Source organism: Phyllostomus hastatus, unplaced genomic scaffold (assembly GCF_019186645.2).
Source record: "Phyllostomus hastatus isolate PE091 unplaced genomic scaffold, TTU_PhHast_1.1 phas_contig_86, whole genome shotgun sequence".
NCBI classification, from domain to species: Eukaryota; Metazoa; Chordata; class Mammalia; order Chiroptera; family Phyllostomidae; genus Phyllostomus; species Phyllostomus hastatus.
The window spans coordinates 33426215-33849049 of record NW_025333977.1 but is presented as its reverse complement, the minus strand read 5'-3'; the positions used below and the strand labels follow the sequence as shown (position 1 = coordinate 33849049).

Below are 422835 nucleotides of genomic sequence, written 5' to 3'. Positions count from 1 at the left end.
CATCCCATCCGTACTCCCAATTTTCATCTCATTTTCAATTTCTGTGCTGCTGCTTTTACTTCCAAGTTCGCTGGCGTGTCAATGCCAGCTGTTTGCCTCCCTGCTGTGGTTGGCATGAGTGCGGGCAGGGACATCCTGTCCCTTCATGCGACCATTAGAAAGCCAGGTACCTATGGCTCCATCTCCTCTGCTAGAGGGCTCAGGCCCACGGCCCTCAGGAGAAACGCACCACAGGCTGACCACCCGAGAGAAGCCACAGGGTTCCTGACCACCAGGGTCATTACTGAAAACTGTTCCCTGGGTTGAGGTGCGCATATCAGGTGAACAGCAGAAAAACAGCACATCTTTCAAGAAGGCTTTAAATACAGGCCGAAGGGCTTGGTCATGAATTTGTCGAGATGAGGAATCTAGGTGAGAAAGGAGACAAACCCCCAAAAATGCACCCTCTTGGCTCTGCTGCTATTCCGGTTTCCTTCCTTGGCTTTTATTCCAGGTGGCAAAATTTGAGGTTTAAACTCTAGCACTTAAACTGCTCGTTTCCAAAATCCTTGTCTCTGAACATATGAGAGAAAGGTGAGGAGGTGCTAACATGACCCCTGACCTGCTGTGATACGATGCATCCAGTGGTCCTGAGGCCGCAGCAGGGAAGGGGAAGCCGCACAGAGAGGCAGAAGACAGGAGTAAGACCAGCTGGCCTTGTTCCTAAACAAAGAAAAGCACCCATTCCCTTTCTTTAAAAAAAGATTTATTTTTAGAGAGGGGAAGGGAGTGAGAAAGAGAGGGAGAGAATCATCAGTTGGGACTGGGGACCAAACCTGCCACCCAGGCCTGTGCCCTGACCGGGAATTGACCCAGAGCCCCTCACCAGTTAGGGCTCACGGCCCATTCTCTGAGACCCCACAGGCTGGATTATTCAGCATCTGGATGCGAGCACTCTTGAGCTTCCAGAGGACAGTGTGAGTGCTGAGCATGATTTTACACAAAATGCAAGGACAGTTGTTAAATGGAGACTTAGGTCAGTGACAAAGCTTTTGAAATCCATTAACCTACATGACTCAAAAAGCCCCCACCCCACTCCCTTGGATTGAACCCCTTAAACACCTGTGGCCCATAATGGTTTTCAGTGTGCTAACAGCTCACTAGTTATGCTCAGGAGGCCTGAACATCCCTCTGTCCTGGTTTGTTTCCCCCTCAAGGCATCTCTGCCTCAAGGCGTCTCCGTGGAACTCTGGGAAGAAGGATGAGCGAGGCTGGCTGCGGACTAGAGGAAGGTTTCAGCATAGAGGGAGAACTTACAGACACGATAAAAAGGAGCATTGATGGAAGTCTGGAGGGGGTTCAACAAAGAACCAGAGGGAGTGAGAAGACTAGGCCTAGATGGGAAGAAGGCGTCTTGACAGGCCAGGGGCAAGGGCGGGAGAACCCACTGCACTTCCACGGGAAGCAGGGAAACGGATGACCTGGCTTCAACGTGGGATCGGAATGAAGCAGTGACCGAGCAGACCAAGATGGGATAAGGACTTGAGCCTAGTCATTCCTGCATCCCGGGGGGAGGAAGTAGGCAACAGTGGTATCCCCGTGTTAACAACCATGAAAGATGTCCACTAACGTAGGTATTAGAAACCAGCGTGAATTGTACTTGCATCCACGTCTCCCACTGTCTTAGAGCCTAATGCAGATTTCTTAGGCCTGCTGCCTCTAGTGTCTGATAACACAGCTAGCAAATTCCCCAAGTTAACTGTCAAGTGTTGCTGCCGCCTTTTCTTTCCTCTCAACATTCCTCTTAAGGTGCTCGTGAGTTAAACGTTAGAGCTTACCCACACACAGGTTAGTTTTCTATTGTAGCTCACATCAGCCACGTGCAGTCACTGCCTTTCCAGAAGCCGTGAGTGTTCTTCATAGCTCTCCCAGAAACAGCTGGTATGAGGAGAAAAACTCAGAGAGCAAAATTATATTCTGGCTTAACCTCTATGCTCCCTATATTCTCTTGTAAAAGCAGTGACTTGGTCACTTGAAGCACTTAGTTTGCTCCCAGTAGTGAATTTTAGGGCACTGCCTCGTGTCTCTCAGAAGTGGCCAAGAGATTCCCATTTGCCTCCAACAACCTCTAGCGGTCAGGACAACCAAAGGAAATTTGTATATTTAACTTGGGTCTTGTATTAGTTTCCTGAGATTGCTGTAATTTACCACAAATCTGATTAATTAAATCAACAGAAACTTTTGCTGTTCTGGAGCCAGAAGTCAAAAATCAAGGTGTCAGCAGGGACATCATGTTCCCTCTGAAAGCTCTTCCAGCTTTGGTGGCTCCGGGTTTTCTAGGCTTCAAGTGGTAGCATCACTCCAGTCTCTACTACCATAGTCTCATTGCCTCTTCTTTTTGTTTACTTAAAAAACAAAACCACCCCTGCAAGAATAATCAAACAAAAACCCCTCCGCAAACACAAGTTTATAAAGTAACAGAGCCTGTCCTAAAAACCATTAAAATTGGGGGACTTTTTCCAGATTTTTTTTTTTTTAAGATTTTATTTATTTATTTTTAGGGAGGAAAGCGGGGAGAGAGAGAGAGAGAGAGAGACATCAATGTGCGGTTGCTGGGGGTCATGGCCTGCAACCCAGGAATGTACCCTGGCTGGGAATCGAACCTGGGACACTTTGGTTCCCAGCCCGCGCTCAATCCACTGAGCTACGCCAGCCAGGCGTCAGATTTTGTTTTAAATATGTGTAAATATTATTTTCCAACAATAGGGTACAAAATATAAACAAAGCTTAAGCCCATTTCATTACCTCCTCCTCTTCAGTCTCAAAACTCCCTCTGCCTTTCTCTTACAAAGCATGTGATTGCATTCATGGCCCACCCAAACAATCCAAGATAAATTCATCAAGATCTTTAACTTAGCCCTGGCTGGTGTGGCTTAGTGGATTGAGTGCAGGCCTATGAACCAAAGGGTCGTCAGTTTGAGTCCCAGTCAGGCCACAGCCCGGGTTGCAGGCCAGGTCCCCAGTTGGGGGCAAACAAGAAGCAACCACACACTGATGCTTCTGTCCCTCTCTCCCTCCCTTACCCTCTCAGTAAAAATAAGTAAAAAATCTTAAAGAAAACACCTTTAATTTAATCACTGCTTGCCATAGAAATTAGCATTCATTCTTTGCCCTAGAAAATCATATGACAAGTTCCAGCAATTGATGTGGACTTACTTCTTGAAGGCCACCATTCAGCCCACTGTATATCCAGATTAGAAGACTATAAACAAATTTACTTTTGAAACAATCAGGGAAATTTGAATATGAACTGATTATTAGATGATATTACCAAATTCTTACTAATTTTGTTAGATGGTGAAAATGACAGAGGCTTTTTTAAAAAAAAAGATTTTATTTATTTTTAGAGAGAGGGGAAGGGAGGAAGAAAGAGAACAGAAACATCAATGTGTGGTTGACTCTTGTGTGTCCTCTACTGGAGACCTAGCCCACAACCCAGGCATGTGCCTTGACTGGGAATCAAACTGGTGACCCTTTAGTTCTCAGGCTGGCACTCAATCCACTGAGCCACACCAGCCAAGGCTGACAGAGGTTTTTTTAAAAGCTATTATTAGGGAAACATTCGTAAGTATTCAGATACAATGACATGTTAGGGTTTTGTTTTGTATACTCCAGACCTGTACTTCTGGTCAAGATGGCGGCATAAGTAAACTCACCTCGCCTCCTCACACAACCACATCAAAATTACAATTAAAGATAGAACCATCACTCAGAACTGTCAGAAATCGAGTTGAGTGGAAGTCCAACAACTACGAAATTAAAGAAACCCCATCCATCCAGACTGGTAGGGGACAGAGACATGGGACAGACTGGTCCCAGACCCACGTGTGGTGGATAAAAATTTGGGAGGGATATCTTGGGGGCAAAGAGTCTCAGCTCCACACCAGGACCCCCAGCCCAGGGTTCCAGTGCCAGGAATGTCAGTCCCCTTAACTTATGGCTGCAAAAGCCAGCAAGGATTGAGTCAGTGGGAGAAACTTCTGGAGCCCCAAGGGGTTTTCCTTAAAGAACCCACACATGGACTTACTCAGACTCACTCCCTCTGGTATCCAGCATCAGAGTAGCTGCTTCAAAGGCACCAGTGTCATACAAGAAGAAACAAATGTTTGGCATCAAGGTGAGAGCTGGGGGAGAGCTTTCTCCCAGACAAAAGGCAGGCAGAGGTCAATGTCCCTTTCCTTAACTCTGCCCTCACAGAGCCAGCAGGCAGGTGCCTTATCTGAGACTCCATCAACCTGCCTAACACTGTTTGCCCCACCCTGGAGATCCCCAGAGACTCCCCCAATCCCCACCCAACAGGAGCTCACCCAAGCTGCTTTTCCATATGAATAGCTGGTCATGGCTTCTGATTCACAACCTCTTAAATACTCTAAAACAAGCAACAGCTGGCCTAAGTGAGCCCCCATACCCCTGTGACTCTTGCTAATTGATCCGGGCCTGGCATTAGCAGCAGCCAGCCTAGAGTCACAGTTGGCTTCACCTGGGAATCTCCAAGCCCAGCACAAGTAGCAGCCATCTCAGATTGCTTTATAGTTCAGGCAGGGTGGCCCCAGGCAAAACACAGGTGAGGGCTGACCTTGTCCTGCACCACCCAGAAAATCCCAGGGCCTGAACTTAGTGGACAGCTACATACACGTTGGAGCACCTTCATCCTGCCCCTGCACAGCTGATCCTCCGCAGAGGGCAGAGACTGGTGGTCATTGGTCACAGCCAGTCTTTCCAGCTGATTGGCCTGGATAAATCCCTCCCATTGACCTGCTAACAGCAATGAAGACTCAACTACAAGAGGAGGGTCTACTCAGCCCACACAAAGACTATAGCTTGAATACCCAGCTTGGGTGATAGGGTATTCTGTGCCACTGGACCCTACAGGACACCCACTACATTAGACCACACTATCAAGACATGGAGTCAAAGCAACTCTACCTAATACATAGAAACAAGCACAGGGAGGCTGCCAAAACAACATGGCCTCCCTGAGGAGGCCGAAGAAACATGGCTCAGCCCTGGCTGGTGTGGCTCAGTGAACTGAGCACAGGCCTGTGAATCAAAGGGTCACAGGTTTGATTCTGAGTCAGGGCGCATGTCTGGGTTGCAGGCCAGGTCCCCAGCTGGAGGCACATGAGAGGTGGCTACACATTGATGATTCTCTCCCTATCTCTATCCCTTCTCTCTCTCTCAAAATAAATAAATAAAATCTTAAAAAATTATATACATATTAAAAGAAAGAAACATGGCCCAAATGAAAGTACAGATCAAACTCCAGAAAAGAAGTAAATGAAATGGAGATAAGCAATCTATCAGATGCAGAGTTCAAAACACTGGTTATAAGGATACTCAAGGAACTTAGTGAGGACCTCAGCAGCATAAAAAAGATTCAGTCAGAAAGGAAGGATACACTAATTGAAATAAAGAACAATTTACAAGGAAACAACAGTAGAGTGGATGAAGCCAAGAATCAAATCAATGATTTGGAACATAAGGAAGCAAAAAACAACTAATCAGAACAAGAGAAGAAAAAAGAAACCAAAAAACAAGGATAGTATAAGCAACCAGTGTGACTTCAAGCATTTCAACATTTGCATCATAGGGATGCCAGAAAAGAGTGAGCAAGAAATTGGAAATCCCTGAAAAAATAATGAAAGAAAACTTCCCTAATTTGTTGAAGGAAATAAACATACAAGTCCAGGAAGCACAGTGAGTCCCAAACCAGATGGATGCAAAGAGGCCCACGCCAAGACTCATCATAATAAAGTGCCAAAGATTAAAGATAAAGAGAAAACCTTAAAAGCAGTGAAAGAAAAGCATTAGTTACCTACAGGGGAGTTTCCATAAGACTGTCAGCTGATTTCTCAAAAGAAACTTTGCGGGCTAGAAGGACTGGCAATAAACAAAGTCATGAAAAGCAGGCACCTACAGCCAAGATGGCTCTACCCAGCAAAGCTATCATTTAGCATCAAAGTGCAGGTAGATCTTCCCAGACAAGAAAAAGCTAAGGGAGTTCATCCTCACCAAACCATTATTAAATGAAATGTTAAAAGGGCTTATTTAAGAAAATATGAAAACTATGAACAATAAAATGGCAATAAATACATTCTGTCAACATTTGAACCTAAAAAACAAACTAAGCAAACAAGAACAGAGACAGAATCATGGATACTGAGAGTGCTTTGATGGTTGCCAGATGGGAGGCAGGTATGGGGAAATGGTTGAAGAGGTGAGGGGATTAAGAAGTACAAAGAGGTACTTACTGAATAGCCATGGGGATGTAAAGATTAGTAGAGGAAATGGAATAGCCAAAGAACCTACATGCATTGTGGGGGAGCTTTGTCCAGCAGAGCACCTCTGTCTGCCACAGATGAGAATCAGTCTACCAAGACATGATCTGCTTGGGGAGCAGATCTCTCAAAGGAGAAGGGCCAGGAGCCTGTTCCTCAATGGGCTTTTTTGGGGGTTCAATTTGCACAGGAATACAGGTAAAGCTCACCCATCATTGTCAGGCAGTAAAGATCAAACAATAGGTAACATTCAAAGAACTATGAGGGCTTATTCTGAGTCAAAGTCAGCTGAAGGGCCATAAAACTTTGGGAAACAAACTCATTTCATGCTTGGACTCTTATCAGAAAATTGAGGACATTCTTAGCAAAGCAGGTTTCACAGGATTTTATGCATTCTTTCTTAGATCTGATCACCCTGGGAAACCTCGTATTCCTGCTCAGGGCTGCACCCCCCTCCGGCATTGTTTCAGGCTTTTGTCAGGCAGGGGAAGCCAGGCAACCACTTCTGACAGACAGAATGAGGACTCAGGCTATGTCAAAGCTGAGGGGCAAGGGTCCATCACCCCCTTTTGCTAGCCCCTCAAGTCCTTCCCTGAGGGCCCCCTCATGACCATGCCTGTTTTAGATCATCCCTCCCTTGAGGAACCTTACCCATCATTGGCTAACTAGTCATCTGCCTGGGACCAAGCAGGGTGAAGTAAAAGGTGCTCCACCAGGAAGATAAGCTTTTTCTCTTTAGTGGCTTATGGTCCCAAGGTCTATTTACTCAGCCTTAGACATGGCCAGTTACAGCTTCCGAACCAGGAAGGGTGGTTCCCAACAATGCATGACTCATGGACATGAACACTGGTGTGGGATTGCCTGTGGGAGTGGGGGGCTCTGGGTGGAGAGGGACAAAGGGAATGAAAATCAGGACAACTGTAATAGCATAATAAGTAACATATAATTAAAAAATAAAATAAAATACCCCAGACCTTCTCCTCTCCTCTGAAAAACTGGTGCGTCAAGGTAACCCACATTTAGCCCTGACTAGTGTGGCCCCGTTGGTTGGGCATCATCTTCAAAGTGAAAGGTCACCCACCAGTCAGGGCACATGCCTGGGTTGCAGGTTAGGTCAGCAGTCCAGGCGTGAACAAGAAGCAACTGGCTGATGTTTCTCTCCCTTCTTCCCTCCCTTCAAAAAAAAAAAGCCACATTTAGATCTTGCCACATAGCCTAGTTGGTTGGGCATTGACCCTGATATGCCAAGGTTATGAGCTCAATCCCCAGTCAGGGCACATACAGGAATTAACCAATGAATGCATAAATAAGTGGAACAACAAAATTGATGTTTCTCTCTTTTTTTCTTTCTCTCTTCCTTTTTTCTACAATCAATAAATACAAAAAAATTTTTAAAAAGATGAGCGATGCCCTGGCTGGTGTAGCTTAGTGAGTTGAACACAGGCAAAAATTTAAAAGCAAACAAACCAACACCCCCCCCAAAAAAAACCCTTAAAAGAAAAAAAGATGAGCCACATTTAATAACTGTTGAAAGAGGGTGACAACTGTATAAAACTTAAATCAATGGAGATTACAAATAACCATCTTCTACCAGAAAAAAATAAGTCAAAATATCAGATTATTGTCCCTAATTTTTTTTACTAAAGATTTTATTTATTTTTAGAGGGGAGGGAGAAAGAGAGAGAGAGAAACATCAATGTGCGGTTGCTGGGGGTCATGGTCTGCAACCCAGGCATGTACCCGACTGGGAATTGAACCTGCGACACTTTGGTTCGCAGCCTGCACTCAATCCACTGAGCTACGCCAGCCAGAGCTTGATTTTTTTGTTATACATAACCCTAACTCAGAAATAATTCTAAGAATTTCTCCTAAGTGAATAACCCAAACATTGTGCAGGATGGTGTTTCCAACAACACTGTACTAAGTTAATCATGTTTTTAGTCATTGACTGGAACACTGTGCTGCAATTAAAATGTCAGTATTTAGACTTCTGGTAAATCGCTTCTCAGCCTTTTGGCTAAGATTGTGTAGAATTCTGGTCAAGATGGAGGTGTAGGTAGACATGCTTCACCCCCTTGTGCAACCAATTAAGGATCACAACCTCAAAACAAAAAATACCCAGAACTGCCACAAAATCAATCTGTATGGAAGTCTCACAACCAAGGATTTAAAGAAGCCACATTCATCCAGATGGGTAGGAGGGGCAAATATGGGAAGCTGGGGCTGAGAGGACAGGATGTGGTGGTGGTGAGGTGGTGGTCAGCAGAACGGCGGGCAGCCCCACATTCATGTGTGGTGGATAAAAATTGGGAAGGGATACCTTGGGGGTGAGCAATCCCAGCCCCAGTCCAGACCGTGCAGCCCAGTGTTCCAGGGCCTGGAAAACAAAGCCTCCTAACTTCTGGCTGTAATAGCCAGTGTGGGTGGGGTGGAAGAAGACACTGCTGATCTCTCAGGAGAGTCCATTTAAAGGGCCCTCATGGTTCTAAAATGTACTTAAACCCACCCACTCCAGGAACCACCACCAGGGCAACACCTAGAAGGTGGAATGGATGGGAAGTGGATGGAGTGAGTGGAAATGGGGCAAGTGCTGATCAAGCCTCCAGCAACCAGGCATCGGCACTGTCACCTCACTGACTCCTCCCCCACATACAGAGCCACAAGGAAGCAGGTTGCCCCACCCTGGTGCATACTTAAGACTCCTCCCCATACAACTTAACAGGTCCACTGAGACAGGCAGTCAAAGCAGCTCTGCTTAATACACAGAAACAAACACAGGGAAGCTGCCAAATTGAGGAGAAAAAGACATATGGCCCAAATGAAATAGAACAAAACCCCAGAAAAAAATACTAAACAAAACAGAGATAGCCAACCTACCAGATGCAGAGTTCAAAACACTGGTGATAAGGATACTCAGAGAACTCATTGAGTACGGCAAAAGCATAAAGGAAGAAATGAAGGCTACAGTAAGTGAAATAAAGAAAAATCCACAGGGAATGAACAGTGAAGGGAAGGAAGCCAGAGTTCAAATTAACAATCTGTAGACTCTGGGACATCTACAAAAGTGTCAACATCTAAATCATTGGGGTGCCAGAAGGTGAAGAGGAAGAGCAAGAAACTGAAAACTTATTTGAAAAAATAATGAAAAAACACTTCCCTAACTTGGCAAGGGAAATAACCATACAAGTCCAGGGGGCACAGAGAATCCCATACAAATTGTACTCAAAGAGGACCACACCAAGATACATCATAATTAAAATGGTAAAGGTTAAAGAATCTTAAAAGCAGGAAGAGAAAAAGGCAGAGTTACCTATAAAGGAGTTCCCATGAGACTAGCAGCTGATTTCTCAAAAGAAACTTTGCAGGCAAGAAGAGGCTAGCAAGAAGTACTCATAATGATGAAAAGCCAGGACCTATAACCAAGATTACTCTATCCAGCAAACTATCGTTTAGAATGAGAGGGCAGATAAAGTGCTTCACAGACAAGGTGAAACTAAACGAGTTCATCACCACGAAGCCATTACTATATGAAATGTTAAAGGGACTTAAGAAAAAGATAAAAACTAGGAGCATTAAAATGACAACAAACTCACAACTATCAGCAGCTGAATCTAAAAAAAAAACAAACACTAAGCAAACAACTAGAACAGGAACAAAATCATAGATATGGAGATCATTTGGAGGGTTACCAGCTGGGAAGGGGAGAATGGGGAAAAGGTACAGGGAATAAGAAGCATAAATGGTAGGTACAAAATAGACAGGGCGAGGTTAAGAATAGTATAGGAAATGGAGAAGCCAAAGAACTTATATGTACGACCCATGGACATGAACTAAGTGAGGGGTATGCTGAAAGGAATGAGGGTACCAGGTGGAGGGTGGCAAATGGGGAAAAACTGGGAGAACTGTAACAGCATAATCAATAATATATACCTAAAAATGTCAATATTTGACATGAAATTATAGTCAAGATAAATTAAGTGGAAAGGGTTATATAGCTTTTATACCTATCAGTCCATATTAACAAATACATGCACAAGCATACACAACACACACTCACACAATATGAAGGAGTACGTATTGAAGACCAGGATTCATACCAAATTATCAGTAAGTCATTAACTCTGGGTGGTGAGTTTGCAAAATTCTTTTTACCTTTTAGCAGTATTTTATTTTTTTACTATAAACACCTATTATAGGTAGAATTAAAGAAAATGCGGGTGAGTGGAGCAAGGGAGAGCCACAGGGAAAATTGGGAGAACTCTAATAACACAATTTTTAAAAATTTACAAAGAAAATGTAAGTGGGAACCACAGACTTGAGTATTACCACATGATCCTAAGGAGGCGGTGTGTGTGCTTGGAGGTGGGTAGGGGAGGGTGCCCCGCCCCCCCGTATGTATCTGATGTGCATGCTTCCAAGAATTCTGCGTTGCTTCTCCACATTTTCCAAAGTGTTTCCATACGATGGCGCCACAGGTGTCACAGGGAAGGGCTTAATATCCAAGTTTCAGAATTGCTAGATTGACATATTAATACAGTGTGTTTACTACGCATCACTTGGTACACATATTCATTGGGTCACAGAACCCTTTGTTTTATGTCTTATAGAGAAAGAATAGGACTTTTATTTAACATACTTCAGGAAATGCCAATGTAAAACCCTGAAAAATAAGGATTTGATTCCACATATTTCCGCTGAGCTTCTGGCTTGTTTTCCTAGACTGATTCATCTCAAAACAGCCCCATTTATCATATCTTTGTAGTCTCAAGCTTTAGTTTTGAACATAATTCGCACCTTGCTGTCAGTTCATTTAGAGCAGTGTTTTTCAAACTAGATTTCCATCCACTAGTGGGTTTAGAAATCAACGTGGTCACAATGTACTTTATTTTAAATACCAAAATAAAATTCAGAGGGGAGCAAGTAATGCTTTGGCAAAACTTTTGTGTACATTATTTGCATGTCTGTATTGTTCACAATATGAAATGCAATTATTAATGAGTCGCAATAATAAAAAAAGAAAGCCACTGAATTAAAGAGATGGATTTATTGATAGGTAAAATCGACACCTATTTCCAACACCCAAACCCTTTCCTTGTATATATTAGGGAAATTTGAAGAAAAAAAATCAAAGCAATACAACCAACTAGATCCCCAACTTACAAACAAGTACCAAACGTTTGTTTAATGGATCCTTAGAGGTTTTCTCAAAGAAACTATCATAAAGAAATTAGGCTGCCAATTAGTTCACAAAAGCCAATTTAAACAATGTGGCTGAACTACAGTACTAAGGTTATTAAATTTCTCTACTTCATTTATTTGTATCACAGCTTCGGTGTATCTCATGCACACACTCTCCCCACACCCGCACCATGGTCCCGGCACCACGCAACTCCTCGCAGGGCAGGCAGACACCCGCCAGCGGACAGGGCCACCCGCCTTGTGCTTCAGGTTTCGGAGGAGGAACGACCAGAAGCTCTAACAGCCTTAGGCAGCTGAGGTAGAATGCAGGGCTCTCCAGAACGCCTTCCACGAGGCCTGAGTCTGTTTCCCTCCCACCGGCATCCCGACTCTGGTGCAAGGTCAAACATGAGAAAGACATTTGCTCACCAACGGTCTTTTTTCCATTTTAATCCATCTTTAGGAGAGGTTGCCTACTAAAAAAGATCAATGGCTCACTCCACCTTTTTTTCAGAACCCCCAAACTACTATAAAATATAGGGCTATGGCAGAAGTGAGCCCTGCTTGAATGTGGTTGGTAGGGTAATAATATGGATGTAATAATTTAGTTTTAATTTGAACATTTCACCTAAAATGTCATATGGTATGTTTGAGTGTGATATTGTTATGTTAAAGAATCACATGCTTAGGATTTTGTCATTGAAAAGGGGCGTTATTTGTGCCAGACCCTGTACTACGTCTCACTGGCTTTAATGTTGATAAAATCAATACCTGTTTCATATCATGTGACTGCTTTTCTCATAAACTGTTTAGACACAAAAATTCTATTACCAACAAGTTTCTCTGCACCATGAGACACATGCCAGTGCCTACAGAAGAAGCCTACACAACCTCAGGCATTCAGGGTTAAGTAGAACGCCATTCCTAACTCAACGGCCTGTGCTCATCGATGTCATGTCCTGGGAGACTGCGAGGAGCTGCGCTGAGGAGCACACATCAGGGGAACGCCCAGTGAGAGCTGCTCTAGGAAGCCCCTCAAATGCAGCACAAACACACCAACCTCCAGCCTCCCTCACACGGGCAGAACGCAAACTGCGATTCCTGGCAGGATTTCCCCCACATGGAACAAATGTTAACCAAGGTGCTGCGTACTCAGGTGAGACCTGCCTCTGCCCGGTGGGAACCAGGTTTCTAGTGTAACTGCTGACCCAGTAAACCTCTTTTGGCTGCTTGGTCCCAGTATTCACTGGTCCCACTCCGGCAGGCCCCGGAAAGGAACGGAAGCTGCAGGAAGGGTCCCCTGTGCAGCCTAAGCCTGAGGGAGAGGTAGTACCAGTGGCTCATTCTTCAATCATCCCCTGAGCACACGTCCTCCGGTTTGGCCATTGAATAGGGACAGCAGTTCCCATCCGCATCGCAGGCCCCAGGGCCCACACAAGACTCACATGTCTCAGGGAAAACTGGCCGCAACAGCACGCCTCTGTGGCCAGCAGCCTGGGGCCCTCCAGATGGCAGACATGCTGATTCATAGCTAACACGTGCCCAGTTTTTTCTGGTTCTACCTCTTGCTTTTGTGTACCAGGCAGGACAAGTTCAGGAGTTTATTTTGGGAAAGGGTTAGAAATCATTTCAGCGTATACTTTTCAGGTTCTGCCAGGCAACCTTTTATTACATCGGAAAAGCAACACTAGGCACTAGATCTTGCAAAATAAGTTCTGACGAACTCTAAACTTTCTGAAATTAAAAATGCATAACCACTGTAAAGTTTTTAATGAACAAAAATGTTAAATACAAACTTTCATATGCAAAATAGATTATCGTATAACCGGTAACCTCAGAGCCAAATACTAAATTTTCTTCCACAAATTTCAGTAGGGGTGGAGTGGGGGGTTTAAATCCTAATGAGTACAAAACTTAATTTTAGCTTTCTATATAGAAAAAAAAATTCTGAGGAAAAATAGCTTTAAATTGAATAGCATCTTTTGAAATAAACAGCTCAGGCCAGCCCTTACAATTCTGAGGTTTACACTCTACCAGATCTGGGATGAAAATGAAAATTTAGGGTTTACGGTTACTTCAAATCCAGTTTCGAGAGCAATCACCTCATTTCCAGAAAGGAAAGTCTCTGTAGGATGACCACGACACTCTTCTGAAGATGCCTGGGTAGCCAGAGTTTCTTGGCCACAGTTCCGCTTTTCCATGACACAGTGCCAATGCCGCGCCTCAGGCTTCCTCTGAAGAGCGATCAGAGCCCTGCACCGCAGCGCTTCTCCCCGCATTTTCAAGCCTCAAAGAAAGACCTCAAGCTTCAAGTTGGCAGTTACTGCTCCAGCACTAAAGAAGTTAATTAACACTTCCTTCCTTCCTTCCTCCCCCCACTGAGTTCCCACCCCATCTTCAGCAGGCAGTGGAAGCTTGATTAACATTCTTTTCAGAAATAAATAGTTCAAACAATTCCAAGTTAACTGTAAGAGAGCAGCAGAAACGGCCACTGCCCATTACGTTTGCAAATGAGTCAGAGAATGAATACACATGAACAAACACAGAAAAAAACAACTCATAGAATAAATCCTGCATTTTACACATTCACAGGGGGGAAAAATATTTAAAATAAAGTATTAATTAGCGTTTGTTCCTATGTGGGTTGAAGAGTCCAGAGCTCTGAGCAAGCATATCCTTTCAAACACGGTTGCAGGCAGCCCTCCGCATACCAAGTCGGGGCACTAGGGTGCAGGGCCTTCATGCTCGTCAGTACCTGTGACGGAACAGGTGATGCAGGGACTTTTTAACCCACAATGCATGAGGTATATGAAAATGTCCCTCCAAGAAAGAACCACCAGCAGCTAAGGGACTGGGTAGGGCGTTCTCACAGCAACTGCTGATGAAGGATTTCCCACACCATCTTCTTCCGGAAGAGAGGCATCTGGTGCTGCAGAGAATCCACCAACAACACAGACGTTACATTTCCTTGCACAGCCTCAACAGCCTCTAGGTGCAGTCATGTAAATCCAGCAGGGTGCTCACAGCCTCTAGGAAAGCCCTGACTGTTCACAGCCTGGCACTGACTTATGAAGCCGTAAGAAAGGTTTATAGTGTTTATTAGAGTGTACACTAGTGTTTTTATATGTTCAGGAAAATCAAAGCAGGGTACAGATTTATATAATAGAGTCCAACAGCCTGATAACAAAAATGCATACCAAAAATGGGAATATCCAAGTGGTAGCACAATAGATCTTTTCTGCTTAAATTAACATATTCTGCTTTTTAATAAAAGCATGAATTCTATTTAAGAAAAAAAAATCCACAGATTTCTTTCTGCTCTATGAAATGTGGGTGCATCGCTTGTAGTATTGTTCAAGTGGCAACTTCTCCCCTTCAAATCTCATGTCATCAGGTTCAGAAAAAATAACTGGCTGTTATTTAGAAGCACCAAAGAATGAAATGCTTTGCTTAATGTTTTTCTGCTTTAACTGATAATCACTATAGGGGCAATTTTAAAGCAGCAAACATACATGATAAATACAAATTCACCTGTAATTCAACTAGTCCTCTTTTTGATGAAACCAGAAGTTTGTGCCTTTGAGGTTGTCCTGGTGTCTCATTATAAACAGCTGGACACACCTACCTACAGTGATTTCCTACCTGGAGGGACCTAGAAAGTCTTTATACATGGCTTTGTACATTTTAAATAGCTCAAAACATGTAGTAAAAAACTGTTCGTTTACTCTGAAACTAACCAATAACAAGTGCCCTTATTTTAGACTGGAATTGTATTCATTCAGCGTGGAGCCCTAGTTACTTCACATAGCCCTGAGGTTGGAAGGGGGTTACCAGGCCGACTATTCAGGAAGTAGAGTTTGGTAGACATCTATATCAAAATGAGGTCTTTTTAAGAAAAATATTTTTAAAGGGGATTGTCCTTGGTTGTAAAACCATTGAGAATCCCATTATTACAAACATAAATTCTCAAGAGTTCCCAACATATTTTAATGTTCACTCAAATACAGAGCAATGGAAAACCAATAATAACTGGAACACAAGAGAAAAGCAGTATTCATAGTTACATCTTACACTTGTGGCTTAAGTTCTCACAAAGCCTAATATCCCCCTGCTGTTATGCCTCCTTCAGAAAAAATGCCGGTAACACTCAGACAAACCAACGCACCCTGGAGCTGAAAGACAGTGACTTGACCCAACAGCCACGAATGATTAGGGAGGATAAGCCTCAGAGCAGATGCAGTGACCAGCCCTCATACCCGTGAGAGTGGGGCTACAGCCAAGGCTTACGGCAGCGGCAGTAGCACAGCTACTATTATTAGCGTCTTCACATGTGCCAGGCCCTGTAACGTGCTCTAAGTTTATCTTGTTTAGTAACAAGTGGATGAGGGTCTTCACTCACCTGAGTAAATGTGATAGGTTTGTCCCTAGACATATAATCTGCATATTTACAAGTAAACATTCCACAATCACTCCCGTTCAGCTGTTGAGGAATCTCCTGAAATTACAAAAAAAGATGAGAAAAAGAGGTAAAATTTCAACAAGTGCAAACTACTTTGACTTTTTCTAAATATTACTGTGGATCAACAATATAAAGTAAATGTTAAGCGTGGCATTAAAAACCCTACTATGACATAGAGTGTGTGGCCCCACAGAAAATGTTTTTCAGAAGGAAAGGCAAGAGTTTAACCTCTCTTCCCTAGCCAGAACAAGACTACCGCTTTGGACCCCCAGAGTGGCAAGCAGGAGAAAGGTTGAAAAGCTTCTCGATAGATTTTAACCAATTAGGATATCTTGCCTTGATTGCTTAGTTCTGTCCTGAGGCAAAAGTGTACCAAAAGCCAAAGTCAGTGGATTCCACATGCACGCGCCCCCAGCCCAAGGCACTAATCTGCGCCCGCCCCTCACACACCTTGGCTCTCAGTTCCCATGAGCACAAGGTAATGAGAGTATAAGATAGTTTGATTCCATGGTTGGAAAACATACTCGATTCTTATGTAAAAACAAAACAGAACAAAACATGATTTTTGTGAAAAAAGATTATTTAAACATGCACACTACCCATACATATGGTAGGTACTTCTTTGTCTAAGCCCAGCATCTTACATGTGGGAGAGAAATCTAGACGCCAATACACAAATAAAGAGAATTTGGGTTTTTTTCTTTAAGAAATTGTTTTTATTTATTTACTTTTAGAGAGGGGGAAGGGAGAAACAGAGAAAGAGAAACATCAAGGTGTGAGAGAAACATCAATCGAGAGCCTCTTGCCACACCTCTGACCAGGACCTGGCCTGCAACCCGGCGGCCTGTGCCCTACCGGGAATGGTACGGGGGACCTTCGGGTCCACAGGCTGGAGCTCAATCCACTGAGCCATGCCAGCCAGGGCTATTCTCCTTTTTACATCTCCTAGAACAGTGTTCATCCTAACAGACTCTTCTTTATTTTTAAAATATTTTTATTTACTTATAATTAGAAGAAAAGAGAGTACGAGTGAGGGGAGAGAGACACCAATGGGCTGCCTCTTGCGCTCCACAATCCAGGCATATGCCCTGGCTGGAAATCAACCAGAAACCCTTTGTGTTGCGGGGTGATGCCAAACCAACTGAGCCACACCACTCAGGGCCTAACACACGCTTCTTATACCTGTGCTCTCCTCAGAAAATTCCAAAGCTCACATGTCTAATTATTCCACTTAGAAACAAAAATGCTTTTGGCGAGATGGACACAGGTTAGGGCGAAAACTGATTCATGTAGTTTACTTTAAAAAGAAGCTATTAGGACTCAAAGATGCACACATTTTTCAACTCTGAATGAGATTCAAATGTGGCAAGATCCAAAGCACAGTCACAAATAGCATACTTGGCTCTTGAGGACGCATGGCATGGGACCCTTAAGGGATAAATATGGACCTCCAGTCAAGATGGAGGCGTAAACATGCTTTGCCTCCTTGCGCAACTGTAGAAAGAATTACAACCAGACCCAAAAATCAAATAACACCCAGAACCATCAGAAAATCAAACTGTATGGAAGTCTGACAAAAAAGGATTTAAAGAAGCCACATTCATCCGAATGGGTAGGAGGGGCAGAAAGGTGGTGTGGCATGTAGAGGCAGCGGCAGGGGCAGCACAGGCAGCATGGACGGTCTCATATTCATATACAGTGGATAGAAGTCAGGAGGAGTACCTTGGGAGTGAGCAATCCCCACCACAGGCCAGACCACACAGCCCAGGGTTCTAGCACTGGGAAGATAAACCCCCATTACCCTGGCTATAAAAACCGGTGCGGCTTGGGGAGGCAAAAGAAACTGCTGATTTTCACCACCTAAAGGGCCCACATGGACTTAGAATGTACCTTACTCAAACAACACAGGAGCAGCTGGAAAGGCACCGATTGCATACGGGAGGTGGGTAAGGTGACTGGAAGCCAGGTGAGTGCTAGGTAGGCCTCCAGAAGCCAGGCAGCAGCAATGTCTCCTCTCTGGGCCATCCCTCCCCCACACTGAGCTACTAAGCAGTAAAGTGGGTTGCCCCACCCTGGCAAATACTTAAGGCTCTACCCCACACAATTTACAGGTGCCTTCTCTACATAGGCCATGCTACTAAGATAAGGAATAAAAGTATCTCTACCTAATACACTGAAACAAACACAGGGAGGCTGCCAAATTGAGAAGGATAAGAAATATGGCCATAGGAGCAGAACAAAACCCCAGAGAAAGAACTAAATGAAATGGAGATAAGCAATCTATCAGAGTTCAAAACACTGGTGATAAGAATGAACTTATCTAGCCCTGGCTGGCGTAGCTCAGTGGATTGAGCTCGGGCTGCGAACCAAAGTGTTGCATGTTTGATTCCCAGTCAGGGTACATTCCTGGGTTGCAGGCCATGATCCCCAGCAACCACACACTGATGTTTCTCTCTCTCTCTTTCTCCCTCCCTTCCCTCTCTAAAAATAAATAAAATCTTAAAAAAAAAGAAAAAGAAAAAAGAATGAACTTATCGAATATGGGAACAAAATAAAGGAAGAAATGAAGGTTATAATAAGTGAAATAAAGGAAACTATACAGGGAACCAACGGTGAAGGGAAGAAATCTAGGATTGAAATCAATGATTCGGAACAAAAGGAAGAAATAAACATTCAACCAGAACACAATGAAGAAGCAAGAATTAAGCCCTGGCTGGCGTAGCTCAGTGGATTGAGTGCGGGCTGGGAACCAAAGTGTCCCAGGTTCTATTCCCAGCCAGGGTACATGCCTGGGTTGCAGGCCATAACCCCCAGCAACCGCACATTGATGTTCCTCTCTCTCTCTCTCTCTCTCTCTCTCTCTCTCTCCCTCCCTCTCCCTCCCTCTCTAAAAAATAAATAAATAAAATCTTAAAAAAAAAAAAAAAAAAAAACAAGAATTAAAAAAAAAAAAGGAGAGGCTTAGGAATCTCAGGGACAACTTTAAATGTTCTAACATCTGAATCATAGGGATGACAAAAGGAGAAGAGGAAGAGCAAGAAATTGAAAACTTATTTGAACAAATAATGGAGAACTTCCCCAGTCTGGCAAAGGAAATAGGCTTTCAGGAAGTCCAGGAAGCTCATAGGCTCTCAAAGAGGTTAGACCCAAGGAAGCACACACCAAGGTTACATTACATTACCCAAGATTAAAGGAGAGAATCTTTTTTTAAAAGATTTTATGTATTTATTTTCAGAGAGGGGAAGGGAGGGAGAAAGAGAGGGAAACATCAATGTGTGGTTGCCTCTCACACACCCACTACTGGGGACCTGGCCCACAACCCAGGCATGTGCCCTGATGGGAACCAAACTGGCAACCCCTCAGTTCACAGGCCGGCACTCAATCCACCGAGCCACACCAGCCAGGGCAAAGGAGAGAATCTTAAAAGCAACAAGAGAATAGAAGACAGTTACCTACAAAGGAGTTCCCATAAGACTAGCAGCTGATTTCTGAAAAGAAACTTTACAGGCAAGAAGGGGCTAGCAAAAAGTACTCAAAATGATGAAAAGCAAGATCCTACAACCAAAATTACTCTATCTAGCAGAGCTATCATTTAGAATGAGAGGGCAGATAAAGTGCTTCAGACAACAAAAAACTAAAGGAGTTCCTCATCCCAAAGTCATTATTACATGAAATGTTAAAGGGACTTAAGAAAATCAAAACTAGACTATTAAAATGACAACAAACTCTCAACTAGCAACTGAATATAAAAAACAAGACCAAACTAAGCAAACTAAACAACTAGAACAGGAACAGAATCATAGACATGGAGATCATTTGGAGTATTATCAGTTGGGAGGGGGAAGGGGAAGAATGAGAAAAGTGTGCAGGGATTAAGTACATATTGGTAGGCACAAAATAGACAGGGGCATGTTAAGATTAGTATAAGAAATGGAGGAGCCAAAGAACTTATATCCATGACCCACAGATGTGGACTATGGCAGAGGGTTGCTGGAGGAAGGGGGTACCAGGAAGAGCGGAGCAAAGGGACAATTGAAATAGCATAATCAATAAATTATACTTTATAAAAAAGAGCTAAATATACAAAATTTCCAGGTAAGTTTTTTTCTCCTACCCTCTGTCCTCTCTAGATAAATTCTGAACAAGAATTTCAAATTTTCATTAGGGCCAACCAAGAAAAGTAGCTGACATAAACTTACTGAGTTTTTTAACATTTACAATTTAATCAATAAAATAAAGGCTAAGAAACAAACATCTTGGTTAAAAGATTGAGAAGTGGCTCATTCTTAAGATGTACATAAAATACACTTCAGGAGAATGTGTTCCTGAGGATGAGTGTATGAGGGAGGGAGGAAGGAAAGTCTAAGTGGTATCCCTCTAACAGTAAACGCAACAGAGTATTTGAAACACAGATGATTGTCACATACGTGTGGCTTCATGCTGTAGTCCGTCCACTCTGAAAGATTCAGATCAATATTTCTTTTGGTCTTACTTTCATCCTGTAAATACTGACTGAAAAAAACAACAAAGAAAGAGTAAAATGATGAACCCCCATGAAGACAACATTATAATTACAAAGAACTTTGTGATGTTTAACATATGCCATTCTTAAATTCACCTCCACAAGTTTTGGTTTTAAATTTTAATTTTCAGTTATTGGTTTTTTTTGCTTATAGAAATTACACATGCTTTTTTAAAAATTAAAACATATAAATATAAAATGCAAAAGACCTCATAATAATCACCCCAGAATAGTAATATTTTGCTGTGTATTCCTATTTGTCTACTCCACTCCTGTATAATTTTAAAACATACATATTTTTCTATAAAAAAAAAGGACTTCATTTACAACTTTTTTCTCAATTAAAAACAAATACAAAAGAAGTGGCTTAGATTCTTAGATAAAAGCTGTTACCATGAAAACACAGAAAAGCAGGAAGATTATTTTAAATGAAAGGAGACTGAAGACATAAAATACATGCATGAACCCTGACTACCTTTCCTGGATAAGAAAAAAAATCAGAACATGAACCTTACGAGACACACATTACTTATCACTGATTACTGATTTTCTTAAGCGTGATAGTGACGTTGCGGTTATTTAAGATAATTCCAAAACTTGAATTATTCTCAGAAGACATACACTTAGGTATCGGGTGATTAACTTTATACCAATCTGCAGGCGGGTTTCAGATTTAACCCCGACACCTCAGCACGCACCCTAACCTGCACGGAAGGCAAACCTGCTTTATAGGAGGGTGTACACTTTCAATGGGAGTGGCAACATCACCCCCAGGGGTGAAAACCACATTTCAGAAGGGAAAAATCAGGTATTTCCATGGCTTGTAGCTTTCTAAAGCTCAAGTCAACAAACAAAAGGTCTTATTCCTTAATATTATTTTCTTCTGTAATGGAGAAACTAAATTTTTCTTGGGGTGGGGATGAGGATGGGGTAGGGAGGTAATAATAAAGTACAAAGTTGAGGAAAGCTGGAATGGGGTTATCAGAAAAGGGAGTGGGCTTCAGATATATCCATAGCAGTCAAACTCTTCATACTTTGTAAAATATTCAAGCCCTGCCTGGTATGACTCAGTGTGTTGGGCATCGTCCAGCAGACTGAAAGGCCACCAGTTCAATTCCCAGGCAGGGTTCATGCCTGGGTTGTGAGCCAGGTCCCTGGTTGGGGGTGTGTGAGAGGTGACAGGTAGGTGTTTGTCTTGCACATCGATATTTCTCTCCTCCTCTTTCTCCCTCCCTTCCCCTCTCTAAAAATAAATAACTAAGACCTATTTTAAAAATTCAAAAGTACGAATGTCATAAAACTATGAGTTTTTTAATCCTATCATAAGCATTATACCAATCTTGCTGTATTATCCCCATGAGAATGTTTCTGTGCATGTGATAACATATGTATATGTGCATAGATAGGTATGTACATCACTGCTTTATAAACAATTTGGTGCATTTTAAAAAATTTCTCTATAATTCTTATTCAAGATAAACACCTATAAATGAAAATAATAATGAAAACATTACTGAAAAAAGAAAGAATTGAACTGATCAGTAACTTTTCTTATCATTCATTTAACAAGTTCCTTACTGAAGTATCCTTATTAAAATCATCTTAGTATCCTTACTAAAATTAAATACAGTAACCTGCATTGGCTTCCAGTGAACAGCAGAGGTTCAAAACAGACTTGTCCTATGGATTTGCTTCCTCACTGTGAAATTCACGTCACCACTTTACGTAGCTATGCTTTGAAGCCAGGTTTCTAGCAATACTATTTGAAATAGTTGCCTAGAAACCACATACTCTAACTTAAAAATTACCTCTGGGTTCTAAGAGATGAACTCAACCATCATGGAAAGCACAGAGACATGAGTCGGTTTAAGAATTCAGAGAAATTGCCCTGGTTGGTGTAGTTCAGTGGACTAAGCACAGGCTGTAAGCCACAGGGTCACCGGTTCAATTCTCAGTCAGGGCACATGCCTGGATTGTAAACCAGGTTCCCAGTGGTGGGTACGTGAAAGATAACCACACATTGCTATTTTTCTCCCTCTGCTTGTCCCTCCCTTCCCATCTCTCAAGAATTCAGAGAAATAATACTCCCCCGCTAACAGTTCTACAACATTCAGAATAACGTGTCAATCCCCAAGAAATCTACACAAGACATATTTTACAGGATTCTAATAAGACATTTTACCTTGTAACATATGACAAACTTGCTTTCAATGATGCTACTAAACAAGACTTCTCAGTGAAGACCAGTTATTAGGTTATTTTTAAACAAAAAGATGAATTCAAGTCAAGTCCTGAACAACTGGGAAGACAGTCCTCACTACATATTAGACCGCCATGATCAGATAGAAGACCAATCGCCTAACAAGGGTACAATGAGGTAACAGTGAAGTCTTTTAATAACCTTTACTTACAGGAGAATCTCACAGATTCTGTTGCCCTTTTGTCCCATAGAATCCAGATATTTAAGACACTTTTTTCTTAGGTCTATCACCTATAATGGAAAAATGCAACATCCAGAAACAATCACAACAGGAGTGAGATTTTATATCTAAAAAGGAAAAGCATCTTTAAAAAAAATCGATACATGCATCCACATGAATGGATTTCTAAGACAGTTTTTATAAAATATCACAGATGATATGACCTTCATTTCTGTAAAATGTATACCTGTATACTCTCATTCTGACAGAAAGGTTTAGAAACTCAATCCCCAAAACATCAGGGGTCCTCTCAGAGTCATGAAACTTCTTTTTGCTTTTTTCTTTATACTTTTACTTCTCTACAAGTAACCTGTACTATCTTATAAACAAAACTTATAAATAACCCATGTGTACTAAAACTCTTTCCTGTTAAAAATGAAAGGTACTCAGCTACAGCAACTCTCTTCTATCTTTCTAAGCTGTTTGACTCAAGAACTAAGGGACTCAGTGGAGTATGCTTTTAACATTTAGTATGGACTTGCAACGGACAGAATAGGGTAGCCTTTCTAAGAAAATGGTCATTATCCAAGCCCAGCTGATATAATTCGGTGGATTGAGTGCCGGCCTGCAAACCAAAGGGTCGCTGGTTTAATTCCCAGTCAGGGCACATGCTTGGGTTGCAGGTGAGGTCCCCAGTAGGGGGCATGCGAGAGGCAACCACACATTGATGTTTCTCTTCTCCCTGTCTCTCTCTCTTCCCCACTCTCTAAAAATAATGAAATAAAATATTTAAAAAAAAAAAGAAAGAAAATGGTCATTATCCAAACTCCAAAAATTAACCCTCTCAACTCACCACCAGGCTCCAATGTACCTTCCGATGAATAGGCACCAGAATTAGTTCCTGTTCAAAGAGATTGACGCCTTTGGTCCATCTTTTCACTGCTTGGTAACCTCCAGACTTTAATTTGGGATAGAAGAAAGTACTGAATGCATGAAGTACTGGATAGCCTTGTTTTCTATTTCTTTCTACCAGAAGATTCATGTAAAAATTAATGACCTGTAATACCAAGAGAGTAAACAGTGGAACATGGCAAGTACATTATCAAAACTGAATTTTTAATCTAACTGAATTAGGATTCATTAGATGATAAGAAGCCTAAAGAAGGGAAGGTACTAGAGCAGGGGATAAAACTCTATGGTAGAAGATGGAAATAAAAATGATCAGTACAAAATGGGAGGGATTAAGAAGGAATGAAATTGCCCTTCTGAAGCATAGTAGGAAGAGTCAAGAGAAGGAACTGAAGGAGGAAGTGTGCAATAATGAAAAGGTGTATACAACCATCCCCCCCCCACAAAAAAATGCAGAAACAGTAATTGGAAGTAAATTTTACTATATATAAATTATACCTCAATTAAAAAATATTAACTGGAAGGAAATATACCAAAACATTAATACTTTATTAATTTAGTGGTAGCACTTGTGAAAAATTCTTTAACTTATCCTGTACTCTCTAAATTTTGTGTAATAGATATATTACACTTACTAGTTTTAGAAGAATGTGTCTACATGCTGCTAGTCATGGGGGGGCAGGAAGGAAGGCAAAGGAAGGCAAAGGAAGATAATGCAGCAACTGAGCAGCTGGGTAAAGGACCAACTGGAAAACTGGCAAGAACTAAAAGCTAGCTTTAGCTAAATATGTAAGGATATAAGATGACAATTAAGCAAATTTTTGCAATTATCACTCAAATGAAATAAACAAAAATATATATCATGTATATATATGTGTATAGTGATCAATATATCCCTTTATTTTAAATAATAAAATGGCTTCTGTAACAATTCATCTAAAATAAATTGCTGCTTTCTTCCATCCATCACCTGCATCCAGGGTTTATAAAAATGTCACTGAAGATTAGTAAAGGAAGTGGTGGATGAAATGAAGCACAGATGCAAAGGAAGGAAACAATGCTAATTAAAGGCAGCAAATAATCAGACAGTCCTTCTAAGGTTCAAGATGTTTTTGTTTTTAGATATAACAAAACCTGCTTTACCAACCCTTATGCTTAAATATTGCTTTGGTTACAGATAGTAGATGGTTAAGCACAATGACATGAAAGGGGAGAGAGACGACTTACTTCATCATTGAGCCAGTGATAGTTCCTCAAGGTCTGGATATCTCCTCGAGTGATTCGCAATTTGAAAGCACTACTGAGGATCTCATCCTGTGGGCCATGACCTAATGCATTACTGATTTCCTTTTCCATGTCCTGAATTAGAAAGTCCAGAGATTGCTACTTTAGTATAAAACCACTATCAGGCACTAAAAGTCTGAAACTGTAAAAAACCAATTTCACCTCTGTAATACCTGACCCTTGAGAGAAATACATTATCAAAGACCCACTGAATTAAAGATCTTTGAAAAGATTTAAATTTAAACTACAGATTTAAGATTAAAGATAAATGAAAAGATTTAAATTTAGACTACAAAGCAGTCTTACTAAGGGTTATAAAAAACACTAAATTATTAGTTTATGAAAATAACTTGGTAATAATATTTATATTTAAGGTATAGTCTCAATTATCCCGCTACCACTGACTGAGCACGATGAGCCAACATGGTGCCAGATGCCTGAAGCACATCACTGATCCTTGCTTGTGGGGAAAATGCCACCATTTCATAGAAGAGGCAACACTCAGAGAATTTAGGTTACCTGCTCAAAGTCATAAGTTGTTACAAGGCAAGACTTGAGCCTAGGAGTGGCTTTGCTCCTCTTAAAATACTTTATACCAAAAGTATCTTCATACTTTCCTTATTTTCCTCCCAAACTTTTCATTAAACACATCAAAGTAATAAACGACACTGAAGAGATCACAATGTCCATTTTGAACATGAGGAGAGTAAGCAAACAGGCAGTTAACTGGGAAACTAGGCAGCAGCCTAACAACTGAGTCTTTACTGAAAAGACAGCTTCATCTAAAGGATTATGCAGATAAATGCATATTAAGCTACCAGAATGAATCTATAACCCCCCCAAAATTATTTCAGCCAAATTTTAATATTGCTTCCTCCCAACTGCACAGCATTTTATAATTTTATGGCTTTCTCTCTCCACCTGCATGCCCAATGTATAACAAGTGCTCAAGAGATATTCACTGGCCCTGGCCAGGTAGCTCAGTTGGGTAGAGCATCCTTCCAATATGTCAGGGTTGTGGGTTTGATCTCCAGTCAGGGCACCTATACAAATCAACCAACGAATGAATAAATAAGTAGAACAACAAACTGATGTTCCTCCGCACCCCTCTCTCAAATCAATAAACGAACAAAACAAAACAAAAAGATAGCCCTGACTGGTGTGGCTCAGTTGATTGAGCATCATCCCATAAAGTGAAAGGTTTGATTTCTGGTCAGGGCACATGCCTGGGTTGCAGCCAGGTCCCTGGATGGAGCATGTGCAAGAGGCTGCTGCTTTCTCTCTCTCCCTTCCCCTGTCTCTAAAAATAAATAAATAAAAACTTAAAAAAGAAAAAAGAGAGATTCACTCAACAGGGCTGACTACTACCTACTAAGACAACAATGAAGAAGGAGCCAAGATGTGGGCTCACCTTTAAAATGAGTTTTCAACTACCTTCATTTTCTTATTTTCTATAAGTTTTTACTATTTTCAAATGCAATAATCAACAAAAGGGGAATTTCAGTAAACCATAATCACTTAAAACTGCAATGAATTCATTCCTCATGCCAAACCCATCCATCCTATGTAACAAAAATATTTTAAGGTTAAGAAAAGACTCTACGAAGAATTCATTATACTCCAAGGTATATGACAATTATGTCTAGCCACATTTGTTAAATGTAGTAGTCTGATCCCTCAGACCACCTTCACAGATCATAATATCAATGTAGCCAGTGACTGAACAGCCCTTAGGCCTGATTTCCTTCCTACATTTATCCTTAGCCGGAGAAACTCTTCAAAACTGCCACTCAGGTCTTGAATAACTAAGATTATTTAAAAACATGTCTCTTATTCTGATCAACATAAGAAATAATACCTCTGTAAGTTCAAGAAGATCATCCATTTTTTTATCCCTCTCTTTGCTTGAGCAATTTTTTTCTTTTGTGTCAAGTACTGACATTCTCCTCCTGAATAAGCCATTGCTTCCACTGCCCAGGCGGAGTCGGGCTGACACTTCTTCAGACAGGTCAGGTTCCAGCTGGTGTCCCCTCCTCTGATCAAAAAAGTTTCCACATTCTATTGGCTTGCTTAATGACTGTACATATAAACATACATAACACATGAAATATAAAAGTGACATCATCTTGAAAGAATAGAGAACTAGCAAATCCTCAAATGAGTAGATGTAGCATATTTGTTCCTATAAGAGGGACCAAAAAGTGTTCAAGACATTAAGACTCAGAATACCTTGATTACTACGCCATGAAACACAACACACATCATTTTCCCTGAAGGTATAAAACAAGCAAATTCAGTTCTCTTAATCCAAATTTTAAAACATTTAGTTAAAAAAAAAGTTAAAGTTTTAAAACAGCAAAAAAATGTAACCCAAGTCCCATCACTCAGAATAAACCACCGCTATCCTTATACTATGTAAACTTGTTCTATTTCATCTTTTTTTAAAAAATGTAATTATAAATTATAGAAAATGCACAAAATATAAATTACAAAATTAACACCAATGGAATCACTATTCAGGTCAACAAGTAGAATTCTGCCAGCATCCCAGAAACTTTGATAAGATCCTTCCTTATCATGACTTTGTGTAACCCTTAATACTAAATTAATATTGCAGGCAAACTATTTTAAAATTAGGAAATTTATTTAGAAATAGAGCTTTGGACTAGAACCACACTCTCCACACACTTAGCCAATACTCTTCACTCTAGCTAACTGCCAAATATACCAGTCCTAAGAAACCAGTAGCTGCTGGCCCTTCCTATGGTCGCAGACAGTAAAGCTTTCAGGTGCGGCAGAGATAGAAGCAGGATGAAGTCTTCATCTAGGTAGCACATTACAGCCATTACCATTATCACCACCACCACCACCCCATTGATCCTCTCTCAATACTTAGTCCCCCCCACTTCTTTCAGTCTTTGTTATACAACTAATAAATGATAATTTAACACAGAAGGCTTCACTCTGAATCACTGGAAATGGGGAAATTAGAGAAGGTAATGTTCTAACATTTATGACTTAAGATCATGGCTTAAGACTATGACTTACCCTTAAGACTAATTGTTATGAAGAAATCTAATGGGAGAAGAGAAATTTGATCAAACTGATATAGTACACTTAACACAAAGTCCCCTACACTTTGGTATTTGTATGTAGCTAAGACGTGAAATAATCTAAATCTTCAAGTTTACATTTAATTTAGCAATGTATTTCTTTTGGATATGACATTATTGTTAAAGATGTTGGTATTGCTATGGAAATCATTGGAACACTTTATTTTAAAGATTTTATTTATTTTTCTTTAGAAAGAGGGGAAGGGAGGGAGAAAGAGAGGGAGAGAAACATTGATCAGTTGCTCCTCACATGCCACCATTCGGGGACCTGGCCCAAAACCCAGGCACGTGCCCTAACAGGCGACCTTTCGGTATGTGGGACAAAGCCCAACCCACTAAGCTACACCAGCCACGGCTGGGACACTTCTTATTCTAATACTTAATCGAAAAAAGCCTAATTAAGCAAAAGATTGATACTATTTTCAAGTAAATCTAAAATCCTGACTTTGAAAAAAGGAAGTCTTGAGCATATATCTCTCCTAGAGATGTATGGTCTTAAAATATTCTCTACAAGAAGCCAGGTAGCAAACATAAGGCCAGAGATGGAGGCAAATTCATCTCTCTTACAAACAAAGGTGGCTATAATGCACGCAGAGATAAAAATTCAGCAACTCAGAAGGAAGCTAAAGTTGTTTCTCTTTAATGCCTGCTTTTTCAAAGAAAACAGAATTAGGAATCAAATTAACATATCATCTTATTTTTCCCAGGCACCAAAATATTATTAGTAAGTCAGGTGAAAGAGTAAAAAGATGTAAAATTTAGCTAGGGGTTCTACTTACACCTTCATTTTCAAGTTTGATTCCAACTGTCTTCTCTGCATCAAAAATTTTCCCCTTTGAATACCTGAGGGGGGAAAAATACAGATTACTGACGGGATGATTTTAACCTGGTACATGTTAGACTAGTTGTAGAAATAACATATAATAATTTACAAATAGAAACTGTCTTGAATTTAATATAGTCCTCTAAACCAAGGGTCAGCAAAATTTTTCCAAAAAGAATCAGATAGTATGCATGTCCTGTGGTCTGTTAAATATTTTCAATTTCCATTCGAGTTGAAGAGCAGCCATGAACAGTAAGCATATGAATGGGCACAACTGTGTTCCGATAAAACTTTAGTTAAAAAACAAACAAACAAACAAACAAAAAACAGGCAGGTGGACCAGACTTGGCCCGTGGGCCGTACTTTACCAACCAACCTATGCTATAAATGAGTTATCACCCTAAAGCACGCAGAACTGCCTTCACTGTTCACATACCAGAGATGTCCACCACACCCACACTTTTCTAAATGGCACCTGCATCTCCCAACCCCCAATGCCTAGGAGACAAGGCACCTCCCAAGTTACAGTAGGCATCTGACACAAAAGCTATCTATGTACCCATATATGCTGACCAGCTACCAGAGCTGAGGACAGTTCACAATTCCTTATACATGGTTAGTCATAAATACAGCTTATAAAGTAAGGAAATAATGTCAAAAGAAAACTTAGAATAAACTGAACCAAGTACCTCTTTTCACTCCTTACTGGACATAGAGGCCCCCTTGTTTCAACAACTCTATCTGTGAGGACAGTAAAGAAAAAATAAGGTCTCTTTTTTATTAATCAATATATAGCTAGAATTTCAACTTAATTTTCAAAGTATCAAGACACTGACTTACATTGAAATGTTAGAATAATTTCCAAACAGTAGCCTCCTTACAAATCAAGCTGCTTAAAAATGTGTAAATCGCTTTCTTCTTTAAATATAATCTTTAGTGTAAACTAGCTGATATCTGCTCATTTGGTAAACTACCACTTAGTGGACAGCAAGTAGATAAATGCAAGAAAATTAATATAAGGAATATAAAGAAATTAATTTTAGGCTTACAAAATATGTACTAGTACTACTACACATAGAAGCTAGGAATAATAACCAAGAGGTATTCTATTAATCTGCTTCATCTTAAAATAACTTTTTTACTAACCTACTGGTACTGGGTAAACTAGTCAATGCCCTGGGGTCTGATAAAGTGTTAAGGTTTGGTATACCATCTTTCACAAGTATGTCATTTTTCAATTTCATACGCACATGAACTAAGTTCAGTATATTAAGACAGGGATAAATCGGGAAACTCACATTGTTTTGGAACAAACTGAGTTGTTCTGACTCCATGACTCTGATCTTCTCCCCAGCCTTTGGTCTTTAGTGTATCCATGTGACATCTTTGAGAACTTGGAAACAAAAAGTGAAGACATTCAGATACAAAAGAAAAATCTACCGTAAATACTCATTACCTCTGACAAGTTTCTCCAAACAGAAGTTACCAATTATCCTGAATCATCAAATTACAAGAGGATGCACCCTGATCAGTGTGGCTCAGTTGGTTGGGTGCCAATGTTTCTCACACATTGATGCTTCTCACCCTCTTTCTCCCTCCCTTCCCCTCTCTTTAAAAATAAATAAATAAATAAAATCTTTAAACAAAATTATGAGAGGATGCAACACAGCACCAACTGAGACTAGGATAAAAAGAGTCTAATACTGATTCTAATATTTCAGACAAGTTACTAACCTCCAGTTCTATTTGTAAAACTGCATGTTCTCAATCCCCAGCAACACCTTGACTGAAAAATCTTGTGTGATAAAACTCAAGTTAAAAGATGCAAAATTTTGCATAATACACTGAAATGGATCTTTAAACAACAGGTTAAAAGCAGGAATGTTAAAAGCAAAATAGGTTGTCATGACAAAACCAATAGTTCATGAAGTACTCTGCTACTTTCAACAGTGGCTATTCAAAACAGAGAAAATATTAGCATTCTGACTGACTTCACTAAGGTAATTAAAATTTTAAAAGTTGACCCCTGGCTGGCGTAGCTCAGTGGATTGAGTGCGGGCTGCGAACCAAAGTGTCGCAGGTTCGATTCCCAGTCAGGGTACATGCCTGGGTTGCAGGCCATGACCCCCAGCAACCCCACATTGATGTTTCTCTCTCTCTCTCTCTCTCTCTTTCTCCCTCCCTTCCCTCTCTAAAAAATAAAATAAAATCTTAAAAAAAAATTTAAAAGTTCACAACCAAAATTAAAATTCCCCAACATATATTCCTTTGTTATTTCTGCACTCAACAAACTAGACAGTCTTGTGACTTTTTCACCTTCAATTTGCTGTTACATAATTTCTGGGACACCACTCTGTGTATGCTCACTTGTTGAAATAATCAAGTATACCTCAATACTGACCTCACATATCTTTTGTCCCCTTTTTACAAGTGAATATAAAGCCAGACATCAACTCCTTCTTTTTTTTTAAGATTTTATTTATTTATTTTTAGGCAGAGGGGAAGGGAGGGAAGGAGAGAAACATTAATGTGTGGTTGCCTCTCACATGCCCCCCACGGGGGACCTGCCCTGGCCAGCAACCCAGGCATGTGCCCTGACTGGGAATCGAACCAGCAACGCTTTGGTTCGCAGGCCCATGCTCAATCCACTGAGCCACACCAGCCAGGGCAGTCAATTCCTTCTGTCATTCTCATCTATTTGCTCAAATCATTAGAGTATTTAATTAACAAGGAGTCTTCTAAGAAAAACTTCTTATGACCTGGGCAACTTTGATCTTATCTCTAAAGTGGAAGGTTTCCAATTGTGCTTAAGATGCATCCATTAAGATGCCTCAGGAACTTTGTGTATCTAGAAGAGGAGGGAAGAAGGGGAGGGAAGGAGGGAGGAACAAACAGGAGAGGAGAACAGGGAGAAAGAGAGGCAGAGAGACAGAGATTATGGGAAATGTGTATATTGGGGAGGTTAGAAAAACTCTCTGCTTCCTGATTTCAACCAGTGATTTCACTTTTCTATATCAGAGTTTCAAGTAAGAGTACACTTGAACAAAGAATTCGAAAGCTAACAGAAAACTGTATTTTGCATAAACACTATTCTATATAATCTACTAGTAGATATAATTTGTTCAGACAAATTACAGGGCTGGTTCTCTCAATGTTAATCTCTTTTCTCCCACAAAACCCTTCCTACCAATTTCCTCTCCAAAAACAAGAGAAAAGATGTCTGGCAAAGCATTGCTCTTGTCAGCTCCTCTTTACCTGTGATGAGGTGATATTACAGGAGGAACAGGGTTTCCATGAACACCTTCTTTAAGTCGTTCCAATAACCTTCGGTACTTCTCTCTTTCCTCTTTTTGAACACCCTAAATAAAAGAACGGCATGTTGGATAACTTCTAGCACATTAAACATACGATTAAATCACAAGCAAAGACTTAATAGGTCATAGGTGTGTTTCATTCCTCAGCACAGTGCTTTTTAAGTTTCTTTAAATTAATTACTTTATAAACTGAAAAGAAAATTCCAAAAACCTGGCCTTTTGAAAAACTGAATCAACAATCTAAAGCTAGGTAGGGCTATTCCTTTAGATGGGCCACTCACTCCAGCCCACATCACTCATTTACATCATCTCCTAGACTTTGGATGCATCTGAGTTTTTGGCAGCAGAACTAGGTTAACCATAAAACAACTCAGTGGAGATAATCCACTTGCATTTCCAGAACATTAAGCTTCCAAAATGTAACTGGTTTCACCCAAGTCACCGAGGATGTTGTGTGGCCAGATGCAACAAATACCCTTTCAGCCTTGGTATTACCTGACCTCTTTCTTCAGCATCTTACCCTAGTGACTGCTCCTTGCCTTCCTGGACAATACACTCTCCTGATTTCTTCTTACCTTCTCAGTCTCCACTACAGATTATTTCTTCTTCTGCCTGCCCAAAATGTCAGTGGTCCTCCCCATTATCTCTTCTTATACTACACACTCTCCCTGAATATCTCAGCTCCCTTGATTTATATAATACCAATAAGATGAAGATTCAGGAATGTTTCTCTAACCCTGCCTTCCTCTCAAAACTCTATGGGCCAGGTCACTTTGCATGTTCCACAGGCACTTTAAACAATGTCCAAAACTGAAGTCACTATAACTTCCCCCTAAACATCCAGGGTATCTTGGTCAGTGGTACATATTTATCCAAGATTGTAATCTGGGTCTCAGGCTCTTCCTGCTAATTTTATATTACGCTTAAACAATGAATATGCCCTTGCTAATATTGCCTTTTAATATTTCAAGAATATATCCTGTGTATACCCTTTATGTGCTCAGTCTCATTTCTTATTTCTCATCTAAGAGGCACTGAAGCCTACTTTATGACACCTCTCCTTAAATCCTCTCCATTCCTCTCTCTGCCTACCTCTGTTTGTTCAGTACCACTATTTATGTGTAAGATCCTAGAGGACAGAACCATATTTTATTCAATTCAAACTGCTGACCACGGGCACCCAAACAAGCATATCTAAGATGAGCAAAACCAAGTGGCTGAGAAAACCACAGGTGATGGTCCTGGGGAATGCCAGATACAGGAATAATTCTAAATGCCCCTGGACTAAGTGAAGACTTCAAAAGGAAAGTGAAGAGAAAGCTCGTTGATGAAGATATGCTAAGTGCCCAGGAAAGGGAAGGAAGGAGCAGACAAATACACCACCTGACTTCTCTTACTTACTCAGTTATTACAGCGTACAAAAGAAACAAGTTAGAACAATTCAGGCACCCAAATAGAATCTATAATCTTATCTCTTCCTAATATGACTTCTTTTTATTTCTTATAGTAAAAATATTCTGGAAATTGACTAAATCACACATATATAGAACATCTCTAGAAGGCTACATACAAGTTTCAGAGTCAAACAGGGTGGCAGGGCCAGGTATGGAAGTGAGACTGTGAAATTTATAGTCACTGTACATCCTTTTATACCTTTTAGATTTTGTACCATAGTACATACATTACTTATCCCCCCAGAAATTGATGAAATGGTTTTCAAAAGAGATCAGGCTAGAAAGGCTTACCTCCTCCACAGTACAATGGGGACGCCTTAGACCCTTGCCACCCTCTTCAGTAATCATGTCTCTTGTGACCTGTTCTTGAGGTTTCCACGTTAAGGAACTCTCTGGATTGCTTCTACTATGGCGGCGGCCACCTGGTCTTCTGTTATAGCCTTCTGAGTTTAAAGTAAAACTGAGAGACAGAAAAGAATTTTTTAATTTATCACCAAATTGCTTAAATTGCTGGAATCTAAGCCTCAGACCATTCTGTGTTAGGCTTCCCAGACTAAGCTTGTTGTCAAGTCAGACAGCTAACATTCACAAAAGTTAGATGCATCTCTAGAGTAGAGGGCACCCCAGAACTGCACTAAGGAATGTCTATTCCCAGTCACCAGGGCTGCCACATAAAAGCCTCTGCCTTCTTCCTCAAGTTCAGTTTTCTACCCCCAGCTCTGAAATTAGCTCCCCTACTTCACCTACCCTCCCCTAGTACTGCACTTATCCTTCACTCACTTGGAATTATTGATGTCTGTAGCCCACACCAAACTTTAAATTCCATGAAAACAGGAGCTATATCCTTTTATCACTGTATCCTAGAACATGATCTAAGTGAAAAGACACTCAATACTGCCTTGGCTGGTGTGGCTCAGTGGACTGCGCACCGGCCTGCAGACCGAAAGGTTACCGGTTTGATTCCCAGTCAGGGCATATGCCTGGGTTGCAGGCCAGGTCCCGGGTAGGGGGTGTGGAAGAGGCCACCACACATTGTTCTTTCCTCTCTCCCTCCCTTCCCCTCTCTCTGGGAAAAACAAAAACAAAAACAAAAAACAAAAAACAAACCCAAACAACAACAACAACAACAACAAAAAAACACCCAACACTCAATACCGGCTGAATGCTAAGTTAATTAATGTAAATTAACGTGTGCTGAGCCCCAATCTAGCCATCATTACTGGTGAAAGAGCCTGTCTCTCCTGCCATTACCAATAATGGGATGCACTGACATTATACCTTCTGGACTGATGTTTTAAAAAGGATACACCATGTATATATTTTTTATAAAAGAAGCTGCATAATCTAGCCCTGGCTGCTGTGGCTCAGTGGACTAAGCACGGCCTATGAATTGAAAGGTTGCTGGTTCAATTCCCAGTCAGGGCACTTGCCTGGGTTTCAGGCCAGGTCCCAAGTAGGGGGCGTGCGGAGGTAACCAATTGAACAATGATTCTCTCACACACTGATGATTCTCTCCCCCGCCAAAAAATAAATAAAAATAAAATCTTTAAAAAAGAAAAAGTCGCATGATCTAAAACAAATAATGAATCAAGATCAGACAAAATTGAAGAACATTCTACAAATATTTTATGCAGGGTGGGGCAAAAGTAGATTTATAGTCTGAGTATGTGCAATAGTTTATTCTTGTATAATTATTTATTAGTTTTATTATTGTATTATTTTCTATAGGAACAACTGTACATCTACTTTTGCCCCATCCTATACCCTTTAAAAATATCCATGCTATTATGGAACTAGAAAGCATTATGCTAAGTGAAATAAGCCAGGCAGTGAAAGACAAATACCATATGATCTCACCTTTAACAGGAACCTAAACAACAACACAAACAAACAAGCAAAATATAACCAAAGGTACTGAAAGAGAGAACAGGCTGACAGTGACCAGAGGGGAGAGGGAAGGGAATTTCAGGGGAAAAAGGGAAGGGTTTACAGGAACAAATATAAAGGACACATGGACGAAAACTTGGGGGGGGGGGGGTGCGGGGAATGGGAGGGAGGTGGGGAGGAATGGGAGGGTGGGCTGGGATGGGAGTAAAAGACAGAAAACTGTACTTGAACGATTAAAATAAAATTTAAAAAAATATACCCATGCTATTAAAGACAAAGTCTGAGGAGTTGTTCCAGATTAAAGGAGACTAACAAGACATGAAAATTAAATGTAATACATGGTCCTACACTGAATTGTGGACCAGAAAAAAAAAGTAATTACTATTATGGATAAATTTGAATAAGATTATAAAATAGCATTATATTACATTTTCTGATTTTTATAAATATATGATTATGTAAGTAAATTTCCTATCTTTTTAAAAATTTTTATTTATTATTTTTAGAGAGAAGGGAAAGAGAAGGAGAGAAACACCAATGTGTGGTTGCCCCTCACATGCCCCCAACAGGGGACCCGGCTGACAGCCCAGGCATGTGTCCCAACTGGGAATAGAACTAGTGATCCCTTAGTTCGCAGGTCAGCACCCAATCCACCAATCCACATCACCCAGGGCTAAATATCCTTATTCTCAAGAAATAAACACAAACACACTCAAGTACTTATAATTAAAATGTCTTAAGTCTAAGACTCTCAAATGGTTCAGAAAAAAATATTATGTATGCATGACAGAAAATGATAAAGAAATCAGCAAAATGATAACTGGTGGATCTGGGTCAAGTAAAGACAAAATACATGAAGCAAAAACTGATACAATTGGGCAAAAAAATAAACAAGTCCACAATTACAGTAGGAAATATCAATACCCCTTGTTCATTAATCAATAAAAAAGTAGACAGAAAACCAGTAAGACCTGTAAAATACCACAAACTTGAGCTGACATTTATTACACTCCACTCAGCAAAAGCAAAACACACATTCTTTTCAAATGCACGCTGGATATGACCCTATGAAACATGTTATAATTTAAAAGACCCGAAACCATACCAAGTATACTCTCTGACCATAATGGAATTAAACTAAATAACAGAAAGACTGCTAGTTTAATTATTTAGTTTAATTCTCTGGAAAGTCCCAAATATTTGGATATTAAACAACAGACTTCTATACTTCAAGATCACTGGTTCAAGAGGAAGTAAAACAGAAATTAGAAAATATTTTTAAATTGAATAAAAATTAAAACCAATTATTTCAAAATGTGTAGGATACAGCTAAGCGATGCTTATAGAAAACAATTATAGCATTAAATGCTTAGAGAAGTTCACCTCCAAATATTTAAATATGTATCTCCCAAAAACCAGGGCATCTTTTACATAACCATGATATAATCATCAAATCCAGGCACTTTAGCAGTAATGCAATATGTAACATGTAGGTCATATTTAAATTTCTCTGAAGATATTAAAAATGCCCTCCACAGCAATTTCCCCCTATCCTGAATCCAGTGCAGGAGCCATATTGCATTTGGTTGTCATGTATCTTCAATCTCCTCTGAACTGAAACTGGTTTTCAGCCTTTCCTCATCTTTATGATGAAGAATACGGCCCTTAGCCCTGGCTGGCATAGCTCAGTGGATTAAGCGTGGGCTGTGAACCAAAGTATCGCAGGTTCAATTCCCAGCCAGGGCACATGCCTGGGTTGCAGGCCACGGCCCCCAGCACATTGATGTTTCTCTCTCTCTCTCTTTCTCCTTCCCTTCCCTCTCTAAAAATAAATAAATAAATCTTTAAAAAAAAAGGAAGAAGAAAAAAAAGAATACAGGCCTTAATCAGTTTTCTCATTCTTAGATTCACATTATTGACTTTGCAGGAGTACGAATTAACTGATGATGTCCTTCTCAGTGCAATAAATCTGGAGGCCATGTCTGTTTGTCTTCACTGTGGGTTGCCTTTAACTTTGTTCCTTTGGTTAAGGTGGTGTCAAGCAGATTTCTTAAAAGTTACTATCTTTCTCTTTGTAATTAACAAGTAATTTGTGGGGAAACATTTTGGTTTTATATAAATATCGAATATCTCATCAAACTTTTACTTGCTAACTAACTTGAGCTCAATTAATTCCTATATGTATCAATTACTACGACAGTTACAAAATGGTGATCTTCTAATTGTACCATCCCCGCTACACTTACTAGTGGCATCCTGCTATAAAAATCTTTCCCTCCCACAGTACATACTTATCAGCACCTGTATTCCTTCCTGTCTTTATTCATTTTAAAATTGCCCCCAATTTGGCCAGTGGAAGCCCCTTCAAGTTTCCTTCTGTGCTGTGGGAACATGTCCCCAGTTTCTGAGCACTCCTTTAATTTCTGGCACAGGATGTTCCGAACACATTTTGCATTTTCTTTTCTATTTGTACGATCAACCATTTATCCAACTCCAGAGAGCCCTAGTTTTTAGTGAGTGTCCCATCCTCAAATATGAGTGGACAGCCAAGGATTACCAGGTATTTGAATAAAGACTCTAAGATGAAAGTAAACCAAAAATAAACCAAAGCAGAGAGTGAATTCAGAGGAAGCAGACAAAGTAGAGAAGAAATTTACAAATAATTAACAGTTTTAGAGAGATAATAAAAGACAGTGCATCCTTACAATAAGAACAAGATGCCTGGAGAAAGAAAAACCATGGGGAGTAGGGAGTAGGAGGATGCTTACAACTTAAAAGCTATGAAGCACCCCTGGCTGGCGTAGCTCAGTGGATTGAGCACAGGCTGCGAATCAAACCATCACAAGTTCGATTCCCAGTCAGGGCACATGCCTGGGTTGCAGGCCACAGCCCCCAGCAACCGCACATTGATGTTTCTCTCTCTCTCTCTCTTTCTCCCTCCCTTCTCTCTCTAAAAGTAAATAAACAAAATCTCAAAAGAGCTATGGAGCATCTCCCTGCCAAAAAATCAGTAAAAGATTTTTTTTAAGGGCAAGGATAACAACAAAAAGAGAATATGCTTAAAATTAGATCAATCCAAAAGGTCTAACATCCAAGCAGTAGAAATTCTAGAAAGCGCAAACACAAAAAGAAGAAAATTACTAATAAAATGAGAGCAGTTCAGTGTATGAAAATTCATCAAGCTAGACACATGATTTCTGCAGGCACACTATACTTTAAAAAGTTTAGAAGTGAATGACAATTGTTTTTCAAAAGGTTTTCAAAATCAGATGCTATGAGCATATAAAATGGCAGAAAAAACAACAAGTTCAAGTTTCTCACTAGCTGTACAATATTCAGTAAGCCACTAAAAAAGAGTATTTATATAATGAGATTACATAATAGAGTAAGAGTAAGAATGCTTCGCTAGCAGGAGTGAGCCCCTAGTAAGTGCCAAGTTCCCATTTAAAGAAGGCAGAGTTTAACACTTACCCAAAGGAAGGCAGGACTCTTCGAGGCTGATCGCGAGTTACTGTCACTCTGATCTTTGGATAGTCACTTATTCCATTAGGAGATTTATTACCTATTTTAAAAATGCATTTGTAATGGTAAAAAAGTAAATAAATAAAAACAAAACAATTACGAACAGCCTGCATTAGAAAAAAACCAAACTAACTGTGTGATCAGTCTACATTGCAGAACTACATGTCGTATTTTTTTCAAGTTATATTACTTACACAGCCCAGAGGTCTAGGACAAACTTCGTCAAGTTAAAGGAAAAGTAATAGCGCTTAGTTTGTCTTTGATCTCAGATAAACAATACACATGCAAACTTTTCTAGTTTTGCTTGCTGGGACCAATAAGAGGCATGAAGAATGCAATGATTACAAACCCCCCCCCATAATCTAATCAAACTGAGTAATAAATTTGTCAAATTATTTCTTCTTCCCAAGAAAACAAAAGTATTTTCAAGTGAAAACCTGCCATGTGTTACTACATTTCATCAGAAGCTTCTAATACCTGTTAGATGGCTACAATACTTCAAAAAATTGTAACCAAATTTCCATCAGCTACATTTTCTGCTGGAGCCATTTATAGGGGCTTGGACTCCCTGAGGACTCCAAAATACAACAGAAAAAACCTGAAAATCTTTTCATAAGTACATAACAGCAAAACCTAAACTAATCTGAATTCATTTGTCTGCAAAACCTGAGTAGAGCCAATGTTTAATCCCAATGGATATTTTTAAATAATAGTCAATAAACACAATATATCTAAAATAGGATAAATTCAAAATCCCCAAACACATTTCTAAGGGTTTCATATTAGAGACTGCAGACTTCTTTCTGTAAGAAACCTGCCCCTGGAAATAACTGTGCTTGCTTCTCTGACTAGGCTATACGAACTTACAGAAATAGAGTGCCAGTACCTCAGGCACAAGATAAATCTACCATCCCTTCCATATATCAATTTTAATGGTAAATAATTTTAAACATTTATATATTCAAACAATATAAATAGATTATAAAATTTAATTTGTATTAACTTTTAAAATAAGATTCAAGACTTCAAAAAAGTATCATCTCTGTCCCAGGTCCCTTAGAACGAGATTCTCAGACTCAAGGGTACACATTTCCTTTCCTTTCCCTTCCTCTGCCACCAGAGGCACTTTACTTTAAAAGCCTGTTTGAGAAGCACTGCTCGAAGGTTTTTATCATGTCCTTAGCTTCTTCCACTTTCGAATTCTGAACCCACAACTTCTCTAAAAGCTCTTTTCCCCTTCCTTTCAAACTCTACAAACCCACCTGCCTGGCAGGGATCACACCATTTTCAGGACTCTGACTTCTTCCTATTCTCCCACCAGAGCATAATGTACAGAACACTCAGTAATTACATTTAAATTCCAGGGTATGGGTGACATAGAGGTTCCCAATCCATAAAAGCTATGAGAACCTCAGACTTCTCCTCAATCAGATGATGTCCCTCAAAGGCAGAGTTTTACTATTTTTATTATTGCTATTTGTTTTGTTATTAAAGGTTTTATTATTTTATTATTTCTGATAACTTAGCACAGTGCCTGCCACAGAGTGAACTCTCAGGAAATGTTTGTGTTTTTTGTTTATTTTGTTTTGTAATGAATGAAACTTGGTCTAAGTCACATTAAGGACACTGATAATATAAATAGAAAACACAGTAAATTCAAAGACAATTCTAAAGGAAAGCTATGTTTTTTAGAATGATAGAATGTCTGTGTTTTCATCCCAACCCAAATAAGTGTTTTCCTTTCATTTTCTCAAAACTCAGAAAAAAAGAAAGCAGGAGGAGATGGGGGAAACAGAAGTATTTTTGACCAACTTACCCAGTTTCAGCATGTTGTTCCAGGATCCGGAACCTGTCAGTTCACAAGATGAAGAGTTCGCAAATACCTTAAAATCAAATAGAATGATCTCTATAGTACATAATTTTATAATTTAAGTTTCTAATAGAAAACAAACCATTCTATTGATAATTTAGCTAGCTCACAGAAAAGAAATACCATCAATAAAACCCGAGGTTTGATTTGCAAAGACTCACAAATGGTGTAAAAAAATAGCAATTCCAGGGTCTTCAAACATACTTATTATTTAGTAATTAGGCTCTTTATATATATTTTTAAGTATGTAATTTCTTAACTTCTAATATTTTGCCCTTTATACCAAGACTAACAAAGACATGAACATTTCTGGAAAGAAAACATTGTATACATTAATTCCTAAAATGAGAGCATTTCCCCAATTTAATTTTAATGATTAAGTACAAAAGTCAGTAACCCCAACAAAGCCCCAGCCCCACTGACCTCTCCTGAAGGGGCTGCATTCCGTGTTCCGTTACAAGCAGAAGCTACCATGGGCTTTGTGGTCAGCTGGAGTGGGATTCCAAGTAAGCTGGCAGCATTATAGAGACTGTTTTTCACTTGGTGAATAAAGCAATCTAGAACATGTAATATAGATCACATACAAATTACATATACATATAAGTACAAAGTATTAAACTTCAGGCAAAACATAAGATTGTATCTGTAAAAAGGTTTTTCAATTTTTATTAGGAGTCCCATTTTTAATCATTGAAATAAAAAGGTATCTGTAAAAAAGTTTTTCTCCTACTTGAATAACTGGAATTCCAGCACTGTGATTTTTAAAAAGATTTTATTTATTTTAACAGAGGGGAAGGAGGGAGAGAGAGAGGAAGAGAAACATCAATGTGTGGTCGCCTCTCACACACCCCTCACTGGGGACCTGGCCTGCAGCCCAGGCATGTGCCCTGACTGGGAATCGAATCAGTGACCCTTTGGATCACAGGCCAGCAATCAATCCACTGAGCCATGCCAGCCAGGGCCCAGCACTGTGATTTTTGGGGTTGTTTTTTTTTTTTTGGTAAAATATCTGTGAAACTACAAAAATATGAAACCATCAGTTTAACAAATCACTCACTGATTCACACACAGAAAAGTCCTGAAACAAAAACTTCCAAGCAATGAGTTCTCCTGAATATACAAAAAGAAATCTATACCCAAGAGACAGAAGCATAACTTAACAACATGGAGCTTATAGTCACTATGTATGGCAGACTCCTACAGGAAATACACTTACTCCCTGGTCTGTCCTTACTTCCAGGGCAGGTAACAATACAGTTGTCCTAAACAACTAATTATTAAGTGCCTATTGTATTTTGGCTACACCCAGGTTAGAAATTAGTAAAGTATTAAGATATACAATTCTGGGCCCTGGCTGGCATAGCTCAGTGGATTGAGCACAGGCTGCAAACCAAAGCATCGCAGGTTTGATTCCCAGTCAGGGCACATGCTTGGGTTGCTGGCCAGGTCCCCAGTGGGGGTCACATGAGAAGCAACCACACATTGATGTTTCTCTCTCTCTCTTTCTCCCTCCCTTCCCCTCCCTAAAAATAAATCAATAAAATCTTTTTTTTAAATATTGTGCTATTTTGTAATTTTTATTTTTTTTTAGATTTTATTTATTTATTTTTAGAGAGGGAAGGGGGGAGAGGGGGGGAGAGAGAGAGAGAGAGAGAGAGAGAGAGAGAGAGAAACATCAATGTGCAGTTGCTGGGGGCCATGGCCTGCAACCCAGGCATGTGCCCTGACTGAGAATCGAATCTGCGACACTTCGGTTCGCAGCCTGCGCTCAATCCACTGAGCTACACCAGCCAGGGCAAATAAATAAAATCTTTAAAATAAAAAGTAAAATAAAATGAAGATATATAATTCTTAAACATCTATGATAAAACAAAGCTATCCCTCTACCAGAGATGTGTTGGAAGATCTCAGACTCACCCCTCCCTGCCAATCAAACATGAAGTTTACAAAATAAGTAAATAGCCCTGGATGGTGTGGCTCAGTGGATTCAGCACTGGCCCATGAACCCAAAGGCTGTCAATTCAATTTCCAGTCAGGGCACAAGTCTGAGTTGTGGACCAGGTTCCCATTTGGGGGTGTGTTGAGAGGCAACCGATGGATGTATCTCTCACACATTGATGTTTCTCTCTTTCTCCCTCCCTTACCCTCTCTCTAAAGTAAATAAAATCTTTTTAAAAAAATAAGGAAATAAACATGGGGGAGGGGCCCAACTTCCTCCTTTTCTCACTGTCCCTTTCTTACTTCCTACATTGATCACTTATTTTCTACAATTTCTTTTCTATGTCCTAATTAAGGGTATTCTAAAGCACCAGTTGAAAAGATCATCATTTCAGCCACATTCTGCCCTAGAGAAAATAGTCTGAAGTTGAAATGATGGCTTTTAGAACACATAAGACAAAATATTTTACAGAAAGGGAATAATTTAAACAGCAGGGAAAATGTGATGGCTGGGTAAAACAGAATCCAATCTGAAGTAATCTGTAACTAGAAAGCAGTTAACAGAATGAAAGTTTGCAAATAACCTGTTTCTTATTTTAGGAATTAGAAAGAATTCCAGGTTATCCCTCTAACAATGTTGAGCTTTACATGGGAGAAAAAGAGCTTTAAGGTTGATGCTTAACCCACAGATAGTCATCCAAACCCAGAAGAAAAGAGGTACTCCTCTTAACAACACAGTTAAATAGTGGACACTAAAAAGTAATGCATTATTTATTTTCCCATAAATTTTGTCAAAATCTGAGCATGCCCAAGATTATGTCAAAAGTTTTCACTGACTGGGGAAAAAAGGCAAGGGGGGGGGGGTTTATCTCATCTATAAAATGGGGATAAGACCACTTATTTTCCTGAGACTAAACAAAGTAGATCTCATAAAATCCCCTTCTTCTATAAATCATGAGCCTGAAATTCTAAGGCCCTCCCCTTCCTTTCTTTTACCCTTCCTAAAAAGCAACCAAGAGTTGTAGTGCTTGTTATAGTAGCCAGCAGCCACATGTAAGCTACCTAAGCTTCAAGTTAACTAAAGTTCAATTCAGTTCCTAGGTCTCACTAACCCCACTTTAAGTGCTCAGAAGCCATCCTGGCACACAGTTCTATTGAAGAGCACTGCTATAAATCTCTACAAATTCTGCCAGTAAGTATTACCTCTGCTACTCACTGCTTCCCCTGTGCCTTAGGTTCCCTTCCAGTTTTCTACTCATGGAAATCACATAGGAAGAGACCCTTAACACAGAAGTCTATAAAATGGATGATTGAAAAAATTATTTCAGGAAACTTCTGTAATTTCACTGTCAATGGTTTTTGTTCTGTTTTTTATCACATACCATTATTTATTTATATTTTTCTGTAAAATTGACTCACTTTTTTCTGCTAAACAAATGTATTTGGAAGGAAACTTTTTAAAAATTTCAATTACAGTTTACATTCAATATCATTCTGTATTAGTTTCACATGTACAGCACAGTGGCTTTAAAAATGTGTAGTTTACAGAGTTAGTCCCTGATATTTCAAGTAACCACCTGGCCCCACACACAGTTATTAAGATACATATTCCTTATGCTATTAATTTAATTTATATCTCTGTGACTATTCTGTAACTACCAATTTGTATGTGCTTAGAGAGGGGAAGGGAAGGACACAGGTAGAGAGAGAAACATCACTCAGTTGCCTCTGGCATGCACCAGCCTGGGGACCAAACCTACAACCCAGTCTTGTGCCCTTGGCCTACAGGACGCTGATTCAACCAACTGAGCCACACTGGCTCAATCCCTTTGCCTTTTTTACCCAGTCCCCTCCCTCCCTCCCCTCTGGCAACAATCTGTCTCTTCTCTGTATCTGTGTGTCTGTTTCTATTTTGTTTGTTCTTTAGAGTCCACATAAGTGAAACCATACTGTATTTGTCTTTCTCTGTCTGACTTATTTCACTTAGCATAACACCCTCGAGGTCCATCCATGATGTCACAAATGTTAAGACTTCATTCTTTTTTTGTGGCCAAGTAGTATTCCATCATATAAATGCACCAAAGTTTTTTTTATCCACTTGTCTATTGATGGACACTTGGGCTACTTCCATATCTTGGCTACTATAAATAATGCTTCAATCAACATGGGTGTGTCTATATTCCATTGAGTTAGTGCTTTGGGTTTCTTTGGATAATTTTATATTACTACCGTGAATGTAAAACAACATTGTTTGCCTTTGAAACACTGCCCTAGCCTGTGTGGCTCAGTTGGTTGGATCATCATCCCATAAACCAAAAAGCTGTGGGTTTGATTCCAGGTTAGGGGCACATACCTAGGTTGCAGTTCAGTCCCCTGGTCAGGGCACATGCAAAAGGCAACCGATCAATGTTTCTCTCTCACATCAATGTTCCTCTCTCTCTGTCCCTCCTTCACCCTCTCTCTCTAATAGCAATGAAAAAATGTGCCCTGGCTGGTGTGGCTCAGTGGGCTGAATGGCAGCCTGTTTGTTAATCAGGGGGTCACTGGTTCAATTCCTGGTAGGGGCACATGCCTGGGTTGCAGGCCAGGTCCCGGGGGGTTGGGGGGAGAGACACAAGAGGCAACCACACATTGATGTTTCTCTCCCCCTCTTTCTCCCTTCCCCTCTCTGAAAATATTTTTAAAAAATAAAAATAAAAACAATAAAAAAATGTTCTCAGGTGAAGAATAAAAAAAGGAAAGAAATGAAAACACAACAGATTATGTTCTAGTTGACCCTTGAATAACAAAGGTTCAAACTGTGCAGTTCCACTTACACTCAGATTTTTTCAATACTGTAAATGTGTTTTCCTCATGATGTTCTTTTCTTTAGCTTACCTTATTGTAAGAATACAGCACATAATATATATGATACACGTTAATCAACTATTTATCAGTAAGACTTCCAATCAACGTAAGTGGTTAAATTAGTTTGGGGAAGTCCAGAGTTATATATGGATTTTCACCTTCCTGGGGCAGTCAATTCCTCTAACCCCCATGTTGTTCAAAGGTTGTGTTAGACAAGTATCAAAGACCAACTACACATTCAACCACGATTTGCTCCTTAAAATAATCAGAAATTTAGAACAACTGAAAAGATTACAACTTTTTTAGCATACAACATAATTCAAATGTTATTTAATATTATGAACATAGTACCTCCTAAATCATTTCCTGACTGGTATTTACCCTGTGCTTTGGGAAATATCATCCTAATGAATTTGGATATTCCTGGCATTCAAAGTGTTGCACAATTTGACCTCTTTCGCTAACTTTTTTCCCTAAGTTCTCTTCACTAGTGCCTCAATAGCACAACTTCCCAATCCTTTCCCTCTCCCTAGAAAGCTTTTCCTTCCCTTGTTCTCTGCTGACATCCTATCCATCCTTCAAGATCCATCTCACATACTAGCTCCTTCATCGAATATTCAGAGACTATTAACTAGCTGAAAACTGGACAGTATTTTGTTACTACCTTTCTTATCTCATTACCATAGTCTCATTGACATTGGTATTATTTATGTGCTTTTCTTATATTCCCCACTATATAATCATATACCTTTATAACTGTAAGGTTTTTAAAATAGAGATCCTGTCTTCTTATTTTTGTATTTCCTGTAGAACCTAAGTCAGCACTTAGTAAGAGTGCTAAGTACTCATTAGATTTAAATGAAATCTTAACACAGACATGCCCACTCTTCACTACCACGTCTGCAGGTACATCCAAATTCACATGCATTTTTGAAAAGAGGAAAGTAGTATTATAGTATTCCATTATGCCTTTTCCCTTTGCTATAGTTTTATTCTCTTCTATCAAATGATCTCTAGCCCTTCAGATTGTAAGGAAGAAGGAAATAAACAATTTGGGGCAACACATTAGACTGGTTCACTCACCTATCTGAACCAGGTGACAGTTTGAAGTAGTTTTTACAATGTTTTCTCCTAAAATTTAAAGGGCAACTTTTCTTTATAGGAAGAATTTTAGAATTTTAGAATGTATATTTTTAGAATGTATATTTTTCAAAAAGCTTTAAGAAAATGTATATTAAACCTATAAGGCTTATCTATCTGGAAGGACACATAATCCCCTGGTAAAAGCAGTTACATCCAGAAAAGATAACTGAGTAGATAAAGAACAGGAAAGAGACTTACTTTTCACTTTGTATGCTTTTTACCTTTTGAATTCTGTTACATGCATATAGTTTTCCTATTAAAATACTAATTTTTACATGGGGGCGAGGTGGCAAGTGGTGAAGGCGATGGACTGCTGCTAAAACACTAATTTTTAAAGTTAATATTCAATACCTAATCTTGGTCTTTTGGCTGGTATTTCATCAGTGTCCACTGTGGATAGCGAAGTGCTAAAAAAAGAGAAGAAATTAAAAATGTATATACAGATATGCACGCGCACACACACACCCATTTCTGTAAGTAAGCTTAGTGTTTATGAGACACACTTTTCTCTATCCACTCTGCCATAAAATGAGATCAAACCGAGGTTTTAAAAAAGAATGCTACTCCATAGTAGGACTTAACCATATCATTTCAACTAGTTGAGAAAGCCCAAAACTCCCTACTATATAGTAATCTGTAGTCTAGCTAAAGTACAAACTTGAAACCGGCCAGAAGCCATTTGGCTTAGTAAATTAACAGAGGTAAGGGCCCAGGTTCTTCTCTCAGGCAATGACTTAAAAATAACGAATAATTTCCTTTTGAAAGATGATACCCCCAACCCTGGAGGAGTAGCCCAGTTGGTTAGAGTGTCATCCTGATGTACCAAGGTTGTGGGTTCAATTCCCAATCAGGTCACATACAAGAATCAACCAATGAATGTATAAGTGAAACAATACATTGATACCTCTCTCTCTCTAAAAATCAGTAAATTAAAAAAAACAAAACAGTTTTAAAAAAAGATGACATTTTGAAAGATAGTTCTTAGCCAGAAAAGCTGTTATATATTTAACTGCACTTTTTGGAAACAGTGGTAATGAAGAAATTGAAAACTCAGAAGTTATTGGACCTATATCTCAACAATGTTAAAGGTTCATGGTACACTAATAATCACCTTTTTTATTTTTATTTTTTTACTGACACTATTACAGATGTCCTCATTTGCCCTTCTCCACCCATAATCACCTTTCTGAAGATGATTGTGATTGGTCTTATTTACAAAAAATGAACGGAATAAATCCCAGGAATATACCATTCAGGTCATTATTTTAAACATCCCAACAAGACCTCCTGGCTTCATTTTGACTGAAAAATGGCTTACCTTGAGAAGAGCTGTTTTTGATTAAGGATGTGTGGTGAGAACAGGGTTTTCATCTCCAAACTAAAGTTTCCCTGACTAGCGGGGGATTCAAAGCAAAAAGAGAGGACAGGGGAGAGCAAACTCACATTCCTTTATTTAACAAATATGTATCAAGTATGTATCATGCACCAACCTCTGCACAAGGCCCTCTAAATACTATGTATATATAGTAAGCTTTATTCTATTACAAAATATTCTCAAATGATGCTTATATCAACCTTACAGAAAGGTAGAAAGGAAGACAGAGTTGAAACCTTGCTCTCTCTGGAACACATCAACAATCTATTTCTTTTTTCTTTTTTTAATTTTCAATGGAGGATATATTGATTTTAGAGGGAGAAGGAGAGAGAGAAAGACGGGGAGAGAGAGACCCCACTGGGAATGGAACCCACCACCTTTTGGTGTACAGGAGGATGCTTCAATCAACGAGCCAGCCAGCCAGGGTTCAACACTCTATTTCAACAATAATCTGCATTCTCAGATTCATATATTAATCATCTTATTCTCTCAAATTCCAAGAAACTACCCTTCAATGATCTTGAAGCTTAATAAAAGAAAAAGAAAGAAAATTTGATCTAAAAGCTTGGGGGGGAGGTGTATAGAATTGGTATGGTATTTTATACTCTCAATTAATTCTTAAGGAAGGGGGCTCACACTATAAATAATGGGACAGACCAAGGAATAAATGTTATGTAAGAACAAATTTTGGTTTCCCCAAAATTTTAGCTTCAAATATAGAATACTGATCTTTTTAAAGGAATGAAGTACCTTTTTTCCCTCATACGCTAATTCTAAAGGAAAGAACCACTCTCCCTACCTTTCTCCCCAAATACACACACACACACACACACACATAGTTGGACAGCTGTTTCAGAACAAGACAGCTACTGTCTTGGTGCTAAGAGGACAGTATTTGCAGCCAAAACGGCCTTGAGCAAGCTAGCTATCTAATTTCCCTTAACGGCAGTTATTGCCCAGATCACATATGGAAGTGTGCTTTGTAAGCAGTGAGCCAAAACAATTTTTTAGTTCTCAACCTAAGAGCGGCAAAGTATGATAAAGCCCCATTTATTAACAGGAAGCAGCATGGACTCCGACAAGAACATCAAAAATCCTAATCATTACCTGCCACTCCAAAGACAACTAGCTCCTTCCATCATCAGGAGCAGCATCCGTGCAGGATGAAGGAAGCTACTACGTCACCGGGACACCCGCGACCAGCACCTCTACCACCGCGGCCCAGCTACGCATTTGGGCTGAGTTTAGGCTGAGCCGGGCCTGCCTGGCTGGATCAGCGCTCTCGGCTGAGCCTGGGGTGGGGGAGGGGGACGGCGACAAACAGGCCCGCACTCAGCCCTCTCCCGGCTCACCTGTTCGAGCGTCGCCTCTTCAGGAGGGCCCGGGCAGGGGGCACCGGCCGGTCACAGAAGCGAAAAATGGTGCCGAGAATCCTAACCAGCCATTTGTACATACCAAGCCCAAGCAGCAGCGGCGGCCGACACACCCCGAGACACAAACCCCAGAGTTGTCGCCGCCGCTGCCGCTTTCGCCGTCTCAGCCACCACAGCCAAGGTTCAGTCGCCGACTTGTGACGCGATCTGAAGGCCCACAGATACAACGTCCCCAGGGCTACGGGAGGACCCCGCCTGCCACCGCTCTTGACGTCACCCCCTCCCGCCCCACCGGAAGACATCTTTGTCCCCCATCTACGCACGCGCAACCTAGCACCCACCTCCTCCGGGATGTCCCCAGCCCAATCATTGAAGAGACGAAAAGCGATGTGGGCGGGGTTTTCCCTTTAGTGGACCCAATCCTGAGACGGCTCGCGGGACAAGGCCCACCGGCTACCTGTGAGGCTTCTACATCAGGGAGGGAGCGCTCCGAGGGCCTGAAATATAGTTGGTACTGAGTAAATGTTTGAATACACAAAATATAGGTAGGTCAGGTTAATTGACAAATGTTTCTTATACTAGGAGTTCTCTATTTTGATTATACCTTGTACTTGACATGAACTGTAACCTTCATTTCTCTCAGCAACCACAGGCAATGGAGTCTTGTGCCCGTTTTTAATTAATAAAGAAATCGAGGTGTAGAGCTGTTAAGTAATCTGCCTAAAGTCACAAAGCTAGCTAGTGACTTGGCTGGAATTTGAACTGGGGTCTGAGAATCAGCGCCACACCCGCTCTAGAGGTCTACTGGTAGAGACGAGATTACAAATTACAAGACAATTGGCTGCTGTGATAAAGGTATATACAAAGTGCAGTAGGCACCAGAGAAAGGAAAACCACATGCAGGGGAAAAGGAAAGGGCCGAACTCCAGGAAGGCTTCACAGAAGCTTAAGAATTATAAGGCACCTGTGGCCTACTAGTAGCTACTAGTCCCCTCCCCTGGGCGGGCAGGGTGTGCTGTTAGTTACTCTCTGGTATCTAGAAGTCACATTTCTGGTTAATTATCAACAACAGTAAAAGTACCACCCTACTCAGCGATTTTAAAAAATCCAATCCCCACCCCCAGTGCTGGGAATCTTCACAGGTTTTCATACCCAAGTTCCTCCCAGACTGCACTTGATCCTTACCTGTAACTCAGTTAAGGCCAGACTTCCAGACTTGCTTTAACTTGAACACAGGCACTCCCCATTATAGCCTCATCCTTTGTTCAATAATCAGTGTTCTGGAATTCTGCTGCAAGCCACCCCCTGGAGTTCCAGAACCACTAGCTACCCACCTGTGGCTACTACCACTCTGGCTTGGGGGCAGGAGGCAGTTCTTACAGTATGGAAGCAAATCCTAAGTTGGACATAGGCCCCCTCCTTAATTTTCCAAAACACAGCTAACACCAAGATGTTACTGAAAGTTTGAGAATATTGTAATAGGAGGATTACAAAGCCTAGAAGATTTACAAGTGGCTATCACAAGTACAGCGTCTATAGTCCACTGGCTCCCAAGAGGACTCTCCTTCCCAAAGTCATCTCTCCACTCTTCTCAGCATCTTTTACAAACCACCAATAGAAAAGAATTTCCCCTCCACCTCGACCCCAACTTATTTCAGGCAGGACCACCAGTTAACTTATGACTAACGTTGGTAGTATTATGCAGAGCAGTTTAGCTAGTTTAGCTGTGTGCTAAATGTCCATTCCACTTTAAGAGTTGGTCTTTGCTTTTGCCAAACTAAGAACACCACTCAAGTATTGGGAAGAGATTCCCCAAAACAAAAGGGCAGTTTTCATTCAAAAAGTAAATCCCAAAACTACAAGCGGCTTTAGAACAGCAGATTCTCCCACGTTCTGGCCACCAAGATTTTAAAAATATGAGTATCAAGTCTCAGCACTCTAGTACAACACAACACATTTTTTCCTTCTTTTTCTGCCTCATCAGTAGCACCTGCACATACCCAATACTAAAATGTGGGTCACCCACTATGAAAGATGGAAACCTCAGTCTGAATCCCTGGGCCTAATCAGCAAATAGTATCTAAGTGTGTCAGTCCCTACCTCGGAAAATGTATACCCACTCTGTGTCCTCTTAATATCTCTAGTTGACCTTAGAAACAGAGGAAAGAAGGGGACTCAGCCTTACCATTGCTGCCGCCTGGGACTTCTCTGCCAGTTGATGCCTTTGCTGTCCTGTCGTCCATAATAGGGACATAAGCCACTGTCCATCCATTGGTCAAAGAATAAGATTATTCTTAACCCCAACCCCACCATTGCCACCGCCATTCCTGGACCCAGAAACTCGTTAGCTGGGGGCCAGAGAAGAATCCCAACGCCATGGGAAATAACAAGAACAATGAGATTTCTGCCCTTGGTTTGGATAATCTGCACTCTTGTACTGCCAGAAGGGCATAAGCTCATTACTTAAGTTCCCGTTGGGTATCCGAAAAGGTTACCCCAGTTTTCCAAAAAGATGTTTGTCTTGCTCTGGCCGAGATCCTCACCTTCAAGCCTTTCCAAGCCCCAGCCCCCATCTTCCTCAAACCCTACCTCTCTGCAGAACAATGTAGACCCAGCCCTCCAATCCAGTTTTTAGTCTTGCAAATTTTCCCTTTGTCATCATTCTCAGAGTGTTAAAAGATTTCCTCTCAACTTTGTTTTTGCTGACCCCTGTCAGAATGGAGTTGTGGGCCATTGGTGGAAGGGGGAAGGAGGCCACAGATGAGATGTTGGTTTCATCCTAATGTACTTAAAATCTAACATAGTTCACCAACCTGAAGATTCATTTCCTTCTGGAAACCAACTTGTCTGACGCTCAAGAAAAACATGTCTTTATAACATGACTTTGATCTTATTCAATCTGTCGCAATAATAACCTTGGCCTTATCCAAAAGCAAGTGTAGTTCTTTCTTGTCCTACATTTTATTATAACATTTGCTCACGTTGACTTGGCCTGCCTCGTGTGGAGAAACAATAGCTAGCATCAGGCCCTACCTAAGCTTATTTAAACCTGCTTTTCAAATCTATGGGCTAATTAAATGTATTTATATATGTGAAGGCCCAGCACAGTTAAGTGCTCAATGTTTTTCTTACCCCACCTTCCTTCTAATAAATCATTTAACTTGCCAATTCTGCATCCTACACTTTCCTAAGACCAGTCCTTCCCCCTCTCCAAACCCAAAGAACTGCATTCATTCAGGACCTGATCATTTCTCACACCATTGCAGTAGCCACCTCCTTTTCTACCCTTCCCTCTCCTATGCTATTTTCAAGGTGACTGTTCTTTGTTTTCTGTTTGTTTGTTGTTGTTTTTTTTTTGCTGTTTTGTTGCCCTTTGTTAAGGAAGGTAAATTTATATTGCTGTTGTTCTTATTGAGTAAGGACAGTAAATTATTTCTGTTATTATTGAATAATTAAAGTTGGTTGGGTTGATTTACACCAAATTCCAGAGATTTGTCTGGAGTGGTGAAACTTAGGGTCCTTATAACTTCAATTAAGTTTAACTTTAAATTTTAGCTCTAGAAATCATATGCTGTCTCTCTCTATACCCTTCAAAGACTTAGCCTTTCCCCTGGGTAATCAGAAACCCCCAAGGCAGCAGAACACAGTGGTTGAGATCTCACTATTGGTTATAAGGTCTGGGCATCTGAGAGGCTAAAGAAAACATCTTGACCTACTGTTTCAGTTCCCTCTGGCTACTTTCTCATGAGACCAGACCAAAGGATGCCTGAAAAGACCTCAGAGCTGTCTTCAAGACCTGAAGAAATGATTTATTACCCTTATCTCACCTCTGACCAATCGGCTCCCAGCACTACCCCAAACCCCAATAATCCACAGTATTTTCTAATTTTGCCTTGTATAATCTGTAACCTACACACTACTGGGGAGTTGGGTCTTTAGCACATTAGGTTCTCATCTCCGAATTGGCCAATTTGAATATAAGATGATTTTTTTCTATATTGCAAACTCTTTGTGCATTCTTTTGGGCCAATGCGTGCAGACAGGCAGGCCCAAGGCAAAACATTGGGTTTCTGGTAATAGTGGTTTGACTTAAATATGGGCAACCCTAAATTTTTCTTGGATAGTTCTAGTGAGAACTTCAAAAAGAGAGACAAGTAGCTCCAGGAGCAGCTGAAACTGATGTGCAGCCAGAAGAGGAAAGACTCTGGTGAGTTAGCAGGAACCCCTTTTGGATATATATATATGCCTTTCCCCTTCTAAATTCTTCAGACTAGGCTAATAATCAAATTACCAGAGACAGATAATGGGACAAAATCCATTTTTGTAAAGATTTTTAAAATTTATTTATTTTTAGAGAGGGAAGGGAGGGAGAAAGAGAAAGAGAAACATCAATGTGCGGTTGCTGGGGGTCATAGCCTGCAACCCAGGCATGTACCCTGACTGGGAATCAAACCTGCAACACTTTGCTTCTCAGCCCGCTGAGCTACACCAGCCAGGAAAATCCAATTTTTAATACATGCACATGGGAAATTCACAGAAGCATTAACATTTGAAAGACAGGTAAAATTGTGTATATGTAATTTTGGACAAAGGATAAAAGTGGGGGGTAGGGGTCTGAGATTTCAAAAGTGGGAATGGGAGATTCACAAGTAGCTGAGGAAAAACTGAACATGTGTTCATGGCAGGTAAATTTTTGCAAGGCAACAGAGAAACAATGAGATGGGGTAATCTAGTAAACAGACCCCTGTTTGACACCCTCCCATCCACCATACTAATTCAAGTTAGGCTGCTAAAATGAACACCTTAAGATTTTCTTCCTGAGGTAGGTGAGTCTCTCAGGCAGGAAAGAGGGGAGTGTCAAAGATTCTTTCTGAGTCTTATCTTTTTATTTTTAAAAAAATAATTGCAGCAAACCTGGCTGATGTGGTTCAGTGGATTGAGCACGGGCCTGTGAACCAAAGGGTCACTGATTCGATTTCCAGTCAGGGCACATGCCTGGGTTGCAGGCCAGGTCCCCAGTAGGGTGCATGCAAGAGGCAACCACATGATGATGTTTCTCTCCCTCTCTTTCTCCCTCCCTTCCCCTTTATCTAAAAATAAATAAATAAAATCTTTAAAAAAAAAAGACCTGTGGGTAAACTGAACTTCCTGTTTGATAATCCCAGAATTACAAAAGATAAAATAATAATAATAATAACTGCAGCAATGTTTTTAATTTTTTTTAATATGAAGTTCTTTTTTTTTTAAGATTTTATTTATTTATTTTCAGAGTAGGAAGAGAGGGAGATAGAGAAGGAGAAACATTAATGTGCGGTTGCTGGGGGTTATAGCCTGCAACCCAGGCATGTACCCTGGCTGGGAATCAAACCTGCGACACTTGTTTTTAATTTTTTTAATTGATTGACTTTAGAGATAGAGAAGGGATATATATATATATATATATATATATATATATATATATATATATATATATATATATATATATATATATGGAGAGAGAGAGAGAGGGAGGAGAGAAATACTGATTTGTGTTGTTCCCCTTATTTACATATTCCTTGGTGGCTATTTTTATGTGCCCTGATTGGGGATCTAATCCATAACCTTGGCTTTTGGGATGATGCTCTAACCAACTGAGCTAACTGGCCAGGGCTGCTCTGAATCTTTTCTTAATAACCACCTTAAAAATCAATATCCTCACTTCCAGCACAGTGTAAGTAGATACACTCTGTCACCTCCCACAACCAAAGGAAGGGCAACAACAAATATAAAAACAAAAAATAACCAGAACTGCCAGAAAATTGAACTGTATGGAAGTCCAAAAACCAAGGAGTTAAAGAAGAAACATTCATCCAGACCAGTAAGAGGGGTGGAGATGGGCAGACAGGTGGAGAGGACTCATGGCAAGGTGGTGGCAGGCGCCTTGTGGACCTGGCAAGGTGGCAGCTGCTGGAGCGGGTGGTCCCATATTTGCGTGTGGATAAACTGCGGGGAACAACTGGGGAGCGAAACAGACCACACAGCCCAGGGTTGCAGGCTGGGGAAATAAAGCCTTAAAAGTTCTGACTGAAAAAACCTGTGGGTGTTGCAGCAGCAGGAGAAACTCTCAGCCTCATAGGAGAGTTTGTTAGACCTGCAGGGTCTTAGAAAGTACACAAACCCACCCACCCTGGAATCAGCACCAGAAGGTTCCAGGGAGCTAGTGGGTAGTGGAGGAAGTGACTGAAAACCAACAAAGAGCCAAGCAAGTGGCATTGTTCCCTTTCTGACCCCTCCCACACACATAGCAACACAGTCACAACATAATAGTTGAGTATGATTGCAAAATAGAAGAAAAAGTGAAGGCTATGAAAAGTGAAATAAAAGAAAATGCACAGGGAACCAACAGTGATGGGAAGGAAACCAGGACTCAAATCAACAGTTTGGAGCAGAAGGAAGAAATAAACATTCAATCAGAACAGAATGAAGAAACAAGAATTCAGACAAATGAGGAGAGGCTTAGGAACCTCTGGGACAACTTTGAACATTCCAACATCCGAATCATAGGGGTGCCAGAAGAAGAGGAAGAGCAAGAAACTGAAAACTTATTTGAAAGCATAATGAAGAAGAACTTCCCCAATGTAACAAAGGAAATAGACTTTCAGGAAGTCCAGGAAGCTCAGAGAGTCCCAAAGAAGTTGGACCCAAGGAAGCACACACCAAAGCCCAACATAATTACATTACCCAAGATTAAAGATAAGGAAAGAATCTTAAAAGCAGCAAAAGAGAAGGAGACAGTTACCTACAGAGGAGCTCCCATCAGACTGTCAGCTGATTTCTCAAAAGAGACCTTACAGGCAAGAAGCGGCTGGCAAGAAGTATTCAAAATCATGAAAGGCCTATATCCAAGATTACTCTATCCAACAAAGCTATCTTATAGAATGGAAGGCTAGATAAAGTGCTTCCCAGATAAGGTCAAGTTAAAGGAGTTCATCATCACCAAACCCTTATATGGAATGTTAAAGGGACTTATCTAAGAAAAAGAAGATAAAAAATATGAACAGTAAAATGACAACAAATTTACAACTATGAACACTCAAACCTAAAACAACAAAAACTAAGCAAACAACTAGAACATGAACGGAATCACAGAAATGGAGATCGTGTGGAGGGTTATCAGTGGGGAGAGGCAGAGGGGAGAATGGGGAAAAGGTACAGGGAATAAGAAGCATAAATGGTAGGTACAAAATAGAGGGGATAATGTTAAGAATAGTATAGGAAATGGAGAAGCCAAAGAACTTATATGTATGACCCATGGACATGAACTAAAAGGAGGGAATGCTGGTGGGAGGGGCAGTTCAGTGCAGAGGCGAATAAAAGGGAGGGAAATGGGACAACTGTAATAGCATAATCAATAAAATATTGAAATAAAAAAATGAATATTCCAAAAGGCAAAACTTTCATGATGATTGGCTCCAAATGGGGGTCTAAGGCAGAAGTCATAAGGATAGACCTTCCAAATTACAGGGGTAAATTTTTCCACATTGTTGCTTCTCACAGATAGCTCTGTGTGTGCTCCAGGGAAACACTGTCTAGTGCAGGTACAGAATTCTCATGAAAAGCCTTGAGAAACCAGCTAAGTTAAAGTAAAAGCAGAAGTCTTGTTCTAATAACTGTTTTAAAATAAGAGCTTAAGACCCAAATAAATCTAAAATACACTGTAGTGATTGACATTAAATATTGCTGATTGCCCCCAAATTTTTGTTGATTTTTTTAAAGCTCAAGAGCAGAGCAAACTTTCTGGACACCTTTGATAATTGAATATGGAGTCACTGCCAGCCATGACAGTTATGTCAAGTGCTATGTCAAGACTGAGGTAATTGGGTAATCGGGTGTAGCTGGAAAGTACTTGTGGGAGGTCAAAACACCCAAAACCACAAGTCTAGACATTTGGTTAAATACTCCATCTGGCTCTGGCTGGCGTAGCTCAGTGGATTGAGCGCGGGCTGCAAACCAAAGCATCGCAGTTTCGATTCCCAGTCAGGACACATGCCTGGGTTGCAGGCCAGGTCCCCAGTGGGGGCTATGTGAGAGGCAACCACACATTGATTCTCTCTCCTTTTCTCCCTCTCTTGCCCTCTCTAAAAATAAATAAGATTTATTTATTAAATAAATAAAACTAAATAAATAAAGATTTTATTTGTTTATTTTTTAGAGAGAGGGGAAGGGAAGGAGAAAGAGAGAGAAGCATCAGTGTGTGGTTGCCTCTCGTGTGCCCTCTACTAGGGACCTGGCTGGCAACTCAGGCATGTGCCCTGGCTGGGAATCGGACTGGTGACCCTTTGATTCACAGGCTGGCACTCAATCCACTGAGCCACACTATCCAGGGCAAATAAATAAAATCTTAAAAAAAAAAAGACTCCATCTGGACACCAATATGAGTGAGACCTTTACCTCTTGTGGACTGTAAAAACTCACAGCTCCCACCACCCATTGTGCAAGCTTGGCTCTACCACGGGTCACACTCAGAGCCCTGCTGGACTTCTACTCCACCAGACATGTGCTACCACTATAACCTGGCTTGGGACCCAGGCCCACCTTGCCACTTGTGGACACTGCCAGTGCCCAGGACTTCTCCCCAGAGGCTCTGTCTGCTCCCTTCTATCATGTGAGCTCCCCCTCTCTACGTGTAACCTGCCTGTGACTCCATGGGCTTATTAAGGAGGAGTCTCCCCTGATAAACCCAGCATTGTGGAAAGATACAATGTGTGTGAGTGACTCCTTTCAGGGATGCTCTCTTGCTCTCAACAATTTTTTTTTAGAACTTGTAGTAAGTAAAAGAATTTTGCTTTTGTTTTGCCAGTGTGCATACTGGCCTTGAGAAGACAGTCTCTCTTTGAAATGTTCTGTGCAGCACTCTGAATATAAACAGTTACTGAAAGCACTAGACCTACACTGATTTTGTGTAATACAGTGCTTATAAGGAAGCCATGGTTTCGAGAACAAGGTAGTTCTATTTCTTGAAAAATATTTCTTGCTCTGGCTGGGTAGCTCAGTTGGTTAGAGCATCATCCTGATACGCCAAGGTTGCCATTCTATCCCCAGTCAGAGCACATAGAAAAATCAACTAATGGATGCATAAATTAGTGGAAAAATAATTGATTTTTTCTCTCTTCCTCTCTCTCTAAAAATCGATACATAAAACCCTTTTTTTGAGGCCCTGGCTGGCGTAGCTCAGTGGATTGAGCGCGGACTGTGAACCAAAGTGTCACAGGTTCAATTCCCAGTCAGGGCACATGCCTGGGTTGCAGGCCACGGCCCCCAGCAACCGCACATTGATGTTTCTCTCTCTCTCTCTCTCTCTCCCTCCCTTCCCTCACTAAAAATAAATAAATAAAATCTTAAAAAAAAACCCTTTTTAAAAACATACTAAACATTAAAAAAATACTTCTTAGGCCCAAAAAGTAGTATGTAGACATTTTCCATCTTGTTTTATAATAAACTACCCTCATAAGTTATTCACATAGTAATGTTAACATAAGTATATTATCTTATATATTTGTGTTATTTATTATATTCATTTTTATTGTTACATAATAGTAATATAATAACATATAACTAAGTAAATAAGAAAAAAGTTAGGTTCCCACTCCCTTGAAGGTAAAATCCAATATCCTAAGAGGAACATACCAAGTCCTTTACAGCCTGTCTTCAAATTACTTTATCATTTCCCTATTCCTACATGCCAAACTCTCAGTCCAAACTTCTTTTATTCTTCCAGGTCTGTTCCTTCTGCCTGGAATGCTTTTCCTCTACCTTCTTCACTGCACAAGCTCCTACCTACTCTTTGGACCCCAGATCAAAAGGCACCTCCTATATGGAGCTTTTTCAATGGCATCTCTCTTCATTAACGTGTCTGTGTCCTTGAGGGGAGGAGCCATCTCCTATTTTCCCATTATTATTATTATTTAGATTTTATTTATTTATTTTTAGAAAGAGGGGAAGGGAGGGAGAAAGAAAGGGAGAGAAACATTGATGTGTGGTTGCCTCTCATATGCCAGCCAGGGCTCCCTTATTATTTTTTAAAATGGAAACACAAAAATTGTTCAATAAATGATAGAATGAAAAATAAAATAAATATGTGAATTTGGGGAAAGTTACCCTGATGTCCTTGTAGAATATTAATCAGGGAAACAGGCTTATCTTTCTAAACTTGGATCACAAGTAAGAGGTGGCAGGCTCACTCAGGCAAATGGGAAATTGAAAGGATGTTATAGTGAATCATATACCATCTTGGAACCCTAGGCCAGGGCAGGAGGGGACATAGGTCACCTTTCTTGACTGTTGAAGCCAATAAGAATTATAAAACCATCTCCCTTCAGTTCCATACCTGTTTTTCCTGCTCTCGGAAACTGGCCTACTTCCTCTACTCTCCTCTCTGTAGCAAGAGATTTTTAGGTTTTTAAAGAAATCTAGTGCTAGCTGGTGTTGCTCAGTGGATTGAGTGCTGGCCTGCTAACCAAAGTGTCACTAGTTTGGTTCCCAGTCAGGGCACATGCCTGGGTTGCAGGCTAGGTTCCCAGTAGGGTGTGCTAGAGGCAACCACACATTGATGTTTCTCTCTCTCCTTCTCCCTCCTTTCCTGTCTCTCTAAGAATAAATAAATAAAAATCTTTTTTTAAAAAAGACATCTAGTACATAACACTAGATTGGAAATGAGGAAAATTGTGGTCATTTATCAGGGTCAGAATATTGAGAAAATTGACCATTATTCACTCCTGACTCTCTGATGAAAAATGAGGAAACTGTTTTCCTCAGGATACCTTTGACAAAATGTTAACATTCAAATGATTATGAGTTGGCCATCATCCGGAAAACTTTTCTTTTTAAAGATTTTATTTATTTGTCTTTAGAGAGAAGGGAAGGGAGGGAGAAAGAGAGGGAGAGAAACAGCAATGTGCGGTTGCTTCTCACACAATCCTCACTGGGGACCCGGCCTGCAACCCAGGCATGTGCCCTGACTGGGAATGAAACTGGTGACTCCTTGGTTTGCAGGCCAGAGCTGAATCCACTGAATCACACCAGCCAGGGGGGAAAACTTTTATTTGGAAATAAATATCGATTCACAGGAAGCTGCAAAAATTGTACAGGGATTTCCCATGTAGCCTTACCAAGTTTCCCCCAATTTCAACATGTATCTAGGATACACTATCAAAACCAGAAAATTGACTTTGGTACAAGCCACATACCTTATTTAGATTTTACCAGTTTTACATGCACTCATTTGTGTGTGTGTGTCTATGTGATCTTAATCAGAGGTGTAGGTTCTCGTAACCACCACCACAATTAAGAGATGGAATTACTCCACTTCAAAGATTCCTTGCACTACCTCTTCGTAATCACACCCATTTTCAGGTCTTCCCTTCCTCTTGCATCCTTTTAAATGTTTTATTTATTTATTTTTTAATATTTGATATTGCTCACTAACCCCCCGAAAAGGAGATGGGCTTTCCTATTGATTCTTGTGCTGTTTTAAATGCTGGGGATAGAAAGGAGCATGGGTCTAGGAAGTTAAGGGAAACTTCTGTGCCCACCAGTGGGAAAATCATTAATAGTAACCCAAAGATGTTAAAAGCGACACAAAGCCTACTCACGGAAATGATTTTTATTCCTGTAATTGGTTAATTTCCAGGAAAATGTACATTGGCTCTGTGTAGATAAAACACATGGCATGGTACTAAAACTGATAAGTGTTCAGCAAATATTTATCAGGCAAGTACACTGGTCCAACAGGGAGCAATGCATTCCACAGCCAGTTCCTAAGAGAATTCGAGGCAACTCTCCATTTGTTCCAGAGGGCAGTTGTTTTCAAATTAGTAGAGCTTTTTTTGCATCTGGAACAGTAAAAAAGCTAGCAGATCACCTATTTGCTTTTCCTATTTACATATCCCTAATTACTTCTCCAAGCTGCAGATAAAACACAAAAATAGACCTCAAATGCAGACTAAAGCCATTAACCTGAAACAGCACTCCATAAGCCGCTTTCCATTCCTAAAATTTCAGAGATTCTCCACCAGATCCCTCTGCTCAGTATTGTGTAGCCCACCTTTTAAGGGACAGGAAAGGTGCAGACCAGCTGGGTGATAACAAGTTACCAAGGTGGGTGCACTTACTTTGGTAGCCAGCACAATGCTGAAAACTTCCATTTAATCCACAAAATAACCCTGTGAGATGCCCTATTATCTCCATTTTACAGTTGAGAACACTAAGACTTAGAGAACTTAAATATTTTCCTTAGAGCTGCACAACTAATGACTGGAAGTGGCGGAATTGGAAACCAGGTCAGTTGACCAGTGCTAGAAAGTCTTGGCATTCATTAGGTCTGAGGTGTGACACAGAAATATACACAGAATGCTGTTCACAGCCACCCCCTCTTCCTGCACCCCCGCCCCAGTAATTCCAATACACTGATTTCATGGGATGCATTGCTAGAATCTATATCCTATAAAGAATTCCCTGCAAATTGGGGTGCTGAAAACTTAGAAACTTAGACCAGAGATGCTTTTACTTCATAAACGTGTGCTTCATTCAGATAGATGATGCTAAGTGACTAGTGGCTTTTGCCTGCTGCTTTGGATGAAAATCTATTTTTAAATTGTTTGTGTCTTATTATTTTCAAGCTCATCAAGTCTAAGTGTTGCAAGCACTCTACCAGAAAGGGAATTACTGGTACATTCATTACCTTGTAGCTATGGAGCACATGTTTAGTACTTCCTGCAGTGAGGTGAGTGGATTCTGACATAGTTCTTGGAAGTCTTTGCATTCACTTTTCCTATAAAAGAAGAAAGAGGAGGAGGAGGAGAACAAGTAGCCAGATGGTAACTCTGGATAAGAAGAAATAAAAATAAAGATATATAATGCCACAAAAAGGTTTCCTTTCATCTGAAGCATATTTTGGCAAATTATTAGACATAATGAAATGTTCTTAATAAAATCTAAAGATTGCTCTATGAGGAATAAGAGTGTGAATTAACATAAAAAGTAGCTTTGTATACACAGGTCAACAGAACACAAACTGAATTTGTTTCATTCACAAGAACATTTGAGGAAAGTATCTCAAATCATACTTGATTTCAACACACAAGCCAAAGGACTAATATAATAAACCGCCCACAAAGAATGAACCTATTTTGAACTCGTCATTCTGCAAATATGTACTAGTATATTAAGACATGCTTAAAATTGCGCAAGGTAGAGACATATCTGACCTTTTATTGAAGAGAGGAGGAGTCAAGTATCCTGAAAGGGCTGGGACCTGCCTCCAGTCCCTCCGGAACTTCCTGTTGTCACCACACCTCTGCACTAGTTACCTGATCTGTCTCAGAGCAAAGCTCTCAGTTGAAACTCGAAGGCTCTGTGAAAGAAATCACTCTTGTGAGTGTGACACACACTCTCTCCAGTTTCCACATGCTGGGATTGTACTTCTTCATCAGTTTGTTGTGCCTGGCCAGATCAGGTAAGTCATTTATTGATCAGTTTCCTTAATTTTTCAAAAAACATTACTAGTATTAATGTCATTTTGCATGTTATCATCCCAGTTTCTTAATGTAGTTTTAATTTTCATCCAGTCATTTTTAAGAAAGAAAATAGGGATTAAATAAATTTTCTAATTCTGAAAAAAAAATATTTTTTCTCAGTAATAAAAGAAAGTCTTATTCCTTTGAATTAATTTGTTCTTCTGAGGTGCAAAAATTAAATATGTTGAAAAATCTAGAATAATGTTCTTCATAGTTAACATTTCTTTGCCTTTCCACTTCTATGAAATAAGATTATTTATTTTTTGGAAATTTAAAATTTTATTTTATTAGAAGATCTAATTAATATATAGAGGGCAGGTTTTTATAGCATTTGTGCATTGAGGGTTTATTTAAATTGTTCTTACAGAAAAACATAATTTTTATATATGTAAACCCCTTAGAATGGTGCTTGGTATATAGATAGTTTAAAAAGTATTAATCATAATTAAGAAATAAAAAGTAAAACAATAACAAAAATAAAGTGAAAAGATTTTTTAAAGATTTTATTTATTTATTTTTAGAGACAGGGAAAGGGAGGGAGAAAGAGAGGGAGAGAAATATCAATGTATGGTTGCCCCACTAGGGACCTGGCCTGCAACCCAGGCATGTGCCCTGATTGAGAATCAAACTAGTGACCTTTTGGTTCCTAGCCTGCGCTCAATCCACTGAGCTACGCCAGTCAGAGCAAAAAGCTTTTTTAAAATCTCGACATCTCTCAGTATTTTTAGGAATCCAGTTCTTTTTCACATAGGTTGTGATAATGTGGTACAATTTTTTTGAAGGAAAATATATATTAGGATCCATAAAAATGTTCATGCCCTTTGAAGTAGTAAAACAACTTTTAAAAGAGAAAGAACTTACATACAAACATGATTCTGTTATTTATAATACCTTGAAACTACATACACCAGAAGTATACCTACATACAGGAATGGGTTAAGTAAAACTAAAATTTTAACAATGTTAAAATCATGTAAGTATACCTGTAAATAAAGTTTAGATGGGAAGTGGAAAAGTTAAAATAGTTGTATTAGAATTTCAAGCCCTGGCTGGCGTAGCTCAGTGGATTGAGCGCGGGCTGGGAACCAAAGTGTCCCAGGTTCGATTCCCAGCCAGGGTACATGCCTGGGTTGCAGGCCATAACCCTCAGCAACTGCACATTGATGTTTCTTTCTTTCTTTCTCTATCTCCCTCCCTTCCCTCTCTAAAAATAAATAAATAAAATCTTTAAAAAAAAAAAGAATTTCAGGCTTAGACATAAATGTGTTTTTTGCTCAATCCCTCCACCCCTCCAAACCCAGCCTCCCAACCTACCCCCCCCATCTGTCAGCCTGCTCTCTCTAAGTCTCTCTCTATTTTGCTTGTTAGTTCATTTTGTTAATCAGATTTCACATATGAGTGAAATTATATGGTACTTGTCTTTCTCTCACTGGCCTATTTCACTTAGCATAATGCTCCCTGTCACAAATCCCGGTAAGATTTCCTTATTTTTTACAGATGAGTAGTATTCCACTGTGTAAATGTACCACAGGTTTTGTATCCACTCATCTATTGATGGGCACTTGGGCTGCTGCCAAATCTTGGCTATTGTAAAAAATGCTGTAAAGAACACATGGGTGCACATATTCTTTCAAAATAGCATTTCAGGTTTCTTTGGATATATTGTGGAATCACTGAGTCAAGAAATAAATATTTCTTACTTTGTGCTTTTGAAGTTGATTTAACAGTAAGTTAAAATTTTACTAGTGATGATATTTTTAACTGAAAATAAACATTTTAAAATGTGTGTATCATTTTTTTATTTTAAAAATGAACATAAATGTAAGGGTAGCTTTAGGGGAGAAGGAAATAACCATAACACAAAAACCTGATGATGATTTGTGGTTACTTCTTCCAGTCTCCCATCATATATCTCTGTTTACAAAGTAGGAATTTGGTTTTTTGTGACCTGCCTTTTTACTTAATTACCTCATTAGTAAAGTCTTGTTTTAAATAGATCCTAAAAGACTCACCGCTGCATGATAGAATCTACACCGACAGTGATACACAATACACTTCTGTGGCTAGAAGGAAAAGGTATAGTTATAGCTGTAAGCTAAATCTGGACTTCTCAGTATCTGCAAAACAGTGAACTTGGAAATTCCATGTGGGAGGGAACTGAATAATATGTATCCGATAGCAGAAATTATTAATCACGTTTTGCTTTTGCCCTGTTTGCCTTGTAGACCAAAAATTAGCAGGTGTTAGATTGTGATTCAGAAGTCCCAAGGACACAAGTCTTCACTTTGGGAGGTTTGTGCTTTGTTGTTCTAGCCTCTATAAAACCGTCATGGGAATGGTGGCCATAATCTCACCAGTGTACACAGCAAACTCTAGAGCGCACCAGAAATTTCTGGGAAATTTGTTAGAAAAGCAGAGACTCTCCCTCTAGACATCCAGGCTCAGGGGGTCTGGTGTGAGATCCTAAAATATGCATCTTTAATAAACCCTCATGGTTTTTCAGCTACAGGTGGTCCAAAGAACACAGCTGATAAACACTGTTTTAAATTAAGGCTATTGTCCTAAATATTTTTTTAAAGTTACTATGTTATCAATCTTTGGCCTATGGTAACTTGTGTAAAACTAAGTAGATATTTTCCTAGAGAAAACAGATTAGTGCTAAACATGAAGAATATTTCCTAGGATACTGGAAATCCTTTCCAAGTGGTTTATAATTCCGTGTGTGATTCATCCTTCTCAAACACAAAAGCATAGGTGAGTGAGGGGGTGGGGTGTGAATGCGCATAGTTTGCATATGATTAAGAAATGAGAGTGAAGAAACCTGGCATCTGATTTGTTTTCTAAATTGTATCCTAAAGAAAGATAAGCCAGGGGTTAAAAGTAGAGGTATCATTCCAGGCAAGAGGGCATTTTGCCCATAAGAGTCTTTCCTGCCTGTCGGGGCTTGCTTTGCCCTGTCGGGATGGGGGCTGGGGTGCAGGGGAGGAAGAGAAACAACTGATATTTCCTGGCCAGCAGCGAATGCTTCACATTCTACCTCAGGACAGGTTTTTAACATCAGATTCAGGTGGTCCTCTGCACAAAAATATAGTTACTTTTTTTTTAACTTTATTTTTAGAGAGAGGGAAAGGGAGGGAGAAAGAGAGAGAGAAATATTGATGTGTGAGAGACGCATGGATCAGTTCCCTTTCTCATGCCCCCAACTGGAGACCCAGCCCACAACCCAGGCATGTGCCCTGACTGGGAATCAAACGAGCAACCCGTAGGTTTGCAGGCTCACACTCAATCTACTGAGCCACACTAGCCAGGGCTTCTTTTCATATTTAAAAACTCAAGTAGAATTTCATGGCAGTGACATGTCACCTCCCCCTTGTAATTTCTCCTAAGAAAAGGAGTCCAGCTTACTTTCTAATTTCTCCAAGGCAAACTTTCTGGCCTAAAGAGATTTTTATTTCTGAGACTTTTAGAAATTCCTTCAGAAAAGTGTTTTCAGACAAGCATAAGAGTGTGCTCAGTGTGGGTTACTGGAAACATCTCGCCTCCATCAATTAACATTGGTGAGCTGTGTCCTAAACACTGACTAGCATTCATTGCCCAGCATGTAGAATACAGGACAAAGCATCTCTTAATCTTGGTCTGAATCTCAGTAAATATTTTCAGGCAGCATTGAGCTAGTATACCTGACCTTGGACTTCTGTTCTAAAGAAGGTATTAACACACATCTGCATCATATTTGGGGGAGGTGGGAAATGATAGCTAGCTTGAGCACACCTTGGAACCCAAAACTTGAACTAAGATAGTGTGAGCCAGAGCCATGCTTGCTTTACTTCCTGTCTGGATACTGTGTATCAAAGTTAAATTAGGTGCAATTTCACAGCTGTCACTTGGGTTTGAAAGTTAGTGGGCTAAAGGTTACCAGCTGGAGGTCTGAGAGAAACTGATATTTTCAGTTTTAATAACTGGACTCAGCCACTTGGGTGGTATAAAATGAACCTACCTTTGCTTATTGACTCTGATAGAATGTCAGAACTTTCTCTCTTCTTGCACATACTCAACACTTGCTTCATCAGTGGATTATTTCTGTCCACAACTCCATCACCTTCCTGGATGTGAATGAGGTGTTTCCTCTTTCTGTAGAAGTTTCCCCCCAATCAGAAATGTGGGGAATGTTATCAGTTCCTCCAAACGCAGGTAGAAACTAAAAGGCCAGGACCGAATGTGATACCAAGATAGCACGTGTAGCTTTATTTAGTTTCAGGGCAGGCAGTGTGTCTCGTGGAGACAGAGCAAAGGCTCCTCTGGAAGTTCCATCCAGAGTTGTCAGTGCTTAGTCTTATCTCAAGCACTGTCTGTCCAACTGAGACTCATGAAATAAATCAGCCTCGGGAAACAGTGGTCTCTTTTCTGGGCTGTCTTCTAGAGAAATGTAGCTGGCGGTTAAAAGCGGAGATGTCCTTCCAATCAAGAGAGCATTTTGTCCACCCAACCCAATTTTCTCTGGCAAAGAGAGAACAAAATAACAATTTTATTTAGTCCCTAAGCCTGAGAATAATAGTAGTAGTTTATTTTTGCATGAATAGGTACAAACCCTCACCTGCCCCCCAAACAGAGTGACCATGGTGTGGGGCTTTATTTAACCTTCCAGGGACAGAAATGGAAGTCCATCAACCTCAGTCTCCAAGGGGAAAGAAAACAAATTAGAAAACTGGGAGCCTGTTTTGATTTGGACAGAAAAAGTAAAATTTCTGCCCAGTTACTTTCAAAAGACTTTTCATTTTTTCACCCTGATTTTTCCATGAAAGTATGAAAATTATAGGAACCTTTTTTGTTTGTTTTTATTGAGCTATAATTCACATAACTTGCAATTCACCCATTTAAAATGTACGATTCAATGGGGTTTTTGTTGTATATTCACATCACCAATTTTAGAATATTTTATGACTTCAAAAAGGAACCCAGTACCTTTAACTATTGCACCCTAATCTTCCTGTCTTTTCCCATACCCTGGCCCTATGCAGCCACTGGTTTGCCTGTCTCTATAGACTTAACTATTCTAAACATGTCATATGAATAGAGTCACATAATATGTGTTTTGTGTGTTTGTGTGTGTATGAGACTGGCTTTCACTTATCAAATTGTTTTCAAAATGTATCCTACTTGGTCCTGGCTTGTGTGGCTCAGTGTATTGAGTGCTAGAATGTGAACCAAAGGGTCGCCAGTTCGATTCCTGGTCAGAGCACATGCCTGGGTTGCGGGCCAAGTCCCTGGTAGGGAGCATGCAAGAGGCAACAACACACTGATGATATCTCCCTCTCTTTCTCCCTCCCTTAGCCTCTCTCTAAAAATAAATAAATAAAATCTTAAAAAAAAGATTTATCCTTCTTGTAGCATATGGAACCATATTTGTTAACTATAGGGTCTTTAAATAACAACAACAAAAAAATCCTCTTGAAATAACAGTGACGGAACACCTGTCTGGTCAACATTCTGATTAGAAGACAAAGAATGGTTCTTTTCAGGTCATTTAATTGAAATTGAAAAAAATTTTAATTTCTTCCTATATTTATTTTTTCAGATTTGGGATGTCTTTTCTTATAAGACAACCAAATTGGAAATTTGTTTACCTGAATAGATGCCTCTTATCTTTTCCAATCAGGTGGCTTGCAGATCTTAGAATTTTGTGTCCAAAAGGAATGCTTGAGCTTAACTAAGTCTCTAAGGAATGAGAAACCAGCCTCTCGCTTTAATATGTGAAAACTGATGGCTCAAACAGGCTATTTGTTTCACCTTGTTCATGACAGAGCCAGAACCAAGTCCAGTTCAATGGCCTGGTTGAAGTGAAGCACTGCCATCCGTATACTGGCCAATACGATCCCCCTTTTCCCAAAATCCTTCCACAATGATGGAAGAAAAGGAATTAATACTTACTGAGCACTTGCTTTGTATCAAATCCCATGCTAATCGATTTTGCTTATATTATTTCATTTAGTCTTCATAACCCTATGAAGATCAATACTATCGATAACACAACTTATCATTAACATCATCTACAATTACTAATTTTTTAGCATTTATTGTGTTCCAGGTAATGGTTTAGATAATTCACAGGCATTACCTCTCACTCTCACAACAGCCCTGGCAGGAGGCCTGGGGTCAGTGTGAGGCAAGTGAGGTGCTCACAGGGTATGCAATTTAAGAGGGAAGGGACAGCAAGATAAATTATGTATATTTCTCATTTTAATGCAATAAAAATGATGTTTTATTTCTCATGATATTTTAAAGCAATATTTCAATGATACTTTTAAAATTATTCATTGATTTTTAGTGAGAGAGAAAAACATCAATTTGTTGTTCCACTTATTTATTCATTCATTGATTGGTTATTTTTAAATATATTTTTCAGCCCTGGCTGGTGTAGCTCAGTGGATTGAGTGCAGGCTGGGAACCCAAGTGTCCTAGGTTCGATTCCCAGCCAGGGTACATGACTAGGTTGCAGGCCATAACCACCAGCAACCGCACATTGATGTTTCTCTCTCTCTCTCTCTCTCTCTCTCTCCCTCCCTCCTTTCCCTCCCTAAAAATAAATAAATAAAATCTTTAAAAAAAAAATAAATATATTTTTCAATCCTCACCTGAGGGTATGCTTATTGATTTTAGAGAGAGAGAGGAAGGGAGGGAGGGAGGCATACCTGTGTATGTGGCCTGACCAGGAATCGAAATTTCAACCTTTCAGTTTATGGGACAGTGCTTCAACCAACTGAGCCACACCAGCCAGAGCCATTGACTGACTCTTGTATGTGCCCTGATAGGGGATGGGACCCACAAACTTAGTGTATCGAAAGGCTCTAACCAACTGAGCTATTCAGCCAGGACCTAAATGATACCTTAATATAATTTAATACTTTAATGTAAATGATAATATGCATATTAATAATAAGATAATATTAAAATGCATTGTTCTAATAATGCATAATAAATTATATGCATAAATAATATTCTAACAATATTTTTATCTATTTATTTCCCAGCTGAGACTTTATTGGCATAAATGTAACCATATAAAAATACAAGTTATGAAAAACACAGTCAACATGTGGCCTCCCCTCAACCTCCCCACCCCAGGCCCATGCCCCTAAGACCCTCTTCTAAGGCAGGGAGAGCAAGGGGGAGCCCCGAAACCTCCTTAAAAGACCACAGCCCCTGGGTCTGTGTAGGGCTTGCCCACCTGGGATGGGAGAAACCAGGCGCCGTCTCAGCACATCTGGTAGTTGGTGGAACAGGACAACTCACACAGCTGGCCCCTGAAATCCAGGTCAGTGGTGAAGTCCAGGTCCTGGTTATTGGCAATGGGCCACATGCCAGTGGTACCAAAGATCTCCTCGATGATCTTCACTGTCAGGTAGTCCTCCATGTAGAACACCGTCTGCTTCCAGTGCATATATGGGGACTTGGGACTGGTGGAGAAGCTGGGCCTCTTGTGGCAGTGGGTGAACTCCATGTTGAAGTAGGCTACCAGGGCACACACGTAGTCATTCTGCTTCATGTGCAGGAAGAAGGGAGAGGTGAAGGTCAGGTCTTCCACCTTCACAGTGTAGATGTCCACCTCCTTTATGAGGCAGGCCTTGATGACCAGGTGCTCGGGATCCACCACATCTACCAGGGGCTCCTTGATGGCCACATCTTTGATGCAAAACATGTCAAAGCTGTACACGTTCTCCTACCAGTGGATCTTGAAGTCTCTGTATTGCTGGTCCTCGATGGCTGTGATATACACTGTTCTACAGTGTGGCTCCATCTGGGAAGATGAGGCCATTGAGCGCCAGCCATTTGTCTTGGGCATAGAGCACCGTGTTGAGCATTGACGCCTAGAGGAGACAGTGGCCCATCCACTCACTGATAATGATGTCAGCCTTCTTCACCAGAGGCTCCACTTCCTCTACCTTCCCCTTGATGATGGTCACCACATGGTCTTACTTGTCGGCTTTGACGATCTTCACCGCATAATCAGAGGTACTGGAACGTTCGATCTGGATGACCTTGCGGACCCCTGTGCGGCAGCAAGCATGCAGAGAACCCCTGTGTCTGAGCCCACGTCCTTGTCCTTGAAGAGGTGTCGGCTGTGAAACAGAGCTGCGGTTAGTGCGGGGGTGCAGCTTGTCTTTCAGCATCTCCTCATGGGCATAGGAGTTGACGTAGTAATCTTTGGATGTCACGTCTTCAGTGTTGGGCTTCTCACTGCTTTCTGCTTGGCTACAAGAAACTTTCATGATGCAGGTGGTGGCCTCTACTGCCATCATCTTCACCCGCACCTATTCCTGGAGCCACCAAGACCACCCCCACCCCAGTGCAACATTTTTAAAAGATTAAAATCAATGCAAATAAGTCCATGATGGACAAAATATAAAAATTCTAAATGGAGATAGACTGTTTGTTTTACAACTTTGTGTTATCATGCATTAGGAAAAGCCCTTTCTAATCAGCAGCCATTCCTGAGCCCATGTGACCTTCATTTCCCTGCTGGATGGTTTATGAGAGTTGACAGTGGTGTATAAACAGATTGAATGGTGGGAATAAGTATATCTGTAGTCTTTATTTATGTACTTATTTTAGAGCTTTTATAAACTTTTCACACTTGGTTGAAAACATAGGAGGATATATATATATATACTGTCCTTTTGCTTCAGGCTCGGTTTGCCTCTGGAAATGCTGTTTAACAGATTGTCATGATTATGATGGTTTTACACATGGGAAACTGAAGGCCAGACAGGTTAGGTAATGTAATTACTAGAGGTCACATAGAGCTAGTGGGCAATGGAGTTGGACCTCAGACCTAGGTCTGACTCCAAAACCCGTGCTCTTTCTAAAATCATGTTGCAATTTTGTTTAAGACATTAGACCATTTTTCTATAAGTAGGCAGATGGTCACTATTTTCAGCCATTAGTCCCTCAGCTCTGCCCACTAGTAAGGAAGCAGCCGAAGGCAGCACACAAACGGGTGTGGCTGGGATTTGGCCCATGCGTTTGATTGTAACACAATATCTCAGGCACTAATATGTTATCTTTGAAGATGTTATGGCCAAGTTTCCCTGATATCCTAACTTGGGTATGTTTCATTTAATGTAACAGAGGGAAGACAATAAATGCTAATCAGGCCTGATCTACATAGGAGTCTGAATTCCTCATTGGATTGGGAGACATCACCCATCCCATTGTAATTTTCCACTTGTCAACAGGAAATGGCATTTCAGAGTAATTGAATTTCAAAGTAGTCTGAAAAGGAAAGGCAAAGTTTCTCCTGTTTCACATAAACTCTGATAGAGAGGTGAAGCTTTTGAAACCAGTTTAACACGTTCTGTGTTTACTCGGTTTGGCTCTGTTGATGCTAACCTTTAGCAAACTGACTGTAACAAAACAAAAAAATAACCAAAAAGAGGTTTGCTTTCTCAAGGCATACAATTAGTTAATCATTTTAGTAATACCAACATAAAGTAGAACTTAAAAACTGTATTTATGAGGGTGAAGCAATTTAACACATTTGCTATTCCCAAATATTTAGTTCTTGTACGCTCTCCAAATTACCTGGGAATGTAGGATTCAACAAGACAAGTTCCTATGTGAGGTGCTGGGAACACTGGACAAAAAAAATAATCCAGTGCCTGCTGTCAAGGAGCTTAAACTAATTTGTAACAGGGCCCAAAATAAGGTAAATTTCTTTAAAATGTTATTCTGAGATGAAAAGGGTTAATAATCCTAGGCAATTTTAAACTAAAAGCAGTAGAAGTAGGATGCACAACCCATTTTTGTTTGCATGTTATTTTCCAAGCCTTGTCATCTGCAGATACATAATTGTTTTGCAGATATATTTTCATGTGCTTTGTCATAATGCACGTGTCATTTCATACTCCATTTATTTTATTTGATTTATTTTTGGTAAAGATTTTATTTATTTGTTTTTAAAGGAGGGGAAGAGAGGGAGAAAGAGAAGGAGAGAAACATCAATGTGTGGTTGCATCTCATGCACCCCCCCAACTGGGGGCCTGGCCCACAACCCAGACTTGTGTCCTGACTGGGAATCAAACTGGTGACCCCTCTGTTTGCAGGCCAGCACTCAATCCACTGAGCCACACCAGCTAGGGCCATTTATTTTATAAATATCACATCATACACTGTTTTTAGTATTCATATACATCATTCTGAATGGCTAAGTATGTTAACAAGTTGATACTTATTCAGGAAACATTTATTAATGCTAACTCTGGGCCACACCCCATTCTTGGCAATACAACAATGGAATATGACAATGGATAAACAGACAAATAGATCATTTATCTTGGAGCTTCTGTGCTAGAGGGGGAAATTATTTTAGAATAAGGAAAGAATGCTTCAGGTATGTGGTATGAGAAAAGCAAGTAACATTTAAGGTGAAATTCTCAAGTGTAATTCAATACAAGAAGAAAGTAGAATAATGTCTATAAATCCTGGGGGAAAGAATATTGTTCAAAGTCAGGTCATCATTTAGGCCAAGGAATTCATTTACAGATATGACTGAACTTAGGAAATATATTATTCATTATTAGCTCTTCTTGAAAAGAGAGCAAGAGCTTTTTACCCAGGGGCAAATGGAGAAGTCTAGAAAAGGGACTCACTGTAAGCAACGATTGTGCACATTATAGTAAAACTGCATAGCCGGGGAACTATGTATGATTCCCAAAGATAATTTTTATACACAGTTCATTCTCATTATTCATGGTAGTCATGTTCTATAAATTCTCTGCAAACACCGGGTTAGCGAATGCTGGACTTTGGTGCCTGGGGGAAATGCAGGGCTATCTTCCGAGGAGCCTCTGGTTATGTTTTTGTTGACTGATCAATGCATAATCTTATTTTATGTGCATTTCTGTTTCAAGACACCTAATTTAATATATATTTTGATTCATAAACATTGATCTCACATTTTGACAGCACTATAACTCATGATTGAACAAAGCGTATCTAACTTGTATTTTCTCTATAGGGCACACCACAGCCTTCTTGAGTTTAAGAACACCACACCAAAAAAATAAAAAATAAATAAACAAACAAACAAAAACCCAACAACCATTAGACAGCATGTAAGGATTAGGCTTGGAGGCCATTTTAAACAGAAAAGTCAGCCCTGGCTGCCATGGCTCAGTGGATTGAGTGCTGGCCTGCAAACCGAGATGTCACCAGTTTGATTCTCAGGGCACATGCCTAGGTTGTGGGCCAGGTCCCTGGTTGGGGGTGTGGTTGGGGGTGTGCAAGACACAACTGGTCTGTGTATCTCTCACACATTGATGTTTCTATCCCTCTCTCCCTCCCTTCCCCTCTTTCTAAAAGTAAATAAATAAAATCTTGAAAAAGAAAAATCAGTTAGAAAAAGTACAAGAAGCAAAAAAGTGTAGTAGTAGATAGACAGTGAAAAGGGTGTTTTTTTTTTTTATGAGTTGAAATAAGAAGGCGGAGTGTTGTCGTGTTTGACCTCAGCTGAGAGTGGGTGTGTGGGGCAACTCAAAGTTTTTGCCACTCTGCAAATGTTTGTGAATAACCACAAAAGCACCTCCAGTGCTGATTTTGGGGAGTACAAGTAAATTTTAGCGAGTAGGTAAATTCACAAATATGAAATCCACAAAGAGGATTGACTGTATTTTGCCAATGGGAACAAAAAGTGTATGCTTGTGTGAGTGTGTGTATGGCTGGAAGGTGTCAAGGCAATTGATTATGAGACAGTTTAAGTGCCTTAATTTTCTCATCTTTCTTGGTAGGGATAAGGAGATACCACAGATTCAGTGAATAGAACAGGAAATCTCCATGATTGATACATCATTATAGAAGCTTAAATATGTATTGTTAAACTAAAAAAGGAATTGCCAGATGAGCTAAAAATAATTTTACAACTAACGAAATTCAGGAGGTAGAAGTCAGGTCAGCGGGACAAGTATTGAGTGTGCTAATACCCTCATCATGTATAACAGAGAATCACTAGATATTGTTTCAAGTTACTAAAGCAAGGGCTGGAGCAGAGTTGAGGAAATAAAGGGTTTTGACAAAGGTTAGCAGCAGGACGCATGGCAGAAGTCTGCAATGTGCTCCACAGCAGTCTGGGACAGGGTTTCCTGATGCCCCACAAATCGTTGCTAGGTGTTCACACTGGTGGATAAGAGAATCAGAATAAATATAAGCTCGGAGCAGTTCTGCATAGTCTACTTGTGGCCTGCAGTCCACACATGTACATCCAATGAAACTGAAATATAAAAATTGAATATAAAGTTATAAAGATTAATACCAAAAGAATTAAAGCAGGCCATACACTTCCCAGTATGAGAAAGAATACATAAATGACACTGGCAATCCCTATAGCAGAAGATAGCTATAGAAACCAAGAAAGGACTAACATGAGAAAATACAGCATCACAGTGTTAAATCCAGCTGGGTCCGTTTGGGTCCTCCAGGAAGCAAACACCAAGATCGGATAGGACAAGCAAAGGATTTGCTGTAGGAAATGCGCATGAAGGATAAAAGGTGGGGGTGGGGCTGGAAGGAGGAGGCAGAGAGAGCCTTCCCTTGAGGATACAAGTCTGACGTCCGAGAAAGGAGTCGGGGGGAAGGGGGGTTGGGTAGGACGAGCTTCAGCACAGTTCTGAGACTGTTTCAACCAGGCCGATGGGGAGTCCCTGAGCCAAAGTCGCCTGTTACGGGAATCCTACATGAGGCAGGAATGGCCTGGCTGGCCTGGTTCCAATACTCCACGGTGGCCAGTCAGGGGCTGGGAGCAGCCCTGGGGAGTGATGGCTTCTGTGTGAATGTGGACCATCCTGGAGGCACGGTCAACTTCACTGCGCTCCCTGAAGGAGGTCTCTTGAAGGCAGAACTGAGTAAGGAGACCCTTCTGTGGCCTTCACACCAGCTTTGTCTGTTATGCCAATAAATGTGAACTCACCTGTTTTTTTTTAAAGGCTCTCTGATTGGCTCATAAAATAAAACCTAGCCAGATGCTATATGTAAGATCTCCTAAAGGGATTCAAAGGTTTTAAAAGGGTAAAAACATGATGGGCAAATGCTAACAAAAAGGATAAGCCAAGTTATGGCTTTACTATCATTGGGTGGAATTCAAGGCAAATAAAACACATAATGAAAAAGGATATAATTCCAGAAACATTATGTGTAGGTAATAAAAGTAAAAACCTATGAAACTGAAATGTAATAATTTGGCTAACTTGAATTTGCCCCTCAGTGTGACGTTATTCTTTGCAGAAGAAATGCCCCATTGTTGGTATTTAGATGCGTTAATTCCGGGTGATAAGAGAACAGCATTCCCGATTCCTAGACCAGGCCATACTCCCTATTTAAATTCTCATTTTACACCATATCTCTCTTACATGGCTTATGTCACAGGTTGCAGTTTTATACTTATTTGTGTGTTTTATTTCATTAATGCCTGAGTGTTCCTTGGGAATGCCACCTGACACAGAACTTAGCATGGAGCTGACTCTGGTTGAATGAACTGCACACGTCCTCTGAGAATGGGAGATAATACATATCAAGCTGTTGTAACATTTAGCACTGTAGAGAGGAACTAGGAAAATCTTTTTTTTACCCAGTACTTGCAATAGACTTTTCCAGAGCACAATGCCATTATAAAAATAACTAGGACACTTAAAAATATATGAAATCCGAGTGGTTCTTTCAAGTGAAAAATAAAAATTGATTTGTACTGCTCTCTACCTTTCACTAACTTTGTCTTTTTAAGAACTTCTAATAAAGACTCAGCAAGTCAAGGAGCTTGGTTGAGCCGTTCCATAGACGTGAAAGTTGGCAGTGGCTGCTGGTGACTAGCTCAGGCCCAAACTTCACGAGTCTTCTCTGAGTCTTCCAAGGACTCAGATATGTGCCTTTAGACACACTGGCTCAATATTACTCATTTGCCTCAAAATAAACAGACATAATAAACAGCTCTCTTCTCTGAAACGGAATTCCCGCCCCTCCCCCCCCAAGAACCCATTCATAATTATCTCCACGGCATCTCTCTCCGCAGGTAGGCAGTAAGTGAAAGATAACATAATTCTCCCAGGCTCTGGTGAGTCAGCCCCACAACCTGGAACAAAACCCAGGTCTGCTGATGGCAAAGACTGAGAGGCTTAGCCCTACCTTCCCTGCAACACCTCCTGTTCAATAAAGTGACTAAACAGTCAATTATTTACTGTAGGTCTTGCTCTACAAGCACCACAAGTTTCAGTCCAGCTCTCCAGGAGCATGCAATCTGTAGGAAGAGAACAAAAGGGCCAGCAGGTGGAGAACATATTCACATGGATGGATAAGTTCTGACATCTAATGCCCAGAACAGTGTCTGTAGTTAACAATACTGTATTGTATACTTGAACTTTGCTGAGAGAGTAGATCTTAACTCTTATCACCACACATACACACACACACACAAAGCTAAATATGTGAGGTGAAGGATGTGTTAACAAAAAGCCTTAATGTGATACTTATTTCACTGTTATGTATATATATATGATATATATATAAATATATATATCAAATCATCACACTATACCTTAAACTTACACAACGTTATTTGTCAATTACATATTAATAAAGCTTGAGGGGGATAAAGATAATATATTGTGAGCATGTCTCACTGCACATGCTACTTGACAGTGTAGAGTAAAAGGAGGAATGTGTGAGTTTGGGGCTCACTGTTTTCCAGGGTCAGGAATTTCCAAGCTTCCTTAATTTTTTAATCTTCTGTTTGAGTTTTAGCTCATTCTATTTTAGAACTTCACTGACCCCTGAGCACCGGAGCCTTTGCAAGAAGTTTCAAATAAAAGCATGCATGAGTGGATCCAGGCAGTTAAGAAAAGGTATAGACCCCAGGAGAAGGGCCACTCTGAGGCTCAAAATCAGGCAGCAGCAATTTCTGTGCAAGTGTAGCTCCACTGAGAATAGGGGCCCAAGGCAAATGGTTTCTAAATTTCTGTTGGTGGAAGTCAGAACAGATGTTTCCCAAGGCACTCTTGTCTTCTGTTCTTCTGTTGGCCAGTTGCAAGTGAACAGTCTTCCCCTCCTGTCCCCTGCCCCCGAGAACGGCCATCACAGGCCTTTGTCCACGTTCCCGAATGTCCTGAAGCACCATCTCCAGCTTGCAGCCAGGGATTGTTTGTTGCTCCACTTCACCTCCTACTTGGCTGTTTTCTCTCAGCCAAGCAGCGTGTGGGAAAGTAGGTCACAACACAGTTTAAAATAATTCTTACAATTAAAAATACAATACAGCCTTCCCAATCATTATATTGCTGTGTTATTACCAATGTTGAGCAGAGGTTTATTTTTAACTGTTATTTGATTGTGGTTCTTGACCAGTGCCTTATATAACGTTGCAAAAGTAACACTCTGTCTCATTACCTATGCACTCCTCAGCCCTTCCTTCCACGAAAAGCCCTTCTTTTGTCTTGCAATGTGATCCTTAGTTTACTTCTAACTCCTTATTCCTTTTCAACCAGATGTCTTTAGCAGTCCTATCTACTTTGGTTTTCTGATATCAGAAGTCAGAGTCTCCCTCTCGATTTATGTGAATACATGTGTCGCTGATATGGTGCTGTCCCCTTTAATTTAAGCTTTTTATTTGGAAATAATTTTAAACTTGCAGAAAAGCTACAAGAGTAAATACACAGAACACCAATAATGCTTTGTGCAGATTCACCTATTGTTAATATTTTACTACATATGCTTTATCATTTATCTCTCCATCCTAATGTATTTTTCTGAACTATTTGAGACTAAGTTGGACATTTACTTATAAATACTTCAGTTGTATTTCCTAAGAATTAGAATTTTTCTCTTACCTAAGCGTATATGATTTTCAACCTCAGTTTATTTAACATTATACCAAACTTCTATCTAATTTAGTGTCCATATCCCAATTTTGTCAATGACCCAATAATTTCTTTTATAGTATTTCTTCTTCCATTACAGGATGCAGACTAAGGCCAGATATTGCATTTATTTATTCTGTCTCTTTAGTCTCCTTTAATCTAGAACATTACCCCAGCCTTTGTTCGTCATCCATGACATTGACCTTTTTAAGAAATAGATTATTCCTTATTTTGTGTTTGTCTGGCTTTCCCCTCGTGGTTAGATTCAGGTCATGCACCCCCTGCTGAAACACTGCACAGGTGAGGCTGTGTCCTTCTCGGTGCGCTATGGCTAGAGGCGCATGCTGACCATCTGCCCCTCACTGGTGGTGCTCGTTTGGATAACCTAGTCAAGCTGTTGTTCAGTTTCTCTACCGTATATTACTGCTTTTCCCTGATCACTGATAAGCAATCTGTGGGAGACTGTTGAAGCCCGTACACATATGCTCCTCCTTAGAACTCACCCCATTTTGGTTCAGTATCCATTGAAGATTCTTGCCTAACCAATCTTTTTTTTTTAAGATTTTATTTTTAGAGAGAGGAGAAGGGAGGGAGAGAGGGAGAGAAATGTTGATGTGCAAGAGACACATCGATCAGTTTCCTCTTGCATGCCCCCAACTGGGAGCCTGGCCCTCAACCCAGACATGTGCCCCTACTGGGAATTGAACCAGTGACCTTTTGGTTCCCAGGCTGGTGCTCAGTCCACTGAGCCACACCAACCAGGACCAATTACTAATTTTTTAGCATTTATTGTGTTCTAGGTAACGGTTTAGATAATTCACAGGCATTACCTCTCATTCTCACAACAGCCCTGGCAGGAGGCCTGGGGTCAGTGTGAGGCAAGTGAGGCACTCACAGGGTATGCAATTTAAGAGGGAAGGGACAGCAAGATAAATTATGTATATTTATGATTTTAATGCAATAAAATGATGTTTTATTTCTCATGATATTTTAAAGCAATATTTCAATGATACTTTTAAAACTTTTATTTATTGATTTTTAGAGAAGGAAAGAGTAATGATTAGTAGCAACTCCAGCTTTCACTCCACATTTACCACTTGGCAGTCAGCACTGTCCCGGAAATCCTCTTGTCTATGTATTTATTTATTTATTTGGGATCACGGAGTCCTCATTTTTTCCAGAGGCCTATACTTCATTAATGTCCTTAGTTATTAAATTATCCCAGATCCGGAGAGTGGAAAACCCTTCAAGCTGACTCCTGTATCCTTGGGACATGTTTTTAAATATTCCCTACTTTCTGTGGTGACAAGATGCTCCAGGCTCATCGGTGCTGTCCCCTCCTCATCCCTAACTTCTAAGACCATCCTTAGTGCCTATTTAGCAGGGGAATGTTTGAAGGTGGTGCTTTGAGTAGCAAAGAAGGAGAGGGCCCCAAAACGCCATTGTGGTCAACAGTTTCAGATGCAACTAGACAGCTCATGGCAGGCGCATCACATTCTCCATTCTCATCTTAGGCAGGTGCTCTGGACAAGGAGAGAGGCGTTTGGACCACAAAGTTTCAGTTACTGGGTCCTCTACTGTGTGCTGGGATCAGCGAGGGGTACAGAAGATTATAAGACACCATTCCAAGGAGACTGGTCGAGCAGGATAGACATACATGTACTTAAATACCCATAGTACACCCCTGAAAGTATTTTCATTGTGCTGTCAATGAGGCCCATAAAGAGGTTTGGGGAGTTTTGGGATGAGGGACAGTTCTTAAAGCTGGGAGAAGGCTACACTGAGGTGACTTTTGGGGTTAGACCTTGAAAAAGGTAGAATTTGGAAATATGGTTTTCCTGGTGAAAAAGTCACTGTGTATGAACTCTGAATCAGGTATGACTTTGTAACTTCATGCAACTAGGTCTTGCCCCTCACTAGATGCTGTAAGTAAGGCACACAGAACTCCAGGGAGTATAGGACTTGATGCCCAGCTCAGGAAAGAACTGTCACGATGCCATATAATTTCTGTTTTCAGATACAGGAGAAACATGTCCTTCATTTACCAAACTGAGCTTCCACAGTGCAGTGGTCGGTACGGGACTAAATGTGAAATTGATGCTCTACACAAGGAGAAACTCGACCTGCGCACAAATTATCAACTCCACATTTTTGGGGAACTTGAACGTAACCAGGAAAACCACCTTCATTGTCCATGGATTCAGGCCCACAGGCTCCCCTCCAGTTTGGATAGGGGACTTAGTAGAGGGTTTGCTCTCTGTAGAAGACATGAACGTGGTCGTTGTTGATTGGAATCGAGGAGCTACAACTGTAATATACAACTATGCTTCTAGTAGGACCAAGAAAGTAGCAGCAGCCTTGAAGGAATTTATCGACCAAATGTTGGTAAGGGAGAATTCTCTTAGATGATTCAGGGCTAAATTGAAACTGGTCCACTATCTGAAGAGTTAAGCCAAGACATACCTGCAGTGAACTGGGGGACTATTTTGCAGATCCAAGTAAGCCCCAGGGAAGGTGGAGGGAAATGCTGGAGGAACCACCCATGCGCGTGGTCATGCAGGTTGTTTCCTGCACCAGGCACCCATCTAAGGGGGCATCACTGTCGTAGACATTGTAGATTTACATGTTTACTAAGACAATTTTCCAGCAAATGGTGGTGAGGTGTCCTGAGGAAGGGGCATATTTTTCTAACTCACAGAACTTCTCCCTATGAGTAGGAGAAGTTCTGTCTATGGGTTTCCTGGCTTCAGTAACTGGAGCTTCCTTAACTTCTATAGCTGTTCCTTTTCCTCGAAATGGCAAGTTTAGTGACCATGTTGTCCAAAACCAAAACTGATACACATGGTCTGATGAGCGATTTTTGTGTATATATGATTTATGTCTTTAGAAGACTTACAAAAATTAAATACATCTTAAATTTTCCTTAGTGATCTCATGAATTGCCACTTGTATTTTTTTAAAAAGAGTGACTTGGTACCACGACCATTTCACAGAGAGTCACTGTGGCAGCAGTGGCCTAAGTTTTACAAGAGCTTCCCACCTAAGCCATGGCTCTGGAAAAGTAAAATTTTTAAAAGACTCTATGTATTTATTTTTAGGGAGAGGGGAAGGGAGGGAGAAAGAGAGGAGGAGAAACAACAAAGTCCCAAAGGGATCAACAAAGAGATGATCCCTTGCCACTCACACTCCCCCAACTGGGGAACTGGTCCACAACCCAGGCATGTGCCCTGACTGGGAATAGAACCAGCGACGCTTTTGGTCTGCAGGCCAGCACTCAATCCACCGAACCACACCAGCTAGGGCTGGAAAAGTAAATATTAAAATGACTCATGACAGGCTATTTCAGCAGGTTGTGGTCAATGTGATCCATTCCTACCCTACTTACTTTCCTCCTTTCCTTCACTCTCCCTCGTGAATTTATATAATTGAGCTAGCATGAAGATTAAAAAAAAGTTCATCAAAATGTATTGTTGCCCTTCTTTCCAATTGAGAAGGTTTTAAAGATGTCTTGGCTTGATTTCTAGAAGAGGCATGAAATGGAGACACTGTGGCCTAGAGGTTAAAGCATAAGTTCGGAGGTGGGCAGACTAGTATGAACCCTACTCTGACCTCTCCCCATGGCCTAACCTTGGGCAGATCACCTCAACTCTGGGCCTCAGTTTCCTCATCTGTATAATCAAAAGAATGGCATTAACTTTGCCAGGGGTATTGTGACATTTACGTGAAATAATGGATATGAGGTGGTTAGAAACAGTTCCCCCAAATCAACAGATAGGACATTTCTCCAAATGTTGTCAGCTCCTTGACCCCCACAATTTATAATGATGGACTTCTTGAAATTCCAGGCAGAAGGAGCTTCTCTTGACGACATTTACATGATTGGAGTAAGTCTAGGAGCCCATATATCCGGGTTTGTTGGAAAGGAGTACAGTGGGCAGCTGGGGAGAATTACAGGTAAGACTTCCTGGGAATGGGCAGGGGATGGTCGGCCTGGGCAGGCTGTTCCCCGGGGGAGCACGATGTGGGCAATGCAAGTCCTTGGGTTGGAAGCCAGCTCTTCTGGTTATGTAACGTCTCTGAGCGTGTATCCTCTTGTGCAAAAGGAACACCATACTAATGTTGACCTCAGGTTATTATTTCATAAGATACATGCAAAGCACTTTGTAAATTGTGTATGCCATAGAAAACATTGCTGGTGACTATTTCTCTTATGGTCCATGGGGATTTGATCTCTGTGCCTCAAGCAGATATCTTTCTTCCTTTTATTTTATTCAGAATAGCTTGAACTACATACCTAATAAATTTCTGTCCCCAGGCACAGCTGGAGTTTCATCATAGGAAATTGAGATGAGAATTTTGATGGCTGGGGCTTACTCTCTGAATATCGGCTTTCAAGCTAAAACCGAATAAAAACACTCAGCAACACAGCAGGTCAAATCCCAAACAAACTGGTGATGGGTTCTCTTGCCTAAAGCTCCAGTAACTTTCCTTTGCTGCAAATGAAGGACTCAGAGAGGCTTTCTCTTTCAGAGACTTAAGTCTTCTTCCATTCATGTCTTTCCCAGAATCCATCCTCACGTGGAAACAACTATTTTAATTCTAGGGAATCTGGAAGGTAGAAGAAGGAAGGAGGGAAGAGGTAAACAATGCAAACTAGCTACATTTGGGTGACAAGCTTTTAGAGCTACTGGTCTGAATATCCTGCTTCACTGGACAGAGAGCCCGGGGCCAGTCATTCTCATTTTCTCCCTCTGTCTGTCTGTCTGTCTGTCTGTCTCTCTCTCTCACACACACACCATTTGTTGGTACTTGAGGTCACATTCTTCTTCCTGGCTGTTTTGGTTCTCGATTTCATCCCAAAGGCCAAGCCTGTTCTCATATTCTTATTTACCTGCTTTCCTAGTGAAAGTTCTTTACAGTTTTTAAAATTAGTGTTATGTTTTAGAAAGCGTCATGTTCTTACTTTAAAAAAAATTTCCTTTTCCCTTATGTGTACAAAGGACAGATAGCTTCGATTTGCTTGTGTCCCTTAAAAAGAAGGAAGGAAGCAAAAGCCCTGATTTGCAGTGTTTGCTGATTTCCATGGTGTATACATACCCCTACCATGGCTGAAGCTGTCAAGCTAGCAACCTGATATCACTGACCACAAAGTTTGGGGAGAGATGAGCAAATCTGCTCTCCAGTGCTAGTTCCAGACCACCTCCTTGTTCTACTTAACACTCCCCCCACCCCACCTGTTTCATTCTTCAGCCTCCCAACAAACCGGTTCCACAACTACTTTGAATGTGAATCCAATGTAACCTGGCCTCTGACTATGGAAATTTCCCCAGCCAGCCTTCCTCCTACTCCTGGGCTCACGTGGCCTCCATCTGTGAGCTGGATTCAGCCATTGGTCCACAGCTCAACTTTCTTTCTCCACTGACTCCCCCAAGTTCTCCTGATTCCTCATCATCTCTGAGCCCCAAGTTCAATCTCAGTTTGTAACCTAACGCAGGTCCGGCTGCCTGCTGCTATGAAAACCAATACTCGAGAGGCCCGTGCTGAAAAGAAAGTGATTTATTTGCAGATGCTGCCCATTTGGAGGACGGTGGACTCCTGTCTCAAAGCCCGTCTCTCCATCTCAGCGGAGGCAGAGGTTTTTGTAAGAAGGGGGAGAGGGACAGGACAAAGAGATTAAGGAAGGGGGTTGAAAGTTCTCTCAGTACGGATGAACATAGTCCACTCCGATGAGGCAAGGGCCGGTCTGGTGTGCAGAATTCCTGGTTTGATCAACCTGACCTATGTCATTCCGGCTTCATGTCATCCTGGCTCCATGGATGAAGGTCAGCAAATCTCCCAGAGCTGAGACGCCTGAAGGTCAGAGTCTGTATCTTTTGAAACTGATTCCTAGGATTCTTATATAAACATGCTGCTCATCTACAAGCTTCATCTTAGTCAGAGCCAGCACTTACAGAAACAATGTCAAAAGAATAGTGGGTGGGTCACAATTTCCCACCATTACAATTCCCCACTGTTTAAGCTGTCCCTGAGAGCAGTTTCAGGGGTCAAGCATTTATTTTTTTCTACTCTCCTCCCACTGCCTTGCCAGAGTGGGCTCACTGGATTATGAGGTGGGAATTTGGCCTGTTCCCCAAAGGACACAATTCACTCCCGCCTCCCAAGTATTGGATGGTTCTGCTTGTTAATTATCTAGGCTTGAATGGCTGCTTCATCTCTCCCAGGTCTCTTTCTTTCTTCTGCTCTTCTTTCTCCTTTTCCTGTCCAGGCACAGCTCCTGGATTTACTTCTCATTAACTTCTTGAACAGATGGCAGAACATGAACAGATTTTAAACTATCTCAAGTCCCTACACCACTTGATAATACATTAAATTTAATTCTCAACTTTGATGTGTGTGAAAATTACCTTGGGGTGCTGTTACAACGCCAGCTTGCTGAATCAGAATCTCTGGGGTTGGGGTCCAGAAGTGTATACTTTTTTGTTTTCATTTTTTCAAACGTTGATTTATTGTTCCACTTATTTATGCATTCATTGGTTGCTTCTTGTATGTGCCCTGACCGGGGATCAAACCCAAAACTTCGGTTTATTGGGATGAAACTCCAGCCAACTGAACTCCCTGGCTGGGATAGGAGTGTATTCTTTTAATCAAAAGATGCAGGTGGCCTGAACATTATATCTTGAAAAGCGACCATAGAGCTGGGCTGCCCCATATAGCAGTTGCCAGCCACACGTGGCCGTTGATGTCTTGAAATGTTGCTAAGGGAAATTGGGAGGTGCTGTAAGTGCAAAATACACACTGGATATTGAAGACTAAATACAAAAAATGTTTAAAATCTCAAGTTTTTAATATTGATTATGTAGTATTTTAGATATATTGGGTTAAATAGAATGCATTATTAAAATTAATTTTCCTTGTTTGATTTTTCCTTTTTTTTAAATGGCTGCTTGAAATCTTTAAATTATATATGTGGTTCCCATTATATTTTCCTTGGACAGCATTGCCTTAGAGAGTTCCTTGTGACCCTGGGGATGAGAGGAAGAGGCTCCAGAAACTGCATGTAACATGTATGATGTCATCAAATTCTCAAACCAGTTAATGCTGCAGCAGAAGACAGGGATCACTAGACACCTTTCTGGTGATCTTAGAGCAACAAGAAAAGCTCCACTTTTTTTTGAGATTATCTATAATAATCTCAAAATGTTCTGGATTCAGATCTAGGAGTCCTTTATTAAGTCCTCTGAAGTAGCTATTAATTCTACCTCCATTTTGCAGATAAGGAAACTGAGGTTCAGAGAAATATAGTAACCTGCCTAAGGTCACACAGCTGGCTGGTGTTAGGTTTGGGGCTCCATATCACACCCATTTGATACAACTTTTTAGGGCAGCTTAACTGTGATTTCTGACTGATATTATAAGCTAATCATTTGCTATGGCTTATCCCTAAGGAGATCATTATGTCCAAGAGTACTTAATAGTTCTCATTTGCGCCTTGGTCCTGGCATAATTATTAATAGCACCTTTATTACTCTGAAAATTGCCCTGGTTTGGACTTTATACAGCAAGCCAGTTTGCTGCCATGGATCTAGGGGCTGCTATGAACTGGGCTCTCGCTGTTTCTCTGTCCATTTTCTTACACCAGAAGTGTTGCTGTCTCATGTACAGAGGAGGCTTCTCCAGCAAAAACTCTTTCCAAAGTTATGAGTTGCTCTTTGTTGTCATTGCTGTTGTTGAAAATATCTTGTGAATTCTGTTGCCTGGGTGTTTATCCACCTCCTCCAGCATCAGTTTCAGTCAGGAGCAGACAGGGGAATGAGAAAGGCTTCCCGTGTGGGAGGAGGAAGGAGATAAGGAAATGAAGCAGATATAGACAAGCAGATATAGATATATGGGGGAAGCAACAGTGTTGGGAGAAGAGAAATGAGAGATTGAGGCTAGAACCAGGAAAGCTGAGGCAAAGATGCTTTCTTGGGTTTTGTACATAACACCAGGAAGTGGGGAGGTGTTATTGAAAATGAAATTCATAGATAAAATCTTCAATGTGTCCCTTGAAATCTTCCCTTAGGTTTCTAGTGAGCAGGGCCTATTTGAACCTCCCCTGTTTTGTTTTTGGTTTTTAGTTAAAGTTTTTATTTTGTGGTTACAGCATCATGGGAGCTGCCGTCTTGTTTTTACAGCTGTTTCACAACGTTGGTGAGGAATGCCCAGCTAGCATTGACCAAGAGCAAGAAATAAGTCCAGGCATTTATGGGCTGGGTCAACTCCATAGGAATTGACACCCACTTTATTTTCCTTTTCAGTACCTGGTCTGACCGGAGAGTTTCACTCTTCACTGCTGAGCTTACCACACTCAGTGGTGATTGCAGTGTGAGTCTGTGGCTCGGGTTAAGACACATGATCTCTCTGCACCTCAGTTCATTCATCTGTAAAATGGGAATGAGAATAGCTACCCTGCTTCCCTCAGGCTTGTGATATGGAGCTTATGAGCTAGTATATATGAATAAAAATGGAAACTGTTAAAATAGGATAAAGATAAGTATAGCATCTGTTTTTTACATGCACCCTTAGATGCTTTTTCCTGAGGAACCAGTTTATCCCCACACCCCTGCTCCCCACATGTCTGTGTACTCTCTGCTGTTGAGCTGAGCACAGATATGCCTCCTGACGGAGTTGGGACGCTGTTCTCAGGGGACACTGCCAGGGAACCATCTCTATTGTGGGAAAAGGCTACAGGGCTGTGCAAAGCAGCCTGACGGAGCAGGATGGGAATGTGAGTGCCTGCCTACCTGAGGGTGCCCTGCAGCCTGTGAGCCATCCTCAAGGGGGTGGGGATCAAAAGCTCAGCCACAGGTGACTCATGGCGAGGGGCTGCCAGACCCACTCTGTTTTCCTTCCAGGTCTGGACCCCGCTGGCCCTTTATTCAACGGGAGACCGCCTGAGGACAGATTAGATCCCAGTGACGCACAGTTCGTTGACGTCATCCATTCCGACATTGACGGTAACATTCCTGTCCTTGTGTGTCAGTGACCTCCCAGACTCCCACGGAATCCTCTCCTGCACCGGGGCGGGGGACTGTCATGCAGGGGAAGATCAGGTTCCTCCAGATTCCTCCTTTTGGGGCAGGGTTCCAAATCCACGGAGATTTTGATGGGAAGCTGGTTGACAGGCACGCAGGATCTCTTGCTGGAGTGGCGGTGCTTGTCCCATGGTCTCTTCTTGTTTTCATAGTGACCATCCTGACCAGTTGAGCACAGGCTGGTTTGCACACCTTGTGGACAGGGGTTTCCATATGTACAACTGGATCCTGAAGCACGATTTTCTGTTTTTATTGGTTCTTTCTCATTCTTTCCTAAAGCAGAAATACATGGCCAAGTGGTGTATGTCTCTACACAGAGTGATTGATTCTGAACTGCCACCTCTTTGTGGATCTTCCTGGCCCTTTCTGTCTCTGTTGGTGCTGATTTCCTACCTGGAGTTGGGTACCTGTCATGGGGTTTGGGGTGGTGTTAAGGATAGGTCTTTATATCCAGATGTCTGGGAGAAGAGCTGGCGTGGGAACCTGGGGAGGGCTGAGGGGACGGAGCAGCGTGATCATTTAATCGTATACCCTTTTTGTGATACAACCACCTAAAAAGAAAAAAACAAACCCTTGACCACTTGTCCTGGGTACTCTTGTGTGGTATTCAGCGATTGTTTGCCTTAGAGAAATGTCCCTGAGAAACAGCTGAATTCTTAATGTGTTGTTGCAAAGTCTTATCTTATTTAAGTGCAGTACCTCACTGACATTCTAATGCTTGATGGAATAGAGCAGTTTATTTTTTATTCTTGGAAAGAAGTAAACTTTGAAGGAAAGTTTATAAACTTTTTTTTAAGGTCTTATTTATCTTTTTAGAGTGGGGGGAAGGGAGGGAGAAAGAAAGGAAGTGAAACATTGATCAGTTGCCTCTCTCACGCCCCCAGCTGGGCCAAACCAGCAACCTTTCCATTCACAGGCTGGTGCTCAACCCACAGAGCCATACCAGCCAGGATACAAAGTACTGATATATAAACTTTGTAGTACGCAGAGATGGACTCAAGTCCCTGATTTTGTTCTTTCTAGTGGGTTGTGTTTGTTCCTAAAGTCCCCTGAGCCTCAGTATTTTCTCAGTTACTTCATCTCAATTTACCAATGGCTGCTTTGCAGACGTTGTGAAGTTAGAAGGTGTGTAAAACACCTAGCATCATGCTCACAAACATGTATAGGTTCTCAATATATAATAACTATTATTATTCCAATAATGTATAAACTGTGTGTACAAGGGGGGACCCCCAAAATTTATAAAAAATTGTGTATTTACTCTTACATATTTAAACTTCAGTCACCTTTTTTTATGTTTTTAAAATATATTTTATTGATTATGCTATTATAATTGTCCCCTTTTTTCTCCTCTTTATCCCCCTCCACCTTGTACCCCTTCCTCTAGCATTTCCCTGACCTTAGTTCATGTCCATGAGTCATACATATAAGTTCTTGGCTTCTCCATTTCCTATTTAACCTCCCTCTGATTTTAACCTCCCTCTGTCTATCCTGTACCTACCATATATGCTTCTTATTCCCTGTACCTTTTCCCACATTCTTCTCCTTCCCCCTCCCCACTAACCTTCCTCTATGTGACCTCCATTTCTGTGATTCCATTCATGTTCTAGTTATTTGCTTAGTTTGTTTTTGTTTCTTATGTTTAGTTATTGATAGTTGTGAGTTTATTGTCATTTTACTGTTCATAGTTTTGATCTTCTTTTTTTAGATAAGTCCCTCTAACATTTCATGTAATAAGGGCTTAGTGATGATGAACTCCTTTAACTTGACCTTATCTGAGAAGCACTTTATCTGGCTTTCCATTCTACAAGATAGCTTTGCTGGATAGAGTAATTTTGGATATAGATCCTTGCCTTTCATGATTTTGAATACTTCTTTCCAGTCCTGGAGATACTTCTTTCTTGTCTGTAAGGTGTTTTTTGAGAAATCAGCTGGTAGTCTCATGGGAACGCCTTTGTAGGTAACTGTCTCCTTTTCTCTTGCTGCTTTTAAGATTCTGTCTTTATCTTTAATCTTGGGTAACTTAATTATGATGTGTCTTGTGTACTTCCCAGGGTCCAACTTCTGTGAGACTCTCTGTGCTTCCTAGACTTCCTGGAAGTCTATTTCCTTCACCAGATTGGGGAAATTTTCCTTCATTATTTGTTCAAATAAGTTTTCAATCTTGCTGTTTCTCTTCTCTTTCTGGTAACCCTATGATTCATATGTTGAAATGTTTTAAGTTGTCTCAGAGATTCCTAAGTCTTTCCTTATTTTTTTTTAAAGATTTTATTTTTATTTATTTATTTATTTTCAGAGAGGGAAGGGAGGGGGAGAAAGAGAGAGAGAGAGAGAGAAACATCCATGTGCAGTTGCAGGGGGGTCATGGCCTGCAACCCAGGCATGTGCCCTGACTGGGAATCGAACCTGCGATGCTTTGGTTTGCAGCCCGCGCTCAATCCACTGAGCTACGCCAGCCAGGGTTTCCTTATTTTTTTTGATTTCTTGTTTCTTCATTGTGTTCTGGTCAAATGTTTATTTCATCCTTCTGCTCCAAATTATTGATTTGAGTCCCCGTTTCCTTCCCTTCACTGTTGGTTCCCCATATATATATTTTTTTATTTCACTTTGTTCTTTTACTTCTTCCTGTTATTTCATTTCTTCCTTTATTTTGCAGACATACTCAATCATTTCTGTGAGCATCCTGATTACCAGTGTTTTGAACTCTGCATTTGATAGGTTGTCTATCTCCTTGTCACTTAGTTCTTTTTCTGGAGTTTTGATCTATTCTTTTATTTGGGCTATATTCTTTGTCTTGGTACACCTATTATGTAGTAAGCAGTGGAGCCTTAGGTATTCTCCAAGTGGGGCAACCCACGTCTCTACATTGTGGTGATGTATGTGGGGGAGGGGTCAGAAAAGGAGCAATGCCACTTGCTTGGCTCTCACCCTGCTTTCAGTTGCTTCCCCCACTACCCACAAGCGAATTGGGCCCTTCTGGTGCTGATTCCTGGGTGTATGTTCTAGGACCCTGTGGGTCTCTCCAGTGAACTTTCTTGTGAGGCTGGGAGTTTCTCCTGCTTTCACAACACCCACAGGTTTTTTCAGTCAGTGGTTTGAGGCTTTATTTCCCCACACTGGGACCCTGGGTTGTGTGGTCTGTCTCGCTCCTCAGTTGTTTTTTCCTGTTTATCTGAACGCAATTGTGGGACCGCCCGCTCTACCAGCTGCTGCCTCACTCACCCAGTCTGCCAGCCGTAGCCGCGCCACACATCTTCTGTGCCCCAGCTGCCCATCTCCACCCCTCCTACCGGTCTGGATTAATGTTTCTTCTTTAACTCCTTGGTTGTTGGACTTCCATACAGTTCAATTTTCTGGCAGTTCTGGTTGGTTTTGGTTTTTAAACTGGTCGTTGCCCTTCTTTTGTTTGTGTGAGGAAGCAAAGCCTCCATCTTGGCCAGAAGTTTCTAAACTTCAGTCACCTTCAAAGTACTCTCAACTTGATGCAATACACCTAAGAAGACATTTTTTTCCAAAAGCTTTTGAACTTGTCGATTTTGATGCCTTTTAGTGCTTCTGCCTTTTTGTTTGTTTGTTTGTTTTACTTCCTCCATGTCAACAAACATTTCTCTTTGAGAACTTTTTTCATGTGAGGAAACAAAACATAGGCACTCAGGTGAGATCAGGTGAATAGGGAGGGTGGGACATGGGGGATCATGCCATTTTTTGGTCAAATACTGCTGAATACTCATCGAGGTATGGGCAGGTAGGTGTGCTTGTAAATCACCCATCATGACATGGGCAAACAATTTGAAAGGGTCTTTAGAAAAGTTCACCAAAGCCGAATGCAGCCTCTCCCAACAATGCCAGCTGGCACACTGTTACAGATGGGTTCCTAGAACACCCGCCTAGCCGGGGAAGCCTGTACTACAAGGTGTCTGCCTTCCAGAAGCTAATTCTGTTTTTTTTGGGGGGTCCCCAATTGTACATATATAAATAATCCTTTTAATCAAGCATTTTACTGATTATTTGGGGGCTGCAAGGGTAAAGAGAATAGGCAATTATTAAATCTATCTATAGTTTTTTAGGTCGCTGTTTTCTAGAAGATTTTCCAATCTCTTTACCATACTAGATCCCAAAATTTAAAATTTTTTTCTACTAAGTAAAAATTTATTCTTCCCTGTTTCTTATTCATTAAATATTTACACAAATTCAAGTAGAGGCTTAAGAAGCACCCAGAAAATAGAGGGCTCCAGAGAAATGTTATGAAGAAAACTATCCTTTTATCAGCCTTGCAGTGAATGAGTGACCAAACTCTCTTAGGTCTTCAGAAACATCAGAAATAAGCTCTATCACTGTCTTCATAGTCTCCCAGTTATTGTGTGCGTATGTGTGTACAGCAATGATACTCTCTAACTAGCTGGGTAACTTTGGGAAAAATATTTAAACTGAAATAAATAGAATAATAATAATTAATAATAATACAACCCCTGTCCAACTCCTGCAGGCAAATGAGTGATGAGATGTGAACAGTTCAAAGCAGTCTAAAACACAGTGTGCTCTCTTTTAGCCCTGGGCTACAGGGAACCATTAGGAAACATAGACTTCTACCCAAATGGAGGAGTGGATCAACCTGGTTGTCCCAAAACAATCTTGGGAGGTAAGTGCAAATACTTTATATATTTTTGTCTTTAAAAAGGTATATTTAAAAAATTTGATATTCTATGTGGGATAGTTTTTAATAAAAAGTATTCCTGAGCTCTGGCTGGTGTGGCTTAGTTGAGTGCCAACCTGCGAACCAAAGGGTTGCTGGTTCAATTCCCAGTCAGGACACAGACCTGCGTTGCAGGCCAGGTCCCCAGTGGGGGGCGCTTGAGAGACAACCACACATTGATATTTCTCTTCTTCTCTTTGTCTCTCCATTCCTCTATCTAAAAATAAATAAAATCTTTAAAAAAACATTCCTTCTGATTCCCAGTCAGGGTACATGCCTGGGTTGCAGACCCAGACATGATGTTTCTCTCTTTCTCTATCTCCCTCCCTTCCCTCTCTAAAAAAAATAAATAAATAAAATCTTAAAAAAAAAAGAAAGACAAAATGGCAGCAAATTTAGCCAGAAGAAATTAAAAAAAATATTCCTGAGAAGGTAGAGGTGGTATAAATATGTTATAAATTTAAAACTGTTGTTTATATATTTTTAAATAAAGATTTTATTTATTTTTAGAGAGAGGGGAAGGGAGGGAGAAAGAGAAGGAGAGAAACATCAATCAGGACCAAGGACTGAACCTACAACCCAGGCGTGTACCCTGACTGAGAATGGAACCAGTGGTCTTTTGCTTTGCAGAACAATGCCCATCCTGGTCAGGGCTCAAATATACTACTTTTAATATCCATAACTAAATAATTAAAAGCTATTATGAATTATTTGTCTCTCTTGGAAAGGTGTGTCTTTGACCTAGAAATTTCATATCTGGAAATTTCTTCTAGAGAAATAATAGGAAATATGGACAAAAATTAGAGGGCAAAGGTATTTAACATAGTGTCATTTACAGTACAGGGTCCTGCAAAAGTAATGCCTGCTTGAATGTGGTTGGTAGGGTACACGCATGTCTTGCATGAGATGGACTGCAAATTGAACATTTCATCTAAAGTGTTGTATGGTGTGCTTGAGTGTGATAGTGTTATGTTACAGAATTACGTGCTTATGATTTTGTAATAAAAGATTTTGTAATAAAAATGGGGTGTTATTTGTGCCAGACCCTGTAGTTAGATTTTTAGAAGTAATCTAAATGTCCAACATAAGAAAATTATTAAATGAATATGGTACACCCACATAAAGGAATATAGTTTTTAAAAGTCTTATTTTCAGAAATTAATGAAAATTCTTACAGTGTGATATGAAAGGAAAAAGACACAAACTGTACAGCATGATCCCCACTTATTTTTAACTGCATATTTATATGCGTGTAAGTACAGAAGAGAAGACTAAACATAAATGCTCCAAACAATTACAAGGTGATCAATGGATATTAGACCTCTATGTGATTTTTGCATCATTATTTTCTATTATTTTGTATTTTCTTCTTTTTTTAGGTTATTTCCTCCTATTCTTTTTTAAAATATATTTTATTGATTATGCTATTACAGTTGTCCCATTTCCTCCCCTTCATTCCCCTCCACCCTGCACACCCTCTCCCACCCACATTCCCCCCTTTAGTTCATGTCCATGTGTCATAAGTTCTTTAGCTTCTGCATTTCCCATACTATTCTTGCCCTCCCCCTTTCTATTTTCTACCTACCATCTATGCTACTTATTCTCTGTACCTTTTCCCCTTCTCTCCTCCTCCCACTCCCCTGTTGCTAACCCTCCATGTGATCTCCATTTCTGTGGTTCTGTTCTTGTTCTAGTTGTTTGCTTAGTTTGTTTTTGTTTTTGTTTTAGGTGTGGTTGTTAATAGTTGTGAGCTTGCTGTCATTTTACTATGCATGTTTTTTATCTTCTTTTTCTTAGATAAGTCCCTTTAACATTTCATAAAATAAGGACTTGGTGATGATGAATTCCTTTAACTTGACCTTATCTGAGAAGCACTTTATCTGCCCTTCCATTCTAAATGAAAGCTTTGCTGGATAGAGCAATCTTTATTTTGTATTTTCTTTTTTTTTAAATATCATTTTGTTGATGCTTTACTTTAAATAAAGATCATTTTTTTAAAGATTTTATTCATTTATTTTCAGAGACAGAAGGGAGGGAGATAGAGAGAGAGGGAGAGAAACATCAATATGCGGTTGCTGGGAGTTATGGCCTGCAACCCAGGCATGTGCCCTGGAGGGGAATCAAACCTGCGACACTTTGGTTCGCAGCCCACACTCTATCCACTGAGCTATGCCAGCCAGGGCTTTATTTTGTATTTTCTTAATGAGCATACGAGGTCTGTCCAGAAGGTGTCCAGCCATGTAATATAAAAGATAGGAAAATTTATTAAAGAAAATACAAGATACAAGAAATATTGTACGTAGGACAATGATGCCTCAGTTGCCTTCAAAGTAGGCACCTTGGGATCTCACACAGCTCTCCCAGTCACCATCAGCTGCCCTGATGTATTTTCCTGAATCTCACCGACAGTCTGAAATTTCTTCCCTTTCATAGTTGATTTTAGTTTTGGGAAAAGCCAGAAGTTGTGGGGTGCCAAATCTGGGCTGTAGGGGGCTGAGTCATCTGGGTGATTTGATGTTTCTCCAAAAAACTTTGCAAGAGATGTGATGCATGAGCAGACGCCTTGTTGTGACGAAGCTGCTAATCATCCATTGTCCATAGTGGTGGCCTTCAGAATCATCCAAATAGTTTCCGTGGAGAAATGTTCAAGCTTAATGCAAAATTTGATGCAGAATCATTGTTCTACTGCTCAGTAATCTTGAATGCAATGCCCACACAGTACACATGCTCACTCAATGGTGTCTACTGCCCCCACTGACTAGTACAGTGAAGTCATCATTGTTCACACATGCACATGAACACTCTCCTTGGCTTCCAGGTTACCTTGATGGTGTGCAAACTGTTCTCATTATATTAACAATGGCTGGACAGACCTCACATATTACTTTATAATGAGAAAAAGAACTCACAAAACAAAAGTGCATGGTTGGCCCTGGGCATTGTGGCTCAGTTGGTTGGAGCATCATCCTATAAACTGAATGGTTGCTGGTTTGATTCCTAGTCAGGGCACATGCTTGTGTTGCAGGTTTGATCCCCGGTCAGGGCATATGTGGGAGGAACTGATTGGTGTTTCGCTCTCACATCGGTGTTTTTCTCTCACACTGGTGTTTCTCCTTCTCTCCCTTCCTCTCTAAAACCAATGGAGAAATGTCCTCAGGTGAGGATAAAGAAAATGGGTAATTGGAAGACAACATAAAAGGGGGGTGAGGGACCAAATTAAAAACCCATTCCTAAGTGCTCTAAATTTATATTTCACCATTGCTAGAGAAAGTTAAATGGTCTAGAAAAAGATGATCTTGTTACAAAATGGTAGCTTATATGGCCTCACAGGAAGGATGTGCTGTTTGAAAATGACTTGAATGAAATGGCATAATAGGGCCAACTGTATGGTACCATAAATGGTAAGCAATCCTGTCCCACATCCATGAGTAGACAAAGATAATATGCTCTGCTTATAAAGGACATCCTCTGTATTGTTATTCATTGTTTTTGCAAGTGGAAGACCCAGAAACAGTAAATAAATATTAGCTTCCTAAGTGGGCCTAAGTGGAAACTTTGAAGAAAGAGGAACATTGATCTGATTCCAGCGTCCAGAGCTGTCCAGACCACTCGCTCACAGACATGACTCCTCCGTTCACTGGGCTCACTGTTTCCTATTCAGATCCTTACCTCCACTGATTACTCATCTTTGGAACCTTGTCTGAGTAACCTCATCCGGACCCAGGATGGCGTCTCCCACCATCCTTTCTCAAAGCTATCTCCTCTGCTTGCCCTCCTTGGGGATCTTCCTCAACCAACGTCCCCTCCCCCACCATGGCTTCTTTTTTTGATGTCTTCATTTAAATGTTCTGGACTTCTGCTGAAAACCTCTGGGGAATCTCTGACTACCATTGAATTTTTCTCCTCTGTTTCACTTGACAAAGGAAGGGTTCTACCACATAATAGCTGTGTAACCTTGGCAAGTCATTTAATCTCTCTGAGTCTCAATATCCTGCTAGGTCAAACGGGGACAGTCATGCCTACCTTCTTTTTCCCTCCTGTCACTCTCCACTCTGATTCCTGATCTATGGGTTTTTATAAGGATTAAATGGAATAGAATATGTCGAAGCTATTAGTACAGTGCCTGGTATATAGGAGACATGATAAATTGTGTGTGTGTGTGTGTGCATATCATATGTGATGTACTATTATTAAATGTTACAGCTGCTCTATTCATTTATTTTGTTTTTATTTTTTGATTTGAGAGAGAGAGATAGAAGAGGGGAGAGAAAGAGAGAGAGAGAGGGAGACATTGATTTGTTTTTTCACTTTATTTATGCATTCATTGGTTGATTCTCATATGTGCCCTGACCAGGGATCAAACCTGCAACCTTGGCATATCAGGATGACACTTTAACCAGCTGAGCTGCCCAGCCAGGGCTTCTGCTCCATTCTTTAACCATTCCTTTTACAACCCAGGACTTCAGTACTTTAAGTGTGACCACCAGAGGTCCGTGTACCTGTACCTCTCCTCCCTGAGAGAGAACTGTGCCGTTACTGCATATCCCTGCGACTCCTACCGGGACTATAGGAACGGCAAGTGTGTCAGCTGTGGCGCCCCGCAGCAGGAGCCCTGTCCAGTTCCGGGTGAGTCCAATGAGCAGTCTCCCCTCTGGCTAGCCGGGAGCGAATCTTTGGAAGGAACCCTAGCACCATTTTAGTCTCTAGAACTGAGCCTCAAAATTGTGTGCTTTTCGAAAATTTACCTGGTCAGCCTTTCCTAGCCAGTTTGCTGCATGAAGTCCTTTGGGGTCTCCTAACCAGTGTCAGAAAAGCCGTCTGAGTAGGATTTCATCCAGAAGGTAGTGCAACCTCTCTGGACACTCTATTCTAGGATGAAAAAGAAGGTTCCAGAAGAGTTTCTAAGCCCATCCAGGGCACAGTCACCTTGTATAGCCTGCTCCCATACAGACAGGAACACCCTCTCCTTGCACACTACCTCTCTGCTGGGGGGAAAGTCACCGTGACCCCTTCTGTCAAACGAGCCTTGCAGAATTATCCCTTCCAACAAGTTGTGTCTTCTATAAGTGCCGTTGTGCCACGCTTTGGCTCCTGTGTGCATTGTATGGGGGTGGGGCAGCGTGATAGATACCATGGAGGCTGATTGGATGTTTGCTCAGGGGTAATAGAAACAGTTCAGGTGGTGAGGACTTTGGAACCAGATGGTGATGAGAATTTTCTAATTGCTCCCAAAGGAAAAACCTAAGTTAACATTAGGGCATGTTATAGACAAGGGTTTCTCAATCTCAGTTATGCAGTGCAATCACCAAGAGAGCTTTTTCAAATTGCTGATACCTAGGTCCCACCCCAGATCATTTAAGTCAGAAGGCAGAGGCCATTTGCTAGGAGTGGGGACAGAGGAGAGAGAGGGGGGCTCCACCCTTTTCTGCATGCCCAAACATGAAGGAGGACATTTATCTGCTTAGTGACACAGTCACATGGCAAACCCAGGTTCTGTGCAATTTAGAGGCCCGTTTATAGTTCCACAAAGCAGGGGCCCGAATGTAGTTCAAGAAAGCACATTGGTTTGCATGAGTGATGCTATTCTAGGTATAAACCTGAATCTGTTTTAACTGTAAAATGAATGTATTCCTGAAAAATATCAGTGCTATTTTTAGTCTGCCCCAGTTCCCCAGCTCTGCTACTGAGAACCAGGGCTGGGTGATGTAATGTCAATAGAAAGAGGGGTCCTTTCTTCACGCCCCAGCTCTTAGGAACAGGACATGGGGCAGGGTATGGCGGGTGCTGGGCAGGCACTGCCTGGGGGCTCTCTGGTCCTCAGCGTGAGGCTGGTGTGAGGGGGACTAACTCAGTGGTGACGGCGGGGTGACTCATTGTTCTCTGTACCTCCCCAGCCACTCTTACATTTCCATGATAACATGTGAGCGTTACACTTCTCCTGCTTGTTTTATAGGGTATTATGCTGATACTTGGAAAGATTATCTAAGGGAGAAGGATCCTCCTATGACTAAAGCATTCTTTGACACAGCTGAGGAGAAACCATTTTGCAGTGAGTGGTGAACGTGGTTGTTTGCTTTTTCCCAATCCTTTTATTTTCAGAATGGCTGAGTCTCAGCTCCTGGCTACTTCTTAGCAAATGAAGGCCCTTGGTGAGGCCTGGGTTTTGGCACTGGCAAGGTCTAGGTCTAATCCTGACTCTACCACATACTAGCTGTGTGGCCTTGGTTAAGACACTTGACCTCTCTGAGTCTCAATGTCCTGATAAGTGAAATGGGGATAAAAATGCCTATCTCCTGGGGTAGAAGGGTTAAAATCTCAACAAATCATAGTGGTTGACTTCATCTTCCAGAAAATTCCTTGATCCCCAAGAGACATGAGATTGGGGCTAGGGAAAATTAGGTGTCAGCCACATTGATGCATCAGTTCCAGCTCCAGAGCAGCCATGCTGAGCTGCTAGAGACACTGAGAGGTTGGGTATTCCAGATGGGAGCTAAATGGGGTAGCAGATACGATGCCTGGGGAAGCCAGCGGGGGTTTTCCTGGGCAGATGTATGTCTTATAATCTTGTCTCCCATTTCACTTTTCTTGGAGGCAACCCTTGTAAAAGAGGCCGCAGGTGCCTGGGTTTCCCTCCTTCTTTAGGGCCACGTGTGGCAGCCCAGGGTTTTGTGTCTGCCAGGTCCGGATGGGGCAAGCCCTTGAGCAATAATAACAGGCCATGACATGGCAACTCCAGAGCTTCCCTCCCTCCCTCCCTCCCTTGTGGGACAGCCATCTCCCTGAGCCTCTTTCCCTTTCTCTGCAACTCTGACCGAGAGTTGCAGATCCGAATATTGTGGCGGGATCCCCATTTTCCCAAAGCATTCTTGACCTTAGGGAGCAAAGAGCAGAGAGGAAGAGGAGTTCTCTGAACACATCATGTACTCTCTTTACCCGAACAGGAATTTATCGGGTGCCTATAAGGTGTTACCGCTGAAATTACAAAGAGGAGTAATCGTCCCTTTATTCTTTCTCAGTTATTGCTGTAGTATATTTACCTTTTTTCGTAACCCCATAAGATATTATTCAAGCAATATTTATATGGATATATCCATTCATTTACCATTTTTTTGATTATCATTTTTTTCTGACTTTTTGCAAATAAAGTGTGCTAATGATAGGAGAATCTCAGAGCATAATAGGAACTCCAAGAGGTAGATCCGATTTAGTTTGAGGGTCGATGAAGGCCTCCTGGAGGAAATGACATTAAACTGAAACTTGATAGATGAGTTGACAAAGGCAGCAAAGTAAGAATGTTCAGGTCCAAGGGGTCTCTGGTTCGATTCCCAGGCGGGGCACATGCTTGGGTTGCAGGCCAGGTTCCCAGTGGGGGTCATGTGAGAGGCAACCACACATTAATGTTTCTCTCCCTCTCTTTCTCACTCCCTTCCCCTCTGTCTAAACATAGATAAATAAAGTCTTTTTAAAAATTAAAAAAAAAGAACATTCAGGTGAGGGGAAGGCCCAGGAGCAAGAGGGAGCTTGGCAGTGCAGCTGGTGTGGCATGACTGAGGACGTGATGAGGGAGGCTGGGGAGGCTGGCGGACATGGCCCAGGCTGTGGAAGACCTTGTCGGCTGTGGAGGGTCTCTAATGGCACCTTGCTGGTGTATTCTGAAATGGGCAGGGTTTGAAGTGAACTGGTCACAGTCAGCAGCAGGCCACGAGACCTTGGCCAGTAAGGTGGGAACACTGATATTCAACGGTGCTGCCTAAACATGGCGACTGGATACCGTTGAATTCTGCTGTCACTCAAGCCATCTTTACCAAGGAGAATAGAAGGGAGTATTAGAAAATTCTACCCTGGATATTTGCAGAGAAACTAGAAATGAACTAAAAAAGAGACTCAGTTATTAGGGAGGTTGGGTTCTTAGGAACTGACCCTTTAGGGGAGCAGTTGGGAATACCTCTCTCTCTTACCATGTTTCTCCTGGTTTTGCAGTATATCATTACTTTGTGGATATTATAACGTGGAACAAGAGCATAAGAAGAGGGTCCATTACAATCAAATTGAGAGACAAAGCTGGAAACACCACAGAATCCAAAATCAATCAGTAAGTTGGGTTGGGTTAGTTTGCAGTCTGCTATTTTCCTTTTTGCTCAGAGAAATTAAATCCCAAATATACCTATTCTTATTTTCATGTCTGTACTTTTCTTTGTTCTACAAAAGATATAAGAGGACATATTGTGTAATTGCTTCCCGTGGCTGTTGACCTCCCAGGCTCTTTACAAATGGATTGGTGCAAGGATTACCTCTGCCGTCCTTCCTTCTTCCTTCCCTACCCTCTGCCCCTCCCCCCTTCCTCCTCTCACCCTCTCTCTCTCCCTTCCTTCCTTTTCTCCCTCACCTCCTCCCTTCCTTTGTTTAAACATTTAATTACAGAAGTTATCTTCACCTGCTGTGAAAGACTTAAACAGTAAAGGAGAACGTAAAACAAAAGTGCAACTTCTTGGTCCATCCCAACAATCCCACCCTGACAGACACCCACCCCCATACATGTATGTTTCTATTCTTTTATGAGCTCACCACACACACACACACACACACACATATGTGTGTACACACACACATACACGTGTGTATGTTTGTAAAACTCAGAGAATGTAACTTATAGTAGAAAATTGGAAACACCTTAAAAATCCCATAATGAGGAAATGGTTAATTTAAATATTCCCATATAATAGAATATTATTCATACATTGAGGTTTTCAGGAAAATTAAATAAAATGCTTATAATATGTGAAGTGAAAAGCATCAGGATATAAAATTATATTAAGTATAAAACTTAACAATGTATTCTCTATATATATGAGGTTTTCGCTTGGCAATATTAGAAAAGTGAAATAGAAACATGACAAAGCATTAGATTTCCCTTTGGGTGGTGGAAATATGAGTGCTTGTTTTCAGCTTCTCTTTACTTTTTCAATTTTGTATATATTGTGTGTATGTATTATATACTTATATATGTTTTAAAATAATTAATAATTTTTTCATCTATTACTTCTACATTTGAGAAAAAGAAAAAAAATACCCTAAACTCTGTACTTTAAGCAAAGGAACTCTAGGCTCATTTTGCTCATGTACTCAGGAAGTGTTTCCTGGGTCCTGCTGACTGCAAGGCATTCGGGTCATTTCTCAGCCTTACCCGTAGAAGACCGAGTAGAATGTCATCTGAAACTGGCAAGTGCCTAATGGGTTCACTGTGCAGATTTAGAAACTGTGGGTGGGTGGTTTAGAGGTGACTTTTTAAAATGCATCCTTGAATAATAATAATAATAATAATAATAATAATAATAGCCTTTGTTTATTGAAGTAAGCTCATTGCACACATTGGCTAATGAAATTCTCACTAGAACCCTGAGAGGTAGTATTACCATCTCTATTTTATGAATGAGGAAACTGAGGCTCAGAGAGGTCAAGTAATGTGGTCAGTATCACACAGCTAGCTGATCAGGGTGAATTAGGTAAAATCAGAGGCATGTCTGTCCAACCCCAAAGCCCATAGCTTTAATTACTATATTACATTCCTCCCACTGAGCTGTATTGCTCCCTTCACCCACCACACTTAAGGTTGTGAGTAGTGTGGGGTTTTTTTAGGGTTATTCATGGCTCTGTTTCATAGAACTCACCACAGTGTCAATATTCTCAAACCCACAGCAGGGCAGCATTTTCTGGGAGAGCACCATTAGGTAGGTATAGCACACCTTGAGGAATCAGCCTCAGGTGGTTTCTGCGCCGTGACCTTCAGTGAGGAAGCTAGGCAGAGACCTCATCTGGAGGTTCTAGGGAATAGCAGGGGAGATTGTGCAGTTACATAATGGGAAGTGTTCACCTAGCAAAATTTGAGTATTCGTGCCAATAATTCCTTTACATGTCTTAGAAGTTTTAATTTACACAGTAAATTTCTTCCAAGGATGAACTCCTAAATTTATTTGGAGGTTTTTGTCTTGAATACATATGATGGAGACCTTAACATCTTTATTTTAGTCATGGTTAATCATTCTCATCCTAGTCATGTTTGTGAAAAAGTCATCACCAATCAGAGAGTATATGGGGCAGGGGAGGAAATACATGTTCTATTACATGGGAGATAATGGCTACTTCTTTTTGCAAGACAGACTTTAACATTTTAATATTATTTTCACAATTCAAGGTAAAGGAAATGATAGTATGTACTTTGAGTTTATCCAGTCTTACCAGACTATGGTACAAATGGGGTCACATTCAAGGTCTGCCTGATGACTCTCCCTATATCCACATGTTAGATGTATTTCTTTTTTAACCTTGAAGAATATTGAGATATAATTCACATCCTGTAAAATCATCCTTTATTTTTTTTAAAGATTTTACCTATTGCCCTGGCTGGTGTGGCTCAGTGAATTGAGTGCCAGCCTGCAAACCAAAGGGTACCTGGTTTGATTCCCAGTCAGGGCATGTGCCTGTGTTGTGGGTGGGTCCCCAGCTGTGTGTGCATGAGAGGCAACTATACGTTGATGTTTCTCTCCCTCTCTTTCTCCCTTCCTTTTTCTAAAAATAAATAAATAAAATCCTTAAAAACTTTTTACCTATTTATTTTTAGGAAGAGGCGAAGGGATGTAGAAAGAGAGGGAGAGAAACATCTGTGCATGAGAGATCGATCAGCCGCCTCTCACTACGCCCCCAAACGGAGACCTGGCCCACAACCCAGGCATGGGCCCTGACTGGGAATCGAATTGACAGCCTTCTGGTTCACAGGCCAGCATTCAAGCCACTGAGCCACACCAGCTAGGGCAAAAATTTATCCTTTAAAAGCATCTGTTTCCTTGTCTGTAAAATGAAGATAATACCTAGCAGAATTTTTCAGGGGATTGGAGATATATGTCAAGAGTTGCCTGGCATATAGCAGGCAGCACACACCTTTCTGAGGTCATAGCATTTCATCAGTCCTGGGGGCAGCAGCTTCACTTACACAGTCCTTTGGAATCCAGTGGGCTTTGCCCACAATCATCGGCCACTGCAGGCTATGGACTCAAGTGGCTCCCACTCACTTGTGATTTGTAAGCTTCAAAAGTGTTTTCTTTCACTGGCAATCTATATCCATTTAAAAAATATTATCTCTTCCTTCTAGTGAACCAGCAAAATTTCAGAAATACCACCAAGTGAGTTTGCTTGCAAGATTTAATCAAGATCTGGAGAAAGTGGCAGCCATTTCCTTGGTCTTCTCCACAGGATCTGTAATAGGCCCGACATACAAGCTCAGGATTCTCCGAATGAAGTTAAGGTCGCTTGCCCATCCAGAGAGGTGAGCCATACATAGATAGGCTGGGGTTGACAAGCTCCTGCTTTCCAAAGATGCTGTTGGTATTGGTCCAGTCTGCTTGGTCTAATGCTATAATTCGACTTCATCAATCACAATGAAGGAGATGAGGGGTTTTCTAAGAATATACCTTTTTTAAAAAATATATTTTATTGATTATGCTATTACAGTTGTCCCCTTTTTTCTCTCCCTTTATCCTCCTCCCCCAGTGCCTCCATTCCATCCAGCGCCCCCCACTTTAGTTCATGTCCATGGGTCATACATGTAAGTTCTTTGGCCTCTCCATTTCCTATACTATTCTTAACCTCCCCCTGTCTATTTTTTACCTACCAATTATGCTACCTATTCCCAATTTCCCCCCTCCCACTCCCCACTGATCATCCCCCATGTGATTTCCATTTCTGTGATTCTGTTCCTGTTCCAGTTGTTTGTTTAGTTTATTGTTGGTTTGTTTAGTTTATTGTTTAGTTTATTTAGTTTAGTTTTAGGTTCAGTTGTTGATAGTTGTGAGATTGTTGCCATTTTACTGTTCATAGTTTTGATCTTTGTTTCTTAGATAAGTCCTTTTAGCATTTCATATGATAAGGGTTTGATGATGAACTCCTTTAACTTTACTGTATCTGGGAAGCATTTTTATCTCCCCTTCCATTCTAAATGAGAGCTTTGCTGGATAGGGCAATCTTGGATGTAGGTCCTTGCCTTTCATGACTTGGAATACTTCTATCCAGCCCCTTCTTGCCTGTAAGGTCTCTTGTGAGAAATCAGCTGACAGTCTGATGGGAACTCCTTTGTAGGTAATACTCTGTTTTTCTCTTGCTGCTTTTATGATTCTCTTCTTACCTTTAATTTGGGTAATATAATTATGATGTGCCTTGGTGTGTGCTTCCTTGGGTCCAACTTCTTCGGGACTCTGTGTGCTTCCTGGACTTGCATGTCTATTTCCTTCACCAGACTGGGGAAGTTTTCTTTCATTATCTGTTCAAATAAGTTTTCAATTTCTTGCTTTTCCTCTTCTCTTTCTGGCACCCCTATGATTCAGATGTTGGAACGTCTAAAGCTGCCCCAGAGGTTCCTAAGCATCTCCTCATTTCTTTGAATTCTTGTTTCTTCATTCTGTTCTGGTTGAATGTTTATTTCTAATTTTTGTTCCAAATCATTGATTTGAGTCCCAGTTTCTTTCCTTTTACTGTTGGTTCCCTGTATAGTTTTCTTTATGTCACTTTGTATAGCCTTCACTCCTTCCTTTATTTTGCATCTGTACTCAGCCATTTCTGTGAGCATCCTGATTACCAGTGTTTTGAACTCTGCATCTGATAGGTTGACTATCTCTTCATTGTTTAGTTCTTTTTCTGGGGTTTTGATTTGTTCTTTCATCTGGGCCATATTTCTTTGTCTTGGTACACCTGTTACATTGTAAGAGGTGGAACCTTAAGTATTTGCCAGGGTGGGGCAACTGACTTCTCTGAGTTGTGGTGCTGTATGTGGGGGAGGGGTCTGAGAGGGAACAATGCCACTTGCTTAGCTCTTGCCCCACTTTCAGTCACTTCCTCCACTTCCCACAAGTGAATTTTGCCCTTTCAGGTGCTGCCTGGGCTGATTCCCAGGTGGGTGGGCTTGTGTACTTTCTAGGACCCCATGGGACCCTCCCATAGAATCTCCTGTGAGACTGGCAGTTTGTCTCACCGCTGTAACCCCCACAGGTTTTTACAGCCAGAGATGCTGAGGTTTTATTTTCCCACACTGGAACCCTGGGTTGCATGGTCTGTCTTGCTCCCCAGTTGTTTCTCCTGGCTTATCGGCATGCAAATATGGGACTCCCCAGTCCGCCAGCCGCCACCTTGCTGCGTATCCTCTCTGCCCTGGCTGCCCATCTCCACCCCTCCTACCAGTCTGGATGAATGTTTCTTTTTTAATTCTTTGGTTGTCAGACTTCCATACAGTTTGACTTTCTGGCAGCTCTGCTTATTTTTGTTTTTTAAATTGGTTGTTATGCTTCTTTGGTTGTGCAAGGAAGCAAGAAAGCAAAGTGTATCTATCTACCTACGCCTCCATCTTGGCTGGAAGCCCTTGAGTTATTCCAAGAATAGACTTGATAGAAACAATTAGCCCAGTAATCCAAGAGAATTTTACTGTTATGTACTTAAGGATAAATGACCTAATAATCTAAGGAAATAATGTTATATGTTTAGAATTATACAGTTCCTCCCTAACCACTCTAACCACACTGTTTTACAAGCTGATAATTTGTTGTGAAAAAGAAAACCTCATATAATTTGGCAAACTGATAGAACAGGGACTTGTACCATAAAAAATGGTCCAGAAAAATCAGAACATTGTATTTCATTGATACAATATGAAAGTATCATATCAGTGTGAACTTTGATAATTGCACTGAGAATATTGTTGTTCTTAGGAATACACACTAACGAATTAAGTGGTCAATAAAAAATGTTAAAAAAAGAATTAAGTGGCAAACGACCTATTCTCAGTTGGTTCAAAAACAGTAAACAACAATGTTGTGTGTGTGTGTGTGTAGAGAGAGAGAGAGAGAGAGAGAGAGAGAGAGAGACAGCAACAAGGGAGAGAAGACAGGCTGTGATGGTGTGTATGTTCTGTTACTAATGCCACACATGGTCCTAGAGTCCAGTCCCTGGATGGAGCTAGTCAGGAAGTGATGTGGACAGTTAGTACTTTATAAATACCTTTTTCCTGAAGGTTTAGGCTACCCTAAAACATTTAATAATACAAGTTTCTCCTAAAAGAAGAGTTATTACATCTAAAAACAATAGGACTTTTTTTTTAAGATTTTTATTTATTTATTTTTTAGAGAGGGAAGGGAGGGAGAGAGAGAGAGAGAGAGAGAAACATCAATGTGCAGTTGCTGGGGGTCATGGCCTGCAACCCAGGCATGTACCCTGACTGGGAATCAAACCTGCAACACTTTGGTTCGCAGCCTGCGCTCAATCCACTGAGCTACACCAGCCAGGCATGATAGGACTTCTTAACACTTTTTTCCATGATTACCAGAGGAATACATGTTCATTTAAAAAATTTGGAAAGTTCAAAAAGTGTTGGGAAGCAGAGAAACATCCCACATAATGTCCTTATTCAGAGGTAACCACTGTTAATACTTTTGGTTATTTCTTTCTAATCTGCTTTCTGTTACTGTTTTTAAATATAGTTGAGATCATGTATCAAATAAAATTCTACATCTTGCTTTCTTCTTTTTGTTGATATTACTTTGCTCATTTACCAGAAGCACTTTTGTATAACATTAGAAATCATTGCTAACTCATTTGATATGGTAAGGCTGTAATACAATTTATTTTGCTAGACGAGGGTGTTTGTATTATTTTATTGACAAGAATATGTTACCCTCTTCTCACAGGCCCCAGCTGTGTCGGTACGATCTTGTCCTGATGGAAAACACCGAAACGGTCTTCCGGCCTATTCTTTGCCCAAAGTTGCAGATGTAAATGTTGTCAGGATGCATGAACACCAATAACATCAAGAAAGATACGACAGGCTTTTTAAAAGCCTCATCACACCTTTTCCTCAAGGCACAGAAAGTATGGAGAAACCAGGGATTTTTCCAGTAGTGTCCTATGGATGTCACATTGCAAATTGTCACATGGCTTTGCATTATAGAGCTGTCCTGGGAAGGGAGCCCTTAAGTAGGGCAAGTCAGAAATAGCCAGGCTATTGCAGCCCAGCGCCTTGTCTGGCTGCGTCCTGGGGCCTCGTTTGTTCCACCCTGTGATTCTGCTACCTCTCACTTGGGCAGTTCAGCCAGATGAGCATCTCAAAGGGAAGGACTGGCTGGAGACCTCACTTTGGACTCGACTCCACTTTCCCTGTGCCAATTGCTCCAGGCCCCCACGTACGGAAGGGAACGGAGACTGACCTACCTCACAGGCTGTTGCATGGGCCTGGGAGGCAAATGTAGGAAGGATTCTTTGAAACTCCGTGGGTGCCACATCTGTCAGTGGTTTGATAAATGTGAATGTACTTTTATTTATTTTGATATGGCTTATCTAATACGCAATAAGAGAGCTACTCTTTATCAACTCCGGCTTCTCTCTTGGGCTGTGTGCTCTGGGAAGGCAAGAACACCACGCCCCTGGCTTCCGATGACCTCTAAAGTGGGAAAAATTTATTTTTCCTCATTACTAATGTGACCCATGATTATTAAAGGAAATTTAGAAAATGCATAGATGCAAAGTGAATATATGTTATACGCAATCCCACCTGTTAGGGGTAATTAATATTAACCTTTTGGAATAATGCTAAATAGCTTGTGTTGCTAACATGTGAATTCAAAGCATAAACTGGTCTTTTCTTGGAACACTGGAAGCCTCCAGTTTGAGGAATTCTTAGGCTTCCCCGAACTGTGCGCGATCCATAGATCTGGAGTGACCACAGCAGCCAAGCCAAGAGGCCCAGAGGGCTGAGGACTGAGAGGCCAGAACCAGGGAAGGGCCATCCTTGGGGCCAGATGCCCAGCACAGGGACAGAGACAAAGGGGTGGGCCTCACGTGTCCCATAGCTGTGGCCACTGTAGGGAGTTCTGAGATTCCCGAGTGTCACAGTCCTGGTGACTTCTTCATCCAAGTGATTGTCCTACTGCTTTCTGTGAGAACAGCTCTTATTTTAAAGAAATGGACTCTCTATTCCATAAATTATAGAATTTTGTAGCTACATTTCCATGTGGCACATTTTTATATATGTAATACAGAGTTTTTCACTTAAGTGAGGGATGCCTGCAGGGAATGACTAAAGTCTGAAAGAAATGTCTCAGCGCCGGTCCTGCCCACCTGGACATTTTGTCACCCCTCCCCCTCCTCACTTTTCCTCAGCCACTATGGATGGAGAGATAAATACACTATTGGCCCGGATTTGTTTTAGTTTCATTTGTTCTGCATTTTGTGGCTTAGCACAGTCACTTCGTCATCCTTCTTCCCTTGCCTGGTAGGCAGCGGGTCAAAACAACAGCAAGAAATTGTCAGGAATAGCATTTCTATTATGTACAAACTCCTTGGGCCAGCGAGTCTCCCTCAGCTTCGCCTGGTGTCTCCTAGCCTGGTGCTCTGCCCACTGAGGATCGGCTGCATGGATGAGTGGGTGCGTAACTGAGTAAAGGAAGGAGGGGAGTTTGTTCACTGGAATGGAGATGAATTTCAGTGAGTTTCATGCAACAGTCTCAGGTGTGACCACTCTTGTCAGAATCTCTCTCCCAAGGCCCCTGGAACTTTGGACTCTGTCTCTTGTTATCCTTGCCCCTCTCCTCCTTTCTCTTTGTCAGTGTATCTGTCAGAATCCCAAATCCAAGCTACCCTCTTCCCGACTATATTCACCAATTACCTTCTACTTCGTGTGGATCTTAGCTCAGTTGTCACGTCTTCCGGGGAAGTCTGCTTGGACCTCATTTCCCAGACAACACGATGGACTTCTCCTGTATAGCACTTTTTAAAGTTGTATTTTTGTACATTATTTGTTTAATAATTGTGTGATTCTTTGTTTAATATATACTTTTCTTCACTAGATCACTCTGTGAGGCAGGACCTGTGTGCCAGAGTAGTGCCTGCACTTGGGACACAGTGATTAAATGAACACTTTCCATTATCTCGTGAGCCTGTGGAACCAAGTTCAGTTGTAAGTCAAGGCCTCCTCTCCCACAGCCAGAGGGCACATTCCTGGAGGCACCCACCCTTCTCTTCCTTTGACTTCTCCCCCAGGCACTTTTGTTATTATTGTCTTCATTATCCCTGGAGGCCCTTAGCTTACTTCCCAGGCTCCCTGAGAAAAAGAGATTGGCTTGTTTCCCCACTCCTCTTTGAACTTGCCAAAGGTTCCCAACACCATTCTTGAGCACGCTTACAAGCCTGAAGCCTGGGAGATTTTGCTGTCCCCCATTTTAGTGCCTTGGCTAAAACCCTCCAGGGCCTTCAGCATTTCTGGATGAGTCGGAGCTATGGTTCAAAGATGGCCTTGCTTGTTTTCCCATGATGCCCTTCCACCACCTTCTTTTCCACCAGTTTTGAATGTGCGTCCGTAACCATCTTTATCATGCAGTAATGTATATGTTTCTGTGTCTGCACCCCCTCCGGGACTCTGAGCGCCTCAAGAGCAGCAGCTATTCATTTGTCTTGGCTGCCCCAGCACCTAGCACCACGTCAGGTGCAAGGAAGGTGCTCATTAAATGTTTGTGGAAGAGAATGGAGTGGACTCAGCCTTAGGACTTGAAGGAGGTCCCATCCACTGTGATTTAGACATCAACACACAACCATTATGCCCAAAACCCTAAACTTAGAAGCGCCCACCTTCGGACTCCTGCCCTGTGCTCTCAGTCCTGAAAAAGCCTATCTTGGCCAAGGCGATCTGGGATGCTAGAGACAGACATCCACCCATACTAACCCAAATTTTATTGAAGAGATTACTTGTAGAAACCAGGAAGAGCTGAATCATCAGATCTGAGCAAGGACAGGGATTGGGGCAGCCCCTAGCCTTCAGCAGCAAGAGTTCATGGGCCTTTATTAACCCTAGTGCTCTGCCACGAGTCTCTCGGACTCAGCTTGGCTCTCACCACAGGGCAGCTGGACAGTTGGGTCCTTGGGACCATAGGGTCCTCAGCCACTCATTAGGTGGTCTAATCCCAAAGTTCAGGGAGAGGAACCAGCCACTGGATCCTCTTGGGGAAGGTGGCCTTCCTGTTCCCAGCCGCTACTGGTTGGAGTGGTGTGGGGAAGCAAAATCATGTGGTCCTCAGAACTGCTCCTTTCAATTGCTCTCTGTGGAGCTGAATACACCAGAAAAGGAGGTTGAGTGCTGTTGACAAAGAGCCATGGTAAGTGCCTGGCTGTTTCACTGGAACCTCTTGCCTTTTCTTGCCTTCTACTTCCCTGAGCCATCCTGCTTCCCAGTCCAGCATGTGTCCCTTGTGGCGGGGTGAAGCTGTCCTTTGCCAGGCTGCCTGGGCATGTACTGTAAACAAGTGGCCTTGATGGAGGCTGGTGCAGCCTGCAGGCGGTGCACTGGCGGGTTAGAGTTGGCTCTGCAGGTGTTGGGTTGGGGGCCAGGAGAAATGGGGAGACTGAGGTCAAAGTGGAGGCAGGTTGGGAGTGGGGAGCACAGTCCAGGGCTTCCTTCCCAAGCAGAGAAGTTGAGTAAGAAGAATCAGAACAGGAGTTGGGGTGGGGGGGTGTGGGAAGTCAGGGACAGCAAACAGAGGCTTGGGTAGTGAGCCTGTAGAAAATTTTGCATTTCCCAAAATAGCTCTGTCAAAGGTTCTTTACCACCTCCCGTTGGCCAAATCCCACAACCTTCATTCAGATCTCCTTGCTGGATTTTTCCACGGGCTCTGACACTGAGCACTGGTCCTTTTCCTAACAGTCTTGCTTGGTCTCTCAGGGCACCTCTCCTGCCCACCTCCATTTCTCATCCAACATCCTTGAATGAACCGCCTGGTTCTCTTTCACTGGTTCCACGATTTCCTGACCTGGCTTCTGACCTCAGTCTTCTCTCACAAAGGTACAGGAGGGCAAGAGACTAGATGCTGTGTTTGCTGGTGTTTGGCCTCTGCTGACTTCACTCTTCCTAAGCTCCCATGTCCTGAACTGTAAAGTGAGGGCTGTTAAGAGTCCCTGCTTCATATTATATGGAATAAACACATTATTGCATGTAAAACGATTACTGTGAGGTCTTAAGTGTGTTAAGTACTCAGTGAATGTCACCTGACATTACTTCTCCCCTCCCCTCATTTCAACTCTCTCTAGAGGCAGCTGATGTCCAAATCTGATGTTCAGTCTGAGCTCTGCATTTTCACCCGCTTGTTGAGAGGCAGTCCAGGGCAGAGGGAAGTGCATGGGCTCAGGAGGGGCAGACAAGGGCTGAGCCCTGTTCAGCACTCCCAGCTCTGGGCTCTCAGAGTGACTTCATCTGAACACCTGCTCACCTACTCATCTGTAAGTGGGTAGATGAGTAGGTGATGAGATGAGTGGGCAGATGAGTTGCTTCTCTGGAGTGGAATAAGCTTTGGTATGTCTGTTTCCTCCATGGCACTTACCATGTTCTGTAATTATATCTTTCTCCATGCTCTCCCCCAACCAAAGGAAAGTAAATTCCTTAAGAGCAGGAGCCTTGCCTTCCTGTTCACTATTCTGTTCCTTGCCCCAGCACACTGCTGACACAAGCTCAATAACACTGGTTTCTCATTCACTTTCTGTATTCTGTTGACTTCTCAAAATCAACATGTACCAAACAACTAGTCATTTCCTTGCCAACTCATCGCTCCGGACGGAGCCCCTGCTTCTACACTGGCTGCATTTGGTTGGTGTTACAGCTGGTTGTGGACAAGGCTGTCTTGACCACTACACTGCAAGCACACTGTGGGCAGGGCTCGTGATTTGCCTTCGAATCTCCCAGTGCCTGGCAGAGAGCCTACAAATAACTAGAGAAAATGACGGAAATAAATGTTAAAAAAAAAAAAGCTAAAGAAGACCAGACACGCAAGGAGAAGGGCCAGAAGAAAGGTTTCCTCTAGAATCTAAGCCCGGGGCAGGGGGGCGGAGTTTGTCTGGGCCGGGGTGGGGCTTCGATCTGGGGCGGGGCTTGGCGCGAGTCCGCCCCGGTCCGTCTGCGAACGTGTTCCCCTGGCTGCGGCCGCGCGGAGTGGTCCTAGGGGCTGGCTTCAGGCTCCTCCGCAGCCTGGCGGGTCCCGGGCGGGCGCCGAGATGCGCGCCCTCCTCTGCCTGTTCCTGGTCTTCGCTGGCTGCACCTTTGCCTTGTACTTGCTGTCGACTCGACTGCCCCGCGTACCGACACGGGGCTCCTCAGAGGACACTGAAGGCAGGTGAGTGGCGGGGACTCGGGTTTGGGTCACAGGAAAGGAGCCAGTTTCGAGGATGGAGTCTGGGAATCGGAGATACGGATTCCCGGATCGGGGGTGAGAGGGTTGAGAATTGGGGTTCAGTTTTAGGACAGGCGATAGGGGTCTGGAGCCTGCGGCCGGTTCCTTTCGGGTGGTGATTTTCGTAGAGAAACGCTGCGCTTTACGCCAGGCGGAGGCTGCTCGCACGCCTTTGGTCTCGTGGTGGCTTCACCTGCCTTTTGCGTTCCCATCGCTTTCCCAGGCTCCGCCTTAACTCCTATTTGCAGCCGACCCTCGCCCCTGTTCAGACCTGCAGCCCTTTCTTCACGACTGCTGTCAGTTTCCCCCCATCGTCCTTGCTACCCCACCTCACTTAGGTTTGCCCTTGGGACTTTAAGGCAGTTGGTCTTCAGGTGAAACGTTTGGTGGACAACTTTAAATTATTCAGGAATTAATTTTAGAGTCTGCCCGTCTTCCTGACTGTCACCAACTGGGTGAGGCAGGAGGCCGTGTAATACCTACCAGGCTGGTTTGTCGTGAGTGCTCTGCTGTTTGTAAAGTTCATGGGAGTATGCCTGGCACAGCATCGCGTCAAGGATGTTACTGATATCTGAATATTAGGACAATTGTTTCAGTTACTGTATATTTTTGCTCTAGCTGGGAAAGCTTTGCTGTGGGTGTCAGATATGCTAAGAGAAACATTTTGATGAGAACTAAGCGGGTTTGCCCATAATTGACCATAAATGGATTCAAGGGTTGTTCAGATAGCAGAGACAGAGCAGCCTTTGCACTGCAACCCTTGTACAGGACTCAGAGTGCATTGAGGACCAGATAAAGAGCAGGGTGAAAAAGCAGGCAATCGGAAAGGGTTAGTTTCAAGATTCACATATTATCAGGAGGTATGTTTATGGTGCTGGACAAATATATTTTCCCAGAGAACCTTTAATTTGCTTGTTACTGTCTGATAAAACAGCCATTTTACCTAGAAACTCAAGAGCAGGGTGAAGTTTGAACTGTCCTTGGCCTAAAGTCTGTGGGGGAGGGGGTGCTCCTTGAAAGGAAGGCAAATTAGGACGTTTAGTACTTGCCTGGTAATTAATCCATTTGCTTCTTAAGACTAGATCATAAAACCTGAGAGCTGAACGGGACCTTAGTGATTACCCAACACCAACACTTATTTTCCAGATAAGGAGACTGAGGCCCAGGGACTAGGCCAAGATCACACAGCTGGATAGCAGCAGAGTTCAGATGGTAACCCAGGTCTCTCGCTTCCAAACCAGGGCCCTTCCGTCTGCTTTGCTGTGTTGTATCTGGTTGCCCATCATCTGGAGCACCTATTGTGTGTGTGTTTCCAGAAGACCAGACGATGAGTGCATGTATACACTTACTTTGGAAAGACAACACCATAAGTGATTTTCATAGGTGCTAGGTTGATCTGGACTCACGTTTCTATCTGCTTTTCCAAATCCCCAGGTCACTGTGGTTCCCCTCTGACCTGGCCGAGTTGCGGGAGCTCTCCGAGGTCCTGCGAGACTACCGGAAGGAGCACCAGGCCTACGTGTTCCTGCTCTTCTGCAGTGCCTACCTCTACAAGCAGTGCTTTGCCATCCCTGGCTCCAGCTTCTTGGTCAGTGCCCCGTCCTCCATCTGTGCCTGTCAGGAAGCCACCTTCTGTCTTTGTAGAAAGTCCCTTAGACTTCAAGTCACACAGTTCAGAGGACAGACTACTGTGACTACCATTGTTTGACAGCTTCCCTAGTGGTAGGCATTGCCCTAGTTGTTTCAGCTGCATGACCTTATTTAATGCTCCCAACAGCCTTATAATGGGGAGAGGTTGAGTAACTGTCCATGGGGACAAGGCGAAGAGAGGGTGGGGCTGGGGTCAGAGCCCACTTCCACCCAGCCCCAGAGTCTGCCTTTCCCCTCAGATATTCTGCTTTTGCTTCTAAGGCACTGAGAGCTGTGGAGCACTGTTCCTCAGAGAAACACACGTGTGCCCTGTACTGCATCATCTCTTCCCCTCAGAGCTCCTGTGATGCTGTGCGTTTTGGCACTGTTTTAGATGAAGAAGCAAACACATTAAAGGAACAGACAGGAAAAAATCTGTTTTTAGGGAGCCCAGGTTCTTCTGATCAAGGCCCCCACCCCCCCAAAATCTGTTTTCTTTATTAGTTTGTGGGTTCCTGAGTTCCTTGAAGGTAGGGCCTGTTTCTTATTCTCAGCCCTGGTATTCCTTGCCTGGCACAGAAAAGTGCCTTCATAAGTGTTTGATGAACAAATGCAAGTTGTTCATGGTAGTGTTAGGCTGTAGAGGATCGAGAAGTTTCCCTGGTGTGGAGAGGACAAGTCATTCTGATTTTCCAGGTGGCCCCTCTGGACCCAAGTGTCAGACTTGCTTATTCTCTGGTCGTTGGATGCTACTCATCAGTTGCCACTGCAGGTTACACAGAATAATCTGTGCTTTCCTCCCAGCAGCATTGTGAACTGGTTCACGTAAATGTACGAGGATGTGTATGCTAGGGCATGGGGTGGGTTTGAATCCCAGCTGTGTAACCATGGGCAAGCCTTTTAGCTTCTCCAACCCTGTTTCCTCTAGGGTTGTGTGGGACGATTAAATGAAACTGGGAGTCGAGTGGCTGGCACGGTGACAGTGCCTGGCACACAGTGGTCCCCAAGCACTTGTTGAATGATTGAATAAGGAACAGGAAGTGACGGAACAGGAAATCCTGCTTCTGTCTCCTGCCCCAGCATCTTTTTCTCCTGCAGGCTTAGGCTGGATCTGCTTAAGCAGTTCCTTTGTTGGAAACAAAGAGAAGCAAACGTGGCCATGCCAAGAGAGACAGGGGAGGGGTGTGGTGTTTGAGGTCAGGGGCTGGCTCCTCGGGTGCCTGCCTTCCCACCTGAGCTGATCCCTGTTTGGAGCAAACAGCCAGCTGCCACCTAGAGATGAACCTCGTCTCTGCCTTGTGTGATCTTGGGCACAATACTTAATTGCTCACATGTCTCTCACTTGTAGAATGGGGTAAGGATAGTTATGACACAGGGTCATGGAGAGGATTGACGAAGGGTCCCACCTTTGGCAGAATGATGTTAACCAGCCAAATTGCATTTAGGAAGCATTGGCTCACTTTGTCATTTTTGTTAATCTAAGGCTTTTGAATGTCACCTAGATCTTTGGTCAACATGAAACCCTCATCATTAGCATACCACATAGATGTAATTCCAGCACAAAGCAAAGAGAGATGTTTTATTTATTTATTTTTAAAGATTGTATCTGTTTATTTTTAGAGAGGGGAAGAAAGGGAGAAAGAGAGGAAGAGAAATACTGATGTGAGAGAGACATTAAAGGGTTGCCTCTCGTATGCACCCTGGGCTCCGACTGGGGACTGAACCCACAACCCATGCGTGTGCCCTGACCACGGATCGAACTGGCAACCTTTAGCTTTATGGAACAGTGCCCAAGCAAGTGTGCCACACCGGTCAGGGCAGAAACAAGACATTTTTTATAGTTTGTGTGGTCTTACTGAGGGAAAATTCATGGTTTGTGTTCATTTAAAATGGTAAAAATAACTTGTGAGCTTCAGTTCTGCCTTCTCGAACACCTGTGTTTGCAGGACATACCACAGCCCATGCGGCAAGCTGGGTGCTGTATATTCCTATTTTCTCATTTAATTCTCTCCTGCCCTCTGCGGTTTTAGTCCTCATCCCTGTTTTATAGGTGAAGAGAGCAAAGCCAGGGTTGTGCTTCTCGGCCCTTGGAGCACTTTTCATTCTTTAAAATGGGAGTTGGATTTTGGCCAGGAGAGTGGAGGGAACCCATGGCTCTATTTTTTTTTAAATGCTCACTGGAAGAAGTGTTGATTGATTTTAGAGGGACAGAGAAGGAAAGAGCGAGGGAGAGAAAGAAAAAGTGAGAAACATTGATTGGCTGCCTCCCCCTTGGGGATCAAACCTGCAACCTAGGTATGTGCTCCAGCCAACTGAGCAGCCTGGCCAAGGCAACTCTTCTGTTTTTTTAAGATTTTATTTATTTATTTTTAGAGAGGGAAGGGAGGGAGAAAGAGAGAGAGAGGAAGAAACAAACATCAATGAGCGGTTGTTGGGGGCCGTGGCCTGCAACCCAAGTATGTGGCCTGACTGGGAATCGAACCTGCGACACTGACTCTTCTGTTTTGTTTTTTTTAATTGAATTTATTGGAGTGATATTGGTTAATAAAATTAAACAAGTTTCAAGTATACAGTTCTACAGTACATCACCTGTGTGTTGCATTGTGTGTTTATCTCTCCAAGTCAAGTCTCCTTCTGTCACCATTTATCCCCCTGGAACTTGTGACTCTCGACTTCTGGGATGAGGTGTCTGGCAGCTGCCTGGTGTTCTCTCGGCTGAGGGTTTGTTTTCTTTGCAGAACGTTTTAGCTGGTGCTCTGTTTGGGCCATGGCTAGGGCTTCTGCTGTGCTGTGTGTTGACATCGGTGGGTGCCACGTGCTGCTACCTGCTTTCCAGTATGTTTGGCAAACAACTGGTGGTCTCCTACTTCCCTGATAAAGTGGCCCCACTGCAGAGGAAGGTAAGAGGAAGCAGTATCTCTGAGTACTGGACTCCCATAGAGTCACCTGATGGCCCTGAAGGGGGTGAGGGGCAGGGATTTCCCAGGGTTCCTCCGCTCTGCTTCTGGAGGCCCTAGGGGTTCTTTTAATGGCTCTAAGACACACAGATGTGAGATCAAATCCCAGCTCCGTCATTATCAGTTCTGTGACTTTAGGCAAGTTCCTGATGTCTCTGAGCCTGAGGTATCTCTGTTTTAAAAACAAGGAAAACAGCCTCTACCCTGGAGGGTTGTTGGGAGGTTCGGGACAGGGTATGTAAAGTGTCGAGAACAAGGCCCGGCACCAGCAGGCTTCAGTACCTGGACACTCTTTCTGCTTCCTAATGGCCTTGTCTTCTTTGGCTACAGGTGGAGGAGAACAGAAACAGCTTGTTTTTTTTCCTACTGTTTTTGAGACTTTTCCCCATGACACCAAACTGGTTCTTGAACCTCTCGGCCCCGATTCTGAACATCCCCATTGAGCAGTTCTTCTTCTCTGTTCTTATCGGTAAGAAGCTGACAGAGTGAACAGGAGTCTTCAAGCAGCCGTGCGGGGGGGCCTGCCCTGGGTTCCCCAGCCGCGCGGCGTGGGCCCGCCCCTGAGAGCAGCAGCTTGGGAGGAGCGTCTTCAAACCTCACTGGCTAAAATCCTGATTTCTACTCAGGCTTCAACAAGAAACCTTATCAAAATACTTTCAGAAAAAATAGGACTGTTGATTCCACCACTTTGTTAGTGCCTGCTGTGTGCCAGGCACCGTGCTAGGCCCTGGATTAGGGCAGCCATCTACAGCACGGGACTTGGCCCGTGGTGGGTGCTCAGTAAACATAGCAGGGAATTCAGGGTTGGAGTAAGGGTATGTGGACAGGAGAAATGGCGGAGACGAAGGAGAGGAACAGAGCAGAGGACTTCCTGTCTGGCTTTGGCCCCTCTTTTAATGAGATCTGCCTTAGGAAGAGCTGGGAACACTGAAGTTCCTCTTACCTTCTGACAGTTGTGTGACCTTCAGCAAGCCATTCACCCTCAGCGGGCCGCTTGGCCAGATGAGGGGCTGGCATGGAGGGGAAGAATAATCAGGGCTTTTATGTCAAACATAACAAATCTGTGGTTGAGCAGCTGCTATTAATAGGGGATTTTTGAGAGAAATTGAGATCTTAAAAAGAAGCAAAACCTACCACAGTTGATTCTGGTCATATCAGGTTTCATACAGAGTGCCTCAGTTAGCAGCCTGCAATAACTTAGGTGCCACAAAGCTTGGCCAGCCCCTGGACACCAGAGTCCTGGGCCCCCTCTTACACGCTGTGCAGTGTTGAGTGGTCTGTGGTCCTGAGGCATCATCTGCAGAAGAGGGGTGGAGTGTCTGGGGGTCCCAACCCAATCTGAGTGTGCCGGGGAAAGGCTTTTAAAATGCAGGCTCCTGTGAGAGGGTCTTCTTTAAGAAGATGAAGAAAGAGAATAAAAAAATATGAACAATAAAATGGCAATAGACACACATTTGTTGACAATTGAATTGAAAAAAAAAAATGGACAAGCAGAACAGAACCAGACTCATAGGTACAAGAACAATTTGATGGTTGCCAGATTTGGAGGGGGGGGGTTGGGGGGACTAAGAAGGACAAATGGGCTGCCACAGAACAGCCCTGGGGATGTAAGTACAGCTCAGGGGCTGGTGAGCAACATTCCAATGACTGTATGGTGCCCACTGGGTGCGAGATTTATCGGGATGAGCACTTAGTAAGTTATGTAATATCTAGTCACTGGTGTGTGTACCTGAGACTAATATAGTGATGTATGTTAACTGAAATTGAAAATAAAAAAAAGATAAATTTGGGGGAAAAAAATGCAGGGCCCTGATGCTCTACTGGATCGGGGTGGAGCCCGAGGGCGTGTTCTCATCAGCTCACCAGAGGGCAGTCACGCCCCCAGCCCGTCTGGCCCCCACTCAGCCTTCTGAGATCCAGGGGATCTGATGGCCTCTCAGAAGCAGCACAGAGCAGGAAAAGTGGCACTTCTGTGGGAGTGTTTGTTTCCACGGTAAGTGTGCCGTAAATCTCATAATGCTGGAGCCCCTCCTGACTTGGCTCTTGGGTGCTCAGAAGCAGGTTTGGGACCCGCCTCTAGCAAATGTGTGGGCCTTATGCGTTTTTGTCCTAACTGTACTCCCTTGTTTTATTCTTTACTCCTTTTGTTTTCCCAGCTAAGATCTTTTTAATCTTACTGTAGTGTATATATTTTTGTAAGCCATCTCAAAGCAGGTGTATGTGGAAAGTGAAGAAAGGAGGGGGAAAGTGGAGGAGAAGGAGTGAAAGAGGTAACAGGTTCATGGGTCAGGAGCTGGGGAGAAAGCCAGACCTGGGGTCCCTGCTGTGAATTCCTGGTGACCTTTCTGAAGGGTCCCTGTTCGTCTTCTTCCTGCCCCTCCAGTAACGGGCTGTTTCCTTTCCCCCCTTCCAGGTTTGATCCCCTACAACTTCATCTGCGTGCAGACAGGCTCCATCCTGTCCACCCTCACCTCTCTGGATGCACTTTTCTCCTGGGGGACTGTCTTCAAGCTGTTGGCCATCGCTCTGGTGGCTCTAGTTCCTGGAACTCTCATTAAAAAGTTTAGTCAGAAAGACCTGCATTTGAGCGAAACAAGCAACACCAATCATCTAAGTAACAGAAAGGGCATGTGATCCGGGGCTTGGGCGCTGGGTCCCTGTTGCCCGTGTGTGTAGCGGGTGCGGTCCTCGACAGCCTGTCACTGTTTTTTTGTCATCCTCAACAGGTGGTTTGGACAGTGTTCATCTGTGTGCAGTGTCTTGTCATAAAGGACACTGCTCTAGAGGGCGAATTATACCAGGTTTAGTAGGACACTCTGTCAAATGGATAGCCTCTTAGAAAATCGTTTATGTTTTATCGACAAGGAGCTCGGGGAAGTCTGCTGTGTTCGTCTCTTGCCAAGCCCTGAGCCGCGTCGGGGGAGCATGCTGACCCTCCCTGTCCAGAGCGCCTCTTTGCAACGTGACAGGCTGTTGTGACAGGTGTTCTGTTAAGTCCCTGGTGTGTGTTACTAGTGTAAACGATGGCCTGTGAACCCGTGTCACTGACCTCACTCTTCATCTTGTTAGTCCCGTGAACAGTGTTTCTTCTGCACTTTTTTTGCTGATGACCTACCTCTTCCGTAAACCAAGGGGAAGACGCCACCAAACTGCTTAGCACTTCCACGTGCCCCTCAGATGCAGTGACTTCCGTGACGCCCTTTGTGTCCAGGCACTGGTGTCCTCGTGTGTGTCACGTTTCCTCTTGGTGGCACATCCTGACAATCACGGTGATTGCAATCCCCGAGACAGACGATTAAATATGAGTGGAGCAAACTCTGTATTTTATGGATATGGTCGGGAGAAATCCCTGTCCACCTGGACAGTGCAGGGCCCTTGACTCACCCGGACCAAGTGGCCATCAGTACATTTTCTGATCTGTCCTTTCTGGGTGGCAAGCCCTTCTCTGCCCTGCCGGGGGATGGATTCAGTGCAGTCAGACATGAGCTGGTGTATCCTCCGAGTGCTTTTCAGTTTGTCATTTGCCAAGAATAACTTGAGGAATAGTGATATTTTATCTTCTCATTCTGAGAGGAAAACTTGGGTTGAGGTCACTTTGTTCTGTAGTGTTTCAATTACCTGTAGCCGCCGTTGCTCCCTGAGTCAGCATTATTGAATTGGCACAGACCTGGGTTAGTACTTCCCAGGGCAGAAGGACCTCCGCACCTACACTGACCAGCTGTGGGATCCTGTCCCCTGCAGGAATAGCTCCGTTCTCACCAGAACTGTTGCCCCTGGGCATGGTCTGCTGGGTTTTTGATTTGGCTTGGCCAAGAATCTTGCCGAGGTTTTAATCTAGGCCACATGTTCAACATGAATTCTTGAGAATGAATTCCCAAGCATTGTGTTTTGTACTCATATGACCCAAAACAACGAAAACCACAACAAAGAAGTGTTGCTTTAAAAGAAGCTTGATAACAAGGGTGGGATTGAAGAGGAGGCCGACCAGACTTTGGAATCCGTGGCTGTATTCCCGGAGGAGGGGAAGGGAGGGGGAGACAAGGAGGCTTTCCACACTTTTCCCTTCACTGGGATCCTGAGATTGGTCTCCCCCCTGCACCCTTCATAATCATGCAACAATGTGCCTTAGCAGTTGTGAGTTTACAGGCAAAGCAATTTCCCAAATAAATGGATGTAAATGTTTTGTGTAGTGTGTGTGTGTACACGTTGCTAACTTTGAGTTCCCCTTGCCAGTGGGGATCAGGATTGGCTGAAAATCAGACTCTCCAAAATGGTGTTTTAGCTCTCCCAGGATAAATATTTTTCGGAAGCCAGATTTTCACGTTGACCTTTTCCCTCTCTACGTTCACTTTATGGTGGGGTTGCTAACAATGCTTAAGAGCTATGAGATGGGCAGCAGGAAAGCCATAGGCGAGGAGCAGCGCGCCTACCTAGGCCATGCCCGAATAATCGGAAAGAGACAAAACAAAACAGTGGTGGTCTCTTCCTTTTGTGGGTGTGTCTAATGAAAGAGCCACAGGAATGGCTTTCCAGCACCTATTTTTTTTCTGGCTGCATGAAACCCAGTCATGTAAAGTCTTCCTATCCCTAAAGTCCTGATAAATGCTGAGATTTGTGAAGGCAGCTCCCAGGACACAACCAGTGCCTTTAAGAAAAGATGAACAGCTCTGGCTGGTGTGGCTCTGTGGATTGAGTGCTGGCCTGTGAACTAAAGGGTCGCAGGTTCGATTCCCAGTCAGGGCACATGCCTGGGTTGCAGGCCAGGTCCCCAGTAGGGGGTGTGTGAGAGGCAACCCCACATTGATGTTTCTCTCCCTCTCTTCTCCCTCTGTCCCTCTCTGTCTAAAAATAAGCAAATAAAATCTTAAAAAAATAGATGAACAAAAAACAGTGAAAGACACCTGTCGAATTCCACATGTTTGCTTTGGTAGTCACTCTGCTCCTATTGCTGTATAGTAAGTCGTTTGACAACGGAGTCGGCATCAGAGACCAACACAGTGCAGGCAGGGGACCTGTTAGTACTGGAAGCCACAGGGAACCCAGATGAGGGGGGTGGTTTTGAGACTTTACCACAAAAATGAAGTTAATGTGCTCCAAATTGACAGGGAACTCAAATTATTGCAGTAAAGAAGTGAGTCTTCCCTTTTCCGGAGCCTGAGAAATGGTCACTGGAGGTAAAGAGCTGCCCAGGCGATACGTCAGTGAGGCACATCTTCCTCGTAGCTTGCACGTTGCGACGCGACCACCGGAGGACCCTGTCTGCCTGGTCTCGGGGCAGCGGCCAGGCGCCAGCATTCCCCTGCACTCCATGATGTAGCTCTCGGGAGTAGGTCTGAGTCTGCCAGAAGTTTCTGTACAGATGCCTTGCCATTTGCTTGGGGGTTGGCTCTGCTTGAAATCCTGCCATCACACTCTGGTCACACGACAGATCATCAAAGCCCAAACTCCTTTGGGGTAACCCTTGTCCTCAGAGCTCCCCTCTTCTGCCACCTGTCCCTCAGAAGCGTTCCAGGTTCCATGGGGTGCTCTACTCGGGGGCCTGGAGTACTGGCTGAAACATGCCAACAAGCAGACTGTGGATGCCTGTGTACTAGTGTGCTAGAGGTTCTGAGGCTGTGCCCAGGCTCAGCAGGAAAGAATGTGGTGACCAGTAAGTAACGCTGGTCTCCAGTGTTTAGAATAAGCATAGGTTGCCGATGGTTGTATGTGGTGGCGTTTTGGTTTCTGGCTTAGTGGCAAAATATAAAAATATAAAAAAAATAATATATGTATACACACACACACACACACACACACACACAGAATCTCTAAGAGCAGAGGCAGAATCATTAGGTTTCTAAGTATTATGTTCAATTTTGGAGAATTCAGTTCCAGGAACTTCAAGTAGGAACGTTTTAAGGGGAAAACGGGAGACGTGGGGGATGGGGAAAGAAGAGTAAATCATTTGCCCAATAAGGACGCATGTGCACCGAAAGGATGTCCGTGCTGCACGCTGGGGGAGGGCATTTAAAATTGGGTTTTTAATTTTACCAGGAAACCCCAAAGCCATCAAATCTATTACTTTGGGTACAAGGGAAATTTAGCACAAAGAGGCCCTGAAATGGATGTCCAGTGCTTATTGAATTCTATTAAAAACATCCTTCATTCTTGAGGGATGGATTTGTTGATGCTAAAGTTTTAGACTATCTTCACCTCACGCGGGCCAGACCAGGTCATCTTACAGCAGAGCCAGCATCTCCACCTTCCTGCGGAGGTGCTCTCGCCGTCCTGCAAACCGGTCCAAACTTTAAGCTCCATTATAATTTCAAGCAGATGCAGGCTTCTCAGTGTGTCTGCTAAGCAATTTTTAAGAGGAATTGTTACTCAGCATACATGATCTAGAAATAGATGGGAATCAGAAGCAGAGGTCTATCTGCAACACAAATGAAAACTCATTATCTTGCAGTCGGTCACAAACATGCAAAATGAATTTGGACATTCATCCCAAGGGGGTTAAACTTTCAGCCAATTCTGAACCTTAAAACCACAGTCCCCTGGGGTTCCTTAAAGCACTGTTGCACAGTCATCAGGACTGAAGAAGTAGCTCTTGTATTCCCTGAGCTCCTGATTCCATGCTCTTCGGGTGACTGTGGAGTCCTCAAAGAAACACCAACTCTCTACTGTCCTGGTGACCCCAGGCAGGCAGGAAAGGGCAGGGCTGGGATGGAGAGGGCATTTCTCTTTTTAACCTAAAGACACTGTTCTCCCCTGAAGCCTCTAGTCACTTCTACTAAAAAGTAAATAAAAATGTTTAGTGAGGAACTTCAACTCTTGCTGATACGGCGAATGACTGAAGATTCAATGCGGTACACTCCCCTAGCATGCTCACACCAGTATGTCCAGATAGGTATACGGCGTCACCATGACAATAGTGAAGAAGGGAAATCAAAAACTTATCAGAAGCAGGAGGTGTCAGGTGGGGTTTTCTGGGAAGATCGTGACTGAAAGGTGTCACGTTTCTCTTTTGCCAACATAGGTGGGCAAGAACCGGACTGGCTGAAGTGTCAGTGTGTCACGCTGGACGGAAAGAGGGCACGGAGGGGTGGCCCCTCTGTTCCCAGAAGCACCGACCCAGAGAGGCTCACGGCACCATGTGGTCGGAAAACAGGGCTCTTCAGGGTGGCACTTTTCCAGCCCTATGAGCTCCTAAGTGGCCAAGCTGCACTGAAATCTCTCTAGTCTTGTTATAGGATGACATAAAATATGTATATATTTTATTTTTAGTTTCCCTGCTACCCCCAACTAGGAGAAAACAGGTGGGTGTGGAGGAATCTGGCAGGGACAAGAGGGCAACTCTGCCAGCGGGTGTTGGAACTGCCTAACGCACGGGCCCCATGCAGAAATCCTCCAGGTCCGTTCCTCGCAGGGCATTAAATAACTCTCTTTTGGCTTCTAGTGTAGTCTCATGATTTTATTTCTTAAGAAACTTGAGAAAGGTTACAGCTTTTGAACTCTTTGTCCATCCACTCGGCCATCTGCCCGCCCAGGCGCTGTTGGGGTAAATGGCATCACCACGCACCCACCGGGCTCCGGGGCAGAACGTGCGTCCTCGGGTGATTGTTGCGGAACACAGAGGACGAGGGGTGTGCGTACGGGGAACATGGGAGAGCTCCCGAGGGGCAGTTCCATTTTCATAAAAATCATAAAAATTCGTGATAACTCATGGTTAGCAATAAACACAATCATTGTGCTACATTGTAAACCACACCTTCTGATCGACAGAAAATGAGAATAATTATTATAAAATAAAATAACAATGATAATAATGTCATAACTTAAGATCTTTCATGTAGTCCAGCTACAGAATTTATACAAAATGGAATAATTTAATGCAAACAATACTGCTCTCTGTATAAGTTAAACATTTTTCCTTCATTTTCCTAAGATCTATAAATTATAGACACTAAATTTTAAATTACTATCTCAACATAAATTGTAAACAAAAGGAGGGGTCAAATAAGCAAAAGGAACTGCTCTGAATTCCCTCCTGCCTTTCCTGTTCGGCCGATGCAGCCAGTGGCGCTGGGGCGGGCAGTGCTCCGTCCTCGAGGGGAATGGTCTGTCCCTGTACACACAAGTCTGCCCTAAGGGTGGGCGTGCTGCTGTGCCCGAGTGCGGCCACCTTCTGTAGATCTGAGCCTGGAGACATTGTTTGACAGAGACAGGAACTAGGCCAACACCTGTTTTTGTGTAAAATTCTACAGAAAAATTAGCTTAAAGCTGAGGTACCATGGAGTACTTTGGGATGCTTTTCAGAGCCCGTGACCCTGGATGGGAAGGACCTCATGCCTTGGGCCAGGCGACATCTTCCTAACTGCTGCTCAGCATCAGCTGTTCTTCCCATGAACTGCCCAATCCAATTATTTAAAACTGCACTGACCCAAAGAGAAGGAAAATGTATTTTACAAATAGCATTTAACGAAAAATGCTATTGTGGTGGTGGCCGGGGCAGGTGTTGCCTTTTGCAAGTTGCTTATTTTGCCTTTATTCTGATAGCGGTAGCCAGGCACTAAAGCTTACAGGATAGAAGGAGTTAATGAGTAACACCAGGGGATGGTTTGGGATTGGACACCAGGGAGACTCACATATGTCCTAGCTGCCTTCGAAGTCTGTTCTCCTGTTTGAATCAATACGATTCTAGTAGACAAGCAACCCGGTTCCAGAGAGGGGCGCCCGACAACGCACCGGCACAGACTTCGCACGTGCTTCTCTGACACCGCTGTCAGTTTCCATTTTCTCTCGTCCCTCTCTCCTCCGCAGCCCTCCCCTCTTTCCTGATCGAAGTGGTCAACGGGTGGAAAGGAAATGGCTACAAGAAAATGGCACATTGGTCAAGGTAATGACAATGACAGCATGTAAAAGGTGAGTATTTGTTGGGGAAGGTTTGACTCTATCTGTAAGTCCTTGCAACCAAATGCTGCTTAAAAGTTTAAAAAAATGAAACCAGTTTTCACACACACAGTTTTCTTTCCCACCTAGAGGCAGCCCATGGCCTCAGAGACCTTGGGTGCAAGTATATGGTCACCAGGCTTTTCTAGGTCATTTCTATCGCTCATCGGATGAGCTGGTCGAATCTACTGTGGTCTGATCACAGGTTACCTGGGGTGGCTTCTCCCTTGTTGTTCTTGTTTCCTAAAATGCTCAACACGTCTTGCTCTGGCTCTTCTTCAGTCACTCTGGTCAAAAGAACTGGTCCCCTGTTCGAGTAGCAATAATACATCTTGGCCCCACAAATTCCCAAGAATGTAGCTCCTAAATTCCACTTGTCTTTTTTTTTCTCCTTTCTTTCTGTCTCTTTTTTTGCAAGAAATTATTGTGTCTCTTTCTATATATCATATATAGTTCAATCTTTACAGTACAAAGTGTTAAAATGTCAAACAAAAATAAATATCAATGTTACAGTAGCTAGAATATTCAATAAAATAGATCCCTGCCATTCTTGATTGAAATGTTCAGTGAGACTTAATCTCATTTGGATATTTTTTTTCCAGAGATTTGCGAAGTCTCATGTTCCTGTTATTGCAGCTCATTTCTAGGGATAAGAAAGATGGGGCAGCTCTCTTCCCAGACCGAAAAAGCAGGGAGAGAGCGGAAGAATCGGGGGTGGGGCGGATTTGCAATGCCAGTGCTGTCGTGACATCCTCGGGGTGGGCGCTCCCTTGCTACCACGTGGCAGAGCTGTAGTGCTTGCTGGTCCTCACTGTGGCGTCGGAACACTCCCCATCTGAAGAGTCGCAGTCCGATTCTTCAAACTGCATAGGATTCTGCAAAGTTAAGACAGAATAAAACCATAATTCATTTCTGCAGCTGCTCAGCAAACGTGTATATGGAACACTTCCCACCTGACAGGCACTGGGCTGGCGTGGTGGGGAAGGGGACTACAAAGACAGAAGAGACCAAGTCCTGTCCTTGTGGGGCTTACGGAGGAAAAAGAGACCTAAGATGGTGACTGTGACGACGACAATGATGATGACAATTTTAGCAGTGCCGCCACGGCCCCATTATATAGAGTTGACTCTGTTCCGGGCAGTGCTATAAGTGCTTGAGCTCTATTAATCCATTTAACCCTGACGACATCCCTATGACACAGGGGCTGTCATCATGCCCAGTTTACAGATGAGAAAACTGACCTGCCGAAGTTAAGTGGCTTGCCCGACATCACACAGCAGTAAGTAGTGGAAAGGCTGGGGTTTGCATCTAGGCAGACAGATTCCAGGGCACACAATTTCAACCACAGTGTTTCCTGCCTCTTGAAAGGCAGTACTGGATGCAAACTAAAGTGTTACATGTGCTCTGATAGCGTCAGCTGGGGACAGTAGGGACATGGAAGAGGGAGGCTCACACCCTTAACCTGACTGGGAGGTGGGGACAGGAGGAGGTGATGTTTGAGTTAAATCTTGGAAAGAAGGGTTCCTGAGTAGTTCAATGTTGGTGCCTCCTTTGGGAGAACTGCTCTCATTCTGGGGAGCTGTGTTGGTCTGCGTGCTTTCACTCACGTCATGGGGGCAGCTGCTGTGTCATGTACTCAGTGATGTTTGTAAAGGAGCACGGGACTGGAGCATGTTGTGACTCAAAAGAGCACTGGGAAAGGAACCGTGATGAGAGGAGAAGGGAGGAGAGGCCCCCACCTCATAGCCACGTTCCTCCACACACAGCTTGCCCAGAGACATCTGCGTCTTCACGCGGCGCACGGCACACTCCTTGTCGGAGAGCCCGTCTGAATGCGAGGATATCTCAATGGGAATCTCTGGCGTCTGGGACAGCAGGTCATCTAGCTTCTCTGCCAGGCGGTCTTCAAGTTTATCAGCTAACTCATCAGGACTGTTTGAGTGATCACTGGTATTTCCCTCCTCTCCATCAGACACTGAGAAATTCTCAGAGCTAAAGGTTGAATATGACTGGCAGCTTCTGATACAGCGATGGGGCCTGGAACACAAAGAGCCAGAGGAACTCAGTCACCGGAACAACTGCCTGCCTTGCCTCGTCTGTCAATCTTAGCACTGGTGGGAGGTCACCTAATTTTTTTCCTGCCCTTCAGGGAGATTCAAATTCAGGTAGGTTGAAACTATTTAATTTTAAAGCAACCGAGAGGGAAATTAGTATGTTTATGTGGCTAAATGCCGAAGCTGATAGCTACCACTGGCCTTGAAGAAAGCCCGCCTTTCTAATCATACTGTGTATACCTGTGCATGTTATGGAAATGTTCAAATTGAAATTATGCTTCTTGTTCACAGAGTCCCAGATTCCCACAGGTGAAAGAGACTTTGCAGATTTTCCAGTCTAACTCTTCCCCAGATCAGAAAACTAGAGCCAGAGGAGGGAAGTGACTTGTTCGAGGCCACACCATCAGCACAGGCAGAGCTGCGGCTTGGGTGGGTCCATTCACGCCCACTCAGTGTCTTTCTCTGCCTCAGTCCGCCCCAGCTGCACTGCCCACTGGACATGGCAGCCCTGGAAAGATGGCCTTCACCGCCCTGTCGACCCCGCCCCAAGAGAAATGAGCTCAGAAGGGACATTCACTCTGTGGCTGTGGGCAATGCCCGGCCCTTCAGTGGCTTGTTGCGTCAGCATCTGGGCTTTGCTCTGATAAGGCAAAGTTTAGGGGTGGGAGAGAGAATTTGTGAAATCCTCAGGCTTATACTAGTTTAAAAACAAAACAGAACAAATAATAAAAGAAGACTGCCTTTTCTCTCTGGCATTGTCTGATCTCTCTGTATTTCTTAGTGCAAAGTGATTTCAATGGCGCATGATCTGAGCTGGGTCGATGATGGGCCAGGTGGTGGGCTGGGGGTGGGGGGTCAAGGTCACATGAGAAGAGTCAATGTGGGAATGGAAAGTGGAGATAAGACTCACACAGTTCCTCAAGGCTGGTGATCCAGAAGGGAGACAGAGGGAAGAACATTACAATATAAAAAGCAAAACTATGTGGTAAAAACATACATATAATTTGCATACTAGCCAATAAAGAAAGGTGGGAAGCCAGTAGGTGGGCTGAGTTCATCGTGTGTCGTAGGAACAAAAGCTGGAAGTAACATCATTGTGATGCCAGTAGAACGAGTTCATTTTACTCAGGCTCAATCCGGATGCACAGGAGAACAGTGTCCAAGGAGACAATACGACAGCAAGAGCTTCATGGCAGGAGTGGCTCAGGAGATGAGAACAGATTGTGATTTTGCACATTGTGTGGGGACCCAGAGTAGTTTACCAGAGAACTAGGAGTCCCTTGGTTTGTAGGGATTTCCTGTTTCCAGGCAGGCATACAAACCTTCCTGGAGCTCTACTCGTAAAGAACGAAATGCTTATTAGCAGAAAAGGCCTCTTGGGAGGAAAACTACCTTCCCTGCTCCTACATAGGATTAGCTCTTTAATCCTACAAGAAAATTATTATTGCTGATTAACTAGGAAGCTCCTTCTAAGGCTAGCTGAAGGGGGACTCGACTCATCTAATTAATTTGAGGTATAAAGTCCAAGGTGTGGAGAGTGCCAGGGACTGACCTGTGTACCCCTCCCCAGTTCTTATGTTGAAGCCCTAGGCTCCAATGTGACTAAATCTGGAGATAGGGTCTTTAGGAGGTAATTAAGGTTGAGATTACATAGGTGGGGCCCTAATCCTATAGGATCTGGTCTTATAAAAAAGAAGAGGGATAAGAAAAGAAGATGGAGGCATAGACAGACATGTCTCGCCTCTTCGCATAACCACGTTAAAATTACAACGAAAATATAGAATGACCATGACTCAGGACCATCACAAATCAAGCTTAATGGAAGTCTGACAACTACAGAATGAAAGAAACCACATCCACCCAGACTGATAGGAGGGGCACAGACACAGAACGGGCTGGTCCCACACCCACATGGATAAAAATTCAGGAGGGGTATCTCAGGAGCAAGGAGTCCCAGCCCCATACCAGGGCCCCCAGCCCAGGGTTCCAGTGGCAGGAAGATAAGTCCCCATAACTTCTGGCTGCAAAAACCAGCGGGGATTGAGTCGGTGGAAGAAACTGCTAAAGCTCCAAGTAGTTCCTCTTAAAGAGCCAGCACATGGACTGACCTACTCAGACTCACTCCCTCTGAGCTCCAGCACTGGAGTAGCAGCTTAAAAGGCACCAGTAGTCTACAGGGAGAAACCAAAATGTCTGGCATCAAGGTGAGCAAAAGCCACTGTCCCTTTGCTAAACCCTCCCAACACAGAGCTGGTAAGATGGTGCCATATCTGAGACGCCATTAACCTGGCTAACACGGTGTGACCTACCTTGGAGATCCCCAGAGGTTCTGCTCCACCCAACTTATGGTCCCACACAAGCTGCTTTTCCATAAGAATGGCTGGTTTTGGCTCCTAAATCCTATCAAACAAGCAACACCTGGCTTTGGTGAGTCCTAGCAGCAGCCAGATAGATTCACAGCTTGGCTTCGCATGGGAATCTCCAAGCCCAGCACAAGTAGCAGCCATCTCAAATTGCTTTAAGCTCAGGCATGGTGCCCCAGGCAAAACAAACGTGGGGGTTGAATTTGACCTCCAACAACCAGGAAATTTCAGGGCCAGCACACTCAATGGGCTGCTACAGACCACGTCAGAGCACCACCACCCTGCCCCCACACAGCTGATCCTCCACAGAGGGCAGAGGTTAGAGGTAAGTGGTCACAGCCAGTCTTTGCAGCTGACTGGCTTGGGTAAATCCCTCCTACTGCCTGCCAACAGCAACTAAGGCTCAACTACAAGAGGAAGGTGTACTCAGCCCACACAAAGGGCACAACTTGAGAGTAACCAGCTTGGGTGATAGTGGAGGCTGTGCCACTGGACCCTAGAGGACACCTACTACATTAGGCCACACTACCAAGACATGGAGTCAAAGCAGCTCTACCTAATACATAGAAAAAAACACAGGGAGGCTGCCAAAATGAGGAGACAGAGAAATATGGCCCAAATGAAAGAACAGATCAAAACTCCAGAAAAAGAGCTAAAGGAAATGGAGATAAGCAATCTATCAGCTGCAGAGTTTAAAACACTGGTTATAAGGATGCTCAAGGAATTTAGTGAGAACCTCAACAACATAAAAAAGACCCAGTCAGAACGGAAGGATACACTAATTGAAATAAAGAACAATTTACAGGGAAACAATAGTAGAGTGGATGAAGCTGGAATCAAATTAATGATTAGAAACATAAGGAAGCAAAAAACAGCCAATCAGAACAAGAAGAAAAAAGAAACGCCGAAAATGAGGATAGTATAAACAGCCCCGGGACAACTTCAAGAGATCCAACAGTCATGTCATAGGGGTGCCAGAAGGAGAAGAGGAAGAGCAAGAAATTGAAAATCTATCTGAAAAAAATAGTGAAAGAAAACTTCTGTAATTTGGCAAAAGAAACAGACATGTAAGTCCGGGAAACACAGAGTCCTAACTATGACAGTTGCAAAGAAGGCCACTCCAAGACACACCATAATTAAAAGGCCAGAGGTTAAAGATAAAGAGAGACTCTTAAAAGCAGCAAGAAAAGACGTTAGTGACCAGATGGCTGACAGATGGTGGGGGCATGTGGGAAGAATGGGTGAAGAGGTGAGGGGATTAAGAAGCACAAATCAGTAGATACAGAATAGCCATGGGGATGTAAAGTTCAGTATAGGAAATGGAGTAGCCAAAGAACTCATACTGGTGACCAATGGACATGAACAAGGTGTGGGGATTGCCTGAGGGAGTAGGGGGCTCTGGGAAGAGGGGACAAAGGGGGAAAAATCAGGACAATTGTAATGCGTGATCAATAAAATATAATTTAAAAAAAGAAGAAGATATCTCTTTGTTTCCTCCTTATCTGCTCCCCTCACCCCCCAAACATGTGAGGACACATTAAGAAGACTGTTGTCTGCAAGCCAGGAGGAGAGTTCTCACCAAGAACCTTGATCTTGGACTTCCCAGCCTCCAGAACTGTGAGAAATAAACTTGCATTGTTTAGGCCACCTAGTCTATGGTGTTTTGTTATGGCAGCCTGAGCAAATTAATTCAGAGAGGCATACTAGAAACCAATAAAATTATCCATAAAACACATGGCCATCTGTCATAAACTGTCCACTGTAGTCTCAGTTGTAACATGAATCTGTATTTATGCTCCTCTTGAAATTCCCATGGAGTGAATTCTGATAAAATGGGCCTGGCTGTGCATAGCCAGTTGTCAAATGTGGCAATGGGAGACCATAAACATGGTGAGTTCAAGTTTCCTTACAAGATGGCTGTTAGAAAGTGACGTGCAAGTTAACAGGAAGTGCAGCAAACTGGGTTTCCCCAATTACACTGAAAGCAATCACGTGTGTTTGATGGTTGTACCTCTGTCTTCGTGGAAATTCAACTTCACTGTCCACTTCTCCTTCTTCCTCTTCTGAGGACTCATCTCCACTCTAAGGAAAACAGGAGAAAAGGGTTTCATTTCTCTCTCTCTCTCTCTCTCACACACACACATACACACACAGTCCTTGCAAAGATGTAATCATCAAAAGGCATTGAGCAGTGGCTTGCTGAGTGCCATCTTTAAACATATGTATCTTCACTCGTTCTTTCAGCAACTTTCCCTGGGTGTCCTTGATGACAGGCCCGGCACTTGATGATGGAAGACATGCAGAACTGAAACAAACATCATCTCTGCCCTCAGGGAGGTGAGTGACCGGGAGGGGACGCAGGAGAAGAGGTCCTGGACACTGGGGCAGTCTCAGGTAACCATTGTTACTAGGGGTTCCAGGCTTCGTCATAGAAACTCCACCAAGAACTGATCTTTCAATTGTTCAAAGCCCTTTTATGTACCAATCACTTTTTCACCGATAGAGTTATTATACTCGTACCATCTCCACTATTAAGACATACATCGTTTGAGAGTCAGCCTGTATCTTGCTTTATTGAATGCTTCACCCCACCACTAATACGCTGCTGCATACAAAGTGGGCGTTTAGTGCATTACTGAGTCAGCTTGTCGGCGGGGTAAGGGATGTCCGAGGCGTCGTGATTGCTGGGGCTCTGGTTGATCTGGAAGGCTGGGTAAGTGTCCTGGCTGAGCAGATGACCTTCCTTCACAGGGAAGATTCCATTTCTCTTCAGGTGCCCGGGAACAGCCATATTAGGACCCACTGTCCTTAACTACAGCGTCACGACGCACTGGATTGTTACAATCCCTTGTGAGGTGGGTGATTGGGTCCAAGTAACTGTAGCAAAGACTGAGGACAATTTCCTTTGAAAGTCAGTTCTAAAATACCTTCACTCTTACCCACTTCGTATTCTGACATGCTTTCAAGTAGGAAAGACAGGGATGGAGTTAGCCTGACTGCTGAGACTAGCCCCTTGCCCCAGGAGCACACGCGGGAGCACAGGTCAGTGGACAGAAGGGGGCCTGCTTTCCGGGAGGACGGTTCCAAGGAGACCAAATGCAGAAGGTGTGTGCTCTGAGGCCTGCAGGCCCACAGGTGGCATCAGAATGGAATCAGAATGGTTAAAAGATACACGTTACTTGGGAGGGGACCAGGGAATGGGCAATTGCTAAAGGGTGCAGGGTTTCTTTCTGGGGTGACAAAAATCCTCTGAAATTGGTTATGGTAAAGGTTGTACAAGTCTGAATAAAAAGAACTGAGTTGTATAATTTAATGGAAGAACTATTTGGTGTGTGAATTACATCTCAGTGACGTTGTTACCAAAAAAACCCCACACATGGGTGTGGGGAGCAGAGACTGGATTAGCCCAAATCCACTGCGCTGCCCGGAACGCAGCCTGATTTCCGGGACTGCCCAGCCATCAGCGGCACTGCGTGTGGCGGACGAAATGCAGTCCCCAGACAGCAGCCCTCAGCTTCAGCGTCTTTTCTGTTCAACATCTAGTTGGCCGAAACATCCTCAATTACATTTTAAACCCTTTCATTCTTTCAAATAAATGCCTGCTGAATAATGGTGATGGTACGAAGCAACACTTACTTAGAACTGAGTGGATATCTACCGTGTGCTAAATTCTTTTCATACACAATCTTATTTTTAACTCATTAGCAAGATGAGCTCACGTTTTTTAGAAGTTTGCTATGTGCCAGGCCCAGTTCTAAGTACTTTGTGTGTATTAACTCATTTAATCCTCACATCTACCAGAGAGGTGGGACCCACTGTTATTAGCCCCGTTTTAGAGACGAGGACACCAACGTTTATAGAAGTACTGAGTGGAAAAGCCTTTGAACTAAGCTTCGAACTCAGGTCTGCCTGACTCCCGAGCAGGTGCTCGTAACCACGGTGGAAGACCGCCCTGCAGCTCAGAGGCCCCAGGCAGCCGGTGCGCAAGCAGGCGAGAAATAGGTTTCAGTGACTGAGAACTTACTAACTCCTGATGGTTATTAATTACGACACTGTTTTCCAAAATACATTGTGAAAAAAGTTAATTCCGTGGAAGGTTGATAGATAGCTTTAAAAGGCAGTACGGTCAAATAGGTGAGGGAACTGCTGGATTAAACAAGGTTACTACATGATTCCTCAAAGTGGAGCATTTGTTAATGTGCACGAGGACCTCCCAGAAGGGACAGAGAATACTGTGTCAACCAAACCTGTTTTATGATGGGATCCTTTCTTCTTGTAACATCCCCCAGGACTAGGTCAGAGTAGTGGTTTTCAAACTATTTGGATTACATATTCCTAATATGTGGTTATTTATCGACTTATAAATTATGTACATGTCAATCAGTCCATTGGTTCAGTAGTTCTCAAAGTGTATTCAGAAGTCCATCACTTAAGCAGTGTGAAAAGAAAGTATTTGAAATAAAAGAAGCTTCTGTTTAAGTTTCTGTGAGCTCATCCTTTTACAAACTGTGCACTCCCTATGTGTGTTTGATAGAGCGCATCACACGACAGGCTCTGACACCCCGCGCAGGCGGTGATGCACACAGCTGCCATTCCCGCCTACCTTTTGAAGGGGCCTTGCTTTTCGAGGTAGCACTGGCGGGGTGACATGGTGAGGGACGCCAAGGGATGAAGCAGACCTACAGCCATTGAATTCGTTTTCTTCCATTTTCTCAGAACCTTGGGCATGTTCTGAGAGCAGATTGTGTGCTGGTGACTTGAAAAGGTCGGGGCTCCTCCCCGCTGGCTCAGCAAAGGGAACAACATCCGAGGACCCACACTGCTCCGGTCTGCACTGTGCACAGGGGTCGTAAGGATCAGCCTGACAACAGCCCCAGGGACCAGCCTGGCCCTTGTCCGGCTCAGAGCTTCTCCAGCAATCTGTGGCCATGGCGGTAGAGATGAGGTCAGGGCTAGAGCCGGGCATCTGTCTTTGAGCATGGTTGCTGAGGGGGCTCCGCAGGGCTGCCGCGGGGCCAAAATACCTCAGGTTGTTGGCGCAGGTCGCGATGTCCTGTCCATGCGTATTGAGCCTGGGATGGTGGCTCTGAGACGTGGCAGGAGGGGGTTGCTGGTATTGCTGCTGCAGAGAAGGGGGTTGGGATTCAGCTTGGTGCAGATGAATGGGGTGGGGGGAGTTTTCCTGGGCTGGCTGGTTTTTCAAGATTGCTGCAAAGTCATTATGGCTGCCTCTGCTATTCCCTCGGCGGTGGCGTGGTTTGCTCCGGTATCGGCTCTTGCTGCTTGAGGTGGACGTTTTGGGGCTTCCAGAGAGAGGGGATGCAGTGGGAGCCACCTCCATGCTGGGGATACCTTCAGATCGCAACAGATCTGGCCTGGGAGAACATATAGGTTTAGGTATAGGTATATATAGGTATAGGTTAATATGTTTTAAACATACAAAAACATATTAACATTTGGGAAACTATATCACAAGCCTTAAAATACACACACCATTTCAATCTGTGGTCACATACAGGGATTTATCCAATAGAGATAATGGATGCCCACACAAATCTATGTTTGAAGACACTGTTGCTTAAAATAGCAGAAATGTAAACAACCTAGAAGTCCACTGATAGAGATTCCCTTTATGCCTTCTGGGTTTTATTCTGTGCCTCACTGGCCACGGCACTGAGTCCCCTTGAAATTCTAATTCTGCCCTACAGGTTTCTTGATCTGTTCCTCATAGTATCAGCCCTCAGCTTGGTGCCAGTAAGCCAGTGTGGCCAGAAGTCTGTCTGATGATGGAACTGGATTCAAGGCATCACAAAGGAAAGAGTTCAGGGTAGACGTAGTCTTCCTGAGGGCTGGGACCATCTTCGTACGTGAAGGACACTAACAAGGAGTCTTGATCATAATGGGGACTCAGTGTTTCAGGAATGGGGAGACATGGGGTGGGGCTGGAGAGCAGGAAAATAGTAGAGAGCCCAGGCGGGGAGCAGAGCCAGCAAGAGAAGGTCTCAGGAGGAGCTACCCCACATTGTTCTGTGCTCCTAAATCACAGGTGGCAAACACAAGGCCCACAGGCTGAATCTGGCCCTCCACCTTGTTTTATCCAGCCCGGCACCTTGTTTCTACTCAGTGGCAGCACCGAGCTCTCACTTAGCTGTTAGGAAGTAGTCACGTTTATACAGTCCTAAAATTACATTCGGCCCTTTGAAGGCAACCACGAGGCTGATGTGGTCCCCGGTGAAAATGAGTTTGACACCCCTATACTATGCAGTATACAAACCACTTCTGTCCTACTACACAATATCCATTTTACAGAGAAAGGCGTCAAAGGATCAGAGAGGTTGGTTGTCTTGTGTTCACCACAAAGCAAGTAAAGGGCAGAACTCATAAACTGACCCTGAGTCTTAAGACACCAAGGAATAGTTCTTTCCCTGTTCCAAGCTTCTCCTTCTTATGGGGTATTTAGACCATCTTGCTGGCCTCTATTCAGTTGTGACAGGTTTGGTGGGCCCAAATTGAACTCTGACTCTTTTCTTCCTAGTACTTAACCAAACACACACCGCAGTATAGGCTAGGGGATGGAGGATGGTTTCTCTTCTCTTCTCTGATCTCCCCAGAGGTCACTGGACTTCTGATGTAAGGGCACTTCTTTCCTTTACATTAATTTAACTAAGAGAGAGTCAACTGTCCATTATTGGAGAGGAATGAGGCTCTAGTAGAACTTGGCAATGATGGGAAGAGCATTTAAGGTTAAACTACTACAGTGTTTTAGATCTGTGGCGGAGAATCTGAGTTCGCAGTGGGCTGAATTAGCTTACACATGGATTTCCCACTGAGCAGGTGGTCGGCACCCTTAATCTCCATGTTGTTCAAGGGGCAACTGTGTAAGGAAAATGTGTTATAATTAAAAAAAAACATTCAAAACCCCCACTTCTTGAGCATTTATTATGTGATTTCACATACTGTCTTATTTAAACCTCACAAGCGTCCCATGCAAGAGTGGAATGAGGGGAACCACATATATAGGTCATTGTCAAGGTCCTGGCTTTGGTGCTCACTTCGGCAGCACATACGCTAAAGTTGGAATAGCACAGAGATGAGCACGGCTCCTGCACAAGGATGACATGCAACTTTGCGAAGCAGAAAGAAAACAGAAAACCAAAAAAAAACAACTCCATAGTCTCTGCTTTCATTTTTGGTGGTAGATTTATAGGCACATTATTACGAAGAGCTAAATGAATAAATAAAAGTAGGTCACGCGTGGACCAATGTTGCATAGATCAAGAATTATAATTAACCCAGTTCTGTGCATTAGGGGTTAAAAAAAGAAAATAGAAAGCTCATGTGCTATATTTATGCCATTTACTCATGGGGTGGAGAGAGGGCAAGTGACAGAATCCAAATCACACAGCTTGTCACCAGCAGAGCCAGGACTCAAACCCAGGTCTGCTGGCTCCTAGTTCACTTCTCTTCTCTCCAGTCCATGCTAAGGTAATAAATGTCTATGCCTCAGACAGCAAAACAGGGATTCCCGGGGTCCATGACACACTTTCTCCCACCTTCCCACTCTGTTTCACCCAGAGGCAAGTGTGCTCGTGATACGGTAGAGTAGCCACACCCACCGTCATCTGATGACGCATTTTTAGGGGGGTGTTTCTCCCATTTATCGGAGTATCAGGTCGGCACAAGTGTCTCACCGTTTGGTCTGCACCCCGGGTTTGTGAGGCGCTCCTTTCCTTTTCATGAGCTTCTCCATGGCATTGGGGTGGATTATTGGACGGACAGGGTGCCGTTTGTAGGTCCCAGGATACTTCTTTTCCACTGCTTGCTCGCGCCTGCGGAGTGAGAGGAAAGGGCCATCTCAGTCACCGCATTCAGAGAAGATGGGCAGACTGTTTCACAGGCTGATTCCACCCACAGACTCTGGCCACACTTACCAGATGCAGGCTATTTGAATAACAAAGCTGCCTGCCATCCAGGTTAAAAAGGGGAAAAAAGATACTGAATTCAAACTAACCTCACTGCATTTCCCCCTGAAGCTCACAGATGCACTCAGAGATGGACTCCCCTTCCCCAACACACCACACGAGTGGCATGATGCAGCGGTGGGAGTCCTACTTATTTCAGTAGCTGCTGTTTTGGTCAAGTCCCTGCAATTTTCTTGCCATTCTCAGGAATACCTTAAACCACTTGCAGAAGCCACCTCACTTCCCCAGGGGGAATTAGCCCCCATGCATCTACATCAAGCTGTTCATGAAATGAGGACCCCTCCTCTGAGCCATTCAGCAGGGTGAAGCTGCAAATATCTTTCAAGTGATATTCCCCTAGAACCAGCTCCGTGCCAACTCCCCTCAACCGTGAACCTCCCCAGGGGCAGGGATGTGTGCTGAGCACATCCCCGGAGGAAATTGTTGGGTGAGTGAATAAAACATTGGCCAGTTCTGAGCAGCAGCAACATGGAAGAGCAGCACGTTTCTGCTGACGGAGAGACTAAATCAACACGGGCAGACGCTGGTCTGGACACGTACTTGATGAGCTCCTTCTCCCGCATTTCCAGCTGCAGCATGATGGCGCTCAGCTCCATGTATAAATTATTAGCCCGCTCAAGTTTTCTCTCATAGTGTTCGCGAATATCCAAAGCATGCCTAGCAAAGAAAACACAGGATCAGCAAAATCGACTAAAGTCAGCTCTCACAAAATGAGAACTGGGATGGCTTATCTCAAAAGCATTTGCCCAAGGGCCCTCTAGGTTAAAGGCTCCCTCGTCTGATGAAATGACTCAGCTAAGCTGGAGTGGGAGATGGAAAATGTAAGCTTTCCATCTGGTTTATCCTTCAAGGCCATATCCAGCCATACAGAATAGCCAGGAGGGCCACGAATAAAATGTGACTATGATTTGAGTGTAATTTGTAGCCTTTGTGTGGTGTTGGCAATGCCTTAAGAAGAGCACAGGATAACTCGCTGTTAACGTAAATATGTGGTTAGAGCTGACGTCACGATCACTCCTTTATCCTGATGCACAGCACAGGTCCTGCGTGATCACAGTGCTTATCTATGGACACATCTGTGTCCCTCAAGGGATTAAAAGCATCTTGAGACTGGGGACTACATCTTACCAACTTCTGGCCATCTGTGTCACCTCGGACAGGGGCCGAATGAACAAATAGCATTGCTCCGGGAATCTCCATTGCAGAGATATAATAAAGGAGAATAATAGAGTTGGGGGGAGAGGGTAAGACAGTAATATAAAAGAGGGCTAAATTTCAGGGAAAATTTTAAAGAGAAGAATAATGAACGGCACAGTGAAAGGGGTGTGGGAAGTGAGATGGTGATTCACAAAGACAGCTCCTGCTAATACCTGAGGACCTGGGCATGCGGGGAGGTGGGGAGAGATCAGCTGACCTGAGCTCTTCTCTGCGCCTTCTGATCAGTTCTTCATCTAATCGGTGTATGCAAGTTCCTTCACTTTTGATCTTCTCAAAGTGTTTCTTTACTTCTTCTCTCCATTCAGCCTGGGTGAGCATAAATTAGACTTTGTTAATATTCTAGGAGTGTCGATCTGTGGTACAGCCACAGGATCATGTACGAGATTTTCTTTTCTTTTTTTGCATGCTTCTCCTGAAGAAATTTCTAGAATAGATGTTCAATTAATATTAGTCTGTTGGGAACTGTCCTGCCTGGTATCAGAAGCTGTAACCCCCACCTAGGCTAAGGCTGAGGGAGTGGCCTTGGACCATAAGCCAGCAAGGAGACAAAAGCTTATCTCCCTGGCAGGAGCGCTGCTTTTGCTGCCTCATTCATAACTGAACCCCAATGCTTGGTCAGTTAGCCAATGACAGGTAAGATTCTCCAAGGGGGGAACGACCTAAGACAGGCACGATCACGTGAGAGGCCCCCAAGAAAGGATTTTGGGGGCTACAGCAAAAGGGGGTGATGGACCCTCGCTCCTCAGCTGTGATATAGCCTGAGTCCTCATCGTCTGGGAGAAAATCTCCTTATCCCTTGGTTGCCTTAGTTCCCTTGCTCCACCTAAGCCTGAAACAATGACAGGGTGGTGCAGCTCTGTGCTGAAAAGGGCGGGTTCCCCGGGTGATCAGGCCTAAGGAAGAATATGTAAGATCCTGTGAAACCTGCTTTGTTTAGAATGCTCTCAGTTGAATGAGAGGGGTCCAGGGAAGAAGTAAGTTTGTTCTTTAAAGTTTTACAGCTCTTTGACCCTGAGTCAAAATAGGCCCTCAGACTTCCTTGTTATCTATTGTTTGATCTTTACTTCCTAGCAATGAGTAATGAGCTTTCACCTGAATTCTTATGCAAACAAAACCAATAAAAAGCCTCTCTGGAGGGGGAACAAGGCGCGCTCCCCACGTGAGGAATGGCCAAGCGGCGCCCTCTAGGAGAGAGGGTGGCCAAGGCACTCCCCACGTGAGGAGTAGCCCTGCTGTTCCTATCCCCCCACAGGACCTGGTTGTCTCTGTGTATGTTTTTCTCGCATGTTGATGAACATTCACAGCCAAGATGGACACTGCTGGCTGGTATCCTCCGCATTAGTTGATATCAAAATATCCTATGAAGATGTATCTGCACACCCCACCCCACCCCATTTTCTGCATTTGGTCCAACACAGGATGCTGCCTCTTCTCCAGTTTCCTTGCAGTACAGGCTACCAGGAACATCACAGCCAGCACACCAGCTACCACCTCTGGAAGTCAGGCTGGTGTCTGAGACTGCCTGGCCAGAAAGAACAGCTCTGATCCCCATGTGGTACAAGTATGTGCCAGTGAGAATATGGTATCTTTACAACTGATTCCTCTTAGGTTTTGTGTACAAAAATATCTGGAAGAAATATTTGGAGTAGAAGACCCCAAGGGGCATGTACAGCAGGTGATAGAAATAAAAATACAGGGAATTATACAGGGATTTGGGAATGAGGGAATGAACACAAAAAGAGAAGAAGGAAGAGGAAGAGAAACAGTACGGCTGAATAATTTAGTGGCTGACAAAATTCTTGGGACAGAAAAGATGTCTAATATGTGATTTAAGTTGTTCAAAGTGTAAGGCTCTTCTGAGTTCCTAAAGCTTTAGTTGAGTCTCTTGACATTCACTCTGGCTTTGGATGAGTGTTCTTGCTGTGTCAGAAATCGAGGAAAGGTGCCGAACTGTATGTTTGGGTCAATGACAGGACATCAGTAAGGGGACAGCCACAGTGCGGCAGGGACAGGGGCCAAGAATTTCAGGAAGGCAGAGCCAGAGTGGCCTTGAAATTTGAAATCTGCAGGAATTTACAGGAGTGTTAGGAAATTGGACTTTCCACAGGGCAAGAAATTTCAAGGAAAATTTTATCTAAACTTTAGGAAAACCTCTGCTAGAAGGCAGTCTATATAGGCAGTTTCTAAAAGAAAGCTAAAGGATATGTTTCCTCAAATTATGTACAGACTACCATCATAGGAAGCTAATGAGATTAATATAATTTCCAGCAAAGGCTAGATCCATCATTAAATGTTTTTAGTTGTATAATCTTTCTCTGAGCTATTCTATTACATTTAGATTCTTGTTGAAAATTATCTCTCTAAATCATGGAAGAAGTTACTCTTAGGTAATTGTGAAATTACAGAAGGTTTCTCTCCAAAATTGCCATTTCTTATTTATTTATTTATACAAGTTTTATTTATTTGCTTTTAGAGAGAGGAGAAGGAAGGGAGAAAGAGAGGGAGAGAAACATCAGTGTGCCTCTCTCATGCCCCCTACTGGGGACCTGGCCTGCAAGCCAGGCATGTGCTTTGACTGGAAATCAAACTGGTGACCTTTTGGTTTGTGGGCGGGCACTCAATCCACTGAGCCACACCAGCCAGGGCCATTTCTCATTTATTTCTGTAGGAGAAATTATAATTATTTAGAAAGTGACTATCCTGCTTATCCATTTTCACATATACATCTGTTGATTGACCATGGGAGAAACATTTCTGCCATCAGCTGACTTTCGGGCACCACCCCTGCCACACAATGCCTCAGGAAGCAGAGATCTGGAGTGTGCTGCCCACTCTTTGGTCTGTGACAGCGTCTGGGCCTTTGAGACCCAGGTAATGCGGTTCTTTCCATTGTTAGATCAAAGTCATGAAGGAGGAAAAGTATTGAGCTTTAAGAGGTCAAAGACTGACAATCAATAGTTGTTAGACCAAAAAAGAGTAAGGGGGAAGGTCAAATTTGGGTCTGAAAGTGTCCTCTTTTGCGCACGCACACACACACACACACACACACACACACACACACACACAACCCCGTCAGTGGATTCCAGGGCAATATTTAAAGGAATCAGGAAAAGGAATACCTCCCTCTAGTGGTGAGAAATCAAATATCACAATTTTTTTTTTTTTTTTTTTTTTAAATTCTGGAGGAAATAAACCTCCTAATATTTAGCTTACAGGTTTGGGAAACTCAGAGAGAGCCTTCTGATGGTTGAAACCTATTAAGAAAATGAATTTCCAAAAAGAAGTTCCCTCCTGTGAAGAGGGAACAGGATGTGTGGGAACACAGCAGGTACTGATTAATAATGTTTTCCCCAAAGGTATCATGTTACTGGTAGATGTTAATTTTGGAGTTCCATCACATACACTTAGAATTTTTATGTGATAGGAGTCCCAGTTGGCACTTAATCTGCAATTCAGACATGTGTGGGCATATCTGAAGCCAATTTGCTGAGAGATTGAAGAGCCTCTGGGAGGACACAGTCATGCAGGACGGAGGAGTCCTGCATGAACTTGAGCACCGTTGGGGACGAGGGGCATTTTCCATTGTTTGACTAAAATACCTGTAACACAGGGGTGTCTACTCATTTTCACGGAGGCCACATCAGCCTCACAGTTGCTGTCACAGTTGATGAATGTAATTTTAGGACTGTGTAACGGTAACTACTCCTTAACAGTTAAGGGGGAGCTGGGTGATGCCGCTGGTGGAAACAAGGCGCTGGGCAGATAAAACAAGGTGGAGGGTGGGATTTGGGTCCCTCCTACCCTCCATAGGCAGCGCTGCTCTGTCACTTTAACAAAGGGTAACTCAACGGGGAAAGGACGAGTTCATCGTGCCAAAAGAACAATGTGCAGCTTTGGAATCATGTGAAGTCCAGAGCTTCAGTTACAGCAGGAAATGAGGGCTCCCAGTGGGTGCCTTCAGGACAGGCAGCACACAGTGGACGACAGCTGGGGACTGCAGGCTTTTAGAAGGAGACGGTGCTATTCAATAAAGTAACACCCAGAAGATGCCAGGCGGCAGACTGCTGTGTCTAGCCAGTCAGTGGAAAGCAGAGCAGATGTTGTTAATTTGAGGCTATTTGAGACCCTACTCTTTATGGGGATTTCCCCCAAAATGCATGTGGGGAGGGGAAGGAGGAGGTTGGGGTACTTTCATAAGGTATTTACGTCCTGTGTACGCAGGTAAGGGAAAAATCCAGTGACACTTGAGTTACCACCATTAATAAGATCTTCTTTAAGTCCCAGGTAAGGACTTAACATTTAGTTAGGCGAAGGCCATACATTTAGGTTTTTGTCTTCTCCAGCCTTCCAGTTATTCAGTTAGTACAACTGAAGCTCTTGTACCCAAACCTTTCTTCTTTTTTCTCCTATAATATAGGTGTCAAAATGAGCCCTGGCTGGCGTAGCTCAGTGGATTGAGCACGGCCGCAAATCAAAGGGTCACCTGTTCGATTTCCAGTCAAGGCACATATCTGGGTTGCGGGCCAGGTCCCCAGTGGGGCCAGGTGAGAGGCAACCACACATTGATGTTTCTCTCCCTCTCTTTCTCCCTTCCCCTCTCTCTAAAAATAAATAAATAAAATAAAAAAATATATAGATGTCAAAATGAAGTTGAATTAACAGAAGAATGGATAAACAAAGTGTGGGTATATCCATTCAACAGAATAGTGTTCAGTCATAAACAGTGTTCAGTCATATGAAGTTCTGACATAGAGGCAGAAAGTAGAACAGATTGCCAGGAACTGTGGGGAGGAGGGGATGAGAAGTTATTGCCTAATGAAGGGAATGAGAAGTTATTGCTTAATGGGGTGATGAAAAGTTTTTTAAATATAGTGTAGTTTCATAGCATTGTGAATGTAATTAATGCTACCGAATTATACACTTAAGATGGTTAAATGGCAAATTTTATATTATATATATTTTACTTTTTAAAAAGCTAAAAAAAAAGTGAGTTCCAGCCTTGCTTGAGGAAAAAGCTCAGTTTGGGCAGGGCTAAGTAGCAGGAAATCATAGATTCTGAGCCAGAAAAGATCAGTGTTGCCGGCCCGACTCTGGATTGGCACAGAGTCCTGTTTCCTGTCTCCCAGGCGAGTGCCCAGCCTCTGCCTGAGCGCCTACCTGCTCATGACCAGGCTCCTGAGGCAGCCCAGTCCATCCCTACAATGAGCTCAGTGTCTGCAACTGCCCCGGATTTCTGGGTGGTCAGAGGCACTCAGAAGGGAACTAGAATGCTGTACAGGCATATGACCCACCTAGCAGCTGGGGTCTGTGACCAAGCTAAATGGTTTCTATTTCTTTTTTTTCTTTTTTGCTTGGTCCCTCCACCCCTAAAGGAAAAAGGACTCATGGACATGGACAACAGTGTGGTGATTGCTGAGGGGAGGAGGGCAGCAAGATGGGTAGAAGGGGACTAAATGGTAATGGAAAAAAACGTAAAAATAAAAAAATAAAATGGTTTCTAAAGACTTGTATCAAATGTAATTGAATATCAGGAGTGATAATTGCCTACTTGGAGAAATGGGTTATTGTCTAAGAATGAAGCAATAGCTTTGGCAGAATCTAACATTGTACTGAAATTGGTTGCTTTGTTCATCTGTGCTATATATGCTGCATCTTTACACATGTGCTGTTGATGAGAGACAGATGAATGAAGCTTTTCTCTTAGGCTGGGCTTGGGCAGCCCTCTTGACTGACAGTTTTGGTGGGAGGTGGAGACCAGTGACCAGCAAACATTGACTGATAACTGATGCTGACAAGATTTTGTCAGCAGGCAGGAGGAGGCGAGAGAGGCCTCAGGTATAAGACTGCTAGAGCAAAGCAAAGCCATTTGCTAAATAACCAGTTCTTTCCCTCCTGGGTGGCATAAAGTCTAAACACAATGATTAGGAGTTATTCCCTAGCTGTCATCTTATCCATCTCAGGAGTTCACCAGAAAAATCACCTAGAATGTAACAATCCAAAGGAGGCTTTAAACATTTTTTATTTTTTATTTACTTTTAGAGAGAGGGGAAGGGAGGGAGAGAAACATCAGTGTGTGGTTGCCTCTCATGCACCCATACTGAGGACCTCGCCTGTAACCCAGTCATGTGTCCTGACTGGGAATTGAACCAGTGAGCCTTTGGTTCACAGGCTGGTGCTCAATCGACTGAGCCATACCAGCCAGGGCCAAAGGCAGCTTAATTTTTGTAGCTCTGTGGGAAGTTCTCTACAGTTTACAATACACTTGCATTTTTTAAATTGATTATGCTGTTACAGTTGTCCCAATTTCTCCCCCTTTGCTCTCCTCCACCCAGCACCCTTGACTCCCTCCAGGGATCCCCCCTCCTATGTTCACATCCATGGGTCATGCATATAAGTTCTTTGGTTGCTCCATTTCCTATAGTTGCTCTTAACATCACCCTGCCTATTCTGTAACCACCAATTTGCACTTCTTAAACCCTTTACCTTTTCCCCCATTTCCCCAGACCCTCCCTATACTGGCCATCATCCCAAAGTTCTCCATATCTATGATTCTGTTTCTGCTCTGCTTATTTGCTTATTTTGTTTTTTAGATTCAGTTGTTGATAGTTATATGTTTACTGTATTTTAATGTTCATAGTTTTGATCTTCTTTTTCTTATATAATTTCCTTTAACATTTCATATACTAATAGTTTGGTGATGATGAACTCCTTTAGCTTTACTTTGTCTGGGAAGCACTTTATCTGCCCTTTGATTCTAAATGATAACTTTCTGGATAGAGTAAGCCAGGTGGTAGGTCCTTGCTTTTCATCACTTTGAATACTTCTTACCAGTCTCTTACTGCCTGCAAGGTTTCTTTTGTGAAATCAGCTGACAGTCTTATGGGAACTCCTTTGTAGATAATTATCTGTTTTTCTCTTGTTGCTTTTAAGATTCTGTCTTTATCTTTAACCTTTGGCATTTTAATTATGATGTGTCTTGGTGTGATCCTCTTTGGGTCCAACTTGTTTGGGACTCTCTATGGTTCTTGGACTTGCATGTTTATTTCTTTCACCAAATTAGGAAAGTTTTCTTTTATTGTTTTTTCAAATAGATTTCCAGTTTCTTGCTCTTTCTCTTCTCCTTCTGGCACCCCTATGATGCGAGTATTGGAATGTTTTAAGTTGTCCTAAAGGCTCCTTACATTATCCTCAATTTTTTGGATTCTTTTTTCTTCCTGTTGTACTGATTGGATGTCTTTTTCTTCCTTATGTTCCAAATCATTGATTTGATTTGGCTTAATCCACTCCACCATTGATTCCCTAATTGTCCTTCTTTCTTTCCTTTTTTTATTTTTAAGATTTTATTGATTGGTTTTTAGAGAGAGGGGAAGGAGAAAGACAGGGAGAGAAACATCAATGTGTGGTTGCCTCTTGTGCACCCCTACCTGGGGAGCTGGCCTGCAACCCAGGCATATGTCCTGACTGGGAATCGAACTGTGACCCTTTGCTCGCAGGCCTGCACTCAATCCACTGAGTCACACCACCCAGGGCTGTTCTTTATTTCAATTAGTATATTCTTCATTTCTGCCCGGGCCTTTTTTTTATGCTATTGAAGTATCCACTGAGTTCCTTGAGTATCCTTATAACCAGTGTTTTGAACTCTGCATCTGATAGATTGCTTATCTCCATTTTGTTTAGTTCTTTTTATGGAGCTTTGTTCTGTTCTTCCATTTGAGCCATGTTACTCTGTCTTCTCATTTTGGCAGTCTCTCCGTGTTTCTATGTATTAGGTAGAGCTGCTTTGACTCTGTGTCTTGGTAGTGTGGCCTAACGTAATATGTGTCCTATATATAGGGTCCAGTGGCACAGCTTCCCCTATGTCCCAAGCCATGTACTCTAGGTGCACCTTCCATGTGGCCTGAGTACTCCCTCCTCTTGTAGCTGAGTCTTGATTGCTGTCAGTGGGTCGATGGGAGGGATTTACCCAGTACAGATAGCTTTAGGACTAACTCTGATCCCTGGCCAGCAACCACCTCCCTCCATGGCTTGTGGAGATGATTGAGTGATGCTCCAATGTGGTCTGTAACTGTCTACTGCGGGGGCAGGCTCTGGAGTTTCCTGGGTGGTGCAGGCCAAGGTCAGCCTCCACCTGTGTTCTGTCTGGGGCCTTTTGACATAAGTTATAAAGCGATCTGCAGAGAGCTTCTAGTCCTGGGGCTGGGGCTACTCAACAAGAGGTATGGGGGCTTGGCTCTGCAATTGCTTGTTTGACTGGATTTAGGAATGTCTGAAGCCTATTTCTACCTCAGCCCTTCATATGGAAAAGGACTGTTACCAGCTTGGGTAGGCCCATGAGTTGGATGGGGTGGACCCTTAGGTAATAGGGTGGGGCTTATCATGGGAGCCAGGCTGATGGAGATTCAGATATGGTGCTGTAAATACTGTGGCTCTATGTGGGGGAGGACTCAGAAAAGGAACAATGGCTACTGTCTGCAGTTCTGTCTGGGAGGAAGCTGTCCCCCAGCCCTTGCCCCAATGCCAGACACTTTAGTTCATCCCTGTATGCCACTAGTGTCCTTCAAGGTGCTGCCCTGGTGCTGGAGCCCAGAGGGAGTGAGTCTGAGTATGTCTGTGCAGTGAAAGGCTCTTTAAGAGGGGAGGCCTGGCAATCCCGCAGTTTATTCCGCCGACTCAACCCCTACTGGTTTTTATAGCCAGAAGTTTTGGGGACTTATCTTCCTGGCACTGAAACCCTGGGCTGGTTGGTCTCGTGTGGGGCTGGGGTCTCTTGCTCCTAAGATATCCTTCTGTTTTGTATCTGCCACGGGAGGGTTTGGGATCAGCTGGTTCCACATCTCCGCCTCTCCACCCTCTCTGTCCCTTTGTCCCTACTACCTGTCTGGATGGAGGTGGTTTCTTTAATTCCTTTGTTGTCGGGCTTCCATACATCTTGATTTTCTTAGAGTTCTGAGTGATATTTACTCTGTAATTTAGCTTTGGTTGTGCAAGGAGGCAGTTGCATTTACCTTCATCTTGACTGGAAGTTGCATTCACACTTGAATTTTTATTGTCTTACTTGATCCACAAGGAAGGAAAGATATGATTATCTTCATTGTTTAGATGAGTAAGCTGAGGTTTAGAGAATTTTGTGTTACCCAAGATCACAGGACAGGGGTTTCCACTCAAGGTCTAATTCTAGGAACTATCAAGGACAACAGATTTGGGGCTACTCAAGGAGGGGTAAAATTTTATGTTGGAAGAAAAATGTGGAAAACTTAATGATTATTAAAAGATGTCCAGTGTACTAAGTGTTTCATCCCTCTTCCTGCTCTTCCCTTCCCTTTCCTCTCCCTTTCATATTCTTCCTCTGAAAGAACCTTTTCTGAGTTCAATTTCAGCACTGCATGTGTTGATAAAAGTGAGTGTGTAGCCCTGGCTGGTGTAGCTCAGTGGACTGAGCGTGGGCTGTGAACCAAAGGGTCACTGGTTTGATTCCCAGTCAGGGCACATGCCTGGGATGTGGGCCAGGTCCCCAGTGGGGGCCACGTGAGATGCAACCACACACTGATGTTTCTCTCCCTCTCTTTCTCCTTCCCTTCCCCTCTCTCTAAAAATAAATAAATAAAATATTTTTAAAAAAGTGAGTGTGTACAAGGGAGGATACTGACTGTGTGCTTAGTTGTACTATACAGTGCTTTGTACAGTGCTTTGAGTGTGGTGGGGGCTCAGGGCATGTTGGACCGGCTAAGAAGTGGTATTCTGGGAGCACTCAAGTAAAATCTACTTAGAACTTCAGTTTTCTAAGTATATATAGTTATACTATCTCAATAGCTGTGACTTAGCATGCTCACAAAAACTGCTCTTCAAAATTGTGATACGTATATTTTATTGTAAAGGAAACAAAGCTGTTATTGTAGCCATATCCTACAGTTTGAGAGATTTCCTAGAGAGTACTCACTGTTATTCTCTCTCATTTCACAAAAGAACCTAGGTTTTTTCTGAATACTAACAGAAGTTATTTGAGGTTTCTTCTCCCGTACCACACCTACATGTATTTGAATAGATAGGCAATAGTTTTAATAGTTCAAAGGGAGTTTATCTGAATGCATATCAAAGAACATAGGAAATGGCATGAAGTTAGTCCTCTACATCTTCTTATTTCCTCTTAGATCAAACACTTTACTTACACAGTAATTCCTCAGAAACACTAAAAAACTGTAGGGGCAAGTCTGACGGCATATTTAAAGACACAGCTGCGGGGAGAGGTAAGGCTGTGGCTCACAGAAAGCATGATTCAACTGTGGGCGGCAGGGCAACAGTCTCTGACACCTCACTCTCCAGACACTGCCAGAACCCGTGGGGCTTTATTCAGATATTCCCAATGTCTGTCGGGCAGAGCGTCTCAATGTTTATCAGATACCTGTGAAGCCCGTACTCTGAGCCTTGGGTTGAGACAGGCACTGAAGCATATTGGAGGACTTGTTTAACTCCCAGGACAATCCCCTTCCCAGGAAAGTCTTCCCAACACAGACTTTCCCAGTAGGTAAACTCATCACCCACTGCAGATGGGGGGCTGTGGGGGCAGACTGAAACACCAATTGGTAATAAAATGTCTTCTCTGAGGATTAATCTTTAAAGTGATGTGGGAAAATAATAGGGAGATGGAATTCATCTTATAAAAATTCATTTAGAAGCACAGTGACATGAGTGAGACAAAGCTATGTGATGAGCAGTTACGTAATACTGTTGTGAAATCCTGCAGGCATAAAGCTATAATTTAGGATCATCACATTTGCTTCAAAAGCCATAGTTTCATCCTATTTACTTCCTTTTGCTGTTGCCTGGGTCTGGCAGGGACAAGGGCCTCATGGACACCTACCTCCCATAACTCCCTGTCCACATTGATGTTGGTTGGACCACCAATCTTTTACAAATAATATTGAAAAAGGTTTTTTATTTTATTCTCATTTGGAGAAGAGGGGAAGGAACAGAGAGATAGAGAGAGAGAAATATCAGTGATGGATGTGTGAGAGAAACATTGATTGGATGCCTCCCCACACACACCCTAACTGGGGATCAAACCCTCAACCTAGGCATGCACCCTGACCTGGAATCGAATCGGCACCCTTCCAGTTTACAGAATGACATTCCAACCAACTGAGCCACACCAGCCAGGGCTGGACCACCAATCCTTATGACAATTCATAGTATTTTAATTTAATAGTCACCTCTTCTTTCCTTCTCTGCACCCAAACTTACAATCTGCTATGGTAGATTCTCTCATCAAGAGGTGATGTCCGTTTCTCCATTTGGGTTGGCCGGGCCACGTGGGGCAGGACTGAGGTGCTCTAGCTACCAGCCAGCCAGACTTGTGAATGAGGCCATCTGGAACCTGACAGCCCCCCAGATGACCTGGCGACTGACTGCAAACATGTGAGTGAGCCCAGAGCCAGCAGAAAGAACCACTTCACCTGAATTCCCAACCCACTAAACGGTGAGCTCAACAAAAGCTTATTGCTTTAAGCCATAAGTTTTAGATTGGTTTGTAATGCAGTAAAAGCTAACAGATACATTAAATAACATTTTAATTAATACTACTAAATGACATATAAAATTAGAGAAAAGTTCTCTCTAGACCTAATTCCATCATGGGCTCCTTCTGGTATTTAACTTCCCTACTCTGTACTTTAGTTTTTCTACTTCAAAGACAGTAATACTTTCATGAAGTTCAATAATAATTCTAATTCGAATGTGTGTACATTACAGTTTTTTCATATCTTCTTCTTCTCTTTGACAGTTTCACCAGAACCCACATAAAGATCAGTTCTGATACACGTCTTTTTCAAATGAGATAATAGTGTATGTGCTTAAAAACTCCAAAATGTCATCTGTATGAGGTATCACAGTTTCACAATGAATGGAGTTGTATAATTATTATCAGAATCAGAATAGCCGTCTTCTAAGAATGACTTTTTCTCAATGAGAGTTCCCTGTCTGTCTGTTCAGTAGCACCTGGTAGAGGTTTCCAGACTCACCTGAGACTTGAAGTAAGTTTCTTGCGGCGTGGCAAGAACATCCATGAGACGCGATGTCTAAATGCATGAGCGTCTGCCGAAAGGAAGGTCGGTTGCGAGGTTTACTTTGCCTAAAAGTAAAAGCAGGCAGCTTGTGAATTTCAGAAGTTATATCCAGGAGGATAAAGACCTTATTCTACTTTATTTATTTTTTACTGATTTTAAAGAAAGAAACATTACTTTGTTGTTCTGCTTATTTATGCATTCATTGCTTTCTTGTACGTGCCCTGACCTGGGATTAAACCTGCAACCTTGGTATATAGGAATGATGCTCTGACCAACTGAGCTACCCAGCCAAGGTTTTATTCTACTTTATGAAAAACATTTTTGACTCCACGTGTGGCTATATCTCAGGCAGTGTTGATGAAATGAAAATCTTAGGACCAGTGGCCTGTTTGATAATGATCCCTTAAGACTGGTAAAATAATAATAGCTATCATTTACTAAGGTCTACTATTTCAAAGCATACTAAATTCTTTATTTATAAATAATGCCAAGGCTCCTTGTGTTATGCTACCAGGTGATTCACTCCCAATACACATTAGAGACTTCTCTGCAGTTTTAGAGAAGTTTCAAATACAGTTTTGAGGAAGAAAGTAAAAGAGATTATAGGGAGAAATATATTTCTTACCATGTCTGTTTCATAAGGATTTTGAACCCATCAGGGCAAGTGGAAGGAACTGGAAGGTGTAGACTATTGCTTCCAACACCCCAAATAATGGCGGAAGAGTCTACGTCTTTGTACGGGATCTCCCCTGTCAGCAGCTCCCACAGCACCACGCCGAAAGACCTGCAGTGGTGCCAGGAACATGCACAGAAGACATTTCAGAAAGACTGATTTGTATTTTAGTTCTTTATTAATTTTTAATCAAATGTACCCAGTTTTAAAATTCTAATGCTGCTACAAGAAAAATGAAACAGCCAGGAAAACTCTAAAAAAGAAAGTCAATGAGGGGTAACCAACATCACCTACCAGACATTAAGACATGTTATGTTATAAGGCTTCCGTAGTTAACGCTGGTGCATGGAGAGACAGCCAGACTAATGGAATGGAACAGAAATCCAGGAATAGACCGAATACACATAGGAATTGTGTATTGATAAAACTGACATCCCAAACCAGTGGGGAAAAATTGATTATTCAATTAATGTTGTTGGGACAACTGAGGAGAAAATTAAATGTATATGCCATCTTACATAAAGATGAATTCCTAATGAATCAAAGATTTAGATATAAAAAATGAAACCATACAAATCCTGGAAAAATACATGGGAAATTAAAAAAAACCCTTAGAGTGTTGAAGGCTTTTCTAATTATGAAGTCCAGAAGGCTTTAAAGATGAAAATGATAAGCTAAACTGCATTAAAAAAAAATCTGGCATGGAAAAAATCTCCACCATAAGCAAAATAACAAAATGTAAAAGGTATCTGTAATTCAAATACACAAAAGGCTAATCTTCTCATATATAATATACTTTTATAATGGATAAGAGTAGAAATCAGGAAGCTTAACAAAGAATAAGAACAGTTCACAAATAAGAAATTACAGATGGTTTGTAAACATGAAAAATATACGACCTTACTTATAAGAAAAGGAACGAAAATTAAATTTCACCAAAGATACCTTTTTTTACCTACATGGTTGGCAAAAATCTAAAAGTTTAACTTGGTTGGTGAAACTGAGAAAACACTCTTATATATTTCTGTTGGGAACATAAATTGGCATAATCCCTAAAGAGGGCACATTTGTAATAATTACCCAAATTACAAGTGATCCCACATTTCTTCTTTATCTTATTTATTTTGGTGTCACGTGAAATTTTAATATATGCTATTATTTTGATTTTAAGCTTAAAGTTATTGGTAGTCAATTTTAAGAAGGTAAGAAAAGCAAGCTACAGGGAAATACACTGTTCATAGCAAATATTTGGAGGAAAAATAGATACAGATTACAAAAGGCCAATAACAACAGTGACAACAACAACAAAACATAGCCCACAGGGGCTGTGTAATGGAAGGGCAAACCGCACTGCACGACTCGAGCAGGCCTGAAGCGCATGACTGCATCACATCAGCGGGTCACTGATGTACCAGCGATGGTCTGAGTCACCAAGAACGGGTGAACTTTGAAGTATTTTATTTAAGGAGGCGAGAATTATGTAATGTATTTCAGGAAGACTTTTACACTAAATGGTTACTTAAAGTAACCTTTCTATTTTCCAGAAAGTTCAACATGGTCTCTGAGGGTCCCCAAAACTGATGACTTGCTGAATGGATAGTCACTCTAATTCCTACCTCAACCCTTTTCACCAGGTCATTGTTGTACTGGGTAGCACCTCAGCTAACGTGAGACTGCAATCAACGGGAAGCGAGTAACACAAAAGAATACTTGGGGCAGTAGAAGTGTTGATGGAGGAAAATGCTGACAGGGTGAAAATGGGAAAAGACTTTCTACTTCGCATAGACGGTGCCACTCACCATATATCGACTTTCTCAGAGACGGGTTCATTTCGTATCACCTCTGGTGCCATCCATGCGACTGTGCCAGCGAAGGACATCTTGGTACTTTTATCGCTGAGTTCCTTTGAGGTACCAAAATCTGAAATTTTTACTGCATCTGTGTGAGTCACTAAAACACTTTAAAAAGAAATAAGAGAATATCCAGATCATTAGTATTAATGAAAACACATGACTCAAACTGGCAACCAAAGACTTTGCTGCCTCCTACCTTGTAGAATTCAGCTTATCAGTTCCAATATTACTAGGACATTAGCAGTACACTAGAAACACCACCATCCATACTCATGAGGTAGCACAGAATAGCGGGCTTTTACACCTGGTTTTATCCTGCCTCCACCACTGCGTGAGCTTTGCCAACTTAATTCTTCTAAGCTACTATTCTCATCTATAAGATGGAGACAATTCAGTTCATACTATCTTATCCACAATTCAAAAATGCAAAATGCTCTGAAAACAGTGCATATAATTTTTGCTACAGACATGAATGCAGCTGATTATAGGGTGTGCCCCAGTCTTTGCTGGGCGCGGGTAAGGTAATACACTGTTACCTTCTTGAAATCACCTGATTCCAAGAGTTTTGGATAAGGAATATGGACCTGTAATAATGGCCTCATAGAATTTTTGTTTGAATTAAATGAGATAAGTAAAACGCCCATGCTCAATAAATATTGGTTTCTACCCTGCCAGCCTCAGACAACCCACTAGGAAAACACTTTTTTAAAAACACTGTTTAGCCCTGGCTGGTACAGCTCAGTGGATTGAGCACTGGCCTGCAAACCGAAGGGTCGTGGGTTCAGTTCCCAGTCAGGGCACATGCCTGGGTTGAGGGCCAATGTTTCTCTCCCTCTCTTTCTCCCTCACTTCCCTTCTTTCTAAAAGTAAATAAATAAAATCTTAAAAAAAGAATAAAAACACTGTTTAAATGACAGCCAGCCAAAATCATGCATGGGGTCATGATACTTGAGAGTCGTTCCATTAAAAGGCTGATAAGTATCCTGGGATTCCACTAATGTTGATGAGGACAAGCAGGAATAAATTTAACCTTAAGTAGATTCCACAAAACTCATGTGTTAATTTTCATGGAAGTTATCTGAAATGTGACCTGGAGCAAGCTGCTTTTGCTAGCTTCAAAGACGAACATACCCTGGAACCAGTCAAATCCCACAAATTAACATCCTCCCACACTAGACCGACTTCGCTTGAAACAGGCTATTTAGAACTTCAGAATGTCAGTGAGTTAGGGGTTCAGAGGCTTAATGATCTAGGGACCTACTTTTAACAATAAGAAAGCTTAATATTCCAATAGTATCAGAATCAAGGCAGTGAGAAAATAGGAAACTTCTCAGTCTGTCTCCTCCCTTCTCGTTTGAACCAGGGACTTCCCTCCCTGTCAATGTCAAGTAGTTCTCTGTTTACCAAACAGCTCAGTGTTTACAATTGTGTTAGAACACTTTCACCCACATCCAAGTCCTGGTTTTGCACCTGTTATTAAAATTCACACAATTTTGATTTAATGGTGTTAGTCTTGGTGAAAATGCATGAGGATTAAAATACTACGAGCAGTTTGAGATAATTGGAGAACTGATGGTATCATAAACCATTCAGAGAAGGTGATTAGCCACCAGAAAAACAAACAAACAAACAGTGGAACCTCCCCTCCTGTGTCCCCCGTGCTGCTCACCGTGGGACCCATGGGCGTGACACGCGGGAACGAATGTGGGAGCAGACTAGAGGAGATACGATGTCAGAACTTTTCTGAAATCTTCTCTGAGACAAAGATCACATGGCTTAAATATTTCACGTAGGTAACAAAATCTCTCTTCACAGCAAGCCAGACTGATCTTTGTTTTTTCAAAGTTAGCTGGGAACCCAAGGAGAGCCGACCTGCCTGGGGTTCAGGCGGGTACTGATAACAGAGGGAGAAGCTTACTGGGTAACCAACTTCTTCTATTCTCTCCATGACAGGAGTTAAAGAGAGAAGCACGTGGCTTCTACATATTCTGAAACCTCCCGATGTCTTCCTCTAAAATTAGTTCTCAAGGAGAATAAGATGATTCAAAAGAAAACCATTCAAAGAGGACTCTGGCAAGAATTTTATGTGTACGTGGTGGATGATAAAAGCAACAGGTTCGGTTAACACCGTAGAAAGAAGGAATGAACACTATATAATAAGATTATTTGCAAGTAAAGCAAGAGGGAGGCTGTTCGGTGAGCTGTTGATTATAATAAACATTGTTGAGATCTATGGTGATAAATAAGAACTCACTGAAGTTCATAATCAAAAACTGATTTGTGTCTTTCATGGAGAAGAGGCAGGACTCCTTGTGAATCCCTCACCTTCACACGATGATGTAGGAAGCAGTGGTCTTTAGTCCAAAAGTTCTGAGTTCAGGTCCTAGCTCCATGACTTTGGGCTCTGAGTCCTAGTTTCTCTTATATAAAATATGAATAATAATGCTTGCTATATCTATTCCATACAGTTTTCACCAAGATCAAAGCAGGTGTGATAATGGATATAAAAATATGCTGTAAATCATAAAAGCACATGTAAATATGTTTTTGAGAAAAGATTAATCTTTTTCTGGTTCTCCAAACCAAATGTGATGAGAAAGAATAAAAATAATGTTTAAAAATAGGAGCTACAGTGAAATAAACAATTTTTAAAAAGAGTTTATTTACTTATTTTTAAAGGGTAAGGGAGGGAGAAGGAGAGAGAAACACTCCCAACCAGGAACCCAGCCTGTAACCCAGGCATGTGCCCTGACTGGGAATCGAACTGGTGACCTTTGAGTTCATAGGCTAGTACTCAGTCCACTGAGCCACACCAGTCAGGGATGAAATATACCATTTTATCAACTCCTTTCTTTCCTTTATGCAATTTGAAGACCTGAATAAACACTCCTCTTAAGTGGTTATTAGTAGCCAAGTAATCATTTTGATAACAGAGATTACTAGAAACAGCTTGCTTCTCTTAAATAATCAGTTTGTATTTTTCTTATGAACACTATGAACCTTATGAGCCTTGTCTTTCTTTTCCTTCCTTCCTTCCTTCCTTCCTTCCTTCCTTCCTTCCTTCCTTCCTTCCTTCCTTCCTTCCTTCCTTCCCCCCTCTTTGCTTAGACTCTAAAAAATCTGAAGCCAACTATATAGTCTACCTCTAACAACTCCACAGAACCTTATACATTTTGTGAACAAGTTTTAGTTCTAATGTTTTTATTTTCTCTTTGCTTTTGTTTCTTATTCATTCACTGTTATCTGATTGTATTAAATACATTTCTGAAATTCAATTTTTAAAAAATGGCTTTTTTGGGAAACACGTAGGAAAACAACAAATCAAGCCTTGAAGTGAGGAAGTTTGGCATTAATCATTCAAAATGATAGAAGGCAAGCACTCCAGATAATGAATTATTTCATAATTGCACAATTAAAAAGCAACAAAATGGGAAAACTAGTGTCAGGTGCCTGAACATATCTGCCATACAGATAAGTAAGTAGGTCACAATAATCCAAAAGGTATGTGAATTGCACCACCCAGTGTGCTGATTTAAACTGAACCAAAAGTACAATGTCTGAAAACCTCAGCTGTGGCTGGTGGAATTCCTCATCTCAAAGCAATAAAACAAAGTGGCTGAAAAATTAACTCCATTACTCACTTGGGTGACTTGAGATCACGATGAATAATTTTGTGAAGGTGCAAATAATTCATTCCACTTGCAATTCCCGTGGACCAGTCTACTAGCAATCGAGGTGTGATCTTCCTGCCAGCCCGTAACACCTCATAGAGCTGCCCGTGGGCGCAGTATTCCATGATGATGCAATAGCACGGGGCCTGAGTACACACACCCCTGCCAGGGAAACACAAACGTGTTTGTAAATACAGTACACACATAGAAACAAACATACGTGTATTCATATTTTAGGAGTATTTCATAAATTTAATCAGGACCAATTCTCTATTGAAATTATTTAAAAATATATATAGATAATCTTTCCTGATTCTTTTTGATGACATAATTTTTTAAATTGAATTTATTGGGATGGCATTGGTTAATAAAATTACATAAATTTAAGGTGTTTAATTCTATGGCACATCATCTGTATATTGTACTGTGTGTTCACTTCTGATTCTTAAATTAGCATTTAAAAACCCTCTAGTCTACAGGTTTTTCTATTATACATATAGACAACTTTGGTTTGTTTTGCTCACTTTAGGTATCTATATCCTGTGCTGTACCTGGTGCTTTTTCTGTGGGCCATTCCATCCTGGGACAGAGAGCGCGCCCTTTCACGGGGCTTTGTATGGGCTGCACATTATGTGGTTTTAGATTGTTAAGAGTGATATAAATATCTTCCTTTGAGAATTAAATAGAGGGTTTTAACACAGTGTGCCGAAAGAGAGAATTTAAATAAACTCTTACTCTTTTTTGTTACTCTTTATTTATTACTCTTTATTTGTTAACTTTTAAACTGCTCAAATTTAAGACAACTAACTAGACTGAGGATCAAAGAAAGAAATTTCTATATTAGATAGTCTTTAAAAAACACTTCTGTTCAGAATAAAAATAACACGACACAATGTGTTCTATACCCATGCAGCCTGTGTTTCCATCGGTTCCTACATCTTGCACGAAGCCCTTCCTGATCATTCCAGGCCAAAAATGTCTCTCTCTTCTCTAAATGTCAGTGCTACATAGCAGCCATCAGTTTTTTATATGTGATTTTTCTCTCTTGATACAGATTACAGGCTCCTTGAAGGGAGAGGTCTTTACGTTCTTTTCTGTCTACCACAAGGCCTGGATGTGCCCAGCAAGTCCAAATGGTGACAAATGGTTCTTAACTTCATCTTAACTTTCTTTTGCTGATAAAGCCTTCCCACGAACATGTGCAGAAGCCAGGGGTCGGAGGGGCAGTAACGTGAAAGAACATCTTCTATTTGTCAGGAATATTGACATGTTTATTTGTTTTATTTAGTCTGCTCTAAGATAGATATTGCCTTTTTCATTTTCACAGGTAGTGTTCAGAGAGGGGCAGTGACTTGTTCTGGTTCAGACCACTCATAAGCGACAGAGCTGGTATTCAAACCCAGTATGTTTAACTTCAAAGCCACACTCTTCTACTCCGTACACCACACCACCTCTCTTTCAGCTCTTTAACATCAGTATCGACAAGCATGTTGGGAATTCCTACATTCATATTGTCACCTTATAAAGTGGGAATAATCATATTAACTCTAATTCGTAGTTTGTTTCTGAGGATGAGAAAAGAGAAGAAAAATGGCCATGTGCAATTCTCTGTGTCCCATCCTCAATGGCATATATGCCTTCCTATAAAACTATCTAGAGTTGTCTATCTACAAGACGCCCAGCTAAAGTCCTCAGCCAGCCCTCACTGCCCGTCCTTCATCTCTTGGGCTGCTGTAAGTGAGGAGCACTTTAGAGGCCACGATGGCTTGTGATCCTGTGCAAGTCTTATAACACTAGCAGGTTATACAGAAATCAAATCATTAGTCTTCATTTTTCCTGCTTTGATGTGCCTGTCAAATGCCATGAAGCTCTTTCTATTACTCTCCATCATTTTCTAAGCTACCCAGAATCCTCATCTTGGTTTTTACTGAAAACCTTTTTTCAGGTTTTCTGTTACTTGACTTTTAGGAAACCTCAGTGGAGCAGGAGTGTATGGCAACAGCGGAGACAAGTTAATTTTCATTACAGAGAAACAGTGAGTAAGGCAGGAATAATGTAATATGCTTAAGAATATCAAAATAAATATTTGTTTGAAGCTATTCAGTATCCTGTTCTGGTATGTCTTAACTTGTCACATGAATATGGGCAGAAAGGGTCTGGCAGTGACATGTTAGGCACTTTTCATCTTCCCTGACTGACGAACGAGGAACAATCATTCCGTCAGCCCTGTACTATGACAAGGCTTCTTACCAGCTATAAATAACAGCTCCATAATCACTTCTAATTGCTACCTTTTCTTCCCCTTGGCACTCAATTCCATTAGGAAGAGTCAGGCTGAGTTTTCTTAAAAGATTGCTTAAAAAATTGGAAGAAAAAAGAATATAGTATTCTTTCCTTGCTCTTTCCCTTTGTAGATGGTTCTTACTTCAAAAGGAGCTGTAAGCATGAAAAAGCAGTATCCAGAGAGATGTACTATAATCTAATCTTGCCTTTATGTCTTCCAGACGGTCCTGAATGATTCATTGGCCAAGCAACACATGGCACAGATGGCTGCAAACATAACACTGCACAATGCCCAAGAGTGTGGTGTGATGGGCCAGGGACACAGTCTCACTATTGTTTTCCATGTAGAGGTAAAGACTATTCAAGCATCTTCAGCCTAAGAGTTGGGCACCAACATGGCAATGTTTGTCCAATATGCTGAAAAGTACATATGCAGGCAGGCGGGTCAGAGGGTGAGGTGGGGGAAAGGACTGTGGAGAAGAAGGAAGAAACAAAAGAAAGGAAGGAAAAAAATAAAGCATCTCATACCCATCCTCTGAGGACACAATTCTACCTGGGAAGCCCTCTGACCTGAGAGACAGCCTGTTTCATTTCAGGAGGCCAAAAGGCCATGCTAATCTATGGAATGTTCTGTGTCTCCAACCCCGCAGCCTAGTGGCTGAGGCTTCAAAATGGAAGTGGTAATTAAATGGAAGTCAAATGGAAGGCCCTTCCTTCCATTTAGGACAGTGTGGCATACAGGGAGTGAAGATCCTCTCAGTGAGGTAGAATGAAAGAAAGCAGTGAGTTTCTGGCAGTCTGCTTAAAAATAATCCTCCTATTGTCTTCTGGAATTATCATCTTTGGAAAGATCAGAATTGGTCTCTAGAGCATTTTGTTTTAGTCTCACATCCTCTTGGCCCAACTAGGGCAACCAGTGACAGAATCCCTCCAGCAGCTGAAGCTCCATCCCACGCACTCTGCAAGGATGTTCCTCCCACAAGGAAATAAATCCAAGCACTTTGCTTAGCCTCCCAGTTAAATGCTTCTCTTCTTCCTCTTTCCATCAGGGGCCTTGTTTAGGAATCAAAACCCGGCCTTAATACTCATTTAAACTCACTCTATAAAACCTGTACCTAAGATTTCTATTCCTTACTTTGGGGATGTGGTTCCAATAAAAAATTATCACGTTGCCTGTTTAGCTTTATAATGAGAATTGTATTATGAAAGGATCCTCTCTTGGGGGCTGGGAGAAATTCCTTCCCATTTAGAGAAGGTAGATTTGTAAGTTATTCCACTTCTAACTGTAGCCTTATGGGTCATGCTATATATATATATGTTTCTACACTCTCATCCCACCTAAAGACTATTTTCCCTGTTCTTCCTTTCTCTAACACCACTCCCCATTCATTTGTTCAAGCCCAGGGCAAATGTGAAGGCTGGTAAGAGAGGGAACTCACAACAGAAAATATTGTACATATTTAGAGCTCAGCACTGCCAAACTTGGTGATTCCAAAATTTACCTTTGAGCTTTCCCCCTTTTGCTAGGGATCCCCACCAATATTGTGAAAATAATACTATGAACTATAAAGATCTTGAAAAGGACTACTTCGTGAAATAAAAATACCACACAACTTACTATCATCAATAACTCTGTACCATTACATTGAGAAAGCTGAGTGTTTGCAATCACTTGAAAGGTGACTTGGCAAACAATGACGCAGGGAGAACTACTCTGAAGGTACCTGTTATTCAAGCTTGTATTTAAGAAGGGGCGCTAACAGAACTAATACAAAGCATGTCTATGACACAGGGACTAATTGTTCTCTGATCACTTAGATGTTAGCTTTGTTAACTGAATTTTAGGATGTTCAGGTCACCTGGAGGTGACCTTTGTCATCTTACTGGTAAATAAGGTTGATGCAGCAGATCTGACTGCTTGGCAGGAATCCACTTCCCCATCTCTGTCCCATCTGCATCCCTTCCAAGCAGGGCATCCCCTGGTTAAGAAGAACTTCTAGATTATAAATTCTTAAGACATGATTCTAATTTAATAGTTCTTTGGTATCCTACCAAAGCACCTAGCACAGTGCTTAGTGTATAGTATGTTCTTAACATGTCTTTCAAAGCAGGAATTTATCTGTATCTATTAAGGGAAAGAAAATCTGTTTCTTGAAAGAAAAAAAAGCCTTGACCTACTTGAAAGCGATGATGTTAGGGTGCTTCAGCTTCCTCAAATGCTTGATATCCGTCTCATTCTGCTCTCTCACTTTCTTGATGGCCACCTCCTCCGCTCGGAACTTGCCCAGGAAGACAGCTCCTTGGGCTCCACTACCCAGCCACTGCAGCTCTGAGATCTCCTCAAATGGCACTTCCCAAGTATCTAGGCACACAAGTGAGAAACAAGCTTAAAGGGGTCTCAGAATTTGCTTAGGGATCATTCTACAAGGCCACTCTGAAGGTACCAACTTTATATCACCCAAAATGACCTCTACCCTTTGTTTTCCCACTGTAACTCACCCAAGACCCTTTCTATGGGCCTTGGCACTATAGATTGGATATCCCCATGTATTTGTTTGTATCAATCTTTAGCCAGTGAAATCAAGCAGATGAGAGATCTCCAGTATACTCTCCTCCAAACAAAACATACACTGATACGCCCACCTCCTCCCTTCAAGCTTGCACGTCCAGTCTACTCCCCATTTGTCTCTACACTGCCATCCCTACCCCGTCACCGGTGGTGAGCGTTGTTTCATTTTTCTTTGAATTTGTCATCAGATGGTCAGTTAATTATTGCCGAATGAATGTGCAATGATACTCTCCTAAAGACCTAATTATGCATAATACCTGTATCAGTATTTACTTTTTATTTAGTAGTTATTACCTGCCAGACACTAGCATAGTGCTTCACATGTCTCATGTGCTTAATCCTTACAACGACCCTACAAGTTCAGCCTTACTCTGCTTATTTAACGATGAGAAAACTAAGACGCAGGGTGGTAAGTAAGTTCATACAGATGGTAAATGGCAGAACTCTGGAACTGGCTGATTCCAGGGACAGCGCTTTCTCCACTATACCACAGTGCCTCTCCTGATTAATGGACAGTGTTATTAGTCATGATAATTTACTTATCCAGATCCAATATTTTCCAGTTTCTCTTTTTCTTAGAGTTTGATTTTTTTTTTTGCACCAAAAATGTAATGGGTTATTTCTAAGTGGTGGTGTTATTAGTGATTCATATTGCTCTTTATCCTTTTCTGTTTTTTAAAATTTTAACTATAAGTATATATTACTTTTCTCATGAATTACATGCTATTTAAAAGAAAACACTCAAAAATTCAGTTGATATGTGCTTTGATCTTGTGAAACTTAAAAAGAAGAATATAATCCATTGATCCTTTTCCTTGTCCCCCTTTCCACCAGTGCATTATCACTGCACTGGTAAGAAATGAGCATCAAAGAGCTGGGAGCCTGTGGAATGAGGAGCAGAGGATAACAATGTTAAAGGTTATGAGAAATTCTTGCTGAAGCTGATCACTAAAAGGCTGCTATTTGCAGAACACTGCACAAGGTAGCGTTGAGGTAGCTTTGAAGATATTCTGGTCTTGAAAGCAAATCAACTCACCATTTACCACATGAAGTTAGGGCAGAAAGAGTTCACCAGTATTTAGAAGGGAACGATATTTCCCTCTTCTCTAATTTTCTCTAGTTTAAAAGAAATTCTGTAGACTCTTAATAAAATGTGGCTTCTCATCACAATGGTTAAAACATGACCTTCAAAATATAACCATGTAGAGCAGAAAGAAATGATAGTGAGGGTCATTTATATCATGGACATTCATCCCATTCAGCAGTATTAAAGGTTTCTGCTCTACCGAAAGGGATTATATGCTCTATCAAAGAAAATCTTTCTAAAATATGAGTAACTCATGAAAAAGAAATCACCAGAGGAACAAACACTATCCAGTGAGATTTGGGACGAAGCAGTATGTTGTAGACTTGACTGTTTTCAGTCTCTTTATGGCTTCTAATGGCGACAAGCATTAAGTGTCTCAGGCAGCCTCACTTTCATCCCCCTGGGCTTATCCGTGCCGCACACACAGAGCGCAGACAGTGGCGGCATGCACCAAGAGAGTTCACTATTAGGGGTCCAGTGAAGAACTCAACACAGTGTCATTTTGCCCATTCCGAGGGTGAAATAAGGTGCTATTACAAGATATGGGGCAAGAACATAACTGCGTAGCCCTGGTTGGCACAGCTCAGTTGGTTGGATGGTGTCCCACAAACCAAGAAGTCGCAGGTTGATTCCTGGTCAGGGTACGTGCCTGGGGCGCCCCAACTGGGGAAGGCAGAAGGCAACCAATCAATGTTTCTCTCCCTCTCTTTTTTCCTCCCTTCCCCCTCTAAAACAAAATAAAAATTTAAGAACATAAGTGGGTAATATTTCTCTGAATAACTTCATGGAAGTCCAAGTTACCCCAATTTTTATTATAATAACTATTAAAATTACACAATCTTTGGGTGTCTTTTTTCCCTATCTAGTCAATCTTTACTTACTATTAAATACTAGAAACATTAGAAAATATCAGAAAAACACTCATTTTTATCTGATATCCCATCCCAAACTCAGTTTTATCTTCTCTTTTAGTCTTTGTTCATATGTCTACAGTTATGTAAAATTTGTATGTGATGTATAATTTTTTTCATATATTATGTATTCCCCTTGTATTTATATAGTTTTTGTTATAAGCTTTACTAATTGTTTACTGTATCATTTTTTGGTACTTATGTGTTTCTATCTTTTTGTTTGGTAATTTAAATTCGAAATTTAAATACTTTTTCTTTCTTTATATTATTTTCTCAAACTCAATCCTTAGGTTTAATAGTACAGCTTCCTGGCCCTCGGTACACACGCCGCATCACTCTCCAAAATGTTTCCTCTAGTTTTTGCTGACAGCAGCAGTGTGTGTGTGTGTGTGTGTGTGTGTGTGTCTTTTACAGCAACTTTACCAGCCATGAATATTGCCAATTATTTTTTGGGGCTAATTTATCCAGGTAGAAAATAATGTTTTATAAGTTTGTACTACTTTAATTGCCAGTGATGAAGAATGTTTTCTTTACATTTGTTTAATGCTCACATCTGCTTTGTATGAATTGTCAAATTTATCCTTTGTGCACTTACCCAGTAGAGTCTTGTAGTTCTCATAAATTTGAAGGACATTCCTTTCTATTTCAAAATATGAAGAGAATTTCTTTTTTAAAATATTTTTTCTTTTAATGTTATTATTTTTGAAAAAATATTTTTGTGGTTGCCTGAAATTTCCTTTATAATTTCTTCTAGTGGCTACTCTGTCTTCTAAGAGTTGATCTATAGTTGATTTTTTAAAAAGTTTAACCTTTACAACCATCTTGAGTTTATTTTGGTGTATGGTGTGAGGACTGATTTAAATTAATTTTTTTCCATATTGTTATTTAGTGACTACAAAACCATTTGTTAAATAACCCTTTCTTTTCCTGTCATTTTATAATGCTTACATTGCAGTTTACCATATTTTAAATAAACAATGCCATTTATTAAGTATTTTTATAAAATGAGAAGTAAATGAATTATTAAAACACAAATTTGGCCCTTGAATACCAAAGGCTGAGGATATAAGGAATGAAGAGGTCCTCTGCCAACAGCAGTTCCTGCCTGTGTGATTCGACCAAGTAGTAATGATCTATGAAAAAACAAAGGGGATAGCACTAGTAACACAAAAACACAGAGGATAAAATAAAGGAATACTTCCACCACCTGTGGAACTGATTACCAGAAGTAAAGCTGACGGATGTGATTTAGGTTTCTCATCCTGTCCCAATGTCCCTGTCAATATGTAGTAAGGAGGCAAGGATCAGAAAAATGACGGCAAATAAACAGCAGTAAGATGTTATGAGAGCCCTGGCTGGTGTGGCTCAGTAGGTTGAGCGCCGCCGGCTTGAGAACCAAAGAATTAGGAGAAATTGATGAATGAGATCATTAACCTCATAATAGTGACAACTGGCTGTGCTCCCTCCAGGGTTAGTCCCAGACTTTCTGCTGCTCTTACACCTGTCCCATTGGTACTCTTCCCCAGCTTTTATCTTCTCTCTGATTCATCACTATGACTACTATCTTAATTCCAATATCCACCAGGATTCTTAAGATGGTGAAAGAGCCACATGCCCACCCGCTGTAATGCGTAAGTTCTCCTTTGTTTATTCAAACATGCCAATGACAACGCTTGCTTTGAGACTGGGAACTATTTGGAGAGAAAAGATTCCAATTACACATAGTACTACCTTACTTGGACTTCATTACCAACAAACTAAATGGGAGATGAAGACCTTAAAACTTTTAAAAATCTAGTGAAATTTCTTCATAAGTACCAAATGCAGGGGCACATCTGTTACATGTGCTATCCTTTGGTTGACTGTAATCCAGGATTAAAGATTATCTCCCTGATCCCAGAGCTGACAAGGAAAAATCTACACCTAGTTTCTGGCTGCTAGCAAATCTCCTTTACGGCCCACACAGCACCAGCCCACAATAGGATGTCTTGTCGCCTGCTGAAGAATTAGGCAGCTGCTGTGTCCTTGTAAGCTTACACTGACCAGGCCTGTTGCTTTTTTATTCTTGCAATAAGCCTTTCTGCAAGTCACATAATCCAATGCAAGACAAATTAAATAGAAGTTTACAGAACAATATAAAAATTTCAAGGCTCCTCTTCACAAACACAGAACATGTCTTTTATTCCTTTTATGCATCTGGACCTCAATACTGTGTTTGGATCCTGAGACCTTCGAATTACCACCAAAATAATTGACAGGCTGGACAAGTTAAGATCCTAAAAACCAAATGCAGTTTATCACATAAGCAGATATTTGTAGGTTTTGTGTCTAAGCAAAGAAGAGGAAACTTTAAAAAAATAATAAATGAAGGGTGGTTATCTCTAGATTGTGGGACGACAAGTCATTTTTATTTTCCTCTTTATGCTTATCTTTATCCCCAACTCAAAAAATAATAAGACTGCTTCACATAGGAGTCTCCAATCTTTGTGTGACATGGAATAATTTTTAATTTTGTTGAAGCCTTAAAATCATGGAGGCGGGGAAAAGGTGGGATGTGCAGAGTATGGAAGGATGTGTATGAAAAAGAGAGACCCAGACAGAGAGGCGGACAGGCAAAGTCCAGGCACCGACAAAGAACTTGTGCATGGAGCTGGAACGGAGACTGTGGCTGACAAATCCTGAAAACTACACCTGGAACTGGCAGATGGACCAGTAAGTCCCAACGCGCCTTTGGAGAAGGGGTATACAAGGAGGGGGCGGTATTGGTTTGGGGTAAGTATTTCACAAACGGAAAAACAGAATGTATGAGAAAGTGGTTAATGGTAACCAGTGTCGACTGGCTGTGGTGGAAAAGCGTGAACAGTCCTGATGAAAACAGATGAATATATTTTTAAGGGAAGGCCACAGAGTCCAATGTTCAGTTATAAAATAAATAAAACAGAATCTTACTTCTGGCCCATATTTTTCCTTTCCAAAATTTTAAAGTGAGAGATCTCATAACAACTGAGTCACTTACACAAGGCTACAAAGATGTGTACCAAAGGCCTTAAAGGCAAGAAACCCTTTGAACCCAAGTGTCCCTCTCCTAGGAATTTATTAGAAGGGAAAAGCAAAGATTGGAGCAGAAATTAAATAACAGACAGGTGTTTGCTGAAGTGAAGCTTATAATCACTAAACATGGCCCACAAATTGTCGAGCAACAGAAGATTCCTTAAATAGATATTGGCCTGTTCACAGAATTTAATATTGTGCAGCCATTACAAAGGATGCTGATGAAGTATATTTGAGGATATGGGAACTATTCACATTATGAAGTGAGAAACAGTGTGACTTTTTTAAGGGCACACATGCACATACAAAGAGACTAATGTGATCTATACCAAAAACACGAATGGTGGTTTTCTCAGGACACTGGGGGTCACAGATTATTTTAACTTTCTTCGGAGGGACTTACTTGTATGTCCCAAATTTTCTACATATATTACTTTTGTTTTCAGAATAAAAGTTCTTTTAAAGAATATAAATGAAGTCAGAAAGAACACCAGGGCCTGTGATGTTTTTGTTACTTCAAAATCACAGTGCTTGAATTGGAATACAGAAACACACAGTTACACAATGATGGGAGTTAAAGATTTACTTTTTAAAAAGCAGTGGGGCCTAAAAATAATGATGCTCCTCAAGAATGGTTAGATACTTTGTCTTTCCTCAAGACGTGAGCTTTCTGTGCCTTGACTGCAAGAAAAAACTCCTCTTCCTGCACCCCGAGGCCGGCCTGCAGTCTCAGGCAGTACCATGTGGCTTCTGTCCTGTTGTGGGTTAGCCTGGCAGCCATCAGGGGTTTTGATTATATAAACATTCACTTAGAAAAATTTAAGTTTGCAAATATTATATGATTTATTTATAAATTAGATAATATGTACACAACTTTATTAAAATATCAGTTATATATAAAATATGCATGAAAATAGAAATTTAAAATGATGGTATAAAAGAAACAGAAGCTCTAACATTTTCTTCCTTATAACACCATGGATTGTCCTATCTGTATTCTACTTCGGACACCACTGGACTGACAACTTTAAAACATGGGCTTTGACCCCACCCCCCCCCCCCCCAAAAAAAACCCCAACAGAATGTGAATCTGTTCCACTCAGAAGGTCTATGGGAAATGGATACAGGCATTCATTTAATTTCCCCAGGGGTCAAAGGTCATCCAGTTAATGACGCCAGTGTGCTTACCCAAGAAGTATCTTCGGGTTCATGCTATTGCTTACCTTGCTGCTGTAATTTGTAATCAGTGGAATACGCCTTCCCAATGATATTCCACACAGGCTTTAAGCATCCAAACAGTCCTTCCAGAAACCCACCACCGCTGCTGCCTGAGCTGCTGAACTGAATCTTGACATCATCAGTTCCGCTCACGCTCTCTCCGTCTGCAGTGTTGCTGTTCCCCTGCGACACGGCCACGTCTGACTCATCTTGTTCCCTCAGCTGAAGGACGCTGTTCTCAAACTGGTCCCTGGAGTCCTCGCTTACACTCGTCAACACTGTTGTGGCCGCGGGGCTGTGCACACCCTCGGTTAGCTCCGTTTGCACCGCCCCCTTCTCCAGCTGGTCCTTAGGGAGCTTGGGTGACGGGTGGCTCCCCACTGGGGCCAGCTCATCTCGTAGTCCACTGAAGGTTTTGCTTTCACTCACGGGTCCGCGCGGGGAGGAGGAGCAGCTCAGGTGCTCCTGAGGGCCGGCCATCGTGCCATGAGTGTGCCCGAGGTCCTGAGACAGCACTCAGAGCACTATTCGAATGGAGGTCTGCTGTGAGAGAGGGCTCCGAAACCTGGGGAAACAGGAGGAGGCCGTGAGATCATCCTTTCCTTAGTCATCGCACTAGTGTACTCCTGTTTGTAATAATGAAAGCATTGCAGCAATGGCATTAATTAAACAGTGGTGTGCATGCACGTGGCGTGCTGCTGTGCAGCAATGACAAGTCAGGCTGTAGGAGAGTGTGTCTACTCCCAGGAGAAAATGTCCGTGACATATGAGTATAAAAACAGGTTAGAAAAACATATACAATATAAACTGTTTTTAAATTTGTTTAGAAAGGATACACAGACACATATATAAGAAAAAAGACTGGAAGGATCCATCTCAAGAATTAATAGTTAATTCTAGGTGGTTTGGTTGGGTGGGGCATTATATCATCATATTTTTCAAGATACTCCTGGCATTCTGCATTAATATGTTGCTCTAAATTGAATGTTTATGTCTCCATGAATTCATATGTTGAAACCCAGTCCCCAGTGTGCTGCTGATATTGGTGGTGGGGCCTTTGGTAGGTGGTTAGGTCATAAGGATGAAGTCCTCATGAATGGGATTAGTGCCCTTACTAGAAGAGACCCGGGAGAGCTCCCTTGCCTTTTCTGCTCTGGGAAGGCGGCTGTCCACGAGCCAGGAAGCAGGCAGTGAAGATGAGGGGAGCGAGGTGAGAGGCAGAATTGGTAAGATCTAGTGACTGATTGGACTCAGAGTGGGGAAGGGGAAGGAAAAGGGGAGGAATACCCTTCAGATAACCTACTTGGGGTAATGGATAGGGGGCCAATGGCATTAACTGAGATATGAAATATCAGAAGAAAAGCAGATTTGGAAAGAGGTCATGAGCTCAGTTACAGACACAGAGGTTTTAAGGCCCACTGTGTGCGCTGTGCACTCAACCAGGCTTTTGTTTTTATCTGACTTAAAAAAGACACTTTGTAGAAAGGGGTTTGAAGAGAAGTAAAGATGGTATTCCTTTAGCTCTGGGGAAGAAGTATCAAAGTGATACAAGGATGAACACAAGTTAAATTAAAGGTGTATTTATTCAATAGGTGCTAAGAGCTGTGCCCCACAATAGGCTGGGTTCTGCGGACACAGAACATTGCTTGTCGCCATTACTACTTTTATGATAATGAAGACCAGGAGCTGCACAGGTTATAGAGCCCTATCTGCCCAATTCAGTGACATGCTGATCAGCCAGCTCCCCAGAGAAAAACCCTGACTGTCCACTTTGTGGTGTTTGTGATTTCCCTGGGATAAGTACTCGCACCATGGCAGATTCCTAGCTAATAACAGTTTAACAACCAGCTTGCAAAGTGGCTAATATTTGACAACATGCTCTTATACATTGGTGTATAAGCCAGCTCTAGCACTAATAATCCTTGTAAGAGTGTCTTGTCATTTTACAGGGCAGTAAGAAAATTTTCTAAGATCAGATATGGAGTAAGCAGTAGAGCAAGAATTAAAATCTAACTCAAAATTCAGATTCATAAATTCCATTGCCTTTTTTATAACACGATGGCGCCTCTTATAACATGATAACCTGTTCCTTTCCTAGAGTGCTTCACAGGTTGAAAGGACTGTTGCCTCTGATCTTGATCTAGATGTTTGCTCCCCTGTGTGTGGAAGCCGGAGCATGGAACCATTATCCGTTTTTCAGAGGACTCTAAGGCCTACAGACAGGTACCTGCTGAACACCACCCAGCCAGGGTTGAATGCCAGGCTATTTTTGCTTATTCCCAAATTCTCTCCTGTACCACACAGAGTGTGTAAGACACAGCTTGTTCCTCTCAGTGCTTCCAAACTAGTGAAGGAGTTAAGAATTACATCTGGGGCATCACCTCCTGACTGCCGCCGCCGCCCCCCACCCCCTGCCATGAGAAATGTGCCGTGTTCTGTTACATAGAGCCATGAGAAGAGAATCAATGATGGAGGTGGGAGTAGTCAACTTGTGCTGAAGGAAAGAGGCAGGACTAGAGATGAACCTTTGAAAGAAAGGTATGTTTCAGACGGACAGAAGAAGGAAGTCAGGGAGGAATAAGAGCATTCCTTAGCAGAGGCAGAGAAGCAGAAAGGCAGAAACAACCAGGGCACGTAAGGGGTCAGTAACTTAAATTCTGCATCAAGGAGAAATTTAGGGACGGCGCAGCTGTCTGGGAATATCAGGTTGGTAAAAAAGGGAAAGAAAGAACAAGAAAAACTGGATTCATCTGGTACAGCAATACCTGTTTGCTGAATGGGCCCCCATTCCCCTGGCCCCACCCTCCCCGCTCCCATCATTTCTGCTTATCTCCAAGCTTTGACGTTACTGACTCCCTCATTTTGCTTTCTTGCTGATCTCCTGCCACAACCTTGAGCTGTGTCTTGCCTTTGGCCTCTCCAACCTTGCTCTGCCTTTGATCTCTTTGAAGACTGCTGACATCAGACTGTCTGGCCTGGCCACTGCCTCAGCAGTTCCTTCCAGTCTGCCTTGGCCGTGGGGACTCGTGGTTACCCTATACAGCACAGGGCATCCATTATGCTCTTGGCTCACGTTAGACCCGAGGATAATGCAAATACCCAGATGTATATGTGAATTTCAGCCAAACACCTATTTGTGCAATTTGTTTCTTTGAATCAAACTGCAGGACTTTATATGAATTCTTGGTAAATTTCCGTTCTGTCCATTTTTATGCTGACGTTCTCCCTGACGACATCATATTGGAATGAGCTCATACACAAAAAGCTAGAAAAATATGTGTTTGTTTTGTGATCTCTTCCCATTTCTAAGAGGTGCCCATGAAGTGGACCTGTTCCCACCGGGCCTGGGAATGAGTCCGAAGAAGAGAGCTTCAGCATGGTCATCACATTCAGTTTGACATTGAAGAGATCAAGGAATAACAGGGCCTTCAAGGACTACAACCCAACCTACTTGTTTCACACATAAGAAGCAAATCTCAGGGGCAGTACAGACTTGCTCAATACAACAACTAATTAGTGGCAGGCCTGGGATGAGTTTTCTTCCTCATCCTAGGTCCTTGCCCTAGTCTGATCATTTACTCAGACAAGAGAAACAAACAGCCATGATATCCTGACCACTGACGACAAAAGCAATAATAATTCACAGTGTTATTCCAGAACTAAAGCTCTTCCCGAGGAAGCAGAAGCACTCACCTCCCCAGGGCGGTGACCCTGCCCTTGTCAACAGAGCAGTGGAAGGCCACACAGCCACTGGTGACTGAGCCCTCCTCTGGAAGTGGGCAGAGGCAGGGACCCCTCATGGTGTGTATACAGAGGCTTGCCTCTGCTCACCAGGAGCACCAAGTCACTCTCGACCAACAAAGGCAGGGAAATGGAGAGACATAAGAACAAAAGGAAAGAAATCATCGCCATGATTGTATTCAAATATGATCAAAGCTGATGCCACATTTAAGAAGAGTGTGGGAGGATAAAAATATCTCGATTTTACCTGTGTTGGGCGCACACCCACTCTGCCACTGCACGGTGAAGGAGCTGGCAGGTGGAAGCCGAGGGAAGGCAAGCAGCCCCACCACCGCTGCCTCTGTCTCTGCCCTCACAGGTCCTCTCTCCCCACCCGCATTTGGCTCAGGTACCCTCAGGGGGGTTGACTGGGTCTTTTAATTCATGAGGAGTCAAAGCTAGTATTTATTAGGAGGGGACAAAAAGGAAACGAGGCAAGCTTTTTAAATGCTGAGAGTCAAATGGAAAAAGATGAGGAAAAGCAGAGGGGTAAAGTGGCAAGGTGGGCAAGGCTGCAGGTGAGGTGATGCTGCTGCACTCCCCCTCAAGGGGCTCCGAACCTGCCCAGAGCATGGGACTTCTGCCCTCTAGGGACATCCCCCCCACCCCCCCGCCCGTGACTTTCTCAGCACCAAGAGGAGGAAGTGGTGTGTGCAAAATTAGTAGGCAAGAGTTGGAGACAGCAGCAGCTGCGCACTTGCCAGGGCACTGCCAAATTCTGGAAATTACCTGGGCTTCATGCCAAGATGGATCGGCACAGAGAGAAAGAGGAACGGAAGAGGTAGTGTGGCCATATGGCCTTCAAATTCTTGTATTTATCGTATAACACAAATTTCCCATATTGCTAATAGAGAATAATTTTAGAATAGACTATATCAGAGACATGAGTAAACCAAAGATTTTGGAAATTTTTCCCCATAAAGTTTTCAGTATGATTAAAATTGAATAAAATGTTAACTTAAGCATTATTGCTGTGATTTCTTGATTGATGATGAGTGCTTCCCAAGCTGTCTTCTTTTTTAATCCTCACTGGAGGACACATTTTTATTGCTTTTTTTTTAGAAAGAGAGAAGGAGGGGGAGAGGGGGAGAGAGAGAGAGAGAGAGAGAGAGAGAGAGAGAGAGAGAGAGTGAGAGTGTCATTGATTGGTTGCCTTCTCATACATGTCCTAGTGGAGAATTGAACGCACAACCTGGATATGCATCCTGATCGGGAATTGAACCTCTGACCCTTATTAGGTCTACGGGACGATGCTCCAACCAACTGAGCCACGCCAGCTAGGGCCAAGGTGTCTTCTCTTCATTTGGGATTTTCTTGCCTTAAAATAAACACAGCCCTGCCACACTAATCTGTTGGTCATTTCTCTAAAATTCTTACAGTAGTATTTAGAGCATAGGAAAGATTTCTGCCATTAGGGCATCACTCCCATTTTAAAACTGGCATGAAGTTACTCATTCATAGTAATAACACAAAATGATCTTTCCAGGATTGAGTCTGTCATGAGATCTTGATTTGAATTTTGAAAAAATTAGATATCTTTTTAATGAAATTAAATTATAAGTACTGCATATGATTTAAAATCAGATCAAGAGAATGGCCCACAGTCACGCTTCTACCCCTAACCTGCTCTCACAACTATGAAGCATCTGCTGAAACTTCTGTTTGAAAGGATAACACCCTGGCTGGTGGGGCTCAGTGCACTGAGCACTGGCCAGCAAACCGAAAGGTCGCTGGTGGATCCCCGGCCGGGGCACGTGCCTGGGTTATGGGCAAAGAGCACAGTTGGGCGTGTGTGAGAAGTACATGCATGTTTCTCTTCCTCTCTTTCTCCCTTCCCTTCTCTCTAAAATATATATAAACAAAATCTTTTTTTAAAAAAAGGATAATAATAACCTTACTTCAACCAAATCCATTTACCTACCTCATCTCATATTTTTTAATAACATTTCATGCAACAATCATTCATTCAAAAATGTTGATTCAGTGATTACCATATAACTATATTTTTGTTTAAGACTATGAATGTTTGATAATACTGAAGTAAACTGGAGCCAGCAAAAAATAAAAATTACAAAAAGGCAAATTATCCTTGTTGATGGATCACCTTTTGAGTACTGATACTTACAAATACAACCATGATTAAAGTTAAAATAAGTTTAAAATGTAGGTTTTAAAATAAGTAAAGATGCTTTATTTTAAGAGTTGTAACTATAAGCTTAACAAGAAATAGAAACTTGTGAGGTTTCAAATATAACTTAACTCAAAGGCTAAACATATTTCTTGACCAAGGAAATGATTTCTCTATAATCTCTATAAATCTACAATAAATAATATACCTAGTGGGACAAAAGTAGGCTTACAGTTGCAAGTACATGAAACACAGAATTTATTCTTGTATTATTATTTGTTAATTATTGTGTTATTTTCCATAGGAGCAAGTGTAGACCTATTTCTGCCCCACACTGGGTACTACTTTTAGTGTTAATATTCCAGAACAGAATCAACATTTCCTGACCATATGAAGAAGGTTGGTAACTAAATAAATTCATTTAAAATGTCTTAAAAAATAAAATACATACTGCACTTAAATGTACAAATATTAATAAGTATAAAAATAATTATATAAGCACAATAAGAAAATAGAAAAACTTGTTTAAATGGTCAATGGTTATTACTGTTCTTTTAAATTTTGTCTATTTTCCTAAATTTCTATTATTAGCATATATTACTTATTTAATCAGAAATTTTTGATCCAAATCTTCGTTGCTTTAAACATGTATACTAATGAGCCAAATTACCTGCATTTGCATATGTGACAAATGATATGAGATGTTAAGGGTATTGTCGGAAAACCTAATTGTCAGTGTGTGCTGAGGTTTGCAAGCATGTTTAAGAACGATTATAAATTCAAAACGAAAAGAAAAGTGAATAAAAACCAGATGATAATGAGGAAACGAACGTCGACTCCTCCTATTTTGCTTTTATCTTTTCTACTAGTAAGACCCATATTCTTGCAGGAAAGGTAGTGGACCAGTCATGACCCGGAGAATGAAACTCTTGACAGAGGAAGAGCCAGAAAGTGCACCTGGCCCTAAGCCCTCTGCCAGTGGAGATCTTGCTGCTGAAGGCAGAGACATAGTGGCTGAACCTGGGTATGCAACTGCAGAGCTGAGCCTCAGCTGCTAAGAGGTCTATTTCTGGCTTTTGGATCTCTGGGTTTAGTGAGAAAACTTGAAGTTTGGTGTCTGTCACAGGCTCTCTAGCAGTTTGGTACCCATTGGACAATCTGTTCTTTTTGTCTAGGCTGAAATATGGGGGAACATTTTCCCCTCTGAATATTTAAAATACTATTTATTACATTTAGGTCATCCATGAGTATCAATATCAGTAATATGTTGCAAAAAAGCAGCTCAGCAATGAAAAGTAAATGATATCCATATTATGGTTGCAAACACACTTGTAGTGGAGGCAGCTTGCCACACACGGGTTCTGAAAAATGGGCATCCTCATGAGATTTGTGTGAGTATTCAATGAGCTAATGGTCGTGAAAGTGCTTTTCAAGCTATGATGTAGTATCCTGATGCTAACTATCACTATTAAAATACATGCCTGCCATGAGGTGATGGTGTAAGCGTACCGATTAAGAAGAATTGGGTGGCTCTGACTGTTCATGACTCTAAGTAAATGAGAGAGCAGTGAAAATAGTTTTGAATGAAGTTATATTATGGAAGTTCTTTTTTCCCATTAAGTTAATTGTCAGTATTTGGACTGTAGAGTTGGACGGTAAAATATTACTGAAGTAGAGATATGAATATAATCTATTCTGCACTTGTGCTATACTACATACATTAAAACCAAATAATGCATTGCCAGCTTAGTAGAATAGAGCCACTGAAGAGCATCAGTAACAGACTTCTAGTCATACACCTGGAATTTCCCACAAAGCTGCATATCCTAGACGGTTCCTGGGCAAGTCCTACATGTACTTTGCAAGCAAGTAGGTATCAAGGGTCCATTGGCCATCTTGCATGTTTTTTTCAGGTGTTGCTTAGGAATGAAGGAATCATAGATTGTTAGAATTGGTGGGAGCAATGAGTGAGTCCTGCCTTCTATATTTCAAGAGAAATAACTCATTCTCATCAGTTTATATATTTATTAGGAGTAGAATCCAAGTATTACTTATCTCTGAACCTTGTCCCTCTTCTTTTCCTTCCTATCCGGCCTCAGCACCTAGTAGAGGACCTGATATAATATGAAGCAATCTACTTTTTGGATGGGAGAATTTCACATGTGCTCACCACACACAGCAATGTGATAAGTAACATGTAAGTAACATAAGTAACATTTACTGAGATTATTGCCACTCACTGCTCTAATGTAACACTTTTCTTATGTAACTTCTCTAATCCTCGTATCAATCCTTTGAGAAAGGCACTATTATTGCCTCTGATAACTGAAGAAATTGGGGCACAGGGTTTAAATAACTGGTCTACAACTCTTCAGTGGTAAAGACAGGAGTTGAACCCAGTTCCACTTCTGTTCCAGAGGCTGAGGCTGAGGACAAGTCCCAAGCAAGGCCCTTGGTCACAACACTCCATGGTCAGTATTATAATGGGCCTCCATTTAAATAAGAAAGGTCTAAGAAAAATATGGACTAGACTCACATCTTACCTTGAACTTCAGTTCTATACTTAGGATGAAAGGTAAAAAAAAATTCCTAGGAACAAATGAAAATAAGTGGGAAATTCTAAAATATGCCCACTTTTTTTAGGTTTTACTTCATTCTGTTTTAACATTAAACCCTATACCTGCACCGTCCAATATGGTAACTTCTAGTCGTAGGTGACTATGTAACTTAAAATTAATTAACATTAAACAAAATAAAAAATTCAGTTTCTCAGATGTACTAGTGAGCTTCAAGTGCGCAGTAGCCGTGTGTGGCTAGTGGCAAGCACACTGGGCAGTGCACAGTACAGCCTTTCCATCACTAGAGAAAGTTTTATGGACAGCAGAGCTGAGCTTGCTTTATTCATATCAACACATTTGTTTTTGTTGTGAGGATTAATAAAAACTGTGGCTTCCCTTTGCACACGGGGATGAGCTAAATGCATAGAGCTCCTTAGCCTCCTTTAAAATAACAAGTTTGCTACCAAATTTCAGTAATGCCTGTAGATGAAATGCAGCTCATTCTAATGATGGTCTGTCAGGACCAAATTAAAGCAGAGATTTTATTTATTTATTTATTTGTTTATTTACTTGTTTATTTATTTATTTTTAGAGAGGGGAAGGGAAGGAGAAAGAGAGGGAGAGAAACATCAATGTGTGGTTGCTTCTTGTGCATCCCCTTCTGGGGACCTGGCCCACAACCCAGGCATGCGCCCTGACTGGGAATTGAACAGGTGACCCTTTGGTTCACAGGCTCGTGCTCAATCCACTGAGTCACACCAGCCAGGTAAAGCAGAGATTTTTAAAGAAGTATTTTCCAAGGGACTATTGCCAGATATCTAAAACCATCAGAAAGAGCCAAAGGAATGATTTTCAAATACTGAAGTAGTTTCAACAGTTGTTTATGGAGAATTTTTAAACTGCAATTGGATTTTTGCTATTCTCGTAATTACACTTCCTTGAAGCTCCTAATCACAGTACTGGTGTAGGTGAAAAGCAAAAAAACTAGGGGAAGACTAATGGAGGAAAGAAGAAACAGGACCAGAATTTTCTGCCAAATTACCAATAGTTCTTGTTATTTCCCAGAGAAGACTGTATTACAGATAACCGGGAAAGAAACTCCAGGAGGACCAAGGAACTCAAGACTCTGGATACAATGTCCAATTTTTATTTTTATTTATTTATTTATTTTACTGTTGTTCAAGTACAGTTGTCTGCATTTCCCCCCATCACTCCCCTCCACCCCAGTCATCCCCACCTCCCTCCCCTGATCCTACCCCCCTCCCTTGGTTTTGTCCATGTGTCCTTCATAGTTGTTCCTGAAAAACCTTCCACTTTCCCCCCCATCAACCCCCCGCTCCCCACTTCCCCTCTAGTTACTGTCAGTTTGTTCTTAATTTCAATGTCTCTGGTTATATTTTGCTTGAATACAATGTCCAATTTTTATAGTGAAATAATTAAAACCACGTTAGTGAAATACTCTATTGCTTTAGACTTTTACAGTTCTCCTTAGCGTTGTTTTTGCTCCCAGAAGCAGTCCTAAGTTTTAATTTAAAAATAATTTTTAATTGATTTGACTGAGAAAGAGAGAGAGACATCAATTTGTTGTTCCACTTATCTATGCACTCATGGTTCTTGTATGTGCCCTGACAGGAGATCAAACCCACAACTTTGGCCTCTCAGGACAATGCCCTAACCAACTGAGTTACCCGGTCAGGGCCCTAAGTTTTAATTTTTTAAAAAGGATTTTATTGAATTTTCCTTTTTATGTATCTTTAGCAGGGGGGAGGGAAGGAGAAACAGAAGGAGAGAAACATCAACGTGTGGTTGTCTCTTGTGCACTCTGCACTGGGGACCTGGCCTGCAACCCAGACATGTGCCCTGACTGGGAATCAAACTGGTGACCCTTTTGTTTGCAGGCCGGAACTCAATCCACTCAGCCACATCAGCCAGGGCCATAAGTTTTAATTCTTTAAGGTAATGATTTAATCAAGATGATATTCTAGAAAATGTATGATGAACATTTTGAGTTTTACCCAGAATAGAAATTTGAAATTGAAAAAGATCAATCATTTTTTCACCTCTTGTCGCTGTTTTGGAATGTGAATTTGACTTTGTGCTAGAGAGTAATCCAAACCCATTATTTAATAATTCATTGGTATAGTTTCCATTTCTACTCTCAATATATAGCTGAAATTTGCAGACTACTAAAGGATCCTTGATAAGCCCTTTCTGTCCAAGATGAGGATGACAAGGAGAACATCAATTAATATTAAATATTTATTATAAGTGTTAAAAAATTATAAATGTATAAGACATTTCTAATAAAAAGAAAAATAAATGCAGAATAACAAACTATTTGTGATAGAAAACAGTATGAGTACCTCAATACAAAAAGATTACAATTACGGAGGATGGAATTGAAAGACAGATTTAGCTGCTTCCCTTCAGAAATTATAATTGTAACTCATTACAAGCACACGTTTTCAGTACATGTGTTCCCAAAGAGTTGCATATAAATAGTATATTTTAAAAAGCTAACATTTAAAATTTCCCAGTAAAAGTGACTACTTGTAGTAACACTGATAAATCTGGTTGCAAATCCTTTTGAAATGCTAATGATTTTTTATTATTGTACTTGTTTCATTAATTTGAATTTTCTTCCATCTCAATGTCTGGTATACAGCCTCTAGTCGACTCATTAGCCATCACTTCTCATATCTGTTAGTAAATCAGCTTGAATAATGAATATGTCCTTATAATTTGTCCTGGACTCAGAAACCAGATGAGCTTGTTCAAAGGTCTTGTACAAAGGCTTGAAGAATCTTCTTATGAGTGAACTCTGAGGGTGGGTGCATGGACTTTATGATGTCTATTCTAGCGGTGTGAGAATATTTTTTCTCCTAATTTTCTGGTTCTGAATAACTGTTTGCAAGTTTATGCATATTATGGCTGGTTGTCCTTAAAAGCATAGTACGAACTGTAGTCACAGTGCCCTGAAAGTGGGGACAAGAAGAGACAACTGCACCTGAAGAACCTATGAAGTGACAGAGGCCCTTTCAGTGGTACCCTGCCTCAGACAACAGCTTTGGGGGGTGTAATTGTTTTCTGTAACTTCTACTTCCAAAAGGAATGGATATAACATAAACATAACTTGCTTCCCTTCACAATGCATTAAAGGATTATTCTTGCTTTGAACTTACATTTATATTAAACCTTAATGCCTTTATTGTATCACCAACATTTGATATCGTAAATGATCTGTACAGCACATATGTGTCACTAGAAGAAAAACTTTCTGAAGGTAGAAACTATCTTAGTATTGTTTTTTCCCAACATCTAGCATGGAATCTGACATTAATAGAGGTCCTATCAATGAATGAACTGAGGTAAAAAAAATGCTTTTTCAAAATTTAAAAATAACATTTAAAAAAGTCTATTCCAGAACACTTTCAAGTTTCATCTGATGTTCTTAAAGTCTAGAACTCCAGAGTTTGTACACAACGATGTTATATATATCAGCTTTTTTCCTTTAACACTGATGGGTCTTAAAAGTTCCAGGCTGCACCCCTGAGCGGACACACATCCCTCGAACCATTTCAGTTGTTCTTGCTGATCCATCTCCAACTTCACCTCCTCTTTCCCGGAACTTTGCTGTGAATGTCATGGCTCCCTGGTTGTGGGTTAGAGAGAGGAGAGCCCTTCTAGCCATGCCCAGCACATTAGTGAGCTGGCCGTGCACAGCACACTGAGCAAATCTCATCGGGAATAACCAACCATTATGTCAAATTTCCTCCCAGAACTGTAATGAACCTGACGGTAATGAAGCTTAGCACAGTATAAATAGCTGTTTCCCCGTGTTGATTGCATTATGTTCATGATGTGTTGTTACAGGAGAGAGTCTGGGATCTCAAGTCAGAAGGGCCTCTTTGACTTGAGCCCTAATGCTGCCGTGTCCCAGCTGTGAAGTCTTCAACAAGTCACATAAATACCTCATTTGTACTCTAACATAACACTCCCTTTTGGGGTTGTTGTAGATTCAAATCAAACTACCAGGCATTTTACTGAGTGTTTACTATAAACAAGACCCCCCAATCTTCTAATGGTTTCTCTCTGTCTTCTTGGCACCTCAGATAAATTTAGTTTCAGCTGCAGAATTGGAAGACTGCACTCTGTACTGACATTTTCTGATTTATTTTCTAAAATTGTTAAATAAGATTTCTAGTTAAACGTGGTAGATTGAACATAAACATTTTATCTCGGGTTCATCTGTTCCCCCACCAAATTCCACTAAACATGAAAGCAAGGCAAATGAGACTAAAAGGTTAGAGCCTCAACAATCAGACGACTCTCATAAGTGCAATGCTGAGAGAAAAACGCCAAACACAAAAGGCTACGCACTGTATGATTCCATTTATATGAAATCAGTTTATAGAAAAGACAAAACCACAAGGACAGAAACCAGTACAAGGGTTACCACGGGCAGGGTGGGGGGACTTGAGCTTTTCGTCGCCCGTCTCCCATCCTGAGATCCGCCAATGGCGTTTGAAGGCAAAGTCCCCAGGCTGTCCTGAGCAATGGTGGAATGGCCCAGACAGGCTCTTTCAATACTCTCCGTGTGCCAAGGACACGGACACTCTTCCTGACACTTGTACTAGGATGCCCTTGATAAAGACAAAGCCCACTTAGTTGTCTAAGTTGTGGTAAGCTTTGTTAAAATGTAACCACATTGCTTTACAGATAAAATTTTTCATTTAGGTATACATTGGAATTCACTTCCTATTTAAAACCTTAACACCTTTTGAGTCAGAGGTACCTCTGGGTGTGTCTAAATGAAAGTTAACAAACATGAATCTAGAGAATACTGGGTTGGCCAAAAAGTCCATTTAGCTTTTTCCATAAAATAAGAGACACATTTTTCATTTTCACCAGTAACTTTTTGATTTGGATATTTGAGTATGTTGGCTATCTCCTGCTATTGGCCTCTAGAGGGTAGAGGCCAGGGTGCTGCTAAACATTTTCCAATGCACAAGACAGCCCCACAGCAAAGATTTATTTGGCCAAAATGTCAATAGCACCAAGAAACTTCAGAAACCACTCTCGACATGTTTGATCAGTCACAGCACCTTCCCCATACACTGCACAAATCTTTTTGTGTGTTTCAGTTGTGTTTTTACCATTCTTAAAATAATAAAGCAAAATATGCCAAAAATGTTGCTTATTTCCTTCCATCTTCAATGTTAAAATGGCTATAAAAATTCACCAATTTTGATGTTTTTAAATGCATGCTGATATGACATCTGTCACAATACAATCTAACGAAATTGTTTCAAATTAAGTTAATGAGACCTAAGCACTACTAGCACCATTGTACAGAAAACAACAAACTTTTTTAAGGTTTAACCTACTATTTTTTTAAAGATTTTTATTTTGTTTTATTTTATTTTTAGAGTGAGGGGAAGGGAGGGAGAAAAAGAAGGAGAGAAACATCAATGTGTGGTTGCCTCTCATGTGTCCTGTACTAGGGACCTGGCCTGTCACCCAGACAGGTGCCCTGACTGCGAACTGAACTGGCAACCCTTTGTTTCACAGTCCAGCACTCAATCTACTGAGCCACACCGGCCAGGGCCAAACAAACTTTTTGGCCAACGCATAAAATGAGGTAAGAGGTTAGGACAGTCAAGGTTACATGTCCTTAGAACCTAAAAGCTATCTCTAGAGGTTCACACGCCAGAACCTGTGCTGAGTTAAAGGTGAGGTAAAGATCCAGGGTCTGCTGGCAGAAAATGGGTAAGGAAAGAGACATCACTTGTATCCTGAGGGCTCAGCTCATGAATCCTTCCTCTCCTCTACTGAGGAACATCAAAGCGTCCTTCTCATAAAATCTCTAGTGTTTCTCTTATCTTTTAACATTGTCTTTCCTTTCCAGGCATGCTGTCAGTATTAATTATCAACCTTCATTTTACTGTACACAAACCTGTGGGAACATACCCCACGTCTCTTCTGGGATGACCCCACCCCACTCTATAATTTCCAACTTTTATTTGACAGATTTTTCCACAGAGCACTTTTTAACTTGCCACCATAAAAACAAGTGGATTCATTAGTGAGAGTGGGTTTTGAAATGGGGCATCCATCCATTCAACATCACTAGACTGACACAGATGGAGCACCAAAATTTAAAATATGAAAGTAAACCATTAAGTAGCTTTGAGGAATCCCACAGTCCTTGTACACAGTGCACCACATGGTCTTCCCACTCTCACTGAAACGGCGATGGGACTAGGGTGCTCCATCAGTTGTACCAGTGACTCGTTGGAATTAGTGACTTTTTTCCTTCAGCTTATGTATACTGATCCCATGGGACAAAATTAAAGGCATGATTGGCTGTGGTCACAGAGAAGCTCAAACAAAAGCCTATTTCTTAACCCCAGCAGATTCAGATTCTGATTCTGGTTTATTCCCTGTTTTGCCCTTTCCTTACTCACACAGCCTAGGCAGGATCAAAAGACAAGACTAAAATTCCTCAATAGCTAGCATTTAGTTTCAAAGTCAAAGTGGAAGAATATAAAATGTATCTGGCATACTCTGAAATAGGCCTACCATGCTACTGGCTTTATTTCAAACCTTTTCTTGACCTGGCATTATAATCTAATTAAGGGAAGGTGCTACAAAAACAAACGTTGAGAGTTAAATTGCTGGCTCAGGATGGCTAAATTGAGAGTCAAGTGGTACCCTAGGCTTCCTGTTCTTCTGACTTCAAACTGCTTCAGGTCATTTTCCCTGACTAGACAAGGGCCCTCCAGTCGTTTTTAACTTTGCCACTACTGGACTCTCACTACTCCTTCACCCAGGATCACAACTTTATACAGTCCTAGGGGGCCTCATTCCCAGTAACAGCTTTGCTTTTATTATTTCTCTCTTCCACAAACAATTCTCAAAGTCAGAACTATTTCCAATAAGATCAACTGATGTTAACTGGTTGTAACCTTTTAGGGAATCACAACCGAGTTCTTTAAACATACAAGACACAACCGAGTTCTTTAAACATACAAGACACTCCTCCCAATCTACTCACTGCCATCATCTAAATGTTTGTGTCTCCCCCGCAATGCATACGTTGAAATCCTAACCCCCATAGGTGATGATATTAGTTGGTGAGGTCTTGAGAGGTGCTTCGGTCACAAGAAGGGAGTCCCTATAAATGGGATTAGTGCTCTTATAAAAAGAAGCTCCAGAGAGATCCCTTGTAGGTCCTTGCTTTTCATCACTTTGAATACTTCAGGGGTGTCAAACTCATTTTCACTGGGGGCCACATCAGCCTTGTGGTTGCCTTCAAAGGGCTGAATGTAATTTCAACTCCTTAACAGTTATGGAGTAGTTACATTTATAGTCCTAAAATTATTTCGGCCCTTTGAAGGCAACTGTGAGGCTGATGTAGCCCCCGGTGAAAATGAGTTTGACACCCCTAGAATACTTCTTGCCAGTCCCTTCTTGCCTACAAAGTTTCTTTGGAGAAATCAGCTGCTAGTCTTATGGGAACTCCTTTGTAGGTAACTCCTTTTCTCTTGCTGTTTTTAAGATCCTCACTTTATCTAACCTTTGGAATTTTAATCATGATGTCTTGGTGTGGTCCTCTTTGGGTCCAACTTGTTTGGGACTCTCTGTGCCTCCTAGACTTGTATGTCTATTTCCTTTGCCAAATTAGGGAAGTTTTCTTTCATTATTTTTTTCAAATAAGTTTTCAATTTCTTGCTCTTCCTCTTCTCCTTCTGGCAGTCCTATGATTTGGATGTTGGTACATTTGGAGACATCCCAGAGGGTCCTTATACAACCCTCATTTTTTTGAATTCTCATTTCGTTTTTCTGTTCTGGATGAATGCTTATTTCTTCCTTATGTTCCAAATTGTTGATTTGAATCCTGGCACCCTCCCCTCCACTGATGGTTCCCTGTCAATTTTTCTTTATTTCACTCAGTGTAAACTTCATTTCTTCCCTTTGTTGTTGCCGTACTCAATGAGTTCTTAGAACATCCTGATCATCAGTGTTTTTAACTTTGTATCTGATAGGTTTGTTATCTCCATTTATTTAGCTCTTTTGCTGGGGTTTTGTTCTGTTCTTCCATTTGGTTCCTATTTCTTTATCTCCTCAGTTTGGCAACCTCCCTGTGTTTGTATCTGTGAATTAGGTAAAGCTGCTCTGACTCCCTCTCTTAGTAGAGTGGCCTATTGAAGAAAAGACACCTGTAAATTGTGTGGGGTGAAGCCTTATGTAATTGCTAGGGAAATTCTGCTTCAACATGCTTCACTGCTTTGTGGCTCTGTATAGGGGAGGGCTCGGAAAGGGGACTGTGCTGCTGCCTGGCTTCTGGAGGTTTACCCAGCACTCACCCTGTTTCCAGTCACTTCATCCATTTCCTGTATGAGATTGGCACTCTTCCAGCTGTTGACCTGGTGGCGAATCCCAGAGTGGGTGGATTTGTATATGTTCTAAGTCCATGCAGGCCCTTTTAACGGAGTCTCCCGAAAACCCAGCAGTTTCTTCCACCACTCCAACTCCCGCTGGTTTTTAGAGCTAGAAGTTATGGGGATTTATATTCCTGGCACTGGAACCCTCCTGGGCTATGTGGTCTGGCCTGGGGCTGGGATCACTTGCTTCCATGGTATCCCTCCCAATTTTAATCCACCACATGTGAATGTGGGACCTTCCATTCTTTTGCAGCCACCAGCTCTCTGTGCTGCACTGTGTTTCCACACCTGTCTGCCAATTTCCACGACTCTGCCCCTCCTACCCCTCTGGATGAATGTGGCTTCTTCAAATCCTTGGTTGTCAGACTTCCATACAGCTCACTTTCCTGATGGTTCTAGGTGTTATTTGTTTTGAGATCTAGTTGTAATTCTTTCTGTGGTTGCACGAGGAGGTGAAGCGTGTTCACCTATGTCTCCATATTGACTGCAAGTGTCTCTTTTTAAACTTTTGTATTTAAAATCTCTCCTCTTGGTGGGGATGGCTGGGGGGGGTGCAGTGGTAGGGGGTAAATGCAAACAATTGTACTTGAACAACAATAAAATAATTTAAAAAATAAAATAAAATCTCCCATCTTCCTAAAGTCTTCATGCTAGGAGATAAGTAATAAATTCTCAATCACACTCGTTATTTAATCTTAAATTGATAGATTATTTGGGCTGCTATTTGTGCAGAGTGTAAGCATAGCTGCTATGGCTGCTGCCAATACTGATGGTGACGGAGTGACCGGGTGCTGTGTAGGTTCACAGTCCCGAAGATGGAACAGGGAATGGACCCACTGCTATCTGGTTTCCTGTTCTATAGGAAATAGCCCCATTTTTCATCCTATTAAAATGTTCTCCAAAGGAAAAGCAAAGGAAGAAGGAAGGAAAACTTCACTTAGGTCAGACAATTTCGTTGCTTGTTAATAGGTTTAGTAAGAAAAATAAACTGTTAATGGCTTTAAAAAACATTTAAAATAATCACTTGATTACAATTCCTATATTATCTATGCAGCTAATTTATTCTCCCTGAACTTCAATGGATACACTGACCATTTGGCTTATCTATGTCAATAAGTTGGCTATCTCAGGCAATAAAATCACAGAAAAAAGACACCACACCTTTCTGAATTGGATTTTAGTACAACACACACATAGCTGTGTCAACAGAAAAACTGGAACAGATCATTTACTGTACCTGGGAATGCTACGCAACCAATTGATATGTATAGTATGCTAAGCCCTGTGCTTCATGCAATATTAAAAAGCTGCATGTTTTCATATTAGTGTACTGTTATTCCTGAAGAACTTCAGACAAGACCCTCTTTTGGCCCTGAACCTGGATTTGGTTCAGAGTGCCAGGTGGGGTTAATTTGCTTAGACTTCACCAATTTCAGAACAGCAGCAGACCTGAAGTCAGATACTCTCAACTGATCCAAATTAAACTCTGGATTAAAAGGAGGATTAGGTTACTCCTATTTGCCTTAGCGGAGCAGAAATTAATTTAGTCTACTAACAATTTTCAAAGTACTGTATGTACAGCTAAAGTCTAGCACGCAGTTTGCATTTTTTTCCATTTTGCCTTTTTATTTTTGACTTGGGAAGACTACGTACCACTATCCTGAGAATATGAGAAGGAGAAAGGTTTTTCTTTTTATATGAGTAAGATATATCTATAAGATACATCAGGACATTTTGCCTCTTGAGCCACAGCTTAACAGCATTAGCACAAGCAGTTCAGCCAGAGCGGAATTGAACAGCAGCTGAGTCTCTCATAATTTACACTGGGGAAGCCCTTGGAATTCAGAGTCACATTGCCCAGCTGGAGAGACAAATCTAATCTCTGCTAATGATGTGCCTCCCTCTCTTTCCTATCAGGGTTGGGCTTTTTACACATGTGCACATAATTACATATGCACACTCAGTGTCCAGCGAAGCCAAACAGCACAGCACCCAGGATTAAATTACACAGTAAGACTTCTAGGCGTCATCTGGCGCCTACATCCTGTCTAATCAATGCGTCCAGGGTTCACATTGTGGAGCGCTTAAAGATCCTAAGGGTTCAAAAACACAGCGACATACTAGAATTCAAAAGTCATAATAGAATGATTTTATTTGAGACTGACTATAATAAGCTCAATTTCTTAGACTGATTTCATTAAACAAATACATATCAGGAGACAGACACATGGACTTTGTCCTAAAAAGCACTCGAGGCTGTTCACAAAAATACACACAGTATAATAGGTAAATAGGTAAAGGGAAAATAGGAATAAAATGCCAAAAACAAAACAGAAAAACTCAAGGTAAAAACCAGTGGACAAAAATAATTTGCATGCTAACAACTGTTAAAGATGGTCTACAAGTTTGGACCAGAATTTATGTGGATCAAAAGACACGATTCATTTTCAAGTAAGATAAAAACACACCCACTGCCCCGCAGAAACAGTTTTACTCACACTAAAGCCTGAGAGGCCAGCGTCTTCCACTGAACCACACAAAATGGTAAAATAGGCTCAACAATACCCTCCCAGCAAGTATAGTAGCATCTTTCCCAGGAGACTGTTTGGAGTACCTCTCCATACAGGGTTAGATTCCCAAATATTCCAGAAAAGAAATACTTACAGTAAGAGAGCCTAAATAAAATAATAGCTCTTTGAAAGTCTGACTTAATCCAGAAGGGCAGGGACTATATCTCCTTCAGGAAATCTTCCTTGACCACTATTTACCATATTCAAGCTTTCAAAAAAATGTGAATAGCTAAGAATTGTTAAGTTCTATTGGCAGGAGCCTAGCATGCATGTAAGACGTACATCCATAAGCTTTAACAATCAACCAAGAAGAAGAGCATGCTGACACCCTCCTGTGAAGATTCTCCTATGAAAAGTCAGCAATCTGAACAGATTTTGTGCCTTAAAACCTCATCTCCACACAGAGGTAGACCAAGAAAAATAAGCATGACCGTATGTTGTTTTCTTTAAAATAATGCATAATGTTTTTCACAATCTGATGAAGCTTATTTTTTTCTATGTTTTTAAAAGTATTTTTATATAGAGCCCTTGGAAAATAGCATCAGTTATTTTAAAAAGAGGGAAGCAATTTAATAGTTAATACCTCTGCCACTTTACTAAAGTAAACAGGGAGTGGTGGGGTAGTCAGTCACCATCTGGGCTGTAAATTATAATCCTGCTCCTTGGTAATGGACGGAGGGCTGATCTGTGAAGCTCCCCTAGGAGAATCCATCTATCAGTGCAGCTGTCCATAGAAGGGGCTGAGGAGCAGGGCAGCTCCAGTCCAGGTGAGGGGCTCTGCTGTGAGATTTTCAAAAGGAACTCTCAGGAGCAACCCCGCCCCTCAACCCTGCATCCAAAGCCCCACACCCAATTTCTGAACTCAGGAACTTGTAGGGGAAATTCTCACACTTTAAATATTGGCAACTAGAAGGGACGTTGCCAGTTCAAGAAGCTCTGGGCAAAAAGAAGAAAGAACAAACAATAGGTTTAGAGCTGCTTCATCTATTAATGTTTTGAACAGTAAAAGGTGACATTATTTACCATAGAATGAAAACTGAGATGTTAACCTAGCAAGAAGCTGTGTGACTTGGCACGCATGTGCTCGTATGAAATTGCATAGCCCAGACACTGCCCTAGGGGCTGCTTACTCTCCTCTGCCTCTTATTGAAAGCTTGGCTGCTTTGGGCTGCTTCCTCCAAATGTGAGCATTATAAGGATGGCACAACCAGGTGAAAAGGAGACAGAAGACAGGAATGATCCCATTAAGAAGGAAAACCAAATGCAGAAAGTCAAGTTTATAAAAATAATCAGAAAATTACAAGCTGAAAGGAAAATTCAGTTAGGATACTTTTTGAGGTCTTACATTAAGCCTGAGTGGGCACCTGGAATTATTCTTAGAAAGAGAATACAAAACAGAAAAGCTAAAATAATTGTTTGGGTTTTTTTGGTATGCCGCTGAAAGATCTAGAACTTAGGCCTGACACATCTTAGATATTCAAAGACTTTTATAGACATTCTCACACCAGTTCCCACCACAGCCATGTGAGAAAGGCAGTCATCAGATGTGCTACTGAAATCACAAGACTAAAATTCCCATATCTGTGAGGACAGTGGCTGCTTCTCAGATATTTTCTATTCAGTTCATGAACTGATTCAATAAATGCTTCACTAATCTCCGAGGGTTCTGGCTCTGTGTTAAGTAATAAGGATGATGCAAAGATGCACAAAACAGTGGACCCCTGCTCTGGAGGAGTTCACAGTCTACTAGAGGAGAGAAACATACAAATAAATGACTACCGTCATTTGAATCAGAAGCTCTCTAGGGGAAATGGGTACACATTTCTGAAGTCCATGGAAGGGGAAATTGCTGTCCAGGATGATAGGAAAGGGGTCTAAGGAAGAGGAAGACCCTGCACAAGTGCATAGGGGTGTGAAAGAAATCACGTGGTTCTTTGGGAAGAGGGAGAAACATCCACAAAACTGGTAGGAGGTGATGAGGGATGTAAATAATTGGGCTAGAAAGGTAGATTAGAGGACTTTCTTTTCTCCTGTGGGCAGAGAAGTATGGAGAGGTGAAGGGAAGTGACATGTTAGATTTGAAAGATAATTCTGTCTAAGAATAGACTACAGATGGATGGAGGACAGAGAAAAGCTATGATACAGAGAATGGAAAGAATCTGAGAGATATTTAGCAGACAGAATTGATCAGATACAATTGCTGACTGGATGTGATGGTGAGGGAGAGTTTTCCAGTGGAGATGACAAGATGCTACCACTAATCAAAGCAGAGTAGGGCCCGCTAGGGAACCGCAGTGCGGAGGGAGCTGGCTATGGTTTCTAGTTTCACACACACACACACACACACACACACACACACACACACACACTCTATCAGGCAAGGTGGTTTGGAATGGAATAAGGAAGTAGTTCAACCAAAACCGGGACAAAGGACCATGTTGTTGGGGAGACAAACATGAGGGAAAAGTTTCGCTTAATTATTATACTCACATCAGGAGAGTTACACATTTTACCGACTTACTTTATTCTTAGGTTGGTGGTCAGTATTATTCTTAAGGGTTATGTTTGTCATTTTCCTTTGTCTCTTTCACAACTCTTCTGAATCCACCACCAGGCCCCTCCCAACACACACACACACACACACACAACCTCCTCCTGTCCTTTCCCTGTCCCAGTAGTGCTCCTCCCTTCCAACCCCTCCGTCTTCCATGAGCCAGTTTTTGCTTCTCAAAAAATCAGTCACGGCTAAAGGGTATAACAGTTGACACAGTTAACAAACTAATTCTACCATTTAAAGCCGCATCCACATTCCCATTAGCTCTTTATACCTTTATTTTGTCTCCTCCCTTTATTTCAAATTAAATCTTCTGAATAGAACACTTCACCACTTCTGAGTTCTAACACCATGAACAAGTAGAAGTCTAACGCGGGCACCACTGCTCCAAAGGCCTTGCAGAACAGCTACCATTTCCATGAACATTGGAGTATATGGGCTGCGACCTCCGAGAATTTAGGGTCCCAGAGAAAATGATTCTGATTCCACATAGGCTGCTAGGGATAAGAAGAAAGGGTGACTGCACGAGTACAGGAAGGAAGGAAGTTAGTGCTGCAGTTGAACAACCTTTCCTGAGTGCCTGCTGTATGCCAGGTGCTGTGCAGTGCTTCTCAGAAGCCACATGGGAATATAAAAGTATAAAGATGGCATCCTCTTTATCTTTTGGTATGCTTTACATATGCCATGATTTTTTTAAAAGTTCCTTTTCCACCCTGGCTGGCGTAGCTCAGTGGATTGAGCGCGGGCTGTGAACCAGTGTCTCAGGTTTGATTCCCAGTCAGGATACATGCCTGGGTTGCAGGCCATGACCCCCAGCAACTGCACATCGATATGTTCCTCTCTTTCTCTATCTCCCTCCCTTCCCTCTCTAAAAATAAATAAATAAAATCTTTAAAAAACAAAGTTCCTGTTCCTTAGAACACAATCTAACAGGGGAGATAGGCACAAACAGAAATGCAGACAAGCAATTATACCTGCTTATAATACAGGGACACAGGTTAATAGATGGTAACAACTGATGAGGCTTCATGCTTTTGGGAAAGGAGCCTGGTCATCTGTCTTTACAAGGGTAAGAGGCGGAAGGTCTGAAATTTAGAGAGAGAGAAGATGTCTTTCTTGCTGGTGCCTCTGACAAGCCTGAAATAAATGTTGAACTAAAACTGAAAGACATTAAGCCTAGCCCATAGGACCACAGGGTCAAAGCTGTAAAGTCCTCTTTCTAGAGCTCTTGCTTACTTCTCAGAAGAGACAGCATGGCTCATCAGCTCTCTCGATCTCACCAATTCTGACTCCCGCTGCCCCCGTCTGTCCAACACCTCAACCCATCTCAGAGTTGCTCAGTGTCTCCCACCATAGCCAACCAGTGCGGTATCCTCCTCTTCACTACCCCCCAACACACACACACACACACACACACACACACACACTCACACACGGCAAGGGGTGACCCTACTGCTTCCAGCGAGTGATTTCACAGGACAAAAGGCTGCAGATTCCCCATAAGGGCAGCCCTTCCAGAAGGCAGGCAGAGGCCAGGCGACCTTTCCAAGTCCCCTGGCATATGGGCAGGCTCTACCCCCATCTCATCCTGCTGCCACTGACAGGCCTGGGACCAAAGCCTGACAGGAATATTAAAGAGCCTCTGGCTCCAGTCTGCTCCGTACCCCTCATGTCAGGCAGAAAACGTGTTTTTGTGTCTTTTTTGGCCATATGACTCAGATATATTATAAGAATCGCACTGATGACTTCTTCCCCAAAGAAGAAAAGCAAAGGAAAAACAGTCTTTCTAAAGCAGGGTATTTCTCATGAAGTTTTAAGGAGCTAATTGTACATAATTTTAAAAAAAGATTTAAAATTTCCCCATCAAAATAAAAATAAGTTCATAACACAACGTAAGTATTTGCTAGGCTAAAGTATGCTGCACACTAAAGCATTTCTATACTGCATAATAGCATCTAATACCATTCAACACATTTGACTTCAGTAATTCTGCAGTGTAATGATTTGGAAATATGCTACCAGGAGTCAGGGGTCCCAGCTGTGTCACAAGTCAGTCATTTGGCCTCGGACAAGTCACCTTACCTCTCTGGGCCTCAATTTCCTCATCTGCAAACTGAAGGAATTGGACTAATGGTTTCTAAGGCCCTTGTTTTTTTAAAAAAGATTTTCTCTATCTATCTATCTATCTATCTATCTATCTATCTAGAGAGGGGGGAAGGGAGGGAGAAAGAGGGAAGGAAACATCGATGTGTTTCTTTTGATGCAAGAGACACGCCCCCAACTGGAGACCTAAGGTCCTTTTTAATGATTAAAAAGACATTCTGTGACTATCAGGAATCAGAAGAATCTAACGATAAAAGGATCTCTCAAAACTGATTAGCTCTCCCATTACTGAAAATGCTCTCTCCATCACAAAGATTATAGGACTCCTGCTGTAGTAAGGATGATTGAACCAAATGCCCTCTCCTACATAAAATTCTCTCATTTTACAGATTACTTCCACAGACCATAAAACAAGCAAAGACATTAATATGACAGCGAAAGAGGGGGAGGGCAACACCATCTTCTAGATACAGCAAATGTTTGCTGTTACATTAACAGGGCAATGACAGGTATAGCAGGTCAATGTGCGGCTGGTAGGGACTGTTTGTCTTGGGCCAGGTTGCTAGGTGGTGTAAATAACTCTGCAAACACAACACCCAGCAATGAAAAGGTCTGAATGCCTTTAGTCACTGCAAAGTGAACATATAGGGTTTCATCACAGAAAGCCTTCTGATTGCCGGTCAGAAAAACGAACAGAAGGAGGGAAGAAATCACAATCCGCTGTCATTCGTTTGGGGGCATACAGACAGCTCCTATGTGGTGTGCTCCACTGGCCTGCATTCTTAGGGCCGTATAAGGAGAGTGTAAACAACAATAATCATTGTGTTACCTTACATTTATACACTGGGTTTCCACAGTAATTCCACATACTTTAATCTCATTTGAGTCTCATAATAGCCATGTGAGGTTGGCAGAGCAGGTATTGACCCTTCTCTGAGGAAAATTCAGGTTTAACACAATTTAGTAACGTTCCCTTTCCTCAACAATGGGAAACTGATTAAGTCCTTATTATATCACTTTAAATTCCCTTAAATACTGTTACCACAAGAGGTCTGACAGGATGTGTCTCTCCATTTATGATTTCAGTATATTTGCATATATTCCAGAAATGTCAGAGGAATGTAATATTGTGTGGACTTTCAGTAAATTCCTTTTAAAAAGGAAAATCACAATGATCTTGAATTATAATGGTAGTTTGAAGGCTGAATTAGAAATAGATGTTGAATTAGAAATGCCTGTTGTACCTGAGAAATAATAAACAGGACCTAAAAAACTATAACAAACCAAACCCAATTTGAGTTGTAATTCAGCAATGTGATTCTGAAAATAGGTAATGGCAAAGCTTAGTATCCTGAGAGGAAAGAGTAAAGCCAGTATACTTGGAAGAAAGAGAGAAAAGCAAAGTACTTGCAATAGGTGACAAACATATCAAGAAATAAAGATCTTTCCACAGAAATTATATTGAAAAAGCTAAATTTAGATTGATCACAAATTGAGCAAAAGAGCTCAGTGCTAAATATAGCCATGTTCAAATAAAGGCGGATCTGGGATAGAGTGAGTGTGCACAAGCTTTAAGCCTTAGAAGAAAAAAAATGCCAGTATCTGTTAAAGCATCTATTATGCTTATACTTTTTATATGCCTTATGTCAATTAATCTTCATACCTTCACAGGGGTGAATATTATCACCACTTTATAGATGAGAAAGCTGAGGGTCACAGAGGTTAGATAACTTGTCCAAGTTGATACAGTCAGTAGACGGCTTGTCAGGGCCATCTGATTTCAAACTAGGTCCTTTTTGAAAGTTATCTCTCCTTAGAAAAAGCATATCTAAATTTTGCAGTTGTATTTAGTTACTAGAAACTTGACAAATTAAAAAATTAAAAAATATATTTTCATCTTTCCTAATAATTGCTAGTCTGAAAATTCCACAAGATGTTCTAATGTAACTCAGTCATCCTTAGGACGTGAGCTTTAACGTTGGAAGAATTGAGTATGAGTCCTAGAATCCTTACTTAAGCAGCTACGTGATCTGGGGTAAGCCTGTGAACTCTTTGAGGTCATAATCCAATATATTAGTCTTTCATTATGAAATATAATTACTGGGTGTTATGCTAGGTATCCAAGGCATAGAGAGATACACAAGACATGGTTCTCCATCCTCAGAGTATATTTTCTTTAAAACTATTTAGTTACATCAAAATCACCTTCTGCATTCTTAATCAACATCATTCTTTAGACTTTTACTCCCATCGAGCAGGCGTTAGGGACAAGTGTGCAGAGGGACACAGGATAAATGAAGAGTTCTAACACTGGCACTAGGGATCAGAGGACTACCGGGAATAATTCTTCAGACCTTGTCGCCAGCTAATCCCACCTTGCATCACCTTCCTGTCCTCCTTTGCTACTGCCCACGACATAAGCATCTCTGGTTTAGAGCCTCAAGTCTGTATTTTTCTGTGCCTCCCTTCCCTGGCCCCATCTCCTATTACACCTTCCCTTCAAAACTTTCCCATTGTACCCTCCTGTTTCATCTTCAAAATCGTGGCCGACTGTTCCCCCAGTCTCCTTGAACAAATGGTCACAGTTGACTTTTCTCTGTCTTTTCCTCCATGCTCACCACCACCATGTCCAACCAATCACCAAAGTCCTGTGGATAATTTCTTGTTGGGGAATATTGCCCAAGACTGAAATAGGCAAAAGAGATTGCTGAGTATCCTTGCCTACCACACCATTCCCACTGTATATGAGGCTTTCCTTGTTTTCGAGATATTTGCAATTCTGAAAATTGTAGCACACTAGCAATGCAACTGATTCTTGTCCATAGAAATGCAAATCAATTGTATCTGGTGAAATGCAATGAATTATTAATGCTCTCTGGATACTGACTGGTTTTGCACATTAATTTCAGCATTCTCTGTTGCCTACATATATGTGTGTTCTCTGAACTTTTCTTACATTTTACTGGTTCCCTCATTAATTAATGAGTTAAATAAAATCTTTGACACCTAATCATTTTGTATATATGAATTATTATTTTACCCTTTAAAAAGTATCCTGCAGTATTATGAGTATCTCTTTAATTTGTGCATTTCTCCCCATCACAATAACCCTTCCTAGTACAGTTCATCATCTTTGTCTCCATTACTTTAGCAATCCCCTATCATCAATCTCTCCATCCTATTCCATTCTCTCCATAGCCAGAGTGCTTTTCCTAGCATGTACTTCTGAACACACTGCTCAACTTCATAAAATCTGGTCCTAGAATAAAGTCCAGCCCTTATGCATGCTTTGCTTCTCCAGCCTCATGTTTGATACAGCCCTGCAATTCAGCAATCAGAATTTTTCACTTCTCTGGATTCACTGCACGCTTGGTCGCTCTCTCTCTCTCTTTCTCTCGCTTTTGCCTCTGGAATTCAGCACGTGCAGTCCTCTTGGCATGCCACACACTCTTCTGTACAGCTCTTTCCACCCAACTCTTCCTTATTTGCTAGGGTTCATGTCTGTAATCACTTTCTGTGGGAAGCCTTCCCGGATCCCTCAAGTCTGAATTAGAAGCTCAGCTTTATGTCCCCATTAGCTGCCTGTGTTCCTTCATCCTCCCTAAGCAGCCTTCCCCTAAGAGCACATATCACTGTATTACAACTGTCTTTAACTGTCTCCTCTCTAGTCTGTACATTCTGCGAGGGCAGTACCGTGACTAGGTTCTTCATCACTACACCCAGTGCTCACTCCAGCACATGCTAATTGTTCAAGAACATTCTGAAACCTGAGTTCTCTGTATGGTCCCAGAATAACAATTAAAATTTTCCTCTACAAACCCTTCTCAAGGACCATGACCCACAGCAGCTCTCCCACCCCCTCCATCACGAAAGAGGCACCAGTTAGGCTCAAACAGAATGCACGTCAGTTTCTTTAGGCTTTTATGTGATAGAGTTAGAGTAAATACTCAACTCATCTGCTCTTGAAATTGTGGACAGTTCCATAAAGTGGCCATTCCTAGAAAGAGCATTTTGTTCACTGTCTCTGCGATGGGGCAGAGGGAATGGGAGCAGGGAACGCAGGAGAGAGGGAAGGAAGGCTAGAATCATGAGACCTGGCTACGGGATGCACGGCGGTTCCAGCTCCTGCCCAGAGCCACTCTTTCTCTTTCTTATCTCCTCCCGAATTCTCCCTGCCCAAAGGACGGTACGACTTTTAGGACAATTGTTGAAAATAGCTTTGCAATAAGGCATCAAAGCAGTATATTATAGGTTTATGTTACTTTCTTTAAATTCTATAGTACTTTACATTCTTTTTCTCTTTTAATTAACTATTTCTTTAGGCCACGTGTTTATGATTTATTCTTAACAAACAAAACCTTGACTTCACTATTCAGTCTTAAAAAGGAAGGAGATTCTGACATATTACATGGATGAACTTTGAAGACACTGTGCTAAATGAGATACATCAGTCATGAAAGGACAAACATCGAATGATTTCACTAATATGAGGCACCTGGAGTCAAATTCACAGGGACGGAAAGTAGAGTGTTCATTGACAGTGATGGGGGAGGGAGTGTGGAATGGGGATGTGTTTCTCAATGGGGACGGCCGCTCAGTTTGGGAAAATGTCCAAGTTCTGGAGGTGGATGATGGTGCTGGCTGCACGACCACACAGTGCCACGGAAGTGTGCACTGCAAGATGGTTAAAATGGTAAATTTTATGTTATTTATGTTTTATCACAATAAAAATGGAGGGAAATCCTGTTTGCTAGCCTTGAAGCTGCACTAACTGGCAGCTACTATTGGAACCCTGGGCAGCCCGAGGCGCATAGCATGGTGTCATTGGTGTAGTTGGGAGAAAGGAAAAAAAATCTGAATGCAAAGCGATTTCGAAGAAACTAGTTAGTTAAAGCTGCAGGCTGTAAACTGTCCAGAGAATAAAATCCCGCTCTATGTTTAGCAACAGGAAGTGTTCTCCCAAGATTGTCTAAAAGAACCCCTATTGCCTATCCCTTAAGGAAAACACTGTGTTCTCTGTGAAATCGAACTCAGTTCTCAGGCAGGGAAGCAGCACAGTGGCACAGAGCAGAGTTCAGACCCCGCAGCCAGACCGTCTGAAACAACGTGCTGGCTCCGCTTTGAGGAATTTACTCTCTTCGTGCTTTGGTGTCATCTGCAAATTAGGGAAAATAATAGCACCTTCCTCATAGAGTTGTTGTGAAATCACTACATAGGTTTGTGCACAGAAATCACTATGAACAGTGTCTGGCACAATGACGAATGTTATCTGTGAGCACAATACAGAGGTTAGCTATTCTTTGTGCTGCTTCTTCACAATCACATCGAATGCAGTGGTGCTCAGTGTGTGCTCTGGGCACTACTGGGGGTCCCTGGGGCCTTCGAGGGGGTCTGTGAGGTCAGAGCTGTTTTTGTAATAAGAGCTTGTGGAGAAAAAGGGACACTCATTCACCACTGGTGGGAATGTAAACTGGTACAGCCACTATGGAAAACAGTATGGAGGTTCCTCAAAACACTAGGATGAGAGTTACCACATGCCTCAGTGACCCCAGAGAGAGAACAGTGTGGTGGTTACCAGGGGGTGGTTGGAGTAGTAGAGGGTAATGGGGGCCAAATGCATGGTGACAGAGGATGATCTGACTTTGGGGGGTGAGCACACAATGCAACACACTGATCATGTACCATGGAAGCATACACTTAAAACCTATATGACCTTATTAACCAATGTTGCCCCAATAAATTTAATGAAAAAGTCCTCTTAAAAAAATACAAAGGCACCATGTCTGGCCACAAAGGTGCCAAGAAGAAGTCCCTGAGGCAGCCCAAGGAATGGACGAGGAAGATTAGGCATCTGAGCAGCAGCAAACAGAGGAGCAGAAGAAACTTGAGGAGCTAAAAGGGAAGGCCGCAGGGAAGGGCCCCCGGCTATGGTGGAACTAAGAAGTCTGGCAAACAGGGAGCTGTTCCTTGTGCCGGGGGCAGTGGCGATCCTTCATTCCACTCCTGTCTGAACACCTGCATTCCCTGATACCCCATCTCTCGCCACCTACAGCTAGAATGAAGTGTTGTCTTAAAGTCTGTTGTACATTTAAGAACAAACTTTTGTAAAAATATAAATAATAATCATGTAGTGGTTCATCTCTTTAGTTCTTCTCATTCTGCTGTTTCAACCTTCTCTGTGAGGTCAGAGAAACCCAGTCCAGAATCCTGTCTTTGTTCTGTCCTGAATTCTGTATCGTTTGGAATTAAACAAACTCATTTGAAAAAGAAAACAAGACAAAGAAATGTTTTAAATCAAAAGATATTATTTCCCTTTTTATGTACACTCTCTCACAAGTACACAATGAAATTTCCCAGCGGTTACTGTATGCCACTCGGCACCACGATAGGTGGAAGGCAGAAGCAGAGGTGAGAATCCAGCTATCATCTAATTTATCGTGTCAGACACTGAAGGAACTTGCAAAGATCTTTCTTCCTAATGCTTGTTCCCTCACAAAAACTCTGAGCTTTGGGAACTACAGTTACTTTTCATTAAAAAGTTCTTTATGTAAATGTGCAATGGTTTTATTAAAAAATAAATCATATTTAATATTTTCCTCAGTTTTGATTTTGACTACGGTAAATACAGAAGATAAAACTCATATAAACAAAAGCCCTTGGGTGAGCCTTCAATAACTTTTTTGGTCCTAACACCAAAAAGTTTGAGAACCACTGTTCTGTGATAACATTGTGTGTATATGCATCAGTCTCTCCAAGTTGACTGGGAGTGTTTGTGGACAGGAATTCTATTTTTCTTTTCTTTTTTAAAAGATTTTATTTATTTATTTTTGGAGAGGGCATTTTTTTCATTGTTTTTTAGAGAGGCAGTAAAGGAGAGAGAGAAACACATTGATGGGAGAGAAAAACATGGATTGATCTCATGCCAGGGGCAGTATATATATATATGCTCTGATTGGGAATCAAACCTACAACCTTTTGGTTAGGGGGTGATGCTCCTGAGCCACACCAGCCGGGCTGGGATAGTTGTAATTTTGATAGAGGTTACTTAATGCAGTAGTTCTTGGAGTGACTTCCGCCAGTCCTTCAGATTCTTGCTACTTGCTACTACTCAAAGTGTGGTCCAAGGACCAGCAGCATCTTCACTACCTGGGAGTGAATCAGATGCTGACAAAATTATCCCATCCCTGAGTGAATCAGAATCTGGTTTTTAACAAAATCCTCGAGTGTTTCCTATGCACATTACAAGTCTGGGAAGCTCTGCTGTAAATCAAACACACTCAAACTTTTGTGTGCATCAGTATCAGCTAGTTGTCTTGTTAAAGCAGATGCCTGGGCCCTACCCCAAGAATTTCTGGGGTAGGACCTGAGAATTTGCATTTCTAACAAGTCTCCAGGTGAGGCTGGCGCTCCTGGTCCTGGGACCACACTTTGAGAACCACTGCGCAAAAGCTGGTCCATGGGTCTTTTGCAGAACTTATGTTTTTAAACTGCTAATGTATTTTTTTTTTGTAGATGGAAGGGAAAAAGTAATTGAGTTATACAGCTTATCAAAAGAAGTCCTCACTGAATAGGACCAGGTTTTGTGGAGGTGGGTTAGTTAGCTAGTCAGAATTGTTAGACGGAGTTGTGGCTGGTGGAGGGAGGAGGCCTGTAGGGATGGGTCAACTGAGAAACAAAAATGTTTTCTCTTTTGCTATTTAGGAATATTCTATAAAACATTCTATCATTAAGGTACCTGAAAGAATTCTTATTGAGTAGGTTTTCATAAACATGTTATATTTTTATGAATTATATACAAAAATAAGAGAATCTAAAGAATTAGCTTTGGTAGAAAGTGCCAAAGAAACATTTATTGATTTATTTTTTTACTTTTTCAGTTTCCTGTGATAATATATAGGAATGAAAGACTAGGTCTCAAAATAAGACCTCAAAGCTTAGTTTCCTGGTTTTTGGCAAATCCCTGGCTGTGACCACCCAGGAATGAACCGGAGGTGATTTCTCTTAGAAGAGGAAGCCTCGAGACTAAGTTTCCTCACCCCGAACCTTCTAGTCCTGCACACAGTCAATTCCAGTGCATAACTATTTTCCAAATGATTTTCATAATAAGAAGACATTTTCTTTTGTAGTGACCTCCTTTTCCTTACCTTAGGGGCCCTTTTGCTCTGCATTAATAATGAGGCTCTCTTGGTCATTTCTCTTTATTTTCTAGACTTGGTCCAAAGCTTTTAGAATCTGGTTGGCTAGCTGGTTTTTGTTTTTACAACTAGTCCATGGCCTTTCAAATAGCAGGAAAAAGAACAAGCCTATTTATAAAACAAGCTGAGGCAAAGGCAGTTGGACGCTAACAAAAGCCATTATCAAAGGTATAAAATTCAGTTAAGGAATTCCTTATCAATGTAGATAACCGTTTGATCAAAGGAGAGCAGGTAATGGGGAGTGAGTGCTGTTTCAATGTGTTGTGCCAGAAGCCCTGATAGGAAAAAAAGACCAATAGAGAAAACACAAAGGATTATGAGGTTGTTTTCTTTAAAAAAAAAAAATCTCTGGTCTCCAAGTCTCTGAGAATATTTAAGGATGAGATTAGGGCCCTGCTTTGATAATTAACACAAGCAGTACAAAGCAAATGTTCAGTTATTTTTGATTAGACAAACAGATGGAAGGAATTCTGTTAAAAAATGGCCAGAAATAGGCGGGGAGGCTGAGAGGAGAGGAGGGAGAACCTGGCAAAACAGTACAATTGCTTTTCAAATTGGCTCTTGACCCCAGCAGCTGCAATATCAGGTGAGTATTTCCCAGGAGCTTCTATGCTTAGCAAAGGTTTTTAATGAGTCTGTGATTCAGATCTAGAAAGTAGTGACTAGAGATATCCAAAGGTATGTTGCATCTGTTTCTTTTCAGTGTACATATGCATTTGAATTTATTATATGAGAGGAAACAATTGGACAGTAATTAGTGAAATGCTTAATCTCACTTTCATCAAAAGATTATTTTTCCTGGAAAAGCAATCACGGCTTTGTATTCTGGTGGGCTTGATCTCAATTATCCACGCCTGCAGATAGCCTGACGTGTCCCATCAAAGGCAGGAGGGCCAGCTACTAGAAATGCAGGCACAGTGCCTCGGGGGTAATAAAAAGCCTCAGTGGGCTTATTTTGCATATTGAGCCCTCTTTTGCAATAGCAACTGTGACAGCCCTCCTTAGGACTGACTGTAAAGGAGTCTTTTTCAGTCTGGGTCCCAGATCCACTTTCTTTGGTTGAAGGTGCAAACTGCTGTCCTCGCTGCCACCTGCCTGAACCCAGGAGCCATCAGCACAGCCAGTCTCCCTGGGCTCTGCCTCCCTTTCTTTCTAGCACCTTTCTCCAGTGCTTTGTCTTTGACTACTTCCTAAGCTCTTCGCCCTGGGAATCTAGAATTTCACTCACATATCTTCCCAGTACTGTTCAGTTCTACTATTATCACCAGCCCAGGAATTCACAGTACAAATACACACTCTGGAAATCACCGCCTGTCAGTGGGAAGTCCTGAATTGTTCTTCCTTAAAATTTTTAAACAGTTAAAATTGCACAGTTACTACACATTCTCTTAGGATTGCCCTGCAATGCATGATTGCTTTTTGCAAAATGCCTTTTACCACAGTGCTACATATGTAAGTATTAATACTAAATGGAACCACTGTATGAAATTATTGTAGATGTTAGCACTAGCATTAGCCCTCTCTGCTTGCCTGTTTACACAAATAAAAAAAGATATAAGGAAAATTCTAGACTGATGGACACAAAAATGAAAAAGAAGTTTTCTGTTTTGTGATATTTTTAATTTATATTTTTTCTTTTACAAAATCTGCAAACTCAGAACAACAATTCATCAACCAACTTGTTATCTGGAGAATTCTGAAAGGAATAATTTTCAAAAGCTAGCAACTCTCATGCGAAATAACACAATCTTATTTTTTCAAACACCGGTTATATACATTTATGGATTTAATGGGTTTTCATTTTCTCATTTACTGCAGTCTTTCATCCTTTGCCATGATTCAGCCTGAGCTAGAGAATGTTAGGAGTAGTGCAAGATGAACAGAAAGAGCCAATATGATGAATTTTGTTTCTTTTTTTTTTGTAGCACCAAGAAAAGCCATTTTTATTGGTGCTATTAAGGAAGAGGCCACAACGCACAACCAAAGGCTACCACACCCAACCAAACTGATGTTATCAGATAGATTATCTGTCCCCACATCACATATTAGCCCAGACTCCCAAATCACTCATCTAATTGAAAGCTCTCTCTTGACTGCAAAGAACAATGGCCATGACAGATGACATTTACAATGGGCGAGCCTAAAGATGGCAAGGTCAGACCTCATCAGGACTCTATTTCCTGCTTAGGAGGAAGTCCCCGGGCAAATCTGAAAGTGATTTAACTTTTTTTATGTCTCACCCAGAAAGCTCCTGACACTTCTGACATTTTCTCTGCCTCCTTAACTGTGGCAGCATCTCATGGGGTCTGAACTTCTACAAAGGTACTATGAAAGACTCTGGAGTAAAGATAGATTTTAACCAAATTGTCTTAGAGATTGTCACTTGTCTATTGATTTTGGTAATAACCAGATTCCAGGAGCCCTACCATGTTGGAGATAGAAAAGACATTTTAGATCACTAAAAACAATGTTTTCAGCCCTGGCTGGTATGGTTCGGTGGACTGAGTGCCAGCTTACAAACCAAAGGGTCACTAGTTCGATTACCTGTCAGGACCCACGCCTGGGTTGTGGGCCGGGTCCCCAGCTGGGGGCGTGCAAGAGGCAGCCCACTAATGTTTCCCTCCCTCTCTTTCTCTCTCCCTTCCCCTCTCTCTAAAAAAAATCTTTAAAAAAACATTTTTTTCATCTCGTATGTTAAAACCAAAGCTGAGAAAAATTTTTTAAGAAGTTGAGAAAATCGTGTTGCAACTTGAGACTTCTCCATAGTCCCTTCTAGTCTTAGGCCAATTCTTTTCTCATTGCATCATTATGCCTTACAGAAGGTAAACAGATGACATGTAGATAAAGAAAAAAGGCAGGTAAATGTTTGCATAATAGAACTTCATTATTAAAAACTTTATTATAATTTTACCCTTTATTAAAGGTGGTATATGTGAATCTCCTGCTAAAATGTAAAAAGCAAAAGAAATTTAAGTGTCTTCTATATAGCTTATACTGGTGGTTCTCTGCTGATTCATCTGGGAACTAGACAAATGTTCCTCATTTAACTGTCACTCACTATGCAGTGACCCTCTCAGTGGTGACATGATGACGGACACCCCCACAGGCACACACACATACTTAGAAAAATCTGTCTGAATAGGGCAGCAAGCAGAGTTTGAAAAAGTCTCCCAAGCTCTACCCCTGTCCTGGCCTCCACCCAGCGGAAAACTCACTAATCCAAAAAAAAATGGCACCATACAATACACAAATGTTTATGAGTGTCCACTCTGCCAGGCGTGGGGCATAAAGTGGTAAATAAAAAGTTAATACTGAATATTAACTTGGCGTTTTAGTAATTAGAAGATACTCTATGTACCCAAAGTACCCGACTTGGTCAACCAACCAGCCCCTCACTTAGAGGGTTCCTTATCTATTTGAGGAATCTATATCTGTACAAAGACCACACGATGAAAAAGCCCCTTTCTGACTTGACCCCACCCCAGCACTCTCTATTCCCCTTCCACTTTTATTTTTCTCCTTAACTTTTATCACTGTCTAAACATAATTTACTTATTCATTGTTTGTCTTCCCCAATAAAACAAACCCAAGAGGGCAAGAATTTTTGTCTGTTTTTTTCCACTGCTGTGTACCCAGTACCTAAAACACATAGTAAATGGTCAATAAATACTTGTTGATGAAATAAACATTAAAACTTTTACACCTGCAAATTCTATTTGATATATCCTCTTTTCCATCACAGTTTTCAAACCATTCCCTTCAATCATTCTTGCATGCCTACTGTATTGGCCCTCCACCTCTTAGAGGTGCTAGGCAGAGTATAGTCAGACTTGGTTGGATCCATGATGAGGAGTTACACAATAATCTTCTTTTATCCCCATGCTCTTCCACTGTCCCTGCTGTGCCAACACTTATCCTTGTATTGCCCCCACCATCACACTTATCTCACTGTTTGTCCAGTCCCGTGTGTTGCTAGAGAAGATCTGAGATTCAGGCTGGACTGGACCAATAACAATTCCTGGTAGAACTCAATGCTTAAAATCCACAGTAAACAGAAGAAAAAAAATGGGATGAGGAATTAGAGCTGTGTTTGAAAACCAGGCATCATGTGCACTCCCTGGTATCTTTGGCTGAGTCAGACCCTTTATGAACCTGTTTTCTCATCTGTGAAATGGGGGTAATAATTCCTACTTCAAATTCATGAGGATTATGTTTTAAATGAAATAATGTAGGTGAAAGCTCTTAGCAGATTTATAGGCATATAGAATGTGCTTAATAAATGTTAGCTCCTTCTCTTCCTTTAATTTAACACATTTCACTAACTTCCAGTGATGCCCTTACTCTTTGAAAATGACTAGCAGCTACTTAGTATGAAAATTCATGCTTTCTGGTGTGAATCTTACCTCTCTTCTCATTTCCATATCAAAATTCTATGTCCTCACTCATCCTCTCTCTTCTTTTTTAAGACTAACCCTTTGTCCATACCAATAGCTTTTTTAAAAGATTTTACTTACTTATTTTTAGAGAGGGGGGTATGGAGAGAGAAAGAGAGGGAGAGAAATATCAATGTGTGGTTGCCTCTTGCACACTCCCCACCAGGGATCTGGTCTGCAACCCAGGCATGTGCCCTGACTGGGAATCGAGCTGGTGACCTTTTGGTTCACAGGCCAGTTGGCTCAATCCACTCAGCCCATGGCAATATATTTTTTTTAACACTGGCTGCACATTAGAATCATCTGGGGAGCTTTAAAAATGTAGATGTCTGAGCCCATCAAAGGCCAATTACATACGAATCTCTGGAGCTGGGAACACAGCATCAGTATTTTTCTAAGTTCTGTGATAGGATGACAAGACAATTCAATTGATGGGGAAGGGAAAGAACAGTTTTTTCAACAAATATTGTTGAAACTGGGTGAATATACTCCATCAATGACATTGAACCCATGAACAAAAATGAACTCAAAATGGATCATAGACTCAAATGTAAGAACTAAAACCATAAAGCCCTTAGGAAAAAAGGCAAACCCAGGACTGAATCTTCATAACCTTGGCTTAGGTAAAGCCTTCTTAGATGCGACACAAAAAGCACAAGTATGAAAGCACAAGATAAATTGAACTTCATCAAAATTAAACATTTTGTGCTGCAGACAATATTAAGAAAGTGAAAAGACAACCCATAGACTAAAATAAAATATTTGCAAGCCATATATTTGGTAGAGAACTTGTACCCAGATTATATAAAGTACACTTAATCTCAATAATCAAAAGATAAATAACCTAATTTTTTACATGGGCAAAAGATGTGAATGGACATTTCTTCAAAGAAGAAATACAGATGGCCAATAAATACATGAGAAGATGCTCAATGTCATCAGCCATTAGGGAAATGTAAACCAAAACCACAGGAGTTACCACTTCAAGCTCACTAAGATGGCTCTAATCAAAATAATAATAATGTGTTGATGAGGATGTGGAGAGATGGAAACGCTCATTGCTGGTGGGAGTGTGAAACGGTACAGCTGGTTTTGGAAAACAATTTGCATTTCCTGAAAATGTTAAACATAAAGTTATCACAGGACCCAGCAATTCCACTTCTAGGAACATAACCAAGAGAAATAAAAACATATCTTCGCACAAAAACTTGTTCACAAATTTGCATAGCAGCATTATTCATAACAGCCAAAAAGTGAAAACAATTCAAATGTCCACCATCCATCAATTGAATGGATAAATAAAATGTGGTATGTGTGTACAACTGAGTATGAGTTAGTCAGTGACAGAGAGGAATGAAGCCCCGATGTATTGCACAGCATGGATGGACTTTGAAAACCTCATACTAAGTGAAGAGAGCTAGTCACAAAAAACCCATATCTTGCATGATTTCATTGATATGAAATGATCTGAATACGCAAATCTGTGTATAGAGAAGGAAGATTACTGGTTGCCTAGGGCTGGGGGTGGTGAGGGGAAATGAGGGACCGCTAATGGGTATGGTTTTCCTTCTGCAGTGATGAAAACATTCTAAAATTGATTGTGGTGAGGGTTGAACAACTCTAAACATACTAAAAACCACTGAAGAGGAGAGAGAGAGAGAAGGAGAGAGAAATAGAGATAGAGAGAACTAACATCTGTCCCCCAGGTAATCTAAAGTCTATTTACAGGCACCAGCTTCTGAACCACAACACCATTATCTTGTGTGGTGACTTACCTTCTAGAGTCCTCAGGGGTAAAGATGGCATCTTATCTCAGTGTTTCTCTCCCCCATCTCCTTAAGGAACAATACCCAACACAGAGCAGAATGGTGTTACCTTTAATTTTTTGTTTTAAGTAAAAGAGTGTTGTGGGGGGGGAACATTGTTTATTTTAATTAAAATTTTAAAAGTCAGGCTGCTACCTGGCAGAATTGATCATCTTGTCTATCTCAATACATTTGAACTCTTCAAGTAATTAATTCAGCTGTAGCACTAGAGGGAGGGTAGGTAGCTGTGCAAACCAAACTGACCGGTTCTACCGCCCAAAGCACGGCTGTTTCATCAGACACCAGTGGATGTGGCCTCCGGCCCTTAGGAACCATTCTTTTGACAGTTCCCCAGGACATGGCTCTGGTTTGACTGACTTTGTTTACTAAATAAATTAATTCCTACTTCTGGAGCAGCTTCAATTTTTAAACAGAAAGCCATCTATTGACAGTCACTGATACACAGGATTTTATTGTTTGATATTAAACAATTAAGAGTTATTGTTTTTTCCCTACAAGTACACTATACATGAAAATAAATATAATCTAGAATACAGCCACTAGGAGTGGAGAGAGAAGGAGATTCTATAGCCACTCTCGGTCTTAAAGGGATAGTTTTACTTTACTAAATCCATAGTGCAAACTGTATTTCTTGCATGGAAATAAAGCTCCCTCTTGGGAAAGTGTACATAAAAAAACAGAGTCTGAACAACAGTGATCTAGGAGATTTCAGTAATTTAAAATAACTTTGAAATTGCTACTTGCAACAAAGTCTCTGAAGATCTACACACAAAAAAATTTAAATAAGTCTAGGTGTTTACAAATATAGGGGACTATGTCATTTGTTCAACCCAGCACATAAAAAATAGCAAAATGTGAAACCATAGTTGTCTGAAATAGGACAAAAATCTGGTTCAGAATTAGGCAGCAGTTTTCCTTTCTATAACACTAGTAAGTTTAAAAGCACTCAGAAAAAAAAATGAGTGAAGGAAATGCCAAGATTAGAAACAAAAGAGAAGTCTAAATCCTCAGGTAATTTTGACACGAAATGAGTGTACAGTTGGAAAATTCATTAATAAGAACATTCAAAAGATATCAGTAGAGCCATAATTTAGAAGCCTGGTTTCATGAGAAAAGATTAGAAATATGAAATTCTCTAAACTAAGTACTGATTATACAAGGTAAACATGACGAGGCTAGATGATAAGAAATAACAGACATTCTGCTTCCTCCTCACTGGAAAGGACAACCAGATACATGCTACAGACCAGAACACAAACGGCTCTAAGTGAGGCAGGTAGAAAATGCTATCAGACTATTTGGGTTGAGGAGCTGCCCAGAGGCAGAACATGTCACAATGTCACATCTCTCTTCTTTACTATCACAATTTTCACCAGAATAAACCAGAGCCTTGGAAAACAAATTCAATCACAAACACTAACTTTTTGTTAAAACTCCAAGCAAACTATCAAACCAACTTAATACACTGAACATGTCAGAACTTTTCCATGTTTCCCAAACACTGCAGAATAAACTATTTTCATTATCTTAGAAAAATAGTCATGTGTTTTTCTATATAATTATGGAATGTATTAGGAAACCACATCTTAGTTTTCATTTAGGGGACATTAAAAACTCAAAATTTAAGGATAATTCCCTTTTTGCCTCTGCTGTAGGCTTTCAGGTTTTTGAAAATACAAATAAAATGTACAGTGACATAAAGAGCTGCAACTATATATAACTACACCACTACAGCTCCCATAGTAAAAGCTTGTGGGGAGAATGGATGGGCAAGCGTTCATCTACCCCAAACTGCAACCCCAAGATACTGGCCGTCACACAATTATGAAACAAAAGCACGGTGAAGGGTGAGAAACACCAGAAAGGACAGCAGGAAGACAAGTGCTCGGCAGGGTAGATCCTGCTCCTTCTAGCTAGCTGGGCTTTCCCCGGCACCTTTCTGGTATCAATTCCGGGGTTTTCCTCCAATGCAATCCACATCATCATCTCTCAGAGAAATGAAACTCCTTCCCGGAAAGCCAAACCAGCATCCAGGGGTAACGTGCAGAACCGTAAAAGAAAAATGTCCACGTCTAGCAGGCAGACAAGCAAAGGAAAACCAGCTGTCAGTTCCAGAGGCTCCTAGCCGTAATGGGGTTTCAGGTTTCTGTCTGTCTGTCTCTCTCACCTGGTCTCCCTCAGTAATATCAGCTTTCTAATCACCTCAAATCACAAATACATTCTCCATCTGTCCTTGTGAAATACATGCTGAGGGAAAAGAAAAAAAAGAGTGCGATACTCACAACAATGAAGAATTCCTACACATGCCGTTCCATTTCCTTGCTTTAAAAAGATGAAAGGTTAATTTAAAAAGCCTTGCAGGATTAGAAAAATAAGGGGGAGGGGGATTCCACCCACACAATCCAACAGCCCACCGCAAAGGAGCCCGGAGGCTTGCTGACGTCACAGATTCATGAATGGATGTAAATTGGGCTGGTTTAGGATTCCGCACAGACTTCGCTGTGGTGTGTGTCATGAAAAAGAAAGGGCGGGTCCGGAGCAATTCCGGCCAATAGGCTTCAGGCAGGCGAGGCCTGCCTCCTTTTAGAAGGAATCTGGTCACAGAATAAACAGAGCCCGCCAATCAGGTGTCTGCCCTGGCTTCGAGACTGACTGGCTGGCAGCTTGAGAAGAGGGGGTGTGTGTGTGTGTGCGCGCGCCAGCGGGCGCGTACTGTGATAGTCGGGTGTGTGTTTCAAGCTGTGATAGTCACGAAAACATTATTACTGCTATTGAGTGAGGGGATCAAAATAGAATTTCAGTGGAATCAGTGCTACCAAAAACGCACATAGAGAAATGACAAGCTTTTATCCATTAGAGGTGTTTTCCTGAATGCTTTTCCTGCTGTTCAGCCCTGTGCGTGGTCTGATGTGATTTTTTTAAAAAACCAAAGGGAAATAGTTTCCAAAACTGGTGACCAAGGAACATGTTTGCCCTGCACACCAAGACTTGTCAAAGCAAAATAGTAGGGAAATAACCTAGTGTTAAGGAAATAAAAAAAATGAGACAATATTACATAAATGTAATTGTTTTGTAGAACAATATCATCTTGCTGATCTTGTGATGCTTCAAAAGTGGGTGTGGAAGAGTAATGTACTGCTACCTTTAAATAAGGTAGGGCATTTCCTCATTCGTTTATGAAACTTCTGACAGTAAACTAAGACACAGCTTCCAAAAAGCTCTTAATTAATCTTAGAGAAAATTTTGATTTTAGTAAGATGCCTTATTATCAACAGCAAAAACTGTATTAAATTCACTCAGAGAGCTCATGCCATTTTAAAAAATTAAAATAAACTCTAACAGCTTTATTAAAGCGTAATCGACATACAAAGAACTGTACCTGTTTAATGTGTACAACTTGATGAGTTTGGAGACATGCAAACATCTGTGATACTGTCACCAGAGTCAAGGTAGGGGACACATCCAGCATCTCCAAGAGTTTCCTTCTGTTCCTTTGTGGGGGTTTTTGTTGGTTTTGGTTTTGGTTTTAGTTTTGGTGGTAAGAACACTTAACATGAGATCTTTTAGCAAATTTTGAAGTACTGTACACAGTACGATATTGTATTGTTAACTATGGGCACTGTGTGTACAGCATGTCTTTAGAACTTACTCATCTCGTATAAATGAAATTTTACACCCATTGAAAAACAAACAACTCCCCATTTCCTCTTCCCCCAGCCCTCGGCAGCCACTATTATATTCTGTTTCTATGAGTTTGGCTGTACAGTTTCTCATATAAGTGGAATCATGTCGTATTTGTCTTTTTGTGACAGGCTTATTTCACTTAATATCTTCCAGGTTCATCCATGTTTTCACAAATGGAAGTGCTTCCTTCTTTTTTAAGGCTGAGTAGTATTGCTTGGTATGTATATACCGCAGTTTCTTTATCCATTCTTCTGTCATGGACACTTGGGTTATTTTCATAGTTATTGTGAATAATGCTGCAATGAATGTGGGAGTGTAGATATCCCTTTAAGATCCCAAATTCAACTATTTTGAATATATACCCAGAAGTGAGATAGCTGGATCACATGGCAGTTCTATTTTTAATTTTATGAGGAACCTCCATCCTGTTTCCATAGCTGCTACACCATTTACATTCCCAACAACCTTGCCAACAAGGGTGTAGAAGGGTTCCAGTTTCTCCACAACCTTGCCAACACTTATCTTTTATTTTTAAATAACAGTTAACCTAAAAAGTATGCGGTGATATCTCATTGTAGTTTTGATTTACATTTTTAAAAATATTTCATTTTAGAGAGAGGGGAAGGGAGGTAGAAAGAGGGGGAGAGAAACATCGAAGTGAGAGAGAAACACTGATCTTTGCCTCTTGTATGCCTCCTGACTGGGGACTGAACCCACCATGTGGGCATGTGCCCTGACTGGGAATCAAACCAGTGACCTTTCACTTTTCGGATGAGCCACACTGGCCAGGGCTGATTTGCATTTTCTTGATAACTAATGGCATTGGGCATCTTTTCATATACATGTTGGCCATTTGTATGTCTTCTTTGAAGAAATGTCTATTCAACTTCTTTGCCCATCTTTCACATTGGTCTTGGCAATGATTTTTTGGATATAACGCCAAAAGCACAGGCAACAAAAACAAAGATATACACGTGGGGCTACATCAAAGTAAAAAGCTTCTGCACAGCAAAGGAAACAATCAGAATGTAAAGAGCACTACAAAGGGAGGAAATATTTGCAAACCATGTATCTGATAAGGGGTGAATTTCCAAAATATATAAGGAACACATACAACTCAATAGCACAAACACAATTAACTTAGGACGTTTCTTTACTATTTAAAGAAGTTCAAAGTTACACAAAAGTAGAGATTAACATAATTTACAGCCCTTATATCCCATCACTTTGTTTTGCAATTAAAAATAGTTTACTAATACTGATCACAGCATTTTTGAACGTGAGAAATGGTATGAAGTCCTTCAAAATGGAACAACAGTGGTTAATACAAGGCCTCAGATATGAAGTGCTCAGTGACCAGGAACATTCTGAATGGTGATCTGTTCACTCAGTCAGATTGTTTGTACAGCTGAGGGAAGAAAAGCACTTGCTTCTTCTTATGGTGAGTTCAAACCCTACACTAGCAAGTATTTCTCACTGCTTAGCTCGTTTGGAAAAAGAAAACTTTCCAGGATTATTGCACACACAGCAAATATGTTCAGTGTGCTGTTCTATATACTAAAACAGTAGAATATCATTGGCAAATGACATATTGAATAAATTTCTACAGAACCTTATTGTGAAATATTACAATGGAAAAAAATAGACCCAAGAATTTTACCCATGTAAGATGGGAGAGCTCAAGACCGATGCACTACTGGTATATATATTCTTCACAGGCCTGAGTGCACCACGATGGCCTATATGAGTATGCCCATGTATCCAGATTATTTTAGAACCCACAAATGAAAAGACAATGAAAAAAATACATCTTTGTTTCTTTTAATAGCAATCAAAACCACCAGGATACACTAAAAGAATCAGATTTACAAAAAACACTTTTTCTTCTAAAATAATTCAGACTAACTCATAGAAGGCAGCAACCTCTTTGTGGAACATGTGAATAACATGGCCAATCTGTTCTAGAAGCTTACATTTGCCATAAGGTTTGATGGCAACATCATTAGGAAGAATAAGTTCACTAGGGATCAGGGTAGTCTCTGAAGCAATTCAACGAAACAGTCTATAAATGCTTCAAATATCTGCCACCTAACATTGACTCAATATGTAATCTGGCAAATAAAACCTAGTTGGTTCTATGGACTTGCCAATTTAATAAGCTGAACTCAGTCTCGGTTAGCATGCTTCCCTGTACCGCAGAAATATCACCTGGGCCAACAAAACTTTCTCCATGTCAAATATCATTGAGAAGATAAGTTGTCTCTTAAATTACAAAAGCTGTAGAAGTAATTCTTGGAGGAAGCTGTTGTTGTTTTAGGGATGGAGGAAGGCAGGGAGAAGGGGCCATGAAAATATATATTCCATAGCAGCACTGCTGGAAAACTTCCCGTGATGATGGAAATTCTCTATCATTTGCACTGTCTAATAGAGTAGCCACATGTGGCTACTTAGAATTTGAATGTGTCTAGGAACTGAATTTTAAATTTTATTTAATTTTAATTAACTTAAATTTAAAAATAAATAGGAGACAAAAATACATGGCCCAAATGAAAGAAGAGATCAAAGCTCCAGAAAAAATACAAGTGATGAAGAGATAGCCAACCTATCAGATGTAGAGTTAAAAATAAATAGTCACCTGTGGCTGGTGGGTACCGTATGGGACACAGCAACTTGAGATATATTAAGCCAAGTCTCATCACCACAAATCATTTTTTATTTCAGCATGTGGGCAGGCTAAGTGTGGAAGACTACAAAGTCACTATCAAGGTGACTAAGCTCTTTAAAGAACCAAACAAAACTGTTTAATTTTTAATAATGACAGGACAATGACTGAGGTCTCTCTCCAAATGAGATACTAGAGCCCTGACCAGTGTGGCTCAGTTGTTTGGATGTTGTTGAGACCAACCTGCAAAGCAAGGGGTTGCCAGTTAGATTCCCAGTGGGGGCACGTGCATGGGTTGCAGGTTGGTCTCGATCACAAGAGGCAACCCATTGATGTTTCTCTTTCACAATGATGTTCTCTTCTTGTTCTCTTTCTTCCTGCCTTTCACTCTCTCTAAAAATAAATAAATGAAATCTTAAAGAAAAACTCATTATTAGAAAAAGAAAATCCCTGAGAATAGAAGTTAGGGGACTTCTGGTCAAGATGGTGGCATAGGTAAACACAGCTCACTTCCTCACACAATAACATCAAAATTACAACTAAACTATACAACAACCATCACTCAGAACCATCAGAATTGAGTTGAATGGAAGTCTGATGACAATAGAATTAAATAAACCACACCCATCCAGACTGGTATGAGGGATGGAGACACAGAACGGGCTGGTTCCACATCCATGTGCAGTGGGTGAAAATTCAGGAGGGATATCTCGGGAGTGAGGAGCCTCAGTCCCACACCAGGACCCCCAACCCAGGGTGTCAGTGCCATGAAGATATGTTTCCATAACTTCTAGCTGCAAAAACCAGCAGAAACTGAGTCAGTGGAAGAAACTTCTGAAGTCCCAAGTAGTTCCCCTTAACAAACCTACACACAGTCTCACTCAGGCTCACTCCCTCTGAGTTCTACTACTATGGTAGCAATTTGAAAGGCACCAATAGCATACAAGGAGAAACTGAAGTGTCTGGCATCAAGGCAAGAGCTGGGGACAGCTATCTCCCAGACAGAAAGACAGGCAGAGGCCATTGTCCCTTGTCTGAACTGCCCGTTCCCCCACCCACAGAGCCACAAAGCCAGCAGATGGGTGCCTTATCTGACACTCCATCAACTGGGCCAACACCATTTGTCCTGCCCTGGAGATTCCCTGAGACTCTGTCTCACTCAACTTATGTGCCCACCCAAGTGGTCAACAGAGAATTTTCCATATAAATGGCTGGTTTTGGCTTATGCTTCACAACTTCCTAAATCCTATCAAACAAGCAACAGCTGGCCTCAGTGAGCCCCAAGACCCGTACTTCTTGTTAAGTGGCCCCAGGCCCAGCACTAGCAGAAACCAGACCACATTCACAGCTTGGCTTCGCCTAGGAATCTCTAAGCCCAGCAATAGTGGCAGCCTTCTCGGATTACTTTACGGCCCAGACAGGGAGCCCAGGAAAAAACACAGGTGGGGGCTGACCTTGGCCTGCATCGCCCAGGAAATTCCAAAGCCTGCATACCCACTGGACAGCTACAAACCACATCAGAGCAGCACCACCCTGCCCCTGCACTGCTGATCCTCCACAGAGGGTGAAGGTTAGTGGTCCATGGTCACAGTCAGTCTCTGCAGCTGGCTGGCCTAGGTAAAGTCCTCCATTGATCTGCCAACAGCAAACAAGGCTCAACTACAAGAGGAGGGTGCACTCAGCCCACACGAAGGGCATACCTTGAGTACCCACCTTGGGTGATAGAGGAGGCTGCGCCACTGGACCATACAGGTCACCTACTACATTTGGCCACACTACAAAGACACAGAGTCATAGCAGATCTGTGTAATACATAGAAACAAAGAGAAGCTGCCAAAATGAGAAGATAAAGAAACATGGCCCAATGAAAGAACAAAAACTCCAGAAAAAGAGCTAAATGAAATGGAAATAAGCAACCTATCAGATGAATACTTCAAAACATTGGTTATAAGGATGCTCCAGGAACTTAGTGGGGGCCTCAACAGCATAGAAAAGAACAATTGAAATGAAGAACAATTTACAGAGAAACAACAGGACGGTGGATGAAGCCAAGAATCAAATCAATGATTTGGAACATAAAGAAGCAAAAAACAACCAATCAGAACAATGAGAAGAAATAAGAATTCAAAAAACCCAAAACAAAACGAGGATAGTGTAAGCAGTCTCTGGGACAACTTCAAGCATTTCAACATTCCCATCATATGGGGTATGTGAAGGAGAAGAGAGAGAGCAGGAAATTGGAAATATATTTGAAAAAATAATGAAAGAAAACTTCCCTAATTTGGTGAAGAAAATAGACATTCAAGTCCAGGAAGCACAGAGTCTCAAACAAGATGGAAGCAAAGAGGCCCACTCTAAGACTCATCATAATTAAAATGCCAAAGGTTAAAGATAAAGAGAGGATCTTAAAAGCAGAAAGACAAAAGAAGTTAGTTACCTACAGGGGATTTCTCATAAGACTGTTGGCTGATTTCTCAATCAATCTAGCCTGGCTGATTGTAGGCTAGAAGAGATTGGCAAGAAATATTCAACATCATGAAAAGCAGGGAGCTACAGTCAAGATTGCTCTACCCAGCAAAGATATCATTTAAAATTGAAGGGCAAAGAAAGAGCTTCCCAGACAAGAAAAAACTAAAGGACTTCATCACCACCAAACCATTACTATATGAAATGTTAAAGGGACTTACAAGAAGGAATAAGATCAAAACTATGAATAAAATGGCAATAAATACATATCTATCAACAACTGAATCTAAAAAACAAACTAAGCAAACAAGAAAAACAGAGAGAATCCTGAATAAGGTGAACATTGTGATAGTTGCCAGATAGGAGAGGACTGAGGGGAATTGGGTGAAGAGGTGAGGGGATTAAGAAGTACAGAATAGCCACAAGGATGTAAAGTACAGTATAGGAAATAAAGTAGCCATTGAACTTATACACAGGACCCATGGACAAGAACAATGGTGTGGGGGTTGCCTGAGGGAGTGGTGGGTGCTCTGTGGAGGAGGGAAGGTGGGGGGCGGAAATTGGGACAACTGTAATAGCATAATCAATAAATTAAAAAAAGAAATTAAAGTACAATTATTCTGCTATAAATATATGGGCTATTCTAGGTTGGGTTTTTATTTTTAGAAAAATCATGTTTTTTAAGAAAAATAACTTATTTAAACCAGAATCTAAGAGAAGTCCAAAGTATTATGACCCTGTAGCAGTTTCGTCAGAAGCACTAGGATAAAGAAATAATATAATGACCTCAAATGTCAGTGCATTAAAATTCAGATTTCCTTCATAGTCATCACCGTATAGTTAAAAGCCAGTAAAGATTTGGATACAAATACTGATGTAAGTCATATAAGTTTAAGGAAACTTGAGTTTTATTTTCTCATTATTAAAATGAGGAGCCCTGGCTGGTATGGCTCACTCAAAAGGCCGCTGGTCTGATTCCCAGTCAGAACATGTGCTTGTGTTGTGGGCCAGGTCCCCAGTGAGGGGCGTGTGAGAGGCAGTTACACATTGATGTTTCTCTCCATTTTTCCTTCCCTTCCCCCGCTCTAAAAATAAATAAATAAAATCTTAAAAAAAAATAAAGTGCAGATAATAATGGGCTCTGCTTACTTGTGGAAGTTAAATAAAGTAACACATGTAAAGAGTCTAGCACAATACCTGCATGTAGAAGATACTCAGTAAAGGACAGTGGTAGCAGTTTCTGTTTTGTTGCTGTTATTCAAACACCATGTGCCCTTCTACTCTCTCAACAAGAAAAACTTCAACTGTACAGATTCAAGAATAAAAACTACAGAAAAGAATACAACATCTTGGCCCTGGCTGGCATAGCTCAGTGGATTGAGCTCGGGCTGTGAACCAAAGCATCGCAGGTTCCATTCCCAGTCAGGGCACATGCCTGGCTTGTAGGCCATGGCCCCCAGCAACCGCACATTGATGTTTCTTTCTCTCTCTCTCTCTCTTTCTCCCTCCCTTCTCTCTCTAAAAATAAGTAAATAAAATCTTAAAAAAAATACAACATTTTTATTTTGCTTCTAATAAAGCTTGAACAGATCCTTGCAAGAAATTAAACATACATATTAGTGACACATCCTTCCAGAAAAAGAATAAGCTTTGGGAGGTCGGAGAATACTCTCTGAGGTTCTGAAGCAGAGTGGGGGAAACCTTCAAGAAAAACTACTTGACCAAAATCTCCTTTCATAAAAACTAAATAAATAAATCAATAAAAAAGAAAGCTAATTTTTTCTACATAAAGATGTAGTTTGTATATAATAATATGAACTAATATAGAAAACTATCTCCAACATAGGAACACAGGTCAAAATTTTCCACTTCTATAACAGAATATTAACCCTACCTTCCCCTGTTTTTGAAGCATATGGATCCTTAGTCAATGATTTCAACATTCAGCATTCAAACTTCAATAGTCAAAGACCTCAGTAGACTATTACTTCAGTTTTCTGTTGTTGTTGCTGTCCAGCTCCTATGAAATGCCTATCTGAGAAAGTGATTTTTCAGATACATCTAAGGAAAAACATTCTTGTAAATGTCACTAAAAATCTATCCTTGTATCGAGAGAGATCATCGGGCAGCTGCAAGCTACCTACATATCATTAGCCCAGTACCCTCAGCAGAACCACTGTCATTGAGTTAGTTACATCTTAATGTTATGATTTGCTTTTTACCAAGAGTTATTAAAAGGAACAGTCATACTGCTTCTGTGTTGTCCATTATTCTGCATGATGTCTCCCATGTAAGAAATTCACAGGAAGAATTCATTTTAGAACTTACTACCAGGGAACAGATTTTTGTTCTTGAAGACTTATTAGACACCCATCTTTTAGATGACAACTTTTTGTCCCTGCTTCTGGGAAGCTCAGAGCCAACTTTATCCTCGTCTGTCTGTCTGTCTGTCTGTCTGTCTATCTATCTATCTATCTATCTATCCTTTATTTTAGGCATATTTCTTTGGGGTATATTTAGTATATTTGTTGTTTTATCCTTGTTTCAGGTTTGATTTCCTTTTTGTTAGCTTTATTGTAATACTTTTTGATAAGCACTTCAAATCCCTTTTGAAAAGGTGGACTATAAATTAAAATCTATACTAAATATGTATCTATTAACTTTTTTAAAAATGCAAGTCTCACGTTGGCAAAGTCTATAATCATCCTTCATGATAAAATAAAACCCTAACAGTCCACACAATTACAGCAAGTTTTAAAGAATATCATGAATTAAGTGGAGTATTCAATTTTTTAAATCAAGGGATGATAAAACATACAGTCAGCTGGAGAGAAGCAATTGCTTAGAGATTTTTTATGCTATTTAGAATAAATCTTAATATTAAGCTTAATGAAGTTTTAGTGTGCTACCCCTGTCAAAAGGATGACTAAAAATGGGGGATGTAAGAATTCTTCTCTGATCAATAATGAAAATGCACTAAAACAAATCAAAAGCAAATGGATTTCTCAATTAGTAAAATATTTAACATTCCAGACATACGCCACTCATAATATACAAATTCTGGCATGGTACTATAAACCAAGCCTTTGGGAGACTAAAAATAATATCTTGAGTTTATAAAGGCACCTTACATATTGAAAGAATAAAAGGAAACTTTATACATTGTTTTTTACTCATTCCCATAGAATTTGTACTACTTTTTGAGAGGTCATGTAAAAAAAACTAAGCCATCTATTTTCTATTCCTCTGATCCTGCTTTGATTTCCCTCTTCTTTAGTCAGAGATAGCTTGGCATTTCCACTTCAGCCTCATAGTGCAGGCAACGTAATTGGAAGGTCAAAACATGGGAATAGTGGACATCAGCCTTTTTTTTTTTTCAGTCTTCCCCTGCATCTTTTCCATCTGGGAAATTGTCTCTCCCCAACTTTCATTCCAAGGGGTTCAGATGGTGCCAACACCCCCTGAAGCAAGGGTGACCCTGTGGCACAAGGCTGGCCAACTTACCTGCTTCGTCATATGATGAGTGAGATGATAGACACATGACCCCGGCCAGCAAATGAGATTTATCCAAGTCATCCCCAGGATGTTTGCTACAACTGTTGGAGGTGGGGGAGCACGTCTGTCTAATCAGGATACTCTGGATGATGTAAGCAGAGAGCTGCCAACTTTAACCATACATAGGACAGAGGAAGTCAGACTTGAGAGATAAAGAAAAGAAGACCGATTCCTGACAATAGTAACTGGGCACCTAATTTCAGTAATATCCGAAGCTAGTTACTCTGCTTGAACTCCCAAGTACATAAACTAATTAATCCCTTCCCTCCGACTTTCTTTTGGGGGGATTTAAACCAGTTTACATTATAGAGTTACATTAACTTTCATCCAAAAGAGCCCTGTAAACTCGATGTCATTAACTGATTTTCTTCTGCCATGCTCAGGACATCCCAATCACGATCATATTGCTTGTACTATGATAGTTCATTCTCTGACACTAATAATTTCAATCCATTGGTAGATTATCTTTCAAATTCTGTCTTCTAAATATCAGATACTGTTTGTACATCATTATTGTCATCCTCAAATGTTCAACATTCTTTTTTTTTTTAAAGACTACTTTTGAACCTGTAGCCATTCTTTTTTTTTAAGATTTTATTTATTTTTTTTAGAGAGAGAAACATCAATGTGAGGTTGCTGGGGGTCATGGCCTGCAACCCAGGCATGTATCCTGACTGGGAATCGAATTTGCGACACTTTGGTTCGCAGGCCACGCTCAATCCACTGAGCTACGCCAGCCAGGGCTAATGTTCAACATTCTTAAGACCCAATAACTTTCAATGGCAAGCTCTAGCTTTGATATTTTAAAGTCAGTGACTGCTACCTATTTGTACTATATGTCAAGCATTGTGCGAAGAGCCCCATATACATATCTCATTTAATGCACACAATGACTTGAGGTAGGTATTTTAATCCCCCCTTTAAGATGAGGAATGTGAGGCACAAAAAGGCTAAACAATTCGAAGTTACAAAACCAGTTTAAACAAAGGCAGCAGTTTCTAGTCTCTGGAACCCAGGCTTTTACTCCGCCAGTCTGTTTGTAAAAAAAAAAAGATAATTTAACTGGGAGTCTTACACAAGAAATATTAAAATGATTGGATGTATTTTCAGAGATATATGTATAGTCATTGTTTAAAGGGTTGTGCTGCAGTGATTATTAAAGGCCATTTTAAGGGTACGGTCCACAGCCTCTGCGTGATGCCTGGGCCTGGCAGCACAATCTACGACAGTGGCAAGGACACTAATAGTCGAATGAAAAAGCAGTGTGTTGGAACCTGTTTTATAAATTCAGTTGTTCAGGACTATCCAGGCAGACCATGCATATGCATAGAACTCCCGGAAAAAAGAGATGCCTGGAATATTCATTTTTGATAAAGTCAGAGATTTGATGCATTTGTTTTAAAACATCAAAGTTGTTATTGTGGGGAAAATAAGAATTTAACAAACCTCATTATATGTATTATATATTCAGCCTTGTTTTAATGTTTTTGACTAAATATTTGGGCAAAAGTTTTTTTTTAGCATTTGGAGCCATAAAGATCTTAATTTAGTCTTGGGTTTTAAAACATAATAATCTCATAAATTTACAGAGCAAGGCCACTGTCTCCTCCTCAGCAGGAGGCACTCCAGGTGCATCATCTGCAGGAACAAGGTGAACTAGAAGTGTGGCACGAGGAAGGCGACTTGTGAGTCTTTTCAAAAGAACTGTTGTCCTAGCTTCTCCTTCAACAGAAGCTGTTTAGCATAGCCAGTGTGTCTTAAGATGTTAAACATACACCTACCAGATGATGTAGTCATTTCACTTCTAGAAGATTTACACAAAGGGAATGAAAGTATACACCCAAATGAAGACTTGTATACAAATGTTCATTGCAGCTTGCTTTGCAATAGCCCCAAAATGAAAAACAGAAGTGAAGGAATAAATAGTAAATCCATACAATGGAAACATTCCTCAGCAATGAGGAAGAATGTATTATTGATGCAAGCTGCAACACTGATGAATCTCAAAGAAATTACACTGAGTGAGAAAAGCCAAATAAAAGAGTGTGCACTCATGATTCCATCTACAGAAAACACTAGGAAATACAAACTAATGCACTGTGACCGAAAACATACAATGGTGGCCAGCGAAGGTGATGGTGGCAGAGAGGGAAACAGAGGGCCCAAAGGAGCTTTTGGGGTGCTGCATATGTTCATTATCTTGATTTTGGTGATGAGTTTATGGATGTATACTTACAGCAAAATGTATCAAATTATACAGTTTATATATGTGAAACTCATTATATATAAGTTTTACCTCAATAAAGCTGCTTAAAATTATTTAAAGAACCCATCTAAAAATTTTAATGTACTTTTTAAAATTATTGCATGATGCTTTTTGATATTTTAAGGTGCAAAGACTAAGCATTACAAATAATAATTTTCAGTGTGAGAACTAATAAGTATAACAAATGTGTTCCCATCTCTTTGTGTAATATACTTTTTCCATTTTAAGGTGAACAAAAATTTGATAGACTTAAAAGAATGATAGAAAATACAATCTTTAGTAGACTCTAAAGACATAAAACAACTTTTAAGGAAGTACTTTTCAAACTGCAATTGCTACCCATTTGTGGGCTGTGAAATTGACTTAGTAGGTCATGACCATCATTTACTAAGTGAGATTAAATAGAACAGAATAGAAAATGTGTGTCCCGTGTAGTGAGGTGAAGTGTATCATTTCAGGAAGCTTGCTGTATGTGTGTAGGTAATGCGACACTATGAAAGCTGTATTTCTTACTGTGAGTCGTGGTACACAAGTTTTAAAATTCTATAGTATATATATTTAACACATATCTGTTTCTTGTTGCTTTTATGTCCCATATTATATATTAGGCCTTCTGAGCTAAAATGTCTTCTTTATACAGTTGTGTTCTTTTGAAGTTTCAGATATCTAAATTCCAGAAATAATAATTGGGAACAAATATGGTCCGAGATCTACTTTTGTAAACAATCTTGTTCTTCACTTTACAATTTGCAAAGTAGTTTAAAACAGGGTAGGTGTTAGCCCCATGTTATGGGTGAGAAATCAAACTCAGGAAGACCAGTGATCAAATCTACCTCTATGTACACTCTGTCACCCACTCTGTCACCTACTGACTCCACAGCAGTCCTCCCTGGTGCACGGGGGACGTGTTCCAAGATGTCCCGTGGATGTCTGAAATCACAGATACCACTGAACCCTATACGTACCATGTTTTTTCCTGTACACACACACCTTTACACTATAAGGAGGCACTTTATGATTTTTCTTTGGTATTTCCGAATTGCCAGCATCAAACTCTTGTGTGTTGGGTCCGCAACTGAGTAAAATGATGGTCACTTGGACACAAGCACTGCAATACCAAGCCAGCCAATCTGATAACCCAGCCAGCTACTAAGTGATCACTGGGCAGGCAGCATGCATGGTGGAGACGCTGGACAAAGGGATGATTCATGTCCCGGGCAGGGTGGAGAGCTGGGCAGCAAGAAATCTCAGCGCACTACCCAGAATGGTGCACAGTTTAAAACTTATGAACTGTTTATTTCTGAAATTTTCAGACCACAGTTAACTGCGGGTAACTGAAACCACAGAAAGCAAAACTATGGATAAAGGGTAACTACTGTACTTTTAAATTCTATCCACTACCCATGATCCTCCCCCAGTTAAAGACCTGTCTATAACCATCCAATGACTGCAAATTAAAAGTGAATTTAAGAAGTGACAATGCAAAGATGAAAAGGCCAGTTCTTGGTATCATAGCATTGGTAAGGCGAATGTAAAATGGTGAGAACACTAAATTAGTGAGGTGGGCAGGAATGTTTTACTTGAGGTTGGAGAGCAGTACTAGAAGGAAGTTAAGTGACATCTGGGGTTAAGGATATTCTTCCTTGCACAGGACTTTTCTACATAATGCAAAGGGTTTAGCACTCCCTATGCCTGTAACAGTTCCTGTCTGTGTCATAAGTTAAAAAAAAAAAAATCTCCCAGGCATCTATCTGTCTTCCTAGGAACCAGGGGATGGGGACTGCCCCACTTTGAGATCTACTGGGTAGGCTATCTGGTGGTGTTCTCTGCTGCCCTCTGTTGATACTTAAAAGAGCAAGCCCTTAACAGGAAAAAACGTGTCTTGTCCCTTAGGGAAAAAATGTTAAGTTCCTTTGAGAAAAATGTACCGACAACAAAGATGCCTGGAATTGAGGCTAAGTAAGAGTTCTGGGAATGCAGGGTAAGGCTGAATACAGGCTGGAAGCCACTCTTCCTGGTACAGACTGTAAACGGCCTGTTCTGGCCGTTTGCTTGTTTTTGGCAAGTTGGCATGTTTGTAAAGGGAATAAAGGCTTGTCCTTATACAAACACATCTCATTGTTATGCTTCAGTTCTTCCCAGGGTTTGAATTAAGTCTTCTGCTTTTTCCAATAGAATGATCTTTTGGGGCTAAGTGGTTATAGTCACACAGCTACAAAAGGAGGTAAACTGGAACTGGACCTTGAAAGGGACTGGTTGCGAGAGAACAAGGACGATTCTTTGGAGGTTGTCTGTATCGAATGTAAAGCTGGTAAGGCACATACAGCACTCGTCATTCCAGCTTAGGGTCACAGTGTGCATGTGCGGCAGCTAAAGAACTGGAGTCCAGAATGGATACGATGTTAAAACTGAGTCAGTAAACTACGGCCTGTTTTTAAAATGAACCCTGTGACTGTTCATAAATAGGCCCATACTATATAAATTCACACTCGGCACTCCGCTGGCTTTTTATTATTAACACCAAAAAGGAAACTGAGAGATAGAACCAAAAATCTCTTGGGGAAAGAGCTGTTTCAAAGTTTACTCATACATATAATTAATAATATGTCCGGGGAGTACATTTAACACCAAATGATGCTGCTGCACCGGAAAGCACTTGGGTTTCCGTTACAGTCCATCATGCCACCCCCGAACAGGCCAGTACTATCTCTACTAGTAGTAGTAAAAGACAGTAGTTGCTATGAGCCGTAACCTGCCCCAGATCAATCACTTTATAATATATATTTTTAAATGTTATTACTTCATAGGTTCTGATCTAGTTTCCTTAACTGTGTTGAGAATAAAAGTTTTACATGTAACATTCACCAAACACGCAATATGTAGATAGAGCAGAGAGTAGGAGGGAGTGTGCTGGGTATAGCAGTTACTTAGATGCCCTGAAAAACCAGCATATAAATTAAACAGACATATGGCATTGAATGACATCTATGTTCAAGATACCTTGGTGTGAGCTGTGAATATACATGTAGGCATAAATTACAGATCCTGATCTCAGCATTATCATTAGATAAGAAAACACAAGGAACAGTAAAAGTTGTCGCAGTGACTTAAAATCATAAGAGAAGGCATGGTGATAAAGGATGTCCCTCTGTATCCAACCTCTCTCTCCTTTTCGCTATGGAATCCTTACCCCTACACCCACTCTTCAGGCTTTAGGTGGGTGCATGCCATTCTGCTAAAGACTTTTCTGCTCTCCTGGCTGTAGATGTGACACGTGACTAAGTTGTAGACAATGGGAATGTGAACGGAAGTGATGTCAGAAACCCCCAGGTCTCCTTGGAAATGAAGCGGCTCATCCTGGACTCTCATTCTTCCTTCCCATGCCAAGTCAGCTTCTAGCATGCAGGAGATGACCATACCCCAGGCAACGGCAGAGAATGAAACAGACGTAGCCTTGGGCTTCGGCTGTTTTAGAAAGTTGGAATTATCTATCTGTCCTGGAACACCTGCCTACTTCAGGCCTGTCTGTGAAGGCTGTAATAACATTCTTCCCTTTTTGAGCCACCAACTTTTTTGAGATTCAGTTACTGCTGCTTAGTTTGTAGCCAGCTAATACATCCTGCTGGTAGGTGGTATATGGTTGTTTTCTAAATGAGATAAATAAGCAATATTGTTTCAGACATCCTGAGAAGAAATACTGACTCTGAGAATCAAGGACCTGGGAGAAACCTTAAAATTCAAATCTACTATCTTCTTCTTGTTCTTCTTTCTTCTTCTTCTTCTTCTTTTACATATGAAGAAACTGAGGTTGAGAGATTTGTCTATAGTCTTGGAATTTGTGGCACAGCTAGGACTTGATCCCAAGTCCCCTGTGTGCTTCTGAATGACTTCATGCTGTGTATCTGTGTGCTTGCAGTGACCACGAACACTGCCTCTTTCTTTCCATGACACAGTCAAGATTTACTCAGTACTCCTGGGCACAGAATACTGTCCTCAGGTCTAAAGGAGAGCCAACAAGAATTTTTAAAATCACATGTTTAGTCTCAAAAGTATCTGCAATCTAACACAAGAGAAAATACTAGCTCAAGTATACAGTGCTATTAAACTAAGGACAACCAAACAAGAACAGATCCAGGCAATTGGAGATCCAATAACCTTCAAGTGGAAATGGTCATAAAAGTGTTATAGAAGCAGATCACTTCCCGATAACAAGTGCTTTGGAAATGCAGAACATACAATTCGAGAATAGTTGAATCAATGTTTAAGTGCTCTTAATTCAACCTACCAGGGCCTGGGGATATATTTTTAATTCTCATCAAATTCTTTCTTTTTCTTTAGCCTAGAAAGTTTTAATGCTTTAATCTTTTAAAAACCACCCAGAAGTCTTCAGACTAGACCTCTCTTCCCTATTGGTAGTCTGCAATAGCCATTCTCCAGCAGAAACTCCTCTTCTGAGCTGTACTCTTGCTGAGAGGAGGCATTGCTGTATGCCTCATTGTAAGCACACAGCCTGCTGTGGCGTAGATGAAGAAAGTGCAGCTTTAGGAAGATATGAAAGGAAAGAATGAGAGGAGAGGGTCACTACGAGGCAGTTAAGTCCATTTATTCACCCACACAAACTTGCTGGGCACTCAGTGTGTGCTGGAGCGGAGCTGAGATCTGGGGACAAACACATAGTCCCCGAAGGACCACACAGTCTGAAACTGGCAACGTTCCTTTCTTAATACACGTTCACACACAGACTTTGAGCTGGGATGGAATTGAGGGTGAGGGAATACTTTAGACTCCTCCCACCACCACCAACAACCCTTTCATCTTTGGAGTAGGAAAATCCACTCCAGACCACCTGCACTTTGTTCCTGTGTCCTAATCTGTTCTTCATTCTGAGGTAATCCTAAGAAAGGGCAGAAAAGAAAGCCAGTGCTTACAGTTTCATGTTTTTTCTGTAGCCTCTGGTCATTCAGAACAATCTGGTTCTCCTGCCATCAAAATCATCACTAGCTTTCAATGCACTGAGCAGCAAATGTTCCCCTTTTCCCTCAAAACCCACAACCCCTAGGCCTATCTTACAGCCTCCCCCTGGCCTGCGGTACAGACCACCCACCAGTCACTGCAGTTTGCAATCAAAAGCAGGTGTGCTTGACCATGTTGTGAACGGACTACAGACAATGCTTATCCAATTTTAGAGGGAATATTATGATCTAAAGACAATTATTACAAAAACTATTGAGATATATATTGGCCCTGAATTTTAAAAGCAGCAAAATGAAGCCTCATTGAAGACCACCCATAATGGAAACAGTGGTCTCAAAAGGCCACATTTTCTTAGCGTGTCTTTTCAGTCTGTTAAGTCACTGAAGGCCCTGTATGAAATGGGTCTCATTCGAAAGGGCCACTCCTCTGGTGCCTTGAAGTAGCTTTCACTACCAATATAAAATGAGGTAGGGGGAGAGTGCAACATTCCATAAAAATATTAAAACACACAATGTTCACAACTAGTGAACATTGCAACATTTGAAAAATAAAATGCATTTTCCTAAGAAGAGTATTTGTTGGAGCTTATTTCTTAACTGGGCTATAAAATGCTCACAAGTTTCATGCTGAATTTCCATTTCTGGAGCAGCCTCCATGACCAAACTCTTCACAGGTAAGGAAGGAACCCTGCATTACACTATGCCCTGTTAAATGCACGATTACATTTGAGCCAAATGAAAGAATGCTTTCTGCTGCTGCCACCTACTGAACACTTGAAAAATAATCTTGAAAAAGTTAAAAGAGAAAGTGTCATAGAATAATTGGTAAGTCAGAGAAGTAGACAGATCAATGTCATTATTCTGTACTTTTAATTAAGCTACCAGTCATTCCAGGACCCTGAATGATGACCAATATGGTAATGGTGCAGAAAGAGAGTAAATAAGCTACATAGAACAGTACTAAGTGGCTTCGTCAAGTTACAATTTGACATCATTCTCATCATATGTCATTGGTCATTTTCTATATCCTATCATAATGTCACTTTTATCAAATGTCATACATGTCATTTTTTCCTCTAGTCTGTCTCATGTGCAAAAGTCTATCCTTTGTGTCGAGAAAAACCCAATTCAGAGCTACCGGAAAAATGAAGTACAAAATAGACTTTTAATAATTTGAACAACTGTGAGTTTTAAAATGATCAAGGGAGATAAACATACAAATAATAGGGAGGGAGAAAAGGTTTGTGAACAAGAAATTCACACACCAAAAATGTAATGGCCAGTAAAAATGTGCAAGTTCAGCATCAAAGAAATGCAAATCACAACACAATGAGACACCAGTTTCTCCTAGCAAAAGTGCTCAGACTGCTGTTCTACACTGTGATCTACTGCTCTGGAAAGGGCTTGGGAAACAGACACTCTGGGACACTTCTGAAGGTTCAATAATGATGGCAACTTGTTTGAAGTACATTTGGCAAAAGTATCAGTAGTCTTAAAATGTGAGCATCCTTTGATCCAAAACTCAACTTCAAGGAATTTATTCTAAACAAGTAATCAAAAATTTGCAAAAAAAATCGTTATAAAGATTTCATCACAAAATTATTTAAAACAAAACTAAATGGGAACATTACAATACTCCTAAAGGGAATATTTCCAACACCCTCCTGGGTATTGTGCATTTGCAATACAGAGGAGAAAAAACCACCCAGAACAACACATTATACTCCCTTTTTAGGTACAGAAATCTTTGGCAGAGAACTAACTCTACCCTGCACAGAGGGTTTGCATGGTCTCCAAGAACCCTGTGACAGACACATGCTCAAGGCGGCTCCCGTGACCCCACCTCCTAATGAGCACACCTTGTGTGACCCCACCCCTGAGTGTGAGTGAGGCTGCTTCTAAACAACAGCATACTGTAAAGGGGCTGGGATGTAGGTGATCACATGCACACAGTTATGTGGGGATGTTATACAATCCCCTAGTGCCTGACTCACTGGAGTCCCTCCCTTGCCAGCCCTGAGGAAGCGAGTGGCCATGTTGGGGGACCCCATATGGCATGGACATTTGGGTGGCCTCTGTGAGCTGAGCACAGCCTCTGGCCAACAGGCCACAACAACCGAGAAACAAAAAAATGGATGCTCTCAGTCCTGCAGCCACAAGGAACCAAATGCTGTCAACAACCATGTGAGCTCCCCAGTGTAGCTTCCCAGTGCAGCTACCACGTGAGCCCTGGCCAGCACCTTGTGGAGTAACTTGTAAGGTCCTAGGTAGAGGGCCCAGCTGGACCATGTTCAGATTCCTCACCCTCAGAAATTGAGGTAGTAAATGTGTGTTGTTTTAAGCCACTAAGTTTGTGATACTGTTGCTATGCAGCAATAGAACAACCACAGAACGTAATGCCATCCCATCTAGAGACAATTTGGTTCATTTTTATAGAAAGCAGCTAACACCCTTGAGGCACACCGAGTAAAAATTACAATGGCATACTTAAATACTCCTTTTTATATACATAATAGTGATTAATATAATAATAGCTGGTAATGAGTATTTATTTAATAAACTAACAACAAGTATTTATTAAATAAACATTCTGCCTGATGACTCAAACAAGCATGGTTTAGAAACCTAATTATTTTGTCAGAGACAGTCAAAATCACTAACAGGCAATGACCATACTCAATGCTATGTTAGACAGGAGAATTATGAAAACTATAGAAGATAGAGCCCCTGCCTTCCAATATCCTCTGTTTCCTAAAAGTCTTATCTAGTCATCTAGGAGTTTCATTATGTTGAGTACAATGGTCTCCTTCCCCAGTCTGTTTCTAAAATAGCAAAAGCATGTGACGTAGATAAGGCACACTGAGCAGCTTGTGGGCTCAGGGTCTCTCATGGAGCCGTGGTCAAGCTGTTGACCTGGTGCAGTCATCCGAAAGCTTAACTTCTAAGAGTGTTCACTTACGTAGCTGTGCGCAGGAGGCTGCAGTTCCTTGCCCTGTGGGCCTTTTCATCGGGACCATCTGAGCTTCCTCGTGACAAGGCAGCTGGGTTTCCCCAGAGCGAGTTAAGAGCAAGCAGAAACCTGCAGTACGTTTTATGACCTAGTTCAGGGATCTGCAAACTTACTTAAAGGGCTAGATTACAACTATTGGCTTTGCATGTCAATAAAGGATCGCATGCTACTCACCTCAGTCATTTTAGTGCAAAAACAGCCATGTACAATATGTAAACAAATGAGCGTGGTATGTTCCAATACAATTTTATTTATAAAAATAGGCAGTCAGCCCACAGACTGTAGCTTGCCAGCCCCTGCCTGGTCTCCAAAGCTGCTTGCCCTCGTTTCCCCTACATGCTACTTGTCAGAAGTAAGTCAGTACTCAAGGGAAGAGGAATCAGTCTCTACCTCTTCAGGGGAAGAATAAAAAATTCGTAGACATATCTTAAAACCACTACAATGGGCTTAACACACAGAAAGCAGAATGTGGTTTAAATATTGCATTAGTTTCCTCGGGTTACTGTAACAAATTATGTAAACTGGGTGGCTTAAAGCAACAGCAATTTATTCCCTCACAGTTCTTGAGGCTAGAAGTCCAAAGTCAAGGTGTCAATAGGGCCATTCTCCCTCTGAAGGCTCTAGGGAAGAATCCTCCTTTGCCTTTTTAATTTCCAGTGTTTCCTGACAATCCTTGGCACTTCTTGGCTTGTACCTGCTTCACTCCAGTCCCTACCTCTGTCTCTGTGTATATAGTCATGGCCTTATTCTCTATGTATATCTCTGTGGGTCCTCTCCTCTTCTTATAGGAACACCAGGCATTGGATTTAGAGCATACCCTATCCAGCATGACCTCAAACTAACTTAAATAATTACATCTACAAAGACCCTATTTCCAAATAAGGTCACCTTCTGAGGTTCCAGGTAAATGTGAATTTTGTGGGGAACACCCACCGTGACCCACTATTGTGTTCCCTCAAAATTCATAACCAGCTGTAACCTAGGAAGGTGATCTTATTTGGAAATAGGGTCTTAGGAGATGTAATTAAGTTAATATGAGGTCATACTGGATATGGTGGGCCCTGATCTGATGACTAGTATCCTTATAGGAGGATACCCACGTAAGCCCTGAAATGTGTAAGGGAAGTGCCCTGTAATCCTCAGGACAAAGTACGAACTCCTTAAGTTGGTACCTAAAGCCATTCTGATGTGATCCATCAACTTCTCTGTCCTCATTTCCTGCCAGTCCTCGCTCTAGGCTCTAGTCAAAGTGCACTGCTTATTCTCCTAACCTAGGGGGCTAGCTGACCTTGCTGTCGCCTCTCCCTCAAGTGCCTGTCACTTCTTCCTTGCCTCTACTTATCCTTCCTTGCCTCTATGTATCCTGTTCAAACATCCCTTCCTCAGAAGCCCTTGCGGACTCCCTTGAATCTGTAGAAAGCCCTTTCTGTATGTTTCCCCAGCACCCTGTGCATGTTTCTAGCACATCTGTGTAGTAATAACAAGGACATAAGTTTGTATTCTACATTAAAACCATAAGTTGCTTTAAGTCAGTTACTGTGTTATTTTCATTCCTGTTTCCTCAGCATCTAGCAGACTACTTGGATAAATAGCTGTTCAAGAAATATTTGTTGATTAAACAAAGTGACAGAATTTTCTTCTTATAAATTCTTAAATGTGGATAAACCTCTCTGGGCTAGGATAATTTTAACCCAGTGCTGCATGAACACAGGAGGCTGGATTGGGTATTTCACTAATTACTTTTCTGAGAGTCTCTCGAGACTGGGCCACGGCAAAGAAGGGCTGTAGTTCCGCAGCCAGCCCGCATCCGGCACACGTAAGTGCAGGCAAGCCGGTAAACACAGTTCGGAGTCCCTCCTCCCATTCTCTACCAGCCAGGCATCAGGAACTGTAAAGCGCTGTTGAATAGTCTGCTTTTATGGTATATGAGTAAAAGTAGAAATCCTGACGCTTGAAAGGCCCCTGACTTTAAGCAATCAAATTTGGTTACCTTATAGCAAGAACAATTTTTTAAGTTGAAATTTCTATTGAGATCATTCTAGATTCACACACAGTCACAAGAAATAATAGAGACATCTCTTGTAAACTTTGTCCAGCTTTCCCCAATGGTTAACATTTTATAAGTCTATAATGTAATATCATAATCAGGACAGTGATATTAACATGGTCCACGGGTCATTCAGATTTTCCCAGTTTTATTTGTACTCGTTTGCATGTGTATCACATTCTATACAATTTTGTCACACATGTAGGTACATGTATCCATCACCACAGTCAAGATGCCGATGAGTTTTAATATTGCAAGTATCCCTCGTGTTCCTCTAACACAATACAATTCTATCACCTCCCTTCTCTTGTATTCTTATTGTCATAACATTTATGTCAAGTTTTCACATTTTACATGTTAGTACTGTAAGTAGGATGTGATACTTTAAGGATACATAGTGAACTCTCTAGGGCAAGTATTAAAGTGTATAATAAAGATATAGCTAAAGAGTCCTTAAAGCAATTAAAATGCGGTACTACAAAATATTTGATAAACTTAAATCAATCCATCATTCCATCAAAGTGCGGCTGTAGGAAACAAAGCCTAGATGGAATAGAGAGAAACCAATGAAAGAAGTGCACCTCCGTGCAGCCATACCGATAAATACACTAAATGTGGATGGACTGAGAGGTAGAGACTGTGAGACTGGATAGAAAGCAAGGCTCAGCTCTATGTATTTATAAGAAATACACCTCAGATAGAAAAACACAATTTAAAAAAGGGAGAGGGATGGGGAATGATACACCTTGCAAATATTAGGTATAAGAGAGCTTTTGCGACTGTATTGTCAGACAAAGTAGACTTCAAGACAAAGAGTATCAGCAGAGATAAAGAGGGAGATTTAAGAGTAATAAAACGACCACTTCATCAAGAAGGTAGAACGATCTACATGGATGTATTCAACAACAGAGCCTCAAAGTACAAAACTGACAGAACTAGAGAGAGAGACAGGTAAGTCCACAATAAGAGATTTTAAAACTCCTTTCTCAGCAGTAGATAGAACTAGGCAAAAAACAAAACCAAACCAGTAAGCAGATCAACCTAAACAATAGTATCAGCCATCTTGACCTAATTACTAGTCATGGAACAGTGCACTTAACTGCAGACCATATGCAAAATAAGAATTCTTTACAGAATAACTGCAGAGTTCACTAATAAAGACCTTATTCTAGACCTTAAAATGAATCTCAATAAATTTCAAAGACTGAATCTTACTGAGCATGTTCATTGATCACATATGAATCAAATTAGACAGCAATAAGATATGTATTTTTTAAATATGTAAGTAAGGTTTTTAAAAATCCCTATAATATTTGGATACTGAAAAACACATCTAATAACCCATGGGTGAAATAACAAATCACAAGGGAAATTAGAAAATATTTCCAGCTAAATAAAAAATTAAAAAACAACATAGCAGATTGCGAGAGGAAGTTTTATAGGTTTAAATGTGTACTTTAGAGAAGAAGGATTGAAAAGAATGATCTTGTTTCCACCAAAAAAGCTAGAAAAAGTAGAGCATACTGAACACAACATAAGAAGTAGAAAAAGTAGAACAATCTAATCCCAAAGAAAGGAGAGGAAATAATAAAGAACAAAAACCAATGAAACAAAAAATATATATAGAAAAAAATCAAGCCCTGGCTGGTGTAGCTCAGTGGATTGAGCGCAGGCTGCAAACCAAAGTGTCTCAGGCTCGATTCCCAGTCAGGGTACATGTCTGGGTTGCAGGACATGACCCCCCAGCAACCACACATTGATGTTTCTCTCACTCTCTCTTTCTCCCTCCCTTCCCTCTCTAAAAATAAATAAATAAAATCATAAAAAAATAAAGAAAATAAAAAATTAAAAATCAGCATAACCTACAGATAATTAAAAAATAGTAAAACTGTTAATACCTTAGCAAGACTGATGCGGGGGGGGCGGTGGAAAGAGGAAAACAATTTGTGTTAAGTGAAAAAGCCAATATGAGGTTTACATACATATAATTCAAACTACATGACATCCTGGAAAAGGCAAAACTATGGAGACAGTAAGAGCATTGGTGGTTGCCAGGGACTCGGAGGAGGAAGGGGGGGATGAAGAGGTGGAGCACAGGGGATGTTTATGACAGTGAAACTATTCTGCATGATACTGTAATGATGAATACATGTCAGCATACTTTTTTTCAAAACACACAGAATCTACAACACAAAGAATGAACCTTAATGTAAACTATGGACTTTAGTTAATAATAATGTTAACAATATTGGCTCATCAGTTCTGGGAAATGTATCACAGTACTGCTTGACATTAGAATAGGGAAAACGGGGTTGGGATGAGCAGGGATAATGGGAACTCTTCTTATTTTCTGCTCCTTTTTGTATAAATCTACAATTGCTTAAAATTAATAAGGTCTGTTATTTAAGAAACAAAAATGAAATATTGCCAATATTAGGAATGAAAGGGGAGAGACCTCATCAGATACTGAAGGCACTAAGAATAATAAAGATATTATGAATGTTATGCCAATATGTGCAATAATTTAGATGATATAGACAGATCTGAAAAAATACAAATGACTTTAACTTAAAAAGTGCCCATTTCTATTAAAGAATTCATAATGAATCAAATTCATAATAAAAACCTCTCTAGCTATAGCAAAGGAAATCATCAATGAAATGAAAAGGCAACCTATTGAGAGGGAGAAAATATTTGCAAACCATGTATCTGATAAAGGGTCAGTATCCAAAATATATAAGGAACGCACACAACTCAATAGCAAAAAATCAAAAATTGATTAAAAATGGGCAGATGATCTGAATAGACATTTTCCCAAAGACATACAAAGACCAACAGGTACATGAAAAGATGCTCAATATCAGGAAACACAAACCAAAACCACAATGAGCTGTCACCTCACACCTGTTAGAGTTGCTATTATAAAAAATATAAGAAGTAACAAGTGCTGGAGAGGACGTGGGGAAAAGAGGACCCTTGTGCACTGTTGGTGGGAAGGTAAATGGGCGCAGCCACTTTGTGCTATGGAAAACAGTATGAAGTGTCCTCAAAAGATTAAAATTGAACACCTGTATGTTCCAGTAATTCTACTTCCAGGTATTTATCTAAAGAGAACTAAAACACTAACTCAAAAAGATTCATGTTCACTGCAACATTATTTTCAAGAGCCAAGACACAGAAACAATCTAATTATGGATGAATGGAGATACCCCCCCCCCACACAGGAATACTATTCAGCCATAAAAAAATAATAAAATCTTGCCATTTGTGACAACACGAATGGAGCTGGACAGTGCTATACTAAGTGAAATCAGTTCGACAACAACAAATACTGGATGATTTCATTTATATGTAGAATTAAGACAAAAACAACAGCAGCAGAAAACCGAGCCCATGGATATAGGGAGCAGATTGGTGGTGGCCAGGCATTGGGGGTGGGGGTGGGAGAAAGGAGTGAATGGAGTCGAAAGGCACAAACTGCCAGTTATAAAAATAATTGAGTCGAGGGGATGAGATGTGCAGCACGGTGCTCATAGTTAATAACACTTATTGCATATTTGAAAGTTGCTAAGAGCAGGTCTTACAAGTCCTCACAAGAAAAAAATTTGTAACACTGTATGGTGACAGATATTAACTGGACTTTTTGTGTTGACCATTTTGCAAATAAATACAAATATCAAATCATTGTGTTGTACACCTGAAACAAAGATACTGTTATATATCCATTCCACTCCAATTAAAAAAAAGAAAAGAAAATTCTGGGCTCACATGGCTTCCCCAGGGGTAAGATTCAGTATTTACTACCACCCCCACCAACTATTACTGCTAAATAATACCGATTCTACACAAACTCAGAAAACAGGGGAGGAGAAACATTTTCTAACTCATTCTAGAATGTCAGCATAACCCTGGTACCAAAGATGACAAAGACATTATAAAAAAAGAGTGTTACAGACCAATATCTCTTATAGATACCGATATTCCTATTTGCACCCCACGGAGCTGCAAAACCTATTTGCACCACTTCAGCCAGCACTGGTGAATGGGAACTGGCAAATTTTTAAGCATGTAGTACAGCATAACCAAAGTGGCACTTTCCCCAAGAATGCAAAGTTGGTTTAATGTTAGAAAAATTGAACAATGAAATATATAAGAGAATAAAAGAGAAAAGTCTTATGGTTGTCTTAATAGATACACAAAATCATTTGATAAAATTTGGCACTTCATGATAAAAATACTTATAAAACTAAGAATATAAGAGAACCTCCTTAAATGATAAAATGTATCCACAAAAAAACTTACAACAATATCATGCTTAAGATGAATCATGAAATTCTTTTCCCCTGAGACTGGGAACAAGGCAGGGTGTCCACTCTCACCACTTCAGTCCCACACATGCGTACATGTAAAGTGTTTGGGGTAAGGCCTGACACGCAGGAATGTTCAGTAAATGTCCCTAGCTTCGGGGCCTTCCTTCATAGCTATCGCCAGTTTCCGAAGAGGTTGGTGCAGACTCTTTGTTTAAAATGATGTGGTTTATTTTTGTTTTAAAAAATTAAAAGAAAAGATAAAAAGTTTCCCACAATAACTACAATTAATGTCTTTGCACATTATCTTTCCATCTTTTTATTGCATGTTTATTATTTAGGGTCATAGTTTTTATGTAGTTTTACATTCTGCTTTGAAAACTTAACATTAAAACATAAGCATTTCCCATGGTTCAAAAAATTGAATGTAGAGGCATATACATGTGTGATTTTAATAAATTGAGAAACTTATTTTGTTCTTATTTGCAAAATTAGAAAATCTATTTTGTAGACTGTCAAACATTCTTAAACATCATTATTGTTTTAAATAAATCATTACAAAATTAATATCCTTACTTTTCTTTTTAAAATATTTCCCCAGCTCTACTGAGGTATGATTGACAAATAAATGTCTACAATGTGATGGTTTGATATACATACACACTGTGAAATGATCACCATAATCAAGTTAATTAACACTTCCATACCCTCACTTCCATTACCATCTTTGTGTGTATGAAGAGAACATGTAAGATCTACTCTCTCAGCAAATTTTAAGTATAAAATATAGTATTACTAACTATAGTTCCCATGCTGTATATTATATCTCCAGAATTTATTTACCTTGTAACTGAAAGTTTGAACCTATTATTATTATTTAATCCTCACCCAAGGATATATTTTTGTTGATTTTTTAGGGAGAGAGAGAAACATCCATGTGAGAGAGAAACAGTGATCGGTCGCCCCCTGTATGTGCCCCTTTTGGGGTCAAACCACAGCCTAGGTCCATGCCCTGACTGAGGGTCGAACCCGCAGCCTTCTGGTGTAGGGGCAGATCCAGGCAACTAAGCCACCCAGCCAGGGCCATTTGTACCCTTCAAACATCTTCCATTCTCCCCACTTCCCATTCCCTGGTAACCACTGTTCCAGTCTAGTTCTATGTGTTCAGTAGTTTTAGATTCCACATTTAAGTGAGGTAATAAAAGTATTTGTCTTTTTCATATTTATTTTACTTAACCTCCAGGTTATAATATCCTCCAGGTTCATCTATGTTGTCAGAAATGGCAGGATTTCCTGTTTGTGGTTGAATAATATTCCATGATGTATATGCACCACATTTTCTCTATCTGCTCACCCACCAGTGGACATACAGGGTGTTTGCACACCAGTGGACATGCAGGCTGTTGTGAATGATGCTGCCGTGAATGTGGAGGGCAGACATCTCTTCAGATCCTGATTCATTTTATTTGGGTACGTGGCTGGCAGTGGGATTGCTGGTTGTGCTGTGCTTCTACTTTTAAGGTTTTGAGGGTCTCCATACTGTTTTCCATAATGATTGTACAGCCCTACTTTTTATTGATATTGAGCCACCTTCCATTGTTAGGTATAACTTCATCAGTGAGTGTATATTTGTTAGAGATATTGAATGATTATATACTTGGTAACATGTTTTTAATCTAATTTGAGGACTGTTAAAAATAATTTGAAAATTTTACTGGTTAATAATTTGGGGGGTTATAATTTTTTGAATTCTATTGTTAAAATATTAAAATGTATCAGTGTCGATTCAGATTTTCTTCTTGAGGAACTTAATGTATGTAGTTTTCCTTTAACAACACTAGGAGACTTTCCATACGGTTTTAAATTTAGTCTCTGGTTTATAATATTTCTAAACATCATGGCACTTATGACAAGTATTTTTATCTTTATGTGAAAAATAATGATTCATTTTAACAATATTGGAATATGATTTCAATTTTGTTTTTTCTCATAATAAACAGTATTTGCTGCTAAAGATTTATGAGGAAAAATAATAAAGAAATATACTTATAATAAATATATAATTACATTACATTTCTTAAGTATACTTAAATATACTTACATTAAAACAATTATAAATTCTAATTATTTCTTTGAAAATATGGCATAGATTATGTATTTGAATGATTAGATATAAATAAAATATTTCTTTTGATTTTATAATTTTCTTGACTTTTCTCCATTTGGTCATGAAATTAGTCTTCCATTATTGTTTCCCTCTTTTTATGTTAGCAATTTTGGACATAAATTATCTTAAAATGTCTGCAATTTATTCCTGAGAAATTGTATACTATAAACGGAGGCTCTGCTACTTTCAGGCTGTATGGCATTGGGCAAATGACCCAGCATTATCTGTAAGATGGAGATGACCAACTCTGCCTACCCATGTGGTTATTGTCAAGGGTGAACCAGATAAAGAATGGCAGCCCTTGGCATAGTGCCTGGCTCACAATTGTTTGCTAATATCTTAATAAGTCTAGTCATCAAATCCAAGTGATCCCATCTAACTGTCATTCCAGTTTACTCCCTATTCCTGAATCCCAGAGTCTTTGCCTTAGTTCCTTTTCAACTCTCAGCTGTACTGTAACAACAGCCTCTAAACAGATCCCCCTGTTTCAAACCTTTCTCCTTCGGTTCATATAGGAGTGACCTATCTAAAATACAGTCTGATTTTTCCCTCCCTGATGAAATCTTTTGATAGTTTCCCTTCACACAGAGCAGTGTTCTGAACTTCATTCTTTCCCATACTTCCTCCCAAGTATTAAAATGTTCCCACCGCCTAGACCTTCTTCCACACCTCTCTTCCTGAAGAATTTATATTTACTCCCCATAACTTACCTGATTTTATCTGCAGTAAGGACATCACCTAATGTGAATGGCAGATTTTATTCCAAACCATTATTTTTTACTTAAAAAATCTTCAATTGACATGTAATTTACATGCATAAAATGCATGGGTCTCAAGTGCTTAGTTTAACAAATCAACAGTTCTGTAAGTCCACGCAGTGACCGCCCCAAACCAGACCTAGAACATTTCTATAACTCTAGAAAGTTCACTGATGCACTTACCAGTCAATAAAATACCCTTCTTCCCCCCCAAAATGTTGACAAAAATATTTTAAAGGTCATGGAAAATCATAACTTCCCCCCTTGATATTAAAAAGGCTTTGCATGATTTCCACTTGCATGGTCTTTTTTACGGTGCCCCATTACTCTGCAAAGTGAGGACTGTCTATACTTTTAACATTGCACTATGTTTCCATTTGGCATTTTAGCTGTATGTGTGTACATGCATGTATGCACACGTATGTGTGCATGTACATGTGAGTATTAATGGCTGCTCTAAAGCGGAAGTTGGCAAACGACAGCACAGGGGCTAAATCCAGATTGTTGCCTGTTTCATAAATAACACTTTATTAGAAGACAGCAGCACTGTGTTCTATGTATTGCCTATGGCTACTTTCAGGCTACGGTGGCAGAGTTAAGTAATTGCTACAGAGACCACGTGGTCCACGAAGCTTAAAATATTTATCTGGCCCTTTACAGAAAAAGTTCCCCATCCCTTGTTCTAAAGTGCTGGTTCTTAAATTTCAGCGTGCATCAGAATCACAGAAAGACTCCTGTGCCATGCCTATACCCCCAGGGTTTCTAATTCATAGAGGTCTGCAGCAGATCCAGGGGATCTCACCCTTAGCAAGATCGCAGGTGTTGTTGCTGCTGTTGCTGTTGCTGCTGCTACTGCTGCTGCTGCTGCTCAGACCACAATCTGAGGACCACTGTTTCAGATGTTACATTATATTACTTTAACATGACAGTCTACCTCATTATATTATACAACTTCATTCCCAGCTTTTTTGCTCTTGTTATATGTTTTACTTATTTATATGCTTTTAACTCTATTGTGCATTGTCACTATTTTTGCTTTAAACCGTTCAGCTATGTGGATTCTTGTAACTGCCACCACAATGACACCCTCTGTTAAATCTAGTAGAAAAGAGGAACTGGACCAAATGGAGAATTCGACCACAGAGATGTTAAGGATAAAAGAATCAAAAGAAAATGCTAGAAATTATATATATATATAAAACATATATTTATATATATAAATATAAAACATATATATATATATAAATTGAAGAATTCATTTGATGGACATAAGGGTCATGTTATTGAGTGAAGGTAACTTGGCTACTGGGTTGTAAGGTTTTCATGTTTTCTTTTTCTTTAGTTGGTGAACCAGCATTACTGACATCCACCTATAAGTTGGTGATTTCCAATTTGTCACTTCTTGCTTCTAATGTGTGCCATGAATGATTTCTTAAGTGTATTGTTTAAACACATTATTATTAAACCTTTCAATTGGAAAAAGTTCTGGCAAAATTATTCTCTCTTTTACAGTTTCTCAAAGCAGGCATATAAGCCACTTTTTCATGTCTGTTCCTCTAGACTTTATTATCTTATCATTTTCTAGATAACAGATTATATAGGCAGGCTTTTTCAATTAGTAACTTTTTATGGTCTTTCTTTCATGAGTTGCTTTGCCAGTTTATGATCCCCTAGTTATTTCAGGGAACTTCAGGGAGGAAAGCTTGCAGTTTCCTAGACAGGTGGTAGCCAGTGGCCCCCACATCCATCATCTTATAAAATTCTGAAAGCTCTAAGAACACTGGAAAGACAATCTACAGGTGGGCTTTAGTAACTCTTAAACCTTCCATTCTGACTATAATAAAGGACCAGGCTGCTTGAAAAGAGATCAGGTGTCTTTCAGCTCCCAGATCCAGGTTAATAGGTAATCGAGTTATAGAAGAATCAATCCATTTGACACCCACGCCCCAGGTACCTGGCTGTGAGACTTCTCATCCTTGTGTTTATCCTATCTTAATATAGGCTAAAAATTGGTTTCGGATTTCTAATATAAAATTATTTTTATTTTCATCTCTGTCATTGTCCTGCCCCTATTTATTTGTCTAAGTATCTCTCTTGCCTATTTTTCTTTGGTAAGGTGTGCCATAAAGTACTGTGAAGTGTGTGTTGACTTTGTTGTATTTATTGAGAAGCAGAAAAGAGGTTGTTCTATGCTTCCCAGGTGTCTTTGCTGTCTGCGAAACATGCTGTGTAAATTGTTTCTGTTAAGTTTGTATCGCAAATGTATTTTGAAGTAAATTTTACCAGGCTCCATCCCATCACGTTGCTATGGAAACAGCGTTATGCATCTCTCAACATGGTGTTCATGATTTATTCCTTAAATTCTAGAGTGATGCTGAAAGTAGTATATTTTATTATCTGGTTATGGTTACATGTGTGGTCCCATGAAGAGAGCAGGGTGAGATGTCATCTCACTTCCCAGTGTGCGCGCATGCACACCTACACACACACACACAGACACACGCACATCACTTTTCTTTGCAAAGAGGGGAGGTCAATAATTTTTCTCTTTAAAAGAATACATTTACTTACTATTACAAAGCAAATTAGTGGAAGATCCTAAATTAAAGCTTCTTGTAACGCCTAGTCATGTAGTCTTTCTAGGAAGCTCTATTTAGGTGACATTTCCATACCTGGTGATCAGCTTTTCACATCCATGAAACTACTATCTATTACACTGGGTCAATTTTTAAAATACAACCCAGGCATAATATAGGCACACTCCCTTAAGCTTTCTTTATATATTTCTACTGGTATTACATACCATTTTGACTTCTCCCTAACATCTGAATAGGAAAAGTGGGCCAAATTCTGGTTTAAGTGAAGTTTGGCTTGGGCTTCGTTCCGTTTTTCCTGTTTTTTTTTTTTTTTTCCCCCCTACTATTTCTCTCCTGTGACTACTCATATTCCATAACAATTGGCTTGTGGGCAAGAACAGCAGGTAGAGGAACCTGATTTAGACAATGAACTATGAGTCAGAGACTAGGAATGCTAGGAATGCCACAGAAAAGAGGCCTTCTGCAAGCGCTGGCAGGTGTAGCTCAGTTGGCTGGAGTGCCATCCTGTAAACCTAAAGATCACGGTTCAATTCCTGGTCGGGCCATGTACCTGGGGTGTGTGCAAGGGGCAACTGATGGATGTTTCTCACATTTCTCTCCCTCTCTCTCTCCTTTCCTGCCCCTCTCTCTAAAGTTAATAAGCATGTCCTTGGGTGAGGATAAAAAAAAAAACAGGAGGTATTCGAGCAATTAGGAACTGGGAGAACTATGAGAGACTTGCAATCTGAGAGAAGCAAGAGGCTAACGACTTAGAGCCTGACAGGCAGGGAGGGAGTAGGGCAGAGTGGGCCTATCAAGTATCTGGACCTGGAAGCAGGGGAAATGCAAAATGCTTTGCACCTTTAATCACCCTTTATTCCTCTTACTCTGACAAATTCCAATCTAACGTGACATTGGCCTAGGATCCTACTAGTAAGTAACAACCACAACAGTTGGCTAGCTGATCGGTCAATCTGGAGTAGGGAATGATCACAATTCTTTTGGGGGAATTGGTTTTCCTTACTCCAGTTGTTGCAATGGATGCTATAACATTACTTCCCACTAAGAGGGAGAAACTGGTCATTAACTTATTCCATCTCTCAAAAACTGCATGTTTTGAGGAGAGAACACTTCTACAAGTATGGCATACTCACTCCTGCGTTTAGTTGAATGCTCCAGATAAAAGTAGGATGCAACAGCCACACACTCTGGGAAATGCTGTGTGACCCTCTTACTAGAAATATTAACATGTTAACAGTCTTGAGAAGTCTTACGGTAAGTACATAAGCTCGTTTGATTTTATTTACTTTTATGGTTAGTGCTTTTCAGTGTCCTGCTCAACAGATCCTCGAGAGTACCTAGATATTTTCTTCTTTGTTTTCTACCTTTCTGGTCCTCAGTTTCACGTTTAGATCTATAATCCACATCTATTTAATTTTTTGTATGAAGTAAAAAGGTGTGAAGTTTCTTTTTTTAATAAGAAAATCCATTCTTTTTCCAACATGTTTAAAAAGACTTCTTTTCCCGTTGAATCGATTCAGCACTTTGATAAAAAATCGATTAACCTTAAATGTGTGGGTCTGTTTCTGGTCGCACCATTCTGTTCCATTGCCCTATCTGTCTTTTCTTAGGGCAACACTTGATTATTGTAGCTTTACAGTTACGTCTTAAAATCACATATTACAAATCATCCACCTGTTTTTTTCAAGATTCTTTTAGCTATCTTATATCAGTTGCATTTCCAGATAAATTCTAGAATCATTTGACAGTTTTGTCAAAAGTGCCTGTTGGAATTTTGATGGCGATTACATTGGATATATAGATTAATTTAGGGAGAACTGGCATCTTAACAATTTTGAGTTTAATAGTCCATGATCATGGTGCAAACATTGTATTTTTTATGTTGGTCAAAGAAATTGTTACCCTCACAGAAATTATGTTTTAGTGGGAAAGACTGTACATATATTGAATAAAATAAATTAAATAATGTCAGGTAGCTATTTTTCTTTTTTAAAGAAGTATATCAGGGTAAATGGAACGGAAAATGTGGTGGAAGTAGGGTAGAGGTGTCTCCAAGGAAGAGGCATCTGAATAGTGAGCTGAAGGAAGGGAAGGAAGAAATACAATGTAGGGGAAAGTTTTCCAGGCAGGGAAGGACTTGAAGCAGGAACAAGCTAATGTCCTCCAGAAACAACAAAAACACCTATGTACCTGAAGCAAACTGAGTGAGGAGAACAATGCTAGGCAATGATGTTAAGCAAATGATCAGAAGGACATGGACAAAGGTTTAGATGTTAGAGGCAGCTATTGGAAGTTTTTAAAGAAAATCTGAAAGGGTCTTGGTTAAGATTCAGGCAGTACACACCTGTATGGCCTTCCAGGTTGTTGAAACACTAAAATATCTCAAATGCGGTTAGGAAACAGCTGCTTCCAGGGTAGCAGTCTCCCCTGCTGTGTTGGCTCCTTTCCCGGAACCCCCAGCCCCCAACGTCTGCCCCATGAACCAATAACTGAATATGTAACCTAGCCTAGCCCAGCAGAGGCTATTGAGTTGGGGAAGTTAACCAGCTCAGGAACCTAAAATCATTGAAATTCATCAATCTAAGAATGAGTAAAGTTTCAGGTTATTATAGTCCTTGATGCCCTGGCTGGGTAGCTCAGCTGATTACAGCTTCATCCTCCTATGCCAATGTTGAGGGTATAATCCCCAGTTAGGGCACATGAAAGAATCAATCAGTAAATGAATAAACAAGTGGAACAACAAATTGACATTTGCCTCTCCCTCCCTTTCTCTCTCTCTAAATCAATAAATTAAAACACGCATACACACACAGTCCTAAAGCCTGCTTAGGACAGAGGGCTGTGAGCTTTCATTCCACTGAGGGTCCGCTGGGGCCCAGTACCATCATGTGGGCTCCTGCTCAGCCCAGCAGGAATGAGAGGCAGGCTAGAGAAATAGACGGAATGTCCCTGAGGGCTGAGATGCAGACAGAGGAGAGGGGAAGTCTGCTGTACTTCTATGTAAACAATTTCTCTCCTCAGAACTTCCTGAGCTAATCTGAAAGGCTACTGGCCAACAGACAGCCTTTACAGTTTTTATATATTAACAATATCAAACTTTGTTTCTATATTCAAAGTCATAAAATTGTGGAGTACCAGGAGTTTTTTAAATACATTGTGGCAAAAGGGAAATAGAAAATACCAACCTCTCAATACCAAATGCTATATCAAAGATATACCAAAAGATATACCAAAGAATATCTTAACATTCTCAACGCTGCACTCAGTAAAGTCAGTGCTTGTGTAACAATGTGCAGTTCCTGAAATCCTAATCTCAATGCAGAAATACAAACAGGAATAAAGCAATTCTAATTTCAATATATGAAATTATTTTACACACTATAGTACTAGAAAATTAGTACATATGTAGAAATATTAAAAACAGGTTTCTCCAGTTACATGAAATTTCTAAGGTTGCTTGCCATTTCCATCCATTCCACAAAATTCCTCCTCATTGAGAATACATTCTGCTGCTCTTACATCTGGGACCCCATCTGGTGTTAAAGTTCTACTTTGTTCTCATTTATTTCATTTATTTGAAAATCAGCAGCTTCAGCTGAATTACTCGTGAGACTACTAAATATTTGCTAACAGGAACATGTAACAGGAACCTAAACTAAAGGAGAAGCAACTGGAAGAACACCAGGGAGAAATCAAAGGACTACTTAGAGATAATCAGTCTCTGGGCACCAGACATATATATTCACTTTTGTTTTCTGACTGTAAGCAATTTCACTCAACCAAAGACAAGATATTAAAAAGCATCTTATGCACAGAGGACCTGTTTTAGAATAACACTTGCTAAAAAAGTCATAGCTTTTTCCTTTTCATTGTTTAACATAAATTGCTTGTGAAATGCCAAAACTTTCTTTTAAGTAGGTCTAGTATACAAGACTTAGGGCCAGGCAGATGGAAAGTATTCCTACAATCCTTTTTATATTCAAATATGGTAAATTTTTTAAATCAAAACTACTTACACCACAGCAAGCTGAAGTCTGAACCAACAGCAGGAAACTACCGGCAAGCCACCTGCTTCTTCACAGACTAAACTTTGTTCCCTCACTGGCTGTTGCTGGGTCAGGTTCCTGCAGATACACATTTACTGTGGCCTTGAGAGCTGCCACCCCGTGAGGGAGGTGGGAGGGCTTGTTCATTTAACCACTTGCTTGATAACCACTGACCAGCAACTTCATAAAGGTCCATTTCAATGTGTTTAAAGAGACAAATTTAAGGAAGATTATTGGGAAAACCTGAAAGAAATCTCAATAATCCCTAATGGCTGGGCTTTGGCTTCAGAGGGGATTTTATTCCTAAATGTTGCTGGAAAACAACAAAAAAAAACCCTGATAGTCCTCTGAGCTTCAAAAAATCTTGTTTTCTTCCTTTGATAAGTTTTCCTAATTCAGAATCTACATTCTGCGATCATGGCCAGAAAAAAAGGCCAGAATGTTGCTTCTCTACTGCAGTCTCCCATCACCCCCATTGTCCCCAATTTTTACTAGCTAGGAAAATCCGAGTTCTTATTAAATTTAGTGCTTCCTGACATTTAAATCACCTGCCAGTCTAATGTAAAGTGAGAACTTGGATCCACAATTCTGTTCTCTGCCAGCAAAATGTTATGCCGCCTCATCCCCTTCCACATCCCTAAGCTTCTTTCCCTTCTGAGCTAGTATAGGTCTGTAATTTGTAGTACTAGCCTTCAAAGCAAAAACCATTTATTATGTACTTAGTGCACTAATCATTTTACAAACATTATCTCATTCTGTCCTCAACATGAAATTTTAGGATCATCTCAATTCTTCTTTGTCTGATTCTCTGTAACCAGTTTGGATCCTTCACTATTCCTGGTGATTCTCTGTAACCACCACTGAGAAGGCAATATACCCATCCATTCCTCCCAAAGATGTGCATGCCCTTCTCACCAGAATCTGTGAATGCGTTACCTTGCATGACAAAAGAGACTTTGCAGATGTGATTAAGGTTAAGGATTTGAGATGGAGAGATTATCCAAATGGGTGTAAAGTAGTCACATGAATCCTCTAAAAGGAGCAAACCTTTCGCAGCTGTGGTCAGAGAGAGGCAAAGTGAGGACTGGACTTGCTCTTGCTGGCTCCTGCAGACGGAGGAAGGAGGCTACCAGAAGTTGAAACAGGCAAGGAAACAAATTCTCCTCTAGAGCCTCCAGGACAGGACGCACACTGAGACACCCTGGCTTTAGTCCAGTTTAGCCCAGTCCGCGCTGGATCTTTGATCTACGGATTGTAAGATAGTAGATTTGCATTGTTTTAACCCATTAATTTGCAATAATTTGTTATGGCAGCAATAGAAAAATAATACAGGTGATTTAATTTAAAAAATGTCCCTTTGAAATATAATACAGTACCTAGAACTAAGTATTCTTACTCCAACTGAGGTCTAATGAAGAACAAAAAAATTGTGCAACTATCAAATTCCTTAATCTGGATACTATACTTTTATCAATGCAACTCAAGATTGTTTTATTTATTTTTAAAATATTTATTTATTGATTTTAGAGAGAGAGGAGGGAAAAAGAGAGAGAAAAAGAGAAACATTGATTTGTTGTTCCACTTACTGATTGATTCATGTACGTGCCTTGACTGGGGATTGAACCCACAACCTTGGCATATCAGTACAACGCCCTAAACTGAGCTACCCAAAAGCTCTGCATTTCATCTCCAAAATTAGTTGAAAAAATAAATGATGGTTGAGTCAGGCACCTTGCTAGTTTGCATGTCCAAAGATGCCTGACTCTACTCTCATTTTTTTTCCAACTAACTTTGGAGATGAAATGCAGAGCTTTACATTCAATAGTTTTCAATTCCACCTTATTGGTTTTAGCCCATCCATCTAAACTGTTAAGATAATTTTGAATCATGCCTGTGTACTTTGTCATAGGAAGCATCCTTCTTAAGCCTGACTCTTACAGGGTGCAGCCAAGAGGGGGGACTCCAAATGGGCATTTGAAATGGGGTCCAGAACTCAAAGTATCCAGGAGATTTTAAGATGTCTCCACCCCTTCCCCATAGGTGTGAGTTGGGAGAAGGGGTACACGGAACAAGAACATGCAGGGCTGTTTTGTACAGCAACAGCTTTGCAGCTAATCCATGGCATGGTCATTTAACATACCTATAGCCTTTGGCTGGTTGCTTAGATATACTAAATAGCTGTGGCCATGCTCTGGGCCAGGGGGATGGAAAGGGATCCCCCCCAAGATATGACTGGGGGGCAGGTCCCCCGAGTTACAGCGCCTGCATGGGAGCTCGGAGAATATTGGCTCTATGACATGGGGCCACACATGCCCAGACCCGTGATGGTAGCCAGAAAAGCTGGAAAGGACAGCAGATTGAGGGCAAGTGTGGCCGAGTGTGGAAGGAGTCAGAAATGGGGCTGCAGAGGAAGATTGGCACGGGGATTTAAACCCAGACATGGCAGCCATTGAAGAGAGAAGCACTCGGTTTTGGCTGAGTGGGGACTCCCATGGGAGAGAGGACCACACAGCTGGAGCTGTGGAGAGAGGACCATGTGCCTTTGCCAGAGTGGGGACCCCTGCAGCTTTAGTAGGGGGAACCACCACTTGGCTTTAGCAGAGATGCCGGCAACACAGCTGAAGGTGCCAGGAACCGAGGGAGACCTACCAACCAAGATGGATTACTGAGAAGAACCGGGGGCTGCCTGAGCCACGGACGTCTATTTCTTTTCCTGAGATACGGTACCCCAAACTGGGCAAAGGGGGAAGGAAGGACTGTGTCTGTTTGTGGGTGTTTTAAGAGACTTTAGGATTTTGATGAAGACATTAGATCACTATGTTAAGTCTGTATAGCATTAAATAAACATTTCCTTTCCTCTTTACGAATCTCTGGCAGGAATGCGAGTGGGTGCCCTTAGGAGAGTGTAAAACCAGGCTGATCAGAGCATTGTTGGAGAGTAGTGTGAATTTGGGTTGAAACATTAGTATAAGGCCTTGAAAAGGGGACCATGATTTTAACTTAATAAATCAGAAAGTGGGAAGAACTAAAAACTTTTAGCAAGAAAATATAAGAAGAGTACTTTAATAACCTGCTTGATAAATGAGCAAAGTATATGGACAGTTCACAAAAGAAAAAATAAAAATTGCCCTTAAATATGTGAAAAGATACACCACTGCACTCATTATAAGAGAAATTGAAATTAAAAATACAATAACATAATTTTAACCTATCAAGTTGGTAAAATTCAAAGAGTTTCATAAGACGCAATGCTGGTGAGGCTATGGGAAAATCATGAAGGACACATTGGTAGAACCTCTCTGAAAAGAAATTGGCAACCAAATTATGAACACACATAACCTTTCACCCAGCAATAACTATGAACATGGACATGCACTGCGGCATTGTTTGCAAAAGTAAAAGATGTCAATCAGTAGGGGACTGTTCAAACAAATTACAGTAGAGATATCCAATGGGATGCTGGAATAACTAACACACAAAGAACTCTGGGTTACTGATCAAAAATGATCAAGCTATGTTACATTTAAAAAAATAAAGTACAGAGCAGTATATTGAGGACACTATTTGTGCTTGTATGTCTGAGCGTGTGTGGGGAGGGAGAGAGCGGGAGTCTCTCTGGAAGAATATCTGAAAAAGAAGAAACAGTGGGTTGTCTTGAGGAAAGGAACGGGATAGCTGTGGCGCAGCTACAGGTACACTTGGGCGCAGAGGTGGGGAGGAGACTTATACACCTTTTTAAAAGATTTTATTTATTTCTTTTTAAAGAGAGGGGAAGGGAAGAAGAAAGAAAGGGAGAAAAATATCAATGTGTGGTTGCCTCTTGTGTGCCCCCAACTGAGGACCTGGTCCGCAACCCAGAGATGTGCCACGATTGGGAATTGAACTGGCAACCCTTTGGTTCACAGGACAGTGCTCAATCCACTGAGCCACACCAGGCAGGGTGACTTATATATCTTTTTGTCCTTTTTGAATTTTTACCAAAGCTGGATTACCTATTGAAAAAGAAATATTATATGCTGAATGACAGTCTGGCAAAAGTGTAGTAGTGGAGAATCTAGTGAAAACTGGATAATGTCTGGATTTTAGTTAGTAGTTATGTACCAACGTCAATTTCGTAATTTTGACAAATGAGCAATAATTATTAAGATGTACATTTAACATCAGGAGAAACTGGCTAAAGCCACTATTTTCGCAAACTCTTTGTAAACCTAAAATTATTCCAAAAATAAAAACCTTATTAAGACAAGAAATAAATTAACATATAAAAAGCTATTAGAGTAGCTATGGTGGAAATAGCTTGGAGAGAGAAGATTTTAGAACCAAATAGGCCAGATGGGAAACTAGAAGTAATCTTGGCACAAGGTGACAAGGACCTCAACAGGGTTAAAGTTATGAAAATACAATGAAAAGAACTAATACATATAAGATACATTTCAAAAGAAAAAAATCAACAAAATATTTGCTATAGCAGAGAGCAGACTTAAGAATAGTGATACCAGTGACAAAAGATGGTAATTAGAGGAGGAAGCTGCTTTAAAAGAAAATGAGATTCATTAAATTCACTCATTCGATAAATACTTGGTACCAACAATGCCAGGCTCGATGCAAGGCAATGGGGATGCGAGAGAGAGTTTATAAATGCCACGTATGAAGTGACCCTACAGTTGAATTGCCCAAAAGGCACCTGGATATTACAAGTGAGAGGACAGCACTGGGAAAGCTGAGAAAGGTGATATTGAGTAAGGAAGGAGAAGCTAAAACTTAAAAGGAAACAGAAGCACAATCAGGGGAAAGAGAGGAGTAGCAAAGAAGACAGGGAAGGAACAGCCAAAGAGTTTTGAAAAGAAACAGGATAGGGAAACCAAGGGAAAATAAAGGTCAAGGAAGGATTCCATCAGATTCACTGTCCAAGAAAAGATACACAAAAGACCACAAGACAATTGGTTAAAGAGAGAGAGAGATCACTGACAGCAGAGGAGGTGACTCTAGAGGACCTTTGATACTTCCAGTGAACCCTAAATGGTACCCACACTGCAGAATTCAAAATTTTCTTACAAGAAAGCATTCTGATTTAAGGTCTTTGGGAAATAGGATTCCATTTATTATCATGCTTCTCAAACCGGGGTATTTGAAGCCACAGGATAAATCTTTATGCAGCATCGGCTTTATTTGAAAAAAAAAAAAAAAAGGTATTGAAACAGAGAGAAGAATGCAAAATTTGCACGAGCTTTTAAGATACATCCTGAAATGCAAGTATACAATATTTTTACAGGAGGTCACCTTCAACTTCTAGGGCTACAAATTCACTCTCCTCTTCTGTAAAGGAGAACTGGGGTAGAAACCCATAATGGCTAACTAACTATGCTGAAATGCTTGCTATTAAAACTCAGGATACCTATTATTTAAAAAATAACTTTATGAACCATGGTCTTGCATGGAAAATTACAATCAATATTTCACATTTAAAGAAGTAAAACAGTGGACAAAATCTTCAATTTATCATACTTCCTACTATTTGCTGTTGCTTTTTATGTAACAATCTAACTTTTATATTGTATCTGTAGCTAGAGCTTAGCTACATGGAGGAAAGTCAGTGTCAACTACACTCGGATGCTCAATCAATGCTATTTGTAGAATGACGAACACATACTAAGTACCAACAAACACTATATATATATGCATACATGCATGTATATGTTTATACATGTGCAGTGTGTGCATATACACGTGTGTGTGTATACAGTAGTCCTTCCTTATCTGCAATTTTGCTTTCTGCAGATTCAGTTACCCACAGCCAACTATAGTCCAAAAACATCACATGAGAAATTCCATAAATAAACAATTCATAAGTGTTAAGTTGTGTGCTGTCCTGAGTAGTGTGATGAAATCTTACGCCATCCACTCTGTCCTGCCCAGGGTGAGAATCTCCCCTTCGTCCAGCATATCCACACTGTACAGCTACCTGCCTGTCAGTCAGTCAGAAGCCGTTTAGGTTATTAAATCAACTGTTTCAGTATGGTAGTGCTTGTGTTCAAATAACCCTTATTTTACTCAGTCTTGGCCCCAAAGCACAAGAGTAGTGATGCTGGCAGTTCAGACATGCCAAAGAGAACCCCGAAAGTACTGCCTTTAATTGAAAAGGTGAGTACACTACAATAACATATTTTGAGAGAGATCCCATTCACATAACATTTATTACAGTTTATTATTGTACTTGTTCTATTCTATTATTAGTTATTGTTGTTAACCTCTTCCTGTGCCTCATTTATAAATTAAGTGTTTTCATAGGTATGCATTATAGGAAAAAAACAGTACATAGCAGGTCCTTGAATAACATTGTTTTGTTCACCATTGTTTCATTATAATGTTGATGAGATGCTGTAGGAACTTAACTCTTGCTTATATCAATTAGCCTATGGTAAAGTTAATTTTGTTATATATTGCTTCGCTTACAATTGCAGAACCTATTGACAACAATAAGTGAGGACTTACTGTGTTTTGGTCCTATCTGTGGTTTCGTGCATCCACTGGGGGTCTCAGAACGTACCCCCAAGGACAGGCAGGGTAGACTACTGTGCATGTATGCATTTGCATACACATAGTGTGAACATAAGTGTAAATACAAGAATCAGTCGGTGACTGTGCTTCAGATTCTAATTTACATAAAAAATGAAACCCTGACTTAAGTGGAGACCAGTAAGTGTACCAGTAAAATGGAAGTGCATTTTTCATAAGTAATTTTTTGCCAAGTAAAATACTACTTTGGCAGTAGGTAGGTCTTCATAAACAAGGCTAAGCATAAATTTGAAAGCTTTGCTTTGATATTTTCCATCTAATTTTAAACAGCCTCAGTCTACAAACCACAAGGTAATGCTTTCACCAAGTACAGATTTCTTTTATATCTTTTGTGTAAGAAAGGCCATTAGAGCAATAACAGTAAGTAATAAAACAGAACACATAAAACTAATCAATAAGCTGTATAGAACTATATATACATGATAAAACCATTGAAATAAGCAGGAAAATTATTAACACAAAACTCAGAAGTCTGGTTATCTCTGAGGGAGCGAGAAAAGCCTGGGACCAGAGAGAAGTGCGCAGGAGACACTGGAGGTGACGGCGACCTTGCTTTTTTGGAACTGGGCTGTCGGCACGCCTATGCCGTCTTCATAATTATTCCAGTAAGCCTTATAGATATTTGTAAGTATTTTCCATCTACTCTATATTTAATAAACACCTTTCATAAAAGCTCTATGTTGTCTAAAGGTAGACAGAGAATGAGCCTGCCATCTCAGCAGCAGTGTGAGGGGATCTGGACCAGGAGGGACTGAGGTCACCAGGTTACACAAGTCCCTGCAGGTCAGACCCGAGCCTCTTGCAAAGGACCTACCGATGCACACACAACTGCAGCAGTAAAAGACCTGAAAGTCATACAATAATCAAAATTAAAACTAAATTCAATATGCTATCATCTTCTGAGGCACCATACAGGCCAATTTTAACATTAAATAAACCATGCCTTCAAAAAGAAGCAGGATTGAATACACTGCCGGCCTATGGACGAAGAACTCCTCTTCCTACTTTTTAAATAGTCAGCATTTCATTGTGTATGTGGACCCCACGAAAGGCATGTACAGGATGACAATACTTTAATTCATCACGCATATCCAACAATGTTTGCTAAGTCAAATGCCTGTCTGTCTGTCAATGTCATTTAAGGGCAGGTTTATAAAGCTTCAAGAGCAGTAACTGGGTCTGTTTCAACCAATATAACTACCAAGGAAAAGACAATGAAATAATTTTTAACAGTTCATGCCTATACTCTGTCCTCCCGATATTTTAATGGCTAGACCATGGAAAGCCATTTTTCCAAGCATTAGATATTTTGCTAATCTGGAAAAGATAATATAGACTACAAAGATATAAACTTAACCTCTAAATTAATTACATTTACTATTTTTGATTTGAAATGTAAAAGAAATGCAGTTTGAGCTCTCCCTTTAATATTAAAAAAAAAGACACTAAAAAAATCAGATAGTTAATGTTTACATAAAGACAATTTCCCCCCCTTTTTGTTTCTTTAAAGTTTTAATGGGTGAATGACCCTGCTGGAATTCCCCGTCAGTTCTGCAGTATCTATTTGGAAGTTTCAAACAGAAACTACTTTCACATGATACATTAGAATGGTATGCCAAGTGGTATCAGTCTCTGTACTTTGAACTTTGATAGCACAGATGAATCAATAAGCTTTATAAAATGAAAAGCTTTTTTTCCCCTTTTGGCCATTTAAGAAAAGATCAAAGTTAAATATGTATGGTATTATGTATTTATAGGATCAATTATACACAGAAAAACTTCATATATTTACTCAATTCAAGAAATTTACCCTTGGTACAGCTTCAAGCTGTCAAAAACAGGACAATTTTTAAGTATGTCAAACACGGAATATATCATGCTGAAGTGGGAATCTGAACCCATAATTAATCCCTGTTACATTAATATGATTACCTTAAAGTGTAGATGATAGAAAGCATTTTTGGCTTTGCTTTATTTTGGACTTTCTAAAATATCTAGTTCCACAGAGAGGAAGTTAGTTCAGATTTACTGTGAAAAGCCTTATGGGAATCCTGTCCTTTCCAGGGTGAGGTAGTTATGAAACTAACCGTAGACCACTGAAAATCAATACAGTCATAAGCAACAGTGGGGGTGATTTAGAATGGAAGCAAAACACTCCCCCAGTCTAGGCCACACCCCTAATTCCACGAATGGCATTTCTTGTTTTCAAGAGGTGAAAGTACAGTAAGTGTTGCCCTGGACTTTTAGCCCAGTCAACTGTCTTGTTCTCAAAAGCTGTGCCAGGACAGAAAAACAATGAAACATTTCACAATCTGAATTTCTACAGAGCACACCGGTGTTTCAGAAGTTGAGATGGCGGGTAGTGAGTGACTGGAAAAGAGGAGAGTACCAGGGAAAGTTCAGCAGAGGGAGTATCTCTACGCTATTTTATAACAGCGGCTGGAATCTTCTGCGAAACGTCCAGGAGCCTCAGTGGGCCTGGGGACCTTCCTGGGCTGCCAAGAGGATGAATCAATGTGTCTCTGGGGCCGACAGCACACACACAGGATTGTAAGACTCACATTCTCAAAATGGGGAGGAAGCCAAGGGCGCTACTGTTTGAGTAGTCCTAGGAAACTCATTCTAAAATAGAAGAAAATTAAGGTACCAGTCTTATCAAGGTACCCCTGCTTGGAGCTCTTTAGAGACAAATAGTTTTGAGACAGTTTAATTCAAAGTGGCTTCTGACTCAGCTCCTAGGAAGTTGTCTTTAAGCTCCAACAAAAGAGTCTGGCTTTCTTCTGGAAAGTTGGGTGTAGCCTTCACTCACCACAGTGAATGTCAGAAGCAGAAAGCAGCTAGAACAGAAAAAAGAAAAATAAATGAAGAGAAATGGCAATGATAGCAGAGTGTCAGGTGCTGGCTCCCTCTGTCCATCGCAGGAATAATTAGATACTTGGAAAGTTATGCCATATTATTTTCACTTCTTTTTCTTCTCACATCACTCTTTTTTTCCCTTCATGTTTCCATTTGGACAATTTCTATTGACCTATATTCAAGTTCAAATATTCATTCCTCAGGTGTCCTGTCTGTTGGTAAACCTGTCAAAGATGTTCTTCACTTTGGATAATGTATTTTTTTAGTATGTCCATTCAACTCTTTTATAGTCTACATTTCTCTGCTAAAATTCCTCATCTGTTCATGCATATGTCCCACCTTTTCTACTAGTTCTTTAATATATTAATCATAATTAAAGTTACTGTCTGATAGTTCCAACGGGAGTCATCTCTGTGTCTGGGACACTGAGTGCTTTATCTTTTGAAAATGCGTTTTTTCACATATTTTGTAATTTTTTATTGTAGGCAAGGCCAGACATTGCCTCCAGAATGGCCATACACGCTGTGAAAAGGAAGAGTTACTCCTGAAAATGGGCACATGTATTCTGTTCTGCAGCCAGGTAAACTGAAATGCCAGAGATATTATCTAGTCAGTAGTTGAGCAGAGTTTATTGTTGCTATAGTTGCCTTCTGTGTACCTGCCCCCAGCAGTGGGCAGCAGCTACTTCGTGCTCCTTGTAGACCATGGGACACTTAAGGGATTTACTCAGTGTCCCTTCTCCCTCCTCAGCTTTCAGTGGTCACTGCATGCCTGGGCCATAGAGGAGAGTCCTTGCCCCACCCTAAGTGGTAGACTGCTAATGTTTGTTACTCAGTGCTGTCTTGGTTCTCTTGGTCCAGTCTCCGTCTTAGGCAGGCCTTATGCACCCAGGCCTTGGGAATGGAGCTGTCTGCACCCGCACCCCAACCTATATGTTCCTTGTATCTGTGAGGGAACACAGCAAAAAACTCCCCCACAACCAATATTCCACACTAAATACGAGGTAGATGCAGCTGCTGGTGGTGAGGTGCGTGTACCTACCCTACTTTTACCCTACTTCCAGTGAACCTGTGTCTGGACCCTGAAAACAGAATGGTTTCCTGTCCCGCCCGGGGCACATTAAGATTTTTGCATCATATGAGAGAATGATTGGTGGAGTGGCAGGGTTTTGTAACAGTGTATTTTAAAACGTTGCTTTCCTCGATCTTCTGTCTTACCCTCAATCTTTTATGGCACAGGTGGAAGCTGCTGTAAATGCAATTGTGTCACCCCTCCCCCCTAAAGATAAGTTGAAGTCCTAACGCCTAGTATCTGTGAATGCAACTATTTGAAAACAGGCTCTTTATCAATGTAGCCAAGTTGAGACGAGGTCATACTGGGATGGAGAGGGCCCTAAGCCAACATGTCTTAAGTCCTTTAAGTACACACGGTGGCACAAGAAACCCCAAATCTCGCCCCCCCCCCCCAACAGGGGTAAGCAGATGGCAGAACAGGAAGTCCAAGATCTAATTTCCCCCAGAGACATCAACTTAACAGTAATACATGGTCTAAAAAGCCTTTATGTGGCCTCCATACACCAGCTAAGAAGTCTTAATACCCCAGGAAAGCTCAAGGCCAAGAACAGCCACACTGACATGGGTAAGAAAGACATTTCGTTTCGCCTGTTACAGCCCTTCCTTCACGCTGGCACAGTTCATTCTGACCAGAGTAGACACCCAGCTCACGACTGCCCCATCAGGAAGGAAAGAGAAGAGTAGAATGTATGTGTAATGTTCCACCTTTTGGAGGGACTGCCTGTGAGACTGGTTTCTGTCTTACCTGACTTGGAGTGCTGAGGTCATTGGCACACTTTGGATCCCTAGAGCAGGGAAGGGCTCAGAGGCTAGCAGCAGCACCAGAAAATCTGCAATACCGCAGACTAACACCAGAGCAACCAAGAGACTACAAACTCCTGAAAAATTAACCAGTGAACCTCTCTAACTGGGAAAGCACACATGCAAGTCCAGAGAAGATTCACCTGCATATAAGGTTTGAGAGGACCCTAGAATCTATAGGAGGGCTGACTGGTGAAGGTACTCCCCTGTATGAAACAAGCCCATAGAACTGGGAGAGGTGGCTGTTGTTTTTTCTTTTTTTTTTCCAAATGCACAATTCCCAGGAAAAAATAACAAGGCATATGAGGAGACAAGGAAACATGATCTAAGCAAAGAAACAAAATGAATCTCCAAAACTGACCCTAATATAATGGAAGTCTATGAATTACCTGACAAAGAATGCAAAATAATTTTTTTAAACCTTCATCTGAGTATATGTTCATTGATTTTTAGAGAGAGAGGAATGAGAGAGAGAGAAACATTGATGTGAGAGAGAAACATTGATCAGTTGCTGCCTGTATGCCCCTGACTGGGGATCAAACCCACAGCCTAGGTATATGCCCTGATAGGGGATTGAACCTGTGACCTTTTGGTGTACAGGACAATGCTCCAACCAACTGAGACATTCAGCTAGGGTACAAAAAGTTCTCAAAGATGATCAACGAGCTACAAAAGAACACAGATAGACAACTAAAGAAAATCAGGAAAATGATATATGAACAAAATGAGAATATCAATAAAGCTAGAAAAACTAAGCCCAATTAGCAGAAGGAAGGAAATAACAAAGATCAGTAAAATAATAGACAAAGTAGAGAATAGAAAAACAATATGAAAAAAATCAATGAAACTAAGAGCTGCTCTTTTGAAAAGATCAACAAAAATGACCATTCTTAGCTAGACAAAAGAATATAAAGAAAGACTCAAATAACAAAAATCGGAAATGAAAGAGGAGACATTACAACTTGTACCACAAATATAAAAAGGAATCAGAAGAGTCTACTATAAACAATTACATACCAACAAATTGGATAATCTAGAAGAAATAAATAAATTTCTAGAAACATACAAATTACCAAGACTTACTCCTGAAGAAACAGAAAATCTGGAGAGACCTATAACTAGTAAAAATAGTGAATTAGTACTCATAAACTTCTCAGCAGAGAAACATCCAGGACCGGGCTTCAATAAAGAATTCAACCAAACATTTACAGAAGAATTAATACCATACCTTCTCAAGCTATTCCAAAATAGTAAAAAGGAGGGAACCCTTCCAAACTTATTTTATGAGGCCAGCATACACTAATACTAAAATGAGAAAAAGATACTACAAGAAAATGACATACCAATATCCCTGATGAACATTGATACAAAAATCCTCAACAAAATATTGGGAAACCAAATTCAACTATACATTAAATGGATTATATACCATAACCAGTAGGTATTTTTCCTGGAATGCAAGGATGGTTTGATATACGAAAATCAACCAATATAATACAATACATTAACAGAGTGAAAAACAAAAATAATATGATAATCTCAATTGAGAAAGAACAAGCAGTTGACAAAAATTAATACCCTTTTATGATTAAAAAACACTTAAAAACTCATAACAGAAGAAAACTATCTTAAAACATTTTTTTTACCCTCATCGAAGGACATTTTTCATTGCTTTTAGAGAAAGGGAGAGAGAGGAAAAACATTGATGCAAGAAAGAAGCACTGACTGGCTGCCTCCCATATGCACCCAGACAGGGGATCATACATGTCAGGACTAGAGATCGACTCTACAACCTAGGCATGCGCCCTGACTGAGATTCAAACCCACAACCTTTCGGTTATGGGACAACATTCCAACCAACTGAGCCACACTGGCTGTGGCAGAAGAAAACTACCTTAACATAATAAAGGCCACATATGAAAAGCCCATACCAAACATCATAGTCAGTGGTGAAAACCAAAAGCTTTCCCTTTAAGATCAGAAACAAGGCAAGGATTCCTGCTCTGCCACTTCATTTCAACATAGTGCTGGAAGCCCTAGTCAGAGCAATTAGAAATAAACAAACAAACGAAAAACAAAACTAAAAGGTATCCAAATTGAAAAAGAAGTAAAACTATCTCTGGTCACAGGTGACATGATCTGATACGTAATGTAAAAACCCTAAAGAGCCCACAAAAGAACCCCACAGGACTAACACACTCAGCACAGTTGCAGGGCACCACATCAACGCATGGAAATCAGCAGTGTTTGTATACACTCACAATGAACAATTGGAAAAGGAGACTAAGAATTAAACAACCCCATTTACAGTAGTATCAAAAAGGGTAAACATTTAGGAATAAAATCAATCAAGAAGATAAATACTTGTACACTAAATATTACAAAACATTCCTGACAAAATTAAAGACACAAAGAAAAGGAAAGACATCCTGAATTCACAGAGTGAAAGACAATACAGGATTCGGCCAAAGTACATTTGCAGTTTGAGTACACAATACACAGAGTTTATTCTTGTATTATTATTTACTAGTTACTGTATTGTTTTCCATATGATCAACTGTAAAGCTAGCTTAGCCCCTTACCTATTGTTAAGATATCCATACCACCTATAACAATTTATAGATTAATGTAATCCCTATCAAAATCCCAATGGCACTTTTTGCAGGAATAGAAACAAAAATATTAAAATGCATATGGAATCTCAAAGGACCCTAATTGGTCAAAATAATGTTTTTCTTGTAAAAGAAAAACAAAGCTGGAGGCTTCACACTTCCTGACTTTAAAACCTATTACGAAGCTACAGAAATCAAAACAGTTTGGTACTCACATAATGACAGACATCTAAGCCAATGGGGGGGGGGGGGGGAAGAAAACCTGGAAATAAACTCTTACTTATATGGTCAAATGATCCTCAGTGAGGAAGTAAAGGCTACACAATGGGAGAAGGATAGTCTCTTCAACAAACAGTATGAGGAAAACGGGATATCCATATGCAAAATAATGAAGTTGGACCCTTTACCTTACACCATATAAAAACAGTAACTCAAAATAAATTAAGTAACTAAACATAAAACCAAAAACTATAAAACTCCAGGGAGAAAACATAGGTGAAAAGTCATGACATTTGATTTGGCAGTGACTTCTTGAATATGACAGCAAAAGTACAGGCAACAGAGGCAAACAGACAAACAGGACTACACTAAACTTAAAGACTTCTGTGTAGCAAAGGAAACAATCAACAGACTGACAAAGAAATCTACAGAATGGGAGAAAATATTTGGAAGCCACATATATGATAAGGGGTTAATAGCCAGAATATATGAAAAAGTTCTGTAACTTAACAACAACAAATAATCTGATTTAAAAATGAACAATTGGAACATTCTCCAAATAAGATACACAAATGGCCAAGAAGCATATGAAAAGACCCTCAAATTCACTAATTAACAGTGAAGTACAAATAAGAACCACAATGAGATATCATCTCGCATCTGTTAGGATGTACATCATCAAAAAAACAGAAAATAAAAAGTATTGGTGATGATGTGGAGAAAATAAAACCCTGTGCACTATTGGTAGGAATATAAAAATGATGCAGCTGCTCTGAAAAATAGTATGGAAGTTCTTTAACAATTAAGCATGGAACGACCATGTGATCCAGCAATCTCACTTCTGGGTAGTCTGTCCGGAAAAAGTCCAACCATTATTAATATAATGAGAATGGTTTGCACCAACATTGCTGTAACTTGGCAGCCAAGGGAGTAGACTGGAATGCGCATGTGTGAACAATGACTTCATTGTACTAGTCAGTGGGTGTGGTAAATGTTGAGTGAGCATGTGTACTGTGTGGCTACTGCATTCTGAGTGAGCAGAGCAACAAATCTGCATCAAATTTTGTGTTAAGCTTGAACATTCCTCCGTGGAAATTATTCAGAAGGCCGCAGCTATGGACAACTGGTGATTGGCAGCTTCATCGCAATACACCCACTCACATATCACATCTCTCGTGCAGTGTTTTGACAACATCAAATCACCCAGGTGACTCAGCCCCCCTACAGCCCCAATTTGGCATCCTGTGACTTCTATTCCCCAACCTAAATGACCTTTGAAAGGGAAGACATTTCAGACCTTCGATGACATTCAGGAAAATACGACGGGGCAGCTAATGGTGATTGGGAGAACTGTGTGAGGTCCCAAGGTCCCTACCTCGAAGGGGACTGAGGAGTCATTGTCCTATGTGCAGTGTTTCTTATATCTTCTTCAATAAATTTTATTTTTATTACACACCTGGATACTTTCTGGACAGACCTCTTTCTGAAAGTGTAAGAGATATTTGCATTTTCATGTTCATTGCAACATTATTCACATTAGCCAGGATGGGAAAGCAACTTAAATGGCCATCAGTGGGTGAATAGGAAAGAAAATGTGGTGTGCATACATATAATGGACTATATAATATAGCCTTTAAAAAAAGGAAATCCTGTCACACGCTACAACATAGATGAATCTGGAGGATATTATACTAGTGAAAGAAACCAGTCACAAAAAGACAAATATTGCATAATTCCACTTCATAAGGTATTTACAATAGTCAAGCTACTATAATAGTCATTCCCCCAACTAAACTACGGTTTTCCCCATAATATGAACTTCTTTAGATTTGAGAGTTTACTTAATTTTCACATATAACTACAAATGCTTTTTAATCTAAAACCACATCTAGAAAACACATTGCTTATTTTTGGCTTATTAATACTTTTACTTTTGGCACAAATTATGTATCTAAAAAAGTCTCCACATTTTTATATTCAATGCTTATCATTAAAACCTCTGAACAAGTTGATTTCACAAAATGTCCTCTATCTTGATATTTGTTTCAACTTTTATCTTCATTCCACATAGGAATCTGCAACACATACAAGTACACTAGTGCTTTTTCTTTGAATTGGATTCATACCAATTTCTGACCAATGGGTCAGAAACCAAGAAGAGTCCAAGCTGGAGATAAAAATTTTCGAGTAAAGATGGTATTAAAACCTTGAGATTAGATAAGGTCATCAAGAGAAATGAGTCTAGGTAGAAGAAATACTCAGGGAAGTAGGAGGTAACCCAGAGTGGAGGCCAAGTAAAGACAGCATTTCCAGGAAAAGACAAGTGATTACCTGTATCAATGCTGTATGAATTATTTAGTGGCCATGCATTCAATTGAGAATATATGTACCAATTTTGGAAAATTTTAATATTTTAACATCTATATCCATTAAGTACATCGAATAAAAATTTTATGGATAATTAAAATTTATTTACTTAGTTTTATAGCTTATCAAGTACTATTATATATTATTACATAATGTATTTGTATGTATATACAGGGTCTGGCACAAATAATGCCCCTTTTTATTACAAAATCTTTTTCTAGAAAATCATAGTCATATAATTCTGTAATATAATAATATTACACTCAAGCATACCATTTGACATTTTAGGTGAAATGTTCAAATTAAAACTACTAATTATGACATCCATATTATTACCCTACCAACCACATTCAAGCAGGCATTACTTCTGCCGGACCCTGTATTTTTAAATATATCTTTAAATCTAGAACAGCATTTCTTGATAGACTACCTCAAGGGCTATTAAGATTTTATTAGCAAAATGTGTTCTGGCCACACATAAATTTGAAAAATGCTAATTTGCATTATAAATTTCTAAAACAGAATGCAACATTTTCCAAACTTACTTCAGAACCCTTTTGGTTTAGTGTTTTTTAGCTGCGTCAGCATTCTGAATAACACAGTCGGGAAATAGTGAGTTAAAAGCCTGGGCACTTTTTTTTTGTCCTCACTATAGCAAAATTTGTGTCAGCAAAGAAGTTGGGACATATTTTCTTTCTGCCACTTCAACACTTTTACTGAAAACGAGATCCCTCTGCTTCTACACCACTTATGCTAGAAGATGTGATGACTTTTGCATTATTTTTACACTAACAGTTCTGTCTGTCTGTTCTCAGGTTCTCTACTGTTACTCATCAAATGCCAAAATGAAGAGATACTGGATTTCTTTAAAAATGAATATAAAGTTCCAGTGAACATGTAAAGCACATTCAATTAATACATTTTAAATTATTTAGAATAATGTATACTTATAGATTAAATATAACCTAATATAATCATTAATCAGCAACATGTTACTCATGTTTTTGGTAAAATTACTATACTTTTGAGAATTGTCCACTTTAACGGTCTGTGGTGTTCCTATTATGTCTCTTCATATTTTTTCTTTGAAATATGTGGAGCATAAATGATTTTTTAAAAATACATATTTCCATTGTTTCTTTAAATGTCTAATGTTGGTTTAGCTCCCCTCTTTCAACCCTGAAAGTGGAGCAGAACAGAAGATTTTACTTCAGAGAGTACTGTTTACCTTCAGGTCAAAGACAGAAAGGAGGAAGGTTAAAAAAAATAATAAAAAAGAAAAAGTAAAAAAAGCCCATTTTGCCAGCAGAACACCACCGAGCTAAAATATTCTCATCTTTTGCCTGAAAGCCCCGGCTTTGTCCGATGGGGCACGGCAGGGCTGCTGAGAGCTCTGCAGCTCCGCCCTGTGGTCTCTCGTGGCCCACAGGTGGCTCCACAATTCGCACTCAGTTGTACATGGCAAAACAAAACGAAACACCAAAGTAGAATCAGAAGTGTATATACTCCATGAACAGAAAGACATGCTCATACGTCATGAAATGTCCCACTAAACTTCACAGACACACAGTGTAGCTCTGATTTTGGCTACCACACTGGTGAAAGATTTCTTGAAGTCTAACTCACCTGGCTTTACTCTCAGTCCTCCAACCCAATTCAGTAGTTGATTGTATTAAAACCAGTTTTATTGAGATATAATCGGCGTATAATCTTGTATTTGTTTACAATGCTCTACACCATTGTGACTTGATATATGTGTAGGCTGCAAAACGAAAAACCTATTTCAAAGTCACCAATTATCTACCTGGGAAGGAAGGAAGCCACAGCCACTGGAATCTCATACTACTTCATGATTAAAGTAAGAAAAACGAGAGTAATTAATGTGCTGGTTGGTATCTTTGACAGCGGACTTTAACAAATATCCAGTTACTAAGTTTGAATCAACCTTGGAAATGTCCTGGACATAATATAAGCAGAGGCTGGTAGCCATGACCGTCATCTCTGTGTGCATATTATACCAATAGGGAACTTCCTAATACAGAAAGCAAACTTTATTGAGAAGAGCAATTTCACAATTTTATAGTTAAATCAAATAGGTTTTCTGGGTTCCTATGTAAGACTCAAATATTCGTAACCTGTGCCACAGGAAAAAAAAAATCATGATTCCAGTCCAATTACCATTTCTGAGCAAGCTAATTCTTTAATGAGTCAAATTTACAACCTGCCTTTAGCCACGATGGAGGATGTTCCATACATTAACTTGACCCAGTTTAATGTTACTATTAACATTCTTTGTTTTGTTCTCTTTATATGTCTTCATCCTTTTGTATTACATATATTTTTAGAAGCCACTTCAAATATGTTTTAAAGAACAAGAACAAGATACAAACAAACTTAACTCAACTTTTAAAATCATTTAAAATATTAAGTCTCACAATCCAGGTTTTAGGTCTCAGTGTTGCAAATGTAAATAAGATCTAAGTGCCTACCATGTGTCAGGCACTGCCCTGGGTACTGGGGGAGACAATGGTGAACAGTGCCAGAGAAAACCACCATGGGAAAAATAAAGCAGGGAAGAGGAGGGATGGAATGGGATGGTAGTAAAGCTACAGTTTTAAGTAAAATGGTCAGAGAGGGCCTTAGTGAGGTGACAAATCATGACTTGAAGGATCTGAAGAAAATGAGGGATTAAACCATGTGTATCCCAGGAGAGAGCATTCCAGGTATAGGGAATAGGAAGTGCAAAGCTCCTGGGGCAGAAGAAAGCATTGCATTTCTGAGGATCAGCTGGGAGACCAGAGAGGCTGTGGCAGACTGATAGGAGATGGTGGAGAGATAAAGGGCTATGTCAAGGACAGATCAGGTAAGGCCTGGAAGAGCAGTATAAGGATTTTGGCTTATAACTTGGAGTGAGATGAGAAACAATTAGAAGGTTCTGGACAGAAGTTAAACAACCTAGAAGAATTTTCAGTATGTGAAACACCTAAATGACCAATGGTAGCTGAGGAAAGAATCAGTCCACAAATATTTATTGAATTCATACTATTTAATGGGATTTCCCTAAGCACTGGGCATACAGTATAAGTAAAACACACATCAGTCTTTGTCTTCGAGAAGCTTTAGTCTGTGGGTAAGAATATTAACAAATGATTAAGCAAATAATTATAACTATACTAGGTGTGAGATGAACAGGGTGATTTATGAAAAAATAATGAGGAAGGATAGTCTACTCAGTCTGGGCTGTGGGGGAAGACCTTTGGAAAAAATACCTAAGGTGATATTGGTAACATAAGTAGGAGTGAGTTAAGTGAAGAGGTATGAGGGACGAGAGCATTCCAAGGAGAAAGTATCTGAAAAAGTCCCTGAAGAAAAAAACAAATGTCTTCAGGCAACTGGAAGGCCACTGAGGTTGAAGCTAAGTAGGCAAAGAATGAATGAATGAAGATTTGGGGTTGAATTCTAAGGGCAATAAGATATCAAGAGTTTAAAGCAGGAGACCAAAGAGGTTTGTTATACTTTTTAAAAAGTGACTCTGAAAACAATGAGATTAGAAGAGGGAAGACTGACTTCAGAAGACCAGTCGAGAGCAATTGTGGAGGCGTGGACAAAAATGGTGGCAGCATGAGTGGAGTGCCCTTTTTCGTGGGTAGAGCCTAGTTTTTCCATGGAGAAAAGATACATATCAGTGTGATTCTTTTGGGGGGAGGAACAACAAAAGAGTTGGTCACATATGATAATAAACCTTTATGCCACTGGTGCCAATTGTCATACACAAAAGAACCTCAATTTGCACAGTTTGTTCTGTTTCTACTAACACACAAAGTCTGGCTATGACTGCTCAGAAAAATGAAGCAGCTGGAGACTACATTTTAAATCTTCTGACAAATATTTGTGCTACTAGGATTATATATATTTATATACTTTATAAGGAGGGAAAAATCAATACTTCCCACAATATTCCATCCAAACTTAAGTACTCCCATGGCACCAAATATAATTTTTCAGTACAGTAAAGGATTCGTTCTTTGCCGATGAACTGCCATGTACAGCCCTTGGAAGAAAAAGCCACCCGTTGTTGCCCGTGGGTACTACGAAAGACACCTATTCCAACCACTGCTGCTACCAGAAAGGCGGACATCTGGTTTTAGAGAAACAGTTGAGTAAGTGAATATCAGTGACTTATTTATGTTAAATCATTAGAGACAAATTTAGTTATTCAGAGAAAAAATGGCATTTTCTCTTCTTGAGACCATCGGACTCCTTGTCACAGGAGCTATATTCTCTACAGCCTATCTTCCAGGGATCCTCAGACAATGCTAAGTGGGAGTCTTTTATTTTCTAACAAGACAGAAAAATAAAAGTAATTTTTTTAAAGAAAAAAACGGTACATTTACACAATGGAATTCTATGCAACAGAAAGAAAGAAGGAGCTCCTACCCTTTGCAACAGCATGGATGCAACTGGAAGGTATTATGCTAAGTGAAATAAGCTAGGCAGTGAAAGACAAAAACCATATGATCTCACCTTTGACAGGAACCTAAACAACAAAACAAAGAAACAAGCAAAATATAACCAAAGACACTGAAATAAAGAACAGACTGACAGAGTTTAGAGGGGAGAGGAGAGGGAATTTCAGGGGAAAAGGGGAAGGGTTTACAGGAACGAGTGTAAGGACACATGGATAAAAACTAGGGGCAGGTGGAAATGGGAGGGAGGAGGGAAGGGTTGGGTGGGTGGGTTGGCATGGGAGTAAAAGATAGAAAATTATACTGCAACAACAATTTAAATAAAATTTAAAAAAAAGAAAAAGCATTTCATATAACATTTCTACTAGTATGAGGTTGAATCAACCTTAAATGTTATTAACAGTCTGGCATAAGAGCAGACAGTATTAGGATGTTAAATAAAATACCCAGAAGACCTATAGGCTTTCTCTGTACCCTGAAATTAAAAAAAAATCTCATTAATTAGGCAAAAGTCAAACTGATAGATACCAACTATTAATTCTTTTGTTACAGGTAGTATGAAGTGAAAAGAAACAGTCTCCCAGGAACCCAAGTGCGTTGAATGGCATTAGTACTAAATGACCCTCCTAGAACAGCAACTGCAAATCTTAGGAAAAAATGCATTTTATTTCATGACCATGTACACAAATACAAACACACACATTCACACACATATATAGCTAAAACAGTATTTACTCTTACCAGGTGGGATGCATTGTGAAATTTTCTGCTCTATGTTCTTTTATTTAAAAAAATAAGTGAGTCACAACTTAGTAACAAATTTTATAAACCACAAATGTTATAACACAGAACGGCTCTAGAGCATTATCAATGTTAACTTATAATTTTAGGAAAATTTATAGTCTTCCTCCTTCTTAGAATTAACCCTCAGGAAAATTCTGTGTGTTCAGAGAAAACAAAAGCTAACACAGCCCGGTTTCTGTATATCCAGCCTGGACTCGGTACCCGCTTTCAGGTGCTTGAATCACCTACCTTCCCAGGCCCAAAACTGAGGAAATGACTTACAACTGTATCTGCACCCTGTATCTGTATGCACATTTTGTCTAAAAGTCCTTTTTATGTGCATTATTTCATTTTATCCTTACAACATCCCTGTGAGGTAGGCAGGGAAAATACTACCAGACTTACCTAACAGATGAAGTAAAGGTTCAGAGCAGCTAAGTGACTTTCCTGGTTATCAAATAACTGGAAAGAGGCAGAGAGGATAAGAAACATTCACTTTTGGGTTGAGGCTCTTTTCTCTAAACCACATAGCCTCTGATAGTATAATCTGACCTCAAATATTGTTACCACTTCATCCTCCTTTTCTTATTGTTGACTCAAGTTTTTACAGGATACAACAAAAGACGTGATTCTAAACTTATTCTGCCAAGTTTATGCTTCTCTACCAATGAAAATTTATGGCCATAGGATATATATTCTTTTAGAAAGTTCTGTTTCCTTGGCTCTAGTCTAAAAGAACATAAGTGATATGAAAGACCCTAAAGGAGAAGGAAATTGAGAGCCCAGAGAAAATGATATAAAATGGAATGGATTAATGGGTTTCAGTCCCTTTGAGCTTTTACTCTTGTGACAGAGTTCAATGGAGAGCTTTAATGCAGGTGAGACTTGAACTGAAGAGGATCTAAGTCTTGATGAAGTTTCCAAACCCAAATCTTGAATGTGCAATGATGGTAGGCCTCGGGCTCTTCAAAAGCGTGTACTTGATGCTTTAAAACAAAACAAAACACACAAAAAATTCTACTAGCAAACCTAATAAAATTGTTTAAGGGATTTTGAAAAGCTGTAACTCTTTGGCCAGTAATCAATCAGATCACTAGATACCATGCTAAAAGAACAAAAGGAGAAAACCAAAAAGAAATTAAGAAAAAGAAAAGGAAACAAAGAGATTTTTAAAAGATTTACTGTAGAGAATAGCTTAATATGTTCATTGACTTATCTCTGATTAATATGCTTCACTTTAAATTGAAACAGAATTTAAAGTTCATACCAAACTTCCTTGGGCAGTAGTAAGATAAAAATGATTTAATGATAATTTCCTGAATCTCTTTGATCACTACCTGTGACACCTGCCTGTCTTAAACAGCTTTCATCTTTGAAAACACGGACAAAATATTTGTTAGAAGAGAAGGCATAAAATGAAGTTGATTTCATGGGGTGAAGAAAGAAATTGAACTATGAATATTATGTTTTGAAAACATTTAAACAGGGAGGAACAAGTAACAAAGCCTTAGAATAAAAAAAATTCACACCACTTGGCAGGTTCAAATGAATAACATCATAAATCTCACTTACTACTTCTGTGCTATTTCTAACTTGCTTCTTTTTACTTTATGTGCACCTATGAACCTCCTTTTTCCCCCCAAGAAAAACTTAAGCTTTTAAAAATTAATAATAAAATCACAGAGTAACATTTACTGAGTCTATATACTTCATGCCAGGCACTGCTCTAAACACTTTGTGTAAATTCATTTAGTCCTCACAGCAATCCCATGAATTAGATGCTACTATCATTCTCAATTTACAGATGAAGAAACTGAGGCACAGAGAAGTTAGAAATTCAGGTAGTTTATTTTACCTAGCTAGGAAAACAGTAGAGTCAGGATTTAAACACAGATCTTCCGGCTCCAGAACACCAACCTACACCAAGTACTCGACAAAACTGGTTTTAATACAGCAAAATTTACCAGCACTGAGGCTTCTGCAAATCAGCCTTGTTCTCTGTCTCAGTCTTTCCTGCATACTCTGATTAGAATGTGCAGTGACTAACTGAAGTTTCCCAACTGTAGTAACGAAGATCAGTTTCAACAGGCACCTCTCAGAAGTGCCATGTTGCAGGAGTGTCAAAATAGTTTTAAAATAAAGCATGCCACTAAAATATTAACAGTGATAGAAGATTATTGGTGATTTTACTCCTTTTATCTTTTTTTAAAAGATTTTATTTATTTATTTTTAGAGAGGGAAAGGGGAGAGGGAGAGAGGGAGAGCGAGAGAGAGAGAGAAACATCAATGTGCGGTTGCTGGGGGCCATGGCCTGCAACCTAGGCATGTGCCCTGACTGGGAATCGAACCTGTGACTCCTTTTATCTTTTCGGTGATCTATATAACCTAATATTTCTCTCTCTCTCTCCATACACACACAGGCAAAAGCAAGTTTACAGTTATAATGCAAATAAATATTATAATAATTAATAATAAAAGAATAAACTGTTTCATGCACTCACAACTGTAAACCTACTTTTGCCCACCCCATGTATGTATATATATGTATTTATTCCTATATGCTAATTTTGTAAAGTAGACATAGATTACCTGCTCAATTAAAACATTCAAGGTATAGTAATATGGCAATAATGAAATAATAATACTTATTAATTACTTATCACCTAATGTAGACAAACATTTCACATACATTATCTTTACTCTTCAGTAAATTGCTAGATGTGACTGAAGCTTGGAATGAATAATGAAGCTAATTAACAGAACACCTGGTAGATAGTGGAGGCCAGATTCAAACCTGTCTTTACTACTCTAGAATCCATGCTTTTTCTACTGAAAATACTAAATATAACTTATTAAAGGTCAGGCAAGCTTATCATTTTGAATGTCCATTAACACAGAGCTGTTTTCATCTAGTCAAATGAGCCTGGGTTACCACAACTTTAAAATTAGTTGGTCCGCTTCCTGACTTTCTTCTCACCCTTGCTTGTCAGTGTGAATGCCCCTAGTAGGAGCACTCGGGGCACTAACAATCTGCTGCTTCCAATGCACTGCTAATTAAGCCTGTTAGAACTATGTCTACAAAAAAGTAAATCAAACTGGGTAAGGACCTGAGATAAGTATATAGTTTGTGTCTTATATTGTGGGAACTCAGATTAATTTTTAAATTTATTTCCTGGTTATGGGTAAGTAGAGCTTGGTGGATAAGTAACCAATGGATAAGTTAGCTATCAGTATTTAAATGCAAGAGATAACAGAAGATATGCTCATACTATAAAAAGTCATTTTATTGCACTATAAAAAAATTAGGTTTGAAAGGGACTTTCATATTAATCAAGCATAAGCTTTCATACAAAGAGAAAACCTCTCTGCGACATTCCCGCTGTTCAAACGTGGCTTAAACAACCCCAATGACCTGGAGTTCCGCGCCTCTTGGCACAATCTGCTCCATTATTGACTAGTTCTATACCTTCTCCCAGTTAGAATTAATTTTGGCCTCAACAGAAACAAATGTACTTCCTATGGAGTTTTTCCAACTCTTCCAAAGTCTTCTATTTTCTGAACAAAATAACCCAGCCCCCTCAATCTAGATCACCACAGCTGTCTTTTCATACAGTCTCAAAAATGATGAAAACAATTCTCTTTTCCTTCAAGGAATATCTAACAATGAAACCAATTTTTGTACTTCATGTTTTGTAGGTTAATAGATCTAGCTAATCCATCTTGGCCATACATAGCTAGAATGCTAGGAAAGCCTGATGGACACAGCTCAAATTCAAACTGAGCAGCAATAAATTTTTTAGTTTTCCCTTCTTTTTCCCCTCCCCCAAACAATACCACAAAACAGAACCTTAAAAGATACTCTTAACCATAACACATTATTAGGTTTAAATTTTCTCACTCTCAGGCTTTTGTCTACCTTGGAGTCACTTAAATCCTGTAATGATCCTAAAACACAAAATTCTTTAAGCTGCTCTCACAGTCATTCATTAGCCTGTGACAGGCCCAGCTCTGAGGCTTTAAAATTCTGACAATTTTTTCTCTTGGACTAACTGAGTATCTTCCTAAATTTTTTTGTTTTCCAGAAAAATTTTTAATATATTATATGTGTAAAATAATATATACACACACTTTATATACATAACATACTGTCTATGTGCATACACATACATGTATACATAGACATACCGATACAGGTATCTTCCCCAGTTCTACGTTACTATAAGTTTGACGTTCATGCTCATCTCCTTTCTTTCTATATGTTACCCTTACCACACTCACCTTGACTCAGGAAAACACAATCAACCCTTGGATTCAATTCATTACTATCCATTCTCTTAGCAAGAATAAGTAGTCTCCCTCTAGGCATCCTGCCCAGTAATTTTCACTTCCTGGCTAGTTGTGATTCAACCCGAGGAACTCCAAAAGCAAAGTATGATTCAACAGTAATGATGATAACGAGCAAAACAGTCTGCTGAAGTATGGTATAGAAAACCTGACATATCACAACCTGGCCTGTTTCACTAACCATGCTGCAGCCGCTAGATTAGTGGCCTTTTAAAAATTTTAACTAGTTATACAATTAGTGGTATCATATGGGTATGTACCTTACAAAGCTTATTCTCAAGCAGGTTTCAAATAAATTCCTCTACCTCTAAAATGAAAATCACTGTATCTTTAAATTTCTTGTATAACTCATTTTACTCACTTATTACTATTATTCCAAATTTCCCACAATGATAGTGTGGAAAGATGGCCAGAGAAGTAAAAATCACCAGAAATTTTTGCTGAGTCCCAAAGCAAATAATCAGCCAATTCAAAGTAATATCATCAATACAAAATAAGATTACCCACATACACCTAAATGATCTTCCTGGTTTACTGGGAACAAGCCATTCTTTGAAATGAGTTAGACTAAGTCCAAAAATCAAAACAAAATGAGTAACTAAGAATTTGTTTGAAAAGTAGAGTCCCTAAATAGCAGTTCAAATAAAACAAAATACATCCCATCCAGTCATAAAGAGAGGCTCAGAAGAACCTAACCAACACAGCACCCACCTAGTTTGCAAACCAAAGTATCATCGTATCGTCTCAGGAAGTCAGTCACGTGCTGTAAACTACATAACAGTTTTGAATTTGGCAGCATTAAACACTCAGTTCATCACAAATTTTCATTAAGAGTAATAATCTAATGTCAAAGTTAAAACCATTATGACATCATCAAACCTTCCATGTAGTTCTGTAAAAGAACTGAACTCACTTGTGCAATCCCTTCCTCTGACTAGTGCAAGTAATTATAAGGACAAAAGTTATAAGAAATAGTATGTAGTAGGTTCCCTAATTATGAAATTAGTCTAAAACTTTGCTGTTTGTTTGTTTCTTCAAGAAAAATTTCTTTTTATCCTCACCCAAGGACATTTTTTCATTGCTCTTTAGAGAGAGAAGAAGGTAGAAAGGGAGAGAGACAAACATCAATGTGAGAGAGAATCATCACTTGGTTGCTTCCTGTAGGCACCCAGACTGGGGATCAAACCCACAACCTAGGCATGTGTCCTGACTGGGAATCAAACCTGCAACTGTTCAATTACAGGACGACACTCCAACCAACTAAGCCATACCAGCCAGGGCTGTTTGTTTCTTAGTATTATAAAAATAATATTATGGTCACAGAAAGTAAATAAATAAATAATCCACCAGAAAGAATGTATAAAAAAATAGGAGTCTTCTTCCTACCCCAGACCTGTGGTTTCATTCATCAGGAGTATTTCTGTCAATAAATATATATATGTATCTGGATAAATATAAAATAATAGTGTATTACATAGATTTGAAGAAGTTCTGCATGTATGCTTTTAAAAACACAAATGAAAAACAGACTGTACGTATACTTCTATATTGTTTTTCTCAGTTAACAATGTATCTCATGGAGATTTTTTCATATTTCCACCTATGGATCTGCTTCATTCTTTCTAAGAGCTGCAAAATATTACATTGTATGAAGGCATTTATTTAATCAGAACTTGGTAGAGGGATGCTTAGGCTATTTCTAGTTTTTTTTTTTATTTAAAATAATAATATGATGAATATTTTTATATACAAATTTTTGAGTGCAAGTGCAAATATATCCAAAAGAGGAAACTCCTAGAACTGCTGTCTGATTTTAGAATCAGAATTTAGAACCCAATTCTAAATAAGAAGCCAGTGCATCTACAAAGGAGACCAGGAAAAACACAAGTTTAATGCTTAGTGATTTAAAAGAATTTGTTTGAAAAGTAGAGTCCCTAAATAGCAGTTCAAATAAAACAAAATACATCCCATCCAGTCATAAAGAGAGGCTCAGAAGAACCTAACCAACGCAGCACCCACCTAGCTTGCAAACCAAAGTATCATCGTATCGTCTCAGGAAGTCAGTCACGTGCTGTAAACTACATAACAGTTTTGAATTTGGCAGCATTAAACACTCAGTTCATCACAAATTTTCATTAAGAGTAATAATCTAATGTCAAAGTTAAAACCATTATGACATCATCAAACCTTCCATGTAGTTCTGTAAAAGAACTGAACTCACTTGTGCAATCCCTTCCTCTGACTAGTGCAAGTAATTATAAGGACAAAAGTTATAAGACAAAAGTTGCCAAACATTATCACAAAGTTAGAAGTTAAAGTTTTAAAAATTAACAAACTCCTAAGCTAGGAAAGGTAAAGCAGAAAAAAAGAGAAGTTTTATCCCCTAGGATAGAAAAATAAAAGACCTGGAGAATGGATCATCTAAGAAATGTGTAAAAGAAGAACAAAGAAGAAAAAAGAAAAACAAAATAGCACTAATCAGGCAGGATAAGAAAAAAAAGACATTTTGGGGCCTCTTTTCTTACTTCAACCTAAGGCATAAAACTGGCCACAAAATTTGAGATCTATATTGTTACAGAGCCAAAGTTGCATGAGAGATGATTTAAATGACTATTTGAGGTCCCATTCCTACAGGGTATCAATAGGTTGATATACTCTACCACATTCTACAGTGCTGAAAGGAACTTCTAAAAAAAGAAAAGAAAAAGAAAGAAGAGTAGTAACCTTTCAGGAATAATATATCTTGTCAATCACTTTTATTTCTGAACAATTTTATAGGTAAATAGTAACAACTGCCTCATAGAGAACAAACCTCTCTTTGGAAGATCCACATTGAAACATAACTTTAAAGAGGTTCAGTCTATATTTTCAATCACAATCCTACAATTTCCTAGATCAATCCAGGGCTATTCTCTCATCTAACACAAAACTCAGTCAATAACTTACCTTTCCCAAAGTGCTAGGATTTGAATGCCACAATACAAAATGACTCATGTTTTTGTCCATTAATGGTCCGTGGATTTCTTTAAGTGAAGTTCATGTTAGAGTCCATGGATATCAGTGTTCTGCAAAACTGAAAACCTCAAGAACGTCAATGCATACACCTAAGTTGCCATTTGGATACCAATTTATTATGAGTAATAGTTATAATAGTTACTATTATGAATACAAACATTTAGATGTGCAAAATAAACAGACATGACATTTAACGGCAGATTGAGGTAGCAAAATTAGACTTTATTTAAGTAAGACATTAATATTAAGATAAATCTAGAGGATCTCAAAACCTTACTTTGTACCCTATTTATACATATTGTGAAGCTGACACCATAGTAAGAGCATACAATGATGGGGGTGATTTGGATATACCAACACTTTCCAGACACTGGGAAAACAAGTTTGAAAGGCAGGCAATTTTTTAAAATTTAAGTGACTGCAAAATTTATTTACATGTCTACCTTTGTTTTTTCCAACCTATTTTTAAGAACATCTTAGATTTTTTTAACCTAAAAATGCTTACTAGTGTCTTCTTTATTTAAAAAAGTCATAAATTCCAATCTAAGGATAAAATTCTAGAACCTCTAAGGAGCTATTATTACCTGATGGGACTAGTAATTCACGCCCAGATCCCGTTACACAGCCTGACAACCAAAAACAATGTGGTTACAGTACTAGTTCTTTAGGTCTGTGCCCACTCTTTATCACAGTTAAGACATCTAAACAAACAGTTTACAAAGGAAACAATTTAATCTTCAGGGATTTATTCTTTCGGAGGCTTTCTACAACTGTTTGGAAGAAGTTAACCTTATGTGAACACACCAGGTGAAACCTCTGTTGGGAAATAATTCTCATCTACATCTCAAATGTAAGTACTCCAATATAAGACAGACAACATTAGAAAAAGAAAAGCGAGTTCATATTTGTGAACAGAAAGCACTTAGAACACAACTTAGAAGCTCAGTGCTACAACTGCAGCTTATCATTTGATCGCCAAATCCTGCCCGGTATCATTCACCTGGAAGATCTCTCCAGAAAAGCGAGGTACCTGAAAGAAGCCAAATGAGTCACCTTATCCTCTCTACCCACACCAGAGAAAAACAGGGAAACACTTTTCTAAATTTCAATAACCACAAACAACAATGTCCTGAATCTCTACTGCACCGGCATCCTCATCAATCACTGGCCCACAAACTAGGCTGGAGTCACTTCTCCATTCAGAGGTAGGGACACTGAAATTGGGGAGAGTCCCCCCGAGCTGAGGCAGAATCAGCTTCGTACGTTCATTAGTTCATGTTCTAGTTCATGTTCGAAAGCATCTAAAGAATGCCTAATAGTGGCAATGCACTGTCCTGAAGAGATGAGAAGACGGAAGTCTCTGTCCCCTAGAACAGCCCTGGGGGTCAGTGTAGGTGGAGAATGAACTCCAGGTCAGCTCTTCTCGGTGCCCGGGCTCAATCTCTCCATCCCCGAGCGCCAACGCTCCAGAGCCCATGACCCCCAAGCCATGTCTTGTCTGTATTTTTGCGACGACCTCGGCCCTCACGACCCGGTTCCCAAAGTTCCTCCCATCCTTATCACCCCAGGGAGCCCCAAGCCAAGGAGCCTTTCCCTCAGCCACCCCCTAATGAGATCAACCTATACCCGTCCGAGCGTGAGGATGCGAGCAAAGCCTGCCACCAACCCTAACTCCCACCCTCGCCAGAGTCCAGGTTCGGCCAGCAGGTTACCTGTCCGGGATCCAAGGTTCCAGGAGCACCTTAGTTGGAGCTCCCCGCCCATCGCAACGCCCTCCACAACCCCGCACCGCCCTCGGGGCGGGACTTCCTGCGCCTCACGTCCGGCCGGTTGCCACCGCCCCGCAATCCCGCTCAGCGCCCCGCCCTCCGCTGACGTCATTTCCGACCGGTACCGCGGTTTTCCCCGGGATCCGCGCGCTCCGCAAATCTGGTTCACCGGTTCTTTAACGCCTGCTTTCCTCAGTCGGCGGCAGTGTAGTCCAACCCGGAAAAGTGCCTGTTGTTTTTGTTTTTCAAACTTCTTTGCCATCTTTTGCAGCCTTCTGTAGACACGTGGCCTCTGCTCCTTCTGTACCTTGAACTCATCACTCTTCCAGACTTGTCTGTCTCGGAGAAATCACAAGGTTGTTCTTATGATATGTGTGATTTTTGCGATTCTTCTGCCCAGTGGAGTGCGGGCTCTGGGACTGTGCTGCCTAATTTCAAATGTGCCTCTCAGTTGTTATGGTGTTACCCAGGCAGGTTACTTAACCTCTTCGTGCCTGTTTCCTCAGGTGTGAAACAGATACTACTATAGGACACAGGGTTGATGTGTTGGGACATAGCACACGGAAAGCGATGGCACAATGAAAGCGCTCAACGAGCCTTAACTATCAGAAACGCTCTCTTGTTCTTGTTAAAATATGTAAGTGGTAAGGAAAGAAGTAACCAGTTTTCCTGTTATCCTTTGTATCCTAAGCTTGTAATGAAGTGATTAATGATGTTTGGCATTTCCCCTCTCTGAATTGTGAGCTCCTTCAGTCAAAGATGGTACCTATCTTAATGGGAACTAACTTCAGCCCTAGTTGAAATCACCAGCGTCATTATTGTGCCAAATACTGGGGGAAAGATGAATAAAACTCACGTTCTATCCTCAAAAACGTGGAGAAACTTAATTATGGACAGGAGAAAGTCGACCCAGGAAAATACAAAGGGTAACAGTTCAGCTGAGGATTTATCCTTAGAACTGAAAGATTCAAAGAAAAAGCTGAAAATAACTCTAGGGATAATCCTTTAGTTAACCTCTTGATGTTACAAGTGAAGAAAGTTGGATCCAGAGAAGCAACTGACTAAAAGTCGTACAACTAGTGGTAGGTCTAGGACCAGAAGTGACGTCTCAAAATACCACCTCTTCTCACCCCGCGCCTCTCCCCCCACCCCCCGCCGTCCCCACCGTCCCCACCGTCCCCGCCCCGCCCCGCCGCCCCACGCCTCGCCAAGTGTCTCAAGGTGTTAATAAGCTAAAAGCAGATCCACCTTCAAGACCTTCACTCTCCAGTAAAAAAGGACTAGGAAAATCCCAGTCCAGAATAGACAAGAGCAATGTGACCTAGCAGATACTACACAATTCCGATGATCATTTTGTTTAATATAACTGTAGCCACTTTAGGAGTTGCCATCCCAGAGAAACTGCCTTGCATGTCTTAGGCCTCAAACCTTCAAAATGTTGAAACAGGGCCAACTAACCTTTGGCCTGGGAATCAACATCATGTCCCAAAGAACTGTTTGCAAACATAACAAGAATGCAGATATTATGACTACTGGACTGAAGTGTCACTCTGTTAGCTTTTCTGCACCAACAGAAATGCTATTCTTTTATTAAAGTAATTTTCCCCCTTTCCTTTCTCATATGTCCCTTGCCTTTGTCTTCAAATTGGAACACTGAGTTTCTGCCTGAGTCAGTGATTCTCAAAAAAGCTATTGTTTGTTGTTGTTGTTGTTTTTATCTCAAATAACTGCTTGTTGCCTCTCACTTAAAAAGACCTTTGATTTTTAGGTTAACAGTTTGAACTGTCTGGTTTGCTCACTGCTGGGTTCATTTCACACACAGTAGCCTCCTCTTCTATGTGCTCTTCTATGAGTTCTACTTTCAGTTTTAACTGGGCAGACAGGAATGAATTACTGATCCAAGCAGCTCCTGAAGGTAAACATAAAGACTGTGAATGTACTGCCCATGGCATGGTGCAATTTTATTCAGACCTTTCTATGAGAAGCAATATTTCTCTTAAATATTCAACCTTTGTTTTAGGAATATAACAAAACTAACATAGGTATTATTAGTAAAATGTTAGTAATGAGTTTGTGTCCCAAATAACCAGGTAATCCCATAGACCCATCAAATAGTTGGCATAAATGAAATTTAAGGTTTTTTCCAACTCTATTATTAAAAAGGCCAATGATATTTTTAATTAATCTAGAGACCATAGGGATTCAATAATCTGAAAGTCACAAAGTTAGCCAGTGGCAGTCAGTTTTAGAACCTAACCTCCTAATTCCGTTCATTCATTTATTTGTTCAGCCTATATTAGAGACACCAGGCCAGGCTTTAGGGATGCAAAGATGAGTAAGATATCCCTGCCTTAAAGGAGCTTCCTATCTGGTGAGGGAGGCATACCTTTTAATGGAAAAATAATTCAATGTCAATGTTACCATAGATTCATCTAGTTCCTTCACTCAACCAAAACACTTTCTCCCTTTGCTACCAATATACTATGTTGATAAAAATAAATTTAAAATATGATGTTTCAAATAATTTTTAAATAATTTGAACAGCATTTTTAAGAGTTTCAAAGAATCATAATTTATACAGCTCTTTGGGTCAGCCTGTTTGGGTTGTATCCCTAGCTCTGCTATTAACTAGCCATTCGATTTAAATCACTTCACTTCTGGGCCTCATTTTCCTCTTGAAGGTCCTTTCTAGAGCACGTCTTGTTCTGCCTGGCAGAAAAAAATACATGACACTTCCCACTGTGACCACTAGATGGCCAGCTAGCTTTCTCCCTCTTTCCCTCCCTTCCTTCCTCTTTCTTTTTAGTTTTTCTAACTAAAGTCATCATCACCTAACCCAACAGCCACTTACATGAGTAACAACTGAGTATCCAAAGACTGTTGGAAATGACAGGTCTAAAGTGTTTCTTGAATAAATGAAAATGGATGGATTCCAGGGCTAATCTATCTCATACCACTACGGCCCCTTTCTCCTATTAAAATACTTCCTCTTTTGAGTATTTCCTCTCAATATTTCCTCTTTTGAAAACTATAATGGTGAGAAGAAGAAGAAAGAATGCGACAACATGTAAAAATTGGGTTAGGAGGAGAATGTAAATTGGATTGGGAGGAAAATACAAAAGGTGTTGCACAGCACTGCATTTCAAAGCAGACATTAGTATACTTGACTTACGGATGAAATAAAGTCTAAGACTTTAAAATAATATGGGAATTTTCAGATGATTAAGCTTGGTCATATACCGATATTGTTGAAGCTGGGTATATTGGGTTTCATATTCTTTCTTTGTGTTCATATGATCAAAAATTCATACAATACAAAGTTAAAAATAAGAGAGACCACAAGTGCATTTTCCTTCCTCTAGACAAGAACAAGTTCAATCTTTCCCACTGAATCTCAGTTAGGATTCTTTTGCCTGATATTACAGAAAACTTGCTGACAAACTGTTTTTTTGAAAGTAGACACCGATATGGAGATGTGGAGAATGATTTTTTGTTAGGAATGCACAGGAAGCAGGACTGGTCAGAAGAAGAAGTTGAACTACTATGCAGGTTGAAGGAAGACGGCCAACCTGGAAGGGGGCTCTAGAGTGAGCACGAGCCCTCAGAGTATCCTGTATCAGGCTGAAACGTCCAGTCCTTTACACAGGATACAGTCTGCCCTGGGGAGGGTGAAATCTCAAGCAAGGAGGCTCTCTGTAGCTGAGCAGATCCTGAAGAAGCTGACAGCTGGAGCTGCCTGGACAGCACATCTTTGCATCCTCCACAAAATGCGACACAAACCAGCTTTAACATAAGGGCATGTGCTGACTTCAGTAACCACACTGCTATGCCAGGCATCAGGGCTGGTTACTCCAGCACCTCAATGATATCATTCAGAACCCATATTTATCTTCCTCTTTTCTCTGCCTTCAGTAGCTTCTGCTTCAGCTTATGTTGGCTTCTCTCAAGGTGACAGACAAATGGCTATAGCAGTTTGTCTATACATCTATATGCTGTGCACACTCTCAGAGGGGATGGACACATTTTCAGCAATTCCAAGGGGATTCTTGGGCTTGAAAAGAGAAAAATACACATTAATTTTTGAACTGGACACTCTGCTCTCTACAATTTTTATCTTTTCAGCTTTTTGAGAGGGCTTTACATTAGTAATCATTAAATGTCATGCTGTCACAAGCTCACCCTAGAATTCTGTATCAGCTAGGATATGCAGGGTAATACTGCAATAAAGAAACAAACCCCAAACCTAAAATGTCCTAAAACAAGCCTGATTACTATCTTATTTAAAGCTACAAATTACTCTGGGTCTGCAGAGGGCTCTGCTCCTTGTAGTCACTCAGGAACCCAGGCTGACTGAGCAACCACTATCTTGAATACTGCCAGTACCCAATCCAGAGTGAAAAAGAATCTTGTGAAGTGCTGCCACTTCTGCTCACATGTTATTGGCCACAACAATGTCACATGACCTCAATTCTTCAGGTGGGCACAGAAGTGCAATCCTTTGGTGGTAAGTGGGGGAAAATGAGAATGTTTGCGAACAGCACTAATGACTATTACAAAACCAGCTCTATATTTTAGATCTCACTGATACAAACTGATCTAGAATTCAGCCATATGAATCTGTGGATAAAGTACAAAACAGCAGGGAAATTCCTGACAGTTTCTCTCTTTTAATTCTATTATACTGTGAGCAGTTATGTTATACGTATATACGAAATTGTTCTGACAATTGTTCTGACTCTGAGTCTCCCAGAGTGAGTGTCAGATGTGTATATTTAAAAATGCATGCTACCCCTCCCTCAGGATGAGCTACTGTCCCTGAAAACCACACAGCAAGCAGCATGAGGACAGATGCCATGTCTGTTTTTGCTTGCATTGCAGTAGCTTTGTCTAGTGCACATCACTGCTCAATAAAAACATGATCGGTCAAATATTACACATAAGACATAATTATCAGTTAGCTCACATCATATTCACAAGGATTCCGTTATTTAACCCTGTTAAATCTCTCTAGGGATTTCAATGCAACATTTCTTTTAATTTCCACTGTATTAATCCTCTCAGAAACTGCAATAAAATTAATTTGGTCTATCTTGTTTTTAGTGAACACAACATATCTTTGGTAATCACAACTTCCTTTCTCCAAACCCTCTCCTTAATGAATTATTCCAAAATTTCATAAGGTATTGATTTAAAACTCACCAGTCTACCACATCTTTTTATCATCTCTTTGCCTATTCAAAAATCAAAACATTTGCCCATCTTTAGTCTTCTGGCCCCTTTCCTTTTCCTTGGGATTCCTCAAAGCTATAATCACACTGGGAAAACTTTAGGCTTACAATCAAAGCATTTTGATGGGGAAACCTAGAAATACATAACAGATGCTAAAACATTTGATGATTCTATTAATGGAGGTATGAGTAATACCTCATGTTTTACTCTGACCTTAACAGTCCATGGTGTATTAGTTGAATCCTATTTGCTATTCAAAGCAGATGGAAATATAATCCCAGAGGAAAGACACGAGTTAATTTGTTTCATCTCAAAGGAACATAAGACTAATAATGGCTAATAATACGCCTACTTTTATCGAGGGCTTTTCATAAGTCAGACAGATTCTAAATGTGTATTTACTCAAAAGAGAGAAGACCATGCTTAGTAACAAAGAAAGATACAATACAACTCATATTGAAGAACAACTGGCCTCCTAAGAATTTTAAAAAATGGGACAGCCAGTATCAACAAGGAAGTGAAGAAATTGGAAACCTCATACATTACTGTATGTACTGTATGTCAAATGGAGCCAAACAGTTTAGTAGTTCCTCAACAAGTTAAACATAGCATTGCCATATAGCCAAGCAATTCTGCCCCTAGGTATATACCCAAGAGAATGAAAAGCATAGTTTACCCAACACCATGCACATGAAGTATTCATAGCAGCATTATTCATATTGGCCAAAAAGTGGAACAAAATGTGGTATATGCATACAGTGAACTATTATTTAGTAATAAAAAGGAATGAAATACTGACACATGCTACAGCATGAATGGACCTTAAAAACACTATGCTAAGTGAAAGAAAACAGATACAAAAGGCCACATATTGTGTGAGTTCATTTATATGAAATGTCCAGAATAGGCAGATTTGTAGAGATAGGTGTTCTTGTTAGAGTGGATTAGTGACTGCTAGGGGATAGGTAGAATGGGAAATGTTAAGTACAGGGTTTCTTTTGAGGTGATTAAAATGTTCTGGAATTAGAGAGTGGTAATGGTGTACAACTTTATGGGCACAATAAAAATCACCAAATTGTACATTCTAAAACGGTCAATTGTAGAGTATGTGTTATCTCAATAAAAATGGATTATCCTTTAAAGAAAAGAGCTTATCACTTGAAATTTAAAAGGGAAAAATGTCTTTATAGATAAGAAAACAAGAGAGTAGACATGAATTTAGGACTCACAAGTATTACCTGATTGATGGCAGGTGCAGCATGCAGAGAATCACTGCTACCTAAGGAACCATTGACAAATACGAAGAGTGTCTTGACCTAGAGACACCTTGTCATATGAGAAATGGTGGTTCCCAAGAAGGGGCTATCCAGAGCAGGCTTAGGACAGACTTGGTGGTATCTTTAACTATTTGATGAAAGACCATTCTGTTAAAGGGGGACAACGTATAACGAGAGTGGAATCAGGGAGTAATTACTTCTGAGAACAAAAATAGAACCAGGGAGCCCCGACTGGTGTGGCTCAGTTGGCTGAGCATCATCTTGCAAAGCAAAAGGTTGCCAGTTTGACTCCTGGTCAGGGCGCATACCTGGGTTGCAAGTTCAGTTCCTGGTTGGGGCGTGCACAAGAGGGAACCAATGGATGTTTCTCTCTCACATCGATGTTTCTCACCATCTCTCCTTCCCTTTCCCTCTCTCTAAAAATAAGTAAATGAAACCTTTTTTTTTTAAAAAAAAGCAGAATCAAGAATTTGAAAGTCCTAGGACTTATTTCAACCAGTGAAAACAATTAAGGTGACTGGGCCATTTTTACCACAGTTGGATCTTCCTTAGGAATCCTGATAGTTTATCTTCATCGTTAAGATATTGAATGTGCAAGTGTGAATGTTCACGCTTGCCTCCAAGGCTCAACACTTTGAGCAAGTCACTTGAAATGACAGAAATTGTCATTACTGCCATTATTGGTATAGTGAAAGAAATATTAATATTCCATCTTTTATTTCAACACTTAGGTATCTTTTCTCCTCAAATGTCAGCCAACTTCACTGTGGAAGAGTATACTCACTGCTCATTTCTTCATTGTATTAGTTAGCACAGGTTGAAATTCTTTAACAAAAATTTACTTCTCCTGTAGCAGTTGATGTTGGGTCCAGTCAGTGGGGCACCTCTCCTCCACAAAATCATTTGGCAAGTGTAGTGTAAATGGAGGCAGCCTGGCTTCCTCACTCAGATGTCTGGGCAGCTAAGAGAAGCAGTTTCCCAAAACCTTGAAAATGGGCCTGCTAAGCAGTATTCTCATAGCCTGGAGACTGTCTGATAAACTGTTCCCATTGCCTTGAGTGGGCTCACATGTGCAGCATGAAGCTCTGTTGCATAATATCTGTTTGCAGCTGCTGGCTTTGTCTGTGTTCTGGTATTTAAGGATATAGGCGCTCCCCACTGAGTGCCACACAGTGGGACAGGTGACATGCAGGGACAGGCAGCTTGCAGCGTGTGTGTATTGACCACCCTTGAATAAAGGCATGTCAAGCATCCCCATGGCTCCGTGAATGTTCTTCTGTCTGCCCGAATTCCGTGAACTTGTCTGGCCTTGAACGGCCACAACACAGGGAGTCGGGGTTCTATGTCTGGCTTTGTCCTCCCCTGAGGCCTTGTGTCCATTTGTATCCCACAGAGAAAGGGGAAAGAAAACAGAGGAGAGATTTTATCACTCTAGTTGGAAAAGCAATATTTTGTGTTTGTTCTGGAAAACCCTGATTGATTTACTGGAGAAGTCAGTTCTGATGGCTTCATGTTACTATCAAATGAAGTTTCACAACACAACACCCTGGGTTCCAGGATTATAGATCACTGATGCAGCAAAAGTCAAGTTTAGGTAGCCATTTCTGTTCTTAGTGTGAGTACATATTTGCATGTTCCAGCACCAAATTTCTATATTTACATTCTTTTACTTTTCTTTCAAGCCTTAATGAACCACTTCTGATCAACTGATCTATTTTCGTGAGTTGCAACCCAATGGCAGCTATGAAGATGACTTTTGAACAAGCAAAAGCAGCAACATGCAAATCATGTGGAAGTACATTAGCCAAGAGGACCAGCATCCTGTTAAGTAGCACTTATTGAGACAAAGTGAATAGGAAGACAGTCTGAGAATATAACAATTCATCACAATGATCAAGAAACTGTTAGCAGTCAAGCAGTCTGTAAGCACCAGCATGGTAGCATCTGCTAAATTGGCTTGCCACACTTTTAGATTCGGCTCATAAGAACCCATAGTAGACTGAGGCAGTTTATTATTTATACTGACAGCAAAAGAAAAAATCAGTGTGGTATCAGCTCCCTGTGTCCCTAGTCACACAGGGTAACAGACATCGAACAGGAGGGCTAGATGACAGAGGTTGGGAACCAGTGGGTCATTCTGTTATTCAGGAGCAAGGCAGGGTCAGCACTTGCAGGAACCTATGTGCTGACTTTAAATTTTAAAGGAAACTTTAACTTTTACAGAGGTTTGCCTAAGAGCTGAGACGGAGGTAGTTAGGGAAGGGGCCCACAAAGCAGAAAGTTCTGTGTTCAACGGAAACTAGGGACAGATGAGAAATGATCTGTGTCTGACTCTTCCAAGACAGAGATGAGAAACTCTCTCAAAACGGCTCCACACCATCCTGATCTCCCCTTGCTCCGGGAGGAATTTCAGGTCACTCAGAACTATTCAGCCTTGCCTACATGACCTTTCTGGAGGCAAAGTTGCTAGGATTCCATGGTGGAGTTGTTTCCCTAGAGACCAAAGTCTGAAATAAGACAAAGCAGAATTTACTGCTTCCTATACAGTAAGAGAAACATGTACAATCTCATTAAGCAGAACAAACTGTTGATCTTACATCAAGTTTTGGAGCAAGGCAGAATTCAGCAATTTTTCCGAGGCATTAAAGATAGGACCTGTAAAAGCTGGTTGTTGGTTGACCGTTGGCACTCAGCGTTTGCACTGAGCTGTTTGTGGTTGGCTGGTTGTCCTTAATGGCTTGGATCCCTTCTGACCTCTACTTGCTTCTAGGGCCTCAAGGCAATTGGCATTTCCTAGGAGCTGGAACCTGTTTTTATTCACACACACACACAAAAATAATAAAATAAAAGAACACCTGTAAAAACAGTCCTTAATCATTGCTAAAATTCCTTGCCTTATGACTGTTCCGTAAATACTCGGTTTACGTTAGTCGGATACCCATGTAGTTGAAATGCATGATGTATGTCTTCTGTGTCCTAGGTTTGTGTCATATCACACGACTGTCAGGACCCCAGCTATCTGTCTCTGTTAAGCATCATGAAGATGACAACTGAGAGAACAGCTCCACAATTTAGTGAACTCATAATTTGTCCAGAGAAGCCAGACCCTCTGGGCCAGGGGATTGCAAACCTCGACTAGCTAAGCAATTCCATCCATTTTCCCTCGTCCTCCCAGATCTACTTAGTGATGGGAGCGGGGAGCAGCCAATAATGAGAAAGACGATGAGCTTTTGCAGTGCAGGGCGCTGGGGTCCGGGAAAGGCGTAGAATCAAGACGTCGGATGGGAATCTGCAGGCTAAGAGCCGTCCAGGGAGGCGGGAGGCGGTGCTGGGTTCGCATTGGCCGAGCGGGCGCTCCTCCTCGAGGGGCCGGTGAGGCGCGCGGGGGGACGGTAGCAGAGCCAAGCGGCGGGAGGCGGAGGCGGAGGCGGACGCACAGGCGACCGAGGCGAGAGGAAATATGGCTGAGTATTCGAGGTTGCAAAACTCCCTGGCGCTGATTCGCCTCCGAAATCCGCCGCTGAACCCGATCAGGTAACGGCTCAGGTCGCCTGCCTGCTGTGCATGCAGGCTTTGACCCTCGCCTGCTATTTGAGAAAGACTCTGACTCTAATTGAACGAGGTCTTATGCCAGGGCCCTTTTCATAGGTTACTTGGTTAATATCTCCGCAGAGAACTCTCGTTCTCATTTCACTGGTAAGGAAACCGAGGCTGAGAGGCAGTCAGATGGCTGTGAAGTGGAGAAGCCGGTCTCTCTCACGGCAGCTTGGTCTCCCTATGCCAACTTCGTACAGAACTCTCTGCTTGCTTGGAACTTGGATTTATGCCTACTTTCTGTTCCAAAGGTCTCAGTGCAAATCTGGCTGGACCTTGGTCCCTCACTTCTCAACCTCCAGTCCAAGGCCACCAAAACATGTAAGAATCCGACAATGTGGCTTCCCATTTTACAAAAAATAAAGGTCCCCATTAATGCCAACGCAGTGAGTAAAGATTTGTGTCCTGGCCTAGAAATGTAATTTCTCCGGATCTGTTCTAAACCTCAAGACCTTAGTGCTTCAGTAGAACATCCATGTCAATGTAAGGCCATTAAATAACATTTTCTAAAAACTCCTGTGTACTTTATCTTCTTTTATTCCCTCATGAATACCTTTTTGGTTAAACTCCTTAACCCAGGTTGTGCAGTGCGGTAAGCTCTTACCTTTGAAAAGTGAGATTAATGCTGCTTTTATGAAAATTAATGAAGTTATTAATTTGTGAGAATTAATGAAGGCATCGTCTTCCATATCTCTGAAAAAGAGTATAGTGACTGACCAGTCTAGGAGCGAGCCACCCGTCCACAGCGAGTAGGATTAGCAGGAATTATAATTTACAATGAATATATAAAGTATAGAGAGAAAGACCTTTGCTTTCAAGGCTGAAATGAGGAGACATACTACTTTTCACAGATTTTTGATCCTGCCATCAGACTTAATTTTATCATTAGTATTAGTATTATAATTCTTATTCTTAATATGAGTTATTGTATTCAATAATACAAAAGAACTGCAGAAATAAAATCACACAAAGGTGATCTGTTCACTTACTTGCCATTCTCAGAAAAAAAGCAAAGTATTTGTTATTTTGGTTTTGATGAAGAAAGACATCAGCAACATGATTACTTGTCAGTTTTGGACTTGTCTGTATTCTAATCAGAATTATTAGATATTAGGACTGTCTGCCCCAACCTCTGCTCGTACTGGAAACAACGCTCATCCAGAACTTCCACAATCTAATGATACCCATGACTAGGAGTATTTTCTTATAACTATTTTTAATGTTTATGTTATTCAACTCACTGTCACCCTCCTTGCAGAAGAAATGTTAGTATCTACTTCATAAAGTTGTTAAGTGGCTTAAATTTGCTGGAGATTATAAACTGGCATTTAACAGATGTTAGCTATTATTATTTCTATTAATCAGAGGCCTGTTACTAGCTCCTATCTCCAGGCAGTGCTGTTCAGAAGTCATTTCAGCTTCACGAAGAATTCCCCTACTTAGGAATAAATACTTTCTTGCCTTTTTTCTTCTCTCTGCTTCTGAAGTTCTATTTTAGGTAGAGTGTCTATCCCAGTATGTTTATCCAGTTTAACAGGTTCCAATTTATTTTTCTTGTTTTGTATTTTTCTTTCCCTCCTCTTTCCTTCCTTCCTATTTCCCTTCCTATTTCTAATTTTAGGTGGAAAATTATCTCTTCCTAGCCCCCTGAGAGATTCTCATTTGAATATTATTTTGGCCAAACAAATAGGTAAATCCTTCTTTGCTAGCTTAGCCAGCCATATTGTCTTCAATTCAGACGAATGCCACTCCTCCTGACAAAAAGTAGGGTGAGCCTGGTTTCTAGGCCTATCTCCCAACACCGTGACTTGCACATTTTTTACTGTAATTCACACAGTGAGTAACCCCATGTTTTGCATAGCAACCTAAGCCACACAAGTGTACAACTATGTAACCGAAAGCAAAGTTCTGTGAAACAAACTTATTCTTACTTGTGATATCATTTGACATATTCTATTTTCTATTTCTTTGTTTTAAAAAAAGGTGGTCACAAGCCACAAACTTCATTTGATGACATTCAGTTTTTTAAAAAGTCACAATAAAAGACCTTCTATAGTCCCAGAAGCTAAAAAGTTTTGGTCAGCACTGATGAAATGTTATCTTTACCCTAAACTTGATTTCTTCATTCCTGACAGTATTAAGGGGAGAAAATAATTTCTCCACGTCTGGGATCTTGACCTTGCTTCCAGGCTGTGGTCCCTTTCACTTGGCCAGACTCCAGTAAAGTTGTATGTGTCACAGCCATTTCATTTTTCTTTTTCTCTCTTTGTTTGATTTTTGCAAAATTAACAAGAACATAAGAGAGATAAAAGAGTAGGGGCTGGGTGAAATGGGAAAAGCCAGTCTCTTCTCAGTGGCCCTGATTAAGTTCATTTGGGTTAATTTTGCAGCCATCATTTACCCAGAAGAAAATAGGCGCCGTTTGGACTTCTCAGTATTACGGATGGTTCAAAATCTCTTTTTCTTCAGATTTGGCTTCTAATTAACAGTCAAAGGCAAGAGGTTTTGTTTGATTTCATTTAGTAATGATGAAAGGAAATTAGGTGAAAGGGAATTATCATATCAAGGGCAAGTATCTCCTTTATTCTCGGAGGTTTTAACTCAGAGTTGCTGGTCTGAAATATCTGGCTTTTATATAAGTTTGTCCTTGTGTTTCATTTTTTATTAAGATTTTTTTCACCCTGTGTGCTAAAGAACAGATATTTTACCGAGAACACTCAGAATTCCATGGCAGGACAGATTAGACTGTGGTTCTATCATTTTTTTCCTTGAAGCAATTCCTTTGCACTTTCCCTAGGTTCTCCTCCTTCACCACCCCGTGGCACTTAGAGATTCCCTGCTTCTTGACAAATTCTTTTCTCTTGGCCTTTGTAACTTTGGCTCCCTTGGTGCTGAATCACTGAATCAATCTACTGAAACTCGATAACATCTACTACATGTCCTTTCTTCCCCAGACCTTGTCTTGACCTCCTAAATTAAGTAGTTTTAAATTGGGTTTGGCTGTCAGTGACAGAAAAATATTGGATTAAACAGGAAAAAGTTGATTTCTCTCATAGCAGTGTCCTGGAATGTTACGGCTGCTCCGCAATCACAGGGACCCCGATTCTCTGTTTCTTTTGCTCTGCCATCTTCAATATATGGTTCCTTCCACCTCTTAGTCCATAAAGGCTGCTCCTGATCTAACCATCACATCTGCATTCCTGCCATGAGTAGAAAGGAAAGAAAAAGAAAAACTATCCCCAGTCCCTTTGGACTCTTCCCAAAACTTACATATGCCAAATCTTCTATCCCACTACTCAGAACTTAATGCGTTGGGCTGATCTTACTGCAAAACAGGCTGGGAAATGTGGTCTTTATTTTAGGCAATTATGTATGCAGCTGAAAACCATATGTTTAATATTTTGAAAAAGGTGGGGAGGTTGGGGTATTTGGGGTAACTTGCAGCTCCTGCCACATCTGTTTTTTTAGAGTATTTTAGTTTTCTTATATTTTGCCAGCATGACAAATTAAAAGTAATTTCTTCCCCCCTGAACTTCCACATCACTTTCTTTGTATCTATTACAGCGCTTATCTTAGTGTGATATTTTGTTGTATATAGTTTGTTCTCCCTAGGGTGTTACAAACTCCTTTTACTGTATCTAGAAGATGTATAATAGCATTTTAAAATTGATTAGTGCTAATTATAAGTGTTCAAAGTTACAACAGAGTGCATAATAATGCAATTTTTAAAAGTTTATACCCTGGCTGGCGTAGCTCAGTGGATTGAGGGCGGGCTGCGAACCAAAGTGTTGCAGGTTCGATTCCCAGCCAGGGTACATGCCTGAGTTGCAGGCCATAACCCCCAGCAACCGCACATTGATGTTTCTCTCTCTCTCTCTCTCTCTCTCCCCTTCCCTTCCCTCTCTAAAAAAAATAAATAAAATATTAAAAAAAGTTTATTACTTAACCAGTTCAGTGCTTAATTCCAATAGATACATATATTATTTGTTGAACAAAAAATGAAAGCTTAGTAATCAGTATCTAGAGTTTTTATCCATTGTGTTTGTGTTTAAGTTTTCAGTATTAGAAAAGGAAAAAACTCTGAGATAGTGGAAATTTAATTCTGACTAATGCTCCGTTTTGTTCTTCTTTTAGTATGGCTGTCCTCAGTGGACTAAAAGAAGGGCTACAGAAAGCTGTAACAGACCCTACAGTAAAAGCCATTGTGATTTGTGGAGCGAATGGCAACTTCTCTGCAGGTACCAGTATCTACTCCTCTCCCGTTGTCTCTGGAATCCAGCCTAGACTCAGATCGATACTCCATTAGCTGTCTTTGTGGGTAATACCATAGTGTGGGTAATGGATGTGGGATACTTGAGTGGAAATGAGAAACTGGAGAAAGAGACTTGAATCACAAGAGAGACCCAGAGAACAGATTGACCTTACTTTCTTTTACATTGAATAGGACCATTGTGAGATATTTAGCTGTAGGCTTGATGGCTGTAATACCTGCTAATATGTATATACCTGCTCTGTGTATATCTTGACCATATGTGAATTTGAGCAAATTCCATTAATCTTCAATTGTATTATGGAATTGTGCACTTGAAACTTACATACTTTTATTAACTAATGACACCCCATTAAATTCAATATAAAAAATTAAAAAATCAACTTCTTAATGTATAAAGTAAATACAGTACTATCTATCTTGACTTTTTTTGTGAGATTAAATGAAATAATACACCAGAAATCCTCTAGTGCAGAGCCTACATGCAGAAGATGTTTAATAAATGATATTTTTTATTTCACACAGTCTTGAAAAGAAGTTCGTTTTTCTTCACCTATGTCAGAGACCATGCCACTTTTTATTGGGTTATTCTTCAAAGATGCAAAAATATTACAAAAATTTGGCAAAAGAATCTGAAATGGTGATTCAGTCATATTTGTGACACCTCTCCTCTTTTCCCAAATGAATATATTATACCCTTTGACAAAGTCATATGGATACAAGGGCCTATGTAATCTTACTGTAGCCAGGGGATTTAATATATATTGATGGTAGCCTGATGCCCTGGCTGGTATGGCTCGGTGGACTGAGTACTGGCCTGCAAACCAAAGGGTCACTGATTTGATTCCCAGTCTAGGATACATGTCTGGGTTGCAGGCCAGGTCCCCAGTAGGAGGCACATGAGAGGCAACCACACATTGATGTTTCTCTCCCTCTCTTTCTCCCTCCCTTACCCTCTCTAAATAAATAAAATCTTAAAAAAATAAAATAATATACATTAATGGTAGTCTGAGAAGAAAGAGATATTAGAATTATGATAATCAATAAATATAAAAATGGTAATCATTATAATAATTATCATTTATCTTGCCTGTTGTGTACTAGTGATCCATAGGTTATTTATTAATAGTGAAAATGGTAATATCTTTACATTTATTATATTTTAATTCTCGGTAAGTCCTACAGGCTCTGTATATAGGTGAGAAGGCCAAGCCTGAGAGAGGGTAAAATAATGTACCAAACGTAAACTAGGTATTAAATGGCTTACTCAACTGTTTGAAAACTTAAGGTTTGGAACCCAAGATGATGACTTTGAGACATGGAGAAAGGGATCAGAATTGTGGAGAACTTGATATTTCTGTGTCAGTAAGGAGATGTAAGAGAGAGAATGTAGTTAGAGTTCAGGACAGAAAAAATTATTCCCCTGGAAAAGCATTAGGAATTAGCAGATTTGCCTTAGTGGATTTAGATACAGAGAAAAATGTACCCAACAATTGCAAAATAATACATTTTTCTCCAATCTGCAACATTTACAAAAATGGACTGGATACTGGACCATGAAAACTTGTCTCAAGAAATTTCTCTTAGAATATGCTCTCTGACAACAATGCAAATAAACTAGAAATCAATAACAAATATAGAACTGGAAATTCTCATGTTTAGAAATGAAATTAATTTCCCTGACTCAAAGCAGGAATCATAATAGAATTTAAAAAATATTTTGAACTGCATGATAATGAAAACACAACATATATAACTTGACAAATGCAGCTAAAGGAAAACTTAGCAAAATTTTATAGCCTTATATAAATCAGGAGAGAAAAAAGGCTGAAACATAATGAGCTAAACATCTGTATCAAGGAACTAACAAAACAAACAGTAAAATAGATCCAAAGGAAGTAGAAGGAAGGAAATAGTACAGAAAAGAAATTAATGAGGCAGAAAACAAATGTGAATCCAAAAGATCAACAATGTGAAAGTTAGTTCTTTGAAAGACTAATGAAATGGACAAAACTGGAGAATTTGACCAAGAAGAGAAAACAGCAAAACAATGAATGTAAGAAATCATGAAAGTGTTATCACTGCAGACATCGTAGCCTTTAGCAAAGATAATGAAGATATTCTGAACAAGTAGAAGATTGTTTAGCCCACCAAAGCTCACTTAGGAAGACATAGAAAACCCAGATAGTTCTATAACCATTAAAAAACTGAATCAGTAATCCAAACTTTCACAAAGCAATGCTTGGTTGGCTTTGGCTTGTTTCTGCATCACTCCCCTTCCTACCTCTGTCTTCCTGTGGTCCTCTTCCCTGTGTCTAAACTTCGATTCTAGATAGATCCACCCTAATCCCTGTGACCTCCTCTGGATTACATTTGGAAAGATCCTACTTCTAAAAAAAAGGTCACGTTCACAGGCTGGTGTAGACATCATTCAACCCAGTGCACTTCCCACCTCATATTGTGAGGCTAGCATAACCTTGATACCAATGCCCGCCAAAGACAACATGAAAAGCAAACTTATGGATCCATTTTATTTATAAATATAGATATAAACATTTTATACAGTATATTATAAAATTGAGTCTAACCATATATGAAAATGTAATATATCACTTTTATCCCAGTAATACTAGATTGGTTAAACCTTAGAAAAATCAATATAATTTATCTTATTAAAAAGATTAAAGTAGACACAATCACGGTTATTTCAAGAGAAGCAGAAAAAGCATTTGATAACATTTGACATGCATTAAAGATAAAAATTCTCAGTAAACTAGGTATAGAAAGGAAATTTCTTTGTTAGGCTAAAATATCACTTTTAAAAACTTATAGCAAACCTCGAACAAAATGGTAACTCGAAAGCTTCCCTTACTAGAAAGGCACAAGACAAAGCTGGCTGCTATCACCATTTGTATTTGACATTGTTTTCTTGGCCCTGGCCAGCCTGGTGAGACTAGAAAAATAAATAAAAGGTATAGGGCTGAAAAGGAAGAAACAAGCTTCATTATCTAGAAGATACAGTAGTGTTTATAGAAAAATTAAAGATAATTTATCAGAAAATTTTTAGGATTAATAAGAGAATTTAGCAATTTTGCTGGGTATAAAATCAATATTCAAAAAATTAATTGCATTTCTATATGCCAGAGGTGAGCAGTTAAAAAGTGAAATCATTAGACTGCTGACTGTACCTTGATTTCCATACAGTTGCGATGACAATAACACTAACCTTGTGCTGCAAGTAGAAGAAGGTGGTGTAACATTTAAGAATGTGGAGTGTGGTCAGAATATCTGAGTTCCAGTCTGTATGTTACCACTTACTAGTCATATGTTTGAATTGGGCACTTAACATCTCAAAGCCTTAACTTTTTTACCTGTATAATGGGATTGTTATACTACTTAATTTAGGTGTTAAGAAGAGTACATGAAACAACTTGGCATTATGCCTGATGTACTTGTCCAATAAATGTTCATTGCTATTATTACATGAAAAACCTTTTTAATCTAAAGTTACAGGAATGATAGATCTGAGATTCAGATTGAAATTCATCTTCTCTAGAAACAAAGGAATCTATATAATAATAATAATAATAATAATAATAATAATAATACACTAAAGTGTAAAATATGATGGGTTAGTGAAAAGAAGCCTGGTCCCTGGGTTGATGTTAGATGAGGAGATGGTGGCAAAAAAAAAAAAAGTTGAACATGAAATAATTGCTTTAACTTTTTAAAAAAAATTTTTTTATTTATTTATTTTTACAGAGGGATGGGAGGGAGATAGAGAGAGAGGGGGGAACATCAATGTGCAGTTGCTGGGGGTTATGGCCTGCAACCTAGGCATGTGCCCTGACTGGGAATCGAATCTGTGACATTTTGGTTGGCAGCCCGTGCTCAATCCACTGAGCTACGCCAGCCAGGGCTGCTTTAACTTTTTAATTTGTACCAAACTTAATGTTTTCAAAGAATACATAATGTTATAGGGGAAGAGCTCAATATGTATACCATTGTGTGAAAAAAAGGAGACTATAAAAAATGATTTTACAGAATTCTCTCAATATTGCTAAAAATATATATTCTAGTAAACTTTCATTTAATTGTCACATCAGTCATTTAAATAGGCATTGAGACAAAAGTTAAATAACTTACTGAAGGTCCCAAAGCCATTTATATATATGCATTGGGAAAAAACTAAGAATTCACCAAATATTATATTATCTCTATTTGATGATATTAGGGGTTATCTTTAGGTTCTTTATAATTTTGTGTATTTTTCAAATTTCTGTAATACATATGTTATTTTTATAATTAGAAAAAGTAATAAGTATTAACTGGTATTGCTCACAAAAAAATCTCATAAAAACATAATTCTAAGCTGGTTGATTAATGTATAACTCACAAATATGTATGCATTTTGCCCTGAGATTTTCTATTGTAATAATTCATGCCCATAACAAAGATATGGCTTAAAGTTGCTGTGAATATAATCGGTGAGCAGTATCATGGGAAAAGTGGAAGGCAATGACTCAATCTCAGAATAATGGTCATTATAGGAGAATCTCTATTCCCTTTCTCTAAGATTTTAATTGTTCTGAGGGTAGAATTGTGATCTAGCATATGGAAAGACAGATTTTAGAAGATTACAGAATTCCTAATAAAGATTTGAAGATTTTCTCTCATATCTGTCTGCATTTTTCCAGGCTATTTTTTTCCTTTACTGTGTCTCCACCCAAAGGATGATGTGTAAAGTGTTTCATGGGTCCAAAGAGGTCTGAGATTCCTTAAGAACTGCCTGGTACCTTATTGTTATGTACAAAGCCTACACCTTTCTCAACTCTCTTTTCCTTGTATTATGTCCTTAGGTGCTGATATCCATGGTTTCAGTGCTCCCATTAATTCTGAGTTTACACTGGGACATTTCATAGATAAAATGCAGAGAAGCGAGAAGCCCATCGTGGCAGCTATCCAAGGCATGGCTTTAGGAGGTGGGCTAGAGCTGGCCCTGGGCTGTCACTATAGGATTGCCCATACGCAGGTAAGAGCTGAGACTCTCTCTGTGGGGCTTGGTGTGTGGGTTTTTCTTTAGGGCAAGCCCTAAATGTAGTTATAAGCATCCTAGGTGATCATTTTAAATGGTTGGTTTACTGATTGACAACTGTTAGGTCTTTCCAGCACTGGTACTCAGCTATTGTGTACCAATGTAGTTTAACTGGCTGTTAAAATGTTGAAATACATTCATTCTGGTTGGTAAGTAGCTGCGATCCTAAGTCCTCTGACTGTCCCTTTGCTTCTCCTAACCCTAGTCCTTGGGCCTCCCCAGGATCCACCAATGAAAGGGGAACCCCTGGGTCAGTGGTGGGCCCCTAGGACCCTACTCCAGTGCTGTGTCCCATGTAGGATTTCACCGAGCCATGCTCATGCCATAGGAGGTAGTAAATACTTTGACTATCACTCCTAAGTGTGTATACTTACTTAAATTTTCATTTCCTATCTCTCAACTTTCAGTTTTGTGGTCTCATAATTACCAGTACCTAAGAAGACACATTCCTATTAAAAAACAGCACAGAACTACTGTATCCATTTATTTCTGGAAATAGATTTAATTTGGGCTACTATGTAGAATGAAGTCTGTGATACCAATAGTATCACTGACTTATCTTACAATAGTAACATAGTTGTAAGTAATATAGTTTTCTAACGATAAAGATAGTAGTCATCATTGTAATAGACTAGCAATCACAAGAAAGTATAAAGATATACAGTAAAATCACCATAAACTCATAGTTCAGAAATAATCACTATTAACATTCAGTTTTATTTCCTCCTGTTCTTTTTCCTATGTAACTTATTTCTTACATTATTTTTTGGCAGTCTTTTTTAAAATCACATTTGAAACTTTGTTTTATTTTGTTTGTACTCTATTTTATGCTAATATGATATTTAACCTATTATTAAATATGCTTAATACATTCTGCCTTTTAGAGAGTTCAGTTCATTTAAATTTAATGCAATCATGATAAGGAAGGACTTCCGTCATTTTGCTATTTGTTTGCTATGTCTTATGATTTTTTTTTGTTCCTTAATTCTTTCATTAATGCTTTCATTTGTATTAAATAGATATTTTCTTTTTTATATTAAAAAATTTATTGTTGTTCAATTATAGTTGTCCCCATTTTCCCCCATTGCTCTCCCCTTCCCTGTCCATCCCCCTCCTATCCCCACATTCAGTTCTCCTCCCTGTTGTCCTTGTCCATGGGTCCTTTATTTGTGTTCCCTGCCTTGACCCTTCCCCTTCTTTCCCTGTTATCTCCCTCCCGCCTCCTCCCTCCCCTCTGGTCAGTGTCAGACTGTTCTTTATTTCCACGTTTCTGGTTCTTTTTTGCTCACTTGTTCGTTTTATTGATGAGCTTCCACTTACAGGTGAGAACATGTGATATTAGTCTTTCTCTGCCTGGCTTATTTCACCTAGCATGATGCTCTCTAGTTTCATCCATGCCGTCATGAAGGGTAGGAGCTCTTTTTTCTGCTGCAGAGTATTCCATTGTATAAATGTTGTATTAAATAGATATTTTCTAATACCCCTTTAGTTTTCTTGTTATTTCTTTTACTATATTTTTAGTTGTTTTCTTACTGGTAATTACCCTGGATATTACAATCTATTTCAGATTAATGCCAACTTAATTTTAATAATATACAAAAAATTTGCTTCCATACAGTTCTATTACCCACCCACCTCTTTAAATGCCATTGTTCTTACAAATTGTATCATTATACACTGTGTGCCCACCAACATAGACTTATAATTATTACTTTATGTAGTGGCCTTTAAAATCAGATAATAAAAAAGAGGAATTGTAAACAAAAATTACATCAGTACTATATTGTCCTTTATATTCACCTGTGCATGAGTTACCTGTGCTGTGGCTCTTCCTCCCTTCTTGTGGATTTGAGTTACTGTCCAGCGTCCTGTCATTTCAGCCTGAAGTGTTCCGCGTAGGGTAGATCTGTTGGGCACAGATTCAGTTTTGCTTATCTGGGAATGTCTTAATTTGTCTTCATTTTCAAAGGCTAGTTTTACTGAATATGGAATTCTTGTTTTACAGTCTTTTCCCCTTTCAGTACTTTGAATATGTCACCCCATTGCCTTTTGGCCTTCATGGTTTCTGATGAGAAGTTTGCTGTTACTCTTATTGCAAATATTATTTTAAAATATAATTTTAAATGGCTATAGAATTTTCATATGGATAGACCACCATTTATTTAATCATTTACCTATGTTGTTTTAATTTTTATGAAAGGTTATAAATAAAGACACATTCTAAGTACCCCTTTTCTTTGTTTCTCTCGCTGTGACCTTCTACACACTGAGTGCAAATCTAATGTATGAGCAATAATAAATAAGTTAGGAATGGGGATGAACAGTGGTGGGAAAAAATGGGGATCGGCTGTTAGGAAACCTTTGCGTGAGAGAGGCTCCAATATTCCAGGTACCAGTATATTGGAGCTATTAGCATTACAGTGTGGGTAGATTGCAGTCTGTATTTAAATAACCTTTCCTTCCTTCTTTTTATGCTGTTGTGTACCTGTAAAATTTGTGTACCTGTAAAATGACTAACAAAGCTTTGGCCATTTTTACATGGCTAGGAGGGGTGTGTGATAAGGGACCGGAGTTCATCCTCCTGTCTGGATTGAGGTTGCTTTCTCTTCCTTCCATTCCCCACCCCTTCCCCCTCCTCCTTCTTCCTCTTCTTCTACAGCTTTATTGAGATATAACTCACAGACCATACAATTCACTCATTTAAAGTGTACAGCCCAATGGTATACTAGTATATTCACAGAGTTGTGCAACCATTCCAGAGTTGTGCAACCATTCCCACGGTTGATTTTAAAACATTTCAATAGCATAAAAAGAAACTCCATGACCTTTAAGAGTGATCCTCCATCTTCCCTCTCCCCCATTCCAGGCAACCACAAATTTACTTTCTGTCTCTATGGATTTGGCTATGCTAGACATTTAAAATAAACAGATTATTCAATACGTTGTATTTTATGACTGGCTTCTTTAAGTTAGCCTAATGTTTTCACAGTTCACTTATGTCAGAGCCTCCATCAGTACTTCATTCTTTTCTGTGGCTAAATAATATTCCTTCTTATGGGTAGGCCAGATTGTGTTTATTTATTTATCAGTTGATAGACATTTGGGTTGTTCCTACTTTCTTGGCCTTAATGAAAACAGTGACACTATGAAAATTTGTATACAAGTTTTTCTGTGGGCATGTTTTCATTTCTCCTGGGTACATACTCAGGCATGGAGTTGCTGGGATATATGGTAACTCTATATTTAACCTTTGAGGAACTGGCAAATTGTTTTCCAAAGCGATTGTACCATTTTCTATTCTCACCAGCAATATATGAGGGTTTTGTCTTCTCCGCATCCTCTCTTACACACATTATTTCTTTTTTTATTGTAGCCATCCTAATGGGCATGAAGTGGTATCTTGAAGTTTTGATTTGTATTTCCCTGATGGCTAATGATATTGAGTATTTTTTCAAGTGCTTATTGGCCATTTGTAGCTCTTCTTTGGAGAATGTCTATTCAGATCCTTTGCCCACTTTTAAGTGGATTGTCTTTTTATTATTGACTTGTAAAAGTTCTTTATATATTGTAAATATACAATTTAAAAATGTTCTCTCCCATTCTGTGGGTATCTTTTTACTGCCTTGGTTGACTGAATCTTTTAGGACTCCATAAAGCTCTTTCTGGAGACTATTATTTTTGTTGTCTGAGACAGGTCATTACAGAGTCAGAAAAAAAATGTGTTAAGGTGCTAGGGTTGTGTTTCCACATAAAGACTTAGGAACAGCATAGCTCTCTCTATTTTGTTAATTAAATTAAATTAAATGAGAGGGTGTACAGTGATTTGCTTTGAGGAGACTCTTGCTGAATTTTATGAAACAATGTTTTTGAGGATTTGGAAAATCCAGGGGAATGCTCGCCTTTACTCTGTGTGTCATCTCCTTCAAATGACCTTCATGCCTTTAAACGCTGACAGGCTCAAGTTGGCTTCCCGGAAGTCAAAATAGGACTTCTTCCTGGTGCAAGAGGATCCCAGCTTCTTCCCAGGCTAATTGGAGTTCCTGCTGCACTTGACTTAATCACCTCAGGTCAGTGTAAACCCTGCCAGCAGTTGTCTAGATCACTGTGAGGAACTAGGCTGGGATTTAGAAAAATTCTGGCTTGACCATTCCATACCTATGTGATCGTAAGAGGAGACTTGAACTTCTTTGACTGTCAATGCTCTTGTCTGTAAAATAGAAAGAATACTTTTCCTGAGAGCTTCTCAGATGTTACCATGAAGGTCACGGTAACATTTGACTTCTGGGAAAGATATACAAAGCACTAAATCACATTTAGGATTTTATTATAGTTCAGGTGCGGACTCACAGACACCGGTGTTCATGTAGGATATATTATATTCAGATCTAATTTATAAATTGTAATATAAACAGGAATTAAAACCAGAATTTTCAAGGAAAGATTTCAAGTTTTAGGGTGCAAATGACTGAATTTTTCATTTCCAAAGTATTAATACATTGGCTACAAATAGAAGTTGTTCTCTTTTAATAGAGAATGTGAACAATGCAACACTAGAAAACATTTAGACATCTTAAATTGAACTAATACCATAAGACATATAAAGACATTTTCAGTTGAGATAAGGTTGTAAGAAAGAATATATATGACTATTTATGCTAAACAGGTATAAATAATTATGAGACCTCAGGCCAGTCACTTTACCTTTTAATGCCTTAGTTTTCTTAAAAATGTGGATAATAGTAGTACCTGCCATATACTTCCACAGTGTGGTGAAGATTAGATAAGTTAATGCATACAGTGTGCTTGGGAATGGCCCCAGGCATGGTAATAACTTCGTAAGTTTCAGCTATATATCATTATTCACATATCTGTCTTCTTAAGAGGAGAATTGAATAAAAATAAAATGAGGATCTTGTTAATAGACTATATCCTCAAGGAGGGGCAATAAAAAGACCACGTGCTTTAGAATCAAAGACCTGAGTTTGAATACCAGCTCTACCACATTTAAACAATATGCCTTGTACAAGTTCATTTTTACTCATTCATCCAGCAACTATTATTAATCTTCTCTCATATGCTAGGCTTTGTTCTAGGCATTGGGACTGTAGCAGGGAACCAAACCAACAAAATCCTGCCTGTGTGGAGATTATATGGAGAAAACAATAATGATGATCATCATTTATTGTCACATTTCATCAATTCAGAACCACAGTTTTTTTCACACCTTTGAAATGAGGATGCCTCTTATATTCGTTTTGAGTCATGCCTTAATCAGCAATGCTTTTTTCTTTCCCAGTTCTGTGGGTTAGGAATTTGGGAGCAGTTTAGCAGAGGGTTTCTTATGAGGTTGCAGTGAAGACATCAACTGGGGCTGTAGTTATCTGAAAACTCAACCCGGGCCCAGGGATAGACTTCCCAGGTGGCCAACATGCGTGGATGGCTGGTTGGTGCCGACTGTTGGCAGGAGGCTTCATTTCCTCATCATGTGGACCTCCCCATAGTGTTGTGTAAGTGGACTCTGGCCTCCTCTAGAGTTATCCAAGAGAGAGCAAGGGGAAAGGTGCAATGTCTTTTATGACCTAGCTCTGGAATCACATGCCATTTTTTTTCCTGAACTATCCTATCAATTATACAGGTCTTTCCTATTCAACATGAGAGGGGGCTTGAATACCAAGAGGCAAAACACACTGGGGTCACTTTGGAGACCAGCTATCACAACTGTGTACTCAGACATATGCCTACTTATTACATTAGTAGTATATATAGTAGGTTAGATGGAAATAAGTGCTAAGGAGAAAACATAAAGCAGAAGTGGGGAAAATAAAATCTCAGGGACAGGGATGATATTTTAGGTAGAGTAGCTAGGAAAGGCTTTCCTGCAAAATAACATATGAGTAAACAGCTAAAGGAGGTGAGGAAGGTTATTATGCTAATATCTGGAGGAAGATATTCCTCATGAAGAAAAGAGCAAATTCAAAGCCCTGAGGCGGGGACATACCTGGAAAGTTCAAAAAAGAAAAGCAAGAAGGTCAATGTGCGTGGATCAAAGCGAGCAGAGGGAAGAGCAACAGGGGATGAAGTCACCTCATGTAGGGTCGTGAAGATTACAGAGAGAAGCTGGCTCTTCTTTGGACTGAGTCGGAAAGGGATTGGAGTGTTCTGAGAAGGGGACTAACATGTCCTCACTTATGTTTTAAAAAGATCACTCTGGCTGTTGGAAATATATTAATCAGAGGTAAGGGCAGAAATAGGAAGACTGGTTAGAGGTCTGCTGTAATAATCCAAGGGAGAGGTAATGGGAGCTTGGGCCTGAGGGGTAGCAATGTAAATGACGAGACATGGTCGAAATTTGGTTATGTTTTGATGGTAGAGCCAACAGGATTTTGTGACAGGTCAGATGTGAGAAAAAGGAGAATCAGGGATGATTCTAATGGCCTGAACAGCTGGAAAGAGGGTGTCATTACTGAGCTGGGGATTTCCGCTGGGAGAGCAGGTTCTGGGGAAGAATCATAGTGCCCAGTTTGGGATATGTTAAGTGTGAGACATCTGTTAGACATCCAAGTGGAGTGTCAAGTAGACAGACAGTTGGAGAGGCTGGCCCAGAGTTGAGGAGAGAAATCTTCTGAGCTCTCAGCCTCTGTTTTCTCATCAGTTAAAGTGGCTTTAAGAAATAATGAAATTAACATGACATATTTCTGTAATATGGAAGATTTTTTGTCAATGCAACTGTGGGAAGCAGAATGGTGATCCCCTACAGATGTCCCTGTTCTAATCCCCAGAATCTGTGAATATGTCACCTGACATTCAAAAGGGACTAATGTAATTAAGTTAAGGATCTCCAGTGGGAGATTATTGGATTTCCCAGGTGGGTCTAATTCATCACAAAGGCCCTTAGAAGAGGGATGCAAGAAGTCAGGGAAGAGGGAAGACACTATGTGGGTAGCTTTGAAGATGGAGGAAGAGGCCACGAGCCAAGAACTGTAGGCAGCTTTTCTAGAGGCTGGAAAAGACAAGGGAGAGATTCTTTCTGAAAGCCTCCAGAAGGAACACAGTTCCGCTGTCCTATTTTAGATTTCTGACATCCTGAACTAATGTTACAAATGCATGTTGCCTTAAGATACCATGTGTTTGCTTGTTGTAACTTGTTACAGCAGCAATAGGAAACTAGTACAATAGTTGTTAAAAGTGATGATATTAAGAATCTTTGTGGTTTGGAAATTTTTTTTTCTAAGAAAGGATGTTAAAAATGATTGCTACTGAAAGTTGAAGATTCCCTACTAAAGTAGGAAAAAAAACACCAGTGTTGCAGGAATTGATCTCATTGGAAATTACTAAGTATATAGATTTGGATTAAATTAATAAGTAAATAGCTAACATATTCCAACCTCCTGAAATCCATAAGAGAGGTAATTCTGGAAAGTGGATCAATGATAGCGCCAACTATTGCTTCTCCACAATTCTGTTGAAGTGCCACCTGAAAACAGGCAAATCTTCAGCAGTGACCACAGAAGGTGCTTAAACACATGACAGTTCATTCTCTGATGCTCTCTGTCCAATCAGGTGACAAGAACTGCAGTGCCCTGTTCTTTCTGCTTGTACATTCTAGGTCCCATCCTCTTTGTTCACTGAACAGCACAGAAAGCTTCTGCTATGTGCTCTTAGAGATTTCCCACAGGTCTGATGGGATTCTTTATGATCATTCATGGGACAGGGATGCCCCTGGGCTCTAGACTTTGATGAGATACCTCTTAGTATCCAGAATACTCAGGGAGACGTTGGGAGTGCAACCTTTATCCTGCCTGCCTTTTAGATTTAGGTATAGGTGGGTTTTCTCTGTATTTGAACAAGATGTTGAGGGTGATTTTATACCCAGAGCTCCCAGGCAGCAATAAAAATACCAGCAAATTTCATTTCATAATCAAACCAAAAAACAGACAAACTACACTCTTAAAACTAAACCCTGAACCTAAAACCTATGAAAATATTGTGACAGAAGAAAAATGAAAGATAAATGTGAGTCTGTTGATACAGATTAAAGAAAATTCACGTTATTCTGAATTGGGAAAGAAAATTGTTTATTTATTAAATAGAACACTCTGTTTAAAATTAAGATATTAGCCACAATTATTTCTTTATGAAGCAACAACAACAAAAAAGATGTGATAGAACACACAACTGAATCAGCAAAATGGAGGATAGGGACACATTTATAGAACAGAAGAACTTAAAAAGATACATTAAATGTACATGAAGGTAGCAGGCATGGAAGACATTGTATTTTAGCAAGCAGCCATTTTCCTGGAAAAACTAATGAGGAGATAGCAATGCCTGATGTATTTTGGTGCAGCTACTATGGAAAACAGTATGGAATTTCCTCAGAAAACTAAAAATGGAATTGTCTTTTGACCTGACAATTCCATTGCTTGGATTACATCCTAAGAACCCTGAAAAACCAATCCAAAAGAACCTATGCACCCCAATGTTCATAGCAGCACAATTTACAATAGCCAAGTGCTAGAAGCAACCTAGGTGCCCATCAGTAAATGAGTGGATCAAAAAACTATGCTACATTTACACAATGGAATACTATGAAGCAGAAAGAAAGAAGGAGCTCCTACACTTTGTGACAGCGTGGATGGAACTGGAGAGCATTATGCTAAGTGAAGTAAGTCAGGCAGTGAAAAGACACCATATGATCTCACCTATAAGTGGAACCTAATCAACAAAAGAAACAAGCAAGCAAAGTGTAACCAGAGACATTGAAATCAAGAACAAATGGGCAGTAACCAGAGGGGAGGTAGGAGCGGGTAATGCGGGGAAAAGCCTGAAGGGTTTTCAGGAACAACTATAAAGGGCACATGGACAAAACCAAGGTGGGTTAGAATCAGGGGAGGGAGGTGGGGATGGCTGGGTTGGGAGGGGAGAGAAAAGGGTAAAAGGCAGAAAACTGTACTTGAACAACAATAAAATTAAAAAGAGAGAGAGAAAAAAAGATTTTAAACTTCCAGAAAATAGAGTCATTCAGGCTTTCAAAGGAAAGGAACAAAATTCAACAAAGGATACTTTCAAAATAACTAAAATCACTCCATCCACAAAATAAATGCTAAATGTGTGGAAATTCATATATTAAGATGGTATGCAGCCTTTAAAATGATCATCTAAATCAGGAGTTCTTAAAGTGTGATTCAGGGACTGCTGGGTATGCTTAAGACTGTTATGAAGTCAGAGCTATTTTCATAATAGTAGAACATTACTTGTCTTTTCCACTCTTTCTCTCATGAGTGTATGGTGGAATTTTCCAGAGGTTATTATATGCTATGTGATATCAGAACAAATTGGATGCAGAAGCAGATATGAGAATCCAGCTGTCTTCTATTAAGCCAGACATGAAAGAAATTTGCAAAAATATAAAACAATGACATTCTTCTCACTAAATTTTTAAAAATTTGAACTTATAGTTATTTTGCACAAAATTTTTATATGCTAACATAAGAAACATTTTGAAATTTTTCAGTTTTAATTTCTAATATCATAATATTGATAGAAATAACCCATATAAACAAAAGCTCTTTGGAGTGCTCCATAATTTTTAAGGATGTAAAGGGACCCTAAGACTGAAAAGTATGAGAAGTGTTCATTGAAATTCATATATTTTGACTCAGAAACCACAATATAAAACTATATACAAGATTCAAATTCCCACTCCTATGGAGTATGAAAGGGGAGTTAGAAAAACTAAAAATATTAAATTTCTTATCACTAGTAAATTAAATTAGAAATTGTTATAATTTGTGGTGGTATGAAAAAGCACACATTTAAGAATATGAACTATTTTAAGTATTCAATGCAGAATTTGTAAGAAGATGTTTATAGTCCAGCATGAGACCATTCATTCTGCAAAACAGAAAGGAAGCAAAGAAGCATAAGACTTAGGGGGAAGTTATAATACTGTTGACCTTGAACAATGCAGGGTGCCAGCTCCCCCCATGCAGTTGAAAATTCACATGTAACTTTTGACTCCCCCCAACTGAACTACTGATAGCCTACTGTTGACCGGAAGCCTTCTTGAGAACACAAACAGTTGATTAACACATATTTTGTGCATTATATGTCCATATTACACACTGTATTCTTACAAAAAGTAGGCTAGAGAAAGGAAAATGCTATTAAAAAAATCTTTAAAAAGATAAAAGACATTTGTAGTGCTGTGTGTATTTATTGAAGAAAATCTGAGTATAAGTGGAGCCTCACAGATTAAACCTGTGTTGTTCAAGAGTTGACTAAAGTGTGAAGTGAGTCTGTAAATTCTAAGGTTTACAGAAATTAAAGCATATGAGCCAATGTTGAGGAATTTTGTGGCCCTGTTTTCAGTATTAAGTTTGAAAAGCAAGAGTACCTTGGGGGAAGAAATCTGCCTTATTAGACAAAAAGAAATGAAGTGAACTAGAAATGGCGCCTTTTCCAGAGTTATGCTGCTTTTAGAAATATCACTATTTTTAACATGATGAGAAGAGGTAAAAACAGTGAGAGTATGATGGGTTTTGACTTGCATATAAAAGGTCACAGTGAATTAGAAAAAAAGATAACATTAGAATCATATGCCTATCTTTTAAAGTAATCTGTACAATTTTAGGGGGCCTTTAAAATGACATCTGGAAAGGGTTGCATGTAGAAAATTTTTTCTAAAGGTTGGAAAAGAAGCCCTGAAGAAGATTGGAAAATATCGAGACTACCCTGCATGGAGAAGTCTCAGCTTCCATTGTCCCAGATGTCTCCTTACAGTAGCTCTAGGCAGGAGAGCTACTGTAGTAACTGTCAATCCATTGGACAGTGGTTGTCTTCTACACCGAGGGCAGCACAATGAAAAACAAGTTGAAATCTCAGTCTGAGAATCTGAATTGTATATACAGAGCTGAGTCTTTAGGTCCTTCACACAGAATAAAAGTATTTGCAATCTCATTGATTCTGTAAGAACAGTAGTGTTACTCCTCTGCTTTTGTGAAATCCAGGCCAGAAGACATCATTGAAGCTAAAAGAATTTTTAGTTCACCTATGGGTAGTTCTTGTTACCCCTGGTTAGTGGCCTCAAAGATCCCTTCGGTACTCAGGTTTCCATCTTCCTTTTATTTTCCACTTAACCCGGAGAGGCTGACTCACTCAACCTTCACCCAAGTGATTTTATACACAGGAGACTTGATGCCTGAAGCCATTCACCCACTCCCTACCACCCTCCTCACCCCAGGGGGAAGTCTGGAAGCCTGTTTTCAAAGGCACTTCCAGAAAACTGCCCAAATATTGCTGTTACAGAGTGACCCCTGCCAAACATTATTGAACTGTCTATTTGATCAAAAGACCCATTTGTAGTTCTTTGAAGCACTAATAAGAACCAGGAATGGAGGGTTTGTCTCAGAGATAGCATCCACCCACACTCTCTATAAGAGCGGCAAAGACTGTGGAATTGTTGCCGTCGATACTGATTTGATGATCACTTTTCAGAAGAAAGATGGTATTGGCAAGAGAGCAGTAATGTGTCAAACTTCTGTGAGCCTCTAGAGCCACACCATTCTATGCTGGAGACTGCCACTGCCACCACTGGACCCTGGATGCTCCTGGCATCACCGCCAGATACTAGATGTCACTACCTGAGAAATGTGATTTATGCTGTTGCTGTTGCTTAGTGTCACTAACTCCAGACTAAAAACCCTCAGGAGAGCACTCCATTTGCCAGCCTTGGTGTCATGGGACATACGCTAGATGCCACGGGTCTGAAGGAACAGTTGTCTGATTATCTCTGTTTCCTTTTCACCTTCTGTAGTAAGAGCTAGGGCTCCAAGGCTCAGACAGTAGTGATTCCACAAACTATGCAAGGAGTCAAGATCCTGGGTAGCCAAAGAAATGATGGGAACCCCACCTCCTTTATTTTGTATAATTTTGATAATAGTTTATATAATGTTAACTTAATATACTTTTTTCCTGTCTACCCAACCATTTTTATCTGTGGGCACTATCTTTTTTTGAATCAACAACAGCTCTTTTTATATATGATATGAGATACTGCTCTATCTCTATTATTAAAATTTATTTATTTTTTAAAAAGATTTTATTGATTTATTTTTAGAGAGAGGGGAAGGGAGGGAGAAAGGGAGGGAGAGAAACATCAATGTGTGGTCGCCTCTTATGTGCCCCGTACTGGGGACCTGGCCTGCCACCCAGGCATGTGCCCTGACTGGGAATCAAACTGGCAACCATCTGGTTCGCAGGCTGGTGCTTAATCCACTGAGCCACATCATCCAGGGCTATTATTATAATTTAAAACAATCATCTCTTATATTTAAATAGAGATCTATAGTTTATAAAGTGGTTCTATAGGTATTTATAAAATGTAAAGAGAATGTTATTTTCACCTAATACTCAGAATTACTAAGGTAAGCATAATTATTCCCATTTATCAACAAGGAAATTGTAGTCCTATACAGTTCTTCATAGTGACAAAAATAGTAAAGGTAGCTCCAGAGCTTGAATCTGCATTTTCTGGTCTCCTCTTCAGTGGTCTTCCTACTACAGCAGTCAGTGTGGTGCTGCTTATTTATTTTATTTAATACTAGACGTTTGTATACAGGTCAGATGCTCTCCATACTAGAGAGAGTAATGCTTTTGCTTTAGTCTCACATTGTTCTTTGACTTGTTTTGTTTTGTTTTGTTTTGTTTTAGGAAGACATGTTTTGGCAGATGAAGCACTCAAGCTGGGTATTCTAGATGAAACTGTCAACTCAAACCCAGTTGAAGAAGCAATCAATTTAGCCCAGAGAGTTTTAGGTAAGAAGATAGTAAAAATACCCCCAAACTGGAAACAAGCTAAATGTCCATCTTAATAAGAAACTCCTTAAATACCTTCTGGTACATCTGTGTGATGCCATATGATGCAGCTTTAAAAAGAATAAGAAACTCTGTGTGTTGTTATAGTACGAACAGCATGATATATTGTATGAAGTAAAAAAAAGTGTCATTATGTATAGGGGTTTACCATTTGGGTAATAAGGAAGAGGGGATGGGATTGAATGTCTATATGGGGAGAATGTATATATGTAACTGTTTATGTATAAAATATTTCCACAAGGATTCATAAGAAATGGTTAAAGGTTGTCTCTGGGAGTGGGGCTGGTCAGCCAGGAACACAACTGGGAGGAGACTTTTTGTTGTTTACGTCGGTACCTTTTCATTAAATGAATTTACTTTCTATTAAGGAATATCAATGAAATTAAATAAGCAGGTAAACATTTCAGCAAATACTAGAAGACAAGCTCTGTAACTGACCACAGTAAAGCGTAGTTTTGTTTCAGTGAGCTATGTGTTCTCTCTCATTGGTTTCTCACTTTATGGAGTGACGACATTCCTTTATGAGTTCTTTGGAGTGGCACTCCTACAGTTTTTTTCTTTTTTCACTGTTCCTTTTAATTTATGGAAGTTGGCGGTAAGATAGAGAGAGTTAGAGGGTGTCGGGGGAAAAAATAATTGGAAAGAATGCTGGGTTACAGGCAGCTCGGGGTGTTCATCTCCCTACTTGGGGACAGGCAATGCTCGGTGTCATTCAAGGTCATTCTTTTGAAAAAGTTACTTGTCAACTATGGTAGGGACTATACACTTTTCTGAAATAATCTTTTTTTTTTCTTTTATGGCTCTAGCCAGTTACTCTTTCAATGCAATAGGAAAAGCGTGAACTGGAGAGGCCAGGGTCTGTGGGGGGGGAAAAAGCTGGTGACACGTGAAGAGAATCGGGGAGTCTTTGCCCAAATGAGAATGAGTTTCCTGCTGTTCCTCTGCCTTCCAGACAGACTTCCCCACATTTTCGTCACTGGCTCACTGTGCCTCCTGAGAGGGCTTATTGTTTTGTTAGCAGTCACCTGGCTGGCCGACAGTGGAGGCTGTTTACGTTTGCAGGTCCCTAAATTACTTTTGGTTTGGGGCATAAATAGACTATTATTTATATCCATGGTTTTAGTTTATAAAGAACTCGATTTCAACAGGAAGTTCTTTCTTTTCCTGAACTGATTTCCTTAGATTTAGATTTAAGAGTTAAGTTACTTCCAGAGACAGAAGAGGATCATGGCTATACAGTACATTTATAATATTGTGTTTTCATTTTTGAAATTTATTTAGTTTTAAAATTAATTCAAATTAAAATTTTAAACGATATTTTTATGGATTGATTTGAGAGAGAGAGACACCAGTTTGTTGCTCTACTTACTGATGCGTTCATTCATTTGCTGCGGTGGCCAGAGATGGGACCTGCGACGTTGGCATGTCGGGACAACGCTCCATCCAACTAAATTACCTGGCTAGTAATAAATAAATGTTTAAAAATATTTTATTTATAAAATGTATAAAACAGTCTACTCAATCTCAGCAACATTACACAGTTTGTCCACCTGGTGGCATCCAAATGTTGAGGAGGAATCATTTGCTTTAGAACTTGGTAATTCACCTATTACAGTAGGGAAATGGTTCTGGACTTTGGACAGTTATGTACAGCTATTTTACATTATAGTCATGAAGACTGTGTTGAAATATATAAATTATTTGTGTTTAAAAATGTCTAAAATACAAATATATATAGTGTGTAATTAGAGCTTTGTAGAATATATATGAATATAAAAATTTAAAGAAAATATGCAAAAATGAAAACAAATTCATTTTATCCCCCAAATTTCATAAATAGTCTTTGTTTTGATTTTTTTTCCAGTTTTACTGAGATGTAATTTATGCACAAAAAAATTCACCCATTTTAAGTATAGAGACTGATGAATTTTTGTTACTGTTTACGTTTATGTTCTTACCATCAAGAAGATAGAGTTTTAGCACCCTAAAAAGTGTTCTCATGCCTCTTTCCAGGAGAGTCCCCCCAATGATAACCATGCACCTGCTCTCTGTTTTGTTTTTGAAGAATTTCTCATATGTGGAACCACACATACAGCATGTAATCTTCTGTGTTTGACTTCTTTCGCTTAGCATGCTGTTTCTGAGATTCATCCATGTTGTTACATTCCTCATATGTTAATATTTTATTCTTTTTTATTACTGAATAGTCATCCGTAGCATGGATATGCCATGATTTGTTTATCCATTTATCAGTTGATGTGCATTTAGGTTGTTTCCACTTCGAGCCCACACAAATCTTTGTAGACATGTTCCCTTTCTCTTGGGTAAGCACCTATCAGCAGTATTGCTACGACATCCTAGAGTAGGTGTATGCTTGATTCTTAAATGCTTTTTAAACTTGATGATTAACGAAAAAAAAACATTAGTGCTTTGAGAGACACTCATTTTTGCCAAGTAAGTTGGAAAAAATAGAAAAGTAAATAAATTCACTGTAATAGTACGCTGTGTGCAGTACATCCTGTTAGAGGGCAATGGGGCAGTCATGTATTGGAGCTTATTCACACCTTTTGACTTCATATTTCCACACTTAGGAATGTATCATAGAGAAATATGATCATAGAAGTACATAATGTCTGTATACAGTGATACCTACTGAAGCTTTATTTATCATTGCAAAATACTGGAAATAATTCAAACATCTAATTTTAGGAGGTTAGTTACGTAAAAAATAGTAGATCTCAATAGAGTAACCCCATTCTGCCATTAAAACTGCTATTTTTAATATGTCTATTGGCCATCCATATGTCCTTTTTGAAGAAGTGTGTATTCAGGTCCTTTGCCCACTTTTGAATTAGGTTATTTGTTTTTTTTTTGGTGTTGAGTTTTGTAAGTACTTTATAAATTTTGGATATTGACCCCTTATAAGATGTCTTGGCGAATATGTTCTCCTATTCTGTGGGCTGTCATTTTATTTTGTTGATGATTTTCTTTGCTGTGCAAAAACTTTTTAGTTTGATGTAGTCCCATTTGTTTATTTTTCTTTTGTTTCCCCTGCCTGGGGAGATATATCTGATAAAAAATTTCTACAAGCAATATATGAGATGTTGCTCCCTATGTTTTCTTCTAGGATTTTTATGGTTTCAGGTCTAACATTTAAATGAAATAAGTCAGTCAGAGAAAGACAAATGTCATAAGATTTCACTCATATATGGAATCTAATGAACAAACTGAACTAACATGGAAAACAGAGACAGACTTGTAGATGGAGAGCAGGATAACAGCTAGTGCGGGAGGGTGGTAGTTAGGGGGCGGAGGGAGTGAGCAAAAAGGAAAAAGGGCTCATAGACATGGACAACAGTGTGGTGATTCCTAGAGGGAGGGGGACATAAGGGGACTAAATGGTAATGGAAAAAATATAGTAAAGATTAAATTAAAACAAATAAAAAATGAATAGATATTTTAATTAAAAAAGTTAATTTTTAAATAAAGTTGAAGAACTTGGAAAAATGCTTACATGTAATATTTAAGTAGCAAACAGCCAGATAGCAAGTTGCACAAGTGTGTGTGTATATGTGTATATGTCTTCATATGTATATTTGCATGAGGACAAAACTAACAGTGGCTGTATTTGGGTGGTAGGATCTTTTTAATAAAAAATGTTTGTCTTTCCCTAATGTCTCAGCCATTAAACTTACCCAGAGGGGAAAGGGGTGCCGGGCCAGTGTGAAGAGGTGCCGTCTGGTAGAGAAAAGGGCTCAGGACTGGAAGTCGGGAGACCTGGGTTCTAATCTCACCCTTAGCTAGATGGACCTTCAATCAGCTTTTCAGACTTAATCAATAAAAGGAGAAGGTTCAACAAAATCAGTTGGTTTTAGATCCTGTTCTGAGACCCCACAGGCTCCAGTGCTTGGACTCCAGTTTTTTGTTCTGGCTACAACCTGGGCAGCTGCACTGCGTCTCTTTTGGGGTTTAGGACTTAGCATCCCACGGAAAACTCTGCAACCCTTCCCTCCCTCCCTCCCTCCCTCCCTCCCTTCTTTCCTTCCTTCCTTCTTTCCTTCCTTCCTTCCTTCCAAATGAGTTTTGCTGTTTTAAATTCTATGATTTCCTAGTGCTGCTTGAGCAATAGGGCACATCAATGAAGAGCCATGTCAGAATATGTTATCTACATTTGTCATTTATTATCTTATCAAATGTGTAGTTTAGCTAGTCTTATTTATTTTGCCTTTTATTTTCATTTATGGTCTTGTGCTTTTCCCTTCTTTTTTTTCCTTGAGTTCCTCTTTTTTTTGTTGATGTTGTTGATTGCCTTTAAATATAGCCGTTAGTATGTGGTTATTTGGTAGAACAAAATTGATGGGTTGATTTTAAGGACAGGCTCCACAAAACTCTTCTATAAAATATAAGTATGCATACTTTATAATAGACATTTATTATAAAAGATTTCAAGAATAAATATATCAATAATAAAATGTATTAATACTAATGTCTAGTTATATGAAACTGGTACAGTTGTCTTCACCTACAACGATTCTCAAACTTGACTCTGCATCAGAATCCCTTGGAAGGTTTGTTAAAACAGAGAAGGAATAGAATTTCCCATGGGTGATGTCTCGATCAGCAGTTTGGGAACCAGTTATGTGTGGGAGGGATTTGTAGGAGGTTAGCATGTACCTAAAATGTGATTTGGGAAGTCACTGCAAGTTTCTTTACAAACTTAGTGGGTATCCTGGAGAGTTAACTGTGAAAGTTAATTAGCTTCATGCATCTTAATATTCTTGTTATATGAGGCTTCTCAGGTTACTGCAGTGCAATAGATTTAACAGAGAAATTCCAAGCCAGATTGCTTTGGCTAAACTGGGGATGGGAGGGTCCTGTAAAATGCTATTTATTTGCACTTGCTTCTGGACAGAGCTCTCTTTACGCAAACGGAGTAAGAACTCTCTATTATCATATGCATGGAAGTGTGTATTATCCAAAGACAGGCCCAGGGGGCATCCGACTGGGAGCCTCCACTCAGGAACCTAGTGCTCTGCTCTCGTCTCTGTAATGGACCCTGATCTTGTCACTGTGACTGCCCGGGGCTGGGTGAGCCATTCTAACCATTCTAATTCTGCCTACAGACTTTGATCTATTTGTTCATTTTGATTTTGTGACTTTAAAAAATTCTTAGTTGTTTCATCTGCCTTTCACTTCACTTTATCTTTTGCTCTTTGTAATTTATTTCTACTTTCTGTGAACATTTATATAAACATATTTCACAAAAGCAGAGTGACCCTGACTTACATAGGAGGCCTAAACACGTGTCTAAATTTAACTTCCTTTGGACGTACTACCCAGCTTCTGCAGCTGGCCTTCGGTAAGCCTGGAAAAATACTGTTGTTCTGTCTGTTCTTTGCACAGCTTATGACAGATAAAGCTTACTATTTATCAGAATTAGAGAAGAGAGAATCCTTTATGTTTTAGGAAACCATTTCTTTAAGTGGCATGTTGTCTCTCTCTATCCTAGGCAGAGAAAATTCTCTTCCAGTCAGTTTACCAGAAAGGAAAGAGGGAAAATAATCGCCTCCTTTTCTTCCATTAGGAGCATGATTCACTTTCTTTTTAAATCAAAACTTGAATATTACGCTTTAGAAAGCCTTGAGGAATTAAGGAAAAAATGTGAATGGGTCAAGGAAAGAATTCATCCATAAGCATATTTGAATTATGAATTAGTTCTTCTCTTACCCATTTTCCTGTGCAGTGAATGCGGGTGCTGACCCGACACACTTGCCTCTCTTATTAGGTAGGTACAGCTGAGTGGCTTCAAAACTACAGGACTCTAAAACCACCAAGTGTATAAGAAATACACTTTGAAAACACCAGACCTGCAGAACCAAAGGAGAAATTCTGAATAGATTTTGTAGTAATAAACTGAAGTTGTAAGGTAATAGCATCCTTCAGTTACAGCAACAGCAAGAAAGGGATAGGTAATTGTACAGGGAAAATTGCACCATCTATGACAGTGCCCTGATCCCAAAGTCTCCAGTGGATGCGCTTCTCCTGGCCCTAGGCTAGGCTGCACGGGTGCTGTTGGTGGACATCCCTGAATGTCCACCGGCAGCCCGAGAGGTCCTAAGTATCCCAAGATAACAGGATTATGCTGATGAGCAATATTTACTGCACATCGTTAAGCAAGCTTTGCTTTTATTATTTCTTGCCGTCTTTTTTTTCTTTTTTTCTTTCTTTCCTCTTTCTTTTTCAGTCTCTGGCCCAGGGTAAATTTGCCAGGAGCTGTGGCTGTCCTTGACACAGTAGTTGACATAACACTCTGCTTTCGGATCTCCCAGAAGCTATACCTCAGAATCAATGGTTGAATTAAAAAAAAATATTCATGCCCAGGCCGCATCCTTAAAGACCCTTAACTGAGTCTATGGTGGAGCCTGGGGATCTGAACTTTTGAAAACTCCTCAAATAACTCTGATGTGTACTGTGGTTTGAGAAGCAGCCCACCAAGGTGGAAGCAGTGGCAATGTTACAATGTTACAAGGGCAGAGATCCGCCCTCCCAGTCTATGCCTGTACCCAGTCAGCCCCCTGTTTACACCACCACACTGACTGACAGCTCAGCCCTCTTCCTTCATCCACTTGGTCCTCCATGCCCTGGTCCTTTCCCTCTTCCTCTCCCTTCTGTCCACTCTTGTCTTCCTTTTGGGCCACGAAAAGTTAAATCAGGCCCTCGAAAGGTCTCCATCCTTCTCTGCTGAGCTTGCCTTCTCATAAATTGAGGGTTGGGTTAACTCATTGGATAAATGAGCGAGTAATGGGTAGCTGGTTGGGTAAGAGTTTATGTTTTTCCAACAATAGCAAAGCACACAGAGAGAGACTACATGCTGCTAATACCATCTTTCTGTCCTTTCCTGAATCCTATTCTTAACATCAGGTGGGACAGCATCAATTTTTTTTATTGTTGTTCAGTTACGGTTGTCCCCATTTTCCCCCCATTACTCTCCCCTGCCCTACCCATCCCCCATCTCCCACATTCAATACCCACTCCCCCAACCCCCTTGTCTTTCTCCAGGGGTCCTTTGTACACGTTCTTGGACTTGACTCTTCACCTTCTTTCCCGCATTTCCCCCTTCCCCGCTCCTCCCTCTCCCACCTGGTCACTGTCAGTTTGTTCTTTATTTCCATGTGTCTGGTTCTGTTTTCCTTGCTTGTTTGTTTTGCTGATTAGGGTCCACTTATAGGTAAGACCATGTGGTATTTGTCTTTCACTGCCTGGCCTATTTCACTTAGCAAAATGCTATCCAGTTTCGTCCATGCTGTCAATCTTTTCAGTTCTATATAGTAATCAAGTGTTAAAACAGTCTCCCCCGCTAGGTTAAAAAGGTTGATGAAATTGTATAATGCTTCACAGATATATGTCCAAGTGGATGTGATTATATCCCAACCTTACTCAGTCTCCGTTGGACACATAGTAACACAGGAATGCCAGGCGTCACATTCATGTCTTTTTATAGTGAAACTGCGCATGAGGTTTGGTAGGTTTTTTTCTCTCACTAAGGTGTACATTTTTGATATAATGGTTTATTTTTGAAGAGATGGCAGCACTTTTAAGAAAACAGTTTATGGTATACTGTTTTAGAAAACAGTATTGATAGTGTAATTTGTTATACCTTTTTTCTTTTATGCAAACTTAGAATCATTCTACTGAGTTTTTTTTCTACTGAGTTTTTATTTTTTAAAAAAGATTTTATTTATTTATTTTTAGAGTGGGAAAGGAGGGAGATAGAGAGAGAGAGAGAAACATCAATGTGTGGTTGTTGGGGGTTATAGCCTGCAACCCAGGCATGTACCCTGGCCGGGAATTGAACCTGCGACACTTTGGTTCACAGCCTGCGCTCAATCCACTGAGCTACGCCAGCCAGGGCTTGAGTTTTTAAAAAATAGGACAATAAGGATTCTGATTAGATGTTTATATATAATATACATGTATGGAAATATTTATATTTTCATGCTACTAAATATTTATATCCAGGAACATGGGCTCTCTCTATTAAGGTCTTAGCTTATGTTCTTCAATAAAATGTTATATTATCTTAGCACCTATCTTGATACATTTTTGTCTAGGGATTTTGAACAGCTTTAATGAGGCATGATGAGGCAGACTTGTAGAGTTCTGTACCCATCTTCATAAGTCAGCCTTAGGTTTCATCCACCTGAGAAAGTCCCCTCATGGTCTTTTGCAGTTAGCTCCCAGCCCCAGGCAAGCATAGATCTCTCTGTCTCTATACATTTGTCTTTTCTGGACATGTGCTATAAACAGCACCATACAGTAGGTGGTCTTTGCACTTGGCTCTTTCAGTCAGCATGATGTTTTTGAGGTTCATCTGTAGCATGCATCAGTAGTTTGTTCCTTTTATCACTGAGTGGTGTTCCCTCGTATGGCTAGACCACATTTTCTTTACCTGATCATCAGCTGATGGGTATTCGGATTGTGTCCAGTTTTCAGCTCTTATGAATAGTGCTGCTATGAATATTCATATATGTTTTATATGGACACACAGGTTTTCATTTTTCTTGGGTGGATTCCTAGGAGTAGAATTGCTGGGTTGAAAAGTAAGTTTATGTTACTTTTTTTTTTTTTAGATTTTGTTTATTTATTTTTAGAGAGGGAAGGGAGGGAGAAAGAGAGAGAGAGAAAAACATCAATGTGTGGTTGCTGGGGGCCGTGGCCTGCAACCCAGGCATGTGCCCTGGCTGGGAATCGCACCTGCGACACTTTGGTTCGCAGCCCACGCTCAATCCACTGAGCTATGCCAGCCAGGGCTATGTTATTTTTTAAAAGAAATTGTCAAACTGATTTCTAAAGTGGATGTACTATTTTATATTCTTTCAAGCAATGTATCAGGGTTCCAGTTACTCCACATCATCATCATTTCATATTGATGTCTTTTTCATTGTAGTCATTTTAGTGCATCTGTATTAATTATATAAAGCTGCATAACAAATTACCCCAAAATTTAGCTACTTAAAATCGAACACTTATTAAAATCTTGCTGTTTCTGTGGGTCAGGAATCTGGGTGTGGTTAGCTAAATCGTCTGGTTTAGGATTTCACATAGTGTTACATTCAGGATGTTGAAGGGGTTGTATTCATCTGAAGGCTAGACTGGGAGAGGATCTGCTTCAGGCGCACGTGGGTGCTGGAAGGATTCTGTTCCTTATGGTCCATTAAACCGAGGGCCTCAGTTCCTCTCTGGCTGTTGGGTGAAAGCCTCCTTGGGCCCTCTGCCACGGGGGCTTCACCAGGGGACTGTCACACGTGGCAGCTGGCTTCCTTCAGAAGGAGGAAGTGAGAGAGCAAGAGAGGGTGAGAGAGACCAAAGCCAGAGATTTTTGTACTTTAATCTCAGAAATGACGCTGTTTGGAATCTGCCTACATGCTCATTGTGGTCTGAGTTTGCATTTCTCTAAGACAAATCATGTGAAACATCTTTTCACATGCTTATTAGCCATTTGTATATACTCTATTGTGAAATAGCCACTCAGGTTTTGCCCATTTAAAAAATTTAGATTGTTTGCCCTCTTCTTATTGAGTCATCATTGTCATATATATATGTATATGATTTTATTTTTAGAGGGGAGAAGGGAGGGAGAAAGAGACGGAGAGAAACATTGATGTGAGAGAGAAACATCTATCTGTTGCTTCCGTATTCATGCCAACTGGGGACTGAACCCACAATCTAAGTGTGTGTCGTGACTGGGAATTGAACCAGTGACCTTTTGCCTTGTAGGATGATGCCTAACCAGCTGAGCCACACCAGTCAGAGCAGAGTTCTTTATATATTGTGAATACAAATTCTTTATTATATATTTGATATTCAAGTTATATTACTTTTTCTATAGCTTTGATAATAAATTACCACAAGCTTAGCAGTTTGAGCAACACAAATTTATTTTCTTACCCATCTAAAGGCCACAAGTCTGGTAGGGGTCTTAATGGAGTGTGTATGCGGCTTCACTCCTTCCTAAAAGCTGCAGGGGAGAATCCGTTGTTGGTGGAATTCAGTACCTTGCATTGTAGAACCATAGTCCTATGTTCTTGCTGGCTGTAAACTGAGGGCATTCCTAGCTTCTAGAGGCCATGGTGTTTCTTGGTTCTCAGCCCCCTTCCTCCATCTTCAAAGCCACATCATTGCCAACAGGTTGAGTCTTCCCCTGTTGCATCTTTCTGACTCTTCCTCATCGACTCTTTTTTTCACAGTAGCCAGGAAAGGCTCTCCTCTTTTAAGGACTCATGTGATTAGACTGGGCCAACCTGGATCATCCAGGATAATCTCCACATCTCACATCTCAAGGCCTTTAACCTTAATCGTATCTGTAGAGTCCCTTTGCCCTGTAAAGTCATTAAGTTCTGGACATTTGGCGGGGGTGGGGCAGTCATCATTCTGTCCACCATGCAAATATTTTCTCCCAGCCTATGGCTTATCATTTCATTTTCTTAATGGTGTTCTTTGAAGTACAGAAGTTTTTAATTTCAAATGAAGTCTAATTAATTGATTTTTCTCTCATGGATCCTGCTAAAAAACACTTTGCCTAACCCAATGTCACAGAAGTTTCTCCTGTGTTTAATTCTAGAAGTTTTTATAGTTTGAGGTCTTCAACTCAGAGTTATGATCAATTTTGAGGTAATGTTTATATGTGGTGTTTAGTAGGGATCTAAGTTTATTTATTTATTTTTTGAATATGGATACCCAGTTATGTCAGTGCTATTTGTTGATAAAAACTCTTCTTTTTTTCTCCTATGAATTGTTTAGACACCTTTGGTGAAAATTGATTGGCATTAATTACAAGAATTTATTTCTGAGCTCTCAGTTCCCTTTTGTTGACTTGGATGCCTATCCTAGTGCCGGTGTCACACTGTCTTCTCTTCTGGGTGTTTATAAGTTCTTGTTACTATTAGGAATCAAGTTAAAATTACTTTGAATCTAAAATATTATTAACTCAGAGCTATTTTCCTTAAACTGACTGACAGATTAATATTTAATCCATTATGAAATTGGAATAATGGAAAAAGCTGCTTAGAGGCCTGAATTAGGAAAATTGAAATTGCTTTGGATCCATTAAATTCTTGTGGAACTCAGTTGCAAAGACATTAGAGACTTTGGTATGAGTGTTACATTAACTATCTTGTTGAGTAGCATTTAATTTTGTACTTTGAATTTGAACAGATTATTATCATTATTGTTTGCTTATTTTCCTTTAGTATAAGTAACATTTCCAAGGATCTGATTTTCTCTCTTCTTTCTTTCAGATCAGCCTCTAGAATCCCGTAGGCTCTGCAACACGCCAGTTCAGAGGTTGCCCAACATGGAGTCTATTTTCAGTGAAGCCCTTCTGAAAATGAGGAAGCAGCACCCTGGGTGCCTTTCTCAGGAGGCTTGTGTCCGTGCGGTCCAGGCTGCTGTACAGTATCCCTATGAGGTGGGCATCAAGAAGGAGGAGGAGCTGTTTATGTACCTTAAGCAATCAGGGCAGGCTAGAGCCCTGCAGTACGCTTTCTTCGCTGAGAGGAATGCAAATAAATGGTCAGTACCCTCTGGAGCATCCTGGAAAACAGCATCGGCCTGGCCCATCTCCTCGGTTGGCGTTCTCGGTAAGAACATGGGGTAGTTAATGTCATTCTGCACATCTGCACGTGTAAAGTGCTACTATCATCCACTTAGGGCCACCAAGTGCCAGTTTCTATGCTAAATATATTACATGTGTTAGCTAACTTAATTTTCACCCTAGCCCATGAGCTATCTTCATTTTACCTGTGAGGCCTAGAGACACTAACCTTCTCAACAAGGAGCTAAATACAAATGGTCTGGGCGTCTTTCACTCACCCCAACCTCTTCCCTGTATGACTCTGTCACTCCTGCATTTCCCAACAATTGTTATTTGTACCACATTTTAAGGTGTGTCCTGTCACTCTTGTAGCTAGACATTCAGAACGACGTCTGTCTTTCTGGTCCCTGGAACCATTCACTTCTCCTACTTTGAAACCACTGTCCTCAAATCCATCGGAACTTTGAAGCAGGGGCTTCCCTACTTTTGACTCCTGGAATTTTTCCGAACAAATGTCTTCTTTCCTCAGAAGCTACATCTCTGATTGACTTCTTCAAGCCACTTCTTAATCTCTGTTGCTCTTAGTCTTGGCCCCAAAATGGTCTTGTGTGGATTTTAAACCCCATGAAATGGGAAGCATAATGGTATATGTTTCAGCTCATATACAGTCTTTTGGTGGAAGAGGTTCATAGTTTACTAAAAGTATCAACTTTATTAGTCCTCACTTGGCCCTTTAGCACCCCACCCAGCCTGGAGGGAAAGAGCTTACTCTGTATCTTCTTAGTCTGTCATCTCATTCAATTTTAGGTATAAAATAGTATGTCTTTTAAAAATGTTTTCAATTACATTTGACATATACTATTATATTAGTTTCAGGTGTACAACATAGTGATTATTAGCCTTTTGTATAAGTTGTGAAGTGATCACCCTGGTAAGTCTAATACCCATCTGACACCATAGTGGTACACACTCTAACAGTGGAATACTATTCAGTCATAAAAAGAAGGAAGTCTTGCCATTTGTGACAACACGAATGGACCTAGAGGGTTATGCTGTGTGAAATAAGTCAGACAGAGAAAGACAAATATCATGTGATTTTGCTTATATGTGGAATCTAAAAAACAAAATAAATGAGCAAACAAACCAGAAACGAACTCGTAGATACAGAGAAAATTCTGATGAGAGGGGTATTGGGTAGATCAGTGAAAAGGGGAAAGGGAGTAAGATGTGCAAATTGCCAGTTATGAGGTACTAGGTCTTTGGTACAGACACACTGAGCTCCTTCCAGCACTGACTCCGTTGACTTGTGATTTTTTTTAAGGAGGCAGATGAATAATGTGACAAAGAAATATAAGTATTCCTTTTTTGGTAGTCTTTCAGCAACATAAGTATTTGTTTCTCGTTGTATATTTACTTGTTTCTTCTTCCCTGTATTCCTTCAAGCCAGGAATAATTAGTGCAAAATAATAGCCAAACTTACATTTATCTGTATTGCTTGTTAGCCATTGTTTGCGAGTTTCCCCATTTCTTCTTTATAAGCCTTTTTGAAAAGACTTCAGGTTTATCTGGCATGGAATGTTTAAAAATTTGAAGTTGTTTTTTTTTAAGTATACCCTCATCATTCTGAAAAACATTTGAGGAAAGAAAGAAATGTTTTAAATATACAAAAGACAATGTAGATAAAAATAAACTCAGTTTGGTTATTTACCTTCTTCATGTTTATCCCTACACTGCTCTGCATTTCATTTGTGTGATGCATCTCCCACTGCGTGCTGTGCCCTCTGGAACCTTCCTGCAGCCTCATCTGCTTCACTAATGGCTCCCTCCTCTGTCTCCCACTTGAATCCTGGCTTACCCAGGGCCGCTGTTGCTCCTGCAGCCCTCTCAAGAGAATGGTACTGCGTCTCTCACACTCCATGGACCTCATCGTCACTTTCCAGCCCTTTCAGGATGGTCTCTGTGGTCCTGCCATAGGTTCCAGTCTCTCTGTCCCTCTTCGTTGCTGTCATTGGTCCCTCTCATTTGCTGAAAATGTTGGAACTGGCTCACAGTTATCCATTTTGGCCCGAATCCTGCTGCCAATCTGATTATCTTCATTTCTGTGTGGACAGTTCATTGAACCGTGTTGTTCTGGGTTCTTTTGCCTCCTTAGATCCAGTGGCACTCGCCTCATTTCACTTCTCTGACCCACATTTATGGCCTCACTGCAAGTGAGGCCTCACTACAGGTCTCCTTGCCCGAACATTTCTCTGCCTCTGACATTTGACATCTCACCTTTTCACCGCAACCTGGTATCTTTCCACATCTCTTTGCTGGTTATTCTAATTACATCCACTACTTGATCAGCAACTCTTTACTTTTTCCTCTACTCAACTCTAATTTTCAGAGCCATCACTTCAGCCTGCCTCTGGCCAATGTCCTCAAACTCCACAATTCACTGCCCATCTTCTCTGCCTCCTGACAAAGGCCCAGCCCTGTGCTTCCACGAGCCCAGGCCCCAGCTCCTCAGACCAGATCGGCCATCAGGAGGGGAGAAGACCACAGCTGACCAAAAAGTTGACCAGTAGTTAAAGCATCCCTTACTCCCTATTTACTTCTCTTAGCAGAAGAGGTTTCTGACCAAATTTAATTCTGTGGCAGGTAAAGGCAAAAATCTGGTAGCAGAGCAGGACTCTTTGCCACCGTCTGTATTTGTTTAATGAGGCATTTAGCAAACTAAATTCAGTATAAATACAGTAGGTAACTATGAAAACACAGTCACCAGCAGTGAAAGACTTGGTCCTTCAGCTCTTTATCAGACAGGGCTGAATATCTTGAGACCACAAGGGTGTGAGCAGACATGTTGGGAGTTAAGGGCTTTTTGAAAGAAATGTATACAGTTAACCCTTGAAAAATGCAGGGGTTAGAGGGTCCAATTCCCTGAGCAGTTGAAATCCATGTGTAACTTCTTCCTTCCCCCAAATGTAACTACTATTAGCCTACTATTGACCAGAAGCCTTACTAATAACATAGTTGATGAACACATATTTTTTATATGTATTCTTACAATAAAGGAAGCTAGAGAAAAAAATGCTATTAAGAAAATCATAAGGAAGTGAAAATACATTTGCTATGTTTATTGAAGAAAATCTGCATATAAGTAGACCTACTCAGTTCAAACTTGTGTTTCCAAGGGTCAGTGGTATTGTGCTTTCATGTATGTTTTTATTTCCATGATTAAGTGAAAAATGTCCGTTTCTAGAACTAAACTAAAGAAGATCTAAAGTGATAGCCAAGACACTTCTAGGAGGCATTAAGCAGCTCTGCCCTTGTGGTCGGGGATCATGAGTTGCTCTGCCACCCCCGCGACCCCAGGGCACACCAGCTCTGAGGGGCGAGCCCCGAGGAGCTGTACTCCACCTTCGCAAGGCGGCTTCCCTTCTCTGCTCTGCTTTTAGTTCTGAGATATCACTTACCTTCTGTTATAGTTCATGCAGCACTTCCTCATAACTTCTCATTAATCCTTACTGTTACTGTCCCTATGAGATCGTGACTTCTGTAACTGTAGACATTTTGTATGAAGGTTGGGATTGAAAGCTGGGGGCCCGGGCCTTTGAGCCCCACTCGCTACCCAGGCTCAAGTGCAGGATGCACATTGCTACAGCAGTGAGAGCTGTTAAGCCTTCTCGTTACTGGGTGAAATGCAGATATTCAGCAAATTTGGAGAACTAAACATTTTAATAATTTAATATATTTAGTAATTATATATAATATAAAATAAGTTAATAAAATTTGAAAATTAAATAACTATATTCCAAAGAAATGAAGTCAGTGGGTTTTTTTTATGACTGAAACATTCTATGTTCAAAACCAATCCCCAAATTTAGTCAACATGAACTATAGAAGAGTATAATATATAAATGGCTTTCACAAAGCTGTTTTATCCACAATGGGTTGGTTAAGTAACAGATAACCAGCTGATGTAACAGGTCACCCAGCAATCTCAGTAGGTTAACCCAATAAAGATGTATTTCCTGTGTGCTCCGCTAGGTCATTCTAGGACCCGGCCCTTTCCAGTTAGTGGCTCTGCTATTCCCTCGGACGAGGGCCAGCAGACTTTTTCTGTGAAGTGCCAGATAACTAATATTTTAGGCTTTGTGGGTTCTGTGGTCTCTGTTGCAACTACCCAACCCTTTCTTTGAGCACAAACACAGCCATCGAGAACATGAAAACAAATTAGCGTGGTTGTGTTCTGATAAAACTTTATCTATAAACACTGAAATTTGGATTTGATACAATTTCTTGTGTCATAAAATATTCTTCTTTTTTTTTTAGTTTTTCAACTGTTTAAAATGTGAAAACATTTTTAGCTTGCAGGCAATATAGAAACAGGCCTTGGTCCAGATTTGGTCTTTAGCGTCTCTTTCAAGGCCTTCCGAGAACAACAAAATGCAGCTGTTCTCTGCATTTTCTATCTTCAGGAGATAATGTGACATCTTATGGGAGCTTTTATGGGCCAATCGTAGATCGCATGCAAACCCCCAACCATTTCATGGCCCAGAAGTAGTCACAGGCCCTGCCAGGGTACAAGGGATATATGGAAAGCACAGTCTCTCATGTGTCCAGGAGGAAAATGAAATGGTGTGGGGAAGGAAGAGCAACCTCTCTGCCACTGGATACTTTTTCTTCATTGTCTATTCTTCTTGCTTTTGCTTAAAACATTATTCCCTTTCCCTTTCCCTTCCCCAGCTTGGATAGTTCAACTTCCTCAATTTCACCTACTTCAATATGATCTTTCTTCAAATATCTTAATATTGAAGCTTTTCTTGAATCATTCAACCAAATATAATCTTTCTTTTGAATCATCAAAGACATTCAAAGTTCTCACATCACTTACTTTACCTTATAGGATAGATATTGTGAACTTTTCTTCTTCACACTACTCGATTATAGGCTCCCTGAGAATTGGTACTTTTAATATTTTTAACAGTTTTATGGAGGTATAACTCATATACCATAAAATTTACCATTTTAAAGAGTTCATTGGAAAATGATACAGCTACTGTGGGAAAAGCATGGCAGTTCCTCGAAACATTAAAGACAGAACTACCATCTGACCCAGCAGTTCCACCTCTGAGTACGTACCCAAAAGAATGCAAAGCAGGGACACCAACAGGTATTTGTGCACTTGTGTTCACAGCAGCATCATTCACAATAGTCTAAAGTAGAAACAACCCAGGTGTCCATCAGTGGATGAATGTATAAACAAAATGCAGTGTATACATGCAATGGGGTATTATTCAGCCTTAAAAATGTAGGAAATTCTGATACATAATACATCACAGATGAACCTTGAAGATACTATGTTAAGTGAAATAAGCTAGTCATAAAGGAACAAATTCTATATGATTCCACTTGTATAGGAGATGCCTGAAGTACTCATAGAGACAGAAAGTAGAATAGTGGTCGCCAGTGGCGGCAGGGAAGGATGAAAGGGGAAGTATTGTTTACTGCGTACAGAGTTTGAGTTTTTTGAGATGAAAAGTGTTTCAGAGATGGATAGTTGTGCTAGTTGCACCACAATGTGAACATACTTAATGCACTAACCTGTAAATTGATGTAAATTTTATATGGATTTTACCATAATTAAAAAAATCTTAAATACATAATAACAGTGTCACCAAAAAAGAATATACTTCCATGGCATTTAGCTATTCAATCAATTTTAAAACATTTTCATCATCTTGAAAAGAAACCCTGTACCCATTACCAGTCATCACTCATTGCCCTTTCCCCAGCCCCTGGCAACCACTAACCCACTCTCTTCTCTATGGATTTGCCTAATCTGGGCATTTCATATAAATGGAATCATTTAACATGTGGCCTTTTGTATGCAGCTTCTTTCACAGCATAATATTTTTAAGGTTCATCCACACTGTAGCATATATCAGTACTTCATTTCTTTTTATGGCTGAATAATACTCGCTGTTTGAATATACCACATATTGTTTATCCATTCATCATTTGATGGGCATTTGGTTGTTTCTGCCTTTTGGCTATTTTGAATAATGATGCTCAGAACATTTATGTACAAGTTTCATGTGGACATACGTCTTAAATTCTCTTAGGGATGTAGGTACACAAATCTATCTACCTACCTCCATACCTTCCTACCTAGGAGTGAAATTGCTGGTCATGTGACAAGTCCATATTTAACATTTGAGGAACTTCCAATTGTTTTTCCACAGCAGCTATACCATTTTACAGTCTTCCAGGAATGTATCAGGGTTCCATTTTCTCCACATCCTTGCCAGAACTTGTTATTGTCATTTTAATTATAGCTAAGCTAGTGGATATAAAGTGGCAGCTCATTGTGGTTTTGAATTGAATTTCCTTAATGACTATTGATGTTAGGCATCTCTTCATATGCTTATTGGGCATAGTATATCTTCTTTGGAGAAATCTTTATTAGACCATTTGTCTAATTTTATTTTATTTTTCTTTAAGATTTTGTATTTTTTTTTAGAGGGGAAGAGAGGGAGAAAGAGAGGGAGAGAAACATCAATGTGTGGTTGCCTCTCACGTGTCCGCCACTGGGGACCTGGCCCACAACTCAGGCATGTGCCCTGACCTGGAATTGAACGGTGACCTTTCAGTTTGCAGGCCAGTGCTCAGTCCACTGAGCCACACCAGCCAGGGCACCATTTCCCTAATTTCAAGTTGAATTGTCCTTTTATTGTTGAGTTTAGGAGTTCTTTATATATTCTGATACAAATCCCTTATCAGGTCATTCTTTTGCACGTGGATATCCAGTTGTCCCAGTATCATTTGTTGAAATCCTTGTCAAAAGTTGACTGGCCACAAGCATCCAAATTTATTTGAGGACTCTCAACTCTATTCCATTGATACATGTGTCTGTCCTTATGCCAGGACCTCCCTGCCTTGAATACGGTAGCTTTGTCATAAGTTTTGAAATTGGGAAGAGTGAGTTCTCCAACTTGTTCTTATTTTTCAATATTGTTTTGGTTATTCTGGGTTCTTTGTATTTCTATACAATTGTTAGGATGAATTTATTAATTTCCTGAAAAAAAAAACACCCAGTTAGATTTTTGATAGGGATTGACTGGATTTGCAGATCAGTTTGGGCGGTATTGCCATCTCAACAATACTGAATAGTGAACATGAAATTCTTTCCATTTATTTAGGTCTTTAATTTCTTTCAGTAATGTTTTCTAGGTTTGGTGTACAGGTTTTTTAATTTTTCATTAAATTTATTCTGAAGTATTTTATTTTTGATACTATTGTAAGCAGAATTGTTTTCTTAATTTCATGTTCAGATTGCACATTGCTGGTGTGTTGAAATATAGTTGATTTTTGTATATTGACCTTGAATCCTGTGACTTTGCTGAACTTGTTTATTAGTTTTAATAGTGTGTGTGTGTGTGATATACTCTAAAGCACACAACGCAGTGGCTAGCCTTAACTAGTATTCAATCCATTTATGTTCCTTGAATTGATCTCTTTAAATGCCACATTGCCACAGAAGCCTTGCATCCACCGAGTAATTTTCCAGTTCTCAGTACCATTGAATCACTTTTTTCTCTTCTACTCTTATCTACAGGCTTGGGAACAATGGGTCGAGGCATTGTCATTTCTCTTGCAAAGGCCAAGATTCCTGTGATTGCTGTGGAATCAGACAAGAAGCAGCTAGAAACTGCAAAGACTGTTATAACCTCCATCTTGGAAAAAGAAGTGTCCAAAATGCAGAAAAGTGGCCACCCTTGGTCAGGCCCAAAACCCAGGTTAACCACATCTATGAAGGAGCTTAGTGGTGTAGATTTAGTCATTGAAGCAGTATTTGAAGACATGAACCTAAAGAAGCAGGTCTTTGCTGAGCTGTCAGCCGTGTGCAAGCCAGAAGCTTTTTTGTGCACCAATACATCGGCCTTGGATGTTGATGAGATTGCTTCTTCCACTGATCGTCCTCACTTGGTCATTGGCACCCATTTCTTCTCACCAGCTCATGTCATGAAGTTGTTAGAGGTTATTCCCAGCCGATACTCCTCCCCCACTACTATTGCCACTGTTATGAACTTATCAAAAAAGATTGGAAAATTTGGTGTAGTGGTAGGCAACTGTTTTGGGTTTGTTGGAAATCGAATGTTGAAACCTTATTACAATCAGACGTATTTCTTGTTAGAAGATGGCAGTACACCAGAGGAGATAGATGAGGTGCTAGAAGACTTTGGTTTCAAAATGGGACCTTTTAGAGTGTCTGATCTTGCTGGGTTAGATGTGGGTTGGAGATCTCGAAAGGGGCAAGGTCTTACTGGACCCATGTTGCCTCCAGGGACTCCTGCCCGAAAGCGAGGCAACAGTAGATACTGCCCAATTCCTGATATGCTCTGTGAGGCAGGACGATTTGGCCAGAAGACAGGTAAGGGTTGGTACCAATATGACAAGCCACTGGGTAGGATTCACAAACCTGATCCCTGGATTTCCAAGTTTCTGTCACAGTACAGGGAAACCTATGACATTGAACCACGTAGCATTAGCAAGGATGAGATCCTAGAACGCTGCTTATATTCACTCATCAACGAAGCATTCCGCATCTTGGGAGATGGGATAGCCGCTAGCCCAGATCACATTGATGTTGTGTATTTGCATGGGTATGGATGGCCAAGGCACAGGGGTGGACCCATGTTTTATGCTTCCACAGTTGGTTTGCCCACAGTGCTAGAGAAGTTGCAGAAATATTATAGGCAGAATCCTGATATTCCCCAGCTAGAGCCTTGTGACTATCTGAAAAAATTGGCTTCCCAAGGAAATCCTCCTCTGAAAAAATGGCAGAGTTTGGTAGGACCCCCCAGCAGTAACCTGTGATTCTGCCTTTTGGGTTATGCCTCACACGCTGGCAGCAGGTAATGCTCACTGGATTTCATTGAGATTAAATCCAAAAGTCTAATATAGGTTGCTCTGGATGGAAAAAGGCTTTGCTTGGGGCGATGGGTGCACAGTGCTGGGTGCAGATGATGTTTTATTGAGTTGTAGACTTGAAACCTACATGGTTTTGTGAACCAATGTCACCCCAGTAAACTCAATAAAAAATTGCTCTGAAATACAAAGCTAAAGAAATAATCAGCTAAACCTCCTCTTTGGACCCTCTCTGTCTGTTTATTCCAATGGGTCAAATATTCAGTAATGTGCTTACTATGCCTCTGAATCTGTCATCAGATAAATGCCTTCAATCCCAATGAATAAACTCAAGTTAATACCTTAATAGCTAAGAAGAGAGCCTCACATATATACGTTGAGGTTCCCAAATGCTTTTATCATTAGAGAAATATGTAATCAATTAATAACTGAAAAAGCAACTAAATTTTAAAATAATTTTGACCCCCTTCAGCCTCACACACTAGCACTGATGGGAAATCTCACGGGTCCTTCATTCAACAAACATTCATTGTGTCTCCCCTGAGCTTCTTGCACAGCACTTGGTGGACCTAGAGTTCAGACTAATCCAGCATGGATGTCCGTGATCAGGTTCAGTTCATAGTCTCAGGGCAGAATGGACATAGCTGGCAGGGTAGAGTACATGGTGAGGTCTCTGTGAGCGAGCATGAAAAGCTGCCCAAGGAGAGGCAGTATGCAGATGCTGAAGTATGAAAGGCTAAACAAAGCTGAAGTTGTAGACAAGACACAGTTGGGAAGTACTTTAGACCAGAATGGGGAACTCGGAGTAGTTCCGCAAGTCATGCTCAGTACGTGGCCTCCCTCCAAGGCCCTGTCGCATATGCCACAGTTGTGCTTGCTGCTTGCAGGGGGCTTAGTAATGTTTGTTGATAATTCCCTCGAGATCAGGGGATGTCCTGGTCTTTCTTTACTCTTCTGTTCATGGAGAAATAATAGATAGTAGAAAGTTGTTGACTTAGCATAAGAAGGGATCTTAGAGAACATGTAATCTCCTCTGAGTCCGTGTTAGATTTGGATTCTGTAATGATGCCAGTTTTCCTGTCATGATAAGCCTTTGTGATGTTGGGTATGAAAATGGTTGAGTCTTGAAAAATCTAAAACGATTCCAAAATTTCTTATACAGTTTTGTTATAACACTTCTCTTTTAGTGTTTTGTGTGGTTAAATGTTGAGGGGTTGGTAAATACAAAAGACTGGTACAGAAACGTTTACAGCAGAATCATTCACAATAGCCCCAAATTGGAAACAGAGGAAACATCTGTCGCTGGTGGAGGCGTGAACCGAGTGTGGAATAGCTATGCAATAGGATATTCGGCCATGGAAAGAGATGAAGTACCGATGCAGGCTACAACATAATGGACCTTGAAAATATGTTGCTAAGTGAAAGAACCCAGTTACAAAAGGTGAACTATTATGTGAACATTTATATGAAATGTTCAGAACAGGCAAATCTGCAGAAACAGAGAGCAGATTAGAGGTTGCTGAAGGCCAGAATGATTGGGGGTCAGGAATGGGGGGTGGCTGCCAATGGTACAGGATTTCTTTCTGGGCTAATGAAAATGTTATGAAATTATTGTGGTGGTTATGAAACTCTGTAACTCTGCTAAAAAGAATATTGAGTTGTATACCTTAAATGGGTTAATTATATGGTATATAATCATAACTCAATAAAGTTTTGAATAAATAAGTAAATAAATAAATGGGCTGAAAGTGTTGTCCTTCAGTGTGATGCTGTTTTCACAGTATGTTCACCTGTGATCCCAAACAAAACTATCAAAAGTTCTGATAGAGAAGTCTTGAATGAATATAGTATGTTTTTCATTGTAAAAACAACAAAAAACCAGCCATGGCTGGTATGGCTCAGTGGACTGAGCACCAGCCTGCAAACTGAAAGGTCACCGTTCAATTCCCGGTCAGGGCACATGCCTGGGTTGCAGCCAGGTCCCCAGTTGGGGGTGTGCAAGAGGCAACTGACTGATGTTTCTCTCCCTCTGTTTCTCCCTCCCTTCCCCACTCTCTAAAAAATAAATAAATAAAAATATTTTTTAAAAAACAGCAAAAAAACAAAACACCCCTAGAGTGTGTCTGCGATTGCAGTTCAATTTAGAATAATTTTTAAGATGTATATTGCTGGAGTTTAAATTGGTCCTTGAAATTAAAGATATCCATAGAAAAGATTCCTGAAAGTAGTAACTTTGTCTCTAAAGTGACTTCTTTTTAAATTAACTTTAAACACACACATATTAACTTTTTCTTCTTTAGACCATTAGTGGATTTTATTTTGAGTTCTTAAAACTCATTTTCACCCTACATTATCTTCTTGATTGGGGTTTTGAAACTAGAGTGTCTATGAATAGGTTTTATGAGTCAATAATCCCTGAAATTTTATGCTAATGTCTGTGTATATGTATCTGAGTGCATTTCTTAGAAGAGATACCATATTTTCATATGTGTTTGTGACCCAACACTTTATATATAAATAAAATGGGAAGAAGAAATACAAATTTATTTATTTTTACTTTATATCAAAGGAGGCAAACCTAATTCTAGTTTGTTGGGTCCTATGTGAAACAATATGATGAAATCTTCCAGGATATGTTATACAATCCTTGAAAATGCACTTGCTTAAAAGACTTATTTTGTTGTTGTTAATAACTTTAAAACTATCCATCTTTTTAAAATAAAAACAGCCGTGGATGACATTTTAAAAAATGTGTTCTAATGGTAATTGACTCTGATGAGAACGATGTATTAGAAGCACACTTGAAGCTTTGCCATAACATTCCAGCTTTAAAGATGAGACTAATGATGTTATTTAAATCAGCAAGGGCACTGTGCAGCTGCAGTTGCTACCTGCTTATTCATTTCCAGCAGGAACAGGTGTGTGTGAAAACAAAAAATGAGGGGGATCCTACACTTCCTGATTAATGATGTTACAGAATGGTGTATGCAAATCATACTCCACAGTACTGTAGGAACCTGGAATTTCCTGGGTCTTACATTTGTCCTTAAAATAGACTGTTATAAGAAATATTGCAGGCTCACTAGATGGTTTGAATTCTTTGATAGCCATTGATGAGCGTAATATAAATCAAGTTCTCTGAACTATGTTTAAAAGCAGCTTTCCACAAGAACAGTGTTTGACTAATCTTGGGACTATCAGTGCCATCTACTTATCTTGCCAACTTACACATATTTTGAGATTGACAGGCAATTTATATTGTTTCCTGACCAGGCAGCAGCATTACACAACTCTGAGGGACCACATACTGTGGTTCAAGGGGCTGCTGCTCACGTAAAAATAATGTCAATAGCACTCCCCGGAGTTGTGCGACATCCACTATTGTTTCCAAGGCACTTCGTATAGAAATCGAAAGCCAAAACCTCTTTCTTCTGCTTATTGCTGTATCTCTCTAAACAAAAGTTAGTTGACAAGAATAGAGGGAAAGACTCCAGTTATATTGATGTCCCCAGTGGGACCAACATTTTAGGAAGATTATATCTTGTCTGTTCTCAGTAATTATTTTCTAGCATCCTGAGAAAGAAGAACATGAGAAAGATGCACAGGGCTTTTAATTCTTGTTCAAAGCATTTCGGGGTACATCAGTTGTAATATTTGCTTGTCCTCTTTCACCAAACTTAAAATAGCCTGGCAAAAGGAGTACCTGAAAGCATCTGATGAGAAGATACAAGCAGAGCTGATGCAGTCTGTCTCGTTGTGTACACATTTTATAATCAGGGTTCTCCACCTTCTCTGGGAGGAAGCAGTGCAAACAGGAGCAGTCGCTAATTCTAGCCATAAGGCAAGATCCTTAGGATGAGGCAGGGAAAACCTTCCCTAACCAGCTCATAAGTGTGCTGGATTCCTGAAGCCTCCTGGGGCCTAGAGAGTTGTTGATTTGTACATTGCGGAAGAGACCGCTGTCTGTAACCTCACTGTTTCTTTCCTTCTGTAGTGATAAACTTCCAAGTTTTTAGATGAGCAATTGGTTGCTCAAAATATATGATATATTTGTCAGTTTCTCTTGCATGCAGTTGTGAACGTGTGACTAAGGCCCAGACCATAGGACGTAGGTGGAAGTGTCGAATGGCAGCTTTCAGGAACCTACCTTAAGAGTCAGATGATGTGCACTCTTTGCCTCTTTCTTTTTTATGTATCCTCCATCCTGCTGCCTCGAACACAGATGTGATGGCAGGAGTTTGACCTGCTATACTGGGCCACGAGGACAAAGGTCATATCCTAGGTAGGGATTGCAGAATGGGAGGCCCTAAAAAGCTTGATCCCTGAGGACCTCCTGAGACAGAGCTGCCACTCTGCCTTTCAACAGTGATTTGTGCGAGAGGGAGACGGATCAGTTCCTATCCTGGGTGAGCCAGTGTTACTGCAGGTGTTCAATCGCTCACAGCTGGCCCTAATCCAGCTAATACGGGTGGAGTCAAAAATTAGTGGGGTTTTGTTTTTGTTTTTCTCAGTGTCATAGGTAATTTGATAATCTAATCTCATTAAACAGGATTTCCTGTTTCTTTGTTTGTTTTTTTTAAACTTTTGCCATTGTAATGTGGTTTTCAACTCCATGTTGAATTGCTTATAAATTTTTAAGTTATGTTTCACATTCGATTGTTGTTGGTAGTTCATGGAGACACCAGTAAGAACCTGAGAATAGGATTGCAAGTCAACATTTAGTAGGAAACAGTCTCACAGGCGTAAAATCTCAAATTGACTCCTACTTAGAGATAAACACTCTCACAAAGACAGTACCTATTATCAAAAGAAAAGGTGGTCAGCGATGACACAAAGGAAGAGTAATTCGAGAAGCAGTATCTCTCAGCACTGACCAAAACAGAGGTGGGCACTGAACTTGGGGTACACCACCCTGCTGCTTACTAGATCAAATATCTCCAAAATGGGGTACCCCTACCCACGGCAGTGTGGAACATGACCATAGAGGTGCAGACAGAAAATATTTAGAATGATTATTACTACTTATTTCTAACAAGTAAGAAATGAGCATTGCATGCACATATGACACTGTCGTCCTTGCCAGGTGGCATCCCAGACAGCCCTGCCAGGGAGGAAATGTCCTCAGGGAAGAGGGCGAGTTCCCAAGTGCAGAGGGGCTGATGGAGGCATCCTCCCTCTTTCCTTTGCTCTCAGCATATTGAGAAAGACTGCAAATCATGCATGCTGGGGCAAGCAGGCATTTAGACTAAATAATTTAATTTAATTTAATTTAATTTAATTTACCTCCACAAAATAATGCAAGCAAAGGTGAACAACAAGAAAATGGCAGAACTGGTGGTTCTGGAATCAGCTTTTAGTCAGACCTGGCAAGAAGTTGGCCAAAAACAAATGAAATTATCAAGATTATTAGAAATATTGATTTATAACCTACCATTTGTGATGAAGTTAATAGTATGAAACCATCACCTATTCACAAAATGTTTTAATATATTTATTTCATTATCTCATCTTTTATAAATTTCTATTTTATTGTTTTATAATATACATATATGTCAATATCATTGTAAAAACATACACTTTGTAAACATCCTACAGATTAGAGATGCATACTAAAAATTTATGTGGGCTACTACCCAATCCTCTTTTAGGAATGAAAGATTTATTCTCCCAGCTACTGGGGGTGCTGCCAGAAAACGGCCTTCCTCGGGGACTGCCTCGCTCAAGGTCACGGCGTCTTCCTGAGGTAGCTTGCCTCCAGTGACTGTTTAACGCAGGAGTGGAAGTGCCTGATTCTCTCTCCCCAACTCCAGGGGGCTGACAGCTCTGGGGTTCCCTGGGACGCGGTGCTGAAGCACTGCACTGCAGCCCAGCTGCTCCCCGTGCTCGGTCCTGTTTCCTTCCCTTCTGTGTTGCAGGTGTTGATCCCAAGGGCACTCCCTAAACTTTCTCCACACCCGTCTCCATCTCAGAGTCTGCTTCCCTGGGAACCCAAACTGCAGCAATGGAGAGGCATGATCAAAAATGTTTGGAAACCAGTGATCCATATGCTATCAACTCTCTACATGTTTGATAGACTTCTTTTTTTCTCACGTCATCAATTTTTATAAATATTCTATGCGTGCTAGGAAAAGCTGCTCATTCTGTTTGATAAATATGGGATTCTTTTTTTTCCCCCCAGATGCAGCATTTCCCACTTCATTGTCGGGCCTGGCTGGGAGACGATGGTGGAAATAGTATCAGTCACTAACTTTGCTTCATCAGCACAGGGGCGAGACCGAGTGCAAACAATATCTAGTAGATTTTGCAGAATGATGATGGGACCGATCAGACATCCTCCTATCCCAGCACGACCTCGAGTAGTGAGAGCAGCCTCCACTAAGGCCTCTCAGAAACCTAAGGTTTTGCCCCATGGGAGTGAGTGGCACGTGGGCCTCCAAGTCTGAGCAGAGCCAGATTTGGCCCAGCCGGGTGACTCTTTGATCACTAGCGATCAGTGGAGGGGAAGTGAGCAAACTGCCCCCAGGGCCAAATCTCATCAGGCCATTGCTCTGAAATGATCTTTCAGATGTAGAAGTCACCCAGGTACTCTGCAGCTTTTTGATTGGCTGATTGCTTTATGAGCCTTCTAATTCTTGTTTCCTTTTGAGATGCCAAAGCCATTGCTAACTAAGTGAGACATAATGTGAGGAGCACTTGACAATGTGTCAGTCTCCTGCCCTGGCCCTTATTTCTGTCTTGCTTCATGCAGAAGTGAAGGGTATGTGCTGGACAGGGAAGACCATGACACCAGGAGGAAGGTGGCAGAGGGCAGATAACGGAGTCAGGACCACGGTGATAAATACGGGGTTCTAAGGTCAAGCTTGTTAACTGTGTGAGGAACATTTTCTGTACAGCCTTGATGATGCTCTCTGTCTGTGATCCTGCCTCCTCCTGTGATCAGGGTCAACTATGCATGCCAGGGTGGGAACTCCTTTCCTTGGCACAAAAAGCCAGAAATGACTGAGTGACACATATAGCTTTAAAAAGGATCTTACTATGTCCCTTGTGGAAGCATGTCCCCTCTGGGAGCCAGGACTTGTAGATCTCAGAGTGTTAGTGGCTGGCACAGGAAGCAAAATTTCCCAAGTAGGCCACTGGCAGTGACGATAAATGGGACCACTTCTACTTCCTGTCTTCGGTGCCTATAACCCTGTGTTTTAATTGTTAGGAACGTAACATCATACATATAATGGTTATTCATTTACTGTATAAACTGCATCCTGAAGGATGGTACCCTGTCCTCACAGGATATCATCTCCAAGCTGGCACTTCAGTAGTAGCTTCAAAGAGATATTCCATTTCTCTGTTAGGAAAGCCAGTAGCTCCTGGGTGGTACAGTATGTGACCAGAGTAGGGAACCCATGGTCATATGCCCACCTCGGCACTAGCTTCATTTTAAAGTGGGTCCTTTGTTCTGAGGCAGTATTATGTAGACTCTTGTATCACTGGCTCTGATCCTTGGAACATGAAGCCCCGCAGTCAGGAAAGGAAAACTCACTTGTGGAATATGTGTCAATTCCAGTCAAGATGAATCACTGACCTGCGGACCAAAGAGTTCTGATGTAAGTGGCTTACCACCCAGTGACTGCCTGGTGTCTTTGAAGGATAGCGCAGCATCTGGGCAAGCTGTACACTCTGCAACTGGATCAGCCTTGGAGAGTGGGAAGGAGTTCATTCTGCTGGGCTCATGTGTAGCTTTCACCCCTTCATCTGAGCCTACTCTGTTGCTGGGCTACTCGTGCCAGTACTAAGGTAGGCAGTGATAATGCCTGGTTGATGTCAGCTAGTCTGGTCACTCTGTGTACTTGGTTGCTTAATTCGTCTTCTGGGACAGCGGTTTTCTGGATGGCATTGACACGTGATGCTCACCTCTTCACACTGTGTGCCTGCTCGCATATATCTGTCCCTCGATTCCCCAGTTCTTTCTGTTCCCTGCCTTCTAATATTTCTCTGTCCAGGCCCTGAGCAATAACCCACACTATTCTTACATCCAGCCACTTCTCTGAGGCTTTGGGTTCCTTTTTCCATCATCAGCTGTGGAAGTTTCGGCATTTTTACTTTACCAAGTGTACCATCAGTTTCTCCAAGCCTCCAAGAGCTACCCCAGCAGTGTGTTAGTAATGTGTCCTAGAGTCTTTGCCTGGGCATTAAGCCCTGTATCATGAAGAGTGTTTCCATACTGATAAATTCTCCCTACCAAAACTCATGTTCTGCCCTCTTGACCCAGCACACTCAGGGTCCACTCCCAAACACTCTCCAGGCTTCTGCTGATACGTGTTGGCTAGATTCTATGACTCCTTAAGGAAATAAACCTTTTCCTCTCTTACTAGTCTCAGTACTTCCCTGAACAGGTTATTTTGTGGGTTAATACTAATTACTGTTCCGGTGGCCAGGACGGGAGGTATTTCCTAAGTTGGATATGTATCTTACAAAGCAGAAGCCTCTGAATTATCTTTGAGCAAAGGGGGAGCACAAGTCTTTAGCAAGGAAGGGGTGGGCCTCTTCTGCAGGCCCAAAGCGTTCAGGGAAATCTCAGGGTTTAAGATTTTCAAATCATTGACTCAGATGTCTTCATTGTAATTCACAGTGTCCCACTTCTTCCCATTCAAGGCCCCAACCTTGGCATTGCAGAAATGCCATGAGAATTCCACCCCCTGTGGAACTCCATTTCCCTCGCCTTACCATTAAGTCCTAGGCCTGACCCTCTGCTCTTTCTGCCCTGTGACTACAGGTCAGTGTCTTATATGCTGCTAGGGAAGTTCTCTGATGTTCACAGTTTTCACAGCTCCTCTCACATGGGTAATTAGTCACCTTACACCTTTTATTGTGTTTCTCTAATGCAGCAATAGCCCCCAGCAACAGCCATCTGACTCCATGTAATTACAATTTCCTATAAACCTCTCAAATGCCTGATACATTGCCCTTATTACTTCTCACAGATATCCCATCCTAACTTCTCCACTGATTAAAGTTTTAGCTTTTGCCCAGTAACAGCATGCTAGGAGCTATTGATATTCTACTGTCCATTAGTGATGCCATTTTCATTGCTGATTGTCTGGTTTGTGATCCAGCTGCAAAGTCCTGTTTTAGAGTTTGCTTCCTAGGACCACTTCTACCATCAATTGTCATCAACCAAGTTCCCCAGGAAAAAGACTCTAGGGTAAGTATATCCATGCAGTAGATCTACTGGTCAGTGCCTTCGGGAGTAACGCCTGCAGGGAAGTGAAGGAAGCAAGATTGAGCAGAAGGAGCTGAACTACGAGGCAGATACAATGGAAGCTTCAGCAGACCTTCAGGGAGCTCGGAGGCCCAGATAGCCCTTCAGAGGTGGCCTGAACTGACTCAAGGGAATTAAGCTTTCCTATCTCCACCTTTACTTACTTTTGGATATCAGAGGAGTGGAGGGAAGCACGGCCTTGAACAAGGCATCTACTTTCAGCCAAGGTCAAAATCCATGGAGGAACTCAGGTCCTTAGCCTCTCCTGGCAACCAATACTCCCAGAAGCTAGGGGAGTAAGTGCCTCGGTGCTGAGAGGGGGGGTCTGGGGATACTTCACAGCATCCGATACACAGCTTCTGCCTTGCAGACCTTCTGTGTTGTTCTCATCACACCTTACCCCTGTTTTGATCAGTCGCTATAAGAAGCCCCAAACTCCCAGATGTCCCTCATCACCTGGACTCATCACTGTACATCTCCTAATCGGATGCATTGTCTTCCTCCACTTTACAAATCCTTCCCTTGAATCCTCTAGAATTCACAGCCTGCATCAGCAAAATCTCCTCAAGTTGCAAAGTGTTCTCTGAATATTTCTTTTTCTTCTTGGCCTCTTCAGGGGATTCTCCAATGAATGGCCTCACTAGCCAGCTTCTGAATAAATTGAGAAATAAAACAAAAAGTAATGATGGGGGTTAAATAACACCTTTATTAGTGGTAGAGTCCAGGTCAAAGGGTGTGGTTTTAGATATAATAACTTGGCAGACTTGGTAACACTGCCCCTGAGAATGAGACAGACCTTACCACACCGCTGCAGCAGCACTGGGCCACACACATAATCAGTCTTCTCCTTTTTTCTGAAGCCCCTATTTACATAGCTTTAAATAATTCTCTATTGCATGTATGTTGCCTCAGACTCTTTTTGGAAGCAGATGAATCATTAGGAAAGAGAGGGTGAGGGGAGACATAAGACTCTCAAGACCAGATAAACGATAACAGAGTAAATGTCACATGCCAAATGAACCAAATGAATAATGTACACTATTAGTACTAGAATGCAGAGAAAGAGGTGGTCACTAAAAAATTAATGCCCACTAACTTCGAGGAGGCTATCCGATTGCATTTCTCTAGTCCATTCATTTCCCCACTCTTCTAGATGACTATTTTCATACCTTTGATTTTTCCAAATTTTGTCACCTCCTTCTGCACCCTCCTTCTCAGCTGATGTCCTTGTTTCCCTCACAGAGAAAATAGAAGCAATCAGAAGAGAACTTCCACAGACACCCACAACACATCTACCCACCTCCTGCATCTGTGCTCATTTATCCTGCCTCCCCTCCTAGTTCTGTGAATGAACTCTCTCTGTGCCTGTCACAACCTAACTCCTCCGCCATGCTCGATGCAGCCCCTGTCTCCCACTCAAATACACGCTCCCAGCAATCCTCTCCTCTTTCTTCTGCGTCATCCACTCCCCTCTATGACTTCTCTCCAACCAGCATGCAAACAAGCTATAATTTCTTCCATCTTAAAAAAATCTTATTAAAAATGTGTTTCCTATCTTAAAACATTTTTTTGGCTTTTGGCTTTTGGCTTGGAGGAGGCAAAGTTGCAACTTTCTTTGGTCATGCTGAATCCGGGTTCATCTGACACCAGCCACCTCTGCCATGTGGCTGAAGTTCGACCCCAACGAGATCCAAGTCATTTACCTGAGGTGCGCCGCCGGGGAAGTCGGTGCCACATCTGCCCTGGCCCCCCAAGACTGGCCTGTCTCCAAAAAAGGGTGGTGACAACATCAGCAAAGCAAACGGTGACTGGAAGAGTCTGAGGATCCCAGTGAAACTGACCGTTCAGAACAGACAGGTCCAGACTGAGGCAGTGCCTTCCGCCTCTGCCCTGAGCATCAAAGCCCTCAAAGAACCACCGTGAGACAGAAAGAAGCAAAAAGCATTAAGCACAGTGGAAATATCACTTTTGATGAGATCGTCAACATTGCCCGACAGACACGGCACCGATCTTTGGCTAGAGAGCTCTCTGGAACCATTAAAGAGATCCTGGGGACGGCCCAGTCTGTGGGCTGTGGTGCTGATGGCCGCCACCCTCAGGACATCATAGATGACATCAACAGTGGCGCACTGGAATGCCTGGCTAGGTAAGAACTACAAAGGAAAAAAAATTCAATTAAAGATCACTTAACAACCCCCCAAATTGATCCTATCTCCCCTTCCAGCTACCAGTGCCTTTCTCTTCTTTCCTACATAGTGAAACTTCTGCATTGATAATTCTTATTGTTTCCCTCTCGCGCTCTCTTGAATCTACTCTGGTCAGGCATGTATCCTCTCCACTCTACCAACACTACTTTGACAATAAGAGTCACCAATGACTCTGATTGCTGAATCCACTGGTCAGTTCCTGGTTCTCATCCTAATAACTCATCGATCATTCCCTCTTTCTTAAGAAGCTTGCCTCACCTGATTCCAGGATACCTGACTCTGTCAATTTGCTTTGCCTTGCTAGCTTCCTTCTTAAGCCTCCTCTGTTGCTTCTTCATCTCCTTCATCTCTAAATGTTGAAAGGCCCCAGGGCCCAGTCTTTAAATCTCTTCTTTTGGTTATGTGCACCTGCTCTCTTGGTGATCTCATTTAGCTTCATAACTTTAAATATCATCTATGCATGGAAAACTCCTGAATTCCCACCTTCAGCCTAGACTTCTTCCCTGATTGACCGTCTACTTGACATTTACATTTGGATGTCTAGTGGCTATCTAAATCTTAACTTTTTTAAAACTGAGCTCTTCACATCTGCCAATCTCTCTTCCCAAACTGGTTTTCTCCTGCAGCTTGCCCCATTCTCAGTAAGTAGCAGTTCCGTCCTGCCGCAGGCTCAGGGCATAAACCTAGTGTCATCCTTGACTTGTCTCTTTACCTCCTTCTCCACATCTAATCCATCAGCAAATCCTGATAGTTCTACCTGCAAATATATTCAGATACAACTAGTTATCACTGCCTTCTCTGCTACCACCTGGGTCTAAATTATCTCTCACCTGAGGCAAGAGCATCCTAACTGGACTCCTTGCTTCAGCCCCTGCTTTACTATGGCCGACTGTGTTGATACACAACAGCGGAGTAACTCTTCTATTCAATATTCTCCAGTGGTTTCCCATCTTATTTAGAATAAAACATAAACCTAGTGTCTAGATTCTTTACAATGCTACAGGCCCTTTGTGATCTATTCCTCTGCTTCTCTGACCCCATGTCCTAGTTTTCTGCTTTGATCATCCCGCCCTAGCCAACCTGGCCTCCTGGGTGTTCTCTGAATATGTCAAGCAACCTCCCACCCCACGACCTTTGCACTTCCTATTCTACGTAAAGCTCATTTCTCTCAGTTATCTGCATAGGGTGCTCCCTCCCTTTTCCACTATGTTTGAAGCAAGAAGTCCGATGTTACCTGTTAGCAGGGTTTTCTCTAACTGCCTATGTACAATAGCAACCATTTCCCTCCCCATACTCCCTATCTCCTCAACTCTGTGTTTTCTCCATAGCACAATTACTATCTGCCATGTCATATATTTATTTTTTATTTTCCAAGCCCTTTCCCTAAACGTAAGGTCACTGAAAGCAGGCATTTTAGGTGTTTTGTTTGTTGTGTCTGAAAACTAGACCAGTGCCTGCTGCATAGAAGATGTTCAATATATTTGTTGAAGAAATAAAAACCTTACTTGGGGTGGTGACCACTCAATACTATAGATCTTGTATACCTGCCACAGATAGAAGTGTACACCTGAAACCTATATACTTTTATTAACCAGTGTCCCCCCCAGTAAAGTCATTAAATTCAATTAAAAATAAAATAAAAATCTTAATTTACCTGAGATTGCCTGAGACTACCATTCTAAAATATCACACCTTGTGTTCTACATGCAGGGGATTATCTCAGGCTATCTTAAAAAGACTTAAGAAAAGCTGTAAAAGGATTGCTCATCCATTGTCTGTTTTAAATCTATCTAGTACAGCTTAACATAAGGTGGTGTTAAAATTAAATTTTCATGGGTAACCTAACTTTGGCCTTGTCTGCCCACTACCCCTTACTATAGAACACATGATCCAATTAAATTTTTCCTGATTTGTGACTCATATTAAAAAATACTTACAGATAATTAAAAATAAAATTACATTTTGTTGTATAATTTATAAATTCTATTTATTTAAGAGAGTAATATTACCTAAAAAAGAAATATAATACTTAAGAATACTGTATTTGACATTCAAAAGCATGAAAATTTAAAATCTGTATGGTTGCAGAAAATAAAAGTTTTGTTGCATCCTTGTATTGTCAATTATGCAGCTGGTCTTCTGTAATATCTCATAATTTAGACTGTATGTCTAAAAATGGAACAAACTTTAAGTAAAATTTAAATAAATCCTTCCAAGAACTGCGTAAAATGAGAACAGGTTTTTCTGCAGCATTTCCCACTAGATGGTGCTGCTAAGAAGTTTTCTTAAAAATTCCAATTTGGGGATCCACTTTTAACTAAGAGTAGAATATAATGTTTAATGATGGTTCCTTAGTACCATTTGTTTGTGTAACTTTAGACAGAACATTCTATGGCCTCCTAGAGCTGGTACATGGCTGTGATGCGGGTCAGTTTCATAGAGAATAAGCAATTTGAGTAAGCAGAAACTGGAGACAGAATTTCAGCAGCAATAGCATTTGAAATTATTAGATTTCCAGTGATCATTGTGTACTTAGCTTCCAATAACTTTTTCCAGATTTAAAAAATTACCTAAGATATATAAAATTTTCTTATAGATTTTGTTCAATTTATAAGAATGAGCCATAAATATATACTGCTTTGATTAAAAACCCAATTGCTTATTCTTAAATGGTTCATGAAAAGCTAGCTTTATTAATTCTCTAAAATATGGACAAGAGTTTTTAAAACAATAATTGAACTGTCTCATTTATGGTCCTTTCTATAAAGATATTTTGCCTATTAAAAACTCAATTTTTTTAGTGCCTAATATACACTGTATATACCAATGTAATAGTATGAACTACTGGTAAAAATAGCATTAGTCCAGTGGAACACTTCATAACAGCCATTAATTTCAATGGGGAAATAATAGATATAGGTAGTCAGATTATGTAATTTGCTATGGATGTGAGGGTTTTCTGAAAACTAGAGAGTCAAGATTTCATTTCCACTGTGGAAATGAAATCTTGCTGTGAAATAGCCATTACATTTTCTTTTCTAGATTAAAGTTCAGCTCCTTCACCTTTTATACATTGATTCCATCTTCTCTCTTTTAATAATTTCCCCCCAGCTTTCTTGAGATATAGTTGACTTATAACATTGTATAAGTCCAGGTTGTATAACATGATGATTTCATAAATATATATATTGTGAACTGATTAATACAATACAGTTAGTTAACATATCATCGCCTCTCCTAGTTACTGTGTGTGTGCTGAAAACATTTAAGATCTACTGTCTTAGCAACTTCCAAGTATGCATTCAATATAATATCATTAATTATAGTCATCATGTAGTACATTAGATCCTTTGCACCCTTTGAGCACCTTCACCCATTTCTCTGCTCCCTAGGCCTGGCAGCCACCACTCTACTCTGTTTCTGTAAGTGTGGTTCTTTTATCGTCCACATGTGAGTGCAATCACATGGTATTTGTTTTTCTCTGTCTGACTTAAGTCACTTAGCATATATCCTCAAGTTTCATCCACATTATCCTGAATGGCAGGATTTAATCATTATTGTTTCTTTCTCCTAGTGTTACCAGAACTAGGACAAGTAAGGGAAGGCACCGTATGCATAATCATTTGCCTAGTCACCTACAGGTATTTCCATAAGCCATAAATCTATCTGAGCAAATGAGAGGAAGACCCAAGGAGAGAGAAGAGGACCTGGAGTGGAGGCTGGGACTTTGCTAAGGTCTTCAGGGTCTTCCCTTCAGGAAGAAGGGAATCTGAGATGGCAGCATCCAGGGAGTCGGGAAAGGCAGAGGAACAAACCTCTACACTTGAGGGTAAGGAGGTTTCTGGAGGATATAGACTATGATATTGTAAAAGCAGAGGGAGAAAGAAAAGCAGCCAGCATGAGCAAAACTCAATGCACTTATTTCTCCTTTTCCTAGCAGCTGATGTTCCCACTTCCTGGTGCCTCAGCCTGGAGATGGGGCAAGCGGAGCTCAGGGGCAGGGGATCAGCAGCTGTTCTGCTGGGCTGCTGGCAGGGGAACAGCCCAACACACAGACCCCTTTCTTCTTCCTTGGAGGGAATGGGAAACTGCTGTAAGTGGAGCCTTGTTTGTCGGTCTCTCCCTTCCTCAGTTATCAGAAGGGAGGCTCTGTGTAGCAGCCTGTCTCTCCTGCCTGGGCAGGGCTGGGCCAGAGGGCAACACAAACAGAAGTAATCCCAGAGTATGAGAGCCCTCTTTTCACTCGTGTGGAGTAAGGCAACGTGGTGGTGTTAGCCCAGATCCCGAGGCTAGAGGTTGGCTAAGCAGAAGAAGGCAATTTGGGGAGAAAGCTCAATCTGATGGCCCAGAGTCTTCTGTTTCTTTGCTTCTGCAATAGTTAATAGAATAATTAGAGCTGTAGTCTGTCAAACTTTTAAGATCGTATCTTTTTTTTGAGAGAGAGAAAAAATGAATGCATCCAGAATATATGGCTTTAATATCTGTGTAATAATACTGTTTTATAATACAAACAACTTGTACAGCACTGACTATTGCAGACCACTATTCTAAATATTGTGCATATTAACTCATTTAATTCTCACAACAACCCTATGTGGTAGGTATTATTATTGTCTCAATTTTATAGATGAGGAAGCTGAAGAACAGAAAGGATTTTTTCTCAGGGACACACAGAGACAAACCCAGGATTTTAACCCAGGCATTCCAACCCCAGAGCCTGTGCTCTTAACTACTACGCCATGCAATATGTACCTATTGATAATCACATACATATGGCACTGTGATAACAGATACCTTATGAAACGTAAACACACATGGACGTTTTAAAAGGTGGGGGTCGAAATAAATATAAATAGAATTTCTGATGTGTTCTTCTTTTATCCCAAATGGATTGTTTTATAGTCCCTCATTTCAGAGACCACTGTGTGGGAATTTCAAGCCCTATGGAAGAGAAAACATGAGCTCTACCTCTGTATGGGCAATTCAGGGGGCTTCCAACCCTTGTGAGCACCAGGGGCCTTTTTAATGTAAAACCTGTGCAAGTACTCTTTATAAGAGTTGTATGTGCCCCCCTCATATTTGCTGATTGAGCAAGGAGACCATAATTGAAGCTATTAAGTAAAACTTGTGCTTTTAAATGACTCTATTTTATTAACTGCAACAGCATGTACATAATGTGGAAAGCATTCCACACATACACAGTTTTTCAGTGTATATAAAATACCTGGTTCATGTGTGGATTGGCCTTCCTCTTATAAAAACCCCGGGCCCTGCGGGTGCACAGATGCAGGTGCATCTGTAGATGCTGAGATCTGCTGGGGCGGGGGAAAGGGTCTGGGTTCAGGAACTGAATTGGACCTGAATTCCAGCTCCACGTGCGGAACCTGTGTGGGACCCGGGCTAAGCAACAAAATGTGGAACCAGAGTCTCCTCATTTGTGAAATGAGGAAAACACAACTTGGCTTGTTTGTTGAAAGGAGAGCTAAATATGAAACATCTCTAGAGCAGACTGAGACAATAAGTGATAGTTATCGTTCTCAGAAGCAGGTCTATCCTGAAGCACTTAAAGCTTAAAATTCAGACTGTGGCACCGGCACTGCCCCTTTCCAAAACTTTGAGGATGCCCTAGCAATTCTGTGATTTGTGATTCTGCATTGTTTTTCTTAAAGAAGGCCCCCCAAATTTTGTAAATTTCAGGCTCACATTGATTCATCCCCATTGTTACCAGCCAACCTTTAGACTTTACAGGGAGTGCCTGAGGCATGAGGTACTACAGTGCCAACCAAAGTGCCCCACTCCTCTGTCTGGGAGTAAAGGCAAGCAAGTGATGCGAGTGCCTGTGAATTGCCGAGACACTGTTCAAAGCCAGCTCCCAGAGTTAAAACTGCTGCCCTCTGAGAAGATATGAAAGTGATGATGCTAAGCATGCAGCCTCCTGGAAGTGGGGGTGTGGAGGGGGAAGCATTGAGGGGGAACTGAGATGCTTCCTGACTCCCCTAAGCTCTGCGTAGCAACCGTATCAGCAGGGGTGCACTTCCCCATCTGCCTAGTCAGACTCAGAATTAAGATGATCTCTTAGTCGGGCTCTAAATAACATCCCAAGTGGATGGTTCTCAATTCCAGCTGCACAGGCAAGTCATTTTGGGGGGCTTTGATAAAAGAGCCATACTTGGGCCCACCCCAAGATCCTAACTTACTTGGCTTTGGGTGGGGCCTAGGCTCTAGTATTTTTACAAGTTCCCTAGAAGATTCCAGTGCAGACAGAGCTGACAACTGTTCACTAAATTAGTATGAGCAGCTTCAGTGGGACCAACGATGTGTCATACTAGTGGCCAAGAGTGGGATAAACAGCTGCAGACAGCACACACCTTTCTCGGGACATCTGTGAGCCTGGCACTGTGCTAGGATCCAAGATACCTAAGAGGTCTGACTGTCTCCAGCCCACAAGGAATTTGCGGCCTAGTCGGGGAGAAAAGCACAGGCTGCCAGGATGCTTGGAAGAAGGCTTTCAGTTCAGACAGGATGTGTCATTGTAGGTTTCCTGAATATGTTACCTGAGTGATACATAATAAAATAACTATTAGATGAAGAAGAGCCAAGGGGAGGGTGGTTCAGACAATGGGAGCAGGCCCTGCACAGAGGCTTGCAGGTAGGAACTGCAATGTGAGGCTGCGATGGTTAATTTTATGCGCAACTTGACTGGGCCATGGGGTGCCAGACACTTGATTAAACCTTACTTATGGCTGTGTCTGTGAGGGTGTTTCCAGATGAGATTAACACCTGAACTGGTAGACTGAGTATAGCGGATTGTTCTTCCCATTATGGGTGGGCTTTCCCCATTTAAGGTCCGAATAGGATAAAAAGGCAGAATAAGAGAGGATTCTCTGCCTCACTGTTTTGGAGCTGGACTATGAGTCTTCTCCTGTTTTTAGTCTTGGACTCGGACTGGAAATGTACCATTGGTTCTCCTGGATTTGGACTTCTCAGCCTCCATAATCACGCAAGCCAATTCCTTATAAAATATCTCTTTATACATTGGCTCTGTTTCCCTGGAGAGCCCTGGCTAATACAGAAAGTATAGTGGTTGGAGTTCAGTTGTAGGAATGACATGCAATTTGAGATTACTAGAGGAAAAAAAAGGAAGGCAGTGAACATTAATCAGGTGGGGTGAAACGGTAAAGAGAACATGGGGCTGGAGGTAGCAGGCAAGGGCAGCACAACTGGCCAGAAGTGTACTGGGTGAGCAGCCCCTGCGAACAGATGGAGATGGCTCGGCTGGCAGCATGACCAGGGAGAACCGTACAGCCATTGGGCCCACACAAAGCTCCTCTGGACCCCATGCTGGAAGAGGGATCTCAAGGCTCTGGGCAAACCTAGCCAAGGGGGATGATAGAACACATAAGGGATGATAGAAACCTTTGCTAGGTTTGAGATCCTACAGGTTCATGTGGAAGGCCCGGGGTATACCCCTGAAAGGGCTTTTGGAAAAATAAAGAGTGCCACTTCCAGCCATCCTGAAATTCAGTCCATCGCCCCCCTGGCCTGACAACACTCTTTCCAAAGCTAATAATGTGGAGGCTGATAATGTTTATTCTCAGTAATACATTATGTTTGAAGGTTTTTTTAAAAAAGGTTTTGTACATCCATCTTGTCTGATATTTTTCATGCTCTATGATCAGAAATTTGTTTTTTTCTTCATCACATGCTTCTCTGTTTGTATTTCTAGAACATTTAACCAGTTTGTTTGTTCTAGTTTGTAGCTAACACTCTGACTCATGATAACACTGTTGACTATGTTCCTGGCACTGTGTTAAACATTTTACATACATAATCTAGGTTACTCCTCAAAACTACTCTCAAGATGGGTATTATGAGTCCCTTTTACCAAGAAAGAAAAGGAGACAGAAATTTTAAGAAACTTGCCAAAAATGATCTAATTTCAGTTTTATTCTTAATTATGTTTAAGTAAGTGATTCTTTATATACCAATCTCTGGCTGTCTCAGTGACATTTATTAATTATTGCTTTTTTCACTATACTACTTTCAATTTCTCATAAATGAAACTCTTAGGGAAGGGTGTCAAACTCATTTTCACCAGGGGCCACATCAGCCTTGAGGTTGTCTTCAAAGGGCCGAAAGTAATGTTAGGACTGCATAAATGTAACTACTCCTTAACAGTTAAGCAAGAGCTTGGCACTGCCGCTGGGTAGAAACAAGGTGCCGGGCTGGATAAAACAAGGTGGAGGGCCGGATTCAGCCCATGGGCCTTGTGTTTGCCACCTGTGTCATAGGGCTTGAATTCATCTGTTACGTCTCTGTTTTTTTATTTAACAATTTATTATGTTTTTAACCTAGTGCTCCATTACTTTTATAATTATCACCTTATAATATGTTTTAAAATTTAGTAAATGAAAAAGTACAATAGGATGAGTTAGTAATCATTATATAATTTTAATTATTTTTAATCATTTTTAATTGTTATTCTATTATGATTGTCCCAGTCCCCCCCCCACCCCCGTCCTCATCTGCCCATCCCACCCAGTGCTCCCACAGTCAGTTCCCGGGACTGTTGTCCACGTCCATGGGTCATTCTTACATGTTCTTTGTCTGGTCCCTTCTCCTTTCCACCATTATCCCCTCCCCCCTGTTCACTCTCAGTCTGTTCCATGTTTCCATGTTTGCAGTTCTATTTTGTTCATTAGTTTATCATTCATTAGATTCCTCTTATAGGTGAGATCATATGGTATTTGTTTTTCACTGACTGGCTTATTTCACTTAACATAATACTCTCCAGTTCCAACCATGCTGTCACAAAAGGTAGGAGTTCCTTCTTTCTTTCTGCTGCATAGTTTTCCATTATGTAAATGTACCACAGTTTTTTGATCCATTCATTTATTGATGGCCACTTAGGCTGCTTCCAGCACTCGGTTATTGTAAATAGTGCAGCTATGAACACAGGGGTTCATAAGTTCTTTTGAATTTGTGACTCAGGATTCTTAGGGTATAGTCCCAGCAGCAGAATCACTGGGTCAAAAGGCAGTTCCACTTTCAGTTTTTTGAGGAAATTCCGTACTGTTTTCCACAATGGCTGTACCAGTCTGCATCCCCACCAACAATGTATTAGGGTTCCCTTTTCTTTACATCCTCTCCAGTACTTGTTTGTTGGTTTATTAATGATGGTCATTCTGACAGGACTGAGGTGATATCTCATTGTGGTTTTAATTTGCATCTCTCTGATGGCTAGTGATGCTGAGCATTTTTTCATATGTTTGTGGGCCATCTGTATGTGCCCTTTGGAGAACTGTCTATTCAGATAATTTGCCCATTTTTTAATTGGATTGTTTGTCTTCCTGGTGTTGAGTCATATGAGTGCTTTATATATTTTGGAGATCAAACCCTTGTCTGATGTATCCTTGATGAATGTGTTCTCCCATTTTGGTTCCCTTTTCATTTTGATCATGGTTTCTTTAGCTGTGCAGAAGATGTTTAGTTTGATGTAGTCCCATTTGTTTATTTTTTTCTTTGTTTTCCTTGCCCTGTGAGATATATAGGTAAAAATATTTCTATGTGGGATATCTGAAATTTTCCTGCCTGTGTTTTCCTCTAGGACTTTAATGGTATCATGATTTGTATTGAAGTCTTCTATCCATTTTGAGTTCGTTCTGGTATATGGTGTAAGTTGGTGGTCTAGTTTCATTTTTTTGGATATAGCAGTCCAGTTCTCCCAACACCATTTATTGAAGGGGCTATCTTTACTCCATTGTATGCTCATGCCTCCTTTGTCAAACCTTAATTGACAGTAGAGATGTGGGTTTATTTCTGGGTTCTTTATTCTGTTTCATTGATCTGTGTGTCTGTTCTTATGCCAGTACCAGATTGTTTTGATTACAGTGGCCTTGTAGTATAGTTTGATATCAGGCATTGTGATCCGTCCTATTTTGTTCTTCTTTCTTAAGATTGCTGAGGCTATTCAGGGTCTTTTTTGGTTCCATAGGAATTTTTGAAATATTTGTTCTAGATCTGTAAAATATGCCATTGGTATTTTACAAAGAATTACATTGAATCTATATATTGCTTTGGGTAGAATGGACATTTTAACAATTAATTCTTCCAGTCCATGAACACAGTGTATGCTTCCATTTACTTGTATTTTTCTTAATGTCTTCCTTCAGTATTCTATAGTTTGCAGAGTACACGTCTTTTGCCTCCTTGGTTAAATTTATTCCTAGGTACTTTATTTTCTTGTTGCTACAGTAACTGGGATTTTCCCTCCTAGTTTCTCTTTCTGATATTTCTTTGTTGATGTACAAATATGCCATTAATTTCTGAATATTGACTTTGTATCATGCTATTTTGCCATATTCACTTATTAGGTTGACTAGTTTTTTGGTGGTGACTACGGGGTTTTCCATGTACTGAATCATGTTATCTGACATGATGACAGTTTTACTTCCTCCTTTCCAATTTGGATGCCTTTATTTTTTTTTTCTTATCTGATTGCTGTGGCTAGAACTTCCAGTACTATGTTGAATAAGAATGGTGAGAGCAGCCCTGGCTGGTATAGCTCAGTGGATTGAGTGTGTGCTGTGAACCAAAGGGTTGCTGGTTTGATTCTCAGCCAGGGCACATGCCTGGGTTGTGGGCCAGATCCCCAGTAGGGGGCATGTGAGAAGTAACCACACATTGATGCTTTTCTCCTTCTCTTTCTCCCTCCTTCTCCTTTTCTCTAAAAATAAATAAATAAATAAACCTTAAAAAAAAGAGTGGTGAGAGCAGACACCCTTGTCTTGTTCCTGATTTTAAGGGGAAAGCTTTTAGTTTTTGCCCGTTGAGTGTAAATATTGGCTATAGGTTTCTTGTATATGGCTTTTATTATTTTGAGGTATGCTCTCTCTATCCCCACTTTGCTGAGTGTCTTTTATCATAAATGGGTGCTAGATTTTACCAAATGCTTTTCCCCCATCTATTGATATGATCATGTGATTTTTGTCCTTCATTTTGTTTATATAATGTACTACATTTATTGATTTATGAATATTGGACCATCTTGCATCCCTGGGATGAATCACGTTTGATTATGGTGTATGATCTTTTTAATGTATTTCTGAATCTAGATTGCCAGTATTTTGTTGAGGATTTTAGTGTCTATGTTCACCAGAGATACTGGCCTGTAGTTTTCTTTCTTTGTTGTGTCTTTACCTGGTTTTGGTATTAGGATGATATTGGCCTCATAAAAAGAATTTGTGAGTCTTTCCTCTTCTTGGATTTTTTGTAATAGTTTGAGAAGGGTAGGAATTAGTTCTTCCTTATATGGTTGGTAAAATTCATCTGTGAAGCCATCTGTTCCAGGGCTTTTGGGTCCTGGGATTTTTTGGATTACTGCTTCAATTCTACTTTTTGTTATTGGTCTATTCAGGCTTTCTGCTTCTTCTTAATTCAGTTTTGGCAGATTGTATGTTTCTAGATATTTGTCCATTTCACCCAGGTTGTCCAATATCTTGGCATATAGTTGTTCATAGTAATTTCTTACAATCCTTTGTATTTCTGTGGTATCAGTTGTAATTTCTCCTCTTTCATTTCTGATTTTATTTGGGTCCTCTCTCTTTTTTTCTTGATGAATCTTCTTAAAGGTTCCTGGATATACTGATCCTTTGAATTGTTCTTTTAGTCTCTATGTCATTTAATATAATCATTATATTCTAAAATATATAATGGCATTCTTTTTGTTACTATACCAGAAGAAGTTTACTCTCATTTGTTAGCTACTTTAAATTAACTTGCTGAGGCTTTAATTGGTAAATCTACATATTATCCTTGAAAATAGTAATACATTTACTTTCCCAATCAGGAGAAGGTATAGTATAGCACTAAGTTTATTAACAACCCTCTCTATAATTTCTCTGAATAAACTTTGCCACAAGTTAAATCAACCCCCATGTATTCAATCTGTTTTTGTTGTAATGGCAACAATAGAATTCATTTTTATAGAATTTCCTTGTTATATATCAGTATATATCAAACACAATACATATACATACAATATATACCTATTTTATACATACATATATACATACATTGTTTTAGTCAATACTTCAGCTAATTTCATTACTTTCAGTAATTTTTAGTTGATTTCCTTAGATTTGTAGGTCTGCAATTATGCCATCTGTAAAATAGATATATTTATTTCTTCCTTTATAATATTGATGCATAACATTTTCTTTTCTTTTTGAATAATTACTGACAACATGTTTGCAACAATAAATCCTCATTTGAGAACACCAATGTGTGTTTCTTCCTTAAGAATAAAATCAACTCTTTGCTTTTAATACATACTCCATCATGTTTATACTGGAAATCCAACACAGCTAATGTTGCCTTAGTTTCCTATTTGAAAGACTGAAACACCTGTTCCAACTCCATTTTCCTGGACTTTGGTAAGGTATTTCACACATGTGAGTCTCTTCTTGAATTCATCTCTCCTTAGATCTTACAATAGATCCCTAGTGGCACAGGTTGTAGGCAGGAGGGTCCTTGTCTCAAGGTGCTGATATTTTTCTTGTTACCAATCCTCCTTCCACATTCCATCTATGGGAGTAAAGGATATATCCTCATTTAGGAGAGATGGGTTTAAACAATGCAGACCAGGAATATGCCTTTCTGTTGAATCACCAAACTAAATTCCACATGACAAAAAAAGCAATCTCTCAATGACCAATACCACCTGATTTTAAGAGTTTTTATAAGGAAGAAAATGATAGGCAATAATTTATGAAAATCTCTTTAAAGGATATATATATAATTTCCATTTTCATGTTAATGTGATATAATATTAGTTTTACTTTGTACTAATTTTGTGTTTTTATCATTAAATACATGATTAGTGCATGTCAAGTATCTTTCTCTCCTTCTGCAAACATAAAATCTTAATGTTTATGTTCATTAATGAAGATAACCTATACTTTGATTTGTTTCCTATTCAGATTTTGAAATTAATCATTTCATTTAATGAAAAAAAGTTGGGTAATATACAATACACATACACAAACACATACATTTAAAGTTTATATAACATAGGGGTTTTTGGGGGGGTTTCTTTGAAAGTTTGAAAAATCAGGACCAGGCATGTTTGTGGGGTAACCGGTTATATTTATTTTCTAGTAACTATGTCACAGTGCTGTCACAGTGCTTTATATTTTTGGAAGCAAGAACCCATTTACTTACATACCATGCTCTAACTTCTAAACTTATCAATTTGTATTTTTTTCTTGTTTTGATTGAGACAATAGGCATTTATTTTAAAAACACTTTACTTTTTCAATCTACTAACTTAATTTTGTTCTTTATTTTATTTATGTATGTTCTTTTTAAAATTTTTATTTATTTTTTAGAGAGGGAAGGGAGGGAGAAAGAGAGAGAGAGAGAAACATCAATGTGCGGGTGCTGGGGGTCGTGGCCTGCAACTCAGGCATGTGCCCTGACTGGGAATCGAACCTATTTATGTATGTTCTTGTTTCATTTTTTCTATTCTGGACTTGCTACATTTCCCCCTCACTAAATATTTTAGGTCAAGTTTTAGTTCATTATGTTCACCTTTTTTAAACTTAATAAAGGTGTTCAGAATGATCTTTCCCACCATAACTGGTTTGTATGAAATTTCCCTATTTAATAATGCAGTGGAGCAAGGGCTCCAGACTTAGGTTGTCTCGGTTCAGCCTCAGCTTTAGAACTTACCAGCTACACTGCTTTGGATGCACTACTGAACTTCTCAGTTCCTCCAGCTTCCTCATCTGTAAAGTGGGGGTGTTTACCAGAACCTACCTTGTAGATTATTTTTGTAAAGATTATATGAGAGGTTGTGAGCACTTAACATAGTACATGGCACATTGTAAGCTGTTCATAAATATTAGTATGTTAGCTGTCCTTGTTATTGTTTTAATTAGAAAGAATGAATTACCTAGTTTTTTTCTGTAGGAGTACTCAGAGGGAAGAGGGATTTCTGGGGTAAGATGAAAGAGAAGCATGGCCTCTAGTGTTGGTCTCTGGGTGAGGAGTGGAGAACGATCTGTGATCCCCAAGCTGATATTGTGGGTTTACAGATGGAAAACCATGTAAACTGCTGTCAAGAAATGGACCTTGGTAAAATATAACATAGCAAAGTTCCAGTTAATTATAGCTTCTGCTTTGCTTTTCCTTTCTCCTCTACCTTATCCTTACCAGCTCCTTTACTCCATTTCTCTTTATCCCCCACAATTCAAACCCAATGAATTTCCACAGAAGTATCTATGATTAATAACTTCTACTGGGTTTGATTTAACATTTGGTATGGTTTTAAGACAAATTAACTTTCATGTGAAGTTTTCAGGCATAGTACAATGAAGTGTTAAGTTTTGTTTGTTTTGGTTTGGAAGAAGTTTGAATGGGCAGGGGTCGTTCTTGAGTGTCTATGTGTGCGCCCTCTTATTCATCACTTAGCCCTATCCAGAAGTCAAAACCAGACAGTTAATTTGAATTTTTGTTAAGGGCCATGGCAAGGAAGCTACAAAGAGAGTGGAAAGGAATCTGTAAATTAATATTTATAGGAAAAGGGTGATGGTTCTGTGAAAGAAAATTTTAGGCCCTCTTCCCAGCCATGCTTATCTCAGTTCATCTTTCTTCCTAGGTCCCCACTCAATAAAGAAACAGTTCCTTATCTGAATGGTCAGAACCCAAGACCTCAGTGAGGCTGTGTGGCAGACTGAATTTTCCAAAATTGTCTTCTCTCTCATGCTCTTCTTACAATGTGATACTGACATGCTTCATTAGGAGGTGGGATCTGTTCTCTCCTTCTGGACCTGTTCTCTCTCTTCCGGAGACCTTTGTAACCACCTCAGCTAAACGAACACAGCAGAAGTGATGCTGCATGACTTTTGAGGTTGGTCATAAAAGTTAATAGGACTTTCACTTGGCTCTGTCTTGGGACTGTTACCTTGTTTTGAGGAAGCCACATAGAGACACCATGCGTGATTGTTCTGGCTGACTTCCAGCCACCAGACATGTGAGTGAATGCTCCCTCAGATGGGTCCAGTCCTCAGCCTTTGAGTCTTCTGGTGGAGATTCCAGAAACCATGGAGCAGAGAAAAGGCATCCTTGCTATGCTCTGTCTGAATTCCAGACCCACAGAAACTGCAAGGGCTGATCAATGATTATTGTTGTCAGTCACAAAGTTTTGGAATGATTTGTTACACAGTGCCAAGTAACTAATACAGGCTATGCTTACAAAGGTGTGTGAATTTATGTACTCCTCTCTTGTACTTCCTGTGTCACTTTTAGATAGATCAAGCCTAGCCAGTCCCTTTTCTCTTTTACTTTCCTCCTAACATGCATCTGGGTGAGCAAATCAGCCAAGGCCTATTGTGGTAACCTGGCCATGTAGTTCCCCTATTTCTAAACTTCCTCCTTTTTGCACATGGTCAGAGAGCAGAGACATTCCAAGGGAAGGCCCCACTTACTTTTTCAACAGCGGGCTCTACATTAGAGCGCACATAGGTCATCTTAATAGAGAGGCATCTTGTTTCATAATCTATGACTATTCATTGTACTTAACTTCCTTGGAGCCGAGAGAGGAGTGTCAGGTAGGGTTTGGGCATTGCGGAGGCCTTGCCTGTAATATCACAGTATCAAACATCACCCTAATAACCTCCAGTGGGTACAGAGGGAAAAGGAGTAATCAAAAGTTAAAATGCATAAAAGCAGAAGCTAATTCCTCTTCACACCTCTAAGGTAGACAGAAGAGCAGAGGCTTTAGAATCACAGGATATGATTTCTATTTTCTTCTCTACCAGGAATGAATTGCAGAATGAGTTTTATGACCTTGGGCAGCTTCCTTCATCTGTGATTCCACTTTTCTGAATAATAAAAGGGACATTTTACTTAGCCAATCCTATCAATTTATGAACCTATGAATCTCTCCTCTTAATCACTTTCAAAGCTAATTATACCTTAGCTTCCAAACAGGAACATATGCATTGGATGGACACCCATGGGAGATGTAAGGAGGGTGTGGAGTCCCCAGCTCTGTGCCTCTTGGAAATTACAACATCTGCCACTGGGGCCTGGCTCTCTCTCTCTGGGAAACAGAGGATGAAAATCCCTGGGGACAGCAGCTCCTTGGGGAAAGCCAGCTGCCAGTGAGGGAGGAGAAGCCTTGGTCCTACCCTAGATGGAGTGACAGTAGTGCCCTTTCACACAGGTATACAGGAATGCGTAGGAATGAGTAGCCAAGTAGAAATAAGCAGCAGAGAAAGAAAGAAAGCCTTATCCTTGTCCCCTTGAAGCTGGGACAGAGAAAGAGTTCATTTTCCGAACAGATGTATAGGGAACCTAAATGCAGCTACCATAGACATTGTTTGGAGGTGACCACATTGATGACTCTTTGTACTTGATTCATTGGGGGTGGGAGAGAAAGACAGGAACTCCTGGAAGAAGCTTCCAGTGTGGTAATGTTACACATCATCTTCCTGCAATTAAATTCACATTGACTTCTTTTGGAGATATAATTGACAGAGAACATCATATTATTTTCAGGTATATAACATAATGGTTTGGTGTATGTATATACTGGGAAATGATCACCACTCTATATCATCACCACACATAGTGACATTTTTTCTTTTGATGAGAACTTCTAAGGTTTATTACCTTAGGAACTTTCAAATATGCAAGACAGTATTATTAACTACGGTCGCCATGCTGTACATTGCATCCCATGACTTACTTATTTTATAGCTGGAAGTTCGTACCTTTGACCACCTTCACCCATTTCACCCCTTCCCCATCTCTGCCTCTGGCAACCACCAATTTACCAATCTGTTCTCTGCATCTATGTGTTTGGGTTTTTTGTTTTTGTTGTCATTGTTTTTACTTTCCATATATAAGTGAGATCATAAGGTGTCTTCCTCTGATTTATTTCACTTAGCATAATGCCCTTATTACTTAAGGAACCTGCAGCACAGCAAGCATTTATTACTTCACAGTTTGTATGGGTCAGGAATCTGGGTGCAGCTTACTGGCTCAGGGTCTCTTACAAAGCTGCAACCAAGGTGTTGGCTAGAGCTGTGGTTTACTCTCAGGATTCACTTTGGAGAATTTGCTTCCAAGCTCACTCAAGTGGTTGTTGGCAGGCTTCAGGTCCTTACTGGCTGTTGGCCAAAGAGGTCATTTCCTTCTTATGTGACATGTGGGCTTTTCCATAGGGCCACTCACAGCATGGCAGTTGGCTTCTTTCAGAAGGAGATGAGAGAGAGAGAGAGAGAGAGAGAGAGAGAGAGAGACTAGGAGCCTCAGTGTTTGTAACCTAGTCTTGGAAGTGACTCCATCACTACTTTGGGAGTTGCTAAGTCCAGCGCACAACTCAAGAGAGGGGGCCCAGAAAGTGGAGATCATTGGGGGCCATGATAGAGGCTGCCTACCACAGCTCCCCCTCCTGAGGCAGTGGTTCGACTATTGTGTTGCGGGTTATAAAGAAATGAGGTTCCAGCATTGCCCAACATGTATCAGCCTCAATGGGAGCAGCTGGACTTTACCAATCTGTTTCATTTATGGTTCCTGAGAAGTGTTTCTGTTGAACAAAGTGTTCTAGCTGAAAGTTGTTCAAAAACTACTGGTTTAGAAGATTAAATCTAAACTTCACAGGGCTTTTCACGAGCTAGCCCCTGCCTACCAATTCTGCCTTTTCGTCTCACTACTCCTTTGACCCACATTACTTTCAAGCAAGACAGACTTACAGGGTGGCCCTTTGTCTTTCTCGTCTGTATGCATGTTGTCCCTTCTCCCTTAGTACCACAGCCCAGCTTGTCTGCATCACCAGTACTAACTCATTCTTTCTGTGAAATGTTTTTGATGTCTCTAGGCAGATTTATCTGTTTCTCCCTTATTCTTCTATTGTGCTTTGTTTACACCCCTTAATTAATGCAATTACCTTTATACTCCCATGGTTGGTTTATGTCTCCTCTCTAAATGATCCCCTGCATCCAACCCAGGGCCGGGCACATAAAAGACACTCAGCCATCATTTGTGAAGTGGATAAATGAGCCTAAGCACTACCTTAGAGCTTGGGGCCCTGGATGTGGATGGAGTGCTGACTGCAGACCAGCATCTTCCCGAGTCACATGTGGTACCTCAGCTGCCTCATTTATAATCCATGAGTCAGTCATTGTATTTCAGATTGTTCTTCACTGTCATTTTAGCCTTTAGCTGCTTACTGGAATGAGCCAATTAAAGCTGAGTTATTTTAATTGCTAATCATCAAGAAAAAAGATTTTTTAATGGAAATGGCAGAATGTGTGTTATGCTACCATTAAAAGAAGCCAGAGTGTTCTTGTTTCAAAATTATGATAGGTCCACTGCTTCCAGAAGTTAAGGGTGGATTGTTGGGGCGTAAAGAGCAGGCTGTGTTGTGTAGAGCACAAAATTGACCCAGATCCTGCTGCTATTAGTGTCACTCAGCAAAAGTCCAGTGGCCATTGAGCTTGAACCCTTGAGGGTACCTACTGATGCCCACAGGAGGCTGATTGCTTGGCATCTTAATGACTGGCATTTTCCCTCCCCTTTTATGTTTAATGCTTACTCTGGAGGTCTATTTTTCTACTATTTTTTTTTCTCAGAGAAAAAACTATTTCTCTAGTTGATAAAACAAATGAGCACAAAACCAGTACACTCCTTTCAAAGAGCAGCTGAGGGATAGAATGGGGAGTTTTGAAAATCATATTCAAGTGACCCACAAATATCCACCACTTTCATCACTTTAACAATACAAAAAAGTGCTAGTTTAGATGGGCTCAGGGTCCGTCTGTTATTTGTCTTTGATGAGGGCACACAGTGGATATTGGGTGGGAAAGCCGCCCTTTGTGGCGCAGTATCAGGGAAAGACCATGAATATTTCTCTGTTCACGGGTCTGTTATTCTTACACCTGAAATACCTCTTTGAGCCTACAGTTGTTGATGCCTGGGTCATCTTTAGAGGTAAGACGTTTGGTAAGACTACAATGCAGTTTATTGAGGCTTCTTTTTAATTTCAAAGGCTTCAAGGGAATCTTGTAGTTCTAGGGGCTTCAATTTTGACAAACAGATGTTTGGCCTTTCCATCCTGCTGATGAGTTTTTAGTCATAAATCTTTTAATGTGTTCCTCCAAAAATATTTGTTAAGAGTTTCCTACTACTCAACACAATGCCAGGCACTAGAAATACGGAGTGACTGCCTCTCTACTTCAGGTTCCAAGTGGTAGGCATGGCATGTTTGTCCGTGAGTATGGAAAAGGGAGTGAACTTCAAGTAGCATTTGAGCTGGAACTTGAAGAAAATGTAAGATTCACTGCGCATGAAGGGGGTCAGGCACTCCAAGGCAAAGGGAACGGGATGAGGGAAGGCACAGAGACAGGCAGGAGGGAATATTACACGTCCAGAAACAAAACAAGCCAGGGTACAGAGTTGGAGACATGGGGAAAGAAAGCTGGAGAAGAGGTTGAGAAGGCTTTGTATAGCCTACAGAATAGTTTGATTTTTTTTTCAGCAGGGAATGAGAAGTGTCAAATGTTTTTAAGGCCAGGTATGATATGATCAGATTTTAGAGAGCTCTCTTCTTGGCATCATAAAGGAAGGATTGGGGCATCGAGACCCTGCATAACAAAAAGGTGTTTGGAGGTGTTGGTAACAGAGCTAATATTTATTGAGATACAGGGCTAGGCTCTTCACATGTTATTATATTTAGTTCACTGTGTGGGGTAGAAATTATAATCGTCATTTAAGATAAGAGGCCAAATAATCTTGCCCAAGATCACCCTGCTAAGTGGTAGTGGAACTGAGCTTTTATTTTATTCTGATTTCAAAGCTTCTGTTGTTTCCTTTCCACCAAAAGGGATGATGAGGGTCTGTTATGCCAGAGGCAATGCTATGGAGACATCTTCCTTCCACTCAGAAGACTCCTAATTTAGTTGCACCTCATTTGGAAGCTTCTCCATCCACTTCATCATTCTAATTGCTTTAATATGACAAATTGACCAATTACTACCATGTTATTTATAACTATAGTGGAATTAGTTGCTTGGTTCAATCAAGCAACCAAAAAGTAACTGATTTGTAATGGCTCAATTTATCAAAGTGTTTGGAATGGTGTGCATAGACATAACTTACATTAGCATTAGACAAATTGCACAACAGAATACGAAGGGGATATCTGAGTATTCACAGATGACACCTGAACTGGAAGGATTCTAACCCTAGCTCTATCTATGACCCAGTAGACAAGAAATAACTTTGAGTGCTAAAAGATGTTCTGGAAAACTTTTTGTTTTGCTGATAGAGAAATGGAAGCCCAGGAAGCATAAAGGGGTTGCCAAGATCTCCTAGCCAGAAAGCAACAGATCTTAGACTTGAACCATCTGTATTGTCCTGCTGCCAGGTCCTAGAGAACTTTTCCCACCATGCCTGCTGCACTGTGACATTGAACAAGTCTTTTAGCCTCTTGAATCTTCACTTACTTTGTCTGTAACATGAGAGGATTGGTAGGTATATCAGTTAGCTTTCACTAGATAAGAAACTACCCAAAACTTAGTAGCTTAAAACAATAATCATTTTATGTAGCTTGTGATTCTATAGTTTGTCCAGGTGGTTGTTCTGGTCAGAACTGGGTCAGCAGATCTCTCTCGTGCTTCGGTGGTCAGCTGGTGGGTCTAGGCCAGCCAAATATAGCTTCACTACTAGTTCTGGTGGTGGGTAGACCAGTGCCTGGGGATTGGCTGTTCATCAGCTGAGGTACTTCCACTCTTCCCCACAAGGCTATCCCCCCACTTTGTCCTCCCGCAGGCTTACTCAGGCTTGTATATCTGGTGGTTTCAGGGTTCCAAGCATAGAAAGGGAGGGCAAACCCCAGTGAGCATACTCTTTGGAAATCTTTACTATGCCATGCTTGCTAGTCTCCCGTTGGCTAAAGCGAGTTACATGGTGTGGTAGGCAGTTTCAGAAATGGCTCCCAGTGACTCCTGCCTCCTGATATTGTGTCCTTGTGTAATCTCCTGTTGTGTGAGAGCTGGACCTACTGACTTGTTTCTAATGAACAGAATATGCCAAAGATGATGGGGTATCACTTCTGGTATTAGGTTATAAAAGACTGATACTCAGTGACTCTTTCCATGTGCTTGGCCTGGTAAAGCAAGCTGCCACGTGTGAATCACCCTATGGAGAGGTCCATGGGAGAGGGGACTGAGGGTGCCCTCCAGCCAACAACCAGCGAGCAAGCGAGACCCTCAGCCTAACAGTTCCCTGAGGACTGAACCTTCTGTTCTTTCAGAACTCAACAACCTGTCAGGGAGTGAGCTCGGAAGCAGACCCTTCCCCAGCTGAAACTTTGGATGGGAACGCAGGCTTGGCCCATACCTTTACTGCGGCCTTGTGAGAGACTTCGAAGCAGACGACTTAGCTAAGCCATGCCTCGGTTTCTGACCCGCAGCTAACTCAGAGTCAGTGTGGGAGGGGAAGATCTAAAGGTGTGGTTATAGGAAGGGTAATTATAGAAAGTATTCACCTATATTTGCAAACAATTTACCACAGATAAACTTTTTTCCAGCCTTTGGAAGTCTGAGGTGGAATGACCTTCACTACTTCAACTATTATTTATATTCTCTGTGCTTAGTACTGGGAACAGGTGATGAATAAGAGAGTCCATGTTCTTGCCCGCAAAGAGTTTACAGTTTGTGGAAGGGGAAGGGAGATGGGGAAGGACATTAGCTCAATAATTCCTTCTTTAATGATTCATTTAAAGTTGTAAGTGGTATATAACAGTCTGGGTTGGGGTTGGTCAGAGAAAGCTTCTTTGAGGAAGTGGTACAGAAGCTGAGGAAGTCGGCAGGAGAGAAAGATAGGGGAAAGGGGAAAATTCCAGACAGAAGGAGTGGTGTTCTTAAAGGGGAGCTGGAGAGGTAGTCAGCAGCTACGGCACAAGTTCACATTTATGATCAAATTGTATCCTATCATGTGATGATGGTATTGTGGGTTGTGTTTTTAGAAGTCTCTTTAGAGATAAATGTTAAAATATTTATGGATAAAATTCTGTGATGTCTGGGATTTGTTTCAAAAATAAGCTAAAAATGAAATAAGATTTTCCAAATGAGTTAATGTTTATTGAAACCAGGTGATGAGTATGCGGGTGTTCATTATACTAATCTCTCTAATGTTATATGTGTTTCATTTTCTATAATAAAATTTTAAAAACTTGTATCCTGACTACACCTCCTGAAGGCTGCGTGTGTATGTGTTTAAGATCATAATACATTTACCTCCTCCTGCTGCACTGCAGACAGTTCAGGTTAACGACACCTTTTGGGCAAGGGGATGGAATGAGTTTTTTGTTACAGCAAATGTAACGGCTTCTCAGCTTCAAATCATGTGGTTAACATAACATAGGGCATTTGGATAATTCCCCTTGCCTACTGGCTAAGATGCTGTATTACATTATTTTTCATGATTGTTTTTCACTAGCTGAGATGGTACGGTTTCATACATAGTAGAATCTTATAACATGGTTCACCCTAGAGTAAAAGCCAGTGGAAAGATCCTGTTCAAATATTAGTTACCGAAATACTGAAAGAATTCTGTTATAAGGCCTTAGACAATATGAACAGTATTAGAGTGCATTTATAGGTTGGGGAAGAAGAAAATAGGGTAGGAGAGATGGGAATCTGTCTTCGAAAAATTCTGGGTTGTCTTGCTATAGTAATAATCTATAATGGGCTTTTTTTTTTTTTGGTCTTTTGTGACTGTCTTTTTTTTATATTATGGACTTATTTGATTAAGTTTTCCTTTTACTCAAGTTATTCTGAGGTGGGTCAGCCTGTGAAATTAACAGCAGGGATGGATAGATTTTATGAATCAGGGACAAGGCTTTAGGATTTGGACACCTGGGGCTGATGCTGAAGAGATGGTTTCATGTTTGTAACTGTTTCAATGTTAGGCTATTGGGGGAACCATATTTTGAGGTTTTGATTAAGATTTTTCTTGAAAATACCTTTGCCACCAAATTGAGTGTTTCCCCAACCCCTAATAAAGACCTCCCTAGAGTCAGATATATGCAAATTACTAATTACATTTCCCTTCTTTAGTGAAGGTTAAATAAAAGGGAAAATTATGAAAGATTGTTTATAGAAGCAAGAATTTTCAGTGCTTAATGAATTTGCTTATTTCAAAACCATGGTGAGTCTCTTTGTCAGTGCAAAGCAAGAAAGGAATAAAATGATAAGAGAAAGTGAACCTGGGCATAAACATGTCCTCATACAGACAGCATTTGTGTTAAAAAGCTTTGTTGTTGTTCCCTGAACCTTGGCAATTATAGGCACTTTCCTCTGCTTTGAAAAACATTTGGCAAATAAGCAGAGGAGGTCCCCTCATTTTCAGGGTTCATGCTGGGCTTAGCCTTGTTGCAGGGAAACACTAATTCCCAACTGTGCTCCCTGGGAGCAAATGGTTTGTTTTCTCTTCACTGAATCCAGCCCAGGGTGGGCTCTTACAGTCCAGACTGCCATGGAAAATCTGTTTGGAGCAACTTGTCCCCAGAAAGGAAGAACACAAGCTGATCGTGTGGGGGAGCTGCGGCCACCGCCCAGTCAGTCACACCCGAGGGCCAGGGCAGGTGTTAACATGCAACAATGGACATACAGAGCCCGAGGCAAACATGAGTCCTGTTTGTGTGCCTACCCCCACATGTACTACACACACAAAACTCCACCCAGTACACCAGGTACACACACCACATGGCCACACATACGCACACTCTATATAACAACCATATCCACCTACACACCATGTACACACAAATACACACATATGAAACTTGTGCACATACTATGCACACCACATACACTCTACTACACACCACTCACACTCCACATTGGTCATATACATCCATGCCACAAACACATGTATACACACACCTCATCACAAGCACTCCATATAACAGTCACATGCATCTCACACACATGTACTATGCATACATTTAACAGCCTATCCAACTACACACATACCCACCACACGTGCACCGAACCACACACACATAACACATTATATATCAGTCCTGTGCACAACACATGCAACACACACTCCACAGCATCGCATCCAGCCAGCTTGGTTCTTTTCCCTGCTCAGCAAGGCCTGCATGCACTATACAGCTCCAGCGGTCCCGGCAGGCAGGTGCGGTCCTGGCAGGCAGGTGCGGAAGAGAGGCTTATCGCACACCAGTGCCAGGAGCGGGTGCAGGGATGGGGTTTCCCGCGTGGGGGTGGGGGCTGGCAGCTTTGGCCCCTGACTTGGGCCAGAAGGGGTGACTTCGGGACAGGAGGCAGGTCCTTGGGGAGTGCGCGCGCGTAGAAATATGCGCGCCTCTGAGGGCTTCTGTGCCCAGATACCCTGGGAGGTGTGTACGAGGGAAATGTGAGGCGCGTGTAGGGAAAAGCTGTGTGTGTGTGGGGGGGGGGTGGGGGTGGGGTGGTGGGTGGAGGCTGAGCGGTCCGGGTGGGCGTGCCCTCGGTGTGCCCAGCCCTCCGTGGAGTGTGGGTGTGAGTCCTCGAGATGACCCAGCTCCAAGGGAAGTGTGGGTGTGAAAACCAAGCCGCCGAGGCATGTGTATAGTCGTAACAGCTCTCCGGGGGTTGGGGTCAGACTCAGAGGAATGACTGAGTCTGTGGCGGGGACTCGCTGAGTGTGGAGGATACGCCTACGATAGCAGTCCCTTGCGCGGTGTGTGTGTGTATGTGTGTGGAGGCCGGGGTAGCGGAGGAACGCGAGTGGTCTGCCCCGCTGGCTGGCGCGCGCCTGTGTGCGCGTGCGCGTGGGGCGCGGCGAGCGCGGAGACGACGGAGGGAGGGGAGAGGTGGCGGCAGGCCCAGCCCCCGGTCGCAGAGCCCGGGGCGGCTCCTTCGCTAGCCTGGGACCGCTGCACTCCTGCTGCTGCCAGGAGCTGCTGTGACTTTTGGCCCGCGTCGCGCCCTCCCGTGCCTGCAGCCTACTGGGCTCCCTGTCCGCCCAGACGCCACTTCTCTGGGCTTTCGATCTCTGTTGCGGAGGGAGAGGAAATGAGTGCCGCGGAGGCGCCAGCGCCGGAGCGGGGTTGGAAGAGTGAGAAAGTGGACGAGGCTCAGGCCCTGGCGCGGAGTTGTGCAGCTCGGAGACCAGACTTTCAGCCGTGCGACGGGCTCTCCATCTGTGCCACGCACAGCCATGGCAAGTGCTTCAAGCTGCACTGGTGCTGCCACCTAGGATGGTGTCACTGTAAGTCGAGCCGCGTCTTCCCGCCTTGCGCTGTGGTCCTGGGTGCCCGCTGGGCCGTCTGGGGTCACGGCTGGGACTGAGGCCGTGGGGGCTGTGGGCCTGGCCGGGGCTGCTTTGCTGCAGACTGGGGCGCCCTGGGCTCCGGGCGGGCGGCAGCTGCCCTCGCGCCGGACGGCTCCGGTTGGCGCTGCCTTGGCAACGAGATGAAATTCCCGTGGGGAACCAAGCTTTAGCCACTTATACAAAAGGGGATCTCCCTGTCCCAGGAAAACTGGGAGCTATTTTTTCTTCCTAAACCAAAACGACCAAGCAGTGTGTTGAGAGACGTCCGAGTTGATGACAACTAGAGGGAAAGCCTTTTCTAAAGACTGGTGGTTAAAGATGCCCCCTTTTCTTCCTCACTTTTATCTTTCCGGGCAGCTATTTAAAGAAGGGAGCTTTTGGAAATTAAATTGTGGCCCATTTATTGCATCTAGTTGAGAAAGCGCTAAAGTGTGAGAAACTGCTTCCAAGAAGTTAATATTAACAGTTTGGAAGGATGAACTCCTTAAATATCCAGCTGCAGCATGTAGAGCCAATATATGAGACTTAAAATTACAAAGTAAAGTGAATGAAAGGAAGCTTAAATAATCTTACTGATTTATAAAAGCCAGAACTAAATGGTGTAGGCCTTTTCTCTCTGTTTATCCTGCATGGGATTTTGAAAATGGATTAAACTTAAGTAGTCTTTTAATCAGAATTTCACAATTTGATTAGTTCGTGGTATTTGGCCTGCTGTATCATTTCTTATTAGAAATATATTGCAAACGTAGTTTCCGCATACCATTATAGTAGAGGGTTTTGGAATGCTTATTTAGACAGAAATTCTCGAAGTGATCTTAAGTTAAAATATTTTCCTCGTTGGTGAGAAAAAAAATGGCTTCCAAAAAGAGATGCAGTAGATAACAAATCTTTATTTACATTAGTTGAAAATAATAGAATATTTTAATGAGTTTATGCTTAAAAGGTGATACTTCTTACATTTATTTTATAGTACTAAATTCTTTTTTTACATTTATTTACATTTATTGAATGGTATTGATTTTTTTGTGTGTTCTTTGTGCTGATGAGTCAGTTTCTTCCTATATCTCAAGTTATTCCTCTTGCTGTCAGACCCATTCCCAATTATAAAGCATCATTTTAGTGTGGGACAGGGCACAAAACTGGAAGAAGCAACTGTAGGAAACCTATAATGCTGAAGTACACAAGTAGGATGAATCTGGTGAGAGCCTATTTCCCTGGGGAAGAGTAGAATCGTAGTATAGAATGTCAGGAACATTAAAGATGGTTTAGTTCATTGCCTGTCTTATTTCAGCAGTCTCCCTTCTAAATACATCATTAGTGATTGGAACCTTGCATTCTCCTCAGGCAGCTTCTTCCTTCATTGGAGAGCTTTGACTAGAATACTACTCTTCCTTATTTGGAGCTGAAGTCGGTTACTTTCTAACTTCCTTCCATTTCTCTTATTTCTGCTTTATGAGATCATATAGAACAATCCAGTCCTTTTAAAAATTATTTATTTTAATTTTTAAAAAATCTTCACCTGATGACATATTTTTATAGATTTAGGGAGTAGAGGAGGTGGATTGGGAGGGAGAAACATTGATGTGGGAGAGAAATATCAATAGGTTGCCTCCTGTATGCACCCTGACCAGGGGTCGAACCCTGAACCTAGGTATGTGTCCTGAACCGGAAATTGAACCAGCATCTTTTTGGTGTGTGGGCTCATGCTCCAACCAACTGAGCCACCTGGCCAGGACTCCAGTCCTTTTTTAGAACATGGCTGTTTCAACTCTTTAGATACACACACAAATTTCTTACCAACATAGACTATATTCTCTTTTTGTCCCCGGCCACAGGTTTGAAATTCATGTGTGTTGAATGACTGAATGAAGGTAGCCATCATTTTCCTCTGAAGGCATTGTTTTATCCTGTTTATAAATCTCTGTTGCCTCCTGTCTTTCCTTTTATGGAATAGTGTGCAGACTTGTATGCATCCTGATCTGTTCTGAATATGTGCCAGTAAGGTTAAGATCCTTTGAAGGGCACCCAGTATCCCAGTTGTGGTCTGATCAGTCCAGAGTTGAGCAGAACTCCTGTCTCCCATGTTTGAGATACTACTCCTGCTGTAACATGCATCACATTAGCATTTCTGATATGTCCACATCATATTGAGCTTGCTGCTATCAGATTGAACTAAGCTTGTGGTCAACTAAAGCCATTGTTTGTTTGTTTCATGTATGTGGCAATTAAGTCACAGTGCTTGCCCATTTCACAGTTATATGTACAGATTTGGCCACGGGTATTAATTGAGCCCTTAGATATTGTTCCCTATTAGATTTCATTTTATTAGAATGAGCCCATATTTTCTGGCTTATCATTGTGTTTTTAGATCCCAGGTCTTTCATAATATATACCACGAGTCCCCTAGTTTCATGTCAACTGCACATTGGATACCAACAATAGCATCGTAGTATAGTAACCTCATTCAAATTATTGATAAAATTGTTGAACAGGAGAAGCACAGATTGAGTCCTGAAACTTGGTGGTAGAACTGCCCTTCAGGTGGATAGCAGTTTGTTAATGAGCACTCGTTATGGTCGTTTAAAAACTTACCTAGCTACATAATTGTACTGTTGGCCATCTTATGTTTATCTTATCCATATGGGTACATTGAGAACCTGGTCAAGTCCTTTATGAAATTCTGCCTACACACTATTTTTTGCTGCTTTATGAGGTATGATCTGTGTATAAACACTCTTAAAAAAAGGAAATTAGATTAGTATAACTCAGATTGGTTCCAGAAATGCTTATCACTTTCTTTTCTAAGTGATCGGAAGCCATTTTTTAAGTAAATAATCTGAATTTAGAAAAAGACTGATGTCAAGTATACTGAATTATTGTTGGCAGTCCTTCCCATTAAAAAAAATCAGACCTACTTATATTTGCTCTTTTCCAGTCTTTTGGCAACACTCTGAGTCTCCATGCTTTTTTCACTGGCTTAATTCAGAGATCTCATTCACAATGTACTTTATTTCATTTAGAGCATCAAGGTGCCACCTTGCAGTCTCCACACCAATACTGGACATCAGTTCTTTCTGCTCCCCCCCTTTTTTAGGCCAGTATCACTTTTTCTTGAAAAAAGCAGAGTTAACATTTTTGAGAAGTTCTATTTTCTTTTCGGCATTCATAAACATTACATCAGTCCTAAGTAGAATTTCTTTAATTCTGTTGAACATGTATTGAGCACCTTCTTCTTGTGAGACATTATTATGGACACTAGGAATACAAATACGAATACAGCTGGATCCTACCCTTCAAGCAGAATATAAGGGCATGATTCATGCCATATTTATTTTTGTATTCCTTTAAAACTACAAATGATATGGGTGGGAAAATGATCAACTTATTCACCAAATCAGAAAATGCTAAAATGAGACTACCTTGATGTTTAGGAAATTCAGAACAAATAAAGGAAGTTCAGTTTTATATGGTTGATGTTAAACTTGTAAAATTCATAACCTTATGAAATAGAAAAGGCTGAAAATATATATAAGTTCATAAAGGACATAAAACATGTATATATTCATAGATTCAGTGCTTGATGTATTATTAAAGGAAATAATTAGTGTATTTGGGTAATGACAGATTTTAAGGACCATGTCTGGGAGGGAAACTGTAACACACTTTGTTAGTGTCACTGTCAAAGATAAATTACTGGGCTGAATAAAGTACAGCCCTGAATCTGTAACTTTATTTTTCCCCAGTAAGGAATGATACTGGGTTGAGTTAATGAGTGCAGGATTCCAGGATGAGTTTTGAGAGAGAAAAAGACATATCTTGGTCAATGAAGAGGGATGGAAACGGGTAAGTCATGGGTAGATATTGTAAAGTAGTTTTTGTGGCTGGAGTAGATACAATATTTAGAATGAATATGAAATTCGATGGTTGAAATGTTTATTGAGGGATAAACAGGAAAGATGGGGAAGTCTGGAATTTCATTTGATAGAGACCTTGGTACCATAGTGATAACACGGACAGCAGGGGAATGAAACCAGCAAGGGAGATTATTTTGGTATTAGAGTAAAAAATAGATTGAAATTTATACAACAAGATCCATGTAATAGAAGTTAGAATAGATTAGATTTGGAGGGTAAGGAAGAGGTTGGCTATAAAGGATAACTTTCTGACTTGTTGAATTCTGCCTTGTGCAACATAGATGAATGGTGGTGCTATTTATGCACTAACAACAACCAAGTACTGAAGAAGGACTAACTTTGGTTGGTCATGGGTTATGAATCCAGTTGTGGATCATGAATTTAGGAAGATCATGAATCTTGTTTTGGGTCTATTGACTTTAACCTGCCTTACCATCATATGGTGATATCGATAGGTAGTTTAGTTAGTTAGCTCTAGTGATCTAGAACTCAGAGGCGAGGTCTGTATCAGAGATAACATGGAGGTCATTTACTCATTTATAGATTTTAGCTTTAGCCATGATGAAACATGAGATCCATCAAGGGAGAGACTATAAGAAATGAAGAGAATACTTAGGCTTTCCCTTTAGAGCACTAGCATTTAGAGCCTAGGTATAGGAGGATGAGCTGGCAGTAGTGTCTAAGAAGACAGGGCCAGAGAAGAAAAATCAGAAAGTGTCATATTGCAGAAGCCAAGGGAAATGAATATTTTAAGAAATAGTATGAAGATGAAATCCATTTCAGCAAGTTATTTATTTCTTAAATATGGGTGAAATATACAAATGGTGATTTTATTACTAAAAAAGAGTGTGAAAGGTTTAGTCCTGCAACACTAACTTCAGGAATTTACTTAATTGCAGTATTAGTCAAATCTTTTAAGACAGTGAGTTTTTCAAGATGTAAAGAGGAGAATGGAATGTCAGGAGCTGAGAATAAGGACACAGAGATAATAGTTAATATTTATTGAGTGATGACTTTGTGCCAGCATAAGCTTATTATACTAAGCACTTAATAGGCAGTTATGTCATTATGACCATTTTACAGTTGAGGAAAAAGACTTAGAGTTAAATAACTTGCCCATGAACATACAGCTACTAAGGAATAGAGTCTGGATTTGGATCCAGGCCTCTCTGCTTCTAGGACCTGGACTCTTAATCACTTATAGAGGGGTGTCAAACTCATTTTCACTGGGGGCCACATCAGTCTCATGGTTGCCTTCAAAGGGCTGAAATAACTTTAAGGCTGTATAAATATAACTACTCCTTAACTGTTAAGGAGTTGAAATTACATTCAGTCCTTTGAAGGCAACTGCAAGGCTGATGTGGCCCCTGTGAAAATGAGTTTGACACCCCTGACCTATAGGTACTATAGAGCAATTTAAAAGTAGTGAGCAAAATCAATTTTTTTCCCCTCCATTAAAGCCAGTGATGGGGTAAGTTTTTAAGAAATGGGTGGCAAATTGTATTAATTTCAGTAAAGAAATACAAAAGAATGAGAACTGTAAAGAGTTCTAAATCTTTATGGGGTGGAGAATGAAACTGAAGAGTACAGGAAGATAAAGTGATTAGCAGGTGATGGGGGTGGGTGGGGTGGGAGTGGGGGAGTGAGTGCACTGGTGTGATGTAGGTGCCGCCAGCAGAACTCAGAATTGGCTTAATAAGAATCACGAATAGATGAGCTCAGTTTTCTGCAGAAGACACCTTAAAAGATGTCTGTCTCTTTCAAGTTGAAAGCAGGAAGAGTGGGACTTGATGTATGTAGTCTAATTGATGATATTAACATATCTAAAGAAAGACTGTCACAGGAGAAGGTAGATGGGCAGCATGGAATAGAGAAAACTGGGAGTTGGAGAAGCAGGATTTGGAAGTGATTTTTGGGACTGTTCAGAGAAGGTGGTACACTGGATTTAAATGTCTGGACTATCCCAGCAAATGTTTGGTTATAATTTGGCTTTCTGACTATAGATATCCTATAGGGAGAGAAGGAGCCAACTAGAGAATTTAGCTGTTGGGACCTTAGGCCAAGTATACTTCTCTCTTCTCTGTTTTTGTTAGTATATTAGCAACGTGGTTTTGTGTTTTTCTATTTGTTCTGTTTTCCTGCTTCTACACAGCTCACAATATCAAGGTCTGACCTCCTCAGGGTAATGCCAGCTGGTTTTTCTAAGAGACATCTCAGCCATATCAATAACAGTAGCTACTGAAAACATATTCAAGAAGTTTGACAGTGAAAACTAGCCAAAAAAAAACCCAAACAAAAAAAACAAAAACAAAAATGGAGTGGTAGTTTGGATGGAGTAGTAAGCTGAAGCTCTCTTTTTTTTAAAGAATGAGAGTTATTACCACATGTAGTGTTTAAAGGAAGAGAATACAGATGTTAAGAGGACAAGAGTGAGATCAAATTCTGAGTGAATTTTTTTCTAAGCTTTTCCAAGGATAGAGAAAGCTGATGGGTGTCTTTCCATCCAAGTGGTGCCTCAGTTGTGGGTGTGTGTTAACTTCAACAACTATAAGTAACATGCAGAGTGCTTGAATGTGGGCACAATTGTAGTCTTGCATTGTCAACTCATTGAAACCTCACAAGTCTTGTGAAGCAGGTACAGTTATTGTCCTAATTTTTTTAGATTAGGAAAGTTGTAGAAGGTCACATGTTGTAGCTCTCGCCCGTGTGGTGAATGTGCATCAGAATCTTACAAACCAACTGGCAGCCAGAACCCTGGTTGGTTCTACTTAAGGTTCAGTGAGGGTGATTCCCGCTGTTCTAAATTCTTTTTGGAAGAAGCAGGATTTAAGTAAATAAGTAAAATGAGAATAACTTCATTTAAGAGAAGGGCAATTATATGCATTATGAACATTTTTGGAGCGATTGAGAACCCTATAAAACTACTTTTAAAAAACATTTAGTAACGTATTTGTATAATAAGAAGCTTCAGCCATATCATATATTCGGCTGTTCCCTAACTGGTGCAAGCCCTTTACAGTTAGATTTTTCATACTTACCATTAATTACTATTTATTGGTTTCCAAGACTGTCGAACTTAGGAACTTGAACTAGATAGTTTTTGAGGGCTTTTCTATAATAATAATTTCCTGTATTATAAAACCCTCATTTTGTTCTCGCATATTGTAAAGTCTCATCAAATACAAGAAAGAGTATTTCAGAGAAATTGTTTTATTAGTTCCAAACAAATATAGGAACACATGTTTAATAACCGAAAGTTGTATAGTAGAAGATTTGCTTTCTTGAAAAATAAGGAATGGTTTATATGTAGAATGTGGAAGGCAGAGCGTAGTTCTAGAAAGGACAGGAGCCATGGAATGAGACACACCTAGTTTTGAATTCTAGTTTTTCCATTTATCAGGAATGTAGCTTTGGATAGATTATTCAGCCTCTCTCAGCCTCGATGTTCTCTTCTAAAAAATAGGGATAGAAATTCTACTTCACAGGGTTGTTGTGAAGATTGAATGACACAAGCAAAGTACTTAGTGCAGGTGTTTAGTAAAAGGTAGCATCAGTCCCTCCTGAAAAAAATGAACAATGGAGCCTTAGCCTATGTGGCTCAGTTGGTTGGAGCATATTCCTGTAGACTGAAGGGTTCCAGGTTCGATTCCTGGTCAGGGCACATGCCTAGGTTGCAGGTTTGGTCCCCAGTCTGGGTGTGTACAAGAAGGCAACTGATCAATGTTTGTCACATTGATGTTTCTCTCCCTCTCTTCATGTCTCTCTGAAAGCAGTGAACATGTCCTTGGTACTAGAGAGCATAGTCATCCTGAGGGCAGGTTGTGGAGTTGGACTTTGTGTTTGAATCCTGGCTCTGCACACTTTCTAGTTATGTGGTTTGCAGGAAGCTAATCTCTGCCTTTCAGTTTCCTCCCCTTTAATACGCTGATGATAACAGTACCAGCCTTGTGGTGTGATGATCGTTAAAGACCCCAACTCCAATTTCGTCCCCCTTCCACAGCTGTCTTGGTTAGTCTGGAATTCACTTTGTGACTATACTCTTGTTCATGTAAGCACCCCAACATAACAAAGATCATAAAAATATACATTTTTTTGAATATAACATTTAGAAATCATTGAATTTTTTTATTGTCTTCATTGTTGGAAGGGCTATTTTGTAAATGTTACTCTGTGATGAGTTAACTACTTTTTACCATGGAATCTTACATTGTTCTCCAGCACCCGTCCCCCTATTCCATCCCGTTTTCCACCACTGTTAAGCAATGGATAGTTCTGGTTAATCAGGTATACGAGTAAATAAAGAGCTATTACATATATATCAAATATAGGTCAGGAGGTTTTAAAGGAGCAGACTATTACAGAACTTGTGATATGTTAAAGTGAAACTGAATATAGTTAACTTTAATGATTAGGAAGTCTTGTCAGGCCCATGTGATACTTGGCCATCATTCGGAATACTCGTGTAGAAAAATGGTAAAGGTGCTAGTTAACAGAGGGGTCCTCGCTGCTAGGATGCTGGACACAGTAGTTGGAATTGTAGTCTTTGCAAATTACTTAAATTCACAGAATTTTTGTTTTGTGTATCTCTCATTCTTGTGGGTTTGTTCCTAAATTTTCTGATATTTAACAGTATTCTGCAAGCACACCACCAAAACTATGCAATATCTGGAGTGCCAACAATGTATAATAAATCCCTCCAGCTGTGTTGGCACCATGTCCCAAAACAGTTCATTCAGGACAATTCTTTAACCGCCCCCACTGCTTATTTGTCCATTAAAAACGAGATGCTTTGGTGCAGTATGGTTATGGTTCTTCCTCTATTTAATTTTAAGAGACCTTTGGTGAAACAAAAACACTAAGAATGCAATAGTTTGATATTTTGTGAAAAATTCTATTAATTTACTTATCTTTTTCTGTCTATACACAGATGTACCTTTTTTCTAAATTATTTAAAAAGTAAGTTGGAGACATCATAACACTTCACGTAAATCATCGTAAATATTTCAGCATGTCTCTCTTAAGAATGGGGTAATTTTCCTATATAGCCACAATACTAATCTTAACTAAGACAACACTAATTTAGCAATAACATCTAACATATACTTTCCTTATTTGTCAAAAAATGACTTTTATAGCTGACATTTTTTCAATCCAGAGCCCAATCAAGATTCATATATCACCTTAGTGTTAATTATTCTAGAATAATCACATGTTAAATTTGATGAGTCTAGGTTCACCGTCTATGGAATGTCCCATATTTTACTAATTGTTTCATCATGACTACATTTAGGTTAAACATTTTTTGTTGAGTTATTACATAGGTGACATTGTGTCATTCTTACAACATCACATGAGGAGAAATAATATCAGGTTGTTCACTATTGCTAATGTTAAGGTGATAACTGCAAAATCTGTGCATTACAAGGATACCCTGTCCTCTTTGTTATTTTTCTTTTTTTAAAATTATTTTTTGTTTTTAACAAGTAATCCGTGGGAAGCATTCTGAGACCTTGCTGAGCTGACTTATTAGTTCTAAGAGTTTTGTTTAAAAATATTTTCCATGGCATTATCTACATAGATATTCATTTCATCTGCAAGTAAACAGTCTTATTTTTTTGTTTCCAATCCATATGCCTTCTGCATCCCCTTTTTACTGCTTTTGTACTGACTACAATTTCCAGAACTATGTTGAATAAGAGTGATGAGAGTATCTGTCTTGTTCCCTCATCCTTGGGATGAAAGCATTAAATCTTTCATCTTTAAGTATAATGTTAGCAGTAGGTTTTTTCTAGATGCTGTTTATCAAGTTGAGGGAAATACTCTGTATTCCTATTTTTTGAAAATTAAAACAAAATTTGAATGAGGTGTACTCTCCCTTCCAGAAGCATGCCCATGCCTTTCCCTTCCCCCTCTTACTTCCCCACAGGCTTGCATCTCCTAAACTCAAAGGGTCCCCATGAGACTTGCAACCAGAGAAATGGGCAGTGGCAGCTTGTCCTGGGCTGACCCCAGAACCTGTCTCCAAGACCCTCTTTTCTCGGACTTTGCAGTGAGCCAGTGTACCCCAGCCAGTCTCTCTCCTATTGCTTCCTCTGTCCTAAGCCATTCCTTGTTTCACTGTCCCCAGCTTTTTTTTTAAAAAAAAAGATTTTGTTTATTTTTAGAGAAAGGGGAAGGCAGGGAGATCAAGAGAGGGAGAGAAACATCAATGTCTAGGAGAAACATTGGTCAGTTGCCTCTTGCATGCAGCACCCCAACTGGGACTGGGCCTGCAACCTAGGCATGTGCCCTGACCAGGAATTGAACTGACAACCTTTCACTTTGCAGGGTGATGCCCTGCAAATGAACCACACTGGTCAGGTCTCACTGTCCCCAGATTTAACAAACACACTCTAAAAATAAAAAAAATGATGGATGAGTATTAAACTTTGTCAAATGCTTCAGTTGATATGATCATGTGATATTTTCTCATTATCCTGTTAATATGGTGGTGTATATTGATTGAATTTCAAACACTGAACCAGCCTTTCATCCCTGGAGTTAACCCCACTGGGTTATGGTGTATAATCATTTTTAAATATTGCTGAGTTTTATTTGCTAATAGCTTGTTAAGGATTTTTATGTTGATATTTATGAGGGGTATTGGCCTATAATTTTATTTTTTTGTACTTTGTCTGGTTTTGGTATCAGGTAATTATAAGCTTTGTATAATGAATTGGGAAGTTTCCTCCCTCTACTGTATTCTGGAAGAGATTGTTTAGAATTGACGTTAATTTTTCTTTAAAGATTTGGTAGAATTCTGTGAAATCATGTGGGCCTGGAGATATCTTTTTTGGGAGTTTTAAAATAACTAATTTAATTTTCTTATTAGTTGAGAGGCTTTTCAAACAATTACCAATCGATGAGTTGTGGTAGTTTTCAATTTTTGAGGAATTGATTCATTTTATTCTAAGTTGCTAAATTTGTGTGTGTAGAATTGTAGTATTCCCTAATTATATTTTTGATTCATGGTCTTTAGTGATATGCCCTGCTTCATTCCTGACACTAATAATTTGTGTCTTTTCTCTTTATTCTATGTCAGTCTTGCTAGAGGTTTATCAATTTTATTGACCTTTTCAAAAAACTCAGCTCTTTGTTTCATTTATTTTCTCTCATTTTTCTGTTTTCAATCTCATTGATTTCTGTTCTCATCTTTATTATGAGAACAGAAATCTTCTGCTTGCTTTGGGTTTGTGCTGCCTTTTTTCTTTTTCTTTTTTTTTTTTAGCTTCTTGAGGGTGGGAGCTTGGATTTTTGATTTGAGACTTTTCTTCTTTTCTCATGTATGCATTTGTTATAAAAATTCCTCTCAGCACTGCTTTAGCTGTGTACCATAAGTTTTGATGTGTTTTCTTTTCATTTCTCATTCAGTTCAGTGTATGCTTTGATTTCCCTTGAGAAATTTTTCTGTTTTATGCATTATTTAGAAGTGTGGTTTAGTTTAAAAGTGTTTGGAGATTTTCCTGTTAAATTTTTGTTAATTGATTTCTAGTTTGATTCCATATGGTCAGAGAACACACTTTGTAGGATTTTTATTTTTTAAAACCTGTTAAGGTTTGCTTCCTGACCCAGGATATGGTCCAGGTAACATGGATACTTTTTTAAAAATTGGTATTCTGCTGTTGTTGGGTGATAGGTCTATTAGATTCTGTTGATTGGTTGTATTGAGTCTTTCTACATCCTTGCTTATTTTCTGTGTTCTGTCAGTTGTTGGAGGAGGAGTGTTGATGTCTCCCACTAAATTGTGGATTTGTTTCTCTTTATAAGTCTGACAGTTTTTGCTTCACATGTATTTGCAGCTCTGTTGTTTAGTGCATACCCATTTAGAATTGCTGTGCCATCTTATTAGATTTATTCTTTTGGCATCATCCCATGTCCCTCTCTATAATAATTTTCTTTGCTCTGCTGTCTACCTTATCTGATATTAATATAGGCACACCTGCTTTCCTTTGATTAATGTTTGCATGACATATTCCCCCCTCCTTTTATTTTCAAAGGGTCTATACTGTTACATTTGAATTCAGTTTTGTTTTTTTATTTTTTAGTTATATTTTATTGATTATGCTATTACAGCTGTTCCAATTTTTTCCCCTTTGTCCTCTCCCCCCAGCAACCCCACTCTCTCAGGCAATCTCCCTACCATTGTTCATGTCTGTGGGTCCTGTGTATAAGTTCTTTGGCTACTCCATTTCCTACACCAAACTTTACATCCCTGTGACTATTCTGTAACTACCTTTTTGTACTTCTTAATCCCCTCACCTCCTCACCCATTCCCCTATACCACCCTCCCATCTTCTTTTTCTTAAAGAAGTCCCTTTAACATTTCATATAATAATAGATTGATGATGATCTTACTTAGTTTTTTCTTCTCTGGGAAGCTCTTTGTCTGTCCTTTGATTCTAAACATCTTTGCTGAGTAGAGCAATATTGACTGTAGGTCTTTGCTTTTCATGGCTTTGAATATTTCTTGCCAATTCCTTCTAGGCTACAAAGGTTCTTTTGAGAAATCAGCTGACAGTCTATGGGAACTTCCCTGTAGGTAACTAACTAGTTTTCTCTTGCTTTTAAGACTCTCTATTTTTAACCTTTGGCATTTTAATTATGATGTGTCTTAGAGTGGGCCTCTTTGTGTCCATCTTGTTTAGGAGGCTCTGTACTTCCTGGACTCGTATGTTTATTTCCTTCACCAAATTACGGAAGTTATCTTTCATTGTTTTTTTTCAAATAGATTTCCAATTTCTTGCTCCTTTTCTTCTTCTTCAGGCACCTCATGATGTGAATGTTGGAATGCTTGAAGTTGTCCCAGAGGCTGCTTATACTATACACATTTTTTTATTCTGTTTTAAAATTTTTTCTTACTGTTCAATTACAGTTTTCCCCCTCCCTCCATTATTTTCCCGTGCCCTACCCACCCCTACCTTACACATTCAATCCTCACCCCCCATTATCCTTGTCCATGAGTCCTTTATACATGTTCCTAGAGTTGACACTTCCCCTTTTTCCCCCATTGTTCTCCTCCTCTCTCCCCTTTGGTCACTGTCAGTTTGTTCTTTATTTCCATGTCTCTGGTTCTGTTTTGCTTGCTTGTTCATTTTATTGATTGGGTTCCACTTATAGGTGAGAACATACGGTATTTGTCTTCTACCACTTGGCCTATTTCACTTAGCATAATGGTTTCTAGTTCCATCCATGCTGTTGCAAAGGGTAGGAGCTCCTTCTTTCTTTCTGTTGCATAGTATTCCATTGTGTAAATGTAAGTTTTTTGATCCACTCATTTACTGATGGGCACTTACACTGTTTCTAGTTCTTGGCTATTGTAAATTGTGCTGCTATGAACATTGGGGTACATAGGTTCTTTTGGATTGGTGTTTCAGGATTCTTAGGGTATAATCCCAGCAGTAGAATTGCCAGGTCAAAAGGCAGTTCCATTTTTAGTTTTCTGAGGAAATTCCATACTAATTTCCACAATGGCTGTACCAGTCTGCATTCCCACCAATAATGTACTAGGGTTCCCTTTTCTCCACACCTTTGCCAGCACTTGTTTGTTGATTCATTTCTGATGGCATTCTGACCTGTGTGAAGTGGTATCTCATTGTGATTTTAATTTGCATCTCTTTGATGGATTCTTTTTTCTTGTTGTTCTGATTCATTGTTTTTTGCTTCCTTATGTTCCAAATCATTGATTTGATTCTTGGCTTCATCCACTCTACTGTTGTTTTCCTGTTGTTTTTATGCTGTTGAGGTCCTCACTAAGTTCCTTGAGCATCCTTATAACCAGTGTTATGAACTCTGCATCTGATAGATTGCTTATCTCCATTTTGTTTAGTTCTTTTCTGAAGTTTTGATCTGTTCTTTCATTTGGGCCATGTTTCTTTGTTTCCTTTTTTGACAGCCTCTGTGTGTTTGTTTCTCTGCATTAAGTAGAGCTGCTGTGACACCCTGACTTAGTGGTGTGGCCTAATGTAGTAGGTGTCCTGTAGGGTCCAGTGGCACAGCCTCCCCTATCACCCAAGCTGGGTACTCAAGGTGCTCCCTTTGTGTGGGCTGAGTATACCTTCCTCTTGTAGTTGAGTGTTGATTGCTGTTGGCAGGGATTTTCCCAGGCCAGTTAGATGCAAGGACCAGCTGTGACTACTGACCACAAACCTCTGCCCTCTGTGGAGCATCAACTGTGCAGGGGTAGGGTGTTGGTGGTCTAACATGGTCTGTAGCTCTCCACTGGGTGGGCAGACTTTTGGGTTTCCTGGGTGGTGCAGGCCAAGGTCAGCCCCCACCTGTGCTCATCCTGGGGCAACACTACATGAGCTATAAAGCTATCTGTGATGGTTGCTAGTTGTGCTGGGCTTGGAAATTCCCCGGTGAAGCCAAGCTGTGAATCTAGGCTGGCTGCTAGTGCTGGGCCTGGAGCCACTTAGCAGGAAGTACAGGGGCTGGGGGCTCACTGAGGCCAGCTTTTGCTTGTTTGAGAGAATTTAGGAAGTTGTGAAGCATGAGCCAAAAATGGCCATTCATGTGGAAAAGTCACTGTTATCAGCATGAGTGGGCTCCATCAGCTGGGTGGGATGGAGTCTCAGGGGTTCTCCAGGGAAGGGCAAACAGTGTAGCCAGGATGATGGAGTCTCAGATATGGCAACCGCCTGCTGGCCCTGTGGCTCTGTTGTGGGAGGGTTCATGAAAGGGACAGTGGCCTCTGCCCACCTTTCTGTCTGGGAAAAATCTGTCCCCCAGCTATCACCTTGATGCCAGACACTTCAGTTCCTCCTTGTATGCCACTGGTTACTTTTAAGCTGCAACCCTGGTGCTGGAGCTCAGAGAGAGTGAATCTGAGTCCAGGTGTGGGTTCTTTAAGAGTAACTGCTTGGGACTCCAGAAGTTTTCCACCAATTGAATCCCTGCTGGATTTTGTAGCCAGAAGTTTTGGGGACTTACCTTCTGGCACTGGAACCCTGGGCTGGGGAGCCTGGTGTGGGGCTGGGACTCCTTGCTCCCAAGATATCCCTCCCAAATTTGTATCTACCACATGTAAATGTGGGACCAGCCCATTCCATGTCTCTGCCCCTCCTATTAGTCTGGATTGAGGTGGTTTCTTTAATTCCATTTCTTTAATTGTCAGACTTTCTGTTCACCTTGATTTCTTACAGTTCTGAGTAGTGGTGGTTCTGTAGCTTAGTTATAATTTTGAGGTGGTTGTGTGAGGAGGCAAACCATGTTTACCTATGCCACCATTTTTTTTAGTATATTTTATTGATTATGCTGTTACAGTTGTCCCATTTTTTTCTCCCCTTTCTCCCCCTTCCGCCCTTACCCTCCCCACCACAGGCATTCCCCCCACTTAGTTCATTTCCATGGGTCGTACACATGACTTCTTTGACTTCTCCATTTCCTATACTATTCTTAACCTCCCCCTATTTTGTACCTACCAATTATGCTTCTTATTCCCTGTACCTTTCCCCCATCCTCCCCCTCTCCCCTCTGATAACTTTTCATGTGATGTCCATTTCTGTGATTATATTCCTCTTCTAGTTGTTTGCTTAGTTTATTTTTGTTTTTGTTTTTGAGGTTCAGTTGTTGATTGTTGTGAGTTTGTCGTCATTTTACTGTTCATAGTTTTGATCTTTTTCTAAGATAAGTCCCTCTAACATTTCCTATAATAAGGGCTTGGTGATGATGAACTCCTTTAACTTGACCTTATCTGGGAAGCACTTGATCTGCCCTTCCATTCTAAATGATAACTTTGCTGGATAGAGTAACCTTGGATATAGGTCCTTGCTTTTCATAACTTTGAAAACTTCTTTCCAGCCCTTTCTTGCCTGCAAGATTTCTTTTGAGAAATCAGATGATAGTGTTATGTTACACCTTTGTTTTGAAGTCTGTTTTGTCTGATATGTATTTCTACCCCAGGTTTTTTGTTGTTGTTGTTGTTTCCGTTTGCATGGAATATCTTTTGCCATCTCTTCCCTTTCAGTCTGTGTGTATCTTTTTTTCTGAGGTAGGCCTTTTTTCTGAGGTATACATGACAGCATGTATATGGGTCTTGTTTTCTTTTTTTTTAAATGAGTGTGGGAGTGTTCCCTCCTTTTGAAATTTTTTTAAAGATTTTTAAACAGATTTTATTTATTTATTTTTAGAGGGGGGGAGAGAGAGAGAGACAGAGAGAGAGAGAGAGGGAGAGAGACATCAGTGTGCAGTTGCTGGGGGCCATGGCCTGCCACCCAGGCATGTGTCCTGACTGGGAATCGAACCTGCAATGCTTTGGTTCATAGCCCGTGCTCAATCCGCTGAGCTATGCCAGCCAGGGTTGGGTCTTGTTTTCTTATCCATTCAGCTACTCTCTGTCTTTTGACTAGAGCATTTAATCCAATTAAAGTTATTGATAGATATTTATTGCCATTTGATTCTTACACCTATGTTCCTTTCTCTCTCTATTTTCCCCCTTCTTTTTCTTAAAGAAGGCCGTTTAACATTTCTTACAATACTGGTTTGGTGGTAATGAACTCTTTTAGCTTTTTTTGTGTCTCTGGGAAGCTTGCTATTTCGCCTTCAATTTTAAATGATAGCCTTAGTGGATAGAGTAGTGTTGGTTTTAGATCCTTGGTTTTTCATCACTTTGAATATTTTATGCCAGTCCTTCTGTCCTGAACTGTTTCTGTTGAGAAATCAGCTGACAGTTTTATGGGAGCTCTCTTGTAAGTAACTATCTTTCTCTTGCTGCTCTTAAGACTCTATCTTTAACCTTGAGCATTCTAATTATGATGTGTCTTGATGTGGCCCTTTTTGCACTTATCTTGTTTGGGATTCTCTGTGCTTCCTGGACTTGTATGTCTTTTTCTATCACCAGGTTAGGGAAGTTTTCAGCCATTATTACTTCAAACAGTTTCTCAATCCCTTTCTCTCTCTCTCTCCTCCTTCTGGTACCTCTATGATGTGGATGTTTTTATGTTGGATGTTGTCCCAGAGGTCCCTTAGACTTTCCACATTTAAAAAAATTCTTTTTCCTTTTTGTTGTCTCCTGCTTGGGTGTTTTCTTTTACCTTGTTTTCTAAATCTCTGATTTGATTTTCTGCTTCATTAACCTGCTGTTGATTACTTCTAGTGTATTCTTCATTTCAGATATTGTGTTTTTCACTTCTGTTTATTTTAATGCTTTCTGTGTCCTTTTTAATGCTTACTATCTCTTTGTTTAAGTTCTCACTGAGATCATCCAATCTTCCCCTAAGGTCCTTGAGCATCTTTGTACCCACTGTTTTAAACTCTGCATCTGGTATCTTGGTTGCTTCCAATTTATTTAATTCTTTTCCTGGGGATTTTTCTTGGTCTTTCATTGGGGCATGTTTCTTAGTCTCCCTGTTTTGTTGGCCTTTTTGTGTTTGACTTTGTGCATTAGGTAAATCTGCTGTGACTCAAACTTGTTATGATGGCTTTATGATATAGTTTTCTTTGGGGGCTCAGGGGAGTAGTCTTCCAGATCACCTGAGCTCTGTGCTCCAGGAATGTGTCTGGTATGGGTTATATGTGCTCAGCTATTGTAGTTGAGTCTTGAATCCTGTTGGCATGCACATGAGTGGAGTTAATCCTCAGGTTGGCTATCAAGATAGACCTTGATCCCAGTGTATAACTGCTATGCAGAGACCATACTCCAAGGTGGGGTTGTTCCTGGCAGGGTCTGGTGCCTGCTGGAATTCTCTGGATGTGCTGCCGCTTGTGTGGCTAGGTGGGGTGAGCTCTGGTGTGGTCAGATGCCCAGCACTGGTCGTGTTGGTTCTGGGTCTACATGGGTGAGTTCCGGTGCAGGTCAATGTCAGATGCTGTTTGTAACCAGCCTTAGGCTGCCTGTGTAGAGCTATCATGCTATTCACTCTTTGTGGCTTCCCTACAAAGACTGCGTGTGGGGGTGTGTACAAGGTTCAGCTTCTTCCAGCTCCAAGCCAGGGGCCAATCAATAAAAGGTTCAAGGCACCCTGAGGTCTGCCTCTACCTGTTGACTACTTTGCCAACCCCTCAAGTCACCTGGTCCTTCTCTAGATGGAGAATCTTTCTAAAGAAAGACTGTAGAGTGGGCCCAGGTTGGCCAAAACCACAGACCCTTCTATAAGGCATGAGCTTGGAAGGGCAGGGCAACCAAGGTCAGGAGGACTCAAGCTAGTGTATCTCCTGCTTAGGGGCAGCACAGTTAGGCTCTGAATGAGGGGGAAAGGGGCCCCTACTCCAGAGCCATACCTTAGTCTCTACCAGATTCCAACCCTAGTTCCCCTAGGAGGAATGCACTGCAGTTTCAGGTTGGGTGCAGCCAGCCAGCTGCACTGCAGGAGCAACCCACCAGTACTCAGAAGAACAGATCAAAAAAGTCTCCTCTTGTGGGTAGCACCACCGAGTCTGCAGTGGGGGATACTTAGGTTGCTTTCTGTCTTGGCTATTGTAAATAATGCTGCACTGAATGCAGGGGTACATATATCTTTTCAAATTAGTGTTTTGGATTTCTTTGGATAAACACCTAGAAATGGAATTGCTGAATTATGTGGTAGTTCCAATTTTATTTTTTGAGGAAACTCCAAACTGTTTTCCATAGTGGCTGAACCAATTTACAGTCCCACCAACAGTTCACAAGGATTCCCTTTTCTCTACCTCCTCAACAACACTTATTGTTTGTTGATTTATTGATAGACATTTTGACAAGTGTGAGTTGATATTGTGTATTTGATTTGCATTTCCCTGATGATTAGTGATACTAAGCATCTTTGATATGTCTGTTGGCCTTCTGTGTGTCTTTGGAGAAATGTCTGTTTAGGTCCTCTGCTCATTTTTCACTTAGAGTATTTCATGTTTTTAATCCTCACCTGAGGATATGTTTTAATAGATTTGTGTGTGTGTGTGTGTGTGAGAGTGAGAGAGACAGAGAGAGAGAGAGAGAGAGAGAGATCTATTGGTTGCCTCTCGTATGTGCCCTGACCTGGAACTGGACCCACATCTTAGGTATGTGCCCTTACCAGGATTGAACCTATAACCTTCTGGTGTACAGGATGACACTCCAACCAACTGAGCCACCCAGCCAGTCTATTTTTGGTTTTAAGTTGTATGGATCCTTTATATATTTTGGGTATTAACTCCTCTGGCCTGTAAAGTTCTTGTTGAAAAATCAGCTGATGGTCTTATGGGAACTCCCTTGTACATAAGTAACTGCTTTTCTCTTGTTACTTTTATGATTCTTTCTTTGTCTTTAACCTTTGGCATTTGAATGTGACTTGCTGTGGCCTCTTTGGGTTCATCATGCTTGAGACTCTCTGTGCTTTCTGGATATGTATGTCTGTTTCTTTCACCAGGTTAGGGAAGCTTTTAGTCATTATTTTGTTAAATATTTTTTAACCCTTGGTCTGTCTCTTTTGTCCTTCTGGAACCCCTATGACATGAATGTCGGTATGCTTGATGTTGTCCCAGAGGTTCCTTAAAGTATCCTCACTTTTTTTCTTTTTGCTGTTCCAGTTGGGTGTTTTATGCTGCATATCTCCAGATTGCTGATTTGACCCTTGGCTTCATCAAGTAGAAGTTGATTCCCTCTAATATATTCTTCATTTCAGTTATTGATTGTATTCTTCATATCTGAATGTCTTTTTTTAATGATTTCTGTGCTTTTGTTGACGTTCTTACTGAGTTCACCTACTTTCCCCCTAAGTTTTCTGAGCATACTTATTATCAGTATTTAGACTCTATATTTGGTAGAGTGCTTGCCTCAGTTTTTTTTTTTTCAGTTCTTTTTCTGGAGGTTTCTCCTGTTCTTTTCATTTGGTACTTGTTTCTTTGTCTCCTCATTTGGCTGACTCCCTGGGTTTGTTCCAGGTATTAGGTAGAGCTGCTATGCCTCTTAATCTTGCCAGAGTGGCTTGACATAGTAGATGTCCCCATGGCACAGTCTCCCTGTTCACCTGAGTTGGGTGCTCCAGGAGAGTCCCATTTGTGGGTTGTAACGGAACCTTCCTGTTGTAGTGAAGCCTTGATTTCTGTTGGCACATCAGTGGGTAGGATTGACCCTCAGGCCAACTGGCTTTGAGTGTTCACCATGACTCTAGCAGACAAGCTCTTGTGCAGGGCCAGAGCTCTTAGAATGGTGTGACATTGGTGGGGCTTTGGTGCCAATCAGCACTGCCCTTCAGCAGTGCTATTTGTGAAACTGGTTTAGTGGTGCTCTGGTGTGGTCTGCAGCCAGCCACAGGGTGTGTTGGTTCTGGAGCCTCTTGGGAGGGGCTCCATTTCAGGCTAAAGTCAGCCACCATTTGTGCCTGGCTTGGTGGTGGGAGCTACAAAGTGCTCTTTGGTTGGTTGCTTCTTGTGCTGGGCTTGGGAGTGCTTGGGAGAGGTTTGCTGTGAACTGAGGTTGGCTGCTACTAGTGTTGGACTTGGGACCCTTGGGTGGGCACAACAGTGTGATCTCAGGCCTGCCACCACTTGTGCCGGTTTTGTGGCCACTTAGTTGAATCTGCATTTCAAGCCAACACTGACTGAAGCTTATGCCAGGCTTGGGGGCCACCTGATGGGAGTTACAATGCACCTTGAGACCAGTTGCAGCTTGGGCTGGGCTTGGGACTGCCTACCAAGTTGTATGGGGCATGCTGATGCCAACTGCTGCTCGTTTGGGGTCTGGTCCTTTCAGAGAGTTTGGGAAAGTCTGCAGTGTGAGCAGAGGCATGCCACTTGTGTGGAAAGCCGCACAGAGTGGCTCAGACTGGACACTTGAATGAGGTGGGGCAGGGTCTCCGGGAATCACTGGAGCAGGGTGAAGAGTGTTAGCCAGGTTAATAGGAGCTCAGATTTGATACCTGCCTGCACCTGCTGGCTGGGTAGGGGAGGGCTCAACAAAGGAGCAAGGAAGCCTGTCAGGGCTTCTGTACTGAAGACATCTGCCCTGCCCCCTGCCCCCCAGCTCTCACGCTGACGCCAGTCAATTCATTTCCTCTTTGCATGTGTTTGCTGCTTTTCAAGCTGCTGCCCCCATGCTGGAGCCCAGAGTGAATGAGTTTGTGAGTGTGTTCCTGTTCTTGAGTCCCTCAAGAGGAGTGCCTGACACTCCAGGAGGCCTCCATCCTCTCACTTGAATGCAGTCCCTGATGGATTTCACGGACTGATGTTATACAGATTCCTATTCCCAGCACTAGTGTCCTGGACTGGGAAGTGAGGTGTGGGACTGGGACCTCTGGATCCTCAGGGAGGACCTTCACAACTAAGATACCCCTCCTGATTCTTAACTGCCACACCTTGGATGTGGGACCTGGTCATTCCTTTATACCAGTCTTATTGCGGGTTCCTCCTTATGGCCTTAGTTATAGCTAGTTCAGCTAGTCTTCAGATAGTTTTCAGTGATAGCTGTTCTATAATTTAGTTGTAATGTGGATGTGGTCATAGTAGGAGGTGAGCACAGTGTTCACTCCACCATCTTGAACCGAAGTCCTTCATGACCTTGTTTTAAAACTGTGTTTAGAGGCACTGCTTTTACAAGTACAGTTGTTATTCAGTGAACTGAAAGGTATAAGTATGGTGAATGATTTATTTATAACAATATAATTTTAAAATTAATTTCTGGTGAGGTTTTAGAAATAAGAATTTTATGTCCTTTGTTTCATAGATTTATTGATCATAAAGGTACAACATCTGGCTTTATGGAGAATTCCACTTTTTACTTGGTTTTATTATTTTATAAAAGTGGCCACTACAGCCTCCGGCACTGACAGATTCAGAGGAAGCTGTGCCGTGGCAGCACGCGGCATGGCCAGGTCTCAAGCAGCAATGGACTGTAGCAGTGTAGGAGGTGTCACCATAGGAGGTGCATATTTCATTTTATTTTTGTTTTTTCATGATGCTATACTAGTAAAAGACAATTGAAGCTAATCTTGAGGGGGAAAATCTTCTGGGCCATATCATTCCATTGTATAACCTTACCTCGTAAAAGTTGTTTTTCAACCTCTCAAGTTTTTAATGCTTGTGTGCGTCTACTGTGTATGTTCTCCACATGTTAATTATTTGGACCTTTTGAGGGGGCCAGTTTATTTGGAATTTTTTTAAAAAGTGTTTTTATAAAGAATTTCTAGCTCTTAGTTTCTTTCTGTCACTTTATCTTATATATCTTCTCAAGGAGTTTGAGATTAGACTTTTCATTAAAAAGTGAGATAAAAATTATAAAGAGCTTACATTTCTACAACAAATTTAGCTTTTCAATAGCACTTTCTTATTTATCTAATTTTTAGGCACACTCTTTAAATTGATTAATTTCTTTCCAGAAGATTTGGCTTATTTTAGTTCTAATGTCAGAATGAATTAGTTTTTTACTTTTACTTCCTCTGGTTCCAGATGGAAAGCCTGTAGTGGTCTTCAGGCATATAAAAGGCACATGTTACAGGAGGTGATGGGAAGGTATTTTTTGTTATTCCTCGGTATGAGGTAAGGGAGATGGGGAGTTTCAATAGAAGAGCTAGGAGGACTTTTGGCCAAGATGGAGGTGTAGGTAGACACACTGTGCCTCCTTGCACAACCAAAAGGAGGACGACGACAAATTTAAAAACAAAAAACAACCAGAAGTGACAGAAAATTGAACTGTATGGAAGTCTGACAACCAAGGAGTTAAAGAAGAAACACTCACCCAGACCGGTAGGAGGGGTGGAGATGGGCAGCCAGGCAGCCAGACAGAGAGGACTCATGGCAAGGCGGTGGCTGGTGGAGCAGGCGGTCCCACATTCACTCACAGATAAACCGGGAAGAACAACTGGGGAGAGAGGCAGACCCACAACCCAGGGCCCCAGCTTGGGGAAATAAAGCCTCAAACCTCTGACTGAAAACACCTGTGGGGGTTGAGGTAGCGGGAGAAACTCCAAGCCTCACAGGAGAGTTTGTTGGAGAGACCCACAGGGTCCTAGAACGTACACAAACCCACCCACCTGGGAATCAGCACCAGAAGGGCCCAGTTTGCTTGGGGGTAGCAGGGGAAGTGACTGAAATCCAGCAGAGAGCAGAGCAAGCAGCGTTGTTCCCTCTCGGACCCCTCCTCCACATACAGGGTCACAACCCAGCGACTGGCTTGCCCTGCCCTGGTGAACACCTAAAGCTCCACCCCTCTTACATAACAGGTGTGTTAAGACAAAAAAAAAGGCCCAAACGAAAGAACAGGTCAAAGCTCCAGAAAAAAATACAACTAAGCGATGAAGTGATAGCAACCCTATCAGATGCACTGTTCAAAACACTGGTATTCAAGATGCTCACAGGATTGGTTGAATTTGGTCACAAATTAGATGAAAAAATGAAGGCTACACTAAGTGAAATACAGGAAAATGTACAGGGAACCAACAGTGATGGAAAGGAAACTGGGACTCAAACCAATGGTGTGGACCAGAAGGAAGAAAGAAACATTCAACCAGAACAGAATGAAGAAACAAGAATTCAAAAAAATTTGAAGAGGCTTAGGAACCTCTAGGACAGCTTTAAATATTCCAACATTCGAATCATGGGGTGCCAGAAACAGAAGAGGAAGAGCAGGAAATGGAAAACTTACTTTAACAAATAATGAAGGGGAACTTCCCTAACCTGGCAAAGGAAATAGACTTCCAGGAAGTCCAGGAAGCTCAGAGAGCCCCAAAGAAGTTGGACCCAAGGAAGAACATACCAAAGCACATCATAATTACATTAGCCAAGATTAAAGATAATGAGAGAATCTTAGAAGCAGCAAGAGAAAAGGAGACAGAGGAGTTCCTACAAAGGAGTTCCTACTTACCTACAAAGGAGTTTCCATAAGACTGCCAGCTGATTTCTCAAAAGAAGGGGCTGGAAAGAAGTATTCGAAGTCATGAAAGGCAAGGACCTCTATCCAGCAAAGCTATGATTTAGAATGGAAGGGCAGATCAAGTGCTTCCCAAGTAAGGTCAAGTTAAAGGAGTCCATCATCACCAAGACCTTATTATATGAAATGTTAAAGGGACTTATTTAAGAAAAAGAACATCAAAACCATGAACAGTAAAATGACAACAAACTCATAGTTATTAACAACCGAACCTACAACAAAAACAAAAACAAACTAAGCAAACAACTAGAAGAGGAACATAATCACAGAGATGGAAATCACATGGAGGGTTATTAGTGGGGGAGTGAGAGGAGGAGAGAGGGGGAAAAGGGTACAGAGAATAAGTAGCATCAGTGGTAGGTAGAAAACATACAGGGGGTGGTTAAGAGTAGTATAGGAAATGTAGAAGCCAGGAAACTTATATGTGAAACCCATGGACATGAACTAAAGGGGGGAAATGTGGGTGGGAGGGGGTGTGCACAGCGGAGGGGAATAAAGGGGGGAAAATGGGACAACCATAATAGCATAATGAATAAAACGTATTTAAAAATAAATAAATAATTAAAAAAGAAAAGATAGATAAGATAAAAGATACCTGGAGACCATTCCTCAGACAGTAAAATGGATTTTTGAAAAACTATAGAATTTCTGGAGATTTGAATGTGAAGATTTTAAATACTATTTTTATGGTGTAATTATCAGCACAGTAAGGGGCTGAACAAGAGATGTCTTGTATGTGTATGAGTTTGTCACTGGACTATATCTTCTCTCTGGGGCTGGTTTTGTAGCCATGTGCTTTTCAGTTGGACAGGCCTCACTCTTCAGGGGGCTTTGTGCTCAGTTTAATGATTTGCTGTCATTGGCTTGAAATTCTTAAGTTTTGAACAGGGGCAGATGTATAGTAATTTATGAGCTGTGATAGAAGCAGCCAAATAACATAAGCTTCAAACCCTATATTGTTTTCATTATGTCCATTAAAGAATCATTGGAAGAACATTTAATATTTGAAAAGACTGGAGGGACACGTCATGTGTTAAGAAAAATGAAGTTTCTTTAGCAACTAACTTTCAGTACAGGGACCTCAGAGAAATTTATAGGAGTCGTTACAGTTGTATATGAAGGGGTAGTCATTTGCAGGGCAATGTTAGAGTTACAGTATTCTTTCCATAATGGAATAACTTGGTAGAGAGTGAGTGGTTCTTGAGATATTATTTTAAAAATGACTCAACTTGGCACAGAGTAAAACATTCAGCTTTTCTGTTTTTCTAAAACTGATATATTATTTTTAAAATTTTTAGTTCTGATACTGGTTTTAAATTTTGCTATTCTTAAATCACACTGAGGAGAATAGTGCAGAAAGTTTTTTTAAAAGCCAGCCCTGGTCTGTGTGGCTCAGTTGGTTGGAGCATCATCTTGGAACCTAAAGGCTGTGGCTTTGATTTCCAGTCAGGACACACTTTAGGTTGTCCAGGTCTGGGCGTGTATGATCCCTAGTCCAGGAGTGTATGTGGGGCAACCGACCCATGCTTCTCTCTCTCATCAGTGTTTCTCTCTTCCTGTATCCCTTCCTCTCTCCCATCCTCTCTTTCTAAAAGCAATGAAAACATGTCCTCAGGTGAGGATGAAAAAAAAAATTTAAAGCTGTTTTGTTAGGTCATAGCCCTTTCTGAAAAACCTTAATGTAATTTAAATGTCGGGGTTTTATTTCAAGCTTTATATCATTCTTACAATGTTTGCTCTCAGTGGGGCTTTCTGCAGACATGTGTGAGTGTGTGCAATAAAATGTAGTATATGCACATCTATATACATTCAAACATCTAAATGCCCCCTCTGTGTGAGGCACTTGTGTTTCTTCCTGCAGAGCAGGCACAGGTGGTATTACATAGCCCTAACCTAAGGACCTCACAGTCCAGTAGGAGAGACAGGGACAGCTGGACAAATAAATAGGAAATTGTGGTCAAGTATATATGATATGTAAAAATATATCCGGCATGCTGAGAGAGCACAGAAGTGCAATATCTATCTTGGACGTAGAGATCAGGGAAGACTTCCAAGAAAGATGCTGATCTGAGTTTTAAAGGAAACAGGAATTGGCTGGAGAAGGACAGGAGAGTCATTACAGATAGGAAATAGCACTATGGAAAGACATGGGTATAAAAGAACTTTCATTTCTGTATGTGACAAATATTTATTGAGCATCTGCTATGTGTCAGGCATGTGTAGTACCTGCTTTGGGGACATGTTGGAGAGTAAAAGCGGACACACTTCCTGCGCTATTGGAGTTTAGAGTCTGTATGGAGAAGGAGATGAACAAAATAATCACAGATAATTGTAAAAACTATAATCGTGTTTAAAGCAATGAAGGAGAGGTCCAGGGGGCTATGAGAACATGTAACAGAGTTGGAGTTGGGGCAGTGTTTCTGAGGAAGCAGCAGTAGACCTGGGAACTGAAGATGGGCTTATAATCAAACATCTCACACAGCTGCAAGGAGCTCACGTTTACTGTTCTTACAAAGCATGGTTTCCTGGGTGCTTGTGGAGGTAGGTCTTCAGGGAGCACAGACTGGCGGGAGTACGTGGGGTATGTGTAGGGGGAGTGCCAGGACCAAAGTAATGGAAGGCCTTGCATACCATTCTAGGAAGTTGGGTTTTGTCTTGAAGATGGTGGATGTTGTGAACCACTGAAGGATTTGAAGCCACGCTGAGCGAAGCACAGTCAAACTTGTAATTTAGGAAGGTCGTTGTGAGAAAGGTTGCTGTGGAGGATATGTTGGAGAAGGCAAGACCATGTTAATGTCTCCTTTTTTTTGGCCAAATAATATATGATAGGTTTCAGTACTTTTAATCAATATTGTAGTTCCTTTATTTTGGCAACATCAATGACCATTCTTCTAAGGCTTTTTATTGTGTGTGATATACATGTGGTGAGAACCCTGGTTTTCACCATTAGTAACGTGCGTGGTTTCTAAAGATTTCTGGTGGTCTTATAAGAACGGAGTTGGAGGAAATATATCACATATTTTAAAGTGCTATGTTACAGTTCCAGAAATAATATTGACTAATGTTTCCAGGAAGGAAAAAAACCTAACTAGGAGAATCCTAGATTATGCTTCTATTTGCATTTTTATTGAAAAGATAGCTGATTTTAAAAGAAGCTCTGCTTCAATAAATGGTAATAAAATTAATATTTTCATAAGTGTGGTTTGTCATCTAAAAATGCAGGGTGCCGGACTGGCTGAGCTCTGACCTCTCTGGCTGTTGTAATGATTCTGTGGTTTTCAGCTGGTAGTCAGTCACACTTCTGCTTTCTTGTGCTGACGTGTAAAATGAAGGCAGTGGTTCTCAACAGTGGGTGGTTTTGCTGCCTGTGGAACACTGGACAATGTCTGGGGGTATTTTTTGTCATCACAACTGGAGGGTTGCTACTCACAACTAATGAATAAAGGCCAGGAATGCTGGTACACTTCCTAGAATGCAAAAGACAGCCCTCCACAGCAAGAATTACTCAGCGCAGAGTTTGGAGGGTGATGGATACACTATGGAATAGATTGTGGTGGTAGTTCATGGGTGTATACTTATTTCCTAACTCTCATTACGTTGTAAAAATTAAATATGTGCAGCTTTTGTATGTCAGTGATAAGGTTGAGAAACCCTGGATTAAGGCAAGACTGATAAGACTTGCTTTGGTTAAAATACAATCCTTGAGTAGACATGATGTTCTGTGTCTACTGTTGTCTTAGTCACTGGGCTATATGCTATAGAGCATATGGTATATGCTGTAAAACATGTACCATAGACTGGGTGGTTTACACAACAACCATTTCTCTTGGTTCTGGAAGCTAGAAGTCCAAGATCAGGGTGCCAGCAGAGTCATGTTGTGGTAAAAGCCCTTTACCTGGTTTATAGGTGGCTGCTTTCTTGCTGTATTCTCATATGGTGGAGAGAGCGATCAATTCTCCTGTGTCCCTTCATATGTAAGGGCACTAACCCCATTCATTAGGGCCCTACCGTCATGAACTGATTACTTCCTAAAGGCCCCGCCTCCTAATGCCATACATTGGGGTTAGGACTTCACCATATGGATTTGGGGAGGTGCACAAACATTCAGTCCATAACAACTGTACTGTTTATTTGTTTGCTTGTTCGTTCACTCACTCAGAATACTGCCCAACGACAGTAAGCACCATCTTTGTGTCTGGTGGTGTTACCTGGTGTAGTGTAAGCCTTGGGAGAGACCTGAGGGGACCCATGGAATAGCTTTCCTCTTTTTCCACTGGGCTCTGAACTAGCTGGGAAATAAGACAAGAATCAAAACATTACCCTCTTTCTAATAAAATCTAAATTAGAAGGTGCAGCTTATATTTCGCAGGTGGGCATCGAAATTCTGGCCTGAGAATTAGAAGGCTTATCCAGTCTTACCCAGTCCTGGCAGCACTGGTCTGAGACAAGCCCCACGGCAGAGACTGTCCTTAGAGAACTAGGTCAGAACTGGGTTCTCTGTGGTTGGCTCCTTCCCAAAAGGAATAAGGAGGGAGCTAAGCCAAGGATGTGTAGTTTTTCTTCCACATTTGCCAACTGATCAGCCATTTTTATCTCTCCTTGGATTGAAGGAGGAAAAGCATAGAAGGCCAGTGGTTTGATACTATTGGAACTCCCTCCATATAGAAGGACACATCAGAGATGGAGCAGACTCCTTTTCCGTAACAGGCCTTAATAAATGCTCAGGGATTGTGGTAATCTACACACACCATTAATGCCTGCATAGTCTTAAAGGGGACAGTTTTGCTTCTGGATTTATGTACAATTATTGTGTCTAATCTGCCTATTAGTTAACCCAGAGCGAGATGACTACAGCCAAAATAGGGAAAAATGAATTAGAATTTTAGATGATAAAGGGTACCTTAAATATTATTTAGTCCAGTGGATCTGAATCCTGGTTTCACATTGGAATAACTTGGGAGAATTTTAAAAAAATATTGATGCCATGGTACCATCCCAAACCCTTAAAAATAGAATCATGGGGGATAGGACCTGCACATTACTGTTTTGTAAAAACCACTCAGAGGAGTCTACTGCACAGCAAAGAATCCTCTGCACAGTAAAGATTGAGAATCACTGATCCAGTCTAACCGTCTCATTTTATCCACAAAAACTGAATCCCAGAGAATTTTGGTGACTTGCCTAGGACAGTAATTAGCGAGAGCTGGAGTAAGAATTTGGCGTTCTGCCTTGGCGTCCAGGGCTTCTTATTGAAAACTTCGGTGCATCTATTTTTTCTTCCATAATTTTAGCTCAAAAGAATTTGCAAAAGCAGTAGTCTCTTGTCAGGAGACTTTGATTTTAATCCTAGGTCTGGTGCTAACTGGCTAAGTCATCCAGCCTCAGTTTCCTTGTTTTTTAAACTTAAGGGGTTTGAGCCTGTCACTATTTTGCTTGTTAGTACACATACCCATAGATAAACAGCAGGTTGACAGCTCTGGGGGGCTGAGGGGTGAGGGATTGAGCAAAAAAGAAAAAAAAACTCACGGACATGGACAACAGTGTGGTGATTGTGGGGGGAAGGGGGTGAGTGGAGGTGGAAGAGGGTGTGGGGGGGATAAATGGTGATGGAGAAAATAATATAAAAGAGAAATTAACAAATAAAGACATTTAAAATAAAATATAATCAAAGGGTTATACAAGATCATTTCCAAGTTTTTTTGTCAGTAAAACTGTTTGCTTCTATAGTTCCAAATGTGCACCAGCTTTATTGCTCCTTAAATGGGGGTTAATTGCTGTTGTTTTAACTTTTATTGGGAACCCACTATCTAGCGAATGTGGTGCTGGGTGCTTTCATAAACATTAAACTAGTTTAATTGAAATATTTCAGGACAGCGCTGGCGAGCAGTCCAGTTGGTTGGAGCATCATCCCTGTTCACCAAAAGGGTGCAGGCTGGATCCCTGGTCTGCGCGCGCTCCTGTGGTTAGGGCACCTGCGTCCCTTCCTCCCTTCCTCTCTCTAAAATCAGGAAGACCTATCCTCGGGTGAGGATTAAAAAAAGAAATATTTCAGGACAGGTTTCTGATGATGAGTTTTTAAAGTAATCATTACAATCTAGATATTACCACCATTTAAAATTATAAGGCCTTTAATAACTGAGCTTCTTTGTTCCATTAATTCATTGTAGATGCAGCCTCTAAGGCCATGTTTATGTGGTAGAGAATGTCAGGAAAAATGCTGCTGATTCTTCTTGGATATTTCCAAGTCTGGGTATATTCAGATATCTGAATAATTACTTGAGTCCTTTTAATGTACTCCTAATATTTCTCAATATATAAATAAAACAAGAGGCAAAATCACTTTATCCAGTAATATTTAGTTATTTTTGTGTTCATTCAGTTATTTTCTTACAGTAATCAATTTAGGAAGTACTATTTGAAATTTAAATTATTTTAAATTTAAATTGTTAATTTAAATTGTATCAGCTTCTGGCTCTAAGGGCAGAGTTTATTGTATTCCAGGGATTAAGCTTTGTACCTCCCCATTCCCTGCCCCATATAGCTCTGCCCCTGGCACTTAAGAAGTGCTTAATAAATATTTGTTGGCTTAATTACTGTTTTATACTCTGATAGTAATAGTCCACTGTGGGTTTTTTAATGTGTCACAAATGGAATTTTCCTTTTGGCACTATCTGGTGATGAATTATAATAGAAGGTTACTAAGACTAATGAATGGATTAATGCATTAAATGTTTCTACTGGTGTTATTTATGGTCTCTTTTATGCTTGTCCATTATTTTACGACTGGATAAGATTCTCCTAACTTTTCCTTCCTGAACAAACTGGGGAGAGGCAAGATTCAAGATACTGCTATTTTCAGCTGTTTTCAAAGAAAAGGAATACTCTCTTTAACTAATCTTGTATTTTTTTAACTTCTATTTTTATCAAAAAAGGTATGGCACAGTTAGTTCTTTGGGAGTCTCATTTGTCTTTCATTTTAACTTTCTACGTGTTGTAGATCTTTTTTTCTAGTCTAGATAAAAGCTCCTACAGGAAGGCAAATATTAGAGATGCTACTTAATTTTTTCCCACAGTTCTCTATAGGATTTCTGTGCATGTCAAATGGTGACCGTCATTTTGAAATAAAAATGTTAAAAATCTAACTCATGTTAAATTACTCAGGTTTGAAATAATGTCATGGAAGTTGTTTTTTTTTTTAATTTGTGGATTCTTTTTTTTAAGTACCCTGACTATTATTTATTACTATATAGTGAAAGTTGGTTTGGTGGTATAAAATGTACAAAAAATATTTTACTTAGACATATAAAATTCAAGGATATAATAAAAAATTAGGCAAGAATTCAAGATAGAGGTTATCTATTGCAGTGATGTGGAGGGGAGCAGGGGGAGAGAGTGGGGAGGAGAAGGAAATGAAATTGGGAATGAATGCATAGACTTGAATTACATTGCTAGTTTTAGTTTTTAATTTCATTGGTGGGTACATGGGAACTTACTATGATTTTCTTTATGCCTTTACGAAAGACAAATATTTCATTATTTTTAAAATGGTCAAAGTAAACTGGATGAGAATAGGTTGAATATATATACCATAAGTGTAATTTTTCAGCCTGTTGGGATGCTGATACAAATTATTTGTTGAAAACTTTGCAGAAACAAGCTCCATAGTAACATGTGAATAGTGGAATTATTAGGTAATAGAAGGCAGTGCTTTAAGTCTAAAAGACAGTATGAAAGAAAACAAGGATGAGAAGAGGGATGCTTACTAGGAAACACGGAAGTGAGAGTCTGTTGCCAAGTGACAATTCACTCAGCAAGTTTCTTGTTATAGTTAGAATATTGTCACAAAATGAGCCTCAAGGGACTACCATGTACTCGATACAAACGTCATCAGTGACATCTGTCAAAAGTCTTGGGACTGGGAGGAATTCCAGACAACAGGAAACCAAAATCTAACTTTTCTAAAGGGAGAACCTACATAGAGTTCACTTAAGTCTTTGGTTTTATTGTTCACAAAAGCTGATTTATCTTCTACAAAAGTATGTTGCTTTGCATCAAATCTTAAATTCATGCCTTTCACTACCTGTGAGATCCCATATCTTTCTGAAGTAGAAGCGACTTAGAAGCCAAGCTGTAAACCGCATACCCTGTCGGCGCTGACAGAATGCTTGAGTGCAGGGCTTTCGAGAAGCCATCCGGACTTTTTATTGGCAGGATTGCAGGGACATCCCGATGAAATAAGTCTTTTGGGAACTGGACTTCCTTCTAAGAAGCTGAGTTTAAAATATCTAGAAAACCACATTTCACTAGTCATGAAAAGCAGATGTATGTGCATCTTGCGTGATAAAATATTTTTGCACAGCTGCCAGTTAGTTTATCTCAAAGTTCATCCTTGTAAAGCGGTCTTCTCAGTCTTCAGCCACTTATTTTCTTCCCTAGTTCCCCTCAGTACTGACCCTTCTTCTGCTTTTGTCATCTAGTTCCATCTTTGCCTGCCCACTCCTTCTCCATCCTAGAGAGTCAGAGAACCTGGTATTACTCATTTCTAACTGATTGATGATTCTTTAGAGTCTCTGTTAGGTTGAATGGTGGTTCCAAAGATGTATGTCCATGTCCTAACCCCTGGAACCTATGAATGTGACCCTATTTGGAAAAAGGGTCTTCGAAGGTAGTTCAGGTCAGGTGGTGAGATCATCCTGTATCCAGGTGGGCTCTGAATCCAGTGGCAGATGTCTTAGAACAGAACAGGAGAAGACACAGAAGAAGGAAAGGCCATGTAAACACAGAGGCAGAAATTGGAGTTATGTAGCCATAGGCCAAGGAAGCCTGGAGTCACTAGAAGTTGAAGAGGCAAGGAGCGGTTCTCCCCTAGAGCCTCTGGAGGGAGGATGCCCAGTTGACACCTCGATTTTGGACTTGTGGCCTTCAGAACTATGAAATAATACATTCCTGTTTTTTGGTAGTTATGGCAGCCACAGTAAACTAATACAGATTTCATGAGACTTCTTTTTGGTGTCAAGAAAAGTGGGTATTGATCTTTTACCTTTCTGGACCTTTGTTTCTTCATCTGTAAAACAGGAACATTAGATGAGATGGCATCTAAAGTCCCTTCCATCTGTATAAATCCTTAAAAACAAACCCATGGCCTCCAGGAGGGGGCCCCTCGCACTCCCTTGCTGATCCGGGGATGCGTTTGCTGGTGCACCCGTTCGTGCTCTGCAGTAGTTCATGCTCTGCAGCAGCCGCAGGGCCCGCGGCTGTGTGGCCTGCACACACAGGCTCTAGGAGGGAGCCTGAAACAGACGGCCGTCCGGAACAAGCTGAGTTACCCGGAGGCCCGCTTAGCAGCTGCCTGCAGGCTCCAAAGGACGTCCGTTTATCAAGAGATGGTACTTGATTATTATTTATTTATTTATATAGGGGATTTTATTTTATTTTTTATTTTTATTTTTTAAAATTATTTTATTGTTCAATTACAGTTGTATTTTCTCCCCACCCCTCCCCCCAACTCCCTCCAAACCCTCCTCCCTCCCCCTTGGTTTTGTCCACGTGTCTAAAATATGGAACCCTTCACGAATTTGCGTGTCGTCCTTGTGCAGGGGCCATGCTAAGCTTCTCTGTGTCGTTCCAGCTTTAGTTCGCATGCTGCGAAGCGAGCACCAAAGGTGCTTTACAATGGAGCAGGAACTCTGGACACCGGCTCTTCCGTGGTTTTGCTGAGGAGATGGACTTTGAGATGGGAGTCCGCCATTCTCCCAGACCACGCAGCACCTGAATAAAACCCCTTTCCTTTACACCAGCATCTGTCTCACAAGTTTGGCTTTTGTGGCAAGAGGCAGCCGAACCCGTTTTTTGTTCAGTAACATGTACTCACCTGAAACTGTGACCACAGCCAACATAACGAACATATCGATCACTCCCAAAGGTCTTGTGTCCCTTTGCAATTTCTACCTTCCAGCCTCCTTGTGCCCCTTTTTTTCTTCTCCACCCCCATCTGCAACCACCAGCCTGCTTTCTGTCGCTATTGATTAATTTTAAATTTCTAGAGAAGGGTTTGGCAAACTATGGTCTGTGACCTAAATCTGGCTGCCTGCCATCTTGTAAATTAAGTTTTACTAGAACACAAAAATACTCCATCATTTATGTATCAGTGGCTGCTTTTGTGTTGTGATGGCAGAGTTTAGTGTTTGTGACAGAAACCTTATGTCTCACAAAGCCTAAGATATTTATTATATGACCTTCCACAGAAAAAGCTTGCTGAGCGTTGTTCTGGAGTTTTATGAGACTTGCAAGTATGTACTTTTTTGCCTGGTTTCTTTTATTTAACATAATTATTTTGAGGTTCATCCATGTTTTGCATTTATCAGCAATCCACTGGTTTTTATTATTGGATAGTTCATGTTTATTATTGGTTTTTATTAACCGTGTATAGGTCTACCAGTGTGTTTATGTATTCACCTATTGATGGACATTGTGTTCCTGCCAGTTTTTGGCTCTTGCAAATACAACTGCAGTGAGCGCTCATGTACAGATGTTTGTGTGGATGTGTGCTTGCTTTATTGTGGGGTACATGGATGCCTGGGATTAGAGTATCTGGATCGTGTGGTAGCTGTGTGTTTAAATAAAAAAAACTGTCAAGCTATTTTCCCAAGTGGTTGTACCATTTTACATGACCTCAAGCAGTGTGTGAGTGTTTTAGTTCCTTCACATCCTCGCTAGCACCTGGTATGGTTAGTCTTTTTAATTTGAGTCATTCTAATGAGTACGTGTGTAGCGATATCTTATTGTGCTTTTAATTTGCATTTCCATAGTGACTAATGATGCTGAGCATGTTTTAATGTTTTGATTTGCTATCTGTACATCTTCTTCAGTGAAGTGTCTTTTCAAATCATGTGCCCATTTTTAATTGGCTTGCTTTTTTTATATATTGAGTTTGGAGAGTTCTTTATGTATTCTGGATAGTAGTCCTTTACCTTGCCTTCTCATTTTCCTAACAGTATTTTTGCAGAGCAGAAGTTTTTAATTTTGATGAAGGCCAATTTATCCGTTTGTTTTTTTTAACCATGCTTTAGGTATCATTTAAGAGCTTCCATAACCCAGTGTCATAAAGATGTTCTCTCATGTGTTCATACAGATATGTTATATTTTACTGTTGTTCAGTTACAGTTGTCCCACATTTCCCCCCGTTGCTCTCCCCACTCCCGCAGCCTGTCCCCCCATTTCCATGCCCATGAGTCCTCTGTTTAAGTTCCTTGTCTTGCTCCTTCCCCTTCTTAAGTTTTACATTTATATTTATAATCTATTTTGAATGGAAGTTAAAGTGGAACACATACGATTATATTGCCATGGCAATATCTTATTACAGTTGTAGGTAAAATGAGTCCTGCTGTATTGGTGAGGATTCTGCAGAGACACAGAACCAATAGAGTGTGTGTATATATAGAAAGAGGTTTGTTATAAGCAGTTGGCTCACACAGTGCTGGAGACTGGCAAGTCCAAACTCTGTAGTGTGGGCTGGCAGACTGGAGGCCCAGGAGAGCCAGTGGTGCAGATGGAGCCAACGTCAGTGTGCTGGAGAACTGCCTCCTGTTCAGAGGGGCTGGTCTTCCTGTTCTGTATCAGTCCCTCAACTGATTGGGTGAGACCCACCAACATTATGGAGGACCGTGTGCTTGACCAATTTAGGTTCACCAGTTTGAATGTTAGTTCCATCCAAAAGCACCCTTTAAGTTGAGACATAAAATTAAACATCACATACACCAAGCAGTAAAATGAATAGTTTTGAAATTAGTTCCTTAGGCAGTATAATACATGAATACTTCTTTTTTTTTCCTCTGTGGGTTCATAAAATGTTTACTGTAAAGGAAAATGCTTTCTGCCTTTTCATCATTTTGTAATTCTTTGAGGTTTTTATGGGAAAACTATAGATTTTCTGAATTATTAGCTAATCAATGAACTCTAAGAGATATTTATTTCAAATACATTGTGGCCTGCTTGTATTCCAGAAAGAAACAATAAAAGCATCGTTACTCTTTTCGTTTGAAACCATCAGAAGATCTCACTTGACATTTTAGGTTCATAGTGTGCAAAGGATTCACTGAAATCCTGTGTGGTTCTTTATTAGCAACATTCTTAAAAAATTCCACAATTGGTATGCCTCTTTCAAGAACAGCTGGGGATCTCTCTGAGGCAGCCATCTGCACAGTGAGACAATTCCCAGGATGGTTTTGTTTGCTTAGATTAGCGCAGACACACCAGAACACTGCACCTGCACGTGCTTCGTCCTTGCTGGGGGGCTGGCGTTCCTGGGAGTGTATTTCAGCACAGCCTGTCCCCCAAAGGCCTGTGGCTTTGTTTCTCTGCAGGGGTCATTCTTGTGCTAGTGGTACCTTTTCTCCTTTATATTTTCAAGTGATAATTTAAAAAACCCATCAAACCCATAGAAATCTCATTTGAAAATCAGCATTATCATATTACCAAATCTCATTTATAAACCAGTAGGCTAAAACCATACAGGCCTCTGCTGCAGTCATAAATTATCCATGTAGCCAGATAGGTATAAAGCTCCTACAGTTCCCATCTCTGTGCTGAATGTCTTAGGTTTTATTTTATGCGTTGCTCCTATATTGCTGCTCCCTATTTTTTCTAGAACTTCACATGTAATCAGGATTTCTTTTCTAGAATGGTTGATCCTGCCCTTTCTGTTCCACATGCTTTACAGGCCTGGGTTCTTCCTCCTTGTCCCTCTGCATTGTTTCCTTCCCAGGCAGTGGGGTCCCAGGCTCTAGGGACAAGAGCTGTGCTGTACTCGGCCAGCCACGATGCTCTGCTCTCATTCAGAAAGCCACTACTGCATGTTACTCACAGCCTACCCACTGAATGTTTTCACTCTGGAATTAACACATGTTGGTCTGTTATGAGGGCTGGTTCTGAATTTTTTTCCTGCTTGTTTTTTCAGGGAAAGCACTTTTAGTTCAATACTTTTATATATCAGTCTTTTGGAGAGTACTCAAGAATATTCAGTAAGCTCTCTCTGTTTTTCTTAGTTATTTGACATTAATTATTGAAATAGTAGTATCCAAGTAGCAAGACGTGTTCTTTTTTAAAAATAGGTTTTAGAATGCATTCTTCTAAAATCATCTCCTGCCCTGGCTGGTGTGGCTCAGTGGTTTGAGTGCTGGCACGTGAACCAAAGTGTCATTGGTTCGATTCCCAGTCAGGGTACTTGCCTGGGTTGCCGGGCAGGTCTTCCGTTAGAGGCCTGCAGGAGGCAATCGATTGATGTTTCTCTCACACATCAATGTTTCTCTCCCTGTCTTTCTCCCTCCCTTCCCCTCTCTCTAAAAATAAATAAATAAATAAATAAAATCCTCTCCTATTAATAGTAAACAATTCTTTATCAGTTTATCCGATTTTAAACATCTAAAGAAAGTATTAATATTTTAGTAAGTAACATTTAATATCTAGTAGTCTAGGTTCCAAATATATAGACTACTTAATTTCTTAATATAATGCTTATATTTTGTAGACCAATCAGGAAAGTACCACCCACAGGACATCCCACACCTTAACCTTGGCCATTGAATCAATGTGAGTCCATTCAGATGATGGAAATCACAGTGGATTACACAGAGAGCATGTTTAATGTAAATAACTGTTACATTATAAGAAATAAGGACTATAAAATAGGAGGAAAAGTCTGTGTCATTCCCCAGGGCTAAAGGAGAATACCCAGGGAGGACAAAGGTGGAAGGCGGTCTGCTCTCCAAGACTGGGGCTCAGATCTTGTGGGAGAAAGAGCAGTTCAGCTCACAGGATGGCAGAGAAGTTTTCTGCTTTGCCCAGTAGTTTCTTGATAAGCAAGAAGCAGCCTCTGGAGTGCAGGGGAGACACGGGCAGTCAGCAGTTAAGGGTGTGGGTGTCCAGGAGGGCAGAGGCTTGGGTGAGCAGGAGGGCAGGGTGCAGGCGGAGACCCTCAGAAGGCTGGTGTCCCTGTGCAGAGGGCTGTAGAACAGTCATCACCAGGCCGGGCCCAGGAATCACATATTCTGGATGCGTGGCTGGGGCAGAGCTCTGACGGGCGTTCACACCCCTGCACCCCTCTCGTGGGCTCCTAGCTACAGGAGAGGACTTTCCCCTGCAGTGTCCCTCCAGTGCCCTCTACTGAGAAGACCTAGCAGCATGTTCACCGTAGAGGGAACATGCTTAAAGGAGTTCTGTCTGCTGTGGTAGGACATCTTTACAGGGAAAAGTGGGGGATGAGAGGCAATAAATTGATAACTAGCACATTTATAGTTTCATTGTATTCCGATCCCCCTTTTTCTCTTTACTGGTTAATGTCAGTTGCCAAGTGACTCCCTCCATATACGCTAAACCCCATAGTTGTGATGAAGAGGTAGTGCAGGGGCAGAGCCCCATCATCTGAACCTCTTTGTCCCCATTCAGGAGCAGTTAAATGGGCAGTTGAGATGCTATTCAACTGTCAGTGCTAAATTTGTTACTTCTTACCCCTGCCGTGTTGGGTTGCACCAGTGGCACTGATTTTGAAATTGGGTGGCCCACCTACAGGTCTGGCCAAGAGAAATGAGAAGCAATTATTACAACTGATTAAAGAAAAAGAAACATGTTGAATATATTTTCTTTTATTATATTGGGAAATATAAGTTCTTATACATAAATAGTAATAATTTGAGTTTAAATCACTTCTCATTGATATTTAGAATGTTTTATGATGTTTTGACTGATTCAAAACATCATAAAGTTCCAGAATGCCATATTGGTTTCTATAAACTTGAAAATAAGGTTCCTGAACAGGCATGGTTGCCTGCAAAAAGTAACTTTAAAAAAGATAACATTTTTAAAAATTCAGTACACATTGACTGAGTCGCCCTTCAGATGCTCTTAAGATCTTATTTTGCTCCAATCAGGTTGACCGGTTAGCATCCTTTCCTCGGGAGCTCCTGAGCGTTTCTTCCCAGATCAACAGATAGAGGTGACAGATGTCTCCCACCGCTTCCTCAGCTTTGGTCTGTCAGGAGTACCTGTCCGTCGACTTAATGGCTGCGGGTGCACAGCCAGGGGGCTGTGTGCGAGCGAAATGGCGGGAAGCTGCCCGAGTTACCGTGTTCTAGTTTCCATGTGTGCTACCTCCCACGGGGAGTGTCTTTATTCTCAGTTTTTCTAGCTGTAGTTCTAAAAATCCGCTCTCCAAGTGTGGTAACTCAGCCCATGCAATACTGGTTTTTGCAGAGAAAGGTAGGAGGCTGAGATGGTCTCATAAAGTGCCCATAAGGTGAGGTCAGGGCTTATAAAGAAATCAAAGGTAATGACTGATGACATCATCATCATCATCATCATCATCATCACCATCACCACCACCACCCATCTCTAGATAAAAATCTGTGGTACTCACACAGCATTCGCTCCTTGTAATGATTCATGGCCAGCCACTGTCCCATGTGTCTCTGTCCCTCCCTCAGGCTTCTCTCTCAGTGTGTCCCTGTGCTGCAGAGTGCAGACACTTCGCAGGCGCCGGCTGTGTCTCTGTGCTCTGACAGCAGCCATCTTCCTCGTTCTCAACACGTGGCGTGCGTGCTTCAGCGCACCCTCAGTGCCTGTCCTCAGGTGAGCACACCGTCAGCCGAACCCTCCCTAACTGGTCACTGCGTTAAAACCAGCTCTGCAGAAAAGCTCCTGGTGGACAAGTAGGACTTTCCAGATTGAGTGTAAAGAGAGAGCTCTGTTCACTCATGAAACCCTTTTTTGGCCACTTGAAACGAATGACAAGCCTGAGAGTTGTCATTCCCTGCCTTTCCCCCTGCTCTGTTTTTACTGTTGCCTATTTTAGCCAGACTGACTTATCAGGAGGTTTCCCAACTCTCTGGCCCTAAAAGGGGCTCTTTCCCAAGTGGAGACGCCTGAGCCTGCAAATCCGAGGAGTCCCATTGTGCTGGTGCACTCAGCGTCGTGGCTCTTACTGCAGCCAGGCTCCCACGGCCAGCGGGGTGCTGCTGTCCTTCCAGAGTATCTGGGGGTGAGACTGGTCTTGGTCACAGGGGAACGCTCTGCTGCGGTCAGGCCGGTCACCCCGCCGCCCCTCAACACCCCACACTCTGCCCACCTCTGGATGCTTGCTCAAGGCGTGCCACTTTACTTTCTTTTGCCCCAGTCCTAGCTCTTCAGTTTACACTCCATGTTTCTGTGGAGCCTGTTCTGAGAAAGCCTTTCTAGCCCTCTGTTTCTCTGACCTCGTATAGTACATATAGTGTGCGCCTCACAGCTTAATATTTGTCTTTACTCTTGCGGTATTTGTGGTGTTTGTGTGGTCCAGACCAGATCGTAGAAGGAAGAACTGTAGTTCTTCTCTGTCCCCCTAGTTGTTCACTGGTAGTTACTTGTTAAAATATCTGAGTCGTTGGCGTAGATCTTCCCCTTGAACCAGAAGATTTGGCTTTGGGTAGGGCTCAACATGGTTTAAAAAAGTAGAGGGCCTTCACTGCACCTCTCTTTAGACAGGCTGCTGTAAATTGGCAAGTGTGGCGAACACCTTTTCTATCGGCTCATGGCACTTTCAGAAATGCTATTTTTGTGTGTCAGCTGCCATACTTCAGGTTGCCCGGATGTGGCCTGGAGTGCGGATCCTAGACAGCAAAGGGCTCCTGCCGGTACCGGTGCTCGGAGTGGCACTTCCTTCCGCCTCCTCGGTCCCCTCTCCTGCCTCTAGGACTTAAGTCCAGATGGGGGTGTGAAACGGGGAAAGGGGTGCTCGCTTGATTGTTGAAGTCTGTTTGGTGTTTCAGATTAGGTTTCTCTGTGCCCACATTGCGAGAGGAAGAGGCAGAAATGGAAGCAATAGGAAAGCAGAGCTAGCCCTGTCACCTTCCGCGTAAAACTGTGCAGTGTCTTTTTGTCGTATGGGATGAAATCCCTCATCCTTACTATGCCACTGGGGCGTGGCCCCCACTAACTCTTCTGCTCCTGTTCTCCCTCTCGCTGGTTGTGTTCCAGCTGCTCTCGCTCTCCCCCTTCTTTGCTGGTTAGCCTCCACTCAGTCCTGAGGCAACAGCAGAGCTGGGATTCAAATCCAGTTGCATTGGACCCCCTTCTCCTCACCTTTGACCCTCAGGATCTGCCAGCTTCCTTAGAAGCATCTCCTTGTTTCTTCCCCCACTCAGCCATGTGACTTTAGATCAGAATATGCTAAAAAATCTGTAATAGCCTCTTTTTAACCCCCATTTCTCCTCTTTCCAGTTCATCCGCACATCTTTGCCAGACTAAATCCTCTAAAATCCTTCTTTTATTATCACTTGCCTCACCAGGAATCTTTGGTGGTTCTCCATTGCTACTAAAGCATGAACACGTTGGCCCCGCATTCTTACCCCATCCAGCCCATGTCTTCCAGTCAAGTTTTGCCTCCTTTGTTTGCTCTCTGGTTGGTTCTTGGAGCCCCGAAGGCCGAACCGACACACTCATGCTCTGAAGCTGGTCGGCTGTGATTCTGCTTGCTGCTGCACCAGCCCGTGTCTTCCAGCCATCCCAAGCCTGCAGTCCTGTTTCATTGCTTGGTGAATGCCCCTGTGTATATATTCCTACAGTTTCACTCAACTCGTGTTTAATTTGACTTTATTTTTATTTTGCCCCCCCAACCCCGATTTGACTGGAAGCTCCTTGGAGCATGACTGCATGTTGTACTTCCTTTTATTCCCCAATACATCTGATTTGGCAGCACAAACACAGCAGACATTCAGCAAACATGTGTTCGTGAGTGAGTAAATAAACCATGCTCCTGATTTTCTGTCCTGTCGGGGTTTCGCCTCAAATTAATGTGTTCCATTGCGCTACAGAGATTATACAGTTTGAAAAAAGACAATTCTGGGGTCTTGCACACATTTCTGATTGGGGACTTCAACATATTGGGCAATATATGAACTTTAATGTTCTCATAGATTGAAGTGCAAAAATATTGGTGTATTGACTGCCAGTGAGGCAGGGTGGAAGATACGGCCACAGAAGATACTGGTTGTAGTAGATGTATGTTCTTTTGCTTTTAGCTGTGATCTGCTGTTCAACTTAGTAAATAAAGCACAGTGCAGAAACCGCTGAATAAGAATATTTAACATAACTAACAATCAAGGCCCTTGGGAATAAAATAAACTTAATTGTGATTCATAAAGTCAGTGGACTGAACTGTGGACGCATTTCCCTCCAGCCGCCCAGTTTTATTTCCTCTGGTTTTACCTTTCTAATCACAGTTTGCTCGGGGCGAGGTGTTTCCTGTGTCATGGGGACACACAGTCAGCAGCCATAAAGCGGTCTGGAAAAGCAAAACCTCATTTCTCCTCAAAGGATCTTTTTTAACAATCAAAATGCACAACTAATTCTAAAAATAAATAGTTTGGCAACTGCATACAATAACTTAACTGGGAGTATAAGTTGTTCTCTACCTTTGTTTGAGTTTTTTTCTCTTTGTGTTCGACAAGCAAAAGAAATTCCTTCAAGGAAATGTATCTGCTGTGTATTTACACTATGTTGTAAATTGGAATATTAACTGAAGTTAATGATGGAGAATGTCAGTGTAAATTAAGAACATTATCTAAACCTTATTAATTAATGCGTGAGAACACTCGTGAAGAAAGAACCCTGGCCATCCCTGGGTCCGGGTCCTAGAACTGACTCCTGTCTTGTTAAATGATGTGGAGAAAGTAATTAACTCTTCTGTTCCTTTTTTTTTAACCAAAGAACTAGGATGAGAACATAATTTTTTTTTAGTGTCTCGCAAGGCATTCTGAAACACCAAAAGGGGAGGACAGTCAGAAAAATTATGAACCAGGACTTTAAAAGAATAGTGGAAGTTACTTAGTACAGTAGTTTTGTAGTTTTAATTGGTCTTTAGTTGAGAAACAGCTGAAAGTGTTGAACCAGGTTCCTTGAAAAGAAACGAGATGCATGATATTTATTTTTCACTTACCGAACACAATTGGTTTTTGTGATCTGAGTCAGTGTTGTATAATCTGTTTAATTATTGAGAAAGTGGTTTCACTTCCTTTGAAAAAAATTCCAGATAAATTAATGGGTTCATAAAGTTTATTTTAAATGTTGTATGATTTTTTAAAATGGATGTTAGGTACTGTAATGAGACTGTCTTCATTTTCCTACGGATCAGTTTTGTGATTGAGTGCCTCATTAGCAAACTAAGATTCCACTTAACAGGAACATTCAGAGGACAAACCTAAGAATACATGTAAGCTCTTAAGAAAAGGAACTAGGGAACACGTGTGAAGGACCCACGGACAAAGCCCAAAGTGGGCAGGATTGAGGGTGGGAGGTGGGGGTGGGTGGGGCGGGGGAGAGTGGTGGCAGGAAAATGGAGACAACTCTACTTGAACAACAGTAAAAAATAATAATAGCCATCCTAAAAAAAAAAGAAAGAAAGAAAAGGAACTGGGGATTTTTGAGGAAATGGCAGACTCCTGGACTGGAGGGAGGGAGAGCACAAGATAAGCCAGGAAGGAAGTCTTAAAAAAAAAAAGGATGAGTAATGTTGAAAGCACACACGTGCTACCTTGAAGGAGCTCCTAAGAGCTAAAAAATATGGAACAATTTGAGCAACGGAAATAATGATAGTAATGGATTAATTACGATTTATAGAACAGAATGAATATCTGCGAGTCAATGTTTATATTAAAAATATTTGAATAAATAAATGAGGGAGAAGGAATAGCTCTTGCTTACCTAGAATTCTAATTAATAAATATGGAAGGAGTAAGGGAGGTAAAAATATCACTGTTTGGCAAACACTAGGGCAAAGATTATTGCAGACCAGACCCACCTATGCATGCTAAAATTAGTGGGTGGAAGTATGATGAGAAGCAGGATATTTGCATAGTTTTAAAATATGTCTTCATAAGATACTTAATAATTTCAAAGAGAAAAATACTAACTTTACAGTGGAAATACCACATTAAACAAGTTTTCAAAGCTAACATCATCTGTAATGAGCTAAATCAGTAGTTTGTGCCTTCTGATAAAATGCTCTGAAAACGGTGCAAATCACTTTTATGGGTTTTTCCTCATTGTTTTAAATTATATATTTGATTTCAGAAAATAAATTCACATGCAGTTTTTTTATTGAGGTATAATTGATATACAATGTTATATTAGTTCCAGGTGTACAACATAATGATTTGATATTTGTATGTATTGCAAAATTGTGCCCACGATAGGTCTACAGATTTTTGCTTGTGATGAGAACTTTTAAGATTTACTCTCTTAGCAGTTTTAAAATATGCAATACAGTATTATTAACTGTAGTCACCATGCTGCACTTTACATTCCATGACTTATTTTATAGCTGGAAGTTTGCGCCTTTTGACTCCCTTCACCCATTCTGTCCATCCCCCACCCTCTGCCTCTGGCAACAACCAGACTGTTCTCTGAGTCTGTGAGCTCTTTTAAAAAAATTAGTTATTTATTTTTTTTTGGGGGGGGGAGGGAGAGAAACATGAATGTGTAAGAGAAACATCTACCGATTGCTTCTTGCACACCCCCAGCTGGGTACCAGGCCCATAACTCAGGCACGGGCCTTAACTGGGAATCGAACTGGTGACCTTCCAGTTCTTGTAGAATTCTTTATACATGGTGGGGAGGTTTACAATGGTTTGTATGGGCAATAATACAATATTTAATAAATAATAATACAAGAATAAAGGCTATTTCATACACTCACAACTGTAAACCTTTTTTTGCCTCACCCTGTATGTTCTGGATCATATGGCGTTTCCTTCAGTCTGTTAATACAGTGAATTGTAATAATTTTTTCATCCTCACCCAAGGATACGTTTATTGATTTCAGAGAGAGAGGAAGGGAGTGGGGGAGAGAAAAACATCAACGTGAGAGAGAAACATCCATTGGTTGCCTCCCACATGTGCCCTGACCGGGGATTGAATCCATAACCTTTCAGTGTACAGGACAGCACTCTAACCATCTGAACCACCCGGCCAGGACACTAATTTTTTTAATTTAAAAAATTGTGGTAAAATACAACATAAACTTTACTATCATAACCATTTTCAGTGCGCAGTTCAGCGGTATTAACTACATTCGTACTTTTGTGCCGCCACCACCGCCGCCTGTCTCCAGGACGCTGTCAGCCGGCACGCTGAAACTCTGCGCCCGTCAGAGTCTGCTCCACTCCCCACTCCCTCTTGCCCCCGGGGCCCTGGCGACACCATTCTACTTTGTGTCTCTATGAATTCGACTGTTCTAGGTGCCTCATGTAAGTGAAATCATATAGTAATTTTCTTTTTGTGACTAGCTTTTTTCATTTAGCATTATGTCCTTAAGGTTAATCAGTATTGTAGTATGGATCTCCTTACAATTTAAGGCTGAATAATATTTCATTTTGTGTATATACCATAACTTGCTTATCCATTTGTGGTGGACAGTTGGGTTGCTTCCACCTTCTGGCCTTTGTGAGTGATGCTGCTGTGGACACGGTGTACAGGGGTGTCCTGGGGACCCTGTTTTCCACTCTCTCGGACTTGCTCCCAGCAGTGGGGTCGATGGGCCATTCTGTGTCTAGGTCCCCCTTTTACTCTCCCTCTGCCTTGCTCTTCTCTAAGCCCTGACTCCCTGTGGACCTTTTCCATTTAGGGATTTAAGTTTTAAAAGTTCTCATGTATTTGTTTCTCTAATAATGTAGTAAGTCCTTAGTTAAGAAGATTGTTTAGAGTGTAGAGTATGGCAGTTCCTGAATTTCCTGGCAAAGTGACCAGAAACCCCTGTGTTTCAGCCTTTGCTATTGCAGAAGTGCTACAGTTCATTTTCCTCCCTTAATAAATACGGCAGAGTGGACGTAATTGAATCTCTCTGCTGACTCGGGATCTCATGATGCCTCAGGGCTGTCGTTGTGAGCGGAGCAGGGTGTGCGGAGGGTGGAAGTGACTGGGGACTGGGGCTACGTACTAACCCCTCTGAACTCTTCACAAAACCAAGTCCTCGATGTGACTTTGTTTTGTTTTATTATGTAGGTGTTTATAAGCAAATCACACAACATAGTATTATATGATAACATTTGAAATGTGTTTACTAAACTTTGTTTCTCATCTGGCCCTCTTTACTGTTTTTCCCTTATTTTCCTTCCTCCATGCATCTGTGTCCCACCCACATCACCAGACGCGGGGCCTCCCCTGCTGTGCGTAGGCCCCTTTCATGGGTGTGATTTGTAGACGAGATGGGTCTGGGGTGCAGCATTCATCTTCCTCTCCCAGCTGCACTTCTCTTTCTTTTACTACACTTCAAGGGAAGAAAATAGAGCTTTGGAGGAAAGCAGATTAGAGAAAGAAAGAGGTAGGAGAATTAAGAAAAAGCAAACAAGTTAATTATGGAGAAGCACAAAGGAGGTGGGGCAAGGAGGGTTCCGTGAGATTAGGTGAGGGTGGTTAGAGACACCCCAAGTTGGGCTTCTAGGTTGCTTCCGTATTTGGACTAAATAAAGCCCTGACCCCTCCAGGTCTGAGGATCAGTTGCCAGGAACTTCTTGTAGCTGTGACCAGTAGGTAACTCAACCAGAGGTCCCTTGGGCTGGAATGAACTTAATTAGCATTCTGCAACAAGCATTTCTTGAGTGCCTGCCACTCATAGCCTCCTGTACTCAAAAACTGTCATTCTAATACTAGTCACCAACAGAAGAGAATAAACCTTCATTCCAGGTGTTTTGTTCACTACTCTCTGGACAGTGGGGAGTAGTCCCCCAAGTTCTACAAGTCCCTTCTCTGTCCTCTGCCTGGACACACCTTCCTCAGATCCTGGGGCTGCAGGGCTGCAGGGTCTACCTTTTTTGTCCCTTCAGCTGACAAGCCCGTTCGCAGTGCCTGGAGGCAGAGGGCCTACCATACCACACTGTCAGACCTTTGCCTGACAAGGAGTAACTAGTCCCCTGTTTTAGGGGACACAGACATGAAGATATACCTGGTATGTTTTAAACAGTTTTCCAGGCAGGTGTGACAGGTTCTTCTCATGTGCATTTTTGTCAGCCTGTAGGGACTGCATGATGTGTGTCCAAGCTGGGATTGACCTTGGACCCCAAAGGCTTAGCATTTTCAGTGTACCTTTTCCACGTATTACTGCAGAATGAAGCTGAATATATTTTAAGGTCATTTAGTTGCAAAAAAAATGCGGCATCTAAGCCTACTTTTTTTTAACGGAAGTTAAGAAACATGTAAAAAATACAGGAAGGCTTGATTGATCTATTACCAGTGTTGCGCTGTTTGTGGCTTAGTTTGCTGCTCACATTTCTGATCTGAAATTGCTATTCTGTAAATTACCTTATTTAAACAATCTAAGGTAGTTTGCACTCTGCATGCGATTCCTATCCTAGAATTTTCAGTCTGACCAGGAAATAAAACAACAGGAGGAACAGGCGTCATCCACAGTGAGCAATTTACCTGCATCATGAGGATGTGGTAAATAGTGGTTCTCCACCAGGGTGATTTGGTCCCTGGGGGTATGAGACAATGTCCGGAGACCTTTTGATTGTGGAGCCCGAGGAGGAGGTATCTAGTGTCTACTGGTATCTAGGGGGTAGAGGCCAAGGAGGTAGTACACACGCTAGAGCATAGGACAGCTCCTAGATTGGAAAGAATTATGTGGTCCAGATGCCGGTGGTGCTGAGGTTTAAAAACCCCATCACAGACATGCACGGAAGGTATGGATGGATGGATTGGTCAGTCAACTGCATTGGGAAAATCCCAAGGTGATGCCTGTAATTGTCGCTGCTGTCTGTGAGTTTTTCTGATTTATTTTCTTCCAGAGTTCTATTTTGAAATCATTTTAGACTCATGACCTGAGTAATTTTCATCTGTCTCAGTTTTCTTAACACTGTACACGGGAGGCTTTACTAAATGTTGAAGGAAATCAGAGGGAAGGAAAAAGACCCATCAGGAACAGATCCATTTAGGTTTCACTTTCACGTGAACCGTGAGAATCACTGAGGGTGCAGAGCAGAGTGGAAGGCTCGGAGATAAGCTTCTTGGTTTCCTGGAAACATTGAGCAGGTTACCTACCCACTGCGCCTGCCCCTTTCCTTGGCTTCTGCCTTAGGTTGCTTAGTGCCAGTGGAGTGGGTGTCAGGGAAAACACTGCCTACTTAGGACACTGACCAGCTTTGTCTTGCAAGAGATCGTTTCACACCCCACACCTTACCCCAGCCACACTGGGAGTGGCCAGCACAATCATGTTGGCCATCACTTTTAAATGTGTGTATGTATATTCTTTTTTTAAAAGATTTTTAAAAAGATTTTATCCACTTATTTTCAGAGAGGGAAGGGAGGGAGAAAGAGAGAGAGAAACATCAATGTGTGGTTGCTGGGGGCCGTGGCCTGCATGTGTCCTGACTGGGAATCGAACCTGCGATGCTTTGGTTTGCAGCCCGCGCTCAACCCACTGAGCTACGCCAGCCAGGGCCCTGTATATTCTGATTAAAACATAGAAACCTAAAGTCAAAGTCTTCTCTAATTCTGAAAATAAATTGGTATATATTCTTCCAGTTGGCAAATGTATATATTAACATAATTATTAAAGATAAAAATGAAATTAATTTTATCACATTATGATACTGTCTTAAACTTGCGTTTTTACTGTTTTATATCATGGTCATTCTTTATTCTATCTAGTATGAGGAATAAATCATTTAAAGTTGTCTGTTAAGTAAGGATTATAGTACCACTCACCTACTTCAGAGGCATTAGAAAGACTCAGATATAAACTAAGATTGTAAGTGTGTTGAGTGTTTTAGATGGAAATACCATGATGCTATGTACCATGTTCTAGTCTTAATTGCTTAAACAATGTGGAATGATTCTATTACTGGTTTCTTTTGAGATGTTTCTGAAATATTTTTAAGAACATTCTGAGTCCTTGGAGAGAAACCATTGTGGCCACGTTACTGTTATTTGTGTAACAATCTTAGATCCCGACTGTGTTTTGTGCTCCTCACAGGCAAATACGTGTACCAGCCCATGACCCCCGTGGAGCAGCTTCCAAGCACGGAGATCCCTGCAGAGCCTCGGGAGCCCACAAACACCATTCAGATCTCAGTCTCCCTCACTGAACACTTTCTGAAGTTTGCATCTGTCTTCCAGCCTCCACTCCCGCCTGATTCACCAAGGTACTGTATGATCTCAGACCTCTTTATTGACAACTATCAGGTTAAATGTATTAATGGGAAGATGTGTTACGTGCAGAAGCAGCCGGCACCACAGTCCCACAAAATGAGCCCTCAGGAGGTCTCTGCACACGATGCCTTAATTTCAAAAGAGAGCAATACACCAAAAATAGATCACTGCTCTTCTCCCTCAAGTTCTGAGGACTCTGGGATCAATGCCATCGGGGCTCACTATGTGGAATCGTGTGATGAGGACACAGAAGAGGGAGCGGAACTGAGCTCAGAGGAAGATTACAGTCCAGAGAGCAGCTGGGAACCGGACGAGTGCACCCTTCTGTCTCCGTCGCAGTCCGACCTGGAGGTGATCGAAACGATAGAAACCACCGTGTGAGAGTCGGGACAGGAGGCTGCGCCCTCTGGTCCAAGCTGAGCTTTTGTACTTTTGTTGGCTGGATCATTTTTCCAGTGCAGCTGGTATTTTCTACCCCTAACAACCGTAGCAATTCAGTGGTCTGCTGATTAGCTTCCCTCTTAAATTAGTGTTATAACTCTGACATTTGTTTTCTTTTATAACTTGACTTATTTTCTACGTAGCATCTGGTGTCATGAATTGTGACCCAGCCTTAATTTCACTGGGAACTTTGTAAGTGATGAAGTGAGGATCACAGACTATAATGGACCGAGTTGAGGAGCCACCCGAGTGAAGGAGACAGTGCTTTCTGAACGCCCAGTTCTGCACAGAAAAGCCTTGGCATTCCTTCCGGCATGCCGAGAGGCACCCCTGCGGCCCTGCCAGCCCCGTGCGGGAGTCGGCTCCCCTGAGGGGAGCAGCCTGTGGCCTGGTAGATCCCATTCTGCCCCTTTCGGCTTCTCCCCACCATCTGCTTGGGTTGGGGCCAGTTGCCTGGCATCTAGGAGGGTAAGGGGGTCCAGCTTGGCTGCTACTTATGGCCAGTGTCTGAACAACCCACCATAACCTGGGCTGCACTAGACCTTCATTTACAAAGAGATGACATCTTCAGTTTCATGCTCAAGCCAGCTCTCGCTGAGCCACCTCCGCTCTGCAGTGCGCTATGGGGAAACAGAATGAGTAAGACCTGGCTCCCCGCGTGACGGGAACCATAGTGCAGCAGTGGAGAGAACACATGCAGGTGACATTACCCAGAGTGCTCTGGGAACCCAGGGGAAGGAGAGCTGTTCTTGGCTTGTAGCTGGGGAATGTGTTACAGCATGTTTGAGCTGCTCTCCCGGGTGGGTTTCCTAACATTTCCCTGCTTTTCTTAATTGTTCTTGAAATTTGGAAAAAAAAAAACCTTTTAGGAAGTTATATAGGTATTATATTTAGGAGGCAGCCACATCTGATGTCTTAAGAAAGTATCAGTAATAGTTTTAGTTAGCCTAGAAATGCTAAAGACAGCAGTCCTTTAGGGATTAGGGATTAGGAATGAATCTAATAGGTTTGATGAATTTGCTTCATTTGGTTGTATGAAGCTTTAGAATGGCTTGGGTGAGAAATGGGTTAGAATTCAGTATGATGCATGTTTTTTTATGCAAATGCAAAAGCAGTTGAAATAGTGCACTGCTGAGTCAGGAGAAAATACTTTGTGTAATATTCACTCACTTTACTACAGTAATATTCATGGTCTGTTGTACATGTTCTCTTTTCTCACACATGCAAAATAGTGAGTAATTCTTATTTAGCTCGCTTCAGAATTCTACTCCTCATCTCCATTTACGCCAGGTGTTCTTGTGTGAGCTGGTTATCTGCCATTTCTCCAGATCTCCTCTCTGTGAGACGTAGCTAAGAATCCGGGAAATTTAACATATGGCCTAGTGAAACTCGAACTGTCAAAGCTGGAGATAGAGAAGTAGTTCTTACAGCCTGACTGTCCGTGAGTATGCTCTTGTGGTGTTATCTCATGCTGTGTCACCACCATGGCACCTCTCTTATGTGCTACGTTAGTTTGTGTTTTAAAAAATAAGAAGAGGCCTATTGTGTTCCTCTCTGAAGCCTCTACTTGGCTTCCCTCACAAATCACTCTGGGCAGAATCTGCTTTCCTAGTTGTACGTGTAGTTCAAGTGATTGGCTAGAACACTTTATTAGGTTGAAGTGCCCAGAACACCCATTGGGTTTAGAATGCAGAGTATGCATATCCCTGCGAGAACAGTGTCCATTAAAACTTTCTATGCTGGGTGAGAATGCAGTGTAAGGTTCCCACTCACTGAAATGTATGGACGCAACAAGTCAAACCAGTAAGGTGGTGAGAAAAGCTGCAGGAACAGGAGGGCCCAGGAGAGGGTGGGGGAGGTGGGGGTGCAGACAGGGGCTTCCCCACCAGCCTGGCCCACCCAGCCCAGGTGGCTTAGGGACAGACATCGGCTGAGCCTGCGAGAGGCTCTCAGTGCCTCCGTGACTGCGTGGCCAGCTGCAGGCGAGCCCAGAAGCCATGCAGTCAGCTGCTGTGTTCGGGGCGGTGACAGCAACATCAGGGCCCTGTCTGCACCCCCACACGGCCCCAGTGGGTAAGCTCATTGGATTCCCCAGTGTGCGCTCAAAGGGCCCCCCCTCTCTGTGCCATTCCTATCAGTTCTCTGCTCTGGGCCCACATCCCTGTCCCTTACATGAACTGGACTCAACCACAAGGTCTTTAAAGCCATGGGAATACATGGTCGCAGGGCCGAGGTTCTGAACCTGGCTGCGTGGGGGTTGGGCCCTTTATCAGTAATATCTGTCACTTTTAAAACTCCTGAACTGCCATTCAGAGTAGCCACAATTTTAATGGAATTTTTGGATTTAATAATGGTCGATATCACTTTAAATATTTGCACAATCTCTTTATAATTAAAAACTCACGAAGCTTTCCTTACTACTATTTTATAGAATTGGAGATGTTCCATTGGATTCTAAATATTAGATGCTCCTGGATCTCAAAATAACCTTTTCTAAACAAGCACAAGCAACAATTTCTTTTGTCCTAGCACTGTTGATATTAATAAGTCTCTAGGAAATCATATATGATCGAACCAGAATTGTTTTTTTATGCTTGCATTCCAAAACCAACTGATAAGGATATAAAAACATGTAGCCTCAACTTCAATTCTAGGCCTGTTCTGTTCTATATTATATAAAAGAATCTCTCTGTAATCCTGATACTATATTACTCATTTGTATAAGCATATTTATAGGCACTTTAGAAAACATTTAGATGTGTATTGTATTGTCGGACACAGTCGTGTTAAATAGCCCTTGGTTCACACTCGTGCGCTGAGAGACGAGGGCTTTCTCATCCGCACCCGGAGGCGTGCTCACCTGGAGCAGAGGTGCGGGCTGTGTGGGGGAGAGACAGCCTTCTCGGGCTTGCGTAGACGCCTGGCCCCATTCCCACTTTCTGAAAGTTGGTATGAAGCTATTAGGTAGAAGATAGAAAATAAGTGCTGTGTGGAACTTAGCTTTTTTATTTAACCAAGATTTACTTTAGAATTTTCAGGTTTCAAATAATTCTGACTTTTCTGAGAAATGACAAAGGAATTAAAATGCTTTGTGGTTGTAGTTAGTTGGTACATTAACAAACAAGGCTTTACCATCATAGCCAGATATATTTTTTTAACCTTGTAATTTTCAATATTTGAAAAGAGAATTTGAGGGAAATCCTGAAGAAAACAAGGTTGCTGTCCTAGAAAGGGAGAACTTGTAGTTTATGGTACTACTACACAAAATAAAAGACCACTCAAACCAGAGCCAAGCTGGAAGTTGTCCAGAAGCACCTTTTGGATTTGATTTTGACTTCAGGGTGGGGTTTGATTTCTTAACCTCCACTTCCTGGCCTGTTGGATACATCACAGTTTTTTTGGAACTGATCATAACAACTCCTTTTATGCAAATTTCTCTATTTGGGTAATAGGATGTAACCAGATAATTTATAAAGCTGTCAAAATAGCAGGCATATTTAGCAGTATAAATACTGCTAGGCAAGAAAAACGGCGTAGTAAGATAAAATAATATTTATGCAGTTGGTTCTTGGTTATTCCATCTTGTTTGCAAAATTTTATTGAAACATTTTGGCATTTTACATGGGGAAACAAAAATGTTAACAGTCTTCTTTCCTATTCCCCTCTCCAGAGGAGCTGTGAACCAAAATCAAGGTGGCCAGTTGTGTTTTAGGCTTTTTAGGAAGTAACCCGTGGTTGGCGTGTTGCCCTTGAGGGGGAAGCAGGAAGGAGGAGTTCCCCTCACGTTATCGGGGCTGCGATTCCAGGGAGGTCGGTGTTCCCCACGCCCAAGCATAAGTACGAGAGCACTTCTCAAAATTAATTTTGGAATTATGTACCTTTTAAAAATTTTATATGTCACAGATTCCTTTCAATATCACGGATATCGAGAGTGGACTGTATTCAAAAAGGGCCGTGTTTCTGTTAAGCACTTTGAGTTCCTTTTTCTATTAGGATTGGCACGGTTGTCTCCTAACACTCTGAACAGGTCGGGAAGCAAAGTGTCACCAGAGGTTTTGGTGTTGAACTTCCATAGTACTTTGTTCACACACACTTTTTTAGGCCGTTCATACCTTGAAATAGTCACTTACTATGCTGTTTTTAAAATCTGTTTTAAAGTTTTAAGCACAACGTTGACCATTCTGTAATTTACTAAAATGATATTGTTTTCCTACAGACAGCTCAACTTTCCTTTCTGTATAATACTTTAGGAAAATAACTGCCTTGTAAAATAAATGTGATTTTTTTCTTTTGTACCAGCACAAATGTGTTATTTTGGAGTTCGGAATATTCTTTCCCTGCAGTCTCCCCCTTTTGAGAGGTTCTGATTTATATAACACAGTGAACTAAAAACAAAGCTACATTTGTAAAATGTGAAACATTTATAATGTGGGCTTACATTGTGCCAGGAAATAAGCAGTTTACAGCATTATCTCATTTAAACTTTACAGAAACTTCACAAAGTGTAGGTAAGTGTCGTCACCTGGAATGCACTGCTTGTGCTGGCTCCCCAGACCCTTCCTAATACGGGTTTTCTGTTGGCTGTGTCAGGCTTATGCACCATCACACATTCTCCCGCAGACAGCGTTTCTCCCACACAAAGCTGCACGCTCCGTATTCAGTTCACACTTGTCACGTAAGACCGTTTAACCACAGGTCCTCGAGCCGGCAGCCCGTGGTCGCCCAGGCCGGCGTCCAGACCGCAGGCTGGCCAGCCCGGGAACTCAGTTTTTGCCTTCAGCACAGCCAGAAAAGAACAACTTGTGGGGCTGACATTTATTGAATAACCTCACCGCGATTGCTAAATAAATTCTTTTGTTAGTCATAGTAATAATATCATTGTTAGTATTATTAATAATTATAGCTCATCGCCTATCTTACTGCTTTCTATGAGTAATCCTCAAGCAACCCCATTTCACAACCAGGAGAAGCAGTCAGGACGGAAATATTCTTGCCCCAGGTGGCACAGTGTGTAAGTAGGAGAAGTCGGGATCTGAACCCAGTCTCTGGCTCTGGAGCCCGCACGCTCGGCCCCTGGTCTCTGTGGTCCTGTAGCACCTTCCCGCCCTCAGTGTACTCGGGGGCTGCGTCGGGTGGCTGCTCGGGGAGCCTGGGAGGAGGGCAGCAGGGGTTCCATCCCTGTCCCCAACCAGCGAACCCCTCCCCGCAGGCTGGTGGCCCACGCCTGCCCCAGGGTGCTGTTCTCCAGGCAGTCTTGGAGAAGCGCCCACAGGCTTCCTCGCCCTCTCCCCGTTTTCTGTGCTCCACACCGACCTCCCCCAACACGTGTGCGCACACACGCACCCCGTCTTCCTGCAGCCGTCCCAGTGCTTTGATCAGGCCAGCGCTGCTTCCATGTTTAATCGCATCTGACTCGCATTCAAGGCTAGCTTCTTCTGCCTTCATGAAAGACAGCTTGTCTTTTAGAGTGACTTCTGCAGACAGCTAATCTCATCTCCTGTGTGTGCATTCTACTAATTTAACCCTACATAATAGTGTTGCCAAGTTCTAGAAGGCATTTCATTGTAGCCTCTTACAGTTGCTGACTACACACACTTTTATTCTGCAGTAAACTTTAATTTAGCCTCTCTGCCTCATTACAGTTCAATCACTGGGAACGATATGCCTTTAACCCTGGTGTGCCGCCCAGTCCTGTGTGAGCTGTGGGTGAGACAGGGTCTGGGGACGCAGGTTGGCCGCGGCAGGGTTCGAACAGAGGCAACTGGAGGCCAAGGGCAGATACAGGAATTTGGCAGAAATGAAAGTGAAAGGCGAGGCAAAGTAAATATGCCAAGATGTTCATGGTGCCTTTCTGTTTGCTCTTTTGAATTTTTCCTAGTTTGCTAATATTAATGGATCTTGGTTTTACAATGAGAAACAAGCCAGCAAGCATCTCTGTGCGGGAGATGACAGTCGGGGGGCAGTCTGTGCAGGTGCAGTCTGGCTCTGCTGGGGGTGTGGGGCGGAGGTGGCGATGGGGAGCCCGCAGGTCGGGCAGCAGCCCCACCACTCATTTACCTGCTGGACCCGAGTAACAGC

At 40.8% G+C, this 422835-nt stretch overlaps 6 protein-coding genes, 2 non-coding genes and 1 pseudogene across 11 annotated transcripts; 5 read left to right on the top strand and 4 right to left on the bottom strand.

The window, feature by feature from the left end:
* Nucleotides 1-13135: 13135 nt before the first annotated feature.
* Nucleotides 13136-49976, bottom strand: SENP2 (SUMO specific peptidase 2). 4 transcript variants are annotated; one of them, XM_045851309.1, is made up of 18 exons: nucleotides 49728-49972; nucleotides 47352-47407; nucleotides 41496-41629; nucleotides 41019-41085; nucleotides 39152-39242; nucleotides 34085-34253; nucleotides 32281-32384; nucleotides 30324-30418; nucleotides 29715-29766; nucleotides 28982-29045; nucleotides 26948-27166; nucleotides 25033-25164; nucleotides 23750-23854; nucleotides 22888-22967; nucleotides 20382-20466; nucleotides 15895-15990; nucleotides 14366-14424; nucleotides 13136-14250 (listed from the first exon to the last, which is right to left on the bottom strand). In XM_045851309.1, exons 1-18 carry the CDS (start codon nucleotides 49826-49828, stop codon nucleotides 14244-14246), a joined length of 1716 nt encoding a protein of 571 aa, XP_045707265.1. In that variant the 5' UTR covers nucleotides 49829-49972; the 3' UTR covers nucleotides 13136-14243. The 4 variants fall into 4 exon arrangements, with proteins under 4 accessions (XP_045707265.1, XP_045707264.1, XP_045707263.1 ...); XM_045851308.1 differs by having other exon boundaries at nucleotides 23750-23953; nucleotides 49728-49971; XM_045851307.1 differs by having other exon boundaries at nucleotides 13136-14424; nucleotides 23750-23953; nucleotides 26948-27124; nucleotides 49728-49976.
* A 13104-nt stretch (nucleotides 49977-63080) lies between these two features.
* On the top strand, nucleotides 63081-110381 carry LIPH (lipase H). The gene is made up of 10 exons (XM_045852087.1): nucleotides 63081-63240; nucleotides 81209-81576; nucleotides 83037-83145; nucleotides 88086-88187; nucleotides 92815-92904; nucleotides 97417-97584; nucleotides 98912-99007; nucleotides 100939-101050; nucleotides 104105-104278; nucleotides 107682-110381. The coding sequence occupies exons 1-10, from the start codon at nucleotides 63192-63194 to the stop codon at nucleotides 107767-107769; spliced, it is 1356 nt and encodes a 451-aa protein (XP_045708043.1). The 5' UTR covers nucleotides 63081-63191; the 3' UTR covers nucleotides 107770-110381.
* Nucleotides 70554-71603, bottom strand: LOC123826888 (annotated as a pseudogene).
* Nucleotides 110382-112918: 2537 nt separating the features above from the next.
* On the top strand, nucleotides 112919-121967 carry TMEM41A (transmembrane protein 41A). Its single transcript, XM_045850996.1, has 5 exons — nucleotides 112919-113141; nucleotides 114633-114786; nucleotides 117566-117727; nucleotides 118115-118253; nucleotides 120198-121967. Exons 1-5 carry the CDS (start codon nucleotides 113023-113025, stop codon nucleotides 120416-120418), a joined length of 795 nt encoding a protein of 264 aa, XP_045706952.1. The 5' UTR covers nucleotides 112919-113022; the 3' UTR covers nucleotides 120419-121967.
* A 3252-nt stretch (nucleotides 121968-125219) lies between these two features.
* MAP3K13 (mitogen-activated protein kinase kinase kinase 13) lies at nucleotides 125220-277752 on the bottom strand. Its single transcript, XM_045850995.1, is given in 15 exon segments — nucleotides 125220-127587; nucleotides 128452-128749; nucleotides 133141-133211; nucleotides 135733-136504; nucleotides 138821-138958; nucleotides 139652-139768; nucleotides 140526-140635; nucleotides 152344-152388; nucleotides 152390-152453; nucleotides 153014-153172; nucleotides 154861-155019; nucleotides 158556-158747; nucleotides 163047-163230; nucleotides 169710-170269; nucleotides 277661-277752. Coding segments are annotated over 14 exon segments (2886 nt in total). The 5' UTR covers nucleotides 170185-170269; nucleotides 277661-277752; the 3' UTR covers nucleotides 125220-127485.
* LOC123827595 lies at nucleotides 138174-138277 on the top strand. Its single transcript, XR_006787258.1, has one exon. It is a non-coding gene; the product is annotated as a U6 spliceosomal RNA (small nuclear RNA).
* Nucleotides 277753-287599: 9847 nt separating the features above from the next.
* On the top strand, nucleotides 287600-332302 carry EHHADH (enoyl-CoA hydratase and 3-hydroxyacyl CoA dehydrogenase). Its single transcript, XM_045851629.1, has 7 exons — nucleotides 287600-287757; nucleotides 291952-292055; nucleotides 296947-297119; nucleotides 301138-301249; nucleotides 309894-309998; nucleotides 321356-321697; nucleotides 329252-332302. The coding sequence occupies exons 1-7, from the start codon at nucleotides 287684-287686 to the stop codon at nucleotides 330511-330513; spliced, it is 2172 nt and encodes a 723-aa protein (XP_045707585.1). The 5' UTR covers nucleotides 287600-287683; the 3' UTR covers nucleotides 330514-332302.
* Nucleotides 332303-366723: 34421 nt separating this feature from the next.
* On the top strand, nucleotides 366724-422574 carry CUNH3orf70 (chromosome unknown C3orf70 homolog). Its single transcript, XM_045851491.1, has 2 exons — nucleotides 366724-367317; nucleotides 416141-422574. Exons 1-2 carry the CDS (start codon nucleotides 367122-367124, stop codon nucleotides 416695-416697), a joined length of 753 nt encoding a protein of 250 aa, XP_045707447.1. The 5' UTR covers nucleotides 366724-367121; the 3' UTR covers nucleotides 416698-422574.
* LOC123827689 lies at nucleotides 400698-400803 on the bottom strand. Its single transcript, XR_006787329.1, has one exon. It is a non-coding gene; the product is annotated as a U6 spliceosomal RNA (small nuclear RNA).
* Nucleotides 422575-422835: the final 261 nt, after the last annotated feature.

Excerpts from the sequence above, each read along its gene's own strand:
- SENP2 (XM_045851308.1), bottom strand. The coding sequence starts at position 49,828 with ATGTACAAATGGCTGGTTAGGATTCTCGGCACCATTTTTCGCTTCTGT. Across the intron at positions 47,408-49,727 it reads AAGAGGCGACGCTCGAACAG|CACTTCGCTATCCACAGTGG; the intron begins GTGAGCCGGGAG and ends CTCTTTTTTTAG. Across the intron at positions 15,991-20,381 it reads ACTACAGCATGAAGCCACAC|GAGATTCCTCAACAGCTGAA; the intron begins GTATGTGACAAT and ends TTGTAATTTCAG.
- LIPH (XM_045852087.1), top strand. The coding sequence starts at position 63,192 with ATGCTGGGATTGTACTTCTTCATCAGTTTGTTGTGCCTGGCCAGATCA. Across the intron at positions 88,188-92,814 it reads CATCCATTCCGACATTGACG|CCCTGGGCTACAGGGAACCA; the intron begins GTAACATTCCTG and ends GCTCTCTTTTAG. Across the intron at positions 92,905-97,416 it reads TCCCAAAACAATCTTGGGAG|GACTTCAGTACTTTAAGTGT; the intron begins GTAAGTGCAAAT and ends TTTACAACCCAG.
- TMEM41A (XM_045850996.1), top strand. The coding sequence starts at position 113,023 with ATGCGCGCCCTCCTCTGCCTGTTCCTGGTCTTCGCTGGCTGCACCTTT. Across the intron at positions 113,142-114,632 it reads TCAGAGGACACTGAAGGCAG|GTCACTGTGGTTCCCCTCTG; the intron begins GTGAGTGGCGGG and ends CCAAATCCCCAG. Across the intron at positions 118,254-120,197 it reads CTTCTTCTCTGTTCTTATCG|GTTTGATCCCCTACAACTTC; the intron begins GTAAGAAGCTGA and ends CCCCCCTTCCAG.
- EHHADH (XM_045851629.1), top strand. The coding sequence starts at position 287,684 with ATGGCTGAGTATTCGAGGTTGCAAAACTCCCTGGCGCTGATTCGCCTC. Across the intron at positions 309,999-321,355 it reads TTTAGCCCAGAGAGTTTTAG|ATCAGCCTCTAGAATCCCGT; the intron begins GTAAGAAGATAG and ends TCTTTCTTTCAG. Across the intron at positions 321,698-329,251 it reads CTCCTCGGTTGGCGTTCTCG|GCTTGGGAACAATGGGTCGA; the intron begins GTAAGAACATGG and ends TCTTATCTACAG.
- CUNH3orf70 (XM_045851491.1), top strand. The coding sequence starts at position 367,122 with ATGAGTGCCGCGGAGGCGCCAGCGCCGGAGCGGGGTTGGAAGAGTGAG. Across the intron at positions 367,318-416,140 it reads CCACCTAGGATGGTGTCACT|GCAAATACGTGTACCAGCCC; the intron begins GTAAGTCGAGCC and ends TGCTCCTCACAG.